The 556,672-nt window shown below is 43.6% G+C and overlaps 5 protein-coding genes across 9 annotated transcripts; 3 read left to right on the forward strand and 2 right to left on the reverse strand.

The window, feature by feature from the left end:
* Nucleotides 1-18,021: 18,021 nt before the first annotated feature.
* Nucleotides 18,022-90,504, forward strand: LOC134607981 (uncharacterized). Its single transcript, XM_063450599.1, has 12 exons — nt 18,022-18,153; nt 20,897-20,959; nt 25,995-26,063; nt 27,022-27,052; nt 46,130-46,168; nt 52,003-52,030; nt 53,769-53,811; nt 59,350-59,403; nt 70,044-70,151; nt 70,841-70,910; nt 73,790-74,089; nt 90,028-90,504. Exons 2-12 carry the CDS (start codon nt 20,912-20,914, stop codon nt 90,123-90,125), a joined length of 888 nt encoding a protein of 295 aa, XP_063306669.1. The 5' UTR covers nt 18,022-18,153; nt 20,897-20,911; the 3' UTR covers nt 90,126-90,504.
* Nucleotides 90,505-117,115: 26,611 nt separating this feature from the next.
* Nucleotides 117,116-350,575, forward strand: LOC134608803 (uncharacterized). 5 transcript variants are annotated; one of them, XM_063451916.1, is made up of 18 exons: nt 117,116-117,258; nt 119,946-120,008; nt 127,242-127,310; nt 128,276-128,306; nt 131,298-131,336; nt 148,567-148,635; nt 152,471-152,607; nt 155,530-155,652; nt 157,832-157,877; nt 164,509-164,595; nt 164,941-164,986; nt 166,349-166,376; nt 168,280-168,339; nt 174,675-174,791; nt 176,310-176,403; nt 178,457-178,566; nt 181,358-181,432; nt 350,557-350,575. In XM_063451916.1, the coding sequence occupies exons 2-17, from the start codon at nt 119,961-119,963 to the stop codon at nt 181,418-181,420; spliced, it is 1,167 nt and encodes a 388-aa protein (XP_063307986.1). In that variant the 5' UTR covers nt 117,116-117,258; nt 119,946-119,960; the 3' UTR covers nt 181,421-181,432; nt 350,557-350,575. The 5 variants fall into 5 exon arrangements, with proteins under 5 accessions (XP_063307986.1, XP_063307984.1, XP_063307985.1 ...); XM_063451914.1 differs by lacking the exon at nt 350,557-350,575 and adding an exon at nt 191,264-191,775; XM_063451915.1 differs by lacking the exon at nt 350,557-350,575 and adding an exon at nt 190,004-190,223.
* On the reverse strand, nt 194,510-438,088 carry LOC134608802 (NACHT, LRR and PYD domains-containing protein 3-like). The gene is made up of 14 exons (XM_063451911.1): nt 437,785-438,088; nt 435,189-435,580; nt 389,651-389,953; nt 387,468-387,506; nt 368,169-369,867; nt 365,926-366,000; nt 287,858-288,025; nt 276,376-276,543; nt 272,092-272,262; nt 269,785-269,955; nt 231,338-231,508; nt 227,675-227,845; nt 204,814-204,910; nt 194,510-194,585 (listed from the first exon to the last, which is right to left on the reverse strand). The coding sequence occupies exons 2-13, from the start codon at nt 435,481-435,483 to the stop codon at nt 204,829-204,831; spliced, it is 3,513 nt and encodes a 1,170-aa protein (XP_063307981.1). The 5' UTR covers nt 435,484-435,580; nt 437,785-438,088; the 3' UTR covers nt 194,510-194,585; nt 204,814-204,828.
* Nucleotides 438,089-445,142: 7,054 nt separating this feature from the next.
* On the reverse strand, nt 445,143-476,632 carry SDHA (succinate dehydrogenase complex flavoprotein subunit A). Its single transcript, XM_063451917.1, has 15 exons — nt 476,503-476,632; nt 470,611-470,700; nt 470,137-470,298; nt 467,376-467,519; nt 463,497-463,661; nt 461,263-461,411; nt 460,655-460,779; nt 459,983-460,151; nt 459,280-459,475; nt 458,583-458,754; nt 452,163-452,281; nt 448,898-449,009; nt 446,912-447,042; nt 446,330-446,440; nt 445,143-445,383 (listed from the first exon to the last, which is right to left on the reverse strand). The coding sequence occupies exons 1-15, from the start codon at nt 476,566-476,568 to the stop codon at nt 445,297-445,299; spliced, it is 1,998 nt and encodes a 665-aa protein (XP_063307987.1). The 5' UTR covers nt 476,569-476,632; the 3' UTR covers nt 445,143-445,296.
* Nucleotides 476,633-499,904: 23,272 nt separating this feature from the next.
* Nucleotides 499,905-503,041, forward strand: CCDC127 (coiled-coil domain containing 127). The gene is made up of 3 exons (XM_063451919.1): nt 499,905-499,988; nt 501,587-501,705; nt 502,144-503,041. The coding sequence occupies exons 2-3, from the start codon at nt 501,591-501,593 to the stop codon at nt 502,821-502,823; spliced, it is 795 nt and encodes a 264-aa protein (XP_063307989.1). The 5' UTR covers nt 499,905-499,988; nt 501,587-501,590; the 3' UTR covers nt 502,824-503,041.
* The last annotated feature ends 53,631 nt before the right edge of the window (nt 503,042-556,672 follow it).

Below are 556,672 nucleotides of genomic sequence, written 5' to 3' on the forward strand. Positions count from 1 at the left end.
CGATACAACAAGAAAACCGGTCCAAAATATTTGAATCTACTGTTCCTCAAATGGTAGAGACAAGTCAAAGAAAAAAAAAGAGAAGCACACACTGCTATTCAATCTTCTTCTCAAACAAAGAAAAGAAAATATGACAGCTACCGTATATACTCGAGTATAAGCCGAGTTTTTCAGCCCATTTTTTGGGCTGAAAAACCCCAACTCGGCTTATACTCGAGTCATAGTCTGTATTATGGCAATTTGCATTGCCATAATACAGACCGGGGGAGAGGGGGGCTGGCAGAGCTGTAACTTACCTGTTCTGCAGCTCCTGTCAGCTCTCTCCTCCTCTGCGCCGTCCGTTCAGCACCTCGGTCAGCTCCCAGTGTAAGTCTCGCGAGAGCCGAGGCTCTCGCGAGATTTACACTGTGAGCTGACAGAGGGAGCTGCACAGACCGCGCGGAGGAGGAGAGAGCTGACAGGAGCTGCAGGAAAGGTAAGTTACAGCTCTGCCAGCACCCCTCTCCCCCACTGAACTGCCACTGGACCACCAGGGAAGGAGAGCCCCCTCCCTGCCATATATCAAGCAGGGAGGGGGGACGAAAAATAAATAAATAAAATAAGAAATAAGAATAAAAAAATAATAAGAATAAAAAAAAAATTAATAATAACCAAAAAAAAGGGGTATAAGGACCACTATGGGAGGGAGGGGGGGATAAGGACCACTATGGGAGGGAGGGGGGGGATAAGGACCACTATGGGAGGGAGGGGGGGGGATAAGGACCACTATGGGAGGGAGGGGGGGATAAGGACCACTATGGGAGGGAGGGGGGGTATAAGGACCACTATGGGAGGGAGGGGGGGTATAAGGACCACTATGGGAGGGAGGGGGGGTATAAGGACCACTATGGGAGGGGGGGGGGGATAAGGACCACTATGGGAGGGAGGGGGGGGATAAGGACCACTATGGGAGGGAGGGGGGGGATAAGGACCACTATGGGAGGGAGGGGGGGGATAAGGACCACTATGGGAGGGAGGGGGGGATAAGGACCACTATGGGAGGGAGGGGGGGATAAGGACCACTATGGGAGGGAGGGGGGGGATAAGGACCACTATGGGAGGGAGGGGGGTATAAGGACCACTATGGGAGGGAGGGGGGGTATAAGGACCACTATGGGAGGGAGGGGGGGTATAAGGACCACTATGGGAGCGATGGGGGGTATAATGACCACTATGGGAGGGGTGGTATAAGGACCACTGTGGGAGGGAGGGGGTGGGATAAGGACCACTGTGGGAGGGAGGGGGTGGGATAAGGACCACTATGGGAGGGAGGGGGGGTATAAGGACCACTATGGGAGGGAGGGGGTGGGATAAGGACCACTATGGGAGGGAGGGGGGGTATAAGGACCACTATGGGAGGGAGGGGGGGTATATGGACCACTATGGGAGGGATGGGGGGATAAGGAACACTATGGGAGGGAGAAGGGGGATAAGGACCACTATGAGAGGGAGGGGGTGGGATAAGGACCACTATGGGAGGGGAGGGGGAAGTAAGGACCACTAGGGGAGGGGAGGGTAAGGACCACTAGGGGAGGGGTGAGTCAGGACCACTGGGGCGGGGGGTGAAGGAACACGGGGGTGGGGAGGTAAGGACCACTGAGGGAGGAGGAGGGGAAGTCAGGACATATGGGGGGGGAGGGGGCGGCAAAAAATTTTTTGCCTACGGCGGCAAATATCCTTGCACCGGCCCTGCACACACTGCATTCACACACTGCATTCATACAAACACACACACTGCATTCATGCACACACACACTGCACTCATACACACACGCTGCACTCATACACACACGCTGCACTCATACACACACACATACGCACACACTGCATTCATTATACACACACTGTAAATAAATATTCAATTAATATATTTTTTTTAGGATCTAATTTTATTTAGAAATTTACCAGTAGCTGCTGCATTTCCCACCCTAGTCTTATACTCGAGTCAATACGTTTTCCCAGTTTTTTGGGATAAAATTAGGGGCCTCGGCTTATATTCGGGTCGGCTTATACTCGAGTATATACGGTACTTAAAATTTGGATTCACAAGTGCCAGAAATAAAATATTCCCCAAGCACAATGCTTACTTTGCAAGAAAATATTTCCCAACAGTTTGTTAGCATCTGCTAAATTACAAAAAGGTAAATTAGACATTACCTTTTTTTTTTTAAAGCAAAAGCTTCAAGAGTATCAGAAGATTAAACAGTTTATGAGCAAAATATTTAAAAATGATGAAAACCCTACTCATTAGTAGGTTTGTGCTACGGAGAAAAATGTTTTTTTTTGGGGGGTTCCCTGATGTTGGTATACCATGTCAAAGGGTTCCATGGGAAAAATGAATTGGTAACCCCTGCATTAGATCAATCTAACTGGTCCTGGTTCCAATCATATAAGATCTCTCAAAACACCAAAATACTATAAAGGAAAAAGCACATCAGTATATTTCAATTAAAAAACACAATATGATATGTACATATATGAACTAAAGAGGGTTTGGATTGTAAAATGGCATGTGTAAAATGCTTTATTTAGTACAGGGCTGTCCAACCTGCGGCCCCCCAGATGTTGCTGAACTACAACTCCCATGATTCCCTGGCTATCTGTTTCCTTGAAAGAATCATGGGAGTTTTAGTTCAGCAACATCTGGGGGGCCGCAGGTTGGACAGCCCTGATTTAGTACCTTTAATCCTAAGTAACAAAAGCATGACGACTACAGCTTTTGTGCTGTCCTTGCTATGGTAGAACCCAAAGTAACACAGCTGGATGGAGACAAACTTTAACATTATATACATTGTGTAAGAGGACTTTGAAAATTAGATGTCATTTTCAGGAAGCAGAGACTGGAGGTATGGCTAGGGCTGCATAAACAAATGGATTTAACTTAAATAGCTATAATAGCTTAAAAGGTGTTTTGGTTATGCTTTTTTTTTTTCTTAAAATTTTATTTGATTGGTAATTTTCACAACAAAAATGTACAACACAACAAAGAAAACATAATTCCATTACAAATGAGAGATTGCGCATAGTGCATCCTTTTAAACAGAAAACATGTTGCTAACTGACATTTCACTAAGTAGACTTTTATTTAAAGGAACACTATAGTCACCTAAATTACTTAAGCTAAATAAAGCAGTTTTAGTGTATAGATCATTCCCCTGCAATTTCACTGCTCAATTCAGTCATTTAGGAGTTAAATCACTTTGTTTCTATTTATGCAGCCCTAGCCACACCTCCCCTGGCTATGATCAACAGAGCCTGCATAAAAAAAAAACTGGTTTCACTTTCAAACAGATGTAATTTACTTTAAATAATTGTATCTCAATCTCTAAATTGAACTTTAATCACATACAGGAGGCTCTTTCATGGTATAGCAAGCTATTAACATAGCAGGGGATAAGAAAATCTTAATTAAACAGAACTTGCAATAAAGAAAGCCTAAATAGGGCTCTCTTTACAGGAAGTGTTTATGGAAGGCTGTGCAAGTCACATGCAGGGAGGTGTGACTAGGGTCCATAAACAAAGGGATTTAAAGGACCACTCTAGGCACCCAGACCACTTCAGCTTAATGAAGTGGTCTGGGTGCCAGGTCCAGCTAGGGTTAACTAATTTTTTTATAAACTGTTTATCAATTAGTTAAGCCTTCCCCTTTTTCCTCTAGTGGCTGTCTCACTGACAGCCACTAGAGGCGCTTGCGTGATTCTCACTGTGAAAATCACAGTGAGAGCACGCAAGCGTCCATAGGAAAGCATTATGAATGCTTTCCTATGTGACCGGCTGAATGCGCGCGCAGCTCTTGCCGCGCGTGCGCATTCAGCCGACGGGGAGGAGAAGAGCAGGAGGAGAGCTCTCCGCCCAGCGCTGGAAAAAGGTAAGATTTAACCCCTTTCCCCTTTCCAGATCCAGGCGGGAGGGGGTCCCTGAGGGTGGGGGCACCCTCAGGGCACTCTAGTGCCAGGAAAACGAGTATGCTTTCCTGGCACTAGAGTGGTCCTTTAACTGCTAAATGGCAGAGGATTGAGCAGTGAGGCTGCAGGGGCATGTTCTATACACCAAAACTGCTTCATTAAGCTAAAGTTGTTCAGGTGACTATAGTGTCCCTTTAATAATATTAAAGCAACAATACACAAGGTTATTAGGTTTGGGATGAAGGAAGCTAGAAGTCCAAATTCTGGTGGAATGGATTTACAAAGCTTTTCACAGGTCCGCACAGAAAATTTGGCTAATTTGTGAACAAATTTTAAAGGGACCCTATAGTCACCAGAACAACTACAGCTTATTGTATTTGTTCTGGTGACTCTGGTGATCATTCCCTTCAGAGAAAATGCAGTGTTAACATTACAGCCTAGGGATAACTCCCTTGGCCACTCCTCGCATGGCTACTAGAGGTGCTTCCTGGGGCAGTGCACTGCCATTCAGTGTCTCCTCCCTCTGCATGGAGACCAATTGCATTCAATGTATCTCTATGAGAAGATGCTGATTGGCCAGGGCTGTCTTTGGGTTGTGCTGACTCTGCCCCTGATTTGCCTCCTTGACAGTCTCAGCCATACCTATGTGAAAGCATTGTGATTGGCTCATAGAATCACATCTGATTATTTTAGCCAAGCAGCTGCAGACTTGAACAAAAGTAAGATTTACCTATATTTATGGGGGGCAAGGAGGGACCAGGGGAGTCTGGATGGTGATTTTAACTCTCTAGGGTCAGTAATATATGTTTGTGTTCCTGACCTTATAGTGTTCCTTTCACATCATACTTTCATATCATTTTTGCAGGGTCCAGCAGTCATCGATAGGTAGTGGCAAAGGGGCAGGGACCATATACCATCTATAAAATAGTTTTACGGGGTATGCACATAGTCAGTTCTCTGTACATATTGATTGACTGTAGCCAAATCATTTTGAGTAATTTAAGCCTGAGTTCCTCTTCTGTGCTTTGACACATAGTAATGTATGTATTTCAGAAGTAGGGTTTAATAAAGCATATATAGTTGAAATGGGGATTTTTTACAAGTGTGATGGATATACAGAATTTCTCAACATTGGTCAGCTGCCGCTCATTCACAGGAGAGGTAGGAAATTTCACCTGGCTTGACTACCAGGATTGGAGTTGAATATAACAACCCTTGGAAAACAGCTTTATGAGCCTGCCACACTGAAGTTGGCGATGTATCCGTGGTGTAATTTGAAATAAAATATTCAGAAAGCAGTCTGTCTACCTCAGCACATAAGGGAGTGCTTTGCAACAAAGTATTATTAAAGCGCCATAGGTTGCAGACTCTATATTTGAATACGTCATGTAGTGCTAACAACCAGAGCGTGATCAGACCAGATAATATCTCCCATCTAGCATGTTTCAACTATGTTTAGAGATAATCTCATTAAAAGGATACCACCTATACTGGATTAGCAAAGCTGGCCTTGTACATAAAGGGAATAAGATGTATCATTGGTGTGAAAAGTACGCCAGCTATCATATAAATTAAACTGGAGCAAATGGATTAGATTGAGCCTGGATTAGTCTAAACTTAGGTGAGTGTTTGGGTAACAAAGTATCTATGTTTGGGTCGAGAATGTGGTTGATATCTCTACAAATGATAGTGGTGCCCCTCTGTACAACCGTCACCCTACGGAATACTCCATGCAAAAAATAATGTTTATTCTCATTGATTTGCCTCTTTAGTTAAAAGGCAAATCAATATTCACAACCTATTCACAAACCGGACTTTACATAGGACACGAGGCCATGCGTTTAGACTGGAAGAAAGAAGATTTTGTCTAAGGCAAAGGAAAGGTTTTTTTACTGTAAGAACAATCAGGATGTGGAATTCTCTGCCTGAAGAAGTGGTTTTATCAGAGTCCATACAGATGTTCAAACAGCTACTAGATGCATACTTGCAAAAACAGAATATTCAATGATATAATCTTTCAATGTAGGCTAATAACTGCTTGATCCAAGGATAAATCTGACTGCCATTCTGGGGTCAAGAAGGAATTTTTTTTCCTAGCTTGTTGCAAAATTGTGCTTCAAACTGGGTTTTTTTTGCCTTCTTTTGGATCAACGGCAAAAAAACAAATGTGAGGAAGGCTGAACTTGATGGACGCAAGTCTCTTTTCAGCTATGTAACTATGTAACTATGATCCTCCCGCTGACACACACACATATTCACTGACAGACACACACATACAGACACGCTGACACACACTGACACTCACAGACACACACATACTCAGACAGACACACACACTGACAGACAGATACAGACACACACATACAGACACGCTGACACACACTGACACTCACAGACACACACATACTCAGACAGACACACACACACACTGACAGACAGATACACAAAGAGGCAAAGGCCAGAGAGATTGCACATAGTGGCTGGGGGAGAGCAACGGCACAGAGATGCTGGTGGCAGAGAGGTGGCACATAGATGATGGCAGAAATATGGCACAGGGAGGCTGAGGGCAGAGAGATGGTGCAAAGGGCAGAGAGATGGCACAGTGAGGCTGGTGGCAGAGAGATGACAGAGTGAGTATAAGGGCTCAGAGATGGCACTGGCAGGTTGTTTGGGGGCACATGGCAGTAGCAGATGTTTTGGAGCCACATGTGGCTCATTGGCATGATATACAAAGTTCAAGAATTTACTGCTCTGTGGCATGATATTTAGGATGTATGCATTTACTGCTCATTGACATGATATACCAAGTTTATGTATTTAATGCTTCATTAGCATGATATACCTGGTTTATGCATTTGCTGCTCATTGGCATGATATATCAAGTTTATATAGAATTACCCTGCCGTCCATGTGTTTTTTCCAACCAGGGCATATATGCGTGACTGCGTCGATGTGCATGTGTGCGTGTGCGTGACTTGGAAGGGGTTGGTGGTTAGGGGTTGATGGTGGAGTTGGAAACATATGAAAAGTCGGAACTGGTTACTAAAATTTTTGAATCCCATTACTGTATGGGGCATGGAGAGAAGAAATATGCTTTCTTAATTAAGATCTTTCAAATCAATCGCACATGAGAAAACTAAATTAGGATGCCATCTACTAAACTGGTGAAAGACCAGAATTAAGAAACAGGATGCTTTCCTGTGTTCATTGTTATTACCACTAGTATTATCATTACTATGTTACATTTTAGATCTCATGTGAAAAAGATTGCTGAACCCTACTTTACAGAGGTCCAGATCGTATATCTCCTCCCTTTCAACATCCACTTGCCGAAAAGCTTCAAAAAAGAAGCCTAGGACTGCTGCAGGCTGGGGCGACGCTGATTAGCTTAGCGCCGTTAACTCGCACTCTCAGCCAATCAGTGGTTCTCCATTGGCTTGAGAAACACACATTTTTCTCAAAATGTTTTTTTTTTTATGAATGGAGAGCCACATCTCAGCCGAGAGCATAAAGTGACCATTCTAAGCAAATCTGTGGCGCTCATAGGCTTTTATTTTCAAGCTTTTAGAAAATCGGATATTGGCGCAATCTGGTTAGACTTTAAGGATTTATCCCTAGAGCAGGGGTCTCCAAAAGGTAGATCCCCAGATGTTTTAAAACTACAGCTTCCGTGATGCTTTCTCATAAAGGCATGCAAAGCATCATGGGAGTTGTAGTTCTAGAACATCTGGAGATCTACCTTTTGGAGACCCCTGTGATACCGGAGAAACTGACGGAAGCCAAGCACAGAGAGATGGACACAGGTTTCTTCAGGAAGGAAGAGATTCTTTATTGGATCACCGATCGGGACTCAGAGGGACTAATGTCACCAAAATACAGCAAGTTCTGAGCCCCGGACAATAGTGCAGGCTCCTTATATAGGCACATAACTCCTCCCATATTAAGCTCCACCCGCACATTCTCTTAACCAATCAACACAAATAAGAATTAACTTCCTGTTTGACCGCATGGCTTGTCCAGCACAATGGAGGAGGGGAATACTATATCCTGTATTCTTGCACATGCTCCGTACACTACTGATCGTATCTTGCCTCGTGCAACCAACTGATCGATACGTCAGCATATGCACGTACACATGCCACGTGGTAATCTCGGCCTACTAAATTTATTTTTACCGAGATTCCACCACATTCCCCCCTTTGATGCCTCTTGATATTTTACAATTACTTGAGGCATCACTTAACCTTAGTTTGCATACACCGCAAGTCACCTTGAACCAGACCAGACTTATCTTATGATGTGAATCTTTTAACACTCATCTTCCTGCATTGATTCTCCCTGATCTAAAGCCTTATACTTATAAATCGCCATGATCTGTGCAGCAGCCTTCCTCTCTGCTATACTTCCTATCAGGCTTTGCACAGACCTGACTACTAAGGGTATAAGACACGGTAGGAGTAGACACAACAGTAAAATCAGTAGGACTCCACCTACCACTGCCTTAAGCCCTCCAAACCACTCATACCAGCTACCAAACCAACTACTTGGATTATACCCTTTCCATACCTGAGTAGGCACATGCGCTAGTTTAACCATATGGCTAGTAAGCTCAGCTATTGCTTGCCCTTCGTCATCTATTTGAAGACAGCAATTGCTTAGGTTAAACTTCCCACATACACCTCCCTCTACTGCCAAAAGGTAATCCAAGGCTAATCTATTTTGGTAGACTGCTGTCCTCATCCTGGTGTTATGCTTCGCTAGGAGATTGAGCGCTTGTGATGTCTCATTTGTGATAATCTCAACCACCGCCTGTAATCTTATAATGCGGTTGAGCATATAAATAGGGGTTCTATAACCAAAGGTACCATCCTCAGCCCACGTGGCTGGCCCATAATAATCTATGATACGCTGGGGAGGCCATTCATTATCTTCCCAGGTGCCTATCTCTAAGGGTCCCCTTTTCTTCCTATGATTCACATCATACACTTTAACACCTAAAGTCTCACCTGTTTCAATCGGTAACAAGAAGAAGGATGGTTTGAGCATACCCAACACACATGCCCCTTCCCAGTCCTGTGGCAACTCCGAATAGGCTTTCTTACCACAGATCCAGTACAAATTTGCTGGGGCTCTCCAGGTTGATGTGATGGATAGATCAAACCACACATCCTTTAAATTGGCGTATCTAGCAAACGGGTTAGATGGTTCTGAGACATTTGAAGCCGACCACCAAGTTGTATTCTTAGTATCATCATCATAAGCTTTTTGCCCTAGACAAGTTAATTCTCCTACAGAAGTATTATACATTATTCCTTTCCTTGCTATGCAAACATAACCTATGATGGAGGTCTTTAATCTCCACTCAGATTTACCTCTAACACTCAAATGATAATCGGCTTGTGTAGATATTAGTTGGTCAACTGCCTCAGAACCGGACATTACCTCCTTTGCTTCCCAAGGCCATTGGTCTCCCATGTTAGTACCTCCACACACATAGCAGTTGGTAACATTAAGACTACCGGCAATACTTTCAGCTAAATCGATGAACAGGTTTTTAGCATTATGGGGGATCTTATTATCTATACTCATCTCTTCATAAAAGGAATGGTATACTTGATGAGTCTGGGAGGATACCGTATCAGTCTCTATCCCTATAAACAATAATGTCCCAGGATCTAAACCCGTCCCGTATATCTGCATATTTATTTTTACTACTGGGACAAATATATTTATCATTAGACCCATACGTCCTCTCCCATCTAAGATCCCCACATACATTCCACGGCTTTCTACCACTTGATATCGCCTTACATGCATCAAATAGCAGAACACCCGAAGAATATACGGATTCTAACACCGTCTTATTAATTAGGGTCCCCTGAGGATCTCCATTCCTGAGAGTCAACCAAATTGTACGAGGTTGATACTCTGGACTGAAGCACTTAGGTTCTCCTACTCCTAAATGGCACACACTATAGTCTATATTTAGGTATCTACATCTTGATACCTCTCCTTTACACTCGTATTGTGAATGCCAAATTAGGGTTTGGGAAATATGGTTACCTGTTCTCGTAGTCTTAATGCATACCTCACAGCTAGGAGTGTCGGTACCTCTACCTTCCTGAATATAAAAACACATGTAAATAAACACAATCAAAAGCACATCTTTCGCCGTCATCCTCAGTCTTCGTCCGTGCGATGGAACCTCAGCTTCCAGGATGTGAGGGCTGCAGGGAATGGAGTTCTGCTCGTCTTCACAGGTGTCCCTTCGAGACTTTCCTGGCTTATACACTATGTGTTGGTAAGCGGACAGGCTTTATTATGGCCTTCTCACTCACACCTGTAACAATAAAATTTGTAATCCACAATAATTCCTCGTTACTCCGACTGAGTAGTGCGTTTCAACCGGATCTTGCAGGGATTCTCTGGATCTGCTGTAACTTGCCAAGAATCGACTGCTGCTGGTTTAACCCTGGAGTGATGTATCCACGGAGTCACTTCGGCTACTTTTATCGCTGTAGGGGTAGACAAAAGAACAACATAAGGACCTCTCCACTTGGGCCCTAACGGTACATTATTCCACTCTTTAATCCACACTTGGTCTCCTGGATGATAACTATGAACAGGGGGATAAATATTCACAGGTAATCTATCTTGTACCCATTTCTGTACCTCCTCCATAGTCTTACCCAACTCTACAACCTGCTGCCGGGTAATTCCTTCTCCCAACTGACTCAAGTCCCCCCTTAAGTTACCAAGTACGGGAGGTGGTCGCCCATACATAATTTCAAAAGGAGAGAGACCCATCCTTCTGGTAGGGGTACTGCGGATTCGCAATAGAGCTATGGGTAAGAGAACGTTCCACTTAAGTTGGGTTTCCTGACACATTTTAGCCAACTGGTTCTTTATAGTTCTATTCATTCTCTCTACCTTACCAGAACTCTGGGGTCTATATGCAGTATGAAGCCTCCACTTTATACCAAGCATATGAGTCAGTTGTTGTAGGCACTGGTGAACAAAAGCTGGACCATTGTCCGATCCTATAGAACAGGGTAGTCCATATCGGGGTATTATTTCTCGTAGCAGGAATCTCACAACTTCTCCTGCTTTCTCTGTACGAGTAGGACATGCTTCTACCCAGCCTGAATAGGTGCACACAATTACCAGCAGGTAACGATGTCCACCCGATTTAGGCATCACTGTAAAGTCTATTTGTAGATCGGACATGGGGAGTCCCCCCATAAACTGGACTCCTGGTGGCTTTACTGGTCCTTGTCTTGCATTATTCTTAGCACACGTTACACATCTGCGTACAATGGCCTGAGTCAAGTTGGACAATCTTGGTATGTAGAAATGTTTCCTGAGAGATTCTTCTGTACTGTCTCTCCCAGAATGTGTCCCGTTGTGATAATTCTGGACAATTTCTACCGCTAGTGATGCTGGTATGACTATTCTTCCATCTTCTAGCTGATACCACTTGTTCTCCAAATACTTTCCCGGTTCAGTCTTTAACCACTCCTCTTCTTGAGCTGTATAAACTGGAGTCCATTGGGACAGTGGAGTTGGTATAAGAGCAGCTATATGCCCCACATACTCCTGTCTTCCTGATTCAGCAGCACGCTTAGCTGCACTATCTGCCATCCGATTTCCCTTGGTTACATCACCATCTCCTCTCAGATGCGCTCGGCAATGTATGATACCGACTTCTTTCGGCTCCCACACTGCTTCCAATAGTTGTAGGATTTCAGCTGCGTATTTGATTTCTTTGCCTTCTGAATTCAGTAGTCCTCTTTCTTTATACAAAGCTCCGTGGGCATGAGTGGTTAAGAACGCATACTTAGAGTCCGTATAGATATTCACTCTTAAACCTTCAGCCAATTGTAACGCTCGTGTTAGTGCTATTAATTCTGCCTTTTGTGCTGATGTTCCTTTCGCCAGTGGCCGAGCTTCTATCACCTTGTCTATTGTTGTTACTGCATATCCTGCATAGCGGATCCCTTCTTTCACATAACTACTGCCGTCGGTATAATATTGAACATCGGGGTTCTGGATGGGAAAATCACGAAGATCTGGTCTACTTGAAAATACTTCATCCATTACTTCCAAACAATCATGTTGACTTTCAGTAGGTTGCGGCAAAAGGGTAGCTGGATTTAAGGTGTTTACAGTCTCTAAATGCACTCTTGGGTTTTCACACAACATTGCTTGATACTTGGTCATACGGCTGTTACTAAACCAATGATTTCCTTTGTAATCCAACAACGTCTGTACTGCATGTGGGACTCGTACATAAAGTTCTTGACCCAGAGTGAGTTTATCGGCTTCAGCTACTAGCAGGGCGGCTGCAGCTACTGCTCTTAGACAAGGTGGAAGTCCGCTGGCCACTGCATCCAGTTGCTTAGACATGTAGGCAACAGGTCTTTGCCATGATCCCAAGTACTGTGTCAATACTCCCACAGCCATTCTTCTTTGCTCGTGTACATATAAGTAGAATGGTCGTGTGTGATCAGGTAGACCTAATGCTGGGGCACTCATCAAAGCCTTCTTCACATCTTCAAATGCCGTTTGCTGTTCTTGGGTCCATAAGAAGGGGTCGTGCTCTGTACCTTTGATAGCTGCGTACAGAGGTTTTGCTAGTATCGCATAGCTGGGAATCCATATCCTACAGAAGCCTGCTGCCCCCAAGAATACTCGCACTTGTCTTCTATTCTTGGGTATTGGTATTTGGCAGACAGCTTCTTTTCTCTCTGGCCCCATAATCCTTTGACCTTCAGAGATATGGAATCCCAGATACTTGACAGTTGGCAAACACAACTGAGCCTTCTTTCTAGACACCTTGTATCCTGCCTTCCAGAGAATATGTAGTAGATCGTGCGTTGCTTGCTGACATTTTTCTTTTGTAACTGCTGCTATCAACAAGTCATCTACATATTGTAACAAGACACACTCTCCTGGGATGGACTCGAAATCCAGTAGATCTTGACTTAGGGCTGAACCAAATAGGGTAGGTGAATTTTTAAACCCTTGGGGCAGTCTTGTCCAAGTCATTTGGCGTTTTGAGCCCGTTACAGCGTTCTCCCATTGGAAAGCGAAAATACATTGACTTTCTGCGGCAATTCGGAGGCAAAAGAAGGCATCTTTGAGATCTAAGACTGTGAAGTAAGTAGCCCCGCCCGGAATTAAAGCAAGCAGGTTATATGGATTGGGTACAACTGGATGTATACTAACAACCGCATCATTGACTGCTCTCAAGTCCTGCACAGGTCGATACTCATCTGTACCGGGCTTTTGAACAGGCAGCAATGGGGTGTTCCAGGGGGAAGTACAGAATTTTAGGATACCATACCGTATGAACTTATCCAGATAGGATTGGATGTTCTTCTTAGCCTTCTGTGGGATGTGGTATTGTCTTAGGCTCACTGGATAAACCCCAAGTTTCAGTTCAATTTTTATAGGTGGAATATTGCGGGCCAGTCCTGGTGGGTTGTTCTCTGCCCAAACTCCTGGTATGTTAAATAATGTCTCATCACTCCTAGGGTTTTGGCTAGTCAACACTGTATAAAGTCGCCACTCTTCTTCCTTTGGTACGGATAAAGTCATAATACCTGAAGGTCCATTAAACTTTAAGGATGTTGTTCCATTTGGTAGGAACGTAATCTGCGCTTGTAATTTTGATAGCATATCACGTCCCAGCAATTGGACTGGACATTCAGGCATATAAAGGAATTGGTGTTTTACTACGTGGCCTCCCAATGTACAGAGTCGACTTTTAAGAACCGGTTTTTCAGCACTTCTTCCAGTTGCTCCTATCACAGTAATAGTCCTTCCAGATGGAGGAGCAACTAGATTAGTCACCACTGAATGTTCAGCACCAGTGTCGATCATGAACGCACTCCTTTTTCCCCCTATTGATACATCGACCATAGGCTCCGCTCGACCAAGGGGGATGGAGCCCGGTCGGTATCAATAGTCCTCCATGACCGTGTCAGCCAATCCTACGAAGTCCCTGCCTTCTCTATCGCGGGACCTTTGCGCTGCTGGAATATACCTGTCTTCCCTAACACTTCCTCTGTTCCCATTACTCCCTCTATAACCATTACTCCCTCCGGGGCCTCCTCTACCTCTCGCTCTGCCTCTAAAGTTTCCGTAGCCTGCCCTGGGTTGGTCTCTCTCGTACTGCTCTCTTTGCGGACATTCGTTCCTCCAATGCCCTTCTTCCTTGCAATACGCGCACTGATCCCTACTCAAAGGCTCCCTATTCCATCTATTATTGCCTCTATCTGGGCCCCGTTTATCTACGCCTGCGATCGCTACCGCTAGCATATCAGCCTTTTTACGCATCTTGCGCTCTTCCTCTTTCTTACTTTCTGTATCCCTGTTCATATAAACCTTATTAGCTACCTCCATTAGTTGGGTGATGGACATACCTGCAAACCCTTCTAACTTTTGTAGCTTGCGCTTAATATCTCCGTATGCTTGGCTGACAAAGGCGGAGTTCACCATTCGGGAATTGTCTGCGTCTTCCGGATTAAAGGGGGTATACAAGCGGTATGCCTCCAATAATCGGTCATAAAAGACACTGGGCGCTTCATCGCTTTTCTGAATCACCTCAACTGTCTTTGACATGTTAATAGCTTTCTTTCCTCCGGCTTTCATGCCAGCAATTATAGCGTCTCTATAGGCTCTGAGTTGAACCATGTCAGCACCATTTACGTTCCAATCGGGATCAGTGTTGGGATAATGTGTTGCGGCCCATGCTGCTGGATTAGCTTGGTTCAAAGCACGGGCTCTATCTTCTAATGCTTTAATGGCTGCTTGATTTATTCTTGTCCTTTCCTCATTGTTAAATAAAGTCATTAATAACTGCTGGCAATCAGCCCATGTCGGATTATGCGTCTGTACTATTGAGGTGAACAGATCAGTCATGGCTTGTGGTTTCTCAGTATACGAGGAATTATGGGTCTTCCAGTTTAAAAGGTCGGTAGTGGTAAATGGGACATATACGAAGACTGGGTCAGCGTGTGCCATTTGACCTGCGGCATCGATATAGGCTGACCCGGGATTTAGGCGAAGAGGCATCTGATAGTGCTTTAATTGTTGGGCACCAGTCAACTGTCGGGTTTGGATGGGGCTACGTAGAGAGGCGTCAGTCATGGGTTCCGGTCGGGGAGAGATAGGGTATGGGGATGTGGGAGGTTGGTTTTGGGAAAAGGTCGTAAATAAAACACTTCGAGCCGAGCTAGATGAAGCTTGACCGGAAGTCTGAAGTGGCGCCAAATCAGGATATTCGTTTCTAATGGGGGTGGGTTCTGGTTCCGGAAGGGGAGATTTAGTACGAGGGGGGGTGGATCCTGTACTGGAGGAGGAAGCGGAAGTGGATGAGGGTAATGAGGGGAGGGGTGCAGGGCTTCCTGCGTTTGCGTCACTTCTTCTTAACGGAAAGTAAGGGGGCGGCAAAGGGATCTCGGACTCAGGGGGCGTGTCCAAAATGGGCCTAACACCAGTCCTAGTGGACGAACAAGTCCTAGTTACCATGAGGCGACACTGCTCCTCGTGGCATGTCCGGAGCCATTTTGGCGAGTCATTTACGGCCTGTCTCCAACAGTCAATATAAGGAAACTGGCCGTAAAGTTCAGGCCTACCTGATACAGCCACGTGTAAGCGCTGTACCAGAGTTGGATCCAAACTGCCACGTGGCGGCCATGCCGCAACCAAAGTAGGCCACTCCCTAGTGCACAAAGTGACCAAACGTACAGGAGACATCTTAACCCCAAAATCACAAGTTTTGAATCCCTTTTTAAAATTCTTCACCATACAACCTAAGGGATCCGGAATCGTTGACTGCGACGCACCCATACTTAACAATGGAACGTCGTCGACAACGAATACTATACACGCGTACTATTCAACAGTCACACCCGTTTCCTCTGGCAACAGCACCACGTGATACGGTTACCAAGTGAAACGTACACAATAACAATAAACACTCAGGGAATTCCCGTACACACACAGCTGTTACACCAGTCACTATATAATCAATATTATGCCCTTTGGCGTAACTATACAGTCACCCACGCTATAATTCTCTATATACGAATTACCCGTCTATAACACACCCCAGTAACATCGTCTTTTACAAATAGCGGTTACAGTACGGTTAGCATAAGTCAAAGCACAGGTTAAGGTCACAATACAATTATTAGTGGTTATGGTGTTAAAACATGCAATTGACGACAATGATTAGTACTTATATACAATGTCAGTAAATATACAGGGTTATGGTACCGTGCACTATAATACAGCAACACACTATTAACACTCTCGCTAGACGGCTGAGCTCGCGCTATCTAACAAGATATACACTTTACTAAACAATCGTTAACACATTTACAATTCCCAACTAAACTATTGGCCAGTACCTTGAATGGACTACCTAAAACTATATACACCCGTTTTGGTTAGCCACACTGCCCAATCACCACATATATAGCGAGCTAGAGAACCGAATTTACACAGGCGCCTCTTAGTCGCACTATCAAAAGTCTAGTGGGTTCCAAATTTACACGCCTTCCCACTTAGCCCAGATAGGATGAGAACTAGCGAACCGAATTTACACAGGCGCCGCTTAGTCTCCCGGTCCCTCCGACCTAGCGAACGTAATATACACCCTAGAACGCTAGTCTAGACAAGACACCGGTGTCCGGCTAGGGCTATTTACACCAGGACCCCGCCTGACTAACCAAATCAAACGGTCTGACTAAAGAGCGTTCGATCGAGCGGTGCGCCTTCGCTCCTTCCCTCCGACAGAGGGGGCAGATACACAGATTCAAAACCCCTTTGGGCCTACCGCACAATCGGTATACCCCTAGTGGGTCCTGCCGTCTAAAACAGCAGTTGTCTTACCTCCTCGTTCCTGAACCTGAGTTCACACTCATCGACGGGGACACCCCAGCACTTCTCACGTAGAGGCCGATGATCTCCTGGACAACAGACCAGTGGCGCCGAGACGAAGGGAGGTCCACGCAGAAGTTCAGGGGTGCAGCCGTAGAGAACGTGGGCAAAGATAGACCGTCTCACGCCTCTGCCTCTCAGCTACCGTTGAACGATGAGCTTCCCGGCCAATGCACCAAATGATACCGGAGAAACTGACGGAAGCCAAGCACAGAGAGATGGACACAGGTTTCTTCAGGAAGGAAGAGATTCTTTATTGGATCACCGATCGGGACTCAGAGGGACTAATGTCACCAAAATACAGCAAGTTCTGAGCCCCGGACAATAGTGCAGGCTCCTTATATAGGCACATAACTCCTCCCATATTAAGCTCCACCCGCACATTCTCTTAACCAATCAACACAAATAAGAATTAACTTCCTGTTTGACCGCATGGCTTGTCCAGCACAATGGAGGAGGGGAATACTATATCCTGTATTCTTGCACATGCTCCGTACACTACTGATCGTATCTTGCCTCGTGCAACCAACTGATCGATACGTCAGCATATGCACGTACACATGCCACGTGGTAATCTCGGCCTACTAAATTTATTTTTACCGAGATTCCACCACACCTGCTTTAGGGATAAAATCCTTAACGAATAGCTTAACCTTTTTTCTTATAGTTGATATAGGAATTTAGTTAAAAAAACAGGAATTGTGGAACATTGAAAAAGGAATTGCACACTAATTTTTCCAGTACGGCTTTTTTTCTGTTATAAAGAAAACTCATATTAGTTCATTTTTATCAGAAATGGAATCTTCAAATGATTGCTAATATTTCTGACAGGGCACCGTTGGCTTTTACTATCACTAGAATAATAAGTGGAACTCTAGCTTTCACAATCCTAACTGCTCCCTATCAAATTGTGTACAATTTTAGTGATTAACTATAAAAGATGATTCCTAACATTATAAGAGTGACCCCTATGGGCACGAGGAAGGCGCAACATGTTTTTTGTCCATATTCGCAATGCGTTCTAACCCCAGTACCCGCAGGGAAGAGAATGGAGTGCTAAACACAAAAGACATAACGCAGTATTTACTTCCGCTTATACTAGCTGGTGTGTAAGCTAGAGCTTACTTCCGGTCGGTGGCTACGGAGTCCAGCTTTTACAAGTGTCCCCACTGCTTACTAGATACATCAACAACAACAGGGAACTAATTGTTCGTAGCAGCGAGATGTGTTTACAGTAGGAGTGCAGATAGAGCAAAACGTAAGTTTCCTTTTCTTAAGCCTTTGTATGCAGTTTGTAAAAGCTAGCACACTGGATAATGCACACTGTTACAGGATACGCTTACACTATCTGATCTACATTCTAAATTCAATATATTGTTGATTCTTGCAATAGAATATTTCGAGTGTTAAACCTACAATAGTTTACTGCTGTTGCTGCTGAGCACTATCGAATTGATCTGAGAAATTACACCAGAATGTTGTTGTATTTTTATACATATATTATAAGTATAGACGTGTTTTGCTTTTATGGGGCTACACCCATAACATACAGTAAGTGCATACCTCCCAAATGGACAAATAGGCCACTTGTAAAATGGACACTATAGGCACCTAGACCACTTCAGCTCATCCACGAGAGGCGCTTCTGGGTCATTAGGTGACTTTTGGTAGCCTAACTGATGCTGGGCGTCCTCACTCTCTGCATTAAGGGACATCCAGAGTACACTGAAAGCCCAAAGGAAAGTATTGATTCATTTCTTTCCTATAAGGTAGTTCCAATGCAAGTGCGGCACTTGCCGCTCTTGTGAGTTAGGTCCCTGACGTCGGTGGAGAAGCCAAAACGTAGCCTGACCCAGTACAGAGAGACATCAGCGCTGGATTCAGGTAAGTGGCAGATTGGTTTTTAACCATTCTGCACTGTGTCAGGCGAGCAAGGGGGTACTATAGTGCCAGGGACGGGCCTGCTCTGAGAGATTTTAGATGACTTGCTAATGACAATCTATACAACTAAAATGTTATGTAGAACAAAAAATAATGAATTCAAGCAGACTAATTTTAAAATGCTTTATTATAGTTTAAAGTCAAATTACTGGATTATTTCTGTGGCACTCTGGCATAAATTAATACATACCAAGGATGCTACAATACACTTCTACAAAAGAGGGACATTGGTATCAAAAAGAGGCACAGAGGTATTTAGATCACAAATAGGGACTGTCTCTCCTAAATAGGGACACTTGGGAAGTATTTAAATATACAAAATCTGTAGACGTTACAAAAGGGGTACGACACAGAAACATTAAGATAAAAGATCCCACCTCACAAAGCGTTAAAATAAACTACAGTGGTATGAATACAAACAACAATTCTGTAATATTTGTGACAGTTTATACATATAAATATTTCGATGAAAGTCACTTTAATTGATAGCAAAACGATCTTCCTGGGTGTCAATCAGACAACCATGGAGGATTTAATCTGTTAGCACATGTTTGCCTCCCCCTTCTCAGTGAGGTTATGCTTCTCAACAAGCTATACAGTATATGTGCTAAAGTCACTAGCATGCGATTGCAGTGCTCTAATGATTCTCAACGAGAAGCTTCTGATTGGCATATCCTAAGGCACAGACTTAAAGTCTGTGTCTGCAAAAGAGCAGTCCTGCAGCTTTTTCAATCTATTTTTCATATACCCTTAACCCCTTAAGGACACATGACGTGTCTGACACGTCATGATTCCCTTTTATTCCAGAAGTTTGGTCCTTAAGGGGTTTAAAAAAGCCATGCAGAAAAAATAGGTGCCTGTTTTCTTTGGGGGTATATCTACTAAATTGTGTTTTTTTTAAAAAAGGGTGTTTCAATGGAATGTTCCTTTAATAAAAGCAAAGGTTAAAGGGGTGCTCCATTCTCGAAGTAAATTCTTGAGTCACATTGGTTAATGCTTGATATAGACCATTTATTAAAAAAAAACAAAATTAATGCACAATTTACTCCTTATAACTGTTTTTTGTGTGGAAATCTTCAAACACTACTCACCAGCCTTTAGTTCTATAGCCTGGGCAAGCGGCAGGGCTGCTGCTGTGGATTTGGTGAGGGTCCGTGCCAGGGCACAGTAATCTCTACCACGTGGTTCGCAGTCGGTAATAATTCAGAGCATAGACCACGGACCACAAGGGAGCGAATACTGTGGTTTGCACTTGCCAGAGGTGCAGATTACACTGTACCACCAGTCTTGTAATCTACAAAGAACATCCAGAAGCAACAACCCCTTTCTCTGCAGAAAGTTAAGCAGGAGGGGAGCAAAACATAGCACACAAACACATTATCCAGAGCCATCATCGTACATCACATGCACATTACACAGCAAGTTGTGGGTCAAACTACTTTCAAACAGTTTGATATTTACATGGGTCTCTCCAGGCAATCACTCACCTTCTGATCTCTTCCAGACAGGTAAAGTGGAAGTTCAGATTCCACTCTTATGTCCATTTTGTGCAAGTTTCCAGGTCATTAAATTTCTCAGCTAGCGAGCAACATACAAAGTGTCGATATGCTAAAATGGAATTGTGAACTCCTGCTTTGATATAGTTGGTATAACTACAGGCACACGATTGAGCCATGTAAGTGTAAAACTTTCCAGAAATGGTCTTACATCTTCTGTTTGGAACAGCGGAGGGGATTACTGGTACCATTGCCCCAAGAGTGCTGTAATGGTTACAGTGCTTAAAGGTCTGTTAAAATAATCTTTAAAAACTTAATTTGCTTTGTTAACACAAGGTACAGGAACAATTATCATTTGTATTCTGCTGCAAATTTGTACTACAATTATTTATTTGATTTTGTCCTATAGGGTTATTTATTTGATTTTGTCCTATAGGTATACTTTAAAGGTACAGGCAGATACTATTGAAATACATGCTTGAAAAATGTCTATGGGAATGTGCAGATGCATTGGAATGATGACGTTTTTCAAATAATTTTTATTTTTTATTTTTTTTTATTTAGTTTTCTATCATAAAGATGGAAAGTTCATCAACTAACACAAGTACACCCCTCTTTTGGTGTAATGTAAGTATTGAAGCTTATAAGTACTATTTTTTTTTTCCTGTATGCCAAAAAAACTGATTTATTGAAAGATAGTACATATATAATTCCTTATGGTCTAGTCACATTTTATGCAGACATCAGAATTTCATTCAACAGAATGAAGAGAAGTGGACCCAGAAAAGACCCTGAGGGATTCCACTTACTTTTGACAAAGTGAACATTTTCCATTGAACACTCAAAGGGCCTTAACCATTACAGTATGTGTCGTGGTAATGTTGTCAGGTTTACCTTGGTGTCCCCTCAAATGTAAACAGTCAAAACTTTTACCAACTTAACTGCGGTCCACTGGTGCCAGTCCCTAACTCGACTCCTTTCACACTGCTGGGCTAGCTCAGAGCAGTTCATTGCTGACTTTCAATGAAGGAGGTGACTGCACTCTGTGGTCCTCAGTTGTCAAATAATTTGCAAGTGTTTCATTGAGGTAGCCTCAGATTGTCTGTCTGTTAGTGATAGGCTGATTGCATCAGCTAACACTCTGTCTTTAACTGCTTTTCATTGAAATCAATGCACAACAAAAATGCATCTCTATTAATGTGAAGCTAGTGATAGACTGACAGTGTTGGCTCTCAGCCTACCATCAGTGCAAAGTAAAAATTTCCCCCATTAAGGCAGGGGACTGTGGTGGAGAAAGAGGAGCTGAGATAATGAGTGCCTTCTGGACAATATTGGGGTTAAAACGTTCATAAACAGTTTAACCCTTAAGGTAAGACCGCACCAAGGACCTCCAGGCACTATATAAACTTAATTAAGGGGAGCTGAGCCTAACCTTGAGCCGGGAAGCACGTCATCTCACTCAGCTCTTATCATGAAGCTGAATAAAAAATTGGATTTTGCAGAATTTTACCCCTCCATCACCTTCATGAACACTGGCAAACCCCGAGGTGAACTCTAAAGATGCATTTACAAAGGCAATGAGGCAAAAAAAATAGATGAGTCCTAACAAACAAGAACTCATGCTGCAGCACTTAAAGCAATCCTAGTTTCAGGAGTACGTGGGGTGATCTTTGCAGGGTCCCATAAGGGAGCAGCAGTCTCAGTTGTTCCAGAGGTGCTGTATTGGAATGTTGAGCCGAGACCCAGGTTAGACAGAACAGTCTCCATTTCTAAGGCATCAGATCCTTTAAGTTGTGCTGGATGAGGAGTGAACATCGGGTGCCCTATCGGTATTACAGGCCATGTACTGAAATAGTAGTTGTAAGGGGTCTGAACGATTTTTGCCCACTGTTGGTTACTGTCCTCCTTGACAGTAAGTCTTCCCTTACTTGCGTGTCATCCAGGGCCAGATTAACAGCCCAGTGGGCCTGGTGCTGACAATTATGATGGGCCTAATTACAGAAACTTATCGACCAAAAACACTGAAACAGTCATTCCTCCCAAGCGTCATGTATCTGATGGAGATGGTGTTGGAGGGAAACTCAAAGGATGCAGCTATAAGAAAACACATACTCAAGCTAATGCTTTCATCTTTCAAGTAAATCCATACCCCCTAACAGCAGTGTCCAGTGAAGCAGGAAGTCAATGGGTGGGGTAAAAGTGTGGGCCACTGATACAAATCACATGACCAAAACTGCCAAAACGGGCGAACATGCCCAAAAAGGGGGTATGTCTGTCCAAAGAATTGTAAGGCCAGCCTGGCATCAGTGTCCCTGTGTATCTCAGTGTCCCCATGTCGCCCAGTCCCCTAGTCTCCCTATGTCTCAGTGTGTCCCGTGTCACTAGGATGGGGAGACATGGGGACACTGAGAGACTAGGTGACTGGGCGACATGGGGACACTGACACTGTGATGCATAGGGACACTGATGCCAGGCTGCCCTCACATATCTGAGCTGTAGTCTGTCTCTGCAGGCTTGAGGCTGCTGTCTGGACTCTCTGTGCTGTGTAGCTGCTCCCCCGCGGAGAGTCAGTAGAGCGAGGCAGGGAGATGCTGTAACTTCCTATCCCTGCCTCTCTCCATACACAGTAACCCCTACTGGCCAGTGCTGGTATTGCAGAGTAATCTCCGTTTATACTGAGAAAAGTATTTGCATTTGTATTGCCGGTATTACTGCAATACCGTCATGGCCAGGCAGCCTTAAATACTGCCTGTGCCTTAAAATACCAGTCAGATGGCAAACCTAAGAGTAGTATGTAAAAAAAAAAAAAGTAAAAATGTTTTTTTTTTTTTTTTTTTTTAAATGGGCCTGGAGCTGCAGCTCCATCAGCCCCTATGTTTATTTATTTATTTATTTATTATTGCCATTTATATAGCGCCAACAGATTCCGTAGCACTTTACAATATTATGAGAGGGGGATTTAACTATAAATAGGACAATTACAGATAAACTTACAGGAACAATAGGTTGAAGAGGACCCTGCTCAAACGAGCTTACATTCTATAGGAGGTGGGGTGTAAAACACATTAGGACAGGAATTTACAATCAAATAAGGTGGGCTGCCCTTTAGGAGAGGGCAAGAGACAGGTATGTGAGGTAAGGGTTAGTCTTGGAGGCCATAAGCTTTCCTAAAGAGATGGGTTTTAAGGCACTTCTTAAAAGATGCAAGACTAGGGGAGAGTCTGATGGCGGTAGGCAGGCTATTCCATAGGAAGGGAGCCGCCCGCGAGAAGTCCTGCAAGCGCGAGTTGGCCGTACGAGTGCGGACAACGGACAGGAGGTGGTCACGGGCAGAACAGAGAGACCGAGAAGGGACATACCTATGGATATAAGAGGGGCTAGAGTTGTTCAGTGCTTTATAGGTGTGAGTTAGTACCTTGAATTGACTCCTATAGCATACAGGAAGCCAATGTAAGGACTGGCAGAGGGGTGAGGTGTGAGAGAAACGACTAGAGAGGAAAATCAATCTAGCAGCAGCATTCATTACAGACTGTAAGGGTGCAGTACGGCTATTGGGAAGACCAATCAGGAGAGGGTTACAATAATCCATGCTGGAAATTACTAGAGCATGGACAAGCTCCTTGGTAGTATCTGGTGCAAGAAAGGGGCGGATGCGGGCTATGTTTTTAAGATGGAATCTACAGGATTTGGCAACATGCTGGATGTGAGGCTCAAAGGTGAGACCAGAGTCAAGTATGACGCCAAGACAGCGTGCTTGCAAGGATGGACTAATGTTGGTACCACAAACTTGGAGGGAGAGCTAAAGATGAGGATCAGTATTAGGAGGAGGAAAGACAAGGAGCTCAGTTTTTGAGAGATTGAGTTTCAGAAAGCGGGAGGACATCCAGTCAGAGATGGAAGAAAGGCAAGCAGTGACACGTTGCAGGACGGCAGGGGAGAGGTCCGGGGAGGAGAGATATAGCTGGGTGTCATCGGCGTACAGGTGGTAGTGAAATCCAAAAGAGGTAATAAGTTTGCCAAGAGAGGCAGTATGAAGAGAAAATAGAAGGGGACCAAGGACGGAGCCTTGGGGAACGCCAACTGAGACAGGGCAAGGGGAGGAGGTATCATTAGAAAAGGAGACACTGAATGAGCGTTGGGAGAGATAAGAGGAAAACCACGAGAGGACAGAGTCACAGAGACCAAGTGATTGAAGAGTTTGAAGAAGGAGAGCATGATCAACGGTGTCAAAGGCTGAGAGGTCAAGAAGAATTAGTATGGAGTAGTGGCCTTTGGATTTAGCTGCGATTAGGTCGTTAGTAACTTTGATAAGGGCAGTCTCTGTAGAGTGGAGAGGGCGGAAGCCAGATTGAAGGGGGTCAAGGAGAGAGTTGGAATTGAGGAAATGAGACACACGGGTAAAGACAAGTCTTTCCAGAAGCTTTGAGGAAAAAGGGAGCAGGGATATGGGACGGTAGTTAGAGGGGGTGGATGGGTCGAGGGATGTTTTTTTTAGTATAGGTACTACAGTGGCATGTTTAAGGTCAGCAGGGACGATGCCAGAAGAGAGCGAGCAGTTGAAGATGTGTGTTAGAGAAGGCACAAGACAAGTGGAGAGAGATCTAATAAGGTGAGATGGGACAGGATCGAGCGGGCAAGTGGTGGGGCGAGAGGAGCAAAGAAGAGCAGCCACCTCTTGGTCAGTAGCTGGGGAGAATGTCTGAAGGGTAGGAACGGCATGATCTATGTGTGATTGAGAAACAGGCAAGGAGGGGAGAATTCTTTCCTTAGCTGTTCAATCTTGTCAGTGAAGTAACATGCAAAGTTATCAGCAGTAAGGTTAGTTTTGGGGGTGGCCACAGCAGGGCGAAGAAGAGAATTAAAGGTGTGAAAGAGACGCCTGGGGTTGCGAGAACATGAACTAATGAGAGAGGAAAAATAGGACTGTTTTGGCAAGGGCAAGGGCTGCACTGTATGAACACAATATGAATCTATAATGGAGAAAGTGATTGTGTACGAGACTTCCTCCAGGAGCGTTCAGCACAACGGGAGCATCTTTGCAGGTAGCGCGTTGATTTAGTATGCCATGGTTGGGGGCGGGTCCTCCTCGAGGTGCTTGTTTGGAGTGGCGCTGCAGTGTTCAAGGCAGATGTAAGAGTAGAGTTATATATGGAGATGGCCTGTGAAGGACAGGAGAGGGAAGGGATGGCCCTGGTGTCATCAAGTGAGGACCCTGACATAGATCAGTCAGGAGTATCGTTAAAATGGTCACGGTCACTGGAGGTGTCTGGAAAGATTTGGGTAGGGGGGTCTCTTGGCAGCCTAGATATTCTATCCTGTGCATTGGCAGCTCATCTGCGAGGTCACAGAGTTCCGAAGCCATGTCGGGTCTGCTTTCTTGTGACTTCTGGAACAAGTACCCGATATCAACGGAGTTTCGTGGTTAATCGATCTTTTGGTTTTTAAGTTTTTCACCTCATATGTAGTCTAGTACTGCTGGGTGATCAATTTGTCAAAAATGCTCTTTGCTGAGACCAGATGTTTGAATAAAGATCTATTTTTAGACGCAGCTCTGCAGTCATGTGGCTGTTCAGATCGAGAGCTAGCTTTGTCCCCCATTTCCTTCATCAATTGTATTTTTCTTATTCTGTTTTGTATGATTTTCTAACAATATCTCTTACAGATCTGCCGTGTATCATGTTTGTCAGCTCTCAATCTACACATGCATTTTATGGGTGCTAAACACAAGAAGGTAAGACCATTGTATTTTGTGATAGATGTATTAACTCAACGTTTGTTTAGTGCATTAGTAAAGAGTTTCAGCAGTGATTTTAATAAATTCTCACAAGTGAACTTGTGTCCACTGACCACATATACAGAATCATAACTAGACTCTGTGTAACAGTGCTTTAGCTGTCACTTGACATGTCTATAGACCAGATGGGATGAATGATGCACGTGTGCAAATTTTAGAAACTGAAGGCAAAGTATCGTTTGTACATAATAATTGATATACCATCCAAAACAAATTTCACAGAATAGAACATATAACAAAATTACTTGAAGTATTAAAAGAACAATACAATTTGAGCTTTAAATTAAATGGATTAAGAGACTTGGCATGGGCAAGACTTCCAAACGTTTACCCATAGAGTCGTGTTAACCAGCATGTTTCCTTGCTGATCATGCCGCTCAAGATTACTGGTAGTAATAAAAGACTACTGCTTCCACTGGTGGTTCTTACAGAAAGAAATTTGGTTTTACTCAAAGGTATTTCCAAGAAATACAGCTATTTCTGTTTTACATAAGAGTAATAGGTCCATATACATTTAATTTGGATTTAACTTCAGAACCCGGCGTAACTCCCTTCCTTTCACTAAAGTAGAGCTGAATGGCACGGGCATGATACAGAGCCCAAGAAAACTGAAAGTTTACTTGGAATTGGCTGGGGTTGCATTCATGTAGATTCTAATTAGTACAGAAAAAGCATGTTTAAAATTGAAAGGATGTCTGCTTACATACCCTTAGTGTTCCTTTATGACAAACCTCGATTCAGGTAACAAGATATTTTTTGCTATTATATATGAAGCTTAACATTTCTTTTTTCCATCCTGGAGAAAAAAAAAACGTGTTACTCTCTAAATGTGCAGGTACTTCCAGATTTCCAGTGTTTTAACACATTGCTTGTTTTTTACTTTTTATTTTCACAGGTAGAAGAATCACTTAAAAATTGTGGAGGTGGTACGTAGCAATACGCCTGATTAGGATATATGGCTGTCTAATATTATGTGGGGCCTGTTTGATTGTGGTGGTTAGCTGAGTGTAATATGTATGTGGGAGTTGGCATAAGGTGGCTCTGTATATGTGTAATGCACACCATCTCACTGACACACACATTTTGCACAGATACCGACAAACATTCAATGGCATACATACATGGACACATACTCACTGCAGACTTACATTTAAATCTACATGACCAAGTTTGGCCACTATGGCACTACCCTTGCCTTTTGCCTGACATCCAACTGCTGAGATATGTCACAAATCCTGGCAGACTTTCACACTCTTTCTAAATTACAAGGAGCAATGAGCAGCATGCTCCCTTGCTGTTTTATCTGCACTGCATTCAAAGGCGGCTCTATGTTTTTTGTTTTTTTTTATAAATCTTTATTTTTCAATTCATGCACGTAGCAGTGTATAGCATTAATTGAGCGAGAGGACATGCTTGTTCTATAGCATAGGTCTCATTTAGACATTGGCTTTACAATTTGACAACATACAGTGCAATAATGCCTTCATATAGTGTGAACGGGGGAAGGTAGCAAGTCCTTGTCGTTTTCAACTCGTACTATGTAGGTAGTTGGTGTCCTCCGTTCTGGTGGTGTGTCCGATAATTCTATAACTCAGGGCTATAGATTGCCTTCGGTTGTATATGTCGAAAATTGCTTATGTCCTTTGTCACCGTGTACCTCCATTCTCACGGGGTACAGATATGTAATTAGCATGTTATATCATCTACATCCCATACACTCCTTTTTAGCATGAACATTTTTAGAACAGGACCAATCGACAGGTCCCGGTATACGAGAAGAGAGAAAAGAATAGAGGGGGAGGGGAGGATGGGGGGATAGGATTGGGTACGGGCATATCCATCGTGGGGTGAGCGGCACTTGGGTCGTTATTTTCTTATCAGCGTGCTTGGTCAAATCTATCTGAGGCGTGTCTCTCAACGATTGGTGTAGTCTTCCCATGGCTCCCATGTTTTAAGGAACAAGGGGTATGTGTCTCGAACTTGTGGCGTTAATTTGTCCATGAGGTAGGCCTCTCGGATATTGCTTATGATTCTTTCCTTTTGTGGCATGTCAATTTGTAACCACGTCTGGGCTAGGGCTCGTCGTGCTGCCAGTGTGAGTTTGTTGTACAGCTTCTGCTCTTTATTAATCAATGTGTCAACAGGTCTAGCTATTAGGGATGACCACGGGTCCGGCCTGATTGGTTTGTTTAGTACTTCAGTCAGGAGGTGAGCTACCTCCTCCAAGTAGGTCATCACCCTGGGGCATGTCCACCACATATGTAAATATGTGCCCTTCTCTCCGCAACCCCTCCAGCATGTGTCGGTAGGTGTTTTACCCATGCGACATAATTTAACCGGGGTGGTGTACCACCTCATGAGTGTTTTGTAGCACTGCTCTTGGTGTATCACGCATATAGATGCCTTTGCTGCTGCCTCACAGATATCTTGCCATTCCCCCCCCTCCAGAGTTTGCTGTAGGTCATTCTCCCATTGTGTAACATATGAGGGGGTGTAGGCCCTGTCTGGTGGTGCACTGAGCTGGTTGTATAAAAGGGTGATGAGGCCGGTACGTGGTCCCTACGACACGCATAAATTTTCATAGAATGTGGGCTTGGCCCTGGCGGCTGTTTTGACCTGTGTCGTGCCTGCAAAGTCCCGTAGCTGAATGTATCTAAAATGGTCTCTGGTGGTTAGTGGGGCAAGGGCATTGAGTTCCTCGAATGTTCTTATCGTGTTAGTGTGGTATAACTGATGATATCTTTGTATACCCGTATTCTCGATTCCTCTGAAGTCCCTAGCGGCCAGCCCGGGGGGGAATGCCTTGTTACGTAGATAGGGCGTGAGAGGGGAGATTGGGTGTGTAAGCGCGTGTTTGTGGGCTGCGGCATCCCAGATCTTGATGGAGTTCAGGATTGCCGGGCACGTTGTGGTAAGGTCTGGTCTATCGGGTCTTGGTACCCAGATCCAGAACTGTGGAAGGTCTGTGTTCATTAGCAGGGTTTCAAGGTCGACCCACCTGTGGGTGTCGGGTGGAGAATGCCACTCTATAATTTGAGCTAGCTGTGCCGCCAGATAGTAGGCATGTAAGTTGGGGAGGCCTAGGCCTCCTTTGCTTTTGGGTGTGTGTAAGGTAGTTCTTGCTATCCTGTGCCTCTTCCCGGCCCATATAAATTCGTCTATAGCTGTTTGGAGTGGCTTGAGGTCTCCCTTGGTGACCCTCACCGGTAGAGCCTGGAAGAGGAACAGGAGGCGCGGTAGCAAATTCATCTTTACACTATGTAGTCTTCCTATCCAGGAGATAGGTTTGACTTGCCATGTCGCAAGGTCTTTCGTTAGGGTGGTCAGTAAGCGTTTATAGTTTTCTATGTATAGGTCGTTGTTGTCTGGTGGGAGGGCGGCTCTATGTTTTTGTGAGACCTTGGGCAAAGTGTAAAGGGACACTCTGGCCCCCTTTTTATAAATGAACCTTGTTACACTGCCCTGACTTTTAATCAAACAATAGGTCCCATTACATTCTGGTTTGTTTTGCTCAGTGGAGCTACACTCAAGATGCAGCAATTGCTCAGAACACCTGTCTTGCAAAGACTTCTAATTGAGCTGCACTGGGAACTCTGTGATTGGAGAGCCACAAGGGGTTGGAAGGGAGGGCTGGCAAAGGCTTCAGAGAAGAGAGCAGCCTTTGCATGTTGTTTTAGATATTTCCCCCAATTGAAAAATTGCATACTTAATGCATGTATGTTTTCATGTATGGAGGTACCTACTTGTACCTAATTAAAATAATTATGTTGGGGTGAATGAGGCCACAAATTCCTTAAGCCCGATGAACTCCTGCCTGCTTGTCCTAATTGATAGAGTCCTCACTACCTTCTGTTTCTGTATGTCTCAGGAGGGTGTGCAGGGCCAGTGTGCGAATATATAAAGAATTGTTGTGTGCAGTGCTATGATCTGTAAGTACAGACACTTGTTTGCATATAGTATTAGTGTGTGACTGCAATGTCCTAGTGAGTGAAACCAGTGTGTGAATACAATTATTTTGTGTGAGGTGTCAGTATGCGTGTAAGTGTGTGCGAAAATATAGGGGTGTACTTGGCAGTGTCTGTGTGTGTTTTTTTTTAAAGTATGTCAGTGTTGTACTCTTGCGCATACAACACTGAGATCTATGGAGGATCCTGCGAGACTGTGGGAGTGTCAGGATCGGGACAGGGATCCAACACGCAGAGTACAAAGAGTGGAAAGGTACGTATACCGGGCCTTAGAATGGCCGGACTAACGTACCGAGAGTAAAGAATAGTCAGAGACAAGCCGAGGTCGAGGGAACGAGAAGACAGATAAGCGAGAGACAAGCCGGGTCAAGGGATAACAGAGAAACAGGGTAGTACAACGAGCCGAGTCAAAACCAAAAGAGCAAACTAGAATACCAGAGCACTGAGTGACTAGACAAGCTAGAACCACGACAGGGCGATGAGCTGAAGTGAGAAGTAAGCTTAAATACCCTGGCTCTGGATAGTAATCACGCCTCTGACAAGTACCGATTGGATATCGGACACTTGAGTGACAGGTCGCTCGTGATAGCGTCATGACGTCACGTATTGAGCGTCCTGCTAGAAAAGGACGTGGATTCCTCGCGGCCGGTGTTTAAGTGACTGGATGAACCGCGAGGAACGGAGGAAACAGCTCGCCTGGACGGATAAACCACCAAGTCTCTACCTCCCTTAGAGGTAGAGGCCTCAGGTACCCTGACAGTACCCCCCCTCTCAGATACGCCCACCGGGCGGAATGAACCGGGGCGAGATGGGAAGCGGAGGTGAAATGCTCTGCGAAGGCGAGAAGCATGAACGTCCTCCTGAGGTACCCAACTCCTCTCCTCAGGACCATAACCCCTCCAGTTGACCAGATATTGCAATTTACCCCTTGAAATTCTGGAGTCAATGATGGAGCTGACCTCGTACTCCTCCCGACCCTCCACCTGAACAGGACGAGGTGAGGAGACCTTAGAGGAGAATTTGTTGCAAATAAGAGGTTTCAACAAGGAGACATGAAAGGAGTTAGGAATGCGTAAGGCAGGTGGCAGAGCAAGGCGATACGCAACCGGATTGATACGAGTGAGAACCCTGTAAGGGCCTATGTAGCGAGGAGCAAATTTCATAGATGGAACTTTTAGGCGAATATTCTTGGTACTCAACCATACCCTATCCCCCGGAACAAAAACAGGAGCCGCTCTTCTATGCTTGTCAGCGTGTTTCTTGAACAGCGAGGAACTATGTAATAGAATTTGCCGAGTCTGATCCCATAATTTCTTCAGGTTGGCGACATGATCATCAACCGACGGTATCCCCTGAGAAGAGGAAACCGAAGGAAAAATCGAAGGATGAAAGCCATAGTTCATGAAGAAAGGGCTAGAGCGAGTTGAATCGCAAACAAGGTTATTGTGTGCGAACTCCGCCCAAGGAATCAGACCGACCCAATCGTCCTGGTGTTCGGAAACAAAGCAACGCAGATACTGTTCGATCTTTTGATTAGTACGTTCAGCAGCTCCGTTAGACTGGGGGTGATAGGCAGAGGAGAAGTTCAATTTGATGCCCATTTGAGAACAAAAGGATCTCCAGAAACGTGAGACAAATTGAGAACCTCTATCAGAAACAATCTCTGAAGGGATCCCATGTAGGCGAAAAACTTCTCTCGCAAAAATCTCCGCCAATTCAGGGGAAGTCGGAAGTTTAGGTAATGGCACGAAATGAGCCATCTTGGTAAATCTATCCACCACCGTGAGAATAACAGTCTGTCTTTTGGAAGCAGGCAAATCAACGATAAAGTCAATGGACAAACAGGACCAAGGTTTCTCAGGAATGTCCAAGGGGTGTAACAGGCCACATGGGGATGCATGAGATAGTTTAGTCTTGGCACAAGTCACACAAGCTGCGACGAACTCCTCAATATCCTTACGAAGTGAAGGCCACCAGAAATCCTTGGATATCAGAGAGTACGTCTTGCGAATACCAGGATGACCAGCTATTTTACTTTCATGAAAACATTGTAAGAGCTCCAGTTGAAGTTCAGGAGGAACAAAGTTTCTTCCCTCAGGAGTGTTTCCGGGAGCTAGATGTTGTGACTTCAAGATCTGGTCAAGTAGCGGGGAATGAATTTTGAGACTGGTATTAGCAATAATATTGCATTTGGGTACAATGGAAGACAAAAGTGGTTCAACTGAAGCAGAGGGTTCATATTGGCGAGATAGCGCATCGGCTTTAGAATTCTTTGACCCAGGTCTGTAAGTCAGAACGTAATTGAAATGGGTAAGAAACAACGACCAACGAGCCTGCCTGGAGGACAGACGCTTGGCCTCTCCGATATAAGACAAGTTTTTGTGGTCTGTCAGGATGGTAACAGGATGTAATGTACCTTCCAATAAATGTCTCCATTCTTTCAAAGCCTTGATAACCGCTAGTAATTCTCTGTCACCAATGTCATACCTGCTTTCAGTACCGGTCAATTTTTTAGAGAAAAATCCACATGGATGTAATGGTTTATCAACACCCAACCTTTGGGATAGAACAGCACCTAAACCAGTCTCTGATGCGTCTACCTCGAGCAAAAATGGCAGAGAAGTGTCAGGGTGAACTAAAATTGGAGCGGAAGCGAAAAGCTCCTTGAGAGTTTTGAACGCAAGGAGAGCTTCAGTAGTCCAATTCTTAGTGTCAGCCCCCTGTTTGGTCATGTTAGTGATAGGTGCAATAATGGAAGAATAGCCCTTAATAAAGCGCCTATAATAATTGGAAAAACCAATAAATCTCTGTATGGCTTTAAGACCTGTGGGTAAAGGCCACTCTAGAATGGATTGGAGCTTATCCGGATCCATCTTAAACCCCTCCCCAGAGATCACATAGCCGAGAAAGGTTACCTGGGTTTGATCAAAGCTACATTTCTCCAACTTGCAGTACAAGCCATGCTGGAGAAGCTTGTGCAAAACCCTCCTGACTTGTTTGTGATGAATCTCAATGTCACTAGAATGAATGAGTATATCATCTAGGTATACAATGACGCACTCTTGCTGAAATTCCCTAAGAACCTCGTTAATCAGATCTTGGAATACTGCTGGTGCATTGCATAACCCAAAAGGCATGACGGTATATTCATAGTGGCCATATCGAGTATTGAATGCCGTCATCCACTCATGTCCCTGCTGGATTCTCACCAAGTTATATGCCCCTCTGAGGTCTAACTTGGTGAAAATTGTAGAGCCCTTCAAACGATCGAAGAGTTCGGTGATCAAGGGAATCGGGTAGGCATTTTTAATGGTTATCTTATTCAGACCTCGATAATCAATACAAGGTCTCAAAGAACCATCTTTCTTTTTAACAAAAAAAAATCCAGCCCCGGCAGGGGAGGAGGACCTCCTGATGAATCCCTTGTCTAAATTCTCGTGAATATATTCCTCTAGGACTGAGTTCTCCTTTATAGATAATGGGTATACATGACCTCTGGGAGGCATGGTACCAGGGAGTAGGTTAATTTTGCAATCAAAGGACCTGTGTGGGGGTAAGGTATCGGCTTTCTTTTTGTCAAATACTGCCTTTAAATCTAGATACTGAGACGGAATTTGTGTCTCTGTAGGATTGTCAGAGGTATTCGATGTATTAGTTAACCCAAGAGGTAAGACCTTCCGCAAGCATTTTTCTTGACAATTCTCTCCCCACGAAACTATCTCCCCTGATTCCCAATTAATAATAGGGTTGTGTCTCCTCAGCCAGGAGTACCCCAGAACTATGGGAATAGACGGAGAAGAAATGAGCATCAAGGATATATCCTCTTTATGCAGGATGCCAACAGTCAAGTTAATCGGTATGGTCTCATGAAAAATAACAGGCTCAAGTAACGGTCTACCATCGATGGCCTCAACAGCCAGAGGTATCTCTTTTAACTGGGATGGAATAGCATGCTTGGCAGCAAAACCCTGATCTATAAAGCTCTCAGCAGCTCCAGAATCGATTAGTGCCATAGCCTTAACTACTCCCCTCTCCCACTTTAAAGAAACGGGTAACACAAGCCTGAGCTCCTTGTAGTTGTGAATAGAGGACAAAGTAGAAACACCCAAGGCCTGTCCTCTAGAGGAACTTAGGTGCGAGCGTTTCCCGAACGATTGGGACAATTTAGGCGTAAATGACCCCTGACTCCACAATACATACATAAACCCTCCCTTCTCCTGTACTGTCTCTCCCTTTCAGTGAGATGAGTACTGCCTATCTGCATAGGTTCAGGAATACGTAAGTCTTCGAACTCAGAGATTTGAAAGGTAGGCGCTAGTTTAAAGGAGGGTCTACGGGTCCTATCTCGAGTGTTCTGCCTCTCTCTTAAGCGTTCATCAATACGAGATATAAAAGAAATTAAATCCTCCAAATTTTCAGGGAGTTCTCTAGTAGCGACCTCGTCAAGAATTACATCTGATAACCCATTCAGAAACACATCTATATAAGCCTGTTCGTTCCACTTAACTTCTGCCGCCAAGGATCTGAACTCTAGTGCATAATCCACAAGTGTTCGATTGTCCTGTTTAAGGCGCAACATTAATCTAGCTGCATTGACCTTTCTGCCAGGAGGGTCAAAAGTTCTTCTAAAAGCAGCTACAAAGGCATTATAATTATAGACGAGTGGATTATCATTCTCCCATAAAGGATTGGCCCATCTCAAAGCTTTTTCAATGAGCAGAGTAATAATAAATCCAACTTTTGCTCTATCTGTAGGATAAGAGCGGGGTTGTAGTTCGAAATGGATGCTAATCTGGTTTAGAAAGCCACGACACTTCTCCGGTGACCCGCCATAACGTACTGGTGGGGTAATACGGGAAGAAGCACCTACAGTGGCTACCTCTAGACCTGAGACTGCAGGAGAGATAGAAGGAGTACGTGTCTCCTCAGGTGGATTACTAGCACGGGACAAAAGTGCCTGTAGTGCCAAAGCCATCTGATCCATCCTATGTTCCATGGCGTCAAACCTGGGATCCGAAGAACCAAGCTGACTGTTTGTACCTGCAGGATCCATTGGCCCTGTCGTAATGTCAGGATCGGGACAGGGATCCAACACGCAGAGTACAAAGAGTGGAAAGGTACGTATACCGGGCCTTAGAATGGCCGGACTAACGTACCGAGAGTAAAGAATAGTCAGAGACAAGCCGAGGTCGAGGGAACGAGAAGACAGATAAGCGAGAGACAAGCCGGGTCAAGGGATAACAGAGAAACAGGGTAGTACAACGAGCCGAGTCAAAACCAAAAGAGCAAACTAGAATACCAGAGCACTGAGTGACTAGACAAGCTAGAACCACGACAGGGCGATGAGCTGAAGTGAGAAGTAAGCTTAAATACCCTGGCTCTGGATAGTAATCACGCCTCTGACAAGTACCGATTGGATATCGGACACTTGAGTGACAGGTCGCTCGTGATAGCGTCATGACGTCACGTATTGAGCGTCCTGCTAGAAAAGGACGTGGATTCCTCGCGGCCGGTGTTTAAGTGACTGGATGAACCGCGAGGAACGGAGGAAACAGCTCGCCTGGACGGATAAACCACCAAGTCTCTACCTCCCTTAGAGGTAGAGGCCTCAGGTACCCTGACAGGGAGCCTCAATAGTTCACCAGTCAATGCCTGATTCCCACTACTTTGACTTTCACAAAGTATGAAGGCGAAGATCTATCTTTGTCAACCTAGGGCTTGCACATAAGACTGAATAGTTTCTCATTTGTCTTATAATCCCTTTTTAGATAGGAAATTTAACTGGTGTGGAGTTAAAGGGACACTATAGTCACCTGAACAACTACAGCTTAATGTATTTGTTCAGGTGAGATCTATAGCTCCCTGCAGAGAAAATAGTGTTTACATTGATTGATAGGAATACCTCTAGTGGCCGTCACTCAGACGGCCACCAGAAGGACTTCCTATCATGTAGGGCCCCCTTCATAGAGCGGCATGAATGGAAGCATCTGATTGCTCGCGCCCGCCTATTTCGTCATTTTGACAAAATAGGGGGCACGGCTTCACGAGGCTCCCGGCACTGGAACCAGGTGAGTAAAACGGGTATAAAACTTCACTTTTCTTTCTCACATCTATTACAACTATCGCAATATATACAAATGGATTCAAAGTGATATTAACTAAATGATGAATTAAAAATCAATTGCTGTAGTTCTAGTATAGTGTGATTTCACATGTCAAGATCTTGACTTTCTCATCTTTTCTTCTTTCTCTTCCTAGCACCAACTTACACTTTCTCTCCCGTAAATTAACTTATTCCTTTAATGTATATAAATATCTCTTAGTTGTGTTTACTCCCACCCCCAGTCTAAAATGGAGGTATTATAAATATTGGATTTTGGACATTCTATATTGGTGGGGACCAGTGTCTAGATTTTAATTTCAGGTTCAGGGTACCCTATTGGAAATCAGATTGCAATCGGGATACATTAGTAGTTTTAATGAAATGTAAATATGTGGTCCATCTCCTCATTTGTCAATTTGTTCTCTGCATAGAGGATGATGCTGACAGAACAGTGAGTGACTGGGAAGAGCAGGAGAAGGCACCTACTGGCAGTTCTTATGTTCTCTGTAACTGGAGCTGCAGAACAATATTGGCAGTGACTGTGATAATTCCTCTGGTGAGCATGGTTTGCACATTGCTTAAGTGGTAAAGAAACAGGTGACGGGGCGTGGCCAAGACTCCGAACAGTATGGACGTCTAAACCACGAGCTCTCCGCCACCAAGCTCCTAAAAGCACACCACACACGACCCACGGAACGAAATGGGGCGCAATAGACGACAGGATAACCCGCAAACCCCCAGGGGGGCACCCACGTCCTCTGTGTCGGGACCGATGGACGGATTTCTCCACACCCCGTCGGGGCCTACCCACGAGGCATGTCCCCCCAATATGGCGCCGACATCTCCGGCCTCCACTAACTCCGACCTGGAGCAGCCTACGCTGGCGGACATAGGGGCAGAACTCAGAAGACTAGCAACGGGAATGGTCACTAAAGCAGACCTACGATCCCTGGAAACTTCACTCACAGCATCGATTGCCTCGGCGGTCTCAGCACTACAGGCCGACGTCGACGCACAAAACGGCCGCATACGATCCCTGGAGGAACAGGCCCAAACCATACGCCAGCAGGCCACAGCAACAGACACTGCCATCTCCAGACAAGGCAACCTACTACTTACCCTGAGACGCCAGACGGAGGACCTCGATAACCGGAGCCGTCGCTCCAATATCAGAGTTCGCGGAATCCCGGAACAGGAGGCCGAAGGGAGCGTGGAGACAACGCTGCGGGACCTCTTCCGTACTATCCTTGGAGAGGAGGCCCCAGCTGACATCCGATTTGATCGGGCACACCGGGCCTTACAACCGAGGCTCCAGGAGGGAGAACCGCGAGACATCATCTGCTGCCTTCACTCCTACCAGCTGAAGGAGAAGATCATGAGGGCAGCCAGAGCACAAACCACGTGGAGGTATCAGGGGACCGGGGTTTCCCTCTTCCATGACCTCTCACCGGTGACCCTGGAGGCGCGACGAGCACTGCGTCCCATCACAATGGCACTAAGGGACAGAAACATCCCATACAAATGGGGCTTCCCATTCAGTCTGCAAGCCCGGTACAACAATGAATGGGTCGTGCTGCGATGGCCTGAAGAAGTGCCGAACTTCCTGCTCCGCACGGGACTTCCCTCCCTTCAGATACCTGACTGGATACTGGAACCTCTCAACCGAGGCACCGCAACACAACGGCAGCTCAGGCGTCCCTGTAGGGGCCCACGAGAGCCACATCAACAGCCAGCTCCACCTCACCCGACCAACCCCGAGGAATAGCCTAAAGCAACTGCTCCCAAGACCCGAGGGCCCAGCACAGACACCCACACATGGACGCAACTCATCACCTCAAATGTGAGTACTCCCCCCCCCCCCCCCTCCCCCCGGCGACATGTCTTCACGCTATGTCTGCCACTCGGACTGGATTGGAGGACACTCGCCACAGGGACGCTGTCCTTGGGTGGGGAGTGGGAGGGGGGGGCACCTGCACTAGGGAACCCCACAGTGGGCAATCTCCCCCCCAGGTCAACACGCTATGTCTGCCACACAGAACTGGTTGGGGGACACTCACCACATGGTTGCAGTCTTTGGGTGGGGAATGGGACGGGGAACCCACCTGAAGCAATCTCCCCCCCCCCCCCACGTCAGCAGCCAGCTCCACCTCACCCGACCATCCCCGAGGAATAGCCTAAGGCAACTGCTCCCAAGCCCCGAGGGTCCAGCACCTACACCCACACATGGACGCAACCCATCACCTCAAATGTGAGTGCTCACGAGCCCCCCCCCCCCGACGACATATCGACACGCTATGTCTGCCACCCGGACTAGAGTGGGGGACACTCGCCACGTGGGTGGGGAGTGGGAGGGGGCCACCTGCACTAGGAAACCCCACAGTGGGCAATCTCCCCCCAGGTCATCACGCTATGTCTGCCACACAGAACTGGTTGGGGGACACTCACCACATGGTTGCTGTCTTTGGGTGGGGAATGGGACGGGGCCATCTTCACCGGGGAACCCACCTGAAGCAATCTCCCCCCCCCCCCACCCCGGAACGGGACTTTATACATGGGACTCAAAAGGCTCAACCCCGGACCAGCTCCCAGGTGGGAAACAACCCCCGCACGCTGCAGATCAGAGGAACAATTTACAGCTCCCCTTAACAGAAACTATAACTCACGCCACGAAACCACGCTGCATCCCCAATCCCTCCAATGGGCACCCTCCCCCATCTGCTAGTGTCAACCCACTACCATCGGTGAAACAACACAGGGATCAGCAATCCCCCCCCCCCACCACCCCACCACCTCAACGTATAAGTATATGTATATAAGTATATGCGCAGGCATTGATAGGTCTAGAAGTTTGAAAACCCATAGCGGCAGGTGCTTCGGGGTATAATCCCCCCCCCCGCACGAATAGTATACATTATCACTCAATAAATGCCAGGAGCCTACCTATAGGAAGACAAACAAGGTGATGTCGCCCACAATTGTTCTTGAGGGATTGGTAAAAAGAGCAGCTTAGGGACAGAAAGCCGATACAGAGCATCAATCAGATGCTAATTCCGACTAACCTGTCTACCTATTGTTACGTATTCTGCCATGTGCCGTTTCTACGATATAGGAATACACTTCTGACATGTATGGATGCGCACCCACACACTAGGACAACTCAGGCACACCTGCCTAGACCTAGCCCCCCCCCCCCCCCCCCCATTCCCCACACAACCACTCATATGCGCAAGCATTGATAGGCCCCCCCCCCCCGCACGAATAGTATACATTATCACTCAATAAATACCAGGAATCTACCTATAGGAAGACAAGCAGGGTGATGTCGCCCACAATTTTTCGTAAGGGATGGGTAAAATGAGCAGCTTAGGGACAGAAAGCTGCTACAGAGCAACAATCAGAAGCTAACTCCGACTAACCTGTCTATCAACCGTTATGTATTTTGCTATGTACCGTTTCTACTTAAGGCCAGTGCTGCAACTACGATATATGAATACACTTCTGAAATGTATGTATGCACACCCACACACTAGGACAATTCAGACGCACCTGCCTAGACCTAGCCCTCCCCCCCCCCTGCCCACACAATCACTACACAAAACCTGAATGGTAGGGGATAGATGACTGAGCCCCACACGGGAGGTACACACCCCGCTTGACATAACAACAGAGGAAGGCGGGGGACCGCCCCATCCCACCCTACGCGGCAACCAGGGACTCCGACTGGGACAATGACGACTCCACTGACACCCAAACATCGGACGATACTACACTCCCACTCGGGGAATCGATACACATCACAATACAGCTCACCCCCACATGGCAAAAGGAATCAGCAAGTCGTAAGGTACACGTCAATCAACTACATACACGGTGGCGGACCACAAATGGACCCACACTACTACCCGGTAGCCCTCGTACCTACCGGACAGCCTCACGCCACTACCTTGGCGCCACAATAGGAGGCGGATACGTGCCCCCACGCCCCTGTTCGTGTGAATACTAATACCCTGCGGGGAGCCGCCGGTGGGACGCTACCGGCCGACAGCTGGCGGCTCTAGCCGGCGACTGCCTCCGCAGGCACACGAACTTCCTCACACAGGAGGAACTCACGCCCCCAATCCTCGGGCGACACGCCTCTCTTCCCCATTGAGAGGCACACCACCCCACCCTTCACCCCCTCCCGCCCTCCCCCCCCACCCCCTCTTCCCTCCCTCCGCCGGCTGCGGATCTACCCGCGGGGGCGCGACCCGACGGGGGCGGGCAGTTGGCCTGGGAGGCCTGGGGTAGGCTCCGGCCGCGTGGCTGCGCCCCGCGTCCCGCGCCCGATCGCACCCCGGCGAATGGCGGGATCCTGCGCATACGTGCCGGATCCATACAGGATTCTCACCCTGAACTGCAGGGGACTGAATATCCCGGAGAAGCGGACACAACTGCTACGGGACCTACACAGACGTCACATCTCAGTGGCTTTTCTGCAGGAGACCCACTTCAAAGAGGGATCCGCGCCGAATCTGAAAAACAGGGACTACCCATCTCCATTCCTCTGCAACCACCCCACAGCCCGAAGGGCAGGAGTAGCGATCCTTCTGGCGGCGAAACTCCAATTCGAAGTATCAGACAAAATAATAGATCCCCAAGGACGCTACTTATTCTTGAAAGGGGTAATAAGGAACCGCACCTACACGTTTGCAACACTATACGTGCCGAACACTAACCAAGCCCAATACGTCCGTAGGACCCTCGCCAAGCTCTCCCACTTTATGGAAGGCACCCTCATTGTAGGGGGAGACTTCAACGTCCCCCTACACCCACTCCTGGATTCCTCCACAGGCCACAGTAGCGTCCCACAGGGGGCACTGAGAAGCATAAACATGGCTCTCCGAGGCCTGCGGCTGGTAGACTGCTGGAGAGCAATACACCCCACAGACAGAGAGTACACCCACTACTCCGCTCTCCACAAACGATATGCAAGAATAGATTATCTCTTCCTGCAACAAGAACAACTATCGACGTTACAATCTACGGAGATCGAAACTGCCCTATGGTCGGACCATAGCCCAGTATCCATGGCAATTGACTCCCCATATGTGCGACCAGCCACGCGGACATGGAGGCTACAAGACTCTCTCCTACTGGACCTAGTGACACGCACACAGATATCCGAGGAATTAACCACATACTTCGACCTAAACACAACGGATGAACTAACGGCGACCACCATTTGGGAAGCACACAAGAGTGTAATACGTGGCACACTGATACGCTTAACCGCGAGGAAAAAAAAAGAATCCAAACGCCAGATGACCACCCTGGTGGAGGAAATAACATCGCTCGAATCGCAACACAAAAGATCCCAACTTGTATCGACATACGCAGCCCTACTGGAAGCACGCAGACAACTAAGAGACCTTCTCACGCGCCACCACTACCGCACCATACAGCGATCGAAAGCATTCTTCTACCAGCACGCCAACAAAGGGGGAAAACTACTGGCAAGAATGCTTAGAGGGCCCCAAACGATAGCCCAAGTCCACAGACTTCGGACAGCCGATGGCACGACCACCCAATTCCCCGACAAAATAGCCACCCAATTCCGCGATTTTTACTCAACCCTATACAATGTTGCACACCCCTCCCAGGGGACAGCAGCCGAAGAAAAACAGAGGAGGATACACGAATATCTGACTAAATTCGTCACGAACAAACTCCATCGAGACGAGATGAAATCACTGGAGGCCCCGATCACAGAAGCAGAAGTAGCAGGCGCAATCAAAACAGCCAAGACTGGACGAGCGCCGGGCCCGGATGGCTTCACCCTGGAATACTACAAAAAATTCAAAACTACCCTGTTCCCAAAACTCACACTAGCTCTCAACGCCCTCACGACAGACGCCCAATTCCACCCGGAATCACTAGAGGCCATTATTACGGTCCTCCCCAAACCGGGGAAAGACCCCGAGCTCTGCGGAAACTACAGGCCAATATCACTTCTAAACGTGGATATGAAACTTCTCACAAAAATACTCTCCAACAGGCTAAGCCGCCTATTACCGAAACTTATACACCCGGACCAAACCGGCTTCATACCTGGGAGAGAAGCAAGGGACAGTACCCTGAGAGCCCTGTCGATCCAACACCTAACGAAACGATCCAAAGAGCATACTATCCTCCTATCCACTGATGCTGAAAAGGCGTTCGACCGAGTGAACTGGTCCTTTCTTATGAACACACTGAAGGCAATCGGACTCGGCGACAACATGATGTTATGGATCAAAGCGCTGTATAACAACCCGACAGCCAGAGTACGGGTAAATGGCGCGCTTACGGACTCCTTCCAAATACGGAACGGCACGAGGCAGGGCTGCCCACTCTCGCCCATGCTATTCGCGCTCTCCCTCGAGCCCCTCCTGGAGGCGGTCCGGCAGGCGGCGGAGATCAAAGGCTTCACGTGGAAATCCTCGACACACAAAATCGACGCGTACGCCGATGATCTCCTCTTCTTCATCACCGACCCTGAAAACACCCTACCAGGGCTTATGGCACAACTCAAGGTATACGGGGAACTGTCCAATTTCAAACTAAATGAGGCGAAATGCGAAGTCCTCAACCTCACGACACCCGCACGAATGGTCGAAACCCTCAAAAATCAATACCCCTTCCGATGGTGCCAGCCACATATGCGCTACCTCGGAATCACACTTACCTCAGACATGAGCTTGCTGTACCAGTCCAACTACATACCTCTCCTGCAACGCATCCAACAGGATCTAAAGAGGTGGTCTTACCCCCACATATCATGGTTCGGCAGAATCGCGATATTGAAGATGAACATATTACCCAGGATCCTATACCTATACCAAACGGTACCGCTGGCCCTACCTGCGACCTTCTTTTCATCGCTACGAACTGCTATGATTCGCTTCGTTTGGAATGGTAACCAGGTACGCATCCGGCATGACCTATTATGCCTGCCGAGACAGTGGGGGGGCTTGGCACTCCCCGATATGCGCAAATATCACCAAGCTTCCATACTGCAGAGAATACTTGACTGGCACACCCACTCGGGCAACAAACAGTGGATAACGCTGGATAAGGAACACCTACACCCAACTCTGATAGCATTGATCTGGAATGCGGGACGCTCAACACCACCAACCCTAGACCCTGACTCTCTGGTAACACACACACTGAGGGTATGGGACAAAATTAGGGGAGCGCCCCAAGTATCCCCAACGCCAAGCCCACTAACCCAACTCCAGCACAACCCCAAAATAGGAGGGGGAATACCACCACAGATCTGGGAATTTATACACAGAGGAGACCACATCCCTATACGTAAGGCGCTACACAACGCGGACATAAAACCATTGCGAGACATGACAGAGGGCCACACGCCGACGAACCTACAAACGTTCCACTATGCACAACTTAAACACTTCTACCAGACACTCCCGGATAGAGAAGCAATCCACCGAGACCCAACTTGGTTCGAAGGCCTCTGCGAAAACACAGCACACCTAGACAAAGCCATATCCCTTCTCTACCAGCACCTACTAGTCGGTCACCTTGAAACCAAAAACACTTATAGACGACAATGGGAACGTATGCTCGACAACACCTTCACTGACACCCAATGGGAAAAAATACTTATCTTACACCACAAATGCTCGTCCAGCTCCAAACATCAGGAGACCAATTACAAATTACTAGCAATGTGGTACAAAACTCCAGATAGTCTGCATAGAATCTTCCCGGCAACGCCCGACACATGTTGGAGGTGCGGCTCGGAACGAGGAACATTAACGCACATCTGGTGGGACTGCCCCCAGATCACGCCATTCTGGGACGCGGTCCGACAAATAACCAAAGAGATACTGGGGGACGCAGGGGAATTCAATAGGGATCTGGCCTTATTGCACTCCACGTCACTCCCTATCGGGGCATACCGAAGATCTATTCTCAGACACTTCCTGAATGCCGCCAAAGCACTAATCCCACAACATTGGAAATCGACCGTGATCCCCACGACGGCACAGTGGATGGACAAGGTGGACGAAATATACACTGCGGAAAGGATACAGGCATCCCTATTGGGGACTGAGGAGAAACACGTGGACAGGTGGGGACCATGGATAGTTTACGTGGCGGGACGAACGGCGGGAGCGAGGAGCGCCATGCGGGTGTGAGCGGGGGGCGGGGTCGCGCATCCATCTGGTGGGGGCTCCTGTCCGCCCGCGGTGGGCGCGCGCCCGTGGGAGGGGTCCAACGGAGCAGCCGAGCGGGGGATGGTCCGAGGTCAAACAAACCCAACCCTCTAGTCCCCTTATCTCGTACCTCTATCTTCTTCTTCTCCTCCCTCTCCCTCCCCTCTCCTTCCTCTCTCTTCTTCCTCCCCAATCCTTAAGACACCAACCTCTCTCCCGCCATAATGGCCACATAATTCAAAACACCAATAGTACACCACATTAGAAATAAAACCAATTAAACCTCTGAAGTCACATGAAACACTAATTGTTGCTTACTCTACCAACTCAACACGGGCATAGACACAAGATGACCGCTAACTAGACGAGTCCTACCGACAGATGAGAAACAGAAAACGTTCCACGACCAAACTAGAAAGCTGCAACTATATAACGCAAGCCTGCCTTAACGACACAAACAGTTTCACGGGACTGATGTGTCCCCCTTCATGCACAACAGGACACGCCCGTCATAGAACACTCTCTCACAAGCTTAACAATAAAAGCCCTGCCGACAATACCGCTTGACATACATTGAAACAAACTATTTCCAGAACACCAACATATCAACAATAACCCAGCCTAAGCTGTACTCAAACTTCACGGCACACTCCTCAGACACACAACGCATTATGAACAGAAGAGCTGTTCTAGGTAACACTACACCACCTATACAACTCGACACCACTGCTGGGACACGAGCGCCCACCCGGCCCAATATAATATCTAGCACGCACCACAACAACTCGAACATGCACGATCGGATCTGCAGCATAAACTCAAACAAGTATGGCTACTTGGTAGCAACTCATGCTTCTCCTAATAACAGTGATGCACTAAACTCAATAGCAAGGTTACTTAATTATCTTATGCCATATAATACTGTTACTTGTTCCTAAACGGGACCTGCGAGTCTCCTTTGTTTTCCTCTGCCTTATTATTGTAACTGTTCAGATGATACAAATAAAGCTTTGAACTTTAAAAAAAAAAAAAAAAAAAAAAAGAAACAGGTGACAGATATCATTCTGTTCAGATGCCGATGAGCTGATAATGATGCTTTACTCCTCCATGAAAGGGGCTTAGGTTGCTGTCAGTCAATCCGTATAAACAGCAGTGAGCCACTTATTTTCTCCTTTTATACAGAATCCATAAAGCAAGCCTAACTAGGCTTCCTGAACCGATTTCATATTAAAACAAAGCGCAAAAATACTCAGCTGTTGCACTGCCCACTGACAACAAATATACATTTTATTGTTTTGCCTTTGTTGTGAATTGTAGTGGGGAAAAAGACAATGGCTGTCAAGAAGCAAACCATAAAATCTTTAACGTCACCTTACCTTTTTTGACAGAGATCCACCAAATTATGTACATAGTAGCTTATTGGCCTATTCTTCATAATATTTTTTCTCAATGTCAAAGGGGTCTTCTTTGCACTGTGAAAGGGAATGGCAGTGCAGCTGCATGGAACAGTTACTGTGTGTAGTTACCTGGGACTTGATTACTCTCATGTGCTTGTTTCTGACAACATGGACCCACTGATACAGCAAGATAATGTCATTTTTGTTTTGCAAAGATATGAACTACTGCTTAATTAGTGTGAATCTGTATGATACCTGAATGCTAAGTGGTTCTTGAGTACCTATCATTATTTCAGCAGAATTTCTACATATAGAATTGTTTTTGTTTTTTCAGAACAGCTCTGGCCATTTTCTGTAGACAATATTTCCTCAGGTAAGTTGGTACATATTCTTCAGCCTAATTTGTGTTTGTGTGTTTTTATTTTTTTTATTATTACGAACAGCTGCTTTACAATTAATTTTGAAAACATTTTTTTTAAATAAAAATATTATCTGCTTGTTTTGCCTATTGTATTTTAAGCTAATTAGCTATATTTTAGACAGTGTATTTGTAAGGTTTAGCGGAAGGAGTCCAAAATGCAGTGGGTAGCTGAAGCAGAACACTAAAAGGGATTTAAATACCAGGAGGCAACAATGAAGGTAAAAGTACTGTAGTGAACACCACTAGGTGCACAGTACAACAGGTGCAAATACTTGATAAAGACATGCACAGCGTTGAAGCGTTGCCTCTCATTTGGGATGAATAAAACCTACACCTGAAATTACTGAGTGCTGGATCTTTGTTTCTTTAAATTAAATTACTTCTATAATGTGTCCCGACGAGCATATGAAAGTCATTACATATTTATTCTAGTTCCATCTATGGGAATTTCTTTCCTTTTTTTTTCAGACATTACCAGCCTTTTATATTCTTTCAAGCTTTCTGCATCTCAGGCATTGGTATATTAGTCGTCATCAATGTTTTTCTCTCTCTTCTTTTTCCTATTTATATGACTTTAATTTATATAAAACATTAATATTACTCCTCACAAAAAATAAAATAAAAAAATAATTACTATAACATAAAGCAGACAAACACAACATTCACACACGATGATGAAATCCTCTTCGCCAGTCTCTCTGCCTTGTTAATCATAATATTGATGTATGAGAAAGGGGGGGGAAAAAATTCTCTCTCCCTTTTCTCTTTCCCTTTTCCCCTTCTCTTTTTTTCTTCCTTTTTTCTCCTTCCCCCTTCCTTTCTCCTCACCTTCACCTTTCTTTTTATCTTACTCCTTTCCTTTTTCCCTCCTTTCCTCCATCTTCCCTTTCTCTTCTCTTCCTTTCCTCTTCTATATATATTAATCTACTGCCGACAATTTTTTTTTAACCACTTATTTATATCAAATACATTTTTTTTCTTCAGGTTTCTATTCAAACCTCCCTCTATCTTAAGTTGCAAAATTAGTTGGTTTTTACTATGTCCCAATTCGGTAGGTTTTTAGTTCTCCACCTTCTAGCAATAGATATCTTTGCTGCTATTAATGTGTTATGGTACTTTTTAAAAGTAAACCAAAATGTTTAAAAGTCTATCTGTTCCTGTCCAAATTAATAAAATTGAATTGCGTATATACGCTGAAGTAATTAAGTCTGACACACAAGGTTCAGGTTAAAATAACTTCGAGAAAGTTTATTGGCAAGTGAAGTAAAAGCGGGCGCGCAGGCCCTTTTAAGAGGCATTTTGCGTCATCATTGATTATTAGAATATCAGCAAATAAACATCATCAATTGGATTAATTGTTAAGTGTCGGGGTTAGTGTCTTACCTATTGGTTCAAAAAATTAAGAGGTTAGTCCCGTGCCCACCCACCAGAGGTGGGATTATTCTGGACACGGGTGGGGATAAGGGGGTCTTGAGCGTCATTTTACACGGTCAATGATATCAGGCTTCATGTCCAGGTGCAAGGTCTCTTATGAATAGAACATTTCATTACTACTGTGTTCTCGTGGCCTTCAAACTACACTATCTTACAAGTTCTAAGGAGTAGCCAGCAAGGTTTAAGGAGTAGCCAGCACCTCCTGGTGCTTGTCCTTGCAGGAAACACAGTCTTTGTCTACTATACTAATTGGGTTGAGAAGTTCAGTCACGTAAGGTAGTTTTTTAAAATGAACAAGTTAAGTCATGAGGACAAAATGGAGGATTGAAGAAGTCAGGTTAGGAGGCCAAAATGGAGGATTGTCACAATATAAGGTTAAAATGGAGTTAGTACAATAATTCAATACAAGTACAATAAAGATTTTGAATAATTCCACATCAAATGCATGGGTGAAAAAGTGTTGTAAATCTACATTAAACTGAATATTTAAATGTAATATAAATATTTCCGGAGCAAAAGGAAAGTTAGATCTGGTTACCATTTCAATTTTGGACAAGAACACTTTCCAAAATTCCTTAAGTGGAGGGCAACTCCACCAAGTATGTACACAATCTCCCACTCCCCCTTCACATCTCCAGCATATATCTGTTTTACTCTGGTCTATTTTGTTTAGACGGCTAGGAACACAATAGAGTCTGTTAATAATCTTAAAATGTAGCTCCACTAAATTTAGGCATTTAATGCGCCTAGCAACTGTCAGCCATGCTCTATTCCAGTCCTGTCCATCAATTTTTTATTTTATTTTTTAGATCTTTCTCCCATTTTTTTATCGCCGGAAGCGTCAAGTCACCCTCTAGTTGTCTCAATACCGAGTTACATTTATTTAATAGGTTTTTCATGTCCATTCCCTTCAATAAGTTTCCTAATTTATTATTAAATTCCCATTTCTCTTTATTTAGTGTTTTATTCAAATAGCTTTTGATCCTCATATAGTTAAATTTCTCAGTTTCCGGGAGACCGAATTAATACTTATTTGTTCAAACGAATTACCCTGGGTCCTGTTGTTGTGTTTTTTTTTTTATTATTATTCAAGGTTTTTATTGTTGTCATATAATAAGCATTAAACATCGATATAATGGTATACATAGCAGGTTACATAGCATCATTGGACAAGTCAGTAAAGTATACAGTTTTGTTGTAAACTACGGATGTACATGGTATGCATTATAAGTTGTACAGTAGGCATTTTCAGCTATGTGGTGCATTTCCTTAGTGCAGGTAGCCTGCTGGGTGGGGTAGGTGTTAGGAGGCAGTCACTTGTCGTGGTTTCAGCGGCTTCTGTGTTGTTGGCGGTGTGTTGGTCGAGTTATGTCTTGGCAAGCCGAACACGGCGTTCGGTAGTGGGTGGAGGAGGTTTGTGGACCCGTTTGGGTGTTGAGCGTTTGGGTGTTGAGCGTCGGTGTGTTGTCCCTTGGGGGGTGTCGCCTATGTGTCTGGTGTCTGTTTCGGCCAGTTTAGTGCTCCGGTTAGCGTCGGGGATACTGCTCCGGGTCATGAGGGTTGGGCGGTGTCTGATATTGTGGTATAGTGGTCTTGGGTATTGGGCGGCTGGGCAGTCGTTGGGGCGGTTCATCTTATGTCCGGTGTTTGCAGGCCGTGGGGGGTCTTTCGTGAGTGCTGTGTTGTGTAGTCGGTCTTGCAAGTGAGAGGGGGGGGGGTCTCTACTTGGGTAGGTCATGTTCTTGGGTCAGCATGTCGGTGGTGGGTTATGTGTTTTGGGGTATGCTGTGGGGAGGTGGGGGTGCGGGTTAGTGGGTCAAGGATATTGCAGGTGGGGGAGGGTAAGTGTAGGCACAGAGCGGGGTGGAGGATGCGGAAGATCAGCGGGGGGAAGTGGTGTCCGGTTCTGGGTCCCCACCCCAGGATGAGGGGCAGCTCCGGCTCCGCGTGATCGTCTTGGTGTGGTTGGGCTGATGGCCCAGCTTCCGCATTGTCGTCAGTCGGTTCCGCCAGGGCCGCAGCGTCTTCCTCCACTGCCGGGTGTTGTGCAGCCTCTGCGTTTGCTGCGGTGGAGGTGAGCCATTGGAGCCAGTGGTACCACGCGTCGTGGTAGCGTTGTATGCGCCCCGTTGCGGAGTGGATTAGCTCCTCGATGCGTCTGATGTCTTCCACTCTCTGATCGTCGGGGCCGTGTGTTGTTTTCAGTGTCCCGGGATGAGGCTGCGTTCAGTAGGTGTGGGATCGCCGTTTTTTTTTTTTTTTAAACTGTTGATTGGGATCGGTGTTAGTTGGAGAAGGTATGTTTCGGGTGTGGGTTGCAGGTTTGCATCTGTTATGGTTGTGAGTATTTTGTGGACCTCTGTCCAGAAGGGCTGGATAAGGGGGCAGGACCACCATATGTGGAAGAGGGATCCTAGTTCCCTCCCGCATCTCCAGCATTCCGGTTAGTTTGTGGCTTTCATCGTGGTTAGCTTTTCCGGTGTCCTGTACCAGTGTGAGAGCATTTTATATCCCGTTTCTTGGAATTTGGTGGAGATGGAGGCTTTGTGTGTGTGTGAACACCGTTGTCCATTGTTCCGCTGAGAGCGCATGTCCTAGATCCCTTTCCCAGTACATGGTGAAGTAAGGGGGGGGGGTGCGTTAGTGGGGGTGGTGGTTTGCATACGGTATAGAATAAAAATTGCGTGTGGGGGAGGGGGGATTTGTGCAGATGGTCTCAAACACGGAGGGCGTTCGCGATGCCGAGTCTAGGGTCGGTATGCTTCTCAGGAACCTCGTCAGTTGATGGTATCTGAAGCGTAGTAGCATAGTGTGTGGAGTATTTGGGACCAGGGTGTACAGGGGCGTAATCGTGCCTTGGTTGTAGACGTCTTTCAGTCTGCAGGGGGTCGGTAGGCCCAGGGCAGCCGTGTAGTGGGGGTCTAATGCTGGGATAAATTTCGGGTTGTGTGATATGGGGCATAGTGGTGAGAGCTCCGGGGCTAAGTCGGTGTGGGTCGCCAGTCTCCTCCAGACGGCCATTGTAGCATTTAGGGTTGCTTGTTTTCTTGGTAGCTCCCCGGCCATGGTTATCGGCAACCAGGGGAGCAGCGCCAGGGGTATCTGTGAGAAGCTGGCCTCTATGGAGATCCATAGTTTGTCTTTCGGGTCGTGTGTCCATTAGATCAATCGTGTATAGCGTGTCTGTATTTTGTTATATCAGGTAGTCCCAGGCCTCCTTGTAGTTTAGGTCTGGTGAGGGTGGCGAAGTTTAGTCTCGCCTTTTTGCGGGCCCAGATGTAGTGTAGTTTTACGGGTTTGTGACAGGAAGGTTTTGGGGATATGAATTGGTAGGGTTTGTAGGAGGTACAGGATTCGCGGGAGTATATTCATTTTGAGGACACGCAATGTGCGGGAGCTGCCACAAGTCGAGGTCCTTCTGTATCCGTTCGAGGAGGGTCGGGAAGTTGATGCGGTAGATGTTCGACAGGTCCGCCGACAACCAGATCCCCAAGTATTTGATAATTTCTTTGCACCAGTGGAAGGGGAACTCTGTTTGCAGCACCGTTGCCAGTGCTAGGGGGCAGTTAACGTTGAGAATTTCAGATTTCGTGTAGTTTTTCAGGTTGGATAGGATGCCGTAAACGTCAAATTGGTGTGTGAGCTCCCTGAGGGAGGTTGCCGGGTTGGTGATTGTGAACAGAAGGTCGTCCGTGTAAGCGGAGACCTTGCTGGCTCCCCAGCTTCCCCCAATTCCTGTTATGCGGGGTTGGGCTTGTATTGCATTGAGGAACAGTTCCAGGCTGATGACAAAAAGTAGAGGCGATAGGGGGCACCCCTGTCTGGTGCCTTTCCTGATCTCAAATGGGTCAGTGAGAATCCCATTAACCTGCATTCGGGCCGCCGGATCGGTGTATAGGGCCGAGACTCGTGCCATCCTGTGGGGTCCCATCCAGAGGCGTTCCAGGGTGAACCTCAGGAAGGACCAATCGACCCTGTCGAACGCCTTCTCTGCGTTGGTCGAGACCAGCAGGGCGGGGGAGGGTCTTCTCCGGACCGCGTGGAGAAGATTGAGTGCCTTGATTGTGTTGTCCCTGGCCTCCCAGCCCTCCACAAAGCCCACCTGGTCAGGGTGGATGAGGTTCGGCAGTAGGGGTTGGAGGCGCAGGGACAGTATTTTTGCAAACCATTTTGAGGTCGGCGTTCAACAGGGAAATCGGTCTGTAACTGGCGCATGAGGAGGGGTCTTTTCCCTCTTTTGGGATTACCACAACGTGTGCTAGGAGCATTAATTTAAATAAAACATACGTTCTAGTTCAATACTAGTTTTCTTATGTTTAACTTTATGGGATTTATTTGTAATTTTCTCATAGGAAAAGAATCCAAAGAGAAACCAAATGAGTAAGTACAAAATACTTGAGAGATTAGCTCTAAACTAGCGCTTTTGTGCATTCAGGCAGTACACCATCAACTCTCCACAAATGTCTCTGAACAATTGCAAAAAAGACAGGATAATAGTGTTGTATGCTTTATATTGCTAGACTAATATTGAAGCAAAAAAGAAACTTGCACAGTACCAATATAAGGGCAGTACCTACGCTCTTGATGCAGCACAATAAGCCTGGATCTGTAATCACATAAATATTTATTTAAAATGTACAAAAATAAAATAAAAACAGCAAGCTAAAGTCCTTAGGTTTGCCTCTGGGATGTGTTATGCCTGTAATGGGCTTTTTCAACAGGAATATTGCCTTAACAAGGAAGCACATAGATTTAAAACTAATCACTTGGAGCAGGTGATTATTCAAGTTAGAAAAGTTCACTACAGATGAAATCTGAGGACTTCAGCTTGCTGCTTTTATTTCATTTTTAAGATGATGTAAGTTTTTCATAAATGTTTGTTTATGTGATTATATTTAAGTCCTGTGGCTTCAATGCCTTCACGGATCCTGAATGCACAAAAGTTTAGAGCCAACATATACTCTTGCATATGTGAGTGTAATATCTCACTGCCTTGTTTTACACATGCTGTTAACAAATCACTGCCCTTTAGGAGTTAACTCCCTTTGTTCCTGCAGCCCTAGACACTTCCCTACATGTATTGTGCACAGCCTTCCATAACACTTCCTGCAAAGTGAGAAATAATCTTTACACTTACTTTATTGCACAGTCTGTTTAATTTAGATTTTCTTATCTCTTGCACTGTTAATAGCTTGCTAGACCTTGTACTCTACCCTCTGCTGCTCCAAAGTCAGCCCCCCTATATGGAATGTACACCAAACAGGTACGCAACAAAGATATGCCGGACTAGGAGGATAGAGCGTTCATACAGGTTAATGGTAAACAATGTACTGCTTGTGCTGACTACACCACTACACTGTTACTAGAAAGGAACACCCCTATGTAGAAGATACTCCAGACAGGTGGGTGACAGCGGTAGAACGAACCAGAAGGGTTGAGCAAGTATATAGGTAGATGGTGAGCGAGTATCTATTAGTGCTGACTAAACCACCCCTCTGCTGCTTCGAGGCAGCCACCTTAAATAGAAGGAATCAGAATCTATCAGGGAACCCAGTCATATCCTAATTAACTATCAGAGTAAAATCAAAGTGCAAGCATTGGTAGCCCGACCTGCGTTTCGGCGGTAAAATTGGCCTTTCTCAAGAGCTAAACAGGCATCCACAAATGGTCAATTTTTAATGGTAGGTAAGTCCCACCTATAGCAGGAAGAGGCCAATGGCAAGAGTTTTTGTAATGACATGGGCGGAGTTCTCGTGATGACATTGCGGGGTTCATTCCAGAGAGAAGATGACACAATTCATGTCTGTGCGCGTGAGCAGTCATGGTGTATGTCCCGAGACACCTTGTTTCTAGGGTTTCCCTTACTAATAAAAGACTGCTTATAGATATCAAGCTCTTTTTTGATGTTTATTTGCTTAAGTCATGCATTGCTAGTAATGTTACTGCATCTATTGCAATTGTAAGTAATTAAATCTTTCTTACCAAAATAGTTTGTTCAATTCAAAGAGAAAGTTGCATTTGAAAATGTTGCTTATAAAGGCAGCCTGATAGTTTTATATTTCTTGATATAAGCTTGTTTAATTTTTTATTTATTTTTATTTTTTTAAACCCTACACAGTGACCAGACTGAGCCATGTCCATCGGAAAGAAGTCTTGGGGAGGTGAGGAAATCATATTTTGCTCTGTAAATAATTTCTTATTCTTGAATAATTGCATATTAACTGCATACTGTATAATATTTGCAATGTCCCTGATGTAGTTTTAAAATCCTTTTCTTGTATTTGTTTTCTCCTTGAGATTGTGGGATTATATTGTCTTGTTTTCTAAAAGACCATAGTCTAGAATGCAGATGATCTCACAAAAGAGTAACTTAGGAATATCTGAATATCTTTACACATGAACACAATTGAACAAACTAGTGTGTCTTTCTTTCTAGTTCAACTTGTGCTTATCTGAAGAGATAATAAAAGCATAGGGTGCAGCTTAGAGAATATGCCGCTAAACATTAAATTTAACTCAAAGCAACACTTACCTAACTCTTTTTCTCCAGTGTAATTTTTTTTTTACCTTGCTGAGAATTTACTGTTGGTCATTTTGTCCTCCTGCATCTCTGCAAATGGACTATAAATGGCAGCCGTCTTCTCCCAGACTCTACAACACCTTCACAGTCAGTCTCCACATATTTTTTTCAATGGGATGCCAGGAGTGGGACTCTGACAATAGAAGGATTATTTGCATTATTATTGTGTGCCTTATCCAGTTGTTTGAAAATCTGCATTCTACTACTCATCCATTAAATGTGCTCTCTAGTCCTACTTCTCAAATGTAACCCCTTTTAACTACTTCTAAAGAGGTAGTGTTCATATTAAAGTGTTGGTCAATAAAAATGACTGCATGTTGTGTACCCATTTACCAATAGTTCTATCAATTGGTCCAAATGAGCATTTCAGCATTTCATTCTTTATAAATGTGTGGATTTCAAGAAAAATCGGGTGCTAAGTTGCACCTCTATTGCTTATTGCCTCTGTGCAAGTGGAAGGCAATGCTTCTCATAGAGGAGGCGTGCAGACAAAGTGCTGCGGATGTTATGCTTGCCCCCTGAATTCACATGCTTCTGTAAGATAAAGCAGTGTATTAGCTTGCAGAGCATCAGTACTGATAATCTCTTTGTGTGAGGAGTTATGTTACAGTGAAGAGATTGTCTTGCTGCTGTTTTACATGTAGGTTAACACTTTATTTATGGGAGCAGGATGTACCAAATAATCTAGCTCAAGCATGTCAAACTTGCGGGGCGCATGCGACCCACAATGATTATCTTTTTGGCTCGCCTGTCCTGGGGCTGCTTTGTGCTGTGGCTGCAACTGCTTCTTGTTTGCCCTCCCAAGGCCAGTCGCTCCCTACTACTCGCAGTGCCAGAGGAGTCGTCTGGCCTGCATAAGCGGAGAAGAACCAGGAATGGAACTGAAGGGCGGCTCATCTTACGGTAGGGGAAGAGGGACTTGGGGGACCTTCCTGTGTAGTGTGTTAAATTGGGGGAGGGAGGAGACCAGTGTATTAAATTGGGGGAGGGAGGAGACCAGTGTATTAAATTGGGGGAGGGAGTGGACAGTGTATTAAAGTGGTGGGAGGGAGGAACAGTATATTCATCTGGAGGAGGAAGGGGGACAGTGTATTAAATTGGGGGAGGGAGTGGTGGATGGGGGGCAGTGTGTTAACTTGGGGGAGGGATGGAAGCGGTGTATTAGAGTGGTGGGGGTGAGCAGTGTGTTAATTGGGGGCGGGGCAGTGTATTAAATTGGGGGCGGGGCAGTGTATTAAATTGGGGGCAGGGAGGGCAGTGTATTAAATTAGAGTGGAGGGAGAAGGGGCAGTGTATTAGATTAAAGGGACACTCCAGGCACCCAGACCACTTCTGCCCAGTGGTCTGGGTGCCAACTCCCACTACCCTTAACCCTGCAACTGTAATTATTGCAGTTTTCATAAACTGCAATAATTATCTTGCAGGGTTAACTCCTCCTCTAGTGGCTATCTACTCCTCTACTAGACAGCCACTAGAGGGCACTTCCTGCTTCATATCACAGGATCTCCAGCGTCGCTCAATTCCCCATAGGAAAGCATTGAAAAGTATTTTCAATGCTTTCCTATGGGGAGCTCTAATGCGCATGTGTGGCATTTTCACCCCTTCAGCAACCGGGGATGGGTGGTGGGAGGGAGAGGGGACCTGCAGTGCCAGGAAAACGGATTGTTTTCCTGACACTGGAGAGTCCCTTTAAGGGGCAGTGTATTAGATTGGTGGAGGGGGCAGTGTATTCAATTAAAGGGGGGTCAGTGTATAAGAGTGGTGGGAAGGGGGCAGTGTATTTGATTTGGGGGCAATGTATTAGAATGGTCTGCATGGAGGCGTTGAACGCCCCACATAGAGACGCTGATTGGGCGCACCTTTTTGCCACACATGCACAATGGCCTCCGGATTGCCAAAGTTCAGAACACGCTCTTAGGACTTCAAAATAAACAAGATAAATGTAATTTTTTTTTTTTTTTAATTAATTTTATTTGTGCATGGAAATTCACAAATAGTACACCGTGCCACAATAGTCAGGGTATGTAGAGTTGAACACATGTTTACAACAAGTAGGCAGTGGAAAAACTTTGCACATTTTTAAATTTTTTAACGTTTAACACAGAGTTCTATCAAGGCTGACTGTTAATATAATGAATACGGGTTACAATGGTAATAGAGAACAGTGCAGGCTAGTTGTCCAAGTTGATGTTGCTACGTAATATATATGTTAGTGTTTGGCTGCATCTGGCGTAACATTCTGAATCGATGAGTATACGCTTAAGTATGCAATGTATGCTAGTAATTGAGTTTCGCAGGCTAAGAAGCCCTGTGGAGGGTAGTTTAGGCAGCCTAAGTGGATTGGTATTGCTAGAGAGGCGGGCCACAAAATGCCTTCATTGAACCGCTTAGTAGATAGGGCAAAAAAATAAAAGAAAATAACAGGCCACAGGTGATATACCAAATACAAACACGAGAAATAGTCTCCAGCATATGTTAAACCTTCCGCTAGTAATCGCCCGCTGCCTATTATCTATCGGTTGGGCCAGAAGCTATGTACAGTTAGTTATGCAGCCTACGTTGCTGGCTAACCACAGATAAGGTTGCTGTTATACGGTTATTCCTTACGTGCAAATAGTTGTATACGTAAGTGGAACGTTATAGGTTTAACAGTAAGGTGTGTGATTAGCATTACATTAAACGCTGTAAAAACAAAATCAAAATTTCTAACATTCGCTTGTCACAAGAAGGTCAAGGCATGGAAAATAAAAAATAAAGAGTTGGAGGGACATAGTCCGCAAGGGCTGCGTATATGTGGTAGCATGTCAGCAGTCCAGGCCGCCATGCGGCAGCGAGAGTCAGTGGGTGTCAACCTACACCTGTGGTCGGCTCTGGCAGATCACATACCGATAAGTCCCATGAGGCCTTGGCGTCGTCGATCATGGTTGCTGCTCTCTTGTGTGCATCTGTGCCGTGGAAGGGAAGCTGGAAGCCTGGTTGGACGCCGGCTTTTAGAGCTTGTGAGTAGCTTGTGTGGGATGTCGGCTCAGCCGTCTTGTTCTCTCGGGTGCAGAGGTCTGGGAGTTCGGCCATGCGGTATGGCGCCGCTTTGCAGGTCGCTGATGTCCCTGGGTGAGAGGTGGTTCTGGCATGAAGGGTGGTCTCCCCTGGGTGATGCATTGCTTGTCCCTGCCGTTTGGGTGCCTGGCGTAGCCACCGTCGGGTAGCTGTCCTGGGAGCCGCTGGCGGGTGTCTGTTTAAGCGGTGGCGGGTTGTAGGGCGTATCCACGCCGCTGCGTGTTGCAATATCATTTTGAAGGCCTGGCCTTTAGTGTGGAGTGCAGACCAGAGGCTCGCACCAAGCCGGTCAAAGAACTCCAGAGTATGTATAGGCGGTTTGATACGGGTTCTCCCCTTCGCGGGCCGTGTCTGAGCCGCCATCTTGGGTGGGCCCATGCGGTGTTGCCTGTCTGCTGAGTTTGTCGCTTGGTTGGGGGTGACCGTCCCCAGCGGGGACCGGGATAACCCCCGCCGGTCCATGGGGGGGGGGATAGCAGGGCTGCGTGTGTATCTCGGGTGGGAGCGGGTCCCTTGCCGGGTGATCGGCCGCCTCCCCCATGCTGCAGGCACCGCTCCATTTTAGGCCGCGTGGCCGGTTCAGGCTTTACCAGGTCGGATCGGAGCCAAACTGGTATCACTGTAATCCCTGCAAGGTGCTGCGTCTTGCCCCAAACACCTGAAGTTGCCAGCCCCTGTGCTTTGGGCAGGATTAGTGGATTCGTGTCTGCCGGTGCAGGAGGATTCAGAATGCGCCTTTTTTTTTTCTTTTTTTTTTTTTATTGCTGTGCAACAGCATACATTCACCATTTCAGTCCCATTACCAAACTTTTCTTAAAATGCCAAGGTAGTTGGACTGAAACATTGGTTATATGCAAATGCACGTCTCCTTAAAATAATTTGCTCTTTTGTTTACTTTAAAGCCATAAGAGTGTGAGGACATCCAGTGTCAGTTAGGTGACTTTTTTTTTATACTGTATAAACCTATGTTTCGATGAAAACTGAAGTTTTAGTATTTTTGCCGCCCACATAGACTTAAAGGGAAACTTCAGTGCCAGGAAAACGATCCGTTTTCCTGGCACTGGAGGGTCCCTCTCCCTCCCACCCCCCAATCCCCAGTTGCTGAAGGGGTGAAAACCCCTTCAGTGACTTACCAGGGGCAGCGACAGGTCCCACGTCGCTGCTTCCTCCTCCCCCGCCGCTCCTCCTTCTGCATACGTCGGCCGGTGGGCGAGACTGATCTCGCCCGCCGGCCGAGGAGACCTAACGCGCATGTGCGGCAATGTCGCGCATGCGCATTAGCGCACCCCATAGGAAAGCATTGAAAATGAATTTCAATGCTTCCCTATGGGGAATAGAGCGACGCTGGAGGTCCTCACACAGCGTGAGGACGTCCAGCGACGCTCTAGCACAGAAAACCTGTGCTATGAAGCAGGAAGTGTCCTCTAGTGGCTGTCTAATAGACAGCCACTAGGGGAGGACTTAACCCTGCAAGGTAATTATTGCAGTTTAAAAAAAACTGCAATAATTACACTTGCAGGGTTAAGGGTAGTGGGAGTTGGCACCCAGACCACTCCAATGAGCCGAAGTGGTCTGGGTGCCTGGAGTGTCCCTTTAAACCTTGTTTAGTTGGCCCATGTTAGCCTTTGTGTTTGACATGCTTGATTTATCTGAAATTGTGAACACTCCAATGTTGCATAACTATGGCAAACATTGTACATGAGAAGGAGAAAGAGCAATACTGTTTAATTTCTCCTCCTCTCTCTATGCCGTTTCTATGCTGACTGCCAACTGCAAAGGAGCGGGCTTATAACAGTGACAAACAGGGAGTTAAGATGGAGCCCACCAGTTGCAGGATAAATAGATAAGATTTCAACATTTTATTTTTCACACTGCACAAATACATATGTATTAAATATGGAGATAAGTAAACATAATATGAAAAAATCTTGGGTAGTGGTGGTTCCTTTTTAATACTTTATGGATAATTATGAATACCGTAGCTAACAATTCTGCGAGTTGTCTTTTTGTTCATTTACTTGTTTCTTGGCAATCATTTTTTTTTTTTTTTTTTTTATCACAGGGTAATAAACACTCAGCCGTCACATACAGCAAAGCAGAAGTGTTTGCTTTCTTGGTATGTATTTTTTAATTTATGTTCTCTTATATAATATGCTTTAATTGACATCTCTTACTTATTATTATCTCCATTTATATAGCGACAACAGATTCCGTAGCGCTTTACAATATTATGAGGGGGGTGTTTAACTATAAATGGGACAATTACAAGAAAACTGATATATAATGCTGCCAAATTGTGATTAATAATACATAGTGTATGTGTTTATATATATATTATTATGTTATTTATATAGCGCCATCAAATTCCGCAGCGCTTTACAATATAATTTCAGATAGGTAATAGTTCTGCACTCATGGTCTTCTTCAAATGAATTTCTTTATTGCATTAAAAGGTTGTCCAGGGAGATCAACGTTTCAGTCCCTAACCAGGACTTTCATCAGATCAGGATATATATTATACAAGATCCAGCACACTCACTCATCCACTGAACAGCAACTTTAAAGCTCACAGATTTAGATTTATTAGTAATCTAGGCATAATGGGGGTTTAGTTACAGTAAATGATCATACATTGCATAATCCTGCCACAACGCCAATGTATGCCATTCTTGGCAAATTTTACTGGCAGGCTAATGCAATCTATGATCATAGATTGTAACTAAACCCCCATTAATTTTGCCTAGGTGGGGTGTTTTGAAATTAACCGATTACATTCTGTGCAACTTGAAATTGCTGTTTAGTGAATAAGTGAGTGCACTGGATCGTGTGCTGCGTTCGTTCATTCTCACATTAACTCACACAGGGGTATTCACTAAAGTCCAAATCGCCCCGAACCAAATGTGATAAAACCATCAGGCTGCGTGTCGGGACATTTTGACTGCAAAATCTGGACATTGTTGATGGTATTAGAATAAAAAGGTATAAACAATATACCAGCGAGTGGAGCGCTATAATGAATATTAATATAAATAATGAGGGGGTATACTCACCCCTCCAACATAGTGATACAATGTGTCCAAATGTACATACAAAGTAATACAACAAAAAGAGAGAATATAGTGCAGATGGTTTACAAAAATAAAAAATGAATAATAGTAGCAATTGGTTGAAACCACTCACGTGGGTTGGAGCCTATAAGCTATTGGCTCCGTAAGTGACTCCTTTTTGCTCTTGAGGCAGCAACACACCCCTTTATCCCAAACGATGTTCTCCCGAAGATATGGAACAAGCAGAGAGAGAGAACCTAATAGGTGGTATTGTACAGATAGTGTATACAAAATAGTGAGATAGTAATGGTTATGCTCACCTTAGACAGAGCCTTGAATTCCTGGCTCTGAGGTTTGTTGGCAATATGCTAATTTATTGGGATAGCATTCCCCACATAGTGTTCCTGGAGGCTAGAAAGGACTATATGGACTAATATAAAAAAATAACGATTTATTGTAGAGATAAAAAATAATAATAAAAACAATATTAAGACTTCTCAAAAGCATATAAGCTAAATGGTAGAAAGTCCAAGTATAAAAGTCCAAACTCCAGCTAAACGCGTTTCACTCTTGTATGAGCTTCCTCAGTAGCTGTGAAGTAGCCTCAGGAATCTTCCACTTTATAAGTGTTCTAAAGTTAATTCGGATCCTCCCTTTGGGGTCACCGGAAGTGTGATTATCCAATCATAAGGTCAGAGTCTCTTTCAAATTTCTTATACTGATCACCTGTAGTAAAAAAGCTTACATTGGCTGAATTGCCTGTCAATCAATTAAAAAACTTGATTAGAACGAATTCTATTGGTGGTTGGATGGGGCTTTCTTTTTCAAATTTCTTATATTGATCACCTGTGGTAAAAAAAAGCTTGCATTGGCTGAATTGCCTGTCAATCAATTTAAAAACTTGATTAGAACAAATTCTATTGGTGGTTGGATGGGGTTGTCATGCATAGCACCCATTATGGGCAGTGGTTGGTGGAAGTGACATCACTTCCGCCCTCCAACATCTTCCCAAATGTCATTGTAAAAAAAACAAAAAAAACTGAATATTAACAAAGTAAAATAAATAGATGGGTACAATAACAGAGAGGTATCCCTCAAATATAAAATAAAATAAAATAAAAGGGATTACCAAAATGGGGGTCGATTAAAAACTTACTGGATGAGAGAGTGCAATCAAAACAAACTCCTCCCATTGGAATTCAAGACTTCATTTTTTAAAGGGACATAAAACCAAATGGCATAAATTTGCAGATGGTGCAGATATAATATGATAGTGTTAAATATATGTTAAGGATAATTAAAGGAAATGACAGAGTTCAAAATCTATATTTAGACCTTTGGGTTGTAAAGTCCCAAGGCTAAAAATCCACCTCATTTCATTTTGAGCTAAAATTTTGTTAAAATCACCGCCACTCCTATTTCCTAAAGTTTTGTGTATGCCCATAAATATGAGCCCCTGAGGATTGCTGTTGTGTGTAATCTTGAAATGATTGGATACACTGTGTCCTTCATATCCCTTCTTAATGTTCCTTATATGCTCTTCTATCCTAATATGCAAATTACGTTTTGTGCAGCCCACATACTTGAGGCTGCATGGACATTCCAATAGGTACACTACATTGGTTGAATGGCAAGTGATGAGATTGTTTATGTTGAACTCTTCATTTTCTTTAGTACTTTTGAATTTCTCTACATGTCTTTTTTTGCTTCCAGTGTTCCTGCACGCCAAACATATTCCACAACCAAAGAAACCTTTCCTAGTATCAATTGGCTTTATGCTGCATGGTTTTCTGATGTGGTTCCTTACTAGTAATTTTTTCATGTTAGGTGCCCCTCTAAAGATCACCTTGGGTTTGTCTGGTAGAATGGTGGACAGGACTGGGTCTTCCTTTAGGATTGACCAGTGTCTATTAATAATTTTTTTTAAATGACGGTTACCATGACTGTAATTACAGAAAATAGGTATGTTGTCATTATCATTAAATCTTTCTTTATTCTCATTAATCCCTTTATCTGTTAATAGGGTTTCTCGCTTAATTGCCATTACTTGATTAAGATCTTTGGTTAGATCATCTTGTTTATATCCTTTTTCCAACATTTTACCTTCTAATTTATGCGACTGTTCAATAAATTTAGTCTCCTCAGTGAAGTTTCTTTTTATCCGGATAAATTGGGATTTGGGGATTCCCATAAGCCAAGGTGTAAAATGACAGCTCGTGGTGTCAATAAAACTGTTTACATCTACTTTTTTAAAATGAGTGCTAGTTTTGATTTTATTATCTTCAATAAAAATGTCAAGATCTAAAAAGTTCACTCTCGTTTTGTTAAAATCCGTAGTGAGGGCTATGCCCCAATCATTATTGTTCAATGTATTAAGGAAGTTTGATGGTATTCATCAGTGTCCAGATTTTGTAAATTAGGCACTGAACGCTCTTGTCTTTCTCTCCCCCCTCTATTTTTCTCTCTCTTCTCCCCCACTCTCTTGTCTCTCTCTTCTCCCCCACTCTCTTGTCTCTTTTCTTCACTCTCTCTGACCCCTTCCCCCCACCTTTAGTGTAGCGTGGCCAAGCTCCGTCCGGTCCGCGGTACAGGAACTTATGTTTCCTGTACCCAGGCGGCCTGACAGGAAGTGTTCACTTCCTTTCAGTCAGGCCGGGTACAGGAGACGGATGCTCCTGTACCGCGGACCGGAGCAGAGCTCGGCCACGCTACATTGAGGGACTGACAGGAAGGAGCGCTTTGCGCTTTCCTCCTGTCGATCCCTCTTTTCTTTTGCGCCCTAATAGACGCACCGGTCCGGACAGCGCTGCAGCTGCCTGAGGCTCTCTATAGAGCGCTCAGGTGGCTGTAGCATGAGGGGCTGGCGCTTCTGGTGGCGCCCCTTCTAAAGCAGCGCCCTAGGCGACTGCCTAAGTCGCCCATAGAAAGCGCGGGCCCTGCAGGTATCTTTGCAGGGGGATTTATAGAGGGAGAGCAGACCTGCTCAGTAAAGATCCTGGATGGGAACACTTGGGATATAGAAATAAATGTAGCTATATATTTAGATTTATTTCTTAATTGTGACTGCATGAATGACTGTGTATGACGGTGTCTGTATGACTGTATATGCCAGTGTCTGTATGACCGGATCTGAATGTTTGTGACTGTATGACTGTGTATGTCCGTGTCTGTATGACTGTATCTGAATATCTGTGCCTGTATGACTGTTTATGCCAGTGTCTGTATGTCTGTGCCTGTATGACTGTATCTTGACATCTGTGTATGAATGTATCTTGACATCTGTGTATGACTGTATCTTGACATCTGTGTATGACTGTGTCTTCCTGTCTGTGTATGACTGTGTCTTCCTGTCTGTGTATGACTGTGTCTTCCTGTCTGTGTATGACTGTGTCTTCCTGTCTGTGTATGACTGTGTCTTCCTGTCTGTGTATGACTGTGTCTTCCTGTCTGTGTATGACTGTGTCTTCCTGTCTGTGTATGACTGTGTCTTCCTGTCTGTGTATGACTGTGTCTTCCTGTCTGACTGTATGTCAGTGTCTGTATGACTGTATGTCAGTGTCTGTATGACTGTGTATGCCAGTGTCTGTATGACTGTGTATGCCAGTGTCTGTATGACTGTGTATGCCAGTGTCTGTATGACTGTGTATGCCAGTGTCTGTATGACTGGATCTGAATATCTGTGCCTGTATGACTGTTAATGCCAGTGTCTGTTTGTCTGTGTATGTCAGTGCCTGTATGACTGTATCTCGATCTCTGTGCCTGTATGTCTCTGTATGAATGTTAATGTCAGTGTATGTATGTATGTCTCTGTATGTCTGTGTACGACTGTATGGTTTTTGTAGGACAGTTTCTGTATGTCACACTATGGCTGTATGTCTGTGTAGGACATTGTTTGTAACCCTATGTCTGTATGTCTCTGTATGACAGTCTGTGTGTCTCTCTAAGAGTGTGTGTGTATCTGTATGACTGTATGTCTGTATGACAGTGTACCTGTATGTGTAGATTGTATGACAATGTGCCTGTATGTTTGTGTCTTTGTGCATGTATGTCTAACAATAAGATAGTGTGAGCGCTCCAATAATAAAGAACTAGATAAGTGTAATAATGTCCACCACTTCAGCAATAACATGTTAACTAGAATCTCAGCCACAACTTTAATTAGCCAGACAAAAAATTAAAACACACTCTTTTTGGCTTAAAAACACACATATAGTGCCTATTTATTAGAAACAAAAAAAAAGTGTAAACCAGCAAAAAATAAAATCCCTGACAGCTGCCGGATACAATTTAGCAGGCTAGAGTATCACTAATTAGCCTTTCCACATAATGCAAAAATAAACATGTCAAACCGGTTATACAAATGTAATAATTCACACAAGCACCTTGTAAAAATAAGGGTTTCCCCCCAAAAGTCATAAATCTAGCTCCAGTGAGGGGCCCCTCCGCTGAAGCTCATAGCCCCTCCGCTGGTACCAGAAAATAAAAACATTAAAACAAACAAAAGTTATTAAAATAAAAGGAAGACCGGACAAGGAGCTCAAAAAGGGGGTGCAGGTAGGTGCTGAGGGTGTTACACAGGGACTTCCAATAGTAACGTACCCTATTTGCCACACTACACACCGGGCTTAGGGAGCACGCCAATGACCCTGTTAAATCAGTCTTCAGGTAACCGCGTTGAGGACTGTCCGGTACCAGGAACCGTAAACCAGGAGGTAGAGGTTGTGCTGGGGTCGTGCTGAGATCGCAGTAAGGCAATGAAGTGGTGAAAAAATGAACACGGTCTACGCGTTTCGTCTGCAGATCAGACTTTCTCAAGACTGGTGTTCATCACAACAAAGATCAGCCTACAGGGAGTGCAGAATTATTAGGCAAATGAGTATTTTGACCACATCATCCTCTTTATGCATGTTGTCTTACTCCAAGCTGTATAGGCTCGAAAGCCTACTACCAATTAAGCATATTAGGTGATGTGCATCTCTGTAATGAGAAGGGGTGTGGTCTAATGACATCAACACCCTATATCAGGTGTGCATAATTATTAGGCAACTTCCTTTCCTTTGGCAAAATTGGTCAAAAGAAGGACTTGACAGGCTCAGAAAAGTCAAAAATAGTGAGATATCTTGCAGAGGGATGCAGCACTCTTAAAATTGCAAAGCTTCTGAAGCGTGATCATCGAACAATCAAGCGTTTCATTCAAAATAGTCAACAGGGTTGCAAGAAGCATGTGGAAAAACCAAGGCGCAAAATAACTGCCCATGAACTGAGAAAAGTCAAGCGTGCAGCTGCCAAGATGCCACTTGCCACCAGTTTGGCCATATTTCAGAGCTGCAACATCACTGGAGTGCCAAAAAGCACAAGGTGTGCAATACTCAGAGACATGGCCAAGGTAAGAAAGGCTGAAAGACGACCACCACTGAACAAGACACACAAGCTGAAACGTCAAGACTGGGCCAAGAAATATCTCAAGACTGATTTTTCTAAGGTTTTATGGACTGATGAAATGAGAGTGAGTCTTGATGGGCCAGATGGATGGGCCCGTGGCTGGATTGGTAAAGGGCAGAGAGCTCCAGTCCGACTCAGACGCCAGCAAGGTGGAGGTGGAGTACTGGTTTGGGCTGGTATCATCAAAGATGAGCTTGTGGGGCCTTTTCGGGTTGAGGATGGAGTCCCAGTCCTACTGCCAGTTTCTGGAAGACACCTTCTTCAAGCAGTGGTACAGGAAGAAGTCTGCATCCTTCAAGAAAAACATGATTGTCATGCAGGACAATGCTCCATCACACGCGTCCAAGTACTCCACAGCGTGGCTGGCAAGAAAGGGTATAAAAGAAGAAAATCTAATGACATGGCCTCCTTGTTCACCTGATCTGAACCCCATTGAGAACCTGTGGTCCATCATCAAATGTGAGATTTACAAGGAGGGAAAACAGTACACCTCTCTGAACAGTGTCTGGGAGGCTGTGGTTGCTTCTGCACGTAATGTTGATGGTGAACAGATCAAAACACTGACAGAATCCATGGATGGCAGGCTTTTGAGTGTCCTTGCAAAGGAAGGTGGCTATATTGGTCACTGATTTGTTTTTGTTTTGTTGTTTTTGTTTTGTTTTTTTATTTATTTTTTTAATTCTTTATTTTTGTTGTGCAGGTGATTACAAAGCATAAACGTACGCCACAACAGCGTGCATGAATGGTTAAACATAGGATTAGCAGTGGCATGAGAGGTCTGCACATTTTTGTTTTAAAATGAAAATAACAGGCTGTTTAACAATATTAGGTAAGATTACAAATGTTAGGCTAGACAAGCTTGTGTTCGTAGGGCATTACAAGCAAAAAGATTAAAGTAAATAATAATAGAGAAACTGAGCTTGATAAACGTGTCCTGCTGGTGAAATATAAAATAGAGTACATTGCGCTGGTTATTTAGGCAGGCTAGTGCAGGTGGTTCAGTTAAACTAGACATATGCTAAACATACTGCGTGGAACTAAATAACATGCATGGTCGAGTAATGCTAAAGAAGATTTGTCGTTGACAGTTCAATAGGAACACATATTGCGAGGTGGGTGTCCTGGCTGTGAGTTGCTGCCAGTGGCGATAGTGCTCCTCTAAGTCAGTTCCTTCATCCTATGCCCATCTGGCATACCGACCTGTCCAGCATGAGGGTATCGAGCAGGGACTCTGCGCGGTCAGGGAAGGTGTTAAGGTCCTTCAGCGTAGTCAGCGGTTTCAGCCGCCAGGGGTGGGTCTTGTACCTGCGGGCGCTGTTCTGCCGTGGCTTTTCCGGTCCTGTTTGTGGTGAGGAGTTGTACTTTGTCGGATGTGTACCCAGTGTCCTAGTGTCTCTGCCCTTCAGGTCTGTTCGGTTGATGGATGGTGTCGGCAGGGGTTTTGTCTGGCGGGGGTGCCATATAGTTTGCGGTCTGTTGGGGTCCCACTTTGTAACGGGCGGTCTGCAGGATCTTCTCACCCGGTTCAGTGGCACCTGTGCCCGGCTTTTATGTGGCGGGTTCATGTTGGATGCACCATGTCTGTGCTTTATCCTTCGGATCTGCATTTCTTTGAACCGCGTTCGCGGTGCTTGTGCTGAATGCGGGTGGCCCGCCAGTGTATTAAGGGGGGCGCATCGGCTTCGTGTCGCTGAGGCAGGTACCTTTACGGATCGTGGGTTCCCAGCCTCGATGCGGTCCCAGAAGCGCTGGCAGATCGCGTCGAACTTGGCCCTGAATGCCGCCGCCCAGTCCTCATCCCCTCGCTGTTGCAGAGGGACCGCTCTGTCGGCGGCCATCTTGGCCAGGCCAGGCCTCGTGGTGCTGTCATGGCGGTGTGGCCCGGGTCTGTGTCCCAGAGGTATGTGTCCTATGCTGGAGGACCGGGATGACCCCCGCCGGTCCAGGGGGGGGGGGGGGGACAGGGGTCCGTCCGCAGCGAAGCCCCCAGTCTTGGCGGTGGGAGAGCGGCCGTCTCTCCTGCTCCCGCCTGCTGACTAGGCCTCCGATGGTCACCGGGCAGAAAACTCCCGTTTCGCTGCTTGGAGGGTAGCATTCTGTTCCTCTCGGCATTCCCCATTGTTTGCTGGCTCTATCGGCCCGCTTAAGTCACGCTTGGGTCGGGGAAAGCTGGATAAACTGCGGAGTCCTGCAGGAGCTCACAAGGATGTCGACCGCTCGGCTCTGCGGTCAGGCCCCGCCCCCGTTTTTGTTTTGTTTTTGAATGTCAGAAATGTATATTTGTGAATGTTGAGATGTTATATTGGTTTCACTGGTAAAAATAAATAATTGAAATGGGTATATATTTGTTTTTTGTTAAGTTGCCTAATAATTATGCACAGTAATAGTCACCTGCACACACAGATATTCCCCTAAAATAGCTAAAACTAAAAACTACTTCCAAAAATATTCAGCTTTGATATTAATGAGTTTTTTGGGTTCATTGAGAACATGGTTGTTGTTCAATAATAAAATTAATCCTCAAAAATACAACTTGCCTAATAATTCTGCACTCCCTGTATATACCCATTACTTAATAGATTAATTGAAATCATACAATGCATTACTAATAGAACTGTTGATTGTAATCATATGCTGTATAGCGAATTCAGTTCAAAACAGTAAATAATAAACATTAGGAGGATATTCCTCAATAATAAACTATAGATAATAAACTAAAAAATATATAACATTAAAAATCAAATAAACATAACCTTGTAGGCAAATGGACCATAATAGTAGAGGCAACTCCATAGATAAACTATAAACTAAAAAGTGACCAGATATACAGGGCTAATTGACATAGCAAATTGAATAAGTTAATAAATGAAAAATAAAACAAATGAGGAAAAAATCTGTAATTGCCCCATTGTGGGAGGGTTGTTTGCCTGTACATATCTAGGTCTGTATGGCTGAGGAGGAAAGAGACACCCAAAGGGGCTAGGGGGGGGGGGGAAAGGAACACACAAAGGGTCTGTGGAGAGTAAGAGAAACACAAAGGGGCTGGTGGGAAAGTAAGAGAAAAAAAGGGTCTGGGGAAGTAAAAGACACACAAGGGGGGTTGTAGGAAACACACAAGGGGGGTTGTAGGAAACACACAAGGGGATAAGACATTCAAAAGATGGGATAAGAAATACGAAATTGGCTACAGAAGGTAAGAGGTTTAACCCCTTAAGGACCAAACTTTTGGAATAAAAGGGAATCATGACGTGTCACACACGTCATGTGTCCTTAAGGGGATAAAGAGGGGGTTGCAAGACACATGGGTAAAGATGCATTTTTTTTGGGGTGGGGGGGGGGATGCATCTTAGCCTGCGTAGACAAAACTCCTTACACCCACAATCAGACACTGTATACATACACTGCCACAAACACACACAGCATACACAACAGGATATGGTATACACACAAAACTACACCCACACTCTAACACAGTATACACACTTACACTTACTGCTACACATAAACAATGCTACACACACAGTCAGTCATAGTACACACTGTAAATAATATTTTAGCAATTTAGGGAACTTTCCTCTTCCAAATGTTATGCAACATCCGTAATGTCGTGTCCAGTCACATCAGGTATGCATAATTCATTATGCAAATTTGCATGGCTGGTATTTTTCCTCAAAAAAGGTGGCAACCCTAATTAGGTTCCTTTCCCCTGGGGCCAAGGAAGCTAGGTTCCCCTCTTAAAATTTAAATTATCCCCAATTCCCATGGTTTGGTGCATGTGCGCACTTTGTTTTCCCTGTTATTTCCCATGGGATGATGCCTTTTCCCAGTTGCTAGTTTTGTTTAGCAGATATGCCCTACCTTCTGGCAGTTGGGGGCATATGGAGGTACGTTACCTCTATTATAGTAATATGGCGATCAGTAATATGGGGGTAGATTGCCTTCATAAGAGTTATATGGGGGTTCATTTTTGGCCACCATGAGGTTGTTGATTAATCTCTGATTCCTGTGCTATAGATCTAGGGGCATTTGTTACTTTCCGAAAGAATCGAACCAATGTTACAGAGTTAATCAGACCAAGAGAATCCTGACCGCATTTGGCTTTCCTAAATATGAAAATTGACAATGTGGTCGACATTTGGTTGAATGGAAAAATCTGGTGAAAATGACAGAATTAAGACAACAGTTTTAGAGAATAACTCTGATTGATTTTGTTTGTTGTTTTTGTTATTTTATATATAAATTTAATTTCTCCAATGTTTTATTTTAGCGTAACTTTGAAGTGGCAGATAAATCTGATGTGACTTTTATCAAAACAGTCACACTGTTGTTTTCAAAGGCTTTGAGGAAGTTTCAGGGAAAGGACCTTGAAGATAAGGTAAACATTTTCAAACACCTAATTGTGAATGTATGAATTTCCTTTTTTTTCTTGGGTGTGTTAATAAGCATGTGTATAAAAATGCCAGGATTGAAATGTTACTGCAAATATATATATATATATATATATATATATATATAATTTTCTGCTAGGAGTAAAAATGACGCATGTGAAAATGGGTTATTTGGGCTATATATATGCTTATTTTTTTATAAACTGTAACAAACTGGTCTAGTAAAGGATTCTATCAAAATCAGTTTACGGATTGAAAGTATCATGTCCTTAATTTTGGCATCTTCGTTAAAAAAAACTGCATGGTGGGTGATTTTATCCATACATTATTCTCTTTGACATACATGCCCTGGCATGCTCAAGAAGAGTATTGGTTACGCCACCAGGCAATATCGGTTGTAATTTAAAATAATCTGTTTCCAATTAGTAAAATGTTCATCAGGAGAGGGATTGAATTAATGGAAAGCACTGGTACAGAGCAGGATTTGTCCTGGTGCTGGCAAAAGATCATATAAGCCCAAGCCAGGACGTGTAAATATAGTGAAGATATATATAAATGAAGTGCATGTTAATGGGAAATAATTTGGGATTTACTGTGTTATACATTTCTGCAAATCCATCCCTCTTCACTCAACTCTGTGTGATTTTCAGCAATGCAGTGTTATTTTGTTTTTAAGGAGTGCTTTGGAGCTGAGCCAGAGTCTAGTGTTGATGAGGAAGATCTCAAGAGTCCCAGAACATATTCAGGTATGTCAAATAAAAAAAACATCTTATGTGACTGAGCTACACTGCCCATTATTATTATTATTACAGTGTAAATTATTTTCTACCTTGAATTAGGGATGACTTTTGGTAGAGTCTAGCAGGAGACAGACATCATCAAAAATATATTTTACATAAGTGAATTTTTTTTTATGTCTCACTTCAAAGAGTAAAAGACCAATGGGAAAAGAAAGCAAATAACGGTCAAGAGATACGGTTGTTTTTTTTTTTGTTTTGTTTTTTTACTGCAAGTTTTTCCTTTGTTATTTTACATGGTATACTTAAAGTAAACCTGTACTCTTGTATGAAAAAGTCTCTAAATAAAAAATAATTAACTTTACCAAAAAGGAGGATGGAGGAGGATACGACAACTGCTGCAGGGGGACTCACCACATGATATAGGCTTTGCAGATTATGCCGATAGTCTGTCATGTAGGGGAGAAGCACAATTAAGCACATTTTTCATGGCTATCTATACATCTGTACCTATTTCACATTGCTAGCACAATGTATAGATGGAAATTACTATGGAGATTGAAATGTGCGAAAGTGCATGACCGTTTCCCTATAATGTACTACAAATCTTACATTTTCCTTTATTCTGTTTTATGGTGGCAGTACATATGAGTATTCATCTTCTAATGACCAGGCAATTTATAATGACTAAAATAAAAATATTATATTCCACCCTTAAAATTAATCCTAAAGATATCCGTTTTTGCTTGTCCCATGTTGTAGATGGTGTGGATTTACTACTGACTAGTATGTCCGCAAGGCATATTCATTGATGCTCTGTTTTCTATGCCAAAGTTTTGTGGAAGAATGACCCAGGAGGCATTCAATTTTACTCCAGCGTGGAGTGCTGTTGATGCTTACCCAGGAGGACTTTTTCCTGTCTCTTCCATGAGAAGTGTAGCTAGGGCTGTAAGCAGTGAGACTGCAGAGGTATGACCCATATACCAAAACAGTTTTATTAAGCTAAATTAATGAAATCATCTAATTTAAAGTTAGTAAAATAAATGTGACCCCTAAGGGTTAAAAATAAATCTAATTTAATCCCTGAGGGTAGAAAAAAAAGTATAGTACTGCAAGCCGTGCTCAAATGGCAGGTAAAGGGTTAATTTAAATGTATTTTTCCCAAGAATGCAGTATAACTTTGCAATCCGCATTTATCAGTTGCTCACTCTTTTATGTCTAACATTCTGCAAATATTGTGCATGATTTATTAAATTATCTGTTTATTTTTCATCTCTTGCTATTGTCCCCTAACCATCATATTCTAATATACACCATTTCAACATTGCAACAGCTATACCAATCTTTCTGCTACTTTTCAGACAGAAGTGTTCTGTTTCCACCACTCTAATAAATATAGCCGTGTATTCTATTGGATACTTTGGTTAAAACTGGTAGAATTTACTTTGAAGAAAACACGTTTTAGACCACTTTAATTAATACAATCAAAATAATGATGGAATTTAATCTTTCACTTTTCAGAACACTTGTAAATGTCCTGATATTATTATTATTATCGCCATTTATGTAGTGCCAACAGATTCTGTAACGCTTTACAATATTATTAGAGGGGGATTTAACTATAAATAGGACAATTACAAGAAAACCTACAGAAACAATAGGTTGAAGAGGACCCTGCTCAAACCCGCTTACAGTCTATAGATATATGCATATGGAGTTTTTGTATTTGTGCAATACCAATATGTGTGTTTATAAGTGTTCATGTGAGCATGCATTTCAGTCAGTGTTTGTTGTTACTGTGTGCATGCTCATTCTTTGTCAGCACCTTTGTTTGCTGGTATTCCTCTATACGTCTGTGTGCAATATCAGTATGTATGTGTGTGTTCCTGTAAATGTAATCTTAGTATATATGTGTGTATCCGTTTACCTTTGTGTATGCCAATTATCTCAGTATTCCCAATTCCCTTGATCCATTTTCTATCTTCTGCACCCTTATTATGTCGCCCCAGCACTCCTCATTATATTTTCCTATTCTCACTCGTTTCCCCCACAATAAATTTTTAAACTGCTACCGGTAGATTGGTTGAGTGTCTGTACAGCAAAACGAAGGGTGGAATCATCTAATAACAATAAAACCTGATGTATAAATATAGGCTGCTCCAAGTATAAAGTTTAAAACATAACTATTATTCAAAAGCACAAAATAATTGTACACATCATAGCCCATATCTTTAATAAAGTGCAAAGATTGATTACAATTCCCACATAACCAGCCTAATGCGTTTTTTTGCTGCATTGCACTTGATCCTAGGCACAGAGAGAGCGAGGTACTGTTGAGCTGTTTGTGCAGTCTTCAAACCCTGCATGCCTGGCTTTAGGCCTGTGAGTGGAGGGGCCAGGTATATTAACATAATATCAAATCCCCATTTCTGCTTCACGATACTAGATTGATGCCAGCGACAAAGGCTTTAGGACTACACATGGACAGAAAGCTTTAGTAATAAGCGGCCAGTGGTGTGATCTCCCCAGCAGATCTGTGGTTATGAATCAGGCCCACTGCCTAAATAGACCGTGAGTGGGCCACGTTTGACAACCCTGTGCTAAAATAACTGACATGTTGAAAGTAGTGCAGACCTTTAAATACAACTTTTTACATTTAGGTCTATAAGTTATAGACACAAATATGACATTTTGTTCATGTTACTATAAACAAAAACTTTTTAAAATAAAAGATAATGTAGATAATCTTAAAAGAACCACACATTTATAAATAAAACATTGTAAATCTGTGCATATAAAATAAACCTGTGAATGTCTTTTTGTCTGTCTGTCTGTCTATCTCTCTCATTATTCCTAATCTTCCCTTAAAGTATATTTTTATGTTTTAGGCTCCAGGTCTGTCTCCATTTCAATACAGCCACTTCATACCTCATCACACAAACAGAAGGCTAAACATAGGAGGAGAAAGACTTATTCTCACTCTTCATCAAGATCACCTTCATCAGAGCATGTTCGGTCAACCAGTCGTTCTTCACTACAGATAACTATAAAATCAGCCAATGTAGGAGAAAATAGTAACATCAAAGAAGAGCTAGGTGAGATTGTCCTCAGTGAAAATGATAATACAGAAACCTTGGAAGTGATTGATACACTTGAGGAAAATTGTACTTCCAATCCTGATCTTGAAGGTATAAACTATTGGTGGTTTTCCTTTTCTGTCTATTTTCTGTGTTTAATATGCTCACATCTTACCAGATATAAGCTGTGTGTACAAGGCCCTCAGTTCCTTTTATTAAACCAATTTTTTTTTTTTTTTTTTTTTTTAGACATTCTTTATTTATGAGAAATTTTTTCCAAGTAAGGGAGGGGTACAGAAAAAAGGAAAGGGAGGGGATAGGCAGGGGAAACAAACATCAAATTGCAAAGAATGACATACATCGGCTCAGTATATCGAGCCCAGCATTGATACATAGTCGAGCATAATGTTTCACCAATGACATTGTCACAATCAATGCACAGCGTGTCCGCCTAAGCGGGTTGTGGTAGGCGATGTGGGGCACCTTCCTCAGGTGTAAAATGTATTACAGGCGCGTCTATAGCTGTCGGGTGAGTCAAAGGTTGGGTATAGGAGGGGGGTGGCTGGGTCTGGGAACTAATCTTCGTCATAGGAATATGGGTCGGGGTAGCAGGCGAGGGTATCAGGCGTCTCCCGGAGGGCCGGGAATACGGGGTCAGGCCCGTCCCCGTGCAGTATAGGACGTCCAGGGATACCATTGGAGGGCGCACTTGTCCGAGCGCTCCCGCAGGGACGCAGTTAGCATTTCCATCCCACGGATCTCCTCAACCTTGTCGACCCATTGCTTGTAAGTGGGTGCCGCCTGGCTTTTCCAAAGCAGCGGGATAAGGCTTTTCGCAGCAGAGAGCAGGTGTATTGTGAGGGATTTTTTGTACTGTTGAATGGGAATGGATGTGTGGTGGAGGAGCATTGCCAATGGCAAGAATGGGAGATCTGTGTCCGTGATTTCCTTAATTTTGTCGTGTATCATGTGCCAGTATGGAGCTATGCGTGGGCAAGACCACCAGATATGAAGGGTGGTGCCCAGGGTGGAGTGGCATCTCCAGCAGTCGCCAGAGGTTGTACCGTGAATGTGTCTGAGCACTTCTGGGGTTCTATACCATCGCGTGAGTAATTTGTAGCTCATCTCCTGGTATTTAGAGCTAATGGAGCATTTGTGGGTTAGTAGAAAGATTTTGCCCCACTCCTGGGCAGTCAAGCGCGTGCCCGTCTCCCACTCCCACCTGTCCGTGAACCCCAGTGTGCCCTCATTGTCCGGTGTCAGTAAGCGTACGTAGAGGTGGGATACAGCGTGATCAAGGTGTTTTCTGTCGGTGCACAGTTGTTCGAAATCGGTCAGTCGTCTGTGAATGTGGTCTTTGCCTTGAATATTTGTGTAGTATGTCTTCACCTGGTGATAGTGGAACGCGTCTATCAGGGTCGGGTGCTGGGTCGATATGACATTGGGTAACGGTTTAAGGGCTCTGTCTGCGATCCACTGATGCAGGTAGAGCCAGTCCGTCTGGTGAAAATTTCGCATTGCCGCGGGGGTGAGACCGTCCGCGAGAGACGGGTTATGTGTGATCGGGGTCAGTGGATTAGGTGATGTGGTGAGCCTGTGCGTGAAGCGTAGTGAGCACCATACCCTAAGGGTGGCGTCTATGAGGGGATTTTGGAGTCGGAGCTCAGAATATGTAAGGGAGCCAAGCCAGAGTCTAGCAGGGATCGTACCGCGGGATTGCTGTACCTCCATGGACACCCATCTCCTGGTACCCGTGTTCGCGTGCCAGTCCACCACCCTTTGTAGATGTGTGGCCTGGTAGTATCGTTGCACAGAAGGTAGTCCGGCCCCCCCTGCTGCCTTTGGGCGTTCCAGGGTGGCTCTGCGAATGCGGGAAGCGGAGCGGTTCCATACAAAGCTACGGATGTCTCTGGCCAGTGTACGGAAGAACGATTGCGGAATCGCGACAGGTAATGTCGTGAAAAGGTATAGTAGTCTGGGGAGGACATTCATTTTCAAGGCTTGTATGCGGCCGAACCAGGTGAGATACATTGGGGACCAACGTAGGAGGTCCTTTTGAATAATTGCGAGTAGGGGGGGAAAGTTCATCGGGTAGAGTTGTGCGAGATCTCTCGGTAGCCAAGTGCCCAGGTACCGTAGTCTGTCTGGTCGCCAAGAGAAGGCGAACTCTGAGCTCAACCGATCAACCAGCTCGGTGTTATCGAGTAGGGGCAAGGCCTCTGACTTGGACATATTCAGTTTCAAGTTGGAGACTCGATGAAAATCGCGGAACGCTTTGAGGAGGTTAGGGATGGAAATTAAGGGTTGTTCCAGGAAGAACAACATGTCGTCAGCATAGGCGGCAAGTTTGTGTTCCTCTGCTTCCAGAGTCACCCCCGTAATACCCCCGTCCCGTCTGACCGCCTCCAGGAAAGGTTCTAGAGAGAGGGCAAACAGGAGGGGGGACAGGGGACAACCTTGCCGCGTGCCATTGCTGATGGGGAAAGGTTTCGTTAATGCACCATTGACGCGAATGCGCGCCGTCGGGGTCGTGTATAAAGCCGCCACCCAGTTGCGCAGCTGCGGGCCAAATCTGAAGTGGTGGAGGGTGGACGCGAGGTATGACCAATCTACCCGGTCGAACGCCTTTTCGGCATCCGTCGATAGCAGGACAACCTCGCGTTTCTTGGATTTAGCGATATGGATGATGTTAAGGGCCCGGATCGTGTCGTCACGGGCTTCCCTGCCCGGGATAAACCCGACCTGGTCTGGGTGAATCAGATCCGGGAGGAGCGGGGAGATCCGCAGTGCTAGCGCTTTAGCAAAGAGCTTAAGGTCCGAGTTTAGGAGCGAGATCGGGCGGTAACTCGAGCAATTAGACGGGTTTTTACCTTCCTTGGGGATTATGGTGATGGTGGCGGCTAGTGTGTCCGTCGGGAACTGCCCTCCTTCGCGAATCGAGTTCAGACCTGAGAGAAGTTTAGGCAAGAGCGTGTCACTAAATGTGCGAAGGTATGAGACCGGTAATCCGTCCGGGCCCGGTGCTTTGTGAGGTTTCATGCACTTTAGAGCACCTCTAAGTTCGTCAAGTGTCAGGGGTAGTTCTAGGTCCTCCGATTGTTCCTGGGTGAGTGTTTTGGCTATGTGCTGGGAGAGGTAGTCGGTGATTTGTCGTTGGTGTGTCTGAGATGTTTGTCCGTGTGCGGTCTGTGTCTGGTTGTATAAGTCAGCGTAGTAGGTCTGAAAGGCTTCAAGAATGCCTCCTGGGAGTCGCATGCTACGTTGGTTGGGTGTGTTTATTTTATGAATGTGTTGTGTTCGTCTTTTTGTCTGGAGCATCCTTGCTAAAAGTCGACCACTCTTGTTAGAGTGTTCATAAAAGTATCTGGCTGACTTCGACAGTGTGTGCAGCAGTCCCTGCGAAAGGTGATCCCTAAGTTCCCTCCTAGCTTCAGTCAGTTGTAGGTAGGTGTCGTCGTCCAATGTCTGTTTGTGCATGTTCTCCAAGTCAGTAACCCTGGTGGTGAGATTGGTGAAGTGCTTGAGTCTATCTCTCTTCCGCTGAGTGCAAATGGCGATGTAGTGGCCCCTCACAACACATTTGTGTGCCTCCCAGACCGTCAGGGGTGGCGTGTCCGGGTTGTCGTTAGTGTCGAAGTATTGTGTGAGCGTCTGATGTGTGGATGCGCGGGTGACCGGGTCTGTCAGCAAGGATACGTTCAGTTTCCATTGCCTATCCTTCGGTTTGTAAAGTGGGGAGCTCGTGCAGACTGTAACCGGGGCGTGGTCCGAGTGGGTCATGATTCCAATGTGCGCGTCGCGTAGGAGGGAGAGGTATTCCTGGGGCATGAAAATGTAATCAATACGGCTATAATGGCGGTGGACGTGTGAGAAGTGTGTGTAGTCTCTGTCATCGGGGTGTGCGGTTCTCCAGCAGTCAACCAGTCCTAAGTTAGTAAGAGCCCTAGTAGCCGTCCGCAAGCAGTGCGACGGGTGTGTGCACGTTCCTCGTGACGTGTCCAGGAGTGGGTCAAGTGGCATGTTCAGGTCACCTGCTACCAGAAGAAGCCCCTCCCTGAACTTGTTCAGTCTATTTAGGGTGCGGGAAAGAAAGGTGTGCTGGCCGCGGTTAGGAGAGTATAAGCATGCGAATGTGTACGTGTGGTCAGCTATCTTACCCTTGATAAAAATGTACCTGCCTCCCGGATCTCTTTGGGTCTCTACGTGGCAGAAGGGTGTGTTGTGTGCGAACAGTATTGCTACACCTGCTCTCTTAGAATCAGGGTGGTTGGCATAGTAAGCCAGGGGGAAACGTTTGTTTTCCAGTTTGGGAGCATTTGGGCCCCGGAAGTGCGTCTCCTGCAGGAACGCCACGGACACACTCTCCGCCCAGAGACGACGGAGCAGGTGCGAACGTTTCTCCGGCTGGTTGAGGCCCCCGGTATTATTGGACCAGTATTTAAGCAGGGCCGGGCCGAACCCCGCTCCGGCCCCCGCGCGGCAGACGCCTGGAGGATGGGGGTTCGTCATTCAGTAAGGGGGGGGGGGGGGGAGGAGGGGAGGGAGAGTCAATGCAACGTGTGAACCTAGACCGGTTGACAGCGTTCGGGAGACTATGGGTCAGGAAAGTCTCGTAGAACTACGGTCCTATTTACAAAGAAGTTCAGTTGCGTGAGGTGCGGGGAAGGCCACCCACGAAGTCTGTGTCACGTGAGGGGATGTAATCGGCACCCATGTCCCTCGGCTCCCGATCCGCCGCGGGAGATGGCTGTCTAGATCCTTGCGTGTCCGGGGGGGGAGGGGGGGGGGAGAAGAAGGGGGGGGTGTCAAGTCCGTCGGTAGCGTAGGGGCATCTGCCAGCACCATGGGTTCGTGTCCCTCTCGGGTAGGCGGGCGGAGGGGAAAGGCCAGGTGGGGGGGGGGGGGGGGGGGGGAGGGGGCGGGCCCCCAGGGCAGGCCTGTGGGGAGTGGTAGTCAGAGCCGTTTGTCATGCAAAGATACGGTTAATACAGCACAGTGTAATACAATACATTGCAGAGTAACACATGTGAACAGAACGTTATATTCTCAGCATCGGCTTTGTAGCCCAGGTCATCAGCAAAACCATAACATAATTCGGGATACCACAAACATTTTTCTACGTAAATATAACAAGCACAGGGCATGGATCTCTTGGGTGTGCGTATGGTACTAGTATTACAAAGAATAACTATATGGGGGTTGGTCTACAGTACCCATAATAGACGGTGTGCCTTGCATCCCACAAGGGCCTTGCTGCGCGTGCCTGAGGTATAGTGGAAACCTGGGAATGGGGCGCGGCACGCGTGTACAGGGCGCTCAAGTGGGGTGCGGCAGTAAGGGGGTCGCCACGTGCGGCACCAAGCAATGTAGCATGTAACCGGGTAATAAGCGAAAGCAGTGCAGTACCAGCCACAGTTGCGTATGATGCCGCCGGTGGTACGTTCGGTATAATTTAGGTGTATCGGCTATGTATAAAGGGCACATGAATGGTGGTAGTGTACCCATTACGCAAGGAAGATCAGTACCCGTTACCCCGGCCCATGGGCGAGCTATCCTATTATACAGGGTGTGGCCGTGCGGTAGCGCAGCGGGGGGTGACGGCATAGTAGGCATTTTCAAAAAACGCATGCCATGGAGAACGCTATGGTACCTATGCCAATTTTGAAATACACGTTTTTAACTAAACACATTCGAAATAAAGCATCACAAACAGTTAGGTATACAAGAACAACAAATCAATTACTGAAGCCTCTCGGGGGAACACGTGAAAGGGGGCAAAGGAAGTGGTCAACAATATGAGTGTAATATAACATGACCTGCATCGGGCAGTGTGGTGCAACACCAACAACAGCCGCTTAATCCTTGCTAGGTGGGCGGCAGGTACTAGGGCATTAAATGCCGCGGGTGGTTCACCACTGCATCTCTAAGACGGGGAGCAATGGGGTGGGTTAACATGTGGAACACAGTGCAATGCATTACAAGGTATATGAACCAGTGAGGTGGCACGTTAATCAACGTTAGCTGCGGGGTATGCGCCAGGGGTGTCGACTCGAAACAAGTTAAGCATGTTGTGGGAAAACAAAGTCGAAAACAGTGGATATAGGCAAGAAGCATTATACGTGGGGAGACGTACCCCAATACCTTGCCCCCTGAGTATGCCAACCTGCTAGGCCCGGGTATGACTAAGAGCCAGCACTACGTGAGGTTGAGCAGCCCAAGCCCGCCTCCCAAACAGTCCAACGCATTACAGCCCACCCGGTACGGTCCGTGACCCCAAAAAAACCCCCCCACCCAAAGTGCAACTCTAAGTCTTAAGCCCTGCAATGAGCCAGCGATAATGTCCCACTAACCTGTGGTCAACTTCACAGTGTCCACCCCGTACAGGATGAGGTCGGCAATCATCTAAGTCAGAGGGACGGGTGTGGTACCTGAATAAGGGCTAGGTAGCGTAGGATGAGGTTCATGGTTCCAGGCAAAGATGGTCGGTAGTGGCGTCACCGGGTGTTATTCTTCTGGGCCGACAGGGCCACCTCGACGTTGCGGAAGGGGGGCAACACGTTCGCCCGACAGATTCTCGGCCGCTGGGTGGGGTCCAGTCGGACGTGCAGACGGATACTCAAGAATCCAGTTAGAAACGTGGACATGTGGCAGTCCAGTGGACTGGAGGAATCTGGTGACATCGTTGGGCCAGCGCAGCGTGTGCCAACGGTTCTCGATCTTGGCTTGTAGGCTGAATGGGAAGCCCCATTTATAGGGAATCCGCTTCTCCGTTAGCATGTTTGTGAGCGATTTCAGCGCTCTGCGGGCATCTAGCGTGAGAGGCGACAGGTCTTGGAATAGCATGACCTGGGAGTCCATATATGTGAGCGTGCGTTGGGCCCTGGCCGCTCTCATTATGGCGTCCTTGAGTTGGAACGATGTGAGGCAGCAAATCAGGTCCCTGGGCTGGCCATCTCTCCTAGGGCCTCGGAGCGCTCTATGTGCGCGTTCCATGGATATATCAGGGGGTGCGTCTTCTCCCAGCAGGTACAAGAAAAGGCCTGTCAGTAGTTCTCGTGGGGACTCATTGTCGGCTTCAGGGAGGCCCCGTACTTGTATGTTGTTGCGGCGGCCTCTGTTGTCCAGGTCCTCGACCTGTCTGCGCATCTCAAGGAGTATATTCCCCTGCCTCGCTGTAGCTAGGTCTGTGGCCTGCTGGTATTGCACAGTTTGGAGGCGAGTCTCTTCCAGGTCGTCCACCCTCTGCTCCAGGGCCGTCAGGTCCCTGCGCACCGCGGCTACCTCTTCCCGGATGACAGTACGCAGCTCCGCGACCAGGGCCGTCTTGTCACTTCGGGTGAGCATGTTGGCCGATATAGCTGCTATGTCCAGCGACATTTGTGACAGCGCGGCTGCGCCGGGTGTGTCACTCGTGGAGCCCGCTAAGCTGCTGGTGCTCGGGGAGGTGGGCGCCATCTTGTCCGTGCCTCGTGGGTCCCTGAGGTGCTGAGGTGTGGACAGAAATTCGTCCATCGGACCGGGTCTAAGGTTGGTGTGGGGTGTAGGAGGAGGTCTCGGGGTCGTCATCCGTTTAGTTCTCCCCATGTGGACCGCAAAATTCGCTCAGGGTCTGGGTTTAGGCGGATCGGGGCCCGGGAGCTAGTGCAGCGTGCGACTTACTCCATGTGCAGTCAAGCCACGCCCCCCCCAATTTTGGTTTTGTAAAAGGCTAAAGGATAAGTAAAACTGGTACCTGGCAGAAACTTCATGTGCTTCATATGGTTAGAGATACAGAATTTTATGGATAAAAACTTTAGCTTGATCTGCTAGTATTGGTTTATATTTATGCATACCTTTGAGAAACAGAATTTGGGATTCTTGGCTTAGGGGTGTACTCCAATCATTCCAGAAGCTATAATAAGTGCTAACAAATGCACCCTTTATTATTTTTGAACAATGCAAGATTGTAACACATTCCCTTTTTTTTTTTTTTTTTGGGGGGGGGGGGGGGGTGTGTTTTGTTGTAGTTTTTTCCTCTCTCCAGTGTACTTTAATAATCTTTACAAACATATTCATATACTCAATGTACAATATACTCAATGTAACAAGTACATTTTACTGCAAAATATGCATGGATATGCATAGCATTTAAAAATAATTAAGGAGAATCATATGCAGAGCACGGTCCACAAATCTGTAAACTGCGTTGAGAATGAACTTTTTTTAGTGGAGTTTGGCGGGGGCTAATCTGCATAGGCTATAGACCTCTACTGTACAGTAGTTTATGGGATAAGTTCAGACCCTGTGTATCAGCAGTGGCAAAATAGGAAAAAAGTCTATATAATCAGGGCCGGCGCTACCTTAGCGCGCACCAGCCCTGGGAGGCGCAATGTCAGGCTGACTGTCAGGAAGGAAGCGCACTGTTCTCCCCTCTGGCCAGTTACTTCTTGTAGCGTGGCCAAGCGCAGATGTTACCGCCCGCGGAGCCCAGCCCAGCCTACTACCCTGGTGTCTGCTGAAAGCTGTGTGGCAGGGACAGGGATATGAATGGCAAAAACACCGTAATAGGTCGCGCTATAGAGAAGAAAATAAATAAAAAATAAATAAATGAGTATATAAATAAATGTAACACACACGCTAAAAGCGTAACATAGAAAGAAATACAAATAATAGTCCCAATACTTGATAAGCTTCTTATGGGTTCCAGTAGGCTTGTAGATACTTAGGTGTATAGTTTTTCCAATGGGAAGCTGGATTCTCTAATACTTGGGCTGTCTTGACTCGGTGGTAGAAATAAAAATGAGAGAACAGAGAAACTCCAATAGTGCAAACTGTGAGTTGATAGAAGTTGGATAAATACTAGGGAGGTAATTCACTCACCTATTTGAGAGCATAAACTAGCTCAAGTATGATTGGCATTCAGTGGCGTCTGCCCCCCACTGGTGGGATATAGGTGTTAATAATTCCTCGGTATGAAAGAGAAGGATAAAAGCCAAATATAGTGCTCACTGTTGATATGATAAAAATGAGTCTGAAAAGTAGGAATAAAAATACTCACATTTAAATGAGCAGGATGTACTGCTCAATATATTCACGTGGGTGGTACTATCCCCACCTAGGATTCTTTGACGGAAGTCGACTTCACGGTGATGTATGACCAGGTAGAAAGAAAATGAAAATAAAAATATAGAATAAAAGGTATATGGCAAATATATGGTAAAAAAGCCAATATTCCTTTATTAATATAATTAAAATATATAAAATAGCCAAAACGCGTTTCGCCACACAGGGCTTTATCAACTGGCAATAATTTTTGGCTTTTTTACCATATATTTGCCATATACCTTTTATTTACATCTTCGTTCTAATGTAGATGCATTTATTTATTTTTTTAAGGGGGATGGAGGGCGCCAAAATGTTTCTTCGCCTATGTAGCTAAAAATCCTAGCACCGGCCCTGTATATAATGCAAAAAAACTGTGACCGTTTCAGACTAGTGTGACCATTTACAGATTCAGTTAGGAAAATATGGATCTACAGACAATTTAAGTTGTTAAAAACACAGATTTGGTTCTTCATAGTCCTAAATCTATAACTTCAAAAGTTTACTCAGAGAGGGCTGAAAAGCTTTGTTTATTATAGTCCACTTTATATATTTATAGTGAACAAGACATCCTCTTAGGTCTCTTATTAAACAAAAAGTTACTTACAAAAATTGGACTCTGTCAGCTTTCCACTGGTTTATATATGTTACTAACGGGTGTAGTCAGTTATAAGTTAAATATTTTACTGAAGATGCATTTTATGTTTAATACTTTTTTATTGGGATAGATTCCTTTTCAATTACAAAACAATGACATAAAGTATTTCATTCATATATATACATACAACTACATATATTTATGATACGATATAGGTAATTTACATTATGTACTTTACCCAGATGGTATCAATACATTACATAACATAACAAACATTTAACGATACTTGGATGGAACAAGAAATAATAGGTATGGGCCAATCAACTAAGGTGATCTTTGATCTTGGATATCATATTGTCAGAGTGATGGATCTACTATCTATCGTTATTAAAATATACGGCTCTTTTTTCTTTTTCGAGCCAAACTACCAATTGAAATATTATATAAGTACAATGCCCCATGTATTTTACACAACTGATATCAGCATAGTTACTATTGAACAATACTTAAATAAAACAGGAAAAGAGAGAGAGTCAAATCAACTGAAACAATCTTTGATTTCAAGTATAAAGTTATCAAAATGATGGATATACTTTCTGTCGTTATTAGAGTATGCAACTCCTCTTTCCATTTCGAGTTGGTATAATAATTGCATTATAAACGGTCTGCTATCAGGTATGTGAGTTTGTTTCCAGGTTCTTGCAATTAGTATCTTTGTCGCAATAAAAGAGTGAATAGTTAATATTAACTGAACTCGTGGAAGTCTATCGCATTTAAGGTGTAATAAGCCTGAATGTGGGCTCTTTTTAACCTTGATGTTAAAAAACTCTAGAAAGCTGTATATTAGATCCCATAGGTTAGAAATTATTGGGCAGCTCCACCATATGTGTAGCATATCACCTTCATGCTTGTGGCATCTCCAACATAGAGAAGAGTTGGATATAGATATTTTAGCTAGTCTTGTTGGTACTAAATACCACCTGTGATAAACTTTAAAAAAGGTTTCTATTAATTTTAAACAATGTATATGTTTTCTCAATATTTTCATAGGAGTACACCAATCGTTATCAGTCAGTACTATGTTAAGATCTTTCTCCCATTGTTTTTTAGCAGTAGGATAAATATCTGAATAAGTTTGTCTGATCAGATCTGTAGCCATAGAGCATATCGATTTTGTTGTTTGTTTCTCGAAAATCTTATATACCAAGTTATTTAAGCCACTATCTCTTCTTAATAGAGATTCGTTTATAAATCCTCTAACTCTTAGGTAAGGAAAAATCTCTGTATCGGAAAGATTTAGGCTGGATTTAAGATCCTTAAACGGCAGCAACTTTCTATTTTGGAGGAGATCCCTGACATAAATCTCCCCTGCCGATCTCCATTTAGAGAAATTCATGTCAGGGATAATCCTTTCGATGACCCTTATATTTACTCCCTCGACTATCTTTGTAGATATCTTGAGTAATTTTTTAATTCGCTGCCATTCTCCGATCAGGTTAGAAACGATCATAGAATTGGTCTGCATTAAGTGTATATTATAATTAGTTTTATCATCCCAAATCATAAGTGATAGATCTTTCTCTTTTATCCTTATTGATTCTATCTGGTACCAGGGTTGTCTCCTTGAGCCAGAGCTGTAGAACTTATGTATATGGGAAATTATGTTAGCGCTATATATATCTTTAATTAGTGGAGAGGCCATTCCTCCTTGATTATTTTTTTTTGTTAAAACTTGAGATTTTATTCTTGGTGATTTCCCTTTCCAGATAAAATTAGAAAAAGAATGTTGGAGCATATCCAACCATGGTTTTGGAACTTTCAATGGGATCATATTAAACAAATAGGTCCATTTGGGGATAACATATGCTTTTATTGTGTTGACTCTTCCCCACCATGAAATTTCCAAAGGGCGCCATTCCCTTAAAATCTTGTTGGTATTTTTAAGTAGTTTTAGAAAATTACATTCTAGTATATTCTGAGGATTCGCCATAACCATAATTCCCAAATATTGGAACTCTTTTTTTTTTGTCCAATGAAAATTATATTTTTCCTGGAGATAGGCTAAAGTACGAAAGTTTATATTAATTGTTAAAGCTATAGTTTTATGGAGATTTATCTTATAATTAGATACGTCCTCATAGTTCTTAATCTCTTTCATTAAATTACAAAGAGATATCTTCGGATATGTTATTGAAATTAATACATCGTCTGCGTATAGGCATATCTTTGCTTCTACTTCTTCAATTATCACGCCTCTTATTCCCTTATTTTCTCTGATGGCTATAGCTAACGGTTCAATTGAGAGAACGTATAACAGGGGCACCCCTGTCTCGTTCCATTGTTAATATCAAACCATTCAGAGCATATATCATATCTTATTATTCTCGCAGATGGACCTTTGTATAGAGCCCGAAGTTATTTTAACCTGAACTCCGTGTGTCAGACTGAATTACTTCAGCGTATATACGCAATTCAATTCTCTTTAATTTGGACAGGAACAGATAGACATTTAAACATTTTGGTTTACTGAAAAAGTACCATAACAATATCTTGAGGGAAATGAGCAATTCTCTTAGAAAGTCCTTCAATTTTTCATTTGTTATGCTTTCTGGAATATTTCTGAATTTTAAATTTGTTCTTCGGGTCCTATCTTCCAAATCTGCCAATTTAACTTCCAGTTGCTCCAGTTTGCGCTCCATTTCTTTGAGAATCTTTAAAGGATTGGATCTGAAATTCTGTATGATCTTGTTTTTCTTCTATTGTTTGTATTCTAGTTAGTACCTTAGAGATATCGTTTTTAAGGTCGATAGAATTATCCTGGATCTCTTTTTTTATCTCTTTTGAAGTATTATCCAACAGTGATTTTATGATTTCTATAGAGATAATCGGTGATTCTGTAGATGGCAGGATCGTCTCAATAAAGGAGCCTGGAGAAGGATCTTCATTGGTATCTTGAGTTTTTTGAGGAGAGAAAAATGTGGAAAGTCTCTTTTCTTGTTTTAGAGATTTATTTTCAGTTTTTGATGATACTTTAGGTTCCTGTGATCGTTTAGAAGCCATTTTAAGAGGAGAATAAGGGGGGTATTACTTTAAATTCAGACTCAGTTTCCAAGGTGTTTTTTTTTTTTTTTGTTTTTTTCTTTTTGGAGCAGAGTTTACCGTTCTGGGCTTGTCTTTGTATAGATTTCTCTCTTGTTTTCTTGCTTTTGTATTGTTTCTCCGATTATTTTTAGCAATTTAGCTGATATATCAATTAACTGCTTTCAAGTCTTGCTCTCTTTTTATTATCAGAGCAGTTGTTTTAAAGCTGTCGAAATTGTATGGGAAGAAGCCGTGTGTTTAAGTATTGTGGTATAGGGGATATGGGGTATATATTTCCGTTCTTTCTGTTTTCAATTCATTTCATCCCCCCTCTCATATGTGTTCTTACCCTTTTACTTTATCTTTTTCCCATTTTTTCCTTCCTTTTCCTTCCTCTTTCTCCTCTCCCTTTTTCTCTCCTTTCCCCTCTTTCTTTCTCTGCCCTCCTTTACAGAAAATTATATTTTTCTTTTAAAGAAATACCTCTATGAGATGCACTTGGCCTTTTAATTTCTCCTTCTCCTTCAATGACCTCGGGATAATAAGCAGCGCAGAGCCGAATCAGCCCAGGTACGCTGGGAGCTTCATCCCTCGCTCCGCATAACGGCGGCAAACAAATCCCCTTCATACAGGGCGGTCTCCTCAGATCAACCACCCGGTCTCCTCAGATCAGCCACCCGGGTATCGCCGACAGGCAAAACAAAGTAGGAGATAAGTAGGGATTGTTTGACAATTATTTGAGCCGACCTTCCACTGGTGTTTGAACGGTGTTGCTTGGCGTGGTATCGTGAGGCTTCTACCACGCGTCGATCATCTCCAACGGCTCCCTCCCCCTTACGGCCCGTACACCTTCCGGTCTACGTCATCACGTCCTCCGCCCTGCCTGAAGATGCATTTTAACACCTAGGAGGACACCCTATTACTTCTTAGTGTGTAGGAGAAAGTAAAACTAGATATAAATCCAAAAGATGTTAGGTGTTAAATCCATTTACAACAATAAACAGTTTCCATCCCATACATGGACAACTAAGCCAAGTTACAGGATGGATTAAATTTACTAGTCAATTTAAATTATGATTTATTAACATAAAGACTAATTCTTGCTGATTATCATTTTAATATTTGCAACCAGATGATATACTAATATATTTATTTTTATATATATATATATATATGCAACAAATGGGACTTTCCTCAGGATCAAGATATGAATAATGGTCTATACACACTAGAATATAAACATACATAATTACAAACATTAGTGAAATATGTGTGATGATCTAACTCATGCGTGGAGTGACTCCGCCCCTCTAATGATGTTAAGTGCCTTCCCATAGCAACACCTAAGTGAAAGTGAGAAGCCTTCGGTGGGTTGCCAAGTGCCGGGCGCATGTGTGAATTGGCTCCGCCCCTTAGTAACTACAAACCAGCGTGGTAACATGCAGTGTGTTCCTATGGCAACGCTAGTATACAAAACATAGCGAGATCGTGAGTGGTGATGAACGGACAACTGTATATCCACTTATTATAAAGTGTAACTTGACTAATAAAAAACGGATGAATTAAAATTGCATTGATCGCTATAAATATATAAACAGTGCCTAATAGTGATATGCACTGATAGATAATGTGAATAACGACACTACATGTAAAGTGAACATTCAATATATAAAGTGGTCGCTGCATATAAAGTTATTATAGCAGTACTCTTAAAGTGGCACGCAGACCACGAGACTTACACTGTGAGCAAAACGGAGCTGACAGGGGAGCTGCACGGAGGTGAAGGGAGCTGACAGGAGCTGCTGTAAAGGTAAGTAACAGCTTGCTGCCAGCCCCCCCCCCACTGCACAGCCCATCCACTGGACCATCAGGGATTCACATGGCCCCCCCTCCCTGGCCAGGCAACAAGCAGGGAGGGGGGACAAAAAAATTAAATAGAAAAATAATACAAATATTAAAATATAATAATAAAATAATAATAAAAATGCCCTCCCCTCACCTAGTTTACACACACACTACACAAACACACACTGCATTCACACAAACACACACACACTACATTCATTATAAACACACACTGCATTTATACCATCACAGTGCATTATATACACACTGCATTCATACAAACACTGCATTATATACTTATAGCGCAGCATATTAACATGGCATGTTTAAGCTGAATAAACTATAATCTATGTAGTAGTGTATCATTTGCTGATTTGCGCTGCATTACTCAAAATCCTCTCCTTTTTTTTTTATTTATTAAAGTATTTATAAAAGGGACACTCTAAGCACCATATCCATTAAACTGTAGAGGTTATGAGGTTATGGTTGCAAGAGCACCTAGGTGCTTTCTATGGTAATCTGTCAGACTTTTACAAACAGTCTGTCACTTAACGCTCTGTGTTGGACACATGCAGTCCTTCCAGTTTGAGTTGAACTGAGGAAGCTCAAGGTCATACTTCTGCATTATCATATAAACATATAGCATGCCTGCATGTTATTCTTTAACTGAGCATATCATCTGATGACTTTCAACCAATAAATAATGTCCAAACCTGGTATACGTTGGTATGATAATGGGGACGTATAAGCTTCTGCTTTATCAAACCAATTCAGAGCAGAAAAACTACTGGTGCCTGATATTGAAAGGCAACTGTCAAACTGTGTACCTGACTTACCATCAGAAAACACATGTGGACTGTTTGCACTATAACCACTATGGCTCTCTCTATTGAATATGGTCCTTAGTGGCCCTTTTAAAGTGTATAACAAAGTACATAATATAGTGTGAGGAAACAGCAACTTAGAAAATCAATATATAATAGTTGAATGATTAAAGGCAGCTAACAATATAATACACTGCATCTCCTCTATAAATTCACTGCTCGGTCCTGGTTGAATTAAGCTTTCTTCTAATATCAAGGAACTTTCTGGATGGCTTTTAAATTTTCTCCATGCATACACTTTTAAAAGTAAAATTGCCATCTAGAGAATCTTTTCATAAATCTGTTTTAAACAGTAATAATGTAAATATATAAATATTATTTTCATATACCCAAGCTATTGCTCAGTTCAGCTGCAATTAACACTTGAACTTTTTTTGGTGGTGGCAATTTTAAAATGCATGTTTTATATGTTCATAAAACTGGGCGTATTTAAAATGGATCAACACAAAGTACGGTCAGTTTGTAAAAAAAATTCGCTGTGGCCATTCCCGTTTGAATACCATTTTGTTTGTTTTTTTACAACTAGTTTGTCTACTCACTTGTGCCGTATTTCATTTCAGATAAGGATGATCATTTTGAAATGGATCAGTCAGTAGAAAATGGAAACCCAGAATGTCTGACAGCAGAGGCTGCTAGCAGTGACGATGAAGACGTATAATTTAGCAATGCATATGTAAATGGTTTGGAATTGGAAAAACACATGAAAATTTCTTCGTCTTATCTAGGTTTGAGCAATGCCTGTATTTTGCAGGTTCACAAAAAGATTTAGGCGCTGACAGTAAATATATTGACTTATCTGAATCATAGGATACACCCAGCCTTCCAAATAACTATTGCATCGAATTTTTAATATTCCGTTTATTTCATGAGTATGTTTTGTCATTTTGACTGTGAAAAATCATAATTATTCCTATCTGTTCATATTTTTTTCAAATATTACTTGTAAATAATTCACCTTATTACTTTGAATAATTAAAATCCCAAGTAAATAAAGGTGGACTTTTGAATTTAAACAAAAATAAATCTTTATTAAAACAGTCTTTCAGTGCTACAGTGCTACATAATATGGTTGTACCCATATTACCCATATACAGTGAAGAATGTATGTATAAATACAATTAACCGAACTGTAAAGACACTCACCTTATTGCTGGTTTAAAAAAAAAAAAAAAAAAACACAACTTAAAGAGCAACTTTATTGATATTTTGAAACTTATGCTGTTTTTAAACCACATGTAATTTTATCTATACATTGTACTAGCAAATGTCTAGATTGGGATAAAAACTTATTTATTGAAAGGTGGAAGAGACCTATTTTTAAAGTCTTCAGCATTAAAGTGATCTCCCACAGGTGGTCCTTACTGCATAGTGTTTAACTGTGCATCATCATACATATGTGTATTCCAATTGGCCACTCATACTAAAAGGGGCATTATAGGCACCCAGACCACTTTATCTCATCAAAGTGGTATGGCTGCAATGCACTGTCTGTTTAAGCCTGCAATGTAAAACATTGCAATTTTGCATGGTTAATTCCACCTATACACTAGAGGCACTGCTTGGTGGGGGGATCTATTCAGTTAGAAATAGGTCTACTATAGTGTTAGAAATACAGGTTCGGATTCCTAACACTTTAGTGTTCCTTTTAAAAATTCTTAAAGGACCATTCCACACCCATAAAGCTATGAGAAATTTGCACTTTTATTTATAAATAATAAGAATCCCACTTGCTGTCAAACTGTCAATCAACTTTGTTTAGAGCTTCCGTTAGCTCTACTTGAGTGCACTTGCCTCCACCCACATAACTCTTCTCAGACCAGGTCTGCGTTATTTCTGAATGCTGTGCAGTGTGTGTGCGTGCATGCATGCATGGAAGGATAGCTTCAAAGGTTCCTCAATGAGAAGTTATTTTTCCATGAAGAGACTATTAGCCTCTTCCGGGGGGGAAAAGAGGCAGACTTGCAAAGGCTGCAGTTCACAAGAACTGCAGATTTTGCAAACTCTGTTCAGCAACACCAAAACAAACCTCACTGCCCCAGCTTATTAATTTAAGCCTTCATTAATGGGTTCTTTCCCATTGTTTCCTCCTTCAATTTCTGTTCTTCCGTGTAATTGACGCAATTTCTGCTCCAGCGTCACAAAATAGGTGTAATGAAAATTGTGTGATCTATCATATGTGAGAGGAACTCTGGGTACACGAATTCCATCCCCCTGCATCAACACCAATGAATATAGACTGATAAGACACAACAATAAAAGTGCCTGCCTGATATCATATCGGTCCCCCTTGTGCTCCCGAAACAGCTCTGATCTTTCGAGGCCTGGCTTCTACGAGACCTCTGACCTTGTCCTCTGGTATCTGCCACCAAGACATAAGCAAGCTACGAGTTGGGGCCTACATGGATTGGATTTGTTGTTCCAGCACGTCTCACAAATGCTCAATTGGATCGTGATCTGATGAATTTGGAGGCCAAGGCAACACCTTGAACTATTTATCATTTTCCTCAAACCATTCCTGTATAATGTTTGTAATGTAACAGGTTGCATTATCCTGCTAAAAGTGGCCACTGCCAGCACGGAACACCATTGCCAAGAAGGTGTGTAGATGGTCTGCAAAAATCTATAGGTAGGTGTCAAAGTAACATCCAGATGATTTGTCCCTTGTTAAAGTCATTTAGATCGTTTCGCTTGCCCATTTTTCCTGCTTCCAAAACATGAAATGTATCCCACCATTTGACATGTGTCATTGTTACAATATAATCCATGTTATTCACTCCACCTGACAGTGGTTTTAATGTTGTGGCTGATCAGTGTATTGACTTTGCATTAGATCAGCATTTCCCAATTGGTGGTGGGGTTCCGCCTGAATCGCCACATCCAAGATGGCCGCCTGTCCTGGATGGTTGGAAACAGCAGAGATCCTGTGGGGGCAATCTTAAGAGCTTGCGTGATTGCTGCACACTTATGCATGCCTGCCCTCTGTCAGCCATTTCATATCCACTCAGTGATAAGAGAGTGGAAGCATTCAGGCGCTCAGATCACAATATAAATTAAGAAAATTATATCTTTTACTGCCATTTAGACTGATAATGCCCTTTAGATTAGTGGCCATTGTGACACTCGTGGATAGGTTTTTGTGACTGTGTTAAAAGTCTGCATTAGAAAACAAGTTACTTTTAGTTGGGCTTCTCATACTTTTTGTTAAACGTATTTACAAATTATTTTATAAATATATATAGTATGCTTACTATCTGTATAAATCAGTGGTATACAAAAACAAACAAACATTGCTTCTGATTGAATGGAAGCCTCTGTTAGGTGCCGAGTTCACAATATTGGCCAAAGATAAAATTATATCTTATACTGCAATTTAGAGATTAGTGCCCATTGTGGTATATGAGCATAGGTTTATTGATTTTTTTTATTGTAATGTCGAGACTGTTAAAAGTCTGCAACTGAAAAAAAGTTATTTGGCTTGTGCTTTTCACATTTATTTATTTTTACTTATTTACATATCATTTTATTTAAATATAAGTTTTATATATATGTATTTTTAAAATTTATTTTTGTTCTCCGTACTATCTGTAGAAATCTGTGATATACCGAAATTTTTTTATTTCTAAGAACTGTTAACAAAACCGTATCCTTTGCAATCAGGTAATTAAATCTGTATTAAAGTGTTCTCTTTACTCCAAGACTGAACCAAAGTCCTGCTTATATTAAGTTGTGTCTAAGAGCATTATAAAAAAAACAGCATGTATTGCAGTCAGGTAGTGAGATCTGTATTTTTTTCAGGTTAGAGAAGTGTTTTTTTTTGTTTTTTTTATATCAACCAACAACCATGAATTTGAACATCTGGTTAAAACAAGGAACTATCAAGAAAAAAAATGATTACTACTTCTAACTGTTTGACACTTATAGAAACTGAGAAAGACGATACAACAAGAAAACCGGTCCAAAATATTTGAATCTACTGTTCCTCAAATGGTAGAGACAAGTCAAAGAAAAAAAAGAGAAGCACACACTGCTACTCAATCTTCTTCTCAAACAAAGAAAAGAAAATATGACAGCTACTTAAAATTTGGATTCACAAGTGCCAGAAATAAAATATTCCCCAAGCACAATGCTTACTTTGCAAGAAAATATTTCCCAACAGTTTGTTAGCATCTGCTAAATTACAAAAAGGTAAATTAGACATTACCTTTTTTTTTTTTTTTTTTTTTTTTTTTTAAAAAGCAAAAGCTTCAAGAGTATCAGAAGATTAACCCCTTAAGGACACATGACATGTGTGACATGTCATGATTCCCTTTTATTCCAGAAGCTTGGTCCTTAAGGGGTTAAACAGTTTATGAGCAAAATATTTAAAAATGATGAAAACCCTACTCATTAGTAGGTTTGTGCTACGGAGAAAAATGTTTTTTTTTTGGGGGTTCCCTGATGTTGGTATACCATGTCAAAGGGTTCCATGGGAAAAATGAATTGGTAACCCCTGCATTAGATCAATCTAACTGGTCCTGGTTCCAATCATATAAGATCTCTCAAAACACCAAAATACTATAAAGGAAAAAGCACATCAGTATATTTCAATTAAAATACACACTATGATATGTACATTTGTAGTCGGGGACATAAGCCGTATAGTAAGATAAGTACATGAGAATATAACAGTCGGTTGTGATGTGCCGGAACCGACGTATGGGGTAGGCCTGTAATAAAAGAGGGCCCACCCATGTATAGTGATAAAGGGGTGAGGTGGGAGGGATGAACCCAGCGATACCAGTTCTGATCAGGAGGGGGCCTGAGCTTATATAGCCGGGTAACCCCTCCCACAATTACAGGCTACGCCTTTCTATTTGTAGTCGGGGACATAAGTCGTATAGTAAGATAAGTACATGAGAATATAACAGTCGGTTGTGATGTGCCGGAACCGACGTATGGGGTAGGCCTGTAATAAAAGAGGGCAAAAAGGTTGGTGTAACCAAATAACGTATTGAACATGAGTTACATTGCTTGACCTTTAAATGCCAATCTTAAATCTTGTTCTGGTTGTGGAATGTAAGTGGCGTATGCAGTAGATTTCCACCGCCCTAGTCTCTTAAATATGAGTCGGGATGTTGTGGCTTGAAGCCGCAGAAGCGGCTCCAATTCTACATGAGTGTCCTGAAAATCCTGTGGGGACAAGACTGAGTCTGATGAACAAAGTTCTGATGTAGTGTATGAATTTGTTGTGATTAAGGGGTTACCATGTAATGAAAGTAGTGGAGTATTAGGACCGAGACCTGCCAGGGTAGCAAGATATGTGTCAAATAATGTGACAGGGCACCATTGATTACCGGTGTGATAATAACAGACTTAGGTAGGTGGACCTAGCTGATTGTTAAGGTGGCAAAAAGGAGATAAATGCAATAATGGAGTCTAGTGAATGAGTGTCGCTTATCTGATAGTCTGTCGTGAATTTGGTATATAGGGTGAATGCTCGATTGTATGTACGGGATGTGTTAGTAGAGAGGGCTGCACCAGCTAGGTATCTGCCGTGTGACAGCAGTCTCTCTAGTCCAGGATGAGATCTTGGAATGAGGGGGTACTGATCGGTCTGGTGTTGGCTGTAGGATGGATCCTGAAGAAGATCATGTTATCCTACGTATGAGTTTCATAATAGTGAGTGAGGAAGTTCTGCCCTTGTTTATGATGTCACATGCTGCTTTGTTATCGGAGAAGCATTTTATTGCTTTCCCCTGCCATAGGTGCCCCCATGCTCTGGAGGCTGCAACTATCGTATAGATTGTGAATAGGGCAGATGTAGTGTTGAATGCAGGCAAACCAAGGGTCTCTATTGTCCAGGAATTTCTAAACCAGTCCTTGCCAGAGATGGGTGCAAACCCTGTGTGAGCTGCGGCATCAGTCCATATGACAGGGGAGGAATCAGTTAGGGGGTGTAAGGAACATGGCTTTCCCATTCCAATGAGATAGGAACCGCAGCCACCAGTGTAGATCTGCCATGGCGTGGGCATCTAGTGATGAGGAGCTGCTGTCGGTATAGAGCAGAGGGAGAAGCACAACAATCCAGAGATGAATGTCCGGCCTTGTGGAATAATTTACATGGCGAAGTTTAACGTGCCCAGTAAGGATTGTAGGTCTGACCTGGTACACATGTTCCTGGCCAGAAAATATTCCACCAACTCTTATTTCCCGCACCTTCTCCCCTGGTAACTAGCCTGTAAAGTGACAGTGTCTAGGTGAATACCTAGGAAGTCAGGATATGGTAGTCGGGCCTATCGTGTTTTCTTGGGACAGTGGTACCCCCAGTGCTGCAAGTAGGGCCAGGGTTTCCTGGAGACTGACTGGACAGGACTGAGGTAGTTCTATGGAAAGGAAGTCAACCCAATAATGTAGAACTGAGGGACAAAGAGTGATGTTTAGAAGTAGCCAACATGGTGTGTCGGCACGTGTATCAAACAGTTTCGGACAGCTTTTGGCACCAAAAGTTAACCGAGTCGCAAAATAATATATGTTCTCCCACCCTATACCATGCATATCTCACAGGGCTAGGTGAATGGGTAGGAGCAAGAAAGCATTAGAAATATATATTTCCCTAACCAAGCTTTCCAGTGGATATACCTATTGGGTTGGGATGCCAGCTGGGAAACGGAGGATTGGAGAAAGGGCCCCCAGATAAACCCGTTGGTAACTCTTCCATGAGTAACAAAGCTGTGGTGACAGGGTCAAGGAGGGCTGACAGTAGGTTGGGACATACATGAATCCCTGTGTGGAGTGTAACGAGGCTAGTGTGGAAACTGTCGGTGAAGCCTTGGATCAGGAAGACAACTAGGAGATGGGAAAGGTATGCCTGGAGGTAAAATGCCAGGTTGTCGATGTTAACTTTGGTCAGTCATGTTTTGGGTACAGACGATTTGGACACATAGTTTATGTGTGTCCCCTGAAACAAATTGAGCAGATGTGTAGCAGTCTGCACGAGCTACATCCACAACTTCCAGATTTAAAGTTGTTGCAGATTTGAGCATTCCCAAGGTATATTATGGGTCTGCCCAACCTGTCTTTCAATCCTCTATGTAGTGCCGTGGAGGAACCAAAGGGAGCACCACTAATGGTAGGAAGGCTTGGATCGACTGGGCACAAGTTGGTGGAGTGTGAGAAGGAGGCGCACAAGACACAAGATGGAGGCTGTTGGCTGGTGAAATGACAGCAGAAAAAGTTCTGTGTCCAGCTTACTCCAGTTGGTATGTTGATAAACTGAGTAAGGAATGCCGCTGTCTAGCCAAAAAGATTAGTGATAATCATAAAAGGATAAGCCACCATACTTGTGCCCTAGGTCCACCAACTTGTGCATATACAAATCCAACTGTTCCCTACGGTGCGGGGAAGTGGTACACACTACTTAAAGATAACAGCCGAAGGCAAGAACAAACTCGGGTATGGTAAACTTTCAGTTGAGTCTAGGGTCTCTGGCTTTTAGCGCAACCGAAAGATCACTGTAGCATTAGGCCTTGTTCTCTAATACGTCCTGAGAAGCGATAAGCAATGATACTAGGTTTATGTACTTGCCTTCAAGAATATCGTTACGTGTGGTCGGGGTTACAAAGTGTGCAGGCGTGATGATGTAAGTGGATGCGCTTGGCTTTGGGTTAATGGGGGTGTCGTTACCGTGGTGAAGGGAAGCCGAAGTGGAGGTTGGTATGGGTGAGGTAACTGACGATGTCTGGGGGATACCAACTTGTCCAGCCTAATGCTGATCGTGTTGATAGAGGCCAGGAGAGGGTAGTGGGTGCATGGAATAGCCTTCCAGCTGAAGTGGTAGAGGTTAACACAGTAAAGGAGTTTAAGCATGCGTGGGATAGGCATAAGGCTATCCTAACTATAAGATAAGGCCAGGGACTAATTAAAGTATTTAGAAAACTGGGCAGATTAGATGGGCCGAATGGTTCTTATCTGCCGTCACATTCTATGTTTCTATGTTTCTATATTAGGCCCTCGATCTCTATAGAACAAATCTATAATTCTTGGAATGCCGGACCATTCCTGGCTGGGGGGTGCATGTGTAGGCAATGAAAATTTTGATATAGTTCGGCCTAGCAGGCTGTAGCTGGAAACGGGACCCCCATGCGACGTAATTCGGCTGCGAGCTTGGGGATAGTCCATGACCAGGGGAGAGTACGGACTGGCTGGTTCCAAGTTCTTGGTAGGGGTGCTTGGGCCGGCCGGGGTGGTAGGCCTAGGTGGGGTTTCGGGTATAGCTAGTACTTCTTCTCGGTAGGGAATTTGAGACATACTAGATGAAAGCACAGTAAAGATATGGCTTTAATCATGAGTAAAGGTGCCTGTGTCAACTGGTACTAGCTAGGCCAGAGGCAAAACATTATCTGTCCTGCAAGGAAGGTGAAGCCCTGCTAGTGCCAAGTGGCGAGAGAGGCTCTATCTATGAGGAGGGCCGAGTGGACGGGGGCCACTTGAATGACGTGGCAGGATTGTTGGCCTCTCGGTGACTGTAACAAGACAATGTAATTGGGTGTGACTGGTGAGGCCCTAACTGGTAACCGACAGCGGTTGTAGTGAGGCTCTAGCTATGCGTTGGACCGAGGGGCGTATACCTCCGATGAGGATGGATGTTGGCCTCACAGGAGTAGTTTAACTTATGATAGGTTAGGGGCAATACGCTATACATTACCAGTTGACAGCCCTACTTATTTGGGATATAGCGAGTAAGTGTCAAATGATGACGTACCTAATAGTGAAACGTAAGGGTTCACTACGGAGAATAGAGGATACTCGAGAATCTGAAATATTAGAATAGCTGGTTACGCCTGGGTTTGCTTGGTTGGGGTTACCAATATAATTTTTTTTTTTTTTTTTGTGTGAGTAATCTCACCTGATGGATTGATAACAGTGGTGCTGTCAGGAATAGTACTTTAATGCTAGTACGGGGGGGGTTATCTGAGGTTAAAGCTAGAGTTATCCTCTAAACCCTGTTAGTCTTATATAGCACAGGGGATGAGGTGATCTCTTGGCATAGCTGTAATGGACTAGGAGTGGGAGTCCGATGAGTCCCCAAGGTTCTGGGGAAGAGTTGAAAAGGTGTCAGGGTGCCCGGAATGAAATGAGAGCGAGTACAGGAGGTAGTGGTTACTCATATATTCATACCATATAAAGGACGGAATAGGCCATACGCTATGGGATAAGCAGGAGTCTGCTAGAGTAGTTTAGTGTATTGTTTTGGAAATTTGCGAAACCTGAGAGGGGAGGGGTGATAGAGTAAGTGATTTACGTAGGGGTGTGTGAGAATAACGCCTAAAAGGTTTTATATATTTATTTTATTATAATATATTTTATTTTCCTGATTGAAGAGAACCAGAATACTTCTTAAATGGGTATAGGAACTGCGGCAGTCAAGTGCGACTGCGAGCAGAAGTAATGTTAGGGAAAATACCTAGTATAGGGTATAGATCATATTAGCAAGTTTAGTAACGTGGAAAAAGAGTAATAGCCGTATGTGAATTGTAATATTACCGTTAGCATATTAGTAGTGTATAATTACGCCTTAACGTGAATATATGGGGGTACAGATGGTGACCAAACAGTAATGAACATATAAGGTACTATAAACAGTTTAAATAATTAAGGTGGGGAAAGAAGAGGTGGAGAGAAAAAAAACACATTTTCATGTGATAATATTTTTCGCCACCAGGGGTCGTTGTGAGCAGCCGCATGTGTGGTAAGTATGATTAGAATGAACTTGTTCGTTTGACGAATCACCAGCTTGTCGACCAGCGTTGGAGGGTAAGTGCCAGAGTGTTGAATGCGCATGCGTGGAGTGAGGTCTCGAACGGAGCACGGAACGACAAGGTAAGTATGAATGAAAGTTGGGTGACTGAGTCTGGCTGAGTGTGGTGTGAATGGGCGACTCACGGTTATGGGACCCTGGAAACGGAACACTGGAGTAGGTAAGTATAATCTGGCGCTGACACGCCGCGATGGTGGCTGAGCAGGATAGGAGTTGGAGCCATAGTCAGTCTGGCCATATGAAGTAGGAGGACCTGCCAGCGGGTAAGGATGCCGACCGGAGGGCACCGAAAACGGTCAGTAGGAGGCAGGTAGAACTTGGTCGGAAGCAAGACCACGTGGGAGCGATGTCCAGGTAAGTTGAACCGGAAGTGAAAGGTTCTGCATGAACCCAGCGATACCAGTTCTGATTAGGAGGGGGCCTGAGCTTATATAGCCGGGTAACCCCTCCCACAATTACAGACTACGCCTTTCTATATATGAACTAAAGAGGGTTTGGATTGTAAAATGGCATGTGTAAAATGCTTTATTTAGTACAGGGCTGTCCAACCTGCGGCCCCCCAGATGTTTGCTGAACTACAACTCCCATGATTCCCTGGCTATCTGTTTCCTTGAAAGAATCATGGGAGTTGTAGTTCAGCAACATCTGGGGGGCCGCAGGTTGGACAGGCCTGATTTAGTACCTTTAGTCCTAAGTAACAAAAGCATGACGACTACAGCTTTTGTGCTGTCCTTGCTATGGTAGAACCCAAAGTAACACAGCTGGATGGAGACAAACTTTAACATTATATACATTGTGTAAGAGGACTTTGAAAATTAGATGTCATTTTCAGGAAGCAGAGACTGGAGGTATGGCTAGGGCTGCATAAACAAATGGATTTAACTTAACCCCTTAAGGACGCAAGACGGTTCAGGACCGTCATCGGCATTTTCCCCTTGCCGACCGACGACGGTCCTGAACCGTCCTAAATTTAAAATGTACTTACCCGATCGCCGTCGATCCCCCGGCGGCGATCGGCGTTGCTCCCGTTGTGGGGAGACTGCCTGCAGCCCAGACAGCCTCCCCATGGCGGATTAGGACCCCTGGGGCCATGTGATCGCCCAACAGGGCGACCACATGGTCACAATAGGTGTCCTAGTCTCTGCCTGCAGGGGGACTGTCTGTGCTGACAGGCAGTCTCCCTGCAACTGTAAAATCATAAAAAATTTTAAAGTGAAAGTTAATTAAAAAAATATATTATTATATATGTGTATATATATATGATATATAGACATATATTATACCTATATAATATATGTCTATATATCATATATATAATGTCATGCTAAGTGTATTTTTATATTAATATGTACATATATTAATATAAAAATACACTTATAATTAATTTACACACGTATATATATAATATATATAATAACTATATATATATTGTATATATATATTATTATAAAATACGAATAATAAATAATTTAAATTAAATTAAAAAAATTAAAAATAATTATAAAAATTTAAAAAAAATAATATATCTATACGAAATGTTATTCTAACTGTATTTTGATATTAATATATATATATTTATATCAAAATACACTTAGAATGAAATTGTATATATATCTATGTATATATAAATAAATAAAAAGAATACGAACTATTCATATGTCCATATACAAAATGACATAAATAATTATATAAATATACACGTAGACTTCAAATATATAAATATGCACATATATTTAAATTCTACGTGCGTATTTATGTAATATTTTTACATAATTAAGTTATTTTATTGATTGCAATTTAAGGGACCTGCCTGCCAACCCAGGCCGAAAGTCTAGAGAATTTAATTTGCTGGCACTGTATTTTACCCTGTAACGTTCTACGACACCCTAAAACCTGTACATGGGGGGTACTGTTTTACTCGGGAGACTTTGCTGAACACAAATATTAGTGATTCAAAACAGTAAAACATATCACAGCGATGATATTGTCAGTGAAAGTGACTTTTTTTGCATTTTTCACACATAAACAGCACGTTTACTGATGATATAATTGTTGTGATACATTTTCCAGTTTTGAAACACTAATATTTGTGTTCAGCAAAGTCTCCTGAGTATAACAGTACCCCCCATGTACAGGTTTTATAGCGTTTTTGAAAGTTACAGGGTCAAATATATGGGTCAAATATTTTTACATTGAAAATGGCCAGGTTGGTTACGTTGCCTTTGAGAGCGTATGGTAGCCCAGGAATGAGAATTACCCCCATGATAGCATACCATTTGCGAAAGAAGACAACCCAAGGTATTGCAAATGGGGTATGTCCAGTCTTTTTTAGTAACCACTTGGTCACAAACACTGGCCAAAATTAGCGTTCAATTTAGTTATTTTTTTTTTTTTTTTTTTGTCCATTTTATTTTTTATTATTTTTTTCCACTGTTCTGACCGTACCTTTTGGCCAGTGGCATAAAGGTATCAAAGTGCAACAAATATAGGCGGCACGGTATGCTCGGAATTGTGGGGTGATCCTAGTGTTATTTTGGGGGTTAGATCAGTTGCACATATTTTAGGTATATCTAAATACATTAGCACAGTGTACAGATTTCATGTATACCTGCCTGCAGGTAAATGTGTTTTGAGAGTCGTGTTTTTGGAGATGCAGAATTACACACTGAGGTTTGGTAAAATGACTTCGGGGATATCAAGCAATGCTCCGATAAATTAAAGACAAGAGGAGAATCGTTCTAACTTGTATATATTAACCTTTATTATTATTTCATACGTACAGGCTCGCCACCTCCACTACAGCAGCCAGAGAGCTGGAAGCTGTAGTGGTTATGGTGCTTGGCGTGTTTTTTTGTTAAATCAAAGGACAGGATCAGGGGGTTGTAGGCAACATAACCACTGTAGCAAGTGTTGTGGTTATGTCGCTTTGAGTACCTCCTATAGTCTTCATATCATAGGCCGTGTGACAGTTAATAATGAGGCGGAGGGTGGTATGCTGCTATTAAAACTCACACGATTTATTTAAATTTATTTATTTATTGGTTAACTGTTTGTTCTATGTGCTGTGCCCTGACTGGCTGAAAAACATGATATCCTGTAACTGTTGTCAGATGTTGATCATTTTTTTTTTGTTTGTTTATAATAGTTTGTATTTGATTTCATTCAGAGCTGACCACCTGCAAATTCTGAACTAGATTGTAAAATTCAATTCTGAATTACAGCGCTCAGAATAAATGTATTTACTGGATGCGATGTTTGCATGCCTGCGTGTTTATTAGAGTTAATGTTTGTGAGCTTGTGTTTTTATTAGATACAATGTTTGAAAGGCTGTGTGATCATTAGATTTGATGTATTTTATTAGCTTTGATAGAGTAATATGTTTATGGAATGTGATTTTTGTGAGGTGTGCTTAATACATGTGGTTTCTGAGATTGTGTGTTTATAAGATGGGATTTTTGTGTGGTTGTGTATTTATTAAATGTGATATGGCTGTGCGCTTCTCAAATGTTTACTATGAGAGGATGTATCCCTGTTAGATGTGATGTTTGTGAGGTTGTATGTTTGTTAGATGTGATGTTTGTGAGGTTGTATAGTTGTTAGATGTGATGTTTGTGAGGTTGTATAGTTGTTAGATGTGATGTTTGTGAGGTTGTATAGTTGTTAGATGTGGTGTTTGTGAGGTTGTATGGTTGTTAGATGTGATGTTTGTGAGGTCGTATCTTTGTTAGATGTGATGTTTGTGAGGTTGTATGGTTGTTAGATGTGATGTTTGTGAGGTCGTATCTTTGTTAGATGTGATGTTTGTGAGGTCGTATAGTTGTTAGATGTGATGTTTGTGAGGTTGTATGGTTGTTAGATGTGATGTTTGTGAGGTTGTATGGTTGTTAGATGTGATGTTTGTGAGGTCGTATAGTTGTTAGATGTGATGTTTGTGAGGTTGTATGGTTGTTAGATGTGATGTTTGTGAGGTTGTATGGTTGTTAGATGTGAGGTTTGTGAGGTTGTATCTTTGTTAGATGTGATGTTTTTGAGGTCATATAGTTGTTAGATGTGATGTTTCTGAGGTTGTATAGTTGTTAGATGTGATGTTTGTGAGGTTGTATGGTTGTTAGATGTGATGTGTGTGAGGTTGTATGTTTGTTAGATGTGATGTTTGTGAGGTTGTATGGTTGTTAGATGTTAGACATGTGCAATTCGTTTCGGTCCGAATATGAATTCGGACGAATTTCGGGCAATTCGGACATTCGGGTACTTCCGAATGTCCGAATTGCCGAAGATGACGAATTTCCGAGAAGATGCTGAAGTGCCGAAGTTCCGAAGCACAGTATTGCCTAAGTACTAAAATACTTACCCAGTGAAAGAAGAAAAATGTTACATTGTAAATAATTTTAAATAAAAAGTATACAAACATAGCCGGGATTCAGCTGTAAGCATTTGCAACACTTACAACAATCAAGCAACATACATTCATATAAAATATAAGTTACTTGGCCAGTCATGTAATGACAGGAATGAATAAGTAGATAACTCCCTAATTCCCACGGTATTGGTGGATCCCAAACCAACCAATCAGAGTGCCGCGACAGGCAAATGCAGAGACTTACCTGTCAGTCTCTCCATCCACCCGTCAGAGAACCCCAACCGGACGGCCCAAACCCACCAATCAGAGTGTTCTGAGTCTAATTGCAGGGCGGGGCAAGGCTTTATAAGCCTTCCCCCGCCCTGCAGAGCTCAGTCTGCGCGGAGCCTTCCATGGGTGAAGAAGGATTATTATTTTTTTTTTTTTTTCGATTGCATTGTTTTAAATATGTTTATTGGTTTCACAACATAAATGTCGATGCAAACGTATTCATATTTAAGCAGGTAAGTGCCTGCGCAGAGGCGTAATTACCAATACATGTGCGGGTACGCGGGCTGTCGCCTGCGCAGAGGCACATTAATGAGATCATTGGTTTGACAGCAAGTAGGTTCATCTTCAGTCATGTGTGCCTTGCAACCCTTGCTATGCTAGCTTCTCGTCTTGTGTCCATGTTATCTGGTGTGAGTCGAGGTTATGCTTGTGTAGTCATCTTGTGTTGGCTGGTTCATGTGGTTGCTTTATGTGAGCCGGTATGTGTTGTTGTGTTGTGTTAATTAGTTTGTGTAATTGCTGTGAGTGTGCTGGTTTGTACAAGTGTTTTGTGTTAGCTGGTTGTGTAGTTGCTTTGTGATAGCTGTTTGTTGTAATTATTTTTTTGATTCACTATATATACGCGGGTGTCAAGTAGTAACTATTAATGCAGTTAGTCGCCTACACAGAGGCGCGCGTTTTGTGGTTATGAGCAGCATGAGACATACATATTGCGGTATTGTCTGTATAACCTGTGGTTTCCTGCGCAGAGGCATATGGATTAATGTAAGCAAGTATTTAGATATTAGTTACGCCTAAGCTCTATGAAACTATTTAGGTCATTACACTATTAAGCGCTCCAGCGTTTTTATGGTTACTTTTAAACAAACGGACATGAGGTCTAATATATAGTGCTGTTAACCTGTGGAGAAGGCACACTTGTCTAATACCCTACATATCGCCCTTAAAGCAAATATAACGTCTGAAAGTGTAGGGCAGAAGATCGTGAGGGCGGAAGTGTATTTGGTATGTCAGGATGCGTATCCTGGGGCCGTGTCTAGTATGTATGCCATAAGGGCCTATAGTATGCTGGAGCTCATTCCTAGTGTGCGCGGCATGCTGTGGGAGCGTGGTGTGGAGTGATCTGGTCATTTATGAAAAACCTTAGGTGAACCGTTGTGGATGCAGTAATAATGACGAGTAGCTACATGTAAAATGTGCATCCTGTCAATTAACAGTAGACTTTAGCCAATAATCTTCGTCCACCAACATCAAATGTCCCTCATTTATAAAGAAAATAATTGCTATACTCTTACACCGTTAGTACAAATAATGGTCAACTTAATCTGACTCATTTGTAGGATAGTAGAGCTACAAGCTGGCAGATATAGACAAATATAACCTAAACAGTTTAAAACAAGTAAACAGACTGTGAATAGTAGGGAAAAAAAAAAAAAAAGACACTTTACAGTCCTGTAATAAAAGAATGGTGAGAACTTGATTTTCAGTCTTGCTCGCTGGAACATAGTAGCGCACCTTTTATAATGCACTATGAAGAGTCTCTTTACATAGATCTGTTTCCACAGTGCAAAGCTTGTCAGCAAGACTGTCTACGTCTTTGGTGACAAGCGAAAAAACTCATCTTCGTGCTCCTCTGCCACACGTTCACACGGGTTAACTCAGACAGAGGCTGGCAGGTAAAAACCTGTAATAGTGCTATAACCGCAGGTTAAGGTCCCGGTGGCATAGTCCAGGTCTGTCAGTGTTAAAAACGGTGAGTCCCTTCTCTGGAAGCGGTTTATCAGCTCCGCTGTGGGGGGATCCCTCATTCCACGGTATGTAGCTTCTCGGTTGGTCTTGCGTGTTTCGAGCTGGTCGCTCACTGCTTGGGTCCCCCAGCGTCCCATACATGGCAGATCCCCTCAGTTCCACCCAGGGCTTGCCCCCGCCGTGCATCAGAGAGTCTTTTGGCGTTGTGGGCACTCAGGGTCGGGAGCAGGCCGGCGGCCTCCCACCCCTGAAAAGTCCGCGGGCCACCCGCCCCCTGCACCTCCCCAACCCCTGCTGACCTCTGCTGGAGCTCCAGTCCTTTGTCGCCTCGCCCTCCTCCGGCCACACGCTCGGCGCCGGTGTGAGTCTCTCCAGCCACCGGTCCGCTGGGGGTCAGCCCACCACGGCGCCGCAGGGCTCGCAGAGTTGGGGGCGTCTGCCCCTGGACCACCACCAAATCCTGGGGCCCAGACCGGCTCCTTGTCATGCAGGTTTCTGCTCCGAGTGGTCCCTCTATGGGATCCGGCATCCTGGGAGTCCAGGTGACCCAGCGTGGCTCACAGCCGCATGTGAGTATGCGCCATCTTGGTACTCCGTTGGGGAGGGGCCCCGCGCCGCGCGGGCCTTCGCCCCCAGCCTTTGAAGGTCTGACTCATGGGCCGGGATTACCCCCACCGGCCGAGGGGGGGGAAGCGGGGCCGGGCCGGCGTCCTTCCCTCTCCCTCCGTTACCTCATGAGCTCCGCCGTTTCCTCGTGAGTGCATGTGCCGGTCAGTCGAGCTTCGCGGCTGCCGTGTGTGGAGCGGCTGCTTGTTAACCTTTTGGCTCTACTTGTATGCTGCCCCGGCTCCCGGTGCTCCGAATGGGTATGATTTCATATAGCAGTTTTGAGTTATTTCAGCTTTTTCTAAACTTCTGTGCCGTTCAATGTCGGAGCCAGAGCGGATGGCTGCCGCTCTGCTCGGCGGCCCGGCCCCGCCTCCTCAATTTAGTTTTTTACTTTTTTCACACACAAACAAATATGAACGCTAACTTTGGCCAGTGTTTGCGACTAAGTGGCTACTAAAAAAGTCTGGACATACCCCATATTGAATACCCTGGGTTGTCTACTTTAAAAAAAATATGTACATGTGGGGTGTTATTCAGCGATTTATGACAGATAATAGTGTTACAATGTCACTATTGATACATTTTAAAAATGTATGTTTTGAAACCGCAATATCCTACTTGTACTTATAGCCCTATAACATGCAAAAAAATAGCAAAAAGCATGTAAACACTGGGTATTTTTAAACTCAGGACAACATTTTGAATCTATTTAGCAGTTTTTTTCATTCTCTTTTGTAGATGAATAAAAGATTTTTCACATAAAAGTCAAAAAACATGTATTTTTTTCAATTTTTCATCATATTTTTTCATTTTTTAAAAATTACATTACATGAGATTATATAAATAATGGTATGTAAAGAAAGCCCATTTTGTGCAGAAAAAAACAATATATAATTTGTATAGGAACAGTAAATGAGAGAGCGGAAAATTACAGCTAAACACAAACACCACAAAAGTGTAAAAAGATGCCTGGTCGCAAATGTACAACATCGCAAAAAAAGTCCAGTCCTTAAGGGGTTAAATAGCTATAATAGCTTAAAAGGTGTTTTGGTTATGCTTTTTTTTTTCTTAAAATTTTATTTGATTGGTCATTTTCACAACAAAAATGTACAACACAACAAAGAAAACATCATTCCATTACAAATGAGAGATTGCGCATAGTGCATCCTTTTAAACGGAAAACATGTTGCTACCTGACATTTTATTTAAAGGAACACTATAGTCACCTAAATTACTTAAGCTAAATAAAGCAGTTTTAGTGTATAGATCATTCTCCTGCAATTTCACTGCTCAATTCAGTCATTTAGGAGTTAAATCACTTTGTTTCTATTTATGCAGCCCTAGCCACACCTCCCCTGGCTATGATCAACAGAGCCTGCATAAAAAAAACTGGTTTCACTTTCAAACAGATGTAATTTACCTTAAATAACTGTATCTCAATCTCTAAATTTAACTTTAATCACATACAGGAGGCTCTTGCAGGGCCTGGCAAGCTATTAACATAGCAGGGGATAAGAAAATCTTAATTAAACAGAACTTGCAATAAAGAAAGCCTAAATAGGGCTCTCTTTACAGGAAGTGTTTATGGAAGGCTGTGCAAGTCACATGGAGGGAGGTGTGACTAGGGTTCATAAACAAAGGGATTTAACTCCTAAATGGCAGAGGGTTGAGCAGTGAGGCTGCAGGGGCATGTTCTATACACCAAAACTGCTTAATTGAGCTAAAGTTGTTCAGGTGACTATAGTGTCCCTTTAATAATATTAAAGCAACAATACAAAAGGTTATTAGGTTTGGGATGAAGGAAGCTAGAAGTCCAAATTCTGGTGGAATGGATTTACAAAGCTTTTCACAGGTCCGCACAGAAAATTTGGCTAATTTGTGAACAAATTTTAAAGGGACACTATAGTCACCAGAACAACTACAGCTTATTGTATTTGTTCTGGTGACTATAATCATTCCCTTCAGAGAAAATGCAGTGTTAACATTACAGCCTAGAGATAACTCCATTGGCCACTCCTCGCATGGCTACTAGAGGTGCTTCCTGGGGCAGTGCACTGCCATTCAGTGTCTCCTCCCTCTGCATGGAGACCAATTGCATTCAATGTATCTCTATGAGAAGATGCTGATTGGCCAGGGCTGTCTTTGGGTTTTGCTGACTCTGCCCCTGATTTGCCTCCTTGACAGTCTCAGTCAATCCTATGTGAAAGCATTGTGATTGGCTCATAGAATCAAATCTGATTATTTTAGCCAAGCAGCTGCAGACTTGAACAAAAGTAAGATTTACCTATATTTATGGGGGGCAAGGAGGGACCAGGGGAGTCTGGATGGTGGTTTTAACTCTCTAGGGTCAGTAATATATGTTTGTGTTCCTGACCCTATAGTGTTCCTTTCACATCATACTTTCATATCATTTTTGCAGGGTCCAGCAGTCATCGATAGGTAGTGGCAAAAGGGCAGGGACCATATACCATCTATAAAATAGTTTTACGGGGTATGCACATAGTCAGTTCTCTGTACATATTGATTGACTGTAGCCAAATCATTTTGAGTAATTTAAGCCTGAGTTCCTCTTCTGTGCTTTGACACATAGTAATGTATGTATTTCAGAAGTAGGGTTTAATAAAGCATATATAGTTGAAATGGGGATTTTTTACAAGTGTGATGGATATACAGAATTTCTCAACATTGGTCAGCTGCCGCTCATTCACAGGAGAGGTAGGAAATTTCACCTGGCTTGCCTACCAGGATTGGAGTTGAATATAACAACCCTTGGAAAACAGCTTTATGAGCCTGCCACACTGAAGGTGGCGATGTATCCGTGGTGTAATTTGAAATAAAGTATTCAGAAAGCTGTCTGTCTACCTCAGCACATAAGGGAGTGCTTTGCAACAAAGTATTATTAAAGCGCCATAGGTTGCAGACTCTATATTTGAATACGTCATGTAGTGATAACAACCAGAGCGTGCTACCCGACTAAACTGTTGATTTGGCGGAACGGTGCATTACATGCAATAAAAGAACCAGAAGAAGCGAGGAATAAATTAAAAGAATGGGGAATGTTAACAACACAGAATGGAAATTCAAATAAAGCAGAAAAGAAAATACAAGCAGAATGGACGGTTGCTGGCACACCTGGTTATAAAAGCTTAGATGTTGCAGAAACTGTAAAGTGAGGTTCAGGGCTTTAAAAAATTATTATTATTTTTTTTTTTTAATAGATATCTATGTTCTCATGTTGCTTTAATTAAAGTTGACTATAGCAAATTAAGTAGTATGCCAACACCAGTTTAATGTGTATAAAATTAGTGGCCTTTTGCTCCTTTAAGTGGCGGTGGTGGGTCTTTAAGGGTTTCAACAAAATACTAGCGCTTGAAAAGAATAATAAGAAATAATAGTCTGCAATATATTATAGTACACGAATTAGGGTTGTGCTTAGCGTAAATGTAGTAGTCGGATGCCCAGGGTAAGAGGGATAGCACAATAACTATTCATGTTTTTGTTTTTTGTTTTTCTCTCTCCTTCCCGTCTTTTTTTTTTTCTTCTTTCTCTCCGTTATTAAGATTGATGTAAATAAATGTAACAGTTACAAATGTAGATTTATAGTAAACCTTGGGTAACCCTTGGGTAACAGTTACAAATACAAATCTAAAACAATAGCTTGGGTAAAACAAAATGGAAAAAATAAAAATTAGGTATATTTAGTAATAGATTAATTATAATTAAAAAAGTGAGAGAGGGAAGGGGGGGGGGAGAGGGGAATGAGTATGATAGCTTGTTTTTGGTTTTGCCATTTGCTATTAGCTTGGCCTCGCATTGAGAGGGTCGTTTTACTCACGCCCCCTGGCCGTTACAGGAAATATGGGTATTCCTGAACAGGCCATTAATTTATCCTTTTCAATAAGGGTGTATATGTATTTGATGTTTTTTTTTTTGGTGGTTTTTCTTTCTTGGTTGTGATTCTTTTTATTTTTTTATTTATTGTGTTTTATTTTTCATTTTTTTTTATTATTTGAAATTAGAGAGTATTGCTGGTTATTTTAGTTTTCTTTCTCTCAAACGGAAGCACAGCATAAATATTAGGAATACACAGGTAATTAATAGTGACTTAGGCCCAAATATGGCGACATTTTTAAGGGTTATAAAGATGTAATTGAAAAATAAAAACACATAAAAAGTAACTATGGATACAAGATTTAGAATATTTACCATGAATGTTAATGGATTAAATAGTCCACATAAGAGACGGTTGGTGCATCAGGAATTGAGGAAATCTAAGGCAGCTGTAATATGTTTACAGGAAACACACTTCAGATCTCAAGAGGCCTTTAGATTAAAAATAAGACAATACCCACAGGAATTTCATGCATATTCAGCCAATAAAACTAAAGGAGTAGCAATTTTAGTTCATGCAGATTGGGGTTTTCAAGTGAATATACAATATACAGATGAGGCGGGACGGTTATTAATATTAGTAGGCTCCTTGAACGGGATTGAAATTACATTGGTTTCTTTATATGCCCCAAATACTTTCCAGATAAAATTTATAAAGGCAGCACTAAAAAAATTTTTGGAGTTGCGTGTGGGCCATTTGATAATATGTGGCGATTATAACACAACCCTTGATCCAACACTGGATATCTCTAGAACAGAAGAAAAAAGCCCTCATCCCTTGGCCGTTAGTAATAGTGAGAAATTAAGGAAATTGATCAATAATTACGACCTATATGACACCTGGCGCTGTCTGTATCCATCGAGTAAAGATTATACGTTTTATTCTTCTGCACATATGACATACTCAAGGTTAGATATGTGCATAGTAGATAAACCTACTTTGAATAATATATTAGAAGTGCACATCGGCCTTAGAACTTGGTCAGACCATTCACCGGTTATAGTTACATTTCAAGCTAAATACCCGGGACGGGGAATGGGGTCGTGGAGAATGAATGAGGCAGTGTTGGACTATGAAAATTTTTTTTTATGAAGCTAAGGAGGCTCTCATTAAATATTTTCAGGAAAATGGCAAGGATGATATAGCAGCCTCCTCGTTATGGTTGGCACAAAAGGCTGTAATGAGGGGCTTTTTTTATAAAATCAGGGGCTAGTAGTAAAAAGAAAATGGATGCTGAACGTTTAAGATTACTTCGGGTACTATCCAAATTGGAAGAGGAAAATAAAATTAAACCAAATAGATTGTATGGTAGTCAAATAGCTAAAGTAAGAAAGGAACTCGATGTACTGGCATTAGCAGAAACAGAAAAATATATGAGAGCATTAACCCCTTAAGGACCAACCTTCTGGAATAAAATGGAATCATGACATGTCACACACGTCATGTGTCCTTAAGGGGTTAAAATTGAAATTTTATATTCATGGCAATAAAGCAGGAAAAATGTTAGCTAATATGCTAAAAACAAAGTATCTTCAAACAAAAATCCCCTATATGATCTCGATGAATAATTGTAAATTATTTAACCCAAAAGATATTGTAGCTGAATTAGCAGGTTATTATAGGAAACTGTATAATTTAACGGAAGACTCAAATATATTACAGCCTTCTGGCTCTGAAATAGAGAAATTTTTGGAGGAAATAGATCTTCCTAAAATTTCAGTGAGTCAACAACAGATGTTGGTGGAGCCATTTATAGAAGATGAAATAAGCAAAGCTATATTGGCTCTTCCCAAACATAAAGCACCAGGGCCAGATGGTTATTATATGAAAATGGAACCGATCTTGACACCATTTCTTACGAAGCTTTTTAATAGCTTTAAAACACCAAATGCGATACCGCCGGAAATGTTAGAGGCATTTATAGTAACCCTTCCTAAGCCTGGTAAACCACCAACAGAATGCGCTAACCTCAGGCCCATTTCACTCTTAAATGTAGATATAAAAATATATGCTAAAGTATTGGCATCTAGAATAAAACCGATCCTATTGGGGCTTATTTCAGAGGAGCAAGCTGGTTTTGTTTCAGTTAGACAAGTAGAGGACAATACAAGACATTATATTAATCTTATAGAATGGGCAAGTATTAATAATTATCAGGGGATTTTGCTTGCTTTGGACGCTGAAAAAGCGTTTGATCGTTTGAATTGGGGTTATATGGAGCATGTCCTCCAGAAATACAATTTTCCACAATCCTTTGTGAACAATATTATGGCATTATACTCAAAACCATCAGCGAAGGTTATGAATACTGGCTTTATATCCTCTAAATTTGAGATCTCAAATGGAACACGCCAGGGGTGCCCACTTTCCCCAATAATTTTTATAATAACCTTAGAGCCCTTTATTAGACACATAAAACAACATGCTGGTATATGTGGGTTAAATACCCCGGTTGGGGAACAAAAATTAGCTCTTTTTGCTGATGATGCACTTTTATTTGTATCAAAACCTAAAGAATCATTACCGTATTTAGTTAAACTGTTGGAAAGATTTAGTATGATCTCCTATTATAAAAATAATGTTAAAAAAACCCAGGCGTTACCGTTGGGTGTACCTAAAACGGAGATAAATCAATTAGCAGGTACTTACTCGTTCGATTGGCGCAAAGATTTTCTAACATACCTGGGCATAAAACTTACTAAAACGAGCTCTCTTTTAATTAAGCATAATCATATTCCTGTATTACATAAATTAAAAGATCAGTTAGAAAATTGGGGGACTTTGGGGACATCTTGGTTAGGGCGTGTACACACAATTAAAATGATGGCCTTACCCCATATATTGTATCTTTTTCGAACTATTCCTATGGCTGTGCCAAAAAATTTATTAAAAAAATTTCAACTTATGTTTAATTCATACATATGGAAAAAAAAAACGCCAAGGGTGGCAGCTAGGCTTACAGAGCTTCCATATCTACAAGGCGGATTGGGTATTCCTAACATTATTAAATATTATCAGGCATCTATGTTGTCCTATGCTTTGGCAGTACTTTTCCGTTTAAATTCACCAGTATGGTTAAAACTGGAACAAGCTTGCGCTAAACCCTATTTAATAGAAAAGCTTTTATGGGAGACCTTAATGAATGGGTCAATAGGCAAAAACATGCTTTCTACGACAAAATTAATGCTCTATCATTGGTCAAAATGGACTCCTAAATTGCTAAAAGGTGTAAAGCTATTAGTCTTAGCACCATTATATGTAATAAAGTACTTTATACAAGATTTACATTTGAATACTTGGGAAACTAATGGCATTAGTAAAGTGCATATGTTATATAATGAGGCAGGGCTCAAATCATATCCTAGTTTGCAGGCAGAGTTTGCCCTTCCGAATAAAGAGGTATTTTCGTATTTAAGGATCAAGAATTTTTTGTTAGAAAATAAGCTGTTAAAATTAGATATGGCCTTAGTGACTTGGTTGGGTAAATTCTGTTTGAACCCTAATATGGAGAGTAAACCTCTTTCAATATGCTACAAAAGCCTTTTATATGTAAATGGGGAAGAAAAGTTGCCTTATATGATATTATGGGAACGAGACCTATCAAAAACCTTTGATCTATCCCATTGGTATCAAACTATAAAAATTACTAAACAAATATCTCACAGCCTTACATATTGGGAAGCTTATAGCAAAATATGAATGCGTTGGTACGAGGTTAAAGCATGTACATTATTGCATATTAATGAATAATTGATAGGGTATGACTGCAAAGCTGAAAGATTTAGGTAAAATAGTGTTAAAACTGTTAAAACAGGACGAATATGCTGAGCATTCCGCTTGTGAGTAAGAACTAATTGTCAATGTCAATTATTTTTACTTTGCATACTGGTATAAGTTGAATATAAGGATTATAAATTAAATCAAGGTAATAGCAAAGAAAAGTAAAATTGAATTTATTTTGTTTATGTATTTTTATTTTATTTAGTTTTATGTTATTGTGTTTTGTGTTGTTTATGGCTTGTGTTGTTTTTTCTGTGTGTGTAAGAAATAAAAAATTAACAATGATAACAACCAGAGCGTGATCAGACCAGATAATATCTCCCATCTAGCATGTTTCGACTATGTTTAGAGATAATCTCATTAAAAGGATACCATCTATACTGGATTAGCAAAGCTGGCCTTGTGCATAAAGGGAATAAGATTTATCATTGGTGTGAAAAGTACGCCAGCTATCATATAAATTAAACTGGAGCAAATGGATTAGATTGAGCCTGGATTAGTCTAAACCTAGGTGAGTGTTTGGGTAACGAAGTATCTATGTTTGGGTCGAGAATGTGGTTGATGTCTCTACAAATGATAGTGGTGCCCCTCTGTACAACCGTCACCCTACGGAATACTCCATGCAAAAAATAATGTTTATTCTCATTGATTTGCCTCTTTAGTTAAAAGGCAAATCAATATTCACAACCTATTCACAAACCGGACTTTATATAGGACACAATGCCATGCGTTTAGACTGGAAGAAAGAAGATTTTGTCTAAGGCAAAGGAAAGGTTTTTTTTACTGTAAGAACAATCAGGATGTGGAATTCTCTGCCTGAAGAAGTGGTTTTATCAGAGTCCATACAGATGTTCAAACAGCTACTAGATGCATACTTGCAAAAACAGAATATTCAAGGATATAATCTTTCAATGTAGGGTAATAACTGCTTGATCCAAGGATAAATCTGACTGCCATTCTGGGGTCAAGAAGGATTTTTTTTCCTAGCTTGTTGCAAAATTGTGCTTCAAACTGGTTGTTTTTTGCCTTCTTTTGGATCAACGGCAAAAAAACAAATGTGAGGAAGGCTGAACTTGATGGACGCAAGTCTCTTTTCAGCTATGTAACTATGATCCTCCCGCTGACACACACACATATTCACTGACAGACACACACATACAGACACGCTGACACACACTGACACTCACAGACACACACATACTCAGACAGACAGATACAGACACACACAGACAGACACGCTGACACTCACAGACACACACATACTCAGACAGACACACACACACTGACAGACAGATACACAAAGAGGCAAAGGCCAGAGAAATTGCACATAGTGGCTGGGGGAGAGCAACGGCACAGAGATGCTGGTGGCAGAGAGGAGGCACAGAGATGATGGTGACAGAAAATGACACAGGGAAGCTAAGGGCAGAGAGATGGCACAAAGAGGTAAAGGGCAGAGAGATTGCACAGAATGGCTGGGGGCAGAGCAATGGCACAGAGATGCTGGTGGCAGAGAGGTGGCACATAGATGATGGCAGAAATATGGCACAGGGAGGCTGAGGGCAGAGAGATGGTGCAAAGGGCAGAGAGATGGCACAGTGAGGCTGGTGGCAGAGAGATGACAGAGTGAGTATAAGGGCTCAGAGATGGCACTGGCAGGTTGTTTGGGGGCACATGGCAGTAGCAGATGTTTTGGAGCCACATGTGGCTCATTGGCATGATATACAAAGTTCAAGAATTTACTGCTCTGTGGCATGATATTTAGGATGTATGCATTTACTGCTCATTGACATGATATACCAAGTTTATGTATTTAATGCTTCATTAGCATGATATACCTGGTTTATGCATTTGCTGCTCATTGGCATGATATATCAAGTTTATATAGAATTACCCTGCCGTCCATGTGTTTTTTCCAACCAGGGCATATATGCGTGACTGCGTCGATGTGCATGTGTGCGTGTGCGTGACTTGGAAGGGGTTGGTGGTTAGGGGTTGATGGTGGAGTTGGAAACATATGAAAAGTCGGAACTGGTTACTAAAATTTTTGAATCCCATTACTGTATGGGGCATGGAGAGAAGAAATATGCTTTCTTAATTAAGATCTTTCAAATCAATCGCACATGAGAAAACTAAATTAGGATGCCATCTACTAAACTGGTGAAAGACCAGAATTAAGAAACAGGATGCTTTCCTGTGTTCATTGTTATTACCACTAGTATTATCATTACTATGTTACATTTTAGATCTCATGTGAAAAAGATTGCTGAACCCTACTTTACAGAGGTCCAGATCGTATATCTCCTCCCTTTCAACATCCACTTGCCGAAAAGCTTCAAAAAAGAAGCCTAGGACTGCTGCAGGCTGGGGCGACGCTGATTAGCTTAGCGCCGTTAACTCGCACTCTCAGCCAATCAGTGGTTCTCCATTGGCTTGAGAAACACACATTTTTCTCAAAATGTTTTTTTTTTTATGAATGGAGAGCCACATCTCAGCCGAGAGCATGAAGTGACCATTCTAAGCAAATCTGTGGCGCTCATAGGCTTTTGTTTTCAAGCTTTTAGAAAATCGGATATTGGAGCAATCTGGTTAGACTTTAAGGATTTATCCCTAGAGCAGGGGTCTCCAAAAGGTAGATCCCCAGATGTTTTAAAACTACAGCTTCCGTGATGCTTTCTCATAAAGGCATGCAAAGCATCATGGGAGTTGTAGTTCTAGAACGAATAGCTTAACCTTTTTTCTTATAGTTGATATAGGAATTTAGTTAAAAAAACAGGAATTGTGGAACATTGAAAAAGGAATTGCACACTAATTTTTCCAGTACGGCTTTTTTTCTGTTATAAAGAAAACTCATATTAGTTCATTTTTATCAGAAATGGAATCTTCAAATGATTGCTAATATTTCTGACAGGGCACCGTTGGCTTTTACTATCACTAGAATAATAAGTGGAACTCTAGCTTTCACAATCCTAACTGCTCCCTATCAAATTGTGTACAATTTTAGTGATTAACTATAAAAGATGATTCCTAACATTATAAGAGTGACCCCTATGGGCACGAGGAAGGCGCAACATGTTTTTTGTCCATATTCGCAATGCGTTCTAACCCCAGTACCCGCAGGGAAGAGAATGGAGTGCTAAACACAAAAGACATAACGCAGTATTTACTTCCGCTTATACTAGCTGGTGTGTAAGCTAGAGCTTACTTCCGGTCGGTGGCTACGGAGTCCAGCTTTTACAAGTGTCCCCACTGCTTACTGGATACATCAACAACAACAGGGAACTAATTGTTCGTAGCAGCGAGATGTGTTTACAGTAGGAGTGCAGATAGAGCAAAACGTAAGTTTCCTTTTCTTAAGCCTTTGTATGCAGTTTGTAAAAGCTAGCACACTGGATAATGCACACTGTTACAGGATACGCTTACACTATCTGATCTACATTCTAAATTCAATATATTGTTGATTCTTGCAATAGAATATTTCGAGTGTTAAACCTACAATAGTTTACTGCTGTTGCTGCTGAGCACTATCGAATTGATCTGAGAAATTACACCAGAATGTTGTTGTATTTTTATGCATATATTATAAGTATAGACGTGTTTTGCTTTTATGGGGCTACACCCATAACATACAGTAAGTGCATACCTCCCAAATGGACAAATAGGCCACTTGTAAAATGGACACTATAGGCACCTAGACCACTTCAGCTCATCCACGAGAGGCGCTTCTGGGTCATTAGGTGACTTTTGGTAGCCTAACTGATGCTGGGCGTCCTCACTCTCTGCATTAAGGGACATCCAGAGTACACTGAAAGCCCAAAGGAAAGTATTGATTCATTTCTTTCCTATAGGGTAGTTCTAATGCAAGTGCGGCACTTGCCGCTCTTGTGAGTTAGGTCCCTGACGTCGGTGGAGAAGCCAAAACGTAGCCTGACCCAGTACAGAGAGACATCAGCGCTGGATTCAGGTAAGTGGCAGATTGGTTTTTAACCATTCTGCACTGTGTCAGGCGAGCAAGGGGGTACTATAGTGCCAGGGACGGGCCTGCTCTGAGAGATTTTAGATGACTTGCTAATGACAATCTATACAACTAAAATGTTATGTAGAACAAAAAATAATGAATTCAAGCAGACTAATTTTAAAATGATTTATTATAGTTTAAAGTCAAATTACTGGATTATTTCTGTGGCACTCTGGCATAAATTAATACATACCAAGGATACTACAATACACTTCTACAAAAGAGGGACATTGGTATCAAAAAGAGGCACAGAGGTATTTGGATCACAAATAGGGACTGTCTCTCCTAAATAGTGACACTTGGGAAGTATTTAAATATACAAAATCTGTAGACGTTACAAAAGGGGTACGACACAGAAACATTAAGATACAAGATCCCACCTCACAAAGCGTTAAAATAAACTACAGTGGTATGAATACAAACAACAATTCTGTAATATTTGTGACAGTTTATACATATAAATATTTCGATGAAAGTCACTTTAATTGATAGCAAAACGATCTTCCTGGGTGTCAATCAGACAACCATGGAGGATTTAATCTGTTAGCACATGTTTGCCTCCCCCTTCTCAGTGAGGTATTGCTTCTCAACAAGCTATACAGTATATGTGCTAAAGTCACTAGCATGCGATTGCAGTGCTCTAATGATTCTCAACGAGAAGCTTCTGATAGGTATATCCTAAGGCACAGACTTAAAGTCTGTGTCTGCAAAAGAGCAGTCCTGCAGCTTTTTCAAGCTATTTTTCATACACCCTTAAAAAAGCCATGCAGAAAAAATATGTGCCTGTTTTCTTTGGGGGTATATCTACTAAATTGTTGTTTTTTTTTTTTTTATTTTAAAAAGGGGGTTTCAATGGAATGTTCCTTTAATAAAAGCAAAGGTTAAAGGGGTGCTCCATACTCGAAGTGAGTTCTTGAGTCACATTGGTTAATGCTTGATCTAGATCATTCATTAAAAAAAAACTAAAATCAATGCACAATTTACTCCTTATAGCTTTTTTTGGTGTGGAAATCTTCAAACACAACTCACCAGCCTTTAGTTCTATAGCCTGGGCAAGCGGCAGGGCTGCTGCTGTGGATTTGGTGAGGGTCTGTTCCAGGGCACAGTAATCTCTACCACGTGGTTCGCAGTCAGTAATAAATCAGAGCATAGACCACGGACCACAAGGGAGCGAATACTGTGGTTTGCACTTGCCAGAGGTGCAGATTACACTGTACCACCAGGAACTTTTAATCTAAAAAGAACATCCAGAAGCAACAACCCCTTTCTCTGCAGAAAGTTAAGCAGGAGGGGAGCAAAACATAGCACACAAACACATTATCCAGAGCCATCATCGTACATCACATGCACATTACACAGCAAGTTGTGGGTCAAACTACTTGCAAACAGTTTGATATTTACATGGGTCTCTCCAGGCAATCACTCTCCTTCTGATCTCTTCCAGACAGGTAAAGTGGAAGTTCAGATTCCACTTTGTTATGTCCATTTTGTGCAAGTTTCCAGGTCATTAAATTTCTCAGCTAGCGAGCAACATACAAAGTGTCGATATGCTAAAATGGAATTGTGAACTCCTGCTTTGATATAGTTGGTATAACTACAGGCACACGATTGAGCCATGTAAGTGTAAAACTTTCCAGAAATGGTCTTACATCTTCTGTTTGGAACAGCGGAGGGGATTACTGGTACCATTGCCCCAAGAGTGCTGTAATGGTTACAGTGCTTAAAGGTCTGTTAAAATAATCTTTAAAAACTTAATTTGCTTTGTTAACACAAGGTACAGGAACAATTATCATTTGTATTCTGCTGCAAATTTGTACTACAATTATTTATTTGATTTTGTCCTATAGGGTTATTTATTTGATTTTGTCCTATAGGTATACTTTAAATGTACAGGCAGATACTATTGAAATACATGCTTGAAAAATGTCTATGGGAATGTGCAGATGCATTGGAATGATGAAGTTTTTCAAATAATTTAGTTTTTTTTTTTCTTTTTTCCTAATTTAGTTTTCTATCATAAAGATGGAAAGTTCATCAACTAACACAAGTACACCCCTCTTTTGGTGTAATGTAAGTATTGAAGCTTATAAGTACTATTTTTTTTTTTCCTGTATGCCAAAAAAACTGATTTATTGAAAGAGAGTATGTGGCGGAACCAACCTCGCCACTGAGAACTGGAGAAGCCTGGTTGCTAGCCTCCTGCCCAGTGATTATGGTCCCTGGGGGGTATTGCCCTTTAAGGGACTGAATTGGGGCTTATGGACTGCTACCATAATGTACTGACCCTTTAAGAACTACTTGTGGGCATGTGGATTGTATAATACTGTCCCTAGCCCTTTAAATACTTTGGGGACAGATTGGTACTTTTGTATATGGCACTTCGGACACAGTCGAAGTTGTCGAAGTGGCCGGTATCGGACAAAGGACCACGTGGCGGCGGCCATTTTAACTTCAAACACTGCCGACCCTTAACATCAACTCCACTTCGACACTTCGACTAAAGTCGAAGTACAGGCACACTTCGAATGGGACTTAGCCGTTTTTATGCCAATAATTGACCGACCGCACAGCCCAAATCCATGGAACTGTTTTGGGCAAGAAAATGTGCTGGCGGTCGGTCATAAAAGGACTTCCGTGTAACTTTTGATCCACTGGAGGGATTTGCCTGATTTTTGGAAGTGTTTATGTTTAAAGTATGCTGAGTCTGAATATGTGATTTTTATGTGAATGTGATGTATGGTTTTAAAGTTATGAAAGTTGTGTAAAAGTATATTTTAAACTGTATGCATAATGGTATTATGTGTCACACTAAGGGGAGGGGATGTGTGGGTTGCACCCGTGTTACTATTGGTTATTTTATGCCTCCCCCTGGGTGTGGCCTGTATGTGTGAGATGGAAATAAAAGCCAGGCTGGATGAGCCAATCGAGAGTTCCTGTTTAACCCTCAAAGTGAAGTGTCGTCTCATTATTGGGGGAGGATTTATTGCATGCTGTTCCAGTTTGACTGCTAGGAGTGCAAACCTATTCGTATGGTTCCTATTCAACTGTCTACAGCATTCTGAGGCTTGAGCGGATTCATATGCTTCTCCGATACGGTGATTGTGGTGTCTGCCAGAGTGCTTGGAGTCCTCAGGAAACGCTAGGAGCATCCTTTAACGGAGGTACTCAGTCGGGGTGCCAGGCGATCCGTTACAGAGTACATATATAATTCCTTATGGTCTAGTCACATTTTATGCAGACATCAGAATTTCATTCAACAGAATGAAGAGAAGTGGACCCAGAAAAGACCCTGAGGGATTCCACTTACTTTTGACAAATGTGAACATTTTCCATTGAACACTCAAAGGGCCTTAACCATTACACTGTGTGTCGTGGTAATGTTGTCAGGTTTACCTTGGTGTCCCCTCAAATGTAAACAGTCAAAACTTTTACCAACTTAACTGCGGTCCACTGGTGCCAGTCCCTAACTCGACTCCTTTCAAACTGCTGGGCTAGCTCAGAGCAGTTCATTGCTGACTTTCAATGAAGGAGGTGACTGCACTCTGTGGTCCTCATTTGTCAAATAATTTGCAGGTGTTTCATTGAGGTAGCCTCAGATTGTCTGTCTGTTAGTGATAGGCTGAGTGCATCAGCTAACACTCTGTCTTTAACTGCTTTTCATTGAGAAAAATGCATCTCTATTAATGTGAAGCTAGTGATAGGCTGACAGTGTTGGCTCTCAGCCTACCATCAGTGCAAAGTAAAAATTTCCCCCATTAAGGACTGTGGTGGAGAAAGAGGAGCTGAGATAATGAGTGCCTTCTGGACAATTTTGGGGTTAAAACGTTCATAAACAGTTTAACCCTTAAGGTAGGACCGCACCAAGGACCTCCAGGCACTATATAAACTTAATTAAGGGGAGCTGAGCCTAACCTTGAGCCGGGAAGCACGTCATCTCACTCAGCTCTTATCATGAAGCTGAATAAAAAATTAGATTTTGCATGATTTTACCCCTCCATCACCTTCATTAAACACTGGCAAACCCCGAGGTGAACTCTAAAGATGCACTCTATGCCATTCATGCACGCCGCCAAAGCGAAACGGCAGAAGCGGACGTCTGGGGCTTACAAACCCACCCACAGGCTTAGATCTGTTTGCACTGCTCGGCAGCCTCGAGCCCTTCGAAGACTTCAAAACAGAGGCCTCCCTGATCGCTCCCTTACCAGATCGGACTTTGACTATGGGGCGGCGGACTTAGAAGCCGACTCATTGGCCATCCTCAGGGTCCAGAGATCTCTGGTCCATGCTTCAACGGCAGCCGCATTTCAAAATGGCGGAGACGGTGGGACTTGAAACCATGCAGTCTGGAACTGATACCACGCAGCCTGACTAGGCTCCTGAACAGGTACCTCACCCTGCGGGATACCCAGAAGGATCAGCTCCAGTCACCCAATGTGACTTTCACAATCTGGTCACAGAGATTTAAAAGCCGATGTGACAGCCATAAAAGTCGATATACAATCTGTAACAGACAGAGTAAAAGAGTCAGAGGATAACATTACAGACCTCAAAATGGGCCTGTCGTCACTAACAGGCACTGTTCTAACCCTACAAGCAAATAAACAAGCCCTCTCGCTCGACTACACTGCTTTTGATGACAGGTCACGGTGCAATCACTTGAAAATAAGGGGTATACCTGACTTAATCACGCCTGATGAGCTCTCTCACTATATGAGGTGACTAGTGGCCTTAGTACTTCCACCCAGCTGGGCAAAGAAGTTCTCCCTGAATGGGATCTATCGATTTGAAATTGATTTCAGGCAGAACTCCCTCTACCGTGACACGAGACGTCATCGTTGACTGTATCACCTCACAGGATTAAAAGATCATTGATGACAGCACTACAGGGCAAGTCACCACTAATCTTTGAAGGTTTCTACCAAGACCTCACAAGATCCATACTGCAATGGCGAAGATCCCTGATCCCTGTCACCAGCCAGCTTAGTACGGCGGGAATAGAATATCACTGGAGATCACCCAGGTTCCTAGTGGTGTCACACAAAGGAACTGTACATAAAATTTCTATGCTTGCTGAAGCACCATATGTTCTCTGATTTCTGGGCTTACTGGAACCGCCGAATGACCCTGCGCAACGATCCAGCACACATGCACGAGACCCAATGCAAGTTGTCCCCTCCACTTTTGCGGTTCTCCTGACCTCATTAACAGGGACATGAATGTACAAAGAGGACTGCTGCTAATTTGTGGTCCGTTTAGTTAAACTAATTTTACCCATTCAGTTTTATTATTTATAATCTTGATTACTATTTAGCCAGATACAGTTCATGTGTTCGGATAAAGTTCAGCTATTTACACTGAGCCTCACCTCTTGTAGCCAGATGCTCCGGCTCTCAGATGACTGGGGAATCACCCATACTCTATGGGGTGCTTTGCCACACCAACACCCCCTCCGCTGCCCCCCTGGTCCGGGGTACATTTTATAAGACCGCCTGATTGTGCCCTTCCCATTGGGGCCCACTGTTGTGAAAATGTCAATGTTTGGTTGTTTCACTCATGACCCGTTCTCACCCTTTGACAGAAGTTTTCTCCTGTATCACATTGTATGTATACCATGTCCTTTCTTTACTTCTGTACCCCACCATGCACTGATCTAACAAAGAAAAAAATTCAATAAATATTAATTGTCAAAAAAAACCAAAACTTTATTGAGATTAAGTTGTTGTGGTGCAAGGAGTGTGCATTAAAACTGTGGCCATTGCCAAAGAAAAAAAATGTCCCTACTTTTTCTTATGTATATAATTTTTTTTTTTTTTTTTTTAAACCTTGATGTGAGAATTTTACATGGGGATGGGGGGAGGTGGAAAGAAACAAAGAAATCAAAATAGTGTGGAACATTAAATGCGAGTAGAAACCGCTTCCAGGAGTAGATTGGAGCAAGAAGGCAAACTTCTGCAGCTGGGGGTGTTGGAATAGGAGCTAACGCTTAAATGTAACATTTTAGACAACGGCCCAATTAAGCCAAGCAACAGTCCTTTTGGAGTGAATATTAACAAAGGCAATGAGGCAAAAAAAAATAGATGAGTCGGGGCGGGGCCTAACCGCTGAGCAGAGAGGACGTTAGCCTCAGAAGCTCCTGCTACAAGCATCAAATAAAACAGATTTTTATGGTTAAAACGGTGACTAATTGTAACACCAAAGTCAGCAAACGAGAGGTGACACAGAGAGGAGCACAATGACACCTTCCAAGCGACAGGACAAACGGTACCCACTCGACAAGAGTCAGGGGCCTACTCGCATGGCGGACGCGGGAGGGACGGCCGCTCTCCCGCCGCCACAACTTGCTGTCTCAGTGCATATGGGCCCTCGTTCCCCCCCCTCTGGACCGGCGGGGTTTATCCCGGTCTACCCACCCACAGAGTGTACTTACCCTCTGGACACTCCAGGGCACAAAATCTACCGACAAAAACCACGAGGCCCAGCCAAGATGGCCGGCAGCAATGCAACCCACTTAGAGCAACAGACGGCTAGTGAATGGGAAGCAGCCTTTCAGGCGAAATTTGATGCAGTATGCCAACGATTTTGGGAGCGTCTAGAGGAGAGGAACAAACCTGCTCCGACAGCCAAAGCGGCATCACAACAACCGGCACCCTCATACACCCAGCCGGGTCACTCGGACGCACCCTCCACATGGCAGGTACCGGCAAATGCTGGGACTGCTGAACAGCGGAGACCTAACTTACTACCGGGTCACCCACAGATGTGGCTCATACAGGTACAGGCAAGCAGGCAGCACAGAGGACAACCCTATGCGGCAAAGCAGAGGTCATTAAGGGGAAAAAGCCGCCCAAAGCCGCGAGCAGGGCCCTTGCAGCAGCTTCACGAGCACGCCCTGAAAATATCTCGCCGATTTGCCACAATCCAACTGAGACACCCACGGAGAAAACAAGCAAGGCGCAGACAGCGAGACAGGGTACAGAAACCTCCACAACCTAACACTGCCGGACCCAACACTAAAGGTCGGAAGGAGCAAGGAACACAATCACCTACCCAGATCCCAGACAGCCACAACCCGCCACACCGATCCGGTCATGAGATATTGCATCGGAACATGCCTGAACCATACGAGGACCGGAATCTGCCACAGCCCAGCAAGAGGGCACAAATAGACATCATACCGGGCCAAAGAATGGACTATCGGTTCCAGCACATTAATGGCATCAGGTGAAGGTTTGCAGCAGAGAGGACTCTCTTAACTGCAGCTGAGCTCAGTTTGCACTCATTACATTCATTTTTCATTTGTTGCTCTGTTTTTCCCTCTTGATTTGCTTTTCCCTATCTCTGCCTCAATTCTGCAGTCTCACAGTGTATGCATTGCCAGTTTGTCATTAGTTAACTGATTATTTGTTTTATCAGTGCATCACTCAATATTTGTTATTGGTATTTCTTAAATCTCATCCTATAGTGACCTCAAAAGCATAATGCATCACACTATAATGTCTCAAGCTGTTGTAACTGTGGCATGGGCATCGGGGTTGGGGTATTGAGGTTGCATTGACTCCCGGTTCACCAGGGTGCGTGGGGTCTAGGCCCGCTGTCTTTCATTTTGCATATCTCCATTAACTCACTGTTGACGGGCTCTGAGCTACAAGACGGCACTGCATTATCACTATCACTGCCTGTACTGTCCCTGCCTCACCTGAATGCCCAGTGGCAGTTACCCCCAGGTCACACACAACAGGTTGTCTAGCTGACACACCCACATTGTTTATGCCTGCAGCCAACCTACATCACGCTTCTTACTTTTGTGCCACTTAACTCCCTTGACTAACACCCGTTACACACATGGCACAAGGCAACCGACATACCTACTATAGCGACGCTTATACAACTACTCGGCCCTAGGGGCATCACCATACTCGTAGGCTCACACTATGCCTAATCTTTAAACGCACCTGACACTACTCGAAATGTCTATTTTGCCTCTCGTAGCTGCCACCATAGACGAAAGTAATGTCAGAGACAGTTCTACCTAACCTAACTTCTCTTGTTAAAAAAAAAATATGTGCTGTTAACTTTTGCCATGTTATTGACAATCTTGTTCACTTTATCTGCTTGTATTTGCTGTCGTGGCAACACAAGCGTGTTTGTTATTCTAAGCACAATTAAAATAAAGAATTAAAAAAAAAAAAAAAAAAATAGATGAGTCCTAACAAACAAGAAAAAAAAAATATGCATACCATCACTGCAGCACTTAAAGCAATCCTAGTTCCAGGAGTACGTGGGGTGATCTCTGCAGGGTCCCATAAGGGAGCAGCAGTCTCAGTTGTTCCAGAGGTGCTGTATTGGAATGTTGAGCCGAGAACCCAGGTTAGACAGAACAGTCTCCATTTCTAAGGCATCAGATCCTTTAAGTTGTGCTGGATGAGGAGTGAACATCGGGTGCCCTATCGGTATTACAGGCCATGTACTGAAATAGTAGTTGTAAGGGGTCTGAACGATTTTTCTCTAAAGCTGTGCTTGACTGAGGCTTCAGCTGGCAGAAAATGTAATCTAATTGTATACCCTTGGCTTGTTTGGGTGATCGTAGACCAAGAAAAGTCTGCATAAGAAGTGTGGTCATTCGTCCTGAGCAATGTCTTCAGGCAGGCCTGTTATGTTCAGGTGTTTACACCATCCTTTATCCTCCAGCACCACTTGGTGATGGTCCAACTGGGCATGAGCTGTGGTCAGGTCACTAGCCTGTTTCTACTGGTCCGCTATTTGCCCACTGTTGGTTACTGTCCTCCTTGACAGTAAGTCTAGCTGTAAACCCTCTAACGTCTTCCCTTACTTGCGTGTCATCAAGTGAGGACCCTGACATAGGTCAGTCAGGAGTATCGTTAAAATAGTCACGGTCACTGGAGGTGTCTGGAAAGATTTGGGTTGGGGGGTCTCTTAACAGCCTAGATATTCCATCCTGTGCATTGGCAGCTCATCTGCGAGGTCACCGAGTTCCGAAGCCATGTCGGGTCTGCTTTCTTGTGACTTCTGGAACAAGTACCCGATATCAACGGAGTTTCGTGGTTAATCGATCTTTTGGTTTTTAAGTTTTTCACCTCATATGTAGTCTAGTACTGCTGGGTGATCAATTTGTCAAAAATGCTCTTTGCTGAGACCAGATGTTTGAATAAAGATCTATTTTTAGACGCAGCTCTGCAGTCATGTGGCTGTTCAGATCGAGAGCTAGCTTTGTCCCCCATTTCCTTCATCAATTGTATTTTTCTTATTCTGTTTTGTATGATTTTCTAACAATATCTCTTACAGATCTGCCGTGTATCATGTTTGTCAGCTCTCAATCTACACATGCATTTTATGGGTGCTAAACACAAGAAGGTAAGACCATTGTATTTTGTGATAGATGTATTAACTCAACGTTTGTTTAGTGCATTAGTAAAGAGTTTCAGCAGTGATTTTAATAAATTCTCACAAGTGAACTTGTGTCCACTGACCACATATACAGAATCATAACTAGACTCTGTGTAACAGTGCTTTAGCTGTCACTTGACATGTCTATAGACCAGATGGGATGAATGATGCACCAGTGCAAATTTTAGAAACTGAAGGCAAAGTATCGTTTGTACATAATGATTGATATACCATCCAAAACAAATTTCACAGAATAGAACATATAACAAAATTACTTGAAGTATTAAAATAACAATAAAATTGAGCTTTAAATTAAATGGATTAAGAGACTTAGCATGGGCAAGACTTCCAAACTTTAACCCATAGAGTCGTGTTAACCAGCATGTAGGAGTGTTTCCTTGCTGATCATGCCGCTCAAGATTACTGGTAGTAATAAAAGACTACTGCTTCCACTGGTGGTTCTTACAGAAAGAAATTTGGTTTTACTCAAAGGTATTTCCAAGAAATACAGCTATTTCTGTTTTACATAAGAGTAATAGGTCCATATACATTTAATTTGGATTTAACTTCAGAACCCGGCGTAACTCCCTTCCTTTCACTGAAGTAGAGCTGAATGGCACGGGCATGATACAGAGCCCAAGAAAACTGAAAGTTTACTTGGAATTGGCTGGGGTTGCATTCATGTAGATTCTAATTAGTACAGAAAAAGCATGTTTAAAATTGAAAGGATGTCTGCTTACATACCCTTAGTGTTCCTTTATGACAAACCTCGATTCAGGTAACAAGATATTTTTTGCTATTATATATGAAGCTTAACATTTCTTTTTTCCATCCTGGAGAAAAAAAAAACGTGTTACTCTCTAAATGTGCAGGTACTTCCAGATTTCCAGTGTTTTAACACATTGCTTGTTTTTTACTTTTTATTTTCACAGGTAGAAGAATCACTTAAAAATTGTGGAGGTGGTACGTAGCAATACGCCTGATTAGGATATATGGCTGTCTAATATTATGTGGGGCCTGTTTGATTGTGGTGGTTAGCTGAGTGTAATATGTATGTGGGAGTTGGCATAATGTGGCTCTGTATATGTGTAATGCACACCATCTCACTGACACACACATTTTGCACAGATACCGACAAACATTCAATGGCATACATACATGGACACATACTCACTGCAGACTTACATTTAAATCTACATGACCAAGTTTGGCCACTATGGCACTACCCTTGCCTTTTGCCTGACATCCAACTGCTGAGATATGTCACAAATCCTGGCAGACTTTCACACTCTTTCTAAATTACAAGGAGCAATGAGCAGCATGCTCCCTTGCTGTTTTATCTGCACTGCATTCAAAGGCGGCTCTATGTTTTTGTGAGACCTTGGGCAAAGTGTAAAGGGACACTCTGGCCCCCTTTTTATAAATGAACCTTGTTACACTGCCCTGACTTTTAATCATACAATAGGTCCCATTACATCCTGGTTTGTTTTGCTCAGTGGAGCTACACTCAAGATGCAGCAATTGCTCAGAACACCTGTCTTGCAAAGACTTCTAATTGAGCTGCACTGGGAACTCTGTGATTGGAGAGCCACAAGGGGTTGGAAGGGAGGGCTGGCAAAGGCTTCCGAGAAGAGAGCAGCCTTTGCATGTTGTTTTAGATATTTCCCCCATTGAAAAATTGCATACTTAATGCATGTATGGAGGTACCTACTTGAGTGGTGTGTGTGTGTGTGTGTTTGTTGTTTTTTCTTTAAACATTTTTTTTTAATAATTTATGTTGGGGTGAATGAGGCCACAAATTCCTTAAGCCTGCTTGTCCTAATTGATAGAGTCCTCACTACCTTCTGTTCCTGTATGTCTCAGGAGGGTGTGCAGGGCTAGTGTGCGAATATATAAAGAATTGTTGTGTGCAGTGCTATGATCTGTAAGTATAGACATTTGTTTGCATATAGTATTAGTGTGTGAATGCAATGTCCTAGTGAGTGGAACCAGTGTGTGAATACAATTATTTTGTGTGAGGTGTCAGTATGCGTGTAAGTGTGTGCGAAAATATAGGGGTGTACTTGGCAGTGTCCGTGTGTATGTTTGTTAAAGTATGTCAGTGTTGTACTCTTGCGCATACAACACTGAGATCTATGGAGGATCCTGCAAGACTGTGGGAGCCTCAATAATTCACCAGTCAATGCCTGATTCCCACTACTTTGACTTTCACAAAGTATGAAGGCGAAGATCTGTCTTTGTCAACCTAGTGCTTGAACATAAACTGAATAGTTTCTCATTTGTCTTATAATACCTTTTTAGATAGGAAATTGAACTGGTGTGGAGTTAAAGGGACACTATGGTCACCTGAACAACTACAGCTTAATGTATTTGTTCAGGTGAGATCTATAGCTCCCTGCAGAGAAAATAGTGTTTACATTGATTGATAGGAAGTCCCTCTGGTGGCCGTCTGAGTGACGGCCACTAGAGGTATTCCTATCATGTAGGGCCCCCTTCATAGGGCGGCATGAATGGAAGCCAAATGGAAGCATCTGATTGCTCCCTGCTCGCGCCCGCCTATATCGTCATTTTTACAAAATAGGGGGCGCGGCTTCACGAGGCTCCCGGCACTGGAACCAAGTGAGTAAAACGGGTTGGCTGGAGAGTCCCTTTAAGTATAAAACTTCACTTTTCTTTCTCACATCTATTACAACTATCGCAATATATACAAATGGATTCAAAGTGATATTAACTAAATGATGAATTAAAAATCAATTGCTGTAGTTCTAGTATAGTGTGATTTCACATGTCAAGATCTTGACTTTCTCATCTTTTCTTCTTTCTCTTCCTAGCACCAACTTACACTTTTTCTCCCGTAAATTAACTTATTCCTTTAATGTATATAAATATCTCTTAGTTGTGTTTACTCCCACCCCCAGTCTAAAATGGAGGTATTATAAATATTGGATTTTGGACATTCTATATTAGTGGGGACCAGTGTCTAGATTTTAATTACAGATTCAGGTACCCTATTGGAAATCAGATTGCAATCGGGATACATTAGTAGTTTTAATGAAATATAAATATGTGGTCCCTCTCCTCATTTGTCAATTCGTTCTCTGCATAGAGGATGATGCTGACAGAACAGTGAGTGACTGGGAAGAGCAGGAGAAGGCATCTACTGGCAGTTCTTATGTTCTCTGTAACTGGAGCTGCAGAACAATATTGGCAGTGACTGTGATAATTCCTCTGGTGAGCATGGTTTGCACATTGCTTAAGTGGTAAAGAAACAGGTGACAGATATCATTCTGTTCAGATGCTGATGAGCTGATAATGATGCTTTACTCCTCCATGAAAGGGGCTTAGGTTGCTGTCAGTCAATCCGTATAAACAGCAGTGAGCCACTTATTTTCTCCTTTTATACAGAATCCATAAAGCAAGCCTAACTAGGCTTCCTGAACCGATTTCACATTAAAACAAAGAGCAAAAATACTCAGCTGTTGCACTGCCCACTGACAACAAATATAAATTTTATTGTTTTGTCTTTGTTGTGAATTGTAGTGGGGAAAAAGACAATGGCTGTCAAGAAGCAAACCATAAAATCTTTAACGTCACCTTACCTTTTTTGACAGGGATCCACCAAATTATGTACATAGTAGCTTATTGGCCTATTCTTCATAATAATTTTTCTCAATGTCAAAGGGGTCTTCTTTGCACTGTGAAAGGGAATGGCAGTGCAGCTGCATGGAACAGTTACTGTGTGTAGTTACCTGGGACTTGATTACTCTCATGTGCTTGTTTCTGACAACATGGACCCACTGATACAGCAAGATAATGTCATTTTTGTTTTGCAAAGATATGAACTACTGCTTAATTAGTGTGAATCTGTATGATACCTGAATGCTAAGTGGTTCTTGAGTACCTATCATTATTTCAGCAGAATTTCTACATATAGAATTGTTTTTGTTTTTTCAGAACAGCTCTGGCCATTTTCTGTAGACAATATTTCCTCAGGTAAGTTGGTACATATTCTTCAGCCTAATTTGTGTTTGTGTGTTTTTATTTTTTTTATTATTACGAACAGCTGCTTTACAATTAATTTTGAAAACATTTTTTTTAAATAAAAATATTATCTGCTTGTTTTGCCTATTGTATTTTTTAAGCTAATTAGCTATATTTTAGACAGTGTATTTGTAAGGTTTAGCGGAAGGAGTCCAAAATGCAGTGGGTAGCTGAAGCAGAACACTAAAAGGGATTTAAATACCAGGAGGCAACAATGAAGGTAAAAGTACTGTAGTGAACACCACTAGGTGCACAGTACAACAGGTGCAAATACTTGATAAAGACATACACAGCGTTGAAGCGTTGCCTCTCATTTGGGATGAATAAAATACACATTACACCTGAAATTACTGAGTGGTGGATCTTTGTTTCTTTAAATTACTTCTATAATGTGTCCCGACGAGCATATGAAAGTCATTACATATTTATTCTAGTTCCATCTATGGGAATTTCTTTCTTTTTTTTTTCAGACATTACCAGCCTTTTATATTCTTTCAAGCTTTCTGCATCTCAGGCATTGGTATATTAGTCGTCATCAATGTTTTTCTCTCCTCTTTTTCCTATTTATATGACTTTAATTTATATAAAACATTAATATTACTCCTCACAAAAAATAAAATAAAAAAATAATTACTATACCATAAAGCAGACAAACACAACATTCACACACGATGATGAAAACCTCTTTGCCAGTCTCTCTGCCTTGTTAATCATAATATTGATGTATGAGAAAGGGGGGGAAAAAATTCTCTCTCCCTTTTCTCTTTCCCTTTTCCCCTTCTCTTTTTTTTCTTCCTTTTTTCTCCTTCCCCCTTCCTTTCTCCTCACCTTTCTCTTTCTTTTTATCTCACTCTTTCCTTGTTCCCTCCTTTCCTCCATCTTCCCTTTCTCTTCTCTTCCTTTCCTCTTCTATATATATTAATCTACTGCCGACAATTTTTTTTAACCACTTATTTATATCAAATACATTTTTTTTTTCTTCAGGTTTCTATTCAAACCTCCCTCTATCTTAAGTTGCAAAATTAGTTGTTTATTTTTTTTGACCGTTTGGGTGTTGACCGTTTGGGTGTTGACCGTCGGTGTGTTGTCCCTTGGGGGGTGTCGCCTATGTGTCTGGTGTCTGTCTCGGCCAGTTTAGTGCTCCGGTTAGCGTTGGGGGTGTCTCAGTCGGGCAGATACTGCTCCGGGTCATGAGGGTTGGGCGGTGTCTGATATTGTGGTATAGTGGTCTTGGGTATTGGGCGGCTGGGCAGTCGTTGGGGCGGTTCATCTTATGTCCGGTGTTTGCAGGCCGTGGGGTGGTCTTTCGTGAGTGCTGTGTCGTGTAGTCGGTCTTGCAAGTGAGAGGGGGGGTCTCTACTTAGGTAGGTCGTGTTCTTGGTTCAGTATGTCGGTGGTGGGTTATGTGTTTTGGGGTATGCTGTGGGGAGGTGGGGGTGCGGGTTAGTGGGTCAAGGATATTGCAGGTGGGGGGAGGGTAAGTGTAGGCACAGAGGGGGGGTGGAGGATGTGGAAGATCAGCGGAGGGAAGGGGTGTCCGGTTCTGGGTCCCCACCCCGAGTGTCCCCCCCCGTCCCCGTCCCCAGGATGAGGGGCAGCTCCGGCTCCGCGTGATCGTCTTGGTTTGGTTGGGCTGATGGCCCAGCTTCCGCATTGTCGTCAGTCGGTTCCGCCAGGGCCGCAGCGTCTTCCTCCTCTGCCGGGTGTTGTGCAGCCTCTGCGTTTGCTGCGGTGGAGGCGAGCCATTGGAGCCAGTGGTACCACGCGTCGTGGTAGCGTTGTATGCGTCCCGTTGCGGAGTGGATTAGCTCCTCGATGCGTCTGATGTCTTCCACCCTGGTCATCCACTCTCTGATCGTCGGGGCCGTGTGTTGTTTCCATTGTCCCGGGATGAGGCTGCGGGCTGCGTTCAGTAGGTGTGGGATCGCCTTTTTTTTTTTTTTTTTTAAACTGTTGATGGGGATCGGTGTTAGTTGGAGAAGGTATGTTTCGGGTGTGGGTTGCAGGTTTGCATCTGTTATGGTTGTATTTTGTGGACCTCTGTCCAGAAGGGCTGGATAAGGGAGCAGGACCACCATATGTGGAAGAGGGATCCTAGTTCCCTCCCGCATCTCCAGCATTCCGGTTAGTTTGTGGCTTTCATCGTGGTTAGCTTTTCCGGTATCCTGTACCAATGTAAGAGCATTTTATATCCTGTTTCTGGGAATTTGGTGGAGATGGAGGCTTTGTGTGTGTGTGAACACCGTTGTCCATTGTTCCGCTGAGAGCGCATGTCCTAGATCCCTTTCCCAGTACTTGGTGAAGTAAGGGGGGGGGGTGCGTTAGTGGGGGTGGTGGTTTGCATACGGTATAGAATCGAATGTGTGTGGGGGGGAGGGGGGATTTGTGCAGAGGGTCTCAAACACGGAGGGCGTTCGCGATGCCGAGTCTAGGGTCGGTATGCTTCTCAGGAACCTAGTCAGTTGATGGTATCTGAAGCGTAGTAGCATAGTGTGTGGAGTATTTGGGACCAGGGTGTCCAGTGGTGTAATTGTGCCTTGGTTGTAGACGTCTTTCAGTCTGCAGGGGGTCGGTAGGCCCAGGGCAGCCGTGTAGTGGGGGTCTAATGCTGGGATAAATTTCAGGTTGTGTGATATGGGGCATAGTGGTGAGAGCTCCGGGGCTAAGTCGGTGTGGGTCGCCAGTCTCCTCCAGACGGCCATTGTAGCATTAGGGTTGAGTGTTTTCTTGGTAGCTCCCCGGCCATGGTTTTAGGCAACCAGGGGAGCAGCACCAGGGGTATCTGTGAGAAGCTGGCCTCTATGGAGATCCATAGTTTGTCTTTTGGGTCGTGTGTCCATTCGATCAATCGCTGGAGGTGTATAGCGTGTCTGTATTTTGTTATATCAGGTAGTCCCAGGCCTCCTTGTAGTTTGGGTCTGGTGAGGGTGGCGAAGTTTAGTGTCGCCTTTTTGCAGGCCCAGATGTAGTGTAGTTTTACGGGTTTGTGACAGGAAGGTTTTGGGGATATGAATTGGTAGGGTTTGTAGGAGGTACAGGATTCGCGGGAGTATATTCATTTTGAGGACACTGATCCTCCCTAGCCACGTAATGTGCGGGAGCTGCCACAAGTCGAGGTCCTTCTGTATCCGTTCGAGGAGGGGCGGGATGTTGATGCGGTAGATGTTCGACAGGTCCGCCGACAACCAGATCCCTAAGTATTTGATAATTTCTTTGCACCAGTGGAAGGGGAAGTCTGTTTGCAGCACCGTTGCCAGTGCTAGGGGGCAGTTAACGTTGAGAATTTCAGATTTCGTGTAGTTTATTTTCAGGTTGGATAGGATGCCGTATACGTCAAATTGTTGCGTGAGCTCCCTGAGGGAGGTTGCCGGGTTGGTGATTGTGAACAGAAGGTCGTCCGCGTAAGCGGAGACCTTGCTGGCTCCCCAGCTGCCCCCGATTCCTGTTATGCGGGGTTGGGCTTGTATTGCATTGAGGAACAGTTCCAGGCTGATGACAAAAAGTAGAGGCGATAGGGGGCACCCCTGTCTGGTGCCGTTCCTGATCTCAAATGGGTCAGAGAGAATCCCATTAACCTGCACTCGGGCTGCCGGATCGGTGTATAGGGCCGAGACTCGTGCCATCATGTGGGGTCCCATCCAGAGGCGTTCCAGGGTGAACCTCAGGAAGGACCAATCGACCCTGTCGAACGCCTTCTCTGCGTCGGTCGAGACCAGCAGGGCGGGGGAGGGTCTTCTCCGGACCGCGTGGAGAAGATTGAGTGCCTTGATTGTGTTGTCCCTGGCCTCCCGGCCCTCCACAAAGCCCACCTGGTCAGGGTGGATGAGGTTCGGCAGTAGGGGTTGGAGGCGCAGGGACAGTATTTTGGCAAACCGTTTGAGGTCGGCGTTCAACAGGGAAATCGGTCTGTAACTGGCGCATGAGGAGGGGTCTTTTCCCTCTTTTGGGATTACCACAACGTGTGCTAGGAGCATGTTAGGGTCCAGTGTGCCTCCGCAGTGTGTTGAGTTAAACAGTGTAAGTAGGTGTGGGGCGAGGTTATCTGCGAACATTTTGTAGTACTTTGCCGTGTATCCATCTGGTCCGGGGCTCTTTCCTTGTTTGGCCAGTTTGATGGCCAGGCGTATCTCCGCTTCCGTGATATCTTCTTCTAGTGCAGATCTATCCTGGGATGTCATCGTGGTAGTGATATTCTGTTCGATGTATGTTTTTTGTTGGGTCCTGTTATTATATCTTCTATAGTTTGTATACCTGCTCTTCTCCAATAATTTAGTCTTAGGTCTTGAATATTATTTTCTAGTATTGAGATCGGCAGGATGTTAATAATGTGATTTTTAAATCCTAGACTTTTTTTAATCTTAGTCCACATTCCTCTAATGGACTCTATTACCACACTATTCGAACTTGGTTGGCTCTTATTTGTTTCTCCTTCTCGAGTAAGCCAGAAAAGTGTTAATAGATCCCTACCGTCTGCAAGTTCATTTTCCACCTCATACCACCTTTCTAGTTTAGCCCCAGCCAATTGTGAAATGATACTATGGAAAAGGATACTCGCTTTATAGTATTGTTGTATGACTGGGAATCCTTCCCCTCCCTTTGCTTAATCGAGAGGAATTTTCTTGCCATTCTTGTTTTTTTTGCTTGCCATATAAACTTAGACCAGGCCTGTTGTATTTATAGCAACCAACTATCGGGGAAACTCAAGGGATTCATTCTAAAAAAATATAGCCATTTTGGTAAAATATAAGACTTAATAATATTAAAACGGCCCCACCACGAGCACTCTAAATTCTTCCAACCCTTTAGGAGTTTATTCATATTAATAAGTAATGGGAGAAAATTAATCTCCACTATTTTCAGTGGGTCAGCACAGATATTACCGTATATACTCGAGTATAAGCCGACTCGAATATAAGCCGAGGCCCCTAATTTTACCCCAAAAAACTGTGAAAACTTATTAACTCAAGTATAAGACTAGGAGGGAAATGCAGCAGCTACTGGTAAATTTCTAAATAAAATTAGATCCTAAAAAAATTATATTAATTGAATATTTATTTACAGTGTGTGTGTATATAATGAATGCAGTGTGTGTAAATGAGTGCTGTGTGTGTTGCAGAGCCTTGGTGGGGGGTGGGCAATTTTATTATTTTTTAATTATTTTTTTTAATTCAATTTTAATTTTTTTTTCGTCCCCCCTCCCTGCTTCATACATGGCAGGGAGGGGGGCTTTCACTCCCTGGTGGTCCAGTGGATGGGCTGTGTAGGAGGGGGGCTGGCAGAGGTATTACTTACTTCTCCTGCAGCTCCTGTCAGCTCCCTTCTCCTCCGCGCCGGTCCGTGCAGCTCCCAGTGTAAGTCCCAGTGTAAGTCTCGCAGCCGCACTATGACCCCGCGGCTCTCGCGAGACTTACACTGGGAGCTGACAGAGGTGCTGAACGGACCGGTGTGGAGGCGGAGGAAGCTGACAGGAGCTGCAGGAGAGGTAAGTAACAGCTCTGCCAGCCCCCCTCCTACACAGCCCCATTGTCTGTATTATGGCAATGTAAATTGCCATAATACAGACAATTGACTAGAGTATAATCCCAGTTGGGGTTTTTCAGCACAAAAAATGTGCTGAAAAACTCTGCTTATACTCGAGTATATACGGTAATTCCTAAATAATTTAAATGATTTTTCGACCCATGCAAAATCAAATTTCCTCATAATCTCATTTATTTCTTCTTTATTTACATTTACAGCTAAGATCGTTGATTTTGTATATTTATTTTATATCCAGATACCTGGGAAACCCATCCAATTATTTCCATAAGTTGTATTATAGATTGTAGGGGTTTTTGTAGTGTTAAGATAACGTCATCAGCGGATACATTTATTTTTATATTTTCTTTATTAAATTCAAAACCTACTATCCTCTTCTCTTGTCTTATGGCTAAAGCCAAAGGTTCTAATGCCATGATATAAAGTACCGGAGACAAGGGACACCCTTGTCTTGTTCCGTTTAGCAATGAGAACCATTCAGATCCGAAGCCATTTCCAACAACTCTAGCCGTAGGTACTGTATAGAGAGCAGAGATATTCTGGAAAATTCTTCCCTCTAATCCAAATGCCTGAAGGGTTTGCCTCATGAACTCCCAGTTGACCCTGTCAAATGCTTTCTCAGCATCTAAAGACGGGGCCAACATGGGAGCCCCCGATCTTCCCGCATGATTCAAAACATCAATCAGTCTTCTTATATTATGGGTAGATGATCTACCTGGTACAAACCCCACCTGGTCCCTATCTATCACATCTGGAATAATTTTTTTCAAACGTTCTGCTATCATAGCCGAGTAGAGCTTTATGTCGGTGTTAAGAAGGGAAATTGGGCGGTAGTTTTTAATTTTTTCTGTATCTTTTTCTTGCTTAGGAATTGGGACTATGTTTGCTTCCAGTAATTCTGCTGGAATCTTTTGAGTTGTTCCAAAGAAGTTAAAAACTTCGATCAAATCTGTTTTTATATTATTTTTCAATACTTTATAGAAGAGGTTTTCAAACCCATCAGGTCCTGGTGCTGTTTTTTTTTTTTTTTTTTAAGTTTATCAATACAGAAGATCAATTTATCCTCCTTGAATATTTTATTTAATTCTTGTAATTGTAGATCTGTGATTTTCGGGATTTTAATAGTTTTTAAGAACTCTCTGTCTAATTTATTTATTTGACTCGAAATGTTATATAAATCCTGATATTTTTTTAAAGGCTTCTCCTATTTTTTCTGGGTTTAATAAAGTTTCCCCATTATGTACAATTTTAGTAAAAACCTTTTTAACTTTTTCTTTCTTTAGTCTATTTGACATCAGTGCTTCTGCTCTGTTTCCCATCTAATACAATTTTTGTTTAAGGCATATTAAGGTCTTATTAGCTTTTGCCATCAGTTGGTCATTTATTATTTTTTCTACTTCTCTTATTGTATTGTGTGGGGGATATTTATGGGATGATAATAGTAAACAGTCGAGAATTGCCCACTATTTCAATTCTCAGATCCCAAAGAGCGTTATCGTGTAAGTGAAATGTATCCCATATAAATAAGATCACAATTTGTTATAAAAATAGATACAATTTATTGTGATAAATTAAATAATAATAATAATAAGTAACATGCGTGACAATAATCAATGAATATTTAGTATAAAATCAGTATGCATACAATGGCAATACATTCCAATGGCTGACACAGTATAGAGTCTAAAACGTTGGCTGTCAAGACAAGATTTATGACGGTGCTTCACAGAGAAAGAAAATGAAAGTTTCACACAGAGAAAGCTTCCAGCGAACAGCCATAAAACTTTAGCTAGCAGTTAGAATAACCCTTTCAATGCTGGGTAGACCTCCTAGGTAATTAAGACTTATTCTCATGTAATTTTAAATAAAATAACATCTAAACCAGCTCATTAGTCATTTCCTGGAACCATCCAATAAGAGTAATCTACCATGTTCTATAAGCAGAATTTTAACTTGCCTAAACAGATATTTTATCTTATTTTAGAGCAAATCAATACACCTGGATAAATATCACGATATGCTAACATGTGATTGTAACCACATTAATATATAATTATTCTTTTACTACCTGCAGAATGGGATGCTATAACTATATATTCTCTAGTAACTAAGATTTCTAAATATCGAAATCTGACCATGATTTATCCAGTCATATATCATGCTATTAGAACATTTTAATTAATTTAGGTTAATTAAAGGAAACCAGTATAATTACCAGTTAGGTAGATATTCTCATCATATGAGTAGGTAGTCTCAGGAACTTGTTTGGATTTCTCGCTCTGACTCTGCTTTTCTTTCTTAGCCTGCGATCCTGACTTCTTACGATCGCCTCCACTGCTCACTTCCCCCGACTCTTTGACTTAGCCCCTCTCTTTCCTTTTGTCTTAACTTTTTAAAGGGAAAAATTCTCTGTTCGTCACTAGGTGATAGACCAATAGAAAACTGGAGGTGTGGTTACCTTCCAGATAGCAATTTAAGTATTTGGTCTATAGAGGGCAGTCTCGTCCCACTAAACATTCCTATCCAAGAAAGAGTTAACTTTTCCTGGTGGCTATTTTGACGTAATTTGGCTTATCTATATGGCTGCCATAATTTTAAGTTTACTTGTCGGTTCAAAGCATTTGCCTCAGTCTTTGTGTCTCCAATTCCTGCTGTAATTTCTAATATGACAGTTCATAAACTAAGTTTCACCTTAAATTTACAATGGGACCTTGTAAAATATTGAAAGTAAAATTAAATTATTTAATCTTCTCTGTCACGAGTGTCTGGGTTTAGAATTTTTTCTATTCCATTAACATTTAGACAGTCTTCCATCCCCCGTTCTCATTTCTTATCACTTGGTTTGTATATACAATGCATTCTTTAGCTCCAGCTAGGTTAGTCACAGAAAGGATAGAAATTTGTGTCTTTGTTGGCTTGAAATCCAAAATGGAGTCTGCTCTGTTCTGAGTGATTCAGGCAGTATACACTTTTAATTTCTATCATAGCACAAAATGTCTGCCGATATAAATATCCTGACAATTGGTAATACTATTCGAAGGGTTTCTTTTATTTTGATAAAGTAAGTCATCCAGTTTTATATAAAGCTCTGACAGGTTAGCCCTTTTCTCATTCAGCTTAAATTATTTAGCTGTTAAGCTTATAAGATGGCCCCTTATTACCGATTTAAATGCGCACCAGGTCATTGCTGGGTATACCCCATTATTTCTGTTTTCTAGGGAAAAAAATCTGTCATCTCTTTAATATAATTAAGATTGTTTTCCTTTTGCATTATCCAATCCTTCATTCTCCATTCTATTCTGGGTCTCTCGAACTGTTCTTTTAGTTCTAATATAATTGGGTTATGATCCGACCACGTTGTGGTTGTTATAAAGATTTTTTTTTTTTTTTTACCTGTTTCACCAAATTTCTATCCCCCAAAATTAAATCAATTCGGGAGTATGAACAAAAAGTTTTAGAGAAGCATGAAAAATCTTTCTTTTACATGGAATATTCTCCAATAATCCAGCAAACCATTTTGTTTGACTAGTTCAGAAAAACATTTCCCGTTGGTTTTTACCTTCTTATAGTTATTACCTTTTTAATTTAGGACTCCTGTCCAAATCTGCTTCTAAGACGCAGTTAAAGTCTCCCATAACAATGACTCGACCAGTTTTATTCTATTAAATATTTTTCTAATAAATGGAATTTGGGCCTGGTTTGGGGCATCTATATTAACTAATGTGTATTTTTGGTTATTAATTTCACACACTAAAATTATGTATCAACCTTCTATATCAAGTTCTTGGTGTACAATTTTCAGAGAAACATTCTTCAAAAACAAAAAAGCTACCCCTCTTTTTTTTTTTGGCACAGAGGCATTAATTATAGTGGGAAATAACTTAGACTTAAGTTGTATTTTTTCTTCTAGTTTCCTGTATAGCCACTATATGTATTTGCTCCTTCCTCAAAAATTCAAGGATTGTATATCTTTTAAATTGTGAATTGATTCCTTGTGCATTCATTGTTGCAAATCTCATATTATCTTCCTATTCTTATTTTTTCCACAGGGAGTCTAGGAGGTCCATCATCATAACATACAAACATTTACATCCACACATCTCTATAAATTTTCTGCCTTTACTTAGGCATAGATCAATGTATCTCTCCTTCCTCCTGTCTTTCTTCAACCCCCGGGTAGCCCCTAACCCCAAGGAGAAAGACCAAGTAGCGACAGTATCTCTCGCGAGTATCGCATGTACCCCCTTCTTAAACTCACAGAATTGCCAACAATGTGTGAGTTAAAATATTCTCCTGGCCAGGAGAAATATATCTATAAGAAATGGAGAAGAGGAAAAAAAAAAAATGTAATCTTACTATAACAAATAATTCGATTAGTGCGTTTATAGTGATTTACTACTGTATCATTCCCTCTCCTGTGCTTAAAATTGCAAAAAAAACATTTGTCCTTTAATTCAAGTTATTTCTTTTTGGTTGTTCAAGTTTGTTTATCTTATTATTATTAATATTGGGCTAAGTCCAGAAGAGTCGTGTCGCTAAGAGCGTTACAGGTTTAAACTAGAGAAGAAAACTACAGCTGTAGTAGTATGTATAGTGGATACGTAGGGTACAGTCCTGTTGGCAATGCGGCTTGGTTAGCTAAAAAGTAAACTATGCAGCCCAAGTGAGAATGTAGAAGGTTAGGGCTAGGTAGAGGCTGTGCCCTGTGTGTTGTGCTACCTGAGGGGCCTAATGCTATGTGTCCTCCGATCCGGTTCCTGGCTTTGTGACTGAGTATCAGGTCGAGAGTCAGGTCGTGCAGGTCGGTGTGATTGGGTGACTAAGTGCGTCTCCGCTGTGAGTGGGGGGCCTAGGTAGGCTATAGCTCTAGCTGAGGTTCTCTCTTTGAGCGAGTTCGCCTGCGCGGTTATGGGTGTCTCTGACTGTGTCAGCGCAAGTCGTCCTATTAGTGCGGGTGAAACGCCCGTCAGAGGGAAAACATAAAATCGTATAACAATCGTAAGTCATAAAACCATAAGTGATCTGGACAAATAATTAACATAGACTGCAAAGCAGCTCTGAACATAACGTGAGTAACAGAAAAATCAGTAGCGGAAGATAAGCGGGAGAGTGTCCCGGTCATGGTGAGGTCCTATCAGGGAGCCCCAGAGGGCCTCATGTGGTTGCCGCCGCCGACGGTTCTGCCGTGGGTCTTCGTGGGATGAACGGTGTGACACTACTCGGGTCCCAGGCGTGTGTGGGTCTGTTATTGGGTTGCGGTTGCGGCTGTGACAGGTAGTCCTGTGAGAGTCCCAAGTCCCGTAAGAGTGCGGTTGCATCGCTCAGGCTCTGGATGGAGTAAGCAGTCTCCCTGTGTGTTACTTGGAGCATGCGAGGTGAGCGCCAGCGGTATCCGATGTTGCGTTGGCGGAGCAATAAGGTAAGGGGTCTGAGTGACCGTCTCCAGGCCATGGTGCTGCCCGACAAGTCGCTGTAAAATTCTAGTGCCATATTTTCGAACCTGTAGTTTGGCATGCCCCTGAGTGCCTTCAGTATTGCCGTCTTATCTGCTCCATTGCGGAATTGAATGATCAGGTCACTCGTGGCGTTTGAAGGGGCTTTGGCCGGCTTAGGGATTCGGAAGAGACTGTCCAGTGGAGTGGCTTTGGCCTGTTTTGGCGGCAGTAAGTCTCCCATCATCCTCCTGATTAGGTGCGGCAACTCCGTTTCGGGGACCGCGTCGGGTACCCCCCTGATTTTCAGATTATTTCTTCGGCGCAGGTCTTCTTGGGCCGCAAAGCGGCGTTCGTGGGCCTGATTATGCTTTTGGAGGTCCTGCACAGCCCCCTCCAGCGCCTGTATCCGCTGGGAGTCTCTTTGGGCGTTTGTTTCCATGTTCCCCATGCGGTCTGTTAGGCCCTGTAGGCCCCCTTTTATCGTGGCTATATCTGCCTGTAGGGTGGTCTGTAGATCCGCTAGGAGCCCCTTTAGTGCCGATATGGTGACCGGAGATGTGTCCAGATCTGTTCGTTTTGGCAGGGGTTTCGTCAGTGTGGGTAAGAAGGTCTCGTCCTCCTCTGAGGCCAGGTCCTCCGAGAAATCGGAACAGCCACCAGATAGCGTGGCCATCTTGGGCCAAGTCGCGCCATGCGCCTGACGCCATAGCTCGCCAATATTCATTCCCAGATTGGGACGATCTGGTTTGGCTTTTTTAGTCTTACGCCCCATGCTGGTTTATTATGCGGGTGTGCTGACCGGGCTCTCGATATCGCCGGTTATTGCTCGTGAAAAAGGCTTTTTTAGCCGTTTTGTGTCCGGAGCTGCAGAGGCTTGCGTCCGTTCGCTTTGGCAGTTAGGCTCCGCCCCCCAAGTTATTTCTTTTTTGATCAGAATTTCTTCCCCTTCATCCCTTTATTCCTCTCTTATCTGTGATATTTTGAGCTCTTCTCTTTATCAAAATTTCCTTTTATTCTTTCCTGTGACAAATAACAAGTACATTATATTATTATCTATATATTAATTTACCAATGTGTTTTTCAATTCCTGTGTTTAAACCTCCTACAAGGGAGGAGAAAAAATATATATATTTTTTTTTGCATTTAATTAATCTTTCGAAATCTATATTTCTTTCTCTTCGTTCTTTTCTTCAACCATATCTATGAATTGTGACAAATAACGATTTAGATTAGTGCCTATATAGTGATTTACTACTGTATTTTTCACTTTCTGTGCTCTCAGAAAAAAGAAAAAGTTACCCTTCTCCTATATTATATTCTTTTCTTGCATCCATTTTTTAAATGTTTGCGGTTTGTCAAAGGTTAACCTTTGATTGTCGTAGGTTAGGTTTATGCGTGTCGGGAACCCCCATGCTTATTTGATTTCTTTTTCCCTAAGTATCGCTGTTTGTATTGCAAAGGATTTTCTTTGCGAACTCGTCTGAAAAGAGAGATCTTGGAAGATCTTAATTTGCTGATATGCTGAGTCTTTTAAATCTTTGACCGTAATAGCTTTCATAATTAGCGTCTTGAGCCGGTATGACCGTAGGCAGATAAACACATCTCTTGGTGACCTTGCTAGGCTTTATTGTTCTGTGGCATCTTTCCACGAAATTCTTTTATGTATCCAGGTCAATCCCCAGAAATTTAAAGCCTTCCAATTTTGTATATATAATGCTCTCCGGTATCCCCCTAAGCTTAAGATTATTTCTTCTGGATCTGTCTTCCAGATCAGCGATCTTCTCCTTTATATTTTCCAGTTTTCCTTCCAGAGTATTTATTTTGTCAGTATTGTTCTTTTGTTGCATATCAATTTGTTCTGTTTTATCTTCCAGTTCTTCCAGTCTTCTCCCTATATTCTGGACCTCTCTTTTAATTTCCATTGAGTGCATACTAATTTCTTACTTTATTTTCTCTAGTTGGGCTTCTAGGCATTTAGCCAATTTTTTTTTTTTTTTTTTAATTCTTTGTTTCTTTGTGCAGGGAGTAACAAAAACGTTTGTCAATGCCACAACAGCATATTCAAAATATAGAGACACAGTAGTTGTACATTTGTGACAAAAGAATATCGGCACATTTTTTAAATGTTTTTTTTTTTTAATTCTTTATTTTTGCGTGCAAAGAATAAGCAGTTACAAATGTGTCTGTAATGCCTGAACAGCATATACACACGTTTGAACAATAATCATTAATTCGGTAAGGCATAACATGGATAAACACTGCACATTTTTTTGTGTGATAATGACCTGGCGAGTAGTCAAGAAAATATCATATTTGCAGAACATGCTGGTATCAATTAGTGTAAAACACTCATCTTAGGTTTAAACAAGGTGATGATCAAAGATGCGGTAACCCTGCGGTTAATAAATCCTACGTTGTGTTGGCTGACTACATGAGCGAGAATCATAACTTGGTAATATAGTGCTTTACCCCTGTGACATATTAGGCAATTGAGAGACATGACATTAGGCTGACCAAGCACAGGGCACTTGTCAAGACTATCATCTATTGTAAAAGACATAGATTTCTCACGTGTTAACTATGCTAGTATATGCATTTTTGCATCTGTTGTTGCTGATACTGGGAGCTCAGTATCACAGGTACTGATAGTCCTGACAGCAGTTGCTTGGTGTATGTGGGCACCCCAACGCCTCGACAGAATGCAGCCAAACAGTCCTCTTCCGAGCTTCCAACGCTCTACTCGGGGGTATAAACCCTGGATCAGTCCATGCCACTCGAGCTCTCTCCTCTTGTGGTTGAATCTTGCTGTCCTGGGTCGAGGCTAGTGCCTCACTGTCGTGCGGCTGCCGGTGCGCTCAGTGTGTTGGTGCTTAGTGCTGGAGGGGGTGAGTATGATTTCTCTCTGCCGCTTGTTGTGGGGCATTCTCCACTGCTGTTGACACTGACCTCCTCGGCTTCCGCTGCTCCGTCGCTGCACAGATCTTGTTAGCCGCCAGCTGCTTTGGTGTGTGGGACCGCTTGTTGGTTGAGGTAGCGGGGTGAGGATCGCCGCCATCTTGGATGTGTGGGGCGTTGTGGCAGTCTCCCGCCCGCGTCTCCCCAGCTGGGTCGGCTTGTGTAGTAACAGGCTTGTGGGGGTGCTGTGGTTGACCGTGGTAACCCCCAGCGGTCAAAGGGGGGGGGGGGGAGAGGTCTGCGTCTGCAGGACTTCGGGGCTGGATGACCTCCGCCTCGCATCAACTGCTAGGCCGCAAGTCGGACCTGCCTCGGGTAGTGCGTCCGGAGACTCCATGTTGTCCCAAACCGGTCCTGCCGTGGGTTCCGCGATGCGGGTAAATATATAGCCCGGTTTGGGTTTTTAAATTGCAGTCCAAATAGCTGAAGGTCTGCTTTTTTGCAGGAGCTCCGGTTCTATGCGTCTTCTCCGCATGGCGGTCAAGCTCCGCCCCCATTTTTTAAATGTTATGTTTTAAACACGCTATGTGCAGTAGATTATACATGCTTTACGTAGTTAAGTTGTGAGATTGTAGCAGAGATTTCAATAAAAGATAACAGTATGATTAGTTATACGTTGAGACATGAATAGAAAAGGAGCAATGGGACGTTATGACCGCTGTATGCCTAGCTAGGGACATAGATAGCGTGGTCATGCTTAATAAACAGTTGTAGGTTAAAAAGGTACGTAAGCTGAACTAACTTATATAACAGCATAGCAAGGCTATACATAGATAATTGCTACTTATCACGGCACAAAGGTAAACAAAAAGCATAGACGCAAACCATGATAAAAACATGCTGATAACTGAGAGTATCACCACCCAGAGAGTGTCCACTGGCTACAAGCTATGCATGCTTATTACTGGGCTTCTTGTTTCATAAGTCCTGGGGAGAACTCGCCTTATCCCCGCAATTGTGGTTGCAGGAAAATAGTCCTGTGTAGGTTTAGTCCGCTTGAATCAGCCGATGCCGGCTCTGGATACCTGACTGGTGGGCCATGTATAGTGGCAGGGTCGATGCTTCGGCGGGACATCATCTCCGCTGGGCCCTGGGGGGGCTTTCTGGCTGTGTCCGTCGCATGTTGGGAGCCTTGCTGCATCCTGATGAGCTGCGTGGCCCCTAGTTTGAGTCCCTGGTTTTCGGGTAGCATTTCGCTGGTCGGCAGGCTCCGCCACTGTTGGGCAGTGAGTGGGTTGTGCTTGCCCGGCGTTCTCGCTCTGGTTTGTGAGCGTGTGAATGGTAACTTTCTGGCGTTGTTTCCTTCGGGAGGTCGCTTTGGGAGCTCTTGGTGTGTACCCACTTATTTGGCGTCTGGTCGCCGGTCTGATCCATGCTGCTGCCGCTTGCATTGCCAATCTGTAGGCTCTGTCTCGGTTTCAAAACTTTATCCAAAGGTTGATGCAGAGTCTATTAAAAAAACTATTGGATGTGCCTGGGTGGAGTGGCATGGGTACTGCTCTTTGCAAGTTGTGCCTGTATCACTGGCTTCTTCGGTTTTACTGTGTGGCTTTCTGCGCCGGGTTGCTGTTTATTTCGGCCATGTGTGTTGAGGCCAGGCATGTCCGCCATCTTGGGCATTGTTGTCACTATGCCTCTGGAGAGTTCGCCAACATCTGCTGTGCAGTCAGCGTTTGAAGCCGCCTGTGCTGGCGGGGACCGGGATAACCCCCTCCGGTCCTTGGGTGGGGGGGGGGGGGAGGGGAGAGAGAGAGAGGCGATGTACTAGTGTCCCCTCTTCAGAACCTGAGAACCGGGAGAGCGGCTGTCTCTCCGCGGCTCCCATCCGTGCAGGCCGCATGTTGCGGTGTGGACAATTTAGCGGTGGGGAGCCCCGAGTCAGGTATCCCCGGACTCAGCGTCTCCTCCTGAGCTGGAGGATAGTTGTCCGCAGCCGGCACGATCCGGTGGTCGGGCGTAGTGCCCAGAATCAGAGCTTTAGATGCGGGAGCTCCCGCCATGGACGTCTGGCTCGCTCGGCAGGTAAGCTCCACTCCCGATAGAGACATTTTCATTCCATGAATTGTCAGATATTTTGTCTATCTTCGCTTCCTTAGTGTCAAATAATGGTAGTGATTCTTCATGTATTGATTTAGGATTTTTTCCCCTTATTTAATTGTGGGGAGAAAAAATCAGAAGCTCTTCTTTCTGTAGCTCTTTCATTATTTGTTTCCATCTTTTTTTGTTCTTTTTGAAGTTTGTTTAGTATCTTGTATTTTCCTTGTAGCCATATTTTAGTAAGTTTCAATTTCTTATTCCTATATCTTTTTATGATCTCTAATTAGATCTTCTTTTATTAATGGCTTACCTCCCCTTCACCTCAACCAAACACCTCTCTCCAATACCCTCAGTATAACAGTTTAGGCAATCCACCTCCTACTGCTTGATGCAGCACAGAGGGGGAGAGAAAGGGAAGCACACACCACAAAACAAAAAGAACAATTTCTCTCACACTTTTTCTTTTTAGATGTCACTCAATTAAGCACTAAGAAAAAAGGTTGGACCTCCACTTTTTAAGCAATAGGTGCACTTCTGCACTTAACAGCCACTGCCTTCCCTTTCTTTTCTTTAAGCAGGATACACAAATTTCAATAAGTAATATACTTATCTGCTGCTTCCCCTCAGAGGGGTATCTGGGTCTCTGCTCGCTGCCTCTCTTTTCTCAGCTGTCTCGGATCCTACCTGGTTTTGGCGTTCCGGACCTGTATTCACCCACCTCATCGCTATAGGTCAAAGTTTTCAGAGCGCGCTTAGCACTCTATCGCACACCGCATAAACTTCTACCCCTGTCTTCCTAAACCGCCAAACCTCCTCTTCTTTCTCCCATGATGCTTAGTACCCTTTTCTCCCAGTCAGAAAGAGGCCCGCGAAACGCCGTCGTGCGTGCATCTGCGTCATGACCCTGAATCACACTCACCATCTATGGGAATTTCTTATTTGTACATGTGATGATTGTGTATTGTGGAATATAGCTAAAAGATTATATACCATTAAATATTCATGTAATCAATTAAAATTTTTTTTTTTTATATATATATATATCTCTGTTTAAGTAAAAAGGTAAATGTGGCAGAACAGTAATCCTGTTTGTCATTTGGTGGCGATGAATATGTAATACAGGTATAAAGTACTTGCTATCAATTTTAATGTAAATTTTATTGATCGTGTCAATAAAAGTTTGTTGAAGTTATAAAGTAACTACTGTTTTATTTCAGATGAAGAAGCGCAGCCAGGAACACTGGAGGAACAACTCAAAGCCTGTAAAACCACAACTCCTGCACTTGGTAAATCGCTGTTTGCTACATTGTTAATAAAGACCAGTAATTAGCTTGCACTAATTGGCTAGACATACCAGCACTTTTAAAAAATTTTGCATTGCCGAAAACATAGAGGCTGCTCGTCCTTACTTATTTTGTGCCTCAGGAGAAGTGTGGCTACTCATAGAGAAAACAAAAACGAGTTTCAGACTACTGAGAGCAGACTACTGAGAGCAGACTACTGAGAGCAGACTACTGAGAGCAGACTACTGAGAGCAGACTACTGAGAGCAGACTACTGAGAGCAGACTACTGAGAGCAGACTACTGAGAGCAGACTACTGAGAGCAGACTACTGAGAGCAGACTACTGAGAGCAGACTACTGAGAGCAGACTACTGAGAGCAGACTACTGAGAGCAGACTACTGAGAGCAGACTACTGTTTTTTTTTTTTTTTTAATTCTTTATTTTTCTCATTCTGCAAAGATGCCAAAAATACGATTTACATTGGTTGACAGAACATAAGTATGTAACAGATCACATTTTGTATATGTCACAGGCGATAGGCATGCAGAATGAGGATTTTTTGTTTTTTGTATGCACAAGCGATAACATAAACATTAAAGATATAAAAGGTAAGGGGTCTTCCAAGGCTGGGGAAAAGCAAATTAGTGGTGTTCACTTGGGGAGTAGTACCCATTTGGAAGACTGACCCCCTCCGGCTATCTATACTGCATTCTTGCATTAGTATACGTTGGTCTGGGGGGGGGGGGGGGGAACAGTGAAAGAATCGTTCTGCTAAGGAGCGTTATAAATGCGTGGTCAGAGTCATGCCTATGTGTGGGTTCTTGGGGGGCACAAGGAACTGTTAGTTTAGGCGTCCTCGTTCGTGTCTTGTCGTGATTTGCTACGTTGCAAGCTGAGGAGGGGGCCCTGGAGGGGATGGCTTAAGGGTGCCCCAGTGAGTAACACTGGGGTTTTCTCTAGGCTAGGTGTGCTCATCGAGGAGTTTCATCACCTCCTTGGGTAGTGTGTGGGGGGTTGTCTATTGGTAACGCGGCTAGGACAAGCATAGCTAGCCGTTGGTCTGGTAGAGCCCGGCAGCCATATATGTGTATGGTTAAGATAGGGTCATCATGTGATCGCTGCACTTAGGGGAGCAGCGGTGGTTAAACGGTTGAAAATACAAATTAACAACATCTAAGAAAACAAATAAGAATAACACAAAATTAAAACAGATTAACTTCTGAGGCATCAGGTGGTTTTGTGGATCAAAACTGGAGCCAGTTCGTGAAGGTGGCAGAGGGGTGTTCTGCGGGTGTCTCCTGGCTCACGCTGGGTCTTGCGCGGGTGTGGGCCGTTGATTTCGGCGTGGGACGAACTCTGCTATCCCCGCTGGGTTCAGGCGGGAGAGTCCCGTAGGTCCTTTGCCTGTGTGGGTGTCGAGGCCCATTTTAAGCAGGAGAGCGTCCAGTTCGAGATAGGTGTGTGCTCTATAGGCCGTCCCTTGGTGGGTGAATAAGATCGCCCTCGGTGTGCCCCAGCGGTAAGGTACTCCGTTGTTGCGCAGCTGTTGTAGAAGCGGTTGCAGGGTTTTCCTCCAGGCGAGGGTTGCGCGTGTGAGGTCTGGGAACAGTGATAATGTAGATCCCTCAAAGGTCAAGGGGGGAGAGCAGACTACAGTTTAAGTAGCTTGCCCTTTTGTGGGTTTACTTTATGCCGTTACAGAGAAAACCTTAATCAGTCATATATCAGATTGTTCCCACACACAAGGGCAGCCAAGATCCAAAATGGCAGCAGATTCTCTACTAGAAGCATTTTGTATGCAAAGTGTGGCAATTCCTGCATCCAAGTGCTTCTGTAAGAGGAGCATTGGATTGGCTGAGATATTAAATTGCACTGATGAAATCCTGGAGTTGGAGAAGAGCAGTGGTGAGGGTGCTCATCAGTGTTGGATTACAAGCCCTTGGGAAGGTGGGATCTATCTAACCTAATAAAAATAAATGTATTTATTTAGAACTCTGGAGTGTTCCTCTAACCAGGGCTGTAGAGTTGCTACACAAAAACACCCTTATCTTATATAAAATTATATTCTAATTACCATATTACTATTTACTATGTATGTTGGCTTATAAATTGACATTTTAAGGGTAAGAAAAAAGAATCTTCCAAAAACTAGAGGTCGACTAATACACAGAACATAAAGTTTGTTGATAAATAGATGAGGAGAAAATAAGGCGTGGGCTTAATGCTTTATCGATTTTATACGCTTTGCTTTCACCCTTCTCATACTTCTTTGTCACTTCCAACATCATAATTTTAAGGCATCAATTTATATAGTAATGGCTGTGAGCGGTCCCAACATGGCACAGACTATAATCAATCAATCTATGCCAATGCTAAGTAAGGGTATTCCACCCCTGCAAAGTCCAGCTGACCGTGCCAACAACAGAACTCGGAGCAATCTTCATGTCAGCCCCAGGCCTGTGAATACATAGTTACATCGTTCTATGGCTGAAAAGAGACATGTGTCTATCAAGTTCAGCCTTCCACACTTTTTTTTTTTTTTTGCTGTTGATCCAAAAGAAGGCGCAAAAAAAACTTGAAGCACTTACAATTTTACAACAAACTAGGAAAAAAATTCCTTCTTGACCCCAGATGGCAGTCAGATTTATCCTTGGATCAAGAAGCTTTTACCCTACAGTTTAAAAATTATACTATTGAATATTATGTTTTTGCAAGTATGCATGTTTAACCCCTTAAGGATACATGACGTGTGACATGTCATGATTCCCTTTTATTCCAGAAGTTTGGTCCTTAAGGGGTTAAACATCTGTACAGACTCTGATAAAACCACTTCTTCAGGCAGAGAATTCCGCATCCTTCTTGTTCTTACAGCAAAAAACTTTCCTTTTTTTTTAGACTAAATCTTCTTCTTTCTTCCAGTTTAAATGAGCTTGCATCATATCACCCTCAACCCAGTCGCGGTATTTGCTTGAGTCCATCCCTGCAGTGGAGTCATAGAGGGACCTAGGAAGCAGACCTTGGCATGTTTGTCAGATCCTACTGTCAGTCTTCCGCTTATGTGGGTAGTGCAAAGGGAACAAGCCCGGGGAGCGCACAAATGTGGAAAATGGCTGCTTTCCCAACAGCTCGCCGGGGCTTACCTCGGCCTTGACATCTAGTCTCCTCCAAGGGATAAATTGTTAGCTGTACTTGGATTGGTCGCTGAGCCAGCCCAGCCTAAAACTACTCACCAATACAGTCAGACCTAATCAGGATATCAGTTGGTTGTGGGTTAAGACAAGTTGTGACCCATACAGGTGTAAGGACATCTTGTAATAGGCTCAGGTTCTTGCTTTATGCAATTCACCTCTCCAAGAAATAATCAGCTTGCTCTATGGGGGACCGGGATAACCCCCTCTGTTTCAAAGGGGGAGGCGGGGCGGCAGGAAATCTGATGCTTGTTAGGCCCAAAACAGGGGTTTTTCTTCTTGACTACTTCTTCCTAGGCTCAAATCGTAAAAGTACAAGTCCTCCGACCTACCCTCGACCCAAAGCTGCACATTGTTTTGGGGGTCGAGTAATCCTGCGAATATCGTTTGTGGTTGACTTGTACACCAGAATATATGGCACATTTAATTGGAGTCATTACATTTTTACAGACTCCATCCAGTACCGTAGTCCAATAATCTCTTTCAACGCTGACTCCACAGAATTGCCTTTAACCAGTTAGGATTGTGATTGCTCAACAGAGAAATATATCTTCAATACCTAGTGCAAGCAAGTTTGTTTCTGTGACTTCAACCACCCTGAGTACATCGTGTTAAAATTCACTACAATATTGTATGTCCTCTCTTACAGGGCTTGAATATATTTATGAGTACCAACCATTTGAAGATGGTCCCAGTAAGTATGAATGCCGATTGTGCAACATGCAGAGTGGACTTTCAAGCATGTTCATGCATATTGTTGGAGCAAAACACAGAATTTCATATTTGGTAAGTAATAATAAAAAATAAAGTTTAGTTATAGCTAATCTTTACCATGTTCCCAAAACTGTTTTTCGTGTAAAGTAAACTTAAAAAAAATACATTTGCGGGGCAGGTTGGGCCTGACCCGCCATGCAGACAAGTCGCGCACGGAGTGAGCTCCTGCCAGGGAAAAATCAAAAGAATTTTTAACCTGAGAAAACAAACTCTGACTCTGCTAGAATCACTATACTCTCACGAGAGACACCTTTTAAGGCATCTCACCACTCGACAGGTGGTCGTAACCTGGAGCTTCTTTGGGGCCTGCACGTGGGTGCAGCTGAGGAGATACGGCCGGTCTTTCTGTGGCCCGCATTGCGGGGACACATAGGGGTGGAAAGGGCTCCTGTCTCCCCTCCCCCTTCCCCCCGCCATTGGGGGTCATCACGGCACCTGCCCACCGGCTAATGCTTCCCATTAAGAGGGTATACAACAACCCACAAGAGACCTGAACTCCGCAGCCTACCCTGCAACACCAGCCAAAATAGTGGACACACCAAATGCCTCCCAAACACGAGGCCTGCTGGAAGGGACCCTGTAGAGGCTGGATGAGATAGGTCATCAGTCTTAATCTCGGCTTTATGGCAGCCTTCGACAGGATATGTGAGGCATTCTGGGAGCAACTGCGGCAATGAGCAGAACGAACCCAGGGCCTTACAGGCTTACAGAGGAGCACTCAAACCCTTACTCACCCCTCGCAGGAATCCCTGAAGGAACTCTGGAAACTAAGCCGCCCTGCATGGCGAACGAACACTCTGGTACCCAGGAAGAGCTGCGGTACCTGGAGTGGGAATCCCTGACATGCTCGACACATACATGCCCGGCGGAGGAGACAACCAAACAATCATGCAGGTGAGAAGCGACGGGATCATCCCCCTCCTCACTCTGCCCCCTCGGAGGCACAGGGGCCTCTCCTGGATAACGCAAGGTCTCACAAGCCGATGGCAACACAGAGTCCGGGCAGGCAGTTCCTCCAGCACGCCTGGAAGCGATACCCACCTACAGCACCTGGGAACCCTGTCTCAAGAAAGGGCATTGGCTGACGTGCCTTCCCTGCTGAACTTCACAACGCATAACAGCAGCCAAGTGACTAACGAATAGTGAGCCCCCATTTTTTTCATGACCGCCAACCTGCATCCGACAAACCACGGGCCTGTCAATGCCTACAGGACTTATTTGTCCTTTTTGCTGTTGTACTGCAAACCCCTTAGTTACCCTTGTTTGTTTTTTTACTACCCAGTTGTGCATTGCAATATCCACTAAATAAAAGCGAGACACAGTGGTCTGTATAGCACTGCTCCTTATCTAGCATGTTTTTTAACTACCTACCATTCTCTCACGATTGCTCTGCACACCGCATGATAGTGAATGTGTGTAATAAGCGATAGTCTCAAAAGGGATAACGTGGGTCAGACATGATTACTGCTCCCCCCCACCCCCGTCCCCATGCATGCTAAGGTCCGTAATATCCATCCAGCGGTCAAAACATGCCAGATTACGCTATATTATGAAGCCTAACTCATTTAATCTTGCCTATTAGTCTTGGAAATGAGCCCACAGTCAGTTTGAACAGCCAGCCTAATGCTAATCCTGTGTGTTGCACCTATGTCTCATCTGCATACGTTCCTCATATAACCTATTATGTCTACCCTGCCTTTAATATATATCCGCTTAGCTTAAGCCACTGTTTTAGACATATATATCTTGCCTGAATCTGATAACTAAAAATTGTGCTGTTACTAATTGCCACAATACTGTTTACTCTGTATAACTCATCAACTTGTACCTGCTGTTGTGGCTGTACAAGCTTGCTTGTAACTCTAAGCACTGCAAAAATAAAGTTAAAAATAAATAAATTAAATAATAATTTGCACAAGACTCAACCAAGTTTAGATGTAGAACACAAAGAGATGAGACATTTCATTTCAAACTGTCATAGTAGTATAAAAAATGGGTCGCAAGAGAATACTGAGAACGGGCAGCAACTGAAATAGCCTGCCCTTCGGTCGGTCACCGCTCAGTTCTCAAGCTGTTTTTTGCTCATCTTGTGCCATTACAGAGAGAACTTCTCTGAAACATATCAGACTGGTCCCACCCATACGGGCAGTCCAGATCCAAAATGCCAGCAAGTTCCCTCTGCACGAGAGACACAGAAACCCCAGACGATCGTTTCAGCCTTGTAAGGCATCATCAGTGAGGCATAGCTGATATCTCCCTAGGCACCGTGAGCAAGGGGTCCACGTCTGGATTATCCCTTAAACTTGTGGAGAGTAAAAAATGGGTCGCAAGAGAATACTGAGAACGGGCAGCAACTGAAATAGCCTGCCCTTCGGTCGGTCACCGCTCAGTTCTCAAGCTGTTTTTTGCTCATCTTGTGCCATTACAGAGAGAACTTCTCTGAAACATATCAGACTGGTCCCACCCATACGGGCAGTCCAGATCCAAAATGCCAGCAAGTTCCCTCTGCACGAGAGACACAGCAACCGGTGCCTAGAGAGATATCAGCTATGCCTCACCGATGATGCCTAACAAGGCTGAAACGATCGTCTGGGGTTGCTGTATCTCTCGTGCAGAGAGAACTTGCTGGCATTTCGGATTTGGACTGCCCGTATGGGTGGGACCAGTCTGATATGCTTCAGATATGTTCTCTCTGTAATGGCACAAGATGAGCTATAACCAGCTTGAGTTCTGAGCGGGGACCCACCGAAGGGCAGGCTATTTCAGCTGCTGTCCGTTCTCAGAATACTCTTGCGACCCGTTTTTTCTCTGTCATAGTAGTATGTTCAATATTTTTTTTTGTGAGAGCTGATTTAATATGTTATATTATGTTTCAGTTGTCTTAAACTAATCTTATATTTTTTATTATTTTTTTTTTTGTCTTTTTCTTCTTAGAGTAAACATCATCCTGGCATGGATATCCCTATCTCATTTCGTGCCAAAAACCCTGCTAAAATCAAGAAATTAGTAGATGCCTGCACTGCTGTTGAAAACGAATTTGGAAGGAAAAACATAACTGTAATATTTTTTGTAGATTGGAAAACTATTATCCTATTTGCCTTATGTTGTGACAGTCACAATATATCTATTCTACAAAAAAGACTGTGTTTAGAGATAAAAGAAAATATAGTAAAATATTTACATAGAAGTAAAATTATAGCCCTTTTCGTACTGGGATGTGTCTCAATTAAGCCATTTTGGATCACAGCACACAACCTACAATTTGCCTTTGCATTTTCAACCATCCTTAGGGCCATACTATGTTCAGTCTGCATTACTCTCAAAGATGGCAAAATAGAACCTGAACATTTTTAGTATTGAACTTTTTTACTACCACAACTGGTAGTAAATTGTATAGCTTGGAGGAAAGACGAGACAGGGGGGATATGATAGAAACATTTAAATACATAAAGGGAATCAACACAGTAAATGAGGAGACTATATTTAAAAGAAGAAAAACTACCACAACAAGGGGATATAGTCTTAAATTAGAGGGGCAAAGGTTTAAAAATAATATCAGGAAGTATTATTTTACTGAGAGGGTAGTGGATGCATGGAATAGCTGTCCAGCTGAGGTTAGAGGTAGAGGTTAACACAGTAAAGGAGTTTAAGCATGCGTGGGATAGGCATAAGGCTATCCTAACTATAAGATAAGGCCAGGGACTAATGAAAGTATTTAGAAAATTGGGCAGACTAGATGGGTCGAATGGTTCTTATCTGCCGTCACATTCTATGTAACTGGATGTCTGTAAAAAAAAAAAATCAGGCAAGATAAAATATTGAGATACCTTCACATTTGTATTTTTTTTTTTTTCTCTTTGAAAGAGTAAAAAAGAAGGTTCTTTTGTCACAGAATGAGGGAAGAACGCCTAATATTTTATATTCTGGCAGTAGATCTGGGTTTGATATTTGTGAGGAGTGAATGTATTGTTTCAATTAAAGGGACACTATAGTCACCCAGACCACTTCAGCTCAATGAAGTGGTCTGGGTGCCAGGTCCCTCAGGTTTTAACCCTTCAGATGCAAACATAGCAGTTTCAGTGAAACTGATATGTTTACATTTGGGGTTAATCCAACCTCTAGTGGATGTCTTCCTGACAGCCACTAGAGGCGCATCTTCTTATCCATCGCGCAGAGCGTCCATAGGAAAGCATTGAGAAATGATTTCCTATGGACACTTTGAATGCACGCGCGGCACTTGCCGCACATGCGCATTCGGCTCTGCTGACGTCGGAGGGGGAGGAGAGGTCACCAGAGCCGAGGGAGCCCGGTTCTGGATTAAAGTAAGTAGCTGAGGGGTTTTTAACCCCTTCAGCGCCACGGGAGGGGGACTCTGATGGTGGGGGCACTCTCAGGGCACTATAGTGTCCGGAAAAGCGCTTTGCTTTCCTGACTCTATTGTGATCCTTTAACATTCCAAACACCAAAACCACTACATTCCTGCATCTCCTGTTTTCGCTTTGTCCATTTTCTCTGGGAGGGTACCAAGACCTATCCATGACTACTATAGCAGACTGTAGAGGTTATGATACTTGGAATATTAATTTTAAAACCATCCACAAAAAATAGCCACTGTAGGGCAGTGGGCCAAATCTGCTGAAGACACATCTGATCTTGTTTGGTAGTCAACAAGAAGAAATTGCATCCTAGGCGTGGTGTGTAAACTAGTACAGCTTTTGTAAACCTCACATAATTATTATAAACCTACTTATAGGCACTTTAACTGGAATTTAACCTAGAAGCACATTAAAGGACCACTATTGGCACCCAGACCACTTTTTTTTTTTTTTTTTTTTTACAAACATAGCAGTTTCAGAGAAACTGCTATGTTTATACTGAGGGTTAATCCTGGCACTATAGTGGTCCTTTAATAATCTCACCTGATTTTGGTAAATCCCTGTTCTGATTTGGTATTGCTCAATGATTTGATCTTACTGTTGGCAGAAAAAATACCTTTTAAAAGTCTTTGCAGGTCAGTTTTTAGGTAGGTGATTTGTAAAATCTTATTCCTATGGGGAAATAATAATGACAAGCATTTGAGGCCTACAAATAAGGCCTACAAATAATGTCCTGTACCCTTGCTATTCTAACACCAAGCAGCGAAGATGAACACACATTTTTAGCTTATTTAATTATTAAAATTAGTCTTGATTTCAATCGTAAGGCCTCATTAGTAACCCGTTTCTTTTTGATTCAGGTCCTTCTGGGATCCTATGTTCCTGCATCTGATAAATACTCCAAAGGTAATCATAGGATGGTAAAAGTCTCCTACTTACTGTTACTCACCCCTACTGTGGTAGTGTTTTATAAAGGCTATTTTCCCTTTAGCTTGTTTAGTTTGGTGATGTTCTGTGAACACCACTTTGTGGTGCCTGTTCCCTGCATTTATTATTTTGTAGTACTCTTTATTTTTTTTTCCCACTCAGCGTTGTATGAAGTTTTGAAATGCATAGCATATTTGGGAAAGAACCAGGTAGCTACAAAATACAAATTCTGTACTTCTAATTGCATCATGTATTCAATGTGATTTCATGTTATTTTTTTTTAATTCTTTATTTGTGAATGAGCAATCAGGTGAAAAGACGGATAACATAGATACCTTTTTGTACAACAGGTGTTTAAGAAAAACATGTCAATATCTTATATTGCACAGTGTTACATTTGCTGTGTAGAGACAGTTGATGTGTGTTGCAGGCAGGCAACATGCTCTTTTGTATTGCCGTGTTTTTCTACCATCCCTTTGCCCCTAATCCGTAGGTTTTTTTACATTTTTTATAATTCCTATTATCGAATTAGGCCTCAGACAGTGGGAAGTCTATAGTAAAGCATAATGTGATCTCAACATCCCCTTATTACATGACGGTGCAGAGGTGCTGCTGTTCTATTGGAGGTTGAGACTAGTTTGGACTCTCGGCATCTTAATATGGCGCAGCAATTGGCATTAAAGTATTAAGAAATCTTTGTGTGATATACACATACTCACATGCACTAGTGTGCAAATTCGGTGAGTAAGCGTAGGCAGTGCACTAGAGATCAGCGAGTTAGGCATATCTGAGACTGTCAACTTATCTGTTATTGCTAGGATGTGTATGAGTCCACTCTCTAAGGGTGTGTTTTGCGTAAAAGGTTCTTCTTGCGGGGAGATTGAGATAGAATACAAAAGGAGAGAAGAGGGTAGGACGGGAGGTTTAGAATGTCGAGGGGAGCCAGAAGGTGGGCAGAAGGAAACCCTTCATCAGCAAAGCTTGCCCTAATACCCCGGAGATCTCCCCCGCGAGCCCGCTGTGCTAATCTGGATCAGTGTATTCCTCCCAGGGTTCCCATGTCTTTGTGGTCCCCCCCCTGACTTGCGCTGTCAGTTTATCCATGAGATAATTATCTTTCAGTTTGGTAAGTACCATATCTATGGGGGGGTAGCCTGGGTCAAATCCAGGTTTGAGCAAAAGCTTGTCTGCCTGCCAGTGTAATTTTGTGAAGTTGTGCTTTTTCTGCTTTAGTCCAACCATCTATAGGTCTAGAAAGTAAGAATACCTATGGATCCTGGTCTAGTTGATTGTGTAGGATTTGGGAGACTAGTGTTTTTCCAGAATTCATTCGGTATAGTTTAACAGGAGGGGTATACTAACTGAACATAGTTTTATAAGACTGTTCTTGGAGGGCCACGCAGATAGAGGATTTTCTGCCATTCTATTCCTTTGAGGACTTCCCCTAGTTCTACCTCCCATTTGTCCATATAGTCTAATCTACCCCAGTCTGTGGTGTTAGGGCCCAGGTGTGGTGATAAGTCCTTTCTAATAGGTTTCAGTGTTGCAGAGTCGCTCGTAAAAAGTCAGTGGAGTGTGAGCTACCTGTTTAATCTGTGGCTGAGTGACAAAATCCCTGACCTGTATATACCTAAAGAAATCTGCCAGTGTTAACGTGGTTCTAGATTGGAGGACATTGAAGGGAGCAACCGAATCCCCAGGGTATAGTTGGTGAATTCATTGGAGCCCTGCATATTTGAGTCCTTTAAAATCTCTGGCTCGCATGCCAGGTAAAAAAAAAAACGATTCCAAAGTATGGGCATCATAGGTGATGAAGTATACATGAGCCCATACCCCAGACCCGGTCGAGCAATTAGTGTGTATTAGTGCCCTTTGTTCCCTGGTTGTCCAGATGTAAAATTGGGGTGGGTCAATGCCCATCATCAGGGTATCTAGGTCCACCCATCTAATTTCCTTGTGGCTGTGTGCCATGAAGCTATTCAAGCTAATTGCATTGCTAAATAATAAAAGTGTAGGCCTAAGCCGTCTTGGGTCTGTACAAGATGTTTTGTGGGCTACCCTGTGTCTTTTATTTTTCCAGACAAACCTGTCAGTTGCCATCTGTAAGGGTGCTTGGTCTTTTTTCAAGATATGAAGAGGCACAGCTTGGAACAAAAATAAAATACGGGGACTGATGTTCATTTTGATCGAGTGGATACGGGCGATTCACGAAATGGGTTTGCCCATCCACTTTTCCATGTCTGCTAGAATTGTTTTCATCACTACTATATAATTGAGTTGGTAGAGGTGTGCTGGATCCGAGGGGAGGTTAATCCCCAAATATTTGATGTGTTTGTGTGCGATTTGGATATAGTACGTGTCAGGCCCAATGGGAGTGCGCTAGATTTGCCCATGTTGACCTTATACCCTGATATAGAGCCATACTCCGCCAGCGGCGGGACCAGTACTCGCATGGACTCTGTGGGATTGGTAAGTGTCAATAGGATATCGTCCGTGTATCCAGAAACTGAAAAGTGTTGGTCGCCTACTTGTACTCCCGTAATCAAGGGGTGTTCTCGTATCGCCTGTAGAAAGGGTTCCAGGGTCATGACAAAAAGTAATGGGGAGAGAGGACAGCCCAGTCTGGTACCGTTGCTCAAGGAGAAGGTATTGCAACAAGAGCCTGCGAGTTTTATTTGTGCTGTGACAGTGGTATACATTGCTTGCACTGTAGTGAGGAAAGCATCCGGGAAGTTCAGGTGTCGTCATACTTCAAACATACAGGGCCACCTCACGCAATCAAATGTTTTTTCAGCATCTATTGATAAAATTAGGAATGGGGTCCTATTCTGTGCCAGTTTCCGGAGTAAGTCAATGTTCTGCCATGTGTTTTCAAAAAACTGTCGCCCTGGGATGAAGCCCACTTAGTCTGCATTGATCAAGCAACCCAGATATGGATTAACTCTCTCTGCTAGAATTTTTGCTAAAATCTTTGCATCGTGGTTAATCAGGGATATAGGCCTGTATGCCTCAGGCCTTAGATTGTCTTTACCCGATTTGGGTAAAAGGATAATGTTGGCAAGAGACATAACCCTGTCGTGGGCGCCCCTGGTCATTAGATCGTTAAACAGAGTTGTTAGGTGTGGGGTCAGCTCTTTGCAGAACACTTTTATAATATCCTCCCTTGAATCCGTCCGGGCCTGGGGCCTTACCGCTTTTCAATAAAGTTATTGCCCCTAGGGTCACACTGGCGTAATGGGGTAGTTTCGGTAGGTTAAGATTAGTGAGAAATTAGCAAATCTTCGTATGATCAGTCTCGGAGTCTGCCGTCGGGCTGTGGTCGGGGGAGTGATTGTATAGGGCTTTGAAGTATTCTGTGAATACTTGTGCTATGTCGTCAGGGGAGGTTTTAAGAGTACCGTATTTGGCTCTTATTGTCGTGATATGGGAGCATTGTTGCCTGGGCCGTGGGGCCCGGGCTAGGAGTGTGTCCATTTTATTGGACTGTTTATAGAAAGTCCTTCGGGACCACTGGAGCGATCGAGCCATGTCTTCGATCAAGAGATATTTGAATGCCGTACTGCTGGCAGTTCTGTCGCCAGCTGGACTACGGGGTCAGTTTTATGTTGTTGTTCTAATTTACGAAGAGATTCAAAAAGTGCCGTTAAAAACAGATTTTTATTTTTTTTATTTTTTTCTTGCGTGTTGCAATTTTGACAAGGGTTCTGCGCACCACCCCCTTGTGCGCTGCCCAAACTGTTGCGGCTGAGTCATTCGGTGTTAGATTCATCCAAAAGTAATCTGTCCGTTTGATGCGGATAACATCTGTGGCATCCTTATACTTGAGCAAGGAGGTATTTAATCACCAAGTCCACGGTGCCGAAAACGCTTTTATCAAAGTGTATAGTCACGTCTGCGTGGTCCGACCACGTGATCGAGCCTATCTTGGTTCTAGTTACTTTGGTCATTCCCATGTCATTGACCAGGAAGTTTATTTATTTTTTGGTCAATCTTTATTTTATTGTGCAATTAGTGAAAAAAGCAAGTTCGCTGTGCCACGACAGCGGAGCAAACCAATTTACAACATACATTTTCTGACATTGCATACAGATTTCTTGCACATTTTGTGTTTTTTAAATGTAGTTTATAACACGCTATTCAGGTCCAGGTTGAGAGAGCGTATGGTAGTTAGCTATCCTTCAAGAAGGCCTAGACAAATTAATTGAAATATAAATGTTTAAACAGTATACGGGTACTTGCGTCAGTTAGGTAGAGCTTATAAAGTGTGAACGCTAGACATGGTAAGTAGTCTGTTTATGCGTTAGTGCTAGGCAGTTTATCGTTTCGGATTACTGTTAATTTTCCCCAGGGGGTGCAGTATCAATAGTGTGCTTTCCTGCAGCGATAATAGGCAGTGTAGTGAAAAGTAAAAGAAATGAAATGCAAATCAAGACTTGGCATAATACACAAGGCATGGTGCATGGCATGTAAAACGCTAAATTGCTTCTCTAGTTATCAAGGAGAGGATGCGTTCAGGTGTCCGTCCCAAAAGCTAGCTTAGCCGATTCCTCTAGATGGCAGGCTGCTGCGTCGCTCGGGCCAGTGGTACTCTTGAGCAGGGTGCCTCCTCGGCCCCAGGCCAGCATGACGGCCAGCATCTGTATACCACAGACTTGGGTTCGTCGAGGGACCAAGTCTTTCCCCATCATAGGGGGTGGGGGGGCGAAGGTAGGGAGTAATCTTCTCTGTTGGTATGCTGTTCTCTACCCGCGTGGACGATGCTTGGAGGTCGTGCCTCTGGTGGCTCTTTGCCTGGGTGAGCGGTAAGGACATCATGGGAGCTTAGTTTTGGTTCTTATGCTCTGAGGAGGCGTCACCGTGCTTGGGTGTCCTGTCCACCTGTTTCCCTTCTGCAGCACTGATCTGTGGGTAGTTGTGTCCTGCCGACGGGCTTGTATCTTGAGCTTAAAGTTCTGGAAGATTTGATCCAGCCGCCACAGGGAGTAGGCATACGTGTCGCTGAGTGCCCTCTTGGTTGCAGTCGTGCCATGTGCGATTGTGCAGACGGCGTCTGCCATCTTGGGATGTTTGGATGCACTGCGAGGTCTGCTCAGTGAAATAGAAAGGTAACGCTGATGTAGCTGACTTCTCTCCAGGGGGGAACCGGGATATCCCTCGCCGGTCCGGGGGGAGGGGGGTAGGAGAGTCGTTTTTAGAGTGGCTTGATACAGCTGGAGGAAATCTGCCGTCTCTCCCCCGTTCTGACTCCAGTAGGCCTCAACCTGCCACCGACATTCTCGGTGACTCAGGGCGTTGATTAAAGTATCCAAAGGTAGAGCAAGGTGCCACCAGCGTGGGAGTCACCTCGGGTAGAGATCTCCAAGTTGCTAGCCCAGGATATCACCGGGTAATCAGCGTTGACAGCAGGAGCTCATGCGATGCACGAGTTGCCTGCTTGCAGTCCAGGCTCCGCCCCCATTGACCAGGAAGTTATCAATTATAGAGTACGTATTATGGGGCGCTGAATAAAAGGTGAAGTCTCGTGAATCAGGGTGTTGTGCCCTCTAAGCGTCAATGAACCCTGTGCGCCGTATGCAATGGTGGAGAAGTTTATCCTGGCCGCCCAGGCCCTGAGAGCGTTGAAGCCCTGAACGAGTGCTCCTGTCGGCAGTTTTACACAAGACTACATTTAAGTCTCCCCATAGTTTTATTATTCCGTGCGGTAGGGGTTCTAGAAGCGTAGCTAATTTTAGCCCAGTATCTGGCAATAGGCGTGTTTGGGGCGTATGCGGTAACAAGATGGAGTGTCTGGGAATGAATATGACCAGTCACCAACAGGTATCTGCCATCCGTGTCTAAGACCATCCTAGATAACCAAAGTGGGCATCTCTTGTGGATGAGAATAGCCACTCCGTTATGCTTCCTAAGTGCCCTAGCTTCTAGAGTATTCGTGAATATGTGATCTTTTAATGGTAACATGCGTTGTCTGGGGTAAGTGGGTTTCTTGGATGAATGCTATATCGGGATTTAGGCGCTTTAGTTCCCTCAGTAGAAGGCATCATTTTCTGGGAGCGTTAAGTGTCATGGGGATAAAATTGAGAATGTGCTTGTAGTGGTAGTCACTGTGCTAGGGCCCTCGCGCTCGTGTAGGATTTCATGCTGCTGTCTCTCCATTCTATGTTAATTCACTTTAAATCATTTTAACATTCAATGAGAGTCTCTGGCTTCCATAGTCCCACCTCCACTGTAGGTATGGCTAAGGCAGAGCTTAGTTCTTTCTAGCCATAACAATTCATACCCGCAATGGCACTGTGGTAAGCTGAATGCAGTCAGCTATAACTCTCATCCAATCACAGCTGTCCATTGCTGTTAAGTCTAAGGCATCCTCATACTCTTGTTTGGCATTAAAAAACATTTAACCCCAAAGTGATGGATGGTGCCAGGAACTCCAGACACTATGGCCACTTCAATAAGATGAAGCGGTTAGTGTCCCTTTAACTGAGCTTAGTCCATTTAAGCCATGATGTCTGTCATGAAAAAATGAAGTAATGTATGTCTTCAAATCATTGACTTGTCAAATTTTAATATTAAAATGTACTCAACAATGACTTATTTTGTTATGAATACCTAGATCCAAGAGCCTCTCCTGACATTGATTGCCAGAAAGAAAAGAGTCAGCAGAAAGGGAAGAGCCCTAAACAGAAAGTAACGTTTCAAGGTAATTTACTCTTCTTTTTAGAATTCTATTTAGAATTTTAAAATACAAATGTCCAGTTGTCCACTTGTAATTCTATAAATTGACTTTGAAGTTTTGTCTCTCCAAATAAGTTGAGACTTTATGGCTTACCGTACTTTATGATCAGTTTGGGGGGCTCTTTTCCAAGCATTAGAGGTGACATAAATATCTATCTTGTAAGTCTCCAGGGCTCTGCATTTAAATTGATGATGCATTATAAGACTGTGAAAGATGATTTACTGGTTATTTCTGTCTTGGGTGTTATTTTTATTAACATACTTTGTTTTTTGTTTTTTTTTGCTATCTATTCATAATTTTTTTTTTTAGAATTAAAGAAGGCACATGAAGCAAATCTAAAAACCCCACAAACCAGGTAAACCTGTAATCATAGTACATTTTTGTTTTGTCATTTACAATCCATATACATGCAAAATTTAAAATGGAATATAAATATATAACTGTGAAACTAACAGTGTGTCATTTTGAATAGCTGTCTTTTTTTTTTTGTAAGAAGTGGATTGATTATATTTCATATACATGTGTCGAGCCAGACCTTTAGGATGTTTGTGATAGTCTCATGATAAAAAGCTGGTCATTTTCCATAGTCTGAGAAATCGAAGGAATTACCGTATTTATCGGCGTATAACACGCACTTTTTGTCCCTGAAAATAGGGGGAAAATCATGGGTGCATGTTATACGCCGATATCCCATATTTACTTACCTGTCTTGAAGCGTGGGCCGGCTTCACAGCGCGCACCGCGGTACTAGAACTTAAATTTCAGGTGTGCACACTTCCTTTCAGTCCCGCCGGAAACCGGAACCTGAAATTTAAGTTCCAGTACCGCGGTGCACGCTGTGAAGCCGGCCCACGCTTCAAGACAGGTAAGTAAATATGGGACAAGAGGGAAAGTGCACTAGGGGACACTATGGGGGGTGGAGAAAGGGGGGGGACACACTATGGGAGGGGGGGGGGGGGAAGAATACTATGGAAGGGGGGGGGGAACACTATGGGATGAGGGGGGGGAACACTATGGGATGAGGGGGGGGGACACTATGGGATGAGGGGGGGGACACTATGGGATGAAGGGGGGGGAACACTATGGGATGAGGGGGGGGAACACTATGGGATGAGGGGGGGGGAACACTATGGGATGAGGGGGGGGGAACACTATGGGATGAGGGGGGGGGAACACTATGGGATGAGGGGGGGGGGACACTATGGGATGAGGGGGGGGAACACTATGGGAGGGGGGGGAGAATACTATGGGAGGGGGGGGAGAATACTATGGGAGGGGGGGAGAGAATACTATGGAAAGGGGGGGGACACTATGGGAGGGGTGGAAATTTCCTGGAATTTCCTTCTGAAAATGAGGTGCGTGTTATACGCCGATAAATACGGTAAAAACCTCCCACTGTCTCCCTATACATGTGTGCTGCTGCACATCAAATACACTTATTTAAAATCCCAATAACCTTTAAACACTATGCTACCATACCTTAATTTACTAGGAATTGGCAGTGAAGGGTTAAAATCAATTAGCCCACTTTTGCTGTGACACAAGGGCCTATATATCTTAACAAATCCTTTACAAACACCATTATTATTACATCAGCCAAATTGGACACCCACTGACACAATATCATTGATGGTAAAATCAAACTTTAAAGGTAATGTTTATATAAAGATAAAGCATGGATTACAATGGTTTCTTTTCTGTTCTTTGTTTTGTGCAGTGCAGATACTGGTCAGTTCAGTGTTCAAGTAAGTATTGTTGCATAGTTAAATTTATTTGTTCTTTTAAAGTTTTAATAATTGTACCGATCTGTTGAAAGTGTAGGTTAATGCTAAGAATAAAAGTGGTTGTTTCATGATCAAATAATGTGTAGAGCATGAACTGGTAGGACTGAAGTAAAATGAAAAATATAATTTTGCAAAGAGCTGTGGAATAAGTTGGCACTAGATAAATGCCAATCATATTTAGTTGAATTGTTATAATAAGTATAGTGGTTCTGGGGCAAAGTGAGTGTACCTGCAGTCTCAGCAATACAAACATTGCATTTTCTGTTCAGTGATATAATCCAAAGCCACTTTACAGAAGTATTAATTTGTAGAAATTAGACCACCACAGGGAATTTAACAAAGATCAGTTTTACACAATTTTATAAAAAAAAATAAAAAAAAAAATAAAAAAAAAAAAATATATATATATATATATATATATATATATATATATATATATATATATATATATATATATATAAAATTATTCTTATTTACACGTTTCATCTACATGAGGAATTTACCAGTACAAGTACAAGAATATCTCTGTAGTTTTACTGGGTCATTTAGAGGGCACATGTAAAAGTAGGAGCCCAAAACTGCACTTTTCCCATCATCATTGCATACCATTTGTAAAAGAAGACAACTTGGGGCATTTTGAGTCTTTTCAGGTAACCATTTAACCTCCATTTTTTACCAAATTTTGCTGTACATTTAGATTTTTTATTTATTATTCACATTCTTATTGAGCTTTGAATTTCACAAGTCCTATCACGCTGCCAGATCTTAAAAATGCCATAGAGGGGCAAACACCAACCCATTGTGATGGAATGGTACTAGGGTTGGTTGTGGTGGTGGTGATGTGAGTGTTTCTTTAATACCAAATTGAATTACAAAAATAAGGTACCGTATATACTCGAGTATAAGCCGACCCGAATATAAGCCGAGGCCCCTAATTTTACCCAAAAAAACTGGGAAAACTTATTGACTCGAGTATAAGACTAGGGTGGGAAATGCAGCAGCTACTGGTAAATTTCTAAATAAAATTAGATCCTAAAAAAATTATATTAATTGAATATTTATTTACAGTGTGTGTATATAATGAATGCAGTGTGTGTGTGTGTGTGTGTGAGTGCAGTGAGTGTGTATGAGTGCAGAGTGTGTGTGTGTGTGTGTGTATGAGTGCAGTGTGTTGCAGAGCCTTGGTGGGGGGTGGGCATTTTTATTATTATTTTTTTAATTATTATAATGGTAATATTTTTTTTTTGTTGGATTATTTTTTTTTAATTTTTTTTATTTATTTTATTATTATTTATTATAATTTATTATTATTTTTAAAATATATTTAAAATATTATTTTTAAAATATAATTTTTTATTTTATTATTATTATATATTTTTTCGTCCCCCCTCCCTGCTTGATACATGGCAGGGAGGGGGGCTCTCCTTCCCTGGTGGTCCAGTGTCATTGGTAGTTCAGTGGGGGGGGGGAAGGGGGGCTGTCAGAGCTGTAACTTACCTTCACAGCAGCTCCTGTCAGCTCCCTTCTCCTCCGCGCCGTCCATTCAGCTCTTCTGTCAGCTCACAGTGTAAGTATCGCGGCTCTCGCGAGATTTACACTGGGAGCTGACCGAGGTGCTGAACGGACGGCGCGGAGGAGAAGGGAGCTGACACGAGCTGCTGTGAAGGTAAGTTACAGCTCTGACAGCCCCCCTCTCCCCCCTGTCTGTATTATGGCAATGCAAATTGCCATAATACAGACTCTGACTCGAGTATAAGCCGAGTTGGGGTTTTTCAGCACAAAAAATGTGCTGAAAAACTCGGCTTATACTCGAGTATATACGGTAATTATTCATTATTTATAGTCCTTTCTTTTTTCTCTTTAGGGTGTTGGCAACTGTAATCTGGACGAATTCTTATGTAATGAGGAGCTCTTTGATTTCCTGGTAACTTCTCATTAATTTATTAAGCAGTCCTTTTATTGTTTTAAATTTATGTAAAGGGAAACTCTCACTACTCTGGAATTGCACCATTGAATAGAACAATGAAAATCACCTATAACTTGTGTTAAACTGTTTCCATGTGATGCTTGGTTTTCTTTTTAACTGTATAAAAAATATTTAGCAAATTACATTACAAACCAGGCGAAGTCAGGGAATGCATTGCAAATGAAGAGTACAAATGGAAACATTGCTTAATTTCTCATATTATATGTATGCATCCTTTATGATGACTTGCAGGTGCAAAGGGCAGAGCTAGTTTTGGAGGAGGTTGTAAAGGAGCGACTTTAATTCGATTTTTCACACCTTTCAAACATATATGTTTGTTAAATGAAGTGGATAAGTAAACATTGACCGTAACCGTTTCTCTTTCAAGGATAATCCGTTTTCATATGGGAATATAAAACAAAACCAAATGCTGCACTCCAAATAATATACACCAAACTAGTGATTAGTGAGAAAAGAGAAAATTAAAAAATGTACATACATACATTTTCCAAAACATTTAGAGCAAAAATGTAAATATAAGCACAAACGACTTCATATGAATACTATAAGGATATGTATAAAGACAAAGGCACACTCACACCGTGTCGAGCTTCCCCATTTCAGAAGTCGATAAAATTAGCATAGTGGCAAAAATAGACTGGGCACAAACTTGGAAGCCATATTTATTGAAGCATACAATGCAACGTTTCAACTTCACAGATCCTTAGTGCAGATACAAGTGCAGTATTTACAGTAAAACAATAAGTAAACAAACTCACATTTGTCTTGTTGTTCAAAACAAAGTTTTTTGGCAAATGCTGATGACATTGTGATCATAAATATACATGCCCCTTCTCCACACAATTATATGGTGACAATGCGTATGTAATAAACAAATATAGGGGGGCGGGGCCGGACCGCCATGCTGAGTGGAAGCATGGAGAAAGAGTTCCTGCAAACTGCTCGAGTTTTTGGCCCTAAAGACCAGGAAAACGCTCGTTAAAAGCCAGAAACTTGAACACCAGTGAAAGAGGCAACCCTGGTCCCGAGGAGAGGCTTGCCACGAGGTTCTAGTCCCTCGGTGGGGCGATCCCAGCCGAACGTGATGGAGACCGCCCGGGCGGTGAGTGGGGTGGCCGGCCGCCGGCCAGCTATCCTGCCCACCAGCGGTATGGCTGAAACGCAAGGCTAGGCGGGTCTGGCCCTGTTTCCCCCCCCCCCCCCCCCCCTTATGGACCGGCGGGGGTGAACCTGGCCCCCACCCTGTGACCCAGTGAAGTGCCGCAACACCAGCGAAAGTCCGCTCCCAAGATGGCGGAGACCACATGGCACCTCCGAAGAGAGGGCCGCCGGACGCACCCTCCTCTCCTGCTCCCATACAGGCGGAACAATGACCGCACCAAAGAGGGCATCGGCGAATAAGCACTTACCTCACACAAACTGAAGAGGAGCAGCATAACAACCCGACACACCAGAGCATAATGAACCCGAAGAGGGAACACGTTACAAGGCCTCGGACCAACCTGGCACACAGCCCAGTTCCCCGTTGAGAGCCTGAAACGGAAGATTGGCCCACCGACAGCCACTAAACCCGGGATTCACCACAGGCCCAAGTCTGGTGCTCGGCTGGAATACAAGTGATCCAGGAATGGAGCTGCGACCCCCCTTTCAGGTCACCCAATGGGACTATAAGCACAGAGGCAGCCATTAAGCATGTTACCACACTACAGCATACCACACTTCACACTAAGGGGTCATCCTGAATGCTGACATAGACTCTTACCTGACTGTCACTGGGTAAACATAGGGTGGTTATTTTTTTTTTTTTTTTTTAATTCTTTATTTTTGTGTGTATGAGAGTGACAGACGTTTTGCATTGCCCCAACAGCAATGGCAAGATAATGAGCTTATCAATGCATGACAGTTATAAGGCATTTGATTGTACTACACATTTTTTGTTATGGTGATAAGGAGTACAGGCTAGGCAGAACATGTCTAGAGGAGATTCTAAGCAAAATCTTCTATTCTATGCATGCAAGTCTATAGACATGTAGGTATATAAAGATTGTAATGTAGATTGTAAAACATGCTATTGGTACTGGGTTAAAGCAGTGAGACAGCAAGGTTATACAAGGCTAATGATGGGTTCTGGCGTGGGCTCTAGGTTGTCAGATGGTAATGGACCACTGGCCTCCGGGGTGCCTCAAAATTGGAACAGTAAACAGTTGTCATTGGCAGGAGAGGAAAAGTATAGGGGGAAGAGGGAGATAAGAAAACATAGAAAATAAAGAAAGAAAAACGAAGCATTAATGACATAATTACACAATGGCATGCAGTGTGATAGTGTTAGTGAGGGAGCGCCAGTCCAAGATGAGACAACTCTGTGGTCTCCACCATGGGCGCAAAGCTTGTGCTGCGTCTGGGTCATCCGATACCCGCTTGTGGCATATGTGGAGCCTGTGCTTGAGCATTCCGGTGGTCGGTGTTGGCATAGCGATGCAGGGCTTCGTTTCGGCCCCAGGCTTGGATGAGTGCCTGCTGCATTTTCATGCTGATTCTGGTGTTCACTGGAGCCAGGCTCTTCCTTCTCCCTGGGTAAGTAGTGGGTTCAGATTTAATGCGCCTGTGTCGGCGGGTGATCCTCCGCTTCGGCGCCTGATGCTTGGGGGTTGTGCTCTGAGGGGTTTTCAGCCCAGGCGGACGAGCAGATAAGTGAGTGGGCGCAGGCTTGTGTGCTTTGCCTGGGGGAGGCCTGTTTACTCTCGGCTGCTCTGTGCTCTTAGGAGGGATTTCCCTCTCAGCCATGACGTTCTGCTCCCGCTCCCGGATCCTCAGCCAGAATCTCTGAAATATGTCATCCAGGCGCTGCAGAGTAGATTCCAGGCTGTGTTGATACTCTATGGAGGGATGTAAGTGCTGCGTGGTCGGCAAGCAGGTAGCCGCCATTTTGTGGCTTGGTGTATCAGGCTTTCCTCCGGGAGCCAGTCTGTGGCAGGAGACTGGAGCCGTGCTTGTTGCCCCAGTGTGTTCGGTATGGACCGGGATATCCCCCACCGGTCCAGAGGGGGGGGGGAGGGGTTGGATCGCCGCCGAGCTAGATGGGGGTTTTCAAGGTGAGGAGATCGGCCGCCTCTCCCCAGCCTTCTCCCAGTAGGCCGCAACGGCGTGGCTCAGGTCTCCAAGAGGTTACAGGCTAGATACCACTATCTGTGCGTATCTCACGAGCTCGGCTTCCCGGTAATGCCCTCCGGTGTCAGGGTACGTACGATTAATCGGGGTTATCACCCCAAAGAGTGCGGAAAGCCCGGGAGCTCGAGCCCCACACGTCTATCCTGCATGGGTGCCAGGCTCCGCCCCCCCAGGGTGGTTATTTTAAACATGTTTTAAGCATATTTTGAGCATTTTTAAGCATATTAAGCGTTGAAGCACAATCTTTACTTTTGACACGGCTTTTCTGTTTTAAGCCTATGTACCTACCGTGTTTCCCCGAAAATAGGACCTACCCCGAAAATAAGCCCTAGCCGAATTTTCGGGGTGGGCTGCAATATAAGCCCTACCCCGAAAATAAGACCAAGGCATTTTACCTTTGCGGCCCGGCGGGACTTCCTTCTTCTATGAGGAGGGGGAGGAGCGTTGCGGCCCGCGGCATCGCGCAGCGTGATGACGTGCGCAGCGTGATGACGACGTGCGCAGCGCCGTCAGTCTGCCTTCACGGATCTTCAGTGGAAGGATCCATTCCGGGCGGTGAGGCACCCAGTGGTCGGACTCTTTGAACTGTGAGTAGATACCGGTATTTTATGTCTGGGACTTAATTAATTAAAGGGGGGGGAGGGGGGTGAATTAAATAGAGGGGGGTGTGGATTAATTAGAGGGGGTGTGGATTAATTAGAGGGGGGTGGATTTATTAAAGAGGGGGGGTGGTGGATTAATTAGAGGGGGGTAGATTTATTAAAGGGGGGGTGGATTAATTAGAGGGGGTGGATTAATTAAAGGGGGGTTCAATGTACGTACCGGTACCGTAAATAAATAAGCCCTACCCTGAAAATAAGCCTTAGTGTGTTTTGTGTGACTAAAATTAATATAAGACCCGGTCTCATTTTCGGAGAAACACGGTATCAAGCACTAAAAGCTCATTTACTCTAATGTACATCAACAAGTAACCCACATACATTACTATAAGCTTATGCATACCCAACTATGTTATTCAAATGCCTAACCAAGCATGTTCATCCTAACTACACGAGTTTGTTTCTTTCATGTCATCTAAAAAATAAAAATGTGCCGTTTACACTATGAAAAAGCCTGCAGTTGCTGTCGTGGCTCTGCATGATTATTGTTATTTGACGCACAATAAAATAAAGAATAAAAAAAAACAAAAAACAAACAAATATAAAGTGCCCTGATGCCTCCATATTGTAAGGAGTGAAACCCATCTCCACTACCATCTCCAAAGAGCCAGAGGTTCCTTAGCAGGAACTTCCGTTGGCTGTCCTGAGCTACGCCCTGCAGTGCATTGGTTAAACGCGATCAGTGGATTATAGCGGTTATGGTGTTTTTAGTGCTAATTTTAATGTATGCCTTCTTAATTCTGCTTGTAGAAAATGAGTAACTCATGTTGATAAAAATTTTGAGTTGTGTAATATCTGCAGTGGATATCAGAAATCGACAACACTTGCAGCTTTGATAAAACGAGTGCCATGCTTCAGTGGATGTACATAGCCCTTACTTTCTATTTAAGTTTCTATTTAAGTTATTTATTTTTTATATTTAACAACTACCTCCTACTAGATTATAAGCTCACATGAGTAGGGCTATCTGTCCTTTGTGCCAGTGTGCAGCTAGGTGTATTTTATGGAAAAAATTTGGTATTGTCAGTTAAACATCACCTTGAGTGGAACCTTATTATATTGTTCAACACTTGAGAATCCGTTGCTGCTATATAAAAATTATATAAAATGTAGGTTACTGTATGTAAAGGCTGAAATGAACACAAATCATAACGGGCAATTTCACCTTTAATGATATCTCATTAAATAGTATGTCTAAACGGAAAACAAACATAGACTTTGATATTCCATGTATAACGAACACCAGACAGTGGCTTCATCAGTGGGTTTTCTATGAACAGTTGGGAGGTTTATCAAAACCTTTTCTGTTCTACAAAGTAGTCTAAAGTAATAAAAAATGCAGTCTCTATGAAAACTAGTGGTTCTAGAAGGTACATGCTATTGGTGTGTCCTTCCTTTTTCCATTTTTGCACCACTTTTATAGAAATGAGCATTCAATAAATCTCACCCAATATATGTGAGGCCACACAGTATCACAAGTCAAATTCAGGTGCCTCTAAGAACAGTCAGTGACAGACATACGATTAACTAATACTAATGTTTAACCCAGAGCTCCATGGCAATACATTTCATAATAATGTACAGTGTGCTATGTTAACAGGTTAACCACTTAGAAGCCTAGTCAGTGCAGGATTGCCCTAGGATTTCCTAGCTCATCCACAAATACCACAACAGACCTTACACTATGATGATTTTTGAGTGCACCAAAGCAATAAAATGTCCAGGTGAAAAAAACACTGGTTTTATTCAGGTATTTAGGCTGGAAATTACATTTCCAGTTCAGGTTTAGCTAAAAAAAAAATACAATTTTTATATTTTCTCCTCCCAATATGTTTATGACAGTCCTTATTTTTTTATGGTTTTTCATAACAATTTTTTAAAGGAATACAAGAAATTAAAAAGGTGCTCTGAAATTGCAAAAAATAACCACAGACTAGATGTTTAATAACCCACAATTACATGTAATATAAAACGCATTAAGAAAAGGTGCATTGAAAATTTGAAATTGTTGTGGGATACCATGTAAAGTGTGGTAATAGATGTATCCGCTTTGCAAATCTTTTTAAAAGGAGAAAGAAAAGTGCATAAGGAAAAAAGTGGAGAAGGGAGGATGGAGTTGGGCAGGAATTAAGAATTTGAGGGCCTATGTTTACTACCACAAATTGGGGAAAACAATCTTTCTTGACTCTAAAGTGCAGTGAGAAGACCTCTCAATTTGAAAGATCACCTGCTACACAGTATATTGGATCACATATGGTTCAACAGAAAAAGTTGTCTTCCTCCCACCTTTGGGACATACCGCTGTGGACATGTAGCACATGACAGTTTAGTAAAACATTTAGCAGTAGAGCAACAGGTGAAACTTTCACTTTGACATATTTTGTTTATTGTACTTCTGCAATTGTAGTATATTTGAGTGTTTCACCTTCATTCTTTTTCCCTTAGGATAATTTTAAGATCCAGTGTGAAGATGATGTTACATTTGTCCTGAAAGTTACGGAGAGGTTTAATAAAGCCATGGTAATCCAGAAGGAACGTCATGAGGAATTAAGAAAAAAAATGGTGTGTACCGTCTTGAATATCTAAAATGACTTTTTTTTCTGAAATGTTTTCCTTAATATGAGAATTTTCAGTGTTTTTTTTTTTTTTTTTTTTTTTTTAACCCAAGGAAATTATAGTTTGATAATGATCTTACTGCCTGATTTTATGTTCCTGTAGTTGTATTGCTGTTATGTAGCATTAGAAATGCCTGGTAGACGTTGGCACATGATACTGTTAATTTCTACTGACAATTGATCTGGGGTTTGGGTATCCCATACCAATACATGTGGGTAGTGGTCCAGTGTACTTTGGTTCCCCCTAGTGTCAGGTGTTTGGAAATATTTTTACATTTTGCTGAAAATATTTACACTGTTTGAATTACTTTTTCTTTCACAAGATTTTAGCATCATTTATGTTTTATGGGTTAAAATATTTTTATGAGTATGGTGTTTTTTAAACCTTAAAAAATGCAAGTAGTGATGAATAACAAAGCTCAAAATAATTTTATTAGGGATACTCTAAGCACCAAAACAATGTTTGCTTAATGATTTTTTTTTTTTTGTAGATTATGCCCCAGCACTTCCACTGCTTAATTCTCTGCCATTAGGAGTTAAATCCATTTGTTTATGCAGCCCGGGCCACATCTCTCCTGGCTGTGACTCACACAGCCAACATGAAAAAACGGTTTAATTTTCAATTGGCACAGTGTATTTACTTTAGAGATTTTTTTTTAAAATCTTCTGCTCTGTTAAAGTGAATCTGTCACCCTATACTCCCCTTACTTCAATATGTTCCTAGTAATCTGATCTTCTTTATCAATCTATTGCTCCTAAAATGTGTAAGGCAAAGTAGGGTCTACTGGATGACCTTTTATCAGGAGTCTCCTGTGGGCTCTAGTAGGCTATCAACAGAGCAGGAGGTAAGAAGAAATTCTAAATTAAACAGACTGACCCTAAAGGACGTTTAAACATTATTTCTCTCTTTGCAAGTGATGTGTAAAGAGACTGTGTAAGTCACATGCAGGGTGTGCCTAGGGCTGCATAAACAATGTTATTTAACTAAATGGCAGAGGATGGAGCAGTGCGACTGCAGGAACATGTTCTATACACCAAAACTGCTTCATTAAGCTAAAGTTGTTTTGGTGCTTAGTGTCCCTTTTAACCATTTGTCTGCTGCATGAAGAGACTGGTAATATCCCCATAAGACAGGGAAGTGGAAGGGCAGTTATTTTTGTACATTTACGAATTGATCCACTCTTTTCTTACCGCAGCATGATTAAAGCTTACTATTTGATCAACTCCCTCTTACCCATTTAATTCAGCATTAACAAAGTGATTAGTTTCTGCTTCTCTTACCTCATTGAGGGATCTACTTATTGATCCACTCCTCTATCCCTTACCTCTTCCCTTACCCCTACTGAACCTCTTCCCCACAGAATCCAGCTGTGGTTTCTGAATTATATCCGGTAATATGTTGATGTCTGTGAATCCACAGAGCTTTAATTTATGAAGTATTTCCTGTTTGTGTTTTTCTTCATAGGCATATGTTAATCCTGATATCAGCAGTGCTGCAGTTGTCACTCCTCAAACCCTGACACATATCCCTTCTGAAGAGAAGACCATCAGTAATCCAGGTAAGTCAAGCTGTAGAAATGTTCTCAACTAAAGTACCTAGCTTCCTGTAACAGATACACATTTGAAGATAAGCTTTTAGGATAGATAAATACACTCATTATTTTTCCTCCATGAGTGCATCTTTAACCTGTGATTTTCATTCAGAGTTAAAATAGTAAATGCTTAACAAATTGAATATCACTCTCCTTACCTGGTCTTAACATGTTTTCATGTTCTGTGTCTACAGTTCAAGAATGCTGACACAGTGACAAATTTGCTAATTATTTGAATTTGTGTTTTTATACCTTCTGCATAAATATATTTTGAAAAAATGTGTTGCTGCTTCATTGCATTGTGTAAGTAAGAGACGAGAGTGTCTTTAAATATACCAGACATTATTGTGTATATTTGCAGTTGAAGAAAAGTGGCTTGTTTGCACGTAGATCCTCACATACAGTATGTGTCTGCGTTGCAATACCCAGTGTTGTCCAAGTTCTTTTCATCCAAGTCATGTATTTTTTTTTTAATTTATTCCTATAACCGTGATGGCAAACTTTTTTGAGTTCAAGTGCCTAAATTACAACACAAAACCCCCTTATTTATCTCAATGTGCCAACACTGCAAATAACCCTGGAAACTGAAGGGAGTGGTTGTTGTTTTTAGAATAACACTTCAAGCTACTTTATGAACTAGAAACTAAAAAGGCAGTCAAACCATTTTGGAGAAAAAAAAATGACCATCAATGCTTAAAAAACAAAAACAAAAAAAAACAAGGGGTATATTTATTAAACAGTGAATTGGTAACGGAATTGCAAATTCTAGTCTAAAATAGCTGAATCCCCTAGCTAAAGGGGGGAAATGTCCTATTCTATGTGTTTCATAATCTGCTTCCTTGGCCAACTGCAGGTCTTTGGCTAATTCACCACAATTCACGTTTAAGAGAACAGGCCTGTAAATCTGTTACTTATTGTGCAAATCAAGCATCAAAGTTTAGAAAATGCAATCTATTACATGGCAGCAATCACATAAACACAGGTGTCATTCTTCACTCCAAAAAAAAACAAATAAAATAACATTAATGTGTTGGAATAAACTACGGTACTTTCATGAGCAGTCATGTCCACCAGAAGCTGTCCGACTTGTGTCAATCACAAGCTGGACGACTGCTGCGGACTTCTCAACAGCTGCAGGCAAGTACACAGCAGTACCCACAGGATCACCATTGCTGTCCTCCTATATAATAGCACCATTGTCTATGACAATATAATAATACATTCATATATTGCTGTGTTCACTGAGCAGCATGAATAAAGTGTGCATTGCCCACTACAAGACCTAAATCTCTCTGAAAATGTTCCACTCCAAAACAATATAGAAGTGAACACCGACAGCAGTGGTAGGCTGAGATTACGGAGCTACCGAGCACTCTCAGCCTATCACTGCTGTGCAGTTTAGACTGAATTGGAATTGATAATGCAAGTGTACATATTTTGTATTATCAAGCTGATTGAAAAGGGATGATTTCTCTGCTCTCAAGAGTAACATTTCTTTTCTCAAATGTTTCCAAATTGTTTGCCAGAAAACCTTGATACAGCACCAATGGAGTACTGCCTCTTTACTATTCCTCTCGCTTTATCATCATGTTAACTTTATATATTCTAAACCAAGCCTGACCCTCTCTTTTTAAAAAATAAAAAAAGAGACATTCTTTTTCCTCCAACTAATATCTTGGTCTACTGCACACTTCCTCTTATGCTCTTGCAAACTCCAGTTTTGAGTCTGCGGAGTTCCATTTCTACACTCTGGTCCTTTGTTTATACTTTTAAAGCTTATTGGATGACTGCAGCCTGATCAATAAAGGGGAGAGACCCTTGGATTGATGATCATCCTGCAGTTTCAAATATTACTATCCCAGAGTCTAGAACTCTTAACTTGGTTCTCGCTGGTTTTCCCCTTTAAACTATATTACCAAGGGGGCGAAGAGCTATGTGATTTTTGCCTTAAAATTGTCTGATTGCTTGGTTTCTGTTTTTTTTCTTCTTGTAAGTGAACCAAATATATGTTTAATTTCAGAGCCTGGAAGCTCATGCACAAAACTACCACCTCCTGTTTGCCAACCAAAAATTAAACCGAAAATTCCAGAAAAAACGTGTAAATCAACCAATAGATTATTATCTCAAAAGGTAAGTTCTGAAGAAACTGCTGTATCTCCGCCAGTTCCTGAAGGTCAATTTGACCATGAGAATCTCCTTGTGACTGAGGAAGACCAGTCTTCTGAAGAGGAAACCTGTGATATGCACGTCAAGACCAACATAAATACTAATCATACAGCTGATGTTCCAATTATAGACAAGTCAACCAGCCAAGCAAGCAAAGGAGAGCTTGCTTTAAGATGCTCAGACAATATTTATAATTTGAGATGGGCAACACCTGATGAATATCGCCAAGAAGTAGAAACAGATCCCACTTTACATGAGCTGAGAGAAAAAGCAGTTACTGGAGAATTAGTGAAAGGGAGGGGACGGATAGAGTGGGAAAATGGCTTACTCTACTGGGTAGATGAACCTTCAAAACCTGACCTACCCTGGACTAGTACCAGACAATTAATACTCCCACAGAAATACCAGCGAGCCCTTGTAAAGATAGCACACGATATACCTCTGCTAGGTCATCAGGGGATCAACCACTCACGTCATCTGGTAGGTCAAGCTTTTTATTGGCCACAAATGTTATTTCAGATTAAGGATTTTTGGTGGAAATGTGATTCCTGTCAGCGTGGAGAACAGACAAAACTATCCCTCAAACATCGCCCACTTATTGGGCAACTGTTTGAGCGGGTAGCAGTTGATGTTATCGGCCCTGTGCACCAGCCCAGCTACTCCGGGAAGAGTTATATCCTCACTGCTGTGGATTTTGCTTGTCGTTACCCAGAGGCTGTAGCCCTTTCCACAATATCAGCTGAAGCAATGGCTGAAGCTCTTGTACCTATCTTTAATAGGGTAGGCTTCCCCCGTGAGATAATATTGGACCAAGACACCAGGTTTATGTCAGAGCTAGTCAAATGTCTCCAGCAATATTGTGGTATGAGACGGATATGTACGTCTCCTTATCACGTCAAGAAAAATGGACTCTCTGAGAGTTTTAATGGTACCCTTAAGATAATATTAGAATCATTTGTGGATGCTGAGCAGGACTGGGAAAGATTACTTCCTCATCTCCTTTTTGTCTACAAAGAGATTCCTCAAGAATTCACCGGATTCTCCCCTTTTGAACTACTGTATGGCAAAAATGTTAGGGGACCTTTATGTTTATTGAAAGAATATTGGGAAGGTATCCACCCACATGAAGAGACTCCAATAGTTCCTTATATTTTTGAGCTTAGGCATAAGTTGAAAGCCTTACTAGGACAAAAACTGGATCATGAGGAGTTGGCTCAGAGAAGACAAATGGTTTGGTTTGATAAGAGAGCAAGAGCGAGCGAATGTCTGCCATGGAAGAAAGTTCTTGCATTTTTGCCCACTCCCCAGAACATGCTTCAAGATGCATGGCAAGGGCCATACAAAGTGGTTCGATGCTTGGGTGTCAGTGCATACGCTATAGCCTTGGACCCTGATGGACAAATACAACGCAGTTTTAATGTGAATATGCTTAAAGAGTATATTGAACATGGGTTATGACTACAGATTAATGGGCCCCCAGTTATTGTGAAGGATTTTGGGTGACCCAGAATAGGAGGGTCAAAACAATATCTTGTATACTGCACTCAGTTTGTTTTCAACAGAGTGAGGTCATCCTGTAACAAAAAATGAAATTTCAAATATTTTGGGAGCTCAATTTACCCATGTTTATTCAGTAAATTAAAAAAAAAAAGTGCCCTTCTGGTACAATTGATGAGAGATATAACCAATATTTTGTTTTGTAATATTAGTGTGCTACAATTGTGTATGATGCAACATGAAATGGTAAACTGAAACAACAAAAGTGTATTTGTTCTGTTACTTTACACAAAGTTTGTGTATTTTTATAACTCATACAGCATGTTTTATAACTCAAAATAGTAATAAACTGTTTATATGTGCTAACCGTGGCTCAAAATGTATCCTTGCTTACTAGCCGTTGTCAAGTTCTGCTAAATGTGTTATGGATCCAATACAGACTGTGATTGTTGCTGTGCTGTAAGAATGAAATATATATATATATATCTCTCACAAGATCCAGCGCACTCACCATACCCACTAAACAGCAACTTCAATGTTAAAAGATTATTTTTTTTTTTTTTTTAAAAACACCTCATCTAGGCAAAAATAATGGGAGTTTAGTTACATTATATGATCATACATTGCATAAGCCTGCCACAACGTCAATGTACCCCATCTTTGGCGGTCCTACACTTGCAGCCTAATGCCTGCTCTTATGAGATTAAACTACTTACTTGGGGAAAAAATCTATCTGGGGCTCTCTGCAGTACAAGGCTAAAAAGGGCCCTGGGATGAGGCACCTGTGACAGGGAGGGGTGCAAAACCAAGGAGTTGGCTAGACTCCCATCTATCTATCTATCTATCTATCTATGGGGTTGGCTGCACTCACCTGAACATGCATAAATGGGGGTGCTGCTGGGGGCCAAATTATACAATACACAAGATCCAGCGCACTCACCTATCCACTAAACCGCAACTTCAATGTATACCCATACATCCGACTGGAGTGGGGATAAACCAGGGGATTGACAGCTACATGGTTTCAGAATTGGTAATCCTCTCTGGACATTTAAGCCCCACCCTACCCGACCACCAGGCAGTAACTGTGATTAGCTTGTATATGTAGCCACATCCTTATAATTGCCAAATGCGGCACACATCATTTGAGTGCATGCTCTTCTCCATTCCTAGTGGTCACATTGCAGAATGTGTTTGCCTTGTCTAGTAGTATAGACATGATATTTGCCCCATGTTAACCATTGATTGCTTGTTTCAGGTGTTTATCAGTAAGGCGCCTGTTAAATATAAAACATTGGAGGAGACCTGCATTGCAAAATGAAGTACAATATAGGTGAGAACAATATCCTACTATGCTGAATTAAGAATTGTTCATATGTCAGCAATGTAATCCTAAATTCTGCATGTCACCGAAACTCCTTGTTAACTGAATAGACTCCAAAATGTCTTACATACTGTATATTTTAAGAAACGAAGAACCTTATTCTTTGTATACTAATATTAAAAGAAACAAACACCCTAAAATGTCTAGTTGTATAAACTATTCTACACTAATAAGACACCATTTACTATAGTATATTTTGATGGTTATGGTGCAGTTTCTTTGATGGCAGCACACCTGTGTAAGTGCTTACCTTGGGGCTACTGGGTGCTGCACCCTGTCCCTTTCTTTTCTGGTTGGAGAGCCATTAGTTCCAGTTAGGAGTTTCCATTGACTCACCTCAGCTAAACCCTGCACAACCAGACTCAGCTCAGATAGAGGGCTGCCAACCCTTTGACTTTTTACCTAGGGTCCGCTGGGCACTGCTACCTAACAGAAAATGTTTTGATTACTGGAAAAGGGGGGAGGAGGGGTGGGTTAGGGGACTTGAGGCACAGTAGTCACTTCTGTGCTCTGTATTGGGCATGGTGGTTAAGTCGTTTGACAAAGGCTTCTCTGGCTTGCAGAGCCCAGCTTCTCTTTTGCCATTAATAAACTGTAGAAAACTAACGTCTGTGCAACCTGTATGAATTCACAATTAGCTACACTAACTTTACACAATAAACCTGTCCTCAGCTGACATTACACAGGTTGCAATACCAAGCTACTACACTTCCCTATCTTATGGAAACGTTTACATCTACAACCTAGAGAACTATGTTCTTACCTTGCCATCAAGAATATATTTTAATCAGCAGTGATCGTAAACACTCCAAATGGGCTTCTAGCTTGCGTGGAGGCAATTCAGCAAGCATTAATAGAATTGACTGAAAGCACCACTTTGAAGAAATGCATGGTTAATGGTGCATAGAGCAGTACTGACACAGTGGCTTAGAACTTTTTCTGTACATTAGAACTGCCAGTAAAGCAGTGCGGTGTGAATATGCTACACTCAGTGTGATATTGGATGTCACCTGCATATCACTATTTGGCATGTGGAGGCTGTGGGGTGCATATATGTTTTTCTATTTTTTTTTTTGTGAATCTGTGATGTCAATTGTAACCAAAGATAAAAAGTTCATAAATGCAAATCTACGTGATGTATTCAATGTAAAGAGATATACTAAACGTACCTTCAGCCCAACGCCACCATGTCCTCAGCTTTGTGGGTGTTACTCGTCTGTAACACCCACCTCCAATCCGCCCTTTGCTCCTCCCGCAGGTTTTTTAAGCCTGTATCTCTTCAACTCTGCTAAACTGCTGGGTTTTTTTTCATGGAGGTTTGGGTTCAGAGAGCAGGCACGAGTGACTTTGCAGAATTTAGTAAATAGCACAGGATTTACATTTTGTTTTCGATATTGCATTGAGTGTAGGAGTACATTTTCAAATTTCAAACAGAAGCGGTATCCAACCCAAACATGTCAATAAGGGTGTCTCTAACCATGTGCAAAAATGCAGTACCACCATATATGCCGCACAATCCCCATGTCACCTCCATCACTATGGGAAAACCGTGGGAATGATTCTGTGTAGGAAGGCCGGAGTCCAATAGCAAAAGGACAGGACATTATAATTGACTTCCTATCAAGTGCTGATATAAGTACGAGACTGCACTCTCTGGCTCTTCACCCCCAACGCACAGACCCGTAAACCAGCTGGGGTGGATCTGTAAAAGTGTTGCATTTGCGCAACACCTCCATTGTGATAGATCTCACCCCCAAAAGCTCAGCAAGTGGCTTTAGTCCATTCAGGCCCAATACCCTCCTTAGTGAGATGAAATCATCTTCACCCAGAAAAGTCAATCCCTATGCTTACGGTTGTGTGTTAATGGCAACAGGGGGTTTGTGATGGGGTGGACATGTGTGCTCTATGCAAGACTGTGTTCTATACCAGAGGGGGAAGTATGCTGCTATAGCCATCCCACTCAAAACCAGCCCACAACTGACCTGTACTGAAACGTGCCATTCCAGAATCCTCTGCCTGATAGTATTCAAGGAGATCCAGAAGCACCAGTCTTCTCCCCCTCAGCCCATGAAAGACAGAGCACATCATGTTTTATCCGTGGTCACTCCCCCTTTCAAACTTGGGTTATCACCGGTGACCTCATAGACTGTGGGGGTTCTTACCCGTTCTGCGGGTCGACCGTGGTCCTCAGCGACTTGAGCACTCCTGCATCCACACTCCTGCATTTTGCTGCCCCTGTATCTGCTGTTAGAGGCCCAGGCCGGGGGTGTGTGTGTGTATGTATATATACATATAATATATGTATGTGTGTGTGTGTATATATATATATATATATAATATAATTTATCTATCCAGTGCTTCCTCCTGTCATAGAAGAAGCACCTTATGAAATATACTCTTTAAAAAGACCAGAAGTTGTAGATAACATGACAGGTAAGCTTTAAATTTTAAATATATTTCTCTGTTTTAATAACCCCACTGGTTTGATTAATTGCTAGTTTGATGACCGGAATGTGAGGAATAATTGCTAAAACTAGCACCAAATATATGCTACACCAGTCTTATTACCTAAACCCCAAGCCCTACAGGGCTGGAGAAACTGTAACATGAATTAAGCATTCACATAGAGTCCAATCTCAGAGGTGGTGCACTGCAGCTCCACAAGTCTGTAAAGGGGAATACTTAGAAACATAGAATGTGACGGCAGATAAGAACCATTCGGCCCATCTAGTCTGCCCAATTTTCTAAATACTTTCATTAGTCCCTGGCCTTATCTTATAGTTAGGATAGCCTTATGCCTATCCCACGCATGCTTAAACTCCTTTACTGTGTTAACCTCTACCACTTCAGCTGGAAGGCTATTCCATGCATCCACTACCCTCTCAGTAAAGTAATACTTCCTGGTATTATTTTTAAACCTTTGTCCCTCTAATTTAAGACAATGTCCTCTTGTTGTGGTAGTTTTTCTTCTTTTAAATATAGTCTCCTCCTTTACTGTGTTGATTCCCTTTATGTATTTAAAGGACCACTCTAGTGCCAGGAAAACATACTCGTTTTCCTGGCACTAGAGTGCCCTGAGGGTGCCCCCACCCTCAGGGACCCACTCCCGCCGGGCTCTGGGGGAGGAAGGGGTTAAACTTACCTCTTTCTCTAGCACCGGGCGGGGAGCTTTCCTCCTCCTCTCCTTCTTCTTTGCGACGTCATCGGCTGAATGCGCTTGCGCGGCAGGAGCTGCGCTTGCAATCAGCCGGTCGCATAGGAAAGCATTTACAATGCTTTTCTATGGACGCTTGCGTGCTCTCACTGTGATTTTCACAGTGAGAAGCACGCAAGCGCCTCTAGCGGCTGTCAATGAGACAGCCACTAGAGGTTTTGGAGGCTGGATTAACCCTCAGTATAAACATAGCAGTTTCTCTGAAACTGCTATGTTTATATAAAAAGGGTTAATCCTAGAGGGACCTGGCACCCAGACCACTTCATTAAGCTGAAGTGGTCTGGGTGCCTAGAGTGGTCCTTTAAATGTTTCTATCATATCCTCCCTGTCTCGTCTTTCCTCCAAGCTATACATGTTAAGATCCTTTAACCTTTCCTGGTAAGTTTTATCCTGCAATCCATGAACCAGTTTAGTAGCCCTTCTTTGAACTCTCTCTAAGGTATCAGTATCCTTCTGAAGATACGGTCTCCAGTACTGCGTACAATACTCCAAGTGAGGTCTCACCAGTGTTCTGTACAATGGCATGAGCACTTCCCTCTTTCTACCGCTAATACCTCTCCCTATACAACCAAGCATTCTGCTAGCATTTCCTACTGCTCTGTTACATTGTCTTCCTACCTTTAAGTCATCAGAAATAATCACCACTAAATCCCTTTCCTCAGATGTTGAGGTTAGGACTCTATCAAATATTCTGTACTCTGCCCTTGGGTTTTTACGTCCAAGATGCATTATCTTGCACTTATCCACATTAAATGTCAGTTGCCACAACTCTGACCATTTTTCTAGTTTACCTAAATCATTAGCCATTTGGCTTATCCCTCCTGGAACATCAACCCTGTTACATATCTTGGTATCATCAGCAAAAATACATACTTTACCATCAAGACCTTCTGCAATATCACTAATAAAAATATTAAAGAGAATAGGTCCAAGTACTGAGGTACCCCACTGGTGACAAGCCCAAGCTTCGAATATACTCCATTGATTACAACCCTCTGTTGCCTGTCACTCAGCCACTGCCTTACCCATTCAACAATATTGGAATCCAAACTCAAAGATTGCAGTTTATTGATAAGCCTTCTATGTGCAACAGTGTCAAAAGCCTTACTGAAATCTAGGTAAGCAATGTCTACTGCACCACTCTGATCTATAATTTTAGTTACCCAATCAAAAAAATCAATAAGATTAGTTTGGTATGATCTCCCTGAAGTAAACCCATGTTGTCTCTGATCTTGAAATCCATGTGTTTTTAGATGTTCAACAATCCTATCCTTTAACATGGTTTCCATCACTTTCCCCACTACTGAAGTAAGGCTTACTGGCCTATAGTTGCCCGACTCCTCCCTATTACCTTTCTTGTGAATGGGCACAACATTCGCCAACTTCCAATCTTCTGGGACTACTCCTGTTATCAATGATTGGTTAAATAAATCTGTTAATGGTTTTGCTAGTACACCACTAAGCTCTTTTAATAGCTTTGGGTGTATTCCATCAGGTCACATTGACTTATTTGTCTTTACTTTTGACAGTTGAAATAGAACCTCTTCCTCTGTAAACTCACATGTAATAAATAATTAATTTATCCTTTTTCTTAACTGAGGTCCCTCTCCTTCATTTTCATCTGTAAATACCGAACAAAAATATTAATTGATTCAGTCAGCTAGACCTTTATCCTCTTCTACATACATTCCTTCTTTTGTTTTTAATCTAACTAATCCTTGTTTTACTTTTCTTTTCTCATTTATGTATCTAAAAAAGGTTTTGTCCCCCTTTTTTACTGACTGTGCTATTTTCTCTTCTGTGTGTGATTTGTAAGCTCTGATAACTTGCTTAGCCTCTTTCTGCCTAATCTTATAGATCATTCTGTCTTCCTCACTCTGTTTTTTTTTTATAATTACTTTTTGTTTTTTACTATCCACTGGATCCTAAACTTTCACCTACAGTAATATCAGATACCAAATCTCCATTTGTTAACACTAAATCTAGTATGGCCTCTTTACGAGTTGGCTCCTCAACGACTTGTTTTAGAGACAATCCCAGTAGGGAGTTTAGAATATGTGTGCTCCTGGCACAAGCAGCTATTTTTGTTTTCTAATTCACATCAGGAAGATTAAAGTCACCCATGATGATAACTTCCCCCTTCATTGTAATTTTAGCTATTTCCTCAACTAGTAGATTATCTAACTCTTCAATTTGTCCTGGGGGGCCTATAAATCACACCTACACGAATTACTGTGTGATTACCAAATTCTAACGTAACTCTATGTTCGCCTCACTAACTTTTATTAGGCTAGATTTTATGCTATCCTTTACATACAGGGCCACCCCTCCCCCTTTCCTGCCTTCCCTGTCTTTTCTATATAAAGAGTACCCTGGTATTGCTATGTCCCAGTCATTTTTCTCATTATACCATGTCTCAGTAACAGCGACTAAATCTACACTTAAATGAAATGTGCAGGGAGGTTATAACCACAACACCAAACCTTGCCACAAATACAACATAAACAATCCCACTGCCGCATAACACTCATATACTCCACTTACCATGTGTCTGGATGTATATTCATAAGTATAGTGTGAATTTTACCACATGACCGGAGGCTTCATATTTGCATAAACTTTCTTTACTAAACTCCAGCAGCACAGATCAATCAAAAGTTAAACCAATCAGAATCAAGAATCATTTCTACATATACTTCTGTGGTGCTTGCCTCTTCCTCTTTCTTTGCTGCTCCTGCTAGAGTACAGGTCAGAGTATTGAATCTACTTGTTTGCTAACACTGAATCATACAGTATTTATTTAATCTCCACTGTTATGTATATTTCTTGTGTTCTATCACCTTTCCCACTGTCCCTGCTCCTGCTAAACCCTCTATCTAATGGCCACACTGCCCTTGCCTGTGTTCCCAGCGGGTCCTCGTGTGCGGCCACCATTTTAACTCTCTGGGACCGCAAGACTCACGGCGGCTAACTCCTCATCTCATTTCAGGCAGTCTGACAACGCTACTGATATCACACCTACCTGTGAGTTAACCCCTGCTCTGCCATCAGGGACCCCTCTATACTCCACAGGTGTTATACTGCCACACGTAGGACAAGCTGCTCGACATCCTGGGACCTTTGGCAAAGATCTTATATTCCGCTGACATGGCGCTGTCTCAGGACATGCAGCTTGACCCTAACGTCGTGCGTGAATGGGCACAACGGCGCATATGCCTCCTAGGAAACACCAATGCAGCCCTCTGCACAGAGAGATGTAAAGCGGCATTAGTACGGATAGATACCAAGCTCCTGAACATGGCCACCAAGAAATTGGGGGCTTTAGCCAACGGCCTCTTGTTTGGCAATTCATTCATCGCAGAATTGAAGAAACACGTGTCTATCTTCACAACACTCAACAAGGCCCAGAAGTCGCTACGACAAGTCTTTCGGACCCCACCACCCTGTGGTGTTTTTGGAAGGGCTAGTCGGCAGAGAGGCCGTGCCACCAATCCGAATTTGGTCTTCCAGACCCAGGCCCAACCCTCCCTCAACTTTGTTCTACTCAAGTACTTCTAACTGGCAACCCTCACACTACCGAGGTGCCACCAGGTCTAGAGGCTCCCATGGACGTGGCCAATTCCCCTCACGTGGGTCCCGATTTATGTTCCCCTTACATTGCCTTAACTGCAGGGCGGTTGTTTCTTTTCTTCCAGAACTGGAGGGACATTTCGACGGATGCCTGGATCCTCCAAATGGTGAGAGGATATGTCATAGAATTTTCCTGTTCCCCCGTTAAATCATGACCGCCACACCCTATTCAGGTGTCCAAGGCTTAGGAACTCCTCATAGACTAAGAAATACAAGCACTTTTCACCAAAGGTGCGGTTCAGTTTGCCCCCAATGGCTGAGGTTTTTTTCAGCAACACCTCTCTGGTACAAAAGAAAACAGACGATTTTCGGCCCGTCATCAACCTACATCAACTAAATACTTTTGTAGTCTGCCGTCTCTTCAAGATGGAGGGCATCCATAAACTACGCGACCTTCTGCTAAAAGACGATTGGTTCACACGTCTAGATCTCAAGGACGCATACCTATCAGTACCAATTGAAAGATTTCTACAGTTCTGCTGGCGAAACTCCACCTGCCTACCATTCGGCCCCCTGGTGTTTCACAACACTACTGAAACCGGTCATGGTGCGTGTACGATCTCTGGGAGTACGGTGCTTGATTTGCCTAGACGATTTGTTGATCTTCTGCAACTCTGCCTCACAACTAGTATCTCAGACAAGATTTATAGTGGACTTTCTCGAATCCCTGGAATTCGTGGTGAATCGGGAGAAGTTTGCTCTCAAACCGGCTCAAGTTGTTCAATTACTGGGGTTTAGAGACCATCTCCATGACATGCCTACTATGTCTTCCTTTGACGAAGATGGCTTCCATCCGAAAGGTAATTTTGAAAATCCTGCGACTAGAACTCATCCCATTTTGAATTTTTTGAATTTGAATCGGTTTTGAATTTCCTTCAGATTTTGCAGACAACACATTGCTATCTTTGCGTCAACTGTCTGCAAAGCTTACTTTGCTGCTATGTCTGGTTTCCTTCCGTAGGATATCGTGTGTTCGACGTGGACGGATGATCTTTTTCGGTTTCGTGTATGAAAACAAAAATCTTCCTTCCTATTTTTTTTTTCCTTCTGCTCCCCGTCTTTGCGAGGTTAAAACTCTCCTTCACTGTGTCGAAGTTACTGCTTCACTTCGTCGTTCCCCTTTGGGGCAATTACTCGTATCTTATGTACAACCGCATGGACCAGTTTCAGCTATGACCCTCGCTAGATGGGTCCAATGGTTGTTATCACTGTGTGGCGTTGCATCGACATTCGGAGCACACTGTATGCATGGTGCAGCGGCTATGCAAGCTTTTTTGTTGGGTGCTTCGCTGGCGGACATTATGCATTCTGCTGACTGGTCTGGCGAAGATAATTTTCGTATTTTCTATTTCCATCCCGCTTCTTTTGCTCTTTTTTGATAGCATTATGAAGCCTCCTGTCATGTGGAAAATTGTAGATTATGCTATTAACGTAGTGTACCTATATTCTTAATTTTATTAATGACAGGAGGCGAATATTTCCCTCGCATCTTCCTCTCCCTCTACTGGTTTTATCTAATTTTCTGTTTGTTCACATGCCCTACCGCTGCTTCTGCTAATTTTCCTAGCTAATTAACATATACCAGCCATTTCTGGTATATGTTATTTTATACTCAATAATATTATTGATGAACTACGATAATTTCGCTGCCTTTCACTTTTTTCTGTTCTTTTCAGTGTGAAAATTGGCCATCACATCCTTACTGTTCAAGATGTCCTTTGGGTTACATTGGATCCACATCGTTATTTGAGTTATCACTGTTGGACTTGTTCATTAGACTATTAGTTCACTTCAAAGAAAGAGAAAGAGGCACGCACCACAGAACTATATGTAGAAATGATTCTTGATTCTGTGTGGTTTAACTTTTGATCTGTGCTGCTGGAGTTTTAGTAAATAAAGTTTATGCAAATTTTATTGCCTCCTGTCATTACTAAAATTAAGATTATTGGTACACTACGTTAGCATAATCTACAATTTTCACACCAGTAATTGGGTATGGTAGAGCTGCTAAAACACTAAATTGTGTTTATTGCTAGGGTTACTATATCCACCATATTTCAGGGACACATGTCATGTACACTTATGGATGGGCTGAACATGAAATAGGTATCCTTGTAGTATGTAGAATTCAGAAAAAGGTGTAGAAGATTAAGTAATTAGACAATGAAGAATCCTGCAGAGTATACATTATACTTGTACTCAAGGCTTTATTGCATATTTACAGTGGTGCTGCAATTTTTTTGTTTTTCTTCATCATCCATTTTAGATTTCTTTTCCTTATGACCCTTGTATCTTAATGATTATACTCGTCACTTGCCTATAGATTTATAACCTTTTCTTCCTTACCTTGTATCTCAGTAGCCACCATTTTTGTTCTCCTGTCCATCATGCCCTTCTGTGGGATTATTTTTCATGATGGATTGTGAATGAATAAACAAGTTTTCATTTCACTGGGTAAGCCTAATATCCTTCTTCATTTTGGGGAAAATAAATAAAATAGAGAGTGATTGATTTTTGTTTTATATATAACTCCCACCCTCTATTTCCCCATCCACCCCACGCTGCCAATCTCACTCCTGTTCTTGGCTTAGAGCGCATGCATGTGCTTGGAGCCTGGAGATCTGTCTATGAGATGCATTTTATTGGGCCTCGCAGAGGATAGCAGTGACATCTGACAGGACGTGTAAGGCAAATCAGGAGAACTTTGTCTAGTGTTGGACTCCAGGTATGTTGGTTACGTATTTAGGAATTTTTTTTTTTTTTTAGGAAATACAGGGGGTGGTGGACCATGGTACTAATGTGAAATAGTGCATTTTAAATAATTGCTTTATTAAAATTGTTGGAGTAATCCTTTAAGTTGTAGCAATAACATTTGGTCAAGAATATGTTATATACTTCTACAGAAAATTAATGTCATTATTATTTTTATCTTCTAGGTCGAGAGCTCTTTGGTACACGTCGCAGGCCACGCAATAGACAACTCATATACAATAGAAATGAAATGAATGAAATATTCACTTAATGAGAACACTGACTTTTTTTTTTTTTTTCTCTTCCAATAATTTAATGTCTGAAAGTATTTTTGTGGTAGCAGTGCTCCAGATGACACTCAGTAATTTTTGTCCTTAATTTTGACTTGGGAGTGCTTCATTCTGGAAATCATCTCACCACATATGTACGTGCTACCAAAGATGGTGAAGATTCTTGCTACCTGCATTCCTAAAGGGACACTGTGGGCATTGTAACTACACCTATCTGTAAGTGGTTATAGTATCGTGCCCACTTGCGCTGTTCATGTTTTATTGCTAAATTAGACTGCTCAGCAGCCCATCCCCTCTTTGCTGCTTGGACTAATTAGCCTGAGCAGCTTTGATTAGCTAAGAGTATCCGCTGACTGCTTTCAGTCTGTAACAGCGCCCATTGCTGGTATGAATTTATATGGCTACAAGTAAGTGTGTAATCTCTGCTTTTCCATAGCTCCAGTTGGGGCAGACTGTGGGTGGCCAGGGATCCTCATTCAGTGTTAAACAGCTTGAAAATGGTTTAACATAAACGAAGGGACAGTGCCAGACGGTTCCAGGTACTCTAACCAATTCAATGAGATGAAATGGCTATAGTGCCCAAAATGTCCCTTTAACCCCTTAAGGACACATGACATGTGTGACATGTCATGATTCCCTTTTATTCCAGAAGTTTGGTCCTTAAGGGGTTAAATTGACCCTCCCTCCCAGACCTTCCCACCTCCATGATGAATAGGGGGCGGACCGACCATCGCATATGTTCGTCTGCCACAGTCGCCACGAACAAGCTATGTTCGCCGTTGAACGGTTCCTGGCGAACAGTTCGGGACATCACTATCCAGGAACAAAAGTGCAAATATCTCCGTATGTGCAGCATTTCAAGCAGAAACATTGCACATTCACACTCCTCCCACCATGATCACTTTTAAAAGCAGAAATGGTCACAGCTATGTGCAGTGACTTGCAAAGCAGCTGATCAAGCATGTGCACTGCATTGGCTGTCCCTACAGAGAAGAGATCAATCAGTCAAAACTGTGCGTGCAGAATGCACACTCCATATGCAAAACTTGGACAAAATTGATACAGACAGCCAAGAAATAGAAATGTCTGTCTGATTAACTGTCCTCAAGCTTACAGTTTGTTCAATAATGTGAAGGGACACTGTAGGCATTATAACCATATCATTTCATTCAATTAGTTATTTATAGTGCCTGGAGTTTCCTGATGCGGCCCCTCAGTGTGAAATCATTTTCAAGCAAGTTTATGAATGAGGGTGCCTGGCCACCCACAGTGCTGCTCCAACTTGAGGTACTACTAAGGCAAGTATTATGCACCTTCTTCTGGTTTTACTAGACCGTGAGAGTAATAGGTGCTTTTATAGGCTGAAAGCATTCAGCTGTCATTCTCTGTCACAGAGGTGCTTCCGCTGCACTGACAAAGTTCAACTCTGGCATGTGACACAGAAGGCACCGATATCAAAGTGTTGACTCCGTGCATTCCTACAGGGAAGCTTGAATGTGCTCCTCTGAGTATTACAAACCTCCATGATAGTCCAACCCAATGCTCCCAACGATATAGTGTTCCTTTAAGGAATCACATTGGAAAGGGATACCATACAACCATTTTGTTGTCAAATCTCTGTTATAATATTACTTTAATAGGCATGGATGTTTTTTTTCACAAAAGCCTTTGCGGTGGCTGTACCCTGAAAATGCTAAGTTTTGAAAGATTATGAAGGTATACCAAACATTTCCAAACACTGTTAGGATACATAGCACTGATCAAGTCTGGGAGCTGATTTCCTTATTTAAACTTAACTAAGGTTCTTTGTGGTAATCTTCTAACAATTTCCATTTGTTTATTGGAAAACTGTGTTTTAACTAGATAATGTATTTGAACCAGATATTTTTTTTTTGTTGCGGAATAACAAAGAACTTCAACTTTGACTGGAAGATGAATAAATGTGTTTGTTAAAAATGCATATCATAGTGACAGATCCATCAAGAATGTTGGTATTCATGGTGCAGAATATGTGTGCATTCGGCATTAAAATCAGAATATATACTCTTCAAGATTTTAAAAGATATATTAAAGACGTAGATGCACCAATCTATAAAAGTAGGAAAAGCAATTACAACAGATGAACGCATGGAATCTAGCACATTACAGACACTGAAGATGAAGGGGTTCTCAGAACCAGAAGTCAGCAAAAGTGAATTACTTATCACTGAGTTTAAAAAAAAAAAAAAAAATGTTTTTATTGAATCCATTTATCTTCTACACAACTTATTTAGCCCAGCAACTTTGGATGAGGAAGAAATGTGTAGTTCTCCTGAACAAGATAATCCAGTGCTTCTAGGCCTGAAGAGTAATATAGAGTTAATTATCCAATCAAAGGTTCAGCGGCTAATACTTAATGTGGTTAGTATTATTTTCAAGCTAAAGCATGAAGTCACAGATATTTTTTTTTTTTGTAAATTCGATTTTATTGGGTTATCATATTAGTACGGATTATGGCATAAAATTCAGACTTACAGGTCTCGCATACAATCTAAATGGCAAGATACTGATTTTACATACACGTGCTTTAGACACGCAGGTCTGTTAGCATATTAGAGAAGAAGGGACACGTAGTTCCCGCAACATATAACTTATGACCAAACTAGCAGAGATTGTCAAGCGGCCTTTTGAGCTATTTATTGTCTCTATGAGTGTACTTTTATGAATTAGCTGTCTTATCTATTTCCGTTATGGTGTATTGCAAACAGTTCGCATATGTTACTATTGTGATTGTTATTTTGGTTTAAGTCACAGATATTTTAAGGCTACTGGAAGAGTTCAGTGTACACCAACCTGTGTAGACTGAATGACATAGCTTTGATTCACACCATATTAGCTAATAGATATGGATGTCAGCCATGTTCGCTCAGAGTTCCTGTGTACTATGTTCATCCAGAGCTAATAAAGAATAAACAAACGTCTGTCAGAGAAAACTCAATCTCATGAACCATGAAATCCAGCTCAGCCACTGCAAGATAATTGCACTTTAGAGTTCAATGAAGGTTTGATTCCTGTTGCCACCTTAAAGACCACGTTGCAAGAGTTTTGTTTGTTTTAAATAGTGACTTTTCAGGCACCTTTAATCATTTAATCATCATCATTTATGATTCATTTTGGGACATGTCCTCCAAATGTAAAGCCTGTTGCAAAGAATCTCAAGGAGCATACAAAGTTGGACCTAGAAGATGATACATATTTTTTTTTAGCTTTTTAAAGGTAGAAATAATTAAATGTTTTTTTTTTCTTGCAAAGAGAAATAGAAATAAAAAAACACCGGTATCGGTACAAGAGATTATAGCACCACAATCTGTATATAATATATATAAAAAACACAAACATGGAATGCAAAAATACAATTGTGAAGATAACCGAGTTTTAATCCCTTCAGCAACATGGGATGGGGGTGGGAGAGAGGGGGAAACTCCAGGATTCTGCAGTGCCAGGAAAACTGGTTTGTTTTCTTGGCACTGGAGAATCCCTTTAAGTTGACTTGCAGACAATGGAAGGTGGTGGTGAAGAGAAGAGTGTCCAGCGGAGGAGAGAATTGATCAGCGTGATAGGCAAATGGTATAGATGCAAAAGTGAGAAAACCTTTTTGAGACCTGAGCGGGGAGTTTCCCTAAGCTTTTGTTTTGAATATCTTTATTGTTGTCACAATATAAACGCATTTAGCAAACCGAGTCATATTAAAGCAAATATTTGCCCACGCAGGGGCCGAAGCATTGGTAAGTAAAGGTATAAACAGTTTGTCGCTTACGCAGAAGCGAATTAGTCTTAGCCTGTATAACATGACATAACGGATTGGTTCATATTGTCAACTGGCCTATGTACTCAGATTAGTTTTACGGCTGTGTTTTAGTTTTTTGTATGCTTATTGTTGCCGTAGCATATGTGCGTGTGGCTCCTGCTTGTATGGGTAGGCATGAGTTGCCCACGCTAGGGCGCATATATATACGGTGCTTATGTCAGTATGCATTACGTCGTCTACGCAGAGGCCATCTGGTTCATGTTGGTGTAATACAGTTTGCTTATGCTTGGTCAGTTGTTCTCACTTGACCCTGTTAGTGCTCGTGAAGTACCATTGTCTTGTCTGCTCTGGTGTCTTTTGGTAGAGTGTGTCTACCCAGTGCCTTCTCTCCTGAGGGGCTTATCTCTAACTTTTTACCGTGTATTGTGTTGCACCAGTTCGTGTTTTGGTATGGTGCCCGTGCTGCCAAGCATCCATTGCCTTGTGTCTCTTGTCGTGTTGTGGTCGTGGTTGGCTGTACCCTAATCTCGTTTGGTCTGGTAATAGGTGTAGTTTGTGTGTATGTCTTGCTATGTTGCCCTACCTACGGCTATAGGTGTCTCGGTAGTTTGTGTGCTCTGGGCGCTGCAGGGCTCTAGGTTCTGCTTTGTGATAGCTTGTTTGGGTATCTGATTGTCGTTGCGTGTTCTAGGCGGATTGGTATCTCCGCCGCCAAGTGTGGCTGCTTCAGTCCTGGGTGGTATTCTATTGTGGTGTGACTGTGTGGCTGATTTGGTTCCCGTGTGCTGTTCCCTATTCGGCTAAGCCGAGGTCTTGTGCCTATTGATGTTCGGTGAGTGGTGCCCGTTCCCGTGTCCTGGTATCTCTCTTTGTGAGGTTCGTCGGGGCTTAGTTGTGTGTATGTGTATGTGTGTGCGTTTCGTTGTGAAGTGTTGGGTTTCTGTACCCTGTGCGCTTTTTTTCTCCCCTGGGTGGCTTACATTAGTGTCCCCCTCCTTGTCACGGTTGGTCGTGTACTCATATCGGGTGTGGGTATTTTTGGCATTATGTAGTGTTTTGACGTTCGTACGGTGTCTCCCGTCCGTCGTGTTGGGCGGGGGTGTCCAGTTTTAGGTCTGTCAGTCTAGGTTTGCTTCTGTGTCCGTCTTGTGTGGTGCGTTAGCGGGTCTGGTCTGGTGTCAGTATGGGGGGGTAGGTAGTGTGGTTCGGTAGGGGGGGGGGTTATGCGTGTCTCCATCCCCTGCTGCTGCCCCCCTTCGCCACATCCCTCCGCTCCCCGTCTGGTCTCCCGGTCGCTCTCTCCCGCCTCTCGACCCGTCCGGCTATTGCGGGGCCAGGTGTCGTTGGAAGTCGTTTGATGTGGTTATTCTCAGCCAGTGGAACCAGCGTTTGGTGTATCTGTCTCTGAGTTTCGGGGTGTTTGCCTTTATATCTTCGTATTTCCTGGTGTTCTCCACCTCCTCCACCCATCTTGATATCGGTGGTATGCTTGCCTGCTTCTAATAGATAGGGATGATCGCTTTGGCTGCGTTCAGCAACGTGGTATTATGGATCTGCCGTATAGCTGTGTGGCCATGTCGGTGTGATGGAGGAGAAAGGCTGCCGGGGACCTCTGGAGCATCTCGTCTGTTACTTCGTGTATGATGCCTCTGACCGTGTCCCAGAATGGCTGTATCCGTGTGCATGACCACCAGACATGAAGGAATGTGCCTGCCTCCTCCCCGCATCTCCAGCAGGTGTCTGGTATGTCTGGGTTCCTGATGTGTAATGCCGTTGGTGTCAGATACCACCTGGTAAGGATCTTGTAGGAGTTTTCCTGTAGGCGTGCTGAGCTAGGCGTTTTTTGTATCAGGGTGAGGTATTTGTCCCAGTCAGCTTCTGACATGGCCTCGTCCAGGTCTTCTTCCCATTTTCTTATGCAGGGCGGTGCCAGTAGGTATCTACTGGTGATCAGTATGGTGTATATCTGTGAGATGGCTCTGGGTGTTTCCGCGTCTTGCGTGCAGAGGCGCTCGAATTGTGTCAGGTCTCTCGTCAGGGATGGCTTTTGCGGGATCGACCTGGCGTATTGGGAGAGTTGTGCTCTGGCCAGTGTGTGTGAGAACGTCAGTGGTCTGTCCGGGAAGAGGTCTGTTAACTGCTGAATATTGAATGGGTGTTCGAGGACGTCCACCATACGTCGGGCGTCCTGCTAGGCTCGGTGTGGGGCCTAGGTCTCCCGCTGGGTAGTCCGGGTTGCCCCTTAGTGGCAGCAGCAGGCCCAGGTCGGTCGTCAGGTGTTGTTTGTGGCCCTGTCTGTGCCAGATCCTCATGGTCGCTGCCACGAAGGGGTTGGCGATGCGTTTGTGTCTGTATGCCGCCGCGGGTATCCAGGGTAGTGTTCGGAGGTCGCAGTTAATGGTGTCCGATTCCAGTTGGGTCCATGGCTTTGTGCCGCTGGCTATTGTCCAGCTGGCGACTCTTGTCAGGTGTGTTGCGTGATAGTATTTCTCAAAGTCGGGGAATGCCAAGCCTCCTCGAAGCTTAGGTAGGATTAACTGGGTGTGTGCTATGCGTGGGGACTTGCCTTTCCAGACAAACGAGCGGACCTCTGCCCTCAGTGCCTTGAAGAATGTTTGCGGGGCATGTATCGGTACTGCTTGGAACACAAACAGCAGCTTGGGCAGTAGTGTCATCTTGACCGCATTTATCCTTCCCAGCCACGAGATGTATAGGGCGTTCCATTTATGCAGTTCCTCCGTCGCTTTTTTCAATATGGGAAGGTAGTTTTGCGTGTACAGGTCTGCCGGGTTTGGGGTGAGCCAGACCCCTAGATATCGCATGCGGTGGTCACACCAGCGGTACGGGTGTTGTCTCTGAAGGGTCAGTCTGTCCGCGTGTTTGATGGTTAAGTTCAGTATCTCCGACTTAGAGTAATTAATTTTTAAGTTTGACACCTGTCCGTAGTCCTCAAATTCTTTCTGTATCGCTGGTAGAGAGGTCTGTGGGTTCGTGACCACAAATAGCATGTCATCTGCGTACGCTAGTGTTTTGTGGTGTGTGTTCCCTATCTTGAGCCCCTGGATGTCTGCGTTGCGTCTGATCCTGTTTAGGAATGGCTCCAGCGTCAGTGCGAATAGTAGCGGTGAGAGTGGACAGCCTTGTCTGGTCCCATTGTGGATCCGAAACGGGTCAGTCAGTGCGCCGTTGATCCTGAGTCGTGCCGTCGGGCAGGTGTACAGTGCCCTCACCCAAACACCGTATTTCGGCCCTATGCCTATGGTATGGAGGGTTTCCATTAGCATATCCCAGTCCACCCTGTCGAACGCCTTCTCAGCGTCTGTAGACAGGAGGAGGGTTCCGTGCCGTTGGGTTCTGACGTGTGCTATGATGTTTAGGGCCCGTATTGTATTGTCCCTTACCACCCTGCCCGGGATGAATCCCGTTTGGTCCGGGTGGATCACGGCTGGTAGTAAGGGCGCCAGTCTCAATGCCAGGACGCTGGCAAGGAGTTTGATGTCTGTGTTTAGCACCGATATCGGGCGATAGCTTGGGCACAGTGTCGGGTCTTTACCCTCCTTTGGGAGTAAGGTGATGTTCGCCGAGGTGAACTGGGCTGTCGGCGTGGCCCCTTCTTGAATGGAGTTCAGGGCTTGCAGTAGTTTCGGGACGATGTCTTGGGCAAATACTTTGTAGTATTGAAGGGGGAGTCCGTCGGGTCCCGGTGCCCTGCCTGTTTTTGCCTTCTTAATTGCGAGTGCCAGTTCTTCCGGCGTGATGGGGGCTTCGAGTGCTTCTCGGTCGGCCTCCTGAATTTCTCGCATATGAACCGAGTCCAGGTAGTTACGTATGGCCCGGAGTTTGTGAGGTTGCGGGTCTCCCAGTTCGTCTCGCCGGAGGTGGTATAGACCCTGGTGGTAGGTGCGGAATTCCGTCGCAATCTGGTCCGGGAGGTGTTTAAGCCGTTGCTGTGCGTCTTTTATTTTGGGGATGTATAGTTGGGTTTTACGTTGTTTCAGTAGGCTCGCCAGCAGTCTCCCGCATTTATCTCCATGTTCGTGTATCATGTGTCTATAGTGTTGGTATGAGCGTTGGATTGCTCGGTTGAGGTGTGTTGTGAGTTGTGTTCGTTTGGCCGTTAGGTCTCTGTACGTTTGTGCGTCGAGGGTGCGTTTGTGTCTGGCCTCCAGGGTCGCTATGTCTTTGCCGAGTTCAAGCGTCTCCTGCACTGCCGCCTTCTTGCGGGTTGCGCAAATGGCTATGATCTGGCCCCTTACCACTGTTTTATGCGCTTCCCAGCACGTCAGCGGCGTCACGTCCCCCGTCTCGTTGTTGTGGAAGTAGTCCCTTATGGTGTTGCCTATCTTGTCCGTCTCCACCACGTCTGAAAGGATGGATTCGTTTAGTCTCCATGACATCTGCCTGGGTCTGTTTAATGGCGATTTCAGCCGTATTCGTATCGGGTTGTGATCTGACCATGTCATCGGCAGAATCTCCGCGTTTTGAAGTAGGTTTAGGTTGTAGTGGGACAACATAAAGTAGTCCAATCTCGTGTACGTTGAGTGTGTTTGTGAGTAGAAGGTGTAGTCCCTGGTTGTTGGGTGTAGTGCTCGCCAGCAATCCGCTAATTGCTGGAGGTGTAGAAGGCGGAGAGTGTTGGCGTGTCTGTTGTGTGGTGTCGCTTCGTGCGGGGTCGTGGAGTCCTGGTCCGGGTGTAGTGCCAGGTTCAGATCCCCTCCGACGATCAGGGTACCTTCCGCGAATTTCATCAAGGTGCTTAGGGCGTCCCGAAGGAAGTGGTGTTGTTTCGTGTTCGGGGCGTATACGTTGGCGAATGTGTAGAGTTGATCTGCAATTGTGCCTTTAGTGAAAATATACCTGCCTTGTTTGCACCTGAGGGTTGCTAGTTCTGTGTATGGAATTCTGCTTGAAAAAAGAATGCACACGCCTTGTGTGCGTTTATCCGGGTTGTTACTGAAGTACCCTGTTCGGAAGTTGCGGTCCTTCAGGGCTGGTGCCCTGCCTTCTTGGAAGTGCGTTTCTTGGATAAACGCCACCGATGCCCTGTAGTGTTTCAGGTCCCGCAGGAGTCTTGTGCGTTTTTCTCTGATGTTGAGGCCATGTACGTTGTAGGAGACTATGCTCAGGTCTTCCCGGGTGAACCCGCTGGGGCCCGGAGCCGGCATCGTCTGGGCAGCCGCAGGGGGTGGATAGTTGGGTAGGTACAAGGAGGGCTGTGGGTAAGGTCGTGGGTCGTGAGCTTGTATAGCGTGGTACTGTCTCGTGTCAGGCCTTGTCAGGGGCTAGTGTCGCTCGGGTCTGTGCGTGTTGTAGAGTAACTGTGTACTCTTGGTGAATGGACAATCGTCCCGGTGGATCGACCTGTCAGCCCAACCGATAGGTGGGTTCGGGTTATTCCCGGGAGTTGTGCGTCCCCTTTGTATCGGGGGCTACTGTGTCCTATACCTGTGGGGGTGTCGGGTATCTCGTCCGTGGTGGACTTTCCCTCCGCGTGGCGGAAATAGTAAGTAGTACTATTGGTAGTCTGTGGTCCTTCGTCTCCTAAGTGGCTTTGTGGCTGTGGCTTCCGTTTGGTCTCTCATTGTGTGTTGGGCTTTTGTCCATGTGTGCGTGATGTGCTAGGCATTATATGTGTTTTCCCTGCCGCGTTCCTACTTCTGTTCTGAGTTGAAGTCGTGTTGCCGTGGGCCTGTTGTGCCGTGTGGGGTGGGTCTAGTGCATTGTTTAGCTGAAATTCAGTGAGGGCTGGGCTAATCTTCGTCATGGAGTGGGGGTATGTCGCTATTTGGCATTTAATGTTTGTGCGTGACCTGTAGGGCCTATGGGGTGGGGCGCCTTGCGGTGTGGGGGGGGCCTATGTAGATTCTGGACCATGTCTCGGCGCTGGCTGCCATTCGGCGTGTGGGTGGTCTGGTACCCTCTTGTCATGCCGCCTAGTGTTGGCTTTTCCTCTGTTATAGCTGTGGGTGTGTTAAGTCTGGGCCTCTGAGCGGTGCGTATCGTCGTGTTTGTCTCCCTAGACGTGTGTCGTGCTCTGCTATATCGTACATCTGTGCGAGGCAGCTGCTCCGACTGATCACTGTCCTGTCAGGGATAATACATTTTGTGCAGTATATCATATAGCCATAACATTTAATATTTACATATAGTACATATTCAGTTTATTGCCGCCCTTCTCCCGTTTGTGTACATCTTGTGGCCCCGATTGTACGGGTTGGATGGCTATCCTGACCCCCTCTCGCCTCGACTTGGGATCCCAACCGCTGTGCCCGACTCGTGTGCCTTCCTCTGGGGGGCTGAGGGTTTGTATATTAATCTCCTGTTTTTTTTATTCCCCCCCCCCCTTTTTTTTTTTGGGTTGGGTCGTCTCTCCCCCTTCCCTCCCCTTCCCCCTATTTCCCACCCCCCATCTTAATATATATTGTTGTTTGCTCCCTGCGCCGTCCCTCCCCCTCCCTCCTCTCTACCCCCCCTCCCACCTCCCCCCTTCCCTCCCTCGCCTGTCTGTCTTGAGTGTATCCCATCTGCCTGCCTTAATTGCGTTTCCTTCGTTCCTTTCCCCTAACTTGTCTCACTCTCTTCCCGGTGATGCGGGTATGGTACCCCCCTCCCCCCTCCTCCCCAGGTGTCGTCCCGTATATTTCACCCCATCCCCCCACCCCTTTCCGGTTAAGTGTTGAAGCATGAGTCTGCTTGGAAACCTGTCCAAATTGCACCTCCGGTGGCAGTTCTGCAAGGGAGTTATCGTGTCCGTTCATGCGTCAGTTTGCTCCCCACGTTGCCCACCATGGTGGTCCCACCAGTCCCCCTCCCCAAAGTGTCCTGTCTGCCCCCCCTGCGCCTCAGTTGGCAGTTTATGCGTGTCCCTGGGGTTATCCTTGCGTGGAATCCCCCGTGGTGTGCGGCCGATATGGCTGGTGTCCCCTGTGCCCCGTAGCCCACCTTCCCCCACCCCAATTTTTGTAGGCATGTGTGGTATGAGTGGGTTAATCCCCACTGTCATTACTCACGGTTACGATGCTCTGTGCGGTTGTGCTTAAGTCCCCCATCCCGTGCCCCGGCTGCGCTGCTTGGTGCTTGGTTACTGCTCCCTCCTCACTGGGCCCTGGTGCCCGTCGCGTTGTTGCTGTTGCTGGGGTCTTTGCGGGCCAGCGTTGGGTCTGCGTGGTAGTTGTGGTCCCGGTGGTTGTTGGAGGAACGATCTCGCCAACCAGTCTGGTACCTGTTGCGGCGGGAGGCCCAGGCTGCGTAGGAATCCTGGGACGTCTCCTGGCTTCCTTACGAACAATTGGTCTTGTCCGTGTCTTGCAGAAAGTGAGAACGGATAGCCCCAGCGATACTGGATACCTGCCTGTTGTAGGGCTGATGTTACTGGGCGTAGGGCTCTTCTGGCTTGTAGGGTATATCTGGACAAATCTTGGTAAATGGAAATGGCTTGGCCTGCGATGCGGACAGTGCCCATGCGGCGGGCTGTGCGTAGTGTTTCTTCTTTGAGGTGGTGATTGTCTAGGCAGCATATTATATCTCTGGGTTGTTCTTCTGGAGCTGGTATCGGTCTCAGGGCCCTATGCGCTCGGACCAGGCCTATTCTGGGTATTTGTTGGCCGCTCAAGACTTGGGTGAAAATTTGCCTAAGGAGGTCTGGTATGTTCTCCGCGGGGCCTCCCTCCCTTACTCCGCGGACCCGCAGATTCATTCTGCGGCCGCGGTTGTCTAGGTCGTCGACCCATGTGGTAAGGTAGGCTATGTCTGCCTCCTGGCTCACTACGGCGTGTTTGTCTGCTCCACGTCTGTCCTCAGTGCCCTGGTCTCAGTTTCCGTCACTGCCATTCGGGCCTCCATGTTTGCCATGTCTAAGCGTAGTTGGGCCACCTCCTCGCGGACCACGCGGCCTAGTCGGTCTGAGAGGGCGTCAAAGTCTGACTTAGTAAGTAGGTTAGGTAGGATGTCTCTCCACTCACCATCTTGCTGCCTCTGCTGGGGTTCTGAGAGTGTTGGGGAGAATCTGGCTGGTGTGGATGGGAGTGATTCGTTGGTCTGGCTTGCAGCCTCCATCTCCCGTTGCGGCGACTGCGCACGGGTCGCAGCTTGGAGGTATGCCCGGATTGTGTGGTCTCCCCCGTGTCCGGAGGGTCTTGGGGTGCTGGCAGGGTCTGCCTGTCGTTTTGTGCGGCCCATCTGCGGCGGGTATGAGAGCCGGTTTCGCCGATGTGCGGTAAGTTATTGCGGGCGCCACGAGGAGCTCAGGGTCTAAGCGGCCATCTTCTCCGGCTGCCGGACACGCCCCTCCATAAGCTTTTGTCCATTCTCAGAGTTCTCATATTCTCTGTTTTTGCTTCAATGCATTTCCTTAGTTAAAAGGGTAATCCAGACGTGGACCCTGTGCTCCCTGGCCTAGAGGGATGTCCGCTACACCTCACTGACGAGGCCCAAATTAATGAAATAATGCAAGGAGAGGAGGGCAGATGGAGGGGTTTTCCAGAAGGAAAAAAGAAAAGAACTGAACCTTGCAGTACATTAACCGGAAGAGATATTGGTTGAGTGGACAAATAGTTGCAGGAAACTTGATAGGATCAATGAGAGTGGTAGGAAGGAGCCACTTGAGGGCAATACCAGTGATTCTATAGAATGTAAGCTCGATTGAGCAGGGTCCTCTTCAACCTATTGTTCCCGTAAGTTTATTTGTAATTGTCCTATTTATAGCTAAATCCCCCTTTCATAATATTTTAAAGCGCTACGGAATCTGTTGGCGCTATATAAATGGCAATAATAATAATAATAATAATAATAATACCAAGGTAGGCAAAGTGAGAAGAAAAGTTGGATGATCAACAGTGTTAAAGGCAGCAGATGAATGAAGAAGGGTTAAGATGGAAAAGCGTTTAGATTGTTGTGCTTCGGTGACAGTTATGGATAGAGATGAGAACTGTTTCAACGAAGAAGGCATGGGAAGATTTAATATGAGCAGATAAAAGTGGATAGTTAAGTGTAGACAACATTCCAGAAGCAAGGAAAAGGGCAACAGGCTGAAAAATATTTGCAGGAGCTGGGTCAAAGCTGTTTTAAGAAGTAGAGAGATGCGATGAGATTTTGAGTGCACTAAAATAGAATCCAGAAGAGTGAGATTGAGTATAAATTGATGTTATGTTGAATAGAATGACTTGGAAGAGGGGAGCCAAGAGCAAGTGTGAGGTGGTGGGGTAGAATTGCTCGTTGATGAGGAGAAAAAAAAGACTGGGGGTTAGAATTGGTGGAGGAGATATGAGTTAGAGGTGGATCCTGGTTTGGTATTTTGCTTGAGAAATGCAACACAAGTTCTAATGCAGTAATTGGATAAGGGGGAGAGTACTGGAGATTTTTTTTTCACACTAAGGTGTGGTGGGTTAGAGGAGAGTAAGGTCAGTAATGATTTGTTGTAAGAACATTTGCTAGTTTAAAGGGAGGTGGAGCACTGACTGAGAAGAGAAATGAAGGTTGCAAGGCTGGAAGGGGAGACAAAATGTTTATAGTTCAGCATTGTCAGTGTTGAAAACTGCTGGAAACTATGGCAAAATGAATGCAGAGGGGTGGACCAGGACATCAAGAGAGGCCATTCAATGTTTATGGAAGAGCGAGCACATTGTGAGGTAATCTTACAACACATTACAGATTACAGTACCTTGTCATTTGGAATTTAGCCCAAGGGAATCTCCTCATTTTGAAGAAGTCCTCTCCTTTTTCTGTATTCATCAACATTTATAGGTCTACTAGACAACCTAGCAAATAAAATTAAACTATGTTAATATTATATGTTATAATTAAAAAGAAAGCTCATTCCAAAATAATATTGGGATATTTCCCAGATGACTAAAAGGTCAAGTAGGTAGTAATTTAGGCTTAATTTTTCATAAAATCAGAGGAACTCCTCCAAATTGCGTCTTGCTTGATTGGCAGTCAGGCCTTACCCCTGATTATTAATTTTCAAAGTGTTACAGCATAATAAATGAGACTCAAGTTAACTGTGACATAGTAAACCGTCCAAGAATCCCTACAGTGAGGGGATTCCAGGTAGAGAAGCTGAACATTTGGCCATATGATGAAATAAGTAACAACATTAGCCACTTAAGGACCAAGGCTCTTTTAAGGTGCAGTGAGTTTGTGACCAAGGCGTTTTGGCACTTTTGTCATGCATTTATACTACCACAATTTCACCTTTTCTGTTTACGTGCATCCATACATATTATATGTGTCAAAGTGATAAAGTGCAGATAAATGGATAATTACATACACAATTAATATCAAGATATCAGTAACCTACTGATACCGGAGAAACTGACGGAAGCCAAGCACAGAGAGATGGACACAGGTTTCTTCAGGAAGGAAGAGATTCTTGATTGGATCACCGATCGGGACTCAGAGGGACTAGCGTCACCAAAATACAGCAAAGTCTGAGCCCCGGACAATAGTGCAGGCTCCTTATATAGGCATATAACTCCTCCCATATTAAGCTCCACCCGCACATTCCCTTGACCAATCAACACAAATAAGAATTAACTTCCTGTTTGACCGCATGGCTTGTCCAGCACAATGGAGGAGGGGGAATACTATATCCTGTATTCTTGCACATGCTCCGTACACTACTGATCGTATCTTGCCTCGTGCAACCAACTGAGCGATACGTCAGCATATGCACGTACACATGCCACGTGGTAATCTCGGCCTACTAAATTTATTTTTACCGAGATTCCACCACATTCCCCCCTTTGATGCCTCTTGATATTTTACAATTACTTGAGGCATCACATAACCTTAGTTTTGCTTACACTGCAAGTTACCTTGAACCAGACCAGACTTATCTTATGATGTGAATCTTTTAACACTCATCTTCCTGCATTGGTTCTCCCTGATCTAAAGCCTTATACTTATATATCGCCATTATCTGTGCAGCAGCCTTCCTCTCTGCTATACTTCCTATCAGGCTTTGCACAGACCTAACTACTAAGGGTATAAGACACGGTAGGAGTAGACACAACAGTAAAATCAGTAGGACTCCACCTACCACTGCCTTAAGCCCTCCAAACCATTCATACCAGCTACCAAACCAACTACTTGGATTGTACCCTTTCCATACCTGAGTAGGCACATGCGCTAGTTTAACCATATGGCTAGTAAGCTCAGCTATTGCTTGCCCTTCGTCGTCTATTTGAAGACAGCAATTGCTTAGGTTAAACTTCCCACATACACCTCCCTCTACTGCCAAAAGGTAATCCAAGGCTAATCTATTTTGGTAGACTGCTGTCCTCATCCTGGTGTTATGCTTCGCTAGAAGATTGAGCGCTTGTGATGTCTCATTAGTGATAATCTCAACCACCGCCTGTAATCTTATAATACGGTTGAGCATATAAATAGGGGTTCTATAACCAAAAGTACCATCCTCAGCCCACGTGGCTGGCCCATAATAGTCTATGATACGCTGGGGAGGCCATTCATTATCTTCCCAGGTGCCTATCTCTATGGGTCCCCTTTTCTTCCTATGATTCACATCATACACTTTAACACCTAAAGTCTCACCTGTTTCAATCGGTAACAAGAAGAAGGATGGTTTGAGCATACCCAACACACATGCCCCTTCCCAGTCCTGTGGCAGCTCCGAGTAGGCTTTCTTACCACAGATCCAGTACAAATTTGCTGGGGCTCTCCAGGTAGATGTGATGGATAGATCAAACCACACATCCTTTAAATTGGCATATCTAGCAAACGGGTTAGATGGTTCTGAGACATTTGAAGCCGACCACCAAGTTGTATTCTTTGTATCATCATCATAAGCTTTTTGCCCTAGACAAGTTAATTCTCCTACAGAAGTATTATACATTATTCCTTTCCTTGCTATGCAAACATAACCTATGATGGAGGTCTTTAATCTCCACTCAGATTTACCTCTAACACTCATATGATAATCGGCTTGTGTAGATATTAGTTGGTCAACTGCCTCAGAACCGGACATTACCTCCTTTGCTTCCCAAGGCCATTGGTCTCCCATGTTAGTACCTCCACACACATAGCAGTTGGTAACATTAAGACTACCGGCAATACTTTCAGCTAAATCGATGAACAGGTTTTTAGCATTATGGGGGATCTTATTATCTATGCTCATCTCTTCATAAAAGGAATGGTATACTTGATGAGTCTGGGAGGATACCGTATCAGTCTCTATCCCTATAAACAATAATGTCCCAGGATCTAAACCCGTCCCGTATATCTGAAACCCAAATAAATTGCCATACTTATCTAAGAACTTGTCGGGGTTATTAATAAGTATATGGACTGGGTTACATTCCATAGACTTACAATATGGGCTAGTCGGCAACTTAGTCACTATCATGTCTTTGTCTACTGTCTGTCCCCAAGTCGCCCACCCCACACAAGACCAATATGGACAGAAGTTATAGTCTTTATTTGGGCATCTAGGACTCACATATTTATTTTTGCTACTGGGACAAATGTATTTATCGTTAGACCCATACGTCCTCTCCCATCTAAGATCCCCACATACATTCCACGGCTTTCTACCACTCGATATCGCTTTACACGCATCAAATAGCAGAACACCCGAAGAATGTACGGATTCTAACACCGTCTTATTAATTAGGGTCCCCTGAGGATCTCCATTCCTGAGAGTCAACCAAATTGTACGAGGCTGATACTCCGGACTGAAGCACTTAGGTTCTCCTACTCCTAAATGGCACACACTATAATCTATATTTAAGTATCTACATCTCGATACATCTCCTTTACACTCGTATTGTGAATGCCAGATTAGGGTTTGGGAAATATGGTTACCTGTTCTCGTGGTCTTAATGCATACCTCACAGCTAGGAGTGTCGGTACCTCTACCTTCCTGAATATAAAAACACATGTAAATAAACACAATCAAAAGCACATCTTTCGCCGTCATCCTCAGTCTTCGTCCGTGCGATGGAACCTCAGCTTCCAGGATGTGAGGGCTGCAGGGAATGGAGTCCTGCTCGTCTTCACAGGTGTCCCTTCGAGACTTTCCTGGCTTATACACTATGTGATGGTAAGCGGACAGGCTTTATTATGGCCTTCTCACTCACACCTGTAACAATAAAATTTGTAATCCACAATAATTCCTCGTTACTCCGACTGAGTAGTGCGTTTCAACCGGATCTTGCAGGGATTCTCTGGATCTGCTGTAACTTGCCAAGAATCGACTGCTGCTGGTTTAACCCTGGAGTGATGTATCCACGGAGTCACTTCTGCTACTTTTATCGCTGTAGGGGTAGACAAAAGAACAACATAAGGACCTCTCCACTTGGGCCCTAACGGTACATTATTCCACTCTTTAATCCACACTTGGTCTCCTGGATGATAACTATGAACAGGGGGATAAATATTCACAGGTAATCTATCTTGTACCCATTTCTGTACCTCCTCCATAGTCTTACCCAACTCTACAACCTGCTGCCGGGTAATTCCTTCTCCCAACTGACTCAAGTCCCCCCTTAAGTTACCAAGTACGGGAGGTGGTCGCCCATACATAATTTCAAAAGGAGAGAGGCCCATCCTTCTGGTAGGGGTACTGCGGATTCGCAATAGAGCTATAGGTAAGAGAACGTTCCACTTAAGTTGGGTTTCCTGACACATTTTAGCCAACTGGTTCTTTATAGTTCTATTCATTCTCTCTACCTTACCAGAACTCTGGGGTCTATATGCAGTATGAAGCCTCCACTTTATACCAAGCATATGAGTCAGTTGTTGTAGGCACTGGTGAACAAAAGCTGGACCATTGTCCGATCCTATAGAACAGGGTAGTCCATATCGGGGTATTATTTCTCGTAGCAGGAATCTCACAACTTCTCCTGCTTTCTCTGTACGAGTAGGACATGCTTCTACCCAGCCTGAATAGGTGCACACAATTACCAGCAGGTAACGATGTCCACCCGATTTAGGCATCACTGTAAAGTCTATTTGTAGATCGGACATGGGGAGTCCCCCCATAAACTGGACTCCTGGTGGCTTTACTGGTCCTTGTCTTGCATTATTCTTAGCACACGTTACACATCTACGTACAATGGCCTGAGTCAAGTTGGACAATCTTGGTATGTAGAAATGTTTTCTAAGAGATTCTTCAGTACTGTCTCTCCCAGAATGTGTCCCGTTGTGATAATTTTGGACAATTTCTACCGCTAGCGATGCTGGTATAACTATTCTTCCATCTTCTAGCTGATACCACTTGTTCTCCAGATACTTTCCCGGTTCAGTCTTTAACCACTCCTCTTCTTGAGCTGTATAAACTGGAGTCCATTGAGACAGTGGGGTTGGTATTAGAGCAGCTATATGCCCCACATACTCCTGTCTTCCTGATTCAGCAGCACGCTTAGCTGCACTATCTGCCATCCGATTTCCCTTGGTTACATCACCATCTCCTCTCAGATGCGCTCGACAATGTATGATACCGACTTCTTTCGGCTCCCACACTGCTTCCAATAGTTGTAGGATTTCAGCTGCGTATTTGATTTCTTTGCCTTCTGAATTCAGTAGTCCTCTTTCTTTATACAAAGCTCCGTGGGCATGAGTGGTTAAGAACGCATACTTAGAGTCCGTATAGATATTCACTCTTAAACCTTCAGCCAATTGTAACGCTCGTGTTAGTGCTATTAATTCTGCCTTTTGTGCTGATGTTCCTTTCGCCAGTGGCCGAGCTTCTATCACCTTGTCTATTGTTGTCACTGCATATCCTGCATAGCGGATCCCTTCTTTTACATAACTACTGCCGTCGGTATAATATTGAACATCGGGGTTCTGGATGGGAAAATCACGAAGATCTGGTCTACTTGAGAATACTTCATCCATTACTTCCAAACAATCATGTTGACTTTCAGTAGGTTGTGGCAAAAGGGTAGCTGGATTTAAGGTGTTTACAGTCTCTAAATGCACTCTTGGGTTTTCACACAACATTGCTTGATACTTGGTCATACGGCTGTTACTAAACCAATGATTTCCTTTGTAATCCAACAACGTCTGTACTGCATGTGGGACTCGTACATAAAGTTCTTGACCCAGAGTGAGTTTATCGGCTTCAGCTACTAGCAGGGCGGCTGCAGCTACGGCTCTTAGACAAGGTGGAAGTCCGCTGGCCACTGCATCCAATTGCTTAGACATGTAGGCAACAGGTCTTTGCCATGATCCCAAGTACTGTGTCAATACTCCCACAGCCATTCTTCTTTGCTCGTGTACATATAAGTAGAATGGTCGTGTGTGATCAGGTAGACCTAATGCTGGGGCACTCATCAAAGCCTTCTTCACATCTTCAAATGCCGTTTGCTGTTCTTGGGTCCATAAGAAGGGGTCGTGCTCTGTACCTTTGATAGCTGCGTACAGAGGTTTTGCTAGTATCGCATAGCTGGGAATCCATATCCTACAGAAGCCTGCTGCCCCCAAGAATTCTCGCACTTGTCTTCTATTCTTGGGTATTGGTATTTGGCAGACAGCTTCTTTTCTCTCTGGCCCCATAATCCTTTGACCTTCAGAGATATGGAATCCCAGATACTTGACAGTTGGCAAACACAACTGAGCCTTCTTTCTAGACACCTTGTATCCTGCCTTCCAGAGAATGTGTAGTAGATCGTGCGTTGCTTGCTGACAAATTTCTTTTGTAACTGCTGCTATCAACAAGTCATCTACATATTGTAACAATACACACTCTCCTGGGATGGACTCGAAATCCAGTAGATCTTGACTTAGGGCTGAGCCAAATAGGGTAGGTGAATTTTTAAACCCTTGGGGCAGTCTTGTCCAAGTCATTTGGCGTTTTGAGCCCGTTACAGCGTTCTCCCATTGGAAAGCGAAAATACATTGACTTTCTGCGGCAATTCGGAGGCAAAAGAAGGCATCTTTGAGATCTAAGACTGTGAAGTAAGTAGCCCCGCCCGGAATTAAAGCGAGCAGGTTATATGGATTGGGTACAACTGGATGTATACTAACAACCGCATCATTGACTGCTCTTAAGTCCTGCACAGGTCGATACTCATCTGTACCGGGCTTTTGAACAGGCAGCAATGGGGTGTTCCAGGGGGAAGTACAGAATTTTAGGATACCATACCGTATGAACTTATCCAGATAGGATTGGATGTTCTTCTTAGCCTTCTGCGGAATGTGATATTGTCTTAGGCTCACTGGATAAACCCCATGTTTCAGTTCAATTTTTATTGGTGGAATATTGCGGGCCAGTCCTGGTGGGTTGTTCTCTGCCCAAACTCCTGGTATGTTAAACAATGTCTCATCACTCCTAGGGTTTTGGCTAGTCAACACTGTATAAAGTCGCCACTCTTCTTCCTTTGGTACGGATAAAGTCATAATACCTGAAGGTCCATTAAACTTCAAGGATGTTGTTCCATTTGGTAGGAACGTAATCTGCGCTTGTAATTTTGATAGCATATCACGTCCCAGCAATTGGACTGGACATTCAGGCATATAAAGGAATTGGTGTTTTACTACGTGGCCTCCCAATGTACAGAGTCGACTTTTAAGAACCGGTCTTTCAGCACTTCTTCCAGTTGCTCCTATCACAGTAATAGTCCTTCCAGATGGAGGAGCAACTAGATTAGTCACCACTGAATGTTCAGCACCAGTGTCGATCATGAACGCACTCCTTTTCCCCCCTATTGATACATCGACCATAGGCTCCGCTCGACCAAGGGGGATGGAGCCCGGTCGGTATCAATAGTCCTCCATGACCGTGTCAGCCAATCCTACGAAGTCCCTACCTTCTCTATCGCGGGACCTTTGCGCTGCTGGAATATACCTGTCTTCCCTAACACTTCCTCTGTTCCCATTACTCCCTCTATAACCATTACTCCCTCCGGGACCTCCTCTACCTCTCGCTCTGCCTCTAAAGTTTCCGTAGCCTGCCCTGGGTTGGTCTCTCTCGTACTGCTCTCTTTGCGGACATTCGTTCCTCCAATGCCCTTCTTCCTTGCAATACGCGCACTGATCCCTACTCAAAGGCTCTCTACTCCATCTATTATTGCCTCTATCTGGGCCCCGTTTATCTACGCCTGCGATTGCTACCGCTAGCATATCAGCCTTTTTACGCATCTTGCGCTCTTCCTCTTTCTTATTTTCTGTATCCCTGTTCATATAAACCTTATTTGCTACCTCCATTAGTTGGGTGATGGACATACCTGCAAACCCTTCTAACTTTTGTAGCTTGCGCTTAATATCTCCGTAAGCTTGGCTGACAAAGGCGGAGTTAACCATTCGGGAATTATCTGCGTCTTCCGGATTAAAGGGGGTATACAAGCGGTATGCCTCCAATAATCGGTCATAAAAGACACTGGGCGCTTCATCGCTTTTCTGAATCACCTCAACTGTCTTCGACATGTTAATGGCTTTCTTTCCTCCGGCTTTCATGCCAGCAATTATAGCGTCTCTATAGGCTCTGAGTTGAACCATATCAGCACCATTTACGTTCCAATCGGGATCAGTGTTGGGATAGTGTGTTGCGGCCCATGCTGCTGGATTAGCTTGGTTCAAAGCACGGGCTCTATCTTCTAATGCTTTAATGGCTGCTTGATTTATTCTTGTCCTTTCCTCATTGTTAAATAAAGTCATTAGTAACTGCTGGCAATCAGCCCATGTCGGATTATGCGTCTGTACTATTGAGGTGAACAGATCAGTCATGGCTTGTGGTTTCTCAGTATACGAGGAATTATGGGTCTTCCAGTTTAAAAGGTCGGTAGTGGTAAATGGGACATATACGAAGACTGGGTCAGCGTGTGCCATTTGACCTGCGGCATCGATATAAGCTGACCCGGGATTTAGGCGAAGAGGCATCTGATAGTGCTTTAATTGTTGGGTACCAGTCAACTGTCGGGTTTGGATAGGGCTACGTAGAGAGGCGTCAGTCATGGGTTCCGGTCGGGGAGAGATAGGGTATGGGGATGTGGGAGGTTGGTTTTGGGAAAAGGTGGTAAATAGAACACTTCGGGCCGAGCTAGATGAAGCTTGACCGGAAGTCTGAAGTGGCGCCAAATCAGGATATTCGTTTTTAATGGGGGTGGGTTCTGGTTCCGGAAGGGGAGATTTAGTACGAGGGGGTGTGGATCCTGTACTGGAGGAGGAAGCGGAAGTGGATGAGGGTAATGAGGGGAGGGGTGCAGGACTTCCTGCGTTTGCGTCACTTCCTCTTAACGGAAAGTAAGGGGGCGGCAAAGGGATCTCGGACTCAGGGGGCGTGTCCAAAATGGGCCTAACACCAGTCCTAGTGGACGAACAAGTCCTAGCTACCATGAGGCGACACTGCTCCTCGTGGCATGTCTGGAGCCATTTTGGCGAGTCATTTACGGCCTGTCTCCAACAGTCAATATAAGGAAACTGGCCGTAAAGTTCAGGCCTACCTGATACAGCCACGTGTAAGCGCTGTACCAGAGTTGGATCCAAACTGCCACGTGGCGGCCATGCCGCAACCAAAGTAGGCCACTCCCTAGTACATAAAGTGACCAAACGTACAGGAGACATCTTTACCCCAAAATCACAAACCTTGAATCCCTTTTTAAAATTCTTAACCATACATCCTAAGGGATCCGAAATCGTTGACTGCGACGCACCCATATTTAACAATGGAACGTCGTCGACAACGATTACTATACACGCGTACTATTCAACAGTCACACCCGTTTCCTCTGGCAACAGCACCACGTGGTACGGTTACCAAGTGAAACGTACACAATAACAATAAACACTCAGGGAATTCCCGTACACACACAGCTGTTACACCAGTCACTATATAATCAATATTATGCCCTTTGGCGTAACTATACAGTCACCCACGCTATAATTCTCTATATACGAATTACCCGTCTATAACACACCCCAGTAACATCGTCTTTTACAAATAGCGGTTACAGTACGGTTAGCATAGGTCAAAGCACAAGTTAAGGTCACAATACAATTATTAGTGGTTATGGTGTTAAAACATGCAATTGACGACAATGATTAGTACTTATATACAGTGTCAGTAAATATACAGGGTTATGGTACCGTGCACTATAATACAGCAACACACTATTAACACTCTCGCTAGACCGCTGAGCTCGCGCTATCTAACAAGATATACACTTTACTAAACAATCGCTAACACATTTACAATTCCCAACTAAACTATTGGCCAGTACCTTGAATGGACTACCTAAAAACAATCTACATACGTGTTGGTTAGCCACACTGCCCAATCACCACATATATAGCGAGCTAGAGAACCGAATTTACACAGGCGCCTCTTAGTCGTACTATCAAAAGTCTAGTGGGTTCCAAATTTACACGCCTTCCCACTTAGCCCAGATAGGATGAGAACTAGCGAACCGAATTTACACAGGCGCCGCTTAGTCTCCCGGTCCCTCCGACCTAGCGAACGTAATATACACCCTAGAACGCTAGTCTAGACAAGACACCGGTGTCCGGCTAGGGCTATTTACACCAGGACCCCGCCTGACTAACCAAATCAAACGGTCTGACTAAAGAGCGTTCGATCGAGCGGTGCGCCTTCGCTCCTTCCCTCCGACAGAGGGGGCAGATACAGATTCAAAAACCCCTTTGGGCCTACCGCACAATCGGTATACCCCTAGCGGGTCCTGCCGTCTAAAACAGCAGTTGTCTTACCTCCTCGTTCCTGAACCTGAGTTCACACTCATCGACGGGGACACCCCAGCACTTCTCACGTAGAGGCCGATGATCTCCTGGACAACAGACCAGTGGCGCCGAGACGAAGGGAGGTCCACGCAGAAGTTCAGGGGTGCAGCCGTAGAGAACGTGGGCAAAGATAGACCGTCTCACGCCTCTGCCTCTCAGCTACCGTTGAACGATGAGCTTCCCGGCCAATGCACCAAATGATACCAGAGAAACTGACGGAAGCCAAGCACAGAGAGATGGACACAGGTTTCTTCAGGAAGGAAGAGATTCTTTATTGGATCACCGATCGGGACTCAGAGGGACTAGCGTCACCAAAATACAGCAAAGTCTGAGCCCCGGACAATAGTGCAGGCTCCTTATATAGGCATATAACTCCTCCCATATTAAGCTCCACCCGCACATTCCCTTGACCAATCAACACAAATAAGAATTAACTTCCTGTTTGACCGCATGGCTTGTCCAGCACAATGGAGGAGGGGGAATACTATATCCTGTATTCTTGCACATGCTCCGTACACTACTGATCGTATCTTGCCTCGTGCAACCAACTGAGCGATACGTCAGCATATGCACGTACACATGCCACGTGGTAATCTCGGCCTACTAAATTTATTTTTACCGAGATTCCACCACACTACCAAGTACATTTGCGCAAAACACTCAGAATAAATACTCCACAGATAAGGTGTGTTGCGTCTTTAAAAATCCAATCTATGGGTTTGTGATCAAACCAGAAATAATCAGTAATCAATAATACAAAATAGCACTATTTAGCAAAACACATTATATCCATATAAAATGTACTGTGCCCTTTAAAAAAAAAAAAAAAAAATACTTAATGTGATCACACCAAAAACAAATGAACTACCAGATTAGTTGATATTTCAGCCACAATACATATATATATGGAAACATAAAGAGGGAAAACCAAAAGAACATAATATAGTGTAAATCTGTAAGACAAGATTTGTAAAATAGACAACCAGTAAACTCAGGGAGTAGATAGACTGATCAAACGTTAAAGGCTCCAAATATTAGTTGCCTGCAACCAACGCAGCATGGGGAGGTATTCATCAGAGGAAAACATAGGGCAGCAATGGAAAGTTTAAATCCTTTATTGCGCACTGCTATTAAAATCAGGAACACAATGTAATACAAAACCCTATTATCCTCAATGCTATCAGGGTAAGCCTTAGATCCAAACACAGTTACTAGTTCATGGCTACACAGAGTTTACTAAAACACTTCATGGAGGTGGGGTCCCAGCATTTTGCTGTATGCACCTTGCCATCACAGGGCGAAATGCACCATTCTCAAGACTTACATTCGTTTCATTACTCCCGAGTCGCGGCTGCACTAACACATGCATGCGCGAAAACCAGGGGCAGGCCGCAGCCTCTGACCTTGAATCGCGACACGGCTCCCAGGCAGCGATAGACGCCTGGGAGACGTGCAGAATTATTCCATGCCGCAAGGCAGCCCTAGGAGGCGCAGCTGGAACAAATGATCTCCCATGGCAATCCTGCATGACTGACAGCCCCATACACCAATAGGGTGCTATGGGTGCATGTCTGGGTAGGTGTGTTACACTTGGTACTATATTTAAACCTTGAACAACTGAGTTGTCATTGCTCAGTTGTTCTGTACTCCATCCATGCTCTACCTGTGATTCCTGATTCTCTTGAAAGTTTTCCTTACCTCTGGCTTGTTTTACCGCTACTGACCCTTTGCTGCTTGGATACTGACTACTGGACTTGCCTTGCCCTTGACAGGATTTGTTTGCCGTGGACTTTTATTTATTTTTTGGTTTGATAGTACAAGTCTGCCTCTGGAGTTTCATATGGGACATACTAAAAGGAATGACAGATTGGAATGCCCATAGACTTTAACAAGGCAGTGGAATGCCCTTAGAGAATAATGGAAGTGAAAGGAATGCCCATAGAGAATAATGGAAACAAAATATTTCAATTAGAGATAAAACTATAAGACATATGAAATAAATATTTTGCTACAATACTCTCCAGATTTTTTAAATTGAGATTAGGTGGGATTATTAATGTTTTCTTTGGAATGACAAGGGTGAAGGACTAAAGAGAATGCCCATAGACTATAATGGGAGGCAACACAAACTCATTTGCAGGTAAATCTGTGTAATGTAGCAAATTCATCTTTACCACAGGTGTTCCCCAAGTACAGCAGTAGATTATAAAATTAAAAGTAACTGGGATTATAGCTCTTGTCTATGGAATGACAATTAAATGATACAATGGAATGCCCATAGACTATAATGGGAAGCAATATGTGAGTTGGAATCTGAACCGTGAAACATATCAAGTAAATCTTTTGCAAGCTTACTCTACGAGTTCAGTGGCAATTTTTAAAATTGAGATTAGGTGGGATTATCATTGTTCTCTATAGAATGACAATGGTGAATGACTAAAGAGAATGCCCATAGACTATAATGGAGGCAACACATAAACTCATTCACAGGTAAATCTGTGTTATGTAGCAAATTCATCTTTACCACAGGTGTTCCCCAACTACAGCAGTAGATTATAAAATTAAAAGTAACTGGGATTATAGCTCTTTTCTATGGAATGACAATTAAATGATACAATGGAATGCCCATAGACTATAATGGGAAGCAATATGTGACTTGGAATCTGAACCGTGAAACATATCAAGTAAATCTTTTGCAGGCATACTCTACGAGTTCAGTGGCAATTTTTAAAATTGAGTTTAAATGGGATTATCATTGTTTTCTATAGAATGACAATGGTGAATGACTAAAGAGAATGCCCATAGACTATAATGGGAGGCAACACAAACTCATTCACAGGTAAATCTGTGTTATGTAGCAAATTCATCTTTACCACAGGTGTTCCCCAAGTACAGCAGTAGATTATAAAATTAAAAGTAGCTGGGATTATAGCTCTTGTCTATGGAATGACAGGTAAATGATACAAGGGAATGCCCATAGACTATAATGGGAAGCAATATGTGACTTGAAATCTGAACCGTGAAACATATCAAGTAAATCTTTTGCAGGCTTATTCTACGAGTTCAGTGGCAATTTTTGAAATTGAGTTTAAATGGGATCATCATTATTTTCTATAGAATGACAATGGTGAATGACTAAAGAGAATGCCCATAGACTATAATGGAGGCAACACATAAACTCATTCACAGGTAAATCTGTGTTATGTAGCAAATTCATCTTTACCACAGGTGTTCCCCAACTACAGCAGTAGATTATAAAATTAAAAGTAACTGGGATTATAGCTCTTTTCTATGGAATGACAATTAAATGATACAATGGAATGCCCATAGACTATAATGGGAAGCAATATGTGACTTGGAATCTGAACCGTGAAACATATCAAGTAAATCTTTTGCAGGCATACTCTACGAGTTCAGTGGCAATTTTTAAAATTGAGTTTAAATGGGATTATCATTGTTTTCTATAGAATGACAATGGTGAATGACTAAAGAGAATGCCCATAGACTATAATGGGAGGCAACACAAACTCATTCACAGGTAAATCTGTGTTATGTAGCAAATTCATCTTTACCACAGGTGTTCCCCAAGTACAGCAGTAGATTATAAAATTAAAAGTAGCTGGGATTATAGCTCTTGTCTATGGAATGACAGGTAAATGATACAAGGGAATGCCCATAGACTATAATGGGAAGCAATATGTGACTTGAAATCTGAACCGTGAAACATATCAAGTAAATCTTTTGCAGGCTTATTCTACGAGTTCAGTGGCAATTTTTGAAATTGAGTTTAAATGGGATTATCATTGTTTTCTATAGAATAACAATGGTGAATGACTAAAGAGAATGCCCATAGACTATAATGGAAGGCAACACACAAACTCATTCACAGGTAAATCTGTGTTTTGTAGCAAATTCATCCTTAGCACAGGTGTTCCCCAAGTACAGCAGTAGATTATAAAATTAAAAGTAACTGGGATTATAGCTCTTTTCTATGGAATGACAGTTAAATGATAAAATCTTTTGCAAGCTTACTCTACGAGTTCAGTGGCAATTTTTGAAATTGAGTTTAAATGGGATTATCATTGTTTTCTATAGAATGACAATGGTGAATGACTAAAGAGAATGCCCATAGACTAAAATGGGAAGTAAAATATAAACTCCATTACAGGCAAATCTGTGTTACATAGCAAATTATGCTTTACCACAGGTGTTCCCCAAGTACAGCAGTAGATTATAAAATTAAAAGTAACTGGGATTATAGCTCTTTTCTATGGAATGACAGTTAAATGATACAATGGAATGCCCATAGACTATAATGGGAAGCAATATGTGACTTGGAATCTGAACCGTGAAACATATCAAGTAAATCTTTTGCAAGCTTACTCTACGAGTTCAGTGGCAATTTTTGAAATTGAGTTTAAATGGGATTATCATTGTTTTCTATAGAATGACAATGGTGAATGACTAAAGAGAATGCCCATAGACTATAATGGAGGCAACACATAAACTCATTCACAGGTAAATCTGTGTTATGTAGCAAATTCATCTTTACCACAGGTGTTCCCCAACTACAGCAGTAGATGGTAAAATTAAAAGTAACTGGAATTATAGCTCTTTTCTATGGAATGACAGTTAAATGATACAATGGAATGCCCATAGACTATAATGGGAAGCAATATGTGACTTGGATTCTGAACCGTGAAACATATCAAGTAAATCTTTTGCAGACTTACTCTACGAGTTCAGTGGTAATTTTTGAAATTGAGTTTAAATGGGATTATCATTGTTTTCTATAGAATGACAATGGTGAATGACTAAAGAGAATGCCCATAGACTATAATGGGAGGCAACACAAACTCTTTCACAGGTAAATCTGTGTTATGTAGCAAATTCATCTTTACCACAGGTGTTCCCCAAGTACAGCAGTAGATTATAAGATTAAAAGTAACTGGGATTATAGCTCTTGTCTATGGAATGACAGGTAAATGATACAAGGGAATGCCCATAGACTATAATGGGAAGCAATATGTGAGTTGGAATCTGAACCGTGAAACATATCAAGTAAATCTTTTGCAAGCTTACTCTACGAGTTCAGTGGCAATTTTTGAAATTGAGTTTAAATGGGATTATCATTGTTTTCTATAGAATGACAATGGTGAATGACTAAAGAGAATGCCGATAGACTATAATGGGAGGCAACACATAAACTCATTCACAGGTAAATCTGTGTTATGTAGCAAATTCATCTTTACCACAGGTGTTCCCCAAATACAGCAGTAGATGGTAAAATTAAAAGTAACTGGGATTATAGCTCTTTTCTATGGAATGACTGTTAAATGATACAATGGAATGCCCATAGAATATAATGGGAAGCAATATGTGACTTGGAATCTGAACCATGTAACATATCAAGTAAATATTTTGCAGGCGGGTGGGGGCCCTAAAGTAAAATAAGACGGTTGGGACCTATTGTCCTCCCCCTGGCCCCCACCCATGAGCGGCGGGTGGGGGCCCTAAGTTACAATGGGGGGGACCTACTGCTCGGTGTGTGGGGGCCCTAAATAAGATTGAGGGGGGACCTACTGTCCTCCCCCCTGGCCCCCACCCCTGTGTGGTGGGTGGGGGCTCTAAATAAGATTGAGGGGGGGACCTACTGTCCTCTGGCCCCCACCCCTGAGCGGTGGGTGGGGGCCCTAAATAAGAATGAGGGGGGGGACCTACTGTCCTCCGGTGCCCACCCCTGCACGGTGGGTGGGGGGCCCTAAATAACAATGAGAGGGGGGAACTACTGTCCTCCTGCCCCCCGGCCCCCACTCCTGAGCGGCGGGTGGGGGCCCTAAATTTAGAATAAGGGGTGGGGACCTATTGACCTCCCCCCCTTGCCCACACCCCTGCACGGTGGGTGGGGGCCCTAGATAAAAATGTAACCCCCCCCGTCACTCCCCTACCCCCAAAAAATAACCTCTACCATAACCATAACCTAGATACCTGTAAAAAATAAAAATAAATAAACTTACCCATTGATGTCTTCTTTCTTCTAAAATCTTCTTTTTTTCAGCCCCAAAAAAGGGCAATTAAAAATCCATAATAACCGACGCACTTTAAAAATAAATAATAATAAAACAAGCGAAAAAAAAAATCCATCTTCCCCTGGAGAGCTCCGCGCAGACTGAGCTCTGCAGGGCGAGGGAAAGGGTTATAAAGCCTTGCCCCGCCCTGCAATTAGGCTCAGAGCACTCTGATTGGTGGGTTTAAGCCATCCAATCAGAGTGCTCTGACAGGTAAGTCTCTACATTTACCTGTCATGGCACTCTGATTGGTTAGCTTGAAATCCACCTATCAGAGTGCTCTGTGTAATTTTACACAGCGTGGGAAAGTTCTTTGGAATTTTCCCACACTGTGTAATTAAACTTATAACAACACTCTGATTGGTGGATTTAAAGTAACCAATCAGAGAGTTATGAGTCAAATTACACAGCGTGGGAAAATTCCAAAGAACTTTCCCACGTTGTGCAAAATGACACAGAGCACTCTGGATGGATTTAAAGCTAACCAATCAGAGTGGTCTGTGTCATGTAACACAGCGTGGGAAAATTCCAAAGAACTTTCCCACGCTGTGCAAAATGACACAGAGCACTCTGATTGGTGGATTTTAAGCTAACCAATCAGAGTGCCGTGACAGGTAAATGTAGAGACTTACCTGTCAGTCTCTTCAAGCCTAAAAGAGTAACGGAGAATTTCCTAGGACACCCCATCGGTTTCTACAGATGCAAGATGTGTCTTGCCTGTAGGAATATGGGGAATATTAAAGAGAGCAAAGTGGAAAAATTTAGGTCAGAGAGAACGCAAAGAGAATACAAGATTAAAGAGCACATTTCTTGTCACAGCAATAATGTGATCTATTTGTTGAAATGTCCATGTAGATTGGAGTATGTGGGAAGGACGACCCGTCCACTCCACGTAAGGATAAGAGAACATATTTATAATATTAGAAAAGGATTAGAAAGTCATAGTGTCTCAGAACATTTTAAAAAAGTGCATGGACAGGATCCACGGGGACTAGAGTTCATAGGCATTAAGAAGGTACAGCGGGATTGGAGGGGAGGTGATTTTATTCGTAAGATCGGACAGGAGGAGATGAGATGGATATTTCAAATGGAAACACTAACTCCGTCCGGTCTTAACAAAGATTTTGAACTTTGTAATTTTCTTTAGTATTTTTTTTTTTTTTTTTTAATTTATGTTTTTATATTTGTGATCTTAATTTTTTTTTTTTGTAGTATATATTTTTTTACTGATTGTTATGTCATGAACATATGTATTTATATTCACGATGCTAATTAAGCAAAAATAGTTTTTTGGAATTTCTTAGCACATATATAAATATGTGCAAAATTTGGTTTAGGCAATATACCCCATTTTATCAAGTTTTAAGTATTTTCAAAAGTAGTTGTTTCTTTTTCTCTTTTTTTCTAAACAAATGAGCTGCCATGAAATAAGTTTCAAAGTGCTAAATACCCCCATTTATGTAGGGGTGTATATGTTTTTTGTTCCCTAATCTGTTTTTAGATGGATTTTTAGTGGTATTATGAGAATGTGTGCTGCCATTTTAAGAAAATAAATTGTCTTTTTTATTTAGAATTTTAAATGTATATATCTACTTAAATTCATAATGCTAATTGAATAAAATACGTTTTTGGAGAGTTTCTTATTGCCCACAGAAATATGTGAAAAACTCGGTTTAGGCAATATAACCCATTTTTGTTCCAAGTTTAAAAAAAAAAAATATATATATATATATATTTTTTTTTTTTTCTTTTTAATATCTGAGACCCCATTTCTATCAGTTAGCACTGGGATCAGCAGTGCTACTAATAAGAGACTTATTTTGGACTTTGAAATGTTGATGAGAAAGTTTGTATTGATTTTAAAATGGTGGGTAACATGGACTGGTGTATATAAGACACAGGACAGTGGGAGGAAGCATCAGCCGTTTGACAAAGCCCTGTGGGTGGGGCGAAATGCATTACGGACCCGGAACCAGGAAGTGATTTGGAGACAGTCAGCAACAGCAGCCAGGATAGCAGCCGGAAGATTTTTTTACATTACATGAGTATATGGAACTTTCTTTGCGGTTTCCTGAGGCTGGTGAGCGGACTAACTACCTCCACAACAAGTTTTGCTGTTTTTAAATTTAAATTAATAAAGTATACTTACCTGAGATCCGGATAGCAAGCTTCCTTTCCACGGATCCCACGCACTCTAGGGGCTGATCCTCCCTGAGTGCCATAGCAACGAGTGGTGCTTTTACCACTCCAATCTTGTGAGTGTAACACCTAAAAGGCACCTCTGTTTGCTTTATTCTATATATTTATAAGTTAATTACTATGCTGCACTAGGAGGTCTCTTTCTGTTTTTGTCTCCTTAATAGGTGGCAGAGTGATTTCCATGTTTGCAAGTATACCTACAGATTGTGCTTTGTTTCACCACAACCACTGTTTGTTTTTCAATTATTTATAATATTTCCACTCTGTAAACACCTCATTTTATGTACACAGGGTTACTTTCACTCTCTATAAGAGGTCCATAGTGAATACAAATTTTTTGTTGCGCACCATCACTACTGTAAGTTATCTTCATTTACCTATCAAAGCACTCTGATTGGATGGCTTAAACCCAGCAATCAGAGTGCTCTGAGCCTAATTGCAGGGCGGGGCAAGGCTTTATAAGCCTTGCCCCGCCCTGCAGAGCTCAGTCTGCGCGGAGCCCTCCAGGTGAAGATGGATTTTGTTTTTTTGCACTCGTTTTTTTTTGTTTGTTTTTTAAGTGCGTCGGTTATTATGGATTTTTATTTATCCTTTTTTTGGGCTGAAAAAAGAAGATTTTAGAAGAAAGAAGACATCAAATGGTAAGTTTATATTTTTTTTTTACAGGTTTAAAGCTTATGGCCCCCCCCTCATTATTTTTAGGATGAGGGGGGTCGGTAGGGGTTATTTTTTGGGGGGGAGAGGGGTGACAGGGGTAAATTTTTATTTAGGGCCCCCACACACCGCGCAGGGGTGAGGGCCGGGGGGAAAGGACAATAGGTCCCCACACCTTATTCTAAATTTAGGGTCCCCACCCGCCGCTCAGGGGTGGGGGCCGGAGGACAGTAGGTCCCCACCCTCAATCTTATTTAGAGCCCCCACCCACCGCACAGGGGAGGGGGCCGAGGGTGGAGGACAGTAGATCCCCACTCCCCCCCTCAATCTTGTTTAGGGCCCCCACCAACCACGCAGGGGTGGGGGCCGGGGGGAGGACAGTAGGTCACCCCCATTGTAATTTAGGGCCTACACCCGCCGCTCATGAGTGGGGGACGGGGGGAGGACAATAGGTCCCAACCCCCTTATTTTACTTTGGGGCCCCCACCCGCCTTCAAAAGATTTACTTGATATGTTACACGGTTCAGATTCCCAGTCACATATTGCTTCCCATTATATTCTATGGGCATTCTATTGTATCATTTAACTGTCATTACATAGAAAAGAGCTATAATCCCAGTTACTTTTAGTTTCATAATCTACTGCTGTACTTGGGGAACACCTGTGGTAAAGATGAATTTGCTACATAACACAGATTTACCTATGAATTAGTTTATGTGTTGCCTCCCATTATAGTCTATGGGCATTCTCTTTAGTCATTCACCATTGTCATTCTATAGAAAATAATGATGATCCCATTTAAACTCAATTTCAAAAATTGCCACTGAACTCGTAGAGTAAGCTTGCAAAAGATTTACTTGATATGTTTCACGGTTCAGATTCCAAGTCACATATTGCTTCCCATTATAGTCTATGGGCATTCCCTTGTATCATTTACCTGTCATTCCATAGACAAGAGCTATAATCCCAGTTACTTTTAATTTTATAATCTACTGCTGTACTTGGGGAACACCTGTGGTAAAGATGAATTTGCTACATAACACAGATTTACCTATGAATTAGTTTATGTGTTGCCTCCATTATAGTCTATGGGCATTCTCTTTAGTCATTCACCCTTGTCATTCCATAGAAAACATTAACAATCCCACCTAATCTCAATTTAAAAAAACTACACTGAATCTGGAGAGTATTGTAGCAAAAGATTTATTTCATATGTTTTATAGTTTTATCTCTAATTGAAATATTTAGTTTCCATTATTCTCTATGGGCATTCCTTTTACTTCCATTATTCTCTATGGGCATTCCACTGCCTTGTTAAAGTCTATGGGCATTCCAATCTGTCATTCCTTTTAGTATGTCCCTTTCATATTGCCTAACCTGGCAATCATACATATTCTGGATGCTCTAATTCCATTTCTTCTAAACATTGTACCTGATTTAATCCAATTCTAAATGCCATTTCAAAAACAGTATGTGACTAAATGTTATGGTTCCACTTAATAAAATTTATTTTGTAGTCCCTTCCAGCAGGCTGTTGGTAGAGAGAGGGTCTGCAAATGCACCTACAAATATCTACTTTTACACCTATTACACTGGGCTTGCAACCAGCTCCAATAAATGGTCCTAAGCAAAAGCAAGACTGTCTTGGACTCAAGTGCTATACTTGCCAAGATTCTGAAATCCTGCAATAGTTACAACTTTCAAGAGGACTCTGAGTCCCAGTCCTAGGCAGTGTGCACAAATGGGTAAAATGCTTACTGAATTAAATTGTAACATAGTGGCATGTTTTGATGATTTTCTCTCCTTTTTGAAATGGCATCTTAGTGTACTGCACGTTATCCTCTTCTGTAAATCAGTCTAAATACTAATTTATTAAAGAAAACAAAAAAACACTTCTGTCCAAGATTCTCCATTTTAACCTGGTCCTTGAAATTAATCACCTGGGCTGCCTTATCATTACTACACAGCTGCTATAGTTGCCTCCCTCCCTCGCGCCGAAGAGGTTAAAACCCCTTCAGTCACTTACCTGAATCCAGCTCCGATGTCCCTTGGTGCTGAGTCAGGCTCCACCCACGCTCCTCATTCTGCAGAGCATGAGGACGTCCAGTGTCAGATAATGGACCAAACATCCGTTTCAATCCAGGAAGCCCTCTACTTGGCTGTCTGGTAGGCAGCCACTAGAGGTGGAGTTAACCCTGAATAGTAGTTATTGCAGTTTCTCATTAACTGCAATAATTACTATTGCAAGGTTAAGGGTCATGGGACATTGCACCCAGACCACTTCAATAAGCTGAAGTGTCTGGGTGCCTACAGTGTCCCTTTAAGTTAGGCATTTCCAATGTAATAGAAATGTTAGTACACTAAAACATATATGGTGGGACTGTCTGATTCTAAATAATCTCAAAGCGAAAGTTTCAAAAATCTTTTTAGACTTGAAAATCGATATTACTTTAACTTTAGAGCGATTTCTTTTTCATTTTGATCTTTCCTAGCTAGCTAAATCATTAGACTATCTGGTTATTGATATTCTAATGGAAGTGAAACTATGTATGGCTAGATATTGGAGAAAGGAGGAATTTCCCAGCATAGAATAAATAAAAGCACAAGTGAATTACCACGGGGTAATGAAAAAAGCAGTGTATTATAATGATGGTAATATAACAAAATACAATAAGATCTGGGATATTTGGTTTACATATTCTAAAGAGAGAATTCTGTCCCCAAATCATATATTACCTGACATTGATATGTATTATAACTTGTGGTTTTGCCTTATAGATTGGTCCCCAATAGGAAATGTATGTTTTGAACAAGATTTATTATAAAATAACGTTTTTAGGATTGGACTAGGAAAGTCCTCCCTGCCCCCCTTAGGTGTCTTAGTTCTTTTGTGGTACAAATATTTGTACCTTTTGTTTAATGTATTATTTAATATGCTTGTCTAATATGTTATTTATGCATCATTGTTTGTTTCTTTTTGAAGAACATAAGTGTTTAATTCATGTTTTATGATTTCTTCTACAGAACAATAATATTTTAAGTATGTATAACATTACATAAACCGTGCCATTTATTGCATGTTTAACCCCTTAAGGACACATGACATGTCACGATTCCCTTTTATTCCAGACGTTTGGTCCTTAAGGGGTTAAACAAACACTTTAATGAAGAATAGTGCACTTGATTATATGCTTATATGCTCCACTCATATAGGTGAACTGCCTCTGGCTTTTCTACCTTTCTTCTTGTTTCTACAATTTGAGGTGGCTGTGAGGGGCCCCCACAAGAGTGTTGTAGCATCTACACGTTTTTCAATATTTTATAAGCGCCTTTTATACACAGTTTTTTTCATCTTTTTCTCTACACTTTAAAGTGACACTCCACTACACAAATTTTAAAAAACAAAACCCATTTAATAGATATACCTACCGTGCCATGCATGCATGCATTAAATTATGCACTTTTTTATTGGGGGTATATCTAAATAAAATTGCTTGAAAAAGATGCAGATCTGCTGTCTGTAATCATTGCAAGCCCTCACCTGTCCAATCACAGGCTTACCAATGCAGCTCAACGAGAAATCTTTGCACTCTTGATTTACGCTCAACTGAGCTAAGCAACCAGGAAATAACAGAATCGATTGTCTGATTGACAGTCAGTGAGGTGTAACAAGGTTAATTTATAAAAGTGACAATTTCTTTTGAAATCTATACTTGTAAAATGAAAAAGGGGAAGCGCTCTTTACACATAAAGCACTTCAGCAAGCTAAAGTGCTTTATGTGTATGAAGTGCTCCTTCAAATAATTTTCACTCAGTATTTTAAATAGTTAAATGTAAGTAGGATTTAATATATTTTACATGACTTAGTTTGAAAGGCGGAGTTTATAAACTATATATTGTAGTTCCTACCTCAGCTCTTGCAGGGTACAATTTGGATGTCTGAGACCCTGACGAAGAAGATGTATCCCTGGTTTCTTGAATTCATTCGCAGCCAGGTTAAGCTTAGTCATAGACTGGTTAGTAATGATAACAGAGTGTAAATCCTCACAAGAGTTGGATGTCAAACCACAATCTTCTAAGCTGCAAAAATATACACCATATTATACAATGTGATCTGTTACTTGCAATTCAGATTTAATAAAATTCAAAAGCAAAATAAGATACTTAAATATTGTGGAAGATTATTTTATAATTAATGTTTATGTATAAGGCTCTTGAAATTTATAACGAAAGAAACTACACAGGGCCCACTTCATTTATATGCTGCTGTAATTCACTTGGGAATTCCAATTTATTTTTTTCAAATATTCTGTCCAAACTGTTCGAAACTAGAAATTTCTTCCCTAGTCATTGTTTATCTTCCATTTGCTGTGTTCAGATTTGATTAAAATCAGCGTGAGATAAAGGGAATGAGAAATAAAGTAGAAAACGTTGCACTGAATCTGTAAATTGCTCTAACCTAAAGATGAAGTGTATGAATTAAAGCAATCAATACATTATTATTTTTATTATTATTATTGGCATTTACATAGGACCAACACATTCGAGAGTGCTTTACACTTCTATAGGGGGGGGGGGGGAATAAATAAATAAATGAGACACACTATTACACACATCAACAGAAACAACAGGTTGATGAGGACCCTGCCTCAATAAGCTTACAAAATAGAGTAGGTGGGGTATACCAACACAATAGAAAGGGCAGTGTGGGGGACCGTGGCTTAATTAGAAGGTGAGAGAGAAGGGGAGTGAAGACACTTTAAGTTGAGAGAATAAGAGATAGGTTTAAGTGATGGTAACCTTTGGAAGCCACATGCTGTTCTGAAGAAATGGGTTTTAAGTAACTTCTTAAAGGATTGAAGGCAATGTAAGAGTCTGATGGGAAAATGCAGACTGCTCCATAGGAACGAAGCTGCCTGTGAGTAGTCCTGCAAGCGCAAGTTAGCAGTACAGATACGAGACAGGAGAACAGGTGAAGGTCTTCCGACAGAGCAGAGCGGCAGAGAAGGGGTGAATGTATGAATTAGTTAATAAATGTAGCGGAGGATAGAGTATTTGAGAGCTTTGAAGGAAAGAGTTAGTATTTTGAATTGAATCTTATAGGGTACAAGAAGCCAGTGTTATGATTGACATGGGGGTGACACATGAGAGGAAAGAAAAATAAGGCTAGCAGCTGCATTTATTATGGAATGTAGGGAGTCATTATGTTTTCTAGAGAGACCAATTAGGAGAGAATTGCAGTAATCATTAGATCATCAGTGGGTGACAAACTGTGTAGTAGCATCTTTGGTTAGAAAGGGGCAAATGCGGATAATGGTTTTAAGGAAGAATTGACCGGATTTGGCAACATACTGGATATGAAATGTAAATGTGAGGTCTGAATGAATGTTAACACCAAGGCAGCAAGCTTGCAAGGAAGGGCTGATGCATGTACCATCAACTTGCAGGGAGAGTGACAGCAAAGGATTTATATTATGAGGAAGGAATATAAGAAGTTCACTTTTAGAAAGATTGCGTTATAGTAATCGTGATGATACCCAATTGGAGATGGAAGAGAGGCAACTGGTGACACGTTCTAGGACTGCAGGAGAGAGATCACCGGAGGAGAGGTATATCTAGGTGTCATTGGCATTCAGATAGTAGTGAAAACCAAACCAAGATTTAAAGGGACACTCCAGGCACCCAGACCACTTCTGCTCATTGGAGTGGTCTGGGTGCCAACTCCCACTACCCTTAACCCTGCAAGTGTAATTATTGCAGTTTTTCATAAACTGCAATATTTACATTGCAGGGTTAACTCCACCTCTAGTGGCTGTCTATTAGACAGCCACTAGAGGTCACTTCCTGGGTTCTAGCACAGGTTTCCTGTGCTAGAGCGTCGCTGGACGTCCACACGCTGTGTGAGGACCTCCAGCGTCGCTCAAAACCCCATAGGAAAGCATTGAAATGATTTTTCAATGCTTTCCTATGGGGAGACGTAATGCGCATGCGCGGCATTTCCGCGCATGCGCATTAGGTCTCCTCGGCCGGTGAGCGAGATTAGTCTCGCCCACCGGCCGACGTAATCATAAGGAGGAGCGTCGCGGAGGCGGAGACAGCGGCGAGGGACATCGCCGCTGTCCCAGGTAAGTGACTGAAGGGGTTTTCACCCCTTCAGTAACCGGGGATTGGTGGGTGGGAGGGAGAGGGACCCTCCAGTGCCAGAAAAACGGATCGTTTTTCTGGCACTGGAGTTTCCCTTTAATTGTTTGCCAAGATAGGCAGCATAAAGTAAATGGAAAAATTGTAGAATCATTGAGAGAGATAGGATGAAAACTATGAAAAGACAGTGTTGTGAAAGCCAAAAGTGAGAAGTGTTTGAAGCATGGATAGTGTGAAAGGCAGCAGAGAGGTCTAGAAGAATTAGTATGGAGTAGAGGCCTTAGGATTTAACCAGAGCAGTCTCAGTAGAATGGAGAGAGAAAAAGCAAAATTGAAGAGGATTGAGGAGAGGGTCAGAGTTGAGAAAGCATGTCAGATGGGTACAGACAAGTCGTTCTTGTTCTAAAGGTAGTTAGATAGGGATGAAGGGTCAAGATATGGCTTTTTTAGGATGGGTATGACAGTAGCATATTGAAAGGGAGCATGGACAATGCCAAAAGAAGGAGAGCAGATTAATATATGGGTTAAAGACAGCACAAAACAAGACAATATAATGATTAAAAGTTCTCTAAAAAAAAAACATCTTTATAAATCAAGAAAACCCTCACTATGGGTTTCTGCTGTGTGCAGTTTACAGTGGAAAAAGCATCTGATAAGCCTAACCTCTCTAATTTGTCACAGGTTTTGGGAGCAAATGCACTGCTATGCCTCTTTCCTTATCTACAACCAACACAAAGGGTGGATAAGGAGTATGGAGACAACAAGCTTGGAGGCAACGCTTTTACTCAGTTCTTAACAAGGGAATCTTTAGCACTCTGCTTTGCAGGTTAAATAGGCTTCTTTGAAATGTATATAGCAAAGTATATCAATATATATCAGCCCAGAGGGGAAACTAATAAGCAAGGGTTCCTATAGTGTCCCTTGAAGCTTATCATAGGTGATATTTTGAAGCATTCACACCCATCTACCATTTTAGTGCTTACAGATGATTTTTTTCTAAGGAAACTTACTCAGAAAATTATTAGGAGGACCACCAAACTTTTTTTGGTTTTCTTACAGGACTAAATTTCATGAGGCCACAATAGGAATTAGTTTCATTCTAGTAATTGAATGCTTTGTTGGTGTGACGCTAGGAATAAAATCTTACGCTGTTCTGGATTCTGATTGAGGAGGATTGTTTTCTATAAACTTGGGGACATGTTTGCTTCTGAGACATTGTGTTAGGCAGAGACCAGTACAGTGCCTTGGAGGCCAGGCAACTGCTTGTCACAGGAGGAGTAGCACTAAGCTTCCTTTAAGAAAACAATTAAACTACACCAAACCCTTTGTGGCTCTAACTGCCAATGTTCTATGCATGGCTTGCATGGACTGCTGGGAAAGCAGGATCATTGTTGCCACTTATTCTGATACAAATAATTGTTTTGTTCTCACATCAACTGTTTCAGCACACATCCTTGATTCTTGAGACCATCACACAAATGTTTTACTCCTGAGTCATGTAGATCATTCCACGACAAATCCAGTTCGGTCAAGGATCGATTGATAACAAGGACAGAATAGAAAATCTCACAGCATGATGAGGTTAGAAGACAAGAATCCAACCTGGAGATAGAGGAGATGAACACAATAATGGGACTCCACTCATATCATAATTAACATAATTATAAGCTTAATTCATAAATAGTCAAGATAGCCAAAATAGTATATGTGTGTAACTCTCCATGATCCCCAGACTGTAAGTCTAGAATTGCAAATTGGCCTTTTTATCATGTTCAAGGGGGGCGGGGCCTGACCGCAGAGCTGAGAGGACGCTAGCCATAGCAGCTCCTGCAGCAATCACGAATAAAGCAGATTTTAACAGCCAAAACAGCGATCATGACAAAAAGGCCACCAAACGTGGGATGACACAGAGAGGAACAATATGATACCACCCAAGCAATATTACGAGCATAATCCACTCAGCAAATGTCAGAGGCCTACACACATGGCGGGCACAGGAGGGAGGGAGCAACAAGTTGAATTTACGTACATGGGTCTTCGTTTTCTGATTTCGTCCTCAGTACTGATGCTGCTTTGACAACTTTAACTATCTAATAAATGTTTTTACTGCTGCTATGAAAAATGTTGGGTACTCATATTAGCTCTCAAAACACAGTGTGTACAGGGTTAAAATACTCCTTATTACCTTGGCACTAGGCAATATGAAGAATCAGCAGTGGTTATATAGAGCCAAGAAGTAGCTGGAATGTTTAACAGAAGAAACATTACTGTTTGAAATCAGAATCAGCTCAGTCCTCAGAGTCAGAGCCACAGTCCTGCAGTAGGGAGCTTCATAACTTTTCAACTAGCCAGGGCATGAGTATCTTAGGTCACAGCTACACTGATTCAATTAGTATTTTAAAGAAGATGGTGGGCTACAATAAACACTATGCAATGAACAATACAAGTTAATAGAACTATTAGTGACTATCAGCACTGACTGTTAGAAAAGTCAAAACAATTCTCTCCCTTCCTTTGTCCTTATTGAGCTTCCCTGGTTATGTATATAGATATATTTATATCTTAATCCAACATCTCTGCTACGTCTAAGGTAGCTTCTTGCTTCTCTTTCCTCTGGTAACTGTAAAAAAACATCCCTGGTGCTATGAGCCAATGAGGACCCCTGAATAGCAATAGCTATAGCTTGCCTCCAATGAGGGATGCTGGTTCTGCTGCCCGAATGGCAACTCAATGGAAGCCCCATAAAATGCATTCTTAAAGGAGACTAGACAAGCGCAAAATCTGCTGAAACGGGATAGATTTGAAATATGTCCCTATTTTTGACATGCCTACTTGCTTTGAAGAAGTTCTCCAGACAGCCACCAATATGAGAGAAGGGGCAGTGCAGAACTGAAACCTATTGCACAATTGAATAGACACAGACACACAATGACCTACAATGGCTGGGGTATGTTAATCTACTTTTACCAATATTTTTTAGCTTACCCCCCTCACCCAACAAAAAATATCTTTGTGGTCCTAAACTACTTCAAATATTTTTTTCCCTCACATAAAAACTGGTGGGACTCTGCCTCCACTGCCTGCAATGCTTTTCGCTGTGCCTGCACTGCTGTGATGCAAAGCAATTAGGAAGAACGTCCTTTTGGCTGACTGACTTCAGAGGGTGCAAGCTCATCATTATAAATAAACTCAGAAGCCAGGTAAAAAAGTATTAAAAAGTAAATTAAAAAAGTAAAATGGCAAGTCACAGAAAGGAAGTGACCTAAATACCTTTAATAAAATACAACACAGTTATTAAAATGTCCACAATGTGTTTCGCCAGCAGGCTTTTTCAAGTGGAGGAGTAGAAAACAGAACCTAGCAAGCATGGGGTTATAAAGGGAATAAAACATCCTGTGTAATTTTAAAAATTGCGCCAAAATGACGTTATAATTACTTAATATATTTAAAACAAACTTGGAATTTCCTATACACATACATTTAAAGAAACAGGAGTGTGTACATGTTTTAAATAAATAGATAATTATCTAAAACAAGGGATAAAAAGTATATCTATTATGATAGAAAAGAGGTCATGTGGTCAGCGGCCATTTTCACTAGGGATCTTGGTAGAATAGTGATGAAAAATATGGGCGTATTGATATGTAGTTGGAACGCGCGTCCTAATGGCGCGACCCTCTTATATGTGTATCTGTATGACGTGGGAGGGCACGTCTTGGGCGAACCTCCTGAAGGAGACACCAGTATCGGCATAAATTTGTTTCTGATGATGTGAGAGGGGCGAGTTCTCATGATGCGAGTGGCTTGGGGGTGTGTGTATGAAGGAGGGAGAGCAAATGCTACGGTAGGGTAGGGGGGCAGGGTAAAAAGAGACTGTCTATATTAAAGCGTTTTAAACAGAGCAAAATAGTAATACATATTATTAAAAACAAAGCAAAAACATATATATATTAGCAGAGTATAGTGAATAAAGCTATTAGCATCTAAATAACTATATATATATATATATAAAATAGATGTATCCCCTGCACTCACGCTTGAAAGGTAGTCCAATGCCGGGCGCACCACCAGAGCTCCAAGTAATGTAGAAAAAACAGAAGGGAAGGCTGCTCTCCGGACTTTTAAAACATAAAAATTTATTCAATTATCATTAAAAAACGACCAAAGTTTCGGTCCCCGCTCGGGACCTTCCTCAGGGTCAAAAAATAGAATTGTTTTGCTGTTCTATTTTTTTGACCCTGAGGAAGGTCCCGAGCGGGGACCGAAACGTTGGTCGTTTTTTAATGATAATTGAATACATTTTTATGTTTTAAAAGTCCGGAGAGCAGCCTTCCCTTCTGTTTTATATATATATATATAGTGTGTGTGTATATATATATATATATATATATATATATATATATATATATATATATACACACACACTATTGTGATAAGTAAAATGCCTATTAGCAATACAACTGAGGATTATATATAATTGTGAAATAATGAAAAAAAAATGTTTTATGATAAAGAAATATAAGATCAAATCAAAGTACATACCGTATATACTCGAGTATAAGTCGACCCAAATATAAGCCGAGGCCCCTAATTTTACCACAAAAAACTGGGAAAACGTATTGACTCGAGTATAAGCCTAGGGTGGGAAATGCAGCAGCTACTGGTAAATTTCTAAATAAAATTAGATCCCAATAAAATTACATTAATTGAATATTTATTTACAGTGTGTGTATATAAGGAATGCAGTGTGTGTGTGTGTTTGTGTAGTGTGTGTATATAATGAATGCAGAGTGTGTGTGTGTTTGTGTGTAGTGTGTGTATATAATGAATGCAGTGTGTGTGTTTGTGTAGTGTGTGTATATAATGAATGCAGAATTTGTGTATGTCTATATAATGCAGTGTGTGTTTGTATGAATGCAGTGTATGTGTATATAATGCAGAGTGTGTATTTGTATGTGTATGTGTGTACATAATGCAGAATGTGTGTTTGTATGAGTGTGTGTGTATAATGAAAAGTGTGTGTGTATATAATGCAGAGTGTGTGTTTGTATGAGTGTGTGTGTAAATAATGCAGAGTGTGTGCATTATATACACACACAATCTGTTTGTGTGAATGCAGAGTGTGTGTGTTTGTGTAGTGTGTGTAAACTGGGTGGGGGAGGGCATTTTTATTTTCTTTTTTTATTTTAATATTTTTTTTTTATTTTTTTTTTTAATATTATTATTTTATTTTTATTTATTTATTTTAATTTTATATAAATAAAATATATATTTTTTTGTCCCCCCTCCCTGCTTAATACCTGGTCAGGATGGGGGGGGGGGGGGGGGGCTATGGCAATCCCTAGTGGTCCAGTGCATGGGCTGTGCAGTGGGGGGACTGGCAGGAAGCGTTTACTTACCTTTACAGCAACTCCTGTCAGCTCCGTTCAGCTCCCCTGTTCAGCTCACAGTGTAAATCTTGCGGTCTGCGTACCGCGTGGAGTGTTGGCTCTGGCGGCCGCGGGTCTCACAAGACTTACACTGTGAGCTGAACGTGGGAGCTGCATGGAGCTGCTGTAAAGGTAAGTAAACACTTCCTGCCGGCCCCCAACAGGACCGCTGTGCTTGTAATGAGCCCGGTGGTCCTGGTCTGTATTATGGCAATGTAAGTTGCCATAATACAGACACTGACTCGAGTATAAGCCGAGGGGGACTTTTTCAACAGAAAAAATGTGCCGAAAAACTCGGCTTATACTCGAGTATATACGGTATATCAGTTGGTCCTGGGATATAAAAGTGGACAGGTTGTTAAATAAAATGTCTCAAATATGACAATCTGTAAATACAATTAATGTGAGCAATGCATAGTTATACACTGGTAATAAAAATTAAAAAGAGCAATGTCTACATTTAGACCGTTTGGTGCAAGGGTTTTTAGTAGAAATACCCAGTTCATTTCATTTTTGCCCAAAAGTTTTTTAAACTCACCATCTCGGGTTTTGCATTTTTTAAAGGAGCACTATAGGGTCAGGAACACAAACATGCATTCCTGACCCTATAGGGTTAAAACCACCATCTAGCCACCCTGGTCCCCTCATGCCTTCCTAAAAAATGTAAAATCTTACTTGTATTCAAGTCTGGAGTTTTCTTTAGATTTACCCACTGCCTGCTGACATCAGCAGAAGTGGTAGCCTGATCCAATCACAATGCTTCCCCATAGGATTGGCTGAGACTGACAAAGAGGCAGATCAGGGGCGGAGCCTGCACAATTCAAACACAGAACTTTCCTCACAGATAATCAATGAATCTCTGTAAGGAAAGTTCAGTGTCTGCATGCAGAGGTAGGAGATACTGAATGTTTGGATGCATTTTAGGCATCCATGACCCAGGAAGGATCTCTAACTAGTGATGTCCCGAACTGTTCGTTGGCGAATAGTTCCTGACCAACATAGCTTGTTCGCATTCGCCACGGACGGCGAACACATGCGCTGTTCGGTCCGCCCCCTATTCGTCATCATTGAGTAAATTTTGACCCTGGCCTGTACCTCACAGTCAGCAGACACATTCCAGCCAATAAGCAGCAGACCCTCCCTCCCAGACCCTCCCACCTCCTGGACAGCATCCATTTTACATTCATTGTGAAGCTGCATTCTTAGTGAGAATAGGGACAGTGTAGCTGCTGCTGATTTGATAGGGAAATTGATAGCTAGGCTAGTGTATTCAGTGTCCACTACAGTCCTGAAGGACTCATCTGATCTCTGATGTAAGGACAGCACCCCAAAAAGCCCTTTTTATGGCTAGAACATGTCTGCTTTTTTATTTTTTCTGTGTAATGTAATTGCAGTTGCCTGCCTGCCAGCCAGCCTGTGTGTCAGGCTCACAGCATATACTGTTCCCACTTGCCCAGTGCCACCACTCACTCACTGGTGTCACAATAGCTTGCATTTAAACAAAAAAAACTTTTTTATGACTGTAATATAATAGCAGTCAGTTTCCTTCACTAGTGTGCGTTTCAGGGCCTGCCCAGTGCCACCACTCACTCACTGGTGTCACAATAGCTTGCATTTAACAAAAAAAAAAAACTTTTTGGACTGTAATATAATAGCAGTCAGTTTCCTTCACGAGTGTGCGTTTCAGGGCCTGCCAGGGCACAGTGTCACACCAGTGCAACTCATATCTGGTGTAACAGTAGTGTACATTTAAAAAAAAATAAAAAAATTTTTTGACTGTAATAGATTGAATAGCAGTTACCGTATATACTCGAGTATAAGCCGACCCGAATATAAGCCGAGGCCCCTAATTTTACCCCCAAAACTGGGAAAACTTATTGACTCGAGTATAAGACTAGGGTGGGAAATGCAGCAGCTACTGGTAAATTTCTAAATAAAATTAGATCCCAAAAATATTATATTAATTGAATATTTATTTACAGTGTGTGTATATAATGAATGCAGTGTGTGTGTATATGAGTGCAGTGTGTGTGTATGAATGCAGTGTGTATGAGTGTAGTGTGTATGACTGCAGTGTGTATGTATGAATGCAGTGTGTGTATGAGTGCAGTGTGTATGAGTGAGTGCAGTGTGTATGAGTGAGTGCAGTGTGTGTATGAGTGCAGTCTGTGTATGAGTGCAGTGTGTATGTATGAATGCAGTGTGTGTGTATGAGTGCAGTGTGTATGAGTGCAGTGTGTATGAGTGCAGTGTGTATGAGTGCAGTGAGTGTATGACTGCAGTGTGTGTGTGTGTGTGAGTGCAGTGTGTGTGTGTGTGTGAGTGCAGTGTGTGTATGAGTGCAGTGTGTATGTATGAATGCAGTGTGTGTATGAATGCAGTGTGTGTATGAGTGCAGTTTGTGTATGAGTGCAGTGTGTGTGTGTATGAGTGCAGTGTGTGTATGAGTGCAGTGTGTGTGTGAGTGCAGTGTGTGTGTGAGTGCAGTGTGTGTGTATGAGTGCAGTGTGTGTGTGTGTATGAATGCAGTGTGTGTGTGTATGAGTGCAGTGTGTGTGTGTATGAGTGCAGTGTGTGTATGAGTGCAGTGTGTGTGTGTATGAATGCAGTGTGTGTGTATGAGTGCAGTGTGTGTGTGTATGAGTGCAGTGTGTGTGTATGAGTGCAGTGTGTGTGTATGAGTGCAGTGTGTGTATGAGTGCAGTGTATGACTGCAGTGTGTGTGTGAGTGCAGTGTGTGTATGAGTGCAGTGTGTGTGTATGAGTGCAATGTGTGTGTATGAGTGCAATGTGTGTGTATGAGCATAAGCATATGAATGCTGTAGACAGTTGAATAGGAAACCATATGAATAGGTTTACACTCCTAGCAGTCAAACTGGAACAGCATACAATAAATCCTCCCCCAAGAATGAGACGACACTTCACTTTGAGGGTTAAAACAGGAACTCTGGACTGGCACATCCAGCCTGGCTTTTATTTCCATCTTACACATATAAGACTGCCCACAGGGGAGGTGTAAAATATCCAATAGCATCACGGTTGCAACCCACACATCCCCTCCCCTTAGTGTGACACATAATCCCATTATTCCAGACACAAATTCCCTGGGTTTCTGTATGTACCCCTAAACATAGGGATACCCCTTTAAAAATGGTATCCTCTGATAGCCCTGATCTGGGTGAGCAACATACTCAAAAATCACCCAGATCGGACCAGGGGTTTGGGAGTTATCAGCAGGCAAAGATTTGACCGACCGCATGGGTAAAGTATCCGAAAACAGTTCCATGCATTTTGGCCCTGCGGTCGGTCACAGACAAGGGAATAAAAACATACGAATTGCCTGGGTTATGGAGCCTAAGGAGGAATCGAATGAATCCCCTAGTTCGTGGGGTTCTTTCTACCGAACGGCGGGACGTACGGTAGTGTCCACACGAAATACTGGAAGTCTGGAGGTCTCAGCGGTGTTTGCCTAGTCGAGTGTCCGATTTTAGTTCCAGACACTCGACGGCAAAACACAGCTGTTCGGGAGTTTAAGATGGCCGCCGCCACGTGTTCGTTTCCCGAATGGCGGCCACCCAGAGGACAAAGACCACACTGCACTGATTGCCAATTACCCGTTTGCAACATTGTTGCAAACGGTAATTGGAGGCACACTTATTCCTGGGTGGTCTGGTTGTTCGGTAGTTTCACTCAATATAATGAATGGAGTGATTCTATCAGGTTAACTGAACACATAAATACATACATAATATTAAAGGCAGTATTACTGTAATATGCTCCACAGTCTTAAAGGTACATTATCCCAAAAAGTCCCAATAGGTCCACGGATGGCCCTTAAAGGTCCAGTAGCAGTAGTATAAAATGTTACTTGCCCAAATATAGTTCTTTAAACGTACCAATTTTCCAGGGGCCATAGTCAGCAGGTAGGAGGCAGGCAGCCAGGCCTCTCCAATGCCCAGTGTCCAGGCGGGTTCTGCACACAATGACATTGCTTAGAGTAGTATTACATGGAATAGTATAGGTCTTATAAATCCTACTAAATGCTGTACACATAAAAGGTATACCTATAAATTGTCCTGTCTCCTTGCTGGTAGCAAGAAGTTCTTAGCTATAAATAACCTGCATCTCCCTGGTGCTTAGCTCCGTAACTTGGAAAGAGTTACTAACTTGGGGGTGTAACAACTTGGTTGTAATACAGGGAAGGTATTGGGAGGCAAGAGAGAGAGAGGGAGGGAGGGGGGGGGAGTAGTCCCTTAGTTTAGTCCCGTTTGTAGGCCTGCACTTCGGCCTCAAGAATTTGCCCTTGTAGATCACGTTCAGCTCTTAGGGGGTAGGGACGGTCTGTAGTCAGAGTTATAACCATAGGGAAGGTGCACATTTCCCTTTTCTCAAGCGTTTATTCAGTGGATTGTAGCGGAGGGAGTGAGTGGGCTGTCCCTTGTCGCTGTTGATATCGGTCCCATATTTCCCATGCCTCTGTCCAAAATTTTTGCGGAGGGTTGTTGGATCTGGCCATTATCACATACCTCTTTGTGTCTTCAATATGTGCTATGCAACTCTGGATATGGGGAATTGTTTGTTTTTGCCAGTGTCTGCTAATATGCAGCAGAACTGCTAAGATAATGTGATATATTAGGTATCTTGATGATTTTGCAAGGCTGGGTGGCATATACTGTAGGAGGTAGTGCTGCGAGAGCCACTCCTGTAGTGTCTTTAATTAGGGTCTGTGTGGCCGTCCACAGTGGCCCCAGGACCCCAAACTCCCACCATACATGTAACATGGTACCCTTGGCTGTATTGCACCTCCAGCACATCCCTGTGTGCGTGGGTTTTATGTGTTTTAGACGTGTTGGTACTAGGTACCAGCGGTATAGCATTTTCCTTGCTAGTTCTAGATGGGCTGTGTTGAGTGTGAGTTTCCTATTTTCATACATTATATATGACCACTGCTCGTTTGTTAACTGTCTCCCTAATTCCGATTCCCATGCTTTCACAAATGGTAGTGTTCGTGGATCTAGCGGCCGGTGGTGGTGACTGTACAGTGTGGATATAAGCTTAACTGGTTGGATACAAACCCGCCATTCGCCACCTGTGCTGATGGTTTGGAGTATAGTGCTGAGATTACGGATAGGAATTGTTGTGGGAATTCAAATTTTTGTAAAACAGTTCTCAGAAAGTTCCAATGCAGTCTGTCGAACGCCTTCTCGGCGTCCAGGGACATAAAGACCTGGGATGCCTGTTGTGGTTGGTCTTCCTCCTCCTCCTCAAAGCCACATTCCTCCTCTGACTCCTCTTCCTCACAATCCTCTTCCAGCGTTGCCGCAGGTCCAGCAAGCGATGCTGATAAGGCTGTTTCTGGTGGTGATGGTGACCACAACTCCTCCTCTTCACGCTCATCTACGGCCTGATCAAGCACTCTTCGCAGGGCATGCTCCAGGAAGAAAACAAATGGTATTATGTCGCTGATGGTGCCTTTGGTGCGACTGACTAGGTTTGTCACCTCCTCAAAAGGACGCATGAGCCTACAGGCATTGCGCATGAGCGTCCAGTAACGTGGCAAAATAATTCACAGCTCCGCAGAGGCTGTCCTAGCACCCCGGTCATACAAATACTCGTTAACGGCTTTTTCTTGTTGAACATTAGGAGTGTTGAATTCCAACGTGTCGGGCTGTCGCAAATCAAGCGCCTCATTGGCATGTTGTTTCGCCGCTGGATATCGGAAAAGTGCGCCATGGCCGTGTAGAAACGCCTGAAATGGCCACACACCTTCCTGGCCTGCTTCAGGATGTCCTGTAAGCCTGTGTACTTATGCACAAAGCGTTGTACGATCAGATTACACACATGTGCCATGCACGGCACATGTGTCAACTTGCCCAACTTCAATGCCGCCAACAAATTTGTTCCGTTGTCACAAACCACTTTGCCGATATCCAGTTGCTGCGGAGTCAGCCACTTTTCCACCTGTGCGTTCAGGGCGGACAGGAGTGCTTGTCCGGTGTGACTCTCTGCTTTCAAGCAAGTCAAACCCAAGACGGCGTGACACTGCCGTATCCGGGATGTGGAATAGTACCTGGGGAGCTGGGGGGGTGCCGTTGATGTGGAGCAAGACGCAGCAGCAAAAGAGGACTCAGCCGAGGAGGTTATGGAAGAGGATGGAGTAGGAGGAGTAGAGGAGGTGGCAGCAGGCCTGCCTGCAAGTCGTGGCGGTGTCACCAACTCCTCTGCAGAGCCACGCATTCCATGCTTGGCAGCCGTCAGCAGGTTTACCCAATGTGCAGTGTAGGTGATATACCTGCCCTGACCATGCTTTGCAGACCAGGTATCAGTGGTCAGATGGACCCTTGCCCCAACACTGTGTGCCAGACATGCCATTACTTCCTTTTGCACAATCGAGTACAGGTTGAGGATTGCCTTTTGTGCTAAGAAATTTCGGCCGGGTACCTTCCACTGCGGTATCCCAATAGCCACAAATTTTTTGAACGCCTCAGACTCCACCAGCTTGTATGGTAAAAGCTGGCGGGCTAATAGTTCAGACAAGCCAGCTGTCAGACGCTGGGCAAGGGGGTGACTTTCTGACATTGGCTTCTTACGCTCAAACATGTCCTTGACAGACACCTGACTGTGGGCAGATGAGCGGGAACTGCTCAAGGCGAGAGACGGAGTGGCGGATGGTTGAGAGGGGGCAAGGAGGACAGCAGTGGTTGACGTGGCTGAAGATGCTGGACCAGGAGGAGGATGGCAGCTTTGAGTTTGTGTGCTGCTTGTACTCATGTGTTGATCCCATAGGCGTTTGTGTGTGCGATCATGTGCCTACGCAAAGCAGTTGTACCTAGGTGGGTGTTGAACTTCCCACGACTCAGTTTCTTTTGGCACAGGTTGCAAATGGCATCGCTGTTGTCAGAGGCAGACACACAAAAAAAAATGCCACACTGCTGAGCTCTGCAATGACGGCATTCTGGTGGTGGACACAGCATGCGTTTATTGGCGTGCTGTCGGGCTGACCCCGGGTGCCGATGCATGCAGTCTGACTGTGCCACTAGCTCCTTGCGACGACCTCACCCTGCTTCCAACTCGTCTCCTCCTCCTCCTCTCTGTCTCCCCATCTGAACTTTCGCCCTGTTCTTCTTCTTGCCGTGCGGGCACCCACGTGACATCCATGGACGCATCGTCATCATCAACCGCTTCACTTGTATCTGACAACTCAGCAAAGGAAGCAGCAGCGGGTACAACAACATCATCATCACACCGTACGTCCATGTGTGTAATGCTGCCTGCCTGAGACATATCCCTGTTATCTACATCCTCTGAAGAAATGAGTGATGCGCAACCATTATTGCCAAACGGATGTGTAAATAACTCCTCTAACATACCAAGTAAAGCGGCTGTGGTGCTAGTGTTGGAGGTGGCGGCAGGCGGGTGAGTGGTATCTTGAGAGGTGCCCGAAGCTAAGCTGGAGGAGGATGGTGCGTCAAGGTTCCGAGCGGAAGCTGTAGAAGATTGGGTGTCCTGTGTTAGCCAGTCAACTATGTCCTCAGAACTTTTCAAGTTCAGGGTACGTGGCCTCTGAAAACTGGGCATTATTCTAGGGCAAAAGGGAATCACAGCACCACGATCACGATGGCCCCTGCGGGGTGGCCTGCCTCTGCCTGTCTTTTTTGTTTGGATTAGTGGTACTATGCGTGCAAGCTACTGTGAGACCAGATATGAGTGGCAATGTGCACTGGCAGAGGTTGGCAGAGTACACGCTGTAGGCCTGACACCCGCTTGAAGACAACTAACTGCTATTCAATCTTTAACAGTGGAAAAAGTTTTGGGGTTTTAAATGCACGCTATAGTGACACCAGATATGAGTGGCAAAGTGGACTTGCAGAGGTTGGCAGAGTACACGCTGAAGGCCTGACACCCGCTTGAAGGACACTGACTGCTATTAGCTTACAGTGAAAAACTTTTTTCCTTTTTAAAGGCACGCTATAGTGACACCAGATATGAGTGGCAAAGTGCACTTGCAGAGGTTGGCAGAGTACACGCTGAAGGCCTGACACCCGCTTTAAGGACACTGACTGCTATTAGCTTACAGTGAAAAACTTTTTTTTCTTTTTAAAGGCACTCTATTATGACACCAGATATGAGTGGCAAAGTACACTGGCAGAGGTTGGCAGAGTACACGCTGAAGGCCTGACACCCAGACGCTTGCAGACAACTAACTGCTATTCAATCTATTACAGTGAAAAACATTTTTTTGTTTTTAAATGCAAGGTTAAGCTATTGTGACACCAGATATGAGTGGTGGCACTGGGCAAGTGGGCACAGTATCCACTGTGAGCCTGACACAGAAGCTGGCAGGCAGGCAACTGCAATTACAAAAAAAAAAAAAAAGCAGACTGATGTTCTAGCCCTAAAAAGGGCTTTTTGGGGTGCTGTCCTTACATCAGAGATCAGATGAGTCCTTCAGGACTGTAGTGGACACTGAGTAACCCTAGCCAAGCTATCAATTTCCCTATCAAATGAGCAGCAGCTACACTTTACCTCTTCTATCTAAGAATGCAGCTTCAGAATGAATCTAAAATGGATGCTGTACAGGAGGTGGGAGGGTCTGGAAGGGAGGGTCTGCTGCTAATTTTCTGGAATGTGTCTGCTGACCGTGAGGCACAGGGTCAAAGTTTACTCAATGATGACGAATAGGGGGCGGATCGAACCGCGCATGTGTTCGCCCGCCGTGGCGAACGCGGACACGCTATGTTCGCCAGGAACTATTCGCCGGTGAACAGTTCGGTACATCACTACTCTCTATCACTCCTCTACCACGAGTAATAGAAAATGGCTGACGGCAGGGCTGGCTGGCTGACTGCTGGGCGGGCTGGCTGACGGCTGAGCGTGTTCTCTCACAGACGAGCTAAGTCTAAGTGGCTGGTTGATGGCAAGGCGGGCGCTAGGGCGGGCTCTGGCGGCAAGGTGGGCTGACGGCAAGGCGGGATTGAGATCGTTCTCCAGCGATCTCTTATGAGATTGCGGTTGCGCAATCTCTACTGTTTCCGACCTTCCGGGAACAGAAGGTGGCGGCAGCCATCTTGGATGTGGCGAAATGCAGCGGAAACCCAATTTTGTTCTCGTAGATCCCTAGGGTTACGCGGAACACCAATTGGGAAATGCTGACCTAAAGTATTAAACTTAGGATATTTTGACTCTTTTCATGCAACCTTAAAACAAAAATAATAATTGGTAATTTCATGGACACACATAGCAATTTAAATATATGTACTGAGAACTTTATGGGTTACTGCCAAAAAATACAGTACAATATGTTCAGCAACATCTCCTGAATACAGTGATACCACCCATGTATAGGTGTGTCTAATTCTACCACCAGTGTTTGTCGAACTTTTGGGTAGCCATTTTTTTGTGCCATTTTTCTCTCACATTGTACTTTAGGTATGGATTCTCAGTTCCCGTTATTTGTTACTGACAGAGAACACCCCAATATGTGTTCAGCAACATCTCCTGAGTACAACAGTACCCACAATGTACAGGTTTTAGTTTTTTTTGCAAACTTACAGTGGTAGGGATTTCACCTTTCCAATGTTTGCACATTGAAATTTGCCAGATTGGTTTGCTGGGTCTGTGTTGCCTTTTGAGACCATATGGTAGCCCAGGAATGCAAAATAACCCCATCATGGCATGCCATTTGTAAAAGTAGACAGCCCACAGTATTCAAATGGGGTATTTCAAGTCTTTTTAAGAAGCCACTTAGTCTCAAACCCTGGCCAAAATTTGCATTTATATTTATTTTTTTGCATTTTTCACACATAAACTGCCATTTCACCGATGATATTATCAGTAGAATACATTTTACTGCTCTAATTTGGGTAGAGTAATGTCTCACGAGTACAACAGTCCCCCTCAAGTACAGGTTTTATGGGGATTTGAAAAGTTACACAGTCAAACATAAGATTTTCCCATTTCTGTTTTGTAAATTGCTTTTTGCCAGATTGGCTATGTTGCCTTTGAGACGGTATGGCAGCCCAGAAATGAAAATTAACCCCACCATGACATACCATTTGAAAAAGTAGACAACCCAGGGTATTCAAAATGGGGTATGTCCAGTCTTTTGTAGTAACCACTTAGCCACAAACGGTTGCCAAAGTTAGCGTTCATATTTGTTTTTTGCATTTATTTTCACAAAAAAATGCACTTTTACTGGTGATTTCATCGATTTCATTGTGTTCAGCAAAGTCTCCTGAGTATAACAATACCCCCCATGTACAGTTTTTATGGTGTTTTGGAATGTTACAGGGTAAATATGGGGCTTGCCCAATTCAGTTTGCCAGATTGGTTTGCTGGGTCTATGTTGCCTTTTGGGACCATATGGTAGCCCAGGAATGTGAACTAACCTCATCATGGCATACCATTTTCAAATATAGGCAACCCAGATTATTCAAAATGGGTTATTTCCAAAATGGGTTATAAACAACAACCTGCTCTTTTACTGGTGAAAGCGGGAAAGCAGGGACCCAAGATGGCGGCGGCACTGGGCCCAGCAACAGAAGGCCAAACACTGCCACAGCCTGTCCCAGAGGGCCCTAAGACCGAGGTACCGGACACTCTGGAAGCCATACTCGACCGCTTCTGGGCCATGCTATTAAACCGAGCAGGGCAAGCAGCGGCCACACGGGCACTAGACCAAGGCGATCAGGCACGAAACAAGGAACGGCTGGGGAAGCCTCCCACGAGCCAACAGATGTCCCGCACTACCCTGATCCCACCAAAATGGCGAAAACCACGGAAACAACATAATCGGCTAAAACATCAAGCCGCCGACAGATGTCCTGCCCAACACAGCCATGGAACATCGCACCCCACAGCACCAACGCCGGTCCGGGGCAACGTGTCAAAACCAGCGAGACAACCTCTCAGCCGCCCCACAAGCCGACCGGAGCAGGATACTCACTTACCAAGCACACGTACGTCGGACTGGCAAGCTACCGACATGCTGAACAGACGGGTAATCCCAGAAGGTGTAGGCTGAGAAGACGACCAAGGTGTCAGGGTACCTGCGGTCTCTGTCTCTTAGACGTTTTTCCCTGCAGACAGCATGTTCCTCTCGCTCCTCGCGGTCCCTCCGCTTGTTTACCGCCGGCCGCGAGTGGAGGACGCCGTTTTGTGACGTGACGTTCAATAATCGACGTCATGACGCAAATTCAGTCCGACATGCCAATCAAACTCCGGAGACGAATCAGCACTCGGCGGAGGCGTGATTACTCACCTTAACAGGGTATTTAATAGAGCTTTCAGCATTTGCTCATTGCCCTGTCGTGGTTCTAGTCAGCCTAGTCACACAGTGCTCTTGTATTCTCTTGTCTTTTGGTTCTGACCCGGCTTTGTTATTACTTACCTGTCTTCTCTGTTATCCTTGACCCGGCTTGTCTCTCGCTTACCTGTCTTCTCGTTCCCTCGACCTCGGCTTGTTCCTGACCATTCTATACGTAGTATTACGTTAAGTCCGGCCATTCTAAGGTCCGGTATACGTATCTGCTACTCTTTGTACCCTGCGTGTTGGATCCCTGACCCGATCCTGACATTACGACAGGGCCATGGATCCTGCAGGTACAAACTGTCAGCTTGGTTCTCCTGATCCTAGGTTTGACGCCATGGAGCATAGGATGGATCAGATGGCACTAGCACTACAGGCGTTACTATCACGTCCTATTAATCCACCTGAGGAGATGCGTAATACTTCTATTCCTCCTGTGGGTTCAGGACTAGAGGTAGCCACTGTAGGTGCTTCTTCCCGAGTTACCCCACCTGTACGTTATGCTGGTTCTCCTGAGAGGTGTCTTGGCTTTTTGAACCAGATCAGTATCCATTTCGAGCTACAACCCCGTTCCTACCCTACTGATAGGGCAAAGGTGGGATTTATTATCACCTTACTCATTGAGAGGGCTCTGAGATGGGCTAATCCGTTGTGGGAGAATGATAATCCATTAGTCTATAACTATAATGCCTTTGTAGCTGCTTTTAAAAGAACTTTTGACCCCCCTGGCAGGAAAGTCAATGCAGCTAGATTACTGTTGCGCCTTAGACAAGACAACCAAACACTTGTGGATTACGCACTAGAGTTCAGGTCTTTGGCGGCAGAGGTTAAGTGGAATGAACAGGCTTATATAGACGTATTTTTAAACGGATTATCCGATGTAATACTTGACGAGGTAGCGACGAGAGAGCTTCCCGAGAACTTGGAGGACTTAATTTCCTTTATTTCTCGCATTGACGAACGTCTAAGAGAGAGGCAGAACACTCGAGATAGAACCGGTAGAGCTTCCTTTAGACTAGCTCCATCATTTCAAAGCCCTGAAACCAAAACTCCACAGTTTCCAGAACCTATGCAGATAGGCCTTACTCGCCTCTCAGAAGAGGAAAGACAGTACAGGAGAAGGGAGGGACTGTGTATGTATTGTGGAGTCAGAGGTCACTTACGTTTGAATTGTCCCAGTCGTCCGGGAAACGCTCGCACCTAAGTTTCTCTAGAGGACAGGCCTTGGGTGTTTCTATTTTGTCCTCTACTCATAACTACAAAGAACACAGGCTTCTATTACCCGTCTCTTTAACTTGGGAGAGGGGAACTTTGGAGACTATGGCATTGATAGACTCCGGAGCTGCTGAGAGCTTTATCGACCAAGTTTTTCTCACCAAACACGCTATCCCGTCCCAGTTAAGAAGGACACCCTTGGCTGTTGAAGCCATTGATGGTAGACCTTTAGTTGAGCCTGTGATTTTCCGGGAAACCACACCTCTTAACTTAACTACTGGCATTCTACACAAGGAGGAGATATCTCTACTACTCATTTCATCTCCCTCTGTTCCCATAGTCCTGGGATACTCCTGGCTCAAGAGACATAACCCCATTATAGATTGGAAATCAGGGGAAATAGTCTCGTGGGGCCAGGGTTGTCAAGAGAGTTGTTTAAGGAAAGTCTCACCCCTTTGTAGTGTTAACACACTTAATAACTCTACCGACTCTACTAAAGTACAGATACCGTCCTTGTATCTAGATTTAACCCCTTAAGGACACATGACGTGTGTGACACGTCATGATTCCCTTTTATTCCAGAAGTTTGGTCCTTAAGGGGTTAAAGGCGGTATTTGACAAAAGAAAGGCTGATACCTTACCACCACACAGGCCTTTTGATTGCAAAATTAATTTACTTCCTGGTACTATGCCTCCCAGGGGCCATGTATACCCTTTGTCTACGAATGAGAACGTAGTCTTAGAGGAGTATATTCGTGAAAACCTAGACAAAGGGTTCATTAGGAGATCCTCCTCCCCTGCTGGGGCTGGATTTTTTTTTGTTAAAAAGAAGGATGGTTCTTTAAGACCTTGCATTGACTACCGAGGCCTGAACAAGATAACCATTAGAAATGCATATCCGATCCCCTTGATCACCGAGCTTTTTGATCGATTAAAGGGTTCCAAGATTTTCACTAAGTTAGATCTCAGAGGTGCTTATAACTTGGTGAGAATTCAGCAGGGAAACGAGTGGATGACTGCGTTCAATACTCGTTATGGGCACTATGAGTATACTGTAATGCCTTTTGGTCTCTGTAATGCTCCGGCGGTATTTCAGGATCTAATTAATGAAGTTCTTAGGGAGTTTCAACATGACTGTGTTATTGTATACCTCGATGATATACTTATACATTCCAGGGATATTGAGACTCACCACGGACAGGTCAGAAGGGTTTTGCACAAACTTCTTCAGCATGGCTTGTACTGCAAATTAGAGAAATGCAGCTTTGACCAATCCCAAACTACCTTTCTTGGTTACGTGATTTCGGGAGAGGGGTTTGAAATGGATCCGGAGAAGCTCCAATCCATTTTAGATTGGCCTTTACCTAAGGGTCTCAAGGCTATTCAGAGATTTATTGGTTTCTCTAATTTTTACAGACGTTTCATTAAGGGATACTCCTCTATCATTGCTCCCATCACCAATATGACCAGACAAGGGGCTGACACTAAGAATTGGTCTACTGAAGCACTTCTGGCTTTTAGGACTCTCAAGGAGCTGTTTGCTTCCGCACCAATTTTAGTTCACCCTGATACTACTCTGCCTTTCCTACTCGCAGTTGACGCTTCTGAGACGGGTATAGGTGCCATTCTGTCCCAAAGGTTGGGTGTGGATAAACCATTACATCCATGTGGGTACTTTTCCAAAAAATTATCTGGCACTGAGAGCAGATATGACATTGGTGACAGGGAACTTCTAGCGGTTATCATGGCTTTAAAGGAGTGGAGACATTTATTGGAGGGGACTTTGCATCCTGTTACTATTTTGACGGATCATAAAAACTTATCCTATATTGGGGAGGCTAAACGATTATCATCGAGACAGGCCCGTTGGTCTATATTCCTCACTCACTTCAATTACATACTCACATATAGGCCTGGTTCTAAGAATTCTAAAGCTGATGCCTTGTCTCGCCAATATGAACCTTCTGCCATATCTGAGCCGGTTTTGTCCTCTATAGTACCTAAGTGTAACATTATCGCTAACACAACTCTCAAAATCCATTCTCCGCTTCTTGATCAGATCAGGAGCTTGCAGCATCTGGCACCTAGACTGACTCCTGCGTCTAGACACTTCGTTCCTCCTGAACTCCAACTGGAGCTCTTACAGTGTCTTCACGAGAGTAAGGTGGCTGGCCATCCGGGCGTCCGCAAAACATATTCCTTGATCTCTAAGGATTTCTGGTGGCCTTCTTTACGGAGGGATATTAAGGATTTTATCGGAGCCTGTGAGGTCTGTACTAAGACTAAACTACCGCATTCGCTTCCTTGTGGCCTTCTACATTCTCTGGAGGTTCCAGAGAAACCTTGGGCCTGTTTGGCGATGGACTTTATTGTGGATTTGCCTGTTTCGAAAAAGCACACTGTTATCCTCACGGTGGTTGATAGGTTTACCAAGATGGCACATTTCGTACCTTTACCTAAACTTCCGACTTCTCCTGAATTGGCGGAGATATTTGCAAAAGAAATTTTCCGCTTTCATGGGATACCTTCTGAAATTACTTCTGATAGAGGCTCCCAATTTGTTTCACGTTTCTGGAGATCATTCTGTTCTCAATTAGGCATCAAATTGAATTTTTCTTCCGCCTACAATCCTCAGTCTAACGGAGCTGCTGAACGTACCAATCAAAAAATTGAGCAATACCTACGTTGTTTTGTGTCTGAACATCAGGACGATTGGGTCGGTCTGATTCCTTGGGCAGAATTCGCACACAATAATCTCGTTTGCGATTCAACTCACTCTAGCCCCTTCTTCATGAATTATGGCTTTCACCCTTCCATTCTTCCTTCGGTTCCCTCTTCCCAGGGGTTACCGTCGGTTGATGTTCATGTTGCCAATCTGAGGAAGTTGTGGGATCAGACTCGACAAATTCTCCTACATAATTCCGTACTGTACAAAAAACACGCTGATAAACGCAGAAGGGCGGCTCCAAGTTTTGTCCCTGGGGATAGGGTATGGTTGAGCACTAGAAACATTCGTTTGAAGGTACCTTCTATGAAATTCGCTCCTCGCTACATTGGGCCCTACAGGATTCTGACCCGAATTAATCCTGTGGCGTATCGCTTAGCACTTCCTCCTGCTTTGCGTATCCCTAATTCTTTTCATGTTTCATTGTTGAAACCACTAATCTGTAACAGATTCTCCTCCAAGGCCTCATCTCCTCACTCTGTTCAGGTTGAGGGCCAGGAGGAGTACGAGGTCAACTCCATCGTCGATTCTCGTATCTCACGCGGAAGGGTTCAATACCTGGTGGACTGGAAAGGATATGGTCCTGAGGAGAGGACTTGGGTACCTCAGGAGGATGTTCATGCTCCTCGTCTTCGCAGGGCTTTTCACTTCCGCTTTCCATCTCGTCCCGGTTCCTTCCGCCCGGTGGGCGTTTCTGAGAGGGGGGGTACTGTCAGGGTACCTGCGGTCTCTGTCTCTGAGAGAGACAGAGACTTAGACGTTTTTCCCTGCAGACAGCATGTTCCTCTCGCTCCTCGCGGTCCCTCCGCTTGTTTACCGCCGGCCGCGAGTGGAGGACGCCGTTTTGTGACGTGACGTTCAATAATCGACGTCATGACGCAAATTCAGTCCGACATGCCAATCAAACTCCGGAGACGAATCAGCACTCGGCGGAGGCGTGATTACTCACCTTAACAGGGTATTTAATAGAGCTTTCAGCATTTGCTCATTGCCCTGTCGTGGTTCTAGTCAGCCTAGTCACACAGTGCTCTTGTATTCTCTTGTCTTTTGGTTCTGACCCGGCTTTGTTATTACTTACCTGTCTTCTCTGGTATCCTTGACCCGGCTTGTCTCTCGCTTACCTGTCTTCTCGTTCCCTCGACCTCGGCTTGTTCCTGACCATTCTATACGTAGTATTACGTTAAGTCCGGCCATTCTAAGGTCCGGTATACGTATCTGCTACTCTTTGTACCCTGCGTGTTGGATCCCTGACCCGATCCTGACATTACGACAGGGCCATGGATCCTGCAGGTACAAACTGTCAGCTTGGTTCTCCTGATCCTAGGTTTGACGCCATGGAGCATAGGATGGATCAGATGGCACTAGCACTACAGGCGTTACTATCACGTCCTATTAATCCACCTGAGGAGATGCGTAATACTTCTATTCCTCCTGTGGGTTCAGGACTAGAGGTAGCCACTGTAGGTGCTTCTTCCCGAGTTACCCCACCTGTACGTTATGCTGGTTCTCCTGAGAGGTGTCGTGGCTTTTTGAACCAGATCAGTATCCATTTCGAGCTACAACCCCGTTCCTACCCTACTGATAGGGCAAAGGTGGGATTTATTATCACCTTACTCATTGAGAGGGCTCTGAGATGGGCTAATCCGTTGTGGGAGAATGATAATCCATTAGTCTATAACTATAATGCCTTTGTAGCTGCTTTTAAAAGAACTTTTGACCCCCCTGGCAGGAAAGTCAATGCAGCTAGATTACTGTTGCGCCTTAGACAAGACAACCAAACACTTGTGGATTACGCACTAGAGTTCAGGTCTTTGGCGGCAGAGGTTAAGTGGAATGAACAGGCTTATATAGACGTATTTTTAAACGGATTATCCGATGTAATACTTGACGAGGTAGCGACGAGAGAGCTTCCCGAGAACTTGGAGGACTTAATTTCCTTTATTTCTCGCATTGACGAACGTCTAAGAGAGAGGCAGAACACTCGAGATAGAACCGGTAGAGCTTCCTTTAGACTAGCTCCATCATTTCAAAGCCCTGAAACCAAAACTCCACAGTTTCCAGAACCTATGCAGATAGGCCTTACTCGCCTCTCAGAAGAGGAAAGACAGTACAGGAGAAGGGAGGGACTGTGTATGTATTGTGGAGTCAGAGGTCACTTACGTTTGAATTGTCCCAGTCGTCCGGGAAACGCTCGCACCTAAGTTTCTCTAGAGGACAGGCCTTGGGTGTTTCTATTTTGTCCTCTACTCATAACTACAAAGAACACAGGCTTCTATTACCCGTCTCTTTAACTTGGGAGAGGGGAACTTTGGAGACTATGGCATTGATAGACTCCGGAGCTGCTGAGAGCTTTATCGACCAAGTTTTTCTCACCAAACACGCTATCCCGTCCCAGTTAAGAAGGACACCCTTGGCTGTTGAAGCCATTGATGGTAGACCTTTAGTTGAGCCTGTCATTTTCCGGGAAACCACACCTCTTAACTTAACTACTGGCATTCTACACAAGGAGGAGATATCTCTACTACTCATTTCACCTCCCTCTGTTACCATAGTCCTGGGATACTCCTGGCTCAAGAGACATAACCCCATTATAGATTGGAAATCAGGGGAAATAGTCTCGTGGGGCCAGGGTTGTCAAGAGAGTTGTTTAAGGAAAGTCTCACCCCTTTGTAGTGTTAACACACTTAATAACTCTACCGACTCTACTAAAGTACAGATACCGTCCTTGTATCTAGATTTAACCCCTTAAGGACACATGACGTGTGTGACACGTCATGATTCCCTTTTATTCCAGAAGTTTGGTCCTTAAGGGGTTAAAGGCGGTATTTGACAAAAGAAAGGCTGATACCTTACCACCACACAGGCCTTTTGATTGCAAAATTAATTTACTTCCTGGTACTATGCCTCCCAGGGGCCATGTATACCCTTTGTCTACGAATGAGAACGTAGTCTTAGAGGAGTATATTCGTGAAAACCTAGACAAAGGGTTCATTAGGAGATCCTCCTCCCCTGCTGGGGCTGGATTTTTTTTTGTTAAAAAGAAGGATGGTTCTTTAAGACCTTGCATTGACTACCGAGGCCTGAACAAGATAACCATTAGAAATGCATATCCGATCCCCTTGATCACCGAGCTTTTTGATCGATTAAAGGGTTCCAAGATTTTCACTAAGTTAGATCTCAGAGGTGCTTATAACTTGGTGAGAATTCAGCAGGGAAACGAGTGGATGACTGCGTTCAATACTCGTTATGGGCACTATGAGTATACTGTAATGCCTTTTGGTCTCTGTAATGCTCCGGCGGTATTTCAGGATCTAATTAATGAAGTTCTTAGGGAGTTTCAACATGACTGTGTTATTGTATACCTCGATGATATACTTATACATTCCAGGGATATTGAGACTCACCACGGACAGGTCAGAAGGGTTTTGCACAAACTTCTTCAGCATGGCTTGTACTGCAAATTAGAGAAATGCAGCTTTGACCAATCCCAAACTACCTTTCTTGGTTACGTGATTTCGGGAGAGGGGTTTGAAATGGATCCGGAGAAGCTCCAATCCATTTTAGATTGGCCTTTACCTAAGGGTCTCAAGGCTATTCAGAGATTTATTGGTTTCTCTAATTATTACAGACGTTTCATTAAGGGATACTCCTCTATCATTGCTCCCTGTCAGGATCGGGACAGGGATCCAACACGCAGAGTACAAAGAGAGGAAAGGTACGTATACCGGACCTTAGAATGGCCGGACTAACGTACCGAGAGTAATAGAGAATAGTCAGAGACAAGCCGAGGTCGAGGGAACGAGAAGACAGATAAGCGAGAGACAAGCCGGGTCAAGGGATAACAGAGAAGCAGGGTAGTACAACGAGCCGAGTCAAAACCAATAGAGCAAACAAGAATACCAGAGCGCTGAGTGACTAGACAAGCTAGAACCACGACAGGGCAATGAGCTGAAGTGAGAAGTAAGCTTAAATACCCTGGCTCTGGATGGTAATCACGCCTCTGACAAGTACCGATTGGATATCGGACACTTGAGTGACAGGTCGCTCGTGATAGCGTCATGACGTCACGTATTGAGCGTCCTGCTAGAAAAGGACGTGGATTCCTCGCGGCCGGTGTTTAAGTGACTGGATGAACCGCGAGGAACGGAGGAAACAGCTCGCCTGGACGGATAAACCACCAAGTCTCTACCTCCCTTAGAGGTAGAGGCCTCAGGTACCCTGACACTCCCATCACCAATATGACCAGACAAGGGGCTGACACTAAGAATTGGTCTACTGAAGCACTTCTGGCTTTTAGGACTCTCAAGGAGCTGTTTGCTTCCGCACCAATTTTAGTTCACCCTGATACTACTCTGCCTTTCCTACTCGCAGTTGACGCTTCTGAGACGGGTATAGGTGCCATTCTGTCCCAAAGGTTGGGTGTGGATAAACCATTACATCCATGTGGGTACTTTTCCAAAAAATTATCTGGCACTGAGAGCAGATATGACATTGGTGACAGGGAACTTCTAGCGGTTATCATGGCTTTAAAGGAGTGGAGACATTTATTGGAGGGGACTTTGCATCCTGTTACTATTTTGACGGATCATAAAAACTTATCCTATATTGGGGAGGCTAAACGATTATCATCGAGACAGGCCCGTTGGTCTATATTCCTCACTCACTTCAATTACATACTCACATATAGGCCTGGTTCTAAGAATTCTAAAGCTGATGCCTTGTCTCGCCAATATGAACCTTCTGCCATATCTGAGCCGGTTTTGTCCTCTATAGTACCTAAGTGTAACATTATCGCTAACACAACTCTCAAAATCCATTCTCCGCTTCTTGATCAGATCAGGAGCTTGCAGCATCTGGCACCTAGACTGACTCCTGCGTCTAGACACTTCGTTCCTCCTGAACTCCAACTGGAGCTCTTACAGTGTCTTCACGAGAGTAAGGTGGCTGGCCATCCGGGCGTCCGCAAAACATATTCCTTGATCTCTAAGGATTTCTGGTGGCCTTCTTTACGGAGGGATATTAAGGATTTTATCGGAGCCTGTGAGGTCTGTACTAAGACTAAACTACCGCATTCGCTTCCTTGTGGCCTTCTACATCCTCTGGAGGTTCCAGAGAAACCTTGGGCCTGTTTGGCGATGGACTTTATTGTGGATTTGCCTGTTTCGAAAAAGCACACTGTTATCCTCACGGTGGTTGATAGGTTTACCAAGATGGCACATTTCGTACCTTTACCTAAACTTCCGACTTCTCCTGAATTGGCGGAGATATTTGCAAAAGAAATTTTCCGCTTTCATGGGATACCTTCTGAAATTACTTCTGATAGAGGCTCCCAATTTGTTTCACGTTTCTGGAGATCATTCTGTTCTCAATTAGGCATCAAATTGAATTTTTCTTCCGCCTACAATCCTCAGTCTAACGGAGCTGCTGAACGTACCAATCAAAAAATTGAGCAATACCTACGTTGTTTTGTGTCTGAACATCAGGACGATTGGGTCGGTCTGATTCCTTGGGCAGAATTCGCACACAATAATCTCGTTTGCGATTCAACTCACTCTAGCCCCTTCTTCATGAATTATGGCTTTCACCCTTCCATTCTTCCTTCGGTTCCCTCTTCCCAGGGGTTACCGTCGGTTGATGTTCATGTTGCCAATCTGAGGAAGTTGTGGGATCAGACTCGACAAATTCTCCTACATAATTCCGTACTGTACAAAAAACACGCTGATAAACGCAGAAGGGCGGCTCCAAGTTTTGTCCCTGGGGATAGGGTATGGTTGAGCACTAGAAACATTCGTTTGAAGGTACCTTCTATGAAATTCGCTCCTCGCTACATTGGGCCCTACAGGATTCTGACCCGAATTAATCCTGTGGCGTATCGCTTAGCACTTCCTCCTGCTTTGCGTATCCCTAATTCTTTTCATGTTTCATTGTTGAAACCACTAATCTGTAACAGATTCTCCTCCAAGGCCTCATCTCCTCACTCTGTTCAGGTTGAGGGCCAGGAGGAGTACGAGGTCAACTCCATCGTCGATTCTCGTATCTCACGCGGGAGGGTTCAATACCTGGTGGACTGGAAAGGATATGGTCCTGAGGAGAGGACTTGGGTACCTCAGGAGGATGTTCATGCTCCTCGTCTTCGCAGGGCTTTTCACTTCCGCTTTCCATCTCGTCCCGGTTCCTTCCGCCCGGTGGGCGTTTCTGAGAGGGGGGGTACTGTCAGGGTACCTGCGGTCTCTGTCTCTGAGAGAGACAGAGACTTAGACGTTTTTCCCTGCAGACAGCATGTTCCTCTCGCTCCTCGCGGTCCCTCCGCTTGTTTACCGCCGGCCGCGAGTGGAGGACGCCGTTTTGTGACGTGACGTTCAATAATCGCAAATTCAGTCCGACATGCCAATCAAACTCCGGAGACGAATCAGCACTCGGCGGAGGCGTGATTACTCACCTTAACAGGGTATTTAATAGAGCTTTCAGCATTTGCTCATTGCCCTGTCGTGGTTCTAGTCAGCCTAGTCACACAGTGCTCTTGTATTCTCTTGTCTTTTGGTTCTGACCCGGCTTTGTTATTACTTACCTGTCTTCTCTGGTATCCTTGACCCGGCTTGTCTCTCGCTTACCTGTCTTCTCGTTCCCTCGACCTCGGCTTGTTCCTGACCATTCTATACGTAGTATTACGTTAAGTCCGGCCATTCTAAGGTCCGGTATACGTATCTGCTACTCTTTGTACCCTGCGTGTTGGATCCCTGACCCGATCCTGACATTACGACAGGGCCATGGATCCTGCAGGTACAAACTGTCAGCTTGGTTCTCCTGATCCTAGGTTTGACGCCATGGAGCATAGGATGGATCAGATGGCACTAGCACTACAGGCGTTACTATCACGTCCTATTAATCCACCTGAGGAGATGCGTAATACTTCTATTCCTCCTGTGGGTTCAGGACTAGAGGTAGCCACTGTAGGTGCTTCTTCCCGAGTTACCCCACCTGTACGTTATGCTGGTTCTCCTGAGAGGTGTCGTGGCTTTTTGAACCAGATCAGTATCCATTTCGAGCTACAACCCCGTTCCTACCCTACTGATAGGGCAAAGGTGGGATTTATTATCACCTTACTCATTGAGAGGGCTCTGAGATGGGCTAATCCGTTGTGGGAGAATGATAATCCATTAGTCTATAACTATAATGCCTTTGTAGCTGCTTTTAAAAGAACTTTTGACCCCCCTGGCAGGAAAGTCAATGCAGCTAGATTACTGTTGCGCCTTAGACAAGACAACCAAACACTTGTGGATTACGCACTAGAGTTCAGGTCTTTGGCGGCAGAGGTTAAGTGGAATGAACAGGCTTATATAGACGTATTTTTAAACGGATTATCCGATGTAATACTTGACGAGGTAGCGACGAGAGAGCTTCCCGAGAACTTGGAGGACTTAATTTCCTTTATTTCTCGCATTGACGAACGTCTAAGAGAGAGGCAGAACACTCGAGATAGAACCGGTAGAGCTTCCTTTAGACTAGCTCCATCATTTCAAAGCCCTGAAACCAAAACTCCACAGTTTCCAGAACCTATGCAGATAGGCCTTACTCGCCTCTCAGAAGAGGAAAGACAGTACAGGAGAAGGGAGGGACTGTGTATGTATTGTGGAGTCAGAGGTCACTTACGTTTGAATTGTCCCAGTCGTCCGGGAAACGCTCGCACCTAAGTTTCTCTAGAGGACAGGCCTTGGGTGTTTCTATTTTGTCCTCTACTCATAACTACAAAGAACACAGGCTTCTATTACCCGTCTCTTTAACTTGGGAGAGGGGAACTTTGGAGACTATGGCATTGATAGACTCCGGAGCTGCTGAGAGCTTTATCGACCAAGTTTTTCTCACCAAACACGCTATCCCGTCCCAGTTAAGAAGGACACCCTTGGCTGTTGAAGCCATTGATGGTAGACCTTTAGTTGAGCCTGTGATTTTCCGGGAAACCACACCTCTTAACTTAACTACTGGCATTCTACACAAGGAGGAGATATCTCTACTACTAATTTCACCTCCCTCTGTTCCCATAGTCCTGGGATACTCCTGGCTCAAGAGACATAACCCCATTATAGATTGGAAATCAGGGGAAATAGTCTCGTGGGGCCAGGGTTGTCAAGAGAGTTGTTTAAGGAAAGTCTCACCCCTTTGTAGTGTTAACACACTTAATAACTCTACCGACTCTACTAAAGTACAGATACCGTCCTTGTATCTAGATTTAACCCCTTAAGGACACATGATGTGTGTGACACGTCATGATTCCCTTTTATTCCAGAAGTTTGGTCCTTAAGGGGTTAAAGGCGGTATTTGACAAAAGAAAGGCTGATACCTTACCACCACACAGGCCTTTTGATTGCAAAATTAATTTACTTCCTGGTACTATGCCTCCCAGGGGCCATGTATACCCTTTGTCTACGAATGAGAACGTAGTCTTAGAGGAGTATATTCGTGAAAACCTAGACAAAGGGTTCATTAGGAGATCCTCCTCCCCTGCTGGGGCTGGATTTTTTTTTGTTAAAAAGAAGGATGGTTCTTTAAGACCTTGCATTGACTACCGAGGCCTGAACAAGATAACCATTAGAAATGCATATCCGATCCCCTTGATCACCGAGCTTTTTGATCGATTAAAGGGTTCCAAGATTTTCACTAAGTTAGATCTCAGAGGTGCTTATAACTTGGTGAGAATTCAGCAGGGAAACGAGTGGATGACTGCGTTCAATACTCGTTATGGGCACTATGAGTATACTGTAATGCCTTTTGGTCTCTGTAATGCTCCGGCGGTATTTCAGGATCTAATTAATGAAGTTCTTAGGGAGTTTCAACATGACTGTGTTATTGTATACCTCGATGATATACTTATACATTCCAGGGATATTGAGACTCACCACGGACAGGTCAGAAGGGTTTTGCACAAACTTCTTCAGCATGGCTTGTACTGCAAATTAGAGAAATGCAGCTTTGACCAATCCCAAACTACCTTTCTTGGTTACGTGATTTCGGGAGAGGGGTTTGAAATGGATCCGGAGAAGCTCCAATCCATTTTAGATTGGCCTTTACCTAAGGGTCTCAAGGCTATTCAGAGATTTATTGGTTTCTCTAATTATTACAGACGTTTCATTAAGGGATACTCCTCTATCATTGCTCCCATCACCAATATGACCAGACAAGGGGCTGACACTAAGAATTGGTCTACTGAAGCACTTCTGGCTTTTAGGACTCTCAAGGAGCTGTTTGCTTCCGCACCAATTTTAGTTCACCCTGATACTACTCTGCCTTTCCTACTCGCAGTTGACGCTTCTGAGACGGGTATAGGTGCCATTCTGTCCCAAAGGTTGGGTGTGGATAAACCATTACATCCATGTGGGTACTTTTCCAAAAAATTATCTGGCACTGAGAGCAGATATGACATTGGTGACAGGGAACTTCTAGCGGTTATCATGGCTTTAAAGGAGTGGAGACATTTATTGGAGGGGACTTTGCATCCTGTTACTATTTTGACGGATCATAAAAACTTATCCTATATTGGGGAGGCTAAACGATTATCATCGAGACAGGCCCGTTGGTCTATATTCCTCACTCACTTCAATTACATACTCACATATAGGCCTGGTTCTAAGAATTCTAAAGCTGATGCCTTGTCTCGCCAATATGAACCTTCTGCCATATCTGAGCCGGTTTTGTCCTCTATAGTACCTAAGTGTAACATTATCGCTAACACAACTCTCAAAATCCATTCTCCGCTTCTTGATCAGATCAGGAGCTTGCAGCATCTGGCACCTAGACTGACTCCTGCGTCTAGACACTTCGTTCCTCCTGAACTCCAACTGGAGCTCTTACAGTGTCTTCACGAGAGTAAGGTGGCTGGCCATCCGGGCGTCCGCAAAACATATTCCTTGATCTCTAAGGATTTCTGGTGGCCTTCTTTACGGAGGGATATTAAGGATTTTATCGGAGCCTGTGAGGTCTGTACTAAGACTAAACTACCGCATTCGCTTCCTTGTGGCCTTCTACATCCTCTGGAGGTTCCAGAGAAACCTTGGGCCTGTTTGGCGATGGACTTTATTGTGGATTTGCCTGTTTCGAAAAAGCACACTGTTATCCTCACGGTGGTTGATAGGTTTACCAAGATGGCACATTTCGTACCTTTACCTAAACTTCCGACTTCTCCTGAATTGGCGGAGATATTTGCAAAAGAAATTTTCCGCTTTCATGGGATACCTTCTGAAATTACTTCTGATAGAGGCTCCCAATTTGTTTCACGTTTCTGGAGATCATTCTGTTCTCAATTAGGCATCAAATTGAATTTTTCTTCCGCCTACAATCCTCAGTCTAACGGAGCTGCTGAACGTACCAATCAAAAAATTGAGCAATACCTACGTTGTTTTGTGTCTGAACATCAGGACGATTGGGTCGGTCTGATTCCTTGGGCAGAATTCGCACACAATAATCTCGTTTGCGATTCAACTCACTCTAGCCCCTTCTTCATGAATTATGGCTTTCACCCTTCCATTCTTCCTTCGGTTCCCTCTTCCCAGGGGTTACCGTCGGTTGATGTTCATGTTGCCAATCTGAGGAAGTTGTGGGATCAGACTCGACAAATTCTCCTACATAATTCCGTACTGTACAAAAAACACGCTGATAAACGCAGAAGGGCGGCTCCAAGTTTTGTCCCTGGGGATAGGGTATGGTTGAGCACTAGAAACATTCGTTTGAAGGTACCTTCTATGAAATTCGCTCCTCGCTACATTGGGCCCTACAGGATTCTGACCCGAATTAATCCTGTGGCGTATCGCTTAGCACTTCCTCCTGCTTTGCGTATCCCTAATTCTTTTCATGTTTCATTGTTGAAACCACTAATCTGTAACAGATTCTCCTCCAAGGCCTCATCTCCTCACTCTGTTCAGGTTGAGGGCCAGGAGGAGTACGAGGTCAACTCCATCGTCGATTCTCGTATCTCTCGCGGGAGGGTTCAATACCTGGTGGACTGGAAAGGATATGGTCCTGAGGAGAGGACTTGGGTACCTCAGGAGGATGTTCATGCTCCTCGTCTTCGCAGGGCTTTTCACTTCCGCTTTCCATCTCGTCCCGGTTCCTTCCGCCCGGTGGGCGTTTCTGAGAGGGGGGGTACTGTCAGGGTACCTGCGGTCTCTGTCTCTGAGAGAGACAGAGACTTAGACGTTTTTCCCTGCAGACAGCATGTTCCTCTCGCTCCTCGCGGTCCCTCCGCTTGTTTACCGCCGGCCGCGAGTGGAGGACGCCGTTTTGTGACGTGACGTTCAATAATCAACGTCATGACGCAAATTCAGTCCGACATGCCAATCAAACTCCGGAGACGAATCAGCACTCGGCGGAGGCGTGATTACTCACCTTAACAGGGTATTTAATAGAGCTTTCAGCATTTGCTCATTGCCCTGTCGTGGTTCTAGTCAGCCTAGTCACACAGTGCTCTTGTATTCTCTTGTCTTTTGGTTCTGACCCGGCTTTGTTATTACTTACCTGTCTTCTCTGTTATCCTTGACCCGGCTTGTCTCTCGCTTACCTGTCTTCTCGTTCCCTCGACCTCGGCTTGTTCCTGACCATTCTATACGTAGTATTACGTTAAGTCCGGCCATTCTAAGGTCCGGTATACGTATCTGCTACTCTTTGTACAATCTCAAAAGTGTTCTCAACTATCATTAGTAAGCGATGTAAACATATAAATCATACTATGCATATATTGGACGTATAAGCTAAAGTTAGCATGACAACCATTTAGTCCAAGCCTAGCTCGAATAGAGCTATGTCTGACCATCTCGCTGATAAGCTTCGGTTATACTTAAATGTCCAGCTTTGCTTGTATAATTAATTCATTTAACCCACTCGTGAACCTACACTACTGACATATTGCTGGAAAAAAAAAAAAAGTGCCTGAATAGCAAATGCCATGACTTGTATTATCAATGTTTATTAACTGTCCCTGATGTCGCTGTTGTGGCGCACCAAGGCTACTTGTTAACTTTGTGCACAAACAAAATAAAGAATTAAAAAAAAAAAGAAGAAAATTATAATAAATCAAATCAAATAATTATGTACAGTAATACCCCGAAAATGTGCGCGTCTGAACGTGCAGCTTCACAAATTCACGTATTTTTTTCCTCGGGTCCAGCAGATGCAATTTGTAGATTTTTATGTGATTTCTGCGAGGAAGTGAGGTCATACGCGATGACATTGCTTCTTCCCAGCACTCATTGCAGATGGCCACGCAGGAGGAAAGAGAGAGGAGCTCCCAGGACCAGTTAAGTGAATGGAATGAGGGAGGGGGTGAAATCTTTATCATGGTGATTCCATGATAAAGATTTCACCCCCTATGAAAGTTATTTTCTCTTCCGGACAGTAATTGTCCGTCCAAAATTTGAGCAATTTCTAAATTCTTGGGACGTATCCCCCGCGAATTTCGGGGTATTACTGTAGTTAACAGTTAAATATATATGTAGAATGTGTGTGTGTGTGTGTGTATAAATATATATATACATTTAAATATAAAAATACAATGTTTTTTTTTAATTTATATATCATATATATATTTTTAATATGTGTGTGTGTATATATATATATATATATATATATATATGTATATATATATATATATATATATATATACACACACATATATATATATATATATATATATATATATATATATACACACACACACATATAATATAATATGTGTGTGTAGAATACATGTGTGTGTGTGTGTGTGTGTGTGTGTATATATATATATATATACATATATATACATAAGTTCCAATTGCTTGCACTCCTGGATTAATAGTAAAAAGCCCGGTGCTTAACAGCCAAATAATAGAAATAAAGAAACCTTTACCAGAAACATCCTAGAACTCCTGTCATCTACACACTTCCCAAGATCCCCCCCAAAAAACACAATGCCACCAGGCAGACGGGATTGTCTTGGCTATTGGGGGAGCATTGGAACCGATTGGCAAATGGCTTGACTTTCTGTTCAAAGAAACTATTCAAAACCTACCAACTTATATAAAAGATACCCCAAGCCTACTACTATCCCTACAAAATACTACTACCTTGGAACCTACAGAGTTGTTCATTACATGCAATGTAAAAAACTTCTATACAATTATACCACATGGGGCAGTTATAGAAGCCATGCGTAAGTTACTATCTTCCTCTCCATACTACGTGGGCCCACCTATAGACTACACTATGGAACTACTGCACCTGGTTCTTAGCCCCTATGTACGCAAACGGCTACATGTATATCTTGAGCAGGAGAAAATCTTAACTCCCTTCCAAACCAACATTGCTTTTTACAGACGATACATCGATGACATCATGATTTGGAGTTGCCGGGCGTATCCATGATGCCATCGATCGCCTCGCTATTTTGAAGGCTCGGTGATTGTCATGGAGTTCCGTCCAGAGGCTTGCACATACCCGCTCGAAGAAGGCCACGGTGTGCTTGGGCGGCTTAATACAGGTGCGCCGCTTTGCTGGCCCCGTCCGTGTCGCCATCTTGGCTGTGTCCTGGTAGTGTCGCTTCCCCATAGGTTTTCTCGCTTGTTTGCGTTGATTCACTGGGATGTCCCCCGCCGGTCCAGAAAGTGTATTTCTGACTTACGAGCGAGTCTCGTGCCGGGCGATTGGCCACCTCCCCCAGGCACCAGTCTCCGCTCCGGTTCAGGCCTCATGGTCGGCTCAATCGCTCGTACTGCGGTTTGCTGCGAGACAGGTATCAGTACGATCAGGAGAGTGTTCTGCATTTTTTTTCGGGCACCAAGTGCTTCTTATCTCGTTGGTTGTGTAGGGTTATTGATTTGATGCCCGCTGATGTCGGAGCTTTCAAAGAGCGTGTCCAGCCATCTTGGCAGTCAGGCCTGTTTCTACGTTTTATTGCCCAGCCCTGTGTCATTATCGCAGACTCTTCGCGTTACTACGCTTTCAACCACCGACTGCTAACCTGGTATCCTGTCATTCAGTACCAGGTATCATTCAGTACCAGGTATTATAAATCTCACTCACTATGATTACGATTTCACCTCAAGGCCTCACTCAGCCTTCCTTCATTACATTCCCTAAATAATGGTAATCAGGGGCTTGTCTCTATGTATGGACCAATGTTCAGGTCCCTCATCTTACACAGGTTCTCAAATTACAGTAGTATTCGCACACACTTTTCAATACGTTTGGCCAACTTTACGTACATCAAGCATACCGGTGGCACGCTCAAGGCCCACTAGCATCTATCTTACCCCTAGGATACCTTGGCCGGACCAGTATATTCTTTCGGGGCAATTCTCATCACGCATTAAGCTGAAAGACACGGAGGTTTTGCCCCATGGCCAAAATCATCGCCCTCCTTTAGGGCTACAGCTAGGGCTTCTCAGGTCACGGCCACACGTATTTGAATCTTTTATTGTCATCAATAGGCCAACATCACGCCACCACGTATCGTGGCCACGAATTCCTTCGGTCCAAATGATAGGTAGAGCCTTTCACCGCCAATTGGCATTAGCAGGGCCTCACCCGTCACTTGGCTATAGTTAAGTTCTTCGCCTCGGCACTAGTCAGCAAGCCAGTTCTGTGAAGGTCTTGTTCTTCCTTCCCACCCCCCTACTATATTAATTAATTCATTTTTCAGAATGTCACAAGAATCCATTCCTATTGATGACCTACCATTGCATGAAGTACCCAGCATGCCAGCCAGGCCTGGGTCCCCAGAAGTATCCCTCACCCCCTCTATCCACAGGTTCCTGAGATCATGGACTATCCCCAAAATGTCGGCTGAGCAAAGACTCAGGGGCATCCCTTTTCCAGCCACTGCTAGGAAGGCAGAGTTTTATAGACTATTGACAGGTCAGGCCAGAGACCCTAGGCCTGGCACTAGCTCGCAAGGGACGGCTACCAGCACCTCAGAAGCTACGCAGGAAACCCTGTCAGCCATTGCCACCCCAGGTGACTTACCAGGCCCTTCAGGTCCTCCCCTGCTAATCCCTAACCTGCCTAGTTGCACCCCCCTCCCCACCCACCACCACTACCCAATATGTCTCACCAGCTCACTCCATCTCAGGATCCATCAAAAAAAAAATACTGGATGGGAAGGATGTTAACTTAGTTTCCCTCCTCATTGCCTTGCAGGATGTTCTAGAAAACAGAGCATATAACTATGGGGATATCTCTGTGGTGTTAAAAACTAGAGACCCAAGACTAAACAAAAAACTATCTATCCTGCAATTTGTTATTGCTTTTGGGATATATAGAGATGTTATTTGTTCTGTGTATCCGCATAGGAGGGAGGAGCTTGATCTATACATGCACAAAGTGGTGGACCAGGGCATCAAGTACGGGGGGTCCTCTTTTTTCGATTACCACAAGTCTGTGTCGGCTAAGGCAGCAACTCATCTGGCCCAATTTAACATCAGAATTGACTGGTGACAGATGGACATGGAGTTGTTCGGCCGACACTTTGCCGGATTGAGGCCCCCGTCCTGTGCCGCTTGTAGCTCTACGTCCCACTCCACAGATTTGTGCCCATGCGAGGCAGACCCTTCCTCTTCTCACCACTCCACCTCACACACTAGGCAAGAAGGTGGGCAGAGGGATAAGCTGGGCAGACCCATTGCGTTTCTGGTCAAGGCACAGGTGTGCTTCAGCGCATGCAGGTTATTGAATATTGCAGTTATCTGCTCCATTTGTTTCAGAGCGCATACCAAGGCCATGTGCCCAGCCAGACTTTCCCCACAGAAATGACTGACCGAGGTCAATATAGATGTCATAGCCTACTACCTCCGTTCCCACCCAGCCAGGCATTTTGTGGAATTTTTGGTGTTGGGATTTTCACATGGGCCTCATTGCTATTCCCACAGGCACACTCGAATGCCCAAACCTGCTATCATCCTCTAACGACCCTCTCATGGTGGACCACCTCTTGTCCACAGAAACTCAGGCAGGTTTAATGATTGGCCCATTTGCAGTACCCCTTCTCATGCTGGCATAAACACCCCATTGGGGTAGCTGTACATAAATACTCAAATAAAAAAAGATTGATAATTGATCTTTCAGCGCATCATTCTTCACACACCCCCAGCAGAAACTCTCTCATACCCGCTGAGGAGTTTTCATTACAATAAGCTAAAATTGACGATGCTATGCAAGCCATCATCTTAGCAGGCAGCAAGGCATGGCTAAGCAAAACCCACATAACAAATGCCTTCAAGCTTTTACCCATTCACTATGGCACTTACACGGTGTTAAATGGCGGGACAGGTACTATTTTTCTACCTGGCTCACCTTTGGGTCTAGGAGCAGCCCTAAGCTTTTTGACATATTCGCGGAAACACTCTCCTGGCTGCTCCTCAACAGAGTCAGATGATTTTTTGTTGATAGAACCCGGCTCCCATGCACCTAGAAGCATTTACAGACATTTCAAGCCAGCCTACCACCAGAGAAATTGACCCGCATTAGAGATGAAATCAGTCTGTTCCTGCGGAGTGATATGTGCACCAGAAAGGGACTCCAGTCCTTATGCGGATCATTCCGCAGGGCAGATCATTCGTCTCTAGGCTACTGTGTCTACTCCATGGGGTGCCCGACTCCTGCCCAAATATATTTTAAACGATCCAGCCAGGGCAGATTTGCACATGTGGAGGAACTTCTTGGCCGAGTGGAACGGAGTCTCCCTGTTCATTCCCCCACTATCCGATCATTCCCCTACAATTTACACAGACGCAGCAGCATACACTGGGTTTGCGGCTATATTCGGCAACCACTGGTTTAGGGATAACTGGCACACTGAGACGGATGCCTTGCCAGCTTTTAGAGAAACGTTCTTCTTGTTCGAGATTTACCCCATTGTGGCGGCTGCTCATACATGGGGTCATCTATGGACCGGCAAGGCAGTCAAATGCTGCTCTGACAATTCAGCAGCCTGCAAAATTATAAACAAGGGGCGGTCCTCCTCTCTAACCATCATGTGGTTGGTATGCAATCTGACTTGGCCAACAGCAACCGCTCAGTTTCACCTTGTCTACGAACACATTCCTGGTATTCGTAACACAGCTGCTGATTCTCTTTCCCGCTCTCACTTTCAGGTGTTCTTCCAGGCACTCCCTACTGCCCTCCACCTACCATCCAGGATACCACCTTTTCACAAGTTACTAATGGACTGACTGAACTACTACGCCATGCTCAAGCACTCACGCACCACGCACTCTCACCCAACTCCCTTACCACTTATGCTAGGGCACTGACCATTTTCAATAAGTTTTCTGCAGAGTTTCACTTACAAGGAGATTTCTCTATTAAAACCCTGGTGGCTTTTGCCTCCTTCTTTCACTTACACCTAAAATTATCTCACAACACCATTAATCTTTACCTCACCTGGGTACAGCACCACATTCTCACTAACTTCCCTAATCACGCACCTTTTCTAGCTTCATACCCAATTAAGAACATCCTTAAAGGTATTCATAAAGTAACAGTTCCCCCTGCAACTAGCAGACTGCCCATCAACGGGTCTATTTTTAGACTTCTCAGTGACCATTTTTATTGCTTTCTATGGCTTCTTTAGACCTAGGGAGTTTACTGTTGTATGCCAGGTAGATACCACTCCAAGTCTAAAGTTGTCTCACCTAAAGAAAGTCGATGACCACTACGTCCTTTCATTACTTTCTACTAAAACAAACCACACCAATCAGGCCTGAATTTGTGGGAGGAGTTATGAAACCCCTACTTAAACTCCCAGCCCCTACTCACCTCTGCCGTTCAAGCTGATTGACCCTACCCACCTGCACCCATCAAATATTACATTATCACCTTTTTGGCCCTCTTTTATTACAGGCCTACTCGTTCGTTGGTTTCAGCACACCTCAACAAACTATGCATCTTCTTATACAAACTATAAGCACAGCTCTCCCCCCCCCCCCCTCTACGCGCTACAGGAAAACTTGATACTTTGGCAAACATTGAGATCTGGTAAGGTACCTGGTAAAGCACCTGAGGCTGTACCTGGCAAATGAGCTGCAATGTCCTTAACACACCCAAGTTGCATATGTTTACTCACACTCCCACAGCCACCCGTGGGATGCTGATGTTGATATGTTGTTATGTGTCGTGTGACATGCTACTGTGGGGACATATTGACGTTCTGAACTGAAAATAATGTGGATTTAATGTTACTAAAAATGCTTGTCTGTATCAACCTGTGATGCACCCCCCTCCCCTCCTTCCTCTGTTATGTACCCTACCCCTGTATAAGGAGTGACTGTACAAATCTAATCTTATTAACTATAATCCCATTCTTTTCTGTACCCTGAATACGTTGCTTGCTGACAAAATAAATAAAAATTGTCAAATTAAAAAAAAAAATTCCGAGCACAAATATGTATAATATATTATAAAATAATTAAAGCATTTTATAATATATTATACATATATAATGCATATGTATGATTACATTATAAGTGTATTTTGAGATATATGTGTATATATGCTTTCATTATTTTGTAATATATTATACATATATAATATTTGTATAATATATTAATTTTATTATTCCATTTAATTCTTTACTTTTTAGATGGCTGGGGGACTGCCTGACAGCTCAGACAGTCCCCCTGCTGACAGCTCCATAGACTGCTATTGCGGCCACGTGATCATGGTGATCACATGTCCCTGGAGGGCCGGGGTGGACAGAGCTGCTGAAGGGGGACTGCTGGGGGTCCCGGGCAGTCCCCCCCGATCTGGATTGCTGCAGATCGCCGGTCCAGGTAAGTCCAGGGGTGATTTTTGCTGCGGACCTCGTTAACGACCGTTTTTTGTCGGATATACCCAGTACGTCCGCGTTTGGGAAGGGGGTTTAACTATCCCATTACTGGAAAACCATTTACAATTTTGACAATACAAGGATATCTCACATGGAATACAACAATCTTTTCCATGTTGCCAATACACTAGAAAAAAAAAAGATCTTAATTTGTCTTCAGCTGCATCTTCCAAGTGTAAGATTATTAGATTTTGGTAAAGTTAAGAATATATATTTGGGCGGAAGTTCATACTTGTTTCCCCACTCACTGTCACTCTTGACCGACCAATGTAAGCAACAATCAGACTTGGAGCCCAAGGTTTAGTCACAGCCACACCCCAAATATTACACGATATGCGACAGTACAATTCTTACCTAAGCTCCTGTAGAATGCAGCCAGGGTGTTGAAGACCTTCACACAGATGTTTTACTCCCAAGTCCTCTATATCATTACTGGATAGGTCCAGGTTTTTCAATGACAGGTTATGAACAAGAACAGACTTCAGATCCTCACAGCAAGATACGGTGAGATCGCATTTCCGCAACCTGCAAACATGAAAGACATTAACAGAACTCAAAGGCACTGGACTAATTGTTCTAGAGAACAATTATTTTCATTTGTACAGGAAGAACGTCATGCAGCTCACACTAGACTGCAAGAGTGATGCCCCCAAATGAGGCCAAATATTGACAGAGACAGGACGTGAGGTCTCATAAACAAACACACAAACACACACATATATAAAGAATGAAATAGGGACCATAACAGTTGTGGTGACATTCTGTCATCAAACTAGCATGGTGACCAGGGGTCATGTGATCAAGTTCATGTAGATCTTTCTTACAGGGGGATAAGCTTTACTTTGATATGGTAATTGATATGGTAATTTACAAGTCAGGAAAGAGATAGCAAGCAACTCCCCCTCTATCCTCATTCCTCTCTGTTCCTTCTTGGCTGTGCTACTGAGCAGACGCCATGTGCTATCTTGGTGAACCATGTTATACTCTATTGCTTCCTTTTCTTCCTTGGTGAATGTGATGTTGGACTTGCAGCAGTGAGCCATTACTAGATGTGAAGGCCTAACCGTGGGTGAGATCAAACGTGTGGGGAAAGGGATTACTATATAGATAGATAGATTTAAAAGGGTTGTTGCTCCGTGGGTCTGGGCTGTGTGTTTGTGATATATTTATAGTATTGTGTTGTTGTCTTCTAAATAAATACCTTTTAATGTAGACGAACCTTGTGTAATATCAATATTAATTTGGTGATACACCACAACAGTGAGAAAGGAGGATGATCATAAGTAGGATGGGGGCCAATGATAGGGATAATTGATAGTTAGAGCAAGGTAGAAAGTGAGAATCAAAGGACAGTGACAGACAGAGACAGTGGAAATTAGAAGCAAAGGGTAAATAACAGGAAATAAGACGGTCAGTGAAATTTAGGAAAAAGGGGAAGTGATGTGTTACTGAAACCATTTCTCCAGACATCATTTGCCATGTGGTAGAAGGGGTCCAGAAATAAATGTATGACTTTGTTACATAGTTTGTTAAGGAGGGTCACTTTTAATTCTGGCTAGTAGGTTGAGATTTGAAATATGGAATGCTGATCAGAATCTTATTTGTGTTTGTTTCATTGCTTTACCTTCTGATTGCAACTCAATTAAGGATAGTGTGGTGAGACTTCCTCCCTTGAGTTCCATTTTAGTTTCCCCCAAATCAAAATATAAAATGGGTTTTACTCACATTTTTGCCAGCGCTGATCAAGCTATCTCCCATGACATCACAGCACATTGCTGCCAGAGGTATAACTCCACATCCTAGAGTTCCGGTTCGGCTAATGTTTATTCAGTGCATATTGGGCATTTGTTGTCAGCACCCATAGCATGCTGGCTACAGATGGGCAGGGGTGCCATGGATTGCCCCCTGTGTGGCCCCCAAGTCCTCCCAGCAGTCTGTAAAATCCTATCTAAATGTCAAAAAATCCTGATCCTAAAAATTATGACAACCCATTTTTCATTTTAGTACATATATGCAGGATCCTTATGGTCTTTAACCCCTTAAGGGCCAAACTTCTGGAATAAAAGGGAATCATGACATGTCACACATGCCATATGTCCTTAAATGGTTAAGCTTCTGTTCTACATATTTTGTATCTCCCCCAAAAAGCAACTACTAGCTTGATCAAGTACTTACTAAAATAACTTAGTACTATTATTATATTATTATTGGCATTTATATAGTGCTAACTTATATGAAGCAGTGCTTTATTATATTCTTAAATTCCCCCCTTTATAATATATATAAAGGGAGGAACTTGAGAATATATTAGACAATTACAAAATGTTAAAGGAAGAAATAGGTTGATGAGGACCCTGCTCAAACGATCTTACAATCTAGAGGAGGTGGGGTACAAAAAAATGAAATAGGAATGGCAGCATGGGGGATAGCAACCAAACTAGCAAACATTATTGTACACATGTCATGCAAAATTGATCTGCCGGCATTTTATGGAAAATAACATCTATATAGTATAAAAGTCTATATTTCCCAATTTTCTGAGTTGGGGAGAAGATATTAGTTGACACACTTAAGAAATCAAATGATAGCATGACTACCTCAAATGCTAATGCCCTGACATCAAGAACATGGGATAAAATGATGAAATAACATTGTTCTTACCTCAGCTCCTGTATTGTACAGCCTGGATGCTTTAGACCTTCACATAAAAGTTTTACACCTGAGTCATTCAGTTTATTCTCGGACAGGTCCAAATTGATCAGGGATCGGTTTGTAATAAAAACAGAGTAAAAATCTTCACAACAGATTGATGTCAAATTACAGTCTTCCAATCTACAAAGAAAAACACAGACACCTGTGTTAAAATACACCTACCATTAAAATTATAGACTGGTCATTTCTTTGTCAGTGGGCAAACATTCAAAATCAGCAAGGGATCAAATACCTTTTTCCCTCACTGTATCTTGTCTTCTTTTTGCAAATATAAGCTGTGAGGTTAGAGAGTAGATCAGTGTCAAAAGAGTAAAATAATATGTTAAAGTGGTGCTTGGAATTACAAAAGAAGGAGATGGTGAGTAACTTTGTTTGGTAATGGAAAAGGCTGAAATGAAATAGTGTGAGAACTATATATACTACATGGAAACTCTGGTCTACACTACAACTTCCTCTATTCCTCTCAGGCAAGTACAAGTGCCTTTGGAGTTAGATTAGTTTCGTGTTCTAGGACTTTGGTTTTAGTTAATATAGACAATGGTGTGTAGCTGGTGCTATATTTTTTAGGGTAAGTGACAGTATAGTGTTAAAAAAAGAGAGGTTTAGACAGGAGAAAGCCTACTTGGAAAGACTTAATTTTGTTAGAGAATTGCTGCAAATCATAAGGGACAAAAATGTGTCTTTAAAGTTGATGTTAGGTTATGTGTTTGAAATTCTGCAGAGGGCACATAAATAATGTACTTCAGCAGATAATCATCGTGAATATGGAAAGCGTGTATTGGAAAGTTCAAGAATGAGCACAGATTACAGAAGTTTCTTTTTTAGAGTGTTACCAATTTTATGATTAAGACAGTTAGTCATTTCCATGTAATCACAAAGTCATGTAGAGGAATTTGGAGCTAACACAGAAAGGAGGATGCCAGAGAGCTACAAAGGTAAGGCTAAACGCTGATGTCTCCTTGCATCACTCCTTTCCAGGTAACTTGGGTAGCTTGATATTAGAGTGCCAACAGAAATATGTGACAATGGACAGAGCAAGTGGTAACAGTCCTTAGAGTGTTCCCCACCATTCCAAAAAGAGCCGCACTTCGTAAAAGTAAGCTGAAATTCACTTCCACTAGGTGGATCCTTAAAATTACTGTATTGTGTTGAATATGTAACATATGCAAAACATACACACATACAGGGCCGGATTAACATAGGGCTGATGGAGCTGCAGCTCCAGGCCCAGGCCCATAGAATAGGCCCATTGATTTAAAAAAAAATTTTTTTTTTTTTTTTTTTTTTTTTTTACATTTTTTTTTTCACACATTACTCTTAGGGATTCCACCTGGCTTTTATTTTATTGGCACAGCCAGTATTTGAGGCTGCCTGGCTGGTGCCAATATTGCAGTGATACTGGCAATATAAATGCTGGTATTTTTCTCAGTATAAACAAGAGATTACTATGCAATACCAGCACTGGCCAGTAGGGGTCACTGTATGTGGAGACAGGCAGAGATAGGAAGTTCCAGCAAATCCCTCCCTGCCTATCTATACTCACTGATCTGCAGGGGTGCAGCTACAGAGAGTCCAGACAGCAACTCCCACCCTGCAGAGACAGCCTATAGCTCAGAGAAGTAAGGGATGGGGGAAAGGCTGCAAGGAGACATACACTGAGACACTAAGGGACATTGGAAGACATTATGACACAGACTGTGGTGTCTCAGTGCCCCCTAGTCTCCCGGTGCCCCCAGTCTGCCAGTGTCTCACTGTCCCCATGTCTCCTAGTGCCTCAAGTGTCTCAATGTCCACATGTCTCCAAGCTAGTGTATGTGGCCCTGGTGTCTCAGTGTCCCCATGTCTCCCAGTGCCCCCATGTCTCAATGTCCCCATGTCCCCCAGCCAGTGTCTCTAGTGTCTGTGTCCCTGGTGGCTGTGTCCCCATGTCTTCAAGTGTCCCCTATTTTCCCAGTGTCCCCATGTGTCCCAGCCAGAGTCCCCTAGTCTCCCAGTGTCACTGGTGTCTCAGTGTCCCTAGGTCTCCCCGTGTCCCCAGGTCTCCCCGTCTTCTTAGTGTCCTAGTGACATGGGGACCCTGGGATATATGGGGACACAGGGAGACATGGGGCATTGAGACACTGTGACACATAGGATCACTGGGAGACCTGGGGACACGACACTAGGGGACACTGGGAGACATGGGGCACTGAGACACTGATACATAGGAACACTGAGACCTGGAGTAATCGACACATGAGGGCACTGAGTCATGAGGGTACTGGGAGACATGGGGGCACTGGGAGGAATCCATCTATACAGCAGAATCAAACTAAGTAGTTTTTTGGTGATTTTACAGCATTTTCTCTTATGTCACTCCTTGTGATTTACATCATGTGGTGTCACCCATACATATTTAATTATGCAAATTAGTAAGGCCGGTATGTTTTTCCAAGAAAGGTGGCAACTCTAACTACTTTTCACATACTTAAGTATGGAAACGTAAGAGGGATGTATGGGAACAAAACTTGTGTGGACTGGCTGACAATGAATATAGTTAAAGGGACACTATAGTCACAAGAACAACTACAGCTTATTGAATTTGTTCTGGTGAGTAGAATCATTACCTTCAGGCTTTTTGCTGTAAACACTTTTCAGAGAAAATGCAGTGTTTACATTACAGCCTAGGGATAACTTCACTGGCCACTCCTCAGATAGCTGTTAGAGATCCTTCCTGGGTTATGGCTGCCTACAATGCATCCAAACATTCAGTGTCTCCTCCCTCTGCATGCAGACACTGAACTTTCCTCATAGAGATTCATTGATTCAATTCATCTCTGTGAGGAGATGCTGATTGGCCAGGGCTGTGTTTGAATCATGTTGGCTCTGCCCCTGATCTGCCTCTTTGTCAGTCTCAGCCAATCCTATGGGGAAGCACTGTGATTGGATCAGGCCACCTCTTCTAATGATGTCAGCAGACTGCTTGTGTTTCTGAGTCTAACAGCATGCAGAGTTACAGCTTCAGGCTTGAATACAGTAAGATTTTTCTATACTTATGGAGGCATGAGGGGCCCAGGGGGGCTAGATTGTGGTGTTAACACTATAGGGTCAGGAATACATGTTTGTGTTCCTGACCCTATAGTGATCCTTCAAGGTAATGCTGTCTTTGGTCTCTCTAACACTGTGGCATGTTCCCTTTCTTCTACACTCACTACACACAGCTTTTCTCTGTCCCAGACTATATACCAGGAGCGTCTGCTTGCTAGTAAGAAGGTAAGTGGACCAGTGAGTGGACCAGTGAGTGCTAGGGGACAGTCCTTAGAAAGCGTTGCATCATTAGATGCATTTATGCCAAGCTCAGGGTGCTGTATGCCCTTAGTTGGCCAGCTGCATGATTGGCAGTCAGCCTGACATGCATTCATGCCAGGCTTGCCTTCTAATTCTTTGGGCAGACATGTCCTCTTTTTGGGCATGTTCGCCCCTTTTGGCAGGTTACATGATTTGTGTCAGTGGTACACCCTTTTACCGTGCCCATTGACTTCCTGCTTGACTGGACGTTGCTGTTAGGGGTTATGGATTTACTTGAAAGATGAAAACATAAATTAGTGAGAGATTAGCCTAGGGTATGTGTTTTCTTATAGCTGCTGTTTTCTTTCTCTCCAGCACCATCTCCATCAGATACATGACGCTTGGGAGTGTTTTACTGTTTTTGGTCGATATGATTCTGTAATTAGGCCCGTCATAATTGTCAGCACCAGGCCCACTGGGCTCTTAATCTGGCCCTGCACACATACCTTGTAAGTAACTTGCGATCCAGATAAAATCCTAAGTAAATTCACATAAACTACAAAAACATTTCAAAGTCTCAGATCCAAGTACCTGTGAGAAGCTGGGAGGCGGGGTAATAACGTAGGCGAAGAATTACCCTAAGCAGTTTCTGAATGCACGTTTACCCTAACACTTTATCAGTTACTGAGAGAGAAAAAAAGAGACATGAAGAGTAGAAGAGAGGAAAACATTAATTGAGAATCTAGGATACGATAGTGAAAATGAGGAGCTAGAAAGTATTAGAGGATGTGGTTATGCTTATTTAAAGGCAGCATTAATGGAGAGGCAATAAGGACAATGCGTTTAACCCCTTAAGGACCAAACTTCTGGAATAAAAGGGAATCATGACATGTCAGACATGTCATGTGTCCTTAAGGGGTTAAATATGGATACAATAATAACTGTGTAACACAGTATAACTCCTACCGCAATTCAAGCAGCACACATCCTGACTGCATGAGACCCCCACACAAATATTTCACTCCTGAGTCCTGCAATTCATTCTGTGACAATTCAAGTTTGGCCAGACATTTGTTTAAAATAACAAAGCAGATATCCTCACAGGAAAATGAAGTAAGATTGCACTTCTCCAACCTGTAAAGACATTAGAAAAACATGTTAGATTAGTGACATTCAGCCTCTTTGTAGTGAAGGGACACATAGTTGTCCAACTTGTTAGCGAGAAGGGGTGGAGAGCAAGTCCAATAAAATTTGTGCATAATATGTATAATGGTCTCTTACTCATTTCATCTTTCTTCTCTCCTCCTCATGCCATTATCTTTCTCCATTCTTATTCAATCTCCTCCCTATTTCTTCCTTCCGTTTTCTAACAGGGCCTTTCATTACTCAATCTCTTGTCATTCCATTCCTCTTTCTAGTTTCTCTCCACTTCACACTTTCTCAGTCTGCCCCTTGCCTACTCTTTTCATTAATATTTTAGATTTACCTTTAGCTTAGTCCTATTTCATTTTTGATCACTGACTATTATCATTTAAAATCATTAATATAGTCTCTTTTTGTTTTAGCTCATGATTTTACGATGTGTCAGGTTTAGCAAATTCCCCTCCTACAACACACCATGGATAATGCTAGATTGCTTTCTATATTTAAGTAGGTTTCTACATCTTTAAACAACTTCTGCTCAGTATAAGTCTATGGGCAGAGTACACAATTGACTAGTACCGATAGGGTTAAGTGTACTGAACTTCCCTTTTACTAATATAATAATATATACCACACACCCTGCACTTGGTTTATCATTATCAGTATCTGTTCAGGTCACATCTGGTTTTTGTCTACATAGACTTGACACGGTCCGGCAAGCTAACAGCCTTAAAGCGGCACTGTCATGCCGAACTTACCTTTCTTTAATCGCTTTCTCTTCTCTCCCTCTCTCAGGATCTGTTCTTCATTTCTTCCTGTCTCCTCTAGTTTTCATTAAAACATAAGACAAAGTAGGGACTACTTGTCTTATGGAGGTTTCCTACACCTGACCATCTCTGACCAGCGGAGGAGCAAAGTGTGCTTCATTTCCGGTGGTCAGAGAAATTTTCCCACAATTCATAGCTTTCCTCCCTGTTCCCGCGGTGCTTCCTGTCAGTATCTCCGAACGTCCTGTCATTTAGACAGGACGCCTTCAAAACTGCCGAATTGCGTCCTAACAGAATGAGAACAGTTCCTCCATTCATGTTAGAACGCAATTCGGGACTTTATCCGGATCGGGGCCATAAATAACAATGGGGGGGACCTATTATCCTCCCCCCCGGACACCACCCCTGAGTGGCGGGTGGGGGCCATAAAAGACAATGAGGGGGACACACCTATTGTCCTCCCTCCAGGACCCGACCCCTGAGCGGTGGGTCAGGGCCATAAATAACAATGAGGGGGGACCTATTGTCCTCCCCCACCCCCGGCCCCAACCACTAAGTGGCGGGTCGGGACCATAAATAACAATGGGGGGGGGGGCTGTTGTAATCCTCCCCCGGACCCCGCCCCTGATCGGTGGGTGGGGCCATAACTAACAATGAGGGGGGGACCTATTGTTCTTCCCCTCCCAGTCCACACCGCTGAGCGGCGGGTGGGGGCCTTTTGGTGCTATTTGCATCTTTCTGACTTATTTACAGCCGTTCGTATGGTTCAGCACGAATCCTTTATGAAAACGTATAGGTGGCCGCCATTTCGGGACTTTGCACGTGTTCGCGGCCATCTTACGTACGACCAGCGGTGTTTGCCCACAACCATCTGGAACTAAAAACGGAGATGCAAACAGGCGAATACCGCTGAGACCTCCAGGATAGCATAACTTCGTGCTGGACCTACCGAACGGTCCACCGTTCGGTAGAACAATTACCCTTCGCATGGGGAATACAGCGACCCCAGGGATAACTATGGATGGCAAGGGGTTCGTGGAGTTTTACCACACGAACGGAGACCGACCGCAAGGCCTAAACCAGTGATGGCGAACCTTTTTGAGCCCGAGTGCCCAAACCGCAATACATGCCAACTTTTTTTTCCTTAAAGTGTGTGTGTGTGGGGGGGGTGCGTGTGTGTGTGTGTGTGTGGGGTGGGGGTGCGTGTGTGTGTGTGTGTGTGGGGGGGTGCGTGTGTGTGTGGGGGGGTGCGTGTGTGTGTGTGGGGGGGGTGCGTGCGTGTGTGTGGGGGGGTGCGTGTGTGTGTGTGGGGGGGTGCGTGTGTGTGTGTGGGGGGGTGCGTGTGTGTGGGTGTTGTATGTGTGTATGAGGGGTGCTGTGTGTGTGTGTGAGGGGTGCTGTATGTGTGTGTGAGACGGGTGCTGTATGTGTGTGTGAGACGGGTGCTGTGCGTGGGGTAGGGGTGCTGTGGGGGGTAGGGGTACTGCTGGGGGGGTAGGGGTACTGTGTGGGGGGTAGGGATACTGCTGGCGGGGTATGGGTACTGCTGTGGGGGGTAGGGATACTGTGTGTGGGGGGTAGGGGTGCTGTGGGGGGGGTAGGGGTACTGTGTGTGGGGGGGGGGGTAGGGGTGCTGTGTGTGGGGGGGTAGGGGTACTGCTGGGGGTGGTAGGGGTACTGCTGATGGTGGTAGGGGTACTGCTGGGGGGGTAGGGGTACTGCTGGGGGGATGGTAGGGGTGCTGGGGGGTAAGGGTGCTGGGGGGTAGGGGTACTGCTGGGGGGTAGGGGTACTGCTGGGGGGTAGGGGTACTGCTGGGGGGGTAGGGGTACTGCTGGGGGGGGTAGGGGTACTGCTGGGGGGTAGGGGTACTGCTGGGGGGGGTAGGGGTACTGCTGGGGGTAGGGGTACTGCTGGGGGGGTAGGGGTACTGCTGTGAGGGGGGTAGGGGTACTGCTGTGAGGGGGTAGGGGTACTGTTGTGGGGGAGTAGGGGTACTGTTGTGGGGGGTAGGGGTACTGCTGGGGGGTAGGGGTACTTCTGGGGGGGTAGGGTGCTGCTGCTGGGGGGTGGTGCTGTGGGGGTAGGGGTGGTGCTGGGGTGATAGGGGTGGTGCTGGGGGGGTAAGGGTACTTCTGGGGGGTAAGGGTACTTCTGGGGGGGTAGGGGTGCTGTGTGTCAGTATCCCCCCCCCCTCCTTCTTACCTTTAATGAAGTGGGAGGGGGGGGACACAGCCATCCCTGGTGGTCCGGTGGTGGTACCGTAATTCCTGGTGGTCCGGTGGTGGCAGGCAGTGCTTCCGTGTCGGGAGGCAGGGGGAGGGATCTGTGAAGCAGCTCCCCTGTCCACCCGCGCGATGCTGTGTGGAGCGTTGCCATGGTAACGCTCGGCAATGCTCCACACAGCATCGTGCGGGAGGACAGAGGAGCTGCTTCACAGATCCCTCCCCCTGCCTCCCGACACGGAAGCAGAGTAGGCGCCTGCCGTTTCGGGCAGGCAGGTGCCTACTCTGCAGTGATGGCGGACCTGTGGCCGCGTGCCCACAGAGAGGGCACGGCGTGCCATAGGTTCGCCATCACTGGCCTAAACGTATGGAACTATTTTTCGTATTCTTCTTGGTCACCCACTACCAAGGGCGGAGGAGGAGTGGATAACCTGGTGTATCGATTGCAAGTAAGGGGCTTGAGCAGAGACACATGGAAAGTATTCGCAATTCTCATATGAGCCGGAAGTGCCAAAGAATAGGTCACTGGATTAATATGTTGGGTAACTCGAAAGGGACCTATGTACCGAGGGGCAAATTTCATGGACGGAACCTTAAGTTTGATATGTTTTGTGGAGAGCCACACCCTGTCACCTGGAAGATAGACAGGATTAGCGCCCCGTTTTTTGTCAGCTTGGACCTTTGCTCGTAATGAAGCTTTTTGCAGAGCTGAATGGACGGAATCCCAGGTATCATGAATTGATTCTAAACGGGTGTTCAAAGCAGGGATTTCCGTGTCTGAGAATTCAGAAGGGAAAACAGTGGGGTGATAACCCTGATTTACAAAGAATGGACTATGATTAGAGGATTCATGAGTCGCGTTGTTCCTGGCGAACTCAGCCATGGGTAAGAGTTCAAACCAGTTAGACTGATTGGCATTGATAAAGCAACGTAAATAGGCTTCTAAAGACTCTCTGCTGCTCCATTAGTTTGAGGGTGATACGCTGACGAAAAGGAGAGTTCGATGCCTAATTGTTTGCAAAAGGAACGCCAAAACCTAGAAATAAATTGGGTACCTCTGTCAGATACTATGCTTTTGGGTACACCGTGCAACCGAAAGATCTCTCTCAAGAATATTTGAACTAGATCTTGAGCAGATGGTAATTTTTTAAGTGGGATAAAATGTGCCATCTTCGAGAATCTATCGATAACCATAAGGACTGTATTAAATCCGTTTGAACTGGGTAGCTCCACAATGAAATCCATGGCCAAATGGGTCCATGGAGTATTAGGTATGGGCAGTGGTTGTAACAGTCCAGGGGGTGATCTAGGAGGAACTTTAGAAACGGCACATATTTTACATGCCCGAACATAATCTTTGGTATCGTTCCTAAGAGCAGGCCACCAAAACCTTCTGGAGATAGCAGAGAGGGTTTTATGGACTCCCGGATGGCCCGCTGTGAGGTTGTCATGGAATAAGTCTAGTACCTTTTTTCTGAACGGAGGTGACACATACAGTTTGTCCGGAGGTTTTCCCACGGGTGCCTGAGTTTGATCTGCTATTATGGCACAGAAGAGTGGAGAAGACACTTCGGAAACTGTGGTGGCAATGAGGCATTCTGGAGGTATAATAGGATATACTTCTTGTTCAGGAGCCTCTTCTGTCTCAAACTGCCTAGAAAGTGCATCGGCCTTGGTGTTTTTAGTTCCAGGCCTATAAGTAATTATGAAATTGAATCGGGAGAGGAACAATGACCATCTAGCCTGACGAGAGGACAGTCTCTTAGCGTCCCCAATATAAGCCAAATTCTTATGATCAGTAAAGATCAAAAGTGGCTCTTTGGAACCTTCCAAGAGATGCCTCCATTCCTTAAGGGCAAGTACAATGGCCAAGAGTTCCCTATTCCCTATGTCATAATTCTTCTCTGCAGGTGTGAGTTTGCGAGAGTAGAACCCACAGGGATGTAAAGGCGTATCAGGACTTTCTCTCTGAGACAGAATGGCTCCAACTCCTGTTTCTGACGCATCCACTTCTAGGACAAACGGTTTGGTCAGATCAGGATGGGTCAGGACAGGTGCTGAAGAAAATAAAGATTTTAATTGTTCAAATGCCTCTCTTGCTTCTTTGGGCCAAGATATACAATTTGCTCCTTTTTTGGTTAAATTGGTTATCGGGGAAATAACGGAAGAAAATCCCTTTATGAATTTGCGGTAGTAATTCGCAAAACCTATAAAGCGTTGAGTAGCTTTAAGGCCCTTAGGCAACGGCCACTGTAAGACTGCCTCCAGCTTACGGGGATCCATCTGGAAACCAGACGGAGATATAATGTATCCAAGAAATTGTATCTCCGTTTGGTCAAACTGGCATTTTTCCAGTTTACAGTAAAGACCGTTCTGTAACAGGGTTCTAAGTACAAGTCTCACATGTTCGTGATGTGTCTCTAGGTCTGGGGAATAGATGAGAATGTCGTCCAGGTACACTAGAACGAACATATGAAGATACTCTCTCAGGACATCGTTAATAAAATCCTGGAATACCGCAGGAGCGTTACATAATCCAAACGGCATAACCAGGTATTCGTAATGTCCCATTCTTGTATTAAATGCGGTCTTCCATTCGTGACCGTCCTTAATTCTGACTAGATTGTACGCACTCCGGAGATCGAGCTTAGTGAAGACTCGAGCTCCCTTCAATCTGTCAAACAGTTCTGATATAAGGGGAATAGGGTAGGCATTTTTTATAGTAATCCTATTCAAACCCCTATAATCGATACAGGGCCGTAGATCTCCCTCTTTTTTAGAGACAAAGAAAAAACCAGCCCCGGCCGGTGAGGAAGCTCTACGGATATGACCCTTTCTGAGAGCATCCTTTATATATTCTTCTAAACAAAGATTTTCCTGGGAGGACAAAGCATATACTCCTCCCTTGGGAGGCATAGTCCCTGGTAATAGATTTATGGTACAGTCATAAGGTCTATGAGGAGGTAACCCTTCTGACTGAACCTTGTTAAATACCTCTTTTAAATCCATATACTGCGGCGGTATCTGTGTGGTCAAGGGAGGTGCAATAGGAACATTAATGGTACCAATTGGTTGTGGAATTTGCTTAAAGCAGACACCTTTGCATCTCTCACCCCAACTCACAATCTCTCCTTCGATCCAATCCAAACGTGGATTGTGTTTCAGGAGTCAAGGGAAACCGAGTATTAACGGACATGTAGGTGAAGAAATGATTTGAAAGGTCATTTCTTCAGAGTGGAGAATACCCACTGAGAAAGTGATTGGCAGAGTTTCGTGTGTGATGAAAGGCTGGGTAAGAGGCCTTCCATCAATAGCCTCGACTGTTATAGGTCTCTCTTTCTGTCTTAAGGGCAGGAGATATTTTGCAGAGAACTCTTTGTCTAGGAAGTTCTCCGCAGCCCCAGAGTCAATCATAGCCTCACACTGAACAGTGGTCTTCTTAAAAGACAAGGTAACTTTGACAAGGAAACGGTTTTTAGTCAATCTAGGGGACATATACATCACACCTAAGGTCGGTCCCCGTACGTGACTTAGGTGTGCAAGTTTTCCGGCCGAACCGGGCATGACAATCTTTGATGTCCTTTCTTGCCACAATACATACATAACCCCTCGTTACGTCTGTGTTGTCTCTCTGCCTCAGTGAGTTTAGCGCTACCCAATTGCATGGGTTCAGGTTCTGGAAGAGGCGCTTGGCTACTCACCACTGGGTTAGAGAAACGAGGAGCTATGGACAAATTAGAACGTCTGTTACGTTGTTTGTTTTTCTCTCTCTCTCTGAGCCGGTTATCAATGTCTATCATGTATGCAATAAACTCATTAAGATTGACCGGAAGGTCTCTAGCTGCGGTATCATCTTGTATACTCTCAGCTAGACCTTCAGAGAAAGCAGCCACCAGACCACTATTGGTCCAATCAACTTCAGATGCCAATGTTCTGAACTCTATGGCGTAATCGGCTACAGAACGACTGCCTTGCTTTATTCTCATAAGGGCTTTGGCAGCGTTCTTCTCCCTGCCCTTAGGTTCAAACATAGCTTTAAAAGCTGTGAGAAAGGCACTGTAATCACGGGCTACTGCGTCTCCACTTTCCCATAAGGGATTAGCCCAGGTTAAGGCTTTTCCCGTTAATTGGTTCATCAGATAGCCTATTTTTGATCTATCTGTAGGGAATGAACCTGGAGAGGCCTCAAAGTGGTATTCGATTTGGTTTAGAAACCCTCTGAATTCTTTAGAATCACCTCCATAACGAGGAGGAGGTGAAAGGGTTATGGACGGTGGTTTATGTGGCACGGGAACCACTACAGGTGGCGGAACCACAGATGGGACAGGAGGAACCTCTAAATAGGCAGTCCTCTGGAGCAAGGTCTGAAATGCCTGGGCAAATTGGTCTAACCTGTGGTCCATATCCTCCACCCTATTTTCACAGGCAATCATATGTTTGCATAGTTCTGCAGGATCCATGTCCCTGTCGTAATGTCACGGCTAGTAGTGTGGTCCAGCACGCAGAAACTATGTAAACATATACATAAGTAAGGAAAGGAAAATAACAGGATAGAGCGTAAACCGGACCTTAGAATGGCCGGACTAATACGCTAGAGACAGAGAATGGTCAAAGGGAAAGCCGAGGTCAAGGAAGCCAGAAAATATTCAATACCGTATAAACAAGCCAAGTCAGGGAAACCAGAGATCAGAATAACCAGGGAAAAGCCAAGATCAGGATACCAGGAGGTCAATAACAGGAAAATAGCACTCTCAGGAAACCAGGAAACGGAAACCACGACAGGGCAAAGTACTGGGGAAAACTAGGGGTTTAAATACCCCTCTCTAAGCTATGATTGGTCAGAGGGCGACCTCTGACCCCAAAACGTGCGTGTGCGTTGACGTCGTGACATCACGCACCCGTTAGTATAATTCTCGGGGGCGGAGCTACTCTTAGGCGCGACCGCGTGGGACGGAAGGAGCGGTTCCCGGCTCGCCGACAAGCTCGTGTTGTCGGCGCGGCCGTGCCGGTCGGGCACGGCCGTGAGGCTCGGCAGGCCGGTGACCGCAACAGAAAGTCTGTGCGGTCGGTCGAAACTTTGGAAACCCATAACTCCCGAACCGTTCATCCGAACGGGCCAGTTTTCGGATATATTACTCCCCTGAATGAGGTCTATCCAGCGGTGCAGGATTTAATGGTGTACCCCCTGGTTTTGGGGTACATCCTGAATGTGGGTGAAAATGTGTGTAACATAATTGTCTTAACTGTTTATCTGAGGGGAGGGGACATGTGGGTTGCACCCAATATATGATTGGTTATTTTATGCCTCCCCTTGGGAGTGTCCCTTTTGTATGTAACCACAATAAAAAGCAGGCTGGGCACCCCAGTCCTGAGTTCTTGTTTGACCCTCAAATCGCAGCCTTGACTCGTTTTGTGGGCCAAAAGGGTATCCTAGCTGTGCTATAGCTAGTGGGATTATTCTACATTTACAGGACTCGTATGGAATACTATGGAAAGCAGCTCCTATCCTCTCCAGTAATAGGAATCCAGACTACTAAGCGGTCCAACTCTCAGCAAGACTAAGGGTAACCGTAACAGGACCTATTGTCCTCCCCCCCAGCCCCCACCCCTGAGCGGCGAGTGGGGGCCCTAAATGAAAATGCCCCCCTTCCAAGGTGACTAGGGGTCCCCAAGCCCCTAGTCACCCCCCCACCCAAATAAAAAAAAATATCCTCTACCTACCCCCCTCACCCTAAAAATAGTGATGGGGAATAAAAGAACTAAAAAGAACTAGAAAAATAAAACTTAATCCATCTTCACCTGGCGAAGGCACAGTGCAGACCGAGCTTGCAGAGCAGGGAAAGGCTTATAAAGCTATGTAAAAGGACACAGAGCACTCTGGTTGGATGGATTTCAAGCCATCCAATCAGAGTGTTATGAGTCATTTTACACAGCGTGGGAAAGTTCTTTGGAATTTTCCCACGCTGTGTAAAATGACACAGAGCACTCTGATTGGATGGATTTCAAGCCATCCAATCAGAGTGTTATGAGTCATTTTACACAGCGTGGGAAAGATCTTTGGAATTTTCCCACGCTGTGTAAAATGACACAGCCGTCTCTCATTGGATGAATTTTCTAGCCATCCAATCAGAGTATTCTGAGCCTAATTGCAAGGCGGGGCAAGGCTGTTCACTGTTTAGTAGACATGCCCCTACTCGCGGTATAGCGAGTAGGGGCATTCGGGAGATTTAATCTCCCTTATCCTATGACGGGGGTCATATTGACACCTATAGAGTGAGGGAGGACATGGGGGGCTTAGGAAGTGGCGGGGAGCACTGCTCCCTGCCGCTTCTATTTTTACATTTTACAAGGAGGGAGCTGCGCGCCGGTATCCCTCCTTGTAATAAACTGAACGAACAAATGAACACTGATATTCAGTGTTTGTTTGTTCGTCTGACATTTTATCTATTCATGCATTCGTCTTTCTGATGAATGAATGAATAGATGAAATTCCCGTTCACATGCCCAAGTGCTTAACTGGGCATGTGCAGGAATCTCACAGCGCTATCTAGTGTGGGCAGATGACGTGTCCCACAGGGACTTCATCTGCCCACACAAAGATGGCGGCACCCTGAACATGTCCGGACACAAAATAAAGTAAAAAAATAGGCAATATGGGGGGCTTAGGGGCATTTGGGGGTGACTAGGGGGTCAGTTAGATGTAGTGGAGTCGGGAGGGGGGTTAAAAAAAAGCGGGATTCGGCCATGACAGTGCCGCTTTAAGGCTTGGCTGAGAAACGTATTCTACATAGTATTTCTCCTCAGCCACTTTTACAATGCTGTTATTGTAGGTATCCTTACAGCATAACTAGACTCACTAACCTGAACAGACAAGCGATTAGATAGAATGCTGATACAATATATCAAACAAAACAGACGTGAAGTCAGACTTTCTACTGACACACAAATATCAATTTACACCATAACAGTGTAAATATCTCCTTACTGACATAGTCTGGTTAATACATCTCTTTACAGACAAATATACAGTTTTCCCAATATATGGTTTCAGAATAAGTGTGATACTTTATGATATAGTGTACTGGTTTCACATTTATACCAGACATTGTAAAGAGGCAACAGTACAAGAACACATTTGATAAACGTATGCCAATCAGTGCACTGTTTGAGCAACTTATACAACGCTATTTCGACCAATATTTGTTCAGTAGATATGTTATACTTACCAAACAGAAATTAGTGTATTGTATCTATTAACCTGTACACATTGGGCTACGGACACATTTACAATTTAATTCCAAGACCGCACTGTTTAGTGAACTTCCCCCTTCACAGTGTGTTTTTCTTTTTAGATTATTTGTCTATATATTTAGACACAATCATTCCTATTAGTCTCTTTGTGCCACCTATCCTGCTACAACAGGACTTAGATTTTCATTTGCTATTCTAGCAACATTAGTTTGGGGTATATAGGATATTGTACCCTGTACTATACTGAGGCATTAAGTTGCCGCTTTTTATCTCACTTGTTCACGGGTGTTAGGCCATTTTTAATACCCCCTATTTTAGCTTGCTTAAAGGTACACTCCAGGCACCCAGACCACTTCTGCCCATTTGAGTGGTCTGGGTGCCAACTCCCACTACCCTTAACCCTGCAACTGTAATTATTTCAGTTTTTATAAACTGCAATAATTACCTTGCAGGGTTAACTCCTCCTCTAGTGGCTGTCTAATAGACAACCACTAGAGGGCTCTTCCGGGATTATAGCACAGATTTCTCATGTGAGGACCTCCAGCATCGCTAAAATCCCCATAGGAAAGCATTGAAAGCATTTTCAATGCTTTCCTATGGGGAGGTCTAATGCGCGTGCGCGGCATTGCCGTGCATGCGCATTAGGTCTCCCCTGTCGGCGGGCGTGATCAGTCTCCCCCGCCGGCTGACGTGGTGACGGGGAGGAGTGTGGGCAGACCAAGAAGCAGCGCCGAGGGACATCGTCGCTGCCTCTGGTAAGTCACTGAAGGGGCTTTGACCCCTTCAGCAACCGGGGATTGGAGGTAGGAGGGAGAGGGAACCTGCAGTGCCAGGAAAACTGATTGTTTTCCTGGCACTGGAGAGTCCCTTTAACAATAAAAGTTAAGTTGTATTTGGAAGGATTTTTGTCAACTGTAATTATATTTTTCCCTGTATGTTTCCCTCTATTAGGATAATTTACTTTCCTTCTATTATTCTCCTTTTTGTTCTTTATTTTCAATAATAAATACTTAGTAGTTAAAGAATCAACATTTTGTCCAGAGACATTAGTATAGATCTCACCTCAGTTCTTGTATTTTACACTCTGATTGCCTTAAGCCATCACAAAGTACTTTTGCTCCCGAGTCCTGCAGTTCATTCCATGTCATGTCCAGTTTAGTCAAATATCGATTTTTAATAGTAGATAAAAGATATCTGCAGCATAATGGAGTCAGATCACAGCGAATGAATCTGCAATGAGATGAATATTTCACATAGCATGACTCCAATACCAATTCCTAGTCTGAAAGGCAATGTAAACTTATTAGCTGATTTAAAAAAAAAAACATAGTCCTGAAAATAACAATCGTCTCTTCAGGACAATAGGTTCCCTTCTATTGCTGGAGAATATTATTGAAAGACATAGATTTCATTATCAACATAAAGCAATTTGTTTTTATTCCAGGGTTCCAGTGGTTAGACAATATTAAGTTATCTTCTTCAACATTAAAGGCGCACTGTAGGCACTATAACCATTTCATATTATTGAATTGGTTACAGTGCCTGGAGTCCCCTGGTACTGTCCCTCAATTCAATAGTAAACCATGTATGGGCAGTTTAAGATTGAATAAGGGTCCTTGGCCTGCCAAAGCCCATCACAACTGGAGACATGGCTAAGGCAGAGATTACACACTTGCTTGTATTCATACCAATCCATACCTGCAATGGTATGGTGATAGGCTGAATATGGTCAGCTTACACTCTCACACTCTCAGCCCCCAATCACAGCTCAGCCTAATGCTTCCCATTAGCTCAAGCAACATAAAGGGAGTGGACTCCTGGAGACACTTGTTTAGCAATAGGGCATGAAAAACAGTTTAATGCTGAATATATGGAGGATGCTATGGGACAGCATACACTATACTCCTCAATGATATGAAGCAGTTAGTGTCTACAGTGTCCCTTTAACCCTTCTTAGGGACAGAGGAAATTGTCCAATTTCTAAAACAAAACCTACAATTTGAGCTATATGTTTGTTCTTCCATAATATGTCTTTCACATTAAGTGCATCTACACTTAATGTAATTTTGTTCAGGACACATAAGGCTTTCATTTTACATAACATATTTATACATGAAGCATAATTCAATATGAATAAAGTCTAAATACACTGACAGGTGAAGTGAATAACCTTATTATATCATTACAATGACACCTGACAAGGGCTGGAATAAATGACACAGCAAGTGAAGAGTCAGTTCTTGTATTTCATGTGTTGGAAGCATGAGAAATGGTCAAGCAAAAAGATCTGAGTGACTTTGACAAGGGCCAAATAGTGATGGTTAGACGACTGCGTCAGGGCAAGTCTTGTGGTATCTTCCTACTTTGCAAAGGTTAGTACATACCAAAATTTGTGCTAGGAAGGAAAAACAGTGAACTGATGTCGGGTCATGGGTGCCTAAAGGCTAATTGATAGACGTGGAGAGGGGGGGGGGGGGGGACTAGTTTGTCTGGTCCAGTCACACAGAAAAGCTACTGTAGCCCAAATTGCTGAAAAACTTAATTCTGGCATCATAGAAAGGCATCAGAAAACACAGTGCATTGCAGTTTGCCGTGTTTAGGGCTGTGTAGCCGCAGACAACTCAGAGTGCCTATTACGTCCACTGTCAAATGGGGCTATGGAGCAAAGAATGAATCACGTTTTATTTTGGATCAGGTGGATGGCAGGTTGTGTGCGCCATTTACCTGGAAAAGAGATGGCAGCAGGATGTATTATGGGAAAAAGGCAGACTGGTGGAGGCAGTGTTATGAAAAGTTTAAGGAACAGGACAAAGTTCAAAGTGTTTTACTGTGAATATCATCATCCTGTTAGTTTGTACCAACAAAAAAACAGACTACACATGTATAGGTTTGCTAGGGTTTTTGGGAGTCACATGGCCAAATATCACCCTCAGTCTTTATTCATGGAAATTTGACAAATAGTTTTTTGGAGCCTATGTTGCATTCGAGGCACTATTGCAGCCGTTTGCAAAACTAGACAACCTAGGTATTCCAAAATGGGTATATCCAGTCCTTTTTAGAAGCCACATTGTCACAAAACCTGGACAAATTTAGTGTTCGTATTTTTCACATAAACTCTGCACCTTCACTTCTTATATTTTTTACTGCTCTAAAACATAGAAACATAGAATGTGACGTCAGATAAGAACCATTCAGCCCATCTAGGCTGCCAAATTTTCTAAACTCTCACTAATCCCTGGCCTTATCTTATATCTAGGATATCCCTATGTCTATCCCATACATGCTTAAACTCTTCTTTTACTGTGTTTAGCTCTACCACTTCAGCTGGAAGGCTATTCCATACATCCACTACCCTGATACTAATACTTCCTGATATTATTTTTAAACCTTTGCCCTTCTAATTTAAGATTATGTCCTCTTGTTGTGGTAGTTTTTCTTCTTTTAACCCCTTAAGGACTGAGCCAAATGTACACGTTGTGAACAAAACAAAACGTAAACAAAACTTGGCATTTGTGCTACATGTCTGTCCAACCGTAATTCACCTCTTTCATATTAAATGCACCTCCCCTTATTATAAATCATTTTATTCAGGGGATACAGGGCTTTCATGTAATATCAAATATTTAGCTATGAAATATAATTTAATATGAAATAAATGTGAGAAAATAAGAAATGTTGTTATTTTTTTAGTTCAACATGACATTTTAACTGTCAATGTCATAATACCGTTTGCTTTTACTGCAAAAAAATACCCATATTTGTATTCAGCAAAGTCTCATGTGTAAAACGGTACCACCTACGTACAGGTTTTATGGTGTTTTGGGAAGTTACAGGGTCCAATATAGCACGTTACATTTGAAATTAAAATTCGCCAGATTGGTTACATTGCCTTTGAGACTGTATAGTAGCCCAGGAATTAAATTTACACCCATAATGGCAAACCATTTGCAATAGTAGACAACCTAAGGTATTGCAAATGGGGTATGTCCAGTCTTTTGTAGTAGCCACTGGCCAAAGTTAGCGTTAATATTTGTTTGTGTGTAAAAAAAGCATAAAACGCCAATTTTCACCATTGTTTGTGACTAAGTGGCTACCAAAAAATAAGTAATACATTTTACTGTTTTGAAACACTAATATTTGTGTTCAGCGAAGTCTCCTGAGTAATACAGTACCCCCCATGTATAGGTTTTATGGTGTCTTGGAAAGTTATAGGGTTAAATATAGCGGGTTAAATATAGCGCTAGCAAATTACATTCCCTATACTTTCGGCATGGGTTGTCAGGCAGGTCCCGCTAATTGTAATTAATTAAAATACCTAATTATGTAAAAATATTACATAAATATATATGTAGAATTAATATATGTATATATATATATATATATATATACGTATGTGTATATATACAGGGAGTGCAGAATTATTAGGCAAATTAGTATTTTGACCACATCATCCTCTTTATGCATGTTGTCTTACTCCAAGCTGTATAGGCTCGAAAGCCTACTACCAATTAAGCATATTAGGTGATGTGCATCTCTGTAATGAGAAGGGGTGTGGTCTAATGACATCAACACCCTATATCAGGTGTGCATAATTATTAGGCAACTTCCTTTCCTTTGGCAAAATGGGTCAAAAGAAGGACTTGACAGGCTCAGAAAAGTCAAAAATAGTGAGATATCTTGCAGAGGGATGCAGCACTCTTAAAATTGCAAAGCTTCTGAAGCGTGATCATCGAACAATCAAGCGTTTCATTCAAAATAGTCAACAGGGTCGCAAGAAGCGTGTGGAAAAACCAAGGCGCAAAATAACTGCCCATGAACTGAGAAAAGTCAAGCTTGCAGCTGCCAAGATGCCACTTGCCACCAGTTTGGCCATATTTCAGAGCTGCAACATCACTGGAGTGCCCAAAAGCACAAGGTGTGCAATACTCAGAGACATGGCCAAGGTAAGAAAGGCTGAAAGACTACCACCACTGGACAAGACACACAAGCTGAAACGTCAAGACTGGGCCAAGAAATATCTCAAGACTGATTTTTCTAAGGTTTTATGGACTGATGAAATGAGAGTGAGTCTTGATGGGCCCGTGGCTGGATTGGTAAAGGGCAGAGAGCTCCAGTCCGACTCAGACGCCAGCAAGGTGAAGGTACTGGTTTGGGCTGGTATCATCAAAGATGAGCTTGTGGGGCCTTTTCGGGTTGAGGATGGAGTCAAGCTCAACTCCCAGTCCTACTGCCAGTTTCTGGAAGACACCTTCTTCAAGCAGTGGTACAGGAAGAAGTCTGCATCCTTCAAGAAAAACATGATTTTCATGCAGGACAATGCTCCATCACACGCGTCCAAGTACTCCACAGCGTGGCTGGCAAGAAAGGGTATAAAAAAAGAAAATCTAATGACATGGCCTCCTTGTTCACCTGATCTGAACCCCATTGAGAACCTGTGGTCCATCATCAAATGTGAGATTTACAAGGAGGGAAAACAGTACACCTCTCTGAACAGTGTCTGGGAGGCTGTGGTTGCTTCTGCACGCAATGTTGATGGTGAACAGATCAAAACACTGACAGAATCCATGGATGGCAGGCTTTTGAGTGTCCTTGCAAAGAAAGGTGGCTATATTGGTCACTGATTTGTTTTTGTTTTGTTTTTGAATGTCAGAAATGTATATTTGTGAATGTTGAGATGTTATATTGGTTTCACTGGTAAAAATAAATAATTGAAATGGGTATATATTTGTTTTTTGTTAAGTTGCCTAATAATTATGCACAGTAATAGTCACCTGCACACACAGATATCCCCCTAAAATAGCTAAAACTAAAAACAAACTAAAAACTACTTTCAAAAATATTCAGCTTTGATATTAATGAGTTTTTTGGGTTCATTGAGAACATGGTTGTTGTTCAATAATAAAATTAATCCTCAAAAATACAACTTGCCTAATAATTCTGCACTCCCTGTATGTATATACACTGCTCAAAAAAATAAAGGGAACACTTAAACAACACAATGTAACTTCAAGTCAATCACACTTCTGTGAAATCAAACTGTCCACTTAAGGAGCAACACTGAGTGACAATTAATTTCACGTGCTGTTGTGCAAATTGGATAGACAACAGGTGGAAATTATAGGCAATTAGCAAGACACCCCCAATAAAAGAGTGGTTCTGCAGGTGGTGACCACAGACCACTTCTCAGTTCCTATGCTTCCTGGCTGATGTTTTGGTCACTTTTGAATGCTGACGGTGCTTTCCCTCTAGTGGTAGCATGAGACGGAGTCTACAACCCACACACGTGGCTCAGGTAGTGCAGCTCATCCAGGATGGCACATCAATGCGAGCTGTGGCAAGAAGGTTTTCTGTGTCTGTCAGTGTAGTGTCCAGAGCATGGAGGTGCTACCAGGAGGCAGGCCAGTACATCAGGAGACATAAAGGAGGCCGTAGGAGGGCAACAACCCAGCAGCAGGACCGCTACCTCCGCCTTTGTGCAAGGAGGAACAAGAGGAGCACTGCCAGAGCCCTGCAAAATGACCTCTAGCAGGCCACAAATGTGCATGTGTCTGCTCAAACGGTCAGAAACAGACTCCATGAGGGTGGTATGAGGGCTCGACGTCCACAGGTGGGGGTTGTGCTTACAGCCCAACACCATGCAGGACGTTTGGCATTTGCCAGAGAACACCAAGATTGGCAAATTTGCCACTGGCGCCCTGTGCTCTTCACAGATGAATGTCACATGTGACAGACGTGACAGAGTCTAGAGAAGCCGTGGTGAACATTCTGCTGCCTGCAACATCCTCCAGCATGACCGGTTTCTCAGTGGGTCAGTAATGGTGTGGGGTGGCATTTCTTGGGGTGGGCCGCACAGCCCTCCATGTGCTCGCCAGAGGTAGCCTGACTGCCATTAGGTACCGAGATGAGATCTTCAGACCCCTTGCGAGACCATATGCTGGTGCGGTTGGCCCTGGGTTCCTCCTAATGCAAGACAATGCTAGACCTCATGTGGCTGGAGTGTGTGAGCAGTTCCTGTAAGACGAAGGCATTGATGCTACGGACTGGCCCGTCTGTTCCCCAGACCTGAATCCAATTGAGCACATCTGGGACATCATGTCTCGCTCCATCCACCAAACATCTGTCCAGGAGTTGGCAGATGCTTTATTCCAGGGCTGGGAGGAGATCCCTCAGGAGACCATCCGCCACCTCATCAGGAGCATGCACAGGCGTTGTAGGGAGGTCATACAGGCACGTGGAGGCCACACACACTACTGAGCTTCATTTTGACTTGTTTTCAGGACATTACATCAAAGTTGGATCAGCCTGTAGTCTGTTTCTGCTCCCCCTCCCTCGCGCGCAGCTTAATGAGACCGGGGCCGGAATATGACGTCATATTCCGGCCCCGGTCTCTTTCTAGTGCGCGAGGGCGGGGGAGCAGAGACAGAACAGCCTGCTCCCCCCAGCGGCCGCTAGAAGAGCTTCCTCAGCGGCCGACATTATGGGAAATCTCCCTGCCAGGTCTTGCTCTCTGTGTGCAGGGAGGAGAGCTGAGAGCTGAATACGAGGAGGAGACAGGGAGTGACATCCCCTCCTCCTTCTGCAGCATGCTGTGTGCTCCCAGCACGTGTAGGAGGAGCTGCTTGCAGGAGGAAACCCTGTGGGCAGGATTACTGCAGAGGCATGCTGCTCAGGGGCTGGTGGAGAGAAGAGACTCACATAATAGGTAAGTTAAAACAAATAAAAGTGGGGGCTTGAGAAGGAAGAGATTAATACATGATGAATGGAGGCAGAGGTACAGCTGGGGGGTGTAGTGTAGTGAGAAAGTAAGTGTTGACAAAGACAGGTGTGTGGGGTAAATACTCACATTCTGTAAATATATTTACCACACAGATAGTACCACAGCAGTTATCAGTTTCCCATAGCTAAGTTCACTGTTTAGTGAACCAGGCTATGTTCAGTTTGAGGCAGAGCCACAGTCCAGGGCTCTCTCACCTGCTCCTAAGCCCACACTATTGCCACTACGCACCCACTACAGCCCCTTGCCCATCACTATTGCCACTACGCACCCTCTACAGCCCCTAATCCCCTTTTATTGCCTATGATCCCCCACTACAAATCCTGACCCCTGCACTACAGGTCCTGACCCTCATCACAGGTCCTGACCCCCTTACTACCCCTCACCTTTCACCACAGGTCCTGATCACCCCCTTTCCCCTCACCCTTCCTATTGATCCCCCTGCCCCCAATTTCAGCCTTTAAACCCACACTACAGGTCATGACCCCCCTACTACAGACCCAGACCCACCGCACTACTGCCCCTAACCCCCCCCCCACTACAGTGAGCTTGTCTGTAAGTAAGCTTGTGTGTGTCTGAGTTTTTCTGTAGTGAGCATGTGTGTGTGTCAGTGAGTTTGTCTGTAGTGGACATGTGTGTCAGTGAGCGTTTCTGTAGTGAGCATGTATGTGTGTGTCAGTGAGCATTTCTGTAGTGAGCATGTATTTGTCTGTTAGTGAGCTTTTCTGTAGTGAGCATGTATGTCAGTGAGCTTGTCTGTAGTGAGCATGTGTGTGTCAGAGAGCATTTCTGTAGTGAGCATGTGTGACAGCGAGCTTTTCTGTAGTGAGCATGTGTGTGTCAGTGAGCTTGTCTGTAGTGAGCATTTGTGTGTGTGTGACAGTAGGCTTGTCTGTAGTAAGTTTGTGTTTGTATACCAATGAGTTTGTCTGTAGTAACCGTGTGAGTGTCAGTTTGTACTAAGTGTGTGTGTGTGTGTGTGTACCAGCAACCTTGTCTGTGTGTGTCAGTGAGATTGTCTGTCAGTGAGCCTATAAATGTGTATCAGTGAGCTTGTGTTTTTATGTCAATGAGCTTATATGTATCAATGAGATTGTCGGTCTGTGAAGCTGTGTATCAATGAGTCTGTGTGCTTGTGTCAGTGAGATTGTCTGTTTGCATGTGAGTATGCTTACTGTATAATTATTTTTTTTACACTGACAGAACCAATGTTTTGAATTAGAAAAATAAACATACCAATAATATCTATCTATCTATCAATATATATATATATATATACACACATACACATACACATACACATACACACACACACACAATACACTCACACTACATGTCACAATGACTTATGGGGCTGGCACACATTTTTTTCCAAGGCTGCTTTGTAACCCCAGTCCGGCCCTGCATTTGATTTCCATTTTTTAAATGTTGTGTGATTTCAGAAGTATATTTAATTAATTCAGATTTAGGATGTGTTATTTTTGTGTTCCCTTTTTGAGCAGTGTGTATATATATATATATATATATATATATATATATATATAAATATAAGTAGAAAGGTAGCACTCACGGTCTTCAGGTTAAAAATCTTCTTTTATTATGCAAGTTTAAAACATGATGACAGGATCAACGTTTCAGTCCTCTCTCAGGACTTTCATCAGGATCGATTGATCCTGATGAAAGTCCTGAGAGAGGACTGAAACGTTGATCCTGTCATCATGTTTTAAACTTGCATAATAAAAGAAGATTTTTAACCTGAAGACCGTGAGTGCTACCTTTCTACTTATATTTGGATATCTAAAGTCCCAGGGTGTGCACCCGGCACTTACTATATTTCTATACAGCCTGTGTGCAAGGATTTTGCATTTATATATATATATATATATATATATATATATATATACATATTTTTTTTTACGTATTTACATATTTATTTTTTTAATATTATATATAAATATATATATATAACAATAATTATATATATATATATATATATATATATATATATATATATATATATAGAAAAAATTCCAAAGCCAGGCACTCCTCCTTTCAAATAGCTTTCAAGTATTATAAGCCTAGGTGCAGTCCCGCGTTATATATATAGAAAAGTAATGAAGGGAGCACACTAGGTCTTAGAAATAGTGCAAAATTATTTACTGCATTCCAAAGAATACATCGCTGTGGTATACAAACAAATCAACGTTTCGACCCTGCTGGGTCTTTATCAAGATCTTGATAAAGACCCAGCAGGGTCGAAACGTTGATTTGTTTGTATACCACAGCGATGTATTCTTTGGAATGCAGTAAATAATTTTGCACTATTTCTAAGACCTAGTGTGCTCCCTTCATTACTTTTCTATATATATATGATGTAGAATTATTAAAAAATCTTTATTGAACATGTATTGAATTATTGCACTAACTCCATTTTAACCTGATACTGTGACAAATCCTCCATTTTGTCCTCCTAACCTGACTTCTCCATATGAAAACTACATTACATGACAGAATTTCTCAGCACATCTAATACAATAGACAAAGACTGTATTCTCCATAAAGATATGAGTAACCCAAGAACTGCTGAATTTCCCCTAACTCGCAACATAGTATAATCTGAAGGCCATGAGAACACTGTAGTAATGAAATGTTCTATTCATAAGAGACCTTGCACCTGGCCACGAGATCTGAGATCACCGACCGTGTAAAATGACGCTCAAGACCCCCCTTGTCCCCACCCGTGTCCAAAATAATACCACCTCTTGGTGGGTGGACACGGGACTAACCACTTAGTTTTTGAGCCAATTAATTATATTGATAGGTGGACACTAATCCAGACACTTAACAATTAACCCAATTAATGATGTTTATTCACTGATATATTGATAATCAATGATGACGTAAAATGCCTCTTAAAAGGGCCTGCGCGCCCGTTCTTGCTTCACTTGCCAATAAATTTCCTCGAAGTTATTTTAACCTGAACTCCGTGTGTCAGACTGAATTACTTCAGCGTATATACGCAATTCAATTCTTTTTAATTTGAACAGGAACAGATAGACATTTTAAACATTTTGGTTTACTGAAAAAGTACAGTAACAACTTTGGCGCCCGAACAGGGACTCCGGGCTATGTCTGGCCGGTGAGCCGTCCTAAGGAAGACAAGGGTGGACGGAGGAATCCAGGGGGAAGGAAAGGAGATTGATCACCTCCAGGTACACGGTAGAGACTTCTGCAGAGCCACCGGTATGTTCCGGCCCCTTTGATTGACCCGTCCACGTGTCTGTGACTGCTTCCCGGGAGGACATCAAAGACAGGTAATATCTTGCCCGGAGTCTTATTACCCATTTATTACCTGCATTTAGTCTATCTGTTGCCTGGGTGTGTCTAGTTTGGTTGCCCGGGCTGAATGTTTATTTGTTTCCCCTTTTTGGGATAAAGGGGGGTGGACCCGTGGTAGTTTGCCTGGGGGTCCTGTGTTTATTTGTTTCCCCTTTTTGGGATAAAGGGGGGTGGACCCGTGGTAGTTTGCCTGAGGGTCCTGTGTTTGTCTGTTTCCCCTTTTTGGGATAAAGGGGGGTGGACCCGGGGGATTTGCCTGGAGTCCTGTTGCCTGTTTTACTCCTTTTAGGAGCCACGGGTTTGTGGCTGTAGGGAAAAAGGGGGGTTGACCTGGGGGATTTGCCTGGAGTCTTCTTTGCCTGTTTACTTCTTTTAGGAGCCTCGTGGCTGTGGCTGTATGGAAAAAGAAGTTTGTGGAACTGTGGGATCTGTGTAGAATCATAGTTTCCTGTGATCCAATTTTGTGACACTTTGATAGCCTAGCTAGCTTCACTGTGCGCTTTCGGACCCTCCAGCTCTAGTTGAGTTGGGGGCATCCTGACCCGGACCCTCCAGCTCTAGTTGAGTTGGGGGTTTACTGACCCGGACCCTTCAGCTCTAGTTGAGTTGAAGGTTCCCTGATTATTTAATTGTGGTAGGAGACTTAGTCTTGTGGCAGGGGGCTCAGTTTCCTGGGGGGATTCAGGCAGGCATTGCTTGTTTTCCGCATCACGTGGTAGTGAGACTTATAAAGTGGGTTTTATAGGGGCACTACGGGAGTGAGGGTGGCGCGGCCACTTTGAGTGGACTGCTGTAACGAGGGAGGCTAGAAAGGATTTCGGACCGGTGTTAGCTGTTATCCTTGGCCGCTGGTAGTGAGACTTTGTGAAGTCATTCTCCGAGCGGGGACACTACGGGGTTGAGAGAGGTGACTTTGGAGTAAGCACATGATTAAAGGAAAGGGATTACTGTTGATTTCATTTGAACTGTGATGCATGCACTGTATTTCAACTGTATTGTTGTCTTGTCTGTTTTATGAGGAGTCATTCAAACTCCTGTGTCTGTCCCTAAGGATTTTTTCCTTACTCTTTACCTTTTCTACACTTCCTGTTCTATTATACTATCCACTCCCATTCCTCTTAAAAGAGAAGTGATTGGTCACACACTTCTCACCTCGCTCCAATCCGTGTCTACCACCCCGGGTAGGCGGATTCAGTGACTAGTCTACGTTTTGGGAAGACGCACCTGAGAAGGGCCCACGATTCTCGGGTGGCAGTCGAGCATTGTAGACGTTCCTGTTCAATTTTCCTTGTCTTTCCCTATATCTGGGACGCTGGTGTAGGGGAAAAGGGATTATGGGGCAGGATTTAAGTAAGCCCAGTAAGGGCTGGTTAGCATGTGATTTAGTTGATGACAGAGAGGGTGAGGAGATGGTTAAAGGTGTTGAAAAGATTGCAAAAGTATGTAAAATTGCTGTGCCGACATGTGGCAGATTGCAACCAGAAAGTTGGCGTAGACTATTGATGGAGAAGAGAGGCAAGCTTGCAAATAATGATTTATTAAAGACAGCTGAAGCATGGTACAGAGTAGCGAAGGCTATTCAGCAAGAAGGTTGGGTTGAGGAAGAAATAATTCACAAGGGTGTGAAAATGTTTGTGTACCATAATAATAATTGTGTCACTGGGGCTTGTCCTCAGCCAGCGCCCCAAAATGGCGCCCAGGGGTTCAGTCAGCAATAGGAGATTGCCAGCTGACTATGTATCCCACTCCCTATCCTCCCAACCCCCATCCCGTCACCTCTCCCGTTTGCCCGGTCCTGAATTCTGATGGATCTTACTTTTCCCCTTCTCCTTCTCTAACATTCCCACCATCCTCATCCATCCCTAAACCACCCTCTATGTCTAATGCTAACATCTCATCTGCCATTCCTTCCACTCACTTTGTCTCCGTTGATAATCCTACCCTCCCCTCTACATCTGCCCAGTTCACTAACCCCTCCTCCCCTGGCACTGTCAATCTTGCTGATCCCACTCCAGCTCCTCCTTCTTCACCCGCCTCTACTGATTCTTCTCCATCCTCTCCCTCGCCCGCCCCGACCACGGCCCAGGTTCCCACCCCCTTTGCTAATCCCTACCCAACCTTCCTGCCCACTCCAGGTTCCGCCCCAGCCCCCACCCAGATGGCTTGGCCATACCCCTTCCCATACCCCATGTCCACGCCCTATCCTAATTGGCCATACCCCTTTCCCCAAGCCACTCCCCAGGTTCCGGTCATGCCCAGTCCGGTACAGTCTGCCCCGGATGTGCCCACATCCAATATGGCCGCCGCTTCTTCCCTTAACCCCAATGCAACTTCCTTCCCCGCCTCCAATATGGCGGCCCCCAGTCATTCAGCACCCCTGATGCCGGTGCTTCCCGGTGATTACCGATCCCAAGATTATGACCCGCTGGCAACTCCCGCCTCCGGGACTCCCTCTCATCCCCCGGCTCTGTCACCTCAGGCGTTCCCCTTACACAGTAGGTCTCCGATCATAGAGCTAGATGAGGTGGAAGATGACAGGCTGTCTCAAGGTTCTTTGGAGGCTGCGAGAGCCCACCGTTCTATTGAAGATCCCTTCGGCCATAAGGGTCGGGGAGAACGGGCTCCTCCTAAATATGTTGCTTTTAATCCCACACAAGCTAGTGCTTTAATGAAATCTCTCCCTGACCCAGAGAAGCAGCCTATGCCTTTTTACCGAGGGATAGTTCAGATACAAAAGACTTATTCCGCCGCCTGGCGTGACCTACTGAGCATTTGTGCTATTAAAGCAGGGGATGCATATTGGCCCAGCATGGCCCGCCACCTCAGTACAGATCTGCTTACAAGTGATGTTGATTACCCCTCCGGAGTAACCTTTTGCAATCAATTAAGAGATTGGGCTAAGGATAAACTTGCAGATCAAGCTGCTGGCCTTACTGATGTTGTGCAAGACAAAGGAGAATCAGTGGAAAGGTTTCATGCAAGACTATATCAAATGTTTACAGATTTGGGATTTGATCTCACTGACAAAATTCATTCACAAATGCTATCAGGTGCGTTTGTCCAAGGTGTTAAAGATTCCATACGAAAGGGAATCATTGCTGCACGCCCTGAATACAAGGTTGTTCCTCTGGATACGTTACTCCTAGTTGCTAGAGGTTTGGAATCTGCTCAGACCCCCAGAAGACCCAATCCAGCTCCCCTCATGGTGGCCCGCGCCACCCCCATCACCCCTGGCACCAAGGGTGTCAAGTTAGAGGATGTAACTTGTTTTAATTGTGGGGCTAAGGGACACTACAGAAGTGACTGTCCAGAACCCAAAAGGGAAACAGGGGAGCCCAAAAGGTTTCCCAAGCCTGCCCCGCCGCCTAAGGCCGAGAAAACGGTTCCAATTGTTGAGGAACCAGATGATTAGGATATTGGCAAACCTGTGTCATTAACCCCTGTCATGGCAGTGTCTACAGGGGATAAAGGGGGGGGGGGGCACTTGCCACAGTGACTTTACCCATTGAAGGCCAACCTACCACATTTCTTATTGACACAGGCGCAGCCCGAAGTGTTCTCAGAGAACAAGACCTGCCAGACCCATCTTTCTTGTCAAGTATTGATGTCTCCTGTATTGGAGTGGATGGCCAACCGAGACACAGTCCTCTAACAACCCCTCTGCGGGTTGGCACAAGCTTACTTGCTCGTTTTGTAGTTTCCTCCACATGCCCAATTAACCTGTTAGGCGCTGATGTCCTCTCACGCCTGCAGGCATCTATAACCTTCACTCCAGATGGACAGGTAGAAATGTTTACACCTCTATCTGTCTCAGACACTTCAGCCCTGTGCTCCTTACCTCTGATGCTGCAATTAGAAGAACCCCATAGAGAAGCAGCAGAGCCTAGGTCCAATTTCCCAGATGAATTAAAAACACAGGTGCCTGCTAAGTTATGGTCCTCGGGCCCAGAGGATATAGGTCACCTAAATGTCCCACCTGTGGTGGTTAAGCTCATTCCAGGAGCTAAGTTGCCAAGGAAACCACAATATCCTCTAAAACCAGCACAGGCTGCAGCCATTTCTATTCACATCAAAGCACTCCTGGAAAAGGGTGCTCTAGTGAAGTGTAAATCAGAATGTAACACTCCATTATTTCCTGTAAAGAAGAAGACTCTAAAAGGTGAGCCAGTAAAGTACAGAATGGTTCAGGATCTACGGGCTGTTAATGAAGCCACTGTCCTGGACACCCCTCTTGTACCAAACCCCCACACTCTGCTCTCTGGCGTCCCACCTTCTGCAAAGTACTTTACAGTCATTGACCTGGCTAATGCCTTTTTCAGTGTTCCACTGGATCCATCCTGTCAATACCTGTTTGCTTTCACCCATGAAATGCAACAGTATACATGGACTGTCATGCCCCAGGGGGCACAAAATTCTCCAAGTCAATTTGCGAAGGCCATGTGTACCATCCTTGACCCATGGCAAGCTGAACACCCAGAAGTTGTTTTACTTCAGTATGTGGATGATTTGCTGCTCTGTGGAGATGATATACCCACTACTGAAAAGAGTTCAATTAGTCTTCTTTGCTATTTGGCAGAACAAGGATGCAAAGCTTCACTTCTCAAACTGCAGTTCTGTCAACCTTCAGTGATTTTCCTTGGACATTGCCTATCTCAAGGTACCAGACATCTCACTCGGGACCGAGTCAGAGCAATTCTGGACATTCCACCCCCAAGGACTTCAAAATCTCTTCACGCCTTCTTAGGCCTCATTTCCTATTGCAGAGCATGGATCCCAGAGGCCTCTCTGCTTATGCAACCTCTCTATGATGCACTCAAGTCAGACCCATTCGGCCTGACCAACGAAGCTCTGGACAATTTCAAATCTCTTAAACGTGCCATTGTCTCTGCTCCTGCCTTGGGCCTACCAGACTACACCAAGCCCTTCAAATTATTTGTCTCTGAAAGACTAGGCCATGCTACAGGAGTTCTTACCCAAACTAATGACTTAAAAGGCCGCCAGAGGCCTATTGGATACTTTTCATGCCAACTGGACATTGTGGCTAGAGGGACCCCTTCCTGCCTTAGGGCTGTTTTTGCTGCAAGAGAACTCATTGAAAGGACCTCAGACCTGGTCCTTGGCCACCCTTTGGTTGTTTTGGCCCCTCATGACATCTCTGCCATCATCAACCAAGTCCAGCTCAAACACGTGTCTCCTGCTAGACACCTGCGTCTGCAATGTCATCTTCTTCTGCCTGACAACATTTCTATACAAAGATGTCAAGTTCTTAACCCATCCACTCTTCTTCCACTCCCTGAGGGGGGTATCTACTATGGGTTTGTCACAGATGAAACTTACATCTACCTTCTCTGTGGATGTATCAAGAAAATGCATCCACATTTAACTTTTCACAAAGACAAGACACCTCTCTGTGAAGGTCCGGATTATGCCTTCTGTACCATGTGGTACAAGCCGGATATTACTCCTGAACCTTGCTATGAAGATGAGCTCTACCACTGGTTTGAAGTAAAGCTCACTGCCCAAGATTTCTATTGTGACTCGGAAGGCAACAGCGTGGTCCTGATCCAACTGCCCCCAGAACTCAATTACCTATACCGCCATTGGGATACTGCTATTCCACATATTCCTGTTACCAAGTTGAAGACAAGATCATGGAATGACCTTGGGCCCATGGCAAAATTATGGGCCACCATGGATGAATCACAACTACAGGAAAATGGCATTGCCAAATACCCAGCAACTGACCTTCTTGAAGCATGGCCACGCCATTTCCTGGAAAAGGAATTTAAAGACCTAGTTATAGCAAATGACTATGACCCAGAAACTCCTCATGACTGTTTCGAACAGATGAAAATGGAAACAGTGCACTTACCAACTGTGCATGAGAATCCATTACCGGATCCGGATTTTACTCTGTTTGTGGATGGTTCAAGGTATTACCGTATATAAAGCCCTCACGAAGACTGTTGACCAAGCGGCACCCACTTTCACACATCTTGAAGTTGATGACCAAGATTTCCAGGATCTCAACTCACCCTGTTTGCCGCTGCAATCTATCCCTTTTGATGATAAAGTGCGAGAGTTCTAGGAAGGGACCACCTTAGGGACAGCATCTGTCAGTGAATGGTAAAGGCCCCGTGTGGAGAAGTGGTGGGTTAGCCGCCATGGGCCACCCATGGGTGTGAAGTGTTCGAGAGCCATACTGACGATGAGTTAGCCTATTAGGGTCAGAATTAGGGACAGACTTGCACTTTGCATTAACACCTAGCTAGCGGCCACGGGGTTTCTGTGCCTTTGGGCTAACACGTCTTCTGGTATTAACAAATAAAGTTTTTATCTCTTAGAATTTAACATTTCATAGGGGGGACTGATGTAGAATTATTAAAAAATCTTTATTGAACATGTATTGAATTATTGCACTAACTCCATTTTAACCTGATACTGTGACAAATCCTCCATTTTGTCCTCCTAACCTGACTTCTCCATATGAAAACTACATTACATGACAGAATTTCTCAGCACATCTAATACAATAGACAAAGACTGTATTCTCCATAAAGATATGACTAACCCAAGAACTGCTGAATTTCCCCTAACTCGCAACATAGTATAATCTGAAGGCCATGAGAACACTGTAGTAATGAAATGTTCTATTCATAAGAGACCTTGCACCTGGCCACGAGATCTGAGATCACCGACCGTGTAAAATGACGCTCAAGACCCCCCTTGTCCAAAATAATACCACCTCTTGGTGGGTGGACACGGGACTAACCACTTAGTTTTTGAGCCAATTAATTATATTGATAGGTGGACACTAATCCAGACACTTAACAATTAACCCAATTAATGATGTTTATTCACTGATATATTGATAATCAATGATGACGTAAAATGCCTCTTAAAAGGGCCTGCGCGCCCGTTCTTGCTTCACTGGCCAATAAATTTCCTCGAAGTTATTTTAACCTGAACTCCGTGTGTCAGACTGAATTACTTCAGCGTATATACGCAATTCAATTCTTTTTAATTTGAACAGGAACAGATAGACATTTTAAACATTTTGGTTTACTGAAAAAGTACAGTAACATATATATATATATATATATATATATTCAATCAGTATCAGTCTACGTGGAATTTGATATTAATATATATATAATTATATATATATATATATATATATTAATAGTAAAATACACCTAGACAGTGTATGTGTGTGTATGTATATGCGTATATATATATATACTTAGATCATATATATATTTAATATATATAGGATCTAAGTACCGTATATACTCGAGTATAAGCCGAGTTTTTCAGCACATTTTTTGTGCTGAAAAACCCCAACTCGGCTTATATTCGAGTTAATGTCTGTATTATGGCAATTTACATTGCCATAATACAGACTGGGGGCTGTGTGCGGTTACTTACCTCTCCTGCAGCTCCTGTCAGCTCCCTTCTCCTCCTCGCCGGTCCGTTCAGCACCTCGGTCAGCTCCCATTGTAAGTCTCGCGAGAGCCGCGGGGTCATAGTGCGGATCTCGCGAGACTTACAGTGTGAGCTGACAGAAGAGCTGCCCCCCTCCCCCCACTGAACTGCCAATGCCACTGCACCACCATGGAAGGAGAGCCCCCCACCCTGCCATGTATCAAGCAGGGAGGGGGGACGAAAAAATAAATAAAAATATAAATAATAATAATACAAAAAAATAATAAAAAAATACAAAATGATTTAACCAAAAATAAATTCTTAAAATAATAATAATAAAAAAAGAAAATTATAAAAATGCCCACCCCCCACCAAGGCTCTGCAACACACACACACACACACAGACACACACACACACTGCATTCATACACACACTGCACTCATACACACTGCATTCATACACACACACTGCATTCATACACACACACTCCACTCATACACACACTGCACTCATACACACACACTGCACTCATACACACACATTGCACTCATACACACACTGCATTCATACACACACTGCACTCATACACACACACTGCACTCATACACACACTGCACTCATATACATACACTGCAAATAAATATTCAATTAATATAATGTTTTTAGGATCTAATTTTATTTAGAAATTTACCAGTAGCTGCTGCATTTCTCACCCTAGTCTTATACTCGAGTCAATAAGTTTTCCCAGTTTTTTGGGGTAAAATTAGGGGCCTCGGCTTATATTCGGGTCGGCTTATACTCGAGTATATACGGTATATAATTTATTTTTTTTACACTGATTTTGACTTTAATGCAGCAGCCAGCTAACCCGGTCATGTGATTGTGAGGTCCTCGCAAGGACCTCACTCTTACATGGCCGAGGGGGCCGGAGGAGGCAGGATCCACCGCGGGGGACTCCCAGGTGAGTCCCCCGACCACGATCGCCGGCGTGATATCGCGTACGTACGTATATCGGGTAAGTAAGAAAAACCGTGAGGGCGTACTATTACGCCCTGCAGCGTTTAGAGCCGCTTAGAATAGGGCGTAATAGTACGCCCTCCGGTTTTAAGGGGTTAAATATATATAGTCTCCTCCTTTACACTGTCGATCCCCTTGATGTATTTAAATGTTTCTATCATATCCCCCTGTCTCGTCTTTCCTTCAAGCTATACATGTTTAAATCCTTTAACCTTTCCGTGTACGTTTTATGCTGTAATCCATGAACCAGTTTAGTAGCCCTTCTCTGAGCTCTCTCTAAAGTATCAATATCCTTCTGGAGATACGGTCTCCTGTACTGCGTACAACACTCCAAGTGAGGTCTCACCAGTGATCAGTACAATGGCATGAGCTACTGCTAATACCTCTCCTTATACAACCAAGCATTCTGCTAGCATTTCCTGCTGCTCTATTACATTATCTGTCACCTTTAAGTCATCTGAAATAATTACCACTACGTCCCTTTTCTCAGATGTTGAGGTTAGGACTCTATCAAATATTGTATACTCTGCTCTTGGGTTTTTATGTTGAAGATGAATTATCTTGCTGCTCTCTCCTGGTGCTCCTTCTGCCTCTCCCAGCGCTCTTTTAGTGTTTCTTTCTCTGACTCTGCCTCTTCCCCCCAACCACTCACTGTCAGCATCCCCTAAGGTTCTGTCCTTGGTTCCCTACTGTTCTCTATCTATACTGCCTCCCTTGGTAAACTCATCAGCTCTTTTGGCTTCCATTATCATTTATATGCGAATGACACGCAAATCTACCTGTCCTCTCCTGATCTCTCTCCGCCCATCTTGACTCGGGTCTCTGACTGCCTCTCTTCGATTTCCAACTGGATGGCTGCTCACTTTCCTAAACTCAACCTGTCCTAAACAGAACTTCTGGTCTTTCCTCCCTCAAGTGTTATTACTCCTGTGTCTGTCTCCTTCCAAGGCGCTACCATCACCTCTACATCGAAGGCTCACTGCCTGGGTGTTCTTTTTGACTCCAACTTCTCCTTCACCCCTCATGTCCAATCAATCGCCAAATCCTGTCGCTTCCATCTCAAAAACATAGCGCGTATTCGTCCCTATTTAACCCCAGATGCGGCTAAGATGCTCTTGTTCTCTCTCGCCTGGACTACTGCAATCCCCTTCTCAGTGGTCTTACGTGTTCCCAGATTGCACCACTGCAATCTATAATGAATGCGGTGGCAAGGCTCATTTTCCTGTCCGCTCGCACCTCCCACGCCTCCCCGATCTGTCAGTCCCTGCATTGGCTTCCAGTTAGATATAGGGCTCAATTTAAAATTCTGGTGCTTGCTTACAAGTCCCTACATAATGCTGCTCCAACCTACCTATCCTCCCTAATACACAAGTATGTCCCGTTGAGGCCCCTACGCTCTGCCAAAGACCTACGTATATCCTCTGTCCGTACGCCCACCTCTAATGCTCGCCTCCAAGATTTCTCCAGGGCTGCACCTCTCCTGTGGAACTCCCTTCCTTTCTCTGTAAGACTTTCACCCCGTCTCCACTCATTCAAAAAATCATTGAAAACATACTTCTTCAAGAAAGCACATCAATTAAACTGTTAGCAGGTTTTTATCCCCCATCCCCCATGACTTCTTTCCTGCAACTGTCAAAAATTACCTACTAAGCCCTCAATTAATACTTTTCTAACAACCTACTGTGTACCCCTACTTTTACCCTTTGTATTACTATACCCCACTCCCTCTAGAATGTAAGCTCATTGAGCAGAGCCCTCCACCTCTCTGTTCCTGTATGTCCAAGTGTCTGGTTACAATTACACATCTGTTAGTCCACCCATTGTACAGCACTATGGAATTTGATGGCGCTATATAAATAATAAAATAATAATAATAACCCACATTAAATGTCAGTTGCCACAGCTCTGACCCTTTTTTCTATTTTACCTAAATCATTTGCCTTTTGGCTTATCCCTCCTGGAACATCAACCCTGTTGCAATGTTTTGTATCATCAGCAAAAAGACATACCTTACCTTTAAGACCTTCTGCAATATCACTAATAAAAATATTAAAGGGCATGGGTCCAAGTACAGATAGCTGAAGTACCCCACTTCTATGTGCAACAGTGCCTTCTATGTGCAGCAGTGTCAAGACTTACTGAAATCTAGGTAAACGATGTCTACTGCATCACCCTGATCTATTATTTTAGTTACCCAGTCAAAAAATCAATAAGATTAGTTTGGCATGATCTCCCTGAAGTAAACCCATGTTGTCTCGGATATTGAAATCCATGTGATTTTAGATGTTCAACAATCCTATCCTTTAACATGGTTTCCATTACTTTCCCCACTACTGAAGTAAGGCTTACTGGCCTATAATTGCCCGACTCCTCCCTACTACCTTTCTTGTGAATGGGCACAACATTTGCTAATTTCCAATCTTCTGGGACTACTCCCGTTAACAATGATTGGTTAAACAAACCTGTTAATGGTTTTGCTAGTACACCACTAAGCTCTTTTAATAACGTTAGGTGTATTTCATCAGGCCCCATAGACCTATTTGTCTTTACTGTTGACAGTTGAGATAGAACCTCTTCATCTGTAACCTCACACGTAACAAATTACTCGTTTGTCCTTTTTCCTAACTGAGGTTCCTTTCCTTCATTTTCATTTGTAAATACTGAAGAAAAATATTAATTGAGGCAGTCAGCTAGACCTTAATCCTATTCTACATACCTTCTTTTTTTTTTTACATTCTTTATTTTTGTAGTGCTTTGCAAATCTTACAGAGTAACAGAGACATTGCATTTGGTATCAGAAAATATTAACTGGTAGAGTACATTACATGTCTGATTCACTGCATTTTTTGTTTAAAATTACATTATAACATCAAGATATTCATGCTTATGAGACGTGTGGTAGGTGATGGTAGGTTGCTAAACACTCGCTAAACATGCTGAGAAAGGCCCTTCAGAGCATTTGCACATTTTGTTTCTAAATGCAAGCTTATCCTTCCTGTCTAACCATGGAGGTGGGAGGTCGCTTTAATATTCTCAGGTGCTAAAGGGCGCCCTTAAACTTGTAAACATGAAACATAATGAGGATTTATCTGCCTAGTTAGCTGCGAAGAGAGGTAGTCTAGGCTGAAAATACACAACGCAATTTAAATGCTAAACAATACTGTTGTCACTCTACTGGGTGCTGGCGGCCAGCTTTTGAGTTGGAAGTAGTTCTATGTGTCTCTACATGTTAACATTAGGAAGCTTATGGGTTATGAGTCTGGCTAGCAGGTAATACACGCATATGGGGCTCAGAGAGAACCCCCCCCCCCCCCCAAAAAAAAACATAAACTGATTTCCCATCCCCACTGTCGTTTGCAATTTAGGCGATTTTAAAGTACAGTCAGTATGAGACAATAGTTTGCATTAAACAATGTATGGGGAAAAAGTAACATAAACATCATAAACGAAAACTATACGGTGTCTGCAACGGTCGTGGGAGCCAGTCTCTGAGTGGATCGTCTGGTTTCTCAGATTGGAGTTTAGTAGGCGACAAGGAAAGTAGAGGTACTGTAGAGTCAAAACATATATCTGAAAGTATGATTGCGTCCTTAATAGTAGGAGGTTTCTGACTCTGGTGCCTGAGGGTTGTGTGGATTCATCCGACTCCGACCTTCTGCATGCACCTCTCGTGGTTGGGAGATGTAGCTGTGTCTCTTTGTTCCATCTGGAAGGACTGTGTTCGATGCTGGGTATCGTTTAGGTGAGTGCTGTGGTGAGCCATGCTGCTTATTGTGAGCGAGGTACTCCCCTTGCCCCAGGCCTGTATCAGAGCCTGCACTATGGTGCCACGAACTTGGGTCCTCCTTGAGGCCAAATTCTTCGCAGCCGGGAGATTGTAGAGAGCTTTTCCGCGTTGAACGTGTCGTATTGTTCCCTTCTGCAAGTGTGGCTTGTGCTTTGGGGGTGGCCTCCGGTTGGCTCTAGGCCCAGGAGGGCGCAAGGTAACGAGTTGTGCTTTTAATGTGGTCGGGTTGCCTTTTGGGGGTCTCTCGCGCCTCTTCTCGCTGAGTGTCTGCGTTCTCACCTGTGGCGACGTTGCAGGGGGCACTCTATACCTTCGCTTCATGAGGTTGGTCCAGAACTTATTAAAAGCTGCATCCAGTCGCGCTTCAAATTTGCCGATTGGGTCGGTGAGGTCGTCCCGAGGCTGCGTTGCTATTTGACTTGTAGCCGCATGCGCCATCTTGGACGCTACTGCACTGCATTCTGATTTTCGTGCGGGTAGCTCATAATGATCTGGGAGGACCTCAGTGTGTGTCCCTGCGGGGGCCGGGATAACCCCCACCGGCCCAGGGGGGGGGGGGGGGGGGGGGTAAGCGAGACTCGGGCTGCCTGCGAGTCGAGTAGTGGGCAGGAGACCGGCCGCGTCTCCCGCCCGGTATCTAATGGTAGGCCGCAAAGCGCCCTCTTCACCACGGGCTTGATCCGCAATCTGGTTTTCACGCCCATTTGTTGCCTGTTTGCGTTTGAGTATAGGTATGTCCTTGCTAGGTGACTTTTTGGGGTTTATTGCCCTTTTTGTACAGAAAAAGGCTGTAGGGTTGAGGAGCTCCATCACCCTGCGTCCTGTTCAGCCAGCAGCCAGGCCCCGCCCCCTTCCCTTCTTTTGTTTTTAATATAACTAATCCTTATTTTACTTTTCTTTTCTCATTTATGTTTCTAAAAAATGTTTTGTCCCCCTTTTTACTGACAGGGCAATTTTTTCTTCTGTCTGTGATTTGGAAGCTTGTGTAACTTGCTTAGCCTCTTTTTGTCTAACCTTATAGATCTGTCTGATGATCACTGGATCCTAAACTTTCACCTACAGTAATATCTGATACTAAATCTCCATTTGTTAACACTAAATCTAGTGTGGCCTCCTTACGTGTTGGTTCCACAATGACTTGTTTTTTAGATAATCCCAGTAGGGAGTTTAAAATATGTGTGCTCATGGCACAATCAGCTATTTTTGTTTTCCAGTTCACATCAGGAAGATTTAAGTCACCCATGATGATAACTTTTCCCACTAATATAATTTCAGCTATTTCCTCAACTAGTAGATTATCTAACTCTTCTATTTGTCCAGGGGCCTGTAAATCACACCTACACAAGTTACTGTGTGATTACCAAATTCTAACGTAACCAAAACTGTTCGCTTCACTATCTTTATTAGGCTAGATTTTATGCTATACTTCACATACAGTTCCACCCCTCCCCTTCTCTGTGTTTTCTATATAAAGAGTAATCTAGTATTGATATGTCCCAGTCATTTTCCCCACTATATAATGTCTCAGTAACCGCAACTCAATCTACATTATGTGTTGCCATCAGGGCCGCCATCAGGGGGTGACAACCATGACGGTTGTCACGGGCCCGGCGGCCCTGGGGGGCCCGGACTGCTCTGGCAGTCCTGGGCCCCACTTTCCCTCCCTGCACATGGGCTATGTGTGCAGCCACGGGCCCCCCGGCTTCCCTGTTACCGCAGCGGGGGCCCAGGCAGCACACAGCCTCTTCTCTTCTCTGCTAATAACTCTCGCGAGACCCGGTTGCCATGGCAACGCTCCGCGGGTCTCGCGAGAGTTATTGGAGGAGAGAAGAGAAGAGGCAGTGTGCTGCCTGGGCCCCCTCTGTGGTAACAGGGAAGCCGGGGGGGCCCACCATGCCACCAGGGATGGAATCTCCCCCCTCCCTAGACACAGGTAAGCAGGGAGGGGGGGGAATCAATTTAAATATATATATTTTTTTAATTATGTTAAAATGCCCCCCCCTCACCCTCACCCCAGATTGCACATTTACACACACACACACACACACACACTACATACACTGACACAACACACACACACTGCATATACTGACACAACACACACACTGCATACACTGACACAGCACACACACACACTGCATATACTGACACAACACACACAAACACACTGCATACACTGACACAACACACACACACTACATACACTGACACAACACACACACACACACACACACTACATACACTAACACAACACACACACACTACATACACTGACACAACACACACACTGCATACACTGACACAACACACACTCTGCATACACTGACACAACACACACTCTGCATACACTGACACAACACACACTCTGCATACACTGACACAACACACTCTGCATACTCTGACACAACACACTCTGCATACACCAACACAACACACTCTGCATACACTGCCACAACACACACACTCTGCATACACTGACACAACACACACTGCATACACTAACACAACACACACTGCATACACTAACACAACACACACTCTGCATACACTGACACAACACACACTGCATACACTAATACAACACACACTGCATACACTAACACACACACTGCATACACTAACACAACATACATACTGCATACACTAACACAACACATACACTGCATACACTAATACAACACACACACACTGCATACACTAATATAACACACACTGCATACACTAACACACACACTGCATACACTAACACAACATACATACTGCATACACTAACACAACACACACACTGCATACACTAATACAACACACACACACACTGCATACACTAACACACACACTGCATACACTAACACACACAGTGCATACACTAATACCCTAATACAATACACACACTGCATTCACTAATACAACATGCACTCTGCATTCACTACACACTAACACACTCACTGCATCCACTATACTGACACACACTCTGCATTCACTACACATTAACACTCTGCATTCACTACACTAACACACACTCTGCATCCGCTACACACTAACACTCTCTGCATTCACTACACATTAACACACTCTCTGCATTCACTACACTAACACACTTTCTGCATTCACTACACTAACACACTATCTGCATTCACTACACTAACACACTCTCTGCATTCACTACACATTGAAACACACTCTGCATTCACTACACATTAACATACACTCTGCATTCACTACAAATTTACACACACACTACATTCATTACACTGACACACTCTGCATTCACTACACCCTAACACACACTCTGCATTTATTACACACTAACACACACTCTGCATTCACCACACTAACATACACTCTGCATCAACAGTACACACAGCATCCACTACACAAACATCCTGTATTCACAGTACACACACTACATCCACCACAAATTGAAACACTCTGCATTCACTATACACAGACACTGCGTCTAATACACACACTACATCCACTACAGACACTGCATCCACTAAACACATTTAATCTAGTACATACAAACACTACATCCACTACACAAACACACACTACATCACTGTACACACACTACATCCACTACTCAATCACACTCTGCGTTCACTATACACACTGCATCCGCTACACAAACACACACTCTGCATTCACTGCACAAACAGTATCTAATACACACAAACACTACATCCATTACACACATTCTAATTCACTTCCACTATACACACCACATTCAGTCCCGCATCCTTGTCAGCAAACTAGGTAGGGCGTGGGCGGGCCCGGGAGGGAGGGAGCGGGGGAGGGGGGCCCAGACCTTGTGCTTTGTCAGGGGCCCCAAAATGTCTGATGGCAGCCCTGGTTGCCATTATTGCCATAAGTTCATGGATCTTATTCCCTAAACCGTGAGGATTTGTAGACATGACTCTAAGCTTATATTTTAATACACTTGCTACAGGCACTTTCTGTCCTTGTTTTGGGGGCAATTAGATTGATGCTTATCACTCTTTTGCCCTCCCCTTCCTAGTTTAAATATGTCCAAGCAAAACCTCTGAATTGCTCACTGAGAACATTTGTTCCCTTTTGAGAAAGATGTAAACAATCATTTTTGTACAGTTTATTTCCATTCCAAACAGAGCTACCATGAGAAATAAAGCCAAATCCTTGCTCCCGACACCATTCACCAAGCCGCAAGTTAAAGTCCCTAATACGCATCCACCTGTCGTTCTGAGTGTTATGCACAGGCAGAACTTCAGAGAATGACAGTGTGAAAGCAACCTGCCTTATATCATTGGCAAAACACAGAAATCTTCCTTTACCTCTGGAACCTCATTGTAAGCCAAGTAATTTGTCCCAAGATGGACAAGTACATCAAATTCCCTATCCTGCTTTGCTTGCCTAACCATATTAAAGGAACACTATAATCACCAAAACAACTTTAGCTTAATGAACCAGTTTGGGCGTATAGCTCATACCTCTGTAGTTTTACTGCTCCATTCACTGCCATTTAGGAGTTAAATCACTTTTGTTTCTTTTTATGTAGTCCTAACCACACCTCCCTTGGCTGTGATGGACACAACCTGAATGATAACAAAATAGTTTCACTTTCAATCCAATGCAACTAACTTTAAAAGTTTTTATCTCCTGATTTGTAAATTGAATTTTAATTACATACAATAGGCTCCTGCTGGGTAGAGCAAGCTATTAACAGAGCAAGAAATGAGAAATTCTAAGACAGAATTTAAAATAAAGGAAGTGTAAACATTAGCGGACTCTTTACAGGAAACGTTTAGGAAGGCTGTGCACGTCACATGCAGGGAGGGGTGTCAGGGGTTGTGTAAACAAAGTGATTTTACTCCTAAATGGCCAAGAATTGAGCAGGGAGACTGCAGGGGCATGATCTATACAGCAAAACAGCGTCATTAAGCTAAAGTTGTTCTGGTGACTATAGTGTCCATTTAAGAATACGTCTCCTGTCTCTAAGCAGTAGCTCCAGGAAGACATCTCATAAGGCCACTATTGTGGTCCAGACGATCGAGTGGTTTGGGTATAGTCCCTGATATTCGGTGCCAGATGAGGGAGCACCTGCTAAGCACATCTGGTCCACTCGGCAGTCAGGATCTGCCCCACTTTTGCTATTTATATAATCCCTTATATGCTTTACTGTGATGAAACACTCATATTTGTGTTCAGCGATATCTCACAAGTAAAACAATACCCCCATGTACGGGTTTTATGGGGTTTTTTGCCTCATTTCAGTCTTCATGCATGGAATTTGACAATATGATTTTCTTGACCTTCCCAGCCTGGGAAATCAATGTACATCATTTTGGCACACCATTTTCAAAAGAAGACAACCTAAGGTATCTAAAAATTGGGTAATTTGAGTTGTGTAGCCACTTTATCACAAATTCTGGCCATATTTAGTGGTAACAGTTATATGTTGTTTTTTTCACACACATGGATTCCATTTTCACAGGAAATGTTATAATCCTGCTAAGTATTTTTATTTAGCATTGTTTCATGAATAGAATAGTACCCCATGTACTGTTTTACAGTTTTTTGCATTTGAAGTCAGAGCCAAATATATTGCTGCCCATTTCAAACTTGGAAATCTGACAAAGTGATGTTTAGGCATGTTCATGGGAAAATTTTTCGGTTCGGTTCGACAATTCAGCACTTCGACAACTTCGTCACTTCGGAATTTCGGAACTTCTCTTGCAGCCACTTGGTAGATAATTCCCACGGTATTAGGGAGTTATCTACCAAAAGGCTGAAAGACCAATTTAATAACTAGAAAAGCTACAATTTCTGGGGAAATTGTGTGAAGTGTTCTTGCCTCCACCAGTAGTCTACAACTGGAGTGGGCGGAGTAACTGTTATTATTTATTTATATAGCACATTTAATTGCAACGTTGTTGCACAGTTACATTAAAACATACATTTATAAAAACATTAGCAGGTGTACAAAAGGCTTTGTCTATGACATCACTTGCTGCTGCAGCCTGGCACAGGTCAGAGTATTTTGGCGGTTGCCATCTTCAAACGGTCGTATTTTAAAAACTATAAATCCTACAGCGAAGAGCTTTATATTGTGAGAATCACAAGACCCAGTATGTCTCTGCAATATTAACAATGAAGGCACAGTCGCAGTTTAGAAATTGCCCTTCAAATGTGAGCTTTGCAGAGTGGAGTTTCAATGAATGTCAATGGACTGCGTGAGTTGCAAACAAATGGTCATATTGCGAAAACAATCAGGACTATGGCTTAGCCGTGGACATTTTTAGTGGCAGCAGGGATAGCTGAACGTTTTGATATAAGATTTGTGTAGGTGGGCTTGAAAATGAGGGAGTAGTGGCAGTTTAGAAATCATGTCCTGATTTTTCAGCTTTTGCCAGCTCCCACTCTAGCTTTGCCATTCATTCCTATGGGACAAATTTCGCCACAAGAACAACGATATTCCGTGAACCATTCGGCGAAACGTTCCACAAAGTAATAGCAATCCGATCGGGAACAATCTGCACGTTTTGGGAAATTTTCGTCTATGTAGTGTAAAAACTGTGGGAGGAGTTAGGGTGGCAAATTTGGCAATAATAAGAATAAGAATAATAATAATAACTAGAAAAGCTACAATTTCTGGGGAAATTGTGTGAAGTGTTCTTACCTCCATCAGTAGTCTACAACTAGAGTGGGCGGAGTAGCTGTTAGTATTTATTTATATAGCACATTTAATTGCAATGTTGTTGCCCAAAGTGCTTCACAGTTACATTAAAACATACAGTTATAAAAAATTAGCAGGTGTAAAAGGCTTTGTCTATGACATCACTTGCTGCTGCAGCCTGGCACAGGTCAGAGTATTTTGGCGGTTGCCATCTTCAAACGGTTGTATTTTAAAAACTATAAATCCTACAGTGAAGAGCTTTATATTGTGAGAATCACAAGACCCAGACCTACATTTTGATGTATAGTATGTCTCTGAGATATTAACAATGAAGGCACAGTCGCAGTTTAGAAATTGCCCTTCAAATGTGAGCTTTGCAGAGTGGAGTTTCAATGAATGTCAATGGAAGGCGTGAGTTGCAAACAAATGGTCATATTGTGAAAACTATAAGGAATACGACTTAGCTGTGGACATTTTTAGTGGCAGCAGGGATAGCTGAACGTTTTGATATAAGATTTGTGTAGGTGGGCCTGAAAATGAGGGAGTGGTGGCAGTTTAGAAATCATGTCCTGATTTTTCAGCTTTTGCCAGCTCCCACTCTAGCTTTGCCATTCATTCCTATGGGACAAATTTTGCCACAAGAACGACGATATTCCGTGAACCATTCGGCAAAATGTTCTACAATGTAATAGCAATCCGATCGGGAACAATCTGCACGTTTTGGTAAATTTTCGGCTATGTAGTGTAAAAACTGTGGGAGGAGTTAGGGTGGCAAATTTGGCTATAATAAGAATAAGAATAATAAGAATAATAATATATATGTGAGATAACATTAAGTGGTCTTGCTATGCAAGAACACTTAATAATATATATGTGAGATAACATTAAGTGGTCTTGCTATGCAAGAACACTTAACTAGAAAAGCTACAATTTCTGGGGAAATTGTGAAGTGTTCTTGCCTCCACCAGTAGTATACAACTGGAGTGGGCGGAGTAACTGTTATTTATTTATATAGCACATTTAATTGCAACGTTGTTGCACAGTTACATTAAAACATACAGTTATAAAAACATTAGCAGGTGCAAATGGCCCTGTCTATGACATCACTTGCTGCTGCAGCCTTGCACAGGTCAGAGTATTTTTGCGGTTGCCATCTTCAAACGGTCGTATTTTAAAAACTATAAATCCTACAGTGAAGAGCTTTATATTGTGAGAATCACAAGACCCAGACCTACATTTTGATGTATAGTATGTCTCTGAGATATTAACAAGGAAGGCACAGTCGCAGTTTAGAAATTGCCCTTCAAATGTGAGCTTTGCAGAGTGGCGTTTCAATGAATGTCAATGGACTGCGTGAGTTGCAAACAAATGGTCATATTGCGAAAACAATCAGGACTATGGCTTAGCCGTGGACATTTTTAGTGGCAGCAGGGATAGCTGAACGTTTTGATATAAGATTTGTGTAGGTGGGCTTGAAAATGAGGGAGTAGTGGCAGTTTAGAAATCATGTCCTGATTTTTCAGCTTTTGCCAGCTCCCACTCTAGCTTTGCCATTCATTCCTATGGGACAAATTTCGCCACAAGAACGACGATATTCCGTGAACCATTCGGCGAAATGTTCTACAATGTAATAGCAATCCGATCGGGAACAATCTGCACGTTTTGGTAAATTTTCGGCTATGTAGTGTAAAAACTGTGGGAGGAGTTAGGGTGGCAAATTTGGCTATAATAAGAATAAGAATAATAATAATAACTAGAGTGGGCGGAGTAACTGTTAGTATTTATTTATATAGCACATTTAATTGCAATGTTGTTGCCCAAAGTGCTTCACAGTTACATTAAAACATACAGTTATAAAAAATTAGCAGGTGTAAAAGGTTTTGTCTATGACATCACTTGCTGCTGCAGCCTTGCACAGGTCAGAGTATTTTGGCGGTTGCCATCTTCAAACGGTCGTATTTTAAAAACTATAAATCCTACAGTGAAGAGCTTTATATTGTGAGAATCACAAGACCCAGACCTACATTTTGATGTATAGTATGTCTCTGAGATATTAACAATGAAGGCACAGTCGCAGTTTCGAAATTGCCCTTCAAATGTGAGCTTTGCAGAGTGGAGTTTCAATGAATGTCAATGGAAGGCGTGAGTTGCAAACAAATGGTCATATTGTGAAAACTATCAGGACTATGGCTTAGCCGTGGGCATTTCTAGTGGCAGCAGGGATAGCTGAACGTTTTGATATAAGCTTTGTGTAGGTGGGCCTGAAAATGAGGGAGTGGTGGCAGTTTAGAAATCATGTCCTGATTTTTCAGCTTTTGCCAGCTCCCACTCTAGCTTTGCCATTCATTCCTATGGGACAAATTTCGCCACAAGAACGACGATATTCCGTGAACCATTCGGCGAAACGTTCCACAAAGTAATAGCAATCCGATCGGGAACAATCTGCACGTTTTGGTATATTTTTGTCTATGTAGTGTAAAAACTGTGGGAGGAGTTAGGGTGGCAAATTTGGCTATAATAAGAATAATAATAATAATAACTAGAAAAGCTACAATTTCTGGGGAAATTGTGTGAAGTGTTCTTGCCTCCATCAGTAGTCTACAACTAGAGTGGGCGGAGTAACTGTTAGTATTTATTTATATAGCACATTTAATTGCAATGTTGTTGCCCAAAGTGCTTCACAGTTACATTAAAACATACAGTTATAAAAAATTAGCAGGTGTAAAAGGTTTTGTCTATGACATCACTTGCTGCTGCAGCCTTGCACAGGTCAGAGTATTTTGGCGGTTGCCATCTTCAAACGGTCGTATTTTAAAAACTATAAATCCTACAGTGAAGAGCTTTATATTGTGAGAATCACAAGACCCAGACCTACATTTTGATGTATAGTATGTCTCTGAGATATTAACAATGAAGGCACAGTCGCAGTTTAGAAATTGCCCTTCAAATGTGATCTTTGCAGAGTGGAGTTTCAATGAATGTCAATGGACGGCGTGAGTTGCAAACAAATGGTCATATTGTGAAAACTATCAGGACTATGGCTTAGCCGTGGACATTTCTAGTGGCAGCAGGGATAGCTGAACGTTTTGATATAAGATTTGTGTAGGTGGGCCTGAAAATGAGCAAGTGGTGGCAGTTTAGAAATCATGTCCTGATTTTTCATCTTTTGCCAGCTCCCACTCTAGCTTTGCCATTCATTCCTATGGGACAAATTTCGCCACAAGAACGACGATATTCCGTGAACCATTCGGCGAAACGTTCCACAAAGTAATAGCAATCCGATCGGGAACAATCTGCACGTTTTGGTATATTTTTGTCTATGTAGTGTAAAAACTGTGGGAGGAGTTAGGGTGGCAAATTTGGCTATAATAAGAATAATAAGAATAATAATAATAATATATATGTGAGATAACATTAAGTGGTCTTGCTATGCAAGAACACTTAATAATATATATGTGAGATAACATTAAGTGGTCTTGCTATGCAAGAACACTTAATAATATATATGTGAGATAACATTAAGTGGTCTTGCTATGCAAGAACACTTAACTAGAAAAGCTACAATTTCTGGGGAAATTGTGAAGTGTTCTTGCCTCCACCAGTAGTATACAACTGGAGTGGGCAGAGTAACTGTTATTTATTTATATAGCACATTTAAGTGCAACGTTGTTGCACAGTTACATTAAAACATACAGTGTTAAAAACATTAGCAGGTGCAAATGGCCCTGTCTATGACATCACTTGCTGCTGCAGCCTTGCACAGGTCAGAGTATTTTTGCGGTTGCCATCTTCAAACGGTCGTATTTTAAAAACTATAAATCCTACAGCGAAGAGCTTTATATTCTGAGAATCACAAGACCCAGACCTACATTTTGATGTATAGTATGTCTCTGAGATATTAACAAGGAAGGCACAGTCGCAGTTTAGAAATTGCCCTTCAAATGTGAGCTTTGCAGAGTGGCGTTTCAATGAATGTCAATGGACTGCGTGTGTTGCAAACAAATGGTCATATTGCAAAAACAATCAGGACTATGGCTTAGCCGTGGACATTTTTAGTGGCAGCAGGGATAGCTGAACGTTTTGATATAAGATTTGTGTAGGTGGGCTTGAAAATGAGGGAGTAGTGGCAGTTTAGAAATCATGTCCTGATTTTTCAGCTTTTGCCAGCTCCCACTCTAGCTTTGCCATTCATTCCTATGGGACAAATTTAGCCACAAGAACGACGATATTCCGAGAACCATTCAGCGAAATGTTCCACAAAGTAATAGCAACGCGATCGGGAACAATCTGCACGTTTTGGTAAATTTTTGTCTATGTAGTGTAAAAACTGTGGGAGGAGTTAGGGTGGCAAATTTGGCTATAATAAGAATAAGAATAACTACAAAAGCTACAATTTCTGGGGAAATTGTGTGAAGTGTTCTTGCCTCCATCAGTAGTCTACAACTAGAGTGGGCGGAGTAGCTGTTATTATTTATTTATATAGCACATTTAATTGCAATGTTGTTGCCCAAAGTGCTTCACAGTTACATTAAAACATACAGTTATAAAAAATTAGCAGGTGTAAAAGGCTTTGTCTATGACATCACTTGCTGCTGCAGCCTTGCACAGGTCAGAGTATTTTGGCGGTTGCCATCTTCAAACGGTCGTATTTTAAAAACTATAATTCCTACAGTGAAGAGCTTTATATTGTGAGAATCACAAGACCCAGACCTACATTTTGATGTATAGTATGTCTCTGAGATATTAACAATGAAGGCACAGTCGCAGTTTAGAAATTGCCCTTCAAATGTGAGCTTTGCAGAGTGGAGTTTCAATGAATGTCAATGGAAGGCGTGAGTTGCAAACAAATGGTCATATTGTGAAAACTATCAGGACTATGGCTTAGCCGTGGACATTTCTAGTGGCAGCAGGGATAGCTGAACGTTTTGATATAAGATTTGTGTAGGTGGGCCTGAAAATGAGGGAGTGGTGGCAGTTTAGAAATCATGTCCTGATTTTTCAGCTTTTGCCAGCTCCCACTCTAGCTTTGCCATTCATTCCTATGGGACAAATTTCACCACAAGAACGACGATATTCCGTGAACCATTCGGCGAAACGTTCCACAAAGTAATAGCAATCCGATCGGGAACAATCTGCACGTTTTGGTATATTTTTGTCTATGTAGTGTAAAAACTGTGGGAGGAGTTAGGGTGGCAAATTTGGCTATAATAATAATAATATATATGTGAGATAACAGTAAGTGGTCTTGCTATGCAAGAACACTTAATAATATATATGTGAGATAACATTAAGTGGTCTTGCTTTGCAAGAACACTTAATAATAATAATATATATGTGAGATAACAGTAAGTGGTCTTGCTATGCAAGAACACTTAATAACTAGAAAAGCTACAATTTCTGGGGAAATTGTGTGAAGTGTTCTTGCCTCCACCAGTAGTCTACAACTGGAGTGGGCGGAGTAACTGTTATCATTTATATAGCACATTTAATTGCAACGTTGTTGCACAGTTACATTAAAACATACATTTATAAAAAACATTAGCTGGTGTGAAAAAGGCTTTGTCTATGACATCACTTGCTGCTGCAGCCTTGCACAGGTCAGAGTATTTTTGCGGTTGCCATCTTCAAACGGTCGTATTTTAAAAACTATAAATCCTACAGTGAAGAGCTTTATATTGTGAGAATCACAAGACCCAGACCTACATTTTGATGTATAGTATGTCTCTGAGATATTAACAAGGAAGGCACAGTCGCAGTTTAGAAATTGCCCTTCAAATGTGAGCTTTGCAGAGTGGCGTTTCAATGAATGTCAATGGACTGCGTGAGTTGCAAACAAATGGTCATATTGCGAAAACAATCAGGACTATGGCTTAGCCGTGGACATTTTTAGTGGCAGCAGGGATAGCTGAACGTTTTGATATAAGATTTGTGTAGGTGGGCTTGAAAATGAGGGAGTAGTGGCAGTTTAGAAATCATGTCCTGATTTTTCAGCTTTTGCCAGCTCCCACTCTAGCTTTGCCATTCATTCCTATGGGACAAATTTCGCCACAAGAACAACGATATTCCGTGAACCATTCGGCGAAACGTTCCACAAAGTAATAGCAATCCGATCGGGAACAATCTGCACGTTTTGGGAAATTTTCGTCTATGTAGTGTAAAAACTGTGGGAGGAGTTAGGGTGGCAAATTTGGCAATAATAAGAATAAGAATAATAATAATAACTAGAAAAGCTACAATTTCTGGGGAAATTGTGTGAAGTGTTCTTACCTCCATCAGTAGTCTACAACTAGAGTGGGCGGAGTAGCTGTTAGTATTTATTTATATAGCACATTTAATTGCAATGTTGTTGCCCAAAGTGCTTCACAGTTACATTAAAACATACAGTTATAAAAAATTAGCAGGTGTAAAAGGCTTTGTCTATGACATCACTTGCTGCTGCAGCCTGGCACAGGTCAGAGTATTTTGGCGGTTGCCATCTTCAAACGGTTGTATTTTAAAAACTATAAATCCTACAGTGAAGAGCTTTATATTGTGAGAATCACAAGACCCAGACCTACATTTTGATGTATAGTATGTCTCTGAGATATTAACAATGAAGGCACAGTCGCAGTTTAGAAATTGCCCTTCAAATGTGAGCTTTGCAGAGTGGAGTTTCAATGAATGTCAATGGAAGGCGTGAGTTGCAAACAAATGGTCATATTGTGAAAACTATAAGGAATACGACTTAGCTGTGGACATTTTTAGTGGCAGCAGGGATAGCTGAACGTTTTGATATAAGATTTGTGTAGGTGGGCCTGAAAATGAGGGAGTGGTGGCAGTTTAGAAATCATGTCCTGATTTTTCAGCTTTTGCCAGCTCCCACTCTAGCTTTGCCATTCATTCCTATGGGACAAATTTCGCCACAAGAACGACGATATTCCGAGAACCATTCAGCGAAATGTTCCACAAAGTAATAGCAACGCGATCGGGAACAATCTGCACGTTTTGGTAAATTTTTGTCTATGTAGTGTAAAAACTGTGGGAGGAGTTAGGGTGGCAAATTTGGCTATAATAAGAATAATAATAATATATATGTGAGATAACATTAAGTGGTCTTGCTATGCAAGAACACTTAATAATATATATGTGAGATAACAGTAAGTGGTCTTGCTATGCAAGAACACTTAATAATATATATGTGAGATAACATTAAGTGGTCTTGCTTTGCAAGAACACTTAATAATAATAATATATATGTGAGATAACAGTAAGTGGTCTTGCTATGCAAGAACACTTAATAACTAGAAAAGCTACAATTTCTGGGGAAATTGTGTGAAGTGTTCTTGCCTCCACCAGTAGTCTACAACTGGAGTGGGCGGAGTAACTGTTATCATTTATATAGCACATTTAATTGCAACGTTGTTGCACAGTTTCATTAAAACATACATTTATAAAAACATTAGCAGGTGTGAAAAAGGTTTTGTCTATGACATCACTTGCTGCTGCATCCTGGCACAGGTCAGAGTATTTTGGCGGTTGCCATCTTCAATCGGTCGTATTTTAAAAACTATAAATCCTACAGTGAAGAGCTTTATATTGTGAGAATCACAAGACCCAGACCTACATTTTGATGTATAGTATGTCTCTGAGATATTAACAATGAAGGCACAGTCGCAGTTTAGAAATTGCCCTTCAAATGTGAGCTTTGCAGAGTGGAGTTTCAATGAATGTCAATGGGTGGCGTGAGTTGCAAACAAATGGTCATATTGTGAAAACAATGAAGGCACAGTCGCAGTTTAGAAATTGCCCTTCAAATGTGAGCTTTGCAGAGTGGAGTTTCAATGAATGTCAATGGACGGCGTGAGTTGCAAACAAATGGTCATATTGTGAAAACTATAAGGACTATGGCTTAGCTTTGGACATTTTTAGTGGCAGCAGGGATAGCTGAACGTTTTGATATAAGATATTGTGTAGGTGGGCGTGAAAATGAGGGAGTGGTGGCAGTTTAGAAATCATGTCCTGATTTTTCAGCTTTTGCCAGCTCCCACTCTAGCTTTGCCATTCATTCCTATGGGACAAATTTTGCCACAAGAACGACGATATTCCGTGAACCATTCGGCGAAATGTTCCACAAAGTAATAGCAATCCGATCGGGAACAATCTGCACGTTTTTTGTAAATTTTTGTCTATGTAGTGTAAAAACTGTCGGAGGAGTTAGGGTGGCAAATTTGGCTATAATAAGAATAAGAATAAGAATAATATATATGTGAGATAACATTAAGTGGTCTTGCTATGCAAGAACACTTAATAATATATATGTGAGATAACATTAAGTGGTCTTGCTATGCAAGAACACTTAATAATAATATATATGTGAGATAACATTAAGTGGTCTTGCTATGCAAGAACACTTAATAATATATATGTGAGATAACAGTAAGTGGTCTTGCTATGCAAGAACACTTAATAATATTAATATATATGTGAGATAACATTAAGTGGCCTTGCTATGCAAGAACACTTAATAATAATATATATGTGAGATAACATTAAGTGGTCTTGCTATGCAAGAACACTTAATAATAATATATATGTGAGATAACATTAAGTGGTCTTGCTATGCAAGAACACTTAATAATAATAATAATATATATGTGAGATAACATTAAGTGGTTTTGCTATGCAAGAACACTTAATTACTGCTTTTTTTAAACTAAAGGGGGGCCTATTGCCCACCCCGGCCCCCACCCCTGAGCGGCAGGTGGGGGCCCTAAAGTAAAATAATAGAGGGGACCTATTGTCCTCCCCCCAGGCCCCCACGCCTGAGCGGTGGGTGGGGGCCCTAAATTAGAATAAGGGGGGGACCTAATGTCCTCCCCCCTGGCCCCCACCCCTGAGCGGTGGGTGGGGGCCCTAAATACTAATTAGGGGGGACCTAATGTCCACCCCCCTGCCCCCTTTATTCTGATTTAGGGCCCCCACCTGCCACTCAGGGATGGGGGCCGGGGGGAGGACAATAGGTCACCCCCCATTATTTTACTTTAGGGCCCCCACCCACCGCTCATGGGTGGGGGCGGGGGGGGGAGGAGAATAGGTCCCTGCCTTTATTTTACTTTAGGGCCCCCATCCGCCGTTCAGGGGTGGGTTAGAAGCCCCCACTCGCACGGTACAGGTGGGGGCTTGGGAGGAGGGACGTGTTTTTTTTGTTTTGTTTTTACAGTGTTTAATAGACATGCCCCTACTCGCGGTATAGCGAGTAGGGGCATAATTTACTAATACTAAGTAATCTTTACTTAGTATTAGTACATTTGGCTGAAAGACCAATTCAGATATTTCAGCATTTTACCGTGGGAATTAGGGAGTTATCTACTTATTCATTCCTGTCATTACATTGACTGGCCAAGTAACTTACATTTTATATGAATGTGTGTTTCTTGATTGTTGTAAGTGTTGCAAATGCTTACAGCTGAATCCTGGCTATGTATGTATACTTTTTATTTAAACTTGTATACAGTGTAACATTCTTCTTCTTCCACTGGGTAAGTATATTAGTACATAGGCAATACTGTGCTTCGGAACTTCGGAAATTCAGTATTTTCGGAACTTCGGAATTTTCGGAACTTCAGGACCTCGGCTATTCGGCTATTCGGAAGTACCCGAATGTCCGAATTGCCCGAAATTCAGCCAAATTCATATTCGGACCGAAACGAATTGCACATGTCTAGTGATTTTCTTTGTCTATGTAGCATTTAAAGATAGTTTGGCAGCCTTGGACATGCAGGGTATTCACTAGCCACTTTATCACAAATGTTGGCTACATTTACTGGTTATACTGCTTTTATATTTTTTTGTAATTTATATTTTTTATTGTAGCATACAAATAATCAAACGTATAGGTAAAAGCATAATAAGCTACATTTGAAGTGCATGCAAAAGGAATGGCAGATATGTTCAACAGATACATATCAAGGAACAATATACAGGTTTCCTGTATGGCTGAACTGCAGTTAATACTACGCACTTTTTAAAGTAAGTTAGATAGATCCATATAATTAGAATGGCTTCACTTGGGAGGGTACTAGATGCACGAGAGAGTACATCAAGGTACAATATGAAACAATTGAGATTGAGACTTGGTAAACAGTAGTTACCCGGCGTTACCCGGTCGAAGACTGAGACTTGGTAAACAGTAGTTACCCGGTGTTACCCGGTCTAAGACTGAGACTTGGTAAACAGTAGTCACCCGGCGTAGATCATCAAAAGCAATCAAACTGTATAAATTGAAAAAGATAAACATGTAAAAATGTTATTAAGTTGTAGTGACATGGAATTACGTAAAGTGGGCATGTGCAAGACGCCGCTTTCAACGAGATTAAGGTGTCAGTATCCAACAGGTTGCAAAAACTTTAAAAACACAAATTATGGTTGCCTGAATGAGCATGGCGCAAGTCGCACTGTAAAGGAGCTCTGATCCCCTAGTCGTTTTTGAAGCCAAATCTCACAATAATAGCCCCCAAAATGGCGCAGACCAAGAAGCAATTAGGTCCTGGTACCTCATAGATGGGAATCCCCTGCAGGGGCATGGGCGCTCTGGACGATTACATTTCTACACCGTCGGACCTGCGAGGCCCAGGATCTGTGGACAAACCTCCTCCGGGGCCTCCGCCTGCCCGGCATCTAAAACTGGCTACTAGACGATCCAGCGATGCCCAGACGTCTGAGCTGCTAGACGATAGATTGCAGGATAACAGACAGGGACGCACACCACCACCGCGACAACGGGGGGCCCGTTTAGAGCAGAGTAATAAAGCCATCAGCGTTAGGCCTTAAGCGACGCAGTGAGAAACCGGGATAACTAGGTGGGGAGACGGTGAGGCGCCTCTGGAGATGAAGTGGGGGATGCCATATGGAGCATCACAGAAACAGACCACGAGGCATGGAGGGCCCCCGGCCTGTTGGCCCTACGTCCGGGATGTAGAGGACCCCTGTTACTTCCCAAAGCAGGCCTACTGTCCCGGTCCCTGCACGGACTCCCGGGCCTAGCACAGTCGCATAGGTGGGGAGGAAGGATGTGGATGCCGGACGGGGGAACAGTCCCGGGGTTACCTAGAGAGATATGGGCCTAGGAAGTGTAAACAGCCCCCACTCAGAGCTTCACTATAATACTCATGCCTACTGCCCTGGCACCCAAACCTAATTATCAGTACCCAGGGCCTGGCGCAATTGAGTGGGTGGAATACTAAGCATATGTGGGGAGAGAGGTTGATGCTGGACACGGGGTCAATTCCCGAGTCTTGGGTGTAGTGCACTTCGAAAGCACCTCAGAGGGTGATTGAACCGTGGCACCACCACATATGACTGCCATCTGCATGTACACGTGCCAGTATAATGATCACTATAACAATATATGATAACCCATACGTTTATACCGGCTAATGATACATTTGAAAGTTATGTACAATTGAGATGGGACCCCGCGGCTGGCATGGAGGACTGTGTGTGGCCCCACGGACGGGTCCTTGGGGTCGGGCCGTGCTTCTCCATGCCACCTGCAGGACAGAGGCGGCCGTAGACATAGGCCTCGAGAAGCAGATTGTACTGGGAGCTGGGGCACTGGGAGGGGGGTACAGACAGAGCAATGTTGTGACTAGATGTATGTGTATGTTGCTCATTATTAGTAGGACATGGGTAATGTACCGGGCTATGCCCAATCCCACAGGTGACACGCATGCCTGCAGACTCAATCTGACTGCCCGGGAACCCACGACCGAGGGCGGGGAGCTGGCCCAGGGCACCTGACAATGACCTTCACCACTCTTGCTAACAAGCCAGCCTGACCCGTTCGAGGCTCTGCACAGCACACCATCACCCACTCATAGACCGCACCAAGGGACGCACTGTATTGGCAGTGGGGAACACACCAGAGTAATAAGCACGACTGAGAGGCGACGACTCCAACACTGAACCATAAAATCACACACTCAGAGCTGAGCGACACGCACACAAGTGCAGACGACCGCTAGGCCAGACAGGACCACTCACTAGAGACAGACACACAGACGGAAGAGGTTAGGGACAGGTGCCCACACCTAATGTGTTGAGTCACTAACTACATTGTATATAGTTCTTTTTCTAGTTTGCCATACAGTTTATGTATGAAAGGGGGTCAGAGGCTGCCCTCTTCTCCTGGCCGGCCCGGCTGGCTTGCATGTCCGACAAGGAACTGCATGCTAGTCCCCCCTCATCCCTCACTCCTCCCCCCCTCCCGCTATCCCTATCCACCCTTTTCTCTGCCTCACTCTAGCAGGTCTCGCTCACGGTGCCCCTTCTTCCGCCCGCTGAACCGGCCTTTGCATCCCCTGGGACGAAGCCGGGATGGGACGTAAGGTGACGGGATACGCGGAGGCGTCCTTAAGCCTATGGTCCAATAATGTTAGGGGCCTAAACACTCCAGAGCACTGATCTTCTCCGCACAGTGTGGGCTGCCAGAGCCTCAGTCACCTTTTTGCAGGAGACACATTTTCATGGGCCTGTGGGACCGACCCTGAGGGACTCGAGTCCTCCATCCATCCAGCTGGAAAATCGGGGGCTCTAACTAAATTTTTCCACGAAAATGCGGAATCCATTTCAAGCGCGACAGGCCCCAATATGGCGCCGGAATCCTCCCAGGATGGATCAGCGCCATCGAGCCCAGAAGGCTCTAACTTTACAGGGAGTGCAGAATTATTAGGCAAATTAGTATTTTGACCACATCATCCTCTTTATGCATGTTGTCTTACTCCAAGCTGTATAGGCTCGAAAGCCTACTACCAATTAAGCATATTAGGTGATGTGCATCTCTGTAATGAGAAGGGGTGTGGTCTAATGACATCAACACCCTATATCAGGTGTGCATAATTATTAGGCAACTTCCTTTCCTTTGGCAAAATTGGTCAAAAGAAGGACTTGACAGGCTCAGAAAAGTCAAAAATAGTGAGATATCTTGCAGAGGGTTGCAGCACTCTTAAAATTGCAAAGCTTCTGAAGCGTGATCATCGAACAATCAAGCGTTTCATTCAAAATAGTCAACAGGGTTGCAAGAAGCGTGTGGAAAAACCAAGGCGCAAAATAACTGCCCATGAACTGAGAAAAGTCAAGCGTGCAGCTGCCAAGATGCCACTTGCCACCAGTTTGGCCATATTTCAGAGCTGCAACATCACTGGAGTGCCCAAAAGCACAAGGTGTGCAATACTCAGAGACATGGCCAAGGTAAGAAAGGCTGAAAGACGACCACCACTGAACAAGACACACAAGCTGAAACGTCAAGACTGGGCCAAGAAATATCTCAAGACTGATTTTTCTAAGGTTTTATGGACTGATGAAATGAGAGTGAGTCTTGATGGGCCAGATGGATGGATTGGTAAAGGGCAGAGAGCTCCAGTCCGACTCAGACGCCAGCAAGGTGGAGGTGGAGTACTGGTTTGGGCTGGTATCATCAAAGATGAGCTTGTGGGGCCTTTTCGGGTTGAGGATGGAGTCAAGCTCAACTCCCAGTCCTACTGCCAGTTTCTGGAAGACACCTTCTTCAAGCAGTGGTACAGGAAGAAGTCTGCATCCTTCAAGAAAAACATGATTTTCATGCAGGACAATGCTCCATCACACGCGTCCAGGTACTCCACAGCGTGGCTGGCAAGCAAGGGTATAAAAGAAGAATATCTAATGACATGGCCTCCTTGTTCACCTGATCTGAACCCCATTGAGAACCTGTGGTCCATCATCAAATGTGGGATTTACAAGGAGGGAAAACAGTACACCTCTCTGAACAGTGTCTGGGAGGCTGTGGTTGCTGCTGCACGCAATGTTGATGGTGAACAGATCAAAACACTGACAGAATCCATGGATGGCAGGCTTTTGAGTGTCCTTGCAAAGAAAGGTGGCTATATTGGTCACTGATTTTTTTTTTTTTTTTTTTTTAATTCTTTATTTATTCCAGTGCAAAACATCACAAGCAATACATGCACAGTAATACAGAAATTCCAAACATAAAGCAAGTATATTGATACCGTTACATGAAATACCAACAAGAGGAGTGAACTAGCATGAATTTCCAGGTCACCCTGTCTCGTATCCCCATAAGCATGCCCAACTCCCGTTCACCACAGAAATCAAAAACCCCACAGGAGCTTGGATGTTCCGCCTGGCATTTTAGTTATTATATAAAACAGTAATCGGTTAACCGATGAATAAGGTCGGCCGCACCTCCATCGCAAATTTGAGGAAAGAAGCATCTCGATAGAGTTTAGCACCCCAGCGTACTACCTTTCCTGTAGCATTAGCATCACTCAAAAATAGTTCCGCTACGTGCGGCTCAGCCGTAAGAAGATTAAGAGACAGGAGAAAAGAGAAAGATGAAAGGTAGAGCCCGAGAGGTCGGGGCCTTAGAGAATGGGATAGAGAGAGAAGGAGGAGGGGGGGGGGGGAGGGGGGGGTATCCGAGGAGTGAAGCCCCTCACGAAGCCTCGTGAGGGGTATGATGCCCGCTCACCACTATCTCATACAGGATTAATTAGTTCTTCTCCCTGTAGGTCGTATCTAGTCCGCCTAAAAAACCGCCTAACACAGAGGTCCCCTAGTAACATCTAGACGCCCCAATCAGTCCCTACCGTCTTAATCGCTGACAGTGCAATCTATCCAGGGGCCCCAAAGTTTGTCAAATTTCTTCGTTGTCCCCCTCACCCGAGCTGTCAACTTGTCCATCAGAAAGGTGTCTTTTATTTTTTGTATCACCGTCGCTATCGTAGGGGTCTCCCCCTGTAGCCATACCTGCGCCAGAGCTCTCCTAGCCGACAGATTTATCTTTTGGACAAGGGCCTGTTCCATTTTCGTCCAACCATCCATGGATCTAGACAGTAGGAACACCCACGGGTCTAGCCTCACCTCCCTGCCTAAAATTTCCCTCAGTAAAGCAGCTACTCGTTTCCAATAGGCTTGCGCCTCCAGGCACTCCCACCACATGTGGATATACGTGCCCTTGTGACCGCAACCTCTCCAACAGAGGTCCGTCGGGTTTTTGCCCATCCGGTGCAGCGTTACTGGGGTTGTGTACCACCTGAATAACGTCTTATAGGATTGTTCCTGCAGCGAGACGCACACCGACGATTTTGCCGCGGCCTCCCATATCTCTTGCCATTCTATTCCTTCCAATACCTCGTTAAGATCTGCCTCCCACCTATGTATGTATGTGATGTCACCCCATTCTAGCGTACTTGTGCTCAAGTGGGAATACAAGCACGAGATCAGGCCCGTAGGGAACTGTTCCCTCTTACACATTTTTTCAAAGAATGTTAATTGCATCGTTGCAGCCGCCTTGATCCTGAAACCCCGGGCAAAATCTCTGAGCTGCAAGTACCGGAAGTAATCAAAGGGACGCAGAGGAGCTCTGCTCTGTAGTGCATCGAATGTGATGAAGGTGCCGTTTTCAAAGAGGTCGCACAACCGCTGTAATCCTGAGTTTTCTATACCCTTGAAATCTCGAGGGCACATGCCCGGTATAAACTTTTTATTTCGCAAAAATGGGGTCATGGGTGATGGTACAGAAGCCAGTCTGTATTTAAGTACTGCAGCGTCCCAGACCCTAAGGGAAGTGTGAATCGCTGCGCAATCCACTCGATCTGCTGGTCTATGTTCCTTAGGAATCCACATAAGAAATTGTGGTCTATCTGGGCCCATCATGGTGGATTCCAGATCCACCCACCTCCGCTCCCCTGGGGGGGAGTGCCACAGTGCAATCTGAGTCAATTGAGCCGCCACATAATAAAAATATAAGTTCGGGAGACCAAGGCCTCCCCTGTCTTTTGCCCTATACAGGACGTTGCGGGAAACCCTTTGCCTTTTATTCTGCCAGATAAACCTTCCTATGGCCTGTTGAAGCGGTCCCAAGGCGGATTTACTCAAGTGGACTGGCAGAGCCTGGAACAAAAAAAGTATCCTAGGCAGCACATTCATTTTTACTGAATGCAATCTTCCGATCCACGAGATCGGCTTGTCTACCCATGTCTCCATGTCAGCTATCAACTGTCTAATCAGTGGGATATAATTTTGCCTATGGAGTTGAGAGGGGTCCGCTGTCAACCAAATGCCCAGGTATTTAATCTGGTCCTTCTCTATCCGTAGGTGATAGGTCCTCCCTATAGACGCTGTGTCTTCGTACGTCATACCTAAGGGGATCGCGCTCGATTTATGCAGGTTGACCTTATATCCCGACACCTCCCCGTATGCTTCCAGCATCCTAGTCAGTGCCTCCATGGAGGCCTCCGGTTCTGTTAACGTCAACAAGACGTCATCTGCGAAACCCGAAACAACGTATTGTGTGTCTCCCACCAAGATACCCTTAACATCAGGAGCTTCTCGTATGGCCTGCATGAGGGGCTCCAGCGAGAGCACGAATAGCAGCGGTGAAAGAGGGCAACCCTGCCTCGTACCATTGCTCAGGTGGAACGGTTCGACTCGCGCTCCCGAAATTTGAATCTGTGCCCTAACGTTGGAGTACATAGCTTGAATAGTTGTAATAAACGGGGCCGGCACGCCATAGTGTCGCAACACCTCAAATAAGTAAGGCCATTTCACTCTATCGAATGCCTTTTCGGCATCTAGGGACAACAGTAGTGTCGGGGTGCCCTTCGTGACCTGCCTCCCTATGAGATCTATATTGCGTCTCGTGTTCTCGAAAAGTTGTCTCCCAGGTATAAAGCCCACCTGATCCGGGTGAATCATACCCGTAAGGAGTGGGCCTAATCTGCCCGCAAGCACCTTTGCCAAGATCTTTGAGTCGTGGTTGATCAAGGAAATAGGGCGAAAGTTCTCCGGGACCGAGTCGTCCCTTCCAGGTTTGGGCAATAGAACGATATTCGCCAAGGACATATCTCTATCAGGCGTCCCCCCATCCATCAACTCATTAAACCAGGGTTCCAAGTGAGGGAGGAGTTCTTCCCGGAAGGTTTTATAGTAGCTCCCCGAAAAGCCATCAGGTCCAGGTGCTTTGTTGCTTTTCAAGGCGGATATTGCCGCGTCTATCTCCTCTCCCGTGATACGGCTTCCCAGTACATTCGAAACCGCTGCTTCTAGTTTAGGGAGTCGTAATCCAGATAGGAAATTCTGAATCCCTTCTAGTTCCCGGCCCGTGTCCGTGGCGCCTTCCGATGAGTGGTTATAAAGTTTAGCGTAAAAATCTGAGAACACCGTGGCTATGTCTGTGGGGTTTGTCTGGTAGATACCCGCTTCATTCTTGATCCTCGTAATGTGTGTGCTCCTTTGCCGTGGTCGAAGGGATCTAGCTAGCAAGGTATCCATCTTGTTCGCCTTCTCATAGAAGGTGCGCTTGGCCCATATCATAGCCCTTGCGGTATCATCCAGGAGCGTTTCTCTAATCGAGATCCTTATGTTCTGCAATGATGTCAAATTGGCAGGCGTAGGGTCCGATTTGTGTCTGTTTTCCGCCGTTCTCAATGCTTCCAGTAATGTGGCCAATCGTTGAAATTTACGTCGCTTCCTCAACGTCGCTTCTCTGATCAGTACACCCCTAATGACAGTCTTATGGGCTGCCCACACCGTAGCCTTCGTAACTCCTGACTCCGCTTCCCTTTCAAAGTAGTCCCTGAGTTCCGAACGAATAATCTCTACAATAGCTGGATCTTGGAGTAGAGACGTATTCAACCGCCACGACCAAGGGGACGCCGCGCTTAGCCTGTCTAGGGTAAGGGAGATATCTGCGTGATCCGACCAGGTTATGGACCCCACCCTGGACTCTGATACCCTGGGAACAGTTAGTGAGTTTACAAGAAACAGGTCTATCCTTGAATACGTGTCGTGAGGTGGCGAGTAGAACGTATAGTCAGTATCGTCTGGATGTTGAGCCCTCCATATATCCAGCAAATCAGTGTGTTGTATAAAAGTGTGTAACAATTTATCTTGCCCTCCCCGTTTGTGCGATCTCGGAGCTCCCCTACAGGGCCCCCTGTCCATTGCTGGGGATGGAGCCGCGTTAAAATCCCCCCCTACGATGACCATACCATGTGGCAGCGAGTTGACCACGCGGGTCATCTCTGTCCAGAATTCCCTGGACTGCTCGTTAGGGGCGTAGAGATTGAGAACATGGATAGTGTGAGAGTGTAAGGACCCTGATACTAAAACATAGCGTCCGCTCGGATCCGTACTGACCTTGCTAACCCTGAGCGGGCATCTATGATGTATAAGAATAGCTACCCCGTTCCTCTTATTGAGTGCTCTGGCCTCAAACGAGGTTCGAAATGTATGATCTTTAAGGGCAAACTTAGCTGATTTCGGCAGGTGCGTCTCCTGCAGGAAGGCTATATCCGGGTTCATGCGCTTCAGTTCCCGAAACATGAGACGTCGCTTTTTAGGGGCATTTAGACCCTTAACATTAAGGGACATTAGTTTCACAGGCATAACTCATCTTGTGGAATATCGCTATTGTGGAGCCTACCGACACTACCATCTGTGGCCAAGATACTGAGGGCGTTCCTCGATTCCCCCCCCAGAGGAGAGATATGATGGGAAAGGGCAGAGTGGAGAGGGAAAAGAAAAAGTAGAGAGAAGAAGAAGGAAGAACAACATAACATATTGTACAAAAGTCGCCTGGTCTTACCTAAAGCCAGGCTTATCCGGGGTATATGTCCCGTCATCCCCATAACTAAGAAAAGGTTCTGGGATGCTCGGGACATGGACCAGCCAATAATGGCACTACTTGAGTGCCAACTGAAGTTAAATATAGGAAAAAACACTGCAGACCCTGCATAACCCTTAACGGCAGGGAGGGCAAACAAAACCGAGTAAATGAGCCAGAGTATCTAATATCTTATGCTCCAATATGCATAACCAGAGGAGACATAGTTGAGAAGGTATTAATCGTAATTGAACAAATGTATTTCTTTTTGTTGTTTTATTTTGTATTTTTTTTTTTCCCCTTTTTCTTTTTTTTTTTCTTTCTTTTTTTTTTTTTAACTATTATTCTTGTTTTTTTTTTCTAATATAAGATATATAGTTTTTTTTTTTTTTTTTTGCTAAGTAGAAGTCGTACACACCAATAAAGCAAGCCTAATATAAGGCAATGAATAAACGAATAACCCGGTGCTGAGAGAGTGCTGCAAAAGAAATAAACGAATGAGTACATAGGTATAGTGCAAGAATAAACTCGGGCGGATGGCCGCCGGTGCGGAGGGGCGTCCCCCAAGGTGAGACTACGTTCCCAAGCCGGGGATAGGAGGGGCCAGGAGCAGGGAGGGGAAGGTCACTCTACCCCATACTACCTAGGGGGATCCCGGCGCCATCTCGTGGCTCCGGCCCAGACACCACCCTCCCCCACCCATACGGGGACGAGAGAGCGAGCCCACGCTTCCATGCCCCCTGTAGGGCCTAACCATCTAAGCCAACCATAGCAATTACACCTCAAAAAACTAGGGCCCTATTGCCTACCCGGCTCCCCACGGTTCCGTCCCCCACCCGTGCAAACATAATACAACGCAATACAATTGCGCAAAAAAGTACATAGCGACATACATAACAGTAGCCAGACATCATCCCCCCACCTCCCTCCTTGCGGCCGTGGGTTATATAAAAACAGTAGCCCGGGAGAGAGAAAAAAAAGAAAAAGGGAGAGGGGGGGGACAATATCGTCTAAAGGCATGATAGTTCCGTAGTCTACTTTGAGATGCTGGCTAGGAAGCAAATGACCCCCAGTCCCGATCCTCTCCGATCCCCGATCCCCGCACCCCAGCATGAGAAAACAGAAATATAAAAATAAACGGTGAATCTGACCACCCCGGCGTGCAGCCCATAAAGAAAAAACATAGGGGGCACGCATAATCAATGAAGGGGCGTCATGTCTCAGCAACCCTAACCCACCCAATAAGGGGAATAGGTGCTCCACGAACCCACCCGGGCCCGAGGGCCTTCTCAGGGACCCTCACGGGAGCTCCCCAACCATGCCCCCACTGGGTGAGCCCCAATGGAAATTAGGCACCAAAAACCCGCCATACCATCCGCATCTTAAGAGCCCCCCCTCCGGAGTGGAGAGACAAAAAAACCCGATCTCCTCTCCGCCAACCACCGCCGGATCCGGGTCGGCCTACCACACCGGGACTCACTCACCCGCCGTGTCCCACTCACCGGGGAGGGGACGCAGCTCCTCTACGGCAGGAGGAAGCTCCGACAGCTCGATCTGGTCTCGGATATCCAGGCTCCTCAGAAACGCCGCCGGGTCTCCGTCCGCGTACAAGGTTTTGGTGCGACCATCCCGGAACGCCAACAAACGGAATGGAAAGCCCCAAGCGTATTTCACTCCATGCCTCTGTAGGAGCCCCGTCACAGGGCGCCACAGCCTTCTTTTTTGGAGTGTGGCCGGTGTCAGGTCTTGAAACAGGGTGAGTTCTACCTCGCCATACCTGATTGGGCCCTCTCTACTCCTCTTCAGCAGGGCTTCTTTCGTCTGGTAGAAGAGAAACTTAATGATCACGTCCCTCGGGCGGTTGTCAGTCGCTCTTCTTGCCCTGAGAGCTCTGTGCGCTCTCTCGATATGCCACTGATTATCCGGCATGTCCGGCAGCAAAGGCTTCAGGATCTTAGTGACCACTTCCAGCAGCGGGCCCTCACCTTCCTGTTCGGGTAGACCCCGAAGCCTGATGTTGTTCCGCCTGGACCTGTTCCCCAGGTCGTCCAGGGCAGATTCCGCCGCGGTCAATCTGGAAGACAGCTGGTTAATCTGAGCCGTAGCGGCATTGTGGGCCACGACCGTGGACTCCACACGCTGCTCCAGCACCGCCGTCCTCGCTCCCAAGGCCTGAATTTCGGCCTTGACCTCGTGTGTGTTTCTGGTGATTTCCGCAGCTAAGTAACCGCGAACCTCCGCCAGTTTTGCTAGGATTTGCGCAGTATTAGCTTCCGACACTTCCGAGGCCGCCGCCGCTCCCGGGCTAGAGGGTGATCTCGGAGCCATCGGGCTTTCCCGTCCGCCATCTTGGGCTTGCGATCGCATGGCGCGGGAGGCCGCAAACAGATCAGTCACCGTGGCTCCGTGTTCCGATGGCTTTTTGGACTGTTTCTTCGGTGCCCGCCTGTCCATAATGGCTCCCCCGGTTAATTTCTCGTCCAGGTCAGTGTTTTTAGCGCTATTGTAAGCTTATGGCATCGTGGTCCTAACGGAGCTTCAGGAGGACACGTCCATCTTGCTCCGGCTTCAGACCACGCCCCACTGATTTGTTTTTGTTTTGTTTTTGAATGTCAGAAATGTATATATGAATGTTGTCGCAACCTACCCTCGAAACAAGACGTAGCAACGATGCTGGGGAAGATGGAGATGTAATTTCAGACGAAACTGGAAAATAATGGCGCGGACATCCGCCATATTGGGGACAGAGTGAGTACATTAGAGGATGACAGAGATCTCATTCACACACAGCTACAGCAAATGCAGAGCTCGATTGATGCTCAAAATACTTACCTGTCACATTTACACAGATCCGTGGATGACACAGACAACAGGGGCAGGCGTAACAACCTGCTCATCAAAGGCCTGAACAGGAACAAGAGAATCTCACAGCGACGCTCACAGAACTATTTAACCTTATTCTGGACAGAGCTCCAAACACGCAGGTGATGCTAGATAGGGCACATATGGCCCTAAGGCCAAGGGGAACAGCCTCCGACTCAGTTAGGTATGTAATATGTCAAATCCACAATTTCTCCATGAAGGAGAAATCCTCCGAGCACTAAGGCAGAAATTCACAACCATTACTGTTCCATAACACCACCATACAAATCTATCCAGACCTTTCCTGGGCCACACTCCAAGCTGGCGGGCATACTAAGATATAGGTAGGGATTTTCTTTTGTCCTAATTGCGATGTATAATGACACCACATTCTCTGGTCTCTGTCCAGGATGTACCCTCATTTGCCCAAGCTCTGGACTTACTGGTCACACAGATATCGGCCTGGTACGGCCCAGCCATGCAACCACCACAGCCTTGTCTCCAACAATGCCCCCGGCAAACACCTTCCAAGAGACTGAGGAATGGCCAAAGTGGCGCACCACCACCCCAGAGGTCGCCAAGAAGTGCTTTATTCTCTACTTAAACCCTGTGGATTACAATGAGCAGACCCTCATTACCAGTGACTGGACTCTTACAGACCGCACACCTCGCTCTATCTTGTAGGACACTGCCTTTTTTTTTCTGAAGTTCAATAAAAAGCCGAATCTCTAGTCTGATTCCTTCCTCCCCCTGTTCACCGGGACTGTGGATTCAACACCTGGCGGCATTGCAGGCAGCCTCGGACAGTCGATTACAGTCTATCATCCTGATAAATCATACCCATTGGGACTTACTTCAACGAGAAGACCATCCCAGGACTCTCCACCATACAGGGTTTAACAGCTTACCAAATGTTCAACATCCCACCGGGACATTAGAATGGGTTTTGTGTACACACCATCCTGGAGCCGACCAAGTATAACCACGTCCCAGAGGACCATCTAGGGGAAGGTCGTATAAAATGTTCAACAATAATTTTTGCTTCACTGTATGCATTTATAATGTATCTGGGTCCTGTCTGGGTGTGCCGCTTGTACCCACCAGTAAGCCATCCTATGACCCCTCTATAGATTCCAGAACCTCACAGAATTATGCCACTGTACCCCCCAGCTCCATGGGCTGGAGCCAATATACACCCCTGTTGACTGCAGCTATACTCGCGCCAACCCCATGATGCTTTATCTTGTTAGGATATGGTCCAAGGTCCAATTGATGTAGCTGCTCGTTGCCAGCTCACCCTAGCCCTAGGCCACAGGCCACTTATATGGTCCCCCACTCCACACTTTATCAAACGCCCCGAAACATCATACCTCCATAAATATTTCACCAGATTAAGTGGGTGCTACGACCACCCCCTAAACCTACTACTACTATCCCCTTGCTCTCCAGCCACCCATATGGTCTGGACAGCCAACCTATGCACCGTCCCTCACCCTTGGCCTCCCTGGTCGAGAAGACCGATATTGCGGTGCACCAAGTTTACCCGTATGGTGTGGCTCCACCATCATGGGAAACCCACCGACGCTTACTACCCACACAAACTACATTTATGATGCATCCTATGTTTCTAAACTGTGTGAAAAGTTTTGATGTACATAGTTGTTCATTGTTAGAATATTTTTGTTTGTTAGCAGCTACATGTATGGTTCTCTACTCACCTCAAATACCGATGCACATACACATATGTCCACTCTCCAAGTAGTTTCCCTGAATGTAAGAGGTCTCAATACACCCAAAAAAAGCTCTATAGCCTTAACGGAGTTCCACAAACTCAAAGCGGACATAGTTTTTGTCCAAGGGACACACTTTAGAGAAGATGCAACACACACATTCTGTAACAGAAAATACCCAACTGGTTATTTTAGTACTTCTTAAGTACCAAATCCAGAGGGGTAGCCATTCTCATAGCAGCACATGTGCCCTTTACCTACATATCACATTTTACAGATGGCAATGGTAGACTCATCATGGTGGCAACCTATACCTCCCAAATAGGAAACTAGGTAGAGCACTGAGGAAACGTTGAGAGCCATTGAATCCTTCCAAGAGTGTCTTATGGTTGTGGGGTGGTGACCTCAATATCTCACTAGACTCAACACTAGACACCACCTCGCAGGCTATAAGGTACTAATCATCAGCCAGAAAACAGATCAACTCCTTACTAGTCTCGGCCCAGCTCGGCCCAGCTTTTTACAGCTGGCGCATAGCCCATCCATCTGCCAGGGACTATTCCTATTACTCACATGGCACAGGTTCATACTCCAGGCTTGACATGTTTTTCATACCTCACAGATTCCTCCACTTAATAAAAGCATGCCAATACGGTTCCACTACCTGGTCAGATCATGCACTCCTGACCTTGACCATCCTTATCCCCTCACTCCCACTTAAAACATTCCAATGGAAGCTCAATGACTTGTTGCTCAATGATGCCAACATCGCCTCCCAGGTAGAGGATACACTGAAACACTACTTCCTTGAAAATACAACTTCCTCCGTCTCCTCCACCACTACGTGGGAGGCACACAAGGCAGTGGCCAGAGGTCACTTCATTGCCCTGGCATCCAAAAATAAAAAACAAAGACACGCCCAAATAACCGACATAACTCAAACCATAAGGACCCTGGAAGTACAACACAAACACAATCAGTCACTAGACATTTATAAACAACTGGTTTCCAAGAGATCCACACTACAACAACTGCTCAATACACAGACCAAAAAAAAGTTATTATTGACAAAACAGAACTACTACTCTCAGGGGGGCAAGTGTGGCAGACTTCTAGCTAAAATGTTTCAAAATGCCAGACAAACTACATTCATCTCCATAATTAGGACGGAGGCAGGGGTCATCTCCCATAACCTTGTGACATACTCACAGCTTTCTAAGGATTCTACTCCTTACTCTATAACCTCAGACAAACCCCACCTGATGAACGCAACATTGAGCAATACCTCACTGACTGTCTACAACAAATGATCCCCCAGAATGTCCTACAGGCCCTAGACAACAAAACTTATGTACATACACTATCCACGACATTCACCAATACGTTTAACTCCCTACTTGGCTCCCACACATTACCCCACTCAGCACTTGAAGCCCACATTACCTTAATTCCAAAACCAGGCAAAGATCCCACTAATTGTGGAAGTTAACAACCCTTTTCTTTAATTAACGTTTCCCTCAATTTTTTCACCAAGATCTTGGCCACAAGGTTACGCCCTCTTTTACAGGGACTAGTTCACCCTGACCAGGCTGGATTTGTACCGGAACGAGAAGCAAAGAACAACACTGTCAAAATGATAAATCTTATCCATCTAACCAAACTCTCCCATGCGCCATACCTGTTACTGTCCATAGATGCCGAAAAGGCGTTTTACAGGGTGGACTGGTCCCTACTCTCCTACACCCTCAGAGCTATGGGTTTTGGCCCAAACTGGCTAAAATGGATATCAGCAATTTACTCCTCCCCAACAGCTAGGGTGTGGGACAACGGCCAACTTTCTGATCATGTACATAATATTAGTAACAGTACAAGACAGCGGTGCTCCCTATCGCCCCTTCTACTTATACTCATATTAAAACCCTTCCTACAAGGCATCCGCAACAACTCCAATATACAAAGCATAAAATTAAAGTTTAAAGTAGCTGCAGATTACTTACTTTTCATCATTACTGACTCAATAACCTCTATGCCCCATCTTCTGGATGAAATATCCATATACAACAAGCTCTCCAACTTTTTAGTAAATTTTACTAAAAGCAAGATACTGCCTATTCAGGTTACCCCTCAAGTAAAATCGACACAAATGTACCTGTTTGCTTGGGCAGAAAAAGCAATAAAGTATCTTGGAGTTCAACTCCCCAGAGATCTCCATATGCTTTACGATCTAAACTTCATACCCCCGCTGCAGTCAATTAAAACAGACCTCACACACTGGCACAAACCAATGTTTGGGTGGCTATGTCGTACACATAACCTAAAAATGAACTCCCTTCCGAAGATCCTATATCTCCTCCAAACCCTACCTATACACTGCCCAACTCCTTCTTCTCCACTATTAAACGTATATTTAGCAAATTCATATGGTCGCACAAACATCCTAGACTCTCTCTTAAAACACTAATTAGCTCAAAAGTGTGAGGTGGGCTCGGCCTACCCGATATTGAAGCATATTGAGGCAACCATACTCACTAGAGTCTATGAGTGGGCTTCTCCACAATCCCAAATACATTGGATAATACTAGAACGTCAGGGATTCCAGATACCTTTACATACAGCCCCTTGGCATGAAAAGGGTAAATCCTTTCTTAAATCTACGTACACGTCCCATCCTACTATTGTGCCCATTCTAAAAGTGTGGCAACAATTACAGAAAATACCCAACGTGTCTATACATCCCTCACCTTTATATCCAATTACCCATTATTTAGACCGGGCATGTAGACAGCTCACTTTGAAGCCCTATACAACAACTTGTACCTCATCTCAGGCAGAGTGGTCACCGCAACTGGAACCTGCCCTCAGCATGAACTTCTTCCTCAGACACAACTCTCCCACATGCTATGATACCGTCATTAACAAATTACACACTTCTTCAACTCCCGACCAGAACTATTGAAGGGCTGCAGAGATCTGATACCCTTTGAGAACCTCTGTTCGACCAGGTCAAAACCAAACACCTATCCACACTTTACAAACTGATCCAAAAAGAAACAACGCTCTCTCACCCTAGATTTCTGAACGCTTGGGAAGAGGAACTCCACCTTACGTTCTCCGTACCTCTATCAGCAACTCTACCCAGGAAAGCAATTACAAAAGGATAACAAGATGGCACTACACACCCTCACACCTGCACCATATGTACCCACAAACCTTAGCGCAGAGCTGGAGATGTCACCAATCAAAAGGCACACCAGGCCACATATGGTGGACATGCGAGGTTATACAACCTTACTGGAAACGAATACCATCCCTTATCCATGCATTAACTAGACATATTATCCCATGCACCCCAAAAGCAACACTGTTCCTTCTATACCTCTCACCACTCCCCAAATCACCTCTTGACTGCAGCAAAAATGCTGATCCCCCTACATTGGAAGACCACTTCTGCACCCACAATCAGGAACTAGATCCAGAAAGTGGAATCCATTCGCATTATGGAGGAGTTGAACTCCTCACTTACACACTCATATCCTAAATACTTAAAAGTTTGGGAACAATGGTCATCATATATGCAAAGAGGTACAACCACCTAGAATACCTATAAGTACCGCATCCTCCCCTCTACTGCTCCCACCCATTTCCCCCCTAGCCTCATATCGAGGACACGCCTTGAAACTCTGAACAAAAATGCCAAATAGGGACCAGACCTCTTACAGCTGAACAAAAAACAGATGACATTCGCATTTGGAAAAGGCCTTCCAGATACCAAAAATAAGAATTTCTCATTCCTGCAACACGTTGATACCATGTTCCTAGCTGTTAAGTTAGTTTAGTTGTGTTTATTCCCCGCCCCCTTACAGCATACCCATCATAAGACATGCAGACCAAGTTGCTACAACACACATTATAGGCCACCATGGTTATACTCTAGAGGGCAGATGTTTTCCTAGCCACTAACACCATGGGAAGCCACCTCAAAAAAAATCACAGAGCAAGGGTTCAACATCCAATTACATGTCCACTATAGGAGCATCTGATCCAGAGGATCAGATCCTATGGAAATCTCATATATACTGCTATATACCTGCTCCTTTCTCGCAGACTGAAGAGAAACACTTCACAAAAGGTACCTCCTGTCGGTTTCGGTGATACTTCAATTTTGATAGTTATGGCTCGCTTCAGGTATGATGTGGACCTTTACCGACAAAAGGTCACTCTGGGTCATTCTAAGCTTAGCGTGTCTTTATGCAATCTATAGCTGTATACGGAGTAGACCCTTCCGTTCTCAAATTACTTATAAATACTGTTTTCCTTAACCATTCTAGATGATAACTTGACTATCATTAAAATGATTCAGTGTCTGAAGACCCAAAAAGGCACTGTAAAAATATTGTAATAAATGAAACAATGACTCAAATAAATATAAGATAAAAGTGTATTGGATGAATGTAACAGAATGCAAAAATAGTCAGTAAATAATCAATCTTACCAAAGTATTAGTGATCACAGCATATGTCCTTGTGTATGATGCTCTGTGTGCAAGTGAGAATGGAATAATGGTTGAATGAATGAATGTATACCTGAGTGAATGAATGTTAAAGAATGACAACATCCCACTCTTTCTCCTTCAGTTAAATAGCCATTTTGTCCTCCATAAAGCAGCCCCCACCTGTGTGATTTTCCCAAAAAGGTTTTCTAACTTGTTACATGATGTAATGTATTGCATATCTAAGTTTGGGATATTCCCTAAATGGCTCGAGCTTGTAGTTAGCTTACGAAGTGTTTTTGTATACATTTAACTGACAGCACATGTGTTTTTGGAATATTCTCTAGAAGGCTCTTGCCTGTAATTAGCTTACAACGAGTTTTGTATACATTTGACTGACAGCACATGTGTTTGTTCTAATTTAATTTTAACTTTTTAGCTGTTAACCTTGTGGGATGTCATTGAAATGTTAACTTTTTCAAATCTAAGCAAAAGGGCCTGCAATATGAAAATACACCTATTGTATACAGCTAAATGTACATTCGTATTATATATATATATATATGCACCATACCATATAATACACATATATATTGCAAACTACACATTAAATAATGATCAATACTCCACACCTCCCTCTACAGATAGTTTGCAGCAAGTAGGGGCTTGGTCATTCCCATCCTCTTCAACACACTTGACTGATCCCGAGACCAGGCTCACAGCATACAGAAGGAGCCTCGGTAACGGCACTGCAGTCACCAGTGATCTCCTCATGGAACAACAAACAACCACACATGACCATGCCCACTCTAGGGCATAATGCCACAAATATGGTACCCCACATGTCAGTGACTCTGCAGTTATGTTGTTGCATCTATCCTGATGTTGTAGAACAATAACACTGTATTTGTTTATCGATGTATATAATTTTATGTACCCGCATGTTATATGACATTTCTTCTGTAATGCATATTACACCATAAATAAATAAATAAATAAAATGGAAAAAAATAAATAAAAATCTGTCCCCATGTACTGGTTTTCCTTTTTTTTGGGGGGGGGGGGGGGGGGGGGGGGGGGGGAGGAGTCATTGGGCCAAATATATTACATGCCCATTTCAAACTTGGAAATTGTGATTTTCTGGGCCTTTGTTACCTTTGAGACAGGATGGCAGCAGAGAAAAGTAAATTGCCCCCATGATGGCATACCATTTTTCAAACTAGACAACTCCACATGCCGCATTTTGAGTTGTTTGGTTTACCCACTTTACACCCTGTTCTAAATTATTATGAAAATTATATATTTTTAATTTACCTAAATAATTGATGTAAATAAAAGTCAGCATAATTCTCATGTTATCAACTATTAAGAGTACAATTCAAATTTTATTGAACAAACCTCCTAATGATACCAGTATTTTTTTGAAACATAAAAAACTTACAATGCACTGTTCCAAATTATTACGCACAGTAAGTTTCAAAACACTTTATAGGTTGTAAAGAACTGAAAATTGTAATTTGTTGTGTTTGCAGCATATTTACCGAAATCAAAAGCTATTTCAATCAAACTTATAACAACATTTTAACTTTTTAAACATTTTAACAGGTCACGTTACATTTTAACATAGAACCCCTTATTTAATAGCAGCTTCACAAGTCTTGCATCCATTGAACTTGTGAGTTTTTGGACAGTTTCTGCTTGAATTTGTTTGCAAGATGTCAGAATAGCCTCCCAGAGCTGCTATTTGGATGTAAACTGCCTCCCACCATCATAGATGTTTTGCTTGAGGATACTCCAAAGGTTCTCAATAGGATTGAGGTCAGGGGAGGATGGAAGCCACACCATGACTTTCTCTCCTTTTATCCCCATAGCAGCCATTGATGCAGAGGTATTCTTTGCAGCATGAGATGGTGCATTGTCATGCATGAAGATGATTTTATTACGGAAAGCATAGTTCTTCCTTTTGTACTAGGGAAGAAAGTGGTCAGTCAGAAACTCCACATACTTTGCAGAGGTCATCTTTACACCTTCGGGGACCCAAAAGGGACCGACCAGCTCTCTTCCCATGATTCCGGCCCAAAACATGACTCCACCACCGCCTTGCTGACGTCGCAGCCTTGTTGGAACAGGGTGGCCGTCCACCAACCATCCACTACTCTATCCATCTGGACCATCCAGGGTTGCACGGCACTCATCAGTGAACAGGACTGTATGAAAATAAGTCTTCATGTATTTTTCTGCCAAATGATGCGGTTTCTGCTTGTGAGCATTGGTTAGTGGTGGCTGAATAGAAGGTTTATGCACAGTTGCAAGACTCTGGAGGACTCTACACCTTGATGTCCGTGGGACTCTAGAGGCACCAGCAGCTTCAAATGTAATGGTATTTTAGCAGCTGCTCTCTTGATCCGATGCATGGATCTGCACGTATTGCACTCGTTTAAATTCATGGGTTCTTTGTCTACTCTTCTCTATTTAACACTTTATTAAGGCATTATCTGCCACTATTAATTGCTTATATATCATACAGCCAGTTCTCCTTCATAGCGATCTTCTTACACCCGATCGGTACTCTGTTCACAGTTTGTGTACACTGTCACTATGGCAACCACATTTCTCCGCTGTGCGTCTAGATGACGTGACGTCACTAGCGGCTTCCATTCACTTCCGGGTTCTAACGGGCAGAGACACTCACCCGTTTGGTAAGTGTTATTTTTCATATTTTGTATATAAGCACATGTATGCCTCGTATTCAATGATCTTGAAAAATCATTGAAAAAAGTCGGTCGATTTTTGTATACATTTAATGGATTAATTAAACACCATTTTTTCACTTATATGAAGACCTGTGAGTGCATCCCGTTTTTCTTTTTTCCCTATATATTTGACGACAGGGATCTAGCACCCAGGCAGGATACCTTTATTCCTTTATAAGGAGAGTGCCAAGCTTCCCCTTTATTATATATATATATATAAAAACATATATAGATAGGGGGGCGGAGCCTGACCGGGGAGCTGAACAGACACGTTTACTGAGAGCTCCTGAGCCTGATCCCGGTTTTAGGCAAAAATCAGTGGGTAATCTACAATTTCTGCACCCCAGTTCACCTTGCCTTGTCACACAGGAGCAGGGGTACCGGGGGACACCTTGATCGCCTACATGCCCGCTGTGATGCTGAACCGGAGGGCCGAGGCCTACATCTCGCAGAGCTGGAGAGAGGCGGCCGCTCTCCCAGCTCACCGATCCTCACAGCACCCGCAGTATCGGACCTCCCTCCCCCCCCCAAGACCGGCGGGGGTTATCCCGGTCCCCATCAACATGTACCATCAGCCCACAAATGATGCAAAAACCGACGACACTCCACAACAGGTTCTGCACCAGCAGGCTGTAAACCGCAAAATGGCGACCACAACCCTTAACACGGAGCCTGCAGCCACTCAACCCCTCCATTAACGCCTGGATGCTCTGTTGAACAGTTTTTGGGAGAAACTGGAGCAGCGGCAATTACAACGAACCCCCAACCAACCTGCAGTAGTGGGGAAGCGGGAGGCCGCGAGCCGGAGAGGGCAGATCCCGGACATGGCCGCCAATTACTCAATGGCGGAGTGCCCTTCTAGGCAAAGGCCCAACAGGAGATTCTCTCCAAACCACCGACCACACCGCAGGAGGGTCGTCCGCCGCCGGCGGCGGAGAACCATCAGATCCCTCCACAGCGCCCACAAAGGGAAAGACCCGGCCCAGAGAGGTACCCGAGTCTGTGGACACGAAGTGTGGGCCCAATGTAAAGCCTGGAGCTGGGGAGAAGCTTCTCACCGCACTCAATCCTTCTTCACGTTTACCCCACTGACTGACGTCTACCTCACTACACTGCTGAACAACCGACCATCCCTCCGTCCAACACCAACCTTGATCCTGACCGGCATCGGCTGAATGATTCCAAGAACTCAGACAGAATAGGCCAGACCACAAGCTGACGGACACTTTCAACATGGCGCAATACTACCCCAGCAACCTACTTAAGGGATATGATAGTCCTCAGGTTTTGCGTTACCAAATGCTACACTTACGTTTTTACTAGTTATTTAAGTTGTGTAATTCAATTATGCAGCCACCAGGTGGCATTTCCTAGTGTCTTTCCACTGTAATAGTATGTGACGCACCCCTGACTTACTCAAATAGGCATATTGCTGGGGGTAAATACTTTGGACTGCTACTGCATCCAGACTAAAACTAAGCTAACTCGAAATTCAGCAGCCTAGGCCGTCGTATGACCATTTTTCTATGCTTGCGTCCATTCTTTTAAATTCTGCGACCAGGATCGCACCTAGCCATAGTTCCGAGCATCCACCAGCCCAGCCCGCAGACTAACATGCAATTAACTTGCTGACTAAACCTGGATGTTACTCAGGTTTCAAGATTAACCGTTTGGTTTTTGCAAAGCTACCCTCTTAACTGCTTCATTATACGTTATTTCAACCTGCCACTTAAATCGCCTACAGCATATCTATGGTGTTATATAGCTTACGGACTCTTTATATTGATAACTCACCTAGATAGGCACTGTTTATGGTTACATTTGCTATGCCGTTATATACTTGTTTTTCTTAAAAAAAAAAAATGAGGCTGTCGAATCTCGAAGATAATATGTTTTGCGATGTGACATTCCCGACTTGTACAACTTATTATTGTCTTCCCCTCTTTATTCTGTACCCGAAACCTAACATGCCTCAATAAAACAAAGATTGATAAAACTGAAAAAAAAAAAAAAAAAAAAAACATATATAGATAGATATATATATATATATACAGGTGATACTCAAAAAATGTGAATATCGTGCAAAAGTTCATTTATTTCAGTAATGCAACGTAAAAGGGGAAACTAATATATGAGATAGACGCATTACATGCAAAGCAAGATAGTTCAAGTCGTGATTTGTCATAAGTGCGATGATTATGGCTTACAGCTCATGAAAACCCCAAATCCACAATCTCAGTAAATTAGAATATTATATGCAATCAATAAAACAAGGAGTGTACATAGAACAATATCGGACCTCTGAAAAGTATAAGCATGAATATGGACTCAGTACTTTGTTTGGGCCCCTTTTGCAGCCATTACTGCCTCAACGCGGCGTGGCATGGAGGCTATCAGCCTGCGGCACTGCTGAGGTATTATGGAAGACCAGGATGCTTCAATAGCGGCCTTCAGCTCTTCTGCATTGTTCGGTCTCATGTCTCTCATCTTTCTCTTGGCAATGCCCCATAGATTCTCTATGGGGTTCAGGTCAGGCGAGTTTGCTGGCCAATCAAGCACAGTAATCCCACGGTCATTGAACCAGGCTTTGGTGCTTTTGGCAGTGTGGGCAGGTGCCAAGTCCTGCTGGAAAATGAAGTCAGCCTCCCCATAAAGCACATCTGTGGAAGGAAGCATGAAGTGTTTCAAAATCTCCTGATAGAAGGCTGCGTTGACCCTTGACTTAATGAAGCACAGTGGACCAACACCAGCAGATGACATGGCTCCCCAAATCAACACAGACTGTGGAAACTTCACACTGGACTTCAAGCATCTTGCAGTGTGTGCCTCTCCATTCTTCCTCCAGACTCTGGGTCATCGGTTTCCAAATATGATGCAAAAGTTGCTCTCACCAGAAAAGAGGAATTTGGACCACTGCGCAACAGACCAGGTCTGTTTTTCTTTAGCCCAGGTAAGACGCTTCTGACGTTGTTTGTTGTTCAGGAGCGGCTTGACAAGAGGAATACGACATCTGAAGCCCATGTCCAGGATCCGTCTATGTGTGGTGGTTCTTGATGCACTGACTCCAGCCTCAGTCCACTCCTCGTGAAAGTCCCCAACACTTTTGAATGGCCTTTTCCTGACAATCCTCTCCAGGCTGTGGTCATCCCTGCTGCTTGTGCACCTTTTTCTTCCACACTTTTCCCTTCCACACAACTTTCTACTAATGTGCTTTGATACAGCACTTTGGTTACCCTATTGGTAAGGTTAGGTCTTAATCCAGCTAATTACTCTGGTCACTCCTTCCGTATAGAAGCCGCTACCATGGCCTTCAGGAAAAATATACCTGTACATATCATTAAGACTTTAGGATGGTGGAAGTCCTCTGCGTACTTAAGAAATATAACTGAACCAGTTCAGGAGATACATCAAGCTTTCCGTAACATAAATATGTAATGTATCATAATATGTTAATTTTGTTGACTTTTTGCTCTCTTTTATTACAGGCCTACCGCATTGTCGGTTCCGGCACACCACAACCGACTTTTGTCATATTTCTGTATGTCTAATATGAGGAAGTTACATAACTACTTCTAACATTACGGCTTTTATGCCCCAAACACAATTCTATATATATGAAACCAGGGGGCTGCACTCACCTGAACATGCATAAATGGGGTGCTGCTGGGGGCCAATTTATACAATACACAAGATCCAACGCACTCAAAAATGGGGTACATTGACGTTGTGGCAGTTATGCAATATAGGATCATAAAATGTAACTAAACCCCCCATTATTTTGGCCTAGATTAGGTGTTTTTAAAAAAAACTAATAAAATCTGTCAACATTGAAGTTGCTGTTTAGTGGATAGGTGAGTGCGCTGGATCTTGTGTATTGTATATATATATAAATCTGCCTGACAAACATTATTTTAACATGATCGGCTTGGAATCTTTACTGTATTGTTTTGCTTTCTGTATTATAGTTTTTCTGTGTTTAAACTAATATATTCTGTGAATTATACAAAATATATATTGTGAGCGTAAAAGTGGCATTGTGGTTGATGGAAGATACATCAAGCCTGATTTGCTAAACTGCAACCTGAGAATTTTCAGTTAAATGCCCCAGGGAAGATGTTAGTGTTTGCAATCTACATTGCTGAGGTTCTGCAAAACATGGTATGGGTCCCTGGGGCGGAGTATTTGGAGAGTAGGGTGGGCCAATGCTCCAACAGCATTAGTTGCTGTGTAACAAACCACAATTTAGATCTGACTTAAGAGTTAACTAAATTGACACTCACCTGTAACTAGTCAATTAGTAGACAGACCTTTAAATGAAGAGGGCAGCCTGCTGCAGAGTGAGGAAGAAAAAGACTGCTAGGAGAGTGAATGACAACTGTGTTTTTTGTTTGGAAAATTGTTTTGGAAAATTGGTAAGTGGGAAAGCCACCCAATTGCAGATAGAAATTTCCTGTCTAGTAAGAGCTCAAGTAAGAGCAAGGGATTTTGTTTGTTTTTGTTATTATTTAAAGCACCTGTTTTCTTATTGAATAAAAAAAAAGGAAAACCAAGCTGACTGTGTCCTGGACTTTATATACCCTAGAAGGCGGTGGTTACTGCAAGATCTGTGACAACCCTACCTGTAAAAGAGGTGGTTTGTTACATATGGTGGAGAATCCGGGCAACCACGTAAGCCTGAGGGTAGGAGTCAGTTAAAGCTCAACATGGAGGATGTTATCAAGGCTCTGATCCAGTCCACCTCTGTGCAACAGGAGACTAACAGGAGAGCTGCAGAAAACAGTGCAGTCCTGCAGCAACTGGTGCTGGCCCAGGCAGAGGGTGCTAAAATCCTGGCCAAAACACAAATGGAGTGCACCGAGTCCTTGGTGAAACAGCTTGTTGTGACACAAGCGGAGATGTTTAAAATAGTCCGTGAGGAGCAGCAAAAAGTCACCCAGGGGCTACAACAGGAAATCCGAGCGATCTCTGGAAAATTGAATGGAGACCCTGATGGAGGATACCAAAGGCGATTCGGGCGAGCCACTATCTTCAGAAAATGACCACATCCGATGATGTAGAGGTGTACCTTCTGGCATTTGAGCGCACTGCTGAGAGAGAGGGATGCCCGGCTGGTGAGTGGGCAAGCATACTGGCACCGTTCCTAAGTGGAGAACCACAGAAAGCATATTATGACCTAGAACCAGCCGAGGCAAGTAACTACAGCAAATTGAAAGCTGAAATCTTGGCACGACTGGGTGTAACCTCTGCAGTACGTGCCCAAAGGTTCCACTCATGGTCATATTCTTCAGACAAAGCCGCACGCTCCCAAATGTTTGACCTCATACACCTTGCACGGAAATGGCTACAACCTGAAATCCATTCAGCTAGCCACATTGTGGAAACCTTAGTTATGGACCGGTTTTTGCGTGGTCTACCAGCTGCCCTACGTCGCTGGGTCAGCCAAAGTGACCCCCATACCGCTGACCAACTGATTGCCTTGGTAGAAAGATACGTGGCTGCAGGAGAACTGCTATGTCCCACTTCAAAGGAAAACCCGTGCAATCCTAAGCCCCATGATTCGGCAAGACCTGGTAAGACTGTTCAAGGTTTAAGGGGAGCTGAAGAGCGGCAGCTCTATACACAAAACACCAGGGGGGCATCCAGGTCTAATAGGCCTGGGAGAGGAACTGATTGGTGGACAGATTTCACTGTCAAATGTTTCAGGTGCAAAGAGGCTGGTCATATGGCCAAAGACTGTCCATTGGGGGATGAACCTATGGAATGCAATATGGGCAAAGATGAGGGAGCCCGTTCATGTTTGTTTAACTGTTATGGTACTGTTACCAATGACTATGATGATAACCCGCATAAATTCTGTGTGACTGTGAACGGAAAAATGTCTAAAGCAATACTTGATTCAGGCAGTATGGTAACGTTGGTAACAGAGTCTATAATACCTTGGGTAAAACCCGATCATGTACAGAAAATAGGCATTATCTGTGTTCACGGTGATAAAAAAGAATACCCCACTGCGGAAGTAAATATTGGAACCCAGTATGGGGATTTAAAGTACCGAGTGGGTGTTGTACCTAGATTGGCCCATGAGGTAGTGATCGGTAGAGACTTTCCTCATTTTCTAGAATTATGGGCAGCTGTACAAAAGAGGGAACAAAATTTATCAGAAATTAGTCAATCGGCCGAGGATAATGTGTTCCCTTTTTCCGATATTGACTTGGGTTTTGACCACTGTGACGGAAAAATAAGAAAAAGGAGAAAGTACTGCCCTAAACCAGTATTAATAGGAGATAACCCAGCTCAAACTAGTGAGGAGCCTACTAATACTACAGACAAGGATAAGGACCTAATTGATATTGGAATTAGTCCAGGTAATTTTAAAAGTGCTCAGTGGGAAGATCCCACTTTAGTGACAGCTAGAAATGATATTAAAGTTGTAAACGGGGTTGCTAATCAGCCAGGAGAAGCCCTACCGTTCCCCTATTTTAAAGTACAAAATGACCTAATGTACCGTGTAGAAAAAAGGGATTCAGACGTCATTAAGCAGCTGTTGGTTCCTCAGACTTACCAAAATATAGTACTAAAGTTGGCTCACAGCCACATATTAGGGGGACATTTGGGAGTCGAAAAGACTAGAGAGAGAGTCCTTAGAAGGTTTTACTGGCCTGGAGTGTTTACTGCTATTACAAACTATTGCTCTTCGTGTCCAGAGTGCCAGTACAGGGCTCCTTTCAAGACTTTTCGTAGTCCACTTGTACCCTTACCCATAATTGATGTGCCTTTTGAAAGGATCGCTATGGACTTAGTGGGGCCACTGGTAAGGTCTGCTAGGGGACACCAATATATATTAGTCATCTTGGACTATGCAACTCGCTACCCTGAGGCCATTCCTTTGCGTAATACCTCTTCAAAGGTAATAGCTAAGGAACTTATGTTGATGTTCAGTAGGGTGGGTATCCCTAAAGAAATCCTGACAGATCAGGGGACCCCGTTCATGTCCAGAGTCACAAAAGAGTTGTGCAGGCTCTTGCAGGTTAAACATCTTAAGACCTCAGTATATCACCCACAGACTGATGGTTTAGTAGCGAGGTTCAACAAAACCCTTAAGAGTATGCTACGCAAGGTAATTGATGCAGATGGAAGGAACTGGGATTTTTTATTGCCATATCTGTTTTCCATTAGGGAAGTTCCACAGGCCTCCACGGGCTTCTCTCCTTTTGAATTGTTATACGGAAGACATCCCAGGGGAATATTAGATATTGCTAAGGAGACCTGGGAACAGGAGACTACTCCCCACAGGAGTGTAATTGAGCATATAGCTCAAATGCAGGATAGAATGGCCACCATCATGCCTATTGTCAGGGAACACATGCTGGAAGCCCAGCAGGCTCAGAAAAGCAGCTATAACCGTAATGCTAGAGTCAGAGTGTTCCAACCTGGAGACAGGGTATTGGTTCTGGTCCCTACTGTGGAGAATAAGTTCCTTGCGACTTGGCATGGACCCTATGAAATAATAGAAAAAGTGAGTGATGTCAATTATAAAGTCAGACAACCAGGGAGAAGAAAGCCTGAACAGTTGTATCATATAAATCTGTTAAAGCCATGGAAGGACAGGGAGATCCTGATTGCTTTAAAACCTTCAGACCCCCCTATAATAGAACCAGAGGTGAACATATCTGAGACTCTGTCTGTGCATCAAAAGCAAGAGGTCAGAGATTTCATCAGAAGAAATAGGGATGTTTTCTCGGTAGTTCCAGGAAAGACTAAAGTGATCAAACATGACATAATAACCGAACCGGGGAAAAGAGTTAATCTCAAGCCCTATAGAATTCCTGAGGCCCGGAGGGAGGTTATAAACTTAGAAGTTGAGAGCATGTTAAAACTTGGAGTCATTGAAGAATCCCAGAGTAACTGGAGTAGTCCTATTGTATTGGTGCCAAAACCTGATGGCACATGGAGGTTCTGTAATGACTACCGCAAGTTAAATGCCATCTCAAAATTCGATGCCTACCCAATGCCCAGAGTTGATGAGTTAATAGAAAGACTGGGTAAAGCTCGTTATCTAACAACCCTGGACTTAACCAAGGGTTACTGGCAGGTCCCTCTCACCGAAAGAGCCAAAGAAAAGACAGCCTTTTCAACACCCAGTGGCCTATTTCAGTACACTGTATTGCCATTTGGGTTACATGGGGCACCTGCCACATTCCAACGAATGATGGACAGAATTCTTAGACCTCATGTTCGTTATGCTGCGACATATTTGGACGATGTCGTCATCCACAGTACAGACTGGGAATCCCACCTCCCCAAAGTTCAAGCGGTGCTTGATGCTGTCCGCTCAGCGGGCTTAACTGCCAACCCTTCCAAGTGTACAATTGGTTTAGAGGAAGCAAAGTACTTAGGTTATTCTATTGGGAGGGGTTTGGTTAAACCACAGGAAGCCAAAGTAGCAGCCATACAAAAATGGCCACAGCCCCTTACAAAGAAACAAGTAAAGGCATTTTTGGGTTTAATTGGATATTATAGGCGGTTCATCCCAGATTTTGCTACCATGGCTGCACCTCTAACAGACCTTATTAAAGCCAAATCCCCGGTCATAGTTAAGTGGTGCCCTGAGGCGGAAGAGGCTTTTAAGAATCTGAAGGAAGCTATCTGTAGCCACCCTGTCTTGGTGACCCCAGATTTTTCCAAAGACTTTATAGTTCAGACAGATGCTTCTGATATTGGCTTGGGGGCTGTTCTTTCACAGGAATACCAGGGTGAAGAACACCCTATATTTTTTTGGAGCAGGAAGTTAAACCCACACGAGAAGAACTACTCTATTGTTGAGAAAGAGTGTCTTGCCATTAAGTGGGCACTAGACTCTCTAAAATACTACCTGCTGGGCATAAAGTTCCACTTGATAACGGACCATGCTCCTCTGACATGGATGTATCAGAACAAAGAAAATAACTCCAGAGTAACCAGGTGGTTTTTGAGTTTACAATCTTTTATTTTCACTGTGGAACACAGGGCTGGTCTGCGACAGGGTAATGCTGATGGACTGTCGAGGGTACACTCACTGATTTCCATGGTCGCTCAAACCAATAGGTATGAGCTGGGGGGGAGGATATGTGAGCGTAAAAGTGGCATTGTGGTTGATGGAAGATACATCAGGCCTGATTTGCTAAACTGCAACCTGAGAATTTTCAGTTAAATGCCCCAGGGAAGATGTTAGTGTTTGCAATCTACATTGCTGAGGTTCTGCAAAACATGGTATGGGTCCCTGGGGCGGAGTATTTGGAGAGTAGGGTGGGCCAATGCTCCAACAGCATTAGTTGCTGTGTAACAAACCACAATTTAGATCTGACTTAAGAGTTAACTAAATTGACACTCACCTGTAGCTAGTCAATTAGTAGACAGACCTTTAAATGAAGAGGGCAGCCTGCTGCAGAGTGAGGAAGAAAAAGACTGCTAGGAGAGTGAATGACAACTGTGTTCATTGCAAGGACATTTCTTTTGTTTGGAAAATTGGTAAGTGGGAAAGCCACCCAATTGCAGATAGAAATTTCCTGTCTAGTAAGAGCTCAAGTAAGAGCAAGGGATTTTGTTTGTTTTTGTTATTATTTAAAGCACCTGTTTTCTTACTGAATAAAAAAAAAGGAAAACCGAGCTGACTGTGTCCTGGACTTTATATACCCTAGAAGGCGGTGGTTACTGCAAGATCTGTGACAACCCTACCTGTAAAAGAGGTGGTTTGTTACAATATATATAATTTTGACATATTACATTGTAAAATTTACAGTTGTGTTTGGTTCAGGATTTTGCAGTTGTATTTTTTACTATTTTCAGAATATTTCTGTAAATGTAACAGTTTTATTGTTAATTTACACATTTTTGATTTCATGATTTTACAGTTGATTTCACAGACATTTTTATAAAAAACTGCAATTAGTACCAAAATGGTTTTTCTATTCTTTTTTAAGAAACACTATAGTCACCTAAATTACTTTAGCTAAATAAAGCCGTTTTAGTGTATAGATCATTCCCCTGCAATTTCACTGCTCAATTCACTGTCATTTAGGAGTTAAATCACTTTGTTTCGGTTTATGCAGCCCTAGCCACACCTCCCCTGGCTATGATTGACAGAGCCTGCATGAAAAAAAAAACTGGTTTCATTTTCAAACAGATGTAATTTACCTTAAATAATTGTATCTCAATCTCTAAATTGAACTTTATTCACATACAGGAGGCTCTTGCAGGGTCTAGCAAGCTATTAACATAGCAGGGGATCTTAATTAAACAGAACTTGCAATAAAGAAAGCCTAAATAGGGCTCTCTTTACAGGAAGTGTTTATGGAAGGCTGTGCAAGTCACATGCAGGGAGGTGTGACTAGGGTTCATAAACAAAGGGATTTAACTCCTAAATGGCAGAGGATTGAGCAGTGAGGCTGCAGGGGCATGTTCTATACACCAAAACTGCTTCATTAAGCTAAAGTTGTTCAGTGAATATAGTGTCCCTTTAAATAAACTAAAAAGTGGGGTACAAAAAGTTCAGGTTATGTCTGATAGAACGCTCTGAGAAACTATACAGTAATTAGAACACAGGAAAGGATTAACAAAAACTAGAAAAGGTTAATTTAGGAAATTAAGTAACATATTAACAAAAAATTAAAAAATCTGAACACAAAAAAAATATAAGCAGTACTAGTGTACTGATCACTGTACTAACACTGTGATCAGCAGTGAAAGGTTTAAATCGAGCAATTTTCTATTTTATTTAACACTTTGGAACACAGCCAGGAATTATCTTTTCTGCTTCTCTTGCCTAAGATCAAAGTTAGGAAAGAGAGAGGCAGAAAACAATGTCACAGTCTATATTTGAATTCATTGGCTGTGACACTGTATTAGTGATAATGTGGCTCCAGTCACACCAGATTTGATGCTGGGGGAATGCTGGGTTGCCAGGCAGTCCTCGCAATCAGATTCGGCAAAGTGACCATTACTTAGATGTAGTGGGGGGGGAACTGATGTTAAGACGTGTCATTACATCCTACCATCTTGAAAGCCCATACTTTCCAGGATGTAACAGAATGTCTTAATGGCAACAGCCAGTTAAGGGACCACTATGGGGCCAGGAAAACAAACTCGTTTTCCTGGCACTATGTAGTTCTTAGGTCCCCCCACCCTTATGGCGCCCTCCCCTCCCGTTTAAAACCCCTTCAGCCACTTACCTTTATTCAGCGCCGGGCTCCCTCAGCGCTGGTGACCTCTCCTCCCCCTCCGACGTTGGCTCCCAGGTGGAGCCAAATGCTCAGGCTCGGCCGGAGCCGTGCGTGCATTAAAAATGCCCATAGGAAAGCATTACTCAGTGCTTTTCTATGGACGTCACAGTGAGAATCACGGAAGCTGGATTCACCCTGCAGTCAGGGCCAGATTAACATAGGGGCTGATGGAGCTGCAGCTCCAGGCCCAGGCCCATTTAAAAAAAAATAAAACATTTTTTATACACTACTCTTAGGTTTGCCACCTGACTGGTATTTTACTGGCACAACCGGTATTTGAGGCTGTCTGGCCATGCCGGTATTGCAGTAATACCGGCAATACAAATGCAGGTATTTTTCTCAGAATAAATGGTGATTACTCTGCAATACCAGCACCGGCTAGTAGGGGTTACTGTGTGTGGAGAGAGGCAGGGATAGGAAGTTACAGCATATCCCTGCCTCTCTCTACTACTCACTGATCCGTGGGGGAGCAGCAACACAGCACAGAGTCCAGACAGCAACTCTACAGCTCAGGTAAGTGAGGGATGGGGGGAAAGTCAGCATTGACACTGAGACACTAGGAAACCCTGAGACACTTGGGGACACTGGAAAACATGGGGACACTGAGACACTAGGGGACACTGGGACACTGAGACACATGAGGACGCTGTGAGACATAGGGACATTGGGAGACACTGAGACATTGGGACACGGAGACACTATGTCCCCATGTCTCCCAGTGTCACAATGTCCCCCAGCCAGTGTCCCTAGTGTCCCCAAGTCTCAGTGTCTGTGTCCCATGTCTCTCAGTGTGCCTAGTGTCCCCATGTGTCCCAGTGTCCCTATGTCTATGTCCACAACTGTCCCCATGTCTCCCAGTGTCCCCAAGTGCCTGTCTCCCAGCCAGTGTCCCCAGTATCCCCTAGTCTCCCAGTGTCTGTGTTTCCATGTCTCTGTGTCCCTAGTGTCTTAGTGTCCCCAAATGTTTCAGTGTCCCCATGTCTCCCAGTGTCTGTGTTCCTAGTGGCCCCATGTGTCCCTATATATCCCAGTGTCCCCATGTCTATGTCCACAACTGTCCCCATGTCTCCCAGTGTCCCCAAGTGTCTGTCTCCCAGCCAGTGTCCCCAGTATCCCCTAGTCTCCCAGTGTCTGTGTTCCCATGTCTCTGTGTCCCTAGTGTTTTAGTGTCCCCAAATGTTTCAGTGCCTGTGTCCCTAGTGACTCAGTGTCCCCAATTCTCCCAGTTTCCCTAAATGTCTCAGTGTCCCCATGTCTCTCAGTGTCCCCATGTCTCTCAGTGTCCCCGGGTCTCACTGTGTCCCCAGTATCCTAGTGACATGGGGACACACTGAGACATTGGGACACTGGGAGAAATGGGGACACTGAGACACTGGGAGACTAGGTGACATGGGGACACTGACACTGTGAAACATAGGGACACAGACACTGGGAGACAGGGAGACACTGGGAGCAATCCATCTATATAGCAGAATCAAACTGTGAGTAGTTTGTTGGTGATTTTACAGAATTTTCTCTGATGTCACTCCTTGTGATTTACATCATGTGATGTCACGCATAACTAATTAATTATACAAATGATTAAGGCTGGTATTTTTTTCCAAGAAAGGTGGCAATCCTAACTACTCTTCACATACTCTTGCTTAAAGGAGCACTATAGGGTCAGGAACACATCATGTATTTATGACCCTAATATGGTAAAACCACCTCTCTGGCCCCTTCTTGCCTCCCTAAATATAGTAAAATATTACTTGTATTCAAGTCTGCAGCTGCTGGCTCTGCCTCTGAACTGACTGTCTGCTGACATCATCAGAAGTGGTGGTCTGAGCAAATGACAATACTTCCCCATAGGATTGGCTGAGACTGTCAACTAGGCAGATCAGGGGCAGAGCCAGCACAAGTCCAACATAGCCCGGGCCAGTCAGCATCTCCTCAAAGATAAATTGAATCAGTTGCATCTCTATGAGGAATGTTCAGTGTCTGCATGCAGAGGGTGGAGACACTGAATGGCAGTGCTGCACACTAGGCAGTACTGCCCCAGGAAGCACCTCTAGCAGCAATCTAAGGAGTGGCCAGTGGAGTTATTTTCTCTGAAAAGTGTTTGACAGTGTTTACTGCAAAAAGCCTGAATGGAATGATTCTACTTACCAGAACAAATACAATAAGCTGTAGTTGTTCTGGTGACTATAGTGTCCCTTTAAGTTTGGAAGCTTAAGAGGGATGTATGGGAACAAAACTTGTGTGGACTGGCTGACAATAAAATTAGTTTAGGTAATGCAGACGTTGGTCTCTCTAACATTGTGGCATGTCCCCTTTCTTCTACACTCACTCGATACACCTTTTCTCTGTCTCAGACTATATACCAGGAACTTCTGCCTGCTAGTAAGAAGGTAAGGAGACAAGTGGACAAGTGAGTGCTAGGGGACAGTCCTTAGAATGCATGGAGTGAGCGCATCATTAGACGCATTTATGTCAAGCTCAGGGTGCTGCCTGCATAGTATGCCCTTAGTTGGACAGCCTGCATGATTGGCGGGCAGCCTGACGTGCATTCATGCCAGGCTGTCCTTCAAATTCTTTGGACAGACATGCCCCCTTTTTGGGCATGTTCTCCCCTTTTGGCAGGTCTTGTCACGTGATTTACACCAGTGGCCCACCCTTTTACCCCGCCCATTGACTTCCTGCTTCACTGGACATTGCTGTTAGGGGTTATGGATTTACTTGAAAGATGAAAGCATAAATTAGAGAGAGATTAGCATAGAGTGTGCGTTTTCTTATAGCTGCATCCTATGAGTTTCACTCCAGCACCATCTCCATCAGATACATGACGCTTGGGAGGTATGACTGTTTTAGTTTTTCTGGTCGATAAGATTCTGTAATTAGGCCCATCATAATTGTCAGCACCAGGCCCACTGTGCTCTTAATCCGGCCCTGCCTGCAGTGTAAACTTTCAGCTGCAGGGTTAAAACTAGAGGGACCTGGTACCCAAACCACTTCATTGATCTGAAGTGGTCTGGGTGCCTATAGTTGTCCTTTAAGGAAGTTGCTTCTGAAAAAAGAAAAGTGAAGTAGTTTGAATTCCAGTTATATAGATTACATACTTACAGTTACAAGAAAACGTATGTGAACCCTTTGGAATGATATGGATTTCTGCACAAATTGGTCATAAAATGTGATCTGATCATCATCTAAGTCTCAACAATAGACAATCACAGTCTGCTTAAACTAATAACACACAAAGAATGAAATATTGCCATGTTTTTATTGAACACACCATGTAAACATTCACAGTGCAGGTGGAAAAAGTATGTGAACCCTTGGATTTAATAACTGGTTGAACCTCCTTTGGCAGCAATAACTTCAACCAAACGTTTCCTGTAGTTGCAGATCTTACGTGCACAGCGGTCAGGAGTAATTCTTGACCATTCCTCTTTACAGAACTGTTTCAGTTCAGCAATATTCTTGGGATGTCTGGTGTGAATCGCTTTCTTGAGGAAAATCAATCAATCAAAATTCAAGTTGAGGCCAGGACTCTGACTGGGCCACTTCAGAAGGCGTATTTTCTTCTGTTTAAGCCATTCTGTTGTTGATTTACTCTATGCTTTGGGTCATTGTCCTGCTGCAACACCCATCTTCTGTTGAGCTTCAGCTGGTAGACAGATGGCCTTAAGTTCTCCTGCAAAATGTCTTGATAAACTTGGGAATTCATTTTTCCTTCGATGATAGCAAACCGTCTAGGCCCTGACGCAGCAAAACAGCCCCAAACCATGATGCCCCCACCACCATACTTCACAGTTGGCGTGAAGTTTTGATGTTGTTGTGCTGTGCCTCTTTTTCACCACACATAGTGTTGTGTGTGTCACGACAGTGACCCCTTCACGCAGATGGTAACCCAGACAGAGACGTATACCGGACCTTAGGGTGGCCGGACTTAACATCAGAGAATAGTCAACTGAATAGCCAAAGGTCAAGGGAGTACGGAAAACGGAATACACGAGAAAGCCAAGCAAAAAGTCGGGGAGCCAGAGAGGAGAATAGTCAGTAAGAAAGCCAAGGGTCAATATACCAGAAAAACAGACGAATATTATCAAGAGCACCAGAGGGAACGAACAAGAACCACACTAGGGCACTGAGGGAACGACAGGGGCGCCCTTTTATAATGAGGTGTGTTTCTTTTTAAAGCCATGCCCCCAAAAGGTCCGGGAGCGTGGCCACGTTTGAATTTTCGCGGCAAAATCCTGATGACATCGGTGCGCATCAGGTGGTTTGCAGCGAGCGCCCAGCGCCTGACAGGCTGCGCCGCCTCCCGGCAGCAGCCAGAGAGACCGCCGCGCTGCGCGGGTTCGGCGTAGAAAGGTAAGGTATCGTCACAGTGTGTTTCTTCCAAAAAACTCAACTTTGACGCTTGGGAGGTATGACTGTTATGAGGTATGACCGGTAAGAGGAGGTATGACCGGTAAGAGGAGGGGGGACCGCAGGCAGCGACGGACCGAGGGTGAGTGCTGCGAGCGGATTGCAGCCTCCCCTCACCGCTGCCCGCGGAGCCCTGACACAGTGTTTACATTGTTGCACTAAGTGCACAGAATATTTTGCCAGTACTGCTGTGGAACATCCAGGTGCTCTTGTGCAAACTGTAAACGTGCAGCAATGTTTTGTTTGGACAGCAGGGGCTTCCTCTGTGGTATCCTCCCATAAAATCCATTCTTGCTTAGTGTTTTACGTATTGTAGATTCGCTAACAGGGATGTTAGCATTTGCCAGTGACTTTTGTAAGTCTTTAGCTGACACTCTAGGATTCTTCATCACCTCATTGAGCAGTCTGCGCTGTGCTCTTGCAGTCATCTTTACAGGACGGCCACTCCTAGGGAGAGTAGCAGCAGTGCTGAACTTTCTCCATTTATAGACAATTTGTCTTACCGTGGACTGATGAACAGCAAGGCTTTTGGAGATACTTTTAGAACCCTTTCCAGCTTTATGCAAGTCAACAATTCTTAAACGTAGGTCTTCTGAGAGCTCTTTTGTGCGGGGCATCATTCACATCAGGCAATGCTTCTTGTGAAAAGCAAACCCAGAACTGGTGTTTGTGTTTTTATAGGGGAGGGCAGCTGTAACCAACACCTCCAATCTCATCTCATTGATTGGACTCCAGTTGGCTGACATCTCACTCCAATTAGCTATTGGAGATGTCATTAGTCTAGGGGTTCACATACCTTTCCCACCTGCACTGTGAATGTTTACATGGTGTGTTCAATAAAAACATGGCAACATTTCATTATTTGTGTGTTATTAGTTTAAGCAGACTGTGAGTGTCTATTGTTGTGACTTAGATGATGATCAGATCACATTTTATGACCAATTTGTGCAGAAATCCATATCATTCCAAAGGGTTCACATACTTTTTCTTGCAACTGTATATGACTGGTCACCTTAGCATACCATTGTTGCTTAGTTGTTTGAGTTTATGTTATATTTATTAATATTTGCTTGAGGAGTGTGTGTGTGTGTGTGTGTAGCTTAATGCATAATGCATAGTATTGGACTCCTGGATTAAAAAAAAAAAAAAACAATCTGTCAATGGGAGGCTAGGAAATTTGCGATTGTGGGATTACACTTTAAAGGACTCTATAGGCACCTAGACCACTGTAGCTCATTTAAGTGGTCTGGGTGCAGTGTCCCTTTTGCACTTAGTGCTGCAATGTGAAACTGCAGTGTGTCACGATCCGGGGAACCCAACACGCTAACACACACACAGACACACACACAGAAAGTGTGCAGTACCGTACCTTAGAGTGGCCGGGCTAAGCACACACAGAATAGTCAGGAGATAAGCCGAGTAAGGGGAACCAGAAAACAGAATAACGAGAAACAAGCCGAGGTCAAAGGGTAGGAGAAAGTCACAAAGTCAGTATAACAAGCCAGGGAGTACGTAACCAGAAAGCACACGTTCAGTATCAATACTCTAAAGCAAAGACCACAACAGGGCACTGAGAGACAGGAAAGGTAAGTATAAATATCCTTGCCTTAATTCTGATTGGATAACTTCCAATCCGAATTAACAAACACACGTGGGGGGGTATCTATACCCCCCACTGTGATTGTTGTACTGTCGCTTTAACGCCGGGTCACGTGAGTGACCCCGGCGTACTGATATGGGTGCCGGCTCCCAGCGTGCAGCGTTAGACATGCTGCCGCTGGGGGGAGGAGGAGGAGAGGACGCGAGCAGCGTGTCAAGAGGAGAGGACGCCACTCGCCGACCGGTAAGAGGAGGGGGGACCGCGGGCAGCGGCGGACCGAGGGTGAGTGCTGTGAGCGGATTGCAGCCTCCCCTCACCGCTGCCCGCGGAGCCCTGACACAGTGTTTACATTGTTGCACTAGGTCTGCCTCCAGTGGATGTTGACCAGACAGTCACATGAGGCCCTTCCTGGATTCTAACGGACTTTTGGTCGCTCTGCATGAGGACATCCAGCGTCAGATATTAACCCATAGAAAAGCATTGATTCAATGCTTTCCTATGGGATGGCCTAATATGCGCAGGACTCACTGTGCATGAGCATTAGCACCCGCTAGTCAAGGTACGTCGGAGGAGGCGGAGCCACCACCCAGCACCTTCGGGATATCGGTGCTGTGATCAAGTAAGTAAAGGGCTTTTAACTCTTTATTTTCTGTGGCGGTAGGTGGGTGGTGGGGGGGGGAGTCACCCGGGTTTAGGGGAAACAGAGGGAGCAATGGTGACAGGAATACAGCTTTGTATTCTTGGGACTATAGAATCCCTTTAAAAAGTAATATAATATACCAATGGTTTCCAAACCAATCCTCAAGGCACCCCTACCAGTCCAGTATTTAGGGATTTAGGGATTACTCAGTTGTGTCTAAGGTGTTTATTTATTTTCTAAAAAACTGGGTAACCCCTTAATCTAGGACTGGTAGGGTTGCCTTGAGGACTGGTTTGGGAACAACTGTAATATACACTATTGAAGTATGCAAAGGTATCAGATTTTTGTAGTTACATTTGCTGAATTTGATATATCTACAACTATATTTATAATGGTGAATTGACGGATAGAACTCATTATAAATGATAACCTATGGTTAAAAAAAAAAAAAAAAAAAAGAACTAAACAAAACAATAGGCAAGAAATCTAATAATAATGCAGTTGGTGTACATATGCATATACTAAATAGAACTATGGGAGTGCAATCTTTCAAATTTAATTTTTTTATTGTCTTATGATATGTGGATGCTGCACAGCGGGATATTTGAGAAATTGCTTAAATCAAAATTGTGTCACTGTACACACAAAAATAGATAGAGGTGTAACACAAAGACTTCCACATTTTACTGTGGGATTTTTGTATATTACAAATTTGAAAACAATATTTCATTGAGAACATTCCACATTACTTACTGCAGTTCTTTAATTTTATTAGCACGCTCAAAAAGGCATGATATATCTGCATCAGGAAATTGGCACCAATCAAATCTACAAAACAAAAAGGTGAAACTTGTCAAAAATAGATCAAATAAATCTTAAAGGAAACCTCCCGGAACCATAACAACTACATCAGAATAAAAAACAAGGACAGGAAAGGAGCCAATCATTTTTGTAAATATTAGTGGAGCTATGGCAAGGCTGAATGTAAGTATCATTGACAGTAATGGTCCTAAAACATAGGAAGAGATCCCAAGGGGTACAAGAAAAAAAGCCATGGTGGTAACCAGTTTAGACATATAGGAACAAAGTAGACTGAAAGTCACAAAGTTTATCTTCCACAAGAAACATTGTTTGATGGAAGCAACTCTTTAAATGCTTTACATACACACATAGTCTTTGCTAGTCGTTTAGCTTTTGGCTAGAATGATTAAAGGTACTTCTCATTCAACTTGGAAAAGGCAGATGTTTTGAGAGCAGAAAAAAATATCAAAAGCCTACTTTCGGGAAAGCTTGAAGGTGGTTCCTATGTTCAAAAAGGGTTCAAAATCCTTGCCTGGAAATTATAGACCTGTGAGCTTAACTTCTGTGGCTGGTATAATATTTGAAAGGTTATTAAGGGATAATATTCAAGAATTCTTGAGAAGAACATGGTTATCAGCAAAAATCAGCACGGTTTTATGAAGCACAGGTCATGTCAAACTAACTTGATTGCATTCTACAAAGAAGTAAGTAGAAGTATAGATCAGGGTGTTGCAGTGGATGTGATCTATTTGGATTTTGCCAAGGCATTTGATACAGTTCCACACAGAAGATTAGTGTTCAAACTCAAGGAAATCAATCTAGATGAAAATGTTTGTTCTTGGGTAGAACATTGGCTTAAAAACAGAGTACAAAGATTTGTCGTTAATGGTAAATTTTCAAGCTGGACAGAGGTGGCAAGTGGTGTCCCTCAGGGGTCTGTTCTGGGACCCCTTCTATTTAACATGTTTATAAATGATCTTGAAGACAGCATTGAAAGTCATGTTTCAGTGTTTGCAGATGACACAAAACTTTGTAAAATAATACAATGTGAGCAAGATATTACTTTGCTGCAGAGGGATTTAGATAGACTGGAGGACTGGGCACTCAAATGGCAGATTAAATTTAATGTTGAAAAATGCAAAGTTATGCACTTCGGCATAAAGAATACACAAGCAACGTATACCCTTAATGGAAGCGAATTAGGGATAACAACACACGAAAAGGACTTGGGAATTGTTATAGACCACAAACTATGCAACAATGTGCAATGTCAATCAGCAGTGGCCAAGGCCAGTAGGGTACTGTCATGCATGAAAAAGGGCATTCATTCTCGGGACGAGAATATCATATTGCCTCTTTATAAATCACTGGTAAGACCACACATTGAATATGCTGTGCAATTTTGGGCACCTGTTCTAAAGAAGGATATTATGGCACTAGAAAAAGTGCAGAGGCTACAAAACTAATAAAAGGAATGGAACATATCAGCTATGAAGAAAGGTTAACGAATTTAAACCTATTTAGTTTAGAAAAACGTCGCCTGAGAGGGGATATGATAACATTATACAAATATATTCGAGGCCAATACAAACCATTGTGTGGAAATCTATTTACAAACCGGACTTTACATAGGACACGAGGTCATGCGTTTAGACAAGAAGAAAGAAGATTTCGTCTAAGGCAAAGGAAAGGTTTTTTTACTGTAAGAACAATCAGGATGTGGAATTCTCTGCCTGAAGAAGTGCTTTTATCAGAGTCCATACAGATGTTCGAACAGCTACTAGATGCATACTTGCAAAAACAGAATATTCAAGGATATAATCTTTCAATGTAGCTTTTTCAAAAGAATTGAATTAAGGACTAAGTTAGTCAACCAGAGTAAACACCCCCAAATCTGAGAATTTATCATTAAGGCAAACTACCCCAAGGAGGCATTTAAAAATAAAAAAAACAATAAAATCTTCAGACTTTCAATGAATTTCCCAGGCTCTTACTGGGGGTAAACAGAACAGAACGGAGTGATGGGAAAGTTGTGTACAAACTGTGATAATTTGAGGATTTTAAAAAAAAAAAACTGACTGATCCTTTCTTTATAGTAATTTTAAAGAGTTCTCCTGCTCTAGCTCAACAAAGCCCTTACCACCATATTATGCTTCATTAAAAGCTATACTTTCTCTGTGTTGTTGGATACTTACTTGAGTTTTGAAATCTTGCGAATTCTTGGTGATAACATTTTCAATGCATCTTGACTAAATGAGTGCAAGTTAAATGTAATGTCATGGTAACTTGTGCTTTTCTCCAAACAGAAGGACAAAGACCTATCAATGAGGCTGTCCTGACTGTTGACAGATCCACATATCAAACCTTCAGTCTGCAACTGTAAACATTGAGGCATTATTCTCCTAATAATATCATCATCCTGGATCTCATATAAGTAATGCAGCATATCATTATGACATTGACATGTTGATATTCTTTTCTTCAGCCATTCTTCCAACATCTCTTTTGAACCAGAGAAAAATTTGCAACCGATGATTTCCTCAAACTCATTAATTTGTTTTACGCTGGAGAGACCAAACAAGAATTTTACTGTTGATGCTAAATGTGGATCTTTCTCAGACATCTCTAGCAAAGACCTGATTTCCTCCTTTATGCTTGGGCTTTCTGTTTCTTCATTCAGTAGATAATGAAGAGCAGCAAAGAATTCCTGTACACTTAAATGAATGAAACTGTAACAAGTCTGAGGTGTAACTACCCTCCGAAACATGTTCTCATTCAGGAGCAGAGATTTTATATTTGAAACAGGAAGTTGGAAATTACTGATATCTGACTTCTTAAAGATTACTTTTTGATTCAAAACACCATCCTTGGCCAAGGCACACAGTCTCTTTATGTAGTTGTTGATTGGTAGGTCAGAGTGTCTCTTATGATATGTCAATAAGCTCTCCACGTAAAGTCTGTAAACAGAGGTGGATGTGTTATAATGAATTACCTTTAGATCTTCCTCTAGTTGCTGTTGCAGCACTGTGCAGACTATCCAGCATGCCATAGGGACAGCACACAATGTAAATAGAACTTCATTTTGTTTTATTAAATCAAGGAATCGCGCTGCTTGTTCTTTCTTTTCAAAGAAATTTAAGAAATATTCCTCACGGTCTTTTAATCCTAATATTTCCACATAGCTATTGCAAGTAATAAAGTTTTTCAGTTTCTCCAGCATGAATGGTCTTGTTGTGATAACAACTGAAGATTTCTTAAGAACACGTTTGGCAAATAGACAACTTAAAAATATTTCTTTGGTGGTTTCATGGTTATAATTTTTATATGCTGCTCTGTTAATCATATAAGACTGGTCCAGTTCATCAAAACCATCAACAAGAAAAAGTATTTTTTCAGAGTCTTGCAAAATTGACTGCATCACTTGCTGTGAGCACGAAAGCTGACATATTTCTCTTATAAAACCAGCGATGGTCATTTTACCAGTAATTTGGTTAATTTCCGTAGAACTCATATAAAAAACATAGTTGAATTTGTCCTGGTAAAGATTTCCAGAAGCCCAGTCCAGCATGATCTTCTGCGCTGTCATGGTTTTTCCAATGCCTGCTGGTCCTTGTAACACCACAATCTTTGGACTCTCTCCCTTTTCATCAGGATCAAACAAAGCCTCAATAGAGGTCATGGAATGATTCAACGATCGGTCAGCCATCATTTCTAGATGTTTTGTTCCTGAATATTTTATTTCATTTTCTCTCTCCTTTTCGTTAGAGTGTTTTTTTAAAAGCAACAATTTGGTATATCGTCTCTCCATGTTAAACATATCTCCTAAAAGACCATTTTTCTCTTTCATCCATTGGTATTGATCCTTTACTTCTTCCATGTAATTTTGTCTGAAGTCTGTGGAAGGGAAATACAGCAAATTATTTGGCCTACAGTTACAAAATACATTTGAAGTACATTGAAAGTGTTCCACTATATGGCTGCATAACAGGAAAATTTGACACACTGATGGACAAAGTATTTTTCATATTTCCATATTTTATCATCTAAAAGTGATGTTTATTACTGTTAGTACAGATTTCTAACTTTTAAACTGAGGATGAGTGCTTATGTACTTTGTTGTTATTTTTGTTATTTTATTAGTGTTTAACACCTTAGTGACCAGACCGTTATTCAATTTTCTTACCGTTAAGGACCAGGGATCTTTTTACATTTCTGCTGTGTTTGTGTTTAGCTGTAATTTTCCTCTTACTCATTTACTGTACCCACACATATTTTGTACCGTTTTCTCGCCATTAAATGGTCTTTCTAAAGATACCATTATTTTCATCATATCATATAATCCATAAACAATGTTTATAAAATATGATGAAAAATGTAAAAAAACTCACTTTTTCTAAATTTGACCCCCAAAATCTGTTACGCATCTACAACAATTTTGTCCTGAGTTTAGAAATGCCCAGTGTTAACATGTTCTTAGCTTTTTTTGGAAAGTAATTGGGCAATAAGTACAAATAGCACTTTGCCATTTTCAAACCATTGTAATGCAAGTTACATTGTTACACTGATATCTGTCAGGAATTCCTGAATAACCCTTCACATGTATATATTTTTTAAAAGAACACATCCTAAGCATAGGCGTGCACAGCCTGTTGCATTAGGGTGTGCACCCTAAAGCACAAACACACACGCCGCGTGTATATTTTTTTTTATATACACATACACACACATATATATACATATAATAAATACACAAGACCCCATTTAAGCATGTTTAGGTGAGTGCAACCATCCCCCCATGTTTCCTATATATATTTGGGAGTCTAGCCAACTCCTTGGTTCTGCACCCCTCCCTGTTACAGGTGCCTCATCTCAGGTCCCTATTTAGTCTTGTACTGCAGAGAGCCTCAGATGGAATTTTTTCCCAAGTAAGTGGTTAATCTCATAAGAGCAGACATTAGACTGTGAGAGTAGGACCTGCCAAAGATGGGGTACATTGACGTTGTGGCAGGCTTATGCAATGTATGATCATATAATGTAACTAAATCCCCACTTTTTTGCCTAGATTAGGTGTTTTTAAAAAAAACTTTTACAAACTAATCTGTCAACATTGAAGTTGCTGTTTAGTAGATAGGAGAGTGCGCTGGATCTTGTATATTTATTGTATAATATGGCCCCCAGCAGCACCCCATTTAAGCATGTTTAGGTGAGTGCAACCATCCCCCCATGTTTCCTATATATATACATATATATATACAAATACAAATATACGTAGGTGCAGTGTGTGTGTGATTGTGAGCGGTGCAGCGTGTAAGGGGTGCAGTGTGTGTGATTGCGAGGGGTACAGTGTGGTGTAATTGTGAAGGGTGCAGTTTGTGTGATTATGAGGGGTACAGTGCATGTAATTGTAAGGGGTACAGTTTGTGTAATTGTGAGGGATTCAGTGTGTGTGGGGTACAGTGTGTATGATTGTAAGGGGTGCACTGTGTGGGCAACAGGGGTTAGGAGGGTGGAGGGGCAGCGACAGGGGTTGGGGGGGTAGAGGGACAGGAGGTAGGGGGGTGAAGGGGCAGTGACAGGAGGTAGTGGGGGTAGATGGTTGGTGACAGGGGTTAGGAGGTAGAGGGGTAGTAACAGGGGTTAGGGGTGGTAGAGGGGTAGTGACAGGGGTTAAGGGGATAGAGGGGTAGTGACAGGGGTTGGGGTAGAAGGGCAGTGACAGGGGGTGGGGGAGTGGATGGGCAGTAATAGGGGTTAAGGGGGTGGAGAAGCAGTGACATGGGTTAGGGAGGTAGAGGGGCAGTGACATGGGGTTAGGGGGGTAGTGACAGGGGTTAGGGGGTAGAGGGGTAGTGACAGCGGTTAGAGGGGTAGTGACAGGGGTTAGAGGGGTAGTGACAGGAGTTAGGGGGGTAGAGGGGCAGTGACAGGGGGTGGGGGGGAGTGGAGAGGCAATGACAGGGGTTGGGGGGTGGAGAGGCAGTGACATGGGTTAGGGGGGTAGAGGGGCAGTGAGGGGGGTAGAGGGGCAGTGAGAGGGGTTAGGGGGGTAGTGACAGGGGTTAGGAGGGTAGCGTGGTAGTGACAGGGGTTGGAGGTAGAGGGGCAGTGACAGGGGGTGGGGGAGTGGAGGGGCAGTAACAGGGGTTAAGGGGGTGGAGAGGCAGTGACATGGGTTAGGGGGGTAAAGGGGCAATGACAGGGGTTAGGGGGGTAGAGTGGTAGTGACAGGGGTTGGGGTAGAGGGGTAGTGACAGGAGTTAGGGGGTAGAGGAGTAGTGACAGGGGTTAGGGAGTAGTGACAGGGGTTAGAGGGGTAGTGACAGGGGTCAGAGGGGTAGTGAGAGGGGTTAGGGGGGTAGTGACAGGGGTTAGAGGGGTAGTGACAGAGGTTAGGGGGTAGTGACAGAGGTTAGGGGGTAGGGGAGTAGTGACAGGGGTTAGAGGGGTAGGGACAGGGGTTAGGGGGTAGGGACAGGGGTTAGGGGGAATTGACAGGGGTTAGGGGGGTAGTGACAGGGGTTAGGGGGTAAGTGACAGGGGTTAGAGGGGTAGTGACAGGGGTTAGGGGGTAGGGGAGTAGTGACAGGGGTTAGAGGGGTAGGGACGGGGGTTAGAGGGGTAGGGACGGGGGTTAGGGGGTAGGGACAGGGGTTAGGGGGTAGTGACAGGGGTTAGGGGGGTAGTGACAGGGGTTAGGGGGTAAGTGACAGGGGTTAGGGGGTAAGTGACAGGGGTTAGGGGGTAAGTGACAGGGGTTAGAGGGGTAAGTGACAGGGGTTAGAGGGGTAAGTGACAGGGGTTAGAGACAGGGGTTAGGGGGGTAAAGGGGCAATGACAGGGGTTAGGGGGGTAGAGTGGTAGTGACAGGGGTTGGGGTAGTGACAGGAGTTAGGGGGTAGAGGGGTAGTGACAGGGGTTAGGGAGTAGTGACAGGGGTTAGAGGGGTAGTGAGAGGGGTCAGAGGGGTAGTGACAGGGGTTAGAGGGGTAGTGACAGAGGTTAGGGGGTAGTGACAGGGGTTAGAGGGGTAGTGACAGGGGTTAGGGGAGTAGTGACAGGGGTTAGAGGGGTAGGGACAGGGATTAGGGGGTAGGGACAGGGGTTAGGGGGTAGTGACAGGGGTTAGGGGGGAAGTGACAGGGGTTAGAGGGGTAAGTGACAGGGGTTAGAGGGGTAGGGACAGGGTTTAGGGGGGTAGGGACAGGGGTTAGAGGGGTAGGGACAGGGGTTAGGGGGGTAAAGGGGCAATGACAGGGGTTAGGGGGGTAGAGTGGTAGTGACAGGGGTTGGGGTAGAGGGGTAGTGACAGGAGTTAGGGGGTAGAGGAGTAGTGACAGGGGTTAGGGAGTAGTGACAGGGGTTAGAGGGGTAGTGAGAGGGGTCAGAGGGGTAGTGACAGGGGTTAGGGGGGTAGTGACAGGGGTTAGGGGGTAGTGACAGAGGTTAGGGGGTAGTGACAGGGGTTAGAGGGGTAGTGAGAGGGGTCAGAGGGGTAGTGACAGGGGTTAGGGGGGTAGTGACAGGGGTTAGAGGGGTAGTGACAGAGGTTAGGGGGTAGTGACAGGGGTTAGAGGGGTAGTGACAGGGGTTAGAGGGGTAGTGACAGGGGTTAGGGGGTAGGGGAGTAGTGACAGGGGTTAGAGGGGTAGGAACAGGGGTTAGGGGGTAGGGACAGGGGTTAGGGGGTAGGGACAGGGGTTAGGGGGTAAGTGACAGGGGTTAGAGAGGTAGGGACAGGGTTTAGGGGGGTAGTGACAGGGGTTAGAGGGGTAGGGACAGGGGTTAGAGGGGTAGGGACAGGGGTTAGGGGGGTAGGGACAGGGGTTAGGGGGGTAGGGACAGGGGTTAGAGCGGTAGGGACAGGGGATAGAGCGGTAGGGACAGGGTATAGAGCGGTAGGGACAGGGGTTAGGGACAAGGGGGTAAAGGGGGTAGTGACGGGGTAGAGGGGTAGGGACAGGGTTTAGAGGGGTAGTGACAGGGGTCGGGGGGTAGTGACAGGGGTTAGAGGGGTAGGGACAGGGGTTAGAGGGGTAGGGACAGGGGTTAGGGGGGTAGTGACAGGGGTTAGGGGGGGTAGAGGGGTAGTGACAGGGGTTAGGGGGGTAGAGGGGTAGTGACAGGGGTTAGGGGGGTAGTGACAGGGGTTAGAGTGGTAGGCACAGGGGTTAGGGACAGGGGTTAAGGGGTTAGTGACGGGGTAGGGACAGGGGTTAGGGGGTAGGGACAGGGGTTAGAGGGGTAGTGACAGGGGTTAGGGGGGTAGTGACAGGGGTTAGGGGGGTAGAGGGGTAGTGACAGGGGTTAGGGGGGTAGTGACAGGGGTTAGAGTGGTAGGCACAGGGGTTAGGGACAGGGGTTAAGGGGTTAGTGACGGGGTAGAGGGGTAGGGACAGGGGTTAGGGGGGTAGGGACAGGGGTTAGAGGGGTAGTGACAGGGGTTAGAGGGGTAGTGACAGGGGTTAGGGGGGTAGTGACAGGGGTTAGGGGGGTAGAGGGGTAGTGACAGGGGTTAGAGGGGTAGGGACAGGGGTTAGGGGGGTAGTGACAGGGGTTAGAGGGGTAGGGACAGGGGTTAGGGGGGTAGTGACAGGGGTTAGGGGGGTAGAGGGGTAGTGACAGGGGTTAGAGGGGTAGGGACAGGGGTTAGAGGGGTAGGGAAAGGGGTCAGGGGGGTAGTGACAGGGGTTAGAGGGGTAGTGACAGGGGTTAGAGGGGTAGGGACAGGGGTTAGAGGGGTAGTGACAGGGGTTAGAGGGGTAGTGACAGGGGTCAGAGGGGTAGTGACAGGGGTTAGGGGAGTAGAGAGTAGTGACAAGGGTTAGAGGGGTAGTGACAGACAAGGGTTAGGGGGGTAGAGGAGTAGTGACAGGGGTTAGGGGGGTAGTGACATATAGGGGGATTGGAATCTGCTAAACATGCGGCAACCTGGAAGTGAATGCTCCGAGGGGAGCGATCAACCCGGCAGTGTGGGGGGTATGCCTTGATATAGAGGCATCATGTAATACCCCTTAGAGCGTCTGGAAGCAATCATGATCGCTTCCAGTGCTCAAATTTACCGTGGACGTATGAGGTACGTCCGTGGTCCTTAAAGGACCACTATAGTGCCCTGAAGGTGCCCCCACCCTCAGGGTCCCACTCACGTGGCGCTGAAGGGGGAGGAAGGGGTTAATCCCTTATTTTTTTCCAGTGCCGGGCTCCCGCGGCGCTGGGACTCTCCTCCCTCTTCTTTCGTCATCGGCTGAATGCGCTGGCGTCTTCTCACTGTGGAAATCACAGTGAAAAGCGTGGAAGCGCCTCTAGCTAGGGTTAAACCTAGCTGGACCTGGCACCCAGACCACTTCATTGAGCTGAAGTGGTCTGGTGCCTATAGTGGTCCTTTAAGGAGCGTTTTTTGTCGGACGTACCTTATACGTCCGCGGTCCTTAAGGGGTTAAAGCATTGGTGTCCAACCTTTTGACTTCCCGGCCCACATTGAGCGAAGAGGAATTGTCATCAGCCGCTCATTAACCCCTTAAGGACACATGACATGTGTGACATGTCATGATTCCCTTTAATTCCAGAAGTTTGGTCCTTAAGGGGTTAAATATATAATATAATTAATTTATATAATAACACTCCAACATTTTTATTTTTTGATATTTCATTGTTTAGTAGATAACTCTTTTATTTGTTATCCTAATGTGAAAATTGCCATATTTAAGGATACCAAATTAGAGAGGTATACACTAAACACATACACATAACCACAGATATACACATATCCATAGATATACACACACACACACATAATCACAGACCTGTGAACACACTCAAAGACATACACACATACACAGACCGACATTTACATAAACACATAATTACTGACATACACACAAATATCACATACACCCAGCCTCCCTACCTTGCTCTGCGAGAGCTGGAGTGGACACTATCCCTGGTGGTCAGTGGTTGCTGCTGTAATTGGATCACTATGCACAGATCTCTAGCTCGCCAAGTATTGATGCCGATGCTGAGATGACGTCATATCCCAACTGTCGACTCACTGCATGGCGCGCGAGAGAACTGTGCAGAAATAGCACAGTAAGTAATGGGCTCCCTGCCTCCCTCGCCGCCCCCCGCGGGTTGGACACGCCTGATTAGTGATGTCGCGAACACAAAATTTTCGGTTCGCGAACGGCGGACGCGAACTTCCGCAAACGTTCGCGAACCGGCGAACCGGGTGAACCGCCATTGACTTCAATGGGCAGGCGAATTTTAAAACCCACAGGGACTCTTTCTGGCCACAATAGTGATGGAAAAGTTGTTTCAAGGGGACTAACACCTGGACTGTGGCATGCCGGAGGGGGATCCATGGCAAAACTCACATGGAAAATTACACAGTTGATGCAGAGTCTGGTTTTAATCCATAAAGGGCATAAATCACCTAACATTCCTAAATCACAATGGATATGGATTGACACCTGACATATGACATATTGACATCTTGACATATGGATTAACACCTGTCCTCAGAGACCCTGATACACACTGACACAGAGCAGAATAGGGACTGTTCCCCCTACATAGGGTCACTTGGCAGATATGGATTGACACCTATCCTAATGATCCCTGATACACACTGACACAGAGCAGAATAGGGACTGTTCCCCCTACATAGGGTCACTTGGCAGATATGGATTGACACCTGTCCTCAGGGACCCTGATACACACCGACACAGAACAGAATAGGGACTGTTCCCCCTACATAGGGTCACTTGGCAGATATGGATTGACACCTATCCTAATGATCCCTGATACACACTGACACAGAGCAGAATAGGGACTGTTCCTCCTACATAGGGTCACTTGGCAGATATGGATTGACACCTGTCCTCAGAGACCCTGATACACACTGACACAGAGCAGAATAGGGACTGTTCCCCCTACATAGGGTCACTTGGCAGATATGGATTGACACCTATCCTATGATCCCTGATACACACTGACACAGAGCAGAATAGGGACTGTTCCCCCTACATAGGGTCACTTGGCAGATATGGATTGACACTTATCCTAATGATCCCTGATACACACTGACACAGAGCAGAATAGGGACTGTTCCCCCTACATAGGGTCACTTGGCAGATATGGATTGACACCTGTCCTCAGGGACCCTGATACACACTGACACAGAGCAGAATAGGGACTGTTCCCCCTATATAGGGTCACTTGGCAGGTATGGATTGACACCTATCCTAATGATCCCTGATACACACTGACAAAGAGCAGAATAGGGACTGTTCCCCCTACATAGGGTCACTTGGCAGATATGGATTGACACCTGTCCTCAGGGACCCTGATACACACTGACACAGAGCAGAATAGGGACTGTTACCCCTACATAGGGTCACTTGGCAGATATGGATTGACACCTATCCTAATGATCCCTGATACACACTGACACAGAGCAGAATAGGGAATGTTCCCCCTACATAGGGTCACTTGGCAGATATGGATTGACACCTATCCTAATGATCCCTGATACACACTGACACAGAGCAGAATAGGCACTGTTCCCCCTACATAGGGTCACTTGGCAGATATGGACTGACACCTGTCCTCAGAGACCCTGATACACACTGACACAAAGCAGAATAGGGACTGTTCCCTCTACATAGGGTCACTTGGCAGATATGGATTGACACCTATCCTAATGATCCCTGATACACACTGACACAGAGCAGAATAGGCACTGTTCCCCCTACATAGGGTCACTTGGCAGATATGGATTGACACCTATCCTAATGATCCCTGATACACACTGACACAGAGCAGAATAGGGAATGTTCCCCCTACATAGGGTCACTTGGCAGATATGGATTGACACCTATCCTAATGATCCCTGATCCACACTGACACAGAGCAGAATAGGGATTGTTCCCCCTACATAGGGTCACTTGGCAGATATGGATTGACACCTGTCCTCAGGGACCCTGATACACATAGGGATCCTGACACAGAGCAGAATAGGGTCACTTGGCAGATATGGATTGACACCTATCTAATGATCCCTGATACACACTGACAAAGAGCAGAATAGGGACTGTTCCCCCTACACAGGGTCACTTGGCAGATATGGATTGACACCTATCCTAATGATCCCTGATATACACTGACACAGAGCAGAATAGGGACTGTCCCCCCTACATAGGGTCACTTGGCAGATATGGATTGACACCTGTCCTTAGAGACCCTGATACACACTGACACAGAGCAGAATAGGGACTGTTCCCCCTACATAGGGTCACTTGGCAGATATGGACTGACACCTGTCCTCAGAGACCCTGATACACACTGACACAAAGCAGAATAGGGACTGTTCCCCCTACATAGGGTCACTTGGCAGATATGGATTGACACCTATCCTAATGATCCCTGATACACACTGACACAGAGCAGAATAGGGACTGTTCCCCCTACATAGGGTCACTTGGCAGATATGGATTGACACCTATCCTAATGATCCCTGATACACACTGACACAGAGCAGAATAGGGAATGTTCCCCCTACATAGGGTCACTTGGCAGATATGGATTGACACCTATCCTAATGATCCCTGATCCACACTGACACAGAGCAGAATAGGGATTGTTCCCCCTACATAGGGTCACTTGGCAGATATGGATTGACACCTGTCCTCAGGGACCCTGATACACATAGGGATCCTGACACAGAGCAGAATAGGGTCACTTGGCAGATATGGATTGACACCTATCTAATGATCCCTGATACACACTGACAAAGAGCAGAATAGGGACTGTTCCCCCTACACAGGGTCACTTGGCAGATATGGATTGACACCTATCCTAATGATCCCTGATATACACTGACACAGAGCAGAATAGGGACTGTCCCCCCTACATAGGGTCACTTGGCAGATATGGATTGACACCTGTCCTTAGAGACCCTGATACACACTGACACAGAGCAGAATAGGGACTGTTCACCCTACATAGGGTAACTTGGCAGATATGGATTGACACCTATCCTAATGATCCCTGATCCCATTTTTAGCCAAAGGCAGCTCATCTCATCAGGCCTTTTTTAGTCGAATGTATCGCCCACTGTCAGTTCCTTCGGGATCCATCCCTCATTCATCTTAATAAAGGTGAGGTAATCTAGACTTTTTTGACCTAGGCGACTTCTCTTCTCAGTGACAATACCTCCTGCTGCACTGAAGGTCCTTTCTGACAGGACACTTGAAGCGGGGCAGGCCAGAAGTTCTATCGCAAATTGGGATAGCTCAGGCCACAGGTCAAGCCTGCACACCCAGTAGTCAAGGGGTTCATCGCTCCTCAGAGTGTCGATATCTACAGTTAAGGCGAGGTAGTCTGCTACCTGTCGGTCGAGTCGTTTTCTGAAGGTGGACCCCGAAGGGCTGTGGCGATGCGTAGGACTTAAAAAGCTCTGCATGTCCTCCATCAACAACACGTCTGTAAAGCGTCATGTCCTTGCCGGCGTGGTCGTGGGAGGAGGAGGATTACTTTCACCTCTTCCCCTGTTAGATTCCCGTTGTGCTGTGACATCACCCTTATACGCTGTGTAAAGCATACTTTTTAATTGATTTTGGAACTGCTGCATCCTTTCCGACTTGCCGAAATTCGGTAACATTTCAGGCACTTTCTGCTTATACCGGGGGTCTAGTAGCGTGGACACCCAGTACAGGTCGTTCTCCTTCAGCCTTTTTATATGAGGGTCCCTCAACAGGCACGACAGCATGAAAGACCCCATTTGCACAAGGTTGGATGCCGAGCTACTCATGTCCTGTTCCTCGTCCTCAGTGATCTCTCTGAAGGTATGTTCTTCCCTCAACCACGTACAACACCACGGGTACCAGATGGGTAACAACGAGCACCCTGGGATGCCTGTTGTAATTGGTCTTCCTCCTCCTCCTCAAAGCCACATTCCTCCTCTTACTCCTCTTCCTCACAATCCAGGTCCAGCAAGCGATGCTGATAAGGCTGTTTCTGGTGGTGATGGTGACCACAACTCTTCCTCTTCACGCTCATCTACGGCCTGATCCAGCACTCTTCGCAGGGCACGCTCCAGGAAGAAAACAAATGGTATGATGTCGCTGATGGTGCCTTCGGTGCGACTGACTAGGTTTGTCACCTCCTCAAAAGGACGCATGAGCCTACAGGCATTGTGCATGAGCGTCCAGTAACGTGGCAAAAAAATGCCCAGCTCCCCAGAGGCTGTCCTAGCACCCCGGTCATACAAATATTCATTAACGGCTTTTTCTTGTTGGAGCAGGCAGTCGAACATTAGGAGTGTTGAATTCCAACGTGTCGGGCTGTCGCAAATCAAGCGCCTCACTGGCATGTTGTTTCGCCGCTGGATATCTGCAAAGTGCGCCATGGCCGTGTAGGAACGCCTGAAATGGCCAAACACCTTCCTGGCCTGCTTCAGGACGTCCTGTAAGCCTGTGTACTTATGCACAAAGCGTTGTACGATCAGATTACACACATGTGCCATGCACGGCACATGTGTCAACTTGCCCAACTTCAATGCCGCCAACAAATTTGTTCCGTTGTGAAAAACTTTTTTCTTTTTAAAGGCACGCTATTGTGACACCAGATATGAGTGGCAAAGTACACTGGCAGAGGTTGTCAGAGTACACGCTGAAGGCCTGACACCCAGCCGCTTCCAGACAATTAACTGCTATTAGCTTACAGTGAAAAACTTTTTTTCTTTTTAAAGGCACGCTATAGTGACACCAGATATGAGTGGCAAAGTGCACTTGCAGAGGTTGGCAGAGTACGCGCTGAAGGCCTCATGCCCGCTTTAAGGACACTATTCACTATTCACTATTAGCTTACAGTGAAAAACTTTTTTTTCTTTTTAAAGGCACGCTATTGTGACACCAGATATGAGTGGCAAAGTACACTGGCAGAGGTTGGCAGAGTACACGCTGAAGGCCTGACACCCGCTTTAAGGACACTGACTGCTATTAGCTTACAGTGAAAAACTTTTTTTCTTTTTAAAGGCACGCTATAGTGACACCAGATATGAGTGGCAAAGTGCACTTGCAGATGTTGGCAGAGTACACGCTGAAGGCCTGAAACCCGCTTTAAGGACACTGACTGCTATTAGCTTACAGTGAAAAACGTTTTTCTTTTTAAAGGCACGCTATTGTGACACCAGATATGAGTGGCAAAGTGCACTTGCAGAGGTTGGCAGAGTACACGCTGAAGCTCTGACACCCGCTTTAAGGACACTGACTGCTATTAGCTTACAGTGAAAAACTTTTTTTCTTTTTAAAGGCACGCTATTTTGACACCAGATATGAGTGGCAAAGTGCACTTGCAGAGGTTGGCAGAGTACACGCTGAAGGCCTGACACCCAGACGCTTGCAGACAACTAACTGCTATTAGCTTACAGTGAAAAACTTTTTTTCTTTTTAAAGGCACGCTATAGTGACACCAGATATGAGTGGCAAAGTGCACTTGCAGAGGTTGGCAGAGTACACGCTGAAGGCCTGACACCCAGACGCTTGCAGACAACTAACTGCTATTAGCTTACAGTGAAAAACTTTTTTTCTTTTTAAAGGCACGCTATAGTGACACCAGATATGAGTGGCAAAGTGCACTTGCAGATGTTGGCAGAGTACACGCTGAAGGCCTGACACCCACTTTAAGGACAGGTTGGCAGATTACACGCTGAAGGCCTGAAACCCAGACGCTTGCAGACAACTAACTGCTATTAGCTTACAGTGAAAAACTTTTTTTCTTTTTAAAGGCACGCTATAGTGACACCAGATATGAGTGGCAAAGTGCACTTGCAGATGTTGGCAGAATACACGCTGAAGCTCTGACACCCGCTTTAAGGACACTGACTGCTATTAGCTTACAGTGAAAAACTTTTTTTCTTTTTAAAGGCACGCTATAGTGACACCAGATATGAGTGGCAAAGTGCACTTGCAGAGGTTGGCAGAGTACACGCTGAAGGCCTCACGCCCGCTTTAAGGACACTGACTGCTATTAGCTTACAGTGAAAAACTTTTTTTCTTTTTAAAGGCACGCTATTGTGACACCAGATATGAGTGGCAAAGTACACTGGCAGAGGTTGGCAGAGTACACGCTGAAGGCCTGACACCCGCTTTAAGGACACTGACTGATATTAGCTTACAGTGAAAAACGTTTTTTCTTTTTAAAGGCACGCTATTGTGACACCAGATATGAGTGGCAAAGTGCACTTGCAGAGGTTGGCAGAGTACACGCTGAAGGCCTGACACCCAGACGCTTGCAGACAACTAACTGCTATTAGCTTACAGTGAAAAACTTTTTTTCTTTTTAAAGGCACGCTATTGTGACACCAGATATGAGTGGCAAAGTGCACTTGCAGATGTTGGCAGAGTACACGCTGAAGGCCTGACACCCGCTTTAAGGACACTGACTGCTATTAGCTTACAGTGAAAAACTTTTTTTCTTTTTAAAGGCACGCTATTGTGACACCAGATATGAGTGGCAAAGTGCACTTGCAGAGGTTGGCAGAGTACACGCTGAAGGCCTGACACCCAGACGCTTGCAGACAACTAACTGCTATTCAATCTATTACAGTGAAAACGTTTTTTTTAGTTTTTAAATGCATGCTTAAGCTATTGTGACACCAGATATGAGTGGTGGCACTGGGCAAGTGGGCACAGTATCCACTGTGAGCCTGACACAGAAGCTGGCATTTGCTGGAATGTGTCTGCTGACCGTGAGGCACAGGGTCAAAGTTTACTCAATGATGACGAATAGGGGGCGGATTGAACCGCGCATGTGTTCGCCCACCGTGGCGAACGCGAACACGCTATGTTCGCCAGGAACTATTCGCCAGCGAACAGTTCGGTACATCACTACGCCTGATTTAAGGAAGACAATTTTTATCACACTCCTATGTCTTTTCAGGTGGTCCGGAACATGTAAGGAAGATTTTTCTTTGGCTTTTTCCCCCCCTGTTTGTTTATGTATTTGTTAAATAAATATTTCCTAAATATTTTTACAGCAGTGTGTGTGTATTCAGCAGTCTGTTTGTGTACTCTACAGTCGGTGTGTGTGTGTGTTTGTGTGTATTCAGCAGCCTGTGTGTGTGTGTATTCAGCAATCTGTGTGTGTGTGTATTCAGCAGTCTGTGTGTATACTCAGCACACACACCGACTGCTGAATACACACACGCACAGATTGCTGAATACACACACACCCAGGCTGCTGAATACAAATGAATACACACACACACAGTGCTGAATACACAGACTGCCTGTCCCTCTCCCCCCTTTCTTCTTACCTTCATCCAGGGAGGGGGACACACTACCAGCCCTGGTGGTCTAGTAGTGAGTAGTGCTCTTTAGCCTGCAGCTCTTCTGGCTGCAGGCTGTCTGTAGTTCTCCCGCAAGGTTAGTGCTGTGTCGTAGCGTTGCCATGCTCCGATCAGCATTCTCAAGGGAGGAACTTCCTCCCAGCTCCCTCTTCCCTCTGTCACGGACGAAGGGCCTCTCGGGCGGGTGAGGGAGATCATTGAGATCTCGAGAGGGCCCAAAGCAGCTCAGCTCATTCCGGGACACTACATTGTCCCGGAACGAGGGTGCCCGGGACCCGGGACAGACTCTTAACGTTCGGGACTGTCCCGGGCAATCCGGACACTTGGGCACCCTACCTCGACTGTCAAAATAGACTATTAAACCCTGTAGCAAACGCCTTTAATAATTATTTTGTTGGATGTGCTACCTGGTTCCTAGGATAACGAATGACACTTGTTTTCAGACCACAAAAAAAGATCAGGCCCTGCTACATCTGCAAAATCCTCATATAGAGTGATTAAATTTTAGACCCGTGGCTGTTAGTGTCGTTAATAAACATCTTAATAATTTAAAAATGAAAAACCAGTGTGGACCAGATCAAATACCAGCTATGTTGCTGAAGCTCAGCCGGCAATTGCTAAACCTGTCACTACCCTTATCAATGAATCCCTGGTGTCTGGATACATACCCACACTTTGGAAGACTGCAAAAGTAGTAACTATCCATAAAAGTGGTGACAATATTTTGGTATCTAACTATTGCCCAATATCATTGCTCTCAGTTTTGTCAAACATCCTGGAAAAATGCGTCCACACGCAACTATGTGAGTATTACCAACAATCAAACTATCTGACCCCTGATGAATCAGGCTTTTGTTCAAATCACTTAACTTTGGGGGGCGTGGCCGACTACGGAGCTGAAAAGTCGCATATCTGTGGAGCTCTGCTTCGGCCCCACAGATCAAGAGTCATTACACAGAGTAATCCGCTCCAAAACCACACAGATTACCTGCCACCCAACAGCTGACAACATGGGGCGCAAACATAGGAAGCAAACCCCCATGGAGAGACCCGTGGCACCCGACATCAGGCTTGCATTCCAAGATGGCGCCGGAGCCGCAGAGAGAGCTGGAGACCTCTGACGAATCCCAAGAAGAGAGGGACTCCCAAGCCTCACCACAACCTGATGATAACCCTCACAGGTCTGAATCGGAGGATGATGACTCTCCATCCACAAACAGGGATATCAGAAAGCTGCTGACAGATCTAAGACAGTCTGGAAGGCCGATTTAAAGGAGACCCAAGCTGAAATAGGGGTCCTACAGCAGAGAGTAGGGGAGGTGGAGGCCAGAGAAAAATGCAGAGACAACCAACTCAAAGACACCAAGCAGCAGCTGAACGGACTTGGTGAGCAGGTCCGGCTCCTACACGGAACGGTGGTTTCACTTGAGTCCAGACACCGCCTCCGCAACATACGCCTCAGGGGCATCCCTGAAACAGTGGGCGGAGAAGACCTACTGCCCTTTGTTCGGAGTCTTACCTCCTCAATGGGCCTCAGGTGTAACCCAGACACCCCACTGATACTATCCACCTTCCGAGTGCGCAAATCGCCAGCAGCACCTGCAGGTGCCCCCAGAGACATGATAGCTACCACCAGAGACGTAGCGGTGAGAGCCGCCATCATGGCCAGTTCTAGACCACTGGGGTCAGTGAAATTTGAGAGATGCGAAGTGGCCATGTACAGTGACCTTCCTTTAGCTTTACTGGCCGCCAGGAGACAACTGGCACCGGTCGCCAAGAGACTGAGAGAGCACTCCGTCAGTTACCAGTGGGGCACGGAGGGGTCACTGGTGGTGCAACAGGGCACCAACGTATTCACTCTGCCCGCAGGGGAATACCCAGAGACATTCCTCAAAAAGCTAGGCATGGTAGCCAACGGGCACAGCAATCGAACTGAGAAACGCAACACTTAGTTATAACATTGTTATTTATATGTTTATATGTTCATATGGTTCTTAGGAGTTTCTTCATACTCTTAACTCACTACTCCACACCTATCAATCTAATCACCTAACTGACTTTACATTCACAAAGCAGGTCAGTAGAGGAGGCCAAAGTTACATAACCTCATTAGCAGTGTTCTCCGTATAAATGTAGTAACGGGCAACGAAATACCTCGCACTGCTACTGTACATATCTCACTGAAACCGTGATTATTGCTATGTTTGTAAACCCAACAAAATTTACTTGTTCTTGTTATAACCTATACAACAACCCATACAATGGAAAATGTATACTGTGTGTACAAAACCCAATAAAATCCAAATTAAAAAAAAAAAAAAATCACTTAACTTCGACTGCCCTCTTAAAAGTTTGCAATGACATCCAAATTGGCATGGAACAAGGAGACTTAACTGTAGCTTTTTTCCTTGATTTTGCCAAAGCATTTGACACAGTAGACCATGGCATTTTTTTTGCTAAAACTTAAAAACTCAGGTATTGTTGGTTGTCCCCTAACCTGTCGTTTCGATTTTGATTATATGTATAAGACCGATTGCAATATGTGGCCATTTCTGATAGCATCTCCCTCCCTCTTCCAGTCCCGTGTGGTGTTCCCCAAGTCTCCATACTCGGCCCCTTGCTATTCACATTATTTAAAGAATGATGTGCCTAATGTCTGCAAAGCCTCAACTGTACACATGCAGACGACACTGTAATCTCTGCTAGTAAACCCAATCTACCGCAGCTTGAGGCTGTGCTCCAAAACCAATTCACAGAGGTAGAAAGGTGGATAGCGGTTAACAAACTCTTGCTAAACACTGACAAAACTGTTACAATGATCTTTGGAACTGTACCTAAATTACGTAAACTACAAAATCAACAACAATGTATCAGAACAAATTCAAAGAGCACACTGACAGCAGTCTGTTCTTTCAAATATCTATGTATGTTGCTGGACCCCAATCTATACTTCGCCTTCATACTGAATAAATCTCTTCAAAGCTTTACACAAAACTAGGTGCCCTGTAAAGAAACAAATCCTGCCTAAGTCCTACAGTAAGGAAACAGATAGTGCAACAAATGCTAATGCCGGTCATTGATTATGGGGATGTAGTGCATGCACCCGCACCACAAACCCACCTTAATGAACTTAATACGTTATATAATTTCTTCTGCCGCATTGCACTAGAATGTAATTACTTTACCCACCACTGTGGTATGTTTAAAGAGCTAAACTGGCTATCGCTGGAATCAAGACGCACTCTTCATCTTTCCAGCCTTGTGCATAAGAGTTTTTTGTAGGAAGCTCCCACCCTACCCGAGTAGAATGCTCTCCACGGCTGTTCCCACCTTCTTTAACCTCTGATCCAGTACTAGCACAATATTTAGCATACTGCAATACAGAAATAAAGTGGCTTGATCCTCATTTTCCTACAGAGCACCACAATTATGGAATAACCTCAGGGACACAGTCAAATCTTCATTCAATCTAAAATCTTTTAAGAGATGGCCTCAGCACAGAATGCACCTGTCATGGTTGACTATATTTATTACCTGTTATGTATTAAATTTATATTTATACATAACTCCCTGGACTTTCTGTCTGGGTTGTCAGGCAGGTCCCGCAAATTGTAATTAATAAAATGACCTTATTATGTAAAAATATTACATAAATATATACGTAGAATTAATATATATATTATTTCGTTCTACATGTATTTTGATATCAATATATATATATATATTAATATCAAAATACAACTGGAATGAAATTACACACATGTGTATCAAGATCTTGAAAAAGACCCTTTTATAACTAAATAAATATCCCAGCCCTCTTTTATGGGATGTGCGTGGGCTGATGCTTACAGTCTCTTAATATAACCATCCCTTTCCAGGCTATATTTTTATGAATGCCCACCTAACTATTAGTTTACCAGATAAATATTAACTCATAGACTGATTGCATGGTTATTCGGCATTTGGATCCCCAATAAAAAGTATAATGAATATTACAATGAATGACTCCAACCATTTCACATTAAGAAAATTTTGTAACTGACCTCATAGAGTGCATTCATGAGCTATGGGTCTAGCCATAGGCAAGTCAGTTAGAACACTAATATACCTTTATGTTTATATCACAAAGTATGTAATTCTATTCACTTACTGGTCACACTTTTTTCTGAAAATTCCTTGTTTAGTTTATCTGAAATGCAAAATTTTACACATCAAAAGAGAAAGACAACATTGCACATATACATACATTTTCTTTTCTTTTTTTATTGCTAAGCAGACACTGATCAGCTACAGGGAAATCTAAACAAGCTATTATAATACTTTGATTTGGTTTTCTAAATCAATTGAATGCCATGAGTTAAATACTCACTTGATAATTCAAGGGTTGGTATGAAAATCTTACATCATTTCTATAGTATGTTCTAATCATTTTCTAGCTAATTAGAAATAATTTAACACATGTTAACTTAGTTACCTTGTATGCATCCTTAAAGCTATAAAGACATTTTCACAGTGAGTTTTATTAGATGTTTATGACTATTAAGAGATGCCCCTAAGAGATTTGTAACTCCATTTCATGTTTCATGAAATTCTAGCACTTAGTTGTCATTGTGTCCTAATTTTGTTTTATGGGTATAAATATTTAAAGTTGCACTCCAGGCATCAAAACAATGTCATCTCAATGATGTTGTTATGGTGCCAGGGGGCCCTGGGCACCTTATTACCTTTTAATGAAAACCGTTTTTGGCTACAGTAACCATTACTGGCATGTACCCCGTCCCCAAAATATATGCAGATTAAGAAAGGAAGAAAAAAAATGTTCAGACACCAACGTTAAATTCATACTATGCTTGCTAACGACAGATGTCCAATATTCACAGATTTACCATTACCCAGCCCAGAGATCTTAATTCCAGGATGGATAATGATACTGCCAGAAGTGTAGTTATATCTCTGTATGTGCAACATTTCAAACTGAAAGGCTGCACATACAGACTTCAAGCAGCATGGGCACTTCAAATCACTGAAGTTGTTATGGCCCTTGGAGTAACCCTTTAACGAGTTAACCAGAAAGTGGTCCAGGCAGCACATGTCTCCTCTGTCCATGGTACTTTACACATGCATTTTTCTCAATGGTAGAAGCCAGTGATAGTGGCTGCCACATTGAAGGTAAGAAAATTAGGAACATTAAAAGAGGACATATAGATCTCAAACTGTACCAAACCTGGATGGCAAAGAGAGTCTAGGGGGTCAGAGTGCTCTGTTAAGTCTTATTTCCACAAAACCCCAGGTAAAAAAAGAAATGAACATGCTATTCAACCATCAAAAGCCTTGTACCGAAAAGAGACAATTTAACAAATACAAACATAAAAAAAACTCTGCATCGACTCTGTGACTGAAGCTAAATAGGTAGCAGGAAAAAACAAAACTCTCATAAGGGCTTTAGCTATGCTAATCAGCGATCACCAACAAACAGAATACAACCGATTCAATGATGCCAGATATTGCAGCTCTGTCATCTTCAGGGGTGTTTGTATATTTTGCAAGTGCCTCAAAGGTGGCATCCCCATTTGGCATGTGGTAAGCAGACGTGAGCTATACTTGCCTTAAATTGTTAGTCGCAGGAGGACCATCTTCTCTTTAGCTCCTGGAGCTTTATCTTGCAGGAACCGTGTTACTGCTGTACTCTCATGCATGCACAAGAATACAGCAGAGGTCTGTGGGGAAGATGCCTGATTCCCCTGACAAAACATGACATTAGAAGCTCTGCCTTTTGTCAACTTCAGGCATGACCATAAGACAAAGTAGTCCCAATTTGACTGCTTTTGATTTTCAGTGAAATTCCAAAACAAACAATATGGGTATTTAATGAAGTTTACAAAGTTGCTGGGGAACGTATCGCTTGCCCCTGACTGCAACATTAAAGAGACACTCCAGGGTTAAAAATCAATAAATGTATATTTCTAACTTTGGAGTATCCCATAGTGAACTCAGATTTCAGACTCCCCTTGTTCATGTAAAAAAAAATAATTGAAAATAATGTTACTTCCTCAAATCCAACATTGAGACAGTCTCCTTGCTGCAGCTCCGCTTCACCATTGGGGTCCTATGGTCAAAGAGCACTGCATTTAAGAGTGAGCTCTCAAAGCAAGGAAGAGCCCCCTTTTGGTAAGGACTTCAGTAAGCTGAAGTGCTTTAGGAGTTTTGAATGTTCCTTTAATAACTTGCTTTATCTAAAATGTGGGACATCTGGACCAGTAAAACACATAACAATTATTAAAATACATTTATATCAAGTCTTAACAGAACTTTTGAATAATTTCCTGCACTTACCAATCACTGCACGTTCCTTCAGCAGATTGTCTGCAGGTCTCCTTAGGTTCATGGTCATGAAAACTTGATATACAAATTCAAGAACGTTCTCTTCACCATGGTAGTCCATAAGAATTTTTGCTGTTTTATTGCGGTCAGCACCTTCCAACAGTCCAAATTCAATGGGACATTTGCCATCTTCGTGAACATCTGACAACTTATACTGAAATCTTTCAAAATCTTCCTTTACAAGGTGATTCAAGGAGCGTAGAAGAATATCCCAAACGGTGCAATGTTGAATTTGTTTAGTATTCATAGAAGAACCTGAGAGAAGGCAACACAATAAATTGAACATTTAAGGGGACACTTTAAGCCAGGGCTCAACATAATTCAGATGCCAGGTCGCCATGCGACTAGGAATTTTGTCCTGGCACCTGGACTTTGTTAGCCCGTTCCCTCCGAGGTGGCTAGCCGAGGGAGCATGGAGACGAGCAGCCGGGTGCTGAGGAAGCATGGAGGTAAGCAGGCGGTCAGCCGTAATGTAATTGGGCTGCTGTGATGCTGGGAGCTGAAATATGAAGTCACTCTGGCATCACCAAACAGAGCATGAGGGAGAAGAGCAAGAAGAGCTTGAATATTTCAGAAGCCACACTGGACCCCAGGGAAACAATCTATTCCAGATCTCTCAAAGGTAGAGAGGCTGGGTGGACTTAAATTGAATTAAAACAAATAATTTGTGAGTGTGTGAGAGAATGTGTGTGTGTGTGTGTGTATGTCTGTCTGTCAGTGAGTGTGTGGCTGTCAGTGTGTGTGTGAGTTCGATCGCATGGAAAAGGTATTTTTACTCACCTTTCTTCCCATGCATACTGGTCTCGCCACGGCTGGCCCAGTCTCAATGGCTGAGATCATCAAGCTTCAAGATCTCAGTGAATCCAATGCTTTAATATAGGGAAGCTACTGTGCATGCTCAAAGGCTGCATCAATAAGCATCTCCTCATTGAGATGCATTGAAGCAATACATCTCTATGGGGAACATTCAGCACCTCCGTGCAGAGCATGAAGACTCTGAATGTAGGTGCTGCACAATGTGCAGCACTGAGACAGGAGGCACCTTTAGTGACCGTCAGAGTCAGTTTTGCCATTGAAAAGCATGCACGGACAGGCTACGGTCACCAGAACTACTACATTAATCTTTAGTGCTTCTGGTGAATATAATGTGCCTTTAAGAATTGTATTTTTGTCATTTGAAAATAAAGCTTAGTTAGTTTAAAAAAACCTGGCTCCTAACTTTGGTTGCTGGCTCCTAGATTCCACACAAATTTGTCAGGCCCTCTCTAAGCACCCAAATAATTTGTCTCAATAACTGTCCTTGCATCCTTCCAAACAAGAGCTGTGCTATTTCTGAGCAATGGCACTGTTTGCATTTTCCAGACTCATTCTTCACAGCCTTCAGAAAGGGGTAAGCAACCTTCTGCACTCCAGATGTTGTAGACTACATCCCCCTGAAGCTTTGCCCGAATTATGGCTGTAAAAGCATTACAGCAGATGCAGTCCACAACATTTGGAGTGTTGAAGGTTGCCTACCCCTGCTCTAGGGGCTCTTGACTAAAATCTGAGTATTCTGATGCCAGGTTATGTGTGTCCAGTGTTTCCTTACGAAAAGCATTTGCTTGATGGATCGAGGAGATCCATGTTTCTCTATGAGAGGCATTTGACTGGACACAGATTGAGTTTCATAATCTGATTTAGGAGGATCAGGCTGTAGTGATGGAACTGTCCAAGTGCTAGATTACAGGTACGTTTATAGGGACACTTTAAATAGTCACCAAAACAACGTTAGCTTAACGAAGTGGATTTAGTGTATAGATCATGCCCCTGCAGTCTTACTGCTCAATTACCGTATATACTCGAGTATAAGCCGAGTTTTTCAGCCCATTTTTTGGGCTGAAAAACCCCAACTCGGCTTATACTCGAGTCAGAGTCTGTATTATGGCAATTTGCATTGCCATAATACAGACTGGGGGAGAGGGGGGCTGGCAGAGCTGTACTTACCTTTCCTGCAGCTCCTGTCAGCTCTCTCCTCCTCCGCGCCGTCCGTTCAGCACCTCGGTCAGCTCCCAGTGTAAGTCTCGCGAGAGCCGCGGCTCTCGCGAGACTTACAGTGTGAGCTGACAGAGGGAGCTGCACAGACCGCGCGGAGGAGGAGAGAGCTGACAGGAGCTGCAGGAAAGGTAAGTACAGCTCTGCCAGCCCCCCTCTCCCCCCCACTGAACTACCAATGCCACTGGACCACCAGGGAAGGAGCCCCCCTCCCTGCCATATATCAAGCAGGGAGGGGGGACGAAAAAAAAATATAAATAAAATAATTAAAAAAAATTAATAATAATAAAAAAAAGGGGTATAAGGACCACTATGGGAGGGGGGGGGGGTATAAGGACCACTATGGGAGGGAGGTAGTGGGTTAAGGACCACTATGGGAGGGAGGGGGGTATAAGGACCGCTATGGGAGGGAGGGGGGGTATAAGGACCACTATGGGAGGGAGGGGGGGGGTAAGGACCACTATGGGAGGGGGGGGGGTAAGGACCACTATGGGAGGGAGGGGGGGGGATAAGGACCACTATGGGAGGGAGGGGGGGGATAAGGACCACTATGGGAGGGAGGGGGGTATAAGGACCACTATGGGAGGGAGGGGGGGATAAGGACCACTATGGGAGGGAGGGGGATAAGGACCACTATTGGAGGGAGGGGGGTATAAGGACCACTATGGGAGGGAGGGGGGGTATAAGGACCACTATGGGAGGGGGTGGGATAAGGACCACTATGGGAGGGAGGGGGGGTATAAGGACCATTATGGGAGGGAGGGGGGGGTATATGGACCACTATGGGAGGGATGGGGGGGGGATAAGGAACACTATGGGAGGGAGAAGGGGGATAAGGACCACTATGAGAGGGAGGGGGTGGGATAAGGACCACTATGGGAGGGGAGGGGGAAGTAAGGACCACTAGGGGAGGGGAGGGTAAGGACCACTAGGGGAGGGGTGAGTCAGGACCACTGGGGGGGGGAGTGAAGGAACACGGGGGTGGGGAGGTAAGGACCACTGAGGGAGGAGGAGGGGAAGTCAGGACATATGGGGGGGGGAGGGGGCAGCAAAAAATGTTTTGCCTACGGCGGCAAATATCCTTGCACCGGCCCTGCACACACTGCATTCACACACTGCATTCATGCACACACACACTGCATTCATGCACACACACACTGCACTCATACACACACTGCACTCATACACACACTGCACTCATACACACACGCTGCACTCATACACACACGCTGCACTCATACACACACACATACGCACACACTGCATTCATTATACACACACTGTAAATAAATATTCAATTAATATATTTTTTTTAGGATCTAATTTTATTTAGAAATTTACCAGTAGCTGCTGCATTTCCCACCCTAGTCTTATACTCGAGTCAATAAGTTTTCCCAGTTTTTTGGGATAAAATTAGGGGCCTCGGCTTATATTCGGGTCGGCTTATACTCGAGTATATACGGTATCTGCCAATTAACCCCTTAACCCCTTAAGGACACATGACGTGTGTGACACGTCATAATTCCATTTTATTCCAGAAGTTTGGTCCTTACGGGGTTAAGGACGCATGACGGAAATTTTCCGTCATTGCAGCACTCCCCTTAAGGACGCTGGACGGAAAATGTCCGTCATAAATGAAAATTAACCCCTGATTGCCACAATCGCGGCAATCGTGGGGTTAATCTTCCTGTAGTGTGTCTCCATATCGGAGGCACACTACCATGGGCAGTTTCACTGATTCAGCCCATGTGATCGCTCTGACCGGGAGTCAGAGTGATCACACATGCTGCAGTGAAACCCGATCTGTTTCCCTGCAGCTCTGTGTGAGCTGTGAACAGCAGAGAGACAGATTGGTGCTGATCTGTCTCTGGCTGTAAAAAAAAGTGTTTGTAGCAAAATCCCACCCCCCTCACCTCTTTCAAATAAAATTTAACCCCTTCCCTGCCTGCAGTGGTCAAAATACAGATCACAGTATTTCACTGTGATCTGATTTTTTTCTTTTAACCCCTGAGGGTTAACTTTTATTTTTTTTAATCCTCAGGGGTTAAATTTATTTAATTAATTCTTTTAAATATTTTAAAATATTTATTTATTTAGCTAAGGTGGGTAGAAGTTAGTGGGGAAATTTGGGGATTTACGGTTAGGCTAGTTAGGGGTTAAAAGTAAAAAAAAACAATAAAAAGTTAAAAAAACTTTTGAAAAGTTTAAACAAAGTTTTAAAATAGTAAAATAAGTTGTTAAATGCTAAATAAAACTTTTTAAAAGTTAAAAAAAACTTTTAAAAAGTAAAAAAAAAATAAAAAAAAGGGGGAAAATGCGTATTACCGCTACACTTGGTACAGGCTAGCGAAAAAATGATACCACGGTAAGGTTTCAAATATGCCCTTTGAAACACCCTGGGATGTCTTCTTTAGGAAATGGTATGCCTTTATGGGGTAGCTGGAATAATTAACCTACAAACAAACCTCCAAAGTGGGGTATGGACACAGCGTAAAAATGTAAAGTTTGAAAAAACTTAAATGGCTGTGTCTCAAATGTGCCCCTTCAATGTCCGCATATACCTGGCAAAGGTACATATGGGGGTATTGATGTGCTCAGATGACACAGCTGAGCAAGATAGGAAGTATTATATAGCTGTAGCACACATAAGGTTTGCAAAATACACAGTACAAACTCACGGTGTGTGTCAAAAAAGCAGAAAAAATGCTTATTACCACTACACTTGGTACAAGCTAGCAGAAAAATGATCCCCTACTAAGGTTCAAAATATGCCTTTTGAAATACCCTGGGATGTCTTCTTTAAGAAATAGTATGCTTTTATGTGATAGTTGGAATATATAGCCTGCTAAAAAACTTCAAAGTGGGGTAACAATACAGCGTAAAAATTCAAAGTTTGACAAAACCTGCAATGGCTGTGTCTGAAATGTGCCCCTTCAACGTCCCCATATAACTGGCAAAGGTACATACGGGGGTATTTCTGTACTCAGACAACATAGCTGAGCAACATATAAAGTATTATAAAGCCGTAGCACACATAAGGTTTGCAAAATATACAGTACAAACTCACTGTGTGTCAAAAAGGCAGAAAAAAATGCTTTTTACCACTGCACTTGATACAAGCTAACGGAAAAATTATCCCACGCTAAGGTTCAAAATTTGCCATTTGAAATACCTTTGGGCGTTTTCTTTAAGAAATAGTATGCCTTTTTGGGGTAATTGGAAAAAGCAGCCTGCTAACATATTTAAAAATAGAATACGGACCCATTAAAACTCTCCATGTAAATTCACACTTAAAAACCTGAACTTATCACATCTCTTTCACAGCACTGTAACTTCACAAAATAGTGTCTGGGTCATATATTGGGCATATTGTTTTACTCAGAAGAGGTAACTGAGCATACTTAGGGGGAATTTATGACAGTGGCACTTATCAAATGTAAGAAATACCCATCGAAAATGCAACATGTATGTAAAAAAATGTATTTATTTTTTCTCACCACAAAATTTGAAATAAATTGGTGAAAACATGGTGGCAAGTTAAGGTATAATATATGCCTAATAACATACCCTTGGGTGTCTGCTTTCTCAAATGGAAGGCCTTTATGGGGTTATTTGAACAGTAAAATGGCTATAATGCCACAAATTCAGACATATGACCATCTATGAAAATTCCAACTATAGAAACTGAAATAGCATGGTCTCCTATATGGCACTGTAGCACAGAATAGGGGCAAAGGTATACAATGGGGGTATCGTTGTACTCAGCAGATGTAGCTGAACACAATATGGGGTTCTGTACAGGGATAGCACACACTAGATTTACGAAATACACATTACAAAAACCTTGTTATATGTGAATATGCCAAAATAGAGAAAAAACACAATTTTACTCCAATATTTAGCAGAGATTGGCGGTGAAATGGCTACGCAAAAAGTGTCAAACTAACCTTAGGTAAATAGCCTGTGATGTCTACTTTATATAAATATATACTTTTGTGTGGCAATTTTGTTTCCTGTAATGGGTATTAAACTTCCAAGACAAACATACCAACTTCTAAAATTGTTTCACATTGAAATTTTATTTTAGACCTTGTAGTTTGTGACCTGTAACTTTCAAAATAAACTGAAATCCTACACATATTATGTACTTTGTAAATCAAGACACATAAATTAATTGATTTTTAATTACTTTTCCTAAGCTGTACATATTATGCACACATTATTATTGCCAAAACGTGGGGAAAAAAGCATTTTTTTTGTTTTTTCCACATTATTTTGCATTTTTTTTGTAATAAATGAGAATTTATACATGTATAGGTCACATCAAATTAAAGCCCTTTTTGTTGTCTAAAAAACGGTATATAATATGTGTTGGTACAATAAATGAGAGAGATGCAAATTGCAGTTGAACACAAACAGCAAAAAAATTCAAAAATTGCTTGTGTCCTTAAGGGTATGTCCAGCTTCTGAAGCTGTGTCCTTAAGGGGTTAGGAAGTAAATCACTTTGTTTATACAGTCCTAGCCACACCTCATTGCATGTGACTTGCACAGCCTTCCTAAACACTTCCTATAAAGAGTCATGTGTTTAAACTTCCTATATTGCAAATTCTGTTTAATTTAGAATGTATTATCTTAATAGCTTGCTAGATCTTGCAAGATCATCCTGTGTGAAAAAAGTTCAACTTACAGAGCAGGAGATAAAAACTTCTAAAGCAAGTTAACATCCGATTCAAAATGAAACCTATATTTTCATGCAGCCTGTGTCAGTCACAACCAGGGGAGTTGTGGCTAGTGCTGCATAAACTGAAATAAAAGTGATTTAACTCCTAAATGACAGAACATTGAGACTTCAGAGGTGTAATCTATACACAAAACTAAGTAATTTAGCTAAAGTTGTTTTGGTACCAACAGTATACCTTTAACTGAATACTTAGCACTTCAAGGAGTAATGAAAGATGCTTCAAGTCATATTTTACAAAGCAAAAAAGCACATAACACAGTAACCTAAAAAAGACAGTCAGATTCTTGACTGTCACTTCAATAATAGGGTTGCACAAGTGTTATTGACCTCCGAATGTCATGACCTCAATTCTATCTTGCACGCACGTACTAGCACAAGAGAGTTGTAAGCCTGAGTAGTAACAGACACAACCCCATGCATTTTCACGTACCATTATATATTTACAGTGTCCATCAATTAGCAAAGTATATATATATATATATATATATATATATATATATATATATACAACGATATTCTTGGCACTCACCCCTACAACATTGTTGTATTTATTGTATGGTATTGCGTTGTACCATCTTGAGCACCCCCACCATATTCATTTCAGAATTTGGGATTTATTTACTAAACGGTGTGTTTAGTTATTGCTTATTTTTTCAAGAAATCTACATTATGGAGGATTTTGTATCTAGAGCGGGAGCTCTAGCAGATATTGCAGAAACATTATCCATCACAGATATACAAGCACAGGCAGTATTGTGGCCTGGGTCGGCTAGTGAATTAACTCACACCAATACCGCTAAAGATCTATATAATGATCTCATAAAGTTAAAAAGACGAGAAATTGACCTCGATTTGCATGGGATCTTCATCTCCGATTATTATCGATCCAAAAGGATACCGAGAGGTTTCAGGATCAGAAATGCACCAACAATAGGGAGACAGAATCCCGATTTTTTTAAAAAATGGATGAACATCGCTAACAAATGCTCCCTCGACTGGATGGTGATAGTGGTCGAGGAAGTAGGAAAAGAATTGATTCTGGTGAAGCATTCCATACAAGAGTTCGAGATTTCTAACGTATTATCTCTGCAATCCTCAGCAATAACCACCCAAATGTTAAAGCTGCAAGACGACATTAACAAATACAAAAATGAACTCATTAGGTTCAAAAAGCAAAAACTGGCCAAAGTTAACCATGACTACCAATACCATCAGGTATATAGATGGCTCAGTGGCACATCATCGACTAACAGAGAACAACCACCAAGATATAGACATCGAATCAAAAAACCCATGTTTCAAACAGTGGACATCAGTTCAGGGGAGTCAGCGTCGGATGCTGAAAATAGAGATGACAGACTGCAGGACAGCGCAGAACATTTTTTAGAAAGAGACCCAGCACCTCAAAAGTCCCCAGGGACCTTCCGAATAGACACCAGAGGTGTAAGAAGATTAGAGCCATACGGAGAGGACAGAAGGGAACACAGAAATATAAATTTCAAAGGCAAACCACCCCTGCGGAAGAGATAACGAGTGTTTTTAATCTTACCCATAAAACACTGACTACTGACCACTATTCCGTACTTACAAAAGGACTTTCATTCGTGCCTGTGTCCAAACTAGATCCTTTCAAATTGGAAGTAGAAATGTACCAATTACAACGCACGCTAATCAATAATGAACATCAGAAAGAAGACCGATCACTCACTCCAAAGACTCCGTTTAAAAAGAAGTACACGTCTGATACAAAGACGTCAAGTAATTCCATTAAGACATTTATGCAAGTGTTAAAGAAAGATAATGACTGCATCATCAAGAAACCACGGGACCATAGACAAAACTTAACTAAAGGTGAATAGGCAGCGCTTAAATATCTCAAACAGGACCCAGAGATTATTATCCGGGCTGCCGACAAAGGGGGAGCCATCGTTATTATGACATATCGTCAATATCAAACAGAAATCATGCGGCAATTGTCGGACACTACTACGTATCGAAGATTAACTTTCAATCCTACTATAAAATTTCAAAAGAGAATTAAAGAACAGATCACAGTAGGACTACAAATGGGATACGTTGATACACCTACATCTAAATATCTTTTTGTTGAACATCCAGTATATCCAGTACTATACACCATCCCGAAAATTCACAGACATCCAGAATCTCCCTGGCAGACCTATTGTGTCAGCCAGAGGAAGTTTGCTAGAGCCTATAGCAAAATTTGTAGATTTCTACATTAAGGACAGCGTCCACCAATTGCCTATATGTATTCGGGACACTAAAGATCTACTGAACAAATTACAGGACATCTCCTTTGATGAACAAGAGAGTATAATAATGGCCACTTTAGACGTACAAAGCCTGTACACCATCATACCCCATACGGGAGGCATAGAAGCCCTCAGAGAAATACTCACGACATCTGATAAATACCATGGACCACCGATAGAATATCTCCTTGAATTTCTGAACATCGCACTAACCTGTAATTATTTTAAATTCGAAGAAGTATTCTATTTACAATTGGAGGGGACAGCGATGGGGGCAGCCATGGCACCTTCATATGCCAATGCCTACATGTCTCAATTTGAACATCGGCATATTTTGAAGTCTAATCGGGACAAGATTGTGGCTTATTATCGTTTTGTGGATGACGTGCTTATGATATGGAAAGGCTCATCTAAAGAACTGGAAGATTTGATAGTCCATATTAACAACCTTGAAACACCAGTTAAACTCACTTTGGCCCATAGTGAGAAAGAAATACCGTTTTTGGATATTATTATGTATAAAGACGGAAACAAATTTGGATACACACTGCACCGGAAGAGTACAGACAGAAACACTCTCCTTTCAAGCACCAGCTATCATCCCCAGCACTTCAAAGACACGTTGCCTATATCCCAATTTACGCGGGTACTTCGTTACAACAGTGATGAGAAGAAGCGTGACGTACAATTACAAGAAATGACCCTCAGGTTTCGAGAGAGAGGATACCGGATCCAAACATTGGACAAAGCAAAAACACGGCGAATTGAGAAATGGACACAGGAAAGAACGAATACACAAGGCAGATCCAACACAGATACACCAAGGATCTATTTACCACTCACCTACCATACAGGGACCACACAAATCCGCAATTCAATCGAAAAACATTGGGACATTCTTCATTCCGATAAATTACTACCTACCATTTTCAATAAAAAACCCACTATCAGCTACAGAAGAAGCTAGAATTTAAGGGATATCCTTATTCGTAATGATCCCATACAAAGCTATCAGAAAAAAACAATACTTAAGAAACCTGGATGTTACAAATGTAGTGGCTGCGTTACTTGCAGCCACATGATGCCAGGAAATTCATTTTCCCATCCCCACAGTGGGAAAAGAATTACAATTGCACACCATATTACATGTACAACGGATCACGTCATTTACCTCATCACTTGCCCATGTGGGCTATCCTATGTAGGGAAAACGGACCTCACCCTTCGTGATCGCATCCGCGGTCACAGATCCGGCATTATGACAGCGTTCAGAGATTCAAGAACGGACAAACTAGTAGCCAAACATTATCTTGCAGCTTCACACAGACTTCCCACACTGAAGTTCATGGCCATAGATCATGTCCCCCCGTTATCCCGTGGGGGTGACAGATCTAGAGCACTACTTCAAAGGGAAGCTTATTGGATCTTTACCCTGGACACAGTGACGTCCAGAGGTTTAAATGAATATAATACCTACTCGATGTTCTTGTGACACGACCATGCACCAGGATTGTTATCAGAGGTTTAGGTCTTAGCATTCTAAAGTGGATAGAGGATTGTATTTGTTATGACATAACTATAGAATTTCATGGATCGGTTCTCCTCTTCTCTTAGTTTAAATATGGTGTTTATTACTGTTAGATTGTAACTATAACTTTGGTAACGGCTCTGTTTTATTGGATGCCTAGTCTTGGACAAGACAGATTCACAGCCTATTCTCAACCTGTAAATATATTTCTTCAATTTTTAGTGATATATATTCACATTAATATTGGTCAATCATAGAGTAGTGATTTAAGATACCGTATGTTCTGCAATTAAGTCAATAATAATAATATAAAGTTCATAGTAATATTTGTAGTATACCATCATGGTGGATTAAATTGTTATAATTATCTGATTAATTTATATGCATATAAATATGTATTCTACAGATTATTTAATATGGCATTATAGATCTGGTTTAGTATTTCTAGGCTTTGTTGGAGGCATTGGGTTTTTGGGACTGTCTTTTTGCATATTCACTGACACTGCATGTATTATAGGTGCACTTGATTCACAAGTTATTTATGTTCCAGCTGTCCTAGTTTTACAATCGATATCCAGATTTTCAGAGTGTACATAATTACAATATCCTCCTGTTTGTTATGTTTTAAATTGAGGGATTTCTTATTATTATAAGATTGATTCCTATCATAATAGGCACTTAATTCACACATTCACTCGATCCCCCCTAGCTCGGGGCTAAGTAAAGATTTACGGAGGATTTGTCGCGTCAGTACCCGCGTCATCATGCCCATTCACGTGGTCACACGAGCGCACTTCCGGGTTTCGGATGGCCGGGCGGGAGTTTGTTTCTACACACCGGTTAGGTAAGTTCACTTCATTTACTTGCCTATTGTCAGGATCGGGACAGGGATCCAACACGCAGAGTACAAACAGTAGCCAGATACGTATACCGGACCTTAGAATGGCCGGACTAACGTAAGTAGTACAGTATAGAATGGTCAAAGACAAGCCGAGGTCGAGGGTAACAGAAGACAGGTAAGCGAGAGACAAGCCGAATCAAGGGTAACAGAGATAAGCAGAGTAAGGTAAACAAGCCGGGTCAAAACCAAAAGGGATAATAGAATACACAAGCACTGAGTGACTAGAACAAGCTAGAACCACGACAGGGCAATGAGCTAATGAAAGAAGCTCTGTTAAATACCCTGTTCAGAGCAGTAACCACGCCTCCGAGGCGTCCTGATTGGTCCTGCAGCAATTGAGTGACAGGTCGTTCCGGAGGAGTGTCCTGATGACAACTTCCTGCCTAGATGCTGTAAAAGGCAGTCACTCCCTCGCGGCCGGCCTTGCATGACCGGATAGACCGTGGGGAAGGGAGCCATCAGGCCGTCTGGATGGAGGAACAGCTAAGTCTCTACCTCTTTCAGAGGTAGAGACCACAGGTACCCTGGCAGTACCCCCCCTCTCAGATACGCCCACCGGGCGGAATACACCAGGGCGAGAAGGGAATCGAGAGTGAAACGCCCTGCGGAGACGGGGAGCATGCACCTCCTCCTGAGGTACCCAACTTCTCTCCTCAGGACCATAACCCTTCCAATCGACCAGATATTGCAGTTTCCCCCGGGAGATTCGAGAATCAACGATGGAATTGACCTCATACTCCTCCTGACCCTCCACCTGAACTGAGCGGGGAGGGGCGATCGTGGAGGAGAACCTGTTACATATTAATGGTTTTAGCAAGGAAACATGAAATGAATTAGGAATGCGTAAGGCATTAGGCAACGCTAAACGATACGCAACTGGGTTAATTTGAGACAGTACCCTGTACGGTCCAATATATCGAGGAGCAAATTTCATGGACGGCACTTTTAACCGAATGTTTCTAGTACTTAACCATACTCTATCGCCTGGAACAAACACCGGTGCTGCCCTTCTACGTTTGTCAGCGTGTTTTTTAACCAGCGTAGAATTGTGCAGAAGGATTTGTCGAGTTTGATCCCACAACTCTCTTAAATTGGCAACATGAACATCCACCGACGGTATCCCTTGAGAAGAAGACTCCGAAGGAAGGATGGAAGGATGAAAGCCATAATTCAAGAAAAAAGGGCTAGAATGCGTAGAATCACAAATGAGATTGTTATGTGCAAACTCCGCCCAAGGAATCAAACCGACCCAATCGTCCTGGTGTTCTGAACGAAACAACGTAAATATTGTTCAACTTTTTGGTTAGTGCGTTCAGCAGCTCCATTGGACTGAGGATGATAGGCAGAGGAGAAATTCAATTTGATGCCTAGTTGGAAGCAGAATGATCTCCAAAAACGGGAAACAAATTGGGAGCCTCTGTCAGAGACAATTTGGGAAGGTATCCCATGCAAACGGAAAATCTCCCTGGCGAATATCTCCGCTAATTCTGGCGAAGATGGGAGTTTAGGTAAGGGAATGAAGTGAGCCATTTTAGTAAATCTACATAGAAGAATAGCAAATTGGATTTAGGGAGGTGCAGTTAAAGATGAATAATAAACGGATTATACTTATACTTATGTTAGGTATGTCTTGATTTCAACCTAAAATAAAAAGAAATCCATAGCATAATACTGTAACAATTTAAAAATAAATAAAATCGGAGGTAATGGGTCACTCACGATCTGCAGAGCCTTGGAAAGCAGGCTCTAGCTATAAAAGCATGTGAATAATAAGCTTATTCCAGCTATCTCCACCGGTTCCTGGTGATAGGGCACTTTTTCACACCAACAGACACCACAGCGGAATATATTAAAGTAGAAAAAGTTTTACTTGATAAAAATTGGTAAAAACCACCAGGAACCGGTGGAGATAGCTGGAATAAGCTTATTATTCACATGCTTTTATAGCTAGAGCCTGCTTTCCAAGGCTCTGCAGATCGTGAGTGACCCATTACCTCCGATTTTATTTATTTTTAAATTGTTACAGTATTATGCTATGGATTTCTTTTTATTTTAGGTTGAAATCAAGACATACCTAACATAAGTATAAGTATAATCCGTTTATTATTCATCTTTAACTGCACCTCCCTAAATCCAATTTGCTATTCTTCTATGTATGTTTGTTGTGCTTTTCTGGTGATTATATAGCACTTGGGAATTGTTGCATCTTTCAGTAGTAGCGCCAATCCACCCACCTATATTTTCTGGTTCTCCAGAAAATAATTGTTTTCACATTTTAGTAAATCTGTCTACCACAGTGAGGATGACAGTCTGCTTTTTAGAGATAGGCAAATCAACAATGAAGTCCATTGCCAGGCAGGACCAAGGCTTTTCAGGAACCTCTAAAGGGTGCAGAAATCCGCTTGGAAGCGAATGGGGTAGCTTGGTCTTGGTACAAACTTCACATGCCCCGATGAATTCTTTAATATCCTTGCGTAAGTCAGGCCACCAAAAATCTTTAGAGACCAGCGCATAAGTCTTGCGGATGCCAGGATGCCCAGCCACCTTGCTGTTATGGAGACAGCGTAGCACCTCCAGTTGGAGAGCGGCAGGAACGAAGTGTCGATCCCCAGGGGTCTGTTTGGGTGCCAAATGCTGAAACTTCATGATCTCAGAAAGCAATGGAGAGTGAATCCTGAGATTCGTGTTCGCGATGATATTCCCCTTAGGAACTATGGAGGACAGAAGTGGTTCAGTTATAGTGGATGGTTCATATTGACGAGACAAAGCATCGGCTTTAGAGTTCTTAGAACCAGGTCTATACGTAAGTACATAATTAAAGTGAGTGAGGAACAAGGCCCAGCGAGCCTGCCTGGCGGACAAGCGCTTAGCCTCCCCAATATAAGACAAGTTCTTATGATCCGTTAGAATAGTAACAGGGTGTAGTGTCCCTTCCAGTAAATGTCTCCACTCCTTTAAAGCCTTAATGACCGCTAACAGTTCCCTCTCCCCGATGTCATATCTGCTCTCAGGCCCAGAACATTTTTTAGAGAAGAAACCACAAGGGTTAAACGGTTTATCCACCCCTAACCTTTGAGACAGAACAGCCCCAACTCCTGTCTCAGAAGCATCGACCTCGAGCAAGAAAGGCAGAGTCGTATCAGGATGAACTAGAATGGGAGCTGAGGCAAAAAGTTCCTTGAGAGTCTTAAAAGCACCAAGAGCTTCCTCAGACCAGAACTTAGTATCAGCCCCTTGTTTGGTCATATTGGTAATAGGCTCAATGATAGAGGAGTAACCCTTAATGAAGCGCCTATAGTAGTTGGAAAAACCAATAAACCTTTGGATAGCCTTGAGTCCTTTGGGCAAAGGCCAGTCTAAAATAGATTGGAGTTTACCAGGATCCATTTTAAAACCTTCCCCAGAAATCACGTACCCAAGAAAGTCTACCTGAGACTGATCAAAACTGCACTTCTCCAATTTGCAGTATAGACCATGTTGCAGAAGTTTGTGTAACACCTTTCTGACCTGTCTATGGTGAGTCTCAATCTCCTTAGAGTGTATTAGTATGTCGTCCAGGTAAACAATAACACAATCATGCTGAAACTCCCTAAGTACCTCATTAATCAACTCTTGAAATACTGCAGGAGCATTGCATAGTCCAAATGGCATAACAGTGTATTCGTAATGGCCATACCGGGTATTGAATGCCGTCATCCACTCGTGACCTTGCTGGATTCTTTTTTTTTTTTTCATTTTTAATTCTTTATTTTTGTTTGTGCAAGATTTGGACAATTTGGCTTGCTACGCCACAACGGCTGTAGGGAGCCTTTCAATAGCAAAACATTACATGGCATGAGAATAAACTGTGCACATTTTAAAGGTTAAAGGTAAAGAGATTTTCTTAGATCACACGTTAAACAGATTAACATTTCCATATGAATAAACTTATTCGTGTGTTGATGCTAGCAGGATCATTTCTCCAAAATATGAATGCCTAATTTTTTAGTTTTACAAGTCGTTTAACAAAAACATATTTTAAACAGGATATGTTATCACAGGTGAATGTGTGTCAGATCGTGGGCTTGTATTAATGCCTATTCAAGTGAGGAGACACCTATTGACAGGTGCTCAATGAGTGGTGCAAGATTATTAAAGAACCCCAACAGATAAATTATAACAATTTACACAGGCTTATTAGAGTAGAATAGATGGCATCTTGTGGGCGCTGGAGTGTGTCAAAGCTTAATGTGTACCATGGGTTGGGTTGTTGCCGGGGATGGTGCATCACGTCAGTCCCGGGAAATAGCTCGAGTGAGCCTAAGATCAGAGTGTCCGCCTGGGGGTGCTTAGCCGACGCCTGTCGATGGCAGGTCGGTATCTCTGAGAGGCCTGGATCCATGCTGGTGTGTGAGCCTGTTTGATGGGTCGGCCCCTGCTGCTCTTGGTGTCATGATGGTGCTGGAGCTGCCACTAGGAGGTATCTCTGGTCTACGGACGTGGAACCTGCCTTTTTCCGTCGCTGGTTCTCCTGATGCAGTTAGGCGGTGAGTATTGGGGATTCCCGTGTGATCCCGAGTGGCTGTAAGGGAGCTGTTGCGACTGGGCCCTCTGGCGTAGTATCTCACAGATGGAGCTGTGTGCATGGGGGAGGAGTGGTGCGGGGGTAGCCCCTGGATGAGTCCCTGTTGAGGGTTTAGGCGACTCACCCGTGGTCGAGTATAGGATTGCTGTAGCTTGTGTCGGGCTTCCCGCCTCCTTCTCCCTGCTGCCCAGGTCCCTCTCCGGGTCCATATCTGTGCTGCGGGTTTCTGTGTGGAGTCCCTTGGGACTGATGCTGATGAGGCTTCTCCCGGGGTGCCCCCACGGTTAGTTATCTTGGCCCAGAAGTCAGCAAATAGCCGATCTAACCTGTCTGACAATGGAAGCAGGCAGGGCTCGGGCGCTGGGGCCCACGTGGCTTCCGCCATGTTGGGTGTCGATGGTCCTGCAGTGTTGAGAAATCTCAGTTGGTATCTTCGTCTTGGGTTGCATGCTTCGGTTGCCGGGATAACCCCCACCGGCAGGGGGAGGGGAGGTGGTGTTCCGGGGAGACCTCCAACAAAGTGGGCTGCAGTCGGCTGGGGGATCGGCCGTCTCCCCCATGCCTCTTGAGTAGGCCGCAAGTAGGCCTCAGGTCTATCCCCTGGTTGCGGTCGCCAGGTTAGTTCAGGGTCGCGATTTGGCTTCTTCTCCATGATGTACCCCTTCTGCTGGGACAGGAGAGCTGGCACTGTGCAGGTAATTGCAGTTTTTGAATTGATTTGGGGCTGTTTGGCCCGGAGCTAGTCTGAAGTGCGACCGCTCTGTTCAGCTGTCAGGCTCCGCCCCCCCGACCTTGCTGGATTCTCACCAAATTGTAAGCCCTCTGAGATCTAACTTGGTGAAGATTTTGGAGCCCTTAAGACGATCAAATAACTCGGTAATCAGTGGGATAGGATAGGCATTTCTGACAGTTATTTTATTCAAGCCTCGGTAATCGATACAAGGTCTCAGCGTGCCATCCTTCTTCTTAATGAAAAAGAACCCCGCCCCGGCCGGAGAAGAAGACCTCCTGATGAATCCCTTTTCTAAATTCTCCTGAATATACTCCTCTAGAACCGAGTTTTCCTGAACAGACAAAGGATATACATGGCCCCTCGGAGGCATAGTCCCGGGTAGAAGCTTAATTTTACAGTCAAATGACCTGTGTGGCGGCAAAGAATCGGCATTCTTCTTGTCAAACACTGCCCTTAAGTCTAGGTAAAGGTCTGGTATTTGTCTTTCTGTGGACTGAGTAGGATTCTCCTGTATGTTAATATTAGCTAATGGAGAAACCTTGCACAAACACCGATCCTGGCAGCCCTGGCCCCACGAGAGTATCTCCCCTAACTCCCAATCGATAATCGGGTTATGTTCTTTCAACCATGGATACCCCAGAACTATGGGAACGGAAGGAGACGAAATGAGCAGAAGAGATAACTTCTCCATGTGTAGGATACCAACATTTAAATCAATGGGTATGGTCTCACGAAAGATAACAGGGTCTAGTAGTGGTCTACCATCTATGGCCTCAACGGCCAAGGGTGTCTCCCTTAGCTGGGATGGGAAATTGTTTTTACTAGCAAAGGCTTGGTCGATAAAATTCTCAGCAGCACCGGAATCTATCAAAGCCATAGCCCTTACTACTTCCCTCCCGCAAGTTAAGGAAACTGGTAGCAGAAGCCTGTGATCTTTATAATTAGGAGTAGAGGACAAAATAGAAACACCCAAGGCCTGTCCTCTAGAGAGACTTAGGTGCGAGCGTTTCCCGGGCGGTTAGAACAGTTCGAGAGTAAATGACCCTTAGCTCCACAATACATACACAAACCCTCTCTTCTCCTGTACTGTCTTTCCTCCTCAGAGAGGCGGGTATACCCTATCTGCATAGGTTCAGGAAGCAAAGATACCGTGGAGTCAGGACTTGGAAAAGCGGGGGCTAACCTAAAAGAAGGTCTCCGGTTCCTCTCTCGAGTGTTCTGTCTCTCTCTTAAACGTTCATCTATACGAGAGATGAACGAAATTAAATCCTCTAAATTCTCGGGGAGTTCTCTGGTAGCAACCTCATCAAGGATTACTTCAGATAAGCCATTCAAAAATACATCCATATACGCCTGCTCATTCCACTTGACTTCTGACGCCAGAGACCTGAACTCTAGTGCATAATCCACCAGTGTTCGGTTCTCCTGTTTCAGACGCAACAGTAATCTGGCTGCATTAACCTTTCTACCTGGAGGGTCAAATGTTCTTCTAAAAGCAGCTACAAAGGCGTTATAGTTATAAACTAATGGGTTATCGTTCTCCCATAATGGGTTGGCCCATCTCAGAGCTTTCTCAATAAGTAGGGTGATAATAAATCCTACCTTTGCCCTATCTGTAGGATAAGAGCGAGGTTGCAATTCAAAGTGGATACTAATTTGGTTTAAGAAACCACGACACTTCTCAGGAGCCCCACCATAGCGTACTGGGGGGGTAATGCGAGAAGAAGCACCCACTGTGGCTACCTCTAGACCTGAACCGACAGGAGAAACAGGGGTATTACGTATCTTCTCTGGTGGGTTATTGGCACGAGATAATAGAGCCTGTAGCGCAAGCGCCATCTGATCCATTCTGTGATCCATGGCTTCAAACCTAGGATCAGGAGAAGCCAGCTGACTGTTTGTACTTGCAGGATCCATTGGCCCTGTCGTAATGTCAGGATCGGGACAGGGATCCAACACGCAGAATACAAACAGTAGCCAGATACGCATACCGGACCTTAGAATGGCCGGACTAACGTAAGTAGTACAGTATAGAATGGTCAAAGACAAGCCGAGGTCGAGGGTAACAGAAGACAGGTAAGCGAGAGACAAGCCGAATCAAGGGTAACAGAGATAAGCAGAGTAAGGTAAACAAGCCGGGTCAAAACCAAAAGGGATAATAGAATACACAAGCACTGAGTGACTAGTACAAGCTAGAACCACGACAGGGCAATGAGCTAATGAAAGAAGCTCTGTTAAATACCCTGTTCAGAGCAGTAACCACGCCTCTGAGGCGTCCTGATTGGTCCTGCAGCAATTGAGTGACAGGTCGTTCCGGAGGAGTGTCCTTGTCACGTTTAAACATTTGTTATGAAGGAACACAACTGCAGATTTCGTATAGTTGAATTTTTATTAACGAAAGTAAAAGGAAAAGACTTTAATTCCAATTTACAGGTACTGAAGCTTTAAGTAGTAAATGATAACTGAAGTCCACAGTTACAGGCACTGTAGCTTTAAGGAGTAAACGGTAGTAAATTGCAGACACTGAATCAATAAAGAGTCTCTTAGTAGAGTTAACGGTTTAGGTGATAAGTAATTATAATAGCTGTTCCATACTTTAACTGAAGCAAGACAGATGCAGATAACTGATATGAAGTATGAATTGAAGTTAGCTGTAACGGGATTGTTTTTTCCGAAGGACTTTTGGAGACAGGTAATAACAGCTTTTAAATGCAACTCTTATCACATTGGTTTTACTTAGCTTCCGGCACATAGAACACTGGTTCCCGAGATCTCCTCAGAGGCGTATGAAGAGTGTTTAATCCTTAGTCGTGGATGAGGAGAGGTGAAGGGAACTTTGCAGAGTCTTTCAGTCCGGTCTGGTAGCAGAGGCTTTCACCATGAAGTTGTAGCCGGGTTGTGAGTAAGGAACGTAGTTCAATAATCCAGCCTTGATCAGCTGGTGCAGTCAGATTAAATAGGCAGACCGTGTCATACAGGGGTGTGGCTAGGCTCCGTGGAACCAGGAAGTAAGAGGATACCATAGTTAAGGCATTACAGTACCCCCTCTCTAATGAGCAACCTCTGGGTGCTATTGAGTTGGCTTAGAAGGGTTATGCTTGTGAAATTTGGAAATCAATTTATTAGCATGAACAACAGAGGAGTTTTCCCATGTATCTTCATCAACACCATATCCTTTCCATCTGATGAGGTATTGTAAGGAGCCACGATGGATCCTTGAATCCAGTATACTTTGAATTTCGTATTCTTCTTCACCCTGGACCAATATGGGATCAGGAGAAGTAGTGACATTTCTTTGGAAAGGGTCAGGATGATAAGGCTTTAGCAAGGACACATGTTTGGATCTTTGGCATATAGAACAAGATTTGACATAAGATTCAATAGTTTGGTCTTGACGAGGCCACCAATAGTATCTTTTAGACAATTCAAGGGTCTTTTTCATACCTGGATGACCTGCCAGAGGAGAATCATGAATAATTTCAAGTACTTTAATTCTGAAAGAGGGAGGTACATAAATCCGGTCTTTAAAATAGTAGAGACCGTTTTTCTTGGATAATTTACTTGATTTAGGAAGTTCAAGAGCGTCTTCACTGAGACCTTTAACGTCGTCGATAAGAGAAGATAGGATTCCAATGACTGTAGGAGGAGGAGACTCCAGTTCGGTGTCAGAACATCATGAGGTTTTAGCTGGTTCTTTCGTAGACTGGAGAATTGGAATACGTTGCAAGCATGTTTTCTTGCAATAATCAGAATCAAATGCAAGAGAGAAGGGAAACCATGAGATTTGAGGGTTGTGGTTCCTTAACCAGTTGATCCCTAATATAATAGGAAATAATGGTGATGAGATGACATCAAATATAAGACTTTCCGTATGAGTATGATTGATGGTTACTTTTAGAGGGATGGATTCATGAAGTATTGGTCCCGATGAGATGAGGGACCCGTCAATCACTTTAACAGGTACAGAAGTTCTTTTACGAACACAAGGAATTTTATTCTTTGTTACAAAGGCTGAGTCGATGAATACTCCATTTGCACCGGAATCGATAACAGCCTTGGTTATAATTCTTTTATTGTCCCACTGTAATACAAGAACGATAGGGGACATTTGAGTATTTGCTGTAGAGGGAAGTACACTTAGGATGGAAGAGGCATGAGACTGCCTTCTGCCTTTTATCCGTTTCAATGAAGGACAATCAGAGACTAAATGAACTTGAGAGGCACAATACATGCATAGGTTTAATTGACGTCTTCGATTTTTCTCTTCAGGAGTGAGGGGACTTCTTATTATCCCTATTTCCATAGGTTCGATTGGTTCAGATGGGTTGTCAGGAGGCTTTGGAGCCCCTATTTCCATAGGTTCACTTGGTATGGAAGTCTTATCTGGAGCTTTTGAGGGAGTGAAAGGGCTTTTTCGGCATTTCTTTCTCTTAATCTTCTGTCAATGCTGATTGATAGGCGAATTAGAGCGTTCAAATTAGTAGGGAGTTCTGTTCTAGATAATTCATCTTTTACAGCTTCCGATAAACCAATTCGAAATTGGTTGCGCAATGTGATGTCATTCCATTGCGTTTCTATAGCCCATCTTTTGAATTCAGCAATGTAATCTTCAACGGGTCTATTTCTTTGCTGTAGTGTTCTGATTGTTAAATCAGCTGTAGCTTGTTTGTTAGGATCTTCATAGAGAAGAGACATGGCTTCAAAAAATTCATCCAGTGAATCTAAAATGGGGTCATCGTTTTCCAGAAAGGAATGAGCCCATGACATAGGTTCACCTCTTAGAAAGGAAATAACCGAACAAACTTTAGTTCTTTCTGTAGGATAGGATCTAGGTTTCAAAGCAATTAAAAGTTTGCAAGAGTTGAGGAACTCCCTGTATCTGGAACGATCTCCATAGAACTTTTCAGGGTTACACACAGCAGGATCACTAGCCGAGTGCAGAGTAGTATGAGGAGTATGAGTTTGTAAATCTCTGATATAAGTGAGAAGTCTTTCATTAGTAACTTGCAGGTCTTGCACACTTTGGGCTAGTGCATTAACTCTTTGATTCAGCGTAGCTATAGTAGAATCGAAATCTGCTGGATCCATTACAATGGCTGGATTATTCTGTCACGTTTAAACATTTGTTATGAAGGAACACAACTGCAGATTTCGTATAGTTGAATTTTTATTAACGAAAGTAAAAGGAAAAGACTTTAATTCCAATTTACAGGTACTGAAGCTTTAAGTAGTAAATGATAACTGAAGTCCACAGTTACAGGCACTGTAGCTTTAAGGAGTAAACGGTAGTAAATTGCAGACACTGAATCAATAAAGAGTCTCTTAGTAGAGTTAACGGTTTAGGTGATAAGTAATTATAATAGCTGTTCCATACTTTAACTGAAGCAAGACAGATGCAGATAACTGATATGAAGTATGAATTGAAGTTAGCTGTAACGGGATTGTTTTTTCCGAAGGACTTTTGGAGACAGGTAATAACAGCTTTTAAATGCAACTCTTATCACATTGGTTTTACTTAGCTTCCGGCACATAGAACACTGGTTCCCGAGATCTCCTCAGAGGCGTATGAAGAGTGTTTAATCCTTAGTCGTGGATGAGGAGAGGTGAAGGGAACTTTGCAGAGTCTTTCAGTCCGGTCTGGTAGCAGAGGCTTTCACCATGAAGTTGTAGCCGGGTTGTGAGTAAGGAACGTAGTTCAATAATCCAGCCTTGATCAGCTGGTGCAGTCAGATTAAATAGGCAGACCGTGTCATACAGGGGTGTGGCTAGGCTCCGTGGAACCAGGAAGTAAGAGGATACCATAGTTAAGGCATTACAGTCCTGATGACAACTTCCTGCCTAGATGCTGTAAAAGGCAGTCACTCCCTCGCGGCCGGCCTTGCATGACCGGATAGACCGTGGGGAAGGGAGCCATCAGGCCGTCTGGATGGAGGAACAGCTAAGTCTCTACCTCTTTCAGAGGTAGAGACCACAGGTACCCTGACACCTATATATTCATGTTTATTTCACGGTTAGTTTGATCTTGAAAAAGACCCTGTATGGGGTCGAAACGTTGATTGATTTTACTACACATGTAAGCCACAGCTAAGAATAAAATACCATTTGGATGAAGACCTGTGAGTGCACCTTCCTTCTATTTTACTATATATATATATATATATATATATATATAATAGAGTCTCCACCGCTGTGTACTGTATTCATGTCAGTCACCATGTGAAATATACATGTGAAACAATGTGCCATGTGAATGAGTGTATTACAATAATATACATTATGTACATAATGTCCCTAGGTACATTAGCTCCACTGTTAGCAATTAGATTAGAATTTTCATATATCTATATTTCAACCATAAAGTAAAATCTAATTCTTATTTACAAAGCAGTTGATGAAACCTGCAGAGGGAAATACGTGTTTGGTGTAGGTACAATTACCAATGATTTTTTTTTTTTTTATTAAAATTTTAAGATAACATTATCCCAGAATAGTAAGGGCAATATAATAACAGGGTAAGGAAAAAAACAAGCATAACAGAGGAAAAACAAAACACAGGAGAAGTTTAACCTCTTCAGGACCAGACTGTTATGGCCATGTTGTACGTTAAAGGGACACTGTAGTCACCTGAACAACTTTAGCTTAATGAAGTAGTTTTGGTGTATAGCACATGCCCCTGCAGCCTCACTGCTCAATCCTCAGCCATTTAGGAGTTAAATCCCTTTGTTTATAAACCCTAGTCACACCTCCCTGCATGTGACTTGCACAGCCTTCCATAAACACTTCCTGTAAAGAGAGCTTTTCTTTATTGCAAGTTCTGTTTAATTAAGATTTTCTTATCCCCTGCTATGTTAATAGCTTGCTAGACCCTGCAAGAGCCTCCTGTATGTGATTAAAGTTTAATTTAGAGATTGAGATACAATTATTTAAGGTAAATTACATCTGTTTGAAAGTGAAACCATTTTTTTTTTTTCACGCAGGCTCTGTCAATCATAGCCAAGGGAGGTGTGGCTAGGGCTGCATAAACAGAAACAAAGTGATTTAACTCCTAAATGACAGTGAATTAGGCAATGAAATTGCAGGGGAATGATCTATACCAGTGATGGCGAACCTATGGCACGCGTGCCACAGGTGGCACGCCGGGCCCTTTCTGTGCGCACGCTGCCATAGGTTCGCCAATAATGCAGAGTAGGCACCTGCCTGCCTGAAACGGCAGGCGCCTACTGTGCTTCCGGGTCGGGAGGCAGGGGAGGGATCTGTGATGCAGCTTCCGTGTCCTCCCGCGAGCAAGCTGTGTGGAGTGTTGCCGCGTGTTACCATGGCAACGCTCCACACAGCATCGCGCGGGAGGACAGGGGAGCTGCTGCAAAGATCCCTCTCCCTGCCTCCAGACCCGGAAGACTGCTTGCCACCACTGGACCACCAGGGATGGCTGTGTCCCCCCCTTCCTTCATTAGAGGTAAGAAGGAGGAAGGGGGGAACTGATTTAAAATACTTTTTTCATTTTTTATTAAAGCACCTTTAGCCCTACCCCCCACACAGCACCCCTACCCCCCACAGAGTACCCCTACCCCCCCCACACACAGTACCCCTACCCCCCACAGAGTACCCCTACCTCCCACACAGCACCCCTACCCCCACACAGTACCCCTACCCCCCACAGAGTACCCCTACCCCCCCACACACAGTACCCCTACCCCCTCACAGAGTACTCCTACCCCCCACACACACAGTACCCCTACCCCCCCCACACACAGTACCCCTACACCCCACACAGTACCCCTACCCCCACACACAGTACCCCTACCCCAACACAGTACCCCTACCCCCCCACAGCAGCCCCCCTACCCCCCACACACAGCACCCCTACCCCCACACACAGCACCCCTACCCCCCACACACCACCCCTACCCCCCCACACAGCACCCCTACCCACACACAGCTCCCCTACCCCACACACAGCACCCCTACCCCCCACACACAGCACCCCTACCCCCCATAGTACCCCTACCCCCCCACAGCACCCCTAACCACCCACAGCATCCCTACCCCCCACAGCACCCCTACCCCCACACACAGTACCCCTACCCCCACAGCACCCCTATCCCCCAGCATCCCTCCCCTCCCCCACACCCAGCATCCCAGCCCTCCCCCACACCCAGATTCCCTCCCCTCCCCTACACCCAGCATCGCTCCCCACCCCTACCTCCACACACAGCACCCCTACCCCCATACACAGCACCCCTACCCCCCACACACAGCAGCCCTACCCTCCCACATAGCACCCCTACTCCCCACAGCACAGCACTCCTACCCCTGCACAGCAGCCCTACCCACCACACAGCACAGCACCCCTGTCTCACACACACACACACACACCACCCCTCACACACACACACCACCCCTCACACACACACACCACCCCTCATACACACACACCACCCCTCATACACACACACACCACCCCTCACACACCACCCCTCACACACACACACCACCCCTCACACACACACCACCCCTCATACACACACACACCACCACTCATACACACAGCACCCCTCACACACACACCACCCCTCACACACACACACACACACACCACCACTCATACACACACACACACCACCCCTCACACACACACCACCCCTCACACACACACATCACCCCTCACACACACACACACACCACCACTCATACACACACACACACACACACACACACACACCACCCCTCACACACACACACACACACACACACACCACCCCTCAAACACACCTCTCACACACACAGCACCCCTCATACACACACACACAGCACCCCTCACACACACACACAGCACACACAGAAACCCTCAGACACACACAGCACCCCACACACAGCACACACACAGCACCCCTCAATGCCCCTTAAACTACACTCCTCAATGCAGTATGTGTGTGTATTCAGCAGTCTGTGTGTGTGCGTGTATTCCGCAGTCTGTGTGTGTGTATTCAGCAGTCTGTGTGTGTGTATTCAGCAGTCTGTGTGTGTGTACTCAGCGGACTGTATGTGTGTGTATTCAGCGAACTGTGTGTATGTATTCAGCAGTCTGTGTGTATGTATTCAGCAGTCTGTGTGTATGTATTCAGCAGTCTGTGCGTGTGTACTCAGCAGTCTGTCTGTATGTGTATTCAGCAGACTGTGTGTGTGTGTATTCAGCAGTCTCTGTATTCAGCAGTCTTGTGTGTGTGTATTCAGCAGACTGTGTGTATGTATTCAGCAGTCTCTGTGTGTATGTATTGCATTTGTTGGAGATACTAATAAATATAAGCTTAATTTTATCTATTTATATCATTATTTAAAATTTGTATTATTGAACTCTCTGCTGTTGATTTCTTTTAAAACAAAAGTTGTTAATTAGTTCGGACAACAGTACGAGTTGTTTTTTCTAAACTTAAACCTCAGTATTGAGGTTTAATTGCCGTGTTGGCACTTTAAGGAAAAAAAAGTTGGCATGTATTGCGGTTTGGGCACTCGGGCTCAAAAAGGTTAGCCATCACTGATCTATACACTAAAACTGCTTTATTTAGCTAAAGTAATTTAGGTGACTAGAGTGTTCCTTTAAGGACGTTAACACTTTTGCGGTGTTTGTGTTTAGCTGTAATTTTCCTCTCTCTCGTTTACTGTTCCCATAGAAATTCTATTTTTTTTTTCAGGACAAGAAGGGCTTTCCTTACATACCATTATTTCTATCATGTCATATAATTTAATTTAAAAAAAACATGTGTTTTTTTTACTTTTACTTTTAAAAATCTTTTACTCATCTACAAAAGCATGAAAAAAACCTGCCAAATGTTTACATGCTTTTTTGTGCAAGTTATAGGGCTATAAGTACAAGTAGGACACGTTGTTTCAAAATAAAAATGTTTTTAAATTTATCAATAGTGACATTGTAACACTGTTATTTGTCATAAATCTCTCAAAATACACCCCACATGTACATATATTTTTTTAGTAGACAAACCAGGGTATTCATCTAAGGATATTTTGACACTTTCTATGCAGCCATTTTACCACCAATCTTTGCCAAACGTCTCATAGGTCATTTTTTTTTGTTCACATACATTGCAATTCAGGTATACATTCACAGATCCTGTTATGTGTTGCTGCCAAAAAAACACACTAATATGTGTTCAGCAACATCTCCTGAGTACAGTGATACCACCCATGCATAGGCTTGTCGGGTTGTTTGGGGGCTAAAAGGCCACATTTGGCAGGTGCGCATATCCGTTTTGACATGTAGTCAACCAGCGCCCATGTATTTTATCCTCAGTAAAACCATATATTTTTGAAAAGTAGACAACCCAGGGTATTTTAAATGGTGGTATTTTAACACTTTTCCTGCATTGAATTCTACCACCAACCTTTGTCAAACTTTTGGGTAGTAATTTTTTTGTGTTTTTTTCCCACACACATTGTACTCTAGGCATTATTTAACAGATCATGTTATGTATCACTGCCAAACAACACCCCAATATGAGATCAGCAACATCTCCTGAGTACAGTGGTACCACCCATGCATAGGTTTGCTGGGTTGTTTAGGGGCTAAAGGCCACGATCGAGACTTGTGCATGTCAGTTTTTCAAATTGATATATAGGTATGCTTGGCCTATCTTCAGTTTGGAGTATTTTTTGCATCCCCCAGTTAATGTTACCATCATGAAAGTATATATTTTTTATAAAGTAGACATGCCAGGGTATTGTATATAGGGTGTTTTATTTTAGCTTTTTTTATTTTAGCCAGCTGGTTATATGTTACTGCCAGAAAACACCCCAGTTTGTTTTCTGCAAAGTCCCCTTTTTCTGCAGAGTACACCTATGCCCCCCATGCATTGGTTTGCCACAATTTTATAGTAACAAGTTTTGGACTTGCCCATTTTGGCTTAATAGAGTTTGCTTGCTTTGCTAGGCACATATTGAGTGGTGTGCATTTTTACATCCTCCAAGTTGAATTTATGGTTTGGAAGTATATATTTTTTTTTTATCTCTTTTTATTGAAATTTTGTTTTTTCATACCCTTACGGGTCAAGAATATTTGAAATGTACATCAAACATAATCATGAAAACATAGTATGGCATGAACAATAGCATGTAAACGAAATCATTTACTAGAGAATTTGGGCCTGCAATGGTATGTTATCGTGAGTGTGTGAATTGCCTCGGGAGAATGGGCGAGTAACCATAATATGTGTGTAGTAACCCTCTCGGGTTCTGAGTTATGGCGGAAGTATATATTTTTATGAAGTAGACACCCAAGGTTATAGAAGATGGGGTGTTTTCACTTCTTTCCCCCAACCATTTTGCCCCAAAAATTCAGAGAAAGTGTGTGGTGGTAATTTTTGAATTCTGTTTTTTATTCACACATTGCTTTTAGATTTTGGCCAGCCGGTTATATGTTACTGCCAGAAAACGTTTTAACTTTTTTAAACTAAATGTGCAGGTATTAAATGCACCTTTAGCAGCGATCTCTAAACTAACTTCTGCAAAAAGAATCCAACTGGAGATTTGGGGGAAGGAAACAGACTAACTAAAATTTGCCGCTTTCAAAAGAAACAAACAAAAAAAAATACAAGAACAAGTATAACAAAAAGGTATGTTCTGTGTGGTAGAGCTTAAAACATGTTCCAATACACAGACCAGGTTTTGAAGGGCAATCGAACAGTAAAAGGGGGTGTCTGTCCTTTTCCCTTTTTTATAGCAGACCCGGAAACGTTTCTGGGGATTTGTTGTTTTTTTGCAGTTGGCGATATTTTAAAAATAACACATGTAGGACCAATTCTGGACTTCTCTAGCACCCTTGTTGGAACTTGACCATCTCCATAAATGATTGTGGAATTCAGCTTGAGCTGAAATTGGAGACAGGTGGTTTTTCCTGGATTCATTTTTTTAAAGAGTAACAATGAATTGTGGGTTGCTACTTGCATCAGATAGATAGCCACCTTTTTATACCAGGCTTTTGTTTTTCTTAAAATAAGATATGGCTGCATCAGCTGATCAGCCAAATCAACACCCCCCATGTGCCTGTTATAAGCCCTGATGCAAACAGATTTGGACTGTACTCTGCCTCGGACCGTGACGTCTGACATGCTTTTTGTCATGGATGGTGGTTAGCATGTTACATTCACCTTTTTTAATTTGGCCTCTATGAGAGGTCTGGGGAAATCCTTGGCATTTTTTCTCACAGTGCCGCAGGCTAGTGTCTGCAAACCAAAATGAGTTTGAAACAAATGGACACTGCTATAAAAATTGTCCACATAAAGGTGGTACCCTTTATTGAACAAGGGGATCAGTAGGTCCCAGGGCCGCCATCAGGCGGCCATGGGGGGCCCGGCCGCCCGTGGAGCGGCAAAACTGCCGCAGGTGCATCTGCACCAGGGCCCATCAGGTGGCCCAAGCATTTAGGGCCACCCGATGGGCCCTATATCTTCAGGGGCCCGGTCAGCGCTGCAGCCGGGTAATTGCGTGACCGGACCCCTTTAAAAAAAAATTGCGGCAGCACCGCAAGGGCTGCTGGGAGGAAGTGACGGACGGTCACTTCCTCCCAGCTTACTCCGCGCGGGGGGAGAGGCAGAGCAAAAGGAGAGCGGACGAGAGAACACCAGAGGGCAGAGGCATCCACTCCCATCATCCCCAGCCACCCTCCTGTAACTTAAAGTTAAGAGGAGGGTGGCTGATAAATGAGGTGTGTGTGTGTGTATGTATGTGTCTGCAATTATGTATGTCTGTTTGTGTGTATGTCATTATGTATGTATGTGTATGTATGTATGTCTGTCTGTGTGTCAGTATGTCTGTCTGTGTCAGTATGTGTGTATGTATGTATGTGTCTGTGTCAGTATGTCAGTATGTCTGTCTGTGTGTCAGTATGTATGTCTGTCTGTGTGTGTGTCAGTATGTCTGTCTGTCTGTGTGTCAGTATGTCAGTATGTATGTCTGTCTGTGTGTGTGTCAGTATGTATGTCTGTCTGTGTATGTATGTATGTCAGTATGTATGTATGCATGTATGTCTGTGTGTGTGTGTATGTCAGTATGTCTGTGTGTATGTGTGTGTTTGTCAGTATGTATATATGTCTGTATGTCTGTGTGTGTGTATGTATAAATATATGTCTGTGTGTGTCAGTATGTCTGTATGCATCTGTGTATGTATATATCTGTGTGTGTGTATGTATGTATGTATATCAGTATGTATGTGTATGTATGCCATTATGTATGTATGTATGTCAGTATGTATTTATGTGTATGTATGTCTGTATGTCAGTTTGTATGTATGTCTGTTTGTCAATATGTATGTATGTCTGTTTGTCAATATGTATGTATGTCTATATGTCTGTATGTAAGTACATCAGTGTGTGTGAGTGTGTGTATCTGTATCTGTGTATGTGTCTGTGTGTATGTCTGTTTCAGTATTTGTGTCTGTTAGTATGTGTGTATCTTTCTGTGTGTGTGTGTCTGTGTCCTTTTGTGTCTGTGTGTGTGTATTCCTGTGGGCGGGATTTGGAGGCGGGGCTTGTAGGCAGGCACAAGGGGGCCAAGACCTTGAGCTGTGTTAGGGGCCCCACAATTTCTGATGGCGGCCCTGGTAGGTCCCAAACAATTTTCCCACTAGCCCCCAGAGAGTCAGGACAGCTAGGAGGGTCCAGTTGACCATCTTTCCCCTCATATACACGAAAGGCAAATGTATAGCCACTTTCGCTCTCGGCACGGTTTGTAGAATTTTAAGCCATACCTAGAGTGCTTTGAGGGGATGTATTGTTTGAATCCTAATCTACCTTTATATTTCATTAAAGATTTAGCAATGGATAAATTTTGTTGGGGAGTATAAACTTCAGAAAATTTGTGCTGAGGATGGCCTACCAGTGGGTGTATTTTATGAAGCCTATCATATTGGGGGTGATTTCTGGGGTGACAGAGGGTATTGTCATTAAAATGTAAATATCTCAGCAGCAACTCATATCTTGCTCTAGACATGGTTTGGGAGTACACTGGACTAGAACAGATTGGGTTGGTGCTCCAGTAAGAGCGAATTAATGGCTTCTTTCTAATCCCCATGAGCATTGTAAGATCCCAGAATGTTTTAAGTTCAGGGACATATGTGGGATGCCAAGCATGCTCCCTGACTGCATAGCTACCTGGATTGGAATCAATAAATTGGGTAGCATATAAATATGTCTGGGAAGCAATCTCCTCCTAGATGGTATCCCCTAAAATAGCTTCATATATTGCATAGGGGAGAAGTCATCCACATTGACATTAAACCCTTAAGGACTGAGCCAAATGTACACGTTGTAATCAAAACAAAACCTGGAATTTGACTATATGTCTGTTCAACTGTAATTCACCTCTTTCATATTAAGTGCACCCACACTTATTATATATTATTTTATTCAGGGGAAACAGGGCTTTCATTTAACATCAGGTATTTAGCTATGAAACATAATTTAGTATAAATAATATATATATAAAAATGGGAGAAAATAAGACATTTTGTTATTTTGTTAGTTCTACATGACATTTTAACTGTGAATGCCATAATACTTAATATTTGTGTGTGTGTGAAAAATGCAAAAAAACTAATTTGAGCACCAATTTTGGCCAGTTTTTGTGACTAAGTGGCTTCTAAAAAAACTGGACATACCTAATTTGCTATACCTTGGGTTGATTACTATTGGTATGGCAACATGGGGTAATTTTCATTCCTGGGCTACCTGGGCAACGTAACCAATCTGGCGAATTTTTATGTGAAAAAACTGAAACGCAAGCCTTATATTTGACTCTGTAACTTTTGAAAACACCATAAAACCTGTACATGAGGGGTACTGTTATACTCGGGAGACTTTGCTGAACACACATATTAGTGTTTAACCCCTTAAGGACACATGACATGTGTGACACGTCATGATTCCATTTTATTCCAGAAGTTTGGTCCTTAAGGGGTTAAAAGCAGTAAAACGTATCACAACAATTATATTGTCAGTGTAAGTGCCATTTGTGTGTGAAAAATGCAAAAAATTTCACTTTCACTGACGATATCATTGTTGTAATACATTTTACTGTTTTGAAACACTAATATTTGTGTTCAGCAAAGTCTTCCGAGTAAAACAGTACCCCCCATGTACACGTTTTATGGTGCATGCATACCAAAACACAACCACATCCATTATGCTATGCAGTGTGTGTAGTGAATAGTGTTTGAGTGTGTGCTGGGGATGCAGTGTGTGGTTGCAGTGTGTCTCTGTGTGTGTGCAGGGAATGCAGGGTGTGTCTGTGCGCAGGGGATGTAGTGTGTTGTCTGAGTATGTGTAAAAAAAACACCCACAATTAGTTTTTATGTTTTCAAAAATATTAATTCCACAAATATGTAAACTGTATGTAAATAAGAGGCCATCAAGACCCCATTAGAGACCACAACGGAGTCTAAAGGCCCTGAAGATCGTGTTCTCTAAAACGCTGGTCCCCTTTCACAATATAGTGATATAACAAAGTTCTGTGATACCCAACTTAAGCTGTCTCTTCTCAGCTTAATTACTGTTGCTGGCTGGCTGCTGTCTGTAGACATCTATTTCTAACCCCTTTGTGTGTGTCTTTTTTCCCCTCCCTTGTGTGTGTCTCTTTCTCCCGCAGCCAATTTGTGTATCTGTTTTTCCCCGAACTCTTTTGTCTGTCTCTTTTCCCCCTTCCTCAGTCCCTCTGTGTTTCTCTGCCCCCCAAGTGCTTCTATGTTCCTCTTTGTGCCCCCAGCCCCTATGGGTGTATGTGCCCCCCAGCCCATCTGTGTGTTTCTATATCTCCCCTCAGCCCCTCTTTGTGTGTCTTTGTTACATCTCAGCCCATCTGTATGCTTTTTCCCTCTGCATCTCTGTGAGTCTCTTTAGTCCCCCTCCTGTGCCCTCTTTATCCCTCTCCCCTCCTGTCCGCTTATGTAGCCCTTCTCCCTTCCTGAACACTATTTAGCCCCCTTCCCTCCTGTGCCCTCTTTTGCCCCTCCCCTTCTGTGCCCTCTTCAGCCCCTTCCCTCCTGTGTCCTCTTTGCCCCCTCCCCTCCTGTGCCCTTATGTAGCCTCCTCCTCTCCTGTGCAGTCTTTTGCCTCCCCCCTCCTGTGCCCTCTTTAGCCACCTCCCTTCCTTTGCACTCTTTAACCCCCACTCCCCTCCTGTGCCCTCTTTAGTCCTCTCCCCTCCTGTGCAGTCTTTCACCTCCCTCCCTCCTGTGCGCTCTTTAGCCACTTCCCTTTCTTTGCACTCTTTAGCCCCCTTTCCCCAGTGCCCTCTTTTGCCCCTCCCCTTCTGTGCCCTCATTAGCCCCCTGCACTCCTGTGTCCTCTTTAGCCCCTTCCCCTCCTGTGCTCTCCTTTTGGCCCCTCTCCCCTTCTGTGCCCTCTTTAGCCCCTTCCCCTTCTGTGCCCTTATGTAGCCCCCCTTCCCTCCTGTGTCCTTATGTACCCCACCCTCCCCTGTGTGTGCGCTCACATTTCAGCACAGCCAGCTATCCAGGAGGTCTGAGGGCCTGCAGGCAGGAGGTGGAGCTTAAAACAAAGGGTGTGGCTTGGCGAGAGGGGCAGAGCCTAGCGCCGCAATGCACCTCTACTCATAGAGCGCCTGGGCGCTGTGCACCCGCCCAGGATTGTCCTTAAGGTGTTAATGCCTGCGTTGGCACTAAAAGGGGGGATGTTGGGCTCAGCTTACTGTGGAGGTACCCAGTTCTCCTCCACATTCGGCGTAGAAGAGAAAGCACAGCTTCTTTTTGCAGCCGGCTCACACACAGGTGACATGTCACTAGACGTGTCAGAAAACTGACCTGGGTCAAAATCGGACGCAGTGTCAGTGGCGTCAGAGTCTGACACCAAGAAGGCATATGCCTCATCCAAACTGTATACGCGCTGCATATTTCACCAACACACTAACTAACTGACTAAACGAACAAATTACTAACACACAATTTTTTTATTTTTTTTTATACTAAAACAGAGAAAAACTGATTAAAACAGACTAAATGAGACTAAAACTTCCTTTTAGCAGCGATCCCTAATCCAACTCCTGCAAAAAGAATCTAATGGAGAATTAGTCAGACTAAAACACAGCTTTTTAAAACAAATGTAACCCTTAAGGGCAAAAATAAAATAAAAATACAGACAGTACAAATGCACTGCTGTAAGAGATTTGGCAGGGGAGGGGTTAAAAATTAATTTTTTTATCACGTTTTAAAACTTTTTACAGGTTCTGGAACACTTCTGGCAACAATATATCACGATCACTGTCTCTCTTCCTCACAAAGCGCTACTGAGGAGAGAAGGGCAGAGATCACTTTTTAAAGTGTTTGTAACACCCACTTTGACAGCAGCCAATTATGAGCGATCGCATGTCGCTCAATCAACATAATTGGCTGTTACTATCTGCCTGGCATGACTGGCAGATAGTAACCGCGGGATTTCAGCGGAAGCGATCTACAATCGCTCCTGCAGCTCGTTTTCCGTTACGACAGTTTAGGACCGTCACCGGTCCTCAAGGGTATGTTTCTGATGACGGTCCTGAACCGTCACCGGTCCTTTAGAGGTTAATAGTAGATTTATCCAGATAACAACAAATCAAAGCAATCAGCTTATTCACATATACACACAATGTTTATCTTGTAAAGCAAAGCTGCCCAACCAGGAAGAAGAAAGTAGGCATTGAAAGGAGAAATACAAACTGTTGTTTTCAAGAAAAGTGTTGTAAATTGAAAATGCTAAAAGCTACTTGAGAATGCAAAGATTTCAAAACTTTTTGCTTGCGGTCCAATTGAGTCCCACTGTCATCAGTTCCTGATAATCCATTAAGGGAAGACACGCTGAGGGAAAGGAATGGTGTGTATTTCAGTTAATTCAAATTCTCAGAGTGGAACCTATGAAGGGGTACTGTGGCACATGGCACCTAATTAATTGAGATCCAGAGTGGAGCAGCCATAATAAGATCAACAGAACTCTCCAAGTCAATCCAGCATTCATGCGCTTGGTCAACAAACAAGCCTAGTATTATAATCTGGTCTAATAATACCAGACATGAGGGAGTACAAGGCCTCCATATGACTTGAGAAAGATCTACACATATTTTGTATGAGGCAGTTTTCTCCTTCATACAATTCGTATGAGAGACTACTGTAACGTACAGAAAATGCTAGCTGGTATTTAGATGGGGAGGGCTGTAATAAGATTCAATAGATGAGGGAGGATGTTCATTTTAAAGTGGCACTTTTAATTTCTATTCACAACTAGTGCCAGCTGAGAGGAATAGGTTCTGTCTGGGGAATGTCCTGCGATCTTGCAAAAATGTCCTTAGAACTTAGTATTCTACTCTCGTGCATACATGAGATTACAGCACTGATGTTGGCTCAAGGCAGAAGCTCATGGGGACCGAACGAAAGAGCATGGGAAGAGACACCAGACACGCAGCAGCGACCATCATGACAAGATCAGGACAAAAATGATACATTAAGAGTCATCATAGGTCATCACTTGTCCAAACCCACAATGGCACTTTGCTTCACAGAGGAAATGAAAATGTGCCCTTAAGTGAGAAGGCTCATATTGAAGAATGAAGATATTCAAGTCTTAGTCTAAATTAGCTAGATTCCAGCAGGTGTGAACTTCAGCCATAGCTGCTGGAATGAAAATCTCTGGCTGGGAAAGCACAAACAAGAGGGTTTCAGTGTAAGAAAACAATTGTTGTGGGAGCAGAAACCATTTAATCCCCAAACAGACTAAAGGACTACCACAAACAAGAGGATAAGGAGGATGTTCAAAAGTATGTATTCTCTTGCATTGCATACTTGCATTCTTGTGAGAGTGCCTCTCTGAGAGCTCCATTGACCTTCACCCTTGAGAAAGGGGCTGAGCACATGGCACCAATTTAGGTTCATATCTTCTCACCAAGTCCCATGTGAATTAGGTCTCAGAGCATGTATGCCCAGACAACCCTACTGAACACGTTGACAGGAGTCCCAGGTGCTGTGATGATTTTGTGGCTTCACAGATCATGCAGAGTGCTCCAGTGTCAATATATGTAGCCTCTAATTTATCAAGAAACCCCAAAAGATTTATGTGAACCAGGTTATGCATAGTCTTTGCAAGAGATTTCTAGAAAAACTTGATATTCAAATTAAGAAGGCAGCTTGTAACTAAAAACAAGCAGTATGATCATTTCTATCTATTTGATGCCCCCCTTAACAGAACTGAGTAGTGAGAAGGACATCCCAAATGATTTATAACAACTGGCAGGCAACTAATCTGGGCCTGGTGACTTCCCATTCTTCCGTTTAAGTTTTTGATTTCCATCTGAAGTTTGTCTTCTGTGATATGCTCTTCAAGATTGTTAATCACTTTGTGGGGTAGAATGCACATTCTTATTAAAGAAACACTATAGTCACCTAAATTACTTTAGCTAAATAAAGCAGTTTTAGTGTATATATCATTCCCCTGCAATTTCACTGATCAATTCACTGTCATGTAGGAGTTAAATCACTTTGTTTCTGTTTATGCAGCCCTAGCCACACCTCCGCTGGCTATGATTGACAGAGTCTGCGTGAAAAAAAAAAACTGGTTTCACTTTCAAACAGATGTAATTTATCCTAAATAATTGTATCTCAATCTCTAAATTGAACTTTAATCACATACAGGAGGCTCTTGCAGGGTCTAGCAAGATATTAACATAGCAGGGGATAAGAAAATCTTAATTAAACAGAACTTGCAATAAAGAAAGCCTAAATAGGGCTCTCTTTACAGGAAGTGTTTATGTAAGGATGTGCAGGTCACATGCAGGGAGGTGTGACTAGGGTTCATAAACAAAGGGATTTAACTCCTAAATGGCAGAGGGTTGAGCAGTGAGGCTGCAGGGGCATGTTCTATACACCAAAACTGCTTCATTAAGCTACAGTTGTTTAGGTGACTATAGTTACCATTTAAATAATCTTGCAGCCTGTCGGACTTTTTCAAGTGGAAACAAAGTGTACTTTATTCAAAGAAGAAATGGAAACATACATCCCAAGTCTATACAAATCTTAGGGACATTATTAAGAGCTCATGTCTCCAAATCTGTCAGGCTTATCACCGAATTCCTGGAAGAGACATTTTCTTTCTAGCAGATTGTAAAGTGTTTTGCGGTTTATAAAGTCTGCAAGTCATTGTCTATATATTAACAGTTGGTAATTTAGTCTAATATTTTGTCTATGCGTCATCCAATATATTAAATGATCACTATAGGGTCAGGAACACAAACATGTGTTGGTGACCCTATAGTGCTAAACCCACCATTTAGGTGGCTTGCCCCCCCCCCCCCTTAGCCCCCCTATAAAAATTTAAAACTCACCTTATTTCCAGTGCCGTGCTGGCTCCGCCCCATTTGTGACATCATCGAAATGGACGATTTTTAGCCAATCCAATGCTTTCCCTATTGGCTAAAATCGGCACAGGGGCGGGGCCAAATGCCGTTTTGGCAAATCAGGGCCTCCTCATAGAGATGCATTGAATCAATGGATCTCTGAGGAAAATTCAGCGTCTCCATGCAGAGCGTGGGGACGCTTAACGGCAGAGCTGCTTACTGTGCAGCCCTGAGCCAGGACGCCCCTCTGAAAAGGCAGTGTTTACATGAAATGCCTGAAGGGAGCTATTATACTCACCAGAACAAATACACTAAGCTGTAGTTGTTCTGGTGACTATAGTGTCCCTTTAACGTACAAGTGCAAATGCTAAGATTATAACAAGCAAAAATATAAAGCAGTAGGAACGCTTTATAACAGAGGATTATGCAGGATCTAGTATTGGAGTGATTAAGGACCATTTTAAGCATTAGTCCAGTTGGAATAAAAAGGTGAGGAGAATATATATAGTGTTAAGACATGAGAATGAGCAGTGTAAACATGATGTAACATAAACAAGGATTTACTAAGACACATATACCTGTGCACAGCCACAACTAATATTTACTTCCATAATGTGTAAATAAAAAAGAGTTTTTTACTTGTACATTGACATTTTGACTTTTATTCCCCCCCCCCCCCCCCCCCTCCCAGTTTTGGGAGATTTACACAGATGTACTCAATACAGGAGTCTCTTTCTTATAAATGGTTATTTATGCAGGAATCTTAGAGTATCCTACAATGAAATGCACAAATAAAGGAAGAAAAATTAATTACAAGGAAAGCATTGATGATAGTTTAGACCATGTTTGTAACTCGATAGTCATGTATATGAGAAAGTGAGTGGCTGGTTATGTTTTTTTTCTATGTACGCATGCCTTATAAGGTGCATGTTAGTAGCTAGTTAATAGTTCCAAAAGTATGTGTGTGTGTATCATGCAGCTAATTAGATGTGTGTGAAAGTATGACTAGTTTGGTATGTGCATGTGAAAAAAAAGCTACCCACGCTAGTATGTGAGACTCAAAGTAGGTGTGTGAGCGAGAGGGGCTAATTATGTATGTACATCTGTTTTATTTCTTAATAGTAAATGTGGTTGGCTCCTAGAGTCTAGAAAATGTGATAAGCTCTGTCCTACATTTTCAGTTGTGATTTTGTTATCCAGCTAAAATATAGGTTTGGTACCATCACCAGTCTTTTCAAATATTAAAAAGTTTTCATCTGGTCATCTTTTTTTATCCCTCAGATACTGGAAATGCTAAACGTGCTATTTTCATCATTGTGGTTTAAAACACAGACTTGCACCAGCTTAAGTGGCCAATGTACTCTTGTTATCATGGTTATACAGGCACCAGTGGTGATGTGCATCTTGACCCTTGTATGTTTTAGGAAAAAATAAAATTCCACCTCCTGACAGTAAAAGGTGTCAATATACATCATGCTCTCCAACAAATCACAGGAAAAGTTTTTTATTTCAACTAAATGTAATCTTTGTATTATGTGTGGGATCACTATGATTAATTCCATGAAGAAATATCTGGATACATTAACAACATAATTATTTAGCAATGATCCAAGCTGCAAACTTACTAGAAGCACCACAGTCTAAGATTCCAGAAGAGAAGGTTGAAGCAGGAACACAGGATTCAGTGGCTAAAAAAACAACCTCTGCATTTCCTCTGACATATTCAAGTCCAATTGGTCCTATAGAAAAGCACAAGTAATGTTACAAAATTGGAGAGGTCAATGTTGTGTGTGAGGGGGGGGCAGCTCCTGTGTGATGGGGGAAATGTGTGTGAGGGGGACTGTCAGTGTGAGGGGACAGTTTGTGTATGTGAGGGGGACAGTGTGTTTGTGTGTGGTGCTGCATGTGGGTGAGGAGTGCTGTATGTGGGTGACGGTGCAATGTATGTGTGAAGAGTGCTGTGCGTGTGTGAGGGGGCAGCAGGTGTGTGAGGGAGGCAGCGCATGCGTGTGGGGGACAGTCTGTGTGAGGGGACAGTGTGTTTGTGTGTAATGTGGCAGTGTTTGTATGCTGTATGTGGTTCAGGGGTGCTGCACATGTGCGAGGGGGCAGCGTGTGTGTGTGAGGGAGCAGCTCATGTGTGAGGGGGGGCAGTGTGTGTGAGGAAGCAGTTGTATGTGTGTGAGGGGTGCGGCACATGTGTGAAGGGTGCTGCACATGTGTGAGGGAGGGAAGCGCATGTGTGAGGGGGCAGCGCGTGTGTGAAGGGGCACGGGATGTGTGAGGGGGGCAGTGTGTGATTGGGACAGTCTGTGTGAAGGGATTAGCATTGATTTGGGTTTGGATTAGAGGTTAGATTAGGGGAAAAGGTATATGTGTGGTATCAGTATACGCAAAAAACAGTAGCAAAACACAAATATACAGTGTTTGCAGTAGTGGGACATGTGTGGTCTTTGAATTTCCTTAAAACATATGTGGAAAAACACACAAAAACAACTCATTTGACCTAAGTTTGTGTAACGGACCGTTTTGCACACAAGAGGTTAAAAAACGTTTAGGCGATATTCCCCTTTCCAATGCACAGGCAGCTACTGCAAGCACCAGTCTCCCGAACTGCAAACTACACGAATCCTCCAACTCCCAAACTGGAAACACACGAACACTGGAAACAGCTGAACAGGAAAAGCATATAATCAGCTTACACCCCTGGCAATCAGCATACAATCCAATTCCCCCAATAACGAGACGACACTTTGTTTTGAGGTCAAGCAAAACTGACTGTACTGGCACATACAGCCTCTTTTATTCACAATCTACACACATAGTACTGCCCACAGGGTTTTGAAATACAACCAATCAATCCGTACAATACACACAAACACTCCCACACAAAATCCTCCCCTCTGCAGAAATACAGATTTATAAAACATATCACAGGGACCCCAAAACATGCAATAACCCCACAAAAATAACCCCATAAAAATATAATCGGAACCGGGGGATCTGGGTGAACCACATATCCAAAATTCACCCAGATCCGTTCAGTAGTTTGGAAGATACAGTTTAATGCAGATTCCGCAGAACATATACAGGCTATATGAAAAATAATTACTGTATAATGTGTCCCCTGTTGTATAGTTTAAAACTACTGCACGATGTCTTTGTGCACCAAATACCGGCGAGATGGCACAGTGTAGAAAAGTCCAAACAGTGTCTGTGAGTTAAAATGGCCGCCATCCATTGTTATCACCATGTGCTTCATCCATTGTTCTCACCATGTGCCTCTAATACATGAAATGGTGGCCACCCAGTAACTCCACAGTTTGTCCCCAGGTGGTTCTTAAAAGGCCAGCAGCAGCATAATAAAATACAATTTGCCCAAATCTGTTATTTCAAGGGCCAAACCTCCCAGGGACCATAATCACATGGCAAGAGGCTGGCAAGCAGTCCTCTCCAGGCACAAGTGGCAGGGCTGTTTCTGCCACAGTTTGTAACTAAATGGTTACATGAAAAGTGTCAAAATGCTCTTAATTACATATGCTGGGGATTAACTTTCTACAAATATATACTTTTGTGTTGTGGTGTTGAATTCTGTAAATACTATTTAAATTGTAATCTCAACATGCCAAATTTTGCAAAGTTTTAGCTTTAAAACTGTAATGTGCTCCTTGCAGTATATGTTTTATAACTTCTAAAATGTATTGAGATCCTAGACATATTGGGCATTTAACAATCAGGACTAATTGGTAAATCTATTTTGAGTTAGTTTTCTTTACTTGCACTTGGTGTGTAGAAATTATTTCATGTAAAACTGAGAAAAAATATAGTATTTTTTTTTTTTTTTTTACCAATTTGTTTAATATTTAGTTCCTATTTAATATTCCTTATTTACAAAATTATATATAATATGTATGGGTGCACTTTAACAGAAAGGGGGAAATGATGGTGGAATGAAAGCCTTGGTCACAAATGTGTTGCATCTCAAAAAAGCCTTGGTCCTTAAGGAGTTAATTAAATCTAATTATAGCTCTCTATGTCTATATTTTATTATATTATATATGCATTGTTTTGCCCCTTTTTCATTAAATGTTTTGACTCCTTTAATTAATTTTACCTCTCTACTGTTAACATGAGGTAATTTGTGTGCTGGCTTGTCTAGCCCTTTATGACTGACTTTTCCTCCGGTCAGCCTACTGTCCAGTCCCTTCCCTGTGATTTTGTTTAATCCTTGCTATTTTTATTTTTGGACTTGTGCCTCACTGATCGTTTTTTTCCTCGGTCAAGTTTCTGGCTATCACCTCCGAGTGATGGACGATTACGATGCTTATTCAGATGAAGATCTCCCACGTGATCCTTCCTCTTCTGAATTTGTTACGGAGAACTTCCTCCTACCCCAAGACCAGTCCTTTCAGGACACTGATCCCATGCCCAATACTAATTTAGATACTACTAAAGATATCCTACTGGATACCAAGGGGCATCCACTTTTTGACCCACGCTGTATCAGGCACCCTCGTTCAGCTGAATGGACACCCCCTGATCACATTGCCAAATATTGCAGATTATGCCTTTGTAAACCGTAAGAAAGGAGATTAGGGCCAAATTAAGAGCAGAATGTCCACGGCCTATGATCCCTGATAAGGTGGCTGTCACTCCTGAACTTGACCCACTCCTGGTCACTTTTCTAACTAAGACGGGTAAAGATCCCCGCAAGGGAATCGAAGTTGGCTTAAAAGCCACCCAGGACAAGCTGATGGATATAGCAGGCTCGCTTATCCAGATTGTTATAATTGCTGATGAGACGCTAGCAGGAGGCAATTTTGACGCACACATAGTGCGTGAATGGGCACAAAGATCGTTATGCCTGTTAGGCAACGCCAATGTAGCAATGTCTGTTGAACGGCGTAAAGCCGTATTATATAAAATTGACGCCAAATTGGCAGAACTAGGCACCAAAGAACTTGGTCCAGAGGCTAACGGACTGTTATTTGGGGACAGGTTCATACGAGAACTGAATAAACACGTATCAGTGTTTACTTCCCTTAAAAAGGCACAATGGAACCTTCGCAGGGTGTTCAGACCCCAGCGTTTTTCCGGTAGAGCTGGTCGCTATAGGGGCTGAACGACTGGCAGAGCTGCCTTCACAAGCTACAGGCCTCAACCAGCAGACTCATGGAATTCGGGCAATACCCGTTTCTACCTCAAGCAGTTCTTTCCCTCTAGACGTTCCATCAGAGGACGTGGATATGCTTCCCTCTGGGGCCGCACTGCTTCAGGTAATCGACTTTCCTTATTCTCAAGTTCCTATTGTAGGTTGGTTAACCCTTTTTTTCCAACAGTGGTCTCTATTAACTCAGGATCCATGGATCCTTCAAGCTGTATCTGGTTTCCATATAGATTTTGCAAACAGGAGTCTCCCCTCCACCTCTGCACATGTCTCAAGAAGACAATGCGACCTTGGAGGCCGCACTAAACGACCTTGTCGCCAAGGGCACCATAGAACTTTCTCAATCCCCTCACAGATTCATAAGCAACATATTTCTGGTCATCATTGCACATCAATTGCCTCGAGTCCAAAATGCTCTCAGACCTCACAAAAGAATTATACCAATTTTGTCTGGACAGGAACATCTCCCTTCGAGCGGAGTATCTACCTGGTTCCGACAACTTAGTCGCAGATTGGTTCTCTCAACACTGGAGAGACTCCAGCGACTGGCAATTGGACCCACACGTTTTTTACAGTCTCCATCTTCTTCGGGGTCCATTCAATCTCGACCTATTTGCGTATCGGCTGAATCGACAGACGGACGCTTTTTTCAGTTGGTTGCCGGATCCGACCTCTCTGGCAGTAGACGCCTTCCTTCAATCTTGGCCAATGACCGGAGCTTATGCCTTCCCTTCGTTCTCCATGATCCTTCGCACTCTCCATCATCTCAGGACCACAATAACGTTGCTGACCCCTTTGTGGCGGACCCAACCATGGTTCCCCAATCTCTTGGAGATGTCGGCGAATTATCCACTACTGCTACCTGCCACGTACGATCTTCTCAAAGATCCCGCAGGCAATTTTCACCCTCTTGCGTTGCAGGGTCATCTCCAGCTAGAGGCCTGGACTGTTTCAGGGGATCCTGGAATGCCGCAGGACTTTCAGAGACTGCTAGAGAACTCTTATGGGACTCATGGGCCCCCGGGACTAGACGCTCTTACCTCTCAGCCTGGCGAGTTTGGCATCGCTGGTGCTTGGAAAGGGGTATTGATCCCGTTTCAGCTTCTTTGATTAACGTTATGAACTTTCTGTTATCTCTTTTTGATCAAGGTAAATCCTACAGATCCATTAATGTGTTTCGTTCAGCAATTTCGGCAGCTCATGGCCCCATTGATAATACAGCAATAGGTAAACACCCCTCCATCTGTAGACTACTGCGTGGCATTCGTCTTGCTCGACCTCCTGTCCCAAAATATTCTCATTTTTGGGATGTTGCTCTTGTTTTGTCCTTCCTAGAGACTTGGCCACCCAATGCAGCACTCTCTTTACGACAACTGTTGGCCAAATTAGCTCTTCTTCTCTGTTTGATTTCTTTTAGGAGAGTGTCTGATATTCAGGCATTTGACTTCCACGCTATTGATTTCACGCCTCAAGGTGTACGTTTCAACATTTCTTGCCGCACGAAAACTAATTCCTTAACGATTACTTACCCTTATTTTTCTGACAGACCTTCGCTCTGCGTTGCTCATTGTGTCCAACACTATGTCACCTCTACGTACCCCTACGGGCCCCCTGTTTATCTCATATGTGCAACCACACAAGCCAGTATCTTGTCCCACGATTGCCCGCTGGATTAAATGGCTTCTCGATTTAGGGGGCAAAGATTTATCTTTTGGAGCTCATTCTGTCAGAGGTGCTGCTGCCTCTTCCGCTTTTATGGCTGGGGGATCCCTTGCAGACATCCTAAAATGCACTGATTGGTCTAGAGAATCTACCTTCCGTACCTTTTATTTTCAACAATCGTCCCATGCTTCTTTCTCTTTGGTTTCCACGCTTTAAAACAGCAAATATGAAGCCTCCTGTCTTGCCATAAAATTCGGGCTTATTCTAGCTTTAGTGACTGAATAATCTAAATTTTATTAAAGACAGGAGGCGAATATTTTCCCACCCTCTTGATATCCCACCCCAGATTTTTTTCAAGTCACATATACTCTTACATTTTTCTAGGTTTCTTGTGAGACTTTACATTTATTTGACTGTTTCCTGTTTGCTCTGTTGTTCGGTGCTTATTAATCTGCCTGGTTCTGATTATTTTAGTTTTGCATTACTAAAACTCGTAATATCCAGGGGGCAGATCTGTGTATGTAGATATCTTGCGGACACCCAGTCCAAGTGACCATACTTTCACAATCTTTCTCTGTCTTTTAGTGTGATGTTTCACTACATGAGCCACGAAGACTACGTCCCATTGGTCTCTAGTATCGGCTGTGTTTCTGGTTTACATGGTTGATGGATTACTCAAGTTTACACGGTTGACTACACTTATGATCGGCTGCATCAGAAAGAGGAATTGGGAGGAGCCTGACAGACTGTTATGTTCTAATATGTGTCCTGATTGGTTGATTTTTTCTCTATATGTTTAACTATTTCTTTGCTGCTGGAAGGTTCAATAAAGAAGGTTAAAGCAAATATTTGCCTCCTGTCTTTAATACAATTTAGATTATTCAGTCACTAAAGCTAGAATAATCCCGAATTTACTTTGAATTCCTGACTGTTTTCACTTTAGCAAATAAACCTGTTTGAAAATGCCCTTTTCTTTCCAACCCAGCAGTAAGAAAAAATATTTAAAGGGTTACTCCAGCTAAGAAAATACAGTTTTCAAAAAAAAAATACTGTAACTCTTTCTACATGGTCCCACCCCAAAAGATAGCAGAAATAAAATAAGAAACTAGGTAATATTTACCTTTGTTCCAACAGCAAGGTAAAGTTCTCCCTGCCGCCTCATATTAATTCCCGTTCGTCCTTGGGGGAAAAATATCAGGAAGAGTAGGCTGAGGACCAGGGCAGCACAGATGCGGTGGGACATGGCACAATTGGCTGTCTGGCACCAGCATGCTGTGCATACCAGTATCAGATGCCAATTCTGCACAGAATTTACATTAGCTACCGGCTTTTTTGAGCTGCCTAATAATGCCCCAATGACGCTGCTGGAGGCGTAGTTACACCTCCGGCAGCAGAGCAAATCACTGCACATATAGACTTCAGGAAATCATTAACATTTCAAATCCCTGAAGTGGTCATGGTGCTTGTGGTAACCCTTTAAATGAAAGCCAGTGTAGTGTTAGCTTACTTATCCTTCTTTGTTCCTCTTGAAGTTCTTCTGCAGGTCCTCGCAAGTCTATACTATTGAAGACTTGAAAAGTCAATTCCAGAACATTCTCTTCTCCATAATAATCCATAAGAAGTCTTGCAGTTTTAATCTGGTTTGCTCCTTCCAGGCGTCCACGTTCAATGGGACCTTTGTCTCCATAATGAAAATCTGACAGCTTACACAGAAATCTTTTGAAATCTGTATTTTTCAAAGTATATAGAGAACTTATCAGAATGTCCAAAACGGTAGGGTTTCTGGTTTCAGAGAAGGACATGCTTGTGATAATAATAATAAATATATGTGGAGCATACAACCAGGCAAGACTTGCACTAAAATGTGGATGCAGCCATTACAAAATAGTTGGAATATACCTGTAAAAAAAAAAAAAAGAAAGAAAATTAATTGTTTATAAAATTAAAAGCTATAAATACTTATGAGAGTTATACACAAACTCTGGGATAAGGTTATTTATATACCATATAGGTGCTAGCACATTATCTATTCTATTTGTCCACTTCCTAAAGAAGATCAACAGCACATATTATGATATGCAAGATAAGTCTACTTGCACAGACTTTAGCACTTAGACAAGAGCTTGAGCACTTTTTGTTCTACTTTAACAATAACCACCAAAATTAAAGTCTACAGGCTGCCACTGTCCATCTCTGAAAAATATCCTCTCTTTAGGTCCCTAAGCAGACCTATAGAACAATGGTCCCCTAGTTTTTTGGGCCAAAGCACAAAAAAAAAGAAAAATGTCCAAGTCACACTTTTCTTTTTCTTAGTACGTTCATTATCATGTATGAATATCATATTGTCATACCTTGTGTCCCGGTCCCGTCGTCCGTCCTCTCCTGTCGGACGGTGTGGATCGCTGGCGGGCGTTGCGCGCGCACACCTCCAGGGGCGCGCGCGCGTCTGGGAGAACGTGCGCGGACGTGCGCGCTCACACAAGGTAACCAGCAGGGGTAGCATTTAAAGATCTCTTAAAGAGATAGTAGCCAATTGCTACTACCCATTTTATACCTCCCTCAATTCTGTCCCTGCCTATCAGTATTCACCTTACCCTATATATACCTCCTTCTGACATCACTTCCTTGCCCTGTCGTGGTTTATTATAGCCCGAGAGTGCGTTCTGTATAGTTGTCTTTTCTTTGGTTCCTGACTTCGGCTTGTTTATCGGTTATTCTCGTTTCTGGCTCCCTGACCTTGGCTTTGTCTATTTGTTTTCCCGTATCTCTGTATTCCTGACCTTGGCGTGTTTGACTATTCTTATCTCACGTTCCTAAGTTAAGCCCGGCCACCTTTAGGTCCGGTAATACGTCTATCTGTGTTCGCATTTATTGTTCTCTGGTTTGCGTGTTGGGGAGTATTAACCTTGACACATATTTACTTGAAGTCTTACTACAGAGCAGACCTACACAACATGCGGCCCATGCACTTAGGGCCATCCAATGTGCATTTGAGAAGTGAGGCGTTAAATTTCTTTCTGCGGCCTATTCTAATTTTGGCCCCTACCTACTGACAAGTTGTGCAGGTCTGCTATAGAGCTCTGCACAAATACTTAATTGACTTATTAGTTTTACTTGCCAGATGATCAATTCAATTGTGAATTACAAGCTAATTATACAAATCGGGAACATTTTCTGCAGGCAGAGCTGGCAACCAGTGGGAAAATAGCTAAAAGGCCTGGCAGATCAAAGGTTACTGGCTGGTGCTTGGTAGCCATCTACCACAAAAAAAGTAAAAAAAATAAATAAATAAATAAAATCTTAAGGGGGTCAATATAACCTTAATCATAGGGAAATGTAATAGCTACCTAAGCACATTATTAATATCCAATGGGAATGACACGTTTTAAGCCCCAATCCTAATGGAATGGGGTCAGTATATTAATGACAGAGATCTATCACTGAAACTGACAACAAGTTGACTATAGAAACCTTTGCCTTTTGTCAACCTTGCCATTAAGAAAATGTTGTCCCTCAGTTGCCTTATGATATAATTTGATTTTGTTACAATTTTTCTTTTTAAAAAAAATTCTATTTATTAAATACTCAAAAGTGACAGCACCACTTTTAGAGTGGGAAGGCTCTGACCGTTGAACTTAAATAAACACGCCACTGAAATGTTTTTTTTTTGTTTTACAATTTTGCCTTTAGGATGTCTCTCTCGCTCTCCCCGTTAATTCTCCAGCATTGAAGGCAATGCCGAATAATTGGTTGACAAGAAGGAGAATGATCTATTTCTCCCAAGCAACACAGTTTTCCCCATTTGTGCTAGTGCAAGGTATATATTAAATATTATGTTCTTTAAACAAAGCCTAAGCAGTGTGTACCATGACAGACAGACTATAATGGATTTGTATTTCTTTGCTTACTATTATGTATTTTTAAGTTAGAAAAGGTGACAAATGGCTTATTCAAACATTCGAGCCCTCTGTCATATGGTCTGCAAGTTGTCACGTTACACTCTCGTTTTATAGCAGCACATCACGTAGAGTGCTAGGTGCACCCAGTGAGCACCACAGCGCTAGAGACAGATAGTTTGACTTGGTTTGACATAGTTATCTTACCATCCTCCTCTAAATGCAGCACAAGGTTTCACATATCTAACTTCCATCTCTTTCTCACTCGTTGCCAAGTTCATTGCTCGAGCAGGGTGTAATTTCCAAGAATTCCACATAGTTCTAAAGACACGAGATAAAAAGGCGTAAAACATTGAAATAATGTTGGTCTCCATAAAAATGGCTGCTACACGTAAACCCTACTAGCTGCACTTGTAAAAGAATTGTTATTGAGCTGGGTCAGCCCTTATGGTGTTTACAGCCTTGATAAATACAGTTAGGGCAGGCTTCGTGTTCATACAGCGCTGATAACAGTGCTACAGAACACCACGCTCCTATCAGAACACCGGGACCTCGGCTCTAGCTGCACTCTGGGAAACTTGACGTGCGCAGAATACAAGGAGTCCTAGTTGGAATGTTGCCGCGTAATATCGGCAGCTTACTATATCAGTGCCATAAACTGTACTCATAACAAGAATAGCGGAGTGATGTCGTCATTTACCCCCCCCCTTTTTTTTTTTTTTTTTTTTTTTTTAAATTAGCCTTTTGTAGTTAATGCGTTTATTGTTGCCCATGTGACATCTAGATTTAACCCCTTCAGGACCGGCCTGTTTTTGCGATGTTTGTACGTTAAGGACCAGAGCAGTTTTAACACTTTTGTGGTGTTTGTGTTTAGCTGTAATTTTCCGCTCTCTCATTTACGGTTCCCATACAAAGTTATATATTGTTTTTTTCAGGACAAAAGGGGCTTTCTTTACATACCATTATTTGTATTATGTCCAATATTGTATTTAAAAAAAATAATAAAATATGGTGAAAAATTAAAAAAAAAAAACATGTTTTTGGACTTTTACTTGAAAAATCTTTTACTTATCTACAAAAGCTAATGAAAAAAACTGCTAAATAGATTCAAAATTTTGTCCCGAGTTTAAAAACACCCAGTGTTTACATGCTTTATTGCTTTTTTTTGCAAGTTATAGGCCTATAAATACAAGTAGGAAATTGCTGTTTCAATATATATATATTTTAAATGTATCAATAGTGACCTTGTAACACCGTTATCTGTCATAAATCCCTGAAACACACCTAACATGTACATATTTTGTTAAAGTAGACAACCCAGGGTATTCAAAATTGGGTATGTCCAGTTTTTTTTAGTAGCCACTTAGTCACAAACACTGGCCAAAGTTAGCATTTATATTTGTTTGTGTGTTAAAAATGCAAGAAACGCTAACTTTGGCCGGTGTTTGTGACTAAGTGGCTACTAAAAAAGGCTGAACATACCCCATTTGCAATACCTTGGGTTGTCTTCTTTTGCAAATGGTATGCCATCATGGGGCTAATTCTCATTCCTTGGCTACCATACGCTCTCAAAGGCAACCTAACCAATCCGACAAATTTCAATTAAAAAAAAAGTAAAATCAAGCCTTATATTTGACCCTGTAACTTTCACAAACACTATAAAACCTCTACATGTGGGGTACTGTTATACTCAGGAGACTTCGCTGAACACAAATATTAGTGTATCAGAACAGTAAAATGTATCACAGCAATAATATCCTCAGTGAAAGTGCTGTTTGTGTGTGAAAAATGCAAAAAACTTCACTTTCACTGACAATATCATCGCTGTGATATGTTTTACTGTTTTGAAACACTAATATTTGTGTTCAGCGAAGTCTCCCGAGTAAAACAGTACCCCCATGTACAGGTTTTAGGGTGTCATAGAAAGTTACAGGGTTAAACACAGTGCTAGCAAATTAAATTATCTGGACTTTCGGCCTGGGTTGGCAGGCAGATCCCTCAAATTGCAATCATTAAAATTACTTAATTAGGTAAAAATATTACATAAATACACATGTAGAATTTTAATATATATACATATTTATATATTTGACGTCTACGTGTATATTTATGAAATTATTTATGTAATTATGTATATGGACATATGTATATTTCGTATTGTTTTTATTTATTTATTTATACATAGATATATATATCATTACATTCTAAGTATATTTTGATATAAATATATATATATATATCAAAATACTGTTAGAATAAAATTGCATATATAAATATTTTTTTATAATTATTAAAAATTATTTTTATTTTTTGTTATTTATTTTTATTAACATATTATTATTTGTATTTTATAATAATATATATATACCATATATATAGCAATTATATATATATTGTATATATTCGTGTGTAATTTAAATATAAGTGTATTTTTATATTAATATACGTATATATAAATATAAAAATACACTTAATATGACATTATATATATGATACATATACATATATTATATATAGATATAATACATGTATATATATCATATATATATATATACACATATTATTATTTTTTTTTTACACTGATTTTACACAGTTTTTTTTTAACTTTATTTTTTTGATTTTTCACTTGCAGGGAGACTGCCTGTCAGCACAGACAGTCCCCCTGCAGGCAGATACACAGACACCTATTGCGGTCATGTGATCGAGTGATCACATGGCCGCAGGGTCGTGATCTGCCATGGGGGGACTGCCCGGGCAGACAGGCAACCCCCCTGGACCGGGTGGAGCACTGATCGCCGCCGTGGGACCGACGGCGATCAGGTAAGTAGCCCCAGACCGTTATGACGGTTCAGGACCGTCAGCGGTCCAAACGCATGTTTTACCGCTGACGGTCCTGAACCGTCAGCGGTCCTGAAAGGGTTAATGAGACATTAAAACGTACTAAACAGTGAATGTAGAAATAGGCACAATTGTAGTGAATTGCAAAAAATAGCTGATCTGGAAAAATTCACTAAAGCTATAGCCATAGATTGAATATTTCAGCCTTTATATTATTATTCAGATTATTTTTATTTAATAAAATATTTTACCAGGAAGGATACATTGAGATTTCTTTCGTTTTCAAGTATGTCCTGGGTCCACAAAACATTGCATTGATACAATAGGGTACAATAAAATACAAAAAACAATAGTAATACACAATACCGCTCACTATGCACTGTAGTGGTTATTGTGCTTGGTGTGTTCTTTTAAGAGTTTTTTAATTAAAAAACAAATTTTAGCCAAATTAAAAGCCGAATGACTAACTGTAGGCTAAGGCAGCCAATTGGGAAAAATTACCCAACTCCGCTCAGGGTTACTCTTACTGTTTTCATGGCATACAAAAACACTTAAAGAGAAACTATAGTGCCAGGAATACAAAATTGTTTTATCCTGGCTCTATAGCTCCCTATAGTGCCCTTCTATACCAAGTCTCCCCCTCCTCCCCGCTTTACTTGGTGCAAAAGGGGTTATAAACCCCTTCTGTCACTTACCTGAGTCCAGTGCCGATGTCCCTCAGCACTGGGTCAGCTCCGCTCCTCCTCGCTGATGTCAACCTGTGTGGGAGATCTAATGCGCATGCATGGCAATGGCTGCACTCGCATTAGGACTTCCCCCATAGCAAAGCATTATACAATGCTTTCCTATGGGGTTTCGGTGACACTCTATGTCCTCATTCATAGTGTGAGGATGTCCAGCGCCAGTTAGGCAACAACCTGGAAGTCCCTCTAGTAGCTGTCTGGTAGACAGTCTCTAAAGGTGGAGTTAACAGACAAATGCAATTATTACCTTTGCAGGGTTAAGGGACCTGGGACTATGCACCCAGACCCGTTCAATTAGCGGAAGTGGTCTTGTTGCCTATAATGTCCCTTTATTAACATGTAGTCATACACGCACTAACACACAGACACATGTTGACAGGGACCAATGCACCACGATAAATGCTGTCCCACCAACGGGTACGAATTTGTGTAGATTTTCAGACATGCCGTTCATATATTCCATGCTGTAATTTTCCTGAACCTTTTCCAGCCACTGTTGAAGAATGGGTGTAAACTTTTTTTTTTTTCCCACATAGCAGGAGTCAGAGATTTCACGTAAGTAAATAGGTATTTTGAGAGAGATTTCTTACAAAATATTATAGGTACGGTGGTGTAGTGGCATAGGTAAGGGATGGAAAAGTAAGTCCATGTCCACCAGCCTCTTCATGGCTGCCTGTACAGCTTTCCAGTAAGGTTGGACATGGCCATCAGATATGCAGGATGCTCCCGACCCCCACGCCACACCTCCCAAGTGTCTGAAGCCCCATCATAGATCCCCTTAAGGACACATGACATGTGTGACATGTCATGATTCCCTTTTATTCCAGAAGTTTGGTCCTTAAGGGGTTAAGCAAGTTCTACTGTGGTTCAATTCCACTACATAAGCAGTTTTTAGTTTAGTTCCTGGAATGTGGAGGCTTTCATCTTTTGCAGACTCAAAATATATTTTTCCCATTTATGTGATATGAACTTCAGTGCGGTTCCTGTGTCTGCCCCCAAAAGTAGTGAGTAAAGGGTAGATATACCCCTCAATACAAAAGGTTCTGTCAGTACACATAGTCTTAAATTGTTCCAGGTCCATATATATGTTGTGTTTCCCAGGTAAGGCTGTGAAGTATTGCTGTTATTGACAGTATCGGAAGTGTTCCAGGTTTGTTGGATATCTGTCTGTTGTATCGTATCAAAAGGTTTAAGTGCACCTCCAGAACACAACCTTCATAAACCCCCTTATTTTCACTGGGTATAGGCCTGCTCCAAGTTTGGGTTTGTGTTACTTGGTGTCAGTGATAAGCTGTAACCGCGTCTTAATCAAATGCCAAACTGTCACTGTGGCACCAATAAATGAATGTTGTGATAGCTTTGCTGACATGTCAACCCTATTTAGTCTGTAGGGACACCTAAAGTGGCAAACACTGCCTTTTCTTTGAAAGGGCAGTGTTTACAGCAAAACACCTGCAAGGATAGGCTATAGTCACCAGAAAAATTACAGTAAGCTGTAGTTGTTCTGGTGACTATAGTGTCCCTTTAAAGTTTAAATTACAGAGCACGAGATAAAAACTTTTATATTAAGTTACATCAAATTGAATATGAATCTATTTTAATTTCATGCAGTCACAGCCAGGGGAGGTGTGGCTAAGGCTGCATGGAAAGAAACAAAAGTGAGGTAACTCCAGCAGTGTGTAGATCAGAGGCATGATCTAGAAACCAAAACTTCTTCATTAAAGGGACACTCCAGGCACCCAGACCACTTCTGCTCATTGGAGTGGTCTGGGTGCCAACTCCCACTACTCTTAACCCTGCAAGTGTAATTATTGCAGTTGTGTTTTTTTTTTTATAAACTGTAATATTTACCTTGCAGGGTTAACTCCACCTCTAGTGGCTGTCTATTAGACAGCCACTAGAGGGCACTTCCGTGTCCCTAGCACAGGAAATCTGTGCTAGAGCATCGCTGGACGTCCTCACGCTGTGTGGACCTCCAGCATCGCTCATTTCCCCCATGGGAAAGCATTTTCAATGCTTTCCTATGGGGAGCTCTAATGCGCATTCGCATTAGGTCTCCCCGGCCAGTGGGCGGGATCAGTCTCGCCCACCGGCCGACGCAATCACAGGGAGGAGCGGCGCCGGAGGAAGAAGCAGCGACGTGGGACATGGCGCTGTCTCTGGTAAGTCGCTGAAGGGGTGAATTGTTTTCCTGGCACTGGAGTTTCCCTTTAAGCTAAAGTTGTTTTGGTGACTATAGTGTCCCTTTAAATAATTGAAGTTTTTTTTCCCCACATCATTCCAAGGCAATTGTAGTATAAGCCCATCTGCCATGTCAAGGTAAAACCTCTTCGGTAAGTCCTACATTTCATGTAAAATCTCTAATGAGACAGAGGCAGGTAATTTCCTAAATCACTACACACTTATTAATCCTTAATAGGGAACACATTAGGTATGCGGCAGCACTGTAACATATCTGAGTTTAGTAGATTGTACTCTATTTTGATAACCATAAATGTGGTCATCCCAACTATAGATTGTACATGCTGCATGTAAACAGAATGTGTATACTTTATTTATATATAATGCATGGGATATACACAGGATGGCAAATTAGTGAGTTACCTTGTAAATAGCTCAAAGACCAAAATTAAAGTAGTTCTGTCAACCCAGTCAAAATATATATAATCAAGTAGGTACTTTGTCTTATGTATTTTTCCTATGCTTGGTAAAGCATAACAAAAAGCAGAGCTACTTCTCGTTAAGCCCACAGCCTAACATGTGATAGCTGAGGTTGTTTTACTCTTCTGCATGCGCAAGAATAAAGCACAGACAAAGACGCATTCGTTTTGCTCTTTCGCTCCCTAAGTGCTGGAACAATGAAGGAGACAATCAGACCACAAGGAAATCTTAATTTGTATTTAACATATTGCCAATTTGATGCTCAGCTTGCTGAAGTGCTTTATTTGTTAGGAGTCTGTAGTTTCTAGTCAAATGAAATCGTGTCTCTCAATTCGAAAAATTTGTACTTTTATAATTCTTGCAAAAAAACCTCGCTCACTGTGGATGGCAGCTTCAGCAGGGGCTTCTCAGTGAGAAGCTTAGAATTGGAGTATTTTCCACCACAGACTGAAAGACAACAGGTTTTTGCAAGCGTTTTTCTGTTAATTGTAGGTATGCTATGAGTGCAGGATTTAGTAATTAATGCCCACCAGACAGTTAACGCATGTTCATAGTTCAACAGATTTGTGGGCATGATCTACTATATCATGCAAACAATATAACTAGATCATGGGCAGTATGATCAGCTCTTCCTCTTACCACCTACCTCATTACTGCCTTGGCTGAACATCCCCCTCCTTGTGCGGAGTGCTCAAAACCCCTCCTCTCCTGCGAGCACCTGCCCTCCTCATTTTAATTCAATGTATTTTAAACTGCACACCTTCACAAACATGTATTTACACAGACGCAATGCACAACTATTATATTGCACGTGGACATGTATACCTACAAAGCTCTACATATAAGACGCAAACCCGCACAAAATACACATACACACAAAGCAGGTTTCCCACCAGTTTTGATTTCAGTGGGAGAGTCCCAATTTCAGGGTCCTGTCTTGCTGTCCTGACTGTTTCCTGGAGTCTAGATTTTAGGATCACCTGAAAACTGTCCCAAAGAAAGCAGAGGGCACTAAGGCCCTGCATGGTTCACCCTTGGTAGGCCAGGCTGCTTAAATAGCAGGCAGCCTGGTGCGCATTCATCCCAGACTGGCCTGCCAATTCTTGAGGCGAACGCCCCCCTTTTGGGCAGACATGCTTTTGGGTGACACCAGGTATGCAGTTCATGTCAATTGCCTGCTTCCTCCTACACTGTCCACCACCATCCCTATTCATGGGACACTGATGGTAGGGGGTTTGATACAAACATATACACACAGTCTTAAAAACACATACAACACACATTTGAACACTGTGAATATAGCAATTTAAACAGGAGCAATAATAAGGATGAGAAACAAATGGACTTTAATACTAATCTTGTATTGTGGAAGTGATGTTCAAAAGTCACCAAGCACCAACTTTATGTGCAAAGAAATACTAGAAGCAAAATTACAAGTTTCCAAAAGAACCATTGCATAACATGTTAAGCCAGAGAATTAATAAGAACGGATTGCAGGTGGGACTGATGAGCAGTCTTCTTCATTTAACGTTGAGTCAATGACAGGTCTGTACTGCAGTGTAACCTAAAGATAACAAAGAAATCCATTATAAAGAGTATAGAATTGTGACATACCAAGTACTATGTGGTCCATAGACAAATAACTTGCTTAAATTGTTCATTTATTTTGACGAACAATTAAATCCTACTGCTATATAAACCCCTAGATATAGAAATAGATTTATTATTTAAAATCCCAGTTTTATTATTGTATTTAAAATGCAAGTCAAACCTTTACTAAATATCTAGCGTATTCATTTAACCCCTTAAGGACCAAACTTCTGGAATAAAAGGGAATCATGACGTGTCACACACGTCATGTGTCCTTAAGGGGTTAAAGTCTGTATGAAACAGATATTGCTAATGTGAAAGTGGAGCTTACTCTTTAACAATTGTTGAGCAAAAGCAAGGCTGCAGGTGACTCTAGGACACCTAATTTTGATCAAGTCACTCAAAAGCCCCAAGCATTTTAACTAAGAACTAAAGAATTGTTCCACGTCCTAATGATATAATAAGCACTACATTACCCCTTTAAACTTGGCATAAACCAAGAAACATGTCTAAGAGCAATTGAGATGTAGAAAGTAAAGCAGTCATGAAATCCAAGTAAGTGCTTATGGAGACACTTTTGGATAGACTTTTTACTAATTTTCTGAACATGTCAAGATCTCTTTCAGTGTAAATCCTGCAGAGTTCAATGCTTATTATGAGGGGAACAGCACGGTGGTGATTCAAACTAGAATCCACTTGAGATTTACCACTTTCAACTGTGCAGAACCTAGCAGAGCTTAATTTTACACAGTCTGTCTGATCAACAACAAGCATCAACATATCATTTATGATTATTAATTATAAATTGCCAACAAATTCTTAAACACTGTGGACTAACAGACAAGTATTTGCAACAAGACAAGTTGGACATACAGGAACAGAGGGTGTTAATTGCCCTGCTCAAAAAGTGTGGTACCTACCTTGCCCTTTTTATCAACAAAAGCTAAAGTGTGCTTCCTCCAGTGTTCTTCGGTAGGTTTATTCTGTTGACCTTGGAGTGGTTTTGAATAATCATATTCATCAACCCTTACCTAAAAAGAGAGATATGGTATTCATTCCAGCAAAGCAATAACCAATTGGTGGTAATCAAAAATACAAACACCGGTAAAATAGTTTTACATTCCAGGAAAGTAATTAAATAATTATTCAAGGGAAAGTCCAAACAGCAGCCTGCAAAGATAACTAGTTGTAAAGTGGTGGTACAGGGCAGCACTGAGCATGAGAAGGATCGTGATGGCCCCATGCCAGCTACATGACACACTTTAGATGGGACCCAAAGCCCTCTCACTGAAGTTTCCTACCTCAATTCCCCCTTTTTGCTGGAGATATATCTTATAGGCAATATACAGCATAGTAAGGGAATTCCCTATTTATCTGGATTAGAGACATGCATTTTTTAAAAAAGTTTTGTTTAATAAAAATGAAATGAACAAGGCACGTTGTAAGCATAATCCAACATCTGCCTATTATCCATATCAGTATGTAAAAATACACCACCTCACCTTATAGTCTTCTCTTGCATGAGCCCCACGGCTTTCTTTTCTGGCCTCAGCACCATAAATGGTTTGAAGAGCACACAACATCAAGTTCTGCAGTTCAAGTGTTTCCACCAAGTCACTATTCCAAACAATACCTAAAATAAATGGACATGTAACCAATTTTAAATGGCTTAGGAACCAAATGTCCAGAGAATAGATGTGCACAAATCCGTTTCAGTGAAAAAATAAGTATATGTAACAAATTGTAAAACCAAAACAAACATAAAAGCACTTGTGTATATATTATCCCTCTATACACAATACAAAAAAGTAAAAAAAAATTATAGCATGTAACCACATTATCCAAAAATAAATAATTTAAAAAGTAATTTATGGGTTGATCAGCCTTTGCGGTCTCTTTTATATAGGAAGGACGATAAGACCCATACACATACAAGTAGAGGAAAATTGCTGACACCTTCTCAATGAACATGACAAACACAGTGTTCCAGTGTACTTCAGTTCACACCATAATACTTGCCAAAAAGAACATTTTTTTAATATACAAAAATGTACAAAAGTATTAGAGAGGCGGTCATTTGTTGAAAATAATTGTGTACAGCTGAAATGCACAGGATTTTTAGTTCAGACGCCTAAGATTCATGTGGACTTTAAACTTAGTTTTTGTAATGGGTCTATATCCTTCCCATCCTATTTATCCTATTTGAAAACCAATTCCTTTGGCTTTTTCCCCCTCTTTATTTAAGACACAATATACTTCATTGTTTATACTAAATTCTTATTTTAAACAGGGAAATATCACTTTATTTTGGTAGGCTCATTTATATTTTATGTATGAATTATGGAAAATAACAGATTTTTGTTATTTCATTCATTAAAATATTCTTTATTCACTGCTGAGGTAAACTACCGGTATATTTAAATATTTGAACATTTGGTAGGACACTGTATTATATGTATAGTTCCGAATGACGGAACAATCTTAACTGGCCAATTTGATTGGTTGCCACGTCCCTCTGTGGGTGTGGTAATTCACATCAAAGAAGAATACGCACAGATTGATGCTCGCATTGTGGGGTGTTCCTACAATTAACAGACATCACGGAGGGACTTTTAAAAAAATGAAGCCACAAGGACTGGACAAAACGCTGATTGAAGAAACTGCAATGAAGCAGCGAAACGTGTATCACATATAGAGCCACTACAGGCATGATCTTATTTATTTTCATTATATTCATTGGTTTTTATATTTCAGTTTATATATAATAAAGCCAATCTACTTGGACTCTCCGTCTTGCAGTCAAGTCCTTTTCACTACAAGGAAGTTACTCCTAGTAACACAAAACAGATACAATAGGATCTATCCCACGTGAGTGTTATTCTTCAGCACATTCATATTGTGTTACAATCTACACTACTGTTATCTCTCATTCATTTTAGGATCACATAAAGTGGAGTTTATATTACAGAGAGGTGTGGTGGAACGCTTAAGACACCAGCTGTTACATAATTAGGACCAGACCCAACTGGCTCTGAAGATTGTGAGTAACAATGTACACCTTTTTCATACATCCAATTTTCACCAAATTTATGATTTGCACCATGTATTTTGTTTTATTGGATTTATTATATTCTGTTATTGTATTTTTTTTTAGATACCTATGCTTCAGGACTACTGCCTCGAGAGGAATTAAGGAATGCTGGGGGAAATGACAAAACTTGACAAAAAAGGTAGGTTTGCCTTTTGTCCAGTTTTGTCAAGCATAGCAAAAAGTCAAAACAGTCTCTACTTTGTCTTAGCATATTTTTGACTGGTGTTACAGCTGCCATGAGTGAAAATCCAACACAGTCAACAGAAATATTTCAGGAATTTGAATTGACACAAGTAAAATGGGTTTGTGCAATACCAAAGAGATCAACTGGACGACACATATCTGGTGCATTTGAAGGAAACAGAAAAGCAAAGCTCTAAACAGCACAAATAGCTACCCCTGTCAAATGTTTTCAGGTCATCCATGGTAGAATTGATGGCACTTAGTTTCTCACATCCTTCCTTTAACACCGGTCCAGTTCGGAACACAGCAGCATGGGTCTGCATTGTCTGTTAAATACATGGAAAAAAAATTGGAACCAGTAAACAAAAGCTATAAAAAAAATCACATTATCTGCTTCAAACAAAAGCCCTAAACTGAAATATGAGTACACTCTAATCTGCCAGCTTACAGTAGCTGATTTAGGTTTGTATTTTATTTTTTTTACACTTATTTACAAAGTTATCCAAATATTGCGAATACATGTATTTCTATCCACTAAAAAAAATTTGATGTACATTAAACGGATTGTTTTATGAATTTGAATTGAATACCTTTTTTCATTATTGGATGCATACTTCATATAAGCCATACATAAAGCACAATTACAAGGACAAAGTGGACCTAGAAAACTACTTAAACGGTTTCCTTAGATGGATGTCTGGTAATGTTCAATACAACTTAAAGGGTACCCTGGTAATGAGGCAAACTCTTTCGGAACAGACTCTAGGTACCATGACCACTTAAAATCACTTAAGTCATGCTTGAAGTAACTCTTTAAAGGGACACCATAGTCACCAAAACAATTTTAGTTTAACCCCTTAAGACCGCAGCCAAATGTACAAGTTGTGATCCAAAAAAACGTAAACAAAACCTGGCATTTGCGCTATATGTCTGTCCAACCATAATTCACCTCTTTCATATTAAATGCACCCCCCATTATTATATATCATTTTATTCAGGGGAAACTGGGCTTTCGTTTAACATCAAATATTTAGGTATGGAACATAATTTAATATGAAAAAAATATTTAAAAAAATGGGAGAAAATAAGAATTTTTTAAATTTTTTTAGTTCTACGTGACATTCTAACTGTGAATGTCATAATACTGTTTGCTTTTACTGCAATACAATACACATATTTGTATTCAGCGATGTCTCGCGTGTAAAACAGTACCCCCTATGTACAGGTTTTATGGTGTTTTGGGAAGTTACAGGGTCAAATATAGCGTGTTACATATTTCAGTTTTTTTACATTGAAATTCGCCAGATTGGTTACGTTGCCTTTGAGACCATATGGTAGCCCAGAAATAAGAATTACCCCCATGATGGCATACCATTTGCAAAAGTAGACAACCTAAGGTATTGCAAATTGAGTATGTCCAGTCTTTTTTAGTAGCCACTTGGTCACAAACACCAAAAGTTAGTGTTAATATTTGAAAATGCAAAAAACGAATTTGAACGCAAATTTTGGCCAGTGTTTGTGACTAAGTGGCTACTAAAAAAACTGAACATACCCTATTTGCAATACCCTGGGTTGTCTACTATTGCAAATGGTATGCCATCATGGGGATAATTTTCATTCCTGGGCTACCATACGGTCTCAAAGGCAACCTGGCGAATTTTAATGTGAAAAAAATGAAACGCAAACCTTATATTTGACTCTGTAACTTTTGAAAACACCATAAAACCTGTACATGAGGGGTACTGTTATACTCAGGAGACTTCGCTGAACACAAATATTAGTGTTTCAAAACAGTAAAACGTATCACAACAATTATATCGTCAGTGTAAGTGCCATTTGTGTGTGAAAAATGCAAAAAATGTCACTGTCACTGACGATATCGTCGTTGTAATATATTTTACTGTTTTGAAACACTAATATTTGTGTTCAGCGAAGTCTTCCGAGTAAAACAGTACCCCCCATGTACAGGTTTCATGGTGTCTTGGAAAGTTACAGAGTTAAATATAGTGCTAGACAATGTAATTCCCTGAACTTTTGGCCTGGGTTGGCAGGCAGGTCCTGCAAATTGTAATTAATAAAATGACCTAATTATGTAAAATTATTACATAAATATATGCGTAGAATTATTATATATATATGTGTGTATATATATATATATATATGTGTGTATATATATGTATATAATTTTTTTTATTATTTTTATTTATATATAGGTATATACATAGTGATATATACGTATATACTTATGTATATAGATATATATATTATTTCGTTCTACATGTATTTTGATATCAATATATATATATTAATTTTAAAATACAGTTAGAACGAAATTACGCATGTTTATATATTTTTTATCTATTTTTTTTATTATTTTTTTATTTATTTTTTTAACGTATTTATATATTTATTTATTTTTTATTATATATAAATATATATATAATGAAAATTATATATATATTTAATCAATATCATTGTACGTGTATTTTGATATTAATATATATATATATAATTATGTATATATTAATATTAAAATACATGTAGACAGTGTATGCATATTTATGTGTATGTGTGTATATGTGTGTATATATATATACTTAGATCATATATATAATAAATATATATATGATCTAAGTATATATAATTTATTTTTACACTGTTTTAACATTTTTTTTTTTTTTTTCAGACAGCAGGGGGAGTACCTGTCATTACAGGCACTCCCCCTGCTGGCAATGCCTTGGACGGCTATGCCGTCCATGTGATCGCGGGGTCCTCGCAAGGACCTCGCGATCACATGGCCCTGGGCGGCTGAAGAGGACGCAGGGGGACTCCCTGGGCTCCCAGGTAAGTCCCCCACACCGCGATCGCCGGCGTGGGATCGCCGGCGACCGGGTAAGTACATAAGATCGCAGGACGTACTATGCCGTCCTGCGGCTTTTAGAGCCACCAAAATAAGGACGGCATAGTACGTCCTGCGGTCTTAAGGGGTTAATGAAGCATTTTTTGTGTATAGACCATGCCTTTGTAGTTTCACTGCTCAATTATCTGCAATTTAGGAGTTAAAAAAAAAAAAAATCAGATGCAACTTACATGAAAAGGTTTTATTTCTTGCTCTGTAAATTTAACTTTAATTACATACAGGAAGCCCCTACAAGGTCTGGCAAACTATTAACAGTAGGAGATAAGAGATTTTAAATTAAACAGAATTTGGAACCAAGGAATGATAAACATTAGATTTCTCTATACAGGAAGTGTTTAATAAGGCTGTGTAAGTCACATGCAGGAAGGTGTGACTAGGACAGCATAAACAAAGTGATTTAACCCCTTAAGGACACATGACGTGTGTGACATGTCATGATTCCCTTTTATTCCAGAAGTTTGGTCCTTAAGGGGTTAAATCCTAAATGGCAGATAATCAAGCAGTGAGATTGCAGGGGGCATGATCTATACAGAGTAATGGGGCAGTAAAAGAGCTATACCTTCTGCATACTGATTCTTAGTTCTGATGTTCTTGTACTTCCATTAGCAAAGCGTAATTTGTCAAGATTTGCAACAGATTCCTCTCCAGCATTAGGTTTAATAGATGGTATGGGCTCACCTAAAAAGAAAAATAAGAAACAAGTAGTACAAATCATTATTTATTTATTGCATAGTGGAAAACACAGGCTGGTAACAACATTCAGTAGTAAAATGGTGGTTATTATTATTTATAAAGCGCCAACAAGTTCCGTAGCACTGTACAATGGGTGGACTAACAGACACGTATTTGTAACCAGACGAGTTGGGCACACAGGAACAGAGGGATTGAGGGCCCTGCTCAATGAGCTTACATGCTAGAGCGAGTGGGGTAATGTGACACAAAAGGTAAGATTAATGATTCATACAAAAAGGTATGGTGTCGAAAACACGGCACTTTTTATAAAATAAACTGCACACGTGTTATATTATGTCTAAGAATATAACTAAAGAAAAGCATGAAGGATAAAGAAGACATGGAGAATACAGGCTTGGAAACTGATAAATAAACATGAAGGCTTAGCATCAGGAAAGCATGGTGGCAGAAATGGCATTAGGTGTAAGAACCTAAACGCAAACAGCAGGTGTCAGCAGGTTGGAACACTTTGGTATGTCCAGGAGTTGCTTTGCCCTCCGTCTCTGTGGCTTGGCTGCTTACGGAATATTTCACTTGCGTGGTGAGATGATAGTGGGTCGCATCTGGCTACCTCCTTCCTGAGATAATCTGTGAGCTTCCATTGACACTATGTGTCCAGATACACCAAGTGTCATCTGCTAGGAATCCCTCTGTCTGCTCGATGAGTGCTCAGTTTCAACGCAGGCACCTCACTCTTGCGCCATCTTTGAGCCCAAAACCACTGGCCGGACCCAAGGCCGTCGTGGAGAGCCCCCAGGTGAGTGAGTCTTGTGAAGTAGACATGGACTGCTTGAGAACCAGCTTCCTCCAGCACTCAAAGATTTTGTCCAGTATGGACTCCGGACATCGCTCCTTGTAAATATAGGAATGCTCTCCTAATTGGTCTTTGCAGAAGCTGTACTGCCTTGCTACAATCTGTAATGTATGCTGCTGCCAGACTCTTATTACTCTCCTCTCTTGCACCTTGCGCCTCTGTCAATCCTTACACTGACTTCCTGTACCCTATAGGAGTCAATTCAAAATATTAAAGGGACACTATAGTCACCTGAACAACTTCAGCTTAATGAGGTTGTTCAGGTGAGTGCTACAGCTACCCGGAGCCTTTTTCTTGTAACACTGTATTTTCTGAGAAAATGCAGTGTTTACATTGAAAGCTTGGAACACCTCTTGTTGCAGTCAATCAGACGGCCACCAGAGGGACTTCCGAGTTCAGAGGCCCTAAAAAGGCCTCTCGTCCGATGCATTCTGGGTGAATACATCAGACGGGCTATCAGCACACAAAGCACTGTGAACGCGCTTTGTGTGCTGATAGCCTGTCAGCACTGCTGTGGGCGTCCACAATAGTGGTTGAAGGGGGGGGGGGGGAGACCTACTCTCCTTCCCCCCCCCCCAGCCCCCACCCTGTGCGGCGGGTGGGGGCCCTAAAATTATCAATAAGGGGGGGACCTATTGTCCCCCCCGGCCCCCACCCCTGAGCGGTGGGTGGGGGCCCTAAATACAAAGGGGGTGGGGACCCTAGTTAACCCCCTTCCCCCCCCCCAAAAAAAAAAAAAACTTATCTCCCTACCTACCCCCCTCACCCTAAAAATAATGAGGGGGGGGGAACATTAACTAAAAACCTGTAAAAAAAGATTTCTTCTAAAATCTTCTTTCTTCAGCCCCAAAAAAGGGCAAATAAAAATCCATAATAACCGACGCAATTTAAAAAAAAAAAAAAAAAAAAAAAGAAAAAAAAAAACGAGCGCAAAAAAAATAATCCATCTTCACCCATGGAGGGCTCCGCACAGACTGAGCTCGCAGGGTGGGGAAGGCTTATAAAGCCTTGCCCCGCCCTGCAATTAGGCTAAGAACACTCTGATTGGTGGGTTTAAACCAATCAGAGTGCTCTTTGTCATTTTACAAGCGTGGGAAAGTTCTTTGGAATTTTCCCACGCTTGTAAAATGACAAAGAGCACTGTGATTGGATGGGTTTGCTCTGTGCACCGTGATTGGCTGGCTTGAAATCCATCCAATCACAGTGCTCTGTCATTTTACAAGCGTGGGAAAATTCCAAAGAACTTTCCCACGCTTGTAAAATGACAAAGAGCACTCTGATTGGCTTAAACCCACCAATCAGAGTGTTCTTAGCCTAATTGCAGGGCGGGGCAAGGCTTTATAAGCCTTCCCCGCCCTGCGGAGCTCAGTCTGTGCGGAGCCCTCCATGGGTGAAGATGGATTATTTTTTTTGCGCTTTTTTTTTTTTTTTTTTTTTTTAATTGCGTCGGTTATTATGGATTTTTATTTGGCCTTTTTGGGGGCTGAAGAAAGAAGATTTATAAGAAAGAAAACATTGAATGGTAAGTTGATTTTATCTCATTTTTTCTTTTTTACAGGTTTTTAGTTAATGGTCCCCCCTCATTATTTTTAGGGTGAGGGGGGTAGGTAGGGAGATATATTTTTTTTTTGGGGGGGAAGGGTTAACTAGGGCCCCCCCCCCCTTTGTATTTAGGGCCCCCACCCACCGCTCAGGGGTGGGGGCCGGGGGGGAACATAGGTCCCCCCCACCTTATTGATAATTTTAGGGCCCCCACCCGCCGCTCAGGGGTGGGGGCCGGGGGGGGGGGCAGTAGGTCCCCCCCCTTATCGATAATTTTAGGGCCCCCACTCGCCGGGAGGGGGTGGGGGCCGGGAGGGGGACAGTAGGTCCCCCCCCTCATTGATAATTTTAGGGCCCCCACCCGCCGCACAGGGGTGGGGGCCGGGGGGGGGGGACAGTAGGTCCCCCCCCTTATTGATCATTTTAGAAAGCGAGCTGAGCTGTCAGTCAGACAGCTCAGCTCGCGAACGCGCATTCCACGCACATGCGCGGTAAAGCGCTCAGGTTCTTCATGGGGCGGCATTCAATACCGCTCTATGAAGAACGCGATTGGTGCAGCGCGAAGCCGCGCATGCGCACCACATCGCTATGACGCTTCTCTGTGGGCCCCGCGATTTCGTCATTTTGACGAAAAAGGGGGCGCGGCCTAGCGGGGAGCTCGGCGCTGGAACGGAGGTAAGTTTTTAATATAAAAACACCTCGAAATTTTTTTTTAATGAATGAAAGTACATATAAAAGCAAGAATGAAGGCTGGGGGACCTGTCTTTCTTGCTTTTATATGGTGACTATAGAGTCCCTTTAATCTATAAAGTTCTAAACAACTTTAGCCCGATACATTTCTTCACCAATTCGTAGGCAAAGCCCTTCTCAGTCTCTCCTCTCTGCCACTAACCTCCTCCTGTCCGCTGCTCGCACCCTTGCTGCTAACTTGCGATGGCAGGAATTCCTGCAGACGGCCCTGTTCCCTTGGAACAACTTGCTAACTCCCATCAGACTCTCCCCCTAGTGGCCTTGCCACTGTTTTTTTGGAGGGGACTGATTGCCAGCCTCGTGCTTTGGGACTATGGCCCCTGGGAGATTGGGCACTTTAAAAACAGCATTTAGGGCTTATGGACTTCTATTGGACTGTGTATGGCCCTTGTTAAACTTAAACCCCATGGCGATTTTATTCTGTTCGTGGGATCTGAGCGCAATTCGGATAGATTGAGCGCTCAGATCCAAGCTGAATGTGGGGGTTCTGTTCAGTATGATAGGAATTATGTATTTTTATGTGTTTTGACTGTTGTTGTAAATGGAGATATTTTCTGTATGCTGGAGATAATTAGCTTACCACACCCAAGCCATGCTTGCAGTTGGTCAAAAAGGGATTTCCAACTAACTTTTGAACCACTGGACCAATTTGTATGATTTTGACATATGTTTGTATTTGGAGTATGCTGATTCTGAAAATGTAAGTGAATGTGATGTATACTTTTAAAGTTATGAATATTGTGTAAAATTGTGTATTTTTCTGCCTGTGATAATTACGTTAGCCCATTGTGTTCAGTAATTATATCACAGGCAGAGGGGAGGATTTTGTGTGTAATTGTTGGGAGTGTCGGAGTGTAATGTACGTATTGATTGGTTGTTCTGCAAAACCCTGTGGGCAGTACTATGTGTGTAAAATGTGCATAAAAGCAGAGTGTTGGATTAAAGTTCTACTTCACCCTCAATTTGGAGTGCCGTCTCTTATTGGGGGAATCTGCTACAAGGGATTGCGATGCTAGTCATACTCTCTTGCTATATCACTACTAAGCTCTTGTAACAGCTTGTTACTGTCTTGCTCTCTGAAGGAGTCTAGGGTGGTTATGGTGTCGGCTGGAGTGCTTGGAGCCCTCAGGAAGCGCTAGGAGCATCCTTCAACGGAGGTACCCAGTCGGGGTGCCAGGTGATCTGTTACAAAACCCATCTCTACAGAGAAGCTTATGGCCTCCCAGAGTAACTTCTATCTCACAAATCTGTTTTATGGTCACTCTTAAAGGGCCACACTCCTCGCTCAACTTCCAGTTCTGCTACTTTCCCAAATAGTTTGGTTGCTATCCTCCTTGATGCCCTACCTATTGTGTTTACATACACCAACTCCTCGAGACTGTAAGTTCATTGAGCAGGGTCCTCATCAACCTATTGTTTCGGGGACGATTTTGTAATTGTCCTTTATAATATCGTAAAGCACTGTGGAATAAGATCATAATAATGATAATTTCAACTGTTTTCTGCACTCTTTCTCTATGCCAACTGCCAGATGCAAAGTACAAAGCCTTTAACAATGAAGGACAGAGAGCCAAGATGAGGGGACTCTGTTGCAGGATTTCTATTTCTAAGTGTAGATTTCTATTTTTTTTCCCACACCTCTCAGATACATATTTGTTAAATGTATGGATAAAATAGTATAACAGTAATAGTTCAAGAGAAGTGACAAGTCCCCTTTAGCTGCCAATCACTGCCCTGGACTTTGCTCATGCTATAAGCAGACTGTTCTTGCAAGGTCTCAAAGAAAAATATATGGAAGCAGGTGGACACAAGAATGGTGGGAAACTGGCTTTAAATAAGAATAAGGAGATTTAAGCGGCTACAAGTCATACAGGACAAGCACAGCACAAAGAGAATGGGGAAGAGCATGGACAGAATGATGAGACAGGAAGTACATGTTAGCAATATGCACTGAACGAGACATAGTATGTTGAAAATCACTGGCATCCTACTTTAAAATGTAATTGATGTTGCTGGTAATAAGGCCTTGTCAGCTAACACTTTATTTACATCTATCGCCATTTATACTAACTAGATATTAAAGGGGAACAGTCACTTCTCTGGGAAAATTTAATAAAACATTAAAATCATATATAACGTGTTAACCCTTTTTTTCATGAGATGCTCTATTTTCTTTTTAAGTTTATATTTAAAGGAACACTAGAGTCACCTAAATTACTTTAGCTAAATAAAGCAGTTTTAGTTATAGATCATTCCCCTGCAATTTCACTGCTCAATTCAGTCATTTAGGAGTTAAATCACTTTGTTTCAGTTTATGCAGCCCTAGCCACACCTCCCCTGGCTATGATTGACAGAGCCTGCATGAAAAAAAAACTGGTTTCACTTTCAAACAGATGTAATTTACCTTAAATAATTGTATCTCAATCTCTAAATTGAACTTTAATCACATACAGGAGGCTCTTGCAGGGTCTAGCAAGCTATTAACATAGCAGGGGATAAGAAAATCATAATTAAACAGAACTTGCAATAAAGAAAGCCTAAATAGGGCTCTCTTTACAGGAAGTGTTTATGGAAGGCTGTGCAAGTCACATGCAGGGAGGTGTGACTAGGGTTCATAAACAAAGGGATTTTACTCCTAAATGGCAGAGGATTGAGCAGTGAGGCTGCAGGGGCATGTTCTATACACCAAAACTGCTTCATTAAGCTAAATTTGTTCAGGTAACTATAGTGTCCCTTTAAGATTTAGCAAACATCCAGTTCAGACAAGGCTAAGCAAGCACAGTACAAACATTGCAAATGAAGAGAACTAGAAACATTGTTTCATTTCTCCTTGGGACTGCCAGGTGCAAAGGACAAAGCTTACAACAATGATCAACAGGGAGCCAAGGTGGAAGCACCCAGTTACAGGAAAAAAGTGTGGATTTCTACATTTATTAATTTTGTTTATTGGTTAAATATAAGTATTAGTTCACCTAACATTAATACACCTGGGAAGAAACAGTTCCCCTTTAACTAAAATTATGGCTTTTACAAAGATGCCATGAAAGTGTGCAGTATTCTATGTACAGTTGTAGAATATGAAAAAAGGTTTAGGAAAGCAGAAGAGATAAAATGCTTCTATAAAGCCAAACACAAACTTACCAGGTTTACATGATTCTGCAATGCTAAGCGCACAAGCACGACCAAAGACAACCAAGTCCAGGAGAGAGTTGGCACCAAGTCTGTTGGCACCATGCACAGAGGCTGATGCAGCTTCACCACATGCATAGAGACCTGGTACCACTCTGTCTTCACCATCAACGTGGATAAGAGCCTGGTAATAAAACACATAAATGCACACATTTGATACATTTCTTAAAGGACAGCTGTCACATTTTAATTTCTCATAAAAAAAATAAAATAAAAAAAGTTACTTTTTCCTTCTTAAAGCATGTGTATTGATTGTACATCTAATTTGATGTGCCTGAGCAGCCATGCTCTTTCTCCTCAGCCCCTTCAGTATTTAAAAATGCTCTGACATTGGCTTCTCTCGGACCCTATGTAATAAGAGCTCTTGCTTTTTCAGAGCCATGTTGTTTTTGCACTCTTTGTCTCTCTGTTATTATTACCTCTCTCAATGTATTCCATGTACTTGCTGTTTGAGCAGTTTAGAGGGGAAAGGGATACCATAATCTCCCCACATCTGCAAATAGGTGTAGGTTGTGTAACTCGAAAGAATAGTCACCACAACACCAAATCAAATTCACCACTTCTAGTCTGACCAGGACCTAATACGATCGAGGTATACCACAGGAAATGTCTTTGCACTGTGTAATTTATCCATAACAAATTATTGTACCTGGCCTTTGTAATTGGTTGGGACACCGCCCATATTATAATGGACTGTTGGAAGGACGGGAATAGGCTCCTTAGTGACATCAACTCCTGCAAAGATCATAGCTGTTTCAGAGATCCCTGGAAGGCGGGAGGCCAACTGCTGGGGTGGAAGGTGGTGAAGCTGAAGGTACACATGGTCTTTGTCTGGCCCACATCCTCTGCAAATAAATAAAAGTTAGGGGGATAACTGAGCAGAATGAAGGCAGGTTTGCTGAATAGTGAACTATACTTTGGCTCATGACATGCCCCCTTAAACTGCAGAGGCAAAAAAATAACTGAAGCATTGCCGAGTACTTCCCACACAAAACACAAAGAAAAGATCTTTGGCCACATCGCTAGAGAGGATTGCTGTAAAATGGCAAAATTAAAAGGAGGAGCTCCACCTTTCTCAAGTTTTGTCTAATTAAGCACTTCGCTTAAGACAAAAGTAGTCCCTCTATTTTGTCTTAATATATCTTTTGATTTAGTGTTGGAATTTCAATGAAATTCCAATGCAGTAAATTAGTGTTTAATAAAGATCTTATCTTAATGATATATTCAAAAGTGACAGATGTTTTTATTCCAATACGATTCCCATACATTTGGTAGAAATAGTCTCCTCAAAAGGTATAATATAGTGTTGGGAGATGGGCCAGTAGAATATCAGTGTTATTCATAGTACACACCTTCCTTCACGTAATTCTATGGTCATAGATCGGGATACAACATCACGAGAAGCCAGGTCTTTGGCTACCGGGGCGTATCTTTCCATAAACCGTTCACCTTCACTGTTTATAAGGATTCCTCCCTCACCACGGCAGCCTTCTGTAATCAGGCAACCTGCCCCATAGATACCTGTAATATAGCACAAAGTGTTTAGTCCAATGGTTTCTAACATAATTACTATTTTAGTGTCAATGGTTCGATAGAAACATTTCATGAATTTTCAAAGATTTTTATTTTTAAGTTCAAATAAAAGTTTGCCCGTATCATTACCACTTCAACATAAACCTGCCGTCCCAAGCACAATTATTTAGAAGCAGTTAACGGATGCCCATGTGTCTTAGCAAAATGATATCTGGCTCTCCCCAGTGCCAGCAGGAATTTTAGCAGTTAAAGGAAAGCAGTACAAATACCAAAATCATCTTGCCTTTGTAGAATGTTAACACATCACATACAGTGAGGTCTGGTGACCTGATGGAGTTAATCACATAATGTTTTTAATCTTTCACGCAATAAAAATTAGTAAGGGGCATATACGTCTTTGTATATTCACTGGATAATACACTCATTTGGAGCATTAAGAACAAAGACAAAGCAAGTTTTCAACACAACCTTACATTTCAAACGGACGTTACCTGTTGGATGGAACTGTACAAATTCCATGTCTTGGCAAGGAAGACCAGCTCTTGTGACCATGGCTGTTCCATCACCTGTACATGTGTGAGCAGAAGTACAACTGAAGTATGTACGTCCATATCCACTGGGAGAGGGAGGGAGTGATAATCAGCAATTGAAATGGAGTTTTAACAGTTTTTCATAAATGAAAATAAATATTCCACCAACATGCTACACAGAAACAGTGACTATTACTCCGACCAGTCCCAGTAAACTCTAGTGAATATTAGCATAATTATCCTGGCATGCTTCTCAATTTGCTTGGAAAGAGCTATAGAAGGGTGTATTTGTTTGCGTATGCCCAATTTGCAAGTATACTTCAGAGTAACATGAGGGGTAAAGAAATTTGCATTATTTATGCTGGCTGTGCCAGAACACCGTAGCATGCAAACTAAATACAACCAAAAGTGTGTGTGTGTATATATAGGTAAATAAATAATCTTTAAATCTTTCCAATTCTAATTTTGATCTCTACATATGCAGGTAATCCATACGGTCTACTAGAGGCAGATGCAGGTATTAAAGTTCTAAATCACTCATGCAATATATACAGATATTTATCGCTCACCCAGTAGCAATAACAGTGTTCTTTGCTCTAAACCTATGAATGGATCCATCTTCCATGCACAGAGCAATCACACCGCGGCACTCCCCATTTTCCATTAGAAGGTCCAGGGCAAAATACTCTACAAAGTAGCTGGTGTCATATCTCAAAGACTAGAAGAGAAATTAAATAAATATATATTTAAAAAAAAAAAAAATCTAATATATATATATATATATATATATATTAAGTTTGAAATGGGTATTTTAATTTTGTGAGCTCTTTGACACAGGATTTTCTATTTTCTGAACACAATATATAATCTATTACACTTTATACCTACTACACTCATTTTATCAACCTCAACCCTATACTCATGGTTAATGCAGGGATTATTCAATAAACAAAGTATGGAGAGACTAATTAACAGAAAGCATAACCATCTGGGTGCATAATGCAGGGATTATTGCCACCCTAAGTGCCTTCTCCATGCTTCCATTCTTCCTATCAATTATACTTTAATCCCTTTTTTCCCCAATAGTCTCCTTTTCACTCTCTAAAACAATCTCACATTCACCCTTTAAGACAACTTCTGTGTTCATTGCCTCTCTATTCTATGGATTCTCTCTAACCTGCCTGTTTTGTTTTCTCAGGGTCTCGTGAATATGTTTCCTCAAATATTCCTCAGCAAGTCTGTTTTTTTTCTCTCTCTAAGGTGTTTGACAATTCAGGGTTATTCACTACTGTGAACGCTCAAAGTGAATTTCAAATTTAAAGTCAAAATGTCAGAACTGGCCTTAAATTCACACTTTAGTAAATAACCTTGAGTTGTGTGGAAATGTAATAAATAAATATATATATAAATAAATAAAAACTGTCCAAGGGACAAAAGGGGTGACTCAATTTATTTGTCCTAACACACAAAATAATTTTAGATTGAGGCCCCTGCTTTGAGCTCTGACAGGGTTATTCCCTAAGCGCAAAGTTTAGTGAAGTAAATCAAAATGGAAAAAGTGAAGCAAAATAAATAAAATCTGGAAAATTGTCCAACTCCTCTATAGACACAACTTCTTTTGCCTCAGTTTTTCTATTCAGAATATGTGAACATTTGGAGCATATATTCATCAGTGTCCAATATCCTTTGCCCTCCATAGTGTGTGCTGGCTGTGTAAAGAGTGCGCCAGCCATTTGTAATGTGTTGTGTGTGCTGGTGGTTTGTAATGTGTGTGCTCTGTGGTTTGCCTTCCTCCTGCTTAACTGTATGCAAGTAGGAGATCTATGAGAAGTGGTTTTCAAGCATGGATCCTGGACCCATAGTGGCCGAGAAGGGAGCATGTGGTATGCACATCTGATGGATGCAAACCATAGTTATTGTAACTCAGAGCATAGGGCTGGAAAATACTGGTGTCTGTGCTTTGACTCTGTGACTGTGGCAGCATTAAAGGCAAAAAAAAAAACAAAAAGAACCTGCCTTTCACATGGAAGTACAGGTCCTGGACATCTAACAATAGAAATGCCCCAACCCGGTTACAGATTTAAAAAAAATAAAAGACTGAATAAGCTGCAAGAGTCCCCACTGTTTAGGGTTTTATATTGAACAAATAATTCATCAGCAGGATACAGCACTCATTAATCCCTGCAGACCTAAAACAGGGATAGGCAACCTTTGGCACTGCAGATGTTTTGGATTACACCTCCCATAATGCTTTGCCAACATTATGGCTGTAAGAGCATTGTGGGAGATGTAGTACACAACATCTGGAGTGCCGAAGGTTGCCTATCCCTGACCTAGAATAATAGACATTGTAATTCACAGCAAATATACTGCAAGTGTCTTCTATGTCCTCACTCATGAACTCATAAACATGCATATTTATATTTAAAGATATTTTAATAAAGACACCATTTCAATATAATTTTATCTTATCATTTTTGCACGTTATTGTGTGTCTGTGTGATAGCATATTATGTAAAGGAAACATTTTATTTCAATTAGTTTTGGTGTAATTTTGCTGAAATGTTACATTTTGGCAAAACTCAACCCTCCCTCATTAGTCAGAGCAAGGCACGTGAGCTTATTTATTTTTCATAACTACTTGGTTATTTGTGTGGAAATTAAAAACACCTTTTAAATGTTGGGTCCTTGCATAATTGCTAACCCAAGTCTGAAGCCCTAATTTGCTATTAAAATATTTACTGACTGTAAAGGATACTGCGATCATTCAAAGGAAACTACATCTTAGCTTGTGATTTCTTACCCTCCCATACAAAGTGTGTAGCAATGAATGCCCTGTCCTGTCTGCCACACAGCAACATCGATGGGCCTGACCTCCTTTTCCATATTTCAGAGACTGTCCTCCAAATGCACGCTGATAAATTGTCCCTTTTTCCGTTCTGCTGAAGGGCATGCCATAGTTTTCCAGCTGTATAAGACAAAACAGAAAAAAAAAAGAACTGCATGTGATTCTAAGAGTATGTGGCACTACCCTAAGATAATATGACAGCTCTACCACAGAGAAGAAAACAATTAAAATAGCTAGATCTACTATGTCATGCTCAGATAGCAAATAATGCAATATTGACCTGAAAATGAATGAAAAATGCAGTTAAGAAGATTAGATTAAATACACCAAAACAAACTCCTGCACATGGGAGGGTATAAGCCTCTAGAAAGAGCTAACAGAGGGTTTGTAGATAGTACTTATGTAAAGGCATGGTAAACTAAAACCAGCCAAAATAAAGTAATGAGCAAGCAAATAAAGAAAAGCATGACCACACGCCACTGCTCCAAGCAGGACTCAAGTGCCAGTCGAAGGCATCACCTCTGCCGCTTGTCTCGATTTAGGATAAAATGGCTGGATGTTGCATACGTCCCATAAATGAGCTGAGGATATGGATGAGGTGTTCGACACAGGCCTCAGTACACCATCCAGTGTCGTGAAGAAGTTACATTTGTTTCTTCTCATAAAGGACTGATAATTCTCGGTCTGGACCCCCTTTGGTATTTGACTCTATGGTCCCTCAACGTCTGTCACAGGTCCCAAGGAATCCGCCATAACCTTCAAAATGGTAAGTGGGTGAATCACTGGAAGAGTAGCAATAAGTGCCATGGGACCTCGGCTGGGGCTCTTGGCGACTTGAGGACCCAAAAATTATATTATAGTTGTATAAATTTAACTTTAGAGGGTGAGAGCATGGAGTTTAGCATCCTGCAAACCTCTGTGTCTTCGGTCTTCAGAGAAACCCCGAACACTCGGGTTCTGTGTAATGTGGAATCTTCCAGCACCACCACTTTGCCCGCCGTGCAGAGGATAGCTTGCTTTAGCTTGTCTAACTCTTTTCTCAGATCGTCATGCTTGCTTAAATTACCCCTGCAATCCCTTCTACATTAACACCCTAGTACACACTTTACAGCCACCACCAAGGCTTTATATCCGGGCGTCTTTCGCTACCCCACATACAGTAGAATTATAGGATCAGAACCTTACTTTACGGATCAGACATATATAATTAACCTTTTTGGTAATGTGTTTACCTGAGCTTTCCTCAGGAGAGTGAGCTCATAGAGAACAAAGACACAAGCTGATTAAGTGAACATTTAATCTGACAAAAAGATTCACAGTGCTGTGTACATAAATGCAGAAATAAATGACATACAAAAACACACAAATTGCAAAACAGTCCATAAAATAAAATTGGAGAAAACACAAGAAATTCCTTACATATATTTACCCCTTATATATCATTCTTGTGGGAGATTCAGATGTACAGGTCTCCAAGTAATTGTTGAAAAAAGAAATCTCTCACTGGATAGTCAAACATCCTCAATAAATAACACCCCTGGGTGGATCAGAGGGGTTTGGCCTAACAGTTTATTGCCAACTCCATATTTTCTCAAATGATGTTGTTTTTTGAAGAACTCAAAGTCAGAGCATATGCACCAATACCTTTTACGATGCCCTATGTCCAGCTCTGGTGATGGTTATCTAGTAATTTTATGGCTTAGGCCTGGTGTAAGAACAAAGCCTACAATAAATGTTATCCCAACGTTTACAAAAACAACTCATAACATATATCAAATGCCAACTCATACTTTGGCATGACAGCAGGTAAGTGCTTTAGGCGGGGACAGGTGCTTGCCTGCTTGTGTACAGGTAAGTTCTCCAGTTGAGGAGTAGGGCTTATCCTTACTTCACTGTGCCGAGGAGGAAAAGAGTCACCGCAGTCGCTCTCCTCCAACACAGTGTCAGAATCTTCCTGCGTTTAGTAGGCCGTGGAGTCAAAGAGCCAATATCCTGAGAAGAGATACCGTATATACTCGAGTATAAGCCGACCCGAATATAAGCCGAGGCCCCTAATTTTACCCAAAAAAACTGGGAAAACTTATTGACTCGAGTATAAGACTAGGGTGGGAAATGCAGCAGCTGCTGGTAAATTTCTAAATAAAATTAGAGCCTAAAAAAATTATATTAATTGAATATTTATTTACATTGTGTGTATATAATGAATGCAGTGTGTATGAGAATGCAGTGTGTGTATGAGTGCAGTGTGTATATGAATGCAGTGTGTGTATGAGTGCAGTGTGTGTGTATGAGTGCAGTGTGTGTGTATGAGTGCAGTGTGTGTGTATGAGTGCAGTGTGTGTGTATGAGTGCAGTGTGTGTGTATGAGTGCAGTGTGTGTGTATGAGTGCAGTGTGTGTGTATGAGTGCAGTGTGTGTGTATGAATGCAGTGTGTGTATGTGTGTGTGTAATGCAGAGTGTGATGCAGAGCCTTGGTGGGGGGTGGGCATTTTTATTTTTTAATTATTATTTTAATTTTTTTTTGTTTCATTACATTTTTTTATTATTATTATTATTTTATTATTATTTTTTTTATTATTATTAATATATATAAATTTTTTTGTCCCCCCTCCCTGCTTGCTAGCTGGCCAGGGAGGGGGGCTCTCCTTCCCTGGTGGTCCAGTGGATGGGCACTGTGTAGGAGGGGGCTGTGGGGGCTGCAGAGAGATGTTACTTACCTTTCCTGCAGCTCCTGTCAGCTCTCTCCTCCTCCGCCGGTCCGTTCAGCTCTTCTGTCAGCTCACAGTGTAAATCTCGCGAGAGCCGCGGCTCTCGCGAGATTTACACTGGGAGCTGACAGAAGAGCTGAACGGACCGGCGGAGGAGGAGAGAGCTGACAGGAGCTGCAGGAAAGGTAAGTAACATCTCTCTGCAGCCCCCACATCCCCCATTGTCTGTATTATGGCAATGCAAATTGCCATAATACAGACTCTGACTCGAGTATAAGCCGAGTTGGGGTTTTTCAGCACAAAAAATGTGCTGAAAAACTCGGCTTATACTCGAGTATATACGGTAGTTGTTTCGCTCCTACAAGGTCTGGCTTTCTTTCCTATAGTTTCTGGACTACTTTAGGGACAATATAGGTATTTTTCTTGACAATTATGCTCAGGAGCTCTAGTCATGTACATCTGCTTCAATCGGCAGCATCTCTATAGAGAGCGTTTAGAGTCTCCATGCAGTGCGTGGAGACGCTGAACATAGGTGCGACACAGAGTGTAGCACTGACCTAGGAAGCACCTCTAGTAGTTGTCCGAGTGACTGTCACTAGATATGTAACTAGGCAGCAATGTAAATACTGCCTTTTTTTCTGAAAAGGCAGCGTTTACATTGAAAAGCCTGCATGGTCATGCCATAGATCCCAGAACCATTACTTTAAACTGCAGTGGTACTGATGACTATATGGTTCCTAAAAAAAATAAAAAAAATAAATAATTATAATAACGTTTTACTAATCTTTTTGCAGTGCCAAAGCTCCCTTGGTGCAGCTTACCTCTCCTCCTTCTGCCACATAACGCGATGGTACAATCCAATACTCCAAATAGAGGAGAATTTGGAACTGGGCAACAAGTGATGCATGAGCATTCAAGCTTTCCAATAGCATATCAAATTTTTCCAAGCTGCCACATCACGTGACCATGTCGAGTGACTTTAGTATCTCTTTAACTGTATATTCTAAGAATATACTAATTATATGTCCTGTTTTCCATATATGCAATTCAGTATTAGCTTTGCATAGTAATTCCACTTAAACAGAAAACAACATGATGTACACCTCTTACTTCCCAACCTCTTACCTCAATAACTGACGCTGGTGCTTGCTCTGTCATGTAATGGATGGCGTCCTGGTCACCCAGCCAGTCAGAACCCTTCACTGTGTCATAGAAGTGCCATCTCCAGTCATCTGGTTCCATGTTACCAAGAGCAGCATTAATACCACCCTAGGGAATAATGGGAAAGCTGTAACTGTAAATATTTGCAAACTTTGCATAACAACCCCCCCCCCCCCAAAAAAAAACAAAAACAAAAAACCAACACCAGTATATTTCATTTAGTTTTAAAGCGTCTCTGTCAAAGTCTTGGGGACCAGTAGGTGCAAGGCTCAAGGAAAAGAAAGTGTTGGTTACCTGAGGCACCCTGAGCCGCTTGACTGTGGTATCTCTGCATTTTTGTTTGTAGGAAAAATACATACAAATAACATACATTACTTATGTTATCTTTTGGCTGCATTGGAATCTCAGTGACTTATCTTTACAAAATACTTTTTGGGGAATGAGGAAGGGATGTGGCACAGAGCCAAAGTAATATTTGGAGGAACAACTGGAATAGACATGTCACTTGATGAAAAGCAAAACACATTAAAATAACATTTAAGAAAACCTTTTCAAAATTAGGACAGGATATTTTAGGATAGCTCTTACTTACTGTGAACAAATGACAAATAATTACGATTAATGGTGGCTTTTAACTTCTATTAGGACAATTTTTATAGTAAAATTGCATGTTTGCCCCTAGGGATATTTCTGACAGTGTTAAATTCAATACACATTACAGCTAAATGTAGTTGTTCTGGTGTGTATAGTCTGTCCCTGCAGGCAATTTAATGTAAACACCAAGAATCCCATTTAAGGAAATATACTGGTAGTTTTTATACCCCAGGAATTAATGCAACACAGTTTCAAAAATCACAGTTTGCTATTCTACAATGCCAAAGAACAGTTTGCAATGAGATTATAAAGTAATTTATTCAATAACAAAGATATGTGCAATAGAACATCTAGCATATGTCCTTAGATGTAGCAACAGGAAACATGATGTTTCACAAGACGTGAAAGTTTACAGCATGGGTCGTCAACCTGGTCCCTACCGCCCACTAGTGGGCGTTTCAGGATTCCAGGTGGGCGGTAGGGATTTCCAGGTTGATCGGGCGGGCGGGCGCGAGCCGGCGGTACCCGTGCGACTGGGTACCGCCGTGACCATTTGCGGCCCCGGCCCGCGCGGCAAACCGCCGGGGCCGCCTTCCAAAGTGTCCATCGGGTGGCCCATGCTGTCAGGGCCACCCGATGGATGCTGATTGTAAGGGGGCCCGGTCAGCGCTGGGCGCTTTAACAGCGCGACCGGGCCCCCTGTGATGACATCAGAGCTGGGAGGAAGTGATTCCCCGGTCACTCCTCCCAGCTAAAATTGAGAGCCGCACGGGAGGAAGCAGAGGGAGTCAGAGTGGGAACTCTGACTCCCATCCACCTGAGCCACCACTGGACCCCAGCAAAAGTCACCCTCCTGCACCTTAAAGGTAGGAAACAGGAGGGTGACTTAAATATAATGTGTGTGTGTGTTTGTAGGTATGTCTTGTGTGTGTGTATGTCTTGTGTGTGTGTGTCTGTCTGTATGTGTCTTTGTATGTATGTCTTGTGTGTGCATGTGTCTGTCTGTATATATATGTGTGTGTGTGTCTGTATGTATGTATGTATGTGTGTCTTGTCTTTGTATGTATGTGTCATTGTATGTGTGTCTTGTGTGTCTGCATGTGTGTGTGTCTATGTATGTCTTATGTGTGTGTGCATGTCTGTGTGTGTCTGTTTGTATGTGTGTGTCTTGTGTGTGTGTGTATGTGTGCCTGTCTGTGTCTTTGTGTGTCTGTAGGTGTGCCTGTCTGTGTCTGTATGTGTGTCGTGTGTGTGTCTTGTATGTCTGTGTGTGTCTTGTGTGTGTGTGTGTGTGTGTATGTGTCTGTCTGTATATATGTGTGTGTGTGTCTTGTCTTTGTATGTATGTGTCATTGTATGTGTGTCTTGTGTGTCTGCATGTGTGTGTGTGTCTATGTATGTCTTATGTGTGTGTTTGCATGTGTGTGTGCATGTCTGTTTGTGTCTGTTTGTATGTGTGCCTGTCTGTTTGTATGTATGTGTCGTGTATGTGTGCCTGTCTGTGTCTTTGTGTGTGTCTGTATGTGTGTCTGTGTGTGTGTGTCTTTGTGTGTGTGTCTTTGTGTGTGTGTCTTGTATGTGTGCCTGTCTGTTATAGTGGACTATAGTAAGTGGGCTACCTAGCTCAGCCTTCCTACTGGGCATTGCTATAAGGACGGTTAAAAAATAGAAAAAAGGGGAAAAAAAGGTGGGGAGGGGAATTGAGGAGGGAGAGGAGATGAGCTGACGCACAAATGAGAAATCATATTATGCGCAAACAGAGAAGTCGTCTGAATATCACTGAAAGAGACCTTCGTTTGTTCCTTACGAAAATCGAACCAGATATCAAATATTTAGTCTCGCAGCATCAACCTCAAGGATCTCATTAATCACTAGTAAAGGTAATTTCAATTTACTTTATTGTTTTCTCATTAAACTTTATAAAGTTAAAAACCTTATAAACCTGCATTAAGTAGAAATAAAAAGATAAATGTACGTACATTTATTTTTTTTTTAAAACACCCTCCTTTCTTAAAAATATTCCGCATTTGCGCGAAAACTGGTGGGCGGTAAGGAAATGTTTTCAACCAAAAAGATGCATTAGTGGGCGGTAGGTAAAAAAAGGTTGACTACCACTGGTTTACAGACTCACCTGGGCTGCGACAGTGTGAGATCTTGTAGGGAATAGCTTGGTAATGCATGCAGTGTTGAAGCCTGCCTCAGACAATCCAAATGCAGCCCGCAGCCCTGCACCACCTGCTCCAACAACAACTGCATCAAACTCATGGTCTATAACAGGATACTGTGTTGAAATCTGACATAGGGAGAGAAAACAAGAACTCAACCATATACACTGGCAATCATAAAAGTGTAATTTATAACGAATAAGAGTAAGCAAAAATAAATTCTCCTGCACTCCACCTCCCATTTTAAATTTTTAAAAAGACAAATTACTATTCTATCAACTACAATATAAACCGAATATCATAATGAAATGGGGATATGAAGTGAACCTTGTCAAATTCATATATTTATTTGTTAAAACATGAAAAAAGTCATACAGCTATGACAATCTAGAGTTCCTTAAATGACCTATGTTTACTGAAAAAAAAAGACTGAATCTTACCGAATCTGAAACTTTAGCCGACGCATCCTTCTTCCCATAGACTGTGAAATGGAACGCGCGTGTTACTGCAGGAGATGCAGCAGGCCATTTCTGAAAAAGATACAATTCGTTACACCTTGATGCAGAGTGTGCTACACATTTACTGCATAAAATTAGCTTATACCAAATATTTTGCACTCGGCAATCGTGTTAAAATATAACACTGTCACACAGTTGAGCATAACTTAAAGTAACCAAAGTAGCAACTAACTACCCCTCCCCCCCCCCCAAGTATGGCATATTTCCCACCTAAATGGGTTAATAGCAATTCACGGACAAATTAGACAGCTGATTTGATAGTGACCCATACCCATATCGTTATTTGGTCTCAGAAAACCAAAAAGTTTGACTTGACACGGTCTCTGGACAAACCTGTGACCTCAAGATTGAAATGTTTAATACATTTATTGCATTACGATCACACTGGTATAGTGATTCATTCAAATGAGTCAATATGGGGGAGGGGGGCGTGAATCTAAATCAGTTACTGTTAGCTATTGTTATTTACAATTCCGTTATAAAATTCTCCAACATGCCTTGTATAGTGAATAAACCCCATGAAATTATTTTATGGGTTCCCAACAATTGGATCCCCAGCTATTGCAAATCTACAACTGCCATGCTGCTCTGGAAGTGTGAAGCCAGTGGAAGAAGCATGGGAGGTGTAGTTCTGCAACAGTTGAGGATCGACCTTAAAGGACCACTCTAGGCACCCAGACCACTTCAGCTTAATGAAGTGGTCTGGGTGCCAGGTCCTTCTAGGGTTAACCCATTTTTTCATAAACATAGCAGTTTCAGAGAAACTGCTATGTTTATAAATGGGTTAAGTCTTCCCCCAAATCCTCTAGTGGCTGTCTCATTGACAGCCGCTAGAGGCGCTTGCGTGATTCTCACTGTGAAAATCACAGTGAGAGCACGCAAGCGTCCATAGGAAAGCATTGTAAATGCTTTCCTATGCGACCGGCTGAATGCGCGTGCAGCTCTTGCCACGCGTGCGCATTCAGCCGACAGGGCGGAACGGAGGAGGATCGGAGGCAGAGAGCTCCACGCCCAGCGCTGGAAAAAGGTAAGTTTTACCCCTTTCCAGAGCCGGGCGGGAGAGGGACCCTGAGGGTGGGGGCACCCTCAGGGCACTATAGCGCCAGGAAAACGAGTATGTTTTCCTGGCACTATAGTGGTCCTTTAAGATGACCCTATTTAGTTGATCTAAAAAAGTAATGGTGGATTTTTCTGCCCACACTTTCTGGAAAATTGTCTGATAAAAGAAAGGTCATCAAAACATGTCACAATGTCAGACTTTTCATTTTCTATACATGCTTTAAAACTTCCCGGTTTCCAGTCATGTAAAAACTTGCAAAAAAGCAAAATGTATGAGAACTCTGAGAATAGACATGGTCTCTAAGTAGTTTTTGCTCACTTGCGCCGTTACAAAGTGAACCTTTACCATTGCACATCAGACTGATTCCACCTATAAGGGCAGTTCAAATCCACAATGCTGGCAAGTTATCTCTGCATGAGAGACTCAGAAACCTCAGAAACATTTCGGCCTTCTTTGGGCCTCATCAGCGAGATGTAGTTGATACCATTCTAATCAAGGGATCCATGTCTAGATTAACCCTTTAACTTGGGGAAAGCCAAGTTAATGCATTGCAACAAAAACCATACAAGTGAGCAAAAACTATTTTGAGACCTGAGTGGGGATTTACTGAAAGGTAAGCTATTACGTTTCTCTAAGCCAGGGGTGTCCAAAAAGTAGACCCCCAGATATTGTTACACTACAGGAATGATGGGAGTTGTAGTTCTACAACATCTGGGGATCTAGCTTTTGGGCACCCCTGCTCTAAGCTTTTGTCCACTCTCATATTTCTCATATTGTTCTCTGTTTTTGATGTAAAAACTTGCACCTTCAGCTATTACACTCTGCTGAGTAAGGTTTTCTCGAACCATCACAATTACCATAGCTTGCTGTAATGGTTATTGTAACGGATCGCCTGGCACCCCGACTGGGTACCTCCGTTAAAGGATGCTCCTAGTGTTTCCTGAGGACTCCAAGCACTCTGGCAGACACCACAACCACCGAATCGGAGAAGCATATGAATCCTCTCAAGCCTCTGAATGCTGTAGACAGTTGAATAGGAACCATACGAATAGGTTTGCACTCCTAGCAGTCAAACTGGAACAGCATGCAATAAATCCTCCCCCAATAATGAGACGACACTTCACTTTGAGGGTTAAAACAGGAACTCTGGACTGGCACATCCAGCCTGGCTTTTATTACAAAAAGGTACAAACAGAACACACCCAGGGGGAGGTTGAAAATAACCAATTATATACATGGTACAACCCCCACGTCTCCTCCCCTCAGATAAACATATAGCATAATTAGAGCATACACATTTTTACCCAAGTTCTGGATGTACCCCAAACACAGGGGGTACACCTTTAAATACAACACCGTTGGATAGCTCTATTCAGGGGGACAACATATCCAAAAATCAGTGCATTCGGATAAACGGTTCGGGAGTTATAGGGTTCCAAAGATTTGACCGACCGCACAGACCAACTAGCCGAAAACAGTTCCATAAGTTTTGGCCTTGCGGTCGGTCCTCGTTCGTACGATGAAAAGGGATGAAATTCGTGCAATCCAGTCGAATCTCGGTGGTCGCTAGACTCCCCATAGCAAATTAAGTATAACTACCGAATGGCCGGTTGTTCGGTAGTTCCAGCACGAAGTAATGGGTGTATGGAGGTCTCAGCGGTGTTCGCCTATTTGCGTATCCGTTTTTAGTTCCATGTGTTCACAAGCAAACACCGCTGTTCGTGCGCAAGATGGCCGCGAACACGTGTAAGTCCCGAAATGGCGGCCACCCAGACACTGAGACAAAGGGAATGATTAAAACGACACGAACGGTTTTTACTACCGAATCCCAGCAAAGTATTTAAACATATTCCAGGTGTCCATAGTCTCTGTACAGCCCATTTAAAGAGCCAGAGACAGCAATATAAAAATCCATTAAGCCCAGATATAGTTTTTAAAGTGCAATATGTCCAGGGGCCATAGTCGCAGGGCAGGAGGCTAGCAACCAGGCTTCTCCAGTTCTCAGTGGCGAGGTTGGTTCCGCCACAGTTATGATGGTAGGAGTACACTGGCTCCAAAAAGTTTGTAAAGCTTTGTTCTTTTAAATGAATCCTGCCAGGCTCCTGGTCTTCTGCAGATTTATGACATCCAGCTCCTGCCGATCCTGCTGCTCATTGATTAGCTGAGAGCATCAGCCGATCACTTGCAGCTAATGAACGAGCATTCATGCATAGAAATTTGCAGAGTTGACATTTGCTAGACCTCTCTTCAGGGCTGGCGAATGACACCCAATTACACTGCTGGAGGTGGTGTTGCACCTCCAGCAGCCAAGGGGTTAATATCCAAAGGAATGCACTTCACATACATACTCCAGGCACCATGAGCACTTCAAATCACTGAAGTAATCATGGTGCTTAAAGTAACCCTTTAATTGAAGCAGTGTATTTTTTTTACTTTCTACATATGAAATAGTTCCTAAAAAAAAGTTACAAAATCGAATATTTAAATTTTAGTTGTGATTCAAGGTAAATGAAGATTATATTTGAAGGACCACTATAGTGCCAGGAAAACAAACTCGTTTTCCTGGCACTATAGGGTCATTAGGTCCCCATACCCTCAGGACCCCCTCCCCCTGGGCTAAAGGGGTTAAAACCCATTTAGCCATTTACCTTTCTCCAGCAGCAGACTCCCGCGGAATTGTAATTAATAAAATGACCTAATTATGTAAAATTATTACATAAATATATAAGTAGAATTAATATATATATATATATATATATATATATAAATGAATATTAATTTTAAAATACAGTTAGAACGAAATTCCGCATGTATATATATTTAGTTTTTAATTATATTTATTTTTTATTACGTGTATTTTGAGACATATATATTTATGTATATATTAATATTAAAATACACGTAGAGTGAATGTGTATATATATATATATATATATATATATATATATATATATATATATATACACACACACACACACACACACATATATATATACACACATATACACTTAGATCATATATAAAATAAATGTATATATGATCCAAGTATATATAATTTAATTTTACACTGTTTTAACATGTTTTCATTTTATTTCCAGACAGCAGGTGGAGTACATGTCATTACAGGCACTCCCCCTGCTGGCAATGCCTTGGACGGCTATGCCGTCCATGTGATCTTGAGGTCCGCACAAGGACCTCGCGATCACATGGCCCAGGGGGGCCGAAGAGGACGGAGGGGGACTCCCTGGGCTCCCAGGTAAGTCCCAATACCGCGATCGCCAGCAACTGGGCAAGTACAAAAGATCGCAGGGCATTTAGAGCCATCTAAATAAGGATGGCATAGAACGCCCTGCAGTTTTAAGGGGTTAACATAGACTTGGGCTGGGGTAGACAACCTACAGCACTCCAGATGTTGTGGCCAAAAATTCCCTTACAACCAAAATGCTGACAAAGCATCGGGGTAGGGTAGTTCACATCCGGAGTGCTGGAAGTTGCCTACCCTGTGGACTATGGTATAAGGGAGTCAATTTATCCAGTCCAGGCATAAATTCTGTCAGGATACGTCATTAGTTGAAGTTTTTCCTGATATACCTTTAAGCATTTTATTTTTAAAGAATCACTGTAATGTTAGGAATATTACATGGATATCAAACGCTACAATGTTCAGATATTTAGGAGTTTTCTAAAAATGTTTACATTTAAAGGACCACTATAGTGCCAGGAAAAACTAGTTTTACTGGCACTACAGGGTCATTAGGTCCCCCCTTCAGCCACTTACCTTTCTCCAGTGCAGGTCTCCCTCGGTGCTGGTAAACTCGCCACCCCCTTCCGACGTCAGATCCGAATGCACATGCACGGCAAGAGCCGCGTGCACATTCAAAAAATTACTCAATGCTTTCCTATGGATGTCCAGCGTCTTCTGACTGTAATTTTCACAGTGAAAATCGCGTTAGCACCTCTAGTTGCTGTCAGTGAGACAGCCACTAGAGGCTGGATTAACCCTCAGTGAAACATAGCAGTTTCTCTGAAACTGCTATGTTTTCTGCTGCAGGGTTAAAACAGAAGGACCTAGCACCCAGTGGTCTTGGTGCCTATAGTGGTCCTTTAAGTTAAATACACCTCCAGCAGCAATCCTCCCAACAGTCACTAGAGGGGCTTTAGCCTCCAGTAAAAAACTCATAGCAACATTTGATTGGCGGAGCAAGGCATTTGGCATATTTCATCCCAAGTGTTTACCCTAAGAGAAGCAATAGCCTTAACGAGATTGCTGAAGAGTCAGCAGGCATGCAAACAAAGACTGAGGTGTAGTGGAAAGCTGTAGTGGTGTCTAGGAGCATGAAGTTAGTTAAGTAATCTTTAACTGAACTTTAAAGGGACACTATGATCACAACCTCGTAGAAGTGGTTTGGGTTCATAATCCCAGGTCCCTTAACCCTGCAAAGGTAATTATTGCAGTTAAAATGCAATAATTAGCTTTGGAGCTAGTGGTTGCGTGACCTTCGACCTTGATCGCAGCCATTTAAATGTCAGAGACATAAAATCACCGGCCAATAGCACACACCGTCTGGGAAAACCCTGAGTCATGTGATGACAGCTAGCCAATAAACACGGAGTAAAGGAGGTGACCTTCACTGGGCTCCGCCCTCTACTGACAGCATTACATAACCTGCCCGTTAAATGTCGGTGTAGACGGTACCGGCAGCCGTTACCACGTTAACAAACTCCAACCAGACAGTACGGCAAGAGGCACTCACCAGCCCTCCGCCACGCAGCAATCTCCTCCCCACAAGCCTGGAAGCTGCTGTGCTCAGCGCTGCCATGGTTCATCCACCACCAGAGCGACTGTCAGACACGGGATCACTGCGCACGCGCCAACAGGAAGGTCATGGCCCCGCCCCCAATCTGATGGAAGGCATGGTGGGGGAAATCACGTGACTTGGCCGCTGGTGTTACTATATAATCAGGCGCGTAACTAGGCCTCAGCGTATAATAACCGCTCTATGTAGAGCTCGTATTACTGACCAGCCAGTCTAATGACATTCCTGGGGACTGGTGTCCAGACACTACTAATAAACTCAATAATGGGGGAGGGGGTGGCTGTGCGGAGTTTGTCTTTCACCTATTTGCCGGCTGAGACTTATACACCGGGTCTCTGTTGACAAAGCAGAACTGTGCCACGACAACCGTTTGAAACGAAGACAAATTAACAGCGGGTCCACCAGTTTGGGCTCCCCCATCCCGCCTTACCAATGGTTTATTCCGCGTTAGCCTGTGTTGCTGGGGGAGTGGGCGGGGCCTCTAGGTGGGCGTGTCCTTATGGAATGGCAGCCGGCTGGCACGATCAGAGTTGGTAAGTGACCATCGGTGCGGGGAGTGCCCAGTGCCAGCCATACAGAGAGCCTGCGGGCTATCACCGCACTTACCGTGTGAGCCAGCCAGCCAGCTTTATTAGTGCACTCAGTGCTCACACAGTGACTACAGCCTATAGGGTGTCAGGGGTTTCATTATCCCTCGTGTTATTGTTTACTCGGGTAGATGGAGGGGGAGTGTGACTAGCTCACACAGGGTATCTAGTACACAGACTAGGTCACATTACTGCTCACCGTCAACAGTGTTACATTGACACATTTCAGCAGAGCAATAGAGCACTTTACAGGTGTGGTAGGCGGAAGCCATGTCCACCAGCTTCCAAAACAGATTTGTAGAAAAGAAAAAATTAAAAGCATAAAACTTGAAACAACTAGACTTGTACCCATCATATTAGCGAAATGTTTGGTATTACTATAGTTGCTGTTATTTCAAATGTCTACGTGTTTTTTACTCTGCCTTTGGCTCCCCTGCTTTTCCTCTGATATATATTTATATATATATATATATATATATATGTATATACATACAGTGGCGGCTCTAGACTTTGTGAGGCCTTAGGCGAAACTCAAACATGAGGCCCCCACTAACACCTAAAGTTAAAAATAGGGGTTGCATTGTGTGTATAAGGTGCTGTTGTTGTATTTAAGGACGAGCTTGCAGCACTGGATACAGAGAGCTAGTCTCTGTATTCATCGTTCAGAGGCTTGCAGTGTAGCGGCTCCCTGTGCCGCCGCATTATGATCTCTCTTACTGTAGTTATGGCATAATAGGCAAACTAACTTAATTTGCAATAAACAAATTTAATTGGCAATTATGCCAATCGTTTATACATGACTGAGGGGTATGGTTACATAGCCTTGCAGTCGTGTATACATAAGTGCCGGTGTATGTATATATGAGTGTATTTGGCATTGTCTACCTATGTGTGACAGGGTTTGGGGTGAGTGTTGCACAGTTGGAGTACAGGATTGTAAGGGTTTATGTAATAGGGTGAGTGTGGCAGGGTGAAGGGGGTGAGTGGGACAGACTGATAGAGGATGAGTGACAGGGTCGGGTGTGAGTGTGACAGTGCAAGAGAAGGTGAGTCTGACAGGGTTGATGGGGGGGTTAATGCAATAGGGTAGGTGTGGCAAAGCAAGGATTATTGTATGGTTGCAGTGGGTGAGAGTGACAGGATTAGGAGGGGTTATGTAAGTTTGGCTGGGTGTAGGGGGCGGCAGTGTGTGGGGTCTGAAAGTGTTTGGGAATGGTGATAGTGTATGTGAAGGGGGTGTCAGTGTGTGTGGTAATGATAGGGTACGGGTGGGGAATGACAAGGTGTGCGGTGGAAGGCTGTGACAGTGTATGGGAAGGCTGTGATTGGGTGGGTGATGGGTGACAGGGTAGAGGAGCTGTGAGAGGGTAGGATACTTTGACAGGACAAGGGGTAGTGGGGGGGTTCGAGCAGGGGGTGGGGGGGTTCGAGCAGGGGGTGGTGGGGCAGGTGGTGGTATGGGGGCTGTGACAGGGTAGTGGGGTGGTAGGAGGACAGTAGGAGGGCAGAGGGATTATGACAAAGCACGGGGTGGTAGGACGGCAGTGACAGGGTACGGGGTGGTAGGGTGGCTGTGACGGGGTTGCAGGAGGGCAGTGACAGGGTACGGGGTGGTAGGGTGGCTGTGACAGGGCATGGGATGGTAGGGGGCATAGGATGGTAGGAGGGCAGAGGGTGGTAGGAGTACAGTGACAGGGTAGTGGGGTGGTAGAAGGGCAGAGGGTGGTAGGAGGACAGTGACAGGGTAGTGGGGTGGTAGGAGGGCAGAGGGTGGTAGGAGGACAGTGACAGGGTAGTGGGGTGGTAGGAGGACAGTGACAGGGTAGTGGGGTGGTAGGAGGGCAGAGGGTGGTAGGGTGGCTGTGACAGGGCAGGGGATGGTAGGGGGCATAGGATGGTAGGAGGGCAGAGGGTGGTAGGGTGGCTGGGGCAGGGGGTGGTAAGAGGGCAGAGGGTGGCTGGGCCAGGGGGTGGTAGGAGGACAGAGGGTGGCTGGGGCGGTAGGGGGGGCTGTGACAGGGCAGGGGGTGGTAGGAGGACAGTGACAGGGTAGTAGGAAGGCAGAGGGTGGCTGGGGCAGTGGTGGTAGGGTGGCTGGGGCAGTGGTGTAAGGGTGGCTGGGGCAGAGGGTCGCTGGGGTGGCTGGGGCAGTGGTGGTAAGAGGGCAGAGGGTGGCTGGGGCGGTAGGTGGGACTATGACAGGGCAGGAGGTGGTAGGAGGACAGTGACAGGGTAGTAGGATGGCAGAGGGTGGTGGGGTGGCTGGGGCAGTGGTGGTAGGGTGGCTGGGGCAGTGGTGGTGGGGTGGCTGGGGCAGTGGTGGTGGGGTGGCTGGGGCAGTGGTGGTGGGGTGGCTGGGGCAGTGGTGGTGGGGTGGCTGGGGCAGAGGGTGGCTGGGGCAGTGGTGGTGGGGTGGCTGGGGCAGTGGTGGTGGGGTGGCTGGGGCAGTGGTGGTGGGGTGGCTGGGGCAGTGGTGGTGGGGTGGCTGGGGCAGTGGTGGTGGGGTGGCTGGGGCAGAGGGTGGTTGGGTGGCTGGGGCAGAGGGTGGCTGGGGCAGTGGTGGTGGGGTGGCTGGGGCAGTGGTGGTGGGGTGGCTGGGGTAGAGGGTGGCTGGGGCAGTGGTGGTGGGGTGGCTGGGGCAGAGGGTGGGGTGGCTGGGGCAGTGGTGGTGGGGTGGCTGGGGCAGTGGTGGTGGGGTGGCTGGGGCAGTGGTGGTGGGGTGGCTGGGGCAGAGGGTGGCTGGGGTAGTAGGTGGTTAGGGCAGTGGTGATGGGGTGGCTGGGGCAGTGGTGGTGGGGTTGCTGGGGTAGTAGGTGGTTAGGGCAGTGGTGGTGGGGTGGCTGGGGCAGAGGGTGGCTGGGGCAGTGGTGGTGGGGTGGCTGGGGTAGTAGGTGGTTAGGGCAGTGGTGGTGGGGTGGCTGGGGCAGTGGTGGTGGGGTGGCTGGGGCAGTGGTGGTGGGGTGGCTGGGGCAGTGGTGGTGGGGTTGCTGGGGTAGTGGGTGGTTGGGGCAGTGGTGGTGGGGTGGCTGGGGCAGAGCGTGGTAGGAGGGCAGGGTGGGGAGCGGAGGTATAAATACCTTAGGATCCCTGGTGGTCCAGTGGGCGGCCAGGCTGTTTCCCTGGTGGTCCGGTGGGCTCCTTTTACGGTCTGCAGCTCCGCCGGGTGCAGAGCTGCAGACCACGTGGTAAGTTTAGTCTCGCGATCTCAGCCAGTCAGAGCGTTGCCGTAGTAACCCGTGGCAACGCTCTGATTGGCTGAGATCGCAAGACCCACTCAGTCTGCAGCTCGGCGGGGCTGCAGACAGGCTGGTTCTCCCGGGCAGGCATAGGAGGGGCCTTGCATTCGGCGGCATTAAGGGCAAGCCGCCGGGCACCCTCCTGTGTCGGGTCCTCGGTCTCTGACCGAGGACCCGACCTGTCACACTGCCCTAAGGCGATTTAGGCGGCTGCGAGGCCCCAATCAGCGCGAGGCCTTAGGCGGCCGCCTAAATCGCCTAATTAGAGAGCCGCCTCTGTATATATATATATATATATATCTCAGATACAATCACTGACATACATACAGATACAGACACATAAACACTGACACACATGCAGATGCACAAACCTAGATACCGACACACATGCAGATGTAAAGACACAAATACAAGCACTAACACACATGCAGATACATAAACACACAGATAAAAACACTGACACACATGCAGATGCACAAACAAAAACACTGACAGACAAGCAGATATACACAAGACATACAGATACATGGACAAAGAGATATATACACACACAGATACAAACACTACATACACACACATACAGGTCAAAGTGGCTGTTGGGAATTACTGGTTTGCTCCTTTCCCTGTCCGTTCCCCCTCGCGGCTCTTTTTCTACACCAGGCCCTTTGTGTGTCTCTTTGTACACCCCAGCCCCTCAGCGTGTCTCTTTGCCCCCCTGGTCCCTCTGTGTTTCTTTTTGTCCTCTATCAGCCCTGTCTTTTTATTGACCCCCTGCCCACTGTGTCTCTTTGTACCTTCATGTAGCTTGGCCAAGCGGGCCGCGGTAGAGGATTTTCTATAAGGAAGCAACCCATTAATTGCTCTCAGCCCCACGGGCCAGTATGCTCTATATGGCTGCTTATTTCACTTAGTGGTAGCTCTGGCCCTGCATATGACAATAGTCATCATTTATAGCCCTACCAACATTTAATAATACAGGCATTCCAATTAATAAGTTCTGCCCCACCATTCCAATTTTGTTCCCTGGTGTCTGGCATCCGGGAACTGTCCTTTGCTAGTACAGTGCAGTACTTGTGCTGAGGTCACAAGGACCATGCAAAGAGAGCTGTTCAGTAGAAAGAAAATAACATAGGAATGGAGTAACCCATCAGAAAACAGAAGCAACCAATATAAATAGACAGCACTGATCTAAGCACCTACTCTTTCTTGATGCAAAACTAAACAGGTAACACAGAAGAAGGGGGCGGAGCCAATAACCGACCTGAATGGCTGCAGCTTAAAAGAGCTCTTCAGCCTAAAGTGAGGAATCCACTGCAATTGGGCTTTAATCATCACCATGGGACACCCAATAGATCCACAGCATCTCAGGGCACCTCGGATAATCCAGCACCCTTAAAAAGTATTCCCGCGATAATGCGGACCAACGAGCGAGCCAGCTAGGCCCCAATATGGCGCCGGACTCACCGCAATCAGCCTCCCCACCTTCCAGCCCAGCGGAATCCAACCTAAGCCAACGGCCAGACACGGAACTAAGGGACATACTAAGAAATATGCCTCAAAGCAAGACCTGGCTACTATGCTGGGAAAGCTGGAAGTCTCGTTTCAGGCCAAGATGGATGCCATAGGGGACAGACATACGCCACATGGGGGATAGGGTCAGCTCCCTAGAGGACGACAGGGACGTATTATACACGCCACTCCATCGAAGACTTAGTGACAGCCCAAAAAGCTCACCTGGTAGCCATCCAGCGTTCCCTCTACGACAGACAACAGGGGGAGAAGGAATAACTTAAAGGATCATTACAGTGTCAGGAAAACAAACTAGTTTTCCTGACACTATATTGTCCTTGGGGCACCCTCACCCTCAGGGTCCCCCTCCCGCTGGACTAAAGGTGTTTAAAACACCTTCAGCCACTTACCTTTATCCAGCGCTGGGCTTCCTCAGCGCTGGTGACCTCTCCTCCCCGCCGAAGTCAGCTCCCGAGTGGAGCGGAATGCGCATGCGCGGCAAGATGTCAGGATCGGGACAGGGATCCAACACGCAGAGTACAAACAGGTACAGGGTACGTATACCGGACCTTAGAATGGCCGGACTAACGTAAGTAGTAGTAAAGAATGGTCTAGAGACAAGCCGAGGTCGAGGGAACGAGAGAGCAGGTAAACGAGAGACAAGCCGAGTCGAAGGGTAATAGAGGTAAACGAGGTAGAACAGACAAGCCGGGTCAAAACCAAAGAAACTAACAGAATACAAGAGCACTGAGTGACTAGACAAGCTAGAACCACGACAGGGCAATGAACAAACGTAGAAAGCCCTCTTTTATACCCTGATTCTAAACAGGTAATCACGCCCCCGGCAAATCCTCATTCGTGCTTGGGGCTTGATTGACAGATCGGGTTGGGTTGTCGTCATGACGTCGGCTACTGAACGCCGCGTCATAAAAGGAAGTGGATCCCTCGCAGCCGGCGTGTAAACGACCGAGGGAACCGCGAGGAACGAGTGATTCAACCCTTTTGCGAGGAAGAACGTCCAAGTGTCTCACCTCCACAGAGGTAGAGACAGCAGGTACCCTGACACAAGAGCCGCGTGCGCATTCTAACAGTCCATAGGAAAGCATTTCTCAATGCTTTTTATATGGACTTTCTGCACGCTGGATGCGAATTTCGCATCCAGCATCGCAGAAGCGTTTCTCTGAAACTGCTATGTTTACATGTGAAGGGTTAAAACCTGAGGGACATTGCACCCAGACCACTTCATTGATGGGAAGTGGTCTTGGTGACTATAGTGTCCCTTTAACCCCTTAAGGACACATGACATGTGTGACATGTCATGATTACCTTTTATTCCAGAAGTTTGGTCCTTAAGGGGTTAAGGACCATGGGGCTCCTTGAACAGGACTTGGGGGATATACCAAAGATTTTGAAAGAACTTTTTAACCTCATCCTGAGAAGACCGCTTGACTCTCCTACGTTACTTGATCGTACACACAGGGCATTGAGACCTAAAGGCATAGTTCTGGATAAACCCAGGGACATAATATGCATACTGCATTACTTTCAATGCAAGGAAGACATCTTAACAGCACTCAGACAATCCTCTCAACCCTCTTTTCATAACAAACCGATCAGTACCTACCCGGACTTATCCTGGCTAACACTGCAAGCCAGAAGATCTCTCAGACCACTCACAGACAAACTCAGAGCACGGAATATCAAATACAGATGGGGCTTTCCCTTTGCCCTAAGTGTCTCTTATAAAGGCTCGATGCACACTATCCACTCACTACTGGATGTACTGGTGTTTTAACAAGCCTTAGACATCCCAGCGATGCAGATCGTGGGCTGGTATGGCCCCCCTGCAGGCCCAGTGACTTCTCCACTACTACAGAGGCAAAGATGGTTACAGACGGCAAAGAAGAGGCGAACAGACCCAGTGGAAACAACGCAGGGGACAGCTACTGAATCTGAATCTTACTCTTACCATTAAGAGACACTATCAGCGCCCATGAAACGTCTCCTACATGTCGGGACTGCCGCGTAGGCAGGGGACTAAATTATTGATGTGCACAAGGCACAATGGACAATGTGGGAGCTGTGGGTATAATATTTAACCGTAGTAAGAATGTAATTCTTAGTAAGAATGTAATTTAGCTCTCTCACAAGTTAGGAGGTAGAATGGATGTGACCTTGTGTGTGCCCAACCATCCTAGTTAACTCTCCCCTCCCCGATTGGGTCAGACCTATATGCATTAACGACCTTTACGACCCGCACGTCCAATAGCAGGAAATTTGCCCCTACTCTATGCTGACCGGTCCCGATAGATACGACCTGCCCACTTAGTGTTATAGACCCTCTAATGAAGGAACCCCACCAGGCCTGGATATCCGGCATCGAGGCTCGCATACTTCAATACTTACCCTATTGACATCACCACCCCTCTACAAACTCCCCCCCCCCCATCTCACCCATATGGTAAAGTGATTTCAAACAGAATTACAGCTACATAAATAGGTGAGAAAAACCTATCCCGCGGGGCCAAGCAGATTCTCGGGCAAACAGAGTAGTTTGACCCGAGAGAGCCACCGACGGGTGCCTTTACGACCACTTCGTAAAGTGATATACTACTATAATCCGTACAGTATCTATTGTACAACCCTTTTGAATATAATTAGAATCTGTTGTTTGTTTTTCGGAGTACAGTACAGTGTCCTGATTGACTAATAGGAGTCTTTCTGAGATTGGGACTCAAGCAAAGTGGGGGGGGCGGTATCGCCACCCTGCACATCATGACTCTGAATGTCCAGGGGCTCAACACCCCAGAAAAGCGCTCCCTGGCTTTATCAGAATTAGCCAGGCTCAAAGACGATGTGGCCTTCCTTCAGGAAACCCATTTCAGAAAAGATGCAGCACCTAACTTACGCAACTGTAAATATCCTACTGGCTTCTTTGGGAATTTCTCAGAGACAAAAGCGCGGGGTGGCCATTCTGTTCTCCGCGCATTTGCCGTTTCCACCTATAGAACACAAAACAGATGACTCTGGCAGGTTATTGGTGGTAAAGGGCAAAAGGGGTCATAATGTGTTTGCTTTTGTCAATATGTATTTTCCCAACAGGCATTATTGTAGACATCTTAAGGAATGCTTAACCTTAATTGAACGATTTATGGAGAACATATTGTTGATGGGAGGGGACTGCAATGTAGCCCTTGACTCGACACTTGACACGACCTCCAAGTCAACTACACATTTAAACCCCGCGCATCACCTGATCGCGTACCTCCTGGACAAATCCCAACTCTTTGAGTGCTGGCACATTATCAACCCACAAAGGAGAGACTACTCCTTTTACTCCCCAGTAACACACACTTACTCCAGATTGGATATGTTTTTTCTCCCCCATAGATTCTTGCATCTAATGAAGTCTTGCACATATGGCTCCATCACATGATCTGACCACGCCCAGCTATCCCTAGTTATCCAAATCCCCTCACTACCGATAAAATCGTTACAGTGGAAGCTTAACAACCTACTGCTTAATGATAAAGAAGCAGTACAAACTTAAAAACAGAAATCCACCACTACTTCCAGGAAAACACAATCCCTCAATTTCTCCCCGCCCCCCCCCCCCCCCCCCCCCCCCCCGTCACTTGGGAAGCACACAAGTGTGTGATTAGTGGTCTACTCATAGCCATGGCCTCTAAACACAAAAAGATACGCAAGGCCAAAGTCAAAACACTTACAGAGGAGATCAGGGATTTTGAAAAATCCCACAAAAGATATACCACATTCCACACATTCACCTCGCTAGTTAAAAAAAAGATCTGAACTGCAACACATATTAAACGCTCAAGTCAAACGTAAACTCTTATGGACAAAACAGTCCTATTACTCCATGGGTAACAAATGCGAATGCCTACTGGCCAACGCACTAAAGCAAACTCACTTTTGAAAGGTAACAAATTCAATATTTAATAGCTGGTCCACACCAATTTAAAAAAAATCTAGCTAAAATAGTTTTTGTACTTTGATTATTTTTGCAAATAGGGTTTGCATTCACTGTTTTGAAAGATGTATGCATGTGTAATTAAATATGTATTTGCATTTTTGTCATTTTAGGTATTAGCTTAAAATACATTTCTTTCTCTCCAACTAATTGGCCAACACATGAGGCTTTACCTTCTGAAGAACCAGGGTGGTTACAGACAACAGAATCTAAAAGGCAAGTATCCCTTGAAGCAGGGGTGTCCAAAAGGTAGATTCCCAGATGTTTCAAAACTACAGCTTCCATGGTGCTTTGTCATTCTAAAGGCATGCCAAGCATCATGAGAGTTGTAGTTCTACACAGGGCCATCTTTAATATTGATTGGACCCTGGGCAAGCATTTGCTTCGACCCTGCACCCCCCTTCACCTCCTCCTGGGCATGCAATCACTCCCTCCACCCCAACCCAGCAGGACTAATGTAGAGAGTGCCCTGGTACAAGAAATTTTTTAGGCCTCCCCTGTAGCACAAGAGTAAAGAAAAGATAGATCCCATCTATCATACAACTCCTGCGATGCTATGCCAACTGGGGATCTACCACCTTTGCAGGGTTGTATTTGTGAGCAGTGTTTGTGCATTTGAATGTAAGCATGTTTTTGTATAGAGTGTATGTGTGCATGTAGGGGTATATTTGTATGTACTGTTACCATTGGAATGCAGTGGTGTGCTTGTGTGTAGTGTTTGTGTTTGAATGCAGGGGTATGTGATTGTCTGTAGTGTTGGCTTTTAGATTCAGGTGTACTTGTGTGTGTTACAGAGATGTGTTTGTATGTAATGTCTGTATTTGCATATAGCGGTGTGTTTGGATATAGGGTTGTCTTTTAAATGCATATGTACATTTGTTTGTAGTATTGGTGTTTCAGCAAACGGGTGTGCTTGAATGTATGTTTGCGTTTACAAGTGTCACGTATTCATCCGCTTATAAAAATGTGGTTAATGGAATTTACTGTCCACTCAGAAAAAGTTGTGCCGAGCAGCAACCAAATCCACAGAAGGGTTAATGCTGAGCAGCAATTATGCAAATGGAAACCTGGTAACTGCCTTTGGGGTCAAAGGCCGGTTACAGCCTATTAGATCTAGAGGAGCGGTATTTAGGCCCAGTTCTCATCCTGCTCAGTGCCCTGTCGTGGTTTCCCTTGTGGTTGTCCGAGAGCGCGTTCCTGATTCTAGTTTCTTCTGGTTTTTGACTTTGGCTTTGATTTTGACTTCCCTGTAGACTGTATCCCTGACTTCTGGCTTTCTCTTATCGTTGTGTCTCTTTCTCTATCCCCTGACCTCGGCAAGTATCCCTACTATTCTTTGGTACGTTAAGTCCGGCCATTCTAAGGCCCGGTAATACGTTACCTATTAGTCATCTGTGTGACACAATTCTACGTGCTGGATCAACTAGTAATCCTGACAACAAGGATGCGTTTGCATGTTGTGATTTTTCTGGGATGTATGCACATATATATTAACACACATACACACCTTGACACATGCTCAGTGTATTTGTGTACAGTGCTAACGATGGAATGTAGGAGTGTATTTGTGTGCAGTGTTGGCATTAAAATGCTGGGATGCAGGGATGTATCTTACATGAGGCAAATAAGGCATCTGCCTTGGGCGGCACTTTGCAGGGGGCGGCAAAAAAAGCTGCCCCTAACGCCCAGGCAGATCCTTTGTTTGCCTCGTGTCCTGGGGGGCACAAGAGCTGGACAGGTGCCACTTTTGAGCCCCCCTGAGGCGGAAGACAGGCGGCAGGCAGCGAAATATGATGTCACTCCGGCTCCCGGCATCACTAAGCAGTGCGCGAGGGAGCTGAGCAGGAAGATTAAAGCTCCCTCACCGCCTACTCTGCTTGTCTGCCCCCTGCCTGCCCGCACAGGAGCCCCACTGGACCACAGGTTAGTAATCCTCTCCAGCTCTCCCAGGGAGATTTAAATTGAAAATAAATAACAAATAATAATTTGTGTTGGTGGAAATGAGTGTGTATATCTGTGAGTGAATGTGTGTGTGTCTGTAAGTGAGTGAATGTGTGTGTGTCTGTAAGTGAGTGAATGTGTGTGTGTCTAAGTGAATGTGTGTGTGTGATTGTGTGTGTGTGTGTCTAAGTGAATCCGTGTGTCTGTGAGTGAATGTGTCGGTCAGTGAGTGCGTGCGTCTGTCTGTGCATGTGCCTGTCAGTGAATGTGTGGGTGTGTCTGTCAGTGAGTGTGTATGTGTCTGTCAGTGAGTGTGAGTCTGTCAGTGTGTGTCTGAGTTATAGTGTGTGTCAAATCAGTGAGTGTGTGTGTATGTCATTGTTTGTCCGTGTATATGAGAGTGTGTGTCTGTCAGTGAGTGTGAGCGTCTGTCAGTCAAAGTGCGGCCTTGACAGGAAGGGGTGGGGGAAATTTAAATTAGGGGGGGTGCCCGAGCACCGTTCTGCATAGGGCAGCACAAATCCTAAATACACCACTTCTGGTTTGTATGCATTACCACACACTCAGTTGCACACTTACACACACACACACACCGACACATACATACACACACACAGGTACACATACACACAGATACACTGACACAGACAAACACAGTCAGATACACACTACACACACACACGTGTCAATTTACATATTTTAATCTAAGCCCTCTAGCAGCTCATGGATGGCAACTCCCAGCAACCTTGGCCAATATAATGTCTCAACTCTGTTCCTACATACCCTGGTTGAGCATTTAGCAAAAGTGATATTTGGAAATGGTGTACAGCCTTTGATAACACTTTATGCAATAATATGTTAAAATAAATATATTTTTTATTTTTTTATTTATATATAATAGGGAACTGTCAGGTTCTTTTAGGATTTTTAACATGTAGTTATCCCCTGTGTGTTACATTACAAACGCATGGGTGTTTGTAATGTCTGATAAATAAAAGTAAATCAGAAATTAGCAACCCAACAAAAACAATTGCATATTTAGCCACCCTCCTGTCTCCTTAACTTTTGGGTACAGGAGGATGGCTTCCTTGGGGTCCAGTGGGAACTTGCTGGCCCAGGCTGATGGAGTCTGCTTTCTAAGTCCTTCTCCTCCGTTTTGTATGTGCCTCCTCCCAAGCGGCACTGAGGAGGAAGTGATCTGACCTCACTGGGAGAAAGTGGTCTAACCTCCCTTCCTCCATGCATGCCGCAGGGAAGCAAAATAAGAATCACAGGGCAGTGTGTGAGGGCTAGCTGTGTATCTGTATTCAACCAACCCCCATATTACAGGGGCCTGGTCCGGAGCGGTAGTAAATGCCGGGGGCCCCTGATTACCTCAGGTGCTGCAGCGGGCCCATGGGGCAGCTGCCTTAGGCCCCCCAGGAGTAACTGTGCCCAGAGCAGCAGCCCCATTTGCTCCGCGTTAAAGACGGTCCTTGTTCTACAACATCTGGGGATCTACCTTTTGAAAACTCCTGCCAAAAAGGGTTACTCCAACCCTTTTTCTTTTTCCCCAGTCGCTATATTTCTTTAGGTCCCCCCTCGCTTAACTGAAAAAAATAAGCTTCAAATAAACTTTTTAAAAAGCATAAGGAGATTTGGCCTCTATGTCCAAACTAGTTGGATATAGAGACACAAGTCAGTGTGGTTGTATCAGCCCCACCTATGGGCTTGGACCCTAAGAATATAATATAATTGAAAAAAGGAGAGAGTGGCCTCCACAATGGGGAGACTCAATACTGATATATGTGCATCAATAGAACCAAAAATAAATAAATACTTAAAAAAAAAAAAGCTTCCTTCCGAGTTTTCTATTGTATAGGAGGTCTGATGCCCCACAGCTCAAGATATTGTCACATGTATCCAAAAAACTAATAACTTTATTTGATTCTGTACAGTAAGATACAATGTGATCTATCGTTGGGTGGCAAACAAAAATACAATAGAAAGCCTCTGACTACTCTTTCCCCATCAGATGGTCTCAGACAGCAATACAAAAGAAAAAAAATGTATATGGTTTGTTTTCCACCTATTAAAGCTGCTAAGACCAAAAACTAGGGAGAAAAATATATGGAGTAGGGGGTAGATTCACTAAACGGTGAATATATGCTGTATCCTCCTGTGGCTATAAGCAAAGAGAGAGCAGCAAAATAAGTAGTAATAAGGTGATGTAACAGGAGTTACTAAAACGGGGTAGTATAAACAGTATCAGCATAGGCGTGCGCACGGGGTGTGCCTGGGCACACCCTAATCAGGGCCGTCTTTAATATTGATTGGGCCCTGGGCAAGCATTTACTTGGGCCCCCTGGACCCACTCCCTGGCTTGCAATCACGCCTCCGCCCCAACAGAGTGGCGGAACTAAAGTAGAAAGAGCCCTGGTGCAAGAATTTAATTGGGACCCCCAATTGCAAGGTTGGAAAGAAGGTAGAACCCTATCGGTCGTGCAACTCCAACAATACATTGACAGCTGAGGCTCTACCAATTTCCCATGCTTGCAGGGTTGTATTTAGCATTGTGTTTGTGTGTTTGAATGTAAGCATGTTTTTGTATGTAGTATGTTTGTGTGAATGTGTTTGTATGTAGTGTTGACGTTTCAATGCAGGAGTGTGTTTGTATATAGTGTTGAAGTTTGAATGGAGGGGTGTATTTGTATTTAATGTTGGTGCTAAGATGCTCAGACACAGGTAAACACGCTGACACACATGCAGATACACACACTGACTACATACAGATACACAGACAGAAAAACTGAGACATACTGACACACACAAATACATACAATGATAGACATACTGACACACACACACTGACGCAAACTGTCACACAGGCACATACAATGACAAACATACTGACACACAGATACATATACTGACACACAGGCACAAACACTGATAGACATACTGACACACACACAGGCACATATACAGACATACTGACACACAAACAGTATGTCTATCATTGTATGTGGCTGTGTGTGTGTCAGTATGTCTGTATATGTGCCTGTGTGTGTGTGTGTCAGTATGTCTATCAGTGTATGTGCCTGTGTGTGTGTGTGTGTGTGTCAGAATGTCTGTCAGTGTATGTATCTCTGTGTCCGTATGTTTGTCATTGCATGTGCATGTGTGTGTCAGTATGTCTATCAGTGTGCCTGTGTGTGTCCATATGTCTGTATATATATATGTGTGTGTGTGTGTGTGTGTTTGTGCCTGACACACACACACACTGGTAGACATACTGAAACACTGGCAGACATGCTGACACACACAGACACATACACTGATAGACATACTGACACATACACTGATAGACATACTGACACACACAGACCTTGACACACAAAGATACATACACTGTCAGACATGCTGACACACACAGACCTACTGACACACACAGATACATACTGTCAGACCTACTGACACACAGATACATACACTGTCAGACATACTGACACACAGATACATACACTGTCAGACATACTGACACACAGATACATACACTGTCAGACATACTGACAAACACAGATACATACACTGTCAGACATACTGACACACCCAGCCACTTTCTGTGTTTCTTTCTCGCCTTAGCCCCTTTCTGTGTCTGTTTCTCCCACCACCACCCCCTTTGCGTGGCTCTTTCCTCCCAAACCATACAGACATAGATATACAGGTACAAATACATACATGCACAAATACACAACCATACAGGCACATAGTCATAAAAGGAACACAAACAAACACAGTCATACAAGCCACTAGTCATGCACAGACAGTCATACACAGACATATAGGCAACCGGTCATACAGAGACACGCAGACGGTCATACAGAGACATAAAGACACAGTCATACAGTGACATACAGAACAAGGCATTCAGACAGTTATACAGAGACATACAGAATGGATGCAGTCCTACAGAGATTTACACACAGTCATACAGAGACAAACAGACGCAGACATACAGACAAAAAGACAAAAGGCATACAGCGACATACATAAACAGACAGTTATGAGAGTAGGAGAGTAGGAGAGTGCTAGTTATGAGAGTAGGAGAGTGATGGGAGGGAGAGCGGGAAGACTGCTAGTGAGGGGAGGGAGGTAGTGGATGGTTTCTAGTGATGGGAGGAAGAGAGGAGGATGGCTGCTAGTTATGGGAGGGAGAGAGGAGGATAGCTGCTAGTAACAGAGAGAGGAGGATTGCTGTTAGTGATAGGGGTGAGATTAATGGCTACTTGTGATGGGGAAAGGGGATGGCTGCTAATGATAGGGGTGAGTGAGGGATGGCTGCTAGTGATGGGGGAGAGGAGGATGGCTGCTAGTGGTGAGGGGTTGATGGATGGCTGCTAGTGATAAGGGTGAGGTGTGGGTGGATGGCTGCTAGTGAAGGGGAGGAGGTGATGGCTGCTAGTGATAAGGGTGAGGGGTGGATGGCTGCTAGTGATTAGGGGGAGAGGAAGCATAAGAAGAATAGAAGTGAGGTGGCACTGTTGGACCAATAAAATACAGAGCTTCACATAAAGTATAAGATTTTGCTCTGTGGAGCTCTGTGCTACATATATAATTATTTAATGAAAAAAATAAAACATTGCTGCTTACTGTTGGTGGTGTAAGCAGCAGAAAAGAGATGATCTTTCCTCTCCTTGCTCGGTAATCCTCTAGCAGGGTCTGACAGGAAGTGAAGTAAAACGCCCCACCCACTGCAGTCTTCACTCCTCAGTAAACTACCGTGGGGGAGAGTAGTGTAAGCAGGCACATCTCCTGCATCTTGACAGCAAACTGTATTGTGGGCAGCACTATGCTGAGAACTGGGAGAAATGAGGCAGCACAGCAACATTGCGCCTGACCCGGCCCCTGCTGGTACAAGCCCACTGGGTGGCCCTAAGTGCATGGGCCACCCGGTGGGACTTCTTACAGTGCGGGCCCGCCTAAATCGGCCGCGGGAACTTTTTTTTTTTTTTTTTTTAGGGCAGCGGGGCCCACGTGGCAGCTGCCTTGGGCCCCCAGGAGTAACTGGGCCCGGGGCAGCTGCCCCGTTTGCCCCGCGTTAAAGACGGCCCTGACCCTAATCCCCACGGCATGCCTAGGGATTGAGACCAGCAGGGGAGATCTCAGGATCTTAGTGCCGGCTCTGCTCTAAGCCTCCATGGGCCGGTGGGGAGATCAAAGATCTCCCTTACCGGCCCACAGCAGCATTGAGGGAGGCAGGAGAGGACCCGGGGAGCTCTAGCCAGCAACGCTCAGATCGCACAAGAGAGAACACTAGCCCCGCAGGCTAGAGTTCACTCTCCACTGGACCAGCAGAGGTGGCAGCAGCATGGTCCCCCTCCCTATAAAAAGGTAAGAAGGGAGGGGGGATATTTACTAATCTGCACACACACACATACAGCACCCACACACACACAGCACCCACACACACACAGCACACACACACCACACCTACACACATACAGCACACACACAGCACGCAAACAACACCTACATACATACAGCACCCCCACACACACAGCACCTACACACATACAGCACCCTCACCTATATATTGTTAACATAGCATGTTGTTTATGTATTTTCTGTAAACTATAGAAAGTGGAAATACTGATTTTAGGATCTTATATGTGGTGTTGTCAGTCAAAATATTTTTAGTCATCTCCACATACTGCGTTGTGTCCAGAATAACAATATTTTCCCCTTTATCCGAGGGTTTAATTGTTCTCATTCATTTCTTTTAAATTCTCTAAGGCCTTATATCCCTTTATTGCTAGATTGGAATTTGGTTTAAGATTTATTTCAGGAATGTGTCTATTTCATTGCATACTAGTTCAACGAATGTTTCCACATATTTTGAGTCCCCCAATTTGGGGCAGTATTCGCTCTTTTTTTCTTAGATCTGTGACTGGATATTGTATTCTCTCTTCCCCTATCATTTTCTTCCAACAGTTCTGCCAACATCAGGGTTAGTTGGTAAAACCTGAGTTCAAGACCTAATGCTTTAGCTTTTTTGTCATCATTTGACAAATGGTTTTTATGTAACATTAGTTTTCGTGCAAAGAGATGGGCATCCTTGACCCAGATGAACTTGTCAAAACGTGGAGTCGGGATAAACGACAGTCCTTTCCCAAGTACTCTAAGTTCCAACTGTGTCAAGGTGTACTTGGATAAATTAACAACCTGGTTATTTAGTATAGATTCCTCCAGTTGTATTGCCTCCTTGGCCTGGGTCTTAGGTAGGGGCGCTCTTCCCCCATTCCGTTGTCTTCAAAAGTGACCCCTTTATTAAGAATATTCCTATTGTGTTCATTGGAGGTTGAGGGGGTTGAGTGAGAATCTGTCTCTGAGCCACTGGATTCATATTTTGAAGTTGAGACTTGATCTTTGTCTACCTTTCTTTTCCTCTGAAATTTTTGTAAATATTGCCGGTTTTATTTTTTATTTTTTTATTTTTATTTATTTTTTTAATTCAAATTTTCCTTTATTTTGTTGTGCATAAAAGATTACAACTTTGCCTGTATAGCCACAATAGCTTCAACAGGTGCGATGGTCACAGAGTTTTGAACAAAATTATGGCATGAAAACAACTTACGTATGTTTTAGTCATATAAACGTTTCCTAGTATGGTTAACAGGTTTAACTGTAGCCTTATATCATTAAAGAGACAGCAGCCTAAGGTCGAATGAGGTTGTAGCGAGTGTGAGCCGTGGGGAACAGTGCCCTGGTTGCGTATTTGTACATACATTAGTGAAGGCAGATATGTGCTTCAGGGATAATGTGTAGGTTTACATTTCCATGGTCAAGCATATTAAATGACTGTAGAACAGAGAATACCCTAAGCTCACAGCACCAAATTTAGTCAGGTGATGTCATTATGTATGCCAGTTCTAGTTGTGGCGAAAATGTGAGTTCCATCTAAAACGAATGGGGGGCGGCCTGTGGGCAGCAGGGAGATGTGGGTCGAGGATATTGCCGGTTTTAAAGTCGTTATGGTCTCGTAAGAATTTCTGATGTTTCCTCTGTTTAATTATTGCTTGATATTTCTCCAAATTGTTTTGGAGTTTATTCTCATTTAGGTTAAAAGTTGGATCAGCTTTAAATTGTATGTTTTTTTCCGTCTCAGTATCTACCTTTTTCTCTATGTCCTGTAATCTCTTATTTTCGTATTTGAAAATTATCTGCATAAATTGCACTGAGCATTGACCTGCGGCTTCTTCCCATTCCTTTATAAACTCCTCTTCCTCTATATGTGTGGTGGGTATTGTTGGTACTCTTAAACCCCTTGGTATTAGTCCTTTTTCAAGTAATTCTTTAAGGAGGCTATTTCCCAGCTTGTTCTAATCTGTTGTTTATATAGGGATAAGTGGAATTACAATAGCAGCACTGATTTACTGGTACTGATCCTGTTTATACTACCCTGTTTTAGTAACTCCTGTTACATCACCTTATTACTACTTATTTTGCTGCTCTGTCTTTGCATATAGCCACAGGAGGATCCAGCCTATATTCACCGTTTAGTGAATCTACCCCTACTCATATATGTTTCTCCCTAGTATTTGGTCTTAGCAGCTTTAATAGGCTGAAAACCAACCATATACATTAAAAAAAAAAATGTTATTGCTGTCTGAGACCATCTGATGGGGAAAGAGTAGGCAGAGGCTTTCAATTGTATTTTTGTTTGCCACCCAACGATAGGTCACATTGTATCTTACTGTACAGAATCAAATAAAGTTATTAGTTTTTTGGATACATGTGACAATATCTTGAGCTGTGGGGCATCAGACCTCATATACATTAGAAAACTCGTAAGGAAGCTTTTTTTTTTTTAGCTGTTAAGTATTTATTTCTTTTTGGTTATATTGATGCACATATATCAGTATTGACTCCCCCTTGTGGGGGCCACTCTCTCCTTATTTTTAATTATAAAATAAACTTTTACTTACCTGGAATCCAGCATCAGATCTAAGCATTGGCTTGATCAAGATTGGACCTTTTCGCTGGTTCAGAGCGCATACATGTGCTCCATTATGCCATTTTATTAACATGATTATGTGTTCACATTGTACTATTGTGCTCACATTGCACTTATATACATGGTTGATGTGACCATGTTTTGCACCTCCATGCACATAATTGTGTGTACCACATTTATGTGTTTACATTTGTCACTTACCATATGTGCCTTTTTGCATGTATTGCATATGTATTGTGCACTTTATACATGTTGCTTTGGGCTTAAGCACTTTTATGTCACATGATTAAGATACACTATTAATGGGTATTTATTTGCACTAGAGTATGAACTGAATGGCAGTTGGTAGACTTCATTTTTACTTAGATTGGGGTTATGAGTTGTGTTGGATTTTTATATGGTGGCACTATTATAATGTCAATGTATTTGGAGGGTGGAAATTGGTAGCAATGTTGAAGGATTGTATTTTTAATTATTAGGGAATTGTATAAACTGTAACACTTACACTGGAAGTATATTTTTTAAATAGCATTTTTAAATTACTGCTGAAAATCTGTTCAGAGGCCAACTGTATTTTATTGCCCTTGTTTGTACATGGTACAGTGACAATACCATGGCATCCCAGGCCGGAATATCCGGCTTGCGCAGTGCCTGAGCTCTCAGGCTGTCCCCCTCATACTTGCAAGAAAGTTTTAAAAGTTATTAAAAAGTTTAATAAAGTAAATAAAAGTACTTAGATCATATATATATATTTATATATGATCTAAGTACTTTTATATGCACATACAAAATCCAATATTCTAAGTGTATTTTAAAATCTAATTATATATATATATATATATATATTAATATTAAAATACACTTAGAATGATGTTAATTTTATATATATATATATATATATATATATATATATATATATATATATAAATATTAAAAAAACACTTAGAATGACGTTAATTATATATATTATAATAAATAAATTGAAAAAATAAGGGTTAAAAAACAGTTAAATTTAAAAAATTATATGCCAGTTTTAATTTGTTCTAACTGTATTTTATATTAATATACAGTTTATATTTAAATCAAATGCATTTAGAATGATGTTATAAATGCATATAATTTATATATAAATGAAATAAAAAAAACATAGATATATACATATATATTTAAATTCTACAAATATATTTATATAATATTATTACATAATTAAGTCATTTTATTAATTACAATTTGAGGGACCTGCCTGACAACCCAGGCAGAAAGTCCAGAGACTTTGCTTCGCAAGCCCTATATTTAACCCTGTAACTTTCCAGGACACCATAAAACCTTTTTAAGGGGGATACTGTTTTACTCTGGAGACTTTGCTGGACTCAAATATTAGTGTTTCAAAACAGTAAAACATAATCTAACAAGAAAGAGAATGCACACCAAAAAAAGCCACAATAGTCACTTAACCTGGTTTAATAAGCCAATATCAGATACAGGTAAAAACAAACAATTATAATTAAAGTGACAAAATTAGGCACAAAAAATAAATCAAAAAAATCAATGATAATTACCAAAAGTTTTCACAAGCCTAATAGGGCAGAAACAGGACACAAAAAGTAACCCCCCAACGTTTCGGCACCTCCTGGTTGCCTTTATCAAGTCATAATGTTCCCTTGATAAAGGCAACCAGGAGGTGCCGAAACGTTGGGGGGTTACTTTTTGTGTCCTGTTTCTGCCCTATTAGGCTTGTGAAAACTTTTGGTAATTATCATTGAGTTTTTTGATTTATTTTTTGTGCCTAATTTTGTCACTTTAAAGGACCACTCTAGGCACCCAGACCACTTCAGCTTAATGAGGTGGTCTTGGTGCCAGGTCCCTCTAGGATTAACCCTTTTTTTTTTTATAAACATAGCAGTTTCAGAGAAACTGCTATGTTTATACTGAGGGTTAATCCAGCCTCCAAAACCTCTAGTGGCTGTCTCATTGACAGCCGCTAGAGGCGCTTGCGTGCTTCTCACTGTGAAAATGACAGTGAGAGCACGCAAGCGTCCATAGGAAAGCATTGTAAATGCTTTCCTATACGACCGGCTGAATGCGAGCGCGCTCCTGCCGCGCATGCGCATTCAGCCGATGACGTCGCAAGGAAGAAGGAGAGGAGGAGGAAAGCTCCCCGCCCGGCGCTGGAGAAAGAGGTAAGTTTAACCCCTTCCTCCCCCCAGAGCCCAGCGGGAGTGGGTCCCTGAGGGTGGGGGCACCCTCAGGGCACTCTAGTGCCAGGAAAACGAGTATGTTTTCCTGGCACTAGAGTGGTCCTTTAATTATAATTGTTTGTTTTTGCCTGTATCGGATATTGGCTTATTAAACCAGGTTAAGTGGCTATTGTGGCTTTTTTTGGTGTGCATTCTCTTTCTTGTTAGATTACTATTTATATGGGTATTTGAGGGAATACCAGTGAGGATTAGCACCCAGATGGTTATGCTTTCTGTTAATTAGTCTCTCCATACTTTGTTTATTGTAAAACAGTAAAACATATCACAACGATGACATCGTCAGGGACAGTCCCGTTTTTTCCATTTTTCACACACACACAGCACTTTGACAATATAATTTTTGTGTTATATGTTTTACTGTTTTTAAACACTAATATTTGTTTTCTGCGGAGTCTCGCTAGTAAAACCGAACCCCCCATGTACAGGTTTTATGGTGTTTTCAAAAGTTAAAGAGTCAAATATAAGGCTTGCATTTCCTTTTTTTTACATTGAAATTTGCCAAATTAGTTATGTTGCCTTTGAGACCGTATGGTAGCCCAGGAATGAGAATTACCCTCATGATGGCATACCATTTGCAAAAGTAGACAACCCAAGGTATTGCAAATGGGGTATGTCCAGTATTTTTTAGTAGCCATTTAGTCACTGGCCAAAATTAGCATTCAAATTCGATTTTTGCATTTTTCACACACAAACAAATATGAGCGCTAACTTTGGCCAGTGTTTGTGACTAAGTAGCTACTAAAAAAAAACTGGACATACCCCATATTGAATACCCTGGGTTGTCTACTTAAAAAAATATTTTTTTACATGTAAGGTGTGATTCAGAGATTTATGACAGATAACCGTGTTACAATGTCACTATTGATACATTTTAAAGGACCACTATAGGCACCCAGACCACTTCAGCTCAATGAAGTGGACTGGGTGCCAGGTCCATCTAGGGTTAACCCTGAAGCTGTAAACATAGCAGTTTCAGAGAAACTTCTATGTTTACACTAGGGTTAATCCAGCCTCTAGTGGCTGTCTCAATGACAGCCACTAGAGGCGCTTCCGCGCTTCTCTCTGTTAAAATCACAGTGAGAAGATGCTGACGTCCATAGGAAAGCATTGAGAAATGCTTTCCTATGGACTGATTGAATGCGCGCGCGGCTCTTGCCGCCCATGCGCATTCATCGCTGACGTCAGGAGAGGGAGGCGAGAAAGGTAAAAGTTTAACCCCTTCAGCCCGATGGGAGGAGGACCATGATGCTGGGGAGGACCAAAAGACCCTATAGTGCCAGGAAAAGTTTGTTTTCCTGGGACTATAGTGGTCCTTTAAAAATATATATTTTGAAACAGCAATGTCCTACTTGTAGTTATAGCCCTATAACTTACACAAAAAAAAAGTTAAGAGCATGTTAACATTGGTATTTCTAAACTCAGGACAAAATTTAGAAACTATTTAGCACAGGTGTTTTTTTGGCGGTTGTAGATGCGTAACAGATTTTGGGGGTCAATGTTAGAAAAGGTGTGTTTTTGAAAAAAATAATCATATTTTATAAAAAAAAATGTTATAGTAAATGATATGATATGATGAAAATAATGGTATCTTTAGAAAGACCATTTAATGGCAAAAAAAACTGTATATAATATGTGTAGGCACAGTAAATGAGTAAGAGGAAAATTACAGCTAAACACAAACACCGTAGAAATGTAAAAACAGCCCTGGTCCTTACCAGTAAGAAAATTGAAAAACGGTCTGGTCACTAAGGGGTTAAATGTACAACAATGTTTATCTTTGTGTCTTTTATGCTACTATATATTTCTTTCAACAGAAACACCCAAATGCAGTTTTTTGTTCATTGGAAAACTTCACGAAACTCTCTCCAAGTGAAACTTACATTTGTAGAGAAATCACTGTACTTGGTAAGTGTATTTGTGTCATGTAACTAGACTGCAAGTTAAAGCTTTAGTCCAAGCATTGTGACCAATACATCCTACTAGGAGTACCCTGGCGCCATTCCTTGTAATGGGGCAAACCTCTGAAGGAGGCTGATGCCACCTGACTTCTGCATAGCTGTGTCAGGTGAGTGCGCTCAGCCAATAAATTAGTGTCTGTGCGCAGACTATGTAGAATAAAAAGAATCTCAGGCACTCACTGTGATTGTTCTTCAAGCAGGTTTATTGCAACGTTTCGACCTCAATGAGGTCTTTTTCAAGCTGATTGAGGTCGAAACGTTGCAATAAACCTGCTTGAAGAACAATCACAGTGAGTGCCTGAGATTCTTTTTATTCTACATATGTCTCTTGGGGTCTTTTTGCTGACCCATGCTCAGTAGCACCCTGTGTGTAATTGTTGTGACTGAGTGCGACCCTATTTCTATTTCTATTTTTGTGCGCAGACTATGCACAGAAAAGAGAATGTGAGAGTTGAAAGTGCTAATTGACTATTGTACAAAAAAATTAAAGGGCAATATAAAATACATTTAAAGGATCACTATAGTGTCAGGAAAACAAAGCGGTTTTCCTGACACTATAGTGCCCTGAGGGTGCCCCCACCCTCAGGATCCCCCTCCCGTGGTGCTGAAGGGGTTAAAACCCCTTATCGATCTTGTGTATTTCTGGCTCCCTTGACCATTCTCTGTCTTTCAACGTATTAATCCGGCCATTCCAAGGACCGGTTTACGTTCTGTCTATTTTTCTATTCTATGTAGATGTTACATAGTTTTGCGTGTTGGATCACATTAGTAGTCGTGACACAAATATTGTGATTCAGTTACACTATATTGCCATATTGTGTCAAGCCCAACACTATATCACAATACCGTAATATAGGTGGGACCTACACACATTTCAACATGGGAGATTAACATGCTAACTGCGCTACTGAGAATTGCATGTTCCGAGTGAGGACGTCCAACTTCTTTAAATCCCCCGTAGGAAAGCATTAATTCAAGGTTTGTCTCATGCAAAGAGTGAGGACGTCCAGTGTCGTCTCACTAAGTTAGGCTCTGTGAAACAGCAGAAAGCACTGTATACCAGTAGCTGTCTGGTATACAGCCATTAAAGGCAGTCTTAACCCTGCAAGGTAAACATTGCAGTTTCTCTAAGAGAACTGGGACAGTGCACCCAGACCACTTCAATGACATAAAGTGGTCTGGGTGCCTATAGTGTCCCTTTAAGTACAATGATAGCTAAGAGATCCCATCTATTTTGGGAGTTCACTGCTGAGTGGACAGAATGTATTAAAGTAATCCTTACAGTCCTCCATTGTTTCACCGTGGAGCCACCTTCATGGCTTCAGGATTGATTAATAGGAAATCAATGTGTGTCTCACAAGTAAGATCAGCAACAAGTAAAAACTTAGTCCTCCCTCAGGAAAAGGGTAGTGATTTCTATTCATCCTACAGGCAATGTTTCGACCTGATAAGAGTATTTGGAGATTTTTTTCTAACTGCGCTATAACTTGTTATGGATCTAATAATTTCTTCCTGTTTTTTTTTTTTTTTTCTTCCAATGCACAGAAAAATGAATAATCTAAATAATCCACAGCACTGGAACATACGCCCAGATGAAGGTGGTGGAGATGGGAGTAGATGGAATTATGCCCTGCTTGTCCCCATGCTGGGGCTTGCTGCGTTTCGTAAGTTTTAAAAATTAGCGATAGCCAATTATTGCTATATGATATTGAGGATATGTTTTGCTCCTGTCTCACAGACTTGCAGAATTGTTTATATATCTTACACTCTGAAACAAATGTCACAGTACAACAATATATGAATATACTTTAGTCACCAGCACAACTGCATTAAGTTGTAGTTGTTCTGTTGACAATAGTGTCTCTTTAATCATTTATCCAATTTCTGAACCAAAACAAATACTAGAATCTGTGCTATGTGTTTATTCCAGCGCTTTAAGTGCACCCATAAATATTATATATCGTTTTGTTTATTTTTAAAGGACAGAATGAACTATCTTTTGATACATGACATGTATACCTAACACAACAATAAGTATGAATTTAAAAAATATATATTTTTTTTTTATATGTATTCTGAAACATTGTTTTCATTATCTGCAGGTTGGATATGGTCAAAGGAATCTGAAAAAGAAATAATGAAAGCAAAAACAGAATATATTCAGAAAGTGACACACTTGGAGAAGAATCTTGAAACAAAATATCGTGAGATTATTTCAGAAAACCGCCGTACAGTAGCTCACTTGGAAATTGAACTTGAGAAGGAGCAGAGCAGAACTATCAGCTATCGTAGGGCTCTCATTTCCCAGAGTCAAAAGCTTGTGGAGGAAAGGAAGCTCTTGGAGCAGGAGAAAGAAAACCTAAAGCAGGAACTAAGAGCAGCACAGCAATCAGGAGCCGCAGGTGCCTTGTATTCAAACTACCTGAGAGAAGAAGAAGAATGGCAGAAGAAGGCTAAAAGCTTGCTAAAGGAGTTTGAAGATGATCTCACGGAGAGACAAAACATTTACTGTAGCTTTATAACACCTAAAGTTAAAAGGCTAGAAATAGAAAAGAAAATGCTTATCAAATCTGTAACTAATCCAGTTGCGGTTGAATTAGAAGTTGAGGAGGGCTTGAGTGACATTTTTAAACACGATAACCACTGTGCTGTCTTGATAAACACCAATAAACATCAGAATGGCAGACTAATGTGGGTTTATCTGAAGTATTGGGAACTGACGGTAGAACTGAAAAAATTCAAAAAAGCAGAGGAAGCTATGCTAGGTAAAAAGGAAATGTAGCTGTTGTTTTTTTCACATTACATGTACACTTTTTACCAAACAGTAGTACAACGTGATCTTGATTAATTCTAGATTAAAGGTCTAGTTGTGGCCATCTACAACACTACTATAATGTTTTGCTTCTGTATATGTATGTTTCTTTTAAAGGTATATTTCTCCCACCGTACAGCGTTGCAGTATATGTTGGTGCTTTTTAAATAAATTGTAATCATGGTTTACATGTGATTTTATTCTTTTTTTCTCTTTCTATATATAAATAAATTGAGCGCGATGCGTGCTCTGCAATTATATTTATATCTAAATACATTCTTTTAAACATGGGCTATGCCAAAATACAGTCTTATAGCTACGTTTTTAGAAACCACATTTGTTCATTATATTTTCAAATTTCATTAATTAAAGTTATTCTCTTTGAGAAAATAATCTAATTAAAACATAATGGTTTTATAAAGTGCTAAATCTAATTTATGAATTATATTCATGTAATGGTTTTGATTCTCTGTCTGCATTTTGAGAGATACGACAATCCTTCCATTTGTCAGTCAGAATGCCTCTAGTGGCTGTCAATACATCCCTTATAGGGCAATATGCATAAAACATAAATATTGAAAATATAGATCGAAAACACTCACAAGAGTAGAGCAATTAAGTCTGCTCTGAACTGTGTTGGCATCTCATTATACAGAGGCTTGAGGCTGTGATGGCAGTAAAAATCCTTTATTTGACACTCCAAACGTTAAAAGCAGTTGTCTGGCTATACGTCCTCTTTCTGTACCTCTTCCTCGCAAATGTGGTATAGTCCCAAACTATTTTTTTGGTCCTTTTCAGGCTCCAGAAGCTCTAAGGGCTACTTCCACTCACACTTGTTCCGGGAGGCGGGGCTTACGGCCATTGGACATAATGATGTCAGAGCATGATGACGCGTTTTGCCGACGTGCTCGGCTTCATCAGATCCGCCCACTAGCCCATCACAGTCTCAATATAAAGCATTTACACAGGGCGTGCTTACCCAAAAGAGTCCGAAAGTTCTGTCCTATGATTGGTTATCTTGACCAGCATATTAACATACATTATAGAAGCCAAACCTTTTTTTTTTTTTTAACTCAAACTGAAACAAGGGGATTATTCACTAAATGTTTAAAAAAATTATTTATCTACACATACAGCTTATCATTACACCTCTTTGGATATTAATCCAGTTAAATGGAATAAAATAATATAAATTACAATACATGAAAACATTTACTTGTTTGTGTGATTTGCTAAAAAAAATATATATTGTTCTCAACAGTACCTACTTTAATAGAGGAAGAAAGGAATAAAATTAGTCCATTACATAATACCATATTTCTGAATCACATTTAAAGTGCTAAATTACATATTGTAAATTAAAGTGAAATATGCAACATGCAATAAGTGCTCTCCTATTGTAAAAAATTCTGGAAAATAATATGCAAAAGGTAAAATGTTAAAATTAGGAAGAGATGAAAAGGAGGGAATAAAAGAGTCACCGTATTTTTTCATCAACACTTACAAAATTGTATATTCTGAATAATATACTACTGCATGAGTAAACACACACCACTTCATTATGCAGTCTTAACCCCTTCCTAGCCGTGGATGTACCAGGTGCGTAAGACAAAAAACAGTTGTTAACGACCTCGGACGTACCTGGTATGTCCACGGTAAATAAGAGCCTTGGACTTACCTGGACCGGCAATCCTGGTTGGGAGGGGACAGCCCGAGACCCCAGCAGTCCCCCTGCAGCAGCTCTGGCCACTGCGGCCCTCCAGGGCCATGTGATCACCATGATCACATGGCCGCAATAGGAGTCTATGGAGCTGCCAGCAGCGGGACTGTCTGAGCAGTCAGGCAGTCCCCCAGACAGCTAAAATGTGTAAAACAATTATAATTAAAATAAATATATTATGCATATATTATATATGTAAAATATATTATAAAATAATTAAAGCATTTTATAATATACATATATGATGCAAATATATGATTGCATTATAAGTGTACTTTGTGCTATATACACAAATATCTTAAAATACACTTATAATGTAATCATATATATATGTATAATATATTATAAAATGCTTTATTATACATATATAGGAACTAAAAGTGTGTGTATATATATTTATATATATATACACACACACACGTATTATATGTATATATAAATATAGTTAGTACAATGTTGAACAAAAATCTGCACTACAGTCAAGCCAAGTCAAAGTCATTGCTTTTCCAACAGAAATCACAAATTTGCAGTGATGTTACTACCAGAAAGGATTCTGGGTGGGCATGTGCAAATTTGCTTAACATAAAATCACATATTTGCCTTATTCCATTTTAACCCCTTAAGGATGGCGAGCATGCTATGCCGTCCTTGAGGACCCGGCTCTAAACGCCGGTGGGCGGCATAGCATGTCCACGCCGTCCAGGGGACTTACTTGCTCGCCGGCGATCCCACGCCGGTGATCGCGATCGGGGGACTTACCTGACATCTCAGGGAGTCGCCCTGCTGCCTGGGCCATGTGATCGCAAAGTCCTTGCGAGGACCTCACGATCACATGGATGGAATAGCTGTCCATAGCAGTGCCAGCAGGGGGAGTGCCTGCAATGACAGGTAGTCCCCCTGATGCCTGAATTAAATTAAAATAAAGTCTTAAAACAGTGTAGTCATGAAGTTTAGGCTCATGTTTGGGGGATTGGAGAACTACATACACTAGGGGGTTGCTATATCAGAATACTCCCATGAGTATAATCACTAGCTCTTCTAAGAGCTGTTCCTGCTACGCTCTCTGGACTAGGAGAGGCCTACTCACTGGAAGCTGGATCCTGGTCTTGGGTCCAGGGTGGGTGGAGTACGGCGAGACCCCAACCAAGCTGCGGCGGTTTGTGGAGTCTGCAGTGCTTATGGTGTCTGGTGGAGTGCTTGGAGCCCTCGGTGAGCACTAGGAGCATCCATCGGTGGAGGTACCCAATCGGGGTACAGGAAGCTCCGTTACAGTCTCTCTTCTATTTTTGTTGTCCTTTTTTATTAATTTTTCTCTCCCCATCTATCGATTTAAGAGATTTTTTTTAAACATTTGCCTTTCCAGTTGGACAGCTCTCTGATCTGAGCTCTCCGACCGCAGCATGGCTGTGCAGCCGGGCCCCTGGCTGTCTCGAGCCCTCGGTTCATGACCAATGTGCCTAAATGGTCAGTCCACCCTTGACCAGCACTAAAGCTGCTGCCGGCGTCCCCCCTTGAGAATTGCCCGAGGCTACCGCCTAATTGTTTTGTGTACTTCTGGATTTCTTGACTTTCTATTTTTGTCTATCTTGAGCATCACCTTAAGAATGCCCACTATATGGTATGGCAATCTGCTCCTTTATTACCTGCTGTTCTCTTACTGTTTACCTATTCTCTACATGTTAGGGCCACCTATCCTGACAATGCAGCTTGACAATACAGCTGATTTTATGGTAAAGGTATCTAAAAGATGGGTGTCAGATGATTGGGTAGGGATTGCAATACCAGCGCTTGCTATAGGTGATGTTTCCAGTAGGTATGCCTTTGTCTAGACAGGTGCCTTCAGTTGCTTTATCTTTAATCTGGCAAAGCCTACCTCCGCAGGAAATGCCTATGAGTTTTTTTTGTTTTCCTTCCCTACGTTTATAGGCAATTTAGCAAAACTTGTGGGTGTATTGAAAAACTCTTATCATTTTCACAAGTCCTTATGTATATTAGTACACATGTTACTGTTTCATTTTTGCATGTAATAATGGTTTACTATAAATTACCAAATAAAAGGTACACAATGATAATTCCCACACCATTCAGTTTCAGAAATGGTGCTAAATCATTAGCTTTTTGATACTATTATTTCAGATTTCAGTGCATACAGAATTCACTTCATTATATAAGTTTCTCTACTGGGAGACAGAGAGTTTGTTTCTTGAATGTTAATTATTTCCCAGAGAAAACCATTACCCAAAGGAGATGTCTTCTCTTCAGCTCGAAGTGTATATAAATTCCTATCACGTACAGCTAAATCTCATGAACGCCTTCTAAATTCAAGTTGATTAATACAATGTAACAAGTAAATATTCGGTGTCAGAATAGCTTACACCACCATTTTCCAAATAGGGTTTCCCAAAACATACAGCTTTCATGACCGAGCAAAATAGATAATTTGCTGATCTTGGTGTTAAGGGTTACAGTGGTTATCACAGTCATGTACACTGTTTAACCATGCATCTGGCTAAGTCTATATCCACGTCCCAGTATTCTGATGATGTGATCACAACCGTAGCAACTCACATGCAGATAATCCTCACATGATGCATGTAATATAAAGCGCTATGGAATCTGTTGGTGCTATATAAATGGTGTAAGGAAACCTGGTATATCCAATACCCATTCGGTAGTTTCCTTCCGAACGGTCAGAGCATCAGTGATTATAACTCTCCGTTTGGCAGATAAGATAAACGATTTCCATACGAATAAATAGCTTTACAAGAAGATTCCTTTAGTAAAGCATACGAATACCCAAACATCAGCCGGAGTTTAGAAGAAGGGTGCAACAGAACTGAGCTTTATTATGCCACACTGGCTTTTAAGCAAGTCCCCGTGCAAGGGGACCTCCCAAAGGGATGGACATGGTACAGCCAATCATAACAAGAGAAATGGTTATACACTCCCATTGCAAACATATAATGCCCTCCCCTGAACCTGGTAATAATTAAGGCAGATAACATAATAACTTCATTATCTCCAGGCAGAAAAAGTAAATTTTCCCCCAACTTTCAGAACACCCCTAAAAAAATGAGGTGTCCCCGTAAAAGTCATATCCCCTGATAACCCTGATCTGGGTGACCAACATATCCAAAAATCACCCAGATCAGTTCAGGGGTTTTCAAATTCCATGGAGGTCTAAGGTGACCGGCTACCCACGAGGCTGCTGCCCAAAACAGTTCCATGAGGTTGGGTGGTTTTGCCGGTCTATTTCGTGAAGTTGAAATAAACGAATAATCCCATGAATGGTTCCCCCTGGCTCCTAGCAACGATTGTTCTCTTCATACGAATGAACAAAAGTACCGAATAGTAGACATGTGCAATTCGTTTCGGTCCGAATATGAATTCAGACGAATTTTGGGCAATTCGGACATTCGGGTACTTTCGAATGTCTGAATTGCTGAAGTTCCGAAGTTCCGAAGATGCAGAATTTCCGAAGTGTTGAACTGCCGAAGTGCCGAAGTTCCGAAGTGCTGAAGTGTTGGGGGCCAGGGGGAGGACATTAGGTCCCCCCTATTACTATTTAGGTCCCCCACCCACCGCTCAGGGGTGGGGGCCAAGGGGGAGGACATTAGGTCCCCCCTTATTAGTATTTAGGGCCCCCAGTAGTATTTTTCCCCATGCACATGCCTACCGAATAGCGCTCTCCTAGCTGTTCGGGACATGAAGATCCAGCGTTCGTATGTTGGGACCGGTGTTCGGGAAGTCGAGTGTCCGATTTTAGTTCAAACACTCGACGACCAAGTCCCGCTGCCTTTGTTCGCACAAGCAAGATGGCCGCCGTTTTCTCAGCCACGTGACGTTCAGCAATACGAACGACGGGCGCACAGGTAGAGGGTTTAATTGAAGCATGCTTTTGAAGTTAATGAGCCAGGGTGGTGGCCTCTGTTCGGTAGTTACATCTACCGAATGAAAAGGGGAGAAATAGCGAACACAAAGAGGTATTTCTTCACAAATGGCAATAATGATAATAATATATTGCTTGTGTCAATTATTTCTTCCTTCCTACTCAGACTCAGATTTCACATTAGGCAGAATAGGCACTGCCTAGAGCCCAGGCTCAGACAGGGGGCCCCTGGAGTGCTAGTGTTGACTGTATGGTGGGCCTTTCCTGAGGCAACAAGATGATCAAATGGTCCTGAACCATTTCACTACATCAATGGAGCATTGTGGTCTGCACCTTCATCGCTTTTAGAGCTTGGGCCTGACCTTTGCAAGCAAAATATGGCCTTTATCTTGCTTTGTCTCTATGTTTTATATCTCAATGTCAAGTTTTAAGGCGTTATTCTTGCTATGATAATGTATATTATTTCCCCTTGTTGATTTCTCTTCCCAATGGCAATTTGGGGTAATATCAATATTTGAATAAACTTTACACTTAGGCTATTCTTCATTTTTTTGACCATTTACTAAAGTTACATAAAGGGACGGGTCAGTAAAGTAATTACAACATTTACACAACAATAACTTAAATAATGCTGACATAACTTTAAAATGAAAAAATACAGAATTAGAATTATATTTGACAAAACTTTATTTTTCTTTGATATAAGAAAAGGATCAGTCATGTTACTGCTACTGCCGTAATAGTAGTAGTTAATGACTACTGTGCCTCTGTTATTTAAATGTAAATAGGGATTTGGGATACTACACACATAATTTTTTGGTTTTGTATTGTTTATAAAAAATAAATAACAGTAAAACATATTATTTTTTTTTAAAATTCTTTATTTTTCATTTAATAGCACGTACAGGCGCACATCAGTTTACGGGCTTACGCAGAAGCCAACATTATCGACATTATAGAAATATACAGCTTTACAATCACAGTATTATAAGCCTCATTTTTCTTATCAAAACCGATGGTGCCTGCCGGCCATTGAGGTATTTTGTAATTTTTAACTTCACAGTACCCCTTGTTAGTATATACATCTTTTAGCTCAACAAGGAAAACAAACTCTGTTAGGCTAAGGAAGAGGCCAAGGAAAGCACAGACCCTCCTTCGTAGATATTAGTTCTCTGTAACATTGTATACGTGGGTCTGAACCCAGACTTGGCACTCGCCATTTATAGGGGAAAATTATGTTAGGTACATACGCAGGCCAGAGGGGTAAAAATAGTCAGCTATCGTATGTGCCAGTTAAACCCCTAACTGTACTACCTAGTTCCTCCGTTCGCTAGATCTAGCCTGCGAAGCGTAAAGAAAAAAGAGGAGAAAGAGAGAAATGAAGAAGGAAATACCTGAAAAAGTATATAGCCAGGTCGGAAAAAGGGGGAAAAGGGGGCAAGAAGTGGGGGGAGAGGGAAGGGGGAGGGGGAGGGCGGCCGGTCCATAATCTCTCAATGTGAAGTGAGGCCCAGTCCAGCGAGGCCTCGCTGCGGTCCAAAACCATCAGGGTACGACTCAGGAGCCACTCGAGCCTATTGCGCTGTCGTCCCAAGGCTCCCAGAGTTTCCGAAAAGTCACGGACGTCCCCCTCACCCTTGCAACAGTAAAACATTTATTGTAGCTCTTAAAGTTTTAAAAATGTAGCTGTGATTAAACACTGTTCCTCTATCACATTTCTGTATGTGTAGAGGTTATTCTGAAAATACTACAATTGAGAAACCTTGCACTGTGCTCAGTAAAGAATGGAATTCAGTGCTGTGGTTTATAAAGAAGTACTAAAAAGAGGTTTTAGGAATTTCGTTAGTGGAATGTCAAGTTACCTGTAAGTTGCTGTAGTACATCTTCAAGCATGCATCATTTTTCAGATGCTAAATGCCACTACAATCTGGAATGCATGTCATTCTGGCATCTTTTTGATGCCAGGATCTCTGAACAGAGTAATTTTACATGGTTTTTTTTACATAGCCTGGGCCAAATTAAGTAAAGGGCATCAATTACTATAAATTCTCCTTACAAACTATAGCCTTTGCCCTGTTGTGGTTCCTTCTTGGTGCCAATAGCATGTTCATTGTGCATTTGCTATTGAGAATTGATAACAGCTCAAGAAGATTGACATTGTCCCCGCCCAAATCTTAACCTAGTTTTGTAAATGGGGAGTCACTGATTGGCTTAGAGTATCAGCTGACAGATGTCTGCCAATAAGCAGCAAACCTGCCTGGTGGCACTCTGCACTTCCTGAAACTGAGATTTCAGAAGCCGGATGTCACCTGGAGGCAGTTGAGATCAGTGCTGGAGGCTCAATGTGGGGTTAGAACCTGTTAGAACTAAACAGGTAGAATTGAGCTTAGGGCCTCCTTACTCCATAACAACTTAATTTAGAAGAAGTTTTTTATGGTGCCTGAAGTGTTTCTTTAACTGTTTTAAATCCGATCAATAACTATCCCATCTCATTGTATAGACATTAAATTAAACAATACAATACAATAGTAATTTTGTACACAGTGGAATGAAAATCACTAGTCCAGTATTTCTCACTCTCCCAAATCCTAATTTTACCACATGACAGGAGGCTTCATATTTGCATATCTTTCTTTACTGAAAACTCCAGCAGCATAGAAACAGTAACAACCAATCAGAGAAAAGATATGGTGCCCATAAAAGGCCCTGTCTATGACATCACTTCCTCTTTCTTTGCTGCTCCAGCCATCAACAGGTCAGAGTATTCATTACCTCTCTATTTATTTACATCTTTTATCATTTTATTACCTATCTATTGTTCTTTATTCTCACCCTGCTACCTATAACCTGTCCCTTTCCTTTTCCCTTGTTCAGTTCCCCTGCTTCACCGGTTTTGTTATCTTTTGTGATTTTATTGTGCTTGTGTATTTTCGCGGTGGTCCGCGGGCGTCACGGCTGTCTATGCCGCGCTCGCCGCGTGGACCGGCACTCTTTACATACAGGGGGCTGGGTGGGGACGGGTGGGGGGTAGCCGAAGGTTTCTTGTTATGAACTCTGTCCCAAACTGCTTGCTGGAGACCTCAGCAGCAAGATAGCGTGGCCGAGCGGTCTAAGGCACTGGATTTAGGCTCCAGTCTCTCTGGAGGCGTGGGTTCGTATCCCAGCCCCACGAGTCTTCAGGTCAAAACGGCAAGGGAAGGGCTCCAACCCCCCCCTGCCACTATGGTCTAAGGCAAGTCGCCCATCGAACAGACCAAGTAGACGGAACACCGGGAACCCCCGACCCTGTCCACCACAATCTTCCGACAAAGAAGACTACTATCCACCACGCACGTTGGACATCGCCATCTGAGGAAGGGGAACGTGAGAACGACTAGTATTCGGCCCAGAAGCACAAATCCTACTATTTGACGGCGGGAACTTACCCACCACACTAACTTTAGCCCAAACCTCGCTGAAGCAAACCCTCCACACCCCTTCGGGGAAAGGTGTTTTTGGGAGGACTGGTCGGTAGCGGAACCGAACCACCAACCGCTTCATCTACTAGTGAGTCAGCCTATCACCAAGGGAACTCCTACGTGGTATGCAAACGCTTCAGGATAGAGAAAATCAACCTTCTACTAGACCTCCTGAACGATAGCGACTGGTTTACACATCTGGACCCCGAGGACACATACTTGTCAATATCCGCTACCCTAAACTACCTAGTTTTCCTCCGATCCCAGTGATGAGGACTAACACAGCAGTTTACGACTCCGTGGTACCTACAAAGCTACTGAAGCCGGTGAGGGCTCACATCCGCGTATTTGGACGTGCGATGTCTCGTGTACCTGGAAGACTGGCTGACCCTTTGCGAATCCAGGCTACGTTTGCGGTCAAATTTGACGTTCACGTTCTGGACTCCACGGGTTTTTTGGTAGTACGCAGACAAATTGCTCCCCCATCTGTGTCGGGTCAGTTCCTTGGTTTCGACATCGACTTGGAGAACTACGTTCCGCGTCGGTCCCCGACAAGATCACCCCTATACGGTTGGATATCGGACACGCTCTAAGGTTGGATACGATTCCTCTCGGAATACTCACCGGATTGTGGGATTCCTCTCCTCCTCCATACAATCGATATTCCCTGGCCCACTACACTACAGGGCCATGCATCGACTGCTGGCTAGACACGTACACGCCGGTCACTCATGCGACCACTGGATCCCACTGTCGGCAGAAGTGAGGACGGAATTCCGATGGTGACTACTTCACTTGCAAACTTGGATCGGCAAATCGATCTTTGACTCTTCCTCCGGATGCGTAGTGGTGGATGGACCCATACAAATGGACCCAACCGCTCTCCACAATGGCAAGGGTGCTTCAATACACACGCACACACAGGATCTCGCTCCTGCTCATGACACCACTCGGACAATGCCAACTGTGGTTCCCGGATTGCCTGGGGGCGTCTCGCGGAGACCCTCTACCACTCCCTACCTTCCCTCTACTTTGGACGGGACATCAAGGGGAAGCCCACTCCTTTGTCATGGAAGGACGACTGGCACTAGTGGACTGGACGATTTCAGGGCTTCCTGAAATGTCCACGACCTAGTACCCCAACTACGATCTCTGATGGGACTCAGGCTCCCGGCACCAGGAAATGCTATATTTCTGCCTGATCGGCCTGGAGTGTTTGGTGGTGTCAGGATCGGGACAGGGATCCAACACGCAGAGTACGAACAGGAGAGATGTACGTATACCGGACCTTAGAATGGCCGGACTAACGTAAGGAGAGAGCAGAGAATAGTCAGAGACAAGCCGGGGTCGAGGGAACGAGAGAACAGGTAAGCGAGAGACAAGCCGAGGTCAAAGGACACGAGAGGTAAACAGGAACGATAGTACAAGCCGAGTCAAAACCAAATAGAACAATAAACATAAGAGCACTGAGGAACCAGACAAGCTAGAACCACGACAGGGCAATGAACCATTACACACATCCCTCTTTTATACCCTGGTTCTTTAATTGATGACTCCGCCCTTGCCGAGCCCTGATTGGTTGTTCCGAACTAGATTGACAGGTCGGGATGTGACTGCCGTCATGACGTCGACTCCTGAGCGTCGTGTCATAAAAGGAAGCGGGACTCTCGCGGCCGGCGTGGGAATGACTATGAGAGCTGTGAGGATTGGATGAATCAGCCCCGCTGAGAGAACGGCCGTCGGGAAGTCTAGCCTCCTCCGAGGTAGAGACTTCAGGTACCCTGACAGTACCCCCCCCTCAGAAACGCCCACCGGGCGGAAGGAACCGGGGCGGGACGGAAAGCGAGCATGAAAAGCCCTGAGAAGGCGAGGAGCATGCACATCCTCCTGGACCACCCAAGACCTCTCCTCAGGACCATATCCTTTCCAGTCAACAAGATATTGCACCTTCCCCCGAGAAATCCGAGAATCGAGGATGGAATTGATCTCATACTCCTCCTGACCCTCAACCTGGACAGAACTAGGGGAAGGCACAGTGGAGGAAAATCTGTTACATACCAAAGGCTTCAATAAAGAAACATGAAAGGAGTTCGGGATGCGTAAAGCAGGCGGAAGAGCCAGACGATATGCAACAGGATTTATCCGAGACAGAACCCTGTAAGGACCTATGTATGAGGAGCAAATTTCATGGAAGGAACTTTCAAGCGGATGTTTCTGGTACTCAACCATACCCTATCACCCGGAGAGAATACAGGAGCCACCCTTCTGCGTTTGTCAGCGTGTCGTTTGGACACCATGGAATTATGAATAAGGATCTGTCGAGTCTGATCCCACAACTTCCTCAGATTGGCAACATGAATATCAACCGACGGTATCCCCTGGGAGGGGGAGGCCGACGGAAGAACGGAAGGATGAAAGCCATAATTCATGAAAAAGGGGCTAGAACGAGTAGAATCGCAAACACTGTTGTTGTGCGCAAACTCCGCCCAAGGAATCAGACCGACCCAATCGTCCTGGTGTTCAGAAACAAAACAGCGCAAGAACTGTTCAACCTTTTGGTTGGTGCGTTCGGCAGCCCCATTGGACTGGGGATGATAGGCAGAGGAAAAATTTAATTTGATACCAAGCTGGGAACAGAAGGATCTCCAAAACCGGGAAACAAATTGGGAACCTCTATCAGAAACGATTTCAGAAGGAATCCCATGTAAACGAAAAATCTCCCTCGCGAAAATTTCAGCCAATTCGGGAGAAGAGGGCAATTTGAGCAGAGGTACAAAATGAGCCATTTTGGTAAACCTGTCAATTACTGTGAGGATAACCGTATGTTTTTTAGAAACCGGTAAATCAACAATGAAGTCCATAGCCAGACAAGACCATGGTTTCACAGGAATTTCTAGGGGGTGCAAAAGCCCACATGGAAGCGTATGAGGTTGTTTAGTCCTCATACAGACATCACATGCCCCGACGAATTCCTTAAGATCCTTACGTAATGAAGGCCACCAGAAATCTTTAGAGATCAAAGAACATGACTTGCGTATGCCAGGATGTCCGGCAAATTTACTGTTATGAAAACACTGCATAAGTTCCAGTTGGAGTTTAGGAGGAACGAAGTAACGGTTCCCCGGAATAGGTCCGGGTGCCAGATGTTGTAACTTCTTGATCTCATCCAGCAACGGAGAGTGAATCTTAATGCTAGTGCTGGCAACAATATTACGCTTGGGAACTATAGAAGAAAAAACCATATCAGGCATAGTAGAAGGTTCATGTTGGCGGGACAATGCATCGGCCTTAGAATTCTTAGAACCAGGTCTATAAGTGAGAACATAGTTGAAATGAGTAAGGAACAAAGACCAACGAGCCTGCCTGGCAGATAATCGCTTGGCTTCCCCTATATATGACAAATTCTTGTGATCCGTCAAAATAGTAACCGGGTGTAAAGTCCCTTCCAACAAATGTCTCCACTCCTTCAAAGCCAAAATTACCGCTAACAGTTCCCTGTCACCAATATCATACCTGCTCTCAGGGCCAGACAATTTCCTGGAAAAAAAAACACATGGATGCAGTGGTTTATTCAAACTTAACCTTTGGGACAGAATAGCGCCTACACCTGTCTCTGAGGCGTCTACCTCGAGTAAGAAAGGCAAAGATGTGTCTGGATGAACTAATATCGGTGCTGAGGCAAACTGTTCCTTGAGAGTACTGAAAGCAACAAGCGCTTCTGGAGACCATGTCTTAGTATCAGCACCCTGTTTAGTCATGTTGGTAATAGGAGCGATAATAGACGAGTACCCCTTAATGAAGCGCCTATAGTAATTCGAGAAACCGATAAACCTCTGAATGGCCTTGAGTCCCTTGGGCAATGGCCAATCCAAGATAGATTGGAGTTTAACAGGGTCCATCTTAAACCCCTCTCCAGAAATAACGTAACCAAGAAAATTTACCTGAGATTGGTCAAAGCTACACTTCTCCAATTTGCAGTACAACCCATGCTGTAGAAGTTTATGCAATACCCTTCTGACTTGTTTGTGATGAATCTCAGACTCTTTAGAATGTATTAGTATATCATCCAAATAAACTATAACACATTCATGTTGAAATTCCCTAAGAACCTCATTAATCAAGTCCTGGAATACAGCAGGGGCATTGCAAAGCCCGAAGGGCATTACCGTGTACTCATAGTGGCCATACCGGGTATTGAAAGCCGTTTTCCATTCATCACCCTGCTGAATTCTCACCAAGTTATAAGCTCCCCTCAGATCTAACTTGGTAAAAATCTTAGAACCTTTCAGGCGATCAAATAGCTCAGTAATTAGGGGAATCGGATAAGCATTTCTGATTGTTATCTTGTTCAAGCCCCGATAATCAATGCAAGGCCGTAGTGTGCCGTCTTTTTTATCTACAAAAAAGAAACCGGCTCCGGCTGGAGAAGAGGATCTCCTAATAAAGCCTTTGTCTAGATTCTCCTGAATGTACTCCTCTAAGACTAAGTTCTCCTTAGTGGATAGAGGATATACATTGCCCCTCGGGGGCATAGTACCAGGTAGGAGATTAATCTTACAATCAAAGGACCTGTGTGGGGGTAAAGTATCAGCCTTCCTCTTATCAAAGACTGCCTTTAAATCCTGGTACTGGGAAGGTATCTGTAAATCTGTGGGCTTGTTAGAGTTACTAGGTGTGTCCACTAGGCACAACGGTGAGACTTTCTGTACACAACCTTTCTGGCAACCTTGACCCCAAGAGACTATTTCACCTTGTTCCCAATCAATAGTAGGGTTATGCTTTTTAAGCCAGGGATACCCCAAAACTATAGGAACTGAAGGGGATGAGATAAGCATGAGAGAAATCTCCTCCTCGTGTAAAATACCAATGGTTAGTTTAACTGGTAAAGTTTCACGAGAAATAACTGGATCTAATAACGGTCTACCATCTATGGCCTCAACGGCCAAGGGAGTCTCCTTTAACTGAGATGGGATAGAATGTTTCTTGACAAAGGTTTGATCCATAAAGCTTTCAGCTGCTCCGGAATCTATTAATGCCATAGCTTTAAGTACTCCCTTTTCCCAAGTTAAAGAAACCTGTAATAGTAGCCTATGATCCCTGTAATCATAAGTAGAGGACAAAATAGAAACACCCAAGGCCTGTCCTCTGGAGAAACTTAGGTGCGAGCGTTTCCCGGACGGTTAGGGCAATTAAGGCGTAGGTGGCCTCCTACTCCACAATACATACACCGACCCTCCCTTTTCCTATATTGTCTTTCATTCTCTGAAAGGTGAGTGTTACCAATCTGCATAGGTACTGGGAGAGCTAGAATAGTAGATTCAGAATTCTGAAATGCGGGAGTTAGTCTTAAGGAAGGTCTATAACCATTATCACGAGTGTTCTGCCTCTGTCTCATGCGTTCATCTATACGAGAAATAAATGAAATTAATTCCTCTAAATTTTCAGGAAGATCCCTTGTGGCAACCTCGTCTAAGATCGCATCTGACAATCCGTTCAGAAATACGTCCATATAGGCTTGTTCATTCCACTTGACCTCTGCCGCCAAGGATCTGAACTCCAGCGCATAGTCCACAAGGGTTAGACTATGCTGTCTAAGACGTAATAGTAATCTAGCAGCACTGGCCTTTCTCCCTGGGGGATCAAAAGTCCTCCTAAAAGTAGTAATGAACGCATTATAGTTATAGACTACTGGATTATCATTCTCCCACAGAGGGTTAGCCCATCTAAGAGCTTTGTCAATGAGTAGCGATATTATGAATCCAACCTTCGCCCTGTCTGTAGGGTAGGCACGGGGTTGTAATTCAAAATGAATTCCTATCTGGTTTAGGAAACCACGACAAGTATCCGGAGCACCGCCATACCGTAAAGGGGAAGTAACACGGGAAGACGTTCCCCCTGTGGCTACCTCTAGGCCTGTGTTAGCAAGAGAGATAGATGGAGTACGCATCTCCTCTGCTTGACTACTTGGATGGGATAGTAATGCTTGCAGTGCTAGAGCCATTTGGTCCATTCTATGGTCCATGGCTTCAAACCTCGAGTCAGGCGAACCAAGCTGAGCGTTTGTACCTGCAGGATCCATGGCCCTGTCGTAATGTCAGGATCGGGACAGGGATCCAACACGCAGAGTACGAACAGGAGAGATGTACGTATACCGGACCTTAGAATGGCCGGACTAACGTAAGGAGAGAGCAGAGAATAGTCAGAGACAAGCCGGGGTCGAGGGAACGAGAGAACAGGTAAGCGAGAGACAAGCCGAGGTCAAAGGACACGAGAGGTAAACAGGAACGATAGTACAAGCCGAGTCAAAACCAAATAGAACAATAAACATAAGAGCACTGAGGAACCAGACAAGCTAGAACCACGACAGGGCAATGAACCATTACACACATCCCTCTTTTATACCCTGGTTCTTTAATTGATGACTCCGCCCTTGCCGAGCCCTGATTGGTTGTTCCGAACTAGATTGACAGGTCGGGATGTGATTGCCGTCATGACGTCGACTCCTGAGCGTCGTGTCATAAAAGGAAGCGGGACTCTCGCGGCCGGCGTGGGAATGACTATGAGAGCTGTGAGGATTGGATGAATCAGCCCCGCTGAGAGAACGGCCGTCGGGAAGTCTAGCCTCCTCCGAGGTAGAGACTTCAGGTACCCTGACAGGTGGGTGGAAAGGGATTCCGATCCCTTTACCGCACTTGCCCCACCGATCCTTAACTATCTGTCACACCTGGTCTCGTTGGGGCAGTCATATCGATCCCTCAACGTGATCGGATCTGCCATATCGGTGGCGCATGTTCCGGTACAGGGCGGACCAGTAGGTCAAGATCCACTGGTTTGTCGACTACTACGGGGTGCCGAATTATCGAGACCCGGCACCCAAGTATTCACACCTCTGGCAGGTGGATGTGGTGCTGTGATTCCTTGGGGGGAATAGCAGGACAATCCTTGTTTGTTACTGAAACAACTTTCAGCCAAACTAGCCCTCTTGTTAGGCCTCGTCTTATTTAGACGGGTGAGGGACGTTAGGGCTTTCGATATGGATGTTTTTTCTCTATCACACCAGGCGGGATTACCTTTACCATATCGAGACGAACTAAGTCCAGTTCATCTTCGGTGTCATACCCATACTTTGTGTCAGACACCAAACTAGGTGTGGTCGGAACGCTAATGGGGTATACCGAAATCATTCTCCCTTCGTATTCATGCGACGGGTCTACTCCTGACTTCTTACGTGGAACCTCATGGAGAGGTGTCTACCGCTACACTGGCCAGATGGATCCGCTGGCTATTGCATCTAGCGGGCGTCGAACCTTGTTTCGGAGCCCACTCGGTCAAGGGAGCGGTGGCCCCACAAGTCCTTTTCGGCCGGCGCTTCCCTAACTGACATTATACGATGCGCGGTTTGAGCGCGAGAGGGTACGTTTAGAACGCTCTATTTCGGCAAACATCTCATACTTCTTTCACACTGGTCAATTCTAAGCTTTAAAAATGCAAATATGAAGCCTCCTGTCATGTGGTAAAATTGAAGATTATACTAGCTTTAGTGTAATAATAATCTTAATTTTAGTAATGACAGGAGGCGAATATTTCCCACCCTATAGAATCCCTCCAATGTTTTCTCGTGTTGAACAGAATATGCCCTCTATGTTCAGGAAGGTAAGTACGTTATGATTGTATGTTTGCTACTTAGATATGTGGCTTGAGAGACTTGTATAGGTTGAATAATTAGACATGTACCTTGAATTACGTTGTGTTTACAGATTCTTAATTATCATTGCTTTAGATATATTGATATGTTACTCATTCTAGTATCCATTGGTATATCAGATTCTTAATGTTTATTTTATGCGGACAAGCTACCACGCCAGAGTCCTTTCACCTTTTTCTTTTTCTTACAGCGTGAACGTCTTCTCATCAAGACAAAGACTCGCCTTCCATAACTCTACATCACGTAACTACTGGAGTTGATTATTCTAATATGTTGTGGAACTGTTGACGTAATATGATTATGTTTATTGTTGCTATTTATTGTTTCGCTTCAAAGAAAGAGGAAGTGATGTCATAGACAGGGCCTTTTATGGGCACCATATCTTTTCTCTGATTGGTTGTTACTGTTTCTATGCTGCTGGAGTTTTCAGTCAAGAAAGATATGCAAATATTCGCCTCCTGTCATTACTAAAATTAAGATTATTAGTACACTAAAGCTAGTATAATCTTCAATCATTGTAGTTCAGCACGGATAATAAACCTACATAATGTCACTTAAAATTTACATCACCAGATTAAGAGCCCAGTGGGCCTGGTGCTGACAATTATGATGGGCCTAATTACAGATTCTAAACACTAAAACAGTCATACCTCTCAAGCGTCATGTTTCTGATTTAGATGGTGTTGGAGGGAAACTCAAAGGATGCAGCTATACGAAAACACATACTCTATGCTAATCTATCTATAATTTATGCTTTCATCTTTCAATTAAATCCATACCCCCTAACAGCAGTGTCCAGTGAAGCACGAAGTCAATGAGCAGGGTAAAAGGGTGTGCCACTGACGCGAATCACGTGACCAAAACTGCCAAAAGGGGCGAACATGCGCAAAAAGGGGAATGTCTGTCCAAAGAATTGGAAGGCCAGCCAATCATGCAGGCTGTCCAACTAAGGGAATACTAATACAAAAAGAGAAGTCCTGCGCTTAAGCAGCAAGGACTACAACACACATCAGCCCCAATATATAGTAAAAACCAAAGAAAAGAAAATGTTACTTGCGCTTTCTCCTTAATCCCTATGTATATTTAGACAAATGGAGGTCATTTAGTTGCTCCAATGGCCATTGGAGGGATGCCCGCCTGCCAACGTCAAGGCAGACCCCCCTAAGCGGGTCCTAACACTGACCCTTCAGCCTGCTTCCTTGAGCTTCTGGCAAAGATATCTCTAATGAGACAGAAAGGGGTATTTTTTATATACACCCCTTTACTTATTAACCCTTAATAGGGAACACATGGGATGGGTAGCAGCATTGTAACCAGGCTGTGTGATACAAAGTAAATACAAATACAAAAAGAGAAGTCCTGCGCTTAAGCAGCAAGGACTACAACACACATCAGCCCCAATATATAGTAAAAACCAAAGAAAAGAAAATGTTACTTGCGCTTTCTCCTTAATCCCTATGTATATTTAGACAAATGGAGGTCATTTAGTTGCTCCAATGGCCATTGGAGGGATGCCCGCCTGCCAACGTCAAGGCAGACCCCCCTAAGCGGGTCCTAACACTGACCCTTCAGCCTGCTTCCTTGAGCTTCTGGCAAAGATATCTCTAATGAGACAGAAAGGGGTATTTTTTATATACACCCCTTTACTTATTAACCCTTAATAGGGAACACATGGGATGGGTAGCAGCATTGTAACCAGGCTGTGTGATACAAAGTAAATACAAATACAAAAAGAGAAGTCCTGCGCTTAAGCAGCAAGGACTACAACACACATCAGCCCCAATATATAGTAAAAACCAAAGAAAAGAAAATGTTACTTGCGCTTTCTCCTTAATCCCTATGTATATTTAGACAAATGGAGGTCATTTAGTTGCTCCAATGGCCATTGGAGGGATGCCCGCCTGCCAACGTCAAGGCAGACCCCCCTAAGCGGGTCCTAACACTGACCCTTCAGCCTGCTTCCTTGAGCTTCTGGCAAAGATATCTCTAATGAGACAGAAAGGGGTATTTTTTATATACACCCCTTCACTTATTAACCCTTAATAGGGAACACATGGGATGGGTAGCAGCATTGTAACCAGGCTGTGTGATACAAAGTAAATACAAATACAAAAAGAGAAGTCCTGCGCTTAAGCAGCAAGGACTACAACACACATCAGCCCCAATATATAGTAAAAACCAAAGAAAAGAAAATGTTACTTGCGCTTTCTCCTTAATCCCTATGTATATTTAGACAAATGGAGGTCATTTAGTTGCTCCAATGGCCATTGGAGGGATGCCCGCCTGCCAACGTCAAGGCAGACCCCCCTAAGCGGGTCCTAACACTGACCCTTCAGCCTGCTTCCTTGAGCTTCTGGCAAAGATATCTCTAATGAGACAGAAAGGGGTATTTTTTATATACACCCCTTTACTTATTAACCCTTAATAGGGAACACATGGGATGGGTAGCAGCATTGTAACCAGGCTGTGTGATACAAAGTAAATACAAATACAAAAAGAGAAGTCCTGCGCTTAAGCAGCAAGGACTACAACACACATCAGCCCCAATATATAGTAAAAACCAAAGAAAAGAAAATGTTACTTGCGCTTTCTCCTTAATCCCTATGTATATTTAGACAAATGGAGGTCATTTAGTTGCTCCAATGGCCATTGGAGGGATGCCCGCCTGCCAACGTCAAGGCAGACCCCCCTAAGCGGGTCCTAACACTGACCCTTCAGCCTGCTTCCTTGAGCTTCTGGCAAAGATATCTCTAATGAGACAGAAAGGGGTATTTTTTATATACACCCCTTCACTTATTAACCCTTAATAGGGAACACATGGGATGGGTAGCAGCATTGTAACCAGGCTGTGTGATACAAAGTAATCACACAGCCTGGTTACAATGCTGCTACCCATCCCATGTGTTCCCTATTAAGGGTTAATAAGTAAAGGGGTGTATATAAAAAATACCCCTTTCTGTCTCATTAGAGATATCTTTGCCAGAAGCTCAAGGAAGCAGGCTGAAGGGTCAGTGTTAGGACCCGCTTAGGGGGGTCTGCCTTGACGTTGGCAGGCGGGCATCCCTCCAATGGCCATTGGAGCAACTAAATGACCTCCATTTGTCTAAATATACATAGGGATTAAGGAGAAAGCGCAAGTAACATTTTCTTTTCTTTGGTTTTTACTATATATTGGGGCTGATGTGTGTTGTAGTCCTTGCTGCTTAAGCGCAGGACTTCTCTTTTTGTATTTGTATTTACTTTGTATCACACAGCCTGGTTACAATGCTGCTACCCATCCCATGTGTTCCCTATTAAGGGTTAATAAGTAAAGGGGTGTATATAAAAAATACCCCTTTCTGTCTCATTAGAGATATCTTTGCCAGAAGCTCAAGGAAGCAGGCTGAAGGGTCAGTGTTAGGACCCGCTTAGGGGGGTCTGCCTTGACGTTGGCAGGCGGGCATCCCTCCAATGGCCATTGGAGCAACTAAATGACCTCCATTTGTCTAAATATACATAGGGATTAAGGAGAAAGCGCAAGTAACATTTTCTTTTCTTTGGTTTTTACTATATATTGGGGCTGATGTGTGTTGTAGTCCTTGCTGCTTAAGCGCAGGACTTCTCTTTTTGTATTTGTATTTACTTTGTATCACACAGCCTGGTTACAATGCTGCTACCCATCCCATGTGTTCCCTATTAAGGGTTAATAAGTAAAGGGGTGTATATAAAAAATACCCTTTTCTGTCTCATTAGAGATATCTTTGCCAGAAGCTCAAGGAAGCAGGCTGAAGGGTCAGTGTTAGGACCCGCTTAGGGGGGTCTGCCTTGACGTTGGCAGGCGGGCATCCCTCCAATGGCCATTGGAGCAACTAAATGACCTCCATTTGTCTAAATATACATAGGGATTAAGGAGAAAGCGCAAGTAACATTTTCTTTTCTAAGGGAATACTATGCAGACAACACCCTGAGCATAACATAAATGCATCAAATAATGCACCTACTCCACGTTTCCTAAGGACTGTCCTCTAGCACTCACTTGTCCCCTTGTCTTGTTTAAACACTGTTTTTTGCTTGCATTACAGCCTAGGGATAACTCCACTGGCAACTCCTTAGATGGCTGCTAGAGGTGCTTCCTGGGGCAGTTTTGCCTAGAGTGCAGCACTGCCATTCAGTGTCTCCACCCTCTGCATGCAGACACTGAATTTACCTCATAGAGATGCATTGATTTACTTCATCTCTATGAGGAGATGCTGATTGGCTTTGTCCCTGATCTGCCTCCTTGACAGTCTGAGCCAATCCTATGGGGAAGCATTGTAATTGGCTCAGACCACCACTTCTGATGATGCCAGCAGATAGAGTCAGTTCAGAGGTAGACAGGGGCAGAGCCAGCAGCTGTAGACTTGAATACAAGTAAGATTTTACTATATTTAGGGGGGCTAGATGGTGGTTTTAACATAATAGGGTCAGAAATACATGATTGTGTTCCTGACCCTATAGTGTTCCTTTAACCCCTTAAGGACCAAACTTCTGGAATAAAATGGAATCATGACATGTCACACATGTCATGTGTCCTTAAGGGGTTAAGCAAGAGTATGTGAAGAGTAGTTATACAAATTATTAATGCCGGTGGAAAAAAATTACCGGCATTAATAATTTGTATAATTAATTATATAAGCGTGACATCGTTGTGTGAGTACACGGTGCGGCCACTATCATTGTGTGAGCTGCTCGGTACCAGCTGCAAAAATCTTGGAGGTTCCAATATAAAGTCCTGATTTCCACTGCTTACAAGCCTGAAGTTTGAGCCAACTTTTAAGTGGCTCTGGATATGTGAGTGAGACCATTACTTACTGCATTAATATTTTATGTTAACAATATTACCCTATGTCTTTCTTTTCTGTTTTAACATTTTAGACTGACAGACCAAGTTTGGGTAAAGTTGTTTTATTCTGAGTGCTCTCACCAATTTTATATATTTTCTGTGACATCACATGATGTAAATCACAAGGAGTGACATAAGAGAAAATCCTGTAAAATCACAAACTAACTACAGTTTTATTCTGCTGTATAAATGGTTTGCTCCCAGTGTCTCAGTCTCCCAAGTCACAAAGTGTCTCAGTGTCCTTATGTATCACTGTGTCAGTGTCCCCATGTCACCCAGTCCCCTAGTCTCCCAGTGTCTCAGTGTCCCCATTTCTCCCAGTGTCCCTATGTCTCAGTGTGTCCCCATGTCACTAGGATACTAGGGGACACTGAAAGATATGAGGACACAGTGAGACATGGGGACACTGGGAGACATGGGGGCTGTGAAGAAATTACCCTTGTATTCGGTATTTCTGCATGTTTCCCTTCTATTTCTTCATGTTTCCAGTCGGCAGATGAAACTGCCGAACAAAGACCACCCCCTGGCTCATTTAACTTCAAAACCGGCATCAATAAAACCCTCTACGTGTGCAGCCAGCGTTCGTACTGCCGAACGCCACGTGGCAGAGAAAACCGCGGCCATCTTTTTTCCATACGAACAAAGGCAGCGGGACTTGGTCGTCGAGTGTCTACTAAAGTGGAACTAAAATCGGAATCTCGACTTCCCAAACACTGAACTCAAACACACGAACGCTGGAACTATATGTACCGATTAGCTAGAAGAGCGCTATTCGGAACAGTTGTGCATACGAATGAGGGGAACAATCGCTGCTAGGAGCCAGGGGAATTCATTTGGTATTTGTATTCGTTTTTCTCCCTTTTCTAAAGTGACCGGCAAAACCACACGAACTTGTGGAACTATTTTGGGCAGCCCATCCACGGTGAACCGGTCACAAAGGACTTCCATGGTTTTTGAGAACCCCTGAACCGATCTGGGTGAAATTTGAATATGTTTGTCACCCAGATCGGGGCTATCAGGGGACATATGATTTGTGGGGATACTCCATGTATAAAGGGGTGTTCCAGATATTGGGGAAAATAGTGATTTTTCTGTCTGGAGATAATCAAGTTATTACTGTATCAGACTTGATTATCTCCAGGGCTAGGGGAGGGAATTATGTGTTTGTGCTGGGTGTGTTTTATGTTTTTATTGTACGGGATTGGTTAAATGTTGTCCCTCCCTGTGGGATGTCCCCTTGCATGGGGACTTGCATAAAAGGCTTTGTGTGTGAATAAAAGCCAGTTCATCTTGTATCCTGATTCTTGACTTTGGCTGTTATTTGGAATTTGTATGCTTTACTAAGGGAATTATCTTGTGAAGCTATTGCTATTTCGTATGGATTTCGTTTATTGTAATTACTGAACGGAGAGCTATATATACTAGGCTCTGGCGGTTCGGGAGGAAACTACCGAAGGAGGTTTAAATACACTTGGTTTCCTTACAATTGATGGAAAGTGGAGGGATTCGAATCCCGAATGGACGTTTCAAACCAAGCAAGGGAATGAATGGCTCAGCATTACCAGCTACTTAAAAGAATCACGCTAAAGGATTTACTGGAAGCTCAAGGCATAGTGGCAAGTAACAAGACAAAAGCCACGTTAATTGCAGAATTAATACAGAGCGACAGTACCAGTAATACAGAGATGGAACAAGAGGAAGAAACCGTGATGCAGAAGGACATCAGATGGATGTCAGTCTATTGGGACCCAACCCAGCTACAGAGGCGGTTCTGCAGGTCATGGCACAAGCCAGGCAATCGCAGAAAGAGCGAGAGGACCGAGACAGACCGTCACAGGGGGATTTGCTACACTCCCCGGGAAGTACTAATGACCTACCAAAGAAGGTAAATTATGCAGCATTTAAATCGTTTAATGACAATGAAATGGAAATTGACAGTTATTTACAAGACTTTGAACGTCAATGTGCACTGGAGGGATTAGACTCCACCAAATGGGCTGCAGTAATTAGCAGTAAATTGTCAGGTAGAGCAGCAGAGGCGCTACGAGCAGTACCTGAGGGGGACATACATAATTATGAAAAAATAAAAGAAATTTTGTTGGCCAGATATGCTGTAACCCCTGAGGCATACCGGAAAAAGTTTAGAGATCTGCGGAAGACGGGGAGAGATTCACATACTGAATGAGCTTTTCGGCTACACAGGGCCGCCCGTAATTGGATGAAGGGCTGCCAAGCAACTACCCTGGAGGATTCCTTACAACTAATGTTATTGGAGCAATTTTTTAATCACACTGCAGAGGATATAAAAGACTGGGTTAAAGATAGAAAACCTAAAACTGTGGAGGAAGCCGCCAGATTAGCGGATTAATATCAGGATAACAGGAGGAAAGAACAAGGGGTGAGCAGACCAACTTTTAAGCCTAACTACACGGCTCCAGCAACCCCTACCCCTCCTAGAACCTCCACGAGCAACCCCCCACCAAGCCCAGCAATAACATCTCGACCCCCTGCAGTGTGCCATTATTGCAAACAACCTGGACATTATAAAAACCTCGCTTGAACCGGGGAAGCTGGGAAAGGCAACCACCACAACAACCCAGGGCAGCCGCTCATTGTGTGCAACAAGAAAGCACAACCTATGCCCCTAACATGGAAGAACAGTGGAGTGTGCTACACGAGGTCAACCCAGTGCAAGCTGGAGGTGACAACCGGGACCACCACCGCCAATGGATTACAGTAGATGGCGTGGGGGCTCGGGCGCTGAGAGACTCTGGGGCTACTTTAACTTTGGTACAGCCTCACACGATCAAGACAAACCCGCACCGGACATACAGTCGCTGTGAGGGTGGCTGGGGGTGCTATACACAAACTGCCCACCGTCCTTGTCGACTGGGGTTCTGGGTCCAAACAGTTGGAGGTCGGTATTATGCAGGAATAGTGATGTCGCGAACACAAAATTTTCGGTTCGCGAACATTTGCGGAAGTTCCCGTTCGCGAACCGAAAATGTCGCCCGAAAACCGGAATGGGGCAGAATAGGGACTGTTCCCCCTACATAGGGTCACTTGGCAGATATTGGTTGACACCTGTCCTCAGAGACCATGATACACACTGACACAGAGCAGAAGAGAGACTGTTCCCCCTACATAGGGTCACTTGGCAGATATGGATTGACACCTATCCTAATGATCCCTGATACACACTGACAGAGCAGAATAGGGACTGTTCCCCCTACATAGGGTCACTTGGCAGATATGGATTGACACCTGTCCTCAGAGACCTAATTGTGTAATAATGGTAATACTATTACCTAATATATAATATTGGCAGGGGCAAGGAAATTCCCTCTAAATAGATGGGTAAAGGCAGAGAGTATGGAGACCGGAGTGATAAAGTGTCAATAAGGTGATATAAAGTTAAATGTATCACAGACACACAGCCACTGATACCGGAGAAACTGACGGAAGCCAAGCACAGAGAGATGGACACAGGTTTCTTCAGGAAGGAAGAGATTCTTTATTCGGTTCACCGATCGGGACTCAGAGGGACTAATGTCACCAAAATACAACAAGTTCTGAGCCCCGGACAATAGTGTAGGCTCCTTATATAGGCATATAACTCCTCCCATAATAAGCTCCACCCACACATTCTCTTACCCAATCAAACAAACAAGAACTAACTTCCTGTTTGACCGCATGGCTTGTCCAGCATAATGGAGGAGGGGAATACTATATCCGGTATTCTCGCACATGCTCCGTACACTACTGATCGTATCTTTGCCACGTGCAACCAACCGACCGATACACCAGTATATGCACGTACACATGCTACGGGGTAGTCTCGGCCTACTAAATTTATTTTTACCGAGATTCAACCACATTCCCCCCTTTGATGCCTCTGATATTTCACAATTACGGAGGCATCACCTAACCTTAGTTTGCATATACCTCAGGTTGCCATGAACCAGACCAGACTTTTTGATGATGTGAATCCCTCAACATTCCTCTTCCTGCATTGGTTCTCCCTGATCTAGAGCCTCTTATTTATATATGGCCATTATCACAACATTAAGATTAGCATGACTCCACCTACCAATGCCTTAAGTCCTCCAAACTGCTCATACCAGTTACCAAACCAACTACTTGGATTATACCCTTTCCATACCTGAGTAGGCACATGCGCTAGTTTAACCATATGGCTAGTAAGCTCAGCTATTGCTTGCCCTTCATCATCTATTTGAAGACAGCAATTGCTCAGGTTAAACTTCCCACATACACCTCCCTCTACTGCCAATAGGTAATCCAAGGCTAATCTATTTTGGTAAACGGCTGTCCTCATCCTGGTATTATGCTTCGCTAGAAGATTGAGCGCTTGTGATGTCTCATTAGTAATTATCTCAACCACCGCCTGTAACCTTATAATGCGGTTGAGCATATATATTGGGGTTCTATATCCGAAAGTACCATCCTCTGCCCATGTGGCTGGCCCATAATAGTCTATAATACGCTGGGGAGGCCATTCATCATCTTCCCAGGCACCTATCTCTATGGGTCCCCTTTTCTTCCTATGATTCACATCATACACTTTAACTCCCAAAGTCTCACCTGTTTTAATAGGCAACAAGAAGAAGGATGGTTTGAGCATACCTAACACACACGCCCCTTCCCAGTCCTGTGGTAACTCCGAATAGGCCTTCTTACCACAGATCCAGTACAAATTTGCTGGGGTTTTCCAACTAGATGTGATAGATAAGTCAAACCACACGTCCTTTAAATTGGCATATCTTGCAAACGGGTTGGATGGTTCTGAGACATTTGAAGCCGACCACCAGGTTGTATTCTTTGTACTGTCATCATAAGCTTTTTGCCCTAGACAAGTTAATTCTCCTACAGAAGTATTAAACATTATTCCTTTCCTTGCTATGCAAACATAACCTATGATGGAGGTATTTAATCTCCACTCAGATTTACCTCTAACACTCATCTGATAATCGGCTTGTGAAGATATTATTTGTTCAACTGCCTCAGAACTGGACATTACCTCCTTTGCTTCCCAAGGCCATTGGTCTCCCATGTTAGTACCTCCACACACATAGCAGTTGGTCACATTAAGACTACCAGCAATACTTTCAGCTAAATCTATAAACAGGTTTTTAGCATTATGGGGGATCTTATTATCTACACTCATCTCTTCATAAAACGAATGGAAAACCTGATGAGTTTGGGATGCTACGGTATCGGTCTCTATCCCTATAAACAATATTGTCCCAGGATCTAAACCCGTCCCATATATCTGAAACCCAAATAAGTTACCGAACCTATCTAAGAATTGTTCAGGATTATTTATAAGTATATGGACTGGGTTACATTCCATAGACTTACAATATGGTTTGGTAGGCAACTTAGTAACAATCATATCCTTGTCTGCTGTCTGTCCCCAAGTTGCCCACCCCACACAAGACCAATATGGGCAATAATTATATTCCTTATCTGGGCATCTTGGACTTACGTACTTGTTTTTACTACTGGGACAAATATATTTATCGTTAGACCCATACGTTCTCTCCCATTTAAGATCCCCACATACATTCCACGGCTTTCTACCACTTGATATCGCTTTACATGCATCAAATAGCAGAACACCAGAAGAATGTACGGTTTGTAATAATGTCCTATTTATTAGGGTCCCCTGTGGATCTCCATTCCTGAGGGTCAACCAAATTGTACGGGGTTGATACTCCGGATTGAAGCACTTAGGTTCTCCTACTCCTAAATGGCATACACTATATTCTATACCTAGGTATCTACACCTAGACACATATCCCTTACACTCATATTGTGAATGCCAAATTAGGGTCTGGGAAATATGATTACCTGTTATAGTAGTCTTAATGCAAACCTCACAGCTAGGAGTGTTGGTACCTCTACCTTCCTGAATATAAAAAGACACATAAATAAACATTATCAATAACACTTCTTTCGACGTCTTCATCCTCAGTCTTCGTCCGTGCGATGGCACCTCAGCTTCCAGGATGTAAGGGCTGCAGGGAATGGAGTTCTGCTCTTCTTCACAGGGGTCCCTTCGAGACACCCTGGCTTATAATACGTGGGTGAGTGGTCAGGCGTTATTATGGCCGTCAAAAACACTCACTTACTAATCTCTTTAAATATAATTGTAATCCAAATGTCTCCTCGTCACTCCGACTGAATCGTGCGCTTTAACCGGATCTTGCAGGGATTCTCTGGATCTGGTGTAGCTTGCCAAGAATCTACTGCTGCTGGTTTAACCCTGGAGTGATGAATCCACGGAGTCACTTCAGCCACCTTTATTGCTGTAGGGGTAAACAAAAGAACAACATAAGGACCCCTCCACTTAGGCCCTAACGGTATACTACTCCACTCTTTAATCCACACTTGATCTCCTGGATGGTGTGGCGAAACCAACTTCGCCACTGTGAACTGGAGAAGCCTGGTTGCTAGCCTCCTGCCCTGCGACTATGGCCCCTGGACATATTGTACTATAAAAACTATATTTGGGCATGTAATAATCTATATTACTGCTACTGGGCCTTTACGGGCCATCCGTGGACCTATTGGGACTTTTGGGATACTGTACCTTTAAGACTGTGGAGCGTAGTACAGTAATCCTGCCTTTAATCCTTTAATGTCATGTATGTATTTATGTGTGCAGTTAACCTGGGTTATATATATGCAGCATTCATCTGATTGTTCGGTAGAATCACTCCATTCATTGTATTGAGGAAACTACCGAACAACCAGACCACCCAGGACTAAGTGTGCCTCCAATTACCGTTTGCAACAATGTTGCAAATGGGTAATTGGCAATCAGTGCAGTGTGGTCTTTGTCCTCTGGGTGGCCGTCATTCAGGAAACTAACACGTGGCGGCGGCCATCTTAAACTACCGAACAGCGGTGTTTTGCCGTCGAGTGTCTGGAACTAAAATCGGACACTCGACTAGGCAAACACCGCTGAGACCTCCATACTTCCAGAAATTCGTATGGAAACTACCGAATGGCCCGCCGTTCGGTAGAAAGAACCCAACAAACAAGGGAATTCATTCAAACCCTCTCCAGGCTCTATAACACAGGCAATTCGCCTGTTTCTATTCCCTTGTTTGTGACCGACCGCAGGGCCAAAATGCATGGAACTGTTTTCGGATACTTTACCCATGCGGTCGGTCAATACTTTAAAGTCCCATAACTCCCGAACCTTTTATCCGAATGGGCTGATTTTAACGTATGTTGTTCCTCCAGACTAGGGCTATCTGGAGATATTGGATTTGTGGATGTACCCCAAGTATTTAGGGTACATCCAAAACTTGGGTAAAACTATGTCCCTGTTAATTGTGTTAACAGATATGTTGGAGGGAGGAGATGTGTGGGTTGTACCTTAAACTGGTTTGGTGTACTGTAAACCCCTCCCTTGCATGGGAGAATCTCATATAAGCCTGTGTGTGAATAAATCAGTGTTGTTGCTGTTTAACCCTGGAGTGTGTCTCTTTCTTGGGGGGAAAGGGGACTGTATGCCGACTGCCAGGAGTGTATGCGGTTCGTATTGCTTTTCCTGTTCGGCTGCTTCCAGGGTTCGTGTGTCTGCTGTTCGAGAGTTGGTGAATTCGTGCAGTTTGGGAGTTCGGGAAGTTGGTGCTGATAGTAGCTGCTGGTCTATCTAAAGGGGATTATCGCCTAAACGGATTTTTCCCCTTTTATGCTGAAACGGTCCGTTACAGATGGTAACTATGAACAGGGGGATAAATATTCACAGGTAATCTATCTTGTACCCATGACTCAAATCCCCCCTTAAGTTACCAAGTACGGGAGGTGGACGCCCATACATGATTTCAAAAGGTGAGAGACCCATCCTTCTGGTAGGTGTACTACGAATACGTAACAGAGCTATAGGCAAAAGAACATTCCACTTAAGCTGAGTTTCCTGACACATCTTTGCCAACTGGTTCTTAATAGTTCTATTCATTCTCTCTACTTTACCAGAACTCTGAGGTCTATATGCCGTATGAAGCCTCCACTTTATACCAAGCATATGAGTCAGTTGTTGTAGGCACTGGTGAACAAAGGCTGGACCATTATCCGATCCTATAGAGCAGGGTAGTCCATATCGGGGTATTATTTCTCGCAGCAGGAATCGCACAACTTCTCCTGCTTTCTCTGTACGAGTAGGACATGCTTCTACCCAGCCTGAATAGGTGCACACAACTACTAGTAGGTAGCGATGTCCACCAGATTTAGGCATAACTGTATAGTCAATTTGTAGATCGGACATAGGGAGTCCCCCCATATACTGAACTCCTGGTGGTTTTACTGGTCCTTGCCTTGCATTATTCTTAGCACATATTACACATCTTCGTACAATGGCTTGAGTCAAGTTGGACAATCTTGGTATGTAGAAATGTTTTCTGAGAGATTCTTCCATACTATCTCTTCCAGAATGTGTCCCGTTGTGATAGTTCTGGACAATTTCTACAGCTAGTGATGCTGGAATAACTATTCTCCCATCTTCTAATTGATACCATTTGTTCTCCAGGTATTTTCCAGGTTCAGTCTTTAACCACTCTTCTTCTTGAGCTGTATAAACTGGAGTCCATTGAGACAGTGGAGTCGGTATAAGAGCAGCTATATGTTCCACATATTCCTGTCTTACTGATTCAGCGGCACGCTTAGCTGCATTATCTGCCATCCGATTTCCTTTGGTTACATCACCATCTCCTCTCAGATGCACCCGACAATGTATAATACCAACTTCTTTCGGTTCCCATACGGCTTCCAGTAGTTGTAATATTTCAGCTGCGTACTTGATTTCTTTACCCTCTGAATTCAATAGTCCTCTTTCTTTATACAAAGCTCCGTGGGCGTGAGTGGTTAAAAACGCATACTTGGAGTCCGTATAGATGTTCACTCTTAAACCTTCAGCCAATTGTAACGCTTGTGTCAGTGCAATCAATTCTGCCTTCTGTGCCGATGTTCCTTTTGACAGTGGCCGAGCTTCTATCACCTTGTCTATCGTTGTTACTGCATATCCTGTAAAGCGAATCCCTTCTTTCACATAACTACTGCCGTCCGTATAGTATTGGACATCAGGGTTCTGGATGGGAAAGTCACGAAGATCTGGTCTGCTTGAAAATACTTCATCCATCACCTCCAAGCAATCGTGTTGACTTTCAGTAGGTTGTGGCAAAAGGGTAGCTGGATTTAAGGTATTGACAGTCTCTAAATGCACTCTTGGGTTTTCACACAACATAGCTTGATACTTAGTCATGCGGCTGTTACTGAACCAATGATTGCCTTTGTAATCTAGCAACGTTTGTACTGCGTGCGGGACTCGCACATAGAGTTCTTGACCCAGAGTGAGTTTATCGGCTTCAGCTACCAGCAGGGCGGCTGCAGCTACGGCTCTTAGACAAGGTGGAAGACCACTGGCCACTGCATCTAGTTGTTTAGACATATATGCAACAGGTCTTTGCCATGATCCCAAGTACTGTGTTAATACTCCCACAGCCATTCTTCTCTGCTCGTGTACATATAGGTAGAATGGACGTGTGTGATCAAGTAGACCTAATGCTGGGGCACTCATCAAAGCCTTCTTCACATCTTCAAATGCCTTTTGCTGTTCAGGGGTCCATAGGAAGGGATCGTGTTCTGTACCCTTTATAGCTGCATACAGAGGTTTCGCCAATATCGCATAACTGGGAATCCATATCCTACAGAAGCCTGCTGCCCCCAAGAACTCTCGCACTTGTCTTCTATTCTTGGGTATTGGTATTTGGCATACAGCTTCTTTTCTCTCTGGCCCCATTATTCTTTGACCTTCAGAGATATGGAATCCCAGATACTTGACAGTTGGCTGACACAACTGTGCCTTCTTCCTGGACACCTTGTATCCTGCCTTCCAGAGAATGTGTAGTAGATCATGTGTTGCTTGCTGACATATTTCTCTTGTAACTGCGGCTATCAACAAATCATCTACATATTGTAATAATACACACTCTCCTGGGATGGACTTGAAATCCAGTAAGTCTTGACTTAAAGCTGAACCAAATAGGGTTGGTGAATTTTTAAACCCTTGGGGCAGTCTTGTCCAAGTCATCTGGCGTTTCGAGCCCATTACAGCATTTTCCAATGGTAATGCGAAGATACACTGGCTTTCTGCAGCAATTCGGAGGCAAAAGAAGGCATCTTTGAGATCTAAGACAGTAAAATAGGTCGCCCCTCCCAGAATTAAAGCAAGCAGGTTATACGGATTGGGCACAACTGGATGTATACTTACGACCGCATCATTGACTGCTCTCAAGTCCTGCACAGGGCGATACTCATCTGTACCGGGCTTTTGAACAGGCAGCAATGGGGTGTTCCAGGGGGAAGTACAGAATTTTAGGATACCATACCGTATGAACTTATCCAGATACGATTGTATATTTTTCTTAGCCTTTTGCGGGATATGATATTGCTGTAGGCTCACTGGATAGACCCCAAGTTTCAGTTCGATTCGAATGGGTGGGATATTGCGAGCAAGTCCTGGTGGGTTGTTCTCTGCCCAAACTCCTGGTATATTGAATAAGGATTCATCACTCTTAGGGTTTTGGCTAGTCAACGCTGTATAAAGTCGCCACTCTTCTTCCTTTGGTACTGATAATGTCATGATACCTGAAGGTCCATTAAACTTTAAAGATGTTGTTCCATTTGGTAGAAACGTTATCTGCGCTTGTAGTTTTCACAGCAAATCATGTCCTAGCAGTTGGACTGGACATTCAGGCATATAAAGGAATTGATGTTTCACTATGTGGCCTCCCAATGTACAGAGTCGACTTTTAAGAACCGGTTTTGCAGCACTCCTTCCAGTTGCTCCTATTACGGTGATAGTTCTTCCAGATGGAGGAGCAACTAGGTCAGTCACCACCGAATGTTCAGCACCAGTATCAATCATGAATGCACTCCTTTTTCCCCCTATTGATACATCGACCATAGGCTCCGCTCGGCCAAGGGGGATGGAGCCCGGTCGATATCCTCTGTTGTTACCATTACTCCCTCCGGGACCTCCTCTACCTCTCGCTCTGCCTCTATAATTACCATATCCTGCCCTGGGTCGGTCTCTCTCATACAGTTCCCTTTGTGGACACTCACTTCTCCAATGCCCTTCTTCCTTACAGTATGCGCACTGATTCCTACTCAGGGGTTCCCTATTCCACTTACTATCGCCTCTATCCATTCCCCTATATACTTCCTTTTCCCTCCTGTCTACGCCTGCGATCGCTACCGCTAGCATATCCGCCTTTTTACGCATCTTGCGCTCTTCCTCTTTCTTAGTCTCCGTTTCCCTGTTCATATATACTTTATTCGCTACCTCCATTAGTTGGGTTATAGACATCCCTACAAACCCTTCTAACTTTTGTAGCTTGCGCTTAATATCTCCGTAGGCTTGGCTGACAAAGGCAGAGTTAACCATCCGGGAATTCTCAGGGGCTTCCGGATTAAAGGGGGTATACAAGCGGTATGCCTCCAATAATCGGTCATAAAAGACACTGGGCGATTCATCACTTTTCTGTAACACCTCAGCCGTCTTAGACATATTAATAGCTTTCTTTCCTCCTGCTTTCATGCCAGCAATAATAGCGTCTCTATAAGCTTTTAAATGAATCATATCTGCGCCATTGACATTCCACTCTGGATCAGTGTTCGGATAATGAGTTGCGGCCCATGCTGCTGGATTGGCTTGATTTAGTGCACGGGCTTCTTCTTCCAGCGCTTTAATGGCCGCTTGGTTTATCCTAGTCCTTTCCTCGTTATTAAATAATGTCATTAATAATTGCTGGCAATCAGCCCAAGTAGGATTGTGTGTCTGGACTATCGAGGTGAACAGATCGGTCATGGCTTGAGGCTTATGGGTGTATGAGGAGTTATGGGTTTTCCAATTAAAGAGATCAGTAGTCGTAAAGGGGACGTATACAAAGACTGGGCCAGCGTATTGTATCTGGCCATCATCATTAAGGTGTGTCGAGCCGGGAGTCAAACGAAGTGGCATTTGATAATGTCGGGGTTGGAGAGTACCGGTCAGTTGTCGGGTTAGTATGGGGCTTCGTTGAGGTGCGTCGGTTAGGGGTTCCAGTCAAGGGGTAGTAAGGCATGGTGATGGGGAAGCTTTACTATGGGGAAGGTTGGTGAATAAAATATTCCGGGCCGGGCTAGGGGTATCAGGATATGAGGGGTTAACGGAAGTAGGTACCGGAAGGGGAGGTTTTATAACAAGGGGGCTGGATTCTGAGCTTGAGGAGGAAGTAGATGGGGACAACGGGGAAAGGGGTGTAACGTTTCCAGCAGCACCTCCTCTTCCTCTTCCTGTGGAGGAGGAGTAAGGGGGCGGCATAGGGATCTCGGACTCAGGGGGCGTGTCCAAAATGGGCGTAATCATGGCCCTAGTGGACAAACGAGTCCTAGCCACCATGAGGCGACATTGCTCCTCGTGGCATACTCGGATCCATCTTGGCGAGTCATTTACGGCCTGCCTCCAGCAATCAATATATGGAAACTGGCCGTAAAGTTCAGGCCTACCTGATACAGCCACGTGTACACGCTGTACCAGATTAGGATCTAAACTGCCACGTGGCGGCCATGCGGCAACCAAAGTAGGCCATTCCCTATTACATAATGTTATCAAGCGTGCTGGAGACATTTTTACCCCAAAATCACATTTTGTATATCCCTTTTTAAAATTCTTTAACATGCATCCTAAGGGATCCAAAATCGTCGAATCTGACACGCCCATACTTAACAATGGAGCGTCGTTTCCAACGGATACTATACACACACTCTATCAACGGTCACACCCGTTCCCTCGGCTACAGCACCACGTGGTACAGTTACTAAGTGAAACGCACACAACAAAAACACTCAGGGAATTCCCGTACGCACACAGCTGTTACACCAGTCACTAAGTAATAGATACTATGCCCTTTGGCGAAACTATACAGTCACCCACGCTATAATTCCCTATATTTGAATTACCCGTCTATAACATACCCCAGTAACATTGTCTTTACAAACAGTAGTTACAGTACGGTTAGCATAGGTTAAAGTACAATTTAAAGTCACAGTACAATTAGTAGTGGTTATGGTGTTAGACATGCAATATAGATGACAATTATTAGTACTTATTTACAGTGTCAGTAATTATACATGGTTATGGTACCGTGCGCTATAATACAGTTACACACTATTCACACTCTCGCTAGACGGCAGAGCTCAAGCTATCTAGCAAGATATACACGCTACTAAAACAATCTTTAACACATATACAATTCCCAACTAATCTATTGGCCAGTACCTTGATGGACTACCTAAAACTATCTACATACGTTTTGGTTAGCCACACTGCCCAAGCACCACATATAGCGAACTAGAGGGCGGAATTTACAACAGTACCCTCTTAGTCTAATTACTCTATCAAAAATCTAGTGGGTTCCAAATTTACACGCCTTCCCACTTAGCCAAGATAGGTTGAGATCTAGCGAACCGAATTTACACAGGCGCCGCTTAGTCTCCCGGTCCCTCCGACCTAGCGAACGTAATATACACCCTAGAACGCTAGTCTAGACAAGACATCGGTGTCCGGATAGGGCTATTTACACAGGACCCCGCCTGACTCCATACCAAAATTAAACGGGCTTACTAAAGAGCGTTTAATTGAGCGGTGCGCCTTCAATCCTTCCCTCCACTGGAGGGGGCCAATTCCATACACAAATAACCCCTTATGGGCCTACCGCACAATCGGTATCCAGAACCCCTAGTGGGTCCGCCGTCTAAAACAGCGGTCGTCTTACCTCCTCGTTCCTGAACCTGTGTTCACACTCATCGACGGGGACACCCCAGCACTTACTACGTAGAGGCCGATGATCTCCTGGACAACAGACCAGTGGCGCCGAGACGAAGGGAGGTCCACACAGAAGTTCAGGGGTGCAGCCATAGAGAACGTGGGCAAAGATAGACCGTCTCACGCCTCTGCTTCTCAGCTACCGTTGAACGATGAGCTTCCCGGCCAATGCACCAAATGATACCGGAGAAACTGACGGAAGCCAAGCACAGAGAGATGGACACAGGTTTCTTCAGGAAGGAAGAGATTCTTTATTCGGTTCACCGATCGGGACTCAGAGGGACTAATGTCACCAAAATACAACAAGTTCTGAGCCCCGGACAATAGTGTAGGCTCCTTATATAGGCATATAACTCCTCCCATAATAAGCTCCACCCACACATTCTCTTACCCAATCAAACGAACAAGAACTAACTTCCTGTTTGACCGCATGGCTTGTCCAGCATAATGGAGGAGGGGAATACTATATCCGGTATTCTCGCACATGCTCCGTACACTACTGATCGTATCTTTGCCACATGCAACCAACCGACCGATACACCAGTATATGCACGTACACATGCCACGTGGTAATCTCGGCCTACTAAATTTATTTTTACCGAGATTCCACCACACCATCCTTTCTCTTAGCTAGTTTCCAGAAATGCTGGATAGGTAGAAGGGCTATAAAGACACAGATAGGTCGAAGAATAATCCTCTAAACTAGCCCTAATCTCCTTAAACACCTTCAAGGGTGTTCTAAGTTAAAGCTCAATCTAAACGTTTAGATGACTGCCTGATTTCCCATCATAGATGCTGGCTAGGAATAACAGTGTGCAAGACAAAGAGTGGGTCTAAGTGCCAATAGTGCAGTAAAGTGTCCATAGTGAAGTGAAAAGGAGAATAACGAGCTGGCGCCCAAGAGAATAACGAGCTGGCGCCCTATCAGGGGACGTGTATATGGCATCGATTTTAGGAACCGGGAGATGGAAAAAGATGCTTGGTCGGTCCTCATACTTCAAATTTGGGGCACTGCGCGTGCAATCTAATGTGCCACCAGATAGGAGTGGTGTGTTAAGTAGTACTATTCCTATCAGTTTAATCCCTGTTATGTGCCTTTTTTTTTGGTTTGGTTTTTGAAGCCACAGTGCAGCACCAGAGGGCCGAAAAATTAGGCATGTACACAGGGGCGTATTAGCCGCGAGGCAAACAAGGCATTTGCCTTGGGCGGCATTTTTCAGGGGGCGGCAAAAAAAGCCGCCCCAAATGCCCAGGGCAAATGCCTTGTTAGCCTTGCGGCTAACAAGGCATGCTGGGCGGCCGGCGGGCTGCTGGGCAGTGCGGGTAGGTGGGCGGCCGGCGAGGGAGCACTTCCTCTGAGCGGTCTGCTCAGCTCCCTCGCGCGCCGCAGAGTGAGGCTGGGAGCCGGAATATGACGTCATATTCCGGATCCGCCTCCCAGCCTCACTCTGCGGCGCGCGAGGGAGCTGAGCAGACCGCTCAGAGGAAGTGCTCCCTCGCCGGCCGCCCACCTACCCGCACTGCCCAGCAGCCACTGGACCACCAGGGAGACAGATACCCCCCCCCCAGCATTCCCAAAGGTAAGGAGGCTGGGGGGGTTAAATTTAAAAAAAATAATGTATTAAATATGTGAGTGAGTGAGTGTGTTTGTATGTCTGTTAGTGTGTGTGTATGTCTGTTAGTGTGTCTGTGTGTGTGTGTGTCTGTTAGTGTGTGTATGTCTGTAAGTGTGTGTCTGTTAGTGTGTGTGTGTATGTCTGTTATTGTGTGGGTATGTCTGTTATTGTGTGGGTCTGTGTGTGTCTGTTAGTGTGTGTGTGTTTGTGTGTGTGTGTGTGTGTGTGTATATGTCAGTGTGTGTTAGTGTGTGTGTGTGTATGTCTGTTAGTGTGTGTGTCTGTTAGTGTGTGTGTGTGTGTGTATGTCAGTGTGTGTGTATGTCTGTTAGTGTGTGTGTGTATGTCTGTATGTGTGTGTCTGTTAGTGTGTGTGTGTGTGTGTCTGTAAGTGTGTTTTAGTGTGTGCGTATGTCAGTGTGTGTGTGTGTTAGTGTGTGTGTCTGTAAGTGTGTGTGTGTGTGTATGTTAGTGTGTGTGTCTGTTAGACTGTGTGTGTATCTGCTAGTGAGTGTGTGTGTCTGTTAGTGAGTGTGTGCGTATTTGTCAGTGAATGTGTGTGTGTATTTAGAAGGCGGGACGGGGGAAGGGTTGGGTGGGGTGGCGCGGGCGGGGGGAGGGTTGGGTGGCGCGGGCGGGGGGAGGGTTGGGTGGGGGTGGCGCGGGCGGGGGGGGAGGGTTGGGTGGGGGTGGCGTGGGCGGGAGGGGGGCGCCTGAGTTTTGTCCTGCCTAGGGCAGCACAAAACCAGGATACACCACTGCATGTACACATACCTGAAAAATTAGGTATTGTTGCAGCCGCTGCTGTAGCAGCAGCCATAAAAATTGATGTTTGTTTCCCAGGCAGAAAGTGCCCTAAAACATTGCGGCTTGAACCCTAGTTGGTGGCGGATAAGTCACGCAAGTCAACCGGCATTCAGAGCTAAAATACAGCAGCGTGTGGACCATTTTTAGCCCAAGGCAGCTCATCTCATCAGGCCTTTTTTAGTTGAATGTATCGTCCAGTGTCAGTCCCTTCGGGATCCATCCCTCATTCATCTTAATAAAGGTAAGGTAATCTAGACTTTTTTGACCTAGGCGACTTCTCTTCTCAGTGACAATACCTCCTGCTGCACTGAAGGTCCTTTCTGACAGGACACTTGAAGCGGGGCAGGCCAGAAGTTCTATCGCAAATTGGGATAGCTCAGGCCACAGGTCAAGCCTGCACACCCAGTAGTCAAGGGGTTCATCGCTCCTCAGAGTGTCGATATCTAAGGCGAGGTAGTCTGCTACCTGTCGGTCGAGTCGTTCTCTAAGGGTGGATCCCGAATGGCTGTGGCGATGCGTAGGACTTAGAAAGCTCCGCATGTCCTCCATCAAAAACACGTCTTTAAAGCGTCCTGTCCTTGCCGGCGTGGTCGTGGGAGGAGGAGGATGACTTTCACCTCTTCCCCTGTTAGATTCCCGTTGTGCTGTGACATCACCCTTATATGCTGTGTAAAGCATACTTTTTAATTTATTTTGCAAATGATGCATCCTTTCCGACTTGTTGTAATTCGGTAACATTTCTGCCACTTTCTGCTTATACCGGGGGTCTAGTGGCGTGGACACCCAGTACAGGTCGTTCTCCTTCAGCCTTTTTATACGAGGGTCCCTCAACAGGCACGACTGCATGAAAGACCCCATTTGCACAAGGTTGGATGCCGAGCTACTCATTTCCCGTTCCTCCTCCTCAGTGATGTCAATGAAGGTATGTTCTTCCCCCCAGCCACGTACAACACCACGGGTACCAGATAGGTGACAACGAGCACCCTGGGATGCCTGTTGTGGTTGGTCTTCCTCCTCCTCGTCAAAGCCACATTCCTCCTCTGACTCCTCTTCCTCACAATCCTCTTCCAGCATTGCCGCAGGTCCAGCAAGCGATGCTGATAAGGCTGTTTCTGGTGGTGATGGTGACAACAACTCTTCCTCTTCCTCTTCACGCTCATCTACGGCCTGATCCAGCACTCTTCGCAGGGCACGCTCCAGGAAGAAAACAAATGGTATGATGTCACTGATGTTGCCTTCAGTTCGACTGACTAGGTTTGTCACCTCCTCAAAAGGACGCATGAGCCTAGCACCCCGGTCATACAAATAGTTGTTAATGGCTTTTTCTTGTTTGAGCAGGCGGTCGAACATTAGGAGTGTTGAATTCCGACGTGTCGGGCTGTCGTAAATCAAGCGCCTCACTGGCATGTTGTTTCGCCGCTGGATATCTGCAAAGTGCGCCATGGCCGTGTAGGAATGCCTGAAATGGCCACACACCTTCCTGGCCTGCTTCAGGACGTCATGTAAGCCTGTGTACTTATGCACAAAGCGTTGTACGATCAGATTACACACATGTGCCATGTACGGCACATGTGTCAACTTGCCCAACTTCAATGCCGCCAACAATTTTTTTCCGTTGTCACAAACCACTTTGCCGATATCCAGTTGCTGCGGAGTCAGCCACTTTTCCACCTGTGCGTTCAGGGTGGACAGGAGTGCTTGTCCGGTGTGACTCTCTGCTCAATCAAGTCAAACCCAAGACGGCATGACACTGCCGTATCCGGCATGTGGAATAGTACCTGGGGAGCTGGGGGGGTGCCGTTGATGTGGAGCAAGACGCAGCAGCAAAAGAGGACTCAGCCGAGGAGGTTATGGAAGAGGATGGAGTAGGAGGAGTAGAGGAGGTGGCAGCAGGCCTGCCTGCAAGTCGTGGCGGTGTCACCAACTCCTCTGCAGAGCCACGCATTTCATGCTTGGCAGCCGTCAGCTGGTTTACCCAATGCTCAGTGTAGGTGATATACCTGCCCTGACCATGCTTTGCAGACCAGGTATCAGTGGTCAGATGGACCCTTGCCCCAACACTGCCATTACTTTCTTTTGCACAATCGAGTACAGGTTGGGGATTGCCTTTTGTGAAAAGAAATTTCGGCCGGGTACCTTCCACTGCGGTGTCCCAATAGCTACAAAACGCCTCAGACTCCACCAGCTTGTATGGTAAAAGCTGGCAGGCCAGCTGTCAGACGCTGGGCAAGGGGGTGACTTTCTGACATTGGCTTCTTACGCTCAAACATGTCCTTGACAGACACCTGACTGTGGGCAGATGAGCAGGAACTGCTCAAGGCGAGAGACGGAGTGGCGGATGGTTGAGAGGGGGCAAGGAGGACAGCAGTGGTTGACGTGGCTGAAGATGCTGGACCAGGAGGAGGATGGCGGCTTTGAGTTTGTGTGCTGCTTGTACTCATGTGTTGATCCCATAGGCGTTTGTGATGTGCGATCATGTGCCTACGCAAAGCAGTTGTACCTAGGTGGCACAGTTTCTTTTGGCACAGGTTGCAAATGGCATCACTGTTGTCAGAGGCAGACACACAAAAAAATGCCACACTGCTCAGCTCTGCAATGACGGCATTCTGGTGGTGGACACAGTATGCGTTGATTGGCGTGCTGTTGGGCTGAACCCGGGTGCCGATGCATGCTATCTGACTGTGCCACTAGCTTCTTACGATGACCTCTCCCTGCTTCCAACTCGTCTCCTCCTCCTCCTCTCTGTCTCCCCATCTGAACTTTCGTCCTGTTCTTCTTCTTGCCGAGCGGGCACCCACGTGACATCCATGGACGCATCGTCATCATCAACCGCTTCACTTGTATCTGACAACTCAGCAAAGGAAGCAGCAGCGGGTACAACATCATCATCATCATCACACTGTAAGTCCATGTGTGTAATGCTGCCTGCCTGAGACATATCCCTGTTGTCTGCATCCTCTGGCAATAATGGTTGCGCATCACTCATTTCGTCAAACGGATGTGTGAATAACTCCTCTGACATACCAAGTGAAGCTGCTGTGGTGCTAGTGTCGGTGGTGGCGGCAGGCGGGTGAGTGGTATCTTGAGAGGTGCCCGAAGCTAAGCTGGAGGAGGATGGTGCGTCAAGGTTCCGAGCGGAAGCTGTAGAAGATTGGGTGTCCTGTGTTAGCAAGTCAACTATGTTCTCAGAACTTTTCAAGTGCAGGGTACGTGGCCTCTTAAAACTAGGCATTATTCTAGGGCCAAAGGGAATCACAGCACCACGACCATGATGGCCCCTGTGGGGTGGCCTGCCTCTGCCTGTCATTTTTTTGGATTAGTGGTACTATGCGTGCAAGCTACTGTGAGACCAGATATGAGTGGCACTGTGCAGTGGCAGAGGTTGGCAGAGTACACGCTGTAGGCCTGACACACCCGCTTGAAGACAACTAACTGCTATTCAATCAATAACAGTGAAAAAAGTTTTTTGTTTTTAAATGCACGCTATTGTGACACCAGATATGAGTGGCAATGTGCACTGGCAGAGGTTGGTAGAGTATACGCTGTTGGCCTGACACACCCGCTTGAAGACAAGTAACTGCTATTCAATCTATAACAGTGAAAAAAGTTTTTTGTTTTTAAATGCACGCTATTGTGACACCATATATGAGTGGCAATGTGCACTGGCAGAGGTTGGCAGAGTACACGCTGTTGGCCTGACACACCCGCTTGAAGACAACTAACTGCTATTCAATCTATAACAGTGAAAAACGTTTTTTGTTTTTAAATGCACGCTATTGTGACACCAGATATGAGTGGCAACGTGGACTGGCAGAGGTTGGCAGAGTACACGCTGAAGGTCTGACACCCGCTTTAAGGACACTGACTGCTATTAGCTTACAGTGAAAAACTTTTTTGTTTTTAAAGGCACGCTATAGTCACACCAGATATGAGTGGCAAAGTGCACTTGCTGAGGTTGGCAGAGTACACGCTGTTGGCCTGACACCCGCTTGAAGACAAGTAACTGCTATTCAATCTATAACAGTGAAAAAAGTTTTTTGTTTTTAAATGCACGCTATTGTGACACCAGATATGAGTGGCAATGTGCACTGACAGAGGTTGGCAGAGTACACGCTGTTGGCCTGACACACCCGCTTGAAGACAAGTAACTGCTATTCAATCTATAATAGTGAAAAAAGTTTTTTGCTTTTAAATGCACGCTATTGTGACACCAGATATGTGTGGCAATGTGCACTGGCAGAGGTTGGCAGAGTACACGCTGTTGGCCTGACACACCCGCTTGAAGACAAGTAACTGCTATTCAATCAATAACAGTGAAAAAAGTTTTTTGTTTTTAAATGCACGCTATTGTGACACCAGATATGAGTGGCAATGTGCACTGGCAGAGGTTGGCAGAGTATACGCTGTTGGCCTGACACACCCGCTTGAAGACAAGTAACTGCTATTCAATCTATAACAGTGAAAAACGTTTTTTGTTTTTAAATGCACGCTATTGTGACACCAGATATGAGTGGCAACGTGGACTGGCAGAGGTTGGCAGAGTACACGCTGAAGGTCTGACACCCGCTTTAAGGACACTGACTGCTATTAGCTTACAGTGAAAAACTTTTTTGTTTTTAAAGGCACGCTATAGTCACACCAGATATGAGTGGCAAAGTGCACTTGCTGAGGTTGGCAGAGTACACGCTGTTGGCCTGACACCCGCTTGAAGACAACTAACTGCCATTCAATCTATAACAGTGAAAAAAGTTTTTTGTTTTTAAATGCACGCTATTGTGACACCAGATATGAGTGGCAATGTGCACAGGCAGAGGTTGGCAGAGTACACGCTGTTGGCCTGACACACCCGCTTGAAGACAAGTAACTGCTATTCAATCTATAACAGTGAAAAACGTTTTTTGTTTTTAAATGCACGCTCTTGTGACACCAGATATGAGTGGCAATGTGCACTGGCAGAGGTTGGCAGAGTACACGCTGTTGGCCTGACACACCCGCTTGAAGACAAGTAACTGCTATTCAATCTATAACAGTGAAAAAAGTTTTTTGTTTTTAAATGCACGCTATTGTGACACCAGATATGTGTGGCAATGTGCACTGGCAGAGGTTGGCAGAGTACACGCTGTTGGCCTGACACACCCGCTTGAAGACAAGTAACTGCTATTCAATCTATAACAGTGAAAAAAGTTTTTTGTTTCTAAATGCACGCTATTGTGACACCAGATATGAGTGGCAACGTGGACTGGCAGAGGTTGGCAGAGTACACGCTGAAGGTCTGACACCCACTTTAAGGACACTGACTGCTACTAGATTACAGTGAAAAACTTTTTTTGTTTTTAAAGGCACGCTATAGTCACACCAGATATGAGTGGCAAAGTGCACTGGCAGAGGTTGGCAGAGTACACGCTGTTGGCCTGACACCCGCCTGAAGACAACTAACTGCTATTCAATCTATAACAGTGAAAAAAGTTTTTTGTTTTTAAATGCACGCTATTGTGACACCAGATATGAGTGGCAAAGTGGACTGGCAGAGGTTGGCAGAGTACACGCTGAAGGTCTGACACCCGCTTTAGGACACTGACTGCTTTTAGCTTACAGATATGAGTGGTGGCACTGGGCAAGTGGGCACAGTATCCACTGTGAGCCTGACACAGAAGCTGGCAGACAACTAACTGCTATTCAATCTATTACAGTGAAAAAATTTTTTTCTTTTTAAATGTCAAGCTTAAGCTATTGTGACACCAGATATGAGTGGTGGCACTGGGCAAGTGGGCACAGTATCCACTGTGAGCCTGACACAGAAGCTGGCAGACAACTAACTGCTATTCAATCTATGACAGTGAATTTTTTTTGTTTTTAAATGTCAAGCTTAAGCTATTGTGACACCAGATATGAGTGGTGGCACTGGGCAAGTGGGCACAGTATCCACTGTGAGTCTGACACAGAAGCTGGCAGACAACTAACTGCTATTCAATCTATTACAGTGAAAACTATTTTTTTGTTTTTAAATGTCAAGCTTAAGCTATTGTGACACAAGATATGAGTGGTGGTACTGGGCAAGTGGGCACAGTATCCACTGTGAGCCTGACACAGAAGCTGGCAGACAACTAACTGCTATTTAATCTATTACAGTGAAAACATTTTTTCTTTTTAAATGTCAAGCTTAAGCTATTGTGACACCAGATATGAGTGGTGGCAGTGGGCAAGTGGGCACAGTATCCATTGTGAGCCTGACACAGAAGCTGGCAGGCAGGCAACTGCAATTAGATTACACAGGGAAAAAAAACAGACGGATGTTCTAGCCCTAGAAAGGGCTTTTTGGGGTGCTGTCCTTACAGCAGAGATCAGATGAGTCCTTCAGGACTGTAGTGGACACTGAATTCCCTAGCCTAGCTATCAATTGCCCTATCTAATGAGCAGCAGCTACACTTTCCCTCCTCTATCTAAGAATGCAGCTTCAGAATTAATCTAAAATGGATGCTGTACAGGAGGTGGGAGGGTCTGGAAGGGAGGGTCTGCTGCTAATTTGCTGGAATGTGTCTGCTGACCGTGAGGCACAGGGTCAAAGTTTCCTCAATGATGACGAATAGGGGGCGGATCGAACCGCGCATGTGTCCGCCCGCCGTGGCGAACGCGAACACGCTATGTTCGCCAGGAACTATTCGCCAGCGAACAGTTCGGTACATCACTATGCAGGAACTACCAGCCGAGGTCTTATTGGGGAATGACGTCGGATGCTTAACCTCCCAACTAGCCCGGACCACCCCTTCAGAGGCATACCCGGTTTCCACCCAAGCTCAAGCCAGACTGGAAGCACTGCTGCACTCTGAGGAAAACCAGGTAGGAGTTGAAATATCCCCTTTACCCGATGCCCCTTCCCCTTTCTGGGATACCCCCATGGGTTTTGAACAAGAGCAGCATACAGACCCCACACTAGAGGGATATAGGAAGGCAGTGGCCGTCACCCCAGGAAACAACCCGCACGAAAGGTTTGAGTGGTATAAGGGATTGTTGTATCGAGTGACGGGGGGTGGGACAGGGGGCCACTCAGGTCACCAAAAGACAGTTAATTGTACCCCGTAAGTTTCGGGCTGAGTTATTAAAACTCTGTCATGACATTACCCTAGCAGGACACCTAGGCGTCAAAAAGACAAGGGACCGGTTAACCCAAACGTTTTTCTGGCCTAGGGTCACACAGGACCTCAAGTATTATTGTAGGACATGCGACATATGTCAAAAGATAGGGGAAAGAGGTGACCATCAGAAAGCCAAACTCCACCCGTTGCCCATTATAGAGCAGCCCTTTCACCGAGTAGCGGTGGACTTGATAGGACCCCTCAGCCGACCCAGCCAGTCTGGCAAAAAGTTCATCCTAACTGTAGTGGACTACGCCACTAGATACCCAGAGGCAGTCGCCCTCATGAACATAGAGGCAGAGACCGTGGCAGAGGCCCTCATTAAAATATTCACCCGGGTAGGTTTCCCCCAGGAGATCCTATCCGATCGGGGAACTCAGTTCACGGCAATTCTGACACAACAATTGTGGCAGAGCTGTGGAGTGAAAACCCTATTTAGCGCCCCCTATCATCTTACAGGAGTCTTACAGGAATTGGGAAAAGTACCTCCCCCACCTTCTGTTCGCCTACCGCGAGGTGCCCCAGGCATCCACTGGGTTTTCCCCCTTCGAACTCCTTTTCGGGAGAAAAGTTTGGGGCCCACTGGATCTCGTACGGGAGCACTGGGAGGGCAAGACAGACGAGGGGGGAGTTCCTATCGTCCAGTATGTTCTGGAGTTCCGGGACCGTCTGCGGGCTCTCTCCGAATCTGTTCGGGAGAACCTGCAGTCGGCCCAGGAGTGCCAGAGGAAGTGGTACAATAGGGGAGCCAGAGATAGGGTACTAGACCTAGGGCAGAAAGTATTGGCTCTGAGACCAGTTAAGAAAGACAAGCTGCAAGCAGCCTGGCAGGGACCTTTTAAGGTAGTAGAACGTATTAGCGAGACTACCTACATTGTGAGCAAATGTTCAGATGAAAGGCTGACAAAAGCTTTTCATGTGAACATGTTCAAACCATATTTTGAGAGAGCCGTGTGTGCCCCCGCCACTGAGGATAGTGAGGGACTACCCCTTCCTGATTTACTAGACACCTCCCCCTGTACTATTGACCAAGTAAGCTTGGGTCAAAACTTAAACTCCTTAGAGAAAGGTGAGGCAGCTCAACTGCTGCAGGGATACCGAGAGATGTTTTCAGCCATCCCAGGCTATACCTCCTTCGCTGCGGTACACCACGTAGAAACCCAGGGAGAAACGCCGTTACGGCAGCAACCATATCGGATCCCTGAGGCAGTACGTGAGAGTATGCTCACCGAGTTAAGGGATATGCTACAGCTAGGGGTTATAGAACCCTCCCAAAGCCCTTGGGCTTCCCCGGTAGTACTAGTACCGAAGCGCGACGGCACCACGCGCTTCTGTGTAGACTATCGGAGGCTTAATGATCGTACCATAACGGACGCATACCCCATGCCCAGAATAGATGAGCTCTTAGACCGTATGGCGGGGGGAATTACTTGACTACCCTGGACCTGTGCAAAGGGTATTGGCAGATCCCCTTCGGTATGGTTGTGCATACGAATGAGGGGAACAATCGCTGCTAGGAGCCAGGGGAATTCATTTGTATTTGTTTTTCTCCCTTTTCTAAAGTGACCGGCAAAACCACACGAACTTGTGGAACTATTTTGGGCAGCCCACCCACGGTGAACCGGTCACAAAGGACTTCCATGGTTTTTGAGAACCCCTGAACCAATCTGGGTGAAATTTGAATATGTTGGTGACCCAGATCGGGGCTATCAGGGGACATATGATTTGTGGGGATACTCCATGTATAAAGGGGTGTTCCAGATATTGGGGAAAATAGTGATTTTTCTGCCTGGAGATAATCAAGTTATTACTGTATCAGACTTGATTATCTCCAGGGCTAGGGGAGGGAATTATGTGTTTGTGCTGGGTGTGTTTTATGTTTTTATTGTACGGGATTTGTTAAATGTTGTCCCTCCCTGTGGGATGTCCCCTTGCATGGGGACTTGCATAAATGGCTGTGTGTGTGAATAAAAGCTAGTTCATCTTGTATCCTGATTCTTGACTTTGGCTGTTATTTGGAATTCGTATGCTTTACTAAGGGAATTATCTTGTGAAGCTATTGCTATTTCGTATGGATTTCGTTTATTGTAACTACCGAACAGAGAGCTATATATACTAGGCTCTGGCGGTTCGGGAGGAAACTACCGAAGGAGGTTTAAATACACTTGGTTTCCTTACAGGGGCATTGAGATATTTGGGGGCACTAAGGCACGTGGGGACACTGAGACACTAGAGACACTGGCTGGGAGACATGGCGACACTTAGACACTAGGGACACAGGCTGGAAGACATGGGGACACTGTGCCCCTAGTGTCTCCGTTCCCCTAGTGTCTCAGTGTCTCAATGTCTCAGTGCATCCCAATGTCCCTATGTTTCTCAGTGTCCCCATGTGTCTCATTGTCCCCATTTCTCACAGTGTTCCCTAGTGTCTCAGTGTCCCCAGGTCTCCCAGTGTCCCCTAGTGTCTCCGTCTCCAAAGTCACAAAGTGTCTCAGTGTCCTTATGTATCACTGTGTCAGTGTCCCCATGTCGCCCAGTCCCCTAGTCTCACAGTGTCTCAGTGTCCCCATTTATCCCAGTGTCCCCATGTCTCAGTGTGTCCCTATCTCACTAGGATACTAGGGGACACTGAAAGAAATGAGGACACAGTGAGACATGGGGACACTGAAAGATATGACACAGTGAGACATGGGGACACTGAGAGACCTAAAGGAAAATTAGACACTTGGGGACAATGGGAGACATGGGGGCATTGAGACATTTGGGGGCACTAAGGCACTTGGGGACACTGAGACACTAGAGACACTGGCTGGGAGACATGGAGACACTTAGACACTAGGGACACAGGCTGGGAGACATGGGGACACTGTGTCCCTAGTGTCACCGTGTGTCCCAATGTCTCAGTGCATCCCAATGTCCCTATGTTTCTCAGTGTCCCCATGTGTCTCAGTGTCCCCATTTCTCACAGTGTCCCCTAGTGTCTCAGTGTCCCCATGTCTCCCTGCTGTCTTTCCCCCATCCCTCACTTACCTGAGCTGTAGTCTGTCTCTGCAGGTTGGGAGCTGCTATCTGGACTCTCTGTGCTGTGCAGCTGCTCCCCCACGATTCAGTGAGTAGAGAGAGGCAGGGATATGCTGTAACTTCCTATCCCTGCCTCTCTCCACACATAGTGACCCCTACTGGCCGGCAGGGCCGGCACTACCTATAAGCGACTTAGGCAGCGCTCTATAGAGAGCCTCAGGCGGCTGCACTGAGAGACCTAAAGGAAAATTAGACACTTGGGGACAATGGGAGACATGGGGGCATTGAGACATTTGGGGGCACTAGGGCACTTGGGGACACTGAGACACTAGAGACACTGGCTGGGAGACATGGGGACACTTAGACACTAGGGACACGGGCTGTGTCCCTAGTGTCTCCGTGTCCCTAGTGTCTCAGTGTCCCAATGTCTCAGTGCATCCCAATGTCCCTATGTTTCTCAGTGTCCCCTAGTGTCTCAGTGTCCCCAGGTCTCCCAGTGTCCCCTAATGTCTCAGTGTCCCCATGTCTCCCTGCTGTCTTTCCCCCCATCCCTCACTTACCTGAGCTGTAGTCTGTCTCTGCAGGCTGGGAGCTGCTATCTGGACTCTCTGTGCTGTGTAGCTGCTCCCCCGCGATTCAGTGAGTAGAGATATGCTGTAACTTCCTATACCTGCCTCTCTCCACACACAGTGATCCCCTACGGGCCGGCAGGGCCGGCGCTTCCTATAAGCAACTTAGGCAGCGCTCTATAGAGATCCTCAGGCGGCTGCAGCACTACCTGGGCCGGCGCGTCCATGAGGTTGCACCGCCCTGGGGCGCAAGATATGAGGGATCAGCAGGAGGAAAGCGCACAGCGCTCCCTCCTGCCAGTCCCTCAGTGTAGCGTGGCCGAGCTCTGGTCCAGTCCGTGGTACAGGAGCATCCGTTTCCTGTACCCGGCCAGACTGAAAATAAGTGCACTTCCTGTCATTCTGGCCGGGTACATGAAACAGAAACTCCTGTACCGTGGACCGGACTGGAGCTCGGCCATACTACAAAGGGTAGGAGAGGAAGGGGGGGTTAAGAGAACGGGGGGAGAGACCACTGAGGGACGGGGGGTGGGGGAGAGACCAACATGGAAGGGAGGTGGGGGTGTAAGGAGAGACTACTAAAGGAGAGAGGGTGCCTAAGGAAGCCACTAAGGAAGGGAGGGGAGGGGAGGGGAGGGGTGAGGAGAGACCATTAAGAGAGGGAGGGGGGGTGAGGAGAGACCACTAAGGGAGGGAGGCAGGGGGTGAGGAGAGACCACTAAGGTAGGGGGGGGTGAGGAGAGACCACTAAGGGAGGGAGGGGGGTGAGAAGAGACCAATAAGGGATGGATGGGGAGAGGGGGGAGGAGAGACCCATAAGGGAGGTAGGGGGTTGAGAAGAGACCACTAGGGAAGGGTGGGGGGTGGAGGAGAGAAAACTAGGGGAGGGGGGTGAGAAGAGGCCATTAAGGGTTAGGGGAGAGGAGAGACCACTAAGGGGGATGGGGGAGAGGAGAGACCACTAAGAGTGGGGGGTAGGAGAGACAACGAGGGGGAGAGAAGAGACCACTAGGGGGATAAGGGGGGTGAGAGAAGAAGGGGAGGGAGAGGAGAGACGACTAATGGAAAGGGGGGGGGAGGAAATACCACTGGGGGGGGGGGGCAGAGGAGAGCAGAAACCACTAAGGCAGAGGGGGGAGGGGGGAAAGGAGAGATCACTAATGGAAAGGGGGGAAAAGAGGAGAGTACACTAAGGGAGGCGGGGGAGGAGAGTAGAGAGGAGGGGTGGGGGAGACCACCAAGGGAGGGAGGCAAGGGGTGAGGAGAGACCGCTAAGGTAGGGAGGAGGGGTGAGGAGAGACCACTAAGGGAGGGAGGGTGAGGAGAGACCACTAAGGAATGGATGGGGAGGGGGGAGGAGAGACCACTAAGGAATGGATGGGGAGGGGGAGGAGAGACCACTAAGGGAGGGAGGGGGTGGAGAAGAGACCACTAGGGAAGGGTGGGGGGGGGGGTGGAGGAGAGACAACTAGGGGAGGAGGGGGTGAGAAGAGGCCACTAAGGGTGAAGGGAGAGAAGAGACCACTAAGTTGAATGGGGAAGAGGAGAGACCACTAAGGGTGTGGGGTAGGAGAGACAACGAGGGGGTGAGAAGAGATCACTAGGGGAGGAGGGTGTGGGGGAGAAGAGAGATCACTAATGGAAAGGGAGGGAGAGGAGAGACGACTAATGGAAAGGGGGGGAGGAGAGACACTAAGGGTGGGGGGTAGGAGAGACAACGAGGGGGAGAGAAGAGACCACTAGGGGAGGAGGGTGGGGGGGGGGGGAGAAGAGAGACCACTAATGGAAAGGGAGGGAGAGGAGTGACGACTAATGGAAAGGGGGGGAGGAGAGTCCACTGGGGGGGCAGAGGAGAGCAGAGACCACTAAGGCAGAGGTGGCGAGGGGGGAGAGGAGAGATCACTAATGGAAAGAGGGGAAAAGAGGAGAGTACACTAAGGGAAGTGGGGGAGGAGAATAGAGAGGAGGGGGGGAGAGACCACTAATGGGGTGGGGGAGAGGAGAGACCACTAAGGGACAGGGGAGGAGAGAACACTAAGGGGCAGGAGAGCTCAAATAGGGTAGGGGGGTAGGAGAGAGCACTAAGGGAGGGGGAGCACCAAGAGTAGGGTGGGTAGGAGAGAGCACTAAGAGACAGGAGGGGAGAGCTCTAAGGGACGGGAGGGGAGAGCACTACGGGAAAGGGGGCAGGGAGATCACTAAGGGACAGGGGACATCACTAAGGGAAAGTGGGGCAGGGGAGAGCTCAAAGGGGCTGGTAGGACTCATAACCTATCCTACCCCACAAACACTCTCTTTCACACTTCACACACAATGCTTCCCTATATATACAAAGAAACACACAATGCATCCCTACACACACATAAACACACCATACTTCCCTTACACACAGATAAACATACAATGCATCCATTACAAAGACAATGCATCCCTTGCACACATACACAGAAACACACACTGCTTCTCTTACACACACACAGAAACACAATGCATCTCTTACACACACACTCAATGCACCCCTTACAGACACACGCACTGCATCCCTTACATACACAGAAACACACCTTGCATCCCTTACACATACAAACACCGATTCACACAATGCATCCCTTAAACACAACCAGAAACACACAATACATCCACTACACACACACACACACACACACACTGCATCACCTACACAAACTGGTATCCCTATACACTACATTCCATAAGCACACACTTTAGATGCTCTACACTTTAGATCCCTGTGAGCGAACTCATGGGTGGAACATGTAGGTGGACTTATGGGTGGGCCTTATGGGCATACTCACCGTCAGTCTATAGCCTGTCTCTGCAGGCTTTTTATTGTAAACACACACTGTGTGCAGCACTGGCGTTAGTTCATATGACAGATCATATGGGTGGGGCATTGTGATGTCACATGGGGGAGTGGGGCGGCAAAAATCCTTGCACCGGCCCTGCTGGCCAGTGCTGGTATTGCAGAGTATTCTCCGTTTACACTGAGAAATATATCTGCATTTGTATTGCCGGTATTACTGTAATACCGGCATGACCAGGTAGCCTCAAATACCGTCTGTGCCAGTAAAATACCAGTCAGGTGGCAAGCAGTGTGTACATTTTTTTTTTTTTAAATTGGCCTATTTCATGGGCATGGGCCTGGAGCTGCAGCTCCATCAGCCCCTATGTTAATCCGGCCCTACTCATCACCCCCAAAGATAGTACAGGTACAATAAATATAACGATTTAGCACTTAAAGATCTGAAAATATTTTTGTGTGGAGACAGTTTGAGTGAAATCTCATCACATTATGTAAGCCCTTTAGAGACTGTGACAGCTTAATAACACAAAAAGCTGCAGAGATCTTTATTAGCTTTGCACATTTCAAAGTATACGGAAGAGGAAATGGTGGTTCTGAAAGCCTGGTTGGCAAAAATAATCACAGGTTAGGCACAAATATTTTGAAAAATGATAAACATCAGGTACATATAGTTTTGAAATGCTATATGACACTGAAAGTAACATTTATGGTGGGTTAACCACTTTAATTGTTTGTATTTGCATGTTTGTATTATTCTCTTAATCCCCCTAAGTGGAAAACACCCCTCCCCCTACATCCATATATTATTTTACTTTTTTAGGACATTTATTTTGTGTGTGTGTGTTAGGGGCGGTGGGGGGTTAAGTATAGGTTTTTTATTTATTTTCCATTTCCAATTTTCCATTCTCGGCTTCCTCCCATCCCCTGCCCTTGCAGCCCTTTTGAGTGATCTTAGTTCAACTCACCCTCTACCTGACCAAGAGCAAAGTTGAGCAGCTTCAGAACCTTCTGCATTTTTCATTTCTGCTGAGCCTTAAGCACTTGTGGCTATCCAGCATTACAGTGCTTTCTGCAAAATGAGAACTAAAAACACTGGACAGTTGAATAAGTGAGAGAAATCTTGGATTAGATAATGTTTGATTCCTGTGCAAGGTGGCTGCACAGGCTGGGGACAGAGGGGATGTTGAGAAAGAAAAACATTTAAAGGAAATTCCTGTGCCCAAATAAAAAAATATATATATCAAAAATATAATTGTTTAGCGGATAAATTTTATTCATTGGGGGCGTATCTTATACAGCTTTCAAAAGCTGCAGATCTCTTGTCTGAAGCCTTTGCAAGCCTTCCCATTCTAACCCAGCTTAAAGCAGCACAATGAGAAGTCTTTGCAAAGCAGGTGCTCTAAACAATTGCTGCCTTTTGAGTTTAGCTCCACTGAGCTAAACAACCAGTAAGTAACATCACCTGTTGTCTGATTGGCAGCCAGGGGGCTTGTAGCATGGTTAATCATTAAAAGTTCCAATTTGTATGGAAATCCTCACTTTTTGTAAAATGAAAAAAGAGAACACACTCTTCACACAAAGCATTTCAGCAAGCTAAAGTGCTTTAGGCGTCTGGCGTGCCCCTCTAAAGAAAAATTAATATCCACAATAAAAAAAAAAAAAAAAAAGAGCACACACAATGAAAGTAACTGAAATAAACGGTTAAAAAGGAAATATATATTGATGACCGCTTTCTTTAAATTACTACTCTACATTCAGGGAAACTATGCTATAGCAATGCAGTCAGTTTCCAGGAGAGGGCAGTTTTTAGTTACGCATGTTTTACCTAACCAAAAGTCAGTTCTGCTGACCTAACATAAAGGATGTTGCAGTAAATACCATAATTTCTGCTCAAAACTTCTAACCTATAGGTTTCCAGATGATTCCACAGAATCCACCAACAGCACAATTGTTCAGGATTCTTTCCCATGTTCACAGAGTTACTTTCTAAACTGTGAATTGTCAGTAAGTAAAAGTGAAGTAAAAATGTGAAATTTAATTTTAATTTCCCACAATTTAACCTAGTAAATAACACTGGCTGTGCTGAACTTGTCAAAATATGATTTTTCATGTGAGATTATGGAAATATTTTCGTATATTTTACTATTTTTGTTTTTTAGTTTGCTTATGATTTCTAATTAGCTTTTCCACCCAACCCTTAAACTGTTATGGTCAATCACAAGAATCTCATGCAAACCTGATGAGTTTGTTACTGATATAATATTTTGTTAGATTATTTTGTGCCAGTTTTACAAAAGAATTGTGCCAACCCATGGATTGACA

Source organism: Pelobates fuscus, chromosome 4 (assembly GCF_036172605.1).
Source record: "Pelobates fuscus isolate aPelFus1 chromosome 4, aPelFus1.pri, whole genome shotgun sequence".
NCBI lineage: Eukaryota > Metazoa > Chordata > Amphibia > Anura > Pelobatidae > Pelobates > Pelobates fuscus.

What these genes read in the sequence shown, in the direction of transcription:
- LOC134607981 (XM_063450599.1), top strand. Translation starts at nt 20,912, where the DNA reads ATGGAAAGTTCATCAACTAACACAAGTACACCCCTCTTTTGGTGTAAT. An exon ending in GAAAGGACCTTGAAGATAAG is followed by an intron (nt 70,152 to 70,840) that starts GTAAACATTTTC and finishes TTTGTTTTTAAG; the next exon opens with GAGTGCTTTGGAGCTGAGCC. An exon ending in GAGTCCCAGAACATATTCAG is followed by an intron (nt 70,911 to 73,789) that starts GTATGTCAAATA and finishes TTTATGTTTTAG; the next exon opens with GCTCCAGGTCTGTCTCCATT.
- CCDC127 (XM_063451919.1), top strand. Translation starts at nt 501,591, where the DNA reads ATGAATAATCTAAATAATCCACAGCACTGGAACATACGCCCAGATGAA. An exon ending in GCTGGGGCTTGCTGCGTTTC is followed by an intron (nt 501,706 to 502,143) that starts GTAAGTTTTAAA and finishes CATTATCTGCAG; the next exon opens with GTTGGATATGGTCAAAGGAA.
- LOC134608802 (XM_063451911.1), bottom strand. Translation starts at nt 435,483, where the DNA reads ATGTCCTTCTCTGAAACCAGAAACCCTACCGTTTTGGACATTCTGATA. An exon ending in AATAAAATTAAAGAACTGCA is followed by an intron (nt 288,026 to 365,925) that starts GTAAGTAATGTG and finishes ATCTCATTGCAG; the next exon opens with ATTCATTCGCTGTGATCTGA. An exon ending in TGTACCCTGCAAGAGCTGAG is followed by an intron (nt 204,911 to 227,674) that starts GTAGGAACTACA and finishes TTTATTTGCTAG; the next exon opens with GTTGTCTAGTAGACCTATAA.
- LOC134608803 (XM_063451912.1), top strand. Translation starts at nt 119,961, where the DNA reads ATGGAAAGTTCATCAACTAACACAAGTACACCCCTCTTTTGGTGTAAT. An exon ending in TGTAGACAATATTTCCTCAG is followed by an intron (nt 131,337 to 148,566) that starts GTAAGTTGGTAC and finishes GTTTTATTTCAG; the next exon opens with ATGAAGAAGCGCAGCCAGGA. An exon ending in AACCACAACTCCTGCACTTG is followed by an intron (nt 148,636 to 152,470) that starts GTAAATCGCTGT and finishes CCTCTCTTACAG; the next exon opens with GGCTTGAATATATTTATGAG.
- SDHA (XM_063451917.1), bottom strand. Translation starts at nt 476,568, where the DNA reads ATGGCAGCGCTGAGCACAGCAGCTTCCAGGCTTGTGGGGAGGAGATTG. An exon ending in TGCAGAATCATGTAAACCTG is followed by an intron (nt 452,282 to 458,582) that starts GTAAGTTTGTGT and finishes TTTTCTTTTTAG; the next exon opens with GTGAGCCCATACCATCTATT. An exon ending in CCTGAAAACATTTGACAGGG is followed by an intron (nt 447,043 to 448,897) that starts GTAGCTATTTGT and finishes CATTTATTTTAG; the next exon opens with GTATTGTTTGGAATAGTGAC.